The sequence below is a fragment of the Cylas formicarius genome, unplaced genomic scaffold (genome assembly GCF_029955315.1).
Source record: "Cylas formicarius isolate icCylForm1 unplaced genomic scaffold, icCylForm1.1 PGA_scaffold_10__41_contigs__length_53128322, whole genome shotgun sequence".
In the NCBI taxonomy this organism is placed as follows: domain Eukaryota; kingdom Metazoa; phylum Arthropoda; class Insecta; order Coleoptera; family Brentidae; genus Cylas; species Cylas formicarius.
The window spans coordinates 13368563-13945278 of NW_026844214.1; the positions used below are offsets into that span (position 1 = coordinate 13368563).

A 576716-nucleotide genomic window follows, 5' to 3' on the forward strand; every position below is an offset into this window, starting at 1 on the left:
GTAAATCATTCCTTCTGTTCCTTTAAATAGCTTTAAAATTAAATTAGGACCAATTCTGTTAAATTGATTTGTAGTATTGCCATATGAATGATATGTAGTTTTTTATCTCCATAGTTTGTTATTTTCTTTTTGTTATTATATCTCAGTTTAAGTAAAGATAAGCTTATTAATATTTAAGATAAATTTGTAAAATGGTGTAACCGTTGAAAGAGTAAATAAATAAATAAATAAATAGTGAGTATGGACGGCATTGTGATACCGAATCAATATTTTCTTATATAGAATTTAATTAAATCTCAGTTAATACCAGGAGAGCAATAAAAAACATAAATTGGTTTAAAAATTTAATTTGAATTGAGAAGGTGCCAGTGAAGAATCACAGTTTAATTTTATTATTTCTGGAACAGCCCTTGCCGCGTTATCTATGTTCTAAACTATTTTTTTTTTGTTTAGACACAACAATTTGTCAATCAATCATCGTTTAATTGAGAGTATCAAATACGCTACTACTATTTGAATCGAAATGTAGTGTAAGGATGTAGTCCTACGTAAAACCATGAACTGAAAGTTTTAGTAGCCAGTGTGGTAAAAATAATTGCGACTAAAGGTTAAACTGGATATGTTTTTAGCTATTATTATGATAAAGTATATTAAATGAATACTTCTAGGTTTTTAAATAATAATAATAATGTTATCCATATTATTTATAACCATATTTGATAGATAGTGTGTTTTATTTCTATTTAAATTAAAAATAAAGGTAACATTTACATTTACAACATTTACTTACATTTATAGAACATTATGTAATATTGTACAATTATTACAAATATTTTTACAGCGCTTGGCATTTCTTGGCACCCAAATTCGTAATTAGCGAGAAGGTAATGAAGTAATATAAACAAAATTGTATATTATACAACACGTGCAGTAAACGGCATTTCAGCCACGAGTTTTCGAAAGCTTTCCTGCTCCCTTCTCTAAAATACGTTACATTACGTTAAGTTGCGTTACCTATGGCTGCGAGCCACTTCTTATATTTCCAGGATTTTCGGATATATTTCCCACGGCTTGAATTTTGACGTTTGTCAATTCTGATGGTCATGTCAGTAAATGTATTCATATTGTTTTGCAAAAATGTACTCTAACGGTTATAGAAAAATCGCATTATGCAACATATTTGGTAAACTTTTTAAGTCACTCGTTTATTAAATATTACAATTAACAGCTTTTAATCATTAAGGCAATTGATGCATTTACTATTATGTCTTATCTTGCTCTCTAAAGGATCACAAAATCTAAATTTAAAATCCTACAAGCATAACAGAGAAATGCACTTTACAAACAACACAACATAATATCAAAAAAGTAAATGCCAAGTTGTCAAAAATATGTTTATTAACATTTCAAACCAGCTCGCATCAGCAAAAAAGCATGTTTAAAAATATTATTTCTTGGAATGTTTTATTTAATATTACATTACAAACTTCATGCATCTTGAAACATGTGTAGACTTCTTGCATTAGTTACAAAAACATTTATTTGTTCACTAAACTTTCTTCTCTTTTCGCTTAGTTAATGTAAGAAAATGGGTTAGTAATTGGTCTGCATACGGAACTCCAGACTGCGGTCTTAATTTTCTTTATGGAGCGGGCTCATATTTGCCTCCCCCCCCACACGTGCGGTGGCAGCGCGGACGCCTGAATTTTTGATGGGACTTTAATAGAGTTTCGAATATTTTCAGATTGTCGAGCTTAGCTGAGAGTGTGATTGCTTTAGAAATTAGGGAATTCGTCGTCAAAATCGCAGTTGATGGGGATTAGTTCGTTAAATCATTCAAGCTGGATTTACGGATTGACGTAACTTAAAGTGTTATAACTGGAAAAACAATTCCCGTATAACTGCGCCTTCAGTTAAGTTTTAATCACATATCACGACTGGATCCGTTAGAATTCACTACCTTATTTTTTGAAAAATAAAAATGAAGGACGGACTTCTTAACAAGGTTTCTTGCATTTTGAATTTCGCTTTGTGTTTTATTACTAATCTTTTAATACTGTGAACATTATGGCTTAACAGCAAATACTGATGGCGCACAGAAAGTAGGTTTGTTTTATTACTTTCTCATTAAAGTGTTTTTAATTTCCCTTTACTCTGTCATAAAGGAATCATGAAGGGCAATATATCAGGTAAGATGGTATGTGGTCAAAAAAGATAACAAAGCCAATTAGTATCGATTTACAATTTACAAAATTTCATATTTTTATTTAAAACGGATGAAAGATAGATAATTGATGTCCTTTCTGTTTTTGACCATTATCATCACACCAGACACATATTTTAGATTACCGCGGCACCAAACTGCAAATTTTCAAGTTTTTCGTCTATGTTGCTGTTAGTAATGCCATACCTAATATCAAATTACAAAAAAAAAAGATTTTTCCCAAGAAAGATAAAAAAATATCTTTTACCGGAACAAACTGTTATGCCGTAAAATAAATGCTGTTTTTTTGTTTGTTTTTTTTTTCTCATGTGCTATGCTGCTATGCTATTCTGTGGCTCCAGCTGTCGCTATTGAGGTTCTGTCTTTATTGAACGACTTTATATTTAGTTACATCTTCATATATATTTTTTGTCTTAGTTTTTTAAAATATATAATTGGTTAGAGTGGCTTCCCACGGCCCGTGTTTTTGCAGGCCCGGACGCGCCGGCCCGCGCCAACGCGCCGTAGGAAGACGGTAAATTCAAAGGCGCGAACCGGCGCGGCGCGTTCATGCCTGTGCAGACCTGTTGTTATTGGGGTAGACAGACATCTTCGTTGTTTTTGCGGCTCTACAACAAGTTGTTTTGGTGTTTTTTAAGCGTTAATATGAAGTGGACGAACGAAATTACTTATGCATTTATTAATTTATATGAAAATGAACCCGCGTTATGGAATACAAAAAGTGACCGTCATAAAAACCGAAACCAGCAGCACGATTCGGGGAGTCGTATTCAGGGATAAATTAAAAGACAGTGTTGCTGGCATTACTATTATGTATGACAGCGGCTGCGGCAACAGTTTTTTCTTGTTTCGACGTTACTGATAATTACCAAAAACAAGTTGTTAGCAATCACCAACCCCGAACACCAGTAAACACAAAAATATGTAGACAGCTGATTTGTTTTGAAAAGGTACTTGGGTACTGAAGCCCGTTCCGATCCACGCGCTGCCCGTTTTCGCGGTACGTGTAAAATTACGGGCCGTGGGAAGCCACCTTAAGAAAGCAATGATAAAGCATAAGGGGATTTGTAACTGCGGCAAAATATCACCCAGACGGAATTCCTTGTAGGTAGACTGGCGTGACGTGGCGTGGCGTAAACATTTTGTACAGTATGATCCGATTCGATGTTATTCCGTAAACAACATTGAATGCAATTAGTTACTGCCTATTGGGGAATAGGACATTGCAATTAAAAATATTTTGAGATTAAGATAAATTCTATGTGTTCTATGATTATTACTATGAATTATTATTATATATGTTACAATATGTTATTACAATATTACAATATATTAAAATATTTTAATTTCATAATTTACAAAATTACAATATCTCCTTGACCCAGACACTCATATTTTAAAAAAATAATCTTTAAAGCACAAAACAAATTAGATTTTTCAATATACCATAAACCTTCACACACAGACACTATAATACATGAGGGATCAAACCAGCCCTATACACACAAAATGGCTGCTTTTTATTCTTTTATTCATAGGCTGATAACTATCCCCTATCAACAATGGCTATGACCCGTCACTGATGGATAAAATCTTAACTAAGAAACAATTTCAAAAAACTTTGAACTCTATATATGCCCGCTCTATTACTGAATCTCAAGGAGAACGTAGTAATAAAGTTTCAGATCATCTTTCGAAATGTGGCCTCAAAATTGCTTTTAAAACTAATAACACCTTAGGAAAATTTGTTAAAAACAATAAATCTAAATCTAATAAATCCCAGAATTCTGGAGTCTATAGATTAAATTGCGGATCATGTTCTAAGATTATATTGGACAAACAGGTAGATCTTTCAAAAAACGTATCAACCAACATCGACGATCATTTAAAAACAATAGTTCAGATTCTAATTACGCTGTACATTTAAGTTTAGAAAAACACAAGTTTGACGACAATTTAGATATTTTACACACTGTTTCAAAAAGTAGAAAACTAAATTTACTATAAGCTATGCAGATTAATAAGATGAGAGGTTCGAATGTATTACTTAATGACCAACTGGATTTGAATGGATCCCCCTTGTTAAATCTCAATGTAATACTTCACATTAAGTAATTACTACCTGTTTTGTATTAATAAATATCCGTACCGTTTGGTATTCGCATTTGATAAAGGCACGGTGTTGCCGAAACAGCTGTCATTTAAATATATTTATGTGAAAATCTGAACAACGTTTGTTAACTATTTTAAATGGATTTTCATCAAGTAAAAGCCACTTCAGTACTAGAATTACTATTGTTTATATGTAGTCTGGAGACTAAAAGGATTTGATTTGATTTGATTTTAGAGTTATAGACCGTTTTTCAAAAGCATGTTTAAGAAATCGCTGTAAATTTGTTGTAATATTTTGTTATCGCCCGAAAAAGCTATTTTTTATATGTGACATGTTTTCAAAAATATAGTACACTTGATACTTTGCTGAAGGTTTTTTGGAAAAAAATGAAACTTTTGAATTGTGAACAAGTATGATTTGGAAGGTTCGACTTGCACCATGTACTTTTTTCAAAGATCATCCAACGTTGCTAGTATTGTCGGTGTTATTTGTAATAGATCCTAAAACGACCATTTCTAGTAAATAATTGGGAGTTGTGTAGTTTTTTGAGCACTTCTTCTAAATCTGACTATTATTAATTAGGTTGTGTTGTCATCTTCCGAAAATATCTTTAAGAGGTTGGTTCTGTAGTACAAATTTCTTGCTGTCTCTGCATTCTTCCAGGTTCTGCAAAACAAACAATAAAATCCCATTTATATTAATTAATTAATTATTATTAAAAAATCAAAATCCGATGTATCAACAATGAAATTCGTAATTTGACAACTATCAGTGTGCATCTGGTTCCGGTATTACGATTGCTCCGTCCAAATCCTTCTCGTTCAAAGCGGTAGAAGTCTGTATTTTGAATAAAACTCAAGCAAAATATAAGCATTCCAAAATCACCTTCGGTTTTATTGCAAGAGCCACAGCGCTATAAGACATCTACTTAATATTACTTGTTTTTTTAATCCACATATCGCATTTCAAGAAATATTTCTAAAAAGTATTTCTTCAAATAGAGTCACCCTAAAAATCCATTGCTGCAGGGAAGTTTCATAGTTGTAACCAAAAAGTATTCCTCATCTCCATTAAACTAAATTCTGGTTAATAAAGGTAATTTCAACATCTTAGTTACAAATCAATGGGGAGTAGAGTAGAGTTTTATATGGGACTAAAATTTGGTTTCACATACAATCCGATCCGACACCGAAACGTAATCGTTATCATTATAAAACAAAAAATGTTAATTAGGTATTCATTTGCGGTTTTCACCATTACCTTTTTTATGAAATTAGAGCTCGGCACTTATAACATGAGTTTTCATCAAAGGGGAGTTCCCTTTTAAAGTTTCCAATTTGGTCCACCCTGTAGATGTCGCACGCATGGAAAACTGTGAAGAAATGAGGAAACGAGGTCAATTGCAATAACGGCTCTCGGTGTTCGAGGTTCAATTAGCCCCGTTTTGAGAACGAGCGTCCCTTTCCCTCCGTCATCGAAACAGGTAGCAAATAAAACTTTGCAAAACATTCAACGCGACGGGGGCATGCGTCGCGATTTGAAACGGAGTCTGCAAGCGTCGCGATGCTCGCCGTCCCAGGCCAGTCCCGGACCGAATTCTGGGGACGTTGTCCGTGACGAAGTCTCGCACGAAGATCGCGGCGCGTCGTTTTCATCCTGGCGACGATTTCGAGCTTATCGTTCACTGCATCTCAAGGTAAAACGATAAACGTATTTAGTGATCCTTTGCAAATGTTAACCTAATCTAACTTTTTTATTTTACATTTTGAGTAAATAGTTTTATACAAAAGTTGTATGGGTTAAGGTGTAAAGTCCGCCCGCTGTATCATGACCGCTATGTTATAAAACTTTTCATAATGGTAGTCAGTGGTTCTCAAACAATCTATATCAATAAAAGAACGAACGCTAGACAGGGTATTATATTAAATAACACACATACATATCACATCAACTCCAGTTATAAAAATTGGGCAACAGATTGAGTTTATTGCAAAGTTTCTGGCTCAGAAAGAATTTTTGAAAATTTTATGGCTAAAAAAGTTAAGAGTTAAAAATAACAATAGTTAACCTGGAATCGATCTATGTTTAAATGTAGGTAGAGACAGAAAACAATGGACCTTTCTGAAAGTCTACAAGTAAATGGAGACCATACCTATAACATATTTTTGTAACAGCTTAAGCAAAAAATTATAAATGACATATAAAACAAAAAAAACAAATCTAGAAAACTAGATGCTTACGTATTTTTAGAAAACGCTACTTTATTTGTATAATTATACAAAACAATAGTACAGCTTAGTAATTATCACATTATACTTTAATGAATTTTGAAAAAATAATATTAACTTTTCATTTGGTACCTAAATAAAAACCTTATTTGTTTTTTGAGTACTGGTTTCACTAATTAGTCCAATTTTGGCCGTGGATTGTTGAGCAAGATGTACAACAAAATGCTAATTAAGGAGTCCTATTTTCCTGAGTCGAATGGTAAAATTGAAAATGATGGAATTTATTTTTATTTATTTATAAGTCCTCCAAATGATTCCAAAGCCAATCGATAACACCTTCGCGTTTGGAATTTAATCGATTTTATAAATATTTTTAAGATTATATATTAAATATTATATTTTAAGATTATGTGTTATATTATATTATTCTATTTGGCAAAACTAAAAAGTTAATTAACAAACCTACCTAAACAGTATCATATCACTGCCTAGTTTTTCTCTCCAATATTTTGTTTCGTTGCAACGTCAATCATAAAGCTACTAAAGATATAGCGAACCTCTTCGTGCTGATAATACAGGAACCTATGAAACAACTATAAAAAAAATTTTGTGAAGGTCCGTAAATTTCCTGAGATTGTACGGAAAAACTAAAAGCTGGTATTTTTTATGGTCCTCAAATAAGGCAACTTATTTGAGATCCACAATTTTTGACCAGATCAATAAATGAGACTGAATTTAAACCGCGTTCAAGAACTATAACATTTTCTTGGTAAACATAAAGCACAGAATTAGAACATGTAATTAGTGGAATCCATTTTGCGACATTCAGCAAGCTAAAAGGACAATTAGGTTTTTTTATTGGCTACTTCTGGCTTTAGTGTAAAAAGGCAATTATCAGCTTAAAAGGACCTTTCTTTTGATGAAATAATCGATAGAGCTTCAAATTTAAAAAATATAACTTTGATATACTATGTAGTTGATACTTTTGAATTATTATTTCATGGAACCATATTAGTTTAGTGTTTATTTTTTATATGAATTTTATATGAATTTTTTATAAGAATCTGCTTGATGTGCGCCAAACTGTTAAGTGCTCTCCAAATAAGTTTGCGAAATAGTGCTCATTTCATTTTATGTTGCCTGTTTTACTACAAAAGAGCTTAAAAAAATATTATATTCAGTTTAAAACTTACTAAAACTTCGGAAATAATCAGAAAGTATAATTTATGGAATCTTAGCAATTTAAAATCAAATGCATCTGCCTCAGACTTTCATTAAATTATAATTTACAAAAACAAAATAAATTTCTTCATTCAAATTAAACTGGAAATTGTACATCTTATTACTGCTGATGTTCAGTTTATTAATATTTTTCTTTCACGGTTTACATTACTTTATAATTTGTACAATTCATGTTATAACATCGTTTATAAATATTTTGATAGATTTAAGAGAATTATGCAGGTCGTAGCTGTCGTATCTCAGAGGTCCGAACTTTCTATTTTAAATGAAAGTAATACATACTTTTCACAAAACTTCTGGATTCCTCCTGCGTCGGTTTTTGCTGAGTCAAACTTGTTGAGGTTTCGCCAATCATCCTGTTGGCTTCTTCAAAGCTTGACTGAAACTGACGCAATTTCTGATCTCCGGGAGGAGGACGTGTAAATTTGGCATTGTTGTCTATATATCAAGCATACTTAAAAACTTCGGTGTATGAATTTTTTAAAAAATTGCATGCATTACTTTCTGAAATATTAGACCGTTGCGGAATTTTTGACAATTCTTGTATGAAAATGCGCCACTTTTTGTTACAGAGAGAAATAATACTGTCTTCCGAGATTGCAGTGGCCATTTGTGTTGTTGGTTTTGGGAAGGTATAATTTCAACTTAGGCCCAATCTAAAATCCATATCTCGTGTATTCCCTGATCAAACTATTTTCACATGAAGTGTGTAACACAGTGTCGGAGCCGAGCCTCACGTTGTTGTTTTTCTTTCAATTATCGAAGTCGCAGTAAAAAGAGTGGCCAAAAGGAATACACTATTATCGTATTCCAATTTATTAATGCAGGGATACAATATATATTGTGACATAATGAGACCTCTAGGAATCGTGGCATTGTTTTCATATGAGTTAAAAGTTTGTTTAAAAAATAGTTCGTTTGTGATTCAGTGCCTTGATGGACTTATCTGAGTATTGTAGAATAAAAGTTTCAAATCCAGACACAAAACAAATTACTCTATTGCTGGATGTTACTCAAGGAACACTCCATAACCATTTTTCTAATAATAGTTTTTCATGTAAAATGTAAGTTAATAAGACGTTGGTTACGTTTCGTTGTTAAGGATGAATAATTACGCCGCTGTAAAAGTTCCCGATTTACTTACGCCTATAATTGGATCCTGTTTAAAGCTTAGTATCATTAAACATAGTTTCTGAACAATACGATCAATGCCTTGATGACATGAATACTCGATAATGGAGGGATATTCTAATTTTATGTTTGTAGAAACTTGATCTTTCTATTTGAAAGGTAAATGGATCGTTTTAAATTTGATTAAGAATTGATGCTGCTGGGTATTTTCGAATAAGTAGAAGCGTTTATTTTAACATCAGGTGATATGTATCGTTCTTAAGAGTTTAATCTAAATTGCAATATGTTCGTATATATTACGAATGTATTTGAATGTGGTCCTTCCAGTAAGTACGTATTTATGTATATAATTCTCGAGCTTTGACACTGCGAAGCTGTTTTCACTAGATAGTTCAAAGGGTAAGGGAAAGTACTCTATTTATCTTACAGGTAAGTTTGAAAATAATCATTTTTGTCTTGTGTGTCTGTCGATTAACAACATTCTTCTTCTATTTTTGTGTCTTCTACATAGTTCTTCGGTTTGTGAACAACAAATTTTTTTAGACTATAGATTATATCCGCGGTAGATAAAGATACGTTATAAGAATACAGATAAATATTTGTTAGAATTTTACAGTGACACATTTTTTGAAGGTTTCTGTTTTTTAACACTTTAAAATGTGGAAACCGTGGAATGAAGCAGATGTTTCCCTGTTAGAAGAAGACATGGAAAACAACGCAGAATTTGAAGACGAAGTGGAGATGGTAGTCGAACCTAATGACAATTTAGAAGACAAACTATCTCAGCAAATAAAAAAACGAAATCATTTGTCTTCGGATGCTAAACAGACTGTTTTGAATGATTACAATTTTATAAGAAATTCAGAAGGGGAAGTAGGAGCACCAATAAATACAAGTGACAGCACGTAATAAATTGTTATTTGTACCAATTTTTTTTTATGTACATGTTTCAAGAACTGATCGGCGAAAAAGATTGAAAGCATATTTATATCCCGCTTGTTAGTGTAGGTAGATAAATTCTTAGGACGGTCCTGGAATAGTTACAGGTAAGGGTCTGCTTGGCAGGGTACTCTACAAGGAGCCGCGGGTTTCGAGTAATAAACAGTAGCAAAGTTAATCACGGGGTCGTTTGTAAAAACACTATAGTTTCGGTCGAGCTATACATGTTTTGCTTTAATAATGCTTCGCATCACAAAAACTGACAACAGAGTTACTAATAATATTTTATCGTGACCTACTCCCAAAGTGCCACTTTTTAATTAATTACGATTGTTTTGGTTGGTTTGAACAGTCGTGGATGGCTTCGATCAACGAGAGGCGAGAGGGTGGCAGATGTCTGTTTCCCCTGCACGTATGCCCACAACTTCCAGGACGAGCGCATTATCTGGATGTCTGACGACTGTTGCATTAGAGCCCATACATGTTTACTACATCGCGCGAAAGTTTCAAAACTTTCCGTTCTAATAGCACCTCCGTTTGTCATTTTAACCGCGTCTATGGGACGCAACTTTTAAATAAATTACATGCAGGGGAGTGCGATAAGCGTGTAAAAGATGTAGCTAAAAAATACATCCCAAAATGCATAGTTTGCGTAATATACTGTCTCGCAAGATTTTCCTAATCCATTGGCAAACAGTAAAATCCATTATTTAAATGATGAGGCAGTCGGAAAGGCAGATCTATATCACGAACCAGCATTAGACAACATTTTCGGAAAGTAATTAACTGTTTTACTAAAATACGAAATATGCTTCAGTATCTAATGCTTGCCATAAATGAATTTTTAGTTGAGGTTAGAATAGAATAGAATCTTATTTAAATACGTATATATAATATAAACTTACAATGGAAGTAGCTCCTAAAGCATTACCATAATTATTGTATAAGACATTAATGACATCAATTAATTAACCAAACAATAAAAACGTATTAAGCAAAACGTAAGAAAAAGATTTACAGCTTAAAATCGGATATTAAATATTACGAATTAAGGGATTGTCTAAAGGGGCTCGGATCGATGGGAAACGAAACTAAAGTAGTAAAAAATAACACTTACTGCATTCTAGATCGGTGTGTAATTAGGTATTTTACTCTCTGCGTGAAAGGGAAAGTCTTTAGTTTTTTTTTTTTACAAAACCCAGCATGATAAGTGAATTGTTTATTAATTTATTGATGGACTACAAGGAAGACCTCACAGTTTAAAATCTCAAACCTCTTATGGACTGCACAGACTGCAAAAGTTCATTATCCATATCCACGAAATTGAAGTGAGAAGGTCGTCTACTAATCATGATGACTTTGCAACTGGTTGTTTTAATATCCATATCGCTGTTGTTGCACCATAGTACAAGTACATGTCGATGACCGTCTAAATAAGAATGCAAGCGTTTAAAGTGTTTTAAGTCATCAGCAAATTGAGGAAATTCGCAGAACCTGAAAGTTGAATGTATATAGGAAAATATAGGAACCTTGAAGGACTCCTGATGTTGACGGAAAAAAATTCGACAAGACCTGCCATGGTCGACTAAAATAACACATTTACAGTATGACCAATGATTTAATCGTTCTAAGGAGAAAAGTGATGCTAGAAGGCTCATAACATAAATGATCTCCGAAGCTGGCCAGTTTAAGTTATTTTCGGGACTTATACCAGGTAATTTCATAGTTCTTTTGTCATAAGTAGTTTTCTGTTGGAATGATCTACGTTGGGGTCCGTTCGTTAGCCGCTTTCGGGACTTCTTTAAGTCAACTAAAATTTTACAATTTGACCTAAGGGTTGTGTTGCTATTAACAAACAAGGAACGCAATGAAAGGTTTTCGAAAGTTCGCACAGACATTCCAACACGTAGTGTAAGTGCTGTCGTGGTTGGAATAGGCTCTAAGCCTATTCGGCTTGTGTTTTATTAGCCTCCTTTTCAAAAACGTTACGAAATCAAACTTCAAAGCGTTTTTGTAAAGAGTATAACAACGGTTGCATGAAACTACAATTCAAATAAAATGGGATCTTCTGAAGTTTACCCTATCTGTGTGCCAAGTTGTTCCTGAATTAATGGTCTTTAAGGATACAACTGCTCAAAAATAATATATTTCATAGAGGGTTTTAAGTATAGAGAAAATATAAGAAAAATGTAAAAGCCAGCCATTAATTTGCTTAAGAATCCAGGAAGTGATTTTGTATTTCGATAAATCTAATTAACATAGTGTTAAATTTGAACTAAGCAAGTTGTTTCCACGTTCGTGTAGAACCGGCAACATCGCTTACTTAAAAAATTATGTGAAAGCGATGGAGCACCTCTACATATGATTTAGGGTAACTCTGCCTCTGATGATCAAATAATTCTAATAAGCTGTTAACAGCAGCCCCCTATATACAGTAAGACCAGAAATTCATATATAACTCATATTCATTGAAGTTAGAACCCAGCAGGTTGCTTGATGAAGGCAGTGGCTTGTTACTGATGGAATGAAATGTTGCATGGTTAGGTAAAGTTCGCCTAGCGCTATACTGTTTTTATGGTTTTGAATTCGACACGAGTGTAAGACCAGCCGACAAGAATTGTGCCGTGCGGACTGTTGTATTTTAAGAGTAGGGAAAATTTTCTTTGATTAAACTGTCATATTAGTGTGCTTTTTATAAATCTTCCTAAAACAGTTCCTACTTGATTTCAGGTTGAATTTACCCATTAGATAGGTTGATCTCCTATATTAAAAACACATTAGAAAGCTCAAACTGATTTCCAATTTAAGGATTTAACATAATGGCTCTAAAATATTTTCCTATTAAAGCAATACAAAATCTAATTTAGATAATGATTTACAATGGAAGTTTTCCTAGTTTGTTTGGTTGATTTTTGAGGGTTGGTGAAATCGGAGTATGCTGTCTGTTTTATGGAATAGTATTTTCTTAGCCGTCGAAGGTTTGAAGTTATTTATATTCTTGTGTTTGTAAATAGTAATTACCAATTTACTGTTATTCAATTGTTTTTCACGACTCAGTGTGTCATTTTTATTGAGGTAACATATACATTTTATTGAAATTTATTTCTTACCAAATGCTAACACTATTCAATTTTGACAGTCACTTGCGATGTCCAGCGACGAAGAAGTTGAACATCCGTCAAATTCAAATGGATCAAAGACTCGGACACATTTGCCGGTTGCTGTCAAAATTATAATTTTAAATGTGTCGAAGTCGAAATTTTTTGACATCAGATCTGCACTGCATTTTATAATCTATAGACAGATAGCCTATATATATATATATATATATATATATATATATATATATATATATATATATATATATATATATATATATATATATATATATATATATATATAGGCTATCTGTCAATGTAGGATTTGTATATATATATATATATATATATATATATATATATATATATATATATATATATATATATATATATATATATATATATATATATATATATATATATATATATATATATATATATATATATATATATATATAGAGAGAGAGAGAGAGAGAGAGAGAGAGAGGGGGCCCGATGACTGCCTCTGTTTCCTGGAAAATCTTTTTTGATTGCAGTAGTACTGTCAAAATAAATGTCTTTTAAGCGCATTTGTATTTATTTTACCAATCCAAATTACCAAATTACTATATCAATATTTTTAACTAAAAGTGAGCAATGGTGATTAGACGAATGGCAGACTTCATAAAAAAAACTCAACAAATTTTAAAAAACTAACTTTTTTATTGCATTATAATGTGGGGTTCGTTCGTTTCGTTCGTTCGTTTTTTTCTTGTTTGCACTACTTGGAACCCAAGTTATAACGTCCATACATCACGCTGGGAATGAATGCAGAATATATTTTTAAGATATCTGGGATTCAAAATAGATACAAACATTGAGAAAATTTTTAACTTTAATTCTTCAGAATAAAGTCACTGGCAGATCTCTTAATGCTGTAGCACTCATCTTTTGTCAAAAATTAACCAACGAATACCAAGACAAAACGCAAGAGATAGAGACCTTTTTGCTACCACTAAACTAACCTAAGGTAGCACTCTTTAATTACTCGACTACAGGTGTGGTTAATTGACATAGTTATTTCCTAGATATAGCATTTGATTATTTTAAGCGTCAGGTGAAACCATATCAGTTACAAAAAATCTTTAAAATGTACTTACGAAATCTTAATTTATTATAGTTTAGTTTGAGTACACTAGTGGTTCTCATTTGTTGATCGTCGATTGTCTAAGTTTGCTTTCTTTTTGATTTTTTGTTGTTTGTTACATAGAGCATACCCTGTGGTACTTTGTACTGTAACCAAAACTTAGCAACCTAAACTGGCAATAAACAAATAACATACAAGTAGGTCTCCGAAAGCACTTTCAGATCAGTTTGTATTTTCCGTTATCCAAATCGATCGCCATGAATCATGCAGCATCGCGACTATATAGTTCCTTGTTTACCGTTCGAAAAGTAACTTTGTTATCGTTCCCTTTGCATCGAGCAACTTTTATTACTTTCGCAAGTCGTATATCCGCGGAAAAACAATCCCATCCGGTGGTTCGATCGGTAATATAGTCACGTTTCCGGAGAACCTCGTCAATAATATCTCTTTGAAGGTTATTCCGAAGGCACTTCCCCTACGTGACCGATACAAAAATTAGCCTCCCCCGAACCGACCAAATTGCCAATAAAAGACTCGACGAAGCTTTCATCGAAACTTTAAGAACTGTTCTAGACGCCGTTTGTTTTAATTCCGTTCGAGATTCAGGTGTGACAAATATTTCTGGCGAGAACGAGGTTGACCCGGTGTACAGTGGGGTATTTGGTATTAATTTCTTATCAATATATCAATATATCGGGAAAAGCGGATAATAAATATATATAAAGAAAGAACAACATCTATCTGCCTTACACATGGTTAGTCAGCAATACTGCGACTGTCTTTTTGTTTTGAAATCATTATTTGGACAATAATGTTTGTCTTCTACCCAGAGGTACGAACTTTCTTATTTTAAATGAGTCTTTTATTTAATTTTTAAATTGTCAGCATCTCAAAAACTAAACAAAAACATATTCTTTTGATATAAAATAGAACCTCTAAGAAAAAAAGATGGACATGGCAGCATCGCTTCTATTAAGTTTCAAAAGTTTTCTCGCAATAGTTTTTAAGATACGAGACTTTTGACTTCTATATTTGCATCTTAAATAGAACAGAATATTTATTACCGATATTAAGACATGGATAATAAAAAATATATGTTATTATAAACGATGAGAGAAATATATTAATACATTAGCAATATTAACATACATAATTTACATCAGTATTATCACTATTATTATCCATCAATTTTTTCTAATTTTGGAAGAAAGGATCAAAAATAGCAGCCCGAAAATAAACATGAAGCATATAATTTGTAAAAGAAGGAGGAAAATAGTTAAATAAACTTCTGTGTTAAAGTCATACTTTATAATTCCTACATTATTTTTAATCTCTCAGTATTAAATTTAAAAAATATTACTTATAAAGATGGCTTCTTGAAAAAATAATATAAATGTTTTAAAATACATAGCGGCAGGTTGCTCATCCATCTTAAATCGAGACCTGGTTTCAAGTCAAGGTCTCAAAAATTAATATGTAAAGGGAACACCTCTTCGAATATAGATGTAAAATACACATAAAAATGCAAAATTGATTTCAGATTTGCTCAAAATCATATTTTTGATGTGACATACCAAACGAATACCAGATAAATAAATGCTTAATGATGCAGAGTAAACAAACGTGTTAATTATGAGAATTTTGAAGTCTATGGCATCCATTATTGTTCTATTTTCGGTCAGTTTTATTTTGTTATTTATATTATTAGTATTAACATATTTTCTAGTAATGGAAAAAGGAGAGCAGAAGTTTTAAATTATCAGAGTATTTCTTGGTCTTGGTCATTCATTGAAGTTAACAAAACACCCTCAAAATAGTAGCATCATATTTAGTGTGTTGTTATTGGTCTTTTTCTACTTATGCAGCTTCGTTTTTATTTCCTCCACATTCATCCTATTCACCTCGAAACTTGTTGGAACAATTATGTGGTTACAAGTTTGCGTTATATTTCGACCCACCTTCTATTTCGTAGTTTTTTTTCATACAAAATCTAGTTTAGGGGAACAAGCCAATTGCATTATTTTATTTTGTGAATCTCAAAATGTATTTTTCCCAAAACTAAATTTCACATCCCAGAATGCGACCGTTCTCGACCGAACTAATTGCGCAGCCATTTCGTGCCCGGAAAAGTATGCCGGATAGCGCGGAGCGGGCGGAATGGCGTAACCGTGACATCGAGGAAATTTAAATTTATTTTAAACGGCGAACGTATTTACCGAGCGCCAAACCATATGGAATCCTCTGCGGTAAATTCGCGTAATGAGTACGTGTCAGCACGCTGCCAGACAATCGAGGGGCCGTTCATGCAAAAACGCATTAATTCTCATAGTTAATATGTGCCTGATATACATGTTATTATTGGATGGCTTAAATGGCCGAGTTAAACAATTACATTTATTGCATTCGAATTCCCATGTTTACGAGCCTATTGGGTTGAAAACCTCATATTATCAAGAAAACACGTTATCAGTATAGCTAAATAGTTATCCGACTTGAGTAATATACTATTAGATAATAAGGGCAAACTATGGTTAAATTTGATGCGCGTCGAGAGGCTATAATATTTTCGCGTCATTTGCTTTCCAAACAGCGATTACCACACACCCTACTTATTTTCTCGGAACATTTTACGAATTCCGGGCATATTTTCAGAAACTATGATATTTGTTGTATAGAGTAATTCAATTTATTTGTTTGCAGCAATCTCAATGTCAGGGAAACTTTATTATTGAACCTCAAAGTCATTAGTATTTGGATTTGGATTTATTTGTTGGTTATTGTTTTATAAAGAATTTTGTTCTAATTCTTCGAATACGTTTGTAATTGTTCAGTTTAAATGAGGTAGTTATGTTCCAAGGGAGTAGTTTTAAAAAACAAAATACCCCGGCCACGAATATAACATATATATAATGCGTAATTTAAGAAGCACGTGACGATTGCTATTGTTCAGCTGCAGTTGCCGCTGGATATAGTCGACGTGTTTGTATTTTCTGTCCTGCTGTGTTGCGTATTTATTTTATAGCGCTCTGTTTGTTGATTTTTACTATTTTGTAGTTGATTATTATTATATTTCTTATTATTATGCACCGCCACTGGCCCCCGCTCTAAGCGATCAGGTGGCAATCGGTCACGTGATACTCTCCCATTCTATACTGAAACCTGCCTAATTGAAGACCGGTCAGCGGTCCTGTTTTTGAACGTAGTTGGTCTTATTGGTTGAAAACAAGATGACAAGTGATCACGCATGTGCATATAAAATAACCCAGCTCAATATATTTTTTCATTGTTGCTTCAATAATTGCTGCATTATCAGCATGCGCAGCGCCTCTATATACATATGTAGTCAGGACAATCAGGCGCTGTCGACGTGTTCTGGTTTGCTTAATCAATCGCCTTTAGAAACAGCATCACATAGGCTGATCTGAAAAGATGCGATTGTTATAATCTGTCACCGTCACAGTTTGTTCATCTTAACGTCAATGTTAGATATGGTTAACGACATAACCGCCTCTTTATCGTATATCCTGGGGTCATTCATGTAAGTTATAAATATTTTTTGTGAACATAAAAGGTAGGGCAAACTATTGCGTTCGATAATAGATTGGGACTCGGTTTGGAGTATATATTTAGTTTGTTCGGTAACATTTTGGGATTAAAATAGTCAAACACCATTTAACTCTGTCAAAGTATGTCTTCTAATACCATCGTGTTTAGTTGTATTACTGTGGCGAGATAAATAAATTGAAATAATAAATAATAAAATAGAGGTAAATAATTTCCTTTTATTTTATACCTATTTTCTGAAGAATTCAATTCAATTTCAATGTTCTGTATTTAACTTAAATTGATTGATTTCTGATCGAAATTGTTTTTTAAACAAATATCTCTAAAAACGTTTTAAATTTATTTTGACATGACAATTATTTCGACAATCAAATCAAATGTGATATTTGATAGTATTTGATAAAGATACGGTATTGTCGAAACAATTGTCATGTCAAAAGATATAATTTCGTGAGAATCTGAACTGCAGAGATGTTATCTTGAAAGTAACAAAATATATACGTATAAATGTATATTGTGAAAAAAAAAAATTCTAGAGAAAGTTTGCTTCGGAAGTTTTAGTAAAATTTGAACTTATGTAGAAAGTTTATAAAAAAAATTGTAGAAAAAAAAGGAAAAACATGAAAAATATGAATTATTTCTAATGTCTTTAGACACTGGACCAGTTCTTTTCTATTTTAGCCAAAAAGGAGCAAAAAGTGGCAGCTAGCTTTTCATCATAACCAAACTGGATGTTTACTGAGTAACAAGCATGATAAAACTTGGCTGAATTCAGAAAAATAGTTAACTAAACTCCTTCTTTAGGTTTTTATATAATTTTTAATCCCTCCAATATTATATTTAAACATCTATTACTTATGAAGATCGCTCCTTGAGAAATAATATAATGTTTTGAAATGCATTCCTACTGATTACATCTCCAACTTAGATCGAGAGGCAGTTTGTATGCATAAAATTGACACCGTTTCGAATTTACACCTACACATTCAGAATTGGTTTCAGATTTGCACTAAGTCGTATTTTTGACTCAATGTAGCTACCAAATAACTCAGGGAACGCTTGATTTTTCAATTTTCGATCAGTTTTATATTGTTAATTCCCCAGTCTGCTTGACTTTAGAACATTTATCCTGGATTTGAAATTTGGGTTTAAAAGCAACGCAAAAAATAATTGATTGTTCCCGGCTGATACGAACTAGTAAATTTCGTTTAACCATTAAACGCTAAATAAAGGTCACTTTACGGTAACATTAACATCGCTTTAAAAGACGAGACGACCCCAATATCGTATACTCGGCTTTTAACGATGAAAGGGCACTAAATATTTTTATTAGGTCGTTTAGAATAGCGGATTTCTGCAGGCAATAAAAAGTGTGCCAAAAATATAAATAGCAAATATAAGGTTCAGGAAAAGACGTCTGTTTCAACTGATTTTGCATTAGATTTAATAAATATGGTATGGTTGTTAAGGTATGATAAGTTAAAAGTAGGGATCGTTTTAAGTCTTTTTTTTTATTTTAACGGAAAACTTCCATTTCTCACGGAAACAGACGTCGGGAGCTCGAATTTCATAAAAACGTAATGGCAAAAATCGCACTGCATATCTGTTTCCGTTTCTGAGTTATAGGGTGTTTTTGAACAATTTGGTATTTTCATGAAAATATTTTTAAAAAACTTTTTTTTTACTCGTACTATTTATCAGTATAGCCTCAACAGTTATCATTCTGGAATTCGTATTATTGTGGACTCTCAAGAACCCACTTTGGTTTTGTTCCAAAGTGAATGGAATGCGACTCGGCGAGGATAGTGTGGCTTTATAAAAGCATTGGTTAGATCGTATTTTGAGTAGTTCCGATGGAGAGCCATTAGCTATTCATTTCCAAAAACAATTAAATGATTAGTGATTGAGATAGTGATTCCTTTTATACCAGTACTGTGCATTTTTTAAATTCTATTTTCGTTTCTATTTTACTATTTTTCGATCTCTGACAAATATAATATTTTTAAAACTAATATTTTATTAGTTACTTTTTGGAATATTGAAAAGTTATTTGTTCAAAAATGCCACTGACTACTATTAATCGTAATACAAATTGCTTGTTGTCTTTACATTCTTTGGAGATGTTTTCATAGAAACAAATAATTTTTCATAACAAAAAAGTACGATTTTGCAAAATTGCACATTTTTAAAAAACACACACACATTGGTTTTCGACACTGCTGTAGAAAGGGTAGTTTCCATGTAAAAGAGTCCAATGTGGTTCTTGGACAGCTTGTGAACTTTATAACATTTGTCTTTTTTTTATTGTACTTTTCAGTACATACTTCACTTCTTTCGTTTGAAGGTGAACTTCTTAAGCAAATTGTCACACAAATCGAAAGACACATTTTGAAAATCGTAATAAAAGCTACTCGGCGGGTTTTACAGCTACGTTTTTACAGCTACGTCCTGGGTTATAAAATCCAACAGTACCGTAAACAAACAAGGTTTTACGATTTGGCTTATCTACCCCGCTGTTGCACCGTAATCAAGGGGGTGCTTTATTTTAAAAGATTTAGTCATATCGGTATTCCAAACCTGCAGTCAAAATAAAAAAAGTAACCAGATTATCAACTTTACGGTTTTCATCTTGCGATATAAATGTTTTTTCTTGGATACATGGGCGCCATAAGGATGATCGTAAAAGTTTATTTCACACATCGCGACATGTTTCATATTGCCCAAACCCAAACTTTGAGAAAAGTCTGCAAATCACAAACTTTTTAATGTGGCGTTAAATTAAAAAATAATTCGCCCATGTAGCCTCTGACCATGTACTTTTAGTAGCTGTTGTAAAAATGAGACAGCTCACTACTGTCGAAAATAGTTGACTAAGCACGCCAATGCAAGAAAATGTGAGGATCAGAGACTTATTAGCCATGAGCCATATCTAAAATTCCTTAAAATCATACCAATAACATATACGCAAAATGTGAAAAACAAACGTCGAGGACCATATCTATTAGAAGGGGTATGCGTAGTTGGAACTGGTCAACTGACCACTTCTTAATTGATCGATTTATTGACCACATCTTCATTCTTAGTGAAAAAATGTTTTAAATTACATCTTGCAATTGTAGAGTGTTATCTATCACTATTTAATAACAATATGTATTTTATAATAAATTATTTTGCGTTTGTGATTTCCAATTTACCTATAACTCTCTTCAAGGAATATCCGAATACGATACTCAGCGATTCTGGGAATCCGAATAATAATGTCGACTCCACTTTGTTCTCAGAACGACGCGGCGGCGACGAAACGCACAATACAAATACAGAAATATAAATTTTATGGTATTTTAAAAATTATTTCGGTCAACTGACCGGTCAGTTGAAACAAAAGAAATGACCGGTCAATTCCACAACCCTAGGTATGCGACAGGGATACATGCTGTCTCCAAGAGTGTGGTTTAACAGTAATCGCTATGCTGACGATACGATGTTGATCGCTGATAGTATACCTGACTTCCAACAACTGGTTAACAAGGTAGGAAAATGGTCTAGAATATCAATATCAATAAAACGAAATTTATGATTTTCTTTAAGATTAAAAATATGTTTCTAGACTCTACTTTAATAGGCAATGAAATGCTCATAGAAAGACTAGATATTTGAAAGTACGCGGGGGCACCTGGGTTTTCAAAGATCGGACATCGGATGAGGAAATAAAATGTCGCAGGCATTCTTGAGGTTCCGATTTTGACCTTAATTTAAAACTAAGATTCGTAAGGTTTGGTAGGAGCTTCTTTATGAAAACCTCTGCGATTAACAACTAAATTAATTATTCACCGATCAAACTTAGGCGATAATAACTTTTATGCATTGAAAAATTGGTTGTTCAATCTCTATCATTTTAGGAATTTTTAATGTATAAAATGACGTTCATTCATAACTTGCATAAAAGAAAACTAAACCAAATGAAAATTCGGGGTAGGTAAAGATGTCGTCGTTAATCAGAAAAATCTACTTGAGCACTGTATTAGCAACCAACAGATGATATTTGAAAATTTTGTTGAAAATCGAGTTTACAAGTATATTTGATCCAATAATTATAATCAATAATGACTAACAAAAGTTAAATGTAACAAAATGTAATAAAAATTGTAAGTGATAATAATATATACAATTTACAGTTTCATTTATTTATTTTTGTTAATTATAATTTTTAGTTAGAGTCTGAGGTAGGTGCGCCCATTCTGAATTGCTAAAGTTACACAAACTATATAATTCTGCTGGTTTCATTGGAAGTTTTAGGAAATTTGACGTCTCTATAAAGTTTTTCAATTTTTGTTTTTGAGAAAAATATTTCATACATTGCTGTCAAAAAACCTACACGTAGAGAAAAAGAAAGGAGGAAAGAGGGAAAAAATAGTAATTATTTGTAAAATGTTCAGACACTGGACCAATTGTTTTCTATTTTGGCCAAAGAGGAACAAAAAGTAGCAGCCAGTTTTTCACTAAGTAATAAATATATAGAAACTGAACTGAACTCAGGAAGATTGGTAACTAAACATCTCTGTTAAAGTTAAAATGTTTTCTGCATGATTTTATACATTAAATTGTAAGAGAGAGTAACTATGACTATAAAATCCTAACTTGAAAATGTAAATATATATTTATTTATTTTTTTAATGAAGAATTATTGACTATTATGGTCAAAACGAAAGGTGATCATTCCGTCAGCGAGGTGACACGATTCGCATCTCAAACAAAAAAAATGACCAGGGTATCGAAGATTGTTAAAAATAATAAAACAAACTTAATATTACTTAATATCACCAGAAAACACAGATAACAGGTATTTCAACCAACAAAGTAACAACGTTTAAAATAGTTCAAAGAGGGAACACACTAATATTTAACTGAATTCCTTGGGTATATTATATAAATTAAAAATGAAACCGATTAATAAATAATTTGGTACTTGGGTATTTTGGCCAATAAAACGAAACCATCATGAAATTCAACTACTGTGTTCGTGAGAGAGAACACACGAATGTACGGTTAACCGAGAAATGCCGAGAAGATACTGCTTAAAATCTTAGTGCACCTCAAAACTATGTTTGTCATAAATGACGTCCTTCTGTTAATCGAGATGTTGAGATAGCGAGGGTGGGAAAATGCGGTTTTAAGTGGTTGCTTATTGCGTTGTACAATTAAAAATTTTAGAGGGTAGCTTAAAAAAAATATGCGTCTTACAAAGTTTTAAAAAAAAACTATTACTTCCAAATGATATAAATGTTAAATAAACTGTTAAATTAACCAACTAAAACTAGTCACTTTTCAACGAATAAATATTTTATTTACGAATAATGAAATACAGGTCAGCCTTCTAGCGTAATTAGTAAATAAAATGTCTTCGAATCGTCCGATATGGAATACTCTGGCACCCCCTTACGTAAAAACCAAGTCTTGAGGGCGTATGGGAGTGATTTAAACCAGGTAACAAAGCGCCGGAGGAATAATGGGCAACAATGTTGCATGTTGCTCCTCGATCTGACGAGACCCAGTTGGTATGTAAATGCACGTCCTATTTTTGATTTAACGTAGCAACCAAATAATCCAGATAATAGTATGCAAGAAGTGCGGTAAACGGCATTTGACTCACGAGTTTGGCACGAGCGGAGCGAGTGTTTAATAAACGAGTGAGTTGAAAAGTTTACCGAACGTGTTGCATACTATACTTTTTCTACGACCGTTAGTTTTTGGGTACATTTTCTCAAAACGACACGAATATATTCACTTACATGACCGTCAGAATTCACAGACGTCAAAAAATATCTCCGGAAACCTCCGATTGGTCCCAAACCCGTGTGGTAAAATCCCGGAAATGACCGAAGTTCCAGGGCACGCTTGATTTTTCAATTTTCGATTAGGTGCTATATTATTAATATCCCCAGTGAACGCCGTATTCGGAGCCATATCTTTTTCGCGTTTTGTCGTCGCAAACAATACCGCGCAAAGTCGACTATCGTAAATGCATTACGCGCCCATAATATAAATTGCGCCAATTTGTTTACCTTGTATAGACGTAATGTCGCTCGCAAATGAATGAAAACGTCGACACCGGCGGCGGGTCGCTGGATGGTAGCTTATAGGGCGAATTTGAGGCGATACGTTGAGAGAAAATTTATGGCAATACGCCCGATTCCGAAAACTTGAGCCGTGTTGGGTTAGGAATCTTGCGCCGATTTTATTTACGGCTCGAGGGAATATCGTTATCTCTTCTGGAGGAAATTTTAAAGCGCAGCCCGGTATTTCGAGTCGAAAAATTGGCAGTATAGGAAAGCTTGACTAAAAATACAAAATTGGAAATGAAATTTGTACCGATGACATTAGATTTAAAGCAGGTCAGACGAGGGGAAAACCACCTTCTAAAATTTCGATACATATTTCCCCATATGGGAAATGATTGATAATTGACGATCAACAAAATAAATTACTGTTATAAAAGTATAGAATATAAATTAAATTACGGTATTTGCGCATTTAACATCTCGATTTTATTTTGTTCCCCAATTGCTAAATACATTTTCTTTTTTCTTTGTATAATTCCATTTATGTAATATTTTATTAACACTTCGAAAAAAGGAATCTTTTTTAGCTAATCAGTAATATAGATTGAAATGGCTTATAACACCAAACGACTTAGTTTATTTTAAGTAACACCCACTCTATACTTTTGTTTTGGTTAGTTAGAAAGTTTATGTTTAAAATGAAATAGCACATTCTATCGTGTTGGTAGTAAGAAGTAGAAATTAAAAAGAAGAACAAACAACAATTAGTAAATAAAAAATTTTTTAATCCCTGCTGTAAAATACCTAAGTAGCGAAGTCACTTCGGGCGTTTCCGGTAAACGAGTTTGCGAGCTATTGGATGTTTTCGGTAGATGGTATTTTCGAGATGGTAGCAAAGTGTCGAATGTTTAAAGTGTCGTACAGAGAAAAATAGATAAGTAAACAGAATGTTAAAAATTGAACTGGAAAGGTGGCTTTTACTTGATGAAAATCCGTTTATCAAAATAAATAAGAACTAAAAGTTCAGATTTTCACGAAATTATATAAGAGTTTTTTTTTCGATGTATAAAACTTTAATTTGCAATAAAACAACGATGAATTATTTGATTGACATGAATTTTATTTATCCAAAAGATAATCTTGTGGCATTACATTTTAAATATGATTTCTGGCATATGACCGCCATGGCTGGCGCGGATGTAGTCCAATCTGGACTTCCAATTTTCGATGACTTTTTCCAACATTTGTGGCCGTATATCGGCAATAACACGGCGAATGTTGTCTTCCAAATGGTCAAGCTTTTGTGACTTATCCGCATAGACCAATGACTTTACATAGCCCCACAGAAAGTAGTCTAGCGGTGTTAAATCACAAGATCTTGGAGGTCCAAAACGTGAAATTAGGTGGTCACCAAACGTGTTTTTCAATAAATCGATTGTGGCACGAGCTGTGTGACATGTTGCGCCGTCTTATTGAAACTACATCTCCTGGACATGATGGTTATTCAATTCACGAATGAAAGAGTTAGTGATCATAGCTCTATACCGCTCACCATTGACTGTAACGTTCTGGCCATCATCGTTTTTGAAGAAGTACGGACCAATGAATCCAATCCACCCGCCCATAAAGCGCACCAAACAGTCAGTTTTTCTGGATCTAACGGTGTTTCGACATACACTTGATGATTAGCTTCGCTCCAAATGCGGCAGTTTTGTTTGTTGACGTAGCCATTCAGCCAGAAGTGCGCTTCATCGCTAAACAAAATTCACTTATGAAAATCGGGAACAACGGCAATCTCGTTTTGGCCCCATTCGACGAATCTACGCCTTACTTGATGATCGTTTGACTTCAATTCTTGCACGAGTTGGATTTTGTAAGCACGTAAACCAAGATCATCCCGCAAAATCTTGTGTGGATGGACACAGATCCAATTCCTGTGCTCGATGGCGGATGGATTCATTCGGGTCTTCCTCAATGCTACGCTCTACAACAGCAATAGCTTCTTCTGTACGCACCGTACTGAGAATAAATCACTTTACAGCTGTTAAATCGGTCGCCATCTTGAACAATAATGCCAACTTAAGGTTCTATACATCGAAAAAAAAACACCCATTATTTTGACATGACAATTGTTTCGACAACACCGTATCTTTATCAAATGTCACAATCAAATCACATTTGATAAAGACACGAAACAATTGTCATGTCAAAATATATAATTTCGTGAAAATCTTTTAGTTCTTATTTATTTTGAGAATGTTAAAAGGTTAAAACCAGAACCGCTCTGGGGCCGTGATTCCAGAAGCCAGGTCCAAAATCCTGCAGATTTTAAGGTATTTTTGTATCACCACAACTACATTTTTACGTGATTCCCATGTAACTATGACAAATGTCTCACCTGTAAAGTAGGCTAGGGGTAGGGGCCCATAAATGTGTGTTACTCCAAGGTTCACTCACAACTGGCTAGGACAAGGTGCACAGTGAATCCAGTCACAGCATAATCATTTCATTCCCATTGGTGTAAACCCTACCTATTTTGCTAAAAAATGAATTTTCACTTATCTGTAACTTGTCAGTTCTATGACGAAGTTTAAGAAATGTCAAATAAGAGATACACTCTAAAAACTTGAAATTTTGCCCTTAATCTATTCTATACAGAGTGCTATTTACAAATCTTTTAGAATCTTCTTGCGTCGGTTGTTTATAAATCAAACTTGCTGAAGTTTTACCAATCATCAGTTTCAGTTAAGCTCTGAAAAAGCCAACAGGGTGATTGGTGAAACTTCAGCAAGCTTGATGTATAAACAACCGACGCTAGAAAAATCCAGAAAATTTGTAAATAGTATAGTACGTGGAAGTTTTTTTGAAAAATTCTATACGGGGTGGTCCCTAGGGCAAGTAAGCATGTTTTAAATTCCAGATGGAAAAAAGGCTTAGTGCTTTAGTGCTTGTTGTAAAAAATTTAGATAAATCTTATTCGATAGACGTCAACTTTTCCCTTAGCGGTGGCTGTAATAAATAGGCGCGATAAAGATGATAAAATATTGAAAAATATACCAAGGGTTAACAAAAAATTTTCTTTTGAATTAGTTGCAGTGTTAAGTGTAAGGTAAATTACAAAGTCTTCCTATTTCGATATAAAAATCGCGTCATTCAAACGTAACAGCTGTTTGTCATTTTCCAATTGATATTCGACCATCTGCTACATCCAGATCCCTCACGAATCGAAACTCACCGAGACTTTCCGAAACGGGACCGAACGCCGTTCCGGATTTTCGACGCTTTGAACATTCGACACTTGTGTGGTGTTCCAGTATTTTCACGTTTGTCAGTTCCGATGGCGTGCTCTTTCGCAAAGGTGTTCCGAAATATTGGGACTGTTGTGAGTGTGTAGCTGCTGCTGTCCCACTTCTACTACTCTGAAAAAATTGGATGAGAACTTATCGACAAAATCAAAAAGTTCCTGTTTGTCAGGGATACAACGTTTTTAGCACAATCTACTCAGAGGCGACAATGGCCAACCCACCAGGTATAAAGGTGAAAAAGCTGATTCATTATTATTTTACATTGTTGGGAGCTTTCGGATGCACTTGGTATAATAGAAGTACAATAGAAGTAATTTACACTGAAGACCCCCCCCTCCCGAAGAAAAAAATTGTGATAGTTTGGATTAATGCAAAGTTTCTATTAAAGTATTGTGGCTAAAGTATTTAATAATATTTAAGAAGAAAGCGTCTAAATACAGATTGTCTTGCGAATTTTTTGGAAATGTCCGATAACAAAGCGGGAATAATTATAATATGATAATAATATTATAATAATATAAATTTGAACGGTCTCTTGAAAAACTTTTTTTTCCAATCATATTTGCATTTGGAAAATATAAATTGCAAGGAAAATGTTGACGATTTTCAAATTGTTATTAGGGTAATTAAATTAGTGGACTTATAAAAATGAGTCTGACATTAATACTAACCAAGCATAGTTACTGCAGAGAAGCTCAGTGCACAATGTGTGTGGGTAATTGGTAAAAAAGTTCGCAGATATGCAGATTAATTTTTAATTCAATCTTTAAAAATTTATGTGCACAACGTTGTTGTGCAATTAATTATCCCTAATGGTGTAGTAGTTTCCCGCAAAATTATCATGTCAAATTATTTATTAGAGTAAAATTTTGCCACTTATAAACAATTATTTTATTGATGTATGTGATATTTATTAGTGTTACAACCTGGAAACCTATGTAAGAATTGCACGATTTTTTTCATGTAAATGATTTGATTTATTTATTTTCTGTTTTTGTTTCCTATTATCTTTACACTAACAAGTTTTTTTTTTGTGTATTTTTACTTAAAAATTAAAAAATATAATAATAATAATAATAATAATATAATGGGTATAAACGCCAAATGAAGTGATCGATATGAAAGTAAGGGTCACGAAAAATAGAAGTCTCTGGTGTCCTCACTCGTTAGGCGTTGGTACATATTTCGCAAGGGCATGGGATAAATGTGTTTGTTTATGTTACAGGCCAAACAGACTTAAATATCTCGCAAACTCGCACATTTTTATGGAAAAACGGACGCAGTGGAAAATTGTTGCAAAAACTTTAAAATTCACAAACACATCAAAGTTTCATAAGAAAAAATGTTGCGCCATCATTGCTTTGGAGGTATATGGTACAATATTGGCATGATGACAATTGAATTATTAACTTTTTAAGATTAATAAAAATGTCAATATCCCAAACTGATTAAAATGGATGCTAGTTTGTTTTGTACTCTATGATTTCAAAAAAATATCATTTATCAAAAAAAATGTCGCCAAATCTTCACAAATCGTCAGATATTAAAAATAAAATCCGATTCTAACTCTGAATTGGTGCGCCATTCGGAAATTTGTTGAATATCACTGATGGGACTGCGTGGATGGGACCGAATGGCTTTGGAGAAGTTCCATTTATGAGTGAGGTAATAAAAAGCCAACAACTAATAGAAACTTCGCATCAAAATTTATTTATTTGTTTGTTTATTTCGCTACTCAACATAATGTAGAGACACAAGTACAATTCCGAGGTAATAGAAAAAAGTTTACATGAAAATTTTATAACATAATTAAGTAAAGAAAAAAGTAAAAGAACAGGAAATCAAAGTATCATATCAGATCAAAAGGAAACCATAAAGAAAACATCAATAGCTAGGTAGTGATTGTAGTTCTTTGGCATTGTAGTAATTGTGTAGTTCACTAAGTGGTTGGTATTAAAAAAGTCACAATAAAATAAATTTAAGTTATTTAAAATTTAACCTATGAAATGCCTGGAGCTGAGTGTTATTAATTGAAGGTGCTTCACACGATACATGGTAATGACTGTCGTAATTCTACTAACGTTTTCATTTGCTCGTAGTCATTTTTGGGATAATAAATCAAACCGTTTCAGGGTAGTAGTTTGGAAAATAAAACACAAAATATAAGAATACATTCTTTTGTATTGCGCACTGTATAATTGCAATTATATCAATAATGTAAGGTAATTATATAAATAATGAAGTAATTATATAAATAATAAATATCTCGGAAATATCCGAAGTGACTTGGATCATGGGAAACGAAACTGACGACGGCGAAACGACACTTTCCGCACAAGGTGCCGGTATATAATTAGATATTTTACAGAAGGGAGAAGACATATATTTTTCTATTCCCTTCTGTAAAATACCTAATTATACACCGAACTCCATGCTGTTGTCGAAACTTTCTTCAAACCTCGGTCTAAACACAACATATATTGACAGTAACACCACTAAGGAGTCGACACTATACTAAAATAAAAATACCCTACTGATAATAAGATAATAGGACAGACAAGTCATGAGCATTTATCGTGTGCTGGACTATACTAAAAGCAGTTTAGGTTTCGATACAATTTGAACACTAGGCAATGTATAAACTTTTTATGGATGTTTTTTTCTGTTTATGTATTTAAAATACATTGCACTCCATAACAAACAAGCGCATTTCAAGTTTGATCTAACAAGTAGGAAACTTCTAGAAACTTGGTGTATTAACTATTCTTTCAATATGTTTCTCAAAAAATGGAGTCTAACATTACCATGAGATTCTTGACATAGGACGTCTTTTCGAGAAATACATTATTTAAGCTGTAACTAAAATCAATATTATTTTTGAGCTTGAAAGCACTTATTGGTATTAATCTTTAATTTTTTTCTTTCATGGTATTCGGTAAAACTATTTAAGTCTGCTCGTAGTTCCCAGCAATCAGTTTTAATTACCTTATGTACTTTAACATTAACAATCATATCAATTAACGCGTTACTAATATTTGTGTCAAGAATGTTTGTCACATTCTGTAGAAATTCCTGTCAACATTATTAGATGTCTGTCTAGCATTTTGTTTTTTATTTATTTTAGCATTAAACGAAATAATAATTTGATGTGAAAATAATATATTTGCCAGTTTACAATAGAAATTTTATAATTCCTCACTACATGAGGAATAAATCGTACAAAATTATTTATATGATAGTATCAAAGGGGTATGTAGCTTAGAGATCATCAACACCAGCTGCTTCCTTGGATTATGTAGGAAAAATTATTAAGGAAATATAAATTAATATCAATCAAGCACTAACCAAACATCTGGTTCAAAGTGTGGGTCGCTGTTATCGATCAAGTAGGGGAGGGAACACCCGATATCGAGTTTTTATTCAATGTTTTGATTTTGTTTCAAATTTTATTGTAATAAGTTGTTATTGTTACGTTACATAAAATTCCGTAAAATGTGAATAAAAAACAAAAGGCTATGCTTTGACTGAGACAAACACTTAATAGTGTTGATGGAAATTCTCACAAACAAACAGGAATATAAAACCAGTTTTTCTTTAAACAACACATACATGTATATACAAATACATATTTAAATAAATATGTTTTTGTAACATCGATTTTGAAAATTCAAGCTACGGTTAAAAAATGTATATCCAAATCGATTCAGCCATTCGCTGGAAAATTAAATTTGGAATTGATTCAAATTTTAGTGGTGGGATGTGTATTTTAACAACGACCGGGACAAGTACGCAACTCGTACAATGAGGAGTAAGGAAATAGACTAACGGCAATTGCGGGAAATAATTTTCAAATTCCTATATATCTTTTCTGCTATAAAAGTTACGTAATTGCTATGGCCGTATAAAAGATGCGCTTTTCTACGAAATTCACCGTCATAAATTGAGAAGAAACGCAATAATAATGGCGTTTCTTTTTAAGTTTTTAATTTAATTTGATAACTTATCGCAATAAATTTAACGTGCCAAAATCTTAAAGGAATGTAGTCTCAGAATAATTGAGAATAATGTGACCCTTTCTAACATTTACGCTGTATAAGGTTTTTAGTTAAGTTAACTGTAATAAAATTGTTGTTATAAAACTTTCTATAGATTGTAAATTATTAAATTATAAAATAAACCTTCAACAAAATTAATAAGCCATTTGCATCTTTAAATGTCTTTTAAGTATTATTATTATTAGTTGTATTATTAGTATTATTATAACTAGCCGCCTTTTGAAAATCTTTAATTAAATTGTTTGCTTTTCCAAGTTCTGTTGCAAGTTGCTGCCTCGTTTTGTACATTTTATTTAGCCTAAAACTTGGAACAGCTGCTTTTTCATATCAGTTTCATGTTTGTTATTATGGTTTATCTTCATATTGCTTTAAAAATATTCCTTTTAAGGATTCATCAGAGTATTCAACATTAAAGGAAAAGCTTACCGGCCTCAAAACCAAACACAAAACAAATTCCTTCGTTGATGGTTCTCACTCAAGAAACGTTGAATACCAACTATCCTATTAATAATTCTCGATGATGATTGACACTTAATTTTATGACATATAATTTAAATATTGTCAGTATGAAGGCTTACTGTAAAAATATCTCTCAAATTCCTGCAGACTCAATTAAATTTACATGCCTCGTATTCTACACAACTCCGGCTTCTACGTTACACTTTAAATTCAATAAAAATGAATTTTATCGTAAGGTGTTCTTTCGTCCTTTTCCACACACCATACACCAGAAAAGCTGATTACGGAGCCAAGAATAATGCTGTCGGTTATGCAGGTTGAATCAAAGGTTCAACAGCCAATACTTTATCAAACTCTTGACTGGAACCTTCGGTACTGCACAACACACAATAACGCGTTTTACCACAAACCGAAACTCAATTTTACGTACTCGACGCGCGTTTCGCCGGCCAAGATGGCATCTTCAGGAGAAGATTAAAACTAAACTTAATAGAACAAATGCTCTCTATATATATATATATATATATATATATACATCGGGAAGTGGGAGAGGGAATTACGCACTGTTCACGCAACCAATCAGCGCGTATAATGGGCTAAATGGGATTGGACCTCTGTCCTTGTTCAGTGCCTTATTCCCTCTCTTAACAATTTCTTAGCTTTCGTAGGCATCTAATTTTCTACTATTATTTACGTGTTTAACTAATTTTAAATTACTATGATTATTGTTGAACATATGTTCGGCTACACTTGATTTTTCTAATCTACCAAATTTTAAATGAGCTAAATGTTTCTTAAATCTAACATTAATTAATCTTTTGGTTTGCCCTACATATAACTTGTCACAATCGTTACAACATATTTCATAAATTCCCGACTTTTCAAGGGTATCTAGTTTATCCTTGGGATTACCCAAGAGATTTTTGACATTTATAGGAAAGACACTAGTACTTTAAGATACATAACCAATGATTCTAACCATGCTTTTCAACATAAAATGGCACGTTTTTTTTTTTCTAGTCCATAGACTTGTCACATTTCCTTCAAATCAAGAAAGGTTTAAGGTGGAAAGAAGCGTTATAAAAAAGGTGGCTAGAATCAATGGCTATGAAGATAGTTTTATCGATAAGTTAATTAGGATATTTAGATTTAAAAACAAACTTCAAAAATCAACGACTTTTCAAGCTGATAAGGAAAATTTAAAAGTAGTCTCAATTCCTTTCTCTCCCCAATATACAAGTGGACTTGATAGAGTCTTCAGGGCCGCAGGTCTTCGAAGTGTCTATCAGTCCGGATCAAAATTAAAAAATCTCTTGGGTAATCCCAAGGATAAACTAGATACCCTTGAAAAGTCGGGAATTTACGAAATATGTTGTAACGATTGTGACAAGTCATATGTAGGGCAAACCAAAAGATCAATTAATGTTAGATTTAAGGAACATTTAGCTCATTTAAAATTTGGTAGATTGGAAAAATCAAGTGTAGCCGAACATATGTTCAACAATAATCATAGTAATTTAAAATTAGTTAAACATGTAAATAATAGTAGAATATTAGATGCCTACGAAAGCTTAGAAATTGTTAAGAGAGGGAATAAGGCACTCAACAAGGACAGAGGTCCAATCCCATTTAGCCCATTATACGCGCTGATTGGTTGCGTGAACAGTACGTAATTCCCTCTCCCACTGCCCGATGTGTATATATATAGAGAGTATTTGTTCTATTAAGTTTAGTTTTAATCTTCTCCGGAAGATGCCAACCCATCCTCGGTAAAGGATGTTGCCAACAATGAATTATTAAATGAAAGAAAAAAACTAGCGATTTTCAATCCCACCGTCCGGACAAGAGTGAACAAAATATTATAAGTATAAAAAAAGTGTGGTAAACTGGATTAGGGTCACTAGTTTATTTGGAACCACCGGAGCGAGTGTTTAATAAACGAGTGACTTAAAAATTTTACCGAACGTGTTGAATACTATATTTTTTTTTATGACCGTTAGTTTTTGCAGAACAACACGAACACATTCACTGATATGACAGTCAGAACTGACAAACGTGTTAATTCAAGCCGTGCTGTAATATCTCCGAAAATATCTGGTTGGGAAGCGAAATTGAGAACTCGCGCGAAACTGACATGGTAAAATAACACTTTCCGCACGATCGGTATATATCTTCTCTCATTTTCCTCTTGACTATCCTATTTGCAAAAATTTTAATTACAGTTGACTTCGGAACTTTGGTCATGTCATTTCTTATTGCTGCTCCTACTTCCCCTTCTGAATTTCTTATAAAATTGTAAACATTCAAATCAATTTGTTTAGCTTCCGAAAACAAATGGATCCGTTTTTTTTTATTTGCTGAAGTAGTTCGTCTAAATTGTCAGTATGTTCGACTACCATCTCCACTTCGTCTTCAAATTCTGCGTTGTTTTCTATGTCTTCTTGCAACACGGGAACATCTGCTTCATTCCACTCTCTCCACATTTTAAAGTATTAAAAAACAGGAACCTTCAAAAAATGTTTAATTGTAAGATTCTAATAAATAGTTATCTGTATTCTTTATCTACTGCGACTGTAATCTATAGTCTTAAAGAAGTTTATAAATCGAAGAACTATGTAGAACACACAAAAATACAAGAAGAAGAATGTTGTTAATCGACACGCACACAAGACAAAAATGATTATTTTCAAACTTATCTGTAAGATAAATAGAGTACTTTCCCTTACCCTTTGACACTATCTAGTGAAAACAGCTTCGCAGGGTCAAATTAGGTACATAAATAAGTGCTTACTTCCGTAATATATACGAACATATTGCAATTTAAATTAAATTCTTAAGAACGATACATTTCACATGATGTTAAAATAAACGCTTCTACTTATTCGAAAATAAACCGCAGCATCAATGCTTAATCAAATTTAAAACGATCCATATAAGTTTCAAATAAAAATTTCAAGGTTCTACAAATATTCGTTATGGTCCATCTCAGGGAAGATCTACTTAATGCAGAACAAACATGTGTTGGAAAGTGTTTTACCACGGTCCTGCGACGGTCTACGGTTAAGGTACTGTAAAATACTTAAAACGCCAAGGCAACAATGCAGTATATTTTTGGTCGTATTATAACTGCCGCGCGATGAATGTCAGCTCGAAACACTAAGATTGCTCCGCAAACCTTGATGCTCTGACCTATAGTTTCTTACTAAAAATTCTGTAACGTAAGTAAGGTGGGTGAATACGTGTTGTATTCGCTGCACCGGTAAGAAATTGCACAGGGCGTCTACACTTCTTGCCATTACTTGTGAAGAATATTAAGGACAAGGGCTGTAGCTTGAATCATCATGAAGATACAATGGCAGAATTTTTCGACAACTCTGTCATCCTAATGGATAAAAACTGAAATTAGACAATATCAAGCTACAAGAAAGGGAAACTTTTGAAAGTGTTAAATTCATATGCTATTAAGAAACAATAAGCATGCGATAGTTTTGCCGAACAGATGGGACATACTGTTTTACATCTTCCCCTATCATTGCTTATTTAATCCCGTAGAACATTTGTGGCAACAAGTTAATCAAATGTGAGGCACGAAAATTTTAACTCCTACTTGGAGTCTCAGTGTAATAAATAATGCACCTGATGAATGCTGGAAAAAAAAAGGAAGATTCTTACATTTAATCTTACATTCAATTTTTGATGACGACTCTGAGAGCGAAATAAAATTAGATTTTATACAAATGTGTAATTATTCATAATTTGTATTTATTTATACTTTATGTGATTTTATTATACCTAAACATAATTTCTAATATTTATATTTTTAAAACACCTTAAAATTTCGTCTATATCTGTCCTACAATACCAACTTCTTCCCAACGGCTATTGTCGCAAATTTCTATAGACATCTGTTCGATTCATATGAGCAAGTCTTTCAGCCATGAATTTTGCAGCTTTCTCTCCTTGATTTTCTTTTCTGTGGCAGCAGCTCTCTCACCCGTACAGAAGAGTAGGAAAGATATAACAGCCAAGTATTCTGGTTCGGAGCTCCAGGCTGGTTGACGAGCGTATCAAGCATCTTAGAGATGACATTCGTTCAATGGAACCCAGGGTGGAACCATGGAACCATGGAACCTTAGGGTGGCGTTTCTTTGAGTTTTTGAGAATATCAATAGTTTGGTCTTGGACGTTCATATAATGGCCGAATTGCTCGCTATATTCCACAATAAGGTCGGTCCATTAGTCATTGAAGTTCTGGTAGACTATTGGCTATTATAACGGTATCCTCTGCGTAACGAAGATTATTTATAATGGCTTCGTTGAATATTGCCTCAGAGTAGAGGTTAAGTGGTTTCGGTGTATTCTTTCCACTGTTTTAGTTTCTCATCTACTCCTATAAATATTTGGTTGTTGGAGCCTCTTAATAATCCTCTGCGACCCCCTACTGCCTACCTGTATGTTCCTTGATATTCTGTGTAAGTTAAAGAGATCGTGTATCTTCTGAAGGGTTTCTATTTTCTTGAATTGTCCGCCACCTTTTTTTAGCTTCCCCGCATTTTGCATGAATAAGCTTGTTAATTTCGGCATATTTGACAGAATTTTCTGTTTCTGTTCTCTTCGTTCATTCATCTGGTTCCTTAAACGTGTTCTCAAGTTTCTGATTAATTTGTCTTCTTTCTACAGGACTCCGTATGGATGTCAACGCGTTTTTGCGTATTTTAATGTCCATCACAAATGGGTTGTGGGTTGTGTTGATGTCTGCTCCAGGATAGGTGTTGACTGATTTATTAAACTTTTTATATTCCTGGTTAATACAGGCGCAGGTGAATGTGAGGTGTATAAACGTCGCATGCGGAGATTGAAAAAAGTGTTGGCAAGCATAGTCGTTGTTCGGACCAAAATTGTGCCAGTCGATCACCTTTTGGGGCGAAAACCGGTGAGCTGTTTCAGTTGCGCTTTTCGCTTTCAACACCGTTGAGATGTTTATGCTTTGGTAAAGTCTGTTCATACATATAAAAAAGTGACTAACTAATACGAATTAAGGAAAGACCCGGGAAAGCAGTAAGAATGAAATATGGCCGAACAGGTCAATACTTTGCTTAGAATTTAATTATTTGGGGTTTTTTAGGAAAGATAGTAAACAATATTTATTTATTTATGTATGAATTTATGTTTAAATCTAAAATAAAATTACAAATTATTTTTATTACCTACTTAAATTACTGAAAATTATTCACATATTATATCAGTATCACTATCGCTATCATCGCCTGTTCTAATTATTATTTGTTCTATATTATTTGCAATATCGATATACGATTGTTCTGCTTTTTCTATATGTTTAACAGAATTTGCCCAACTTTGTGGATGGATGTTAAAAACTTCGGTTTCTGTAAGATTGAAGACACGGGTTTCATCTTTTTCGAGCCTCCTAATTAAAATATCTAATGTAGACACGCTGGTTTTGGGCCGTATTATATGATCACTTTCATCTGCACTCGAGAAAATGTCAGCATCGCTTCTTTTTTTCCTCGCTGAAATGGAATTATTCACAATTTTCCATACAGTTGATATTGAAATTTTCGTCAATGTGGCCGTTTCTTCTAAAGATGCTTGCTCGCTGGCACCACGTTCAATGAGAGTCAAATAAACATTGTTTATAACTTCCTTAGTCTCAATAGAATAGTGTTTTCTACATTTGGGCGGGAGCATTTCCTGAGATACACTAGACTCGCACATATTTTGCATAATTCGCACACGATTCAACACAGGCTGTATTACACACGAAATAAGAATGATTACTAATAAACTTAAACTAAGTAGTATACCGAACCAAAGCATATTAAACACAGGCAGGTATAAAATTATTTTCTATTACGGACCACAATTTTACCTGAATTTAAATTTCGAAACTTTAGGTATTAATATTATTAATCTTGTTGCATTGTATGTTAATGACCACCCTTGGAAAATCCCATTCAAAAGCAATTGGTCTCTTTTTTATATCTATGAACAGACCATACCTCGAGTATTTCATTTCCTCGGTATCACCTATATCTAAGAGGCGTCACATACGCTACCCAGGGAGGCGCCCTATGGAGCACTAGCACGGGCCGATTGATTAGGTGTTTAATTTAAGTCGGACATGTTATTTCGATAATTGCAGTCAAAAGCCAAGCCGATATACCTTGCGGCAATGTATAAATTAAAATTCCACTATTAAGATGGCCTTTAATTTTTTGTTGCATGATTTTGCCCAACTTTCTCCCATTTCGGGAGAACCGAAACGGAACGGAAATTGTATTTTTTTTAACCAGTGTAATCTGCAGATCGATTGCCGTTTGCCAGTATACGAGCACATTATTAATTAAACGGCCGATCCAAATATTTACCGAGCGGCCGATATTGACTGTTAAAAACGACGATAACAGATTTTGGCATTGTCCGACCGCGCGGAGGTATTTTTCGAATCCCGCAACGGCACTTCCGATTGTTCGTGAATGAGTAATGAAATTTGATTTTGACCCGCTCTAAATTCATTGGCCATAGCTATATCGCTTCGAATGTCCCACTCGACTCAATTATAAATTTACGGTGGCCGTCGATTTTGAAAAAAATCGCGTTAATAACTGACGCACATTCGGAACGAGTATGAAAAATTATGGAGACCTGGATTCGTAGCAAAATTCCACTTATGTGGCAATTTCAGGCTAGAAAATTTGCGGGCTAATTGGATAACTCTATTGGTCGCGAGTTTGACAATGGCCTAGGAACCTGAATTCGTTGCAAAAATCCTCCTATGTGGCAATTTGAGACTAGAAAATTATAGGGATAATTGAAAAACTCTACGAGCAAGTGTTCAACATTGGCCTAGGAACCTGAATTCGTAGCAAAATTCCACTTATGTGGCAATTTCAGGCTAGAAAATTTGCGGGCTAATTGGATAACTCTATTGGTCGCGAGTTTGACAATGGCCTAGCAACCTGAATTTGTAGCAAAAATCCACTATTTATAACTCACAAATTTTGATATGCAAACTAAAAATCAGTTTTCTTACGGAATTTCCTGTATGCAGCATGCTAATTAATTAAAATACAATTAATTAATTTTTTTTATGATTAGTTCATGGAAAATGGATGACCGTTTCCCTAAATATACTTTAGCTCTTAAACTGTTATGTTATTTGGTAATTATTGTTTTAGTTTCTGTCTGTTTGTCTTTCAGGGTCATATTTACCCAAAATGTGGCAGGATGTATTATCAATGCGCATTTAATATTGCAAAAACCCAAATTTATTCTGACAGGTATTTTATATTTTTGGAAAGCTAATAATGATTTTAATAAAATTACTAAAAGACATACAGCTTGTTCCATTAAAAAACACAAGTTTAGATTATATATCAAAATGAGTACGCTCCAGAAAAAAGCTAACTGAACCACTAGATCCTAGCCAGAACACTTCTCAACTTTGCGGATAGTTTACGCATAGCAGAGCAACATGCAAAATTTTCAAACCTAAACTCTATCTTAAAATCCGACGATATTTTTGTTTATGCCACCTATCATTTCAAGAAAAAGTAGCCTTGGGTCACGACTTCAACAATGGGCGACAGTGTATATATCTGCATACCTAAAAAGGACATTTGGACAAGGATTTGTCGTATGTGAAGGCAAATTTAATCCGCAACGTTTTTCAGATTTTTTTCAAATTAAAACAAGTTTGTGGGTAATAATTTGATACTTTTTATTCTGACTGATTTTAACCCTCATCAGGAAGTTTTTCGGAACCTTAGGCATGTAGACCACGCAGATAGAAATATCGTACATGGCTCTGGACTCGATTATATGGAAGACGAAGCAATAATGTTGCTGTTTTCTATCCATGACAATATCTGAGAAATTAGTTGCCGTCAGGATCCAGATGTTCTAGCGAAGCTCTCATGTACTTGAACGGAGCACGACTGTGTTGACAAATTGCGAACTGTTGCAAATCATGCTTCGACAAACCACTCGCCGTGTTACCGCCCCTGTAAGGGCCAACTTGTATAATAATTAGCTGAAAATCTCGAGCCTGTCAGGACGAGAAGCGTCAAACGGATCAATGAAGCGCTAATAATAGTTTTTGCATGTCGATCCAAACTCGAATAATTTCATCTTTACCATCCTCCCCCGTAATGATTAAAACGGTGCTTTGGCAATCCCGCCAAAGCGTTCGCGTTTTCCATAATTACACTGTCGCTTTTGTGTCAGACTCGGGCCGCTAATTACCGTCGATATTGAAATTATATAATGCAAACCGTTGATGAAGTCGAGGTTCGAAAAACACTCTTGACACTTTGCGCAGCTGCGGTGTGGTACAGCTGTGTTTTTCCGGCGTCACGGTTAGTTTTGAAACGTTTTGTTGATTAGTTTGTGGAACTACAAATAAAATTACCTGGGAGATGAAACAATATGAAGACAAACGAGTTGACGTTGAAGTATAGATAAAATTTATTGTCCATCGAACTGCAACCGCTTGTCGCTAGTGTCGCAACAAATAACGATTAAAACGTCACTCCATAGTGTCATTTCATTTTGAATGTCACCCGTTGATGGTGTTAATGGTTTCGGAGTTTTCTGTTTGCATTTTGGCATTTCTTAAAATGTAATTGGATTTCGTGTCAATTTTATTAACCATAGCTGGTGCAACATGTTTTGGTCTGTTCTATATATTATATATCTAATAAGTAAGATTTTTGTATTGATGTTTATTTCAAAAAATCGTAATTTTACAGATATAATTGTTCTGTGGATTATTCAATTTTTCTTAAATACACTTTTATAGACAACATCCATAGGGGATTTTTGAAATTTATATCACGCAATATGTGAAATTTAGCTTCCATTTTTTAAATGGTCTATAGATTGTCTAGTAGTAAGAACCAACATTTTAACAAAAGTTGACTCAAAAAATGAAAAAAAAAAAGGTATATGACGTACGCTACTTTCTGAAAATCGCTAAGAAGATATTTATATTTCCTGATACCCTTAATGACTGTATCATGAAGTGATTATACATTACACCATTTTTTGTTTTCAGTTCAATGTTATCTCAATGTTTCCCGAAAAGTAATGTTAATATTATCTAATCTGCTTTGTTAAAACTATGTTATTTAAATTTGGAAATAAATGGGTCTCAACAATGCTTTTTGTCTCATACACAATTGTGAATTGTGAATGATGTGAAAATTATTTGATTACATATATTAACATTTTGGTTAGGTCTCGCGTTTATAAACGAAATAATAACGCAATTCGAGAATTCCAGTACGAGCAAAACGTGTTCCGCACCCTCATAAAACTTATTTATATTTATGATTTATAAAGGTAAAGACAACTTCTTAGTTGTAAATAAACGAAGAGTAAATTGTATAAGTTACTCAAATTTGGTCATTATTTTAATCAGCGTAATATAGGATTGTATTTTAGCGCATTCATTATCAACCACCCTCTGCTCTATTCCGATCTTCTTTCTCCGCCAGGGCTAGTTTACATGTTCCTTAATCCAGCATCAATAAATCCGTTCATCCGTAGAGGCATATTCGCGCGGCGGGCTTTATTTTCCGCGTCACGTACGTTTATCTTTTTCGGTAAACGCGCAAAGCCTTAACGATGAGTTACGCGACGTCGGTCAGATGATTTATTGCCGCGCATTGAAATAATTTCACTTCGAACGGGGTGCCGATAAATAAGATATACGGACTTAATCGGTTTAAATTCGGTCAACATGCATTATTAATTATCATTAATCGATGGCGAGGTAAATGGAAATCGAAGTAGCTCTACGGAAAAGTTTGTAACGCGCTTCCAATTTGGTGTCAGGTGCGGGGTTAGCCGTTTCGTTTCCAAGTAAACCCGTGGCACAGTTTCCATACTATTTGTTTTCATGTCCCTTTTGCGCAGCACTTGATAAAATGATTGGAAGTATTTTTTAAAGCAAAATTAAGTAACCTAAGATTATAGTCAAAACAGTACCGTGCTGATCTTATTAATTCTACCCTAGAAATTAAATTGCAAAAAAAAAAATAAGACAGAGATTATACTATTTATGTATGTATACTATTTCAAGTGCTTTTAAAACGTTTTGATTGACAGGTATCAATTCTCAGACTTTGATAATTTTAAGCGGAAATATGAATAATAAAAAACAGTTTTCTGTTTTTTTTTGCATCCCCTAGAAAAGTGGAAAAAAGCAGTGGTAATCAGTTTAAGGACTGTGCGGAAAAGAGTGCATAAAAAACACAATATACCGAAGAAGACTAAAAAGTGTAAATAAAGAAAGCCCAAGACTGAAGATTTGAGGGAAGATGGAAAATAGTAATCGGGAATGCGATTTATAATTTACATAGATCAAAAACCATTGTAACTCTTCCAGTTTTGAAATTCTTAAAAAGCGTAGTGTTTTGGATATTGAACTTAAGTAATTATCAAAATTAATAACAGTTTTAGGTTTTTTCAGAAAAATAGTCACATATAGTGACTCAGGGCGTTCAATTTTAATTGAAAATTGCATATCAAAATTTAGAAAAGGGATAATTTTAGACGAAAGGTGGATGGAAGTGATTCAAAACTGTGTAATTGTTTGAGTTTATTTTTCATGCTGTATTGACTATTACGATAATATGAACTGTGAAATATTTGGAAAATGGCTAAAAGAGAAACTGATATTAAATTTGGATGCTCCATCATTACGTGCATTTGAATGCGTCGTAGTCTGGCCAAGAAAATAATATTTGTGAGCTTAATAAGGTTCTACGACTGCTGCCATATCATTGGCAGTTTAACGCAATGGGATTAATTTTTGAAATAGGTCGCCAAGATGCGTTCAACCATATTTCGCGCGATCACTATAACAGAACTTAGAAGACGAGAATTTCTGAAATTTCTCAGTTTTTATTTTTTTGTTGATACCGAACATTTTTTTTTTCGTTTTCACTTTTTAGTATTTTTTTTTTTTTAGCTTTAAACACTATTCCCTGTACAGTCCTTAAACTGGCTCCCACGGTTTCAACTACTGCTTCCTTCCTTCATTTTCTTTTTATTCCTTGAAAATAATTATCACTAATTACTAATTAAAAAAATAACTAAAACTAACAACGTAAAATGCAGTGTACTATTGATTGAATTACCGAAATATTTAATATATTTTCTTTGTAATTTTTTAACACCTACTGTAATATACTTGTTGTAAAAATGTAGAACATAACATTTTTCGTTAGTCGGGTATATTTGTAATTCTACAACATTTTGGTAGTTTCTATGTTTTCTGGTTTTCTGTGTTTTCGTTTAATTTTTTTATGGTTTCATATAATGATAATGATAATGGTACTGCATGAAAAGATTGGATTTGACTATAATAGATAATAATAACCATAATTATTGTTATGTATTTCCCTGTAAATCCTATAATATATAACAATAAGTCATTTCCAAAATGCTATACATATAGTGCGAAGGTCGAAGAAAGTTTTATTGTTGCATAGTTTTAATCAATGTTGGAAAATTAAGAATTTGCATATGAAGAACAAGTATATCGAGATATTGAGATCAAGGCTTTAAGTTCTCGTGGGTGGACAGCTACTATACGCGGTAAGTTGGCTGAACCATCAAGAAGCCAAGTTGAATTTGGGCTATTAATAATCAACTTTTACTCCAGAGCCCATTGTCTTAAGGCTCGAGAGAGAAGACTAAAAAAGTGGTTAACACCACTATTACAAGGCATTATATTAGAGCAATCAGCTCTAATATAACATACCAATGATGCTTTTGAAGAAATTTGACCATGAAATGGGTTCGTCTAACTAGTCGTGTTGTTACTAATCCCCACAGAATACTTAAGTACCAATCGATCTTGGATGAAGAAACCCTATTCGAACAACCACACACTTAGCTAAAAAAGAGCAAAGGAACCTTCGACACGCACAATAATATATCGGGTTAGTATAAAGCACCAAAGCGGGAACGATGAAATTCAATACTTGCATGTTTTTGAACAACAGCAAGATTGTCAGATTTATCAATTTTACGTTACATGTTATAGTTTTATTATTTTATATGGAATGCCCCATTTATTTTTGTTGAAATGAATTTAGAAGTGCATCACTGAAAGTTTGCCAGAATTATAAATATCATTCCGAAATCTGACAACATCGCTGTTATCATATTTGAAATCTGCATGTTCAAAAACTCCACGTATTGAATTTTATCGTTCCAGCGTTGGTAGTTTTGGAGATATTTAAGCGTTCCGGTAAGTGTTAATACTGAAAAAGCGGCGTCGCCGTAGCTTAGTAATTAATAGAAGCAAAATTTTGAAATCATGAGACCTTACTAAATTCGACATGCGCAATTTATTGCAACAAAAATAAATAGGGCATTCTATTTAAAATTACAAAATTATGATGGTAAATTTGACCACGCTGCTATTAGCATTTTTGATTTCGGCATGCTCAAAAACCGTTAGAAATAGAATTTTATCATTCTAGCGTTATCAGTTTTGATGATATTTAAGCGTTCCGGTACTCTTTACTAACCCGGTATTCTAAGATGATTGACAGATTTCAGCACAGATAGACAACTCATAATTTTGCTGCTTCTGAAGATTTAAGATAAAATTTAAAAAATATATCCAAATCGCATCAGCAGTTCGCAAGACAGCGCGACGTTGCCGCTTCTTCGAAAAAGTAGCATCAACGTTTAAATTTTAAATCTAGCACCATGTATATTATTGTATTTTCCGATCCGCTGATTCTTTTTGATTGTTTTTAAATAATGCGCTCCAATACCCGTTTTTAGCTGTTTTCCAGGAAATAATTATTTTCTTCATTTTTCTGACCAAAAGCGCCTTAATGAAATTTTCATTACTCCGACACTGAAGCCCGTAGAAAGTTAAAATTTGGGACATAACTTAGAAAGACATTGAACAGATTTTTTAAATATCGAAATTAGTTCTACATTATACGGGGTTGGGCAAAACTAATGATTTACCTACGAGATCGAAAAATAGTGATAAGTGCATTTTTTAAATAAAACACCCTGCATTATCACATTTTATTAGGGTAAATTAAATTCCCTTTCGAATGATAAATAGTTTGGTTTCTGAAATAGAAGCAACTTTCTCTGAAATCTGGATTACTTTGGCATAATCCCATCTTTTAGGTGGCCGACGAAGCAAAGTTTTCAGAAGGGTATTTTCAATCGAAGGAATGAACACTTTTGGTCTGTTGCAATCCTCGTGTTGTAAAGTAAGTTTTTTAATTTGCGATGAACCATTGAATGCTGCAAATTACCTTCAAATATTAAGAACAGTGATAAATGATTTTCTCGAGAATGTTAGCCTTCGGTCTTCGGACCACTTGGTACCAACTAGATGGGGTACCGGTTCACTGCAATGGAGAGCTATCATAAGAATTATACGAATTATTTAATGACCATTGGTTTCGACGTTCGACTACCATCCGTCCACTCTGTACGTGTACAAATTTTATTTTAACTACCTAATATTTGGTTAGTGTAAATAATTTTTAAGATGTTCGTAAAATGATTTCTAACGATTTTCATAACTTTTCATAATTTTGGCAAATATTCTCTTGCTCATGCGTTTTAAATCAAGATTCATTTCATTAAATTTTCTGCATGTTCTTGTTATAGTGTTGTTGCACTGTGAATGCCTAATAAACAATTCATTAAAACAGCATTAGAATTCGGTTTGCTTTCCATTTTGAACGGATATGGACAAAATTTGCACTGCAATCAATAATGAGTAAATCTTTGCTGAACTGTCAAACCGAAAATGAATTATTTAACATAAGATGAATTATGCCATAGTAATGCAGTTTTAAGAGAAACTTTTATTTCAGAAATTAAACGATTTTCGAAAGGAAATTTAATTTACTCTTAGAAAATGTGATAATACTGAAGGTGTTCCATTAAAAGCAATTTTCATCATTTTTGTACCTGGTGAGGTATAAGGTAGAACTAATTTCGATATTAAGAAATATTTTTCGATACCTCTTTAAGCCATGTCCAAAAATTTAGCTTTCTACTGGCTCCGGTGTTCTAGTGATAAAAATTTAATTGAAGCTATGTTTTCGTCGGAAAAATAAAGATAATAATTATTTTCTAGAAAACCGCTGAAGATAGGTATAGAAACGTAATATTCAGAAACAATCATAAAGTATTAGTGGATAGGAAAATACAATAATATACATGGTGTCTTATTTAAAATTTCAATGTTGATGCTATTTTCTCGAAGAAGCGGCAGCGTAGCAGCATAATTTATATCGATAAATACAACCAGAACTAACCAAGTTTTCAGGACAATTAAACGTACCGACTGCTGTAAACGTCTAAGGTATCGTTACAAATTTGTTTTTTTGAGTTTGCCTTAAATTCAGCGCTATTGTAAAATGCACACACATACGCCAATGAAGGACCATCATCTAGCATCTCAATATTATATTATGCAACAAGTTTGATAAAGGCCACTTTAATCTCGAGTTTGATTTTTTTTAAACATGAAACACTGGCAAAATTTTATCAACATTTTGGGTGCATTTTTGTGAAACAACACTGAGAATCGATAAACGTCAAAATACCATCAGTGTGATTTTGATGTGCCGCAAGGTATGTCGTCTTGGCATTTGACGGGTCCTCTTCCAAAAAAGTGATTACCCAACAACCAATAATTTATTTATTTTTTAGCTTCTTCCGGGTACATCGCTAATTTTTCTATCGCGTCGAAATCATTTGTTATTAGATGTCACAAATTGTGACAAATGTGTTTAATAGGTAGGGGATTTATTATTATTGATTATGATTTTCAATCTCACCCTCTGGACAGTAGTGAACAATTATGATAAGAAAGAAAATAAATTCCCTTTATCACAGATTTTTTTTTACTTAAGATAAACTAAAACGCAAGTTAGAAGAAGATGAATACAAATTTAATTAATTTGCGAAGTCCGAAAACAGATATATAATTTGCGTAGATGAAACTTGAGTAATTTTGGTTGGCTTATACAGATAGAGTATCCTAAGAATGTATTAAGAATAATATTTAGTGCGTCCATGATGCTCGGTCCTGCAATACCGACTGGACAGGTTATTCACGCGTCAAGACAATATGCTTTAGGGCAGACCATAAAAACACAACACACGTGGTATTAAACTTGCGCAATTAACAAATTTTGACACTTCTGCGGAATGTAAAAATTTTTCGTCGAGAAATAACCGAAATAGCGGCTGCTTATTAATTCAGAGCCGACGCGAAGTACGACGTAACCTCGAAACAGATATGAATATTCTCGACTTTCGGCGAAATTTACGTCTCGAAAAATTCTGCCTGCAATTCCCGTTGAAATTTAGCGACGCTCGTAGACTCTAATGGTGGCTTTACATTGACGGTAAGACAAACCGACACAGCCGAAGCGCGCGACTATAAACTGAAACTCTCGCCTTACCACGCTGTGTAATTCATTGATGTTCTCTGTCAAATTTAAGAAGGTTTAGCATCCATCAATATGCCAACTATAAGTTATTAAATAAACACTTGTTCCATCGGAATTAACATTCGCAACTTTGGTGCTCGTGGCTTCGCGATATCTTTGTTTTGTTATAAATGTGTGTGCATTGGACTTTGCGATACGTCAAAAACATTTAGTTATTGGATCAGATACTTAATAATTCAACCGAACTTTTGTAATTAGAAAGTCACAAGAAAATGACAAGCTTATTTTGTTAAATTGAATTTTGGCTATTTTGCAATTCAATGAGATGCCTGGCGGAAAAAAATATTACGCTATTTGTGGAGTAAAACTCGGAATTGCCAAATTTTGTTCATATGAATTTTATATTTGCGTTGCATGGTTGATGTTCGATATCGTTCCCGATTTAGTGCATTTATGGACCACTCGGAAGAAGCGTTCAACATTAAAGAAGTTTACGGGTTCAAATCCAAACACAAAACAAATTGCTCTGTTTAACTCTGTTGCTCAAGAACCATTAAATAAAAATTGTCCTAATAAGAGCTTTGGATGTCAAAATGTTAATGATTTAAACCTAGCTCACAGACTTTTAGCAATATATTGCAACTTACCGACAAATCAGTTTTATAACCGCAATCAGCGCGATTTATGGATACTTGGCATTTCACAATATAATTTATTTATTTAATTAATTTCATGCGCAATATCTTTAATTTTTCTACTGTTGATATTTTGAAGCCTCACTGTAAAAATTTCCTTTAAATTGTCCGCACTTAAACTGTTTAAGTGCGGACACGTATGAGTGACATGGACGCTCGGCCTCTGAAGATGCCAAGTGATATTTTGGCGAAACGTCAGGCGAATGATCCTACTCCAGGGTCAAACAACGAACGGATGAACACCCGGATTACCACCAATACATATATATATATATATATATATATATATATATATATATATATATATATATATATATTCTCACGTATTGATTCACGGATGGAAAAATGTGATGACACTATATTCCGGGATATCATCCGTTCGCTCGTTGAACTCCGACTGGAATCCTGCATCCGACTGGAATCCTGCAAATCTTGCATCCGACTGGGATCCTGCAGACGTTTCGCCAAAATCTCACTTGGCATCTTCAATGCTCGCTCTCCGAAAACACTTCGAACCAGTTTTGCATCTCAAAAGTTCAGAAATTTTTGAGCGTGCATAGGCGAGGATGTGAAGTCGCCATTATGTTCGAGAATTATCATCCCGATTTATGTTGTTACTCCCTAGCAGTGTTCGCCGCCTCCCGCGGTATACGCAAATACACCCCCGCGATTAAGTAAGACAAATGAACGAGAACGTGCGCCATAGAACAATAACCCTTCGGCGAAACAATAGGGGGCGCTGTTTATAAAGTAGATTAGCATATTCACTTGTATAGAGAGGTAATTCGATAGCTTTGAGATGGAACAGAGCGAGATGATTGGAGCCGCGAGCTTCTGACACGTATTTTGTAAAAAACATGTTTAGGTTACGCTTGCAGCTACTGGGTGTTTCTGGTGGCTGGGTGTGAAAGAGCAAGAGATTGAGGACGACTCAAATTTTTATCGTCAGTAAAATACGAAATGTGTAAATTAAGTAATGAGACTGATTTAATTTAAAAAATAAAATAAATTTAAATTTATTTTATTCTAATAGAAGTACAATTGAATAATGTCATATTTGAAATAACTTCCTTCTGAAGCTATTCGGCGCTGGAGATGCTCCGTTCGTTGGCTACAGCAGTTTGGATGTTTTCGACTGTCCCAAAATGACGTCCTTTGGTCATAGGTCAAGAACCTGAGAAGAGGACAGGAATATTTTTACTGGCGGAAAACTCGTTCATTGAAATTGATGTTTTTCAAAGAGTTTTTCGAAAGGGCGTAAAAGATTTGGGCATCGGCGTGTACAATAAAATCAAACGCAACTCATCACGAAAGTCAGGGAATCGATGAGGTATTCCTGGCTTGTAATAGTTAATGGTGTCTTGTATATAGAAGGTCTGCTTTGTTAAGAGGCCTTTGACTAGATTTTTGAAACTCTTTAGGGAGAGCTATTGTCTTAGGCTTTATGTTTATTAAGTTGCAGTAATCTGCTTTTAAGTTACCCGCATTAAGACGAAATCAGTCAAGCCTGAGGTTATGTGGTGTGAGGTAAGTGTGGATGGAAATGTTCTGTTAGAATTCCTATCAGCGGCCGTAGCCGCGCGATTGAGACTTTGTGCCCATAGAGGCTCCCGTTATTAGGACATTCGACTACCTCAGTCCCGGTAAACGGACTTTGGGGTAGATCCCCAGAGGCATGGATATCTATGCCCTAATCTTATTCCTTTGTCTTGTTTGGCTCCTCCGTGTACTAGACTAGTAGGTAGCCTCAATCCCGTATCTCTTCATAGAGATATCTTGATCCCCGACTGAGACAGATAGCAGTTTTCTTGATTTTTTGAGGTATTGTATTATTATATTATTTGTTTGGTTTTCAAGTCTTGGTGGAAGGAGATAAACAATAAATTTTAAATCCTGATCCTATAGTTCCAGTTCCGTTAAGCATTGCTAATCAGAGAAAAAGTAGAAGAGAATGTAATCTATTTCTCAAAATCCATCAGCAAAAACACTCCGTTTCCTAATTGGATTCAAAAGTTATCGATATGGGAAATCATAATTTTCTTTTCCCAACTCATATTTTTAATAGATCGAGGGTTCAAAATATCAAATAACCCGAGTCAAACGAATCAAATCGAGTTAGGGAAAAATCCTCTCATGTACTGAAACCCGACAAAGTCTTTTTTTGTTTCGCTTCGGGCGCTTAAAGGACGATTCAATTGCGAAATTGTTCTTTGTACATGGGGATACGACGGAAGCGAGGCGTGAACGCTTGCATAACGTCGCGTCAAGCTTAAATATACACCAGGGTAATGCGAACGGATAACAAATTTAACGCCCTCACGGATAAAGCTCACATACGACCTCGACTTTCTAAATCGCGCGGTTTCTTTCGTGACGTCGTTTCTTGCCTGTTCGGGAGTGCGATACATGTGCTGATGTTCGTTCGAGGCGTTGTGAAGCATGGCATTTTACATGAAGCATCGCTATCTACACTATCACTTTGTTGGGTCCTTTTCTATAATTTCTTATCATTCTGCACTCTTTTGGAGCGACGCGCAAATTCTTCTGTGTTCATTATATGGTCTGACATTTAAAGACAGAGAGGCAGGGACAGTAAGAATAAAATAAATAAGAACTAAAAGTTCAGATTTTCATCAAATTATATATTTTCACATGACAATTGTTTCGACAACACCGCGTCTTTATTGATAAAGACACGGTGTTGTCGAAACAATTCTCATCCAAAAATATATAATTTCGTGAAAATCTGAACTTTTAGCTCTTATTTATTGTGTTAAATGGATCAAGTAAAAGCCACCTCAGTTCAACAGTAAGAATAGCCTAGCGTCCCGGACCCTCAACAATATTTTAAAGCACTTTTATATAATTTCCTTTAAGCAACTAAATCTGTATCTGTTTCTGACTACTTCACAATGTTTTCCGACCTTATCTTCCGATAAAATTATTATAGTATTTATTCATTCCCAAAGCGTGTTTTTTTGGGTTTTATCATTTTCATTTTGGCAAAACTTGGTTACTATATAATTTTTAATTAATCCATGTCTTATCTAAATAAAATATGCGTATTTACAAATCTTCCGGATTCCTTGGTTTGTTAACCTTTTGCCAATCATCCTATTGCCTTCCTAACTTAAACTGGTTTGCATTCTACTCTGTACCTAAAGGATTGACATGAATATTGTCTCGACTGACTGATACCGATATTGGTGAATGGCAAAAACCTGACTGGCGGTTAAAATTGTTTGGTTGTTTTGAGAGTTTACTAAATAAATGAATACAAAAAGATTTACTAGGGTTTATATGGGATAAAAATTTGTATTATTGCTTTCTGCCTGTCATTTCAATTTAGACTTGTAGGTGCCCCATTTCCTCACACTTTCGAATAAAGTTGATTTTATTAACGCTGTAACGCTGTAGTATTCGTCGCCAGAGCAGGAGGTGAACTTACAGAAGTCTGAAAAAATTATTTTCCTTTCATCCACTCGTAGCGAATAATTAAAAAAAAGAAATGGCTCTAACTAGAGTCGAGCCTTCCCCGTGCATTCTTTTTTGTAAACTATGTTTTCCGAAATAAAGAAATGCATTGTTTGTGTAGCTATAGTTCCGTATTCAATTGAAGGAATAAGAAATTTGTATGTCAGCTTTCCTAACTTTTTCCTAAATTTTTTTTAAATTTAAATTTAGTAGTTAATCCAGAGGACGAACCTGTTTCCAAAAAACGTTTCGTTTGCAATGTGCAGTGCGACGTCCTTTCTTTACGGTCAGGAAAGTCTTTTTTGCAAAACTGGTTCGCTACGGTGCTCGGAGTTCACGATGACAAAAGCAGTTATCGCAGATATCTGACGGATTGCTTCGAATGCCATCCCTTGTGAGCCTTCTTAGGCCGTTATAGCGGCTAAGGAGACTGCGTTTACCTGTGTAGCTTTTAGACAGTCCGGTAAAATATTTATTTAATCACAGTCTATTTCGTCGATGCGCAAGATGTTAGTTCAAGCAAATAAGAAGGCGGGCGGGTAACGGGTTACAAGCGGTCACTACACAAAAGCAAAAGAGAAGTAAAAATAAAGACTACGTCGACTGCAGGCACGGACTGTTTGCAATAGACGGCAAGAAGCATAACGGTTTTATCGCGGTGAGACCGGAATTAAGTAACTTCGTTACAATGGAGTAATAGTAGATACTCGGTGGTAAAAATTGCCTACTGCCATGATAGGGTGCGTCGTTCTAGACAAAGAACACTCGCTTTACAAAAGAATACTACCACTGCCGGGGTAAACTTTATAGTACTGGAACCTTCTGAAACAATTTTTAAAACATCGAAACGAAACAAAAAGCTGTTGGCTAGCTAGGAAACTATTGAGTTATCCAAACGAAATAGCAGTCAAACAATACGTGCTCATGTCCAGGAAAATGCTACGCATGGCTACATGCATTCTTAAGGGTTGTTAACAATCATCAATTCAGATTGCGTCTGAGTAGCACTCCGATATGCACATTCTGTGCCAACATCTTAACATTTTGTTTAGAAGTGAGACTACTCTTGGAGTTCTCGTCGCTTAGTAATCCTGTCAAAATAGACGAAAATAAATTAAAACTTATACATGAAATGTCAAAAATACCTTTCAATTCGACTTGTGCAAAAATCAAGGTCATATGTAAAAAATTGATTTTTTTTCCATTTTTCTCGAAAATGGTACGTTTTATCGTGAAAATAAGTCAGACAAAATTTATAGATTATACAATTCTCTACAAAAATTGTCCAAGCACTTTTTTACTCACGACTCACCATTCGTGAGATATCGCGGTTTCCACTATTAGAAAATTCATATTTTACATAGTATGCGCACATTCCCGCACCTTCTATGAGGTAATGTACTTGACGCATACTCCACGATCTGTTGTAATGAAGAAAAGTTGATCAGATCGTATACTATTGATTGATAGCATGGAAATATTGATAATTTTCAAAGGGGAATAGCTTGTTTTCTTTTAAATGTTGTTACAATAGATAATTGTCTACTTCTACATCAACAATTATTTCTTCATCTTCATTTTCTTCTGCATCAATTGTCTCCTCATTAGAATCTTAAATAATTTCTTCTGTTAAACTCGATTTAATACTGGAGCAAGTCTGGTCCTGACAATTAATGTATACTGGCGAAGAAAATAATCCTACTTTTTGACAGTCGCAATTCTTACTACAACCCTTTTTGCAGTTACAGGAAATAGTTTTGAGCAGTTTTTCTGGAGCAAGCGGGAGTAGAGTTTTGAATTGGCTCCAAATAAGTATCTGTTGATTTCCAACCCCATTCTTCTGGGTTCAGCTCATTGCCTAGCCACACTTGAACTTGATAATACATACGATGCAAATGCTGACCATCAGAAGCAAATGTTGAAGGTAGACAAAACTGTACTGTTTTATTGTTCCATGCAAATTTTACAAACTTCAAATATCTATATTTATCTATGCAATCAATTTTTTTGGGGCACCATAAATTGCAAGAACAAAACCAATTCCATTGGTAACGATGTCGTGTAGAGAAAAGTCTTTTTCGAACATTGTAAATACTGCTGTTTTACCTCTTTTAAAAAATGCTGATGTAGTATAGCATGTAAAAATAAAATATGAGCTTGACATTTTGGATATGCACTCTGACCTTGTGATGAATATATTGTTGATTGTACTGAGCTTTCCCAGGATTCAGAAAGTAAAAAAAAATCATGTTGAGTCCGTCCAGTATCAACATCTTCCCCAACAACGACAGTATATACTGCATTATCTCGTTTACTTCCTTCAAAAATAGGCAGGTACACTACCCTCCACACTAGAACAATGACGTAGATAGCAGATGTTACTCAAGGTGACAGACAAAGGGAATTAGGGGCTGATAGTATAGTCGTTTATTTTTAAATACTCGTTCAATTTATACAAGTTTTATTCTGTAAGTAATGCAAACCTGCTGTTTCTTATTTTTATTTATATTGAACGCCCGATGATGTGTGTAGGCTGCGTTTAAGTGCAGATTATGTAAAATAAGAATTTTCTTATAGTGGAAACCACGATATCTCACGAATGGTGAGTCGTAAGGAGAAAAGGGCCTGAACAATTTTTGTAGAGAATTGCATGGTCTACAACTTTTGTCAGACCTATTTTCAACATAAAACTTACCGTTATCGAGAAGAATGGAAAAAAAAATCAATTTTGTACGTTTGACCTTGCATATTTTTTTTTGCACAAGTCGAATCGAAGGGAATTTTTGACATTTCACATATATATAATTCGTCTCTGTCAATTTTTAGCTCTATCCGAATTTTGGCAAGGTTAAATGTTTATTTTGACTGGGTTATAGGTGGAGTCACTAGGCTTGATGGAAAGCTGTCCACGATGAAGGACTAGACTTTATTGGAAGGGTAAAGCTGATCTGGGAGTCCAAAGCATCTGTCGAACCGAGAATTAAGTGGTCGAGTTATAGTCGTTGTCCAAAGACAAAGCTATGTAGGGTTGGAGCCTGAAGACGGAAACTTTAGATGATAACAGTCCGACATCAATTCGACACTCAAATCAAAGTAGTAGTGCTTGGCGTGTCATTTGTATTCGGTCATGAAAAATAATTAAAATTGTACCCCGACATATTGAAGGAAAGCCGCATAGAATTCTTGCTTTGTTGACCGGAAAATTCGGAGTTAAATTTTCTTTTAGACGAAGACATCCCCTCAAACACTCTGCGGGCGATTTATTGCCGACCCTTTTGTTTATATTAAGTGACTCTCGACTGGGGACGGAAACGCAACGAGATAAAAAGATTTACATTCTATTCTCGGGCATATTTGTTTCCTCAAACTCGCTACTAATGCGATTAAACGATACCATCCTGCAGGGGGTCGGATGAAAAAACGACGAGCGACGAAAAGTCTGTTTGTTTTTCGTTTGTCTTGGGGTGTTTTCTCCGACAAAATTATGAATAAAAATCGGCAAAGCAAACGTCTAAAGAAGGACTCGTTTGTTTACCTTTATTTCGTGTTTGATTGTTTTTTCAAATACGACGTGAAAAGACCGCTGTATTTTTTTTTGAGGAGATATACTTTTTCTTTACGACGACGTCAGACGGACACCTTAGGCCTACCAGTTTTTGACTTCTGTGTGCACTGGTTTACTGCGATATTTTATAGATATTAGTTGAATAAATAATTTGTTTCGTTGACAATTTAGCGCCGTTATCCAAGTCGAATACCGAACGAAAAGTAATACCAATCTGAAATACAAATATGTACAAATTATGTAATTTTGATGTGGCGAATTCATATTCAAGCAAAATGGAGGTTTCTGTAACCCAAAAGAGTGAGTTTCATCTGTTTTTTTGAATATTTTTTTTGTGTAACTTATAATAATTCTTTTTAAACAGTTTGAATTTCCTTTTTATTTATTATTGTTGGGTTGTAGAAATTCTAATATAATCAAGTAATAGTTACGTATTTTATTTGACTTTAAAATTAGCTTTATTGACGTGTATTTCAGTATAATATTGTTCATAGTACTGTTTACTGGTGCATGAAGATATGCATACAATTTATAGTAAATTATAGAATAGTCAAAGAGGTGGCAGGCCTATATAAGCTGGATGAGCTGATGGATACTAGTAAAAACTTAATAATAGAAGTAGAACAAGGAAAGGACGCTTGGATGAAATATGTAGAGGAAACATTTATGGATGAACGACATAATGACATGAGTAACGCAGAATGTATAACTTGGCCTTTGATTACAACCGACGAGGTAGGAACTGCTATAACAGGGAACAAATATGGTAACTATAACTCAGAAATTTTAAAGTTAATGGATGACAACGGAATAAAATATAACTATTTAATATTATCTATAATACTGGAAAAATTCTCCAGAGCTGGTTAAAATCGATATTTGTGACCTTACCAAAGAAACTAAATGCAAAAAAGTCTGATGGGTATAAAGAATTGTAAGACCTATGAGCCACCTACTTATGACTTTCCTAAAAATCATCCACAAGCGTGATCATCTGGGTACACGAGAGGCACTTTTTGCTATCCAGGACTTGTTCCAGTGGTGCAAGGACTTCAACTTTGTGGTCTACCAGAAGGCGATAGAGTTAGGCATGTCGAACCTATATCACTGCTCAAAGAGATTGGTATAGATGATAAAGATCCGAGAATCATCAAAAATATTTGCTATAATCAAAGTACTAAGATAAGGCTACACAACCAGTTGACAGAAGCAATTTCAATAGAGCGTGGAGTGAGACAAGGATGTGTACTGCCCCCCCCCCCCCCCCATGCTGATTAATGTTTACTCCGAACATATCCTCAAACAAGCCTCGGAGAAATGTGATGAAGACGTACTAATTAACGATAAATAACATCAGATACGCAGACGACGCGGTGATTTTCGCAGACAGTCTAGAAGGCTTACAAACACTGGTGATACGTACGGATTGGACATAAACAAAAAGAAGACAAAATATACGGTCATTAGCAAACGTCCAGTCTGAAATACTCAGCTGACTATCAACCAACAGAAAGAGTTGAAAAAAAAAACTGGAAGCGTTTGAGATGTTGTGTTAAATATCCTTTGGGTCCACAGAGTCACAAATAATGATCTCATACGCAGAATAGGCAAGGAATGTGAAGTTATTACCACAATTATAAAACGTAAATTGGAATACCAAGGCCATATTATGAGGAACGAACAACGTTGTAGCCCCTTCCAATTAATTCTACAAGGAAAAGTGTATGGCAAGAGGGGACCAGGACGAAGACGAATCTCGTGGCTTCCTTCAAAACCTAAATGACCACGACCGGACTGTTCTGCACAACCGCCAACAAAGTAAAAATAGCCATGCTGGTCGACAACATTCAGAACGAATAATAGGCACCGCAAGAAGTTTCTATTATTGATCGCAATTTTTATGAACTTCTTTTCATTCATCGGTGGTAACTTGGGATAGAGCTCGTTCAATTTACTGCTTGTTCTTATGTATATAAAATAACTGTCAAACTATATCGTTATAGCTTACTAGGAAAATTTTTATTGTTCCAGCTTTTTGACGTTTAACTCCAAAACTGTTTCAAATAGTTATATGGTACGTTATAATGCTTTCAGATCTTTTTATTTCCGCAATAAAATACAGGGAGTTGGATTTAAAATTCGCTTTCAATTTACATTTATATATTTTGCAAACTGTGCATTATTTGGTACTCACCCCTGTATTCGATAACAGAATCTTACATTTTTCCCTAAACTTTTCTAAAAAATAAAGGTCATCTTTCCCAGTCCCAGCCACAGACGTTTAACTAAGAGTAATTCATAAAATTGTTATTGTTGTGGCGACAATGCATTTATGCAAGGGACGAGCGCGGTGAGGCGGGTTGCCTAACTATGAATGGGAACTATGGTAAGCATGTCATGTGGGAGAAAATAATTCTGGAAAGGAGCAATGAATCATTGGCGTGCGATAGTAAAATTGTTATAGTCGTATTACAAATAGTAAAATAAAGGAACTTCCGTGAATTAATAAAAATATATTGGTATAGTGTGGTTAAAAATATCACCACTAAACATTTTTGGACAAACAACTCTTTTTAAAAACTTAATTCCATTGCATTGAAAATCGAAATCAGTAGATTCGAAGTGGTCGCTACAAATATTAGCTTTTGGTTTTCTGCGAATTTTCTGCAAATTCATGTAACGCACACAACGCCTGACGTCAGAGTTTCAGCGTTTTTTGGAAATCTACTACAAGTTTATTATAAAATTCACACAATTGCGGTATTTTTATCAGTCTTTATAATATTGTTGACCTAAAGCAGTTCTTCACTTTTAAAAATTTACTATTCTCACAAAAACAAAGCAAAAGTGGACGTTGTACAACACGCACGTAAAATGAAATTTAAACTCTCCTACAAAGGCGTTAGCGTCTTTCATTGCGACGTTGTCACATGGTAAAAGTGCATTTTTTACTACCCATCTTTTTATTAGGACAAGATGTCCTTGTAATTTCATGGATTATGCATAATGAAATAATAGCACGATGTTTAACTGTTTACCTATCTGAATTCTTCTTGCAGGTTTCTTCAGACCTTAACCGAAACTGGTTCTCATTCTACTTTGTGGTAAATCTGATTTTGACGTTATACTTTTTAAGAATTTTTGATATGTGGTCAGTGGTGTAAGTAAGGAAGGCAACAGTGGCAGGTGTGAGGTTGCTTTCGTACTCATTGTCTCTGGAAAGTTATGGTAAAGTGTATTTTGTGATAGAACGTTTAATATCTTTAATCTGGAAATTCTAGGTTCAGTGACTCGCGTTGAGATAGTTTTACGGCTATGTATATAAGAGTTGATAACCGATAATTTTTGGGTCGGATAGTGATGTGACAATGCATTAAGGTAGGGGTCTGTGTGCGTAGGTTTGCTGTAAACAGAATAGCCCAATGATTTTATACTGATAAGAGAATCTAAGAATGAGATATTATCATTAGATTCTAATTCAACAGTAAAACGTACGTTAGGGTGTATAGAGTTTAAATGGCTAAGAAAATCTCGTAGCGATTCTTGAACATGAGGCCAAATAGCAAAAATATCGTCAGCGTAGCGTTTCCATAATTTTGGTTTTAGATGAAAGGTCTCGAGGACCTTCTTCTCAAAGGCTTCCATAAACATATTCACGATGACTGATGATAATAGAGAACTCGACGTGTGTTCATAAATTTAACCCTTAAAAGAAAAATATTTCTTGTAACGGTTAAAAACAAGCCTTCTCCATTTAAGATGAGAAGGTTTGATTCTCGGATTTTAATATATCTGAAATAATGTTGTTCAGTTTCAGCAATAGGGAAATTAGTAAAAAGGGAAAACTAACCAGAATATCGTTTGGATTTAATATAATGGTTTTTAATTGTTCAATGAAATTAAAGGAATTAAGTACGAAACTATAAGTTTTCCCTGTCAACAGTTTTAATATAGAAGCAATATTTTGCTGGAAAAAATGATGGAAAACCAATGGTACTGACATTAGATCGTAGGGGTAATCCTGGTTTGTGAATCTTGGGGAGTCCGTAGAGACGAGGAATTTTAGTGTCATGAGGATTGACAGATTTTTCACGGACTCTGACAGATTTTTTCCTGATATTCACCACTTATTATCCCAAAAGAGGAATTTATTTCAAATGTCGAGTCTATCCTAAATAAACTGCCATCTCAAACAGCTAACAAAAAACGTTTTGAAATAGCAAAAATTCTTTAAAAATCCATACCTAAACCTAATATTCCATAGCCTGAATTCATTCCTCTAATATATATATATATATATATATATATATATATATATATATATATATATATATATATATATATATATATTTAAACTGTATTACAGTAGCCTGTGGAAGTTTTTTGATAAATTAGCACGAAATTTTGTTAACCTCTATCGAATAAAATTTCTACTTTTTTAAACCTAGTGCGTCAAGATAAATTGTCATCTCGTTAAAACCCATTTTATAAACATCTATCTTTATTCATTCTTGACATACTTCTAGATCATCAAGTTCGGGGAGTTGATGTAGAATAATCTTATTATAAAATGTTATTGTAGAATTATATTTATTTTGAGCAAATCGGCACTGAGAATGCGACTGGTGTGACGTATCAATGTGGTTCGATTTCAGTAGGTTTTCCTTTTCCGCATTGTTCCTATTCCACAGGGTCGTGGGTACGAATCGATGGACTATACAAACGCGCCGCCTAGAGACGCTTAAATTTTTCACGGCTTTTAATTACCGCCTTGTTTGTCGACCCGAATAGAATTACGAGGCTTAATTGAATTCTCCGCGGTGAAGCAAAGCAAATAAAACTTCTGATTGAAATGAACAGCGACAGTTCGGTTAACAGGTAGCCCCTGGCGAAGGTATATTGCGGGATACCGTGATAGGAAAACTAAGACTGAGTTCTGGTTTCGTTTAAAATAGCAGTATAGTATTACCGGCGATCTATCGAACTAATTAAAAATGCAAATTTCTTCTCCTCGACTACCGCTAGCGTTTAAGGTGTGAAAATCGGTTTCGAGATATGCAGATAGTGTTCGGGTCCACACAACAACAAAAGTACTAAATCATAATTAACCACAAACACAAATAATCGGGACAATCGACTGTAATTATCTCAGTAATTTGGTTAGATTTATTGCAATAGTTATGTTGCAAATGAATTTTGATTTAAAAGTTTAATTAGTCATTTGTTTCACTTGAGGCAAGCAGTTATAGTCATTATGGTTATGCTATCTATAAGATGTGACGTGCGTGGGAAGACCAGCAATGAGCTGTGGGCGTGGGGCTAGTTTCAGTTTCAATTGACGGTTATAGGTAAGATGGGAGGGAAATTCCTTAACTCGATGAGACACAAATAACACCCACGATGTTCCAAGTGAAGGTTGGATAGACTTATCTGCACAACTAAGGCTCTGCCAAATAAAGGGAGGAAGAAAATTTAAACTAAATGCTTCGGCATTATCAGAAAAAAATATATAAGCTCCCTTGTTCACTACCATGACGACACTACTGCCTTACCATTGGAAGATCCGTTTGGGAACAAATTGTTATACTACTAAAGAGCGTGGTAGTAATGGACAATGCGAGCCACCTTAGTTCTAGATTGACACAAAAAAGTAGTCAAACTTAAAGGAAAATTGCATCTCTTTGAAACATATGTATTAACCAAAACTACAAACTTGAATTCTTCTGTGGCAGATTTAATCGAGACAGAGTTGCAAAATGCTATTTTTGACACGGTGCATACTTTATATACCTAGTGTTGTGATGTATATGTTTTTCGTTGACAAGGTATTTTATTTTATATACCTAATATATATACCAATTTTATGCGGGGCAATCAAAATATGAAAAAAAAAACACGTTACCTCAATTTCTGCCTAAAATATGCAAAATTTGAACAGGAATTTCCTAAGAAAGTGACGTTGATTTTAACCAAGGATTCCAAAAATATCACAATATACAGGGTGATTAGTTTAAAATAACAAAATTGTTGTCGGGGGGGGGGGGGGTGACATTTGGGACACCCTGTATCAACAAAATTATAATATTTTAAATTTTCAGGAGAGTCCAAGAAACTTTTTTTCGTATCTCCCATGGGTTTGCAGATAGTATAAGGAGTCGTTTTTTTTTGCACACTGTGTACACTGTTGCTCTTTGTGCCGTATTGTTGTAGTAAAATAATCCATACAAATCCTAACAAAAACGCTTTTTTGTAAATTTTGTATAGTATGTATAGTATCATAGTATCATATTAAACAGGCAGAGAAGTATAGGTAATGAGGTATAGAATAATACTGTAAATTTTGATCTTAATCACCTATTTAAAGTGGCGGTTAAAAAATTATCCGAAAAAAGCGTGTGGTGTCTTAACGGCAATATTTACATTAAATGCCGTGGTGAAGTATATCGTGTTCAGGATGAGGACGACATATACCAAATCACCGACCAAATCAAGGAATAACTGTATGTAGCTACTTTTCACTTCACTTCACAGCTATTTTTTTTTCCAACTTTACAGAAATTAATTGTGAATCAAATTATAACAGCTTACTTTTTTTCTTCGTTATTAATCTTAGTGATAAGCAATGTTAACCTCACATTTCCCAGTTTGTTAGTAAATTCTTTACCACCATGAGATTAGTCAATTATGATATACTTTTCGAAGAATAGTTTTTGTATCTTGTAATTTAGGTATGTCACATATGCCACATGTACGATACAGGCTTTTTTTCAGTATTTATATGTTTCTGTATAATACACGAACTTCAAATTAACTTTAGGTTACATGCAGCACCAACTTTATTGGTTTTGTTACCCTCGTACTTTTCACTGCTTGTTTGAATTTGATAACTATTTCCTTCCTTCCTAACCTTCCCTCCTTTAGTTCTCAATGGATCTTAATTTTTGTGCCGCACATGTTAATGTAAGGTCCTTGCTAGCCAATTTTGACTCTTTTCTAAGCCAATTATTGAGAAACAATTATGACATCATTGGCGTATCTGAAACGTGGCTGGGTGCGGGGGTTGATCGGATGGTAGGCATTCCGAATTATAATTTTCTGCATCACAATCATCTGGAGTGTACGTTAAAAATAATTTAAGGTGTGAAGTTTTGGCCTCTGCTTGTCTTGAGCATATTGAATACATATGGGTTAAAGTACTGTTAAATAATCGAATCTTTATGGTGGGTACTGTTTACAGGCCACCTAATACTACCGTATCACAATTTTTTAATACCCTTGAGGAATCCTTGTTTAATAGATACTCAGACTATAATAACTTAATAAGCTTTGGTGACTTCAATGTCAATATGCTTAATTTAAATACTGATCTTGGAACTAGATGTGAACTGTGTTTTCTACTTTGAATATGGACCAATATGTACAAGAACCTACCCGCATTGCATTACATTCTATGTCGCTGTTAGATTTAATATTTACCAACGTAAAAAACGTGTCTGATGTAGGGGTTGTTGACAATAACATCGCTGATCACTTTTTAATATACATAAAATTTAGTCTAGACTTGCCAGATAATGAACCTGTAAGTCTTTATTATAGATCATTAAAAACCATTAATCTTCAGGAGTTTAAGAGGGATCTACTAGATTTACCGTTAAATAACTTACTTTATTTTTGTGACATTGAAGAAAATCTAAACCTCCTAAACACTTGCATATTGGAACTATTTAATAAGCACGCGTCGTTAAAACGCTTTAGGAAGAATAAAAACTATAACTATGCGCCTTGGATAACAAAAGCTGAGAAATAAAGCGCTAAAAAAATTTAAACTTCCAGCACATTACGAGTATTACAAACAATTACGTAATTATACAAATTCGGCCATTAGATCAGAGAAAAAAGCTTATTTAAAAACTAAGTTTTGTTATGGTAATGCCAAAGAGAAATGGAACGAACTAAGGAAACTTAATGTTGTAAAACGTAACAGGGGTCCTTTGCCAAATCACTTAGATAATGTTGATCAAATTAATAATTTCTTTATAAACAGTGTGGAAAATAATGATAGCCCCAATCAAGAAGTGATCACTTTGACTTTGTATTGTCCACGGAAGATGAGATTCTCAACATTCTGAAAAATATAAAATCTAAAGCTGCGGGCCATGATGATATAAATATATCATTAATACTTCTTTGCTGTCCATATATTGCCCCATACATTACGCATATAATAAATGAGTGTATGTTAAATTCGTATTTTCCGTCAACATGGAAGCTGGCACAAGTCATCCTCTTACCGAAAATAAACAATCAAAGCGAATTTAGTCACCTGCGGTCAATTAGCATATTGCCTGTTCTATCTAAAGTACTTGAAAGAATTATGAACGATCAAATGGTAAACTTTTAAATTTTAATCATATTCTACCAGAGAAACAGTCTGGTTTTAGACCTAATCATAGTTGTGAGAGTGCCATGCTGGACATTACTGATGTCATTTTTAGAGCGACTGACGATGGAAAGATAACGGCTTTAATATTGTTGGATTTCAGTAAGGCATTTGATATGATAAATCATTCAATTCTCTTGGCCATTCTCCATTACGTTGGTTTCTCCGAAGGTGCTCGAAAGTTTCTGTGTTCCTTTTTGTCAGGTTGGACACAACGGGTTGTCTACAATCAGCAGCAGTCATCGTTCCTAGGAGTTCGCATGGCTGTTCCACAGGGCAGCATTCTTGGTCCCTCGTTGTACACTATTTTTACTTTTAACTTCGTTGGAGCCCTCCACTAATGCAACTGTCATTTTTATGCGGATGACACTCAAATTTACTACTCATTTTTTCCTCAAGAAATAGCTACCGCGGAGGATGTCATCAATACTGATTTATCAAATTTTTTTAACATTGCAACAGATTACCTCCTAAAGCTTAACCCTAATAAATATTCAGTAATACTCTTTGGAAATGATATTCATTTAACCCATGCAAAGTATAACATAACAATTAAACTTAATAACATAAAATTGCCACTCTCTGAGTCATGCAAAAGCTTGTTTCTCACTCTTGATTCGTAGTTGCGGTTCAGGGAATATATTACTAATAAACTAAGGGTATCCTATGCTAATTTAAAATTAATTTATGGCAGTAGACATGTACTTTGTCAGGGAACTCGTAAGTTGCTGTGTGAATCACTTGTTCTGTCACAATTCAATCACTGCAGTGCTGTGTACGGACCGTGCCTGGATGCGTCCGATCGTTACCGTGTCCAGAAGGTTAAAAACTCCTCTCTAAGGCTAATTTATGGGCTAAGGAGGAAAGATCATATCTCCCCGTACCTTGCTGCGTCGGGTTGGCTTAATATGCACCTTCGATGCAAATTACGAATGAGTTCTCTTTATTTCAACCTTCTTAAAACAAAATTACCTTTTTATCTTTACAGAAAAATTACTGTTAACATATCAATACGCAATTTGAATCTGCGTGGAAGACACCGACTAGTTATACCCCGTCACCGCAAAGAATTATTTAAAAGATCATATTCCTATAATATAGCCATTTGCATTAACACTATTACTAATTTTAATATTAATCAGTCCAATTCAACGTTTAGGAATAATTTCAAAAAGCAGTTGTTACGTACGTACGTAATATTAAGCTCTTCAAAACAAAACATGTGCCCCTTTCCTTTCCTTTCCTTTCCTTTCTCCCTCCATTTCTTCTCTTTTCTTTTCTTTAGAATTATGTATGGCGCTTTCAAATAAATTCTATGAAATTTTTTATTATTATATTTTCGCTGTTAAATTGAGACCTGAACAGTATCTAGAACTTCTAGATGGCTGCTCTAACAAGGCCTATTGTTGACCATTATTTCACTTATTTAACTTTGGTTATGTAATTAGTTCTATGTAACTTTGATGGTTATAACAATAAATGTATTATTATTATTATTATTAATCTCTATTTAACTTATCAATATTGTAACAAACCCACAATAAATATCGATAAAACAAAATTTATAATATTTAAACCAAAATATAATCAGATCCAAAATTTAAAAATTATAATTAATAATAAAAAATCCAAGATGTTCAGTACTTTTAATTGATCAGAAATTAAATGACCATATTGAATATATTTATTTAAAAACTATGCCAATGATTCCAATAATGTATCGATGTAGAAACTACCTCACTAATAAAACGAAATATAGTGTCTATATAGCTTTTCATATTGGAGTTAATAACCCCTTTCAGGGTTAGCTATGCAGACATACAATAAGGTTCCAGAAAACTTACGGATTATTAAAAACTTTAAACAATTCTTGAGCAAATTAAAATATGTATATATTAGATAACATTTCGGAATAATGTCACTCAGATTTACGGTATTTTCAACTTAATGCAGCAGTCCTGTCGCGTAGCCAAAATGAAACTTGGTAAACGCCTATATAGCAGTTTTTCAATTTCCGACAGCACATTTTCGGCGTCCGCTATCAAAGCGGCCATAGGCTGGTATAAAACACGAGCTCCAGACCTGCAAATAAATAAATAAAAAAACGAGGGAAATTTAAATCACGATTCATCGAAATCCGGGACTAGATTTGGATGTAGATAAAAAAACAGTACAAAACTATTTCGCCCCCAGGCTGTTTTAATTCAAAATCGATCCGGATTAACTGCGTTGGGTTTTTTGTTACGGGTTAACCGATCTTTAGTGAACGCATTAGTTCAAATCGAAATAAAATTCGCCTCGAAAATAACGCACCACTAGAATTTAGGTCAATTTCAAAGCAAATTTTCTGGCGAACTGCAGAATCGATTTGGATACATATTTTTTTTAACTAGCTCAGTAGTTATGAAAAATAATATTATTTAAATTTAAGTTTTAGGTATATACAAGTATACTGGGGAAACAGAAACGGAAAAGGAGAAAAGTTATAAATAGATACGAATTTGTTTATGTTAACAAATATAATATACTAATGTATAAAATATTGTAAATAAATAATTTGCATTAGTAAAACAACATAATTGTTATTGTAAAAATTATTTTCAGTGATTGTATTGATGATATAATAATTTTCGACGATGTAGAATACAAATTTAATCCATTGGGTGGAAAAAGTTGGGCGAAAAACGAAAAAACAAAGATTCCATTCTTTATTCAGGTTCAATCGGGAAAATATAAATATTTCTTTAAAATTTCTTGGAAACGACTCTTCTGATGAAGATTTTTAATTTTAAATGGAGAATAAAATTTTATATAAAAATATATTCAGCTAAATATTTTTAATACGATTGTTTGCGTGATTTGCCTCAATAACAAATTTAGCACAAAAAAAAAGGAAATACTCTTTAACCAGAACAGCAGACGAAGCCCGAAGCTCAGTCATTTCGTTTTCTGTGTTAATAAAGGTTTTTAAAAAGACTCTCCCGAATTCGAAACATTTAAGTAACTCTAACTTTCATAATATTTTTTGTCATTCTGAATAATTTTCTGGACATGTGAATATTGAAACCTTGGACTGACCTCCACGCAGTCCAGTTCAATAGAACATCAGGCATAGATCAAACGCCTGGTGCAAAGTATATGCGGTATACGAGTATGTGGTAGGGAAGTAAACACTCTACATTGCCTTTTTATTTGTTCAAAGTCTATGAATTTGTTTTATTTTTTTTTGTAATGTAGTGTAATTATTACGTTTGATATATAATTCCGTATTTCATTTAATAAGTGAGATAAAGACGAGAACGACAAATCAAACTCTGAGAAAAGACAGTGCTATGCAGTGCTTGGACATACACCGCTGAATATGCCTAAAACTTAAATTTAAATAAAAATGTTTTTTGTAAGGCAAGCTCTGAAGATTTGATCTGCAATTAAGAAAGATATATCCAAATCGAATAAACAGTTGGTGAGAAAATCAACTTGGAAATTAACCCAAATTTTAGTGGTGCGGTAATTTTGATGCGAAGTGTATTCAAAAATGAATTTGACGTCTCTTGCATCATATTTTATGTTAACCTCAATTTTAAAAAAAGAAGAAAACATAACACCAACCAAATAAATTTAAATTTAAAGTTGCATTAAACATAATTCATAACAACCTAATAAGATTCAGACCTCAGTAGGAGCCACAATTGCTCTTGCAAATTTTGTTAAATCCAGGCCCAAAGGACGATTATAAAAACGATGAAATATGGCATTCTTTTTGGTTCATCCTATAGCATTTCTAGTTAAATAAATTGATACTTCAGTTCTATATACCGCAGATGTAGAAGCATGACGCGTGCTGTAAGCTGCGAATTGTGACATATCAATTCCACTGTTTTCTTGGGTTAATTTAATCCATTTACTAATACGTTTACTGGATGTATCGGCTTCTTATAGGTTATAATTAAGTAATCTGCACCTGTGGGTCTGTTTTCTTTAATCTTTTCAATATAAGCCTTAATAACAGAAGCCATGACATTGGGTTTTCTTTGAAGTACAGTATAACTATAAATGGCTGAAAGTTTTTACAATATGAGGTTTTTATCTCTAGTTTGTTATCAGAGTAAACAATATTTGATATTTTTATTTTAGATAATTTTTGTATTCTGTGGCCGGCGATTAAGGCTCACAAAGTAACTAATTTTGGTGTTAAATTAAAACCGTTACCTTTTCTAATGGATGAAAAGATGATAAAAAATTTAGATTTTATTTGGTTTGAAAAACAAAGGTTCTGTTAGTAATAATTTCTGATAGATAGGGTTCCATGGTGGTGTTTTACAACTCGGTAGAATTACAATTCCTCTCGCTTTATCATTAATAATTTTTCTTACATCTTGTGTTATTAAATAAAACGGCGGGAATGGGTAAAATATTTCGTTTTTTGCAAATAGGTTTATGTTTTTGTAAAGCTGAAAAAATTTTCACATTAGAGACTTTTTAAATAGACCAAGTCATATCGAATCGCGGGATAATCCGCTACTAATCTGCCTAATAATTTTACTTTATTGTTTTTAATGGTTTCAATGATAACTGGTACAAGAGACACCTTTTTTTCCTTTGGTAATAATAGTAATAATCGTTGGAAATTAAAAAGGAACCCCAAATACCGACACTGATGGGAGGGCAGAAAAAAGCTCTTTTCGGCATTTATGATAAAGCCCAAAGACTGTGGAGTAAAGAATTGATATTTGTTCCCCTCTTCGTTTGTTCTACTAATTATAATCAGAACATTCAGATATGATATACAGACGATATATCATGTTCTGAGTTATTTTATTACTATTCTCATTATTTTTGTGAATACAAAAGGGCTCGCGCAAACACCAAAGGGTAGACAATTGAATATGAATATATAATACTTGTCAAATATTTTTTGTATTTATAATGGATCGGAAATTAATCATATGCATCCTTCAAATCCAATGTAAAAAACAATTCTTATATACTAATTGTAACACAGTTATATAATCCTCCATTTTAAAATGAGGATCAAGGAAACAATACCACTTCTTTAAATTCTTTCCTGATTCCTGATGATTCCTGATTCACTGTGAGTGAAATTTATAACAGGTTTCAGTAGTTGGATTGGCTTCTGGTTAACAGGTATTTTGTTTCCAGAAATGCCAGAATGTTGGAATTTTTAGTAACTTATGACCAGTGGTCTAAGTAATAAAACGTACGACCCGCATGTTGTGTAGAAGCTACCTGAGCTAACGACGATTCGGACGTTTTTGGTATAGATACTTCCTCACTTCTTCGTGTTCCTTCTTGTACGAGACTTCGTTGAGGATCGACTGACCCCAAAAAAAAACTTATATTTTTTATCTAATGTGGGTAACGTGTTGTTGAAGACGATAAACCAGCTACATCGAATGACTGAGTGGGTACATTCTTCGCTGGTTGTGGGGCTTCTTTTTTAGTGAGGCTATTAATTTCTTTGCCTCTTTAGAAATCATAACCTTCTCACGAAAGTGCAACTCCAAACAATAGAGATTCTAGTGGGCAGGCATCTAATACATCTCGTATGGAAGGGTCCAGAGGTGGAACAATTAGGTATCTGCGATGACTCGAAATAGACTGAAGGATACCTGCAATTACTTTTACAGTAAAAGTAAAAAGTAATTCAAACTGCTAACCTTAAATTTAACCGATTGAACGATTTGTTTTCAATATACACGGTGTCAAGTTAACTTCTAAGTTATCACACTTTTTCACACAGTTCCTGTACAGTTTTTAGCAGAGAACTCGAAGTAACGTGTTAACCTTTGATCCCACTATTTATTCCGATGATCGGCTATGGACTTGAATTTAATTTTTTGTAGTTAGCTTGGTAATTTTGTCTCTTGTAAAACTTTAATTTGTAGAGCTTCTTTTGCTAGATATTTTTGTTATTTGATCCTGTTTTACAACTTCATAACAATTATCAGAATGATTGAAGAAAAGAACACAACGTTTCTTACTGTGATTGCTGTTGGTACAAAAATTTGTTGTGTCCCTAGTATTGTTCTAGCTGTAATTCTAATAGTGCGTATACATTTGCGCCCTGCGCGCCGAATGCATCGATTGATCTAGATTGACACAGGTTAGCTCAACGCTCCCTTTTGAAAAACCTTTGAATACGCTTCTCCATGCCTATCAGAGTGAGTACACTTCTCTTGTGGTATCCACCGCATAAGAATAATTAAAAACAAACACTTAAAGGAGTTAAAACTAACTAATTTTAGGGGAATTTAAATGCAGCGTTACCTCGCTGCGATTTTTTTTAAAGATCGGGATGCCACCAACTTGTTCTTTGTCTTCTTTCCAAACTGGGCAATAAGAGAGCTGCAGTATTCATGACTAGTAGTTCGTAGCGCGCGACAGAGACATGGCAAAAACTGAACTTTGAGGGTGTTTTATGGATTGTAGGACGTTCGTTGAAATAATACTGCAACAAACAGCGCATACACTGATGTACACGCACCTTAAGTGTTAATGAATTCAGCTTGTATAAGTTTGAAACCAACAGTTACCGGTTGTATTTTTATTAACTTATTACATGTTTCAAGTTGTTCTTTAAATTTGAGAAAAGCTTCAGCTCTTTTGTCATCTGCCATTGTAAACGTTATTGTAATTCAAAAAAGTGCAAGTTCTTTTCTACAAAGCTTACTTACGTGTCTCGTAACACTATTGCCCCTGCCCAATAAAACTTAAGGTGATTTCGGAATTATACTTGCATACTTTGTATACTAAAAGTAACCGGACAATCAATTGAAATCTGCTATGGACTCAGAACCTTAATTTTCAGTTGTTTATTGCTAACTCTGCCTAGTAAAATTGTTCCGGAGTCTTAATGCATTGCCAGAATTTGGATGGAAACAATACGAATGCATAAACAAAATGGATAAATTGATGTTATATGAAGCGGCCGAATTTGAAATTGCTGCAATGTCGTTCAATACAGATGGAATCGTGGCTATTAATAAGCCAATAATAAGGGAGAGGTAAATAATCCAAGATAATAGGTCCTGTCCATAATGTGATCTTGAAGAATCTCTCAATTTTGGTTAGTTCTTTTAGATTTTCTGTAGTTTTCGATGATTTATCGCCTGGTGCGCTTTGCAAAATATTATCTCGGGATTTTCATTTCTCCACCAGAATATTTACTAAATACTTTAAGATTTATAAGGGTTTTTACGGAGTAACTTACACAAACCAAAGAATAAAAGTTTTATAATAAAGCTTTCGAGAACACTATAAAACCTTTTTATAAAACCAAAGGTTTTACAAGGCTTACAAGAAATTTGGTATTTACTGGTTTCTTATGAAACTTGTAACACCAGTGGTTTCTTATAAAACTATAAAAACTGTTGTAAAAGTTAAGTTTTTTAATAAGAACGATAACCAGGTCTTTCATTTTTTCGGAGTTAAATTCTATGTATTGAATGAATGTAATACTGGCTGTAGAGCCCAATAATCTGTACAATACATTCGGACAAACAAATTTAATAATTAATGGGATAGTTTATATCGGTAAATTCAACAAAAATATTTACCGGCAATATTTGAAAATCAGTGCCGACCGAAATACGTTTTAATTCCGCGCAAATTGGTTGTTCAATAAATTCGCGTTTGACCGGGTATAATTAGGTTAAAATTGGAGCGTCGGTATTATATAGCTTTTAGTTTGAAATTGGTTGATATCACTTACGCTTGGAGAGGATTGTCAAATTAGCATTTTTTTCCTTGTTTTTCATATCCTTCGCGTGGGAAGGCTGTTGGGGACAAGCAGTACAAAGTAACACCTCAATTGTTTCTCAAAATGTAAAATTTAACAGACATTTTGATTTGTACTACGGCTGACTGCTTTACGTGAATTTTATTTTTATTTATACTTTTACTGTTTACTGTGCAACCTTTACACTGGAAACTGCATTTTTGGATTATAAGCGAGCATTTGAAACAATAAATAGACAATTACTATCGCTTAAACTAAAAAAAAAGAACTAGGACGAATAATATTAATCTGGTTTAAAGACTTCCTCATCGACCGAATACAAGTGAGAGAGTATGCTTTTTCAAAGTATATCGTTTTGACTTTTGATGGCAATTATCGAAATTGTTGCGGTCTTCACATAATGTTCTGCGGTTACGTGAAAACACATAATAAAATCTGGTGGAATTCTGGAGTAAAATAAACACGTATATTTGAGAAAACCAAGGATACACTTGAGAGGAGCAGTATTCGGAACCCAACGCTGCCCCACGACAATCAAAACAAAAATAAACACTCTTTGAGTCGGCCTGCCGGGTCCGGATTCAAAAACGATGATGATGATGATGATGATGATGACCGTTTTAACCCCCCACCCCCCCCGCACAATTCAAGGAACTTCCATCGACTATCGCGGGCGCACTACAAAAGAAATTTTCTAGGATAATAAAACGCCTGGCCAGCCGAGGCAGATCATCAGTACCGGATTTTAAAGTGTTTACATAGGTATATAAAATCACAGTCCTACTAATAAAAAACACACTGAAATATATGCTGTCTCTCTTATTTCTCTCTCTTATTATTCACCATTACGTTCTTAATTTAAGAAGTAGGAGTATATTTTCTGCTCTTACATTTGATTTTACTTTGCGCCAAGACAGTATGCCCCATCTGTTCAGCTAAAGTATCGGATACATATTGTTTATATTCTTTTGTTTAAGTTTGCGTTATTTATTAAATTAAATTATTTTTTAAAAGAAACCAGTTTTCAAAAAGTTGTATAGTTGTATCTTCATTATACTCCAAACACTAGAGCCCTTAATATTATTCACAGACCACAGCAAACAGTATGGAATAAATCCCTCTTTTGATCCAATATGAATTATGGTTTTCCTTTGTTTGAAAATGTTTTTGTCTGACGGTTTTTACTGAAATCAGCCGATCATTTCAGTACTGTAGTGTTTAATTTCTTAACTGTAATTAAATGTGCGAAATCTGTGCGATTCCATTACCACTTGTTTTTTATCGAGGTATTTAAATCCCATTTGCAAATAATTTTAGCTTCTTCCCAGTTTATCCAAAGTAGGAAGAATCCGGCTTTAATAAAATATCTTGTTCATTCAATAATTCGTTGTTAAGAATATCGTTTATAGATGATTTTGGCGTTTTTGTAAGTAGTAGATATTGAAAGGCACTGATGCCAGCCAAATCAGCCGATAAGTGGTCGACATCTTCTTGTCCCGTGTCTTGTCCCTTATCTATGAATAAATTATTGGCTGATGAGTTTACCTATTAACAATAGGTATGACTGACATAATTACTTTTTGCCAAGTGGAATACTTTGAGACACACTTTATCACACGAGGCCTGCAAATAATGTTGCAGAGTTAACAAAGATACTAACTTAGAACTTAATAATTTATATGAGTCTTTGAGTAACTACTATTTACAGTTAAACAAAACAAACAAACAAAACAAAAATAATGTTTCTAAGATATTGCAAACGCAACTAATAATTTCAATGTAAAAATTAACAATGGAGTTAGCGAAATTGTGCAAAAATTTAAGAATTTAGGTTGCATTGTTGATGTGAAATATTCATTTTCTAAACATTGTAAGTACACAAGAAATAAAATGTCAAAGAAGTGAATTTGTTAGGAGCATAAAATCTTAGTCTTTATTTACAAAACAATAGTGGCAGCACATTTGAATTTCTGTTCAACTTTTTTGTTTCTAATAAATAAATCAGAAAAAAACAAAATATAGCTTTAAGTGTCATATTAAATTCTGACAGCTACACTATACGAGTTGATATATTCAATTATGCAAATCTGTTAGAGATAAAATAAATTATAACCTTTAAGACTTTAATTTTTATTTATAAAATGTTACTCGGCTTAGTTCCCAAACATTTAATAAATAATTGAACAATGGTAAGAGGCAATCCCACTAAGTCGAGACATTACTTTTACCTATACAAAATAAATACTATCAATGAAATCTAGGGTTTCAAAAAACATAAGTTGCCTGATTATATTAATGAATGTATACACTTACATATATTTAAGCAATGTGTCGAGGAAAAAATACCTATTTAGGTTTCAGAAGACCTAAATTTTGAGTTTCTCATGTCGTTGTTAGTCAGAGTTTTTATGTTACCATGCTCATGCCTAACCCAGTTCTAGTTGTGAGTTTCTTTGTGGGCCATTGGGCCTTGGAATAGAGTCGGCAGTGTGGAGAGCTTTCAATTCCGGCCATGCCATAGTGTATACTACTAGGCTTATTGAATATCTATCTCTGGGGGCAATGCACAATAGGTTTGGAATAGTTAAATAAGAACAAACGTTGTTCAGATTTTCACATAAATATATTTAAATGACAGCTGTGCCTTTATCAGCATTTGATAAAGGCACGGTGTTGCCGAAACAGCTGTCGTTTAAATATATTTATGTGAAAATCTGAACAACGTGTGTTCTTATTTAACTATTTTAAATGGATATATATATATATATATATATATATATATATATATATATATATATATATATATATATATATATATATATATATATATATATATATATATATTTTTTTTTTTTTTCACGTATTGATTGACGGATGGAAAAATGTGATGACACTATATTCCGGGACTACATCCGTTTGCTTGTTGAACTCCGACTGGAATCCTGCAGACGTCTCGCCAAAATCCCACTTGCCATCTTCAATGCTCGCGCTCCGAGTGTTCGAAGTGTTATCGGAGCGCGAGCATTGAAGATGCCAAGTGAGATTTTGGTGAAACGTCTGCAGGATTCCAGTCGGATGCAGGATTCCAGTCGGATGCAGGATTTCAACGAGCGAACGGATGATATCCCGGAATATAGTGTCATCATATATATATATATATATATATATATATATATATATATATATATATATATATATATATATATATATATATATATATATATATATATATATATATATATATATATATATATATATATATAAGCAGCTTACGATGGCATGTATAAAATAAATATCATGCTATCTTTTATTTTTATGTATTCATGTCCTCAACGAAGGTTCAAGAAAGCAATTTAGAAATATTAGAAATGAGCTTAGGGGCTGCCAGCCCTGCTGTAATGATAAGACATGGTGTGCCGCCTATAAGGCGGCATACGAGCGCAAAGGGTTGCAAACGAATCCGCAGGGCCCTTGGCAGACCCGAACTGATGGTTGGAGGCACCTGCTATAGTCAGCCAAAATTAGTTAATAAGTAAAGGCAAATGCTTAAAAACTTTTGTAAATTCATTTCTTTTTTATTTTTGTTGCAGCATCAAAATTTGTTAAAACTAGTTAATAAAAAATGTTCTCATATGATTGGCTCTTTAATGGTGACACTGTATATCGAACCAATTTGTAGAAATTGTCGTCAAAGTTAAAATAAGCCATAGTTAGTATGAATTTGTATTTATGCAAAAGAAATATGTGCCCAAAGCTGATGTAACGCATTTAAAAAGAAAACTTCAAAAGTGAATAAATAAATTCGGAAGCAGGTTGTTTGATATGAACAAACAACCCTTGGCACTCTTTGATGCGTGTAAATCTTTAGCAATATTCCGAACCGCTGCCAATTCAAACCAACATCGATTTTATCTCCAACCCTACGTTTTAATTTCGAGACGCAAACAGAGTTACTGGGTGTGTTTACACTCAATTTGCAAGTTCATTTTACAACAACATGGCTTTCTGTGGCCACAGGGAAGGGCTCACTTTTTTAGAGTTGTCCTCAATATAAGTATATATTTTATTGTAAAGCACCTAAATTATTTTTGTTTTTAAAATTTTTTAAAATAATTTAGGTAAAAATTACACTCTCCAGAATTCTACAGTGCAAAGTGCGTTATAAACTTCTAAGATTTTTGAGGAAATTTAAGGAGAATCTGCTTAAATATTAAGACATGGGACCCGCAAAATTACATGTTCAAGTAATTTTTTTGTTACATTTTCGTCCAATATTACAATTTTTACATTACAAAATTTGGGAGGCTGGGAGTTTTAATGATGGAATACTCAATTGTTTGCGTAAATCTGTGTTTCAGTGACAGTGTATCTATCGCTATCTATAAGTGGATGAAGGTGGTTTCAGCAAACCTATTGTGTACTGAAGTGGCTTTTACTTGATGAAAATCCATTTAAAATAGTTAAATAAGAACACACGTTGTTCAGATTTTCACATAAATATATTTAAACGACAGCTGTTTCGGCAACACCGTGCCTTTATCAAATGCTGATAAAGGCACAGCTGTCATTTAAATATATTTATGTGAAAATCTGAACAACGTTTGTTCTTATTTAACTATTCCAAACCTATTGTGCATTGCCCCCAGAGATAGATATTCAATAAGCCTAGTAGTATACACTATGGCATGGCCGGAATTGAAAGCTCTCCACACTGCCGACTCTATTCCAAGGCCCAATGGCCCACAAAGAAACTCACAACTAGAACTGGGTTAGGCATGAGCATGGTAACATAAAAACTCTGACTAACAACGACATGAGAAACTCAAAATTTAGGTCTTCTGAAACCTAAATAGGTATTTTTTCCTCGACACATTGCTTAAATATATTTAAGTGTATACATTCATTAATATAATCAGGCAACTTATGTTTTTTGAAACCCTAGATTTCATTGATAGTATTTATTTTGTATAGGTAAAAGTAATGTCTCGACTTAGTGGGATTGTCTCTTACCATTGTTCAATTATTTATTAAATGTTTGGGAACTAAGCCGAGTAACATTGTATAAATAAAAATTAAAGTCTTAAAGGTTATAATTTATTTTATCTCTAACAGATTTGCATAATTGAATATATCAACTCGTATAGTGTAGCTGTCAGAATTTAATATGAGACTTAAAGCTATATTTTGTTTTTTTCTGATTTATTTATTAGAAACAAAAAAGTTGAACAGAAATTCAAATGTGCTGCCACTATTGTTTTGTAAATAAAGACTAAGATTTTATGCTCCTAACAAATTCACTTTATATATATATATATATATATATATATATATATATATATATATATATATATATATATATATATATATATATATATATATATATATATATATATATATATATATATATATATATATATATATATATATATATATATATATATATATATATATGTATATATATATATATGTATATATATATATATATATATATATATATATATATATATATATATATATATATATATATATATATATATATATATATATATATATATATATATATATATATATATATATATATATATATATATATATATATATATAGAATATTACTCAGTTTAATAAGTAACACGATTGGATAAAGTTCGGTGACGATACATTTTATATTGACGCGTCTGAAAATGATTTTTTCACTCTCTTTTTTATCAATGAGCTAATAATAAAAATAGTGGAACAAACAAATAACTAGGCATAAAATAGCACAGAAGAGGTTGTCAAAACGTGGGCACATGCTACAGTAGAAGAGTTTACCGTATTTATTGGGGTTGTCCTAAATATGGGTAGGAAATCTTATCTAATTTCAGGGAGTTTTGGTCACAACATTCTAAGGCCAAAATAATTTGTTTTAGCAGCATATTTAGAGGACGACGATTTTTACACATTTTTGGATGCTCCACTTGCTCCATCTCTCTTAGGGCTCGAACTCAGAAAGTCAGTCACTATTTAGATTATTTGGACAAGCAATTCAAAGAACACTTTGTTCCGTCAAGACGAATCTGTTATTGGATTTAAGGGTACAATTAGTTTTTTAATTTACAATTCTAACAAGCCTACAAAATGGGGGATACGAATTTATGTAGGTAATGGCGGATGCCAACACCGGATATGTTTATTCATTTTTTCCGTACTAAAGAAGCTTCACATCGGAAGATTTAGTGAGGCCTGATTTACCTATAAGCACAAGGATAGTGTTACATCTGTGTCAAAAATTATTGGACAATAACATTTTTATACCGATAGATACTATACGAGCTTGTCACTTGCAGAAGAATTGTTAAAACTAAATGTTCATTTGATATTTACTACTCAAATCAACCTCATATTTATACCTGATTCTAAGGTAACTTGCAAGTTGTAAATAAGCCAAATGTAGCGGTTAATTACAATTAATTTATGAGAAGTGTCTATCGCACAGACTCTTATTCAGCGTCATACTGTTTCCTGAGGATGTCTTTAAAATGGTGGCGAAAGTTATTTTTCTGGGGACTCGAAATGTTTAGTGTCAATGCATATTTATAATATAACATTTCACAACGGGGCCAAAACCAATGACCAATCAAATACCAATGGCGCATCTAAAGTTTGTTCGAGACTTGGTTGACGAGGTGACAAAAAAGTTTCGGCAGGGGTCTAAAATGTCTGGCAGACCATGATCTGTAGTTACAGAATAGCGGCTAAATGGTAAATTACATATTTTACGCCTAAATCATGGAATGAAAAAAGACTGTGAGGTACGTTCTAATCGTAAAGTACAAGGCGGGAGGAAACTAGATATATTTGTGACACTTGCACCCATACACATTGGTGACTGCTTCGAACGGTACCATACACTACAGCATTATAGGATGTAATTTTTTTATATCGTGTATGAATTTATTTAATAATAATGGTAGGGATTATGATAATAATAATAAAATATTTTTAAATAAATCCCATAGATTTATAAAACGATTTTTTTTATTAAAAAGAAATATGTAAAAAAATCCGAGTAGAACCATAAGTAGATAAAATAATAGTCCGAATACAGTGTACTCGCGAAATGACATATAGACGAGTGCAAAGGGTTAATCCATCGCTCTCCTGTTTTATTATATATCCTGCCCAACGCAGTTTCGTAAAGTTTATTTCTTTACACAGTTCGTGGTTCTCTTTGTTCTGATTCTATAACTTTCTTCAATGACATTTAGCATTGTGTCACTGTGTCATATTTCACGTTACAATTGGTTCTTTGCTGATATGGTGGTTTTGCCTATTATGCCAATATCATCGGCAAAGGCTAATAAAACAGTTCCATGGTTAATTCTGAATCCAAACCGCCAAACTTTTTGCAAGATTCACAGTATTGCGGCATGGGGGCTATTATTCTTTGTAATAAAAAAACGAGGTTAATTTCTATTTTACCTATGCTTTTGAATACATAAAAATATTATTGTGTGTATAGTGTATAGGTAAAGCAGTCGTAGTCTACTAACGTTGTCTCAGCCCGTCATTTTCTGCTATAAACCTATAAAATAATAATAACATGCATATTTAATGAAGAATTTAATGAATAATTAATACCAATTACAAAATATTAAAAATCAACCAACAGAAGAAGAATCCGAGCATCGATAGAAATCTGAAAACAACCAAACAATCCAATGTAGAAGTCATCATCATACGAGACAATGTTCATGTCACTCTTTAGCTCCGCCCACTCAAACACTACATACGCAGCTACAGAGAATGCAAACCAATTTTAATTAAGCTTTAAAGAAACCAACAGGATGATTGGAGAAACATCATCAAGTTAGGTTCATCGACAACCGACGCAGGAGGAATCCAGAAAATTTGTAAATAGTATTACACTAGCCAAATTTTTTTTATTACAATTTTTTTAATGCTTTTAAAAAATATGAAATATTTGTTAAATTTTCAGTTGTTCCAAAAAGAGACAGCCAGTTTTATCCCCATAAAAAACTAGATGTTTATTGAGTACACAAAACTTAGACTTCAGGAAAATAGTGAACTAAAATTCTCTGTTAAAGTCACACTTGATAAAAATCGCTTCTTGAAAAATAAAGTAATGTAATAAATAATTGAGATAAATACATACTAAATACTACAGAGTAAACAAATATTCATTCGACTTGTTATTTTATTCACTAACCTTTAATATTAAAACGCAGGGAGAAAGAAGAAAAAGAAATTTTGATTAGTTCCAGTTAAATTGGTCAGTGATCCACACATACGCAAACCTGAAGTTAATGAATTCAATTCAATTATATTAGCCCCGGAGAAATCCGATTTCTGGGTATGACTGGTTTCACGTGTGCTATAAAATTACCAGCAGGGTTGAAATCCACCAGAAAGATAGGGTGCAAAAGTTAGATATCTGAGAAAATGTATAGTGGATAGATGGATAGATTTTCTATCGACTACGTTTCAGTGAGATACAGATTGTGCAGGTGCAGTTGAAATATATTTAATACTAAATATATAACATGAATAGTAAAAATTAACATACATTTCGACACTTATTATTCAACACGGTTCTAGATACTCAGATGTGATATTGAATGCTGAATTTAGAAAATAGTTAACTAAACTTCTCTGTTAAAGTCATATCTTATATTTTGTATTTTATTTTTAAACCTTCTAATAATAAAGTTATTACTTATAAAGATCGCTTTGTGAAAAATGTAAAATGTATAATATTTTAAAATACATACCTGGAAGGTTGCTCCCCCATCTTAAATTGAGACCCGGTTGGTATGTAAAACCAAAAAATCCATATAAACAACTGCTTAGCAACGCAAAGTAGGCAAATATTTTTTCGACTTCGTATTTTTAAAATCCAGGGTACACTTGATTTTCTGATTACAAACTTATATTTTATATTCTAATAAAGATGAGGATACTGATCAACAGATTAACAGCTACTGGAGTCGAACGGCGTACACTTTTTTCTTGCTTCCTTATGAAGGAATAAAAGACGATGCAAAAATACCGCCGCAGGATGAAAGGAAACTTTCCCAAGATATACGCTGACATTAAACAAAAGGTGCGCTTGTATTTATACAGCCCGAGAGGCTATTATATTGTCGTGCATATAGTGGATGTCGCCTCGGCAAAATCCCGGGGATCTTATTCGTTTCGGGTGGCGACGCGGAGGTTTTGAATACGTATTTTACATAAGGAGGGAGAATATAAACTTTTTAAAAATAAACAACGTCTTTTAAATAACGAGGGTCGCGGAAAGTTGTTTTCCGAAAATATTACGTTGACGTTAACGGTTTCGCATTTATATGTAAATCGATTTCGGAAGAAACTTCGACCGAAACAAAGCGTAACTTATTGCTATCGATTTCTTACGGTATGTAAGGTATGCCATTAATTTTAATGAGAAATTAAGTTACGATACTAAATATTTATAAAGATTCAAACTCACTCCAAAGTCAAGGTCTCAAAAATAATTTTTGAAAAGTTACGCTCGTTTCGCCCATCATCAGATCCATAAAAGATTTTTTAAAAAGAATAAAATCACTTTTAAATAATTTAATAAATTTAGCAACATATACACGTTCAGAGATGTCTATTCAAACGCACATGGACATAAATTGGAATGAGACGGAATCTATTTAATTTAACCGAGATCTAAAAAACGAATGTTCTCATTTTCATATATAGAAACCATTTAGCTACTAGACTAGAGATATGGAGGCCCTGCCTATGCCAATCGTACAGGAACTTTGAAACTACTATGAAAACATTTTTACGTCACCTTGTGGAATTCAACAACCAACATAGTCGCTGACAGATCGTCGATAAGTTTGGATACGGATAAGTTTTTACGAGTTAAGTGTGTGTAAATCGTTGTTCAGATAGAAAATGGCGCAAATTGCAGATTAATCGGTGAAGTGAAGACGCACGTATAGGCCATATGATGAAAATCATTCCCTTCTCTATGGAAATATGAATGAGGCCTGCGGCGCCTCGATTTTTATTGTAGTAGTGCCACTTTATAATCATTAACGCAATCAAGGAAAGGACGCTTTTTGGTTTGGTGATTTTTAATTTCGCTAGAAGATCAAGTTTTTTACTCTTTGGGCACGCATGTCAAAATGTCAATGAGTAGTGGAAGCCGATATCAGTGTCCTTATACTTGTACTCACCAAAATTTGATATTTTCTGAAATAATATACCCCTGATCTGGAAAAGTAATCTATCGGATCCTTGACTTTTATAAGAAATTTCTTGAGCTCATTGTTTGCTTTAAACGGTATAAACAAATTCCTACTCTTGAATAACTTTTCCAGTTGTAATGAAATATTTCCGAAGAAGTTCAAGCATTGCAATCTAAGTTTTGAAAGTTTTGATTTTATTCTATGATATAATAATTTGTATTTGTTTGGCAAAATTGTAAAATAAATTATATCTATCTAATCGTTGTCAATTCCTCATTAAATGTTTCCTTTGGAAGTGGAATGTTAAAAAACCAATTGCGCAAAGAATGAAAGAGGAAAATTTATGAGGGAGAGTTATAGGAAAATTGTATCAATGTCCAAATCAATGACGAAACCAATTAAACATTGTTGCAGGTGCAGAAAAACTGGATATATCCAACAATACTAGGAATTCGGGTCTGGTAATGAACGATAAGTTAAGATTGACAAAACATATTGAACGTTTCATGAAAAAAGCCTTTACTAATGTTAAACTTTAATTTATTAACTTTAAATTTGATGTGAAATGCATTCGGTGCATAAGCACTGTGTTCGGTTAATTAATGGGATAAGGAAATACGATTGGGGCGTGACTGCCAAAATGAAAGCTTTTGGATGAAAAATTTTGTTATAGCCTAACGTTTTATAATAATCTCTCTTAAAGGTTCAAAAAATAAAATTTTTGCATGATGTACATAATCCGGATTTAGGGCATGCATACCTTACCACCCGTGCACAGAACCGCACAATATCAAAGATCATTTGGTTACCAGATCTGCAGCTGTTATAATAAAGTGTCAAGTAGCTTAAAAGGTGTCAGTAGCTTTACATTTAAAAATGAAATTTGTCTCTTGTAGTCAGGTTTTTTTGTAAGCTTATTTAACTTACAGGGTTGCCATAAGGATTAAGAGTATAGGTTAAGTTATGAAGCTAAGCTTCAACTTTGCCCACTGTAATTTTATTGTTTATAACGCTTTCTACTCTAGTCACAACCAAAATTACATCGGCATTCTATATTACAATTCAATTACGACACAATGGATTTCATCGTAAGATATTGTTCTTGTGTCGCTCTCCACAAACCACACACAGCATAAACTGTCAACGGAGTCACGAATATTGCTTCAGCGGACAATATGAAAAACTTTTTTCTCCCCTGACTGCCAGGAGTGTCATCGTGGGAACATAAATTTTCTAATAAAGATAATTTTTTCATTTATTTACATGTTGTCTGTACAAGGATTGCTATAGATATAAGTAGGTCGTCCAATAAGTCCTTAGAAAATCCAAGAGTTGGCGATCGTAGTATTAAGTAGTACTCCTAACTAGTCCGCTGGAAGATGGATGCTGGGTTTGTTTGCTGGTGAGAATAAACGTAATCGGGTGGTCGACTCGGAAGTTATTGGGGCGCTTTTCCGTCGGAATCCTGATAAATTTCTGGGTCGATGAGACGTGGGCATATAGTGTAACAACACTTCGGAGGAAAATGAACAGCCAGAACAGTGGAAGAAAGCAAACAAAGACGGCTATTCAGCCGTAGACATAATATAACTCCACTGTTGTTTGAGATACTTGAGGAACATTGATTACTTGGGTAAGGAAACTCGACAAGAGGGGAGTGTTATGCGTCATTATTTGAATGGTGAGCAAAGTAATCAAGGAAAAACATCTTCATGGGAAGAAAAGATCTTGTTTTATAAATATAAAAAACGGATTCGCAAATTCGCAAAATTATGGAAATAAAGCTTCATTAATTACAACGTCCACCATATTCATCAGATTTGGCACCCAGTAAATATTTCTTGTTTCCAAGCTTGAAGAAATGGTTGGTGGAGAAAGGCTTACGTCTAACGATGAAGTAGTCGCCCACAAGGATTTTCAAAATCTTACTTTTTAGATTTCATAAAAAATAGAAGTACGTTTGCACAAGTCTATAGAGTTGAAATATTTTTCCTTTCTAAGGATTTATTTAGCGACCATCATGCTTATGATAATTCTAATCATTTAGTTTGTGAAGTTTCAGTACCTCTAGCAAATAATAAATTGTTTAAAAAATCCACCAACCGAGTTCTCCCCGCATGGTAAATTTCGTTTGTTGTTGTTTGAATGTATTTAGCGCTGGTAGTTGACGCAGAGTTTCGCGGTATTTGACAAAAACAAACGCTATTTAGTTCAAGGGTGAGGGTTGCTCGTTGCGACCGGAAACTGGATGCCGCTACTAGTCGAAATAACCCGCACACACTAAATTAAATTAAGCAACAAAGGCTACTCGGGCCGCTATAAGTCCGGGCCATCAACTTGATTAGCGCTGCAGCACAAAGAATGTGCATAGAGGCGTTCGCCGGCATAATGTTTATAAAAAGGAGTGGGCAGTTGTCTGAGCAAATATTATAAACGTAGAACAATTATCACGCTCTTACGAGGGTCGAATTACAAATTCCATTGCGTAGTCAGGGAACTAAATGGATAAATAAAAGCAGTAAATTTTAAATAAGTTTTCAAATCATACATAGATACATAATCAAGAGAGACAACATTGACGGACTGAGACAATGTTGCCAGTACAGAGATCGCGCGGGTTTTTTACCATAGGTAAATTAGAGATTTCACTCAAAATACGTTAACAAAATGTCTTGCTAATTTGCGTTAAACCTTACGGACAAAATAACAAATAATAATTTTTTTAATAATAGCGATATGGTTTGCAAGAAATGTCTTTTTTAATGTGAAAACGTTACAATATTTTGCCAAAGCGTTTTTTTAAGTGACAAGGTATTTTTGGATATTACTCTTAAAAAGATTATTATTGGTTTCTATTTTTCATAGAAAAGGTAATTTTGTCTGGGTCATTTAATTCTGTCGGCTTATAACTTATTTGCTTTTAAAATGTTGAAATTGTTCAACATCTACCATAATATATTTCACAATACACTCAAATTTATGATGTTGCTATTTTCTTCTAATTATATATATATACATATATATGAGAAATGTTTAAATGTTAAATTTTCAACTGTCTTCCTTTAAACCTTCTGTGTGTCCTATACGTGACGCGGTGAATTCTCACTTTCACAAATTATTATTGACGCAAGCTTTTTGCTTTCATCCAGGCTATCGCTAAATCCAGTGCGAGGTCGACCTACGTCAATTTGAAAAGTCTTCGTCGGTTATCCCAGTTTGGATCCCGAAACTTCGTTTAATTCGGTAGAGTTTCGCATATCGACAATCGAACGTGGCGGCGTGGTTAAAAGGTCAACCGATGGATCTCGATTGCGATTCCGTTGAAACAATCGGCCTCAAGTCGGGCCAGGAGCATGATATGAACCGGGAACAGGTCACCGCCTCTGGAGTCAACCATAACAATTATAAAAGCCGTGAGTACCCATTTACGTGTTTTCGATGAATTTGGCTTAAATCATATTGTCTAAAAATTAATTTAAATTGTTTTTTAGTTCCGAGTGGACGGGAACAAGCCTTAAAAAAGACAGTCAGGAAATAGTTTTGCCAAAAAAAATGCTAATAAACAAAATTATACTTGCATAGAACGTAGTATAAATAAAATGCTACAAGAAAGTTATAGACTTTAAGTTCTGAACAATGTCGCTGCGCTATGCTATAGTTGACCACACAAATATTTTTTTCCGAATATCAGAATTATGTTTACGTTCTATGGAGTGTTGCCGTTAACAGATTGTGTGTTTATTTGAAACCGCAAATGAGAGTTATTTTCTGTAAATGACACATGATCTGTTTCACTGGATTGGCCCCCTATAATTATATTATTAGAGAGCATGGAATAGACTAAAAAAATAATAAACAGCTAATAGTATTAGGATTCACTGCACGCATTGTTTTTAAAATAACAGAAACATTTATTTAGTTAGGAACTAATAGTTCCATAAGAGAACACGTTTTTTAATAACGTGGATCTTCCAATGATGTTATTTCTTCAATATAATAGACCACAAACATGCTTGAGTGTTATTATAGGTCGGTAACGAAGCGACGTCTTCCGCGCGCTCAATCGGTGGATGATTATATAAATGGATTACCTTATGCTAAGAATATAGCTTTTATGTTTTTTAAGAAAGAAAGTCAATTTTCACAAATATTTTAAAACATTATATTATTTTTCAAGAAGAATTAAAGAAGAAAGAAGAAGAAGAATTAAAAATAATGTAGAAAACATAAAGTACGACCCTGATAAAAAAATTAGTTAATTATATTGCTGAATTTTGCTAAGTTTCTATATACTTATTACTCAGTAAACATCCAGTTTTTTATGACGAAAAAACTGGCTGCTATTTTTTGCTCCTTTTTGGCTTTTTTCTATTTTTTCTTCATTCCCTTTTATTATATACAGCAACGCATTTTTTTTTCTTCAAAAATATGTTGGATTCTTTCTACAGAAGTTTAAAGTTTACTAAAACTTCCTAGAGAATCGGCAAAGTTATATAATTTATGCAATTTTAGCCAGTCAAAGTAAGATTAATGTCACACGTTATTATTGCTGATGTTAATTTTATTAATATTTTTGATTTTTTGAACTTTGTTTGAAGGTCAAAAGTCCAGTAGAAGCCGTATCTCAGAAACAGAAGTTTCTTTCTTTTTTCTTTTTTTTTGTTTAATTTTTCCCCGCAATACTCTCTAAAACACACACTTACATTTTCAGATTGATTATGTCTAGTAGATGTTTTTTTCTAGTTTTGTACTGTTATTAAATCAATAATTGAATTAAGCTAAAAAAGTTAAGTATTTCGTTCACTAATTTTTTTCCAGTTTAATAACTGTTTTATTTTAAACTGGTACTTGCTCTTGTGTGTGGATTAGTTAGCTAGGTCAATATTTCGTTATGAAAAGACAAATCGAGTACGTCATTTAAGCAATCATGAATGCGGAAGATTTTCAAGTTGTTTCAAGTTGTTTCAAGTGTTAATCATTCAATAATTACTCGAACAGCTGGAAAAATAGAGAAACCGGAATACACCATGGAAAACATGGTCAGGGCAGACGAACGTTTTTTTCCGGCAACAGGTATTACGAAGCAAAAAATGTACCAGTGGAGAGCCAAGTAACCAACTCGAAATCGCTAAGAATCTAAAGATCAAAAGATTTGAATTGGCTAGTAAAAGGCCAACTACTGCTACTTACTGCAGATCTGTGAATTACTGAAATGAAATTCACATTCAGATCTTGGAAAGGCCATCACGTAGCCCAGCCTTAAATCCAATCCAATACAATTCCTTTGGAATATTCTAAAAAGATAAGTTAGTGTTATGTACCTACCCCAACTGTAAGAATTAGTGCATGTTGCTGTCTTGGAATAGGAAAACATTCCAACAACAACATGCTTATCCCCACGAAAGTAAGCAGTTATGAGAATTCGAGGAGGTAATATGAGTTATTGAATCTCTTTTATTTTTTGTAAATTGGAAATTTCCTTTCTTTCTAAGATTCCTGTAATTTTTGAGTTTTTGTACTTGATCGTCATTTTTTTTATAATTCTTCGAAATTTATTTAATTATTAAATGTTTTTTGTTGCAATATTGTTTAATTTTGTATTATACTAACACAAAATTAAATAAAGAGTGCATAAAGACATAGTTAGAAAAATATAGTATTGGGTTAATTTTGAACAGGTCATGTGTGGCGGTTAAGCAAAGAACAAAATTTTTCATAACCCTTACAATTATTGTTCGGAAGAAATTAACAAGCCGCTGTGTGGGTTCACATCGCTACCCGCAGGCGCGACACAGCGCACTGATTAAATTTTAATCTTGAAGACGCAGCTGGTTCCAGGCAATTTCGCACCAGCGTGTTTCATTTTAAGATTGCGCGGGATACATTTTATGTCGAAACTTTCGGTCGTTACGCAAATCTGTCATTTTCTGACGTCAAAGTTTTACGAAAACCGATACTGAACCGCCGCACGGGTTATTTTGCGCTTTAACATGTTCATTTTGCCGGTTTCAAATAATTAAGTTAAATCAACTAAGAGTAAGCCAAATTTTATAGCGCAAAAAGACGACTAGTAATGAGGATCGTTTATAAAGGACGATTCACGTTGAGTGCCCTATTAGAAGTTCTGGAGGACTACATAGGTTTATTGTTTGACATTTAATATATGGCCACAGTGCGCCATAGGTCATGGTCTATCTTTTTGAAATATAGATAGAAAAAATTCAGTAACGGTAAAAACTCATCTAACCCTATATGTTTTGCATTAAACAATTTATCTACAAAATTTCCATATATGTGCTAGCGGCAACTGTTTTTTTACATTTGAGTGAATAAAATATTGTCTTTGTTTTAAATATCCGCGTCATAAATTCTTTACCTAGCTAGGCTCATTTATGCTTTAAATCGTCTTGAAATAATGCTTATTCACTCAAATCTAACAAAACGTTAACGATTGGTATAGGGACTTGTATAGAGATTTTCGAAATAAATTATTAATCTTCTTAATGTCAAGTACATTTAATAAACAGTTTTTTTTTATTAATATTAATTTTTGGGATACCCTGTATGACTTAATGTCAAAATAATTGTTTATTCAAATAATTGTATTAGCTAACTCCTGTAAAATTTTCAAATAGCTATTAGTATGACATCTTTATATAGTTCATTACTGGATGTCATAAATTGACACAGGAATTTTGTTTGTCATTTCTGAAATCCACATCTAAAAATGGTAGCAATATAGCCAAGACATACGGATCATTTTTGATTAGGTGAAGTAACTGCACTTTTTATACTTACATTACTACTACACATGCAACCTTTGCAATCACTCATGCACTGTTTTTTTCTTCACCGTGTGGGTATTTTCTACCAGTAAGCCAGGCATGGTTTACTTATCTATTCTCCTGGGCCTTCAAAGCTGAAAAGTAATAAAAATTTGTAAAATACAAAGTAGATTCCTATATAGTTAAGTTTTGATAACTATTTAAATTTAAAAATCACGTCATATCGGGCAGATAATATGTCGAGTTTTTTGGATCTGTCAGATGAAGACACTATATCTTGGGCTGAGTGTTTTGTTTCTGTATGTTAAGAGGTAATTCCAAGTTACAAAATTGTCAGTTTATTCCTAAAAAAATATAAAATAAAACATGTGAAAAAGATCAAATAAAAGGAATACTTACTTTTTAAGTTGCAAATAAAAGCTTAAGGGCCGGCAATAAATAACAAGATACCTTCACAACTAAACTGGACGCTGAAACTCGATTTCGAATAGTAATAAAAAAAAAACTAAAGTAAATATAGGCAGTCAATATCAACAACAATTCAAGATTTTCTGTGGATGCAATACTGGCGACAAAAAAACTGTTTCAAAAGGACACGATTATATCCGATATGAAATGAAGCGTCCTTCGATTCAGATTGGTGATGCTGTCTTCTGATTGACTCGGCACGGTTAGAAAATTAACGTGTTCTCCCGTTCGGCAAAGACCAGCACCAGTAGCGAAAGCAAAACTGCGCGAACGAAAAGCTAAACGATTTAATAAAAGAGTCGTTCGAAACAGACAGGTACCGGATTGTTTTATCCGAAGTGCAGAGGCTTCCGGTTAGTAGTGCATTTAAGCATTACCTCGAGAACGCACTCTCGGAAAATCGATTGAAAGCGAAAAGGTGAATTTCCGCGGAATCTCCGAAGGTTATTTCAGAAACATTCTCTAGACTCGGGCAAATATACTCGAAAACATGGAAACATTGTTAAGATACGTTCGTACTCTCGGAAAGCTTTCGATGTTGGCATTTCAGGCATTTTCAGAATTTTTGGCGTTCGCCGCAAATGTTTCCAAGATGGTTGCCTAATATGTAAACATACTTCTAGATTCGAGGTCTATAAATTAATTAGACTGATTTATATATATATATATATATATATATATATATATATATATATATATATATATATATATATATATATATTAATTTATAGTATCTTTAGACCAAAATTAATTTGAATTTAATGGACAGATTAATTAGACTGATTTTATATATATATATATATATATATATATATATATATATATATATATATATATATATATATATATATATATATATATATATATATATATATATATATATATATATATATATATATATATATATATATATATATATATATATATATATATATATATATATATATATATATTAATTTATAGTATCTTTAGACCAAAATTAATTTGAATTTAATGGACAGATTTATATCTCTAGAACATCTTTTATTTAAAAATTTTCTGTTTTGGTATAGACGATGTCTTTGCTTGCTTTGTTGGAACGGACAGATAATTGAATTCTTTAAATTACATTAACTCATTACATAATCGTATAAAATTCACTGTCGAGATTGAACAGGATAACTTTATTAATTTTTTATACTTAACTATTACGAAAGCGCAAAACAAATTAGATTTTTCAATATATCATAAACCTTCACATGCAGACACAGTCATACAAAACAGCTCAAGTCACCCTTATACACACAAAATGGCTGCATTTAACTCATTTATACACAGTTTTTTTAATGCGTCACTCTCAACAGAAAATTACAGCAAAGAACTTAATATCAACGGCTACAATCCGTCGATTTTAGATAAAATTATAAATAAAAACAAATACAGACAACAGTAAACTCTATTTATCCGAAACCTAATACAGAACACGAACAATTTAAAACAATTACATACATAGGAGAACCTAGTGAAAAAGTTTCAAAACATTTGTCAAAATGTGGTTTAAAAATAGCTTTCAGAACTAACAACACAATAGGAAAATATTTAAAAAACAATAAAACGATATGTTCAAAATCCCCAAAATCAGGTGTTTCCAGGTTGAAATGGGGATCTTGTCCTAAAATTTGTATTGGACAAACAGGTAGATCCTTCGAGAAACGCATAGTCTAGATTCTAATTATGCTACACACTTAAACACAGAAAAATACATTTTTGACGACAATTTTGATATTTTACATACAGCCACAAAAAGTAGAAAATTAAATTTATTGGAAGTCATTGAGATTAACAAAATGAGACATTCAAATGTATTGCTTAACGATCAATTAGATTTAAATATCTCTCCTTTATTCAACTTAAATTCTCACAACATTAATTAAGGTTTTATGGTCATTTTTCGGTATATATAGCAGCAGGTAGTTTGTAAATATTACATTTGATAAAGACACGGTGTTGTCGAAACAATTGTCATATAAAAAAAATCGTGAAAATCTGACCTTTTAGTTCTTATTCCTTTTGATAAATGGATTTTCATCAAGTAAAATCCACCTCAGTTCAAGTTTACAACTACCCCAAAATGACGTCCCTTGAGGTGATATTGAGGTAATAAGGAGACTAAATGTGACAGGGAGCATTACCGCGAATCAACAACCATGATGTTTGGTCTCATAAGAATGACGTTTTCCAAGAATTCCCGGGCCTTGAGGTAGAAACCCTTTGCCGAAAGTTTCGCGTTCGAAAAAGCAAGTCGAAATCATTGCTTTTTTTCACCTTGTCATTTCATGCTCTGATGCTTATTTTCTAGATGGAACTAAAATACCCAAGACTCGTCACCGGTAATTCCATGTTCATCAAATTCCAATGAACGGTGGCGTGACTGACCGTCAGTAGATGATCTTAAGGTACAAGATTCCGGACTCGGTTTCAGTTGCACTGTATCCAATTCTGAAGCATAACCTAATGACGCCAAGTTGCTCAAAATTGTCAAAATGTCACTCATTTTCTGAACTCAATAGAATTTTGGAAGCTCTTTGAAATAGCATCAAACACAAAATAAAACAACAACACAACAAAAATCGGTAGCTGGGGGCTAATCTGGTGAATACGGTGGATGTTGTAACAATTGGAATTTTAATTCCGTAATTTTGGCTATTCCGACTACGCAAGTATGCACTTTGTGCATTGTCTTGATGAAGCTGAATCTTTTTCTCTTTCAGATGAAGGCGTCTTTACTTGATTTGCTCAGCTGTTTCAATAATGTATAACACTCTTCCATTATCTTTGTTTTCTTTCGCAAGTAATCAATGAAGACCGTTCCCCGAACATCCCAAAGGATCGTGGCCATAAATTTACCGATCTGCATAACCGTCTTTACCTTTTTTGGAGCTCGTTCGCCCTTTGATTGTGTTTGGAGTGTATCAATCAATATATCGCGGCAGAAACTCTTCAGCATTGCGACATAAAAGAGTCCACCACACGATTGCGTTTATTTTCCACTATGATCAAAGGCGGCACTCATCTACCCGAGACTTTGTTTCACAAACAGATATTTCCACAAGGTGTCCGGACCTACATTCATTTTTTTGGCGGTTATACCAACCTGTTTAAACCTTAAACTTGAAATTTTTGTTCACCCAATTGTAAACAGTAACACTAAACAGTAAACACAAGAGCAGATGTGCCATAAACTTCGTCCAACGGACTTTTAATTTCTTTCGGCTTCAATATTTTCAAATACGCGTGTTTAATGACTGCTCGAAACTCACTTTTATCAATTTTTATTGACAAATAGAATAGAAGAATAGTTGAGAGTGCCACTTAAAGGTAAAAATTTATTTGCCTCGACAATTTATTTAGACTTACAATTAGAGTCATCCTTATACTTACTTATTGCTAGGAAATATTGATTAATCCTTATAAGTTATTGACACAGTTATTGTTATTATTAATAAAGTATTCTATTAGCGTATCCAGACCGACGAGTTGCAGAGAAGGTTGAAGAAACCGCTAACGTGCAAAATTTTAAAAAAGTATGTCGGAATGAACGCGTTTGGAATGAAGAAAATAAAGCAAATATCTTACGAATTATGAATGAAATATAAAATGAGTTATATCATCATAATAACGTGATCTATTAATTGATTGATTGATTTATTAATATTTAAGGAAATTGTTAGTGTTTTGTTTTGTTTAAGAAAAAACTTAGAATAAACCAAACAGCAATATAAATTGAACTCACGGTATAATCATATTGACAGTTATAACGAAATCATCTAACGACATTAAACGGATCACATTGTTACAGTTCCCGTTATGCCGCGATATGGGCCATCAAACGCAGTTCTAATGGCTACGTTCGTAGCAATGGAATAACTAAACTTGTATATGTTAGCAAATGAACTGATCTAGGCGGACATTAGGCTATTATTGTCTCTTAAGTAACGGTCGGCTATACTCCCCAAGCGGCCATATTGTCGGATAATAATTCAAGCCAGGGACAATGCATATCCGTGTTCAAACTATTTGGCATTGCCGTTTGCTATTAGTTTATATGTCTGTGGAATAAGTACGGGCGTTATCACATAAACGATGGCAAAGAGAAGGGGGCAAAATCGAAAATTTTCGCTCTCAGTCAGTTTAGCCGGTTAAAAAACTGACAAATTTTGAATACACCGATAAAAAGAATTGTAAAATTATACACTAAATCATTGGTAGCCTGTATGCCATATAAGTAGGTGTAAAACTATTTCTCCCTTAAAATTCTACACCCAGCATATAAACAATTTTAAAGCGGAAAAGTACAGTAAATATGTTATTATAAAGTGTAAACATAGGTTTGGTTAGTTACAACTAACCAAAACTAAAGACCTAAAATTATATTATATACAGAAACATTAATATTGCTTAAATGCGCTACTTATTCAACAAAACTCAACACTAGGTTCACTATAAAATAAAATTTAATTTCAATTTTTACATTAGGTATATTTTGTAAAAAAAAACCATTAAATATATATTTACTTATATCTTAAAATACTGTTTTTAAAATTCGGTTGTCTAAATATGCTAAGATGTTAGTAAAAAAATAATGTAAGAGGGTAATTATTAGCACTGATGACAAAAAAAAAATTATTCACGATCTCAGAACGTTATATTTTGCCTATTATATAAGGATCCCAAACTGTCAAAACAATATGCTGATCTCGGAACGACTCTTCTGAAAGTTTGAATAACAACTTTCACAAAATTAACTTCTGATGTTGAATCCAGAATTATACACCATATTTAAAATATTTGTTAATCATTTCCTTTATAGGGAAAACCATTAGATCACAAATAGATCTGCATTTGTAAGGGGTTTATAATAGTTTTTGATATTTTTTAAATTTATTTTTACAAGTTTGGTACGACGTTTAATAAACACTTTGAGTTTAGGAATATTGCATCCAAAACGTTTCCGTTACTATCTTTATAAAACTTTTTGGTGTTGGTTACAAGTTTTTAAAAAAGTGCTATAAGGGGGGTTTTCTAGATTACTCCGTTAAACCCTTATACATTTTTGAAGCAACAAATAAATATCCTACAGCTACTGTGAAACCTGGACTCATGCGCTTGAAACGACCTTCAGAGTTGTTTTTTCCAGCTTTTTTCGTTTCCTCAGTTCCACGTTTAGTTTAATTCTAAATGTTATCTAGATATTTATAAAATACTAAGCACACTTCTTTCAAGAACAAATAAATGAGCAATAAATCAAAAGTGAGGTTATGGTTCCATTGTTGGCATTTGATATTCCGGGCGTTAAAAGTTTTCAATTGGTATTCCAATAACTTTTAGTTGGAGATTAACATAAAAACCTGCATAACTAAGGAGGAATATTTTAAGGCACATTCTAGAAATTTGAGGACTTCTTCAAAAATTTGCTATTAAAAGCTAGTACATTTTCAGCGCAAAAAAGTCATAAACATAAATTTAACTTTCATGTTTTATTAAAGTTTTAAACTGCTTCAAGCCAGTGCGTAAATAGATATAGTTTTCAAATGGGATTAAAATTTGGTCCCTGTTTAAATGCTTTAAATTTAAATGCTACATGGGCTTTATAAGAGTAACGAAAATGTTTCTCGAACCGTTACCAATATGCAACAAAAAATGTTAGCTGCGAAGACACCAGAAATCCACAAAGCTCATTGTTTCTTGTTACCAATTTAAATGTTTTTTTCCGTGTAATCTAAATCTGCAATGCAAAAAGGTATTCATTCTCATTTGTAAGTTAAATTTCTCTCCACCTCTCGGGCTGTGCTTTATTATATTAATGAAAAAAAAATTGTTCGTGTATTTTTTATTTTTTCCGATTTTTTTTTGTCGAGCTTCCGATTGAACTGGCGCGATTGGCGTTTCATAATGCGTAAAGCTCAGCAGTACCACCAAAATGTCGATTCCACTTATTAAAGCAATGCGAAAGCAAAGTTTGCGCGTGACCATAAATAACCGGCAAATTGAAACGCTTATGAAGGAAAATTCGATTTCTCGAGTAATTCGTTTTTTTTGCTGGGCGCAAATTAAGTTCCATTCAAAGCATAAATGTCGTAGGGTGGTTATTTATTTTTTCGATCCGCCCCAACGGTCTTCGTTCTCCAACGTTCAGTTTATTTACTGCTACTTTTGCATGCCCGTTAGCCAGATAATAACTGAATTATCCAGGCGAGAAATAATTTTTCGAACCCTTACGGGGGGAAATTGCTCGTTTTCTTTCGTCTTTCGTCGCTTTACTGTAGACTTTATAATGTCCGTAGTTCGGTAGAGTTATTCGGATTGCGATACGTAGATTCAGTTGAAAAGTTGGAAGCATTTTTAGTGATTTTAAGACTGCACTAACATTCTATTATTCATAATGGTACTCCGCGTTTCGATTACCTATCAATTGTTCCCGAAACGTTTTCGTCAGTTATATTAAACCCCTATAGCACTCAAATAGAGAATCTTATAAACGTAGCGGTGACCAAATTTCAGTTCAATATAAAACAGTTTTTACAAACACCAAATAAAAAACACCCTCTTTTCGCTTTACGTTTTTATTTGTTGTACAATATACTATTTATATTGTCATTGTATTTAGGTTTTGCTCTAAAGTTGGCAGCAATGGGTTTCTACTTTGATATTATTATAAAAATGTTTTAATAAACATTATAACAAACTCTGAAAGTTTTCTACAACCACTTAATTTTATTTGGTTTCCGTTACTTTATCTATAAAATCTTCGTTGTTGGTTAATTCGGTTTTTTTTGACGTGCTTAAAAACCAAATTATAGTAGTTTCACTCCTGGACTTTACTCTAACTTATTTCGTTTCCACAGTTTTAAAAAGCAGCAATAAAAGTGAGGTTATGATGGCATAATTTATATTTGACATTTGCGCACTAATATTTTTCATTTATCTCCTGGTACTAATGTCTATAGTACCAGGAAATTTTTGTAAAAGTTTCCAGTGTTCGATATGACTTGAAAGTCCATATAAAACCATAAGTTTTTAAAAAGCGATCCTAGTGAACATATATCGTGCTTTTATATGGCGGCCATTGTTATGTTTTTTCTAATCGATATAAATACCTTCATAAAAAGCAAGAACATCGTATTTTAAGCAATATTCCTGAAAATCGAAGACATAGTTTTTAAATCTGAATTCTAAATTTTAATTGAAAGAAAGAAAAATTACGAGACATAATTTTAACGGAGCCACTCGCAGGCTGGAGTATCGTAAGGCATATTCATACGGTTCATGGTACGTCTTCTTGCAGGCGGTAATCGGAAACTATATTTTCAATGCCCCAAAACCAAATAGTACAGGGTTCGGCAAAAAGGTAGGCAGGATTTCAAATAGTGGTTGTTCGGTTTGTAAAACCGGCAACACTGTGTACGCACTCACGTTAGGCAGACAAAAGTATGCAATTTTCAGTTTTCGGCATGGCTTGCAGCGAGCACACATTAATATTCCAACGTGCCGAGCCAATCAGAACGCGGCGGCTAGTTTTGACTATGGCGTCAAATTCAAACCGAATCGGACGTGTTTAAATTTGGCATCCGCATAGCTCTCTTTAGTTTCTTGACAGATTGGAGAACGCATGTCGCATAAGTATGATCGCTTAGATTATTTGTTGTTAATCATTGACCAAGTAAACTTTGGTTAATGTGTTAATTCTATTATAAGTTTATAAAATAAAATTGACAATGTGTTTATACTGCTTTTATTTGTACTTTGAGGGTAAATTGACTTATAAAATATGACAATAAAATTTATTTACATCTTATATCATACAATTATTATTTATTAATTAAAAACTATGCAATAAATAAAACACTGATTAAAGTATGGAATTATCTAAAAAATAAAATATTATATTAAAATGAAAGGTTTATAAATAGTTATATTACTTTTTATTAAGATAATATGTTTGCTTCTCAATTTTTGTTTTTTTTTTAATTTTCCTCGGAATTTCGTTGTTCTGTGTGCCTCTTAAATGTCCTAAAAAAAAATGTGATCGTTTACTGCAATTCATGCACAAAATTATGTGAAAACACATTCTAAATATTGCCAAGTATATACTGTGCGAATATACCGGGTGTACAATTTTTCTTGGTAACATTTTGATTAGCTAAAACTTGCTTGTTTTTAAAGATATCAAGGTAACTAAAATCACAAAATGCATGGTTAACAGTCAGGTTTTTTCTAAATAACACACTCATAAAACAACAACATTTGTTTTTGGTAAAAATAGAACATTTTCATATAATTTTGTAGAGTGCTGTGACTGACAATTAAAGTCGTTCCTATAATTGACTGAGCGATATTGATTAAAACTCAAGTTATTCACATGGTTATTATTATTGAAATGTGTTTCGTGAATTGAGCATCATTAGAAAAAATGATATGCTTTTAGTATAATATCCGTTTTACCGTGCTTTTCAAAAAAACCTTTCTACGAGTATATCTCGTATCTCGTATTTTCTATTTGCATTAATGTGATTTTATTACACCTAAATAAACATAATATAATATTTAAACTTAAAATTTTCAAAATCAGACAAATAGACAGACTATACCAAAGAAGAAAGAATATTTTCAGACCACCTGCGGGTGACAGCTGTCTTCCATTGATAAAAGATCCCCTAGCGGTTGCATAGGATGATTCTCCGCTTAGGCTTAACCGAACGTTGTCACTCCTTGTCGGGCATTTTCATATTTCACGGCGCATTATTATGTTAGACATACAATGTTATTACAGGGCGCGTGCATCACATACGGCAAATGTGGATGTGTGTTGTCGATTGAAAGCGACCCAATGCGGACAGATCATCGTAACGGAACACATTCTGCATACAAATATTGGCGGAGGAATGTGCAAGACGTGAATAGATAAAAAATCGCCATTTTTTAGAGCAGTTTTCAATATATGTGGCACGTTAGGTATCAACAATATAAACTTGATCGAAAATAAAAAATATCAGGGCCCATAAATAACAAGTCGATACAATATTTGCGTTATTGACCATTTATTTATCTGAATTATTTCGTTGTTACGTTATGTCAAAGATACGACTACGTTTTTATGTGTAAATATATTATTTTTATTCGATTCGGGGTTTCTTTTAAATATAAACTGGGTGTTGATTTAAGATGGAGGAGGAAGTATAAGATATAGTAATACGAAGTAGTAATATTGGAAAACATAACTTGCTGCTATTTTTTGCTCCTTTCTGACCAAAATATATAAAAAATGGTCCGAGTATTTTACAAATAATTAATATTTTTACACCCCTTCCTTCATCGCTGGAGGCCAGAAGGGTTGAATACTGATCGATTTCTATGTCGAACTTTGCCAGATCAGAAAACTTTTGAAAAGGTTAATTATAATAGAAACAAAAATGCATTATTCCTCCTTCTCTAAAGTTACAATGCGCTTTAGTATATTTTGCGTACAAATACCCTGCTGTTATTAACTAGAGAATATCATAAATTATTAAACTAATTTAATTAACTAAAACATAATATTTCCGATTTTTTTTACGAACTATTCTGTTTCGGTTATCGACACTATGGATGTTTCTATGAAAAAAAAAAGTTTTTAGCTGGGATATTTGCTGACAAAATTTCAAGGGACCGGAGCCCTCTGTTACCCTAGCGATGTCGGCGATAAAGTGCGATGAAATAAATTATTTTCGTTTATTCAAGAGACTGCCGCAGTAAATAACAAGCAAACAATATCTTTCGGTGATTACGAAGATGCTACGCCAGGCAACAAGCATTCGACAGCACTGATCTTGATGCTGGACAGCTAATAGTGTGCTGGGTGCTTTGGTTCTAATACATATGCTTTATAAAAACCAATCCAATTTCAAAATGGGCCTCCTCCTGAACCGCTGGTTTGATTTTGATGTTTTTTTTTATTGTAGACTGATTCCCAATAGTGATACTATATAAAATTGTCTATTGATTTTTTTTGAGATTTGAGTTTGAGGATATACTGGGTGCAACAATGATACAAAAGTTTCTTTTCTAACTTTGGAATACCCTTTAGAATGCACCTGCGGTGGCAGCTGTCTTCAACTGTGAAGTATGATCTCTTCTGAACGTTTTGATTTTTTAATCATTACGTTATATTTGTTTTTATTGGAGATACACCATTTTTAAGTCGTCAACACGCATGCAACAAATAAACAGCAAACCGAAGTTTAACTAAAACAAACATGAATATTAAAAAAATTAAAATATCTAGTGTGGCCTCCTCGTGCCAAACTGGCTTCATCATAAGCTTGGTAACAAATTCGTATGGAACGCTATCAATTTCTTTCCGAAGTGTAATTCGGAGATCATGCGCGCCCGTAGATGGCACGAGAATATTTGGGCGAAGTGGATATTGAACGAATGCTTTACCTAACAACCTGCAAATTACACTTTGGGAAAAATTTGATGGCATTCCATACGAATTTGTTATAAAACTTACTGATGAAGTTAGTTTGGCAGGACGAAGCCACACTAGATATTAACCTTATTCTTAAAATGCTTTTAATTTTTTTAATTTCATTTTTTTTGTTTTCTTTGATGCGTTCCGACGACCTAAAAATGGTGCGTCCCCAATAAAAAACAAAGATAATGTCATAATTAAAAAAAAACAAAACATTCACAGTTGGTAACAGCCGCCACCGCTGTTGCATTCTACAGGGTATTGCAAATTTAAAGAATAAAGCTTTGTATCACGTTTGGCAAGCGAACGCACGTCAAAATACTTAATTTTTTAAATCTTTCTGTTCTTTTTAGTTTTCTAATTAAACTTACGGTTTGATGAACAAAACGGTCCAAAGAGATAATGCTGCAGTGTGATTCCAGTTCTTGCATTCTGCAGGGTGTTTCAAGTATCAGGAAAAAACTTTGCTATATGCTCAAATTGAAATCTGAATAAAAATGTCGTTACATAAAATCGTTACAATCGAAGGAAGAGATAACAATTGTAGCCCAAAATAGTATTTTATTTAAAAGATTGTTTTACAGCGATTTCTGTTTTTTTTTTATTTTATATTCATCTGATAGCAGTCGCCCGCCGCAATCGAAGCCGTAATAACGTCTCACAAGTTTGAAATTAGACGAAACCTCCAAAGTCTCCCGACAACCAATTTAAATTCGGATTTAAACAAAGTCTTAGAAATGACGACGTCTATCTCCCATCGTTCCAATTTGCTGTTGAGGCAGCTTCTCGTTTGCTTTAAGAACTTTGGTCTCTTTATAATTATTCGCGCGGAGGTTAGTTGTTAATAATTTTAATGCAGGTCATACAAAAGATATACGTATATTAAGTAAAGTATAATAGAGTCGATATACATAGGGTATAATTGTCGATCCCATTGATACATCATCAAGGAAGATGGCATTGTTTCAATTTTAACGTGATTCAAATATCTTGACGGACTGAGACAATGGACATAGTTTTTAAAGATATACTATATACAAAATAATGGAGGAGGCGGAAACGCACCAACCCTCCGATGGGGGGACTGGCAACCAAATTACCAGGACAAGATGGCATCTATCAACCCTGCTCCAGTTATCATTGGTTTTGAGGTATATTTCAAAGATCTGGAAAGAAGTAAGGTAGTGTTCCCACCAAAGCTTACCACCCCATAAGGCTCACATTGTTTTCTTTGAAAACCTTGGGGCGGCTATGCGAGAAGTACTTACTAAGAAGCCACTTAACAAATCACTCACCGATAGGGACAGATCGGAGACAGTGACCGGATGGATATTTGATATGCTCTCTAAAAGAGTTATAAACATTCGTGTGGGATAGATGAAACTATTAGAGGTCAGGTGACTAAGGGCCGTCCACAAGGAGGGGTTTTATCACCACTTCTGTGGTACATAGTTCTAAACGCTCTTATTGATTGCCTCAATAAGGAAAATTACTACACTAATGCATCTGCCGCACGCTCGGCGAACCTATACGAACTGCTATAAAAATAATCGAAGAATGGTTTACAAACCATTCTCTGTTCATTAATGTCAGGAAGACCGATATGGTTCTTTTCACCAGAAAAGGGAAACTGGGCGACTTGGTCACACCGCGTGGAAAGGTGCTAACATACAGTGCGATTTCTTGGGACCACAAGCCACAGCAGAAAACTGCGGACCGTAGAACAGATCCAAAGGATGGCATATCTGACTATTACAGGAGCATAAAAACCACACCAAGTGGAGGTCAGGAGGTAATGATGTGTCTCACATCTCTCAGATAGGAGAGGTGGTTTTGATGACTATGGCGCATTTCCGCGAAGTTGGTATTATGTCCAGTGCAGGGAACGCACCATGGCGCAATGGTGTCTGAAATGAGGTTACGGCCTCATTTGTACTATTGGAGGCGAGGACGGATTCCATCGCGCCAAAATTTATGTTCAACAAGATGTACACTACAAACATAGAGGGAATATACGCACCAACGAGGCAGTTGTAATTAACGTCTATTCCGATCGTTCGAATAGTAAAAAAAGGATTGTGATACGGAGAGCACTCCAAATCCCTCAAAACTTAACATTATGATGGCTATTGGTAAGATGCCCAGTGTGCTACAGACGGAACTAGCTGGCATTACTGCGGCTGGAAAAGAAATCACCAGATTCAAAGTGACTGCTAAAATTCTATGCATGTATACAGATAGCAGACAAGCAGTTCTGGTACTTTATAGAATACGTTTTACTTCACTGCACTTGCATTGGAATGTCACCGTGCCCTCGTTGACAATGTGGTCATCCTTAGTTGGATTAAGGGGCATGCGGCCAGAATGGACTAAACTTTATAGAACCGGAGTCTTCTATCGGTCTGTTGTCGTCGTCAGTCATTAAAGAAAAACTCTCGGAAACAATTTCTGAAACAACAGAAAGACAAGACAGTCGAACACTTTCTGTGCGAATGTCCTAATCTCGTGAAGCCATGCTTGGCGAATTATATCCATCCCCTACGGCAACCCTGGGAGCTGTCATCGCCAACGTGGAGTTACTAGGCTTGATGTAAAGCATATAACTTTCTAACAGTTGATGATAAATTAAAAGGGAAGGTAAAGTTTTTTTATTTTATTTTATAAAAATGGCTATCAGTTATCACGATAATCAGCACCTTTTATACAAACTGAAAAGCTCAATCAATTGCTTGAGTGGCCCCACTAAATAATACAATAAATAAACTGTATATAAAAATGAAAATAATACTCATTTAGTCCTTCTACTGACAAATATGATGATAATTGCCTCTTAAAAACTCAACTTTAAGGTATCGTCAAAGTTTGGCGTTTTCTATTGAAACACGACTACTGGGCTTCAGATGTTGTAAGTCTTTGCTACTACAAACACTTGGAGAGGTGGAGAAAGGTAAACAAATAATTTATATCGCCATTTATATAACAATTAGTAAAGATCCTAGTGCAAAGCTCTGTGAATAAATGCAAAGTTCGATTAATCTTTCCCACGACATACGCATCGCATCCTTCCCAGCAGAATATATTTCATTCAAAAACCCACCTCAGTAATCACTTCAAAAACTTTTCCAAATAAGGGAAATCTAGTGGCTGCTTTCTGTCGTTGTTCTTCAGTATTGCTATAAAGGGCACTTTCTTAAAAGGACCTGAAGAAACATCTTGATCTATACAAGAATATTTTTTATAAAACCTGAGTACCTAAAAATTGTTTTCTTTCAGAATAATAGTATCCAACTAACGGTTTTGGTTGTATATTGGTAACTTGGTAATTTTTTATAAAACCTGAGATCCTAAAAATTGTTCTCGGGACGTTTTTCTTATAAAACTGACTTAAATGGAGAATCTTATAAAGTTGCCTTTATTGACCATAAATGGGTTTTGTAACAGCAAGGAAGGCCATTATTGTTACTGCTATAAAACCTAACTTACATACAGTGTTCACACCAAAGAAAAAGCGCTCCCGTTTGGCTTCAGTTTGTTTCTATCTGTTTTGTTTACAACATATTTTATTGTCCTCAATGTATTTTGCTCTTAATCTTGTTGACAGCAATGGATTTTTCAAAGAAACTTCCACAGGCCACTTTAATACTATTTACAAAACTTCTGGATTCCTCCTGCGTCGAACATGCTAACGTTTCGCCAATCGTCTTGTTGGCTTCTTCGGAGCTTTTAAAACTCCCCCTGAGTTTCAGTCAAAACTTTGAAAATTTCCTACAACGATTTTGTTTATGACAAAAATCTATCGAATATTTCTATATTTTATCCTTAAACTAACTATGATCTAAACTAAATTTAATATAGGTGTCTTATGGCATTATTGCTCTTGCAATAAAACCTAAGGTGATGCTTACAGTTTAATAAGTTAAGGTATTTCAAAAAAACTAACCAAAAATCAACTGAAAACTATCCGTGCACAAATATCGAAGGACAACGCAATCATAAGCCTCACTTTCTGGTTTCGATTTTTATAAATATTTGAGTCGTTTAGAATTAAAGTAAACATATCTTTTAAAATTGTGCAAACGAAGGAAACTTTGATGGTCGTTCCACGCACAAGGGAGTCCAGGTTTCATAGCAGCTGTAGAATATTTATGAGGGTTTTACGGAGTAATCTATAAAGTGCATTATTATTATAATTAAGTAAGTAATTATTATAATAGGGTTTTTAAGAACGCTATAAAGCCTTTTTAAAACCCTGAAGTAACTAAGATTAAAGGTTTTCATAGATAAAGGAACGGAAACGTTATAAATATCCGTTCCTCATAATAAAACCTTAAGCTGCCTATTCATGTCTTTGATATCGTATGACTGTGGATTTTTGATAAGTTAATAACGAATTCCCAAATTATGGTATATATTATATATATGGATCGGTGGATTGTTGAGCAAAACAGAAAATAATTGATTCGGAACGTTAATTTTTAACGATTAACAATCCGCCGCGCCTCTTACGATTCCGATTCTGATTCCGATTTATGATCCGCTAAAAGACCGCTAGTGTAATTTATGCCTCAGGAGGCCATTACTGGTGCTAATTGTTACGAATGGCGATCTCGGCGGAGTGAAAATTATTTAGACTACTAAAACGGGCTTTTAGCGACGCATTGCGAGAGGTGGGGATAGTGAAAGAATAAATCGATGGTGCGTTCCGTCGGTATAGGTAATAACAAGTAGTAAGGGATATCTGACAGCGTAAAAGTCGAATACTGCCAAAACTAAATTTTGACTATTTTATATAATACTGGAACAGAAAAAGATATAGATATTATAGCATTTATTAAAGAAGTATAAAGTGTGCTCCAAAGTAGCGTCTTGACTTTTGATGAACCCTCTCCCGAAAAGTTATTAGAACTTTCATACCTATTGTTACTGGGTAAACCACGTCTAGGTTGGTATCAGTGGCAGTGTGGAATAACCCATTTTACCGTGTGCTACGAAAAAGTTTCTTGTCACTAATTTTTCAGTCATGTTGCGTCGAAATCACTGGTCACTAGATGCAAAATAAAATGTGAAAAACATGTATGCATGTTTAATATATAAACTCATTGAACGAGAAGCTTTAAAATAAATTTTGATATTTACAAAATCGCCAATATTGATGAAAAGAGAAAACCGTAGTGATTTTCAATCTCACAATCTTGATAATGGTGACCAAGATGAGATTGTTTCTACTTTGGACAAATTGGAAAGGGTGCTAGAAGAAGATGTTAATAGTTTTTTAGGTACAAATATTACGATGTCGCGAAACTTACCTTTCCAAAAGTGGTTATTAACCGAGATACAGGGTATCAAAGATTTTTTAAAGTAATTCCTGAAATAATCTAGATTTTTGCAAAATTTGGAAAATCGGGTATTTTTGACATGATTCGTGAATAATTTTGGGGCATATTGTAAAGGGCGTTACGTATGGGACTCTTTGTGCTTTTGCGCCTTAGTATATGAAGATATTACATCTTACAACTTTTTTCCACAATAAAGGTATACTCTTTAATTTTCGCACCATTTTAGAAAAATTTGGCTTTGAAATTTGAAATACATCATTACGTAATATTTACAATTTCATTTTTTATGTCATCAATTTTAAAATAACCTGGATAACGCATATAAATGGTGGTACAGACCTTAAAAGCGTTTGTAATATTGTTTATTTTGAGATTTTCACAAGAGACTCAAAAAAACTTCGACGTCATTCCAAACAATTTCACGGAAATACAAATTTAATTTAATTCATAAAAAAGAGATTTATATTCGGCAATAAATGTTCACTGTGATGCATTTAGAGACACGTTTATTAGTAGACTGTCCTGATTTTAAATAATAATTTCTCGTTTTGCCATAATTTTTCTCGAGTATGAACTACTTCTTTATACACTATCGACTTCGTATAACCCCACAAAAAAATCAATGGGATTGAAATCCGGACTCTTAGGCGGCCAAGGTATTTGACTCCCACGACTACTCCAACGATAATGAAATTGATTATTTAGGTAGTTTATAACATGTCTGGAAAAGTGCGCCGCAGTGCCATCTTGCGTGAAAATTATTGTTCTTAACTCTAAGGATAGATCATCCAGACAATCGGCCTACTGAGTTTGCAAACAATTGAGATACAGCCCACCGTTTAAATTAGGTGGTAGTTGGATCGGTCCTAAGATTAATGAGCAGTTATTCCGCACCAAAAGTTTATTTTCAATTTCTGTTGGAAATGGCGTTCAGTTGTCAAATGGGGATTTTCTAGAACCCACGCGTGCTTGTTTCTTAAATCTTCTAAACCTCTGCGTGTATATGTTGCTTCATCTGTAAACATTCTTTTATTTAAAAACATTGTACATATATATGCTACTGTTTTGCTGGCTTGAGAGATAGGGGCTTCAATTGTCACCACTCTTTTTTGGGCCTTTCCTATGAAGGGACAAGAACAGTTTTCCTTCAGTGCTCATTTTTTCCTTTGTTTTAACCCCTTTTTCTTTCTTGTCTCGGTTTGTTTTTGTAGATCAGTATCGTTTTTTCTTTATATACTACGCTGTTTTTGCATTAGAACTAAGAATACAAAAAAACATATGAATTTTTAAAAGCTTTTAAATAATTATTAATTTTTTAAAACATCTGCTCAAAATTAGCATCCATCAACATTTTTAACATCGCTTGCGAGAAAAAGTTGTACTATAATGATTTATGGATATTGCCAAACCTAGGACAAAAATATCTCGGATTTTGATGGAAAGATGTAGAAGCGAGTGTTGAATCGCTTAGCAAAAATAGAAATGGAAAATTTCTGTGAACACATTTCGCAAGCATTTAACATAGTTCGATCGATAACGTTAAAATGGAGGGCGTTAAGATTAACTTCTGTAAATGAAAACTGCAAATGTCGGACAATTCCCGCGGGAAATCTCCCCGCATCCCAAATAATAACCCGTTTTTTTCTTGCCTTATTATCCGCATTGCGGAGCTGCTCCGTATGTCGGCGTCGAAGACAGGCAGAATTTATCGCGCCGACTACTTCCTCCTTAACTACAAGAGAATAATATTTAAATTTAAATGCGAGATGTTGTACCAGGTAGGAGCACGTATTTTAAACAAAGAAGCACATAGAATTCGTCGTATTTTCAACGGGTGAAATAATCTAGTCTTTTCTATTACTTTCATCCTCTCAAAATTCTATACAGGTTGTCCCAAAAATGTAAAACGTATTTTACGAACAGACGAAGGGACAACTAGCAAATCCTAACACCATTCGGTGGGTAGTCGAAAAGTGTATTCCCAAAGAAATGAAGAAATATGCTGTTCCATTTAAATTTTTCAAGTTATAGCTTAGGTTAAATAGCCCATTAAAGTTGTTATTAGATTAGGATAAATTTTTGGCCTTCCTGCATACCATAGAAAGTTTTTGATAACTGCGATATAAGATATAGTCTATTGTGACACTTTAGTGTAAAATTTACTGACATATTTTAAGTAATTTCTAGGTATTTCAGAAAATAAAATTTCATTTTTTCCAAAACTCAAATTATTTAAAAGCCCTTAAAGTTTAGGTATCATAAAGGTTATTGAAACAATGCCCTTAATTTGTATGTAGAATCCAAAAACGCTATAATCTGTGATTTCATTAAAAAACATCAACTTTAATACATTTCACATTTTTGGGACAGCCTGCATAGTATGGAAACCACTTAAAAAAGTAACCGTAATAAATAATATGATGATAAATAATAAATAATTATCTTATCGATCCTCTGCCGCCACCTTCCAGCTTTCAGACAAAAAAAAGTACTGCAATGAAAAGGCAACTTTATTTTCTGTTTTCATAAATTTTTAGTGGTATTTACAAAAAATTTTCGAATATTAAACAAGTAGAATAATATGTTTGACATCCCGTCAAATACCCGACGTCTGATAGATCGAGAATCAAAGGAAACGGCAGGCCACTAATAATTAAAAATATCATTTAACAGAACTCGGTCTGTTGGCAGCTAAAGTAGGACGCAATTAGGTCTCCTCTGTATATAGCGGTTCTTTGACGCGACGGGAACGATGAAATGTACGCAGCATGCGCCCGCTGTTTCGTCAAACGAATAATAATTACGGGATTCCGATTCCAATCACAAATACGCTCAAAGAAACGGAGAGCCCCGTAGGCCAGATTAATCTGACAAAATACGCCGCCCCACAGTGAAATCGATCTATTTTTTCCAGTGGATTTCAAACGATTCTATTAAAAACCCGATTTATTTGGCAATTGATTATTATTTATTTATATAAAATAGGCCAAACAATGTAACTCAAAAAATTGAAGGAGAAAAAAAGTTTCTAATAAACCCTTGTGTTAAAATTTATTTATTTCCATGTAATTACACAAGTTTTTCTTTAAATTTAGACAAAAAGAATGATCGGTGGAGTCTAATTCGATCCCTTCCATTTATTTTAAAAATATATACACAAAAGTGTGCTTTTATAATAGTAATAGTTCTGCAATATTTCATTGTTCTATCTATTTTCGTCTTTAAGATAAAAAATAAAAAACATTAATTTTACGGCAAATTTAGGTTTCGCCCCAGACAAGGGATTGCCAACTTAAGTTTCTCGCATTTATTTTGAAATACCCTATTATTATTATTATTATATCCACGAACTTTGCATATGTAGAAATAGCAGTTATCATGGTAATTTGTTGGCTCTCTGTTGAATGTTTCATGCCTTTCTGTAAAAGAACATGTAGAAAAAAAATGGAAGGAAAGAGATGAAAAATATGAGTCATTCGAAAAATTTTCTGACACTGCACCAACTTTTTCTATTTTTGCCAGAGCGCAGCAAAAAAAACTGGACGTTTACTGGGTCATAAACTACTAAACTTCTTTGTAAAATTCAGAATAAGTTTAAATTTAAAAAAAAGGAAAACAATCTTACATCGAGATATAGTTTGCACATAAATGATGTATTTAAAAGTAAGAGTCCAATCATATCTTTGAAGTAACATAACAACCAACTAATCCAAATAAACAAATGCTTAACAACGCAGGATGAGCAGATATGGCCTCGACTTGTGATTTTTGATTTTCGATCAGTTTTATATCGGTAAAGACATCATGTGCAAACTCGTTTCCAAATTCGCGTAATGTTTAGATCGTGTGCCCTTAGGAGCGCCCTAATAATACTTAATTTATAATATTTACTTATATTAAAGCCGCGACGGAAAAAATCTTCTTTAGAGGCGGGTAATCAGGCCAGTATTTTGATCGAAGCCGACGATTAATAAATCCCAATCGAACAAAGTCCCTCGGGCACTTTTAACATCTTAAAATGGAATTACGCCCAAAGCGCTAACGACAAAATCCAATTTTCGCTAAGCGAAAATATTAGTAACTCCAGACTGGACGTGACAATACTGTATAAGATTAATGTTGTCTCGATGACTCTGGATCTTACCCGATGTACCCTGTGGCGACAGAAAACGGGTAGTGCGGATCAATTTGTTCCCCGATACTTGTCGACGTATTTGCAGGATAATTGTTTGTCACAAGCAGGAGAGAACGTCTGATATAGGTAAACAGAATCCTGCGGCTTTCTCGTGATGCGAAGGGGGACTTTGCGTCAGCCAACATAATTAATTGTTGCTCGTAATGTCTTTCCATTGTCTTTTTTTAGGTTATGGGCTATATAGCCCACGGGATTATTCGTAATAATTGGTTTATTTTACCATCGAAAAGGTGACCTGAATACCGGGCGTCTGCTCTAACTCGAATCTGACGTCATAGCTGTTTCTCGTTATGTAAAATTAGGTAACTTACCAAAACTATTTATTTGGACTTCCCTTCCTCTATTTTAAATTATATCTCAACGTCTCGGCTGGCATGCATATCGAACTGTTATCAAGAATAACGATATAATTCTTACAACTACGTGCTTGTGTGCAACGGGTGTGAATGCTGATCGCTGGATGTGACTGCTGGGCGATAAAGTGTCACTGCAGGTGTGTGATGTTTTTGTTGGTGGTCCTTGTTACCTGTAACTACAGGTGTAGCCTGTTTATCTCAACTGATGGATTGCTAATAGCCTCTTGGTTTCCCTGGATAAAATTGCTTCCTAGTACCAGTCCAACTCTCTACAGAATTCCTTGTTGCTTTTCCCTTGCGTGTTGTACTATTCGAATTTTGTTGTTTCGCCTCGTTGTACATTATTTCTGTGTTCTGTGGCATATATTTGCTGTTTTAGTGGTTTTGTTTTGGTGAGTGCACAGCGAAGTCTATGGCTAAATCTAAAGACTCTTGATGCTGAGAATTTTCCTCACATTTACCTTAGCCAGGTGTTTTCTTTTCTTCTTCCGTTGATGAAAGCTTTCCTGATGTATTTGAGTGAATTCTGATAACCTTCTGTGGTGTGCTGCATAGTCTTGGGGTTTTTTCCAGAAGTAATCTCATTTCTCCTCGTTTAGTTGTTTTGGATTGATTTGAAGCCGCATTAAGATATTGTCCAGTGTGTGCCGGCTTGAAATGCACATGGCTTCGTTTAACTAGAAAGCCTAAAATTGTCAGTTATCCGTTGACTTCTTCCTCTATTGCGAACTTGAGTGTCGGCCTAATAGTTTTGATATGCCACAGGAAAACGATCTAGACCTTTTCATTGTGGTTCCAGATGATCTCTTGGCTGTTTACATAGTTTCTTCTTCAGAAAATTTCATAAAAACATTGGCGATGACTGGAGATAATAGGGAACCCATGGGTACTCGGGCCACATGTCAACTTCAACCGATAGGTTTGTCCTGTCATTAATGTTAATAAGGTTCGTGTGGGAAATTTAGGAGAATATATCAGAGAAAGAAAATCTAGAGGGTTAATCACGCTATCCAGACGATTGTGGACAAAATACAAGAATTTGAAATAGTTTTATTTCTGGGATATCTGAAGTTTTATTATGGTAATTTTTTTTAGTTAACATCATTTTTTTTTTAAACAGAAACCCCTTTGCATTATAGCATTTTTAGATTCTACGAACAAAATAAGTTTCAATAACGGTTATGATATTTAAATATTTTTTTTGCCAAAATGTAACTTAACCTCATATCTAAAATACATAGAAGTATATAGGGCAGATTTTATACCTCAATTATAAGATAGGAAGCATCTTATAAAATGGTTAAGAGTATGAGTGGCTATGACTTGATCAATTTAAATGGAATTCCATATTTTTTAACTTGACTTAGCAGGAAATGTACTTTTTAATTACTTATGGAATGGTTTAAGGTGTCCTATAAATTATGGTGTTTGGCGTTATCTAAATAATAGTATATTATGCAACAAGTGCGGTAAACAGCATTTGACTCACGAGTTTATTTGACACGAGCAGAGCGAATGTTTAATAAACGAGCGAGTTAAAAGTTTACCAAACGTGTTGCATACTATACTTTTTCTACGACCGTTACTTTTTGGGTACATTTTCGCAAAACAACACTAATAAATTCGCTGACATGACTGTCAGAATTGACAAACGTCAAAATTCAAACCGTGGGAAATATCTCCGACAACATCCGATTGCTTCCAAATCCGTACGGCAAAATCCCGGAAATGTCCGAAGTGGCTCGGATTCATGGGAAACGAAACTGGCGTGGTAAAAAACGTTTTATTGCATCTAGTTGTCTATGGTGTTTCGAAATGGCAGATTTGAGGTAGTCAATTTGATTTGCCTTTACAGTAAAGTCTGTTTATTAGATTGTCTGTAAATTTAGATAATTTACTGAATTTATCGTGACTTGACATTCGGGCAAATTCTATTATTATTAAAATTCAACGTGTGCAACAACTAGGTAGGTATTGTCAACAATGACATGAATAATAACAATTATAATATACAATATCTTTTAAAAAATTATGAAACTGGAAGTATATTATGCAACGAGTGTGGTAAACGGTCTTTGAGTCACGAGAATATTTGGCACCAGTGGAGAGAGCATTTTAATAAACCAGTTGCTCCTAAAGCCGTGCGGTAATGTCCCGCAAATGTCCGAAGTAACTCGGATCCGTCGGACAAGAAACTCACGTGGTAAAGTGACGCTTCCCGCGCGCTAGATCGGTGTATAATTAAGTATTTTACAGAAGGGAGTACAAAAAGTAATTTTTGATCCAGGCTACAACGGCAACTAACTAATCAAAACTAACTATAGAGGAAACGGGGAATTGAAGAAACAATTGTAGTTTGATTACATTTGAATGTATAAGATGGGGAGTTTTTATAAAAGGGATATAAAATATGCTCTACTGCAATTTTTGATGATGTGAATTTGACAAATTAAAATTAGATTACATTTTGACAAAATTCAAATTATTTGAAAAATCTTAAGATAAATGTATCAAACACCCTATTGGAACATACTCTTATAGTTGAATCTAGAAATCTAGAAATCTAGAACCTTAAAAAAAAACTATTGTAATCCTTTAACACATTGGGGCCAACCTAATGGTTTAAGATTAATTTTAAAAAGTAACCATATATTCCAGAAGTAAAATCTTTTGAGAAATTTGGATTTTGACCACAATATTCCATGCCGTACGTCCTTAATAATCCTGCATAAATACAAGAATAAAAAAACAAATAAAACCTTTATTTATATGAATTTCCATAATTCAACAAGTTCTTACAAAAATACATAAAGGATATTTTCCTCGACCATAACTTTTGTTAAACCCTTAAACCCCTAAAAACCACATATTCTAAGAAAAACGTAACCAATCACACAGAGAATTTGAACACACTTTTTTTGCTGCTTACTTCATGAGAGAATAGCAAAAGATAAGTGACAGTGAAAATTGCTATGTTACGCTGTTAGCAGGCTTTGCTTGGATGTCATTTGTGAGAGATTTCTTTATCTAATTTGTTTAACCGACCGCTAAAATCTAGAACGTAGAAACCGAAATCTGCGAACCTGGACCAAAATTAAAATAACGACTTTAGAGGATATGCCCGACACTAAAGAAATAAAGAAGCAAAAGAAAAGCAAAAGCAAAATAAAGTACTTTTGTAGCACAACAAGCAGGCAAGACAGGCCAAGCATTTTCTCAAACACTTGAAAGCAGATTCCTTTAAAAGGAAGACTAGAAACAGGAAGAAGGAAGCTACGTAAACATGCATGTGGACGTAGCATCGACGCCGTCACAGGCCATCCGATAATTACCTAAATGGAGCTAATGAATTTCATAATTTTAACCAATCTAACTTTTTGGATCAATTTCAATTGAAGTGGTAAGACATAAGCATAATACCATTTTTGCCATTTTGTTGTTAAACAACGATTTCCACACACATAAGTCGTTTTCGCAGAACATTTAACCAGATCTAGGCATATTTTGAGAAAATACTGTCGTAAAAATGACGCATCCAAACTTATTGACGATCCGTCAGCGTTGGTTGTTGATTGATTCCAGGTCATTGGTTAAAAACGAAATAATTTTTTTTTATTGCTGCTCCATACGTGTTTGTATTATCTTCATAGGCGGGGCCTCTATATCTCTATTATCTATATCTATATGATGATAAACGAATCGAAGGTGGCGGCTATACATTCTTACTACTTACTTATATTTATTTTAATTATGTTACATTATAATTTCAGATGTCAATTCAATTTTAGGTTACACTCCTCATCCCACAAGTCCCTGGCTTCAATGTCTGTATTTGCATTACAACAAAGACAGTTTATTGAATCTATTTTTTGGGGCACGCGGTCCCACTAATAAAAAGCCAAATTATACAACACATCTAGGATTGCGACTACGTAATCGTATAAAACACTTGCTGCCTTTCAGTAAACTACTGGGTTCTACAGCCCCTCTCTTGATTGGCTTCAGCTGCAACATGTGCCAGATATATCGCGTGATCCTTGGAACGATAAAAGCGACGTTTATGTTTTCCGGGCCGAACGTTTCGGCCGGATCTTTCTGCCGTCGTCGGACGGAAAACCGTGCATTATATTGTTTATTGGGTTTTTATCGAGAGGGGGGTTTACGCGAAAGCGGAGACAATTTCCGGAAATGAAGATGGAAAAGCCAACTAAAACGTGGCCGTTTAACGCCGGAATGTCTCGACGAGCGTTTCTCGACGATGGGGTCGAAAAGAAAGGACTAAAATAAAAGAACTCCGCCGTATCGAAAGTGGATGCGAATCTGCGGCAGGACTCTGTAACGGCATAGTAATAGAAACCGAATGGTTTTTTTCAATTTCACTTAAAAGTACTGTGGGAAACAGAAGGAATTGTGATTGGAGAAGAAAGAGAGTAGTAAAAACTAAAGTGAATACGATTGTAACAGTTAAAAGCCACTAACTAACCAAAACACTATGGCTTCACTGGAATTTCCCTAATATTCTATTAAAAAGAAAAAACAAAGGCTTGGGCGCCATTGGAATCATTATAAGAATTAAGTGAGATTAAAAATAAATAATGAATGAAAATAAAAATGAAGATATGAATGTATCTTTAGTAATGAAATAAAAGGTAAAATTGCAAAGTGAGCTAGTAGAGCAGGAAACAAAGACAATTTAGCTAATTTCGTGGCTAATTAAATTGTTACAGTAAGTTGAAAAATGTAAATAAACACATCTTATTTATATTTTATAGTTATATTCATAAATATATCATCAACGAAGATTGCACTGTTTCTGGTTTAAGGTGATGCAAAATCCTGACGTGCTGAGACAATGTTGTAATATATCTATATATGCGGGGGTTTCCAAAAGTTTGATATATTTTTAGTTAAATAATATGACTCACTTAAAGTTATTTTTATTTTTACATAGTTTAAAATGAAAATTTTTAAACAAATATACGAGTATACGCTTCTTGGACAAAAATATTGAATATTTAAATATTTCTATTCTTATCAGTAAATTTCACAGAGTGTTTCAAATATGTATTTCATTAAATTCGTAATTTTTTCTATGTTTAGTATAGGAACACTATTGATTTAAAAATTTAAAAGACCCTCGGAAATTTAGTGTTAAGAATAGAAAATTTCTATTGTCAAACCTTTTAAGCCTTGTTCTGTTTTAATGGTTTAGTTTTTCGTTCCAGTTGATAGCTGCTTTTTCAAAGGAGTTATTAAGTTTTTTAGTAGGCCATGATTATATTTTAAATCTTATAAAAATAAATTTTAATACTTTTATTACAATATTTAGTTAAGTAGTGGAAATGCAAAGGAAAACAATTATAATTTTGTTTTTAATAATTATATTTGTTTTATATTATTTTTATATAAATTTACATAATAGGTGTCCCTAAAAGAAACCCCTTTTCAATTCGCAACTACATTATGAAATTTTCGTTTTTTTTTGCCAACCTTTAACCTATAATTTTGACATTGTCGATATTGATCTTGGAAGTGATTGAACTGAACCATAAATAAATACTTATTTGATTGGATCATTCTGACTAACAGTTTCAATTCACACATCTTTCTTAATATAAGATTTATTTTTGTTTTCTTCTAAAACATACATATATTTATTCTATAAATGTACTAGTTGATAAGTGAATTCGACCGTTTCGCACCTAATTCCAAAGAAGGAAAGGGCTACTTGACTGCGTAGTTACCATAGCAAGTATTTCATATTTAAGCAACTCTCCTCATTTCACTGGTCCCTTGCCTAAATGCCATCAGATCACTAGTAATTTTATGAATGACTTGTGGGGGCTCTTTTATTTGGACGTCTTTGGATATATCTGAAACACTGGGTAATACAGTACACGCTGGTAGAAAAAATAATTGTTATCGCTAATTGGAGTCAAGCTATTTATGGTCTACTTCGAGAAGTCTACATCGTGATATAACCTGTTTAAGAGACGAACTATAGAACTTTCTCCGTCATTTATCCGAAAATTGAGTTCATCTGCAAAGTAGAAGAGGACAAAACCAACTTGGGAACCTAATCGCCAAAGAAACTACATGCGATATACAGAAACCCAACGTAAGCGGATTGATACCTGTTGCACCATCACCATTCGCAGGAATCCCAAACACATTAGGATCAATCTTGCTGACAGACGATATTTGCAGGGAGCTGAAAAACCTGACGACAAACCTAAAACAAAACGGATACATGACCCATATGAAAACGAGAGATTCAACCACAAACAAATCCCCCTGGAAACAACGAACTGGATCGGGATGTTCCTTCGCAGGCACGAAATGTCAACATCGTATAAACACAAACAAACAACAGGAGCATATCTGCGTTGATGTTTTGATTTTCAAATTTTTCGTATTATTTTTCAGTTAATCGCCAGTATTTTCGAAAAATTATGGTTGCTGAAAACAGGAGGATAAATCCTGCAGCTTTTATCAAATAATTTTTCAAATTTCAGTAGCGAATGCGGGAGTTTGCATAATACATTAACAAAAAGCAAATATTTCGCGTTATAATATAAACGTGAATAAACTCACCTGGCGGCGAAATTTCAAATTTTCATTAACGTCGGACAAACACATTAAAATGGCGCCGCTTTAACCGTATCATTTCTATTGTACAGAGACAGTTATTGTGGCCCGAACGTAATTTTTTCGGTCGGCGAAATTCATTAATAACAAATTCGCCGCGGGCGCCAAAATGCACCTCTTAAAAACAGTATTTATTTTCCTAGCTAGGCGGTTGCGAATCTGCTAATTGCTCATTAAAATTTAACCGCGTTGCTTTTGTGCACACTATGAGGCTAATTTCGACCAATGGGTAAGTTGCAAATGGAGAACAATAAGCAACAAAGTAAGTTCCTAAATATTTCGCCCGATTTAGTTAGTTGCCGGTTTTTTTTGTTTTTAAACACACATTTTTGCATTTTATAAATGTATAACAAGATGATAAGACAATTAAAAGAAACTATATTTTATAAAAAGAGATTAGTAATAAGTTCTCTAGTTAAATCAAGGTAAGTCGATAAATGAGATTATTTTTTAAAAATTAAGAGAAATTATACATTTATATTGAGAACTGATAAGGTTTGAAGAAACCAAATAAGTCACACACACACTAATTGAACTGAGGTGGCTTTTAGTTGATGAAAATCCATTTTTCAAAATAAATAAGAATTAAAAGTTCAGATTTGCACGAAATTATATATTTTTACATGACAATCGTTTCGACAGACCGTATCTTTATCAAATGTGAATCTGAACTTTTAGTTCTTATTTATTTTCACACACACACTTTTTATTTTATAGTGGCAACCGGCTACGTTTCGATTACCTATTTTATAAAACCTGAGAACCTATCGATCGTTCAACGGTTTCATCCTTCTAATAAAACGTCTATAGCACTGAAATGGACAAATTTTAGCTCATTATAAAACTTTTACTCCTTTTATTTGTATTTATTGTCGTTAACTTCATAACCTTCTTAATAAGTTTTATAGCGGCAAGGAATATATTTTAATGCTACAAAAACTATCTATAGTATTTATAAACAATAAACAAAAAACGCACCCTTTTCGCTTCAGCTTATGAAAATGTCTGCATAAATATAAAATTTAAAAAACAGTTACCACGACGGCTTAGTTTTATTTGGCATACAAGATTTGTAAATAGTATTACAGTAGCCTGTGGAACTTCCTTTGAAAAATTAAATGTACATCATGTAAATAATCTTTAAGTGTCAAGAATCTTTCTTAAAATTCAATATTTTTCTTTTTTTATATCTCTTTTCTCATATATCTCAATTCTAAAAAACAATGGTCATTTTCATCGATGTTCGCTTTATATAAACTTTCAGTTTTATATGGGCATCCAAGTAATATTAAACAACTATGAAACTTATTTTATTAATAAAACCTAGAATCCTTACAGTGTCATAACCAAAAAGGTATTTATAAAAGACTTCGTAATTGCTATATAACTAAAAGTAACTGGAAAATCAATTTAAAGGTATTAGTACGCAATTATGCAATCATAACCTCACTTTTCAGTTATTCCTTTTAACTAAACTAAACATGCAGCACCGTCTTTGAGGCCAGGTTTTATAGTAGCTGTAGCATATTTATTAGGTGCTTTAAGATGCCATAATCAGACTTTTAATAACGCTATAAAAACTTTTTAAAAAACCTGAAGAACGAATTTATAGATAAAATATTCCTAACTTAAAGTGTTTTGCTATGTATTTTAAAACTAACCTACTAACCTACTAACCTAAACTTGTAATACAATAAATCTTAAGCTGCGAATAATGTCAGTTGTGTGTATCCCTATAATCTTGTAATTGACAAAAAGTTTATAATAAATAAATAAATAACTATTTCACTAAGGTCTTCACCGTATATAAAAACGTATATTGCAATTCCTGGCACTTACGTTTCATACGGTCTTTTTAACACGAATACATTGTAAACTGTTGAGGCTGGCGTGCAAAAACTTTGTTCCGGTCGTAAACCTGAACGACCAATTTTGGCTGGCGAGTTTCTCTAACGAACTTGAAATTTTTATTTTTAACTGACTCTCATTAAAAAGCCAGGGGCACAAAATATAAATACGACCACGCTCTGGGAAAATCCAATAAATAACCACGGCGGCGCCTTGTTTAGTGAGATAGAGTTTTCAGCGTATGTGGATATTGGCCACTTAGTGATAGCATGCTCTCAGTGTTACCGCTTCTATGGAATATTGGGTATAGGGAGGAACTTTTATGTTCATTTTGCGAGTTCCCGAGGCAATTATTTCTTTTTTTTGGCTTTTGAGCTAGCACTGATGTTGTCATAGGCGATTGGATCCAAGGGCTGCCAACGTTATATTGCTCAATAGCTGTCTTAATATAAATTGAACTACTATTTTATTTATTTTTTTTGTACCTGAAACACCAAACGATATTTAGTGAATCAGCGTACTCTGTAATAATTTCTTGTTAGTATTTATAAGGTACCAAAATGTTTGCGACAAATATTTTAACAAAAGCTAACTTTTTGGATCATAATAATAAAATTTCAAAACTTTTTTTGCCAACTGGATCATGCATCCAAAATATGCCGTAGTCATTAAATATACCTAATTTTTCAAAACACCACGGAAAAACACGTTAAACGTCTGCAGTCCACAGTAGCAAATATTGCTGCGTTTGACGGGTGGTCGCCAATTTTACCACAATTGCTGAAAATGCTAGGGGAATAACATCTGACGTAAAAAATCGTTAACAATTCTAAGAAAAAATTCCTTCCAGGCTTTTCTGTCTATTTTGTCCTCTAAACTCTAAGCCTGAATTACACTGACTTTTGTTGGTATCATAGTTGTATGACTTTTGCTTCAACGTTCAAAACTTGATGAATCCACAACTGTACGAAAACGAAACCAATTATTTTTTTATCCACTGTCAGTTAAATATCACAATAAAAGCCTAGGCGCCAGTAAGGTTATAGTGGATTCGCCATTTAAGTTTAACAAAGATTAACGTAACGTTACTGCCATAAAATTATACCATGGTCGACGGAAAAGGAAGGGACTAGTGAGTAAAATCATTAGTCGCCGACCAAACGTCTGGGCCACAATAACTTATTTGCTACTGGTGGGTTAAGCTGATCTATAAATTCAGGTATTGTTAACATATAAACCGACGTTAACACTTAACTTACACAAAACAAAGGGAAATGGCAACCAAATGCAACGTCGGGATAGGCAAAGATTTGGTCATTAGTCCAAAAATTGATGCTCGAGGGAAATTGCAAGTGACTTTTGTGCATTTTTATTGAGACATTTCTTCGTCGTTATACAACAAATAAACTAGGTTTCGTGACCTCGTGACACTTATAATTAATTATATTAAAAGGAACTAAACCTCAGTTTCAACATTGCAAATATCTTTGCCCCACTATTACCTTCCGCGTTCCTGAGACTATAGCTGAAAGAGTAGATTGCGGTATATAGAACTGCTTTATTGTACTCCGTTTCTCTACACTGAAGGACTATTTAAGTGCGTTTTCTGCAGAAATATTATTGTCTGCGCCTGCGTTGTCACAGCTGCGCAATCCATTATCAATCATTTTCCAAAATTTTGAAGAGGTTTTTTCTAAAAGAAATATTAAAAAATATATTGAAAATATTTTGTAACAGATAGTGGTCAAATAATATCGGGTCTTCTTCTTTTTATGAATAAATTTCCGTCGAAAATTATCTGCTATTCAAAACTAACGCACCGCTATAATTTTTGCAAATTATACAAAATTTGGAGGTCAGATTCAAAAAATGATAGCAATATAGTTAACTTCACAAAATTTTTTTTAATTAATTTACAAATTATAAAGGGGTATATCGAAGGGTGTGCTCTATTGGATTTAAATCTGGGCTGCGTCGTGGCCATTTCATGACTTGGATGTTGGTTTTATTTAAGTAATATACATTATCGTGCGTGAAAATTAAGCGGTCTCCTAAATGTGCTGCAAACGGGATTAATTGATCATGAATAACGTTTTCGAGATTGAATTCTGGATTCATAAGCATCGATTGAATAGGGGCTCTGTTTGTGCCTCAAAATGATTGCTTTGGAGAGATAGATAATCAAAAAATCTTTTTCCAGGTCTGCTCCATACTCTATCACGACCATCTACATTTTTGCCTCGTCTCTGAACAAAACTCTGTTCCAGCTATCCACAGCATGATCTCTAGTTAATCCTAATCTGCGTGGGCGTGAACTGCATTAAGTAGCAGTGCATTAGCAGGCCTTCTACTACTACTCCGGGATTACTTATTTCTCTACGTATGTTTTCTGTTTCTTGATATCTACTGATACTAATACACTTATCAAACTGAAAAAAATGACGTGAATGAAGTACTTATTCACTTAACTAAATGACATACAGTTATAAAGTAACATGACATGAGCTATCTAATGCGAATATTTGGGGGATATCTGTCCAAATAATACCATTAAGTTAGAAAATGTAAGTGGTGCGTTAATTTTGAACAGGAATTTATTTCTCAGACATTTACATCTGTGATAATTCACTTTTGGCCGGATGGGTTGCTCGTTATTAACAAAGAGACGAATTATGTCGCATTGGTTTACGCTTTACGAATTTCGCAGACAGAAACTGAAAAGCGTTAATTGGAAATTTAATTTAAGTTAAAAGTTGGAGCTCGAACTTTCGTAGTTGATACTACAAGTTTCTTGTTGTTCGTTCGCCTAGTTAACATTATTTGTGTATAATAGAAACATTTGCAAGTGCATTTGAAATCGTGTGCAAAGTTTAGATTTGGAAAATAGCCGGAGGCCAATAATTGATCGAATAAATCGTGGAAAGAGCAGAAACCGAAAATTAGGTTTAACCGATAATATCCCGGAAATGTCCGAAGTGATTCGGATCCGCGGGGCAAGAAACTCACGTGATAAAGTGAACCTTCCCGCACTCTAGATTGGTGAGAGTACAAAAATTAATTTTGATTTAATTGTCTCAACGAAAATCCTACAGGTACCTTATCAACGTTGTTGTATCTAAAATTGTTCGGAGCGACTAAAATCTAAATCAACCATGATGACAATAATTATTTCAACACTTTTCTACGAATCAAGAATTTTTTCTAAATTTTTGATCAGAATGACGAATTAAAATAAATAAAAATAAATTAGTTTACTGACAGTAGTTTCCAGCGACAGTTCTTTTAATTACTGCGATGTCTCTGTTTATTATCGTGCAACAAGTGTATCTATTGCAGCGTTGGCTGTAGCCGAAGAAGCGACTGTTTTACGTATCTATGCCATAGTTTCAGCAATGCAATACTACAGTCTGCTATGTCTTCAAATAGATGGATAACTTATCTGTAGGTATGGAAACATGTTATTCAAGTGTGTGTTGGCTTTTGGCCCTCCTCAAAAAATAATTACGACGTTTATACCTGTTGTTATTGGCTATTTTCAATCTCACCATCTGGACAATAGTGAACAACATCCGACAAAAAGGAAAACATATTCCCTAAAAGGAAGCTAAAATAAGATGAAACCAATATAATTATTAGCTGTGCTATCTTCCGCAGAGTTATTTGTAAAATGGGATTTGTATACCGCAAAATAAAAAAAAACAAGTGGCAATGCAATCTCAAAGATTGCGCACTTGGAGATGTAAGTACAGTATTCAAAGTATGCGATGATTGTTGACACGCTGCATCAGAAGAGGGATTTATTTGAAGTTGCTTGCTGTATACGAAGAATATTAATAAGACTAGCAGACAAGTAAATAACTGGTTTCAAAATTATCTTTTAGAAAATATTCCGGATAACATTGTCGTTGTAAAATACAACGCAAGCAAGCACAGTCTCCTGCTAAAAAAGACTGAAAATCAAGAATATTTGTTACAATATGATATTTATTTTGAATATAATTACAAGAAAGCGTAACTTTTGGAAATGTTTAATTCATATGCTATTCAAATTCTTTCAATTGTTTTACGCCATAAAGTACTTATTTCACAAGTCAAATATGTGAGCAGGCAATCTTACTCTTGTGAGTGTAATAAATTTAATTAAAACTTTTTTAATCAATACATAACAAAAATCTAGGAAAATCCGCAGTTTCTTTGTCCAGCAATTGTACCAAATCAATAAACGGAAAAATGTGTCAATATTCTGACAACGGAGGGGCTGGCCATGCGGCAGTTTTTTGATTATACACCTACGCCAGCGTTCGACAAACAACAATTGAACGTATATTTTCAATAACCCGCGTTGAAACCAATATTGCCTGCAAATAATAAAAATGAAGGAGACATTTCAAAGCTCTCGACGGAAGAGTGGGACGTTTTTATGTATCACGTTTATATTTTTCACGACGTCATTTATTGGTTATTTGAAACTTTGCGACAAACATTCAAAAATGCTGAAAAAAAAGGAAAGCAACTAAAAGTGTTGCTCTAAAACATCAAAAATTCGCTTTGCTATCTTAGAGAGATATTTGATGCTTTCGCTTTATATTATTCCAGCCTTACGGTCTCATATTTATGTATTTGTTTTATTATTTTATTGATAACAAATATTACTTAAACCTACGCCTAATCAAAAATGTTGTTCGAGTAGGTAAAGAGGAGGGATAGTAATTTATTGGTATTTGTTATTATTAGCTTTAAAAGGAACCTGCCTATTTACAAAAACCCCAATATCCTCGATAAAGGATATCCATAGAGTTACTTGCAAAATGGAATTTTTACATTCTGAAAATTAGAAAGTATAGATCCGAAAACAGATGTAAAATATACCTAAATGAAACTTGGTTCGATACGCACGATACAGTATTCTATGGATGGATTGATTCCAGTAAAAAATTGTGAGACAAAAGCACCTTCAAATAAGCGAAAATGTAGTTCACGCTGAATCAGTAGACGAATTTATTCCAAACTGTTTCTCTGTGAAGAAGATAGAGATAGCTTGAGATAGAGATAGCTTGAGATAGAGATAGCTTGGGCTATCAAGAAAATAGAAATGCAGAACTTTTTCAAAGCTGGTTTTAAAATTTGCTTTTATAAAATATTCCGCATGCTACCGGAAGGACCAAACTCATCAAGCATACTGAAATTCAAGAATATTTGTTACAAAACGATATTTATTTTGAATCAAATTACAGGAAAGGGCGACTTCTGGAAGTGTTAAGTTCATATGCTATTAAAAAACAACATGTATGTTACAATTTAGCTGAACAGAACTATTTTGGAACATTTGTATCAATAATGATAATCAAATGTGGGAGCAGAACATTTTACTCCTGCTTGTGTAATAAATTGGCAAAAATGCAGTCTAGCACATCTTAAAAATTCAAGAATATTACATATGCATACAAAATTACATAGAACTCACTGTAAAACAAGAAAATTAAACGAGGTTGGCGCAGCCATTTCTGAAATTGTTGGGAGTCAAGCGCAGAATGGCGACCAAAAAACAGACAACACAACAACATACAAAATTATTGGGACTAATATGGAAAATACAGAGGTAGTGGCAAGACTGGATGTTTGTGTCAGAATACGCCAGTTCCCATAATAAAGAGAACCTTCAATATTTTCTTGAAAACAAACTTCCTGAAAGGTACTGTCGTAAGAGATGTTAAAAACTATTGCACTTATAATTCATTCAAGGTGGCAGTACAGGCGGATAGAAAATATCAGATTTATGACCCAAATTTCTGACCCCAAGGAATACATACAGCACAATAGACTACCCACAAATAACTTTACCCTTCGTGGCACCAGCAAGGAACCCAACCACGAACACAGATCATACATTACCAATCATCCGTCACCGGCCGGGTTTTCACAAACAGGTTATTTCAATAGTAAAATAAAACACGAAAAACGTGATCTCATTAACCGACCACTTTATGTCATAAGAAGAGGTTTTAATTTTCAAACTTATCATCTTTATGGAGGGATAAAGGCAGTTCAATCATTCTGACAAGAGAACATGCTGGATTTACTTGTGAAAGCGATATAAACTCAATCAGTACTGGTAACCATTGCAACATTGCAGTAGCTGCTAGTAAACAATTAAAACGAATGATAATTACAGTCTACAGATATGGGAAGTTTTTTACGCCAGAAAAGCTTTTACCCAAAAATATATAAATCCAAATATCATATCACCATAAACGGGGATTGTAATGTCCACTTTGGCACTAATGACCTTCCTTCTTTTAACATTGAACGACTTGATCAATTCTTTTAGTTTTAGGAAAACTCGAAAAAAATATTGACTCGGTAACAATTATAAATATACAAGATCAAAAAGAAGTAATAATTAATACGAATGTAATTAAGAAACAAAAGTTCAATTAATAAAAAATAATGTTTGCCTGATGAAACAGCTATACCATGACTACCCCACTGCACATCTTACAAGAAATATTAAAAGCTACAACAACTCTTACAAAAATGAAATAAATAAAGAAAGCAAAAGGCAGTCTTAATAAGAAAATAATTGGAGATGAAGGAAATACAGCTAAGATCTACTGGAATATAATTTAAAAAATCGAAGCTCTAAAAAATAACAGGTGATCAAAACAAAAAATCAAACCAAATTCTCACAAGTGACCTTCAATCAATTACGGAATGTTTTTCATAAATTAAAAAGTAAAAATAGCCAAATTCACTTTGGCATATCCATGAAAACCTTAAACCAAATAAGGAATATTTTAATATCTATATCCTCTTCCTCATTTCAGAAATGATCTAATCAAGGAGGGAGTGTACTGCAAACAACTTTAGACCTGTTTCTATTATACCTTGTATATCAAAAACCATTGAATCAGTATTAAAAAACCAAATTAACAAATATTTTGAGAATTTAAATCTTTGCGGACTGCAATACCGATTCAGGAAGGGTAGATCAACCGATTCTGCTATTATCAAGCTGGTTAAAGCTTGGTGATAGCAGACAAGGACAAGAACAAGAGCAAGTCAACTTTTGGAGTGCAACATTCTGCGATATTACTAAATGGTTCGACTGTATGCACCACTCGACTGTATTAAAAAAATTAAAATATTACAGTTACATCTTGAATAGAAGCCTAGTTGAGAGGGAACAATACGTTGTTTATAATAAAACCTCGACTACATTAGCAGTGAGAAATTACGTTGTGCAGGGCTCAGTAATGGGACCTACCCTTTTTCTCATATATATCAACGACCTTCCAGAAGCCCTTTTGAATGCTTGGCTGGCGTTGCTTGCGGACGACACTACTTTGTTAATAAATAAAAAAAATCTTACTGAATTAACAATAGCTAACGACTGGTTTACAAAAAATAACTTAAAAACAGTTTCTTTAATCTTCTCTCAAAGGCACATCAAGAAGTAAATAATTGACAAAGTGAAAAAGTCTTAGATCCAAAACTAAACTAAACACAGATCAAATGGCTAAAAAATCTCAAAAAACATCTTTCTAGTACATAGCCTAAAAGGCACACATATTATGCATATCATGCTCTAATTGGTTCCCACTTGACTTATGATCAAGTGGGACTAAGCTCCCGATGCAGCACAGACTGGTAATTAAAATAATCACAAACCTCAGAGAGGGAACTTAAAATTCTTCCACTGCCAAGTGCTTATATGCTAAGTGTCTAGTTTACGCTTAGGAGAATTAAACAAACAACAACTTCCAAGAAATAGGTTCAAATATTTAGTCAAAGAAGGAAGGAATCATTTTACAGCTTGGAGGAGTTTATCTTTTTTCAAGATATCAATAACTATATCTAGTTCGCTGCTTGCACGTCTTCGACTACCCGCTTTCGGTGGTAAGTCTATGTGATAATCTGTAACACCCGTTTCCGATATATCTGGATGTTTCGTCGCCTTAAAAATATTTTAGCCGGATTGCCCTCACGAACATTAGTTTAATTCCAAATTTAGCAATTTTTGCAACCCACAGTTTTCTCATAGCAGATCGACGAATTCCCCATTTGTATTTATTTGACTTTATTACCTGAGAAATGCTATTTTAGATTAAGTCGTTCGAGTATATGCTCCTATTATCGCACCCTTAATAAAGCCGACAGCCAGACTATCAGTCAGGTTTCGCAATAGGTTTCTTGGTAGGAGTCGCAGGTGGAAATTGAAATTTCTCCTTGGGGAACGCCCGAAATCACCCCCGTTACGAAGATTTGTCGGAAATGTCTGACGACTCCGGGGTCGGAGGATTCAACAGATTATCAAAAAATATATATATATACCTGCGCCCCAGAGTTGGAGGCCATAAATTTCTCCGATTAGACAGCATGATTTACCGTGAGGCTTGTTTTGCTTTATCGTGCGAAATGGCAAATCTCAGAGCGCGGACACGAAATACACCCAAACACTTTCACGTTTTTATATTAAACTGAATTTTGTATCAGGGAGTCCCAACTAGCTTGTATTTTTATATGATCGCCTTACGACGAGCTGACAAAACAAGGTCTGTTCTATTCTGACAATTTAATTGCATTTCTCTAGTTTCAAGTTCTGCACTTCATGATAGCTAAATTCCTTAATATTATTCGCAGACAACAGCGAGCAGATTGGATAGTGGTGAGTTTCCTTTATTTGAAAGTGCTATAGTCTGACAGTTTTTACTATTGGACAGTTTTTACCTTTGGATACTTCGTTGTGTGCATCGTACCAAGTTTCATCTAGGTAAATGGTACGTCTCCTTTCGGATCTATTCTTTTCAGTTTCCTAAAGGTAAATTATATCTCCAAGTAATTTAACGGGAAAATTAGTGAATGAGTAGAAAAAAGCGTTTTTTCAACGCACAGTAAAACGGGTTATTCAACACTACCACTGATATCAGCCCACCGTTCCCTGTATTGTCTCTTACCTGTTCATGAACTATGAACAGTAGGTGTGAAGCTCATTATTATTTTTTGGGATTTTTGTCAAAATTCAATTATTTTTAAACGTATTCTCTCCGTTCTATTTTTTTTTAGTTCCAAATAATGCAGAGGATTATTCAATATATTTAATAAATAAAATTAAAATGCTGTGCCATTACATAAAATACACAACAGTAACTTTTAAAATAGGAAAAAATGGAATATAACGATAATCTATGCATTAACTATCACTGACTTATTGTAGTATGATCGACACTACCCGTTTCGCTAAGGAAAGATACTCTAAGTTGGTCACTAATTCTCACTAACTTTCAATTCTCCTGCAACTGCCCATGTTTCTTCGATCCCTATTTCTGTGTAGATCTATCTAATCCCATTCCATTAGGTTCATTGTTTCTTCAGTGATTGTATTTTCGGGATTCTAGTCACATAATCGCAATATTGAGGAAATTCACCGGTTCCAACTAAAATAGAATTATTAAGCAGAAAGTTGTTAGTGGAATCGTAGAATTTCTTTATTTCTTTTTCGGCTGCAGTTTGTGTCCTTACATTTTCAGAATGTTTTATCCTGTTGAACTTCCACGTTCCCGTTCTTGCCTGCAGAAATACCATGTACAAACCATTATTCAACTTTTGGAAGATTATAACAACATACCTGAGTTTATCCTGCTTTTATTCGCATCACAATTGTGTTTTTTTAACAAGTCGGGTTAACGTAGAATTACATTTTCCTTGAACGCCTTAGGGCCAAAACAACACGGCCATGTTACCTTTATTATTTTACACAGCAGGAATATGACACCAATTTGGCAATGAGACTGCGCATATTTGGAGGAGAAATACGGCACAATTTAACCAAAGAAAAATATCTGTGGCCGCCTCTTATGCTCGTCAAACCATATATTACTTCGCTATTTCAGTCTTACCAATTTTATTACCGAATCCTCGAAATGTTTGATTTTTATAGGTAGACTTTCACATCTTTGGATTTTTTTGGAGTTTGATTATTGTCGGCAATATCGATTATGGTTTCTAGAAACGGAAGTAATGATGCTGGTTGTCGAGTAGCGACCAGTAAAAGAGAGCTTGGGGGGTTTAAAAATTAATTTTTGCGGTTTTTCGGATATCGTTTTAGTTTTCGTTTTGGGGTTATCGATTTTGCCTCCGTAAGGGATTTAATAACCCTTCTGCCGGGTTGACATAACCCAAACACTTTTTTTTATCTACTTACTTACTTTGTAAACCCTCAAGTTACTCGTTGAGGTAAGCCGCAAATCTGCATTTCTCCTAGTGTCTAAGTAGAGTATAGTGCTAAGTGCTATTTTGTCCTTTTTTACGTAAATACTTCAATATGAATTTAGTTATAACATGTACATGTTGCATGTAACATACGGCTCCGCTATTTATAGTTAATACAACACAAATTTATTTATTTTATTCTTTCTGATCTTTCGAACTCGAATGTTGTAAGGTGAAACATGGTCATACGTAGCCAGCTAGCGACCATTTTGCAGAATTTTGTGATACCTTTCTGCTGTATCGAAGATATCAGATTTCTTTAATTAAATTGCTTTTCTGTGCTGTTCATCGAATAAATTTGTTGTTTTCTTTTGCAAATTTTTGATAAATTAAAGAGAGTTAATATACAGTAAATTTGGTGACGTCCTATTCTTCAAACATTTTTGTTATATAGCCAACTAAGAATCAATGCTATCAGCTTTTGTTAATTGTAAGCAACCCACCTACCCTACCGTGAATAGATTCTGTTTGAATTGACTCGTTTCTTTTTTTTCCTCTTTAACTAACTAAGCTAGTGAACATCTGAAGGCAAAGTGATACTTCTCAGAGTTTCGTCTTCTATCGAAGGTTGGAAATCAACATGGAAATGCGGATCTTGTTGACAGACGCTCTAAATAGCTCCGCGCTGCTGCCAGCCAGATTATTTTTCGTCTTCCGGCACTTAAGATGGGAACTGGGAGCCTTTGTTTTACTTGTTTCAGCTATGGCAATTTCTACTAGGAAATATAATGTAGTGGTTTTCCTTTGCCTTCTACATCGCTGTATAAATAACGCTTCAGTGACTATAACCACGCCATCAGTTGTCCAACGACAACAATTCCAGTCTTCATGACTTCTACTTGAATGTTAGTTTTGAAAAGTCAGCTGCCACTTTTAGGTGCTTGTTGTAGCCGCCCAATCTGGGACAAACGCAGCTGTTGTGGACCTTCTTAGCTTCGCCTCCATCGCTTTGAGACCTTACCGACCAGGGTTGGTTAGATCCCTACCTTGGGGAGAAGAAAAAATGATATTATTAGGTAAAAAGTACCTTAAATCTAAATTCGGTTATGGGATAAGTTGAAATGAAAAGTTTTATCCATTCTCTCAGATATTGAGGCTGGATGCAACCCGTAAAGTTATTCATGTGTGTGGTTTATTTTAACTTTTAATTTTTTATTTGTATTGGTGATGCTATTTGAAGCGAAATATATAATGCATTTTTGTTTTAATTAACTTTATATTTTGACAAACGATACTGCATATTTCGTGTATTTATTTTATTTCCTGTGGTTGTGGGATAAGGTTTAAAATATTGGTGTTATCTCAAGAAAAGGTGACCTAGAGTCTCCCTATTAATAGAGAACATTATGTTCTTCGACCCTCTCTTTCGTCGTTGACTTAAGGACACATTGCAATTTAATGAACGACCTACGCAATCTTCTCTCGAGGAAGTCTGTCCCTATTCTCGCACGAGCGTATTCCTTCGCTCCATTGAATCCGTGAAAGCAGCTCTCGCGTTCGACTTAAATTAGACGTTTAACTCCTAGACGACGACGCTCAGCAAGATTTAATCTCACCCGAAGAAAGACTGCAAAACGCCCTGAATCATTTATCCCGTATAGCCTGGCTTCTTCACAATAGACGTCGCGTCCTACCCCCGAAGCCAAAAGGGCGCGAACTCGAGGAGTCTTTCAAACACGCGCAATAAATTATTACCTTGTTTTCAAACTGTAACCCGTTACGGCCGACTTGATTTGCCCGAGTTATATTCCCGCGGGATCCGGTGGGAAAACATTCGCTGTGGGCTTGTAAGCGGTAGCGCACAATGGAACGAGTCCGTATTAAATGTTGGACATGGGGCTTCTTTTTTTTTGGAAAATGGAAAACTAAATATGGTTGTTTCGCAAACCAGGCCTTAAAAACTGATTGCTATAAAATAAAAATGCATTTTGTCGTATTTATAGAGCTTTAAATTTAACAGTTTTCACAAAGATAAAATCGTCTTAAAAATATTGCACAGGAAGTGTCGCATTATATCTATTATGTATATGTTTATAAAGTTGCTCCATTTTGACGTTTTTTGAAAAAACAAATTTTGAAACATACGATCCACACCATTTGCAGAGGGCTTTTTTGATATTGCTGAACTGTCTTTAGAAGTTTTAGATTTGTTAGTTTTGGTTAATTAGTCCCAAGGAGATATATAAATGGCGTGCTTACCCAGGGGCAGATGTTGGATCCGACCATAATCCCCTAATAGCCCAAATCCGAATTACACTAAAAAGAAATAGTGCGTAAATCAATTAGAAAACCCAACATAAAAATTTCCAAAAACGAGTCAAAAGTATACCTTTTGTTGACTCGAACTAGCTAACGTTTCGCCAATCATCCTGTTGGTTTTCTTCAGAGCTTGACCGAACCTGGCTCTCGTTTTACTCTGTACCTGCTTTTATATTGTTTGGGAGGGACGGAGCTAAATGAGGGACATAAACACTGCTCGGATGACTGATTCCCATATTGGTGACAGGTAGAGAACTGAGTTGCGGTTAAGATTATTTCGTTGCTTATAGATTTCTATAGACTCCCGGATTTTTCGTTGGTAGAAGAATTGATTACATGCAAGAATTTTAGTTTTATCGAATAAAATTTTATGTCCGGTTTCGTGATTGTGTTCGGCAACTGCTTATGCTCTTAAGGCTCTTTCATGTTCTTTGAGCCTAGTTGATATTTTTCGCCCAGTCTCTCCATTGTATTCTTTGCCGCATATGCATGGAATGCTATAAACTCCTGGCATCTCAAATGGAATTTTGTCCTTAACGGATTTAAGATGTTGAGAAATTTTGGGACAAGTGGTAAATCTGGTTTTGGGGTTATATTTCTTTAGAACTTTTGATATGTGGTCAGTGATGTTTTGAATATCAGGAAGGACAACAGTCGCAAGTGTGGGATTGCTTTCGGTTTCATTGCAATTTGAAGATTGTGGTGAAGTGTATTTTGTGATGGAACGCTTAATATCTTTAATGTGGAAATTATTAGGGAAAAGACCAGAGATAAGGTGTTTTAATTCTGGGTGCAATGACTCGAACTGGGATAGTTTTACGGCTCTGTAAGCAAGAGAGTTGGTAACCGATGATGTTTGGGCCGGATAGTGATGTGACAATGCATTAAGGTACCTGTCTGTGTGCGTAGGTTTTCTGTAAACACCAAGTCCCAATGTTAGGTCTGATTTTCTATTGATAAGACTATCTAAGAATTATTATTAGTTTCTCTTTCAATGGTAAAACGAATGTTAGGGGGTATAGAGTTTAAATGTCTAAGAAAATCTGCTAGGGGTTCCTGAACATGAGGCCGAATGACAAAAGTATCATCGTCGCAACGTTTCCATAATTTTAGTTTGAGATGGAAGGTGTCGAGGCTTTCATCTCAAAAAATTCCATAAATATATTCGCGATGACTGGTGACAGTGGAGAATGCATAACTGTTCCCGACGTTTGTTTAAAAATTTGACCTTTATAAGAAAAATATGTTCCAGACAAGCATTTTCCAAATAAGGTGAGAAGGTTTGGTTATATATGTGCATATGCGGCAAGGAATACATTGGAGAGACTGGACGAAAAATATCAGCTAGGCTCAAAGAACATGAAAGAGCCTTAAGACTAAGACAAATAAACTCATCCGCAGTTGCCGAAAACAATCATGTCATCAATTCTTCTACCAACGAAAAATCCGAGAGTCTATAGAAATCTATAAGCAATCTAATAATCTTAACCGCGACTAAGGTCTCTACCTGTGACCAATATGGGAATCAGTCATCTAAGAGGGTGTTTATGCCCCTCATTTAGCTCCGCCCCTCTCGATCAATATAAAAGCAGGTATAGAGTAAAATACGAACCAGTTTCAGTCAAGCTCTAAAGAAGCCAACACGATGATTGGCGAAACGTTAACTAGTCCGAGTCAACAAAAACCGACGCAGGAGGAATCCAGAAGTTTTATAAAAGTATTAGTCTGTGGAAGTTTCTTCGAAAAATTATGTACCAAAACTGTGGAAGATGAAAACGAATCAGTCATAAATAAGCAAATACTGGAAGGGATATTGACCAAATACATAAGCGAACAGTTTGACCACGGAGATCCTTGTTTCCGCACTGAAATACAAACAATACACGGTCCAGATATACTGAGCTCAGAGAACGAAAAAGTTCTAAAGTACATTTATTTATTTAATCGTGTCTGAACTACAACTTGTAACTAGAAATTATAAGATATTGTTCATATATCACTCCAGTGTCTCGCGGAAAGAGCCTGCCCGAAGAATGCACAATTAGTTTATTCAGGCGTCCCCTGGGCAACGGTGCATTAGAACCGGCTAATCTTTCCACAAGCTAAGTTACACTGATTGCCATCAGATCGAATCCATTAAAAAAGGGCCCTTTTCAGAGCCAATGTCTCTAAAGTACATTAAACTAAACTAATGAAACTAATAAACGGAAATAACTTACAAATTTTAGTACAACTCTTTAACGCTATCTACCGGAAGACTAGCTAAACTCGACATTTATACCCGTCCCAAAAAAATCTGGAGCTAGAAGATGCGACGAGTTTCATTTATTTGGTGTAATTAGTCAAACTTTGAAATTGTTCTTGAAGGTAATACACAATCGAATTCGACAAAAATGTGAGCAAGATATAAGCGAAAATCAAATGGAGAGACTAGGGACAAGAGAAGCCTTGTTTTGCACTGTTGGTACTTCTGCAGAAATGTAGAGACCAGAGGAAAGAAATGTACATGTGTGTCATAGATTACATTTTAACTGCAACAACAACAAAAATTACTGAGCATTTTTAACAGTAGAGGCTTAGATTCTCGAGATTTTAAAATTATCCAAAAGCTGCATGAACATCAAGTGGCATTAGTAAGACTAGAAGGTTCCGAAACAACAGTGATATCCATAAAATGTGGAATTTGGCAAGAGTGTGTGCTGAGTACTATGCTTTTTAATATGTACTCAGAGTTGATTTTTCAAAGTGCACTCGAGGGAGCAGAGGATGGCATAAAGGTAAATGGTAGATTGTTGAACAACTTGAGATACGCCCATGACACAGTTATGATTGCTGACGGCTTTCATCTACAAAGACTGCTAGCTAAGATATCCACCGTAAGCGAACGGATGGGCCTTAAGATAAATACAAAGGTACTAAATACAAAGGTAATTCAAGCTAACGCACGAACATAACTGTAGGTGGACCACCAATAGTAAGAGTTCAGGTATTAGGGCAGTTAGATCAGTGAAAACCTAAATCCCGATGTGGAAATAAGAGCACCTCTCGAAATGGCAAGAACAAATTTCCTAAAGATGCGAAACCTTCTCCACAACTGTCTAAGCATTCATACAAGACATAACTTCGTCAAATGCTACATGCACTCCGCACTTCTTTGCGGTGTTGAGTCATGGACATTAAAACTAAGCACGATCAATAAGCTGGAAGCGCTTGAGATGTAGGTGTATCACAGAATGTTAAGGATAGCATGGACTGTTTCAAATTTAGAAGTTCTTCATCGAGTATAATAAATAATAAAGAAAAGAGAAGCAGCGTATTTCGGTCATCTTATTAGACATGATAAATACAATTTCCTTCAACAATGGAAGGTAAGATCTTGGCTGAAGAACATCAGAGACTGGACTAGTTTGAACTCACACACATTACTAAGAAAAGCCCAAAATAGAGATGAATTTGCAATAATTGTTGCCGATCTTCATTGAATGGAGATGGCACTTTAAGAAGAATAAGAGATTTCTAAGACTTGTCCGATGACATCAGAATATAATACATGTAAAATAATAAAACCATATTGTATAGTTGTAGAGTATACAGAAGTCATTGTGATTTTTTAAAAACTGTAAATAATTTTCGACATTCGTGGTTTGGCAAAAAATAAAAAAATCTAATAATAATAATAAATATTTATAATAATAATAATAATAACAATAGTAATAATAAACGACTGTGATAACAAATGCATTAGAAAAACTAAAAAAAAACAGAAAAAATCGACATCAAATTCTGTAGGTGCAGTAATTCGATCCTATATTTAGTTTTAAACGTATTACAATTTCAATTTACCAGGTTATCAGGTATTGAATTATAATATTTTACGAAAAACTCCTTCGAAACATGATTTTAAATTCGAAAGAATATTGGTCATAAGATACAATTTTCAACAATCAATAAAAGTAAAAATAAATGATTGGGAAAAATGGTCCTATCCTGAATTTTAAAATAAAAAAAAGAAAAATAACCGTAGTTTAAGCACAAACCAGAAGGAAGAGCGTTAATTTCATAGTGTCACAAAATTACACGTTTGGTCTAAACTAAGGCACTCATATTTCAAATCGATGCGTTAAGCCGTTCAAAGGTTATAGAGTGTTCCAACTTTTTTGCATTCCCTGGTATACCACGATTTTTTATTGTATCCTACCATATTGTAAAAGAATAGGAGTTATTGTTTTAGCAATACGAACCGGTAACCGACTCACGTAAAACAAATAAAGAAAGTAGGCGAATCGATGTACGACATGAGTGAAGTTTTCGCACGCCCCTTAGATCGACGCCACCTGTGGCTGACATTTCCGTATGCGAAAGTCGAACAAAAGAGAATTTAGTGCAGTTGTTGACGTCGAGTTTGGATCGAATAATCAAATAATCTTCAACTTGCTCCGTTATTATAAATATTTTAAAAGTATGAATTGTAGACATAACTTTCCTGTTTAATACCCACGAGCACTTAAGAACGCAATACAGGGTTCATGAAAAAATACAGGTTTTCTTTAAGAAAAGTTTTCCGTTTTCGTTACTCATTTCTCAACCACTTTTTATCATATTTGACACAGATACAAAAAAGCAGTGTCGTAGCTTCAGGAAGCAAAATATTTTAAACACAATTATGATATGCCAATGGTTTATTTCCAAAAACGGCGACTCAATCTCATTTTTTCCTTTTTTTTTAAATAAAGAACATTACTACTTAAAAGCTAAAAACAAAAACAATTTTGTTACATATTTCTGCAACTTTACAGAACAATTTTATTATGGCCGAATATTTTGCTCCAGTATGCTAAAGCGCATTTCAAATTGTATAAGTTTATAAAGTTATTCTTATGCAGAAGAAAATACTGAGGTGCATAATGCCTACTTTTCCTCATACCTACTCACTTATTTTTTCGCTAGTTGTGTTCTCGTGTTGCGTTATAAATTGTTCTGTTCCGGATCCTAATACAATTCTGTAATTGTCATGAGAATAACGAAACTTTTGATTGGATTCGATTTGATAGTTCAGCAATAAATATCTCAAAAGTTGTTTCTAGAGAGGATTAAAAAAAAACTCCGGGTATTTCACAAATCGTTCCGCTAATTTATTTCGTAGATAGAATATTTAAAAAAATGTTAGTTTGACAAATGTGCCCGAAAATATCTCCTTCAAAAAATATATGGGGAATATTTTTAATTTCTTGGACAAAACTTATCTTGTTTAAACAATTTTCTATATAAAAGTTATTCTGTTTAAATTCAGAAAATACGTTTGCAATGCAATGCATGCATTTGTTTAAACATTGTTTCAATCCTTTTACACCGTCCAAAAAATATTATTTTGGAAGCCCTTCAAAATAGGCATTTTCCACAAAGGCATTTCTTTAAGTCTGAAAACAAGAAATAGTCACCAAATCTGCTGGTTGCCTTAGATGTATTAATTGGAACCCTAATTCCGTAATTTTGGCCATTGCAACTGCGCAGGTATGCACCAGTGCATTATCTTGATGAAACAGAATATCTTTTCAGATGACCTCGTTTTTTCTTGGTTTCTTTGATCGGCCGCTCGAATAATGATGTTAATACAGTTATGTTATCGTTGTTCGGTTTACCAACAAATCAATGTGGCTTCTACATTGACCTCGCAATCTTCTACATTGTAAATGGTTCCGCGAGCATCCCAAAAGACCGGGTCATAGCAACCGCTTTGGCCGTTCTTTTGTCTTTCGAGTGTAGTAATAATAGTTCAGCAAATAGAGGCCACTATACCTTGTGATAAACCTATGGCCTCTATTATAGCGCGCAGTTTGATTCGTGGGCAACAAATAGTCCAGATTTTACCCCACTGGGTATTTTTTATAGGAACATCTTAAATTGAAAATACTGGAGCGCTCATTTGTAGATTTAAAAATTTGCACTTAAAAACATTACCGTAGGGTTGAGGCCGATCAATTGACCACTTCTTAATTGAGTAGTCGAATTCGATCAAAATAGAGTATTATCTATCATTATTTAATAATAATTTGTACTTTATAATAAATTATTATGCGTCTGTGATGTCCAATTTACCCATAACCATCTTCAAGGAATACCCCAATACGATACTTAGCGATTCGGGGAATCCCATCAAAAATATCGAGCCCATTTAGTTCTCAGAACAACGCGATGGTCATGTAACTGGTCAATTGGCACAAACAATATAACCGGTCAATTCCACAACCTTACCTTACCGCATTCAATTGTTTTTGTGCCCTTACGTCCTTATGATATTGGGGTTTACTTTCACATTTTAAAACCTTTGAAGCTAATTTCTTTTTAAACCGTTTAAAACACGTTAACAAACCCTACGTTTTTCAAAGCTGCGAAATAATTCTATTCTATTTATATAATTTAATTTCTTTAATTTAATTTATATAATAATTTCTATTCACTTCATATCTACACAACAGAGTGTTTTCTGTTTGTTTTAATGGATTCAATTCAAGGCAGTTTGTTGCAACTTCCGGAGTGCCCCAGGGTTCCAATCTTGGGCCATTATTGTTTTCAATATTCCTAAACGATTTATCGGACAAAATTTCCTGTGACTTTTTGCTCTTTGCAGGCGACTTCAAAATATATAGATCTATTTCTTCCTAAGAACACTGTGGACCAGCTATCAAATATTTCCGATTGGTGCGTACAAAACAAGCTCACTCTTAACGTCTTTAAGTGTATAGTATGTTCATACACAAGAAATCTTCAAACATGGTTATTTTTTTATAAACTAAATAACATTACCTTGTTCAGATGCAATTCTATAAAAGATTTGGGCGTTATCTTCGGTTCGCAGTTTTCATTTTCGGAACACCTCGACTTCATAGTTGGATCTGCCCTTAAGGTTCTTGGTTTCATTATTCGTAACTGCTCAGCGTTTTCTAATGTTCTTGATCTAAAGATAGTGTATTATTCGTTGGTTAGCTCCAAGCTCTAGTATGCATCGGTAGTATGGGTACCTATTTACTCAAATTATATTCGGTCACTTGAGTATGTTCAAAGGAGATTTATAAAGTTTCTTGCTCTTAGAGTGGATGGTTTCTATCCAGGGAGGGGCATTGATGGTGGTATTTTGTGGGACAGATTTAATATTCAAGCCTTGGAGAGATCAGAGGCCGTTTACGGCCAGTGTAATATTTTTACATAAGTTATTGCATAGTAATGTTGACTCGATGAGTTTACTTGCGCAAATTGATTTTCGTGTTCCGCGGGCTAATGCAAGACACATTCTTACGTTTAGCTTAGGGACTCCCCGAACAAATTTATTACGTAGGTGTATCAGATGTGCTCGCATTTCAACTTAATTAGTAAATATTGTGATATTTTTAATAATAGTTTACCAAAACTGATTAGAATTTGCAACTAGCACTATATCACTAACGGTTAAAGTCCATCTGTAGGTAGTTATAGTTTAAGTAGTTCGCGCCGTCTTTTTCTCGTATTAATATTATTTTTCTTATATGTTCACAACTTTTGTTTTTTGTTTTCTATGTTGCTTCTTTTGTTTAGTTTTGACTTTTTAAAATTAATTGTTTTATGTATTTTTGTTATTGTCCCGTAATTGGTAATTTCTGTTGGGCAATAAAATCTACTAGATAGAAAAAAAAATTCTTTCATTATTTTTTGTTTTCGTAAAAACTATAAAACTTTCACATAAAAACTTTTTTTAAATAGAAAGTTAAGAGGGGTGGCGAATTTTGAGAAACGATCTAGTACTTAATGCAACCGCCATTTTTGATAAGGTTTAATGTGTTTCTAACTTTCCGAGATAATATTTTGACGTTGGCTTACAAAAAAAAAGTTTCCGTGAGAAATGCCATGCTTTCCAAAATTCATTCAATCTTTATATATTCCTTTGTGACGCAGAGCTTTATGTGACATAAACCTTTTTCACCGATCAATCTACAGATTTTCAGCGAAAATTACTTAAGGGATATAAGTGTGTATGTAGCGAACAGATTCGTCATGGTATCCTACATCTCAAATCTGAGACATTGAAAAATAAGCTTTATTTCTGCCACTCCCATTCCATATCACACGCAAGCAATTTCACCAAATAGGTCCAAAGGATTATTAATTTTGATTAGAACTCTCATTGTTTAATTAGCATATGGTTTTACGTATTAACGGATTGTATTTCAGCAACAAACGGGTTAGCAAGATCCAAAATTAAATGTCTTAAAATATTTAAGTTTCTTCTGTGGCAGTAGGATGTCACGTTAAGTGAGTCATTTTTTAGAGAAAATAAACAGTGATAAATAAAAACCAACGGTTCAATTCACCCTCACCAGGCTATGGAGGAAATTGGTTATTGTTAGCCAAGATTTACGAACGACGGTCCAATTCATTGCCATTTTTTCGAAACATAAGACTAAAATAAAACTATAAGACAGCAAGAAACTTGTATATCGAACAAGATTCTGAAATATATGCTGCCAAAAAACTATACTCCTCATGAATTACACAAAATAGAAAATTTTTGAGGAGTTACAAATAATCCTTCAAACGAATGTTAAAACTTTCAAACATTTACGAAAAATAAGGTTCTCTTAGAGAAGGAGTTTTCTTGTAAAATTATTCAAATAATCCCACCCGGTACAGTTTAGTTTAGCTTATTAAAGCTATTAAGCTATTTAAGTTATAATCACCATTATTGTTTTGTTTTTAGTTATGCCATTGTTTTGAAAATCAGCATTTCGCAAAATCTATATGACTTTACGTCAAGACATAAAACTCAATGAACTTTTGACCGACCGTAAGAGCACACTTTCTGTCAAATTACCCGCGAAATTTCAAAGCCTCAAATAAGTCTTTTATCGCAGTCCCTTCGGGGTATCCGAGCCCGTTAAAAAATTGAAAGGGAGAACGATCAATGGACCGTAAAATTTTTGTTCTTGGCAAGTTTTACGAGCTTATTATAAAACACGCATTAATTTTACAACTTTTTTGAAATCGCTCGCTTAAAATCCCGGGTTGAGATTTTAACGACATCGGTCGGTTAAATTTAATTTCCATTTTTGATTTAACCGAGTTTTGCATCAAAACGTTTTTATAAAATAGATCATGGAAATTTCTTTAGTTTCATTGAACATTTTTTCAGATGAAATGGTTTAAATGGATCCGTGTGTTCAATTTTTCTTGATAAAAAATTGATTTGCAGCCAAGTTTTTTCCTGCATGACATGTAAACTAAAACACTAACAATTTTCTGCCTATATGATATTTTTTAAAATAGGATATCCTACATATTTGATCGGTATTCAATAGAACAAGTTATTCTGAATACTGACTACAATTATATATACCTGACTGAAAATTAATTTTTGATTTACGAATAGCGGACCAAAATATGTGTGTCTATCTATATACCACGCCAAATATTAATCGACTGCAACGCGTGATTTTTTTAATGCATTTGTCTAGAATTACCATTCTTTTGCGCATTGCGTGTTTTGTGCATTACAGCTTTTGTAGTGAATGAAACGAAATACAATATACAAAACTGAACCATCCTTTGTAATTGTTCTTCACTAAGCCAAAGGTTTTACGAAATTTAAATGCCGTGTAATAATATTTCTTCAAAACTGTGTGGATTGAACTGACTCCTGACGAGCTGTAGTAACAGAAGAAACCAAATATGCTCCAATATATTCCGGGATATCAGCCGTTCGTTTGTTGAGATCGGACTGGAATCCTGCAGACGTTTCGCGCTCCGAAATCACATCGAACACTATGAGGTTTTCGGCGACGCGTGTGCTATTTATACCCTGCGCCGGAGGTGGTAACTGTGTTGCGGGAGGCGAGACAGCTCCGCCCTGAGAATTGTTGCGTTCTCTATTTCGCCCGATCTTCGTTGCGATATCCTCGTTGACTGCCGTTGATTATGGGTTTCCACGTATTGGACCGAAGCCTAGCAGTTACTTTTTTATTATTCTGGTAGTATACTTGAAGCACATCACTTCATTAATGTCTAATGTGTTAATTGAAGAAATGCAATTTTAATAATAATAATAATTGTCTCAATAACTTATCAGTATTAATCAATATCGCATATAAATATGTCAAATATAAGGACGATTTTCATTGTCACAGCACTACATGAAAATTTCGTATTTTTGTAAAATTTAAGACGTTTTATATAGTTGTAATAAAATGTGTTCTATTGAATACCGTTTTATTTAAAAAATATATCAAGTAGGCTGACAATTCAAATAATTGTTAGTATTTTGTTTTACATATCATTTAGGGTAAAATTTGGCTGCTAACCCTATATTTTGTTTTTTTTATTTACCTTGATATCATTAAAAACAAAAGGTTACAGCCAAGCCAAATGTAGCCTAGATAAATAAACACACGGTACAGACGAATAAATGCTATTCACGCTATTACATAACATAATCCCTTAAAAATGTTTTCCTTTTGTGGTTATGGTACACCGAACTTTGTTCTCACAATGTTGCTTTAAAAATTCTGCGGGCGTCTCCGAAAAATTGCCAATTTTGCAGTGTTGTGCATTTGTAATGTTCTTATATAAAACTTTAAATATCTCTTCCTCTCTCTTCCTTAAGGATAGAAGGCCATCTTATACAAATTTGAATATCAACATAATTTTAAAATATGTAGACTTTTGTTTGAAGCTTTTTTCCGTATTTCTCAATTTTATAACTTATGAAGGAAATGCGCTGTAGCGTCTAGATAAAAACAAATTTCAATGTGTAATTTTATTGTTTACTCACCGTTTTTTGCTATTTTTAGCTCAAATTCGTAAGAGCAACAACCAGTACCGCGTCAATCGTTCAAGGTATTCTGGGGGTGGGAATAATACCTTCTTCTTGTATCAGCTTCTCCTTTGGGGGTTGCTGATCATCATGGCTACTTTTACTTTTGATACTGCTGATCTAAATAATTCAATTGACGATAGACCAAATCATTCTCGAACATTGCGCATCCAACAGATTCTTTGGCGCCGTACACTTCGTCTACCTACAATTTTGCCCTCTATAATGAGTTTCAGCAGCTCATATCTTGTATAGGGTGATATATGTCCCAGGAACTTAAGTTTGCATTTTTTAATGGTAAAGAGTATTTCGAGTTCTTTGCCCATTCTTCCGAACACTTCCTCGTTTGTAGTTCCACTCAACCACGAGACTCTCAGCATGCGTTTATAAGTCCACATTTCAAAAGCTTCCAACGTCCTTGTGGTTTCTCAAATTCAGCGTCCAGCTTTCCAAGCCATAAAGCAACACGGGAAATACATAGCATTGGACCATGTTTGTTCTCACTCTTAGTAATAGGTCCGGAGCCGTCAATAGTTTTTTTCATTTATATGGAGACTTTTCTTACCTGTTCAATGCGTGTTTATGTTGAACGTCTTCATAAATTATGGTGCCAAGGTATTTGTAGTGTCTTACTTGTTCAATTGTTTTCCCGTCTACGATGAGCTGACCTGTTGCTTGCTTTTTTTTGTTATAACCATCATTTTAATCTTGTTGATGTTCATGTTGAGACCGTAATCTTTGTAGGCTTTGTTTAATAGTCTCTGTAAATCCTCGAGAGAGCCCGCACACAAAACAGTGTCGTCAGCGTATCTAATATTATTAGGGATTTTCCCATTGTCCCATGTCTGACACCCTTCCGTATGCTGACATCTTGGGAGAGAACGTTATATATTCTGACCTTAGAGGGTTGAGCTCAATGCAGCTATGATATAATCTGCATATCGTGATAGTCAATGTTCAGTTAGTGTAGGATTTCCATTAGTTTTTCACGCCTGACATTATCGAACACTTTACTATAATCGAAAAAGCACACATAAAGGCGAAAATGGCTTCCCGAGTTACAAATTGCGTGTCAAAGATTTCAGTTTCGCATATGTTTTGTATTCTGGCGTGCACGATTCTTAGGAGTATTTTCAGAACATGGTCCATTAGACTTATTTAGACATTTAGATGGTCGAGATTTGTTTGGGATTGGGACAAAAGTAGACAGAAGCCAATCACGGGGAATATTACCAGTCTTGTATACGTCATTGGACAGATCTAAGAGGACCTGCATCGAATATTCGTCAACAATTTCAAAAGCTCACAATGCCCATCGTCTGGCCCACTGCTTTGCCAGATTTTTATATCCTTATAGCGTGGTGAATTTCATCTCTTGATATTAGAAGTGGGTCCTCGGTTGTTGTTAGCTCGTAGTCAGTTGCTCGTTGGTCATTGAAAGGCTGAGTTCTCCAGATCTCCAGCTTATTCTCAATGTCCAAAAGTATTGAATTTTGTTCGTTTCTTAAAATACCTGAGTCTCTTTTCGATCCAATACCACCTAGGTCCTCTGTTTCTCTGCACCTTTCCTTAACCGAGTTCTCCTTCGCTTCGCGGATTTTGTTACTAATAGGATTTTTAATGGACTTGTATTCTGCTTCATTATTGTTTTTATGTTTTCTTCTCTCTTCCATTAGTGACAACATTTCTTGTGTCATCCATTTCTAGTTCGGCACCCTCCTGTCCTTCCCAACAATTTTTTTTTGTTGTCACTACGGTGTCCTAAATTTTTTCCCATTTTGTGTTGTGATCTTCTTCAGTTGGTGGTTGGTGGCAGCGTTTCTTATAGTTGGCTCTTTTAAACTATGAATATGTTCTGGTATTTTGTTTGACTCTTTTAGTTTTATTTTCATGACCATAACTATAGGGTTGTGGTCGGATCCGACATCTGCGCCCGGGGTAAGCTTGTACTGCTTTTATTCCATTTTTAAATCTTTTATTCACCAAAATGTGGTCTATCTGGCTTCTAATTAAATGATCTTTGTTGTCTCCGGGTGCCTTCCAGGTGTACAGCCTCCTTTTTGAAAGTTTGAATAGTGTGTTGCTTACGACCAAGTCTTCTTCCACGCAGAACTGCAACATACGATCTCTCCGCTCATTTCTCGGTCCTAAACCGTATGCACCAACATAGTCTTCATATCTGCCTTTTGCAATTTAGTCGCCCATAATAACAGTTAAGTCACGTTCTTTTCTTAATTTTAGAATATCCCGGAGTTGTTCATAGAATTCTTCAATTTGCTGGTCACTTTTATCTGCTGTCGGGGCGTATACTTGTATAAGGTTTAATTTACCAATGTTCGTTTGGATGTGAATCATAATGACCCTATCGGAGAAAGGTAAGAAATTGATCACTGATTTCGCCATGTCTTTCGTTACCACGATTCCGACTCCATTATAGTGGTGATTCCCATCGTTGCCCGAGTAGTAGAGTATTCCTCTGTCAGTCGTGCACTTACCAGAATCCGGTCATCGCACCTCACTCACACCCAACACATCAATTCTCAACCTCCTCATTTCTGCAAGAACGTTCTCCATCTTTCCTTTCTGATATAATTTACGTACGTTTCACGTTGCGATTCTGATATGATTTTTATGCATTTTAAAAGACTTTCCTTGATTATTGGCTGATGGGGAGATTCTTAGCACCGTCTCTCTACTGAAGGAGTGCCCTGGACTAACGGCCATCGATTCTAGGTTTTCAGCCATGTGAGTTATCTTGGGAAAATAATCACAAGCCCTTACCCGCAAAGGTGGCTCTACGAGTAGCTACGCTACCACCGGCATAATTCCCTGGATGTTGAATGTTACTGAGCCCTCTCACCACTGACAAGGTGGAAGAAGGGGGATAATATAATATTAAACAATTCATTGTATTTTGCACAGTATAACAAAACGAACGAACAAGCATATTCAAATTCAAAACAAATTATCTCTCTTTAGATTTGGGCAAGCAAGTATCGAACATTACCAAAATTAAAACAAAATAAATTAAACACAAATTCATACGTAGGATAAAGCCATCATGCACCAACTATTTTTTACAGGAAATTTATTTGCACAGTGCAATACTTTCATTGAAGCTGGCAAACGATCATAAAGTTTTGTATGCATGACAACTGGGTTATTCGAAACAATGCACAATTTATAACTAGGAATTGTATATTAAAATTAAGTAATTATTGTTTAATATAGGCTAGATTTTGATGTGATTGATATGTATTTCAATTGGAATTCACTATACATTTAAAAATGAAAAGGTAGATAACAGTTGATGACAAGAAAAATTACGAGGTGTCACCAAAGAGTGTTGAATTGTCAAAACATACGAGTTTATTTGACAGGATCGGAGCGCAACGCAGCGAGTGTTTAATAAACGAGTGACTTAAAAAGTTTTTCTACTCCCGTCTGTAAAATACCTAATTACCCAAAGATCTAGCGTGCGGGAAGCGTCATTTTATCACGTCAGTTTCGTTTCCCATGAATCCGAGTCACTTCGGACATTTTCGGAATTTTACCGCACGGATTTGGGAGCAATCGGATGGTTTCGGAGATATTTCCAACGCTTTGAATTTTGACGTTTGTCAATTCTGACGGTCATGTTAGTGAATGTATTCGTGTTGTTTTGCGAAAATGTACCCAAAAACCAACGGCCGTAGAAAAAATATAGTATGCATCACGTTCGGTAAACTTTTTAACTGGCTCGTCTATTAAAAACTCGCTCCGCTGCGCTCCGCTCGTGTCAAATAAACTCGTGAGTCAAATGCCGTTTACCGCACTTAATGCATAATATACTATTTTCTACTCCCGTCTATAAAATACATAATTACCCACCGATCTAGCGTGCGGGAAGCGTCACTTTATCACGTCAGTTTCGTTTCCCATGAATCCGAGCCACTTCGGACATTTTTGGAATTTTACCGCACGGATTTGGGAGCAATCGAATGTTTTCAGAGATATTTCCAACGCTTTGAATTTTGACGTTTGTCAATTCTGACGGTTATGTCAGTGAATCTATTCGTGTTGTTTTGCTAAAATGTACCCAAGAACTAACGGCCGTGTTGCATACTATACTTTTTGTACCTTTAGTTTGTGACAAACGTCACATTTCAAGGAGTGGGAAAAATCTCCCAAAACATCCGATTGCTCCCAAACCCGTGCGGTAAAATCCCGGAAATATCCGAAATGGCGCTTCCCACAGGTTAGATCGGTGTGTAATTAGGTATTTTACAGACGGGAGTAGAAAAAAGTATTTAATGAAATACCTTATGCTATAACTTCCCTTCCCCACAATAAAGTCCTTGAAAAAAGGGGTAATATTGTTTATTAGAAGGCCAGTATCTAGCAAAAGGGTTTGAGTTCATGATGTGCGTTTATTTCTTGTCTTGGTTCTTGTGGTTTTAAGAGCGCAATTATTATTATTAATATTATTATTATTATTATTATGTATATTGAAACCAAGTTGGAGTGTTTTGTGTGGTGGAAATACATGCTTCAAGCAAGATCGGTAAGAAATTCTGCAAAAAAAATTCTTTTACGAGGAAGGCGGTTTTACTAACCAAAACAGGAAGTTTCATGTAAATGTAAAACTTGCTTAAACCAATCTTGTGCTAACACTACTCGTATAAATAAATACTAAAAATTTGAGCAATTACATATTAAATAGTTGCAGCACCCCGATTTGATGTTTAACCTCGTGAAGTGTTCTGCACTATGATTTACTTCAAATGCCTATTGTTGGAAAAAAAGTTGCTCTATTAATTTGGACAGAAGTACAGAACATTCAAAATTTAGGATGCTCCAATATACCCGTCCTCATACATTAATTTATTAGTCAAAAATGAAAATGGTTTACGAAACATACCTACTCTAGCTTCAGTTGACAAAACACATTCCAAAGTGCTAAAATCACACTCCAAAAATTCAATTACGTATTTTATTTTCAATTTCCGATTTCCGATTATTTGATCTAAGTCGTTTTCATTTTCCCCTGTTTGTTTTTCAATTCAGGTCCCTATAGAGTCAATACACAGTATTGACGTAAGTTTTACATTGAAAACTTTCACATGCCGCGGTATTTTTTTGCCTGAGTAAATAGCCTGCTTCAAAGGCATTTCGCTCCGGTTCCACTATGTACCAGCCTTTTCACGACGTTTGCTCTTTTATATGCCGCGCTGTTTTGTTGTACTCGGAGTGAGATATTTCAATGCTTCCAATTTCCTCTTGAAAACTTCTTAGGGTGCAGGCACTCAGTCAGTAAAATGAATGGAAAGCATGTAAGGGACCTGGTTTGAAGTTTCAAGTTTCCACCAGATTTTGCCTAATTTTCGGAAGCCGCAAATTCGTTATGATTAGGAATACATTTTGGTCGGCTATGCCTGTTTGTAAGAATGATTTACATTACCCAACATTTTTGAGGGTATTTAGATAGTTTATTGTGATATTAAGAGGATATAAACGATTTTTCGTAGATATTTTAAACAGCCTATGCCCAACACTTTTTGCTCGTTAAGCAAAATTCCACTTTCACACTGAAAACGCCCTAATACCCCAAGGATGTGGATAAGCTGCGTTATTAAAAAATGTGAAGCTTTAATGGTTAAAAAAATTAAGGGAATGCATGTTGCTCCTCGATCTTAATTTGCACCAAATCGTATCCCTGACGTCATTTAACAACAAATAATCTAAATAAATAAGAACTAAAAGTTCTTTATCAAATGTCAACATTTGATAAAGACACGGTGTTGTCGAAACAATTGTCATGCCATAATATATAATTTCGTGAAAATCTGAACTTTTAGTTCTTATTTATTTTGGTAAATGGATTTTCATCAAGTAAAAGTCACCTCAGTTCAACAAATAATCTAGATAAACAAATTTTAAATATACCCAGAGTGATTGATTCGACTTATTATTTATGAATGTTTTCAAAATCCACACTTGATTTTTTGATTTTCGTTTGGTTTAGTTATACACTGAGAGCCTCAATATTTGAGTTGCATCGTACAAAAAATATATCTCATAAATTTAATATTAAAACAGCAGCGAGAAAGGAAAAGAACTTTTGGTTAGTTCAAGTTAATTTAGTCGGTGATGTTCACATACGTTAACATAAATTACAGTAATTCTATTTTTTTTTTCATTATATTATATTAGGTTCTCACACGAGTTTTTTGTATAACTGTTTTGATTGATTGATTCCTCAATAACGTTGCTTAATTCAGAATTATTTATTTAGAATTTGGTTCGTTATTTAAAAAAAAAGTAATTAGTTTTTATAATAAACGAGAGGCATTAAAGCTACCAAGGAATAAAAATACATGCTCAGAAAACTGTTCATTTTCCCGTTCCTTTTCAACAATTTTTTTTCACAAAGGCCCACTTCAATGTTACGTCGAGACTTTTCCATTTGCAGAGGCAAACGAGGCGGCAACGAAACATGAATCAAAATGAGTAAAAAATAAGTCAGACGTGTGCTATAAAATTACCAACATTTGCTTTAAATAGTTTCTATTTTATATTCAGGTCTGCGTCTTTGGAACTCATTTATTGACTACATTTAATATGATAAAGATTGTAGCTGGTCAATTATCAAAGATAAACAAAATCACATGAATATTCTAGATCCTCAGATATGGTATATGAATGTTTGAAGCTCTCTAAATGTTTTCCGATTAATTATTAATTAATATGATTCGGTCTATATGTCGTAGCTCCAGTTGCCCTTCAAAATAACACCGTAACAAGGTAAGTAAATATTGAAAACGGTGTGATGGTCTAAAAATCGCTTCACTCTTCTAATGACAAATGTAACTGATCATAATTTACCTCTCGAAAACCGAACATGGGGCTCACTTCAAGGTATCTTCAATAGTTATTCCAAGTAGATTTACTGTTTTCCCTTTTACCTTAACTAACCAAAATTTCTTTCTAATTATGATCACGTTATACTTATTATCTGATCTGTTAAAGGAAACTTAAAGTCATCGAAATTATGTTGGATTGACAAAAACAACAAATTTAGATAACTTTTAATTCTAATAACGGACATTGCCTCATAGTTTTGTTTAAATTTTTTTCATCTTTTCACCAATAAATTCGACAATTGAAGAAGATTGTAGATTGCTTTGTCATATATCGGGTGGGAAAACATTTTCCAAGCGATAACCATCGATTCGAAATGTTTATGTGTCTTTTGTCTTATACCAATCTACAAATTATTTGCTAATAGTTAATCGTGGTTTCGATTAGTTTTCCACTCTCAGAATTTCGTCTTTAATTATTACTAATTAACATGTATGTACCTAGCGTCCCATTTAACTTGATAACATTTTGATTGGCTGTAACTTTTTTGCTTTTAATACTGTAAAGGTAACCCAAAAACACAAATGAAAGTTTAGCAGCCCAGTTTTTTCCTAAATGACATATTAAACACAAGGCAGAGTGCTGCGACTGACAATTAAAATCATTCTTATATTTGACATAGCTAAGCGATATTGATTAATTCTGATAAGTTATTGACACGGTTATTATTATTATTATTAGATTTATAGATTATTATTAGAAATTATTACAAAAGTGGTGGTGGTGAGTTCCTTCCAAACAAATATCAAAAGAGTATGTCTGAATAAATCTGGTTTGAATGAAGAAAATTAAACAAATATATTAGGGTTCTTTGAAGATACACGTGAGTGCATTTAAATTTCGTAAAACGCATAAAACGCATAAAACGCGTAAAACGCAGTGCCAAAGGACAATTCAGTTTTGCTTGACATTCTGTAATAGATATAACAAAAATAACAATTTAATAACAATATAAAAAATATATTTTATGAACCAATGAATATGGCAGCAAGATGGTGAGTCTCCGCACAATATCGTGGCGGTCAAAATTTTTCTCCACAGGTCCACAGAACTTCTTATGATAATGTCGTCCAGCTTCGACAAAAATTACAGTGAGTCAATCAAGAGACAATTCGGAACTATTATCAAATTCCAAAAATTATATATATATATATATATATATATATATATATATATATATATATATATATATATATATATATATATATATATATATATATATATATATATATATATATATATATATATATATATATATATATATATATATATATATATATATATATATATATATATATATATATATATATATATATATATATATATATATATATATATATATATATATATATATATATATATATATATATATATATATATATATATATATATATATATATATATATATATATATATATATATATATATATATATATATATATATGTATATATATATATATATATATATATATATATATATATATATATATATATATATATATATAACCTAATCTACCCTAAGGTGTACGGTTGAAGAATGTTTACAACTCGTATACGAATTTTCTAAATCCTTTCTTATTTAGTGCCAATTTAACTGCTTCCATTATCCCTAGTCATCTTTAACAAAATGGTGGGTACATACGTCAGAATAACAAAAGAATTTAAATTGATAAAAAAAAAGAATTGAAATTGATAAATTGAACGGTACATATTTTTTCTCTAGCTTATAAACAAGCGTCAATCAGATTTTATTGAAATCATATACATAAAAAAAAGTTTTTTTTTTTACATGAAAAGTCCACTCTTTCAAAAAATATCAACCAATTAGTTAGGTAACTTTGCAACCTTAAAAAACTGGAGATTAAAAAACATATTTTAATTTTTTTTATTATACGAATTTTGTAATTATATTCAGCCTCGTCTCGTAAATAAAGCTTCTAGGCAAACGTCAAGTCGCTGGATTAAGATTATTTTGGGTAAGGGTGTAATAGAAAGGCTGTGGACTGGTCAAAATAATTCTGGGGTGTTAACTACACGTGTCATTTCCGACAAAACTCTCGCAGAAACAGTATTTATTAAGTAGCTGTTCTGTATTTTTCATTTATTGTAATTTATTTTAGATTTGAGGATTTTTTTTCAATTTATTTTTTATTATTTATTTATTATTTGTTTCTCAAATAATGGTAAGGTATTAATAAATTTACTTAACATTGAAGTAAATAATTGATTGTTGCAACCTACTCTAAACATCTACATAACATCCTTATTTATGAGACGAGACTGCATATAATCATAAGATCAAACGAACTTACCTAAGTGATGTTCGATCTTGATTATATGACGTCTTAGTCAAAGTAAATAAGCTGCCAACGTTTCCGTAAACCCTTAAGTGTTACAACGAAGGTTACTTTAAAATGACTGAAGCAGGTAATTTTAGTTGACATAGTACGAGTCAGGAATGTCAGAAAAAAAAAAAGGTTTTTATACTTTAAATCTAGTGATCGATTACGCACTAAACGGAGGTATTACATAACATCCTTATTTACTGCGACAAGGACTTCATATAATCAAGGTCGAACATCACTTAGGTAAGTTCATTTGATTGCTTGTTGTGATTAAATTAGTCAATTTTTTTTTCAAAATATAGCTAGAAATTGTCAACTAGCATTGTACTTTTATAAAAAATGCAAAAGTTTAATTGTCTTCAAAAATTAACCAAGAAACTATACTTATCATTCTTTCTCTACAAAGTACAATAGTACACGGTAGAACTAAACCTATGACTTTGCGGTCCTGCACTGGTTACAGATCTGCATTCTTCTTAACTTCTGTTGGCCACGCCTGCTCGGCTTTGTTTTTCATTGGACAGTGTAATCTGTAGTGGACCCGGATGTCCTATTTTAGCAGTAAAAAAAAATCTTGTTTTCTATATCACAATTAATTAAAAAATAGGACACATGGAAACCCCCCCCCCCTCCTAATAATTTCCAATTCTTATTTTACTAGCATTTGATACTTCAATTTAAGTAAATGATACTTTATAAGTACCACAACAAAAATTATTTATTATTGTATTATGGAAAAGTAGCAGATATCTTAACTAAATCTAAATCTAAAAACTAATAATAAATAGGTAAAAAAAAATTGTCGACTAAAAAATGCGGATTTTGTTTATCGCAACCCAATTTTTTTAAACATTGTTTTCGCAGGATTTGTAAGTCAAACTTTTTTTGATATTTATTGAATACGAGTATTCATATGGTTTGCTAGCGGAAATGTGCCGAAATAACGACTTTTTCTCTAAAGAAAAAGTGAAAACCAAATTTTTTTTTTTATTCTATACATAAGGTTATTCTATATAGAGGGTTGAAATTTAACTACCACTAGGAAGAGGCTCCATGGCAGCTTTTAAGATTTTTATAAGAAACTTAATTTTTAAAGCAACTTACAATAAAATAAAAAATGCCAGCTTTCAATTGACATATGGGTAGGGTAGGTAAGTGTTTTCTCTGTATTCTCAGGTTTGGATTTCTGATTTTTGACTAGGAATTCTCTTAAATTCGCCTGCGTCTAGTCTAGTTAATGAGTTTAAAATGACTTGAATATACTATTACTAAAATTATGTGATATAGCTCATTCGATTCGGAATTATGTCAAGATCATTGTGCGAAAAAAGTGAACTGGCCCATTAAAAAATTTCAAAAGTTATAAACAATTAAAAATAGTAAAAGGCAGTGTTTAGTTTTTTGCTTATAGTTCGTAAACCAATATTTTTTTTGGATTTTGAAAGAAAGGAGGAGGAAATTTACTTAAAAAAATTCTGATTCCATTAATAATTATTAATAATTTCAATTTAACGTTGAAAGTTGTCGTCCGCACGCCATCTTGAGGTTGCGAGCATGGCGTCATTCGTAAGATACAATAAAAAAAACAGAATATATAAAACAGATTTCAAAATAAAAAAAATTATAGTATAATTTGAACACTTAGAATTTTTCATTAAAGTTAATTTTACAATAAACTAGACCACTGCTAATTAACAACTTTTTCCGGGACTTCCGTTATTAGTGCAAATTAAAAAAAAAGTTAAATAATTGCCATACAATTGTTTCGCTTCGTGGAGCCTCTCTTATATGCACATAAAATAAGATAGCGTAATAAAAGTTTAAATAAATTTAATACTTTGTTTATAATAATTTTTAAGTTAACAAAAAAAAATCATTTTTACTGTTTTTATGTAAACAAGAGATATTTATTAACTTATTCTTAAAAAATATCTCCATTGGTTTATAATTTTTTAATAAATAAATGAACTATTTCAATATAAAAAAAAAAATTATATTAACAATTTGTTACAAACAAATTGCACTGGTCTCCTTCAAAAACTTATGCCATAAATTTGAAGATTTTAATGCTCTGAATATGTTCCCTTTGGACGATATTTTCTATCACGTTTATTTTATTTTAATTATATTTGAAATATCATAAATTTAGGTTATTTTGAATTCATTTCATCATAAACAGTGTATTGACATACAAAATAGGTAGATAAAGAAGTAAAGTTCCGAATGTGATTTTTTTGTGAGTACATATGCGGTTGTTAATTTCATTCGACAGTGTAATCTGTAGTGGACCCGGATGTCCTTTTTTAGCAGTAAAAAATTCTTGTTTCCTATATCGCAATCAATTAAAAAATAGGACACATGAAACCCCCCCCCCCCTCGTAATAATTTCCAATTCTTGTTTTACTAGCATTTGATACTTCAATTTAAGTAAATGATATTATAAGTACCACAAAAAAAATTATTTATTATTATATTATGGAAAAGTAGCAGATATCTTAACTGGATCTAAATCAAAAAACTAATAATAAATAAGTAAAAAAAATTGTCGAATAAAAAATGCGGATTTTGTTTTTTTTTGTTTTTTCGATATAATTATTTTTTAAATATCATAAATTTAGGTTATTTTGAATTCATTTTGTGTTAACAGTGTATATACATACAAAATAGGTAGATAAAGAAGTAAAGTTCCGAATGTGATTTTTTTGTGAGTACATATGCGGTTGCTCAGTATTCGTTGTGACTTTACGAGAGTTAGTTGAAAACTTGTCCTTTAATTGTTTACGTTCTGTATGAAACATTTTGATAAGGTTTGCATAAAGTTCGTATTCTCTATATTTTTGTAGTTTATGAGCGTAGTGGATGTATTTTTTCATGAACGGAGTCCATAAATATAAAATAGCAATTTGAAAATGTTTCTAAAATAAATTTTATTTTAATTTTAGTTTACAGAATGCTGCGAACTTATAAGAATTCTACGGACTGTTTTTGCTACATTTGTGGTAAGGTTACTCTAAAAATGCAGCGAAATGCCATAACCGACCTTGGTAAAACAGCTTATCAGATAAAACTTGGCTACCAAAAATATGCTGTAACAGTTGCTCAAGAGGTTGGCTTGAAGGTAGTCACAAATCTATGTAGTTCACAATGCCAATGCTTTGGGGAATCATAAAAATGGAGGATTCTCAAAATCAAAATCTAAAGCACAATTACTCGGATCAAGACAAGACAAGAAAATTTCACGAATTACGAAAGAAGATGATTTACTATATTGTAATGATGCTGCCGGGCTTTTTCAAGAACTTAGTTTTCCAGTATTGATGAATGAAGACTTTTTATTGACGTCTTAAAGATAAGTCTGAAAGCCGTTTTACTCCATAATTAACAGATCAAACGAACTTACCTGTAGTGAAGTTCTATCTGAATTATATGAAGCCTTGTCGAAATAATTAAGCATAATGTAGTACCTTCCAATGGGTATTCAAACTACACGCATTTTAAAGAAATCGACTTTTTTTTGCATTCCGCTACCATCGGTCTGTCATCCCGGTGTCCTACCTCATTCTTTTAAAGCAAACCAAATATTGATAATTGTATGCCTAGGGTTATGGGTTGGGAGGGACTTGATTATTTCGACGAGGCTTCATATAATTCAGATCGAACTTCACTACAGGTAAGTTCGTTTGATCTGTTAATTATATTACCACTCGTCTTCATAATTAAGCATAATGTAGATGTTTAAAGAAGTTTGCAACAATTATAAATATATAGTTTATTCTAGGAAGAAACGAAATTATCACAAAAGTGTGGTAACAAAACGATTATTAAATACTAAACAAAAGGCTATCTTTGTAACCTAAACCTAAATTCATATAAAAAGTGATTGGAAATTAAGAGCCCAAAACAGCCTCGGCAGAATTTGACCTTTTTAACAAAGGACGTTGATAGAAATTAGCAAATGTTTTTGACTTTTCAGTCCATCCTACTGCCAGCCTAATTACATCCATACTTACACCCTTGCGAGCCGCGGCAGATGTGGCTGCATGCCGTGTACTATGAGCAGTAAATATGGATGTATCAAGACCACTACATTTGAGAACTGCTCTTATCCATCTACTAATGGAGTTAGGTTTTGCATTTTTAAAAGCCTTTTTAAAAGTAATAAATAGTGAATTGCACTGGGAGTTTATTATTTTTTGCATTTCCTTTAAATATTGCATTAAACACCTAGCCACACATACTGAAGAATCTGCCTTATAAAATGGTAGAATTAGAGTTGGCTGTAATATATTTAAACCAGACGTTTTGAGTCGCTTAGGGATTTTAATGGTGACGCCATCGTCCGCTATCTCAATATTCGAGATTTCAATACTAGCCAACGTCTGTACCCTTTGTCCAGTACTAAGCGCTAATAGCTAACTTATAAGTTGATTTTTGTAGGGAAATATCATTAGGGAATGTTTTTATGTAGTTAAGGACAATAGACGGATCCCAAGTAGAGTTATATTTGGGTTTGTTGAGTCGCAAATTAAAGACTCCCTTAAAAAACCTTTTTAGCCTAAAATCATTAGTAAAATCTAACCCTGCTATTTGAGCTATTGCACAGAAGCGCCTTTATTAAAAAACAATGTCAAAAATTTTAAGACATCTGGTATGGCCACTGAAAAAATATTTAGATTTTCTTGCTTGCAAAACTCCCACCAAAATTTTAAACCGGAATTATACTGTTTAATGGTACCACTGGTAATGGAAGCCATACAAATATCCAGTGATGTGTCAGGTACTCCGCCTAACTGCAATGCTTGCCGGATAAGACATAATGGGTGAGGAGTCCTATCATAAGAGAGAAGTAAAGCTTTACTTGGGGTAAAATAAAATAATTTACTAACAAGCAAAGAGTTAAAAACGGGAAACCATGTCTGAGAGGTCCAGTAGGGTACGTACAACAAAAATGTGCGTTGCTTTATCTTCGATTATCTTATGCAAACACTGTAATATGATCGAGAAAGGTGGGAATGCATAAAAATAAAAAGTTGACCAGTTAATTGTAAAAGCATCTACCGCAAACTTTCTGGATCTCTCAGCCAAGAAATAAACCGTTAACATTTTTTATTAACTCTTGAAGCAAATAAGTCAATGTCGGGCCTATTAAATTGAAGGGTTATTTTTTGAAATGCCTCTTTACTCCCACTCGGTTTCCGTTTCCAACTGTCTAGATTCCTTGTCTGCCTCAATATTATCCTGAGATTTAATTTACGATGCATATACAAAAATTTTCCTTTTTTCGCACCATTGCCATATTTCCCTTGCTAATGAGTTAAGTTTAGGATAACGAACGGAACCCATTCGATTAATGCATGCTATTGTTGTGGTGTTATCTATCCGGCATAAAATATTACAATTAGAAATGCTACTGGCAAAGCATTTTGAGGTACGACACCGGGATGACGGGCCGATGGTAGCGATTTCTTTAAAATGTAGTTTGAATACACAGTGTAAGGTACTACATTATGCTTAATTATGAAGACGAGGCGTAATATAATGGTAATAAATACCCACCCGTTGCACATGCAACAAACATGATAGAAAGTTATGCAAATCTAGAGGTATTACTTGAAAAAATAAAATACCTACAATACCTATGGAGTATTTGTGCTAATTTAAAAGTTGACGCTATACTTACTGGATTACAATACACGAAGTTCTTTTGTTTTCTATGCGACTGGGACAGCCGCGTAATAGAAAAACATTACAAAGTTAAAACTTGACCACAAAGAAAAAGCTTGACTCCTGGACTCAAAAATATATCTCGTAAACCTTTAGTACCAAGTGACAAAATTTTTCTGCCACCACTTCACATAAAGTTGGGACTCATGAAAAACATTGTGAAATCTATGAACAAGGATAGTGCAGGCTTTCAATATCTCAAAACAAAATTTTCTCGAATCAGTGACGCAAAATTGAAAGAAGGAATTTTTGTTGGAGCTTTTAATTCGAAGTTGGACAAAGGAGAAAAAGGAGCTAGAGTGGCTTTAGTAAATGTATAATTTTCTTGGAAATTCTTTAGCTGACAACTACCGACAAATCAATCGAGAGCTTCTTTCTTCTTATAAAGTTTTACGATGCACCATGCCACTTAAAATTCATTTTTTGAACTCCCATGAAGGTTTCTTTCCTGAAAATCTTGGTGCCGTATCAGATGAGCATGGTGAGAGGTGTCATCGGGATATTATGCAAATTGAAAGACGCTACAAAGGGAAATGATCAGCAGCAATGCTTGCTGATTTCTGTTGGTCCATTCGTCAAGAAATTCCCATGGAAACGATGAAAAAAAACTACTACAAAGTAACTTGTATTTTTATCACTATAATGGCATAATCACCAAAATTGGCATTTCCCACTGTACAACTTAGACCGTAATATTTTTTAATTTTTTATGATTGTTGTTACTTTAATAATATCGTTTTTCAATCAAATGGACATTTTATTCAAAATCTATGTGCTGTACTTATGTGCCTGTTGAATTCTGTGTTCGGAGCACAAAATATAGAAATGGAAATAAGGAGACAAAAAATATTTGTAGACCAGTGTTGTTAACTTTTTTGTTCTTTTTTTTAAATTACAAAAGCGTCACTGTGCATTAAAATACCGAAAATATTTATTACACATTTAGTACAAGAGTTGCAGCAGCTGATCCATTTGTTGACCTAAAAACTAATATAACTTTTAAATTGTTAGAGATACGACAATAAACATTTTTGTTGGTAATGAAAATATCATTATAAAGAAAACTACAGCCCAAAAATAGTAAGTAAGTATCTGGAAGAAGAAAAGTTCCGAAGATTCTGGAAAAAATTGTAATTAAAAAAAACATATAAAAAATAAATATTTGCAACTCTTACATATTGCACAAAATTGCCTTAAAGTGCAACAACCGAATTTGCATTGTTTACGGAGCTAGAAGACGAGGTTCAAAAAATACCCAAAGAATCTCTAACGTCAGATAAAAAATAGATACAAAATTAGTAAATGACTGAAAAACAATTTCATTACCAACAAAATGACCTGAATATTCATTGCCGTATCTCTAAGAGTTTAAAAGCTATATATAGTTATTGACAAAAAAAATCTATTTTTTTTAATTTAGAAAAATAATTATAAATAAAGCATTAAATTTATTTAAACTTTTATAACATTATCATACTCAAAGAAGCAAAAAAAGGCAATTATTTATATATTTTGTAAAATTAACAATGGTCTAGTTTATTGGAAAAATAACTTTAATGAAAAATTCCAACGGGAAACAGTTTTTTAAGTGTTTAAAAAATTTTTTATTGTAACTTACTAACTTGCGACGCCATGCGCATCATTATGGCGCTCGGATGGCAATTTTCAACGTTAAATTAAAATTATTAACAATGAAGGTAGAGTTTCGGGAATCCGAACTTTTTTTTTAGTAAATTTCCTTTTCTTTAAGGATTTTTCCAAAAAAATTATAAGTTTAAGAACTATAAAACTCAATACTACTTTTACCATCTTTAATTGATTATAACTTTTGAAATTTTTAATGTTCTACTTTTTTCGCACAATGATCTAGACGTTATTCCAAATTGAACGATCACATAATTTTAGTAATAGGATGCTCAATCAACGTCATTTTAAACTCTTTAACTAGACTAAACCAAAACGGATGACTTGAGCGACACAAACGCACGCAAATAAGCACTAGGCTGACAACAAACTATAAGAAGCGAATCTAGGTCAACCCTCCGTGTTCATTGCTGGCGACAGAATAGATCTGGGTCCAAAAAATTGTTCGGTGGATGTTTTAATATTTTAGTCTTTTCTGCGTGTTATGGTCATCCAAACTTTTTCAAAAAGCGACATCTGTTTTATAGTGTTCTGGTCACAAAAATGAGTCAGTGTAACGAGTCGCATACGACGGTCCTTATTAGTAGCGGCAAGAGCCTGTCAAAACAACTACGCAGTTGACTCTAGGGCTCCGCTAAAATATTAACGTATAAGATCCCATTTAGTCAGTTCGCAACGACTCCAATTAGCCGTCGCACTTTGCGAAATGGCTCGACTGCAACGCGGTTGTGCCACCCCCATTTGCGATAAAGTATTTACCTGCGCTCTGCCGTTCCATATACAGAGACAGTTTTCCAGCACGTGATATTTAAAATTTATCGTCTGTGCTCATTGCAACGAAAACAAACGTAATACGAATCGGAAACAAAGATTACTTGCGGGAGTTACGTTTTCATCGAGAATCGGAATAAACATATAAATCGTGTTCCCTGGAACCGGCTGTAGGGCTCTCGGCACTTCTCAGTTAATTTTCACACGCAGTTTAATGCGAGGATGACGGATTGTAAGTCGTGTATCAGGCAGCGTCAAAATAAACTTGAGCCCACTAAAATATATAAAGTCTTATCGTGTAGGTTTTCTCTGTTCCAGTTTTCCCGAAGTGCGCTCGCACGTTCAAAAGAAAATATTACATTTTTATTTAAAATTCTAGAAACGATTTCATATCGATTCAACATACATCGGTTTTCCCAAAATGTAAAAATAACGCAGTAATTTTTAGTTCTCTATCAATTTCAATCACGGGCGGTGCCTCAGTATAAAAGTATACTTTGTTTCAAAGTATATAGCTGGTGATAGTTATTATCGAAATAACCTGCCGACGTCAATGAAACGCCTGATCCTGATGGTGTTGTAGGACGGACTTACTTTTAAAGTGTTTTTAAAATGTTGAAATTAATATTATAATATAATATATTATAAATCTTTATTTCAGTATAACAAAATCACATTTGTACTATTAGTACATTAGAAAATACGATGAGATTATCTGTATACAAATTAGCAATAATTACCTAAATAAATACGTTTTTATTCAAAATTTAAGTCTGTTAGTCTTCATTAAGATAGTTTACAATGGGTTCTAAATTATTTTACATATTAGGGGAAGTTTCTTCAATTTTTAAAATTTGTTGTACAGCATTTTTCCAGCTGTCATCAGATTTATTATAATGAATTTCAATTTTTGAACTTGATGAATTTGGTGATCCGTTCTTCTTTATTTGAAGGTGCTTTTGTCTGATAGTTTTTACTGGAATCAACCCACACTTTTCTTGTTTAAATTATCCATCGCTATACTTTTTCATTTCATAAGGGTATTTATTAAATCTCTAAGTGCGCAATTTGACATTGAAAATTACTACGTCTTTTTTTCGTTTAATCATTCACTGTTAACAATATCTTTTATCGGCGCTATATTACAAAAAAAAAATCGAAACGCGCCGTAAAACGGGTTATTCAAAACTGCCACTGATATCAGTTGACACGTGGTCCACATCTACCTGACTCGGCCCTGTGTTGTCACTTACCTATGAACAAATTATCGCTTGTTGGATTGACCCAACAACAATAAGTATGAAGGTCGTAATTACTTCTTGGAGGTCAACTGCAGGACGATATTCTTTGAGACGCAATTTAGCCACTTCGCACATTCCCGGTGCTTAGTCACGAGTTTAGATTTCAGCCATAGCATTTTGTTCTGACCACTTTGCACGTCGCTATTCGTATTCGTGATATTTTGCAAAAATGTTCTCAAAAACTACAACCTCAAAAAATATTGCATGCAACGCATTGATAAAGGTTTTTAGTAACTCAAATAAAACTCCTAACTAAACTGACGCTTATCCGACTGGTTGCATAATCTGCTATTTCGCTGTACTACGCGTCGGCTTATTTAAATTCAATTTTTTAACTCGCGTGTATTAAATCCACCATGGCTACATCAAAAATGTAAGAAACGTGCTTTCCAAATATTCGCTCTTTTATTAATGATCTGTCAAGAGTTCGTTGTAACTTCTAACAAAATATAAACAATTCTTTCAAAAATCTTTTTAACATTTTTAACAATATTTCCAACTGACTTCTAACCGTTTTAACAATTATAAAACCTATGGCACATTTACAATTAATTTTTGCTTTTAGAAGGATGGTTTGTGACGTCACATCCCAAAATTCTTACTTACAAACTTATCTATATTTTTTGTAACATTTATGCTTATAGAGTGTAGTGTAGATACAAATAAATATCCCAACGTAATAGTTTGTCTTTAAAATATTCAAGATATCTAATATTGTTTGTATCTAATTTATTTATGGTGCCACTTTGATTTCTTTTGTTTCCATTACCATCGGACAGCATTCGTGCATTAAAACACTGCCCCGTTCCGCCAAAACTGTCGCGTTTTATTTTGGAATATCTCCTGCGAAGACGCCGCTTTTCTCTGCGGAAACCCCATCACATTAATAATCACCCCGTCGCGTCGTCCCGTCGCCTTTCTTTAACCCGACGAAAATAAATACGCGAAAGCCGCCTTAAAGTTTGATGGTTTTTTATTAATCGTCTTCGAACGTTACAATGAGCGACCTCTCCGTTATTAGTTAACGACGATCGCAGCGAAATGAAAAGGAGACGTTTCGAATCTGGCCGAGAGAGTAAACGACGTAAAACGCGCCCTCCCACGTTGACACTTTTCTTTCTTTTCATTTTTTTACCCCCCTTTGTTCTGACGGGGACGCGCGGGTATAAAGGTCCATTCGATACCGTGGTGAATAAAAATACATTAAATATGATGGTTAGAAAGCTCCAACTGGAGAGTTATAAGTTGTAGAGTTATGTGGAAGACAGTAATCTGAAACCAATATCAATACATCGTTATTTTGTTTATTAGCTAGTCTTATGAAGACTAAAAAAACCGCCTAGCGCCGCAAGTTATGCAACGTATAGAAATTGAAGTGGCTGCGCAGCTAGGAATACATGCCGAAAAAGAAGATGTTCGGATTGTTCTGCCAGGGGACCGTCCAGCCTACGACACCCTACATGCGAATGTCCAGAAGTCTAAGGACAAACAAAGACACTAAGAAAATCCTTAACTCAATTAATGATGTACTGAGAGATCAGGTAAATAAGTGCTATAACATAACACAGCTACATGACCTAGTCTACTCTGCTGCCATGGCAACTCTTCAGTTGCACAATTAGACACCAAAACCTGCAGAACTGACAAAGAAGACAAGCAATAAACCCTGATGGTCCGTCTACAGAAGCAAATCACTGTCCTGGACAAGAAATTGAGATCATAACTGAGGCGCAAAGTCCACAACATAGCGTCAAGGTGAGACAGCAAATCATCCAGAGACGTCAAGATGAAGTAAATAGAATGATGTCCGAGGTCTTTGACCTTCTTAAGCCGAAACTTAGGGTGAAAGCGAGCAGAGTTGCGAGTTGCAAGATATAGAGAGGCACACAAGGGGGAAAAATCCGCAGCTACAAACAATTCTGGAGAGAGAGAGAGAGAGAGAGAGAGAGAGAGAGAGAGAGAGAGAGAGAGAGAGAGAGAGAGAGAGAGGGGGGGGGGGGCGGGGGGTAAGCAGCAGAATTGAGAGTGGGAAAGGGGGAGAGAGAGGGAAAGGGGTGGTAAGAGGGAAAGGGGGGGAGAGAGGGAAAGGGGTGGAGAGGGAGGGAGAGGGAAAGGGGGGAGAGGGATTGAGAGGGAAAGGGGGGAGAGAGAGGGCGAGAGAGAGGGGTGGTGAGAGAGGGAGAGGGAGAGAGGGAGAGGGGGTGAGGGAGAGGGAGAAGGAGAGAGAGAGAGAGCCCTTGGGACTTTATAGCTTACTCCGTAAAACCTGGACTCCCAGGCGCTTGGTACGACCGTCGAAAACGGTGCTTTTTCTGTTATTGCTGCTATTGTATTATATAATATTCCACCTTTTTTAAAAATGTCATCCTTCGTAGAGAGCTCAAACCCTATTCACTCGCAGCTCAATTATCGGCAAGTGCGCTAGTAGGTGTCTCCATTTAATTAATAATTAATAATAATAAATTAATATAATATATGTAGACTTGTTATATTTGCAAGAATTGTTTGATCATCCACTGAAGGTGGTTATCCATCAGTGTGTAGGATGCTCCCATCCAATAATGTATATGACGTGCACTTTTCCGGGGCTGGACAGCTGCAGGTGTCAGGAAGCCATTAAACGCAGTTCTCGTAATACGTGCGGATTCAACTCACAGTTCAGCAGCCACATTCGCAGCTCATTTTCGCCAACAATTTACCGCGAGTTGACTGCAGTTAAATTATAAGTGTCCCAGTTGTTGTTTCGGGCAAATGGCGGTCAAAACGCATTAAAATTTAAAGGAGAACGTGCGGTCGGATCAAAAATGAATGCGCTCCGCCAACTTTACGAACGGACTAGCGAATGTAAAATTTTAAGAATTCAGAGACAAAAAAGAGCAATTTCTTCTTGGAACGTCGAGGCTTCGGTTGCTCTGTAGCTGCCATCTTTTGACGCATTACAAAGATATAAAGTTTATTTTCCCGCGGTCATAAGTTGTTGTAATTAAATATGCCGTTAATAATTTTATAACAATTCATTTTCTTTTATTTTAATTTCTTACTTCGTCGCATTAAATTAGTTTTATAAGGAGGAGTTTATATAATTTGAAGCCATAAAGTTGTGGGTGAAATCTAACAAACATTAAAAATTAAAAAAGTATAAAGAAAAGAAATGTTCCATAAGAAAAAATTTGAAAACTTCTTCTAAAACGTGTTAAACTAGATTTTCCTAAATAAAATATGGCCCCTAGAAAACATCAAACGTCCCTATTTATAGTTTTTCAGCAATTATTCGGACCGCAGGTAAAACAAAATGTTAAAATATATGAAATAATTTTGCACGTCTTACATGACATTTATTATCATTTTAAAGGGTACTAACCAAAACCAGCCTAGTCCTGAGGTAACTAATATTCAATATATAGCGTACAGGGAAAGACACAGCTTTGTCAACGTTACTATTTTTAACTCGTTTCCAATGGTAAACGTTTGGCTTGTTGTTGTTTTTGTGTGTGTGTAATATTACACCTAACGGTTATGGCTAGTACTGATTCAGATGAGTCCATAAGACACAAAATTATAGACAGAACAAAAAAAAAGAAAAGCGGGCCCTTGACAGAGCTTGCAAAAAAATTATCTACACATTGCGTTTTGTTGTGTTTGACGAGAGGCAGAGAAACGCAATATCATCTAGCTGGACTAATTACGCTGCTACCTGTCAAACAAAAAAGAATGCGTCAAAAAGATGTTGTCTTGATACTGGTTATTCGTACAGATTGAGCGTCTTAGATAGTGGTATTGCTTTATACCAGAAAATCTAAAACGCTCTGGTGCAGCTCCTAAGGATAAACGCATAGTACAATCCATAGAAAACTGCTTTACTTAACAAAGCGTTTCGTATGTGAAGACATCAAAAGTTTTAAGGATTGTTAAAACCATATAAGCAATTTAAGAGATACAGAAAAGGCCTATTTACCCAAAGAACTTACAATTTCAAATGGTTAACCTAAAGCATAATGCTATTAAAGTCTCATGAAACATACAGAACCATTTTAACGTCGAGTTTAATAGAGCATTCGAAAATCTCCGTACTAATACTTGCGCATTTCATATTAAGATCAAAAGCATGTCTGCTGAAAAGGATGGATCTGCATAAGAGAAAGACTGAGACGTTTTATTGTCGAAAAAGGGAAGCAGAAAGAGCTGCAAAACGACTAATCATTTTTTTGCAAAAAATATTTCCATCCCTGCTACAAATGAAGTATATTATAAACGGCAGTTGTCAATGTTTGCTTTTAACGTTCATGTTCTTTCTTTTGGGTAGGGAATCGCTAGAAAATTATCCAATGAAGTGGATTCTTTTCTCTTTCATTTCATCAGTACTAACTTAGAAGACGACATCAAAGACTGGAAATCTTTTGCGACTCTACGGCGTAAGAGAAATTAAAACTAAATTTCCTATAAGAGGAGACTCCTATTTGGAATATGAAAAAAACGTACAACTTTGGAATTTGAAAAGGCCCTTTGAGATCTCGGAAAAATTTGGAGTCATGGAAAATTCCTGTTGCAAACCGTCGTCTTTCATCGCAGTGAGTGTGTCATAAATCATTACCTTGAATTGAAAATCTTTTTTGACTCAATTTTCTCACAAAAGTGTCCATTTTAAAATACAGGTCTTAAAGGAAAAAGTGGCAAAATTTGGACATGAACGTCTTATTTTCTACCGTTCAACCTACAACGGACAAGTCCTATTTGGGATAATCAGAAGACGTTTTGACACAAACACAGGTTTGATAAATGGAGAGTTTATGCCGTTAGTTTACGGTGGTGATCAGATTTACAAAGACGAAATTTACATATTTTTTAAAAATGTTATTACTTTACAGGTCTTTTGTCGCTTGCAAAATCTAAGTTTCTAAACCTGATAAGCCTCATGCGATTTTGTATAGCGGTGACATTTTTCAAAAACCTGGCACATAATTAACAAGTAAAACACTACTTGCCTGCAATATTGTTGTTTGTTTCAGATGACGTAGCTGCTTTCCACCCCTGGTTTCGTTCATTAGTTTCTTGGTAACAATGTAACTTTAATTTTCTTTAAGCACTTAAACTATTTCTAATTTTAGTATAAAAATATTTCGTTTTGGCCATTAAAATGGTGTTTACTCAATTGAAAGACACTTGCAAAATTACGAGGTTCGTTCAATAACTGTTATACATCGACGCAGAAACTCGTCGATATTTCGACGGAAAGCGCCAAAACTGCTCAACTATTTCGCACACTTCGTTTAGTTGATCTCCCTCATCGGCAATATTGTCAATCCTTTCTATGGTAGGCCCTTCTAAACTAATTCACCCAATTGTAAAGAACTTCATCGGACTCAGCTTTGATTTCTTTCGGCGTCAACCCTTTTAAAACTCTTTCTTTTAAACTCATTTTTATCTATTTTTATAGGGAAATTAACGATGTTTACTTGAATCGACAACAATTGTGATACTTAATGGTAAATATTTACTTTTTATACTACAATCGCCATCTCTTAGATTTTTTAAGAACTTATTTAATCACACTATGAACGACCGCAACAAATCTGGCCCAAGAAATGGCTCAATTGTGTGATTTACGATCAGATGTCGTCGGCGGAATATTCCAAATGATCTGTTTTTATTATTAATGCCAGCTCGGGCAGATAAATTTCGTTTATTTGTTTGGGATATCGCTACGAAGACGTACGGGCTCCATATTTTTCCACCTCGGCTCGCCCGGCTTTAAATGGATTTAAGGCTTCTGCCGTTTTTTTTTTCGTTGCCTTTTTTAGTCGCTTCTTTCGCGATGTACAGGGTGTCGCGTTATTTGTGTCCTATCTAAAATTTTGTTAGAAACAACAACAGAATTTTTGGTGCCTGCAATTTTTCAACCGTTCCTGGGTAATTTTTGGGTTCTATATCCAAAAGAGCACTCAGATTTTATCTATCATATCAAGTTTTTGAGATATTTTATCAATTCATATTTTTAGCTTGTGTATATTTGCGTATAACTATTATATCACTGTTGTCTGTTAAAAAATACAAATGAATTAAACTACTTATTACAAGAACTAGGTTAACATTCATTATTCAATTATCACTTAAAATGTTTCTACCCACATGATATCCCAGTGATGTCTACGTCCAGTATTGTTATAGCAAACACAAACGGCAGAAGTCACCATGCGCAGTCGTTAGCCGTGGTTCAGCAAAGTACATGACTTTCTCTGACAATATTATATCCGTCTATTTCTGCTTCCGCTCCCCCAAGTAGTTGGTGAACAAATGGCAGAATTCATCAACAAAAACAACGCGCAAACCGCGGGAGTGGTATAATTCCACACTTTTATAGCGATCGAGGTGGCTGTGGTGATAGTGAACTTTTATATTCATTTTACAATCGAAATTATTAAAATTTGAAAGCACGATTTCCATTTGTGGTTATCAATACAATTTTGTACTACTTGAAGAAATGAACTCTAAGCTTTAGATTCAGTTTCGATCATTGATATGGTGAATTGTGGTCACGGTTTGTTTTCTTTGAAGGTCTATTTTTGTTAACTCAGTGTTCATTTCTCATGTTCCAAGGCAAAAAACGGGATATTTTCTTTAGTCACTCCGCTTTTTACCGCATTAGAGGTATTTATTTGACTAATTAGAATCTAATTTTATTTAGGAAATTTATATTTTGTCATTTAAGTATAAACATATTTATTCCTTTATTTTCGTATTTTAAAAGAACTAATATCAACTGGTATCTCAAAGAGTTGATAGAAGAATTCTGATGAAACTTAAAAACGTCTAAAATTCGTTTTTGAATTGTCGGTACCACATTTTTCTTTTAATTTTGTTACTTGGTGTAATCTATGCAAAATTGTAATTTGTGATTGTTGTAAAGATCAGTACCTGTTCTCTATGTGGAGATAAACCTCGTTTCTAACCTATGAGAGTCTGGACACTACAGTGAAGTCTAAAATGGGATAGCAACGATATTATGATGGATGAAATACAATTTAAATAATATAACCTCTTAAAAAACCACCATAGGAGGTTGTAGTTAATTTTTTTAGATATTCTCGCTGTCGCAGGGTAGCCAGATCTAATTCAAATGTGATAGAACAACATGTTTTTAATTACAAATAATAAATCATATGGCAACACTAAATAGCTACTAGAAATATAGGGGTCCTGCCTATTCCGATAATACAAAAACTTACTAAGCAACAATGAAAGGAACTTTTGAGAAGGTCCATTGAACATGCACTTGCGCGAGATTTAAAATTTCGTTTTAACCAATGGCTTTATGGCATTTCACCACCCAACATGACAAACCGTCAGTAAGTTTGGATACGTTATTTTTATGACAGTATTTTCTCAAAATATGCCTAAATGTCGTAAAACGTTCTGGGAAAACGTGTTCAGTGCGTTGAAATCGCTGTTTAGAAAGAAAATGGCGTAAAGTGGCGCATTTGAACGTATAATTTTATTTCATGAACCTAGATGTTTAAGATTGAAACCCAATATTCTACCAGCAAAAAATCTTCTGTTTTCAATATTAGAATGGTATCTGTTCCAGGTAGAGGTCATCACTCAGTATATTCACCTGGTGTTCCATTAAGGGCAATAGTACAGTATTAGCGGAATGGGGAGTGTCATGAAAGTAAAGAAAAATGAATAAGTAAATCGGGTGGAAATTATTTTCGGGTATATAGAGGTAGGGGCGTAATTGTTATCTTGAATTTTAAAACTCGTTTTCTACCATTTTTTTTAAAGTTAACCATAGTTAAAGCAGGTACTGTTTAAAGGCTGAGCCAAATTTAAATCTTTTTTGTTTTATTGCTGTTTGCTCTCTATATCTGCAAGTTGTAGGTGATGTGCGAACATTTTATTAAATTTATATTCGTATCTCCAAAAAGGCTAAACGCATTTTAGTAAACTTGAAGTCGTTAAAAGACGCTTTTCCTAGGCCATCTTTCTCGTTATGCTGACGTTACTACAACTTGGTATCCTTGCCCGTTTTCAATTAATTTACTAGTATCACTAATTTTTTCATTAATAAATAGGTGTAGTTAAATACCTAAAACCAATGAATTATTGAAGACTAACCAAGGATTAAAATGTGTATTGAAATAATCAGTACTAAGTTTCCTTCCTAATGCGTCCATTCATTTTAGGCGCTGGATTACGATAAAATTAATAAGACATTCTTAATGCAGTATACTTTTAGAAAAATTCAAAAAATATCGACCTGAAGGTTGCGTTTGGTCAGATAAAAACCAAATTTTACTTAGTTAGTGCCTGAAACACTTTTTTGGTGAGTTGTTTTATTCATATTTTATGTTGGGATAAAGATATTGATAAGCGGTTTATATTTTTTTTGCGATTAGGTCAGAAAATGCCATCTGCCACTCTAAGCTTATTGAAATGCTTCCTAAGGTGGCTTGTTTTTGAAGATATAGATAATTACTTAAAAAAATGTTCGAACACCCCCACCATTTTACTCCTGAAATTAAATTATTCAATTATTAATTAAATTAAAACTGAGTTTTAACATTCAAGATAACAACTGTCCTCCTGATGGCTATTTCGGAACCTCGAAAATAATTTCCTACTATGCCTCGTTGCCCATACTGGGACACCCGGTATATTTCTGAGGTATTGTCGGATGATTACCTGCAATGCGCGTAGTAAACGTTATTTGAATTTGGTCCCGCCTGAGAATTTGTACAGAATGGTCGTTCAGATATTACAAAAACATCGTTTAGCAAAAGCACATGCCGTGTATCGTAAAGTGAATTTGAACAAGGTAGAAGAGTAGGCTAATAAAAGGTTCGGGGTCTTTTCGGGAATTTGGTTGACTGGAATGCTACAATAGTAAGGGCAAAGTGTGCAGACCATTGATAATATAGAATATAATAGCAGTAGTAGGGGCAATAACCAGAATTAGTGATTGCGAAAAAGAACAGTTAGCGCTAGAGATCGACGGATATTCCCGACATTTATTTACCGATTAATTAGAGAAGATACGTGCTGGAGTTATTAGAAACTTCTAGCGACAAGGTGATGTAACCCTTCTTCCGCCTGTAAGATTACCAGGCTTATCTTCTATCTATCTATCTATATGTCAACAATGTTTACGCCATAAGTAAACAACGTCAACTCTTACATGGAGAACCAACTCCCTATAGTTACATTTACTGGGTATTTCTATTTCACGAGTGCAGCGAATTTCCAGTATCAAACCTGATATGTTTTACTTTTCTTATTCGTAGTTATCCAAGTTTTCTTCATTATAGCTTTGTTAATTGGAACGTTTCTCTAGCCATTTTTTTCTGGAACGCTTGTGGCTTCCCTGGTCGTAATTATTTCGCTACTATCGACTCAAAGTTTCAACGTAATTAGGAAAATTTAAGCTTTAGCGTCGTCTGCCGTTTCGTATAAAAACCAAACCCAAAAAATTGTTCGATAATACATGCTTTTCCAAGGGAGCGATCGCTCACGCTGCTGACAGGCGTGTCGCGACAAAAAATAATCAACTGGAGCGAAGATAAACACCCAAGAACAGATAATGTATTCTTTTTGTTGCGACGGTAAAGAAAAAAAAACGGGCTAAAAGTTTCCTAATGAATATAAATACGAGACTGAAGGTGAAATTTTGCAAATATTATGATCTTAAAAAGTCTCGTGGTTGCTTTCTCCACGATCAACCAAAGTGGAGTTTGTTCCAGCATTATGAACTTAATATTTCGAGTTAACGATTCTGGACTATGTTTTAATTTTTTAAATTTTTTATAGCACACAGATGTGCATTTTTTAGTTGTACTGTTCCCAGACAAATTACAGAGCTCATCCATATGTCTTTAATGGAAACTGTAAGAAGAAGAATTTTGTTTAATTTTGAACAAAGAAAGGTGCTGACTTTTTTTTATTTTTATTATTATGGTTTTATTAACCACAGTTCAAATAAATTGTTTGTGAGATACAATGTAAAAATGTGATGGCCAATTGTGTACATATGTAAGTTATTTATGGCAACTCAGGCCAACACAGAAGAACAGTGTATAAAAAGAACTTTTAAATAATCACCGAAGATACTTTAGATGCTTTAGTGTGTTATCAATGCTACTTTAGTTACGAGTTTGTTTTGGTATCAGCGGGGCAAGTATTTGAAAAACGTAACAGATTAAAAAATTGTTCAGTTGTGGTATTCTCGTATGGACTGTATGGTGGAGGATCAGTGGAACCCAGAAATTAGATGCAATATAGAACAAGCAAGAACAACTTTTCTTAAACTAAGAAAATTTCTCACCAACAGGAATTTAAATTTCAAACTCAGATACAGAATGGTTAAGCGTTATGTCTGGTCGGTTCTCTTGTATGGAGCCGAAGCGTGAACGCTTATAGCTGTTTCTATCAACCACATTGAAGCGTTCGAAATGTGGACTCTGAGACGGATGCTAAAAATACTATGGACAGAACGGGTCAGGAATGAGGATGTGCTCAGGATGGCTGGATTGGATGACCGAGAACTCTTCGAACATATTAAAAACGAAAGATATCTTGGGGCACATTATACGGGGAGAGCGATATGACTTTCAACGCTTACTATCTCTTGGTCTCTTGCCAGGGACTTTATCGGGGATGATCAGTTTCTATAGACTGTACAACCCGTTGTAGATATATTGATGATAGACTAGTTTTATCTTTAGTTCTTTTAAAATAGAGACGTTTGTGTAATGACTTTTCCAAGGTACTCACACCATTTGCCTAGAGCACCACGTTTCAATTTCGTTCAATTTTTTGTCGTTTTTCAGCACGGAAGATCCAAGTTTTAGTACCATCTAAGAAAATGGAGAAACGTTTTTGCCAATATTATATTTGTTTTCAAGGGAAATGTATCGATCTTTCCATATTTTGGTCAGTCTACTGATGTCGCTAGGTAGATAAGGCTGTCTACTAGTTCATATTATTTTTATCGATCATTCAATTGCAAGGTAATAAATCTTTGGACTCTCATTATTTTGGTTTTATTCTTATTAATTTTTAAACCGATGTTGTTGCTCCCATATTCTACACGTTTGAGAGATTCTATCATTTCTCTTGTCTTGAGAACCTATCTCCGAGTTGTTGCTATGTTTGATTCATATAGATTCTTTATAAGAGTTACAAGATTGTTGAACAGCCTATACTGGAATTCTGGTAGTCAAGAAAGCAATAGTCAGAAAAACATACTCTGATACTATCAATTGACGCTGTCTGGCCTTTTCAATAAGCTGTCTGAAGTTTAGTATTTGTATTCTTCTCTATTCTTCTCTTCAGAAAACCTGCGTCTTCACGTGGTATTTGGTGATCGGTCTTCGGTAATTTTCGCATCTTATGGTGGGCCCTTTTTTATGTAATGGAACTTATATTGAGGTGCCCCAATCGAACGGCCTTTTTTCTGTATTCCATATAGATGGAGTGCATGATTTATAGGCCCTTCAAATTCGTCAGGCTAGAGTAGTTACATTTATATGTGTTGATTTTGACCTTTTATGTTTATATTATAAGATTGCGCGTTGGGGTACCACGTTACGATCTGGCGAAGTATTTAAATTGCAAAAGCGTATCCTTAGAACAATGTTGTCTAAACCTCCTTATTTTTTTGTCCTCAATTGTATATTGCATATTAGAACTAATCATAATACATATAATTACTTCAAAAATCCAACCTGTGTAAAGAAAATTATTAGTCATAGATTGTGCATTGTGGAATAGCCCAATTGTCATGCCTGCAAAAGTTTACAGTCATTTGCCTACTTCAATAAAACTGAACTGGATCCAAAATATTTATTTTAACTATTATAAAGTTGAATCGAATGGCAATACATTCAAATGTCCATAATGTTTTTTGCCTTTAGAGGAGCACTGCGAATGTCATACTGAAAAATCCTTCAAGTACTTTGGTAAAAAATATTTCATTACATCAACTACAATAATTTCTAGTAAAAATTGAAATAGGTATTCGGTCATTTCAATTTAAATATTTTTGGGATGTACTATCGAACCTTCACAAATCATAAACGAATGAGGCAGTTCTGAATTTTTTCTAATCTGCTATTATCAGATACGGTTAGGGATGGATACTAAAATGAAAAACAGCATGTAACTTTAGAAGAGCCAAATTTTTGTACTTTAAATTTCAATAGATGTTTGTTTGCATATAGAGTTTTGAAGGATCTATATAGAGGTGTTTTCGCACTATACGGAATGGATGAGTGTGGTTAATAGAATGTTGGTGTTGGGTGTTAGGGTGGATTAGTGGTTAGGTGGGTGGCTAATTGCTCGCATTTTCGTAGATTATAATTATGTTCTTTTTGATGCCATTTGCTGTTTTCTAAAAAAGTTTTTTGCATCTTGTTGTCTATGGAATTTAGAAATGTAGAAATTTAGATAATTTCGTTAGATTGCCAGGTTTGTCTCACTTTGCGATTATTTTTCATAATTGTAGAAATTTGGATACTATCGTTGCGGTGTTTAGCTCTAATGAACTAACCAAAAGAAAAGCGAATTGATATGATAAGAGCATAAGTTAACAGTTATGGTCACACACCACTATTTAAAGTTTAGGTATCATAAACGTTCTCGAAATATACACTAATTTTGGTAGCAAACCGAATCCGAAACTGCTTTCATATACAGGGGTCTAAATTTTTAAAAAATCGACTTTGATATATATTCAAAACTTAAAAAAAAATGTATGTATCTATGTATGTATAATAGGATTTAAAACCAAAAGTTAAACTTTTTGAAAACCTTGCACCATAATATTCCATGCCACATAGCGTGAATAACCTCTTATAATTGTTTTTATATAAATTAAAAATACATCTCAATTTTCCATCGATTAGCAGTTTTTTTCACATTCGTAGATTCCGAGGCCAACAAATAAATTTGTTTTTTTTTTTTAATCTAGCCATGATACGAAGACAATGCTGCCGTTCCAAATTTTACCTACGAAATAGCTTGAACATAGATAAACTTGAAATTTAACTGAATTTATGTTAATAGAAATAGAAATATAAGTAGAACTTACCGGGAACTTTTACAAGTTATGGTTTCATCATATACAGAATAAATTTTAATATATGTTAATAAATCGAAATTATCAAAGGCTATATGTTATTGTCAATTGAAATAAATATTAGCATAAAAAAGAAAAACGTGAATACGGCTCAATTTTTTTGTCGAAAACAAAATTACTCTCAAGGTATTCCTGAATAGTTGTCGGCAGTGTGTAATTCGAAGAATTAAAAACAGATTTTAACATCATAGGCAGCGGGATAGTGATTAAATTATTCCTAAAATTATAAGAGCGATTTTTAGTTGTGGATGGTAAGTGTATGTTTTTATGATGCATTTCAATTAAGGCCAAAATAAACGAAGATGCAGAGTAAAGGCATAATCCTGTAACTCAAGAAAAGGGGTCTGTAATGAGCAGGATAATGCCACCACACATAACCTAAATTAATTTCTTTTGTAATTTGAACACAGTCTGTGCCCCCACAATGGAACGGAATATGAAAATTTTGAATGAAACAGTGCAAAATGAGATGTTTTAAGGGTGTCGAAATTTATTTAAGATTTTGGTCTTCTTATTAAAAATATCAGACTCGATAAAATTTTAAGAAGTTCATCTGTATGGTGTGACCACGAAAATTTGTTATCTATAGTAAGACCCAACAGCTTAACACTGTTACCTACCGCTAACCTCGAGTTAGTCGGTATTTTTGTATGTTTAACAAAATAACTTGTTAATATTTCGTTAAACATTACCCACAAAATAAACAAATATCTATTGTCCCAACGTTACAACTAATAAACGGTTACGCCAATGTAGGCAAGTTTTAACTCGATTTCCCATGCGTCTTAAACTGCCTCTGCTTTTGATGATTTTTTGTGAGAAAAATCGCGTTTTTGAAGGGACAAGGTGTTTTTGAATATTGTTATTAAAAAGGCTGATAGCAATATTACCTCAATACTATGAAGTTTGCAATGAACTCGGAAGGGTCATTTCATGTGTAATTATACTATTTTTTTGTGTGATGGTGCTTAATATTATCTATTATAGTTTCCAAAGAACGCTCGAAGGCACCAGATCTGCATTATCTCTTAAGTATTTGTAATATATTTATAAAATTTTGAATATTATTAATTTACAATTACCACCTTAAGTTGGTACCCTAGCAACCATGTTTAGACAACTCTTCACCCCACTAATATTTTGCATAAATACCTATATTTGCATGACAAGGAAGGCAATGTTATGAATAAATTATGTGGCGCTGATTTTCTTGTATCTAGTGATATTAATTTTTATATTACAAGGTATTCACTTTCGTGCTTTGTTTCAAAATCATGGACCTACAAAAATTTTCGTCGAAAATTTCAATTTCCAAATCAACCGGCTTATTAACAGTATCAATTAATCCGCCTTAATCACAGTAGTTGTAATGCGGGGACACTCTCATTATGAAAATGCGCTTTCGCAACTTGGTAATCGCCGCAGGACTATAATTAATTGCAAAGTATTGCTGATGAGGGAGGCACGACCCGCCCCCGCACCGTTTTACATGTGTAAATAGAACAATGGGGTGCAATTACGATGCACGTAAAATATTGACACCGCCGAAACCCCAAGTTTACTTTACGCTCGTGTGCCGTCGGTTTGTTAATATTTGGAAATGTCGGGAAATTCACATGCGAGGACCCAGTATGTTATTTTTTTGGAAGAATGCAATGTAATGCATCGTAGTAGAACTTAGATATGATGATAATTAGAAACAAAAGCATCTGCCTAGCTGTTAATGACGCGCAAGACGAAATACTTATTTAATTAATATTTTTTAGTCACACGTTAACAACAAAAATTGCAATCTCTTTTTTTGCACACATTATAAATAATGGTACACAGGGTTGTTCACGCAAGGAATATTGAAATGGCTTTCTTATACAATTTGGTCAAAAATGTATCTAATAATCTAATAAGAACTTTAAGTCGCTATAACTTAATTAATTTAAATGCTGCACTAAATTTTTTAACTTTCCAGGGAATGTCCCAGAACTTACTCTTCGCCTTTTGAAAAAAGTTCACTAAGATATGGTTTTTGCATGGAATTTAGAAATGATAGATTATTTATCGAGGTATTGAATTTGGTCTGCTTTTGCTGTAAAGTTACAACTTGTCATCTGTTTCAAAACGGGTGCAACAACTAGTAGATACTATAAACAACAACATATATAATAATAATTTCAACAAAACAATTTTTTTTTAAATTATGAAACTTGAAAAGTAATTTTTATCAAGGCTATAACGACAACTACGTGATGGTTGTATATTCTTTTCTTGAAACTGTTGCAAGGTTGGACAACATTGGCGGGATTCCTGGTGTGACTGGAAGCATGTTGTAAACAATTCCTTCTATGTATCCCCATTAATTTTTTAAATACATTTCAAAGGTTAACCTGACGCTCCTCGATTTTTATTTTAGGGTATTTATTAAAAATCAAATATAATAAAAATCCGAGCAATAGGGTGGAGTTTATAGAAAAGTATCCACTTCTCGGGTTTTAATATATCTATTATAAAATAAAGGAATTATGTTTCTATCGATGGTAAACTAAAAAAAATATGTTCCAGTATGTATATATATACACACACACACACACACATATATATATATATATATATATATATATATATATATATATATATATATATATATATATATATATATATATATATATATATATATATATATATATATATATATATATATATATATATATATATATATATATATATATATATATATATATATATATATATATATATATATATATATATATATATATATATATATATATATATATATATATATATATATATATATATATATATATATATATATATATATATATATATATATATATATATATATATATAAATATATAAATATATATATATATAAATATATAAATATATATTTATATATATATATATATATATATATATATATATATATATATATATATATATATATATATATATATATATATATATATATATATATATATATATATATATATTCATTTGTATTTATAGTTTCCTTTATCTCCATAAATAACCGAGTAATAAGAGAGAATAACAATCGTCAAAATTCAATCTAGTTAGCATACATCTGATTCCGCCATTAAACAAATGCAAAAAAGGACAACAGGATACGCATCTTAGTTTTTTGTATCTCTTACCATTTAGTATATACCTTATAGCATCCACAAAAAAAGAACACACACCAAACTAATTGTGTTTCGAATTTCCCAATCTGGATAAAATCCAGAACAGCAATATATTCAAATTAAGATCAATGGAACTACACGAAACAGCGGAGAATATCCAAGACCTACCAAAAATAATGATTTTATAGTTCATGATAGCGAAATGTTTGATTTGCATCTCAATGTCTTAAAACCGAAAGTAATGGTATTTTCGAAAACACCAATAAATGTATAGTTGTATGTCAAGGGATAAACAATAGAACAAAAATATGTACGAGCTAACATCAATTGCTTGTGCTACTCGAGAGAAGAAGTTTTCTTACAAGAAGTTTTTTTACAAGAAGGGATCTTGCCATAGAGCTTCGAATTGCCTACGAGCGTATTATCTGTTTGGCTTTATGAGGATGACAACTGCACATTTGCACAAATCACTAATAACGCATGCATAACACTACTAAGAAAAAAAAGATTTAATATTTATATTATTAAAATGTTTTATATTATATTAATATTATATCAAAATATTGACTATTGTGACGATTTTTTAAAATAAAGCTAAAGAAAAAACTTCTTAAGGTTATTCCGATCAGTCAAATACATATCCCACAATGTATAAGTAATGGTTTTTCTTTAAAAAAAACTTAACGAATTGAATAAAAACTAATTTTATGAAAAATATTAAAACTGTTAACGACGGTATCATAGCATCATAGGTATAAGAATTCTGCTTCTGTAAAAACTAGTGTAATAACAATAATAAAATAAATCAAAACTTAGCACTGGCGTATAGCATTAACGGCTGCTACAAAATTCGCATGTAAAAATGTCTTTTTCTACCCCGGAGAAATCTTCATGTGCATATGGAGAGCAAGAAAAGCACTGAACCCATAATTCACCACCAGCATCCCCTGAAAACAAGCCATCTGGGCTATCTTTGACTGAAAAATCATTAGGATCCTTAGAACTTGACCATTCTCCTGATTTACAAGTTGGTCTTTTTTTACATTTTCTTTGCCAGTTAGTTGTTTTCTCTCCTTAGGTGACTTTATCTCCAAAATTTCTTTTTCTCTTTTATTTGTCTTAGAATTTATTTCTTTTTTCTCCTTAAATGATTGTTTTAATTTCAGTTTGTATGGGGAATATGTCTAGCTTTTCTTCCCTTGTTGCATTTTGTTCTACTTAAACGTGTTATTGAACTAAATTTTCTGGTGTTGTAAAAGCGGGAGCAGTAGTAGACTTGGTATGAACGATTGATCTTCCTCATTTGTCTGATTGTCACTTGAATTGTTACGTACTGCCACTAGGCGTCCGCTCAAACCAAACTCAGTTTGCCCCATAGTAAGGATGTAATTTAGCAACTCTGCTTCTAAACTTTCTGGTATATTTGTAAATCGCCCTAGAAGTAAATCTCTAGCAGCTTGTAGATATTTTCTCGAACGGCAAGAATAGCATTTTTAATTGATTCCCTATCACAAGTTTGTCTGGAGGAAGGTTTCTGCTTTTCCGATGATGCCAAATTCTACACTCAAACTAAGTCACGAAAAACTCAAAAATCCGGTGTCTACAGGTTCGTGGCCCAAAATTTATATCGGACAAACTGGTAGAACATTGAAAAAACGCATTAACGAACATAAAAGAGCGTATAAAAATAAACGTTCCCAGCCATTCATCTAAATTCACAAGTTTGACGAAAATGTTCATATTTTACATAATGGAGATTTATTATATGAGATGTTCGAATCTATTAATGACCAATTGGTTTTAAATGCGTCTTCGTTGTTAAATTTAAATTTTTAACCCTACATCGGTAATTAAGACTCTATTACTAATTGATTGTATATATAGATGCCGGAATATTGTCATAGTTTGTATCTGAAAATGCCACGGTATTGTCGAAACAGCTGTCACAAAGTAATAAATAACTGTGAAAATCTGAACAGTTTTTGTTCTGATTTAATTATGTTAAATGGATTTTCATCAAGTAACAGCCAACTAGTTCAGAACAAGAAGTTGTTTTGGTTAAGCCGTTTAAAAAAAATAATTCAATAATTTGCTTCAATATTTAATAACCTAATTATTTACTAAACCCTTTGTATAAATTATACAATACAAAAATGTACATCAGACGCCTCTAAAATCACAAAATGGTCGTCGTCGAATGAGGCTTCCCCACACCCTTGGTTAAGACCTACTGACGTTATGCAGGTACAGGGCATTATTAAATGAGACCAGATTTCGTTCAGTGCTCTGTTGCCATTGAACAAAATTAGGGTGGTCCATATTATTCGCGTAGTCAATATTTAGAGAACTAGGCTATGTGATAAGAGGAGACATACGAATTACTTTGGCTCATAATGGAGGAAATAGTGCTGCTGTTTGCAATTGCCACTTGGATCGCCAGCCTCCGTGACGAGAGGGCGTGAATAAAAAAAGAAAAAGAAATTACGACCCCGCTTTAACCGAGGTCAAAAAGTGATAGATTAACTGCTACGAATCGTTTCGCGATTGACTGTGTCAAATTAGTTCTCGGATAAAAGTCTAAGCTGCACTATATAAATTTTTGCTTCATTTTCTGCAATTAAGTTTAATATTGTGCGAAGACATTTTTTTCTGTTAAAGCAAAGTCTATTAAGTGACGTCGAGGCGCGGACGACATGAAAACGGCTTCCTTTGCAGCAATATTGGAATTTTATCGGACACCGAGGAGCGAAGCGCTTCTGTTCTGTATTGTTTGCCGCGTAGGAATGGGTCGTTTTGCCTAGTTGTCGAAGCCGATAATATTATTATCGCAGATTTATAGTCAACAGCTGTTCGGAAATCGTTTTGGTTGTGGACGACCCATTCGTTGCTTCTATTAAAAGGCAATCGGCGGAACAGATTTTGTTTGATGGTAAAAACCGTGCATAGATTCAGAAACTAGCTGTTGGTTTCTTATATGCAAAAACGAGAAGGATATGTTTTGTTTCTCTGAAAACAGAAAGAATGCGAGTCGCGAGCGGGCTAAAAAGATCTAGGAATCACTCCGATAGTCCCTAGAGGGGCGCATTATTTTTCTATCCTCCTGCGAACCACTATGGAACTTTCAAGAAACCATAGAGGATAGTTTCTCACATTATCGGAACACCAGTGCCAACTACACTAAATCATGCGATTTTTTTACACTCAAGAAATCAAGAAAAATAAAATAATTTTTAGTTCATATACGTAAATCCAAAAAGTTATTTAAAATGTTCCAAAGGATCCGAATTTGAAAGAAAATATAGGGTGCCCCATTTGAAAAAATAAAATTGCTAATAATTTCCTGTAGATTTGGCAACGCTGCATTTGCTCAAATATATCTAAAACAAAAATTGTAAATTTTTATAGTGTTGGAAAAAGAAATAAGTATTTGTCCTGAACTGGAAAACATTTATAATTTGTGTTTTTTTTTCGATGTATAGAACTTTAAGTTGGCATTACTGTTCAAGATGGCTACCGATTTAACAGCTGTCAGGTGATTTATTCTCAGTTTGGTTTGGCAATTCATCATGAATAGACTCACGCCTGAACAACGCTTGGAAATAGTGCAATTTTATTTCGAAAATAATGGTTCTTTGCGGAATACGTATCACGCACTACGTCCATTTTATCGTCGACAAAATCGTCCATCAGAGCAGTTAATTCGATTAACCATGCAACATTTTCGCACCACGTTTACTCTTATTGGTAACTCGCATTCCCAGAGAGGTCGTAGGGTACCTACAGAAGAAGCTATTGCGGCTGTAGAGCTTAGCATTGAGGAAGACCCGAATGAGTCCATCCGCCATCAAGCACAGGAATTGGATCTGTGTCCATCCACTTTATGGAAGATTTTGCGGAAGGATCCAAAATCCAACTTGTGCAAGAATTGAAGCCAAACGATCATCAAATAAGGCGTAGATTCGTCGAAAGGGCCCAAAACGAGATTGCCGTTGATCTCGATTTTCATTAGCGAATTTTATTTAGCGATGAAGCGCACTTCTGGTTGAATGGCTACGTCAACAAACAAAATTGCCGCATTTGAAGCGAAGCTAGTCCTCAAGTGTATGTCGAAACACCGTTAGGTCCAGAAAAACTGACTGTTTGGTGCGCTTTATGGGCTGGTGAAATCATTGGTCCGTACTTCTTCAAAAACAGTAATGGCCAGAACGTTACAGTCAATGGTGATCGGTGTAGAGCTATGATTAATAACTCTTTCATTCTTGAATTGAATAACCATAATGTCCAGGAGATGTGGTTTCAACAAACGGCGCAACATGTCACACAGCTCGTGCCACAATCGATTTATTGAAAGACACGTTTGGTGACCGTCTAATTTCACGTTTTGGACCTGTGAATTGGCCTCCAAGATCTTGTGATTTAACACCGCTAGACTACTTTCTGTGGGGCTATGTAAAGTCATTGGTCTATGCGGGATAAGCCACAAACGCTTGACCATTTGGAAGACAACATTCGCCGTGTTATTGCAAATATACGGCCACAAATGTTGAAAAAAGTCATCGTTACTTGGACGTCCAGATTGGACTGCATCCGCGCCAGATGTGGCGGTCATATGCCAGAAATCATATTTAAAATGTAATGCCACGATTATCTTTCGGATAAATAAAATTCATGTCAATCGAATAATCCATACTTATTTTATTGCAACTTAAAGTTCTATGCATCGAACACCCCTTACTTTTCGTCCCAAAAAACTTCACTTACAATAATTTACCAAATTTAAGCAGTCACGAAGAAGAATGTAATAAAATTAAATATTTAAATATTTAAAGATATAAAAAAATTAACCTGCAATTGCGTTTCAACCCGAAACATTCCGTATCGCGTTCGACGCCTTAACCACGGAGCTAACCAACGTGCATCGAATGTTTGATTTGGTGTGTATACAACCTATTTATTGCCAGTATTATCGTTTTGATCAGGGACTTGAGGGTGTTGGTTTAATATATCACGCGACTTGTACAACATGTGAAAATAGTAAATGCATGAAATGATAGCGCACATGACCATCTACACAACCATTAAACTTAAATTACAATTGCGGTAATAAAGTTATAAGCTAATATTTAATTTTAACCAAACGCTTTCTAAAGCGTATTTCGCGCACCCTGTGTGATTGACGAGAACAGTAAATGCAAACATTGCAGCTCTCTCAGCTACCTACCAAAACGTTTACGTCCAACGGCGCTGTTTGCAACTGTTTTAGAGTTAGAACTATTAATTTCCGCCGGAAAAAGACAAATTTTAAGGAATTTTAGGTTATTTGCCGATAACCGACATTTCCGGTACATTTTTGACAAAGTGGCATAAACAGAATTATTGACCCGAATCTCTGGCACCCGCTGATTTGATAATTTAATCTATCGGATAATGAGTTTGGGAGATTTTTTTATTTCGAAAAGCAATATTTAAAAATATTAAACCTGACTTCCAGTCGAATCTCAAGTCAAATGGCCGCGGCTGTCGGATAGCCTTAACATTTTGCAAGACGCTGCGGATCGTCTAGTATTAGAACGGAGGAAAATTTGAAGTCCGTAGTTTTAACGGTTGGAAAGTTATCCGGAATCAAAAATCCGCCGGATGTCCGTTACGGAGAAACAGAGAACAGAAAAAAAAGTTTCTTTTTCGACGCTAAATCCATGTGTACCAACGGCGACCCCGTATGACCTACCGTTACCGAGATCTCGAGTTTAGTGAGGAGCGTAGCTACTTTCGTGAAACACGATTTCATCGGTTTCTCCAAAGCCCGAATCAAACAGAACAAACAAAAACGCCTATGGCATCAATCGAATCTATCGTTGCCAGATAAAGGAGATGCAACTTCGTCTTTGGTCGTTGTTCGCGTTATACGCCACGGAATATTGAGGTCAAAATAAAATTTTTGCTTTTGGGATATGTAAAGTCCTATTATGGTTACTTTTTAAAATTACTTTCATACTATACAGGTTGTCTCAAAAGTGATAAAAGTATAAAAGAATTATATTGCATTTTACTACCAAAATAAGTTTGTGTTTCAATAAAGTTATTGTTACCTAAATTCCAATCTTCTCAACGAAATTTACAGTAAAGTTTAACCATAAAACACATGTTTATTTCAATTATAATAAATACCTGTTACCCCAAGCGAATAACAACTTTACGGGGCTATAACTTTATCAATGTTAAATTTTCTAATATAAAATAATAACTAATCTTAAACAAATCATGCGTGAAAAAGATCGACAAAAATTATTCTCCATATTCATTCTAATTACAATCACGATTTGAAAGAAATTTTGGCAAGCCAATTTAGCTCAGTAATCCTTTTACTAAAGTGCTGCTAATTTGGCAATGTTTTTACCCTGCATTGCATGTGCCGGCCTTTCTGTATATCTAAATTAGTCGAGGTAAAAGTAAGGCCAGAGATTTAGGAAAACAAAACATTTTAACCTTTTCTTTTGTCGGAAATTTTTATCGCTTGCATGGAGATTTTATTTTATTGAGTCAGAATATACAAAAGCGTATCAAAAATCCTTTTAATGCATTTTCAAATAAAATACAAGATCTTGAAAAACTCAATTTTACATACTAGATTACATAGTTAATAAGCCCTACCGTCCTTCCTTTGTACTTTGTACTCGGTACTCTTACAATTGATGGGAATGTTAACAAACTGAAATTTTAAGGTATTCGCTGGAAAATATGCAAAAATGCTAGAAAAATCCGATAAGATATTGAAACCAAGCAAAATGTTAAGGGTTACACAACTAATCTAAATTTTTACTGCACAGAGAGACAAAGATGACTGGCCCGACGAACAGGCGAACAAAAAAATATATTTTAATATATTATACTTAAATTTACCATTATGTGGCTTCATCTTGATTAAATTGCCCTAATGTTAAGCGATTCCTGTTTTTTTTTTTAAATTTTTGCTCTCCTTACTAGCAAACTATTTTTAGCAGATTGTATATGAAAAATATTACATTTCTCCAGTCGAACTCATGTCGTATAACTTATAAGAAGTATTTTGTAGCTTCTGTTCCATTAGAGCTGGTTATTTTTTAAAGTGGTTTCATACTATACAGGTTTTTGCTCTTTTGAATTTTGCCATCAAAATAAGTGCGTGTTTCAATAAGGGTTCGTGATACCTAAATTTGAAAGGTATTTTCAATAATTTTAGACAACAAGTGGCTATAATATTTTTCAATTACCTATCGATTGGTGTTAGGGTTTCTTCTTTGGCAGCATACGCGAAATTGTCGTTTTTAATCTTATCTAAATAAATGTTTTATTGCATCTAGTTGCCTGTGGTATTTAAAAATGACAGATAATTTATTGAGGTAGTCAACTTGTAATATTTGTAAATTCCTTAACGAGTGGTGTGGGCTAATTGGTAGAACGTTTTTAGACTTTCTTTTATATCAACTGTCTAAATTGTTAGAAGTCCCTTTAAATATTAGAACATCGCCGTGGCTTCGGCTTCAGCTAGATGGAGCTCTGCCTCATTATCATTGCAATTTTTAAATGCCTACTAAGCTTCAAGCTTACCAATCTGACTAACTTAATACATATCAGAGTTCCAAGAGGTAATTGTAGAGTTTTTGAACTGCAAAAGTTTACCAAAAAAACTAACACCCTTGTAGAAAAAGTATATAGTATGCAACACATTGATAAACTTTTTCAATCATTCGTGATTCAAATACCGTTTACCAAATTTGTTGAATATTATGCTAATTTTTGTGGCCTCATATTGGGCCGCAAAATATCCCTTTCGGGACAGCTTTAAAAAAAAGAAATCTCATTTTGATATGATATCAGATGATGTTTGTTAGTGATGTTAAGGTTTGTACCTTACTCTGTAATTGGGTTGTTACCGAAGGGCGTTGTATTGAATAAATAGAAAAATACCTCAATAAATAAATCACTAGGACGGAATCGAAATTTCTCCCATCCCTTCACAAATTAAATAACACGGCTAAATTAAAACGAGACGTCGGCGACAAATAACGAAACTTTGCTCGTTTCAAAGGACGAATTTCGTTGCAGGAAACGGCAAGGGTGCGGAGAGTCGGCGAATGGTTGACATTACGAGAGACAAACCGATAAAAGTAGCCGTTAGAGTCGTCGTTCCTGTTAGAGACCATCCTAAGGTAAGTTGGGGAATTCGACTTAATAATGGCTCGGGCGTTCCAAGTTTCGCAATAAAACGCTTAATCGGAGGAAATATGGACGCGATGGACATTGCGCGAAACTTTTCGTAGGTAATTGTTTAACGATTACCGGGTGGATTCAAGATGGAGCAGTAACCTGCAGATGTGTATTTTAAAACATTATATTATTATTCAGGTATGACTAACAGAGAAGTTTAGTTAACTCCTTTCCTAAATGGAGGTGGAATATCTCGACAATTTGACATAATTAAATATAATAAAATGTCTTTAAATATTGAATTGTTTTTTGATCAATTGTATATTTGTCAAGATATTCTTCCATTTCTGTTCTTTTTGGACTCATTTTGGAACCTATTACTTATTAAGTTACATAATTTGTGTAATCTAAGCGATTTTGAATTAGACGCATCTGCCTCAGACTCTGACAAAATCATAATTGACAAAAACCAATTAAATGTTTCCATCCAAATAAAACTGTAATTGTATATGTTATTATTGCTGATGTTTAGTTAATCAATATTTTCTTTCATAGTTTACCGTACCTTATAATTTTTATTATTTATGTTTTCTTTTATAAACATTTTCTTTATCTATTGGCTAACCTATTGGTAATGTCCGGTGCCTTACATTAGCTGTTACTGATCAAAACCGGACATAATATTTGGTGAACTTATAATTGTGATCGTTTAGTTTGCTTATTTTTGATGAATAAACATTAATTTATTATAAACTGGATTGAGAGGATTTAAAATAATTGTGACAATATGTTTATAATACTTTTATTGGTGTTTTTTACTCGAATAGCAAATTCAATAAATAATACACATCTTATGTTTTATAATTGAGCTTTTATTGCTATTGAGCAAAATAATACGTGAAAGTTCCTAAGTAACAGCATACCTAATTGTAATAAGGTATCTAATTGTGATAAAAAATGACAAAGACGTGAATCAACATGGATTTTACAAGAAACTTTCCGTACTTAGAAACCTTTTTATCCATAATATTAACTTTTCTATTCAGAATGGGTTTGAGAACCGTGCCGTGTATACTGACTTTTCTAAGGCTCTTTGACAAGCATCATCACCCTACTCTAGTAAAGAAGCTTGGAAATTTCGGTGTGCACGGCGACTTGCTTCATTTGTTGCAAAGTTACCTAACCGATAGGAATCCGTTTGTGGTTGTGAATGGTGAAAAGTCGTGAAATCGTGAAAGGAGTCCTTCGAGGTCACATCAGGGACCCCCAATTTTCAATATTTTTATATTTGATATTGGTTTTCAACGTCCAGTAACAGCCTAATTGTAGATGTCTTAAAAGTAAGGAAAGAAAGAAAAATTTTAGGACTCCAGAATGATCACATATTTTTTAAATCTCGATAAATGCCAAATAATACCGTTTACAAGGAAAAACGAACCTATTAATATTGACTTAAAATTAGACAATATAAAACTTAAGAGAGTTACTCAAGTTAAAGAATTAAGCATCATACTGATTCTGAGTAAAGAAAGCTTGAGAAATCTTGGCTTTGTGTTAAATAACACCAACGGCTTTCGCAATCACAAATCAGTCATTCTAATTTATAACATCGTCATCAAATCCATTTTGAAATACTCATACACCATATGGAATCCGTTCTTTCGCAAGTATGTCGACCGGATGGAGCGTGTCCAAAAAATTTTTTTAAAAACCTTAATTTTAGATATAATAGGGTCAGACATTACTTTTCGTATGAAAATGAATGAAAATACAGTTTTATTAATTAAGGTCTCTTTTTCCTTTTTTCTTTATAAAATTGTGAACAATCTTATTTAGTCTTGTACAAAGTTTCAACAAACTTTACAGTATCAGATCCTAAAATTAATAAATATATATTCTGCAATAAGAACATTACCTATTGGAAAAAAAAATATGCTCAGCTGAACTGTCAGCTATAATTCTCGAAGAAATTTTATCTTGGGTTATCTGACTTTTTGTTTTTATATGTCTTTTTTTTGTTGAGGTACTTGAAAATTCCAATTTACAAAATGGACAATTGAATTTTTTTATTCCTAAGAAAAATAAAACAATACATGTGAAGTATGCTGTGTGAAATGCTTTAAGAATTAAATAACTCTATTGATTTCTAATAATATTTCAAAACCAAAAACACAAGAGCAAATACAGGCGGGCTATAACAAAACAAACTCAAATAACCCCGAGTCATCGTTCACACAGTTGCGAATTCTCACCTAGTTCCCCGGGGGGTCGAGCGACTACTTTGCCCCGGCCGAACTCGAAATTCGATTAACCAATTTGGACTAATCCCGAGGACGAAACAACAGAAAGTTATTCGGTAATGAATTTAAAATTACACCCCGGATACCGGACAGTTCGGATGTGTCCTAGCGGACCAAACGGAAATTTGATTTCGGCTTTGGACTTCGGTCCACTAATTGCCTTTATTAAGCGATTGTGGACGCGCGGCTAACTTCGTGTGGATGATATCAATCTTAGTTAGCGAAGGGGTCGCGGAAAGATCACCATTGATCGCTTGAATTAACGAGAACATTAAAAGGACAATACAAGTCGTTGAGAGACCTGCGGCCAATATAAACTAAAAATTCATGGTAATAATCACATCAAATTTTTTCAATTACTTACATTATGTACATAAAATGAAATGTGGTACCAAAAATAAAGTTTTAAAAAGTCTAAGCTTCAATACTAATTAACAAAATAATAAAATAAAAAATAATAAAGTAAGTAATAATTGAAATACTGCGCATCATATCAAACATTCTTTGGAGAGAACCATAGACACTAAAATTCGCGTTCACCTTAATAATTTTTTTTTGTATTACCGAAAAAGGAATCTGGTTTTCTAACTGTACAACTGCAATAGCACATTTGACAGGTGATATTTTAATAATAATAAAATAATTGCTCTAGTATTATTAGATTTCATAGAAGCGTTTGATTTTTTGAATCACGAGATTCTAATCGTTTTTTTACATTACATCATTGCGTTTTGAAACAAAACCGCCTATATACTCCCTACATTCTTTTAAAAATAGGGTACCACGGTTGTGAATGTCAATGTGACACAACTACAAAACTAACCGCTTTTTCTTGAATAGATTTATTCAACACTTGAGTAGCGCAAGCAAAAAAAGTAATATTTGTTCCACCGAATAGTGAAAGTGTCTACTGAAAAAGATTCTGGATCGGGAAACCAGGAAATATACCTTTTACACTTATTGATAATGAGCTAGATTCTTTGTCTGCTTTATTTTTTTCTGTTAGCGCAATGTAGCTTGTAAACACCGTTAAGTTTTTGTGTTAGTACCATTCCCAAAGTTGACTGATACAAGATATCAACGTAAAGCTATTTCAAAATTGGCATGATCTGCTTGTTGTCTATTGTCCTCATTAGCTTTGAGTACTTCCATTTCGGAAGAAGAGGGCTCTGATAGTTAAATAATATTCAAATAAGTAAATGGATATGTAAATATTTCAAAAGTTGTTAGCGCTGGCATCGAAATGAATACAACCTGTTTGAATGGGTACGAATGTTCCCCGAGATTGCCATTGAAATCGCCCGATTTGCTCTCTTGCATAATTCCAAAGTTTTGCCGGAATTATGTTCAAGCGAAGACGAGACGACTTTTTAAAAACTTTATTTTCAAAATACAATCGAAAATTAAGATATTTCTGCGGCAGCAGTTACAACAAAAATAATCATATTACTTAAAACTAAGACTTTATAGGTTCGTATCCGAAAAGCTGACAATGTTAATCTCACGGTCTCTTCATAGTACCATCGTGGCCAAATGCTGACATCGAGATCTCACGGTGTCCTATCCTTATTACGTAGAAATCATTGTATATAACTCCTCCCTCCTCAAGAAGCAAACATAATGGAATGAGTTTGCTCCGGCTGATTGGATTTATTGGGTTCGGATTGATTACGTTGACATTTCGGTAGAAGTTTCTTTCTAAAAACGATCATTAGGGCTGCAATGACCGCTAGAAAAAGTATAATAACAATAATATTAGTTATTAAACTTGTAGACATAGGCTGGCCAATTTCTTCAATGGGTTGTAGTTCAGTTTTTATCTGTTTTAATTGATATAGGTCTCGCAAGTTAATTTGAATGATGTTCGCTAATCTGTGTGACGTAATTGGTTTCAATTCTTCTATATAGACTTCAGGTAAAAGCAAAGGCTTTCCTTTCATAATTTTGACATTATTGTAATAATTTTTCTTGCCCAAGGTAATTTGGCAAGTAGCTGGAATTTCTATAAGTGTTGGAATATCGATCTTAAGGTATCGATCAATTTTACACTTAGTAAATACCAATGTATTTTTAACAGGTAAGACAAGCACTTTTTCTTGCGTTACTTGCTCTGCAAGAGGTTGTAATAATTCGATATGGTGTTTTCGACAGTTGCTTATAGGCTGATTTTCAAGCAATTGAATCGTGCATTGATCCTTCGAGTTGTAGTTTTCATGGCAGTAGAAAGTATGCTCGATTTCGGGACAGCAGGACTGTTTGAAATGCATATCTTCTTTTTCTCGTGCGAAATAGGGGTATTTTGGAATAGTTATCGTGTTATTTTGGATAACAGGACACAGGTGATGGAAAGAAAAATATTTAAGCCTTAAAATAGGGAAGTGAATAGCAAAAATTATTTTACTATCTGTAAATTTTGCTTGAGTCCCTAAAAATTGGTAATAAGGTAACGTGTTATTAAATTTTGGTAATTCGTTTATATCATAAATTGATTTTAAATAATCGATCATTTTCTGAATTTCTAAAACAGAAACTATTGAATTGTGTAAAGCATTAGTGTGTGCAAACACAATTGCGTTCTCTAAATTATCCAGAAAATTTATCAGGTTTTGACAGTCAAGTATAATTTGAGATAAAACACTTTGAAAGGTTTTATATAACTGAAGATTATCGATCGTGTTATCAACAGATCCTTTTAATATATACATTGCTTTCTCTAGTTGGTTTTGATTACGAAATAGAGTCGAAATCGTTAAGTTTTAATTATCAATCAGCCGTTTTGATAAAGATATTTGAGAGTTTAGAGTTTTCAATACATTTTTCTGATTTTTCCGCAAGTTATCGATAGCATCGTCATAGTTTTTTGCATCATCCGGATCAAGAGTGCCGAAAAGCCATTTCTGTACTTTACCTACTACATTAATCAGTCCTCTTTTTGATCTATAATGAGGTTGAAGGTTTTTTAATTTATTTTGTACTGAATTCATTAGGTAATCTATTCTTAATAATAGGCTTTCCACAAGACCGTGATAGGACGTAGGGTTATTTGGGTGTTCTTCAGAAATTTGTTTCATAATTATATTAAAGTGGTTTTGCACGTTAATGAATTGGGAATGGACTTCTTTTAAGTCAACGAAATAAAGGAAGGTGTGTTTAGTATAGATTAATTTAGAAGGACCAAAATTTATAGGGAGAAGGGCTAGGGTTGCTAACGCCGATGCCACTAGGATCCTCGGGAGGTTCATTTTCCTGCGAATTTAATTTTTGTTTAGATTTTGGTCGTTTGGCAGAATTTTTATGATACGTTCCCGAATTGGTTTTACTTTTATAGGTTGTTTGATTTTTTAGAGTAGTTTTCTTAAATTTAGGTAAAGCTTTATTACGTAACTTAGTACGAATGCAGACCGGTTCGTCAATATCGAAATTCAGGGGGTCCTCGCGTTATTTGTTTCTTTTATCAATTATTTTTTCTTTTGTTATTTGATTATTTTCCGAAATTAATTGGTAAACCTTTTTCGAACTCTCTTTGTGTTTTTGAACATAGTCCGAAATTATCACGTGGTCACTAATGTCAAAAGGATTTGTGTCATTTATATGACGTTTGATTATTTCAAAAGGCGTAAATTTCGTGACACTGTGCATGGAGTTATTATATCCTAATAAAGCGCGTTTTACGATTTGTTCCGGGTTGTATTGTTTATGTTCCTCTTTAAGACATCGATACGCTTCAATTATAGAAGAATGAAAACGTTTCACGGGGGAGTTAGAGTTACTGTTCTTTGAAGTGGTATAATGCAACTCAATTTTATACAATTTGCAAAAGTTCTCTATGTCTTTATTTTTAAACTCCGTTCCACGGTCTGTCGTGATTTTTAAAGGTAAACTATGGTGTGATACAAAAATTAGGAGGCAATCAATGACAGCTGTTCCTGTCAGACTTTTAAGAGAATACGCTTAACCGTATCTAGAAAATATGAATTTGTTCGAATGGTTTAGATGTCATAGGTGTTAGACTAAATTTATTGACCGGGGGATTTCTGTCGTATTTGTTTTTCTGACAAGTATCACAAATATTTACAAACCGCTCGATATCATCGGTCATTTTAGGCCAATAGAATCTAGCGGTCAATGCTATTTTCATTTCAGAGATGCCCCTATGGCAAGTTTTTGTGGTGTGATAAATTTTTAATTTTTCCTGTTGTTCGTCCTGGGATTCAATATCCTCTAAGAATTTTGAACATTGAACAAACCTGTAGGAAGAATTTAGAAAAATTTTTGATAGTGTTACAGTAAAGGTTTGAGCTAGTTTTTCGGTTCTAAAATAAAGTGCGTAAAGATTTTTGGGGTCTATAAATTCCTTTAAGAATTTTATTATATGTGGGATAGGCTCAAGTTTTGGAAATACTACTAAAATTCTAGTGTTATTGAAAATATTTGAAAATTGGTATTGGATTCGATTAATATCTCCTTCGGTTACAATTATTTGATTTTTATAAATATTCAATATTCTTTCTGTAAAGGGAATGTTAAAAATTGGATTTTCGTGAGATGTATGTACCGTTTCTAAATCGCTAGTATCTAGTAATGGCGGTTGATTTTGTGAATATTGAGCGGGTCGCAGAATAATGTCTGACAAAATACTTATGTTCTTTTGGGAATTGTTGCCTAGAATTGATTCTAATTCGTCCGGATTTAATTCAGGTAATTCTTCGGCATTTTCCAAGAATTTTTCTATAGTTTCGTTCGCGTCAGCGAGTTCATTAGTCGTAGATAAAGTTTCCAAGGCGTTAAGGTCAATGTTTTCGCTAGTATCTACGGGGTTTCGCGAAAGTGCGTCTGCGGCTTGGTTTTTCTTTCCTTTTTGATATTTTAAAATACAATCAAACTCTTCGAGTTTGAGGCGCCAGCGAATTAAGCGAATATTTGGTTCTTTTAAACTTGAAAGCCAGATTAAGGGTTTATGGTCCGTCAGGACAGAGAACTTTTGTCCAAACAAATATGGTCTAAAGTATTTACAACCAAATACAATTGCTAGCAGTTCCTTCTCGATGGTCGAATAGTTTATTTAAGCGGGGTTTAACGTTTTGGATGCATAACTAATTGGGTGACCATTTTGCGATAATATTGCTCCCATAGCATAATTTGATGCATCAGTTCATTCGAAAGGTTTGGTAAAATCGGGGTACCCAAGTACTGGTTCTGATGTTAGTATATTTTTACAATGTTGGAAACAATCCACAAATTCTTTAGAGTGTATTACTTTCTGGTTTTTCTTTAGGCATTGAGTTAATGGTTTGGTGATCTTCGCAAAATTTTGTATAAATTTCCTATAATATCCGAGCAAGCCTAAAAATTGTTTAATTTCTTTTTGTGTACGGGGTATCGCGAATTTTTGAATGGCCTCGATCTTTTTCGGGTTTGGTTTGATGCCTTCTGGCGTCACTACCTGCCCTAAAAATTCGATTTCCTTTCTTAGGAACTCGCATTTGTCCAGTTGAATTTTTAATTTTGCATCGCGTAATTTCAAAAATACAAGGCCCAAATTTTGAATGTCTTCCTGCAAGCCTGTACTAAAAATAATTATGTCGTCCATATAGACCATACAAATTTTATTCTGAATATCTTTAAGGACCTCGTCCATAACGCGTTGAAAAGTACTCGGCGCATTTTTCAATCCAAATGGCATTCGTAGATATTCATAATGTCCGTTTTCCACGAAAAACGCTGTTTTTTCTATCGAATTTTGTGCTATCTCGATCTGGTGAAAACCGCTGACTAGGTCTAAGCCGAAAAGTATTGTGATCGTCCTAACTTATCTAGTATATCAGAAATGTTTGGAATGGGATATCGATCGTTGATTGTTTTAAGGTTTAATTTACGATAATCTATTACTACGCGCCACTTTTGTACGTTTGGGGCATCGATTTTTTTTGGAAGGATCCAAACGGGAGAGCTCCAAGGGCTCGTTGAAGGACGGATTATACCTTTCCCTAACATTTCATTTATTTGTTTCCTTACTTCCTCTTTATGGGCATACGGGTAACGATATGACTTTGTGTGTACCGGAACTTCGTCAGTGGTTTTTATCTCGTGTCGAATTTTGGATGTAAATGTTAGCGCGTCGCCTGGTTTATAAAAAATGTCTTTAAATTCGTTTCATAATTTAGTGATTGATTGCTGCTCTTCTGAGTTCATGTGGGATAGCCGTATTAATTTGGTTATATCGATTTTTGAGGGAGAATTTTGAAAATATTTATTTTTATCGAATTTTTTTATGGTTTTCAAAGAATATATTTCGAATGCTTCCTGTATAAACGATTGTATGGGAATTGGTTGCAACAAGGTCGTGTTAATGGTTTTATCGCTGTGGTTTTATATTTCAACGGGTGCGAATCCGTTTTGTCGCGTGGGATAGTGTTCTAGGAATAAACAAGTTATTTATTTCAGTAGGTGGTACTAAAGTATCGCCGTCAAAAACGCTAACTGGCAAATTCTTAATAATTTTCTCATGAGAGTTCATCGAAAATGTGGGTTCGCGGAACTTAAAACAACAACGCCATCGAAAAAGTCGTGAAAATCGAAAAGGATAAAATCGATTTCGTAATCGATACCAAACTCTGTAAGTAGAGCTATAGTAGCTTCAAATTGAGTGTTTTGGCTGCATACGGCTGTTTTTATAGTATTTTGTTCATTATAAATACAATTCGAAAAATATTGTTCAGCAATAATAGGTTTTAATACTGATCTATTACTACCAGTGTCTATTAATAATTTAATATTTAAAGAGTTAATTTGCAAGTAAGGAAGGGGGTTATACGAAAATACGTTTATTTCAAATAAGTTGGGGTTTCTTGTTGGCTGGTTTCGCAAAAATTTTGGGATACGTCTAAGCGTTGATTGCTTTGATTTTCTAATTGACATTGTATTGATTTATCGATTGTCTCAAAATATTCTTGAGGAAAATTATTTTCAAAACGCGGGTCAAAATAATCTAAGTTATCCTCAGAGTCTTGGTTGTCGAAGTTCGTCACGTCATTTGAATGTAATTCTTCAAAGACAAAGTTATTTCGCGTGTTTGGGTTCGATCGGAAATAGTCGTTTTGGTTTCGATATTGGTCTCGTCTTATGGAAGGTGTCCTAGACGTTGTCGACATAGGGCAGGTACATTTTTTGGTTTACCGAAAACTTGACTGTTGGTAAAGTGTTTTTGAGGGGGTAGTTGTCTGGGCCTTACGTCAACTGGGCCAGTTGGAAACATTTTTTGTGGGGGCTTAAAGCAATTTTGATTAAAAGGTTGTTGACCGAATCGCGTTAAGTTACCAAATTGTGCGGGGTTACTAAATTGCTGATTTGGAAATTGAGCGAGATTGGGTGGTACAAACGCATTATTGCTAAACGGTCTTTGACAAAACTTTTGAAGATGTTGATTTGTCGGTGTACAGTTTAAATTTAGGAAGTTCGGTTTTTGAGATTTATAAGGCTCGTTCAATACAATACAATACAATCTTTCAAAATTTTCGAATTCATTTACATATGCCATGGCGTCTTCGAGACTTTGCGGTGTTTTTAAATGCATATTGTTTTTTAAGACGCCTGTGCACCCTGCGATCAATATATTTAGGGCGGTTTGATGATAATGTTTAATATATGAAAGCTTTTCTTCCGGTATATATTTAGACTCGTTACTTATTCGCTGTGCAATGTCGCTCCTTAATAATTGAAGTCTACTTCCAAAATTTATCAAGTGTTCGTTTTTATCGGGCCTAGTCCTAACTAACTCTTGGATTAAACAATTCAGATCTCGGCGATTGGAAAAACATTGAGTCAATGCATCTTTTCCAATCACTAATTTCTGTGCGATTACCTACTAGAACTGCTTCTCTGCCTACCAGTTTTTCCTAGATACATTCAAAAATATGTTTATTTAATTCCGAATTTGCAAGGGAAGCGCAACCATTAATTAAGCTTTCGCATCTGTTGATAAACTTATTTAAGGTATTGCTATCACCTTCGTAGGGTTGAATGTTTTGCAATTTTGATTTAAATAAATTGCAATTTACTTGGTCTGTCATTTTTTTTGATATTTTTCTACGTCACTACTTAATGCTTTGAAATATTCGCAGCTTGTTTCTGATTCACAATTTAACACAAAAATTGATCGATTAAAAAATTTGTTTCCCTAACTACTTGACGTCCGATACGTCTTGCCTAAAATTATCCCTATTAAACGCCTTAAAGGAGGATCTTAAAGGGGCGAAAACAAAAAATCGCACTTACAGTTTTCCGTTCCCTGATCCTTTGTTGCATACTGCCTACGAGAGTCTTCTCTGGGTTCGCCAACAAGTTCTTTGGATTGCGCTGTAGCGGTTGAAACCACTCCTACGGGTAGCCTAATTCGGCAAGTGTCACTTTTCCGCACGATGCGACGCACACACACGAATTGTCTCTGCTTTTCCGTTTTCCGAATTCCGAGGGCACAATCCTACCGACTGCGCCAATTATGTTCAAGCGAAGACGAGATGACTTTTTAAAAACTTTATTTTCAAAATACAATCGAAAATTAAGAGTTTCTGTAGCAGCAGTTACAACAAGAATAATCATATTACGTAAAACTAAGACTTTATAGGTTCGTTTCCGAAAAGCTGACATCGTAGATCTCACGGTGTCCTATCCTTATTACGTAGAAATCATTGTACATAACTCCGGCGACCACACAATTTATTTTGTTTGACTATTAAAATCGCTTCTAATTTAAAGTTTTTTTTCCCGGTTTATGCTTGCCTTCTTTAGTGCTTAAATGTTATGGAAATATTTTCCGAACAACTTTTCATCGGTTTCTTCTGTTATGTCTAATTTGGTGCATTCAGTGTATAGATATGATAATATTTTGTAGATGCATTTTGAACTTTAAACTTTTTTTTGCCATTGAGATTTGTTTAAGTCCATAATCAGAATATCGTCTAGTTAAGCAACCAAGAGAATGCTTAATTTTCTAAGAAAAGCAGTAAATGGCTTAAGTAGTTTGAAAAAATGAAAGGAACTATGTTTAATCCAAATCTATGGTCTTCAAGTTTGGAATGTGGCACTATTAACCAGTTATTATGAATCTATTTGCTCTGATTGGTTTTGATTGTCATTGTCATTATATTGAAATATAGGGATATTGGTTTTAGGTGCACACAATTGTTTTGGCTTCCTATGAAGTGGTAGATGTGTCCCTTTGAGCCAGTCCAGAGCAATTTGATAACGCATCAAAAGATTTACTTAATTTTTTTTTGCTTTAAACGTCGTGATCCGTGGTGAACGGAAACTACAGTGTGTAATTGTATCAAGGACAAGCAAAAGGAAATTTTCTCTTTGTCACCTTTGAAAAGAATCTAAAAAACATCTCTGTTAGAAGATTGATTTAATTTTACATTTGACATTCGTAGTGGAACCAAAAAAAAGATGAATTTCAAATTTGTTTTTTTTTGTGCATATTAATTTGTTGTATTCATTTTCTGTTTCATTCTCCAATATTAAGTATTTTTTATTTTAATTTGATAAAATCATGAATGTATCCAATCTTTTTTTCAATTGAATTATTTGTTCATTGGGACCGGATTGGATTATTTTTTACTTATCGTATCCAAATCAAGAGCAACTCACTTTGATTGTATGTATATACTAAGTAACAGAAATTAAAGACAAAAAGGATATTAGTGCATCAATGTATATAAATTGCATCAGTTAAATAAAACTCGTTTTAAAAGGTATGCCAAATTCACTAATGTTGCCAACTATACCGAATTTAACGAAAAACCGCTAATATAAGATAGTTAAAAGAAATGGCTTTATTATTTTATGTAACTTCTAATATATTAATTATTTCATACTGCCGCTCCTGAAATCACACAAAGAACGAAGCTTAATCTGGCCGTTGAAAAATCCATGTAGTTCGAAGTATAGATCAGTAATAATCGACGTAATTTTTGCTGTAATTTTGCAGATTCTCGACGACGCTGGTTACGAAAGCTATACAAAACACCACCTTCTTGGAGCGTGTTTTCCTCCATTGCGCGATAGTCTTGAATTTACCTCCTAGCATGGCCCTCGGAGTGCGAGCCAATTTCGGTGTCCAATTTCTTATATAAAAATTACCCTGCAATATGTTTTGTTAAGTTTTTTGGAAAATATAGCAAACGGTACAAGGATCAAACAAATTAAAAATTAACACTTTCTCTGGAAACTCGTGTAGTATATTGGAGTCGATTGTTTTTTGTTGGCTAGGTCTCTGAAAAATGCACTAAAACCTTGTTTTGCTTATTAATACAATGCTGTATTTTTTAATTAAAAAGGATTGTTAATTCTCGTCTAATAATGAAAATAACAGAAATATCAAAATTGATTGACGTCGGCATACTGTTTCCTTTGTAAAACCCAGTGCCATGGAGAAGCGAATATTCGAGAGTCAAATTCTCTAGCTAATTTTTATTTTAATTTTATTTACATTATATCTTTCGAATTTACAGATTATACTTAAAAATAAATGTCCCTTAAAAAGTCTTTGTATCATTATTTTTGAAATCTGTATAATTAACATTTTTAATATCTTAAAATCACATACAACATAATCGCTATTTACAAGATCTACAATATTTATTTCCTAAAATATAAAAAAAACTGGTCATTGGTCTAGTAGTCCTGAACACAAATCTGTTGTCATTTTCAATTTAAAAAATCTCTAAAAGTACTTCCTCGATTTTCCGCTTTAAAAAACTGTGTCAGTTAGCCATGACTTTAGTCGATGCTATACGAAAAACCCGTTTCCTTTCCCTTTAGTTCGATCTATCCAGCAAAAGAGAATGATCAAAATTGAGCCATAAACAAACATTCTACAGAAGTAATAAGTGAACTTCATGAAAATTAGTATTGCTGGTTTTATCTGGTTTTGAATAAGAAGTCGTTGATACTTTATTCTTAAAGAAATCCCTAATAGCCCTTCTCGATATTTGACATCAAAAATTAGTCCCAGTCGGCCATGATTTTAGGGTTGATGTAAAAAGAAACATAAGGTTTTACTGCGTTTTTGAGGGATCCATCCAACAAAAAATAAGATATCAAAATCAAAGCATAATCAAAGATTTTACAACGATGTACACCATCCACACCACTTTTGTTAAATAGGCCCAGCTGGCCATGACTTTAAGTTGAAGCAATGAGCAAAACAAGGTTTTAGTGCACTTTTCAGAGATCTATCCAACAAAAAATAAATGAAAATCGATTCAAAAAAAGATCTCACAAGGATATACAGTTCTAAAGTGGGACACACTGTATATAATTATTTCGGGAATGTTTAAAAAACAGACGGAGAATTCACGGATGGTGTAGAAACGAGCTGAAATTACAGAAACACAGGTACACAAAGATTTTCATATGGCCATTACGACACATTCGCTCGTTTTTAAATTTGAAAGGTACGAAAAAAATCGCATTTGTGTATTTAATACAGTCGAAAAAAAAAGAAAGCGTTAGCAAGAAGATTTTGGATTCACTGACTAGAGCAATGAAGTAGGAGCATTTTATATTTTGATTGAAATACTAAACGCACATGAAGCAAAAATGTTCAATTACTTTAGAGTCTCTCTTGGTATTTTTAGTAACCAATGAACAAAGAATGAGAGATGGTTAGTTTGGGTAGTTAAGTTAGTACCGATGATGCCGCTGAAATTGCAAACTTAGAAATAGGTATATAACATACCAAGTGTTTAAAGATTTTAGCTCATATATTGCAGTAAATAATCAATCAATATCAAAGTTGTATATTTTTAAAACTAACAATATATAAAATGCGAAATTACTACTATCAGGGCGGCGAAAAAAATTTCTGTCGGATCTGAATTTGAATTTAGGTTCCTACCAAAATTGTGCTCCTGACGCTAGCGGTAATTTCCGTCAACAGTATTAGATTATCCCAAATTTATTGAATTGAAAAATTATTGAATATTGACACCTTGGATTGGTGTCGACGTAGTCTAGACCTTAACCCAATAGAACATTTAAGGGATCAAATAAGTAGGTTAGCTTAGAGATAATCAACCCCCATCTGCCTTGTTGGGTGATGGCGGAAACATTATCAGAGAAATATGGACTAATACCGATGAAACACACATTGGACGTCTGGTTTACAGTTTCGTCGATGTTCAATCGGTTGTAAGGATGAAGTTAGGATACACTTGGCACCTACTTTTAATTTTTTTTAATGTTTATGATTTTCTTTAATTTTTTTTTTACAAATTGTAACTGTTACGTTTGATATTTAATTCCGTATTTCATTTAAAAAGTAAGTTAAAAAAAATGCTATGTAAAAATGGGACTATTTTAACTTGGACAGACGGGAATTCCCACAGAATTTGACAAACATAGAATGTCAAACTTAAAAGATTTCGTTACATGCCTAAAACTTAAATTTAAATAAACATATGTATTTATTTTAATATCGCTTAAATTTTGAAGTCACCCAATTTTAGTGTGTTATTAATTTTGATTCGAAGTCTATTTATATCAAAATGTGATGTTTCTTAATTTATAAACTATTTTTGAAATTCCTATTCGTTTAAAAGGAAATTTTGATAACTTGATTTTTTTTGGGTACAAGGTTCCTTCCATAGCAATACCATTATGACAACATCACCATGCAGAGAAATGAATTTTGATATATATGTAATCTTTGCTACTACTACTACTACTACCACCACCATTATCTCATAGCCATATATTCGAAGTTTTTTTTTAATGGATTATTCAATTGAAATTTACAATGTAGTGCAACAAATTCGTCAACTGACTTGGATATAGAAAACTGTGTAGACTTCCGGAATTTTGCTTGTCACCTCCACATGCTATGCTCTGAATTGAAAACAGAATGTATATTAGCGAGAAGCTATTTGCATTAAAGAAATGGCGTAGTGCACCTTTCAGGTTCTCTGCAAATGGAAATTCATTAATCATCGCAGGTCTTAGGTATTACAGGTAAAACCACCGCGTCACTTTAAAACCATAATCTTTTGTCGCTTGGGCCATTAAAAATATATTCTGAGCAACTAAAGTAAAGTAAAGATTATTTCTAAAAGCAACCAAATGTATAATGTATACGAGAAAACCAACTTAGCGAGTGTTTTTTTTACCCTAATGTTCCGTGGTAGAAGGTTGCAAATTTGTGAAAATTATCTTGTCAAAATAGCTAATTTTAATTTGAGAAAGCTAAGGTTTATTCAAGAACATCGGATTTTTCCGAGTAATGGGTAACAATAGTTAATCAAATAATCAACGATGCTTCTGTTACAGTAATTGAAATTAGAATGCAAGTAGAAAATACATGCATCGAGATGTTTAGGGAATTTCCAGTGTTATTTGAAATTGCTGTTTCAGTATTCGTTGTTAGGATAAGTTCGCTAAGTCACAATTGAATAACTTCCTTAAGAAAAAGAAACGTTGCTAGAAGAAGGAACAAGTATGCGATATGTGATCATTTAAGAATTGGTTGAATGTCTAGAAAGTTTAGTCATAGAAAACGTGGACAGAGCAGGAAAAAGGCTACATGTAATTAATTAACGATTTCTTCGACAGCATGTATTATGCAAAAAGAAAATGTACTAGTAATAATCAACTCGAAACTGTTGGAAATGTCTGGATTTCTGCTTTAAACCGTCAGGAGATGATTAAAAAAAGTCGGATTTGCTAGTAGTACCGCTATTTACTGCAGATCACACATCACCCAAATTAAAATAGCTAGAGATGATGTACAATGGCCTGCGGATGACTAGAAGAGAATTTTGTGCACAGAAGAAACTCGAGTAAAATCTCCAGGTACTAGTGATAAAGTATGGCGCAGACCTGGAATAGCATATTATGCAATAAGTGTGGTAAACGGCATTTGAATTACGAGTTTGTTTGGTACGCTCCGCTGGTGCTTAATAAAGGAGTGACTTAAAAAATTTACCAAATGTGTTGCATACTATACTTTTTCTACTACTGTTAGTTTTTGGTTCATTTTCGCAAAACAACACGAATACATTCACTGACATGACCGTCAGAAATGACAAACGTCAAAATTCAAGCCGTGCGGTAATATCCCGGAAGTGTCTCGAATCCGTGGGAAACGAAACTGACGTAGTAAAATGGCACATTCCGAATGCTAAATTGGTGTGTAATAAGGTATTTTACAGAAGGGAGTAGAAAGAAATAATTAAGTGGGAGTGAATGATTTTTTTTTCTGGACGAAACTCAATCATTATATTTTACGCCGTCCTAACTCTGGCAGCTCGCCTTATAAAATTACTTCGGGCTGCTATCGATACCGCATCAGGACCGTTATTATTCTTGGGCGTGATAAACCGCCGACTTTTGTCTCAATTTTTTTTGGGCGCTTTCTTGCGGCTGAAAAAGATTAATTCGTCCCTGATGCGGTAACCTTTCTGTATGTTGCGCGCGCCATGGTGCGAGACGGGGGTGAAGAGTGGAAAAGCAATTTAATGATCCTTTTGTAAAGTTCCCCGTAACTTGATTAGGTGTAGACCTCGGATTTATTTTCGTCTGATTAGGCTTGCATTGTTCGGATACACAACAATGCGGCAATCTTCCTATTTCTTGTTTCGAACGTTGCGTCGATTGAAAACATAAATCAACGTACAGAAAAGGAGGAAGGGCGAGGGCAGAAAATTGCGATTTCAAAATAACCAGCAACCCGTTGTCCATTAAAAATTTTCAACTTTGGAAATTCATAAATCCGCGCGTAACTTTTTGGTATCATGGAAAAGTAATTTAATTGAATAGTAGAAATCGTGGAGGTAATAAAAGTAGATCTCAAACACGCCGGTGCCAAATGAACCGATTAAAATATGGACACACAGATTCGAGAAGAATCCATTGTGTATAATGGGTGGCCCGTTTATTATAGGATTTATCTTGTCTCATAATCTGTTAAAAATATCCAAAATACTTGAAGACAAAAGTGAAATACATATTATATTACCATACATACGGGGTGTTTGTAATTTCTTGGACAAGTAACCAATTTATTTTAAATAGAACACCTTTTATATGAAATCATTTTTGAATTGTTTGTTTATATACATCTTACTGTTTCTGACATATTTTGAATTTTATGTCAAAGGTGACGTTTGCCACTGAGATCCAGTGTTATTATTTGGGGTTCATTTCCTTAAAAATTATTAACACACCACTTTAGTGGTGGTAAATCAATACAGTTGGATAAAAAAGTAACGTTAAAAATTTAAATAAAATAGGGTGTTTCCATTTGAATAAGATTCAAGCTGTTGTCTTGAAGTGACATTTTGCTCATATTTGGTCAATTTGAGTATTTTATAGTCCAAAGTAGTAAAAGTATTTTATTTATTGAGTATAATTTAAACAGTATTCTACAACAAAAGAAAATATTCAATATTGTGTGTCTACTTTTCGTATTTATGTTATATTAAATTTTTTACAGTTAAGAACCAAATTACTTCTAATTAGTGAGGTGTTTACTAAACTCTCCTATAAAAGGACGAAGACGAGAACATAGAATTTGGTATGTCGCGTGGTAGTGTTAAAAAAAACAAAATTTGATGCATTTCTTTTTTAGTATTAATTACTGGCAAACGATATCACAGTGGTACTTTTGGTAACTTTTCAATTCTCTGGCTGAGATTTGAGCTCCTAAAAACATTTAAAGTAAAAGATACGAGAACAAAAATCAATGCCGAACAGACCCGTAGTATTTATTTTTACGAAATTTTGAAACTCGTTTGCCAGATATCTGCCAGTGAACTAGTTGAGAAGCTCAAAACGGACACAAGGCCGTGCCCATGCCGATAATACAGGAACTTATGAAGCAACTGTGAAAAAAATTTGGAGAGGGTTCATTTAATATGTCCATGAACGGGATTTAAAACTTGTCGTTTGAATGCGGCATTTTGACTAGTATTTTCTTAAAATATGCCTAGAACTCTGTAAATGTTTTGGGAAAACGAGTTCAGAGTGTGGAAATCGCTCTTTAGAAATAAAATGGTGAGAAGTGCAAGTTAGTGGGTGAAATGTAGAGGCATGCGCGGAAAATCATTGTCATCTCTACAAAAATATCAACGCCGCCTGCAGTGCATTAATTTTTACCCCTATGTTATCTAATAGCAATATGATTAAAACCTCTGATTGTGTGTGGCAAATATCACTGGAATATTATCATCTAATTCATATCATCACTTACTCACCACAAAAAGAAAATTTTTTCTACGTCTTGTATTTGGAAAACGAAGCGAGATTCCAAAGAGATTATAGCATATTTCACCTCATCTTTTCAACCCCTGTTTGGCAATATGCCCTTTGGGCATCAAGTAAGAAAAAAAATAGTGGTTATTATGAGTTTAATAATATTTACCGCAGGATTTTGCGGATTTTATAATATAAAATAGAAGCACATAATAATTATTTAAGCAACATTTCTTCTTGTGCCCCTTTACAACCGCTATCAGTTTGAGAATCGAAAATTCCTCAGACTGAGTTGCGGTCGTGATAATGAAATAACAAATATTTGTGGCATTGCATCTTTGCATCTACTGGATCAGTATAGCAACTTTAATGCTCTGATTATTATTATCCCTTTAGTTTATTTGAAGACTTTTTGTTAGTTTTGGTTAGCTTTTTTTGTCACACAGGGTATCTCCGACCAAAATGTAACTATTATTTTTGCGGGAAATTCACGACTACATAAAATAAAATAATTTTTCGAACATCCGTTGACCTCTTTTTCATTTTTCATAAATAGAACGATCAATTGGTTTGATTTAATTGCAAGTGTTATCGAAAATAGGTAACTCAAATTGTAGGAATACTAGTTACGATTTAATATTCACAACAGCTTTATTGCTTCAAGAATTTCAAGAGAGCATAGCTATAAAAGGTTGTTATTTATTAAGTCTTGTTAAATATTGTTAAATGTTCTTTTTCGTTTTCTAATTAAACTTAAGGCTTGATATTTATTTGTTGTTTGTTGTTGTTGTTTTCACAGCTTAATCCGAAAATCCGAGGCGTTGACTTGGTGCATAAAAGATCATGCTCCACAGTTGACAACAGTTGCATTCTACAGGGTATTTCATATTTAAAGAAAAAACTTTGTCTCATTTGTTGCTTAGGAATCAATCGATAATTTTTAAAATATCGTCAAAGTCGTATTAGCCAACTCCCCAAATTGGGAAAGCCAAATCGGAATTTGGGTCAGTTTTTTTTGCCAATTAGTATAATCTCATTTCCACATCATAAAACAATCCGTAACCTTAACCAAACTTTGCTTGGATTTCTTTTGAGTTGAAACCAGTACCATAAAAAAACACCAAAGAAAAATAATTTGGACATTTTTTCTATAAATTTAGTTTCTACTGATGTTGATTTACAGTTATCATTGGAAAAGAGCTTCGGTAGTTTGCTTTTTCAACCGGAATAGGCAATTTCCGATAACACAGGCTGGTTTAGCACAAGATATTAAAAATCAACAATTGAAATTGTTCGGTCAACGATTGGTCTATCGAATGTTTCAGAGCATCGCAAGGGTTCACTTTTCCGGTTATATTGCGATTTTTGATGCAACATCTTGGGGAATAAAAATAATTGCCCTCTTCTTATGATGGTTTTACGATTGCAACTTCAGCGCATCATTCCTGAAGAGTTGCAAGAGGTTCATGCAATGCGTTAAAACCAAACGGGAATTTTTTTAATTATTAATTTTAGGAAAATTTAGATATTAATTTTTTACAGCAGTAGGTTTGTCAAAAAGTTCTCGTAAGAGTGAAATTAGTGAAAATGTCAAAAATATTATTAAAAAGCATTCACCAGAATTAAAAACTATTTTCTATTTTATATTAATATATATGATTGTGAGTATAAAAGTCATAACTTCCTCGTTACTTAATGTTGTTTAACAAGTTTACAATTTAAACACATAATGATTGCATTTGCATATATTTCACAAACAAAACAACACATTCAAATAATAAGTTGTGTAAGTTTCCCTCATTCCGCTAATGTTTCGACAAATCCACCGCTTTGTTCAATATATATTCTTCCAATTGACAAAAAGAGCCTTTTTAAAACGATCCTTTCTGGTAAACAGAAGTAAGGCCAAAAAAGATCAGAATATCAGTGAATGACGTTTACATGGAATGTATGTTCAAGATATTCCCTAACCTACAACGTACTTCAATACCGTCCCCTTGGTATCAAATACATTCTAAGGGTAGTGCGTGTATGCATCAGAGTTGTTAAAAACTGCAAATGACGTTATAGAAAAAAGGGTCCTATTAATTTGTTTTTATAAATACTACACGGCACGTTTGTTGTTAGTTGTTGCAGTATTATTGAATTTGTTCACTATTTTCGTAATAGGGAATGACTAATATTTTCATTGGATGTCTATTATCAAAAACAATTGAGGCTTCACCATTCTTATGGGTAAAATTCTAACACGTTTTGACTATCCAACTTTCATTAGTTTGTCGGTGCATCCTAGACGACACGTAACTACAGTAAAATTTGCATTTTTGTTGTACCTAGAAATACATTTCAAAAATGAATAAATTTTTTAAATGTAAACTTTGTTTTAGTCAGTTTTTTGAAATAACATTTTTCGATATTGTCAAATTTGAAGGTACTTTACTCTTCAGTAAAATTCATATTTTTTGTCAAATCTCGTATACTACTGAAAAAAGCCAAACTTTGAGGAATAATTTGTTCCTAAAATTAATTCCCATATAGTTTCCAGTTTTCCAATTTAAAGTATTAATATATATAGTTATATATACAGTTGAGGCCACAACCTAATCACAATCAAATGTGTACGAAAAATTCGAGGAGGTGGGAGTGGGGTTAACCAAAGAGGGGCATGAACATGGTCTCAAATGACTGATTGATGAAAGCTAACGACTGTCACGCTGTTAAGATTGTTCGGTTAGTTTTGGTTAGTTTCTTAGTTTCTATGGATTAAAAAATTAAAACTTCAAATTTAAAAAAAAATGAAAAACGCTTAGAGAAATGTATGGAATCGAATGGAAATTATGTTGAAAAGCGAACAAAAAAAAACAAAAAATTTTTTTTTCTAACGTCTGATGTAATCAAGAATTCACCACTCCGATCACTTGCTGGGTGGGTGTACAAACAATACGAGGGCAGTGCCAAAATTTCCCGGCCTGAATATGAAAGAAACAAAGTAGAGTAACAATTTTTTATTATTTTTAACTTAACTTCAATACACTTATTACATCTCTTTATTAACAACTCAATTCCTTTAAAAAAATATTCTTTTGGTTTGTCTGCAAAATGAGCTAAAACAGCCAATGTTAACTCAACTTCGTCGTTAAACCGCCGTCCACGTAATTCCTTTTTCAAATATCCAAGAAATAATAGTAGCTGGGGGCCACATCTGGACTATAGGGATGATGATCTATCTGTTGGAATCCACACTCTAAAATGGCAGCTTGTGCAACGCTAGCAGCATGGACAGGTGCATTATCGTGCAAAAGACGCACGCCTCTGGTCAGTTTTCCTCGACGTTTTACACGTATGCAGTCTCGCAAATTATGTAATAATGTTGCGTAATAATTACCATTGACAGTGGTATTAGTTTCTTTAAAATCTATCAAAAGAATTCCTTCACAATCCCAAAAGATCGTGGCCATCACCTTTTTTATTGATTGGCAGGCTCTGAATTTTCTTGGAGGTGCTTCACCCGTACGACGCCACTCCATTGATTGTTTTTTCGATAGAGGGTCATAATAGAGAACCATAGTTTCATCTCCCGTCACAATAGTTTCTATCACAGGCTTCGGTTCCGACCCACAGAGCTCCAAAAAAGACCGCGCACACTCGACAGGGCGTTGTTTTTCAATAGCCGAAACGCTTTTAGGAACCCATCCTGCACTAACGTTATGCACACCTAAATGATCATGCAGGATTCGACAAACACTTGTATCAGAAAGCTTAGTAATTTCTGAGATTTCCTTGAGCTTTAAACGTCAATCACTCAATACCACCTCTTCCACAATCGCGACAATATCTTCCGTGATTACATCCACTGGTCGATCAGTTCTTGAATCATCTTCAAGGGACTTCTGCCCCATTCGAAAACGTTTTGCCCATTCTTTCACTACAGAATACGAAGGAGAACTTTGGCCGTACACACCATCGACCCTTTCTTTAATAATTTTAGGTGTTAACCCTTCTTTTGTCAAAAACTTTATGACTGCTCTATACTCAATTTGCGTTATTTGCGACATTTTTTTGGACACGACTTGTTTAAAATTCTGTCAATAAAAAACTATTTGACGCAAGACTTCAATTTTTTTTTCGCAGCCTACTAAGACATATATTTAAAAGAAGGCAAAGTTTTATCGTGATACTGGATCTGCATCTATATCAAGCCGGGAAATTTTGGCGCTAACCTCGTAGATCTGTTGTTTTAACTTTTTTTGATTGCTAATTTCGTTTTGAACGAAAAATCAAAAGGTGCTAATTAACTTCAAAGGCAACCGAAAATATTCAATGACATTCAGTATATATCAAGAATCATTTAATACAGTTGCTAAGATCACGACACGTTGTGTATGTGAATGTGGTGGATACAGTCACAATACGTGAAAGTCACAGACTGCACATTTGGCACTACGTTAAAGATGCATAAGTTTCTAATTAAAAGTCTGTTTTAATGGGTGGTTTTTTTCGATGTATAGAACTTTAAGTTGGCATTACTGTTCAAGATGGCGACCGGTTTAACAGCTGTCAAGTGATTTATTCTCAGTTTGGTTTGGCAACTCATCATGAATAGACTCACGCCTGAACATTGCTTGCAAATAGTGCAATTTTATTTCGAAAATAATGGTTCTTTGCGGAATACGTATCGCGCACTACGTTCATTTTATCGTCGACAAAATCGTCCATCAGAGCAGTTAATTCGATTAACCATGGAACGTTTTCGCACCACGTTTACTCTTATTGACACGCCGTACGGTGCGTACAGAAGAAGCTATTGCTACTGTAGGGCGTAGCATTGAGGAAGACCTGCCATCGAGCACAGGAATTGGATCTGTGTCCATCCACTTTATGGAAGATTTTGCGGAAGGATCTTGGTTTACGTGCTTACAAAATCTAACTCTTGCAAGAATTGAAGCCACACGATCATCAAGTAAGGCGTAGATTCGTTGAAACTAACCAAAACGAGATTGCCGTTGTTCCCGATTTTCATAAGCGAATTTTGTTTAGCGATGAAGCGCACTTCTGGTTGAATGGCTACGTCAACAAACAACCGCATTTGGAGCGAAGCTAATTCTCAAGTGTATGTCGAAACACCGTTAAATCCAGAAAAACTGACTGTTTGGTGCGCCTTATGGGCTGGTGGAATCATTGGTCCTTACTTCTTCAAAAACGATGATGGCCAGAACGTTACAGTCAATGGTGATCGGTATAGAGCTATGATTACTAACTCTTTCATTCCTGAATTGAATAACCAGGATGTCCAGGAGATGTGGTTTCAACAAGACGGCGCAACATGTCACACAGCTCGTGCCACAATCGATTTATTGAAAGACACGTTTGGTGACCGCCTAATTTCACGTTTTGGACCTGTGAATTGGCCTCCAAGATCTTGTGATTTAACACCGCTGGACTACTTTCTGTGGGGCTATGTAAAGTCATTGGTCTATGCGGATAAGCCACAAACGCTTGACCATTTAGAAGACCACATTTACCATGTTATTGTCGATATACGGCCACAAATGGTGGAAAAAGTCATCGAAACTTGGACGTCCAGATTGGAATACATCCGCGCCAGCCGTGGCGGTCATATGTCAGAAATCATATTTAAAATGTAATGCCACAAGATTATCTTTCGGATAAATAAAATTCATGTCAATCGAATAATCCATCGTTGTTTTATTGCAACTTAAAGTTCTATACATCGAAAAAAAAAACACTCCTTATAATAATGGCAAATATTATCCCTACTTTTGCTTGCTCGAACACTTTTTAATTTTAAGTTTATTATAATAATTTTTAATAGATACCGTTTGTTTATATTGCAAAATGTTTTGACTTACCGCTGGTATGGGGCAAGTTTTCTCTCTTCTGGTACCGTTCGAAAAAAAATCATCTATTATTTCGTGCCAGAAAAATTCTTTTAAGTTGTTGCAGTTGATTGTGAGCGTGATCAGTGGCACATCTTTGAATGCTCCATTAATATACACTTGAGATTTTGCAACCAACTGAAAAGGAAAATTTGTTAGATGGAAAAGATCCAAATTAAATTTGATATATGGGGGCCCACGTTTACACGTTAAATACATGTACTTACGAGACGTTCTGCTTGGGTATAGAATATGTCATTCAGTTTGTTCCCTTAATGCCGATCAACGCGCTTTAATCAATAATTAATTTCTTTCTAAAACAGTATTTATAGATTTTACTAAGTACTAACTTCCGATTGTTAAAATTCAAAAATGACGTTAATATTTGATAAAAAAAATGTTGCAAATTGTTAACAAGAATAATTTGCTAGTAACAATTTTATATTGTGTTTTGTGTGTGTTTTATATTGCGCGTAAAATGCTCCGAAAATGATGTTTCTGTAATTAATTCCCGGTACAGTAGACTTTCAAAGCTTGAATGGTTTTGATTTTAAAACAAATCTTGAAAGGGTATTAAGTTAATATGACTTTTCCAATTGATGGTCTCGTCAAAATGTAGTTTTAATTTAATCGTGTCTGACTACAACTTGTGACTAAAAATTATTAGATATTGTTCATATATCACTCCAGTGTCTAGCGCATTTCACAGCATTTTCATTGCACGTCCAAAGGTCCCGGATGGTACATGGGGCTTGGAGGGATTGACACGCTAGAAGGTGCTCCATTGTCTGGGATTCCCCACATACAAACGTTTCCTCTTCCACGTATCCCCATTTCAGGAGGTTGTTCTTGGATCTCCCCATTTGGCACCGGAGTCGGTTGAGGGTTTTCCAGGTACCCCAGTCTAAGTCAGAGCCTGCAGGAAGTTTTTCTTTTATATTCGAGGTTGCGATGTCGTTGATTGCTAGGCGCTGTGCCCATTTTGTCTCCTTGGTAGCAGTTTTAGAGGCTGTGAGGGGCTATGTAGATTGCATAAATCCTCGCCTTGATTTCAGTGTGGCCGCTGCCGGAATATATTGGTACATAGGATGTCTGGTGTCTTCACATTGTCTGCTTCGTTCGACCATGGCTAGGGTTTCCCTACGTATTTGCGGTGGCGCATTTCCGGCTAGCATGTAAAGCTGATCAAGGTTAGTGGGTTTTAGGCTATTAATCTGCACGTGTCATGCAGGACAGGGTCCAGTCTATGGGCATGTGATGATCTCTCCCATACGGGGGATGCATATTCAGCTGCGGAGTAGCACAGTGCGAGGGCCGAGGAGCGCAGGACGTTAGGGTCTGCCCCTCATCGAGCATTAGTCAGTTTCCGGAGAATGCCGTTTCTGGTGTTGACTTTGGCTTTGGTTTTATCGATATGCTTTCTGAACGTTAGAGAGCGGGCTAATGTAACACCTAGATAGACTGGGTTTGGGCAGTGTCGGAGTCTGACTGATTTCCATTCTATTTGTAGTTCCCTTCTCGCCTGTCGGTTATTGAAGTGGAATAGGCATGTCTGCGTTTTCGCTGGATTTGGGCGGGGCTGATTTGATCTGTAATAATCATTCAGTCTTGATAGGGATTATGTTATCTTCTCCTCTATCTCTGCGATGTTTTTTGACTGGCAGGTGATAGCTACGTCGTCGGCGTATATAAAGCTTCATGTTGATGGGCCTATTGGTTGGTCGTTTGTATAAACATTGAAAAGCATGGGTGCTAGCACGCTACCTTGAGGAAGGCCATTCTTCTGGTTCCTCCAACGGCTTCTCGTTCCTTGGAACTCTACATAGTATCTTCTGTTAGATAACATTGTTTTTATCACTTTCGTCAGCTGGTAGTCTCTTGTTATTCTGAACATTTTTTCCAGTAATATTTTATGGTTTATGGTGTCATATGCCGCCGTTAGACCTATAAAGATGGCCCCCGTTGTTTCCTTTCTCTCAAAGCCGTCCTCAATGTGTTGGGTGAGGCTTAGTACCTGACCAGTACAAGATTTCCCAGGTCTGAATCCTGTTTGCTGGGCAATTAGACGGTTCTCGATTTGGGGCCCATACTTGTTAAGTATAAGGCGTTCGTAGAGTTTGAAAGGGGAGCACAACAGTGACACCGGACGGTAGCTTTTAGCATCTTCCCTTGGTTTCCCCGGTTTAAGGACGGCTACGATTTTAGCTTTTAGCGACAATTTTGGGATTGTATTGTTGGTCAGCAGGAGTTATACATTTGAAGAATCCAGTTCTGGGCTGATGGGCCTAGGTTTATCAGGAACTCATTCAGAATTTCGTCTGGGCCTGGGGCCTTCCTGGCCTTCAGAGACTTGATTGCAGTTTTCAGTTCTGCAATGCCTCATTAGATTGTCTAGGCTGTTGTGCCATCCTGAAGGTGTGGGTCACTTTTACAGTTTGATCAGGCTCACCATTTAGGAGTAGTTGATGTGCGATTTCGTTGGCGGTGACATTTACTTGGTCTTTGGAGGATGTTGGGTCTCCTGATAGCTTTTTTATGAGGCTCCAGGCTTTTCTGCTACTGTGTCATATCGGGGCCCTCTATCGTGTCTTTCCATGCTCCCTGTCTTTTCCTGCTTATGGAGTCAATCAGCTGGTCACCTAACTGTATAGTTTCCGACGAGAAAGGATTCTGACTATAGTGTTCTAAATATTCCTCGTATGTGCCTTTACTTTCGTTGGAGAGACCGGGTATATAGCAAGTTCTGCAGCCACGGGGAATGCAGCGCCTCGCTGTCTTCTTGATTATAGAGATGAACTCATCGTAAAATGCTGGAGTCGGTAGAAGATTTCTAATTTCTTCATCGATCTCTTTTGTAAATTTGTTCCAGTCAGCCTTACTTAGGTTAAACCTCCTTTTAAATGGGACCTTCTGCGGCATTATTACTGGTCTGAATTTTAGCATAATTGGTCGATGTTGGGAGTGTGGAAGAGGGTCCATGACTGTTTTATTGCTAGTTCCAGCAACAGAGTTGTCGGTGAAATTAAGGTCCGGGTTGTAGCCTCTCATCCATCTGCCACTATTAAAGGAAGCGGGTTGTTTCTGGTCATGGATGAGGGTCATGCCATTGTCTTCGGTCCACCTCTCTAGAAGTTCTCCATCCTGTCAAAATATCCCCAAGTTGTACTGTGACTATTGAAGTCTCCTATTACCACATGTGGTTGGTTAAGATGTTGGGGGAATAAAAATCTCTCGTTCGATAGTATAATAACGTATTTTAATGCGACATGTTTACCCATCAATACTATTATTAATATTAATTAATATTAATATACCTTCTCTGGACAAGAATGTTAAGCATTCCATTTACCTCGTGCGCCATTGCACACTTGCTTCAATATCGCACCCGAGAATATTTGTTAGTAGTCGTTGTGTATTTTACCCAAGAGTAATAATCCTCTCGGAGTTACGGAAGTCTGGAACAGTTTCCTGTCCGTATAAGCAACTTCGATCGTAATATATTCGATAGAGATTTTAACCACCACACAACCGAAAACTTTTCAACTATTCTAAAGGGATTAAGAAAAGCGATATCCAATATCCAGAGCTTAGTTGAAATCATGGAGAACTTCTATGTTTTTATGTCAACGAAATATTCAGTTCAAAAACAGCAGTAATAAAAAACACAACACTCGGGTACAACCTTTACATACTCGTTAAAAATAATTTAATGAATCAAGCTTTTTACCAAATTGATTACCACATATTATTCAAGAAGGCTTCTGACCAGTTAGGATTCTCTAGCGAACTTGTTTCGGTATTAAAATAACAACTCTTCAATTGCAGTCGTTTTTTTGAGTTTGAGACGATAAGGTTAGATTTGATTTTGTCCACATCAAACATCCCCCGAGGGTCTAATTTCAAGCCAATTATTTTCACCATACTCATAAACAATCTTTTTTCGATGTTGAATTGCACCAGACAGAGTTGGATCTGATGAAAGGTTCGCGTTTCGCCCTCATATTCTGGTGGCCTGCGCCTCCAGAAGCTTGGGTTTTGTTTTGCCGAAACTGTAAGCATATTTTTACTATTTGCACTCCTATGTGAGGTCTAAGTTGGATTTTTTGTTCAATAATTTGGTCGAATCTTTTTAACTGTCATAATCAATATGTTAGGTCCTTCCAAAGGTGATTTCTTAAGTATGTTACGTTTAGAGAGGATGGGAACTTCGGCATAACCATATTCTCTCTGGAGATCTGCCCTTGACTGTGCGTCGTGATTTACAGTCACTCTCGTTTCTCCATAAACCCGTCGACTCTAACATTGACAACTTATTTTTTTGGAGCAACTATTGTCTCATGTTCCCCGTACAATCGCAAGACATCAAACTATCTTCCCCTTTGCATTTGCGAAGTTCAATATTTTGCTTTAGAGTGTCACTTTAGTTTTGTTAATATTGCCTTTTTTATACTTATTTTTGAGTTTTGAGCATTCTATATATGTAATTTACTTTTGCAAGATTTGCTTATTTACTTGTTTGAATTTCCTTTAAGTGAGCCCTGACCTGTTGGAAATAAGGAGCTTATTATCATCATTATTATTATGACTTTAATAGTCACACTACTGATAGTTATGTGTTTTATATTAAAAAATTATTTTTGGGACTAGAAGATGATATACGGTATGATCACCATTTTTATGTGGGAATCATATATTTTAGTTTTACGGGCTTGATGCTTCGTCCAAGCTATTGCCAATTGCTGTTCGAAAACGAATAACTTAAGTATATATTAAATTAAAAATTAATTAATTAATTAAGTATATATTAAATTAAAAATTAAATCAAAAATTAAAAAAAATAAAATAAAAAAATCCGGAGAAATACATGTTAATGTAGCAAATGAATTAATAAATTACCTGGGAGTAATAATAATTAACAAAGTTCATTTTAATTTAGCATTAAAGAAGTACAGCACATTTGAAAAATTTAAGATTCTCACCATTTCCATACAAAATAACTAAAAGCCATTGTAAGATATGTTAGTAGGAATGAAAGAGAATTAGGTTTTGAATAATAACGTACTTATTTAGGTTATTATTGAAAATTTGTATACAGTGTGATATTATATATATAGTATATAATATAATATTTAATCTTTAAGTTTTTAAGACACCTCAAAATTTGTCCCGAATGCTCTGCCCTGGATTGACGTCAGCAGGATATTATTTGCTGTGAAAAACCAAGACGAATTACCCTAAGATAAGTAATTATTATATTGATGATAACGATACAATTTATGTGGCACCTTCGGGACTTGCGTAGGAAACATGTTTTCAAATTTTAAAACTTCACATAGAATAAGTGAAACACTTTAATGAATTTGAAACGTTTCATTCACGTGCGCTCAGAATGTAATTTTGATAATCGCCTTAACGGCTTGTCCGGTCTACTTTGGTTGACGTCATTGTCACAGTGTCATGTAGTAGACAGATAACTTATAGCAAACATTTCCATTCAATCTTGATTTATCTTTTCGGACAAACGTCACCGTCCTATTAACGTAATTAGAACGTAAAGTTCAGCCCTAGGCTTTCAAAGCGATTCGCGGGTTTTTGTCGTTTTCAGTCGACGCCGCCCTGAATAGCGTCCGCCTTTTGATTCGGTTTGAATCACTACGCCGCGTTTCGTTAATTGAACCCATTTAAAACATCGGATCCTTACTAATGAGATCGCGATTTAACAGCATCGGTTGTCCGACTCCGATCTGGTAGATAATACATTACGATCGTTTGGAGTTATACGCTTTTCATTGCAGAGAATCTTTTTTTTAATGGATTTTTTTACTGCTGCCTTTGTCTTTACTCTATTCGGTATGCGCTTTGGAAGGCGACAAAGGACAATCAATGGACACTTGGAACAAAACGTGAAAGCCTAGAGAATGAAATGTGGTGTGTCTAGGCTTTTCATGGAACTTATTCAAAAAGCAATTACGACCATGCTACGAGGTTGCCGCCAAAATTTCCCGGCCTGACATATATACAGCTCCAGTATCACGATAAAACTTTGTCTTCTTTTAAATATATATCTTAGTAGGCTGCGAAAAGAAACTTGAAGTCTTGCGTCAAATAATTTTTTATTGACAGCATTTTAAACAACACGTGTATAGAGCAGTCACAAAGTTTTTGACAAAAGAAGGATTAGCACCTAAAATTATTAAAGAAAGGCTGGATGGTGTGTACGGCCAAAGTTCTCCTTCGTATTCTGTAGTGAAAGAATGAGCAAAACGTTTTCGAATGGGGCAGGAGTCCCTTGAAGATGATTCAAGAACTGGTCTACCAGTGGAGGTCATAACGGAAGATATTGTTGCGATTGTGGAAGAGGTGGTATTGAGTGATCAACGTTTAAAGGACAAGAAAATCTCAGAAATTATTATGCTTTCTGATACAAGTGTTCGTCGAATCCTGTATGATCGTTTAGGTATGCATAAGGTTAGTGCAAGATGGGTTCCTAAAACCGTTCGGCTATTCAAAAACAACGCCGTCTCAAGTGTGCGCGGTCTTTTTTGGAACTCTGTGGGTCGGAACCGAAGCCTGTGATTAGAAACTATTGTGACGGGAGATGAAACTATGCTTCTCTATTATGACTCTCTATCGAAAAAAGAGTCAATTAAGTGGCGTCGTAAGGGTGAAGCACCTCCAAGAAAATTAAGAGTCTGCCAATCAACAAAAAAGATGATGGCCACGATCTTATGGGATTGTGAAAGAATTCTTTTGATAGATTTTAAAGAAAACTAATGCCACTGCCAATGGTAAATATTACGCAACATTATTACATAAATTGCGAGACTGCATACTTGTAAAACGTCGACAAAAACTGACCAGAGCCGTGCGTCTTTTGCACGATAATGCAGCGGTCCATACTGCTGGTGTTGCACAAGCTGCCATTTTAGAGTGTGGGTTCCAACAGATAGAATATCACCCCTATAGTCCAGATATGGTCCCCAGCGACTACTATTTGTTTGGATATTTGAAAAAGGACTTACATGGACGGCGGTTTAACGACGAAGTTGAATTAAAGGAAGCTGTTTTAGCTCATTTTGCAGACAAACCAAAAGGTTATTTTTTTAAAGTGATTGAGATGTTAATAAAGAGATGTAATAAGTGTATTGAAGTCAAAGGGGATCATATTGAAAAATAATAAAAAATTGTTACTCTACTTTGTGTCTTTCATATTCAGGCCGGAAAAATTTTGACGCTGCCCTCGTTCCCCTGGTTACTGGGTTAACCCAACAACCAATAATTTGTTCATAGGAAAGGGACAAGACAGGGGCGAGTCAGGTTGATGTCTACCACGTGTCGAAGATGAAGATTAGAAGAACATTCAACTCCAGAAAACGTTTGTGGCACAAAATCAAATGTGAGATCACAAAGTGTTTTTCTTAATTTAGGTCTAACCTATTCAGAGCTGGAAAAATACAGCACACCACATTTTAAAAATTTTAGATTATTACGTTTGTATGCTACATAATAAGTAAAGTAATAGTATCATTGTAATTTGTAATTGTTGTAATTGTAATCTTAATGAGAATAAATCAAAATTAGATTTTGAAAAATTAGTTATTTAGGTAATAATTGATAATTTGTATGTATTTAGTATCATTGGACCATAGGAAAATACCATCTGTCGCAGATGCCCTCTGTATGAAGGGGGGCAGCATTGACGCTACCTTAAGCTTTCATACACAATATAGACCGAGCATCCCCTCTGTGCAGGAGAAAATATTCTTGTGCGTCATAGGCTAATCTGATATTCCTACGGATAGGTCCAAAATAGACACTGGAACAGGAACTGGTATATATGGATCTTATCCCAGTATATTCCAAAGCGAAATTGGTGTGTGCTCACGAGAACCTCAACACAGGGTACTCCGACAAGCACATCTATATTTGCAGCGGCAGTCGAGTGGCTGTCCAGGCTCTTACCTCTCTGAAGATGAGCTAGGAATTTCTACTTGACTACTGGTAATAGAGAGCAACCAGATGGCAGATAAATAGGCTTTGAACACGGTGGCAACACGGCATCTCTGGTCGGAGCCTTCCGGTGGAATAGCAGATAGTGTGCTAAAGATCGAGCTGAATAATGACTCAGAGCATTTCCATATCATGAGGAGTGGGCGATGATAGCACATAAAGGCTGTATTTACAAGAGGAGGAAACTCTTTGAAGCTGAAGTTCTTTCCTACATTACTGTAGGTTGGTTAGTTGGCAGGTTATTTTGATACTTGCGTTCCAAAGCGGAGACGGTATTTTTTGAGATAAACCATAACTAATTTCTACTATATATTGTAGCATGTTTTAAATTTATCTTGCTAACATTTTGATTGGTTGTATTAAAAAAAATCAATATGAATATAGAAACAAAATATAAGGTTAGCAGCTACATTTTCTTTCTAAAAGAAAACATTAACGATTTTCTGAGATTTCAGTTAATTTCATATTTTTGAAATGGAACTCCCTGTATTTTTTATCGGTATTCTATTAGAATTATTATAACACAATTTATAACTTATCGATTGTCGCTGTAATTATTTGCAGAAGTTCCATGATATTCAGTTCTGCCCACCAGATTTTTTATGTGTCCCCAAAAGAAGAAATCCATTCCATGTATAGAAAGAAATTAAATTTATTTGGTGCGGATTATATTTTGAGGAGCCACATCATCTTGCTGCTATATTACTTGCGTAGATATGTTTAGCGGATTCAAAATATGTATGTCTATAACATCACCCCAAACTTTAGCGTACTGTTACTCTTTTTATTTAATGTATTTTCTGGATTATTTATATACCCGATATTTTTTCTAGCGTTTTCTTATAGTCAACGAACTTTCATCGGTCCGTGCAATATAATTTTTAATATTATTATTTTCGTTATACCTATGAAAAAAGTCCAAACAAACCCGCATCGTGATTTAGCATTGTTCTTCACTAAGTTTATTAGGTTTTATGAAATTTAAATGCAGTGTAATATTTCTTCAAAACTGAATGGATTGAGGTGCGAGAAATACACACTAACTAAACTGAGACTACAAACTAACTAAAACAAGTGGAATAAAATATAAAGTGGGTCATATAATTGTTGTCAAAATAACGTGTCCTATTGAATATCGACAAAATATACAGTATGTCCCATTTAAAAAAAAATTATATAGTCACATCTCAGAAAATTGTTGGTTTTAGTTAGCTAATTCCACATTTTCTTTTTTTTTATTTACCCTGACATCTTTAAAAACAAAAAAAATACAGGCAAATAAAATGCTATCCAGATAAATCAATCACACGATAGAGGCATTATTAGGTTACTAAATACATAGAATCACACTTCGCAAAAACGGAAGACCAGGATATTAAAGAAAGACAAAGCGTATTTCCCCTGCGTTTGTTTGCGTAAAAATTATAGTTTATTACAAAAAAAAATTAAAATGATTGATATTTTGAAGCAGACGTTTAATTTGTGCTGACCAATATTAGTTTATAATTCACTAACAATGTTTTCTACATCATTCAAGCGGCAGGTGGGTTTGATGATGTGTAAGCTACCTGACTATTTGATCCTATAAATACTTTATTGTAGTAGTCAATATTCATGTGGTTCGGTATTCGTTTGACATTAAGTTCCCAATTTCATTTAATAACCGAGATAAAGATGTGAATAAAGAAACAAAATGCTAAGAAATGATGGAGCTATGCTTTGACTTAGAAAGACACCTAATAGCGTTGATGGAAATTTCTTTTTAACACCCTCTACATTCCTGAAACTGAAATTTAAAAAAAATCATTTCAGAAGATCTACAATTGAAAAATACATATCCCAATAGAGTAAGAGGTGCGCGAGAAAATTAACTAATTTAATTTTGATGCGTTTTAGTTTAGATTTTATTTCGGCAACTGTTCCTAATAAGCCTATAACCAAAAGATTATTATGGTATACAATGTCAACAATTAGATACATAACGCTTGGATAGTTACACAAACAGATTTTCCTTAATAATTCGAGAACTTCTCTCCAATTCACCATTCAGTCGACTCATATTTCTTTTGTGAAATCAATTTAAACTTGTTTCGAAATCAGTGAAGCGTTATGTGCGTAACGTATGTTATTTGCGAGTAATAATTCCACAGAATAAGATATGAAATTCCTTTTTGACGAATGATTTGGCTGTAACGTGTATTTTCTTCCTCTTTAGCAATTACCCAAAGGCGAAAAACATATGGTGACTCCTCAAAAGGGCGAAGTCTCATAGTAAATTAATAACGAAAATGTTTTAATTAAATTAGATACAACAATGCAATCTTCATTTTTATTTATGTTTAGTATAAAGCATAAGAAAGTGTTAATTTTTTTGGTGATTACATTTGTCGAGAGATTTCTAAGTAGTATTTGTTTACCTTATTTAATATTACTATCTAATATAGAATTTACCTCATAATTACCATCTATGGGTTCCTTTAAGATGTAATCCAAGTCCCATGTGCCGTACGTTCTGTTATATCGAATGGACTTTAAATTCGTAATGGGCGATTCCAATCGAGCATTATTGGGACAAGTCAGCACCATCTCAACAATTACTTGAAATTTTAGCAACATGTTTCCGCCTTTTGCATTTAAACAAGCAGTTATCAGAATTATACCCACACAAAACAAATACGACGTCGTCATGGTAAAAAATAATGCTTTGAAATGACGAGAGTCTATACTTTTCGCTGATGATTTTATTCCATCGATAGAAACTATTCACAATTGTTAAATGGCGTGTAAATCATTATTATTGTTTCCCGGATTACAGGACATTTCCTGTTCAATTTATTTAATGATTACGTAGATGTTATCTTAAACTCTTTGGCCAATTACCTTATAGGTAACAGGCGTCCTATCTAACATTTTTTGTTTTATAATGGTGAAGTTTCGAGTATCTACTTTATAAAACCTGATAACGTATCAATTGTTAGCGAATCGTTCTCGATATTGTTCTAGGGAGATTAGCCTATATTACAGCCTTTAATCCTCAGCAGGGACATTGTGCTTCCTACTGAACAGAGCACTCCGCTTTGCATCAATCCTAGTGACTCCACTATTTCCTAATATTAACTTTAGTCTTATAAAACCATATAACCCTTAAATGAAGGGTCTTGAAAAAGTGAAGGAGGTTGTCGTTACCTTTATTAACAAGAAACGCCCCATTTTCTTTTCACATTTTTTTATATCGTTAGTTAAGAGAGGGTTGGGTAATGATGATGAATGATAATTAAACAAGTTCTTTCCATATCATATATTTCATTCATTGTTCCAGATGCCTAGAAATGACATTCGTAAGACTACTATCCTTTCTTTCACAGTCGAAAGTCTAGAGCAATAAGAAATAATGGCAAAAAAATTAGGAAAACAGGAAGATACTTCAACCGTAACAAAAAGTTTTTAGAAAATGTTAAATAAATGAGTTATTGTATGTTTTACAACTTTCAAAATTAATTTATTGTAGGCTCCGCAGGCTAGCATAATATAGGTCATAATTTTAATCGAGAGACGTGTTACAACCGTACAAGGCAAATGTCCAAAGGTTTTCCGAGCAAAAAAGCTATTCAAAAAATCGTCCTAGAAGGCTGTGGAATTTTTGGGTTATTTTGTGAATACTTATCATATTTCACAAAACACGCCAAACCTACTACATCCTATCCCGTCCTATTGATTCTAGATAATCACAATCGCCTCAGGTGTTGGAGTCTATAATTTTTGTGAAGAAAATAATAACCTTATGGACCCCATACCTCCGTAAATCTTCGGCCTTTAGACATTTTTTTAGGCCATTTAAGAATGGAGCAATGTGTCTCCCTCTTCTGTACTTCGGGAATCTGTCCCTTGGATCCGGAAAGTTTAATGATGGTGATTTTGCTCCTTCCAATCATGCAAGAGATTTGGCTCAAGCAGTTCTGACCAAATTGATACTACGAGAGCCAAAAGTAACGTACCGTCCGTAGATGTATTAATGATTAATTTCCAAGTCACTGGACGAAGATTTATGCGACATATGTAACGACGACTAGTTAGATGGTGTTGACTTGAAATTTAAAGCACCTTATTCGAAAAAACTTTCCAAACCAAACGAAACCTGTTGTACATGGTGTAGTTTTGGGAATAATGCTTAAATGCGATATATTTTTTATGAAGGTATTTAAGTCAAACTGTTCATCAAATTAGCTTTGGAAGCTCTTATAAAACTTATCTAGGGAAATTTTGCTCTTGTAATAAAACTTATGCTGATTTTTATTACTTTTAGTTTTATAAATTCTCAAAAGTAATTAGAAAGTCAATGAAAAAGATTAGTGCGCAAATTTGAAATGTTCACTTTTCAGTCGTTAATTTATTTGTTCTTGAAAGTAGTGTGTGTTCGTTTTTTATTAATACCTAGAAAAAGTTTAAATTAAACCAAACACACCTTTTGATATTGTGCAACGAAAGAAGTTGGGGAAACAGCACCGTGTTTGACGCTGCCTTTCAAGCGAATGGCAATCCAGGTTTCAAAGTTCAAAACTTTTTTTAAAAGCCTGAAGTAACCAACACCAAAGGTTTTATAGTTAAACTAACGAAAACTTTTTATCAAATTAAATAGAAACTAAAAATTCAGATTTTCATAAAGATAAAGACGAGTAGAAACAATTGTCATGGCAAAATATTTCGTGAAAATGTGAACTTTTAGTTCTTATTTATTTTGAAACTTTTAGGATGGAATATTTTAAAACTGAATAGTGGTTTTCTATTTATTGGACGTCTTATAGTGCGCAAATATTAAATGTTCACTTTTAGGAAACACAATAGCATCTTAATATTACGAAATAATATTCTACAAAATTGGAATTAAAAGAAATTTTTTAAATCTGCAGCATTCGCAAATTTGTTCAGAATAACTGGCACTAATACGTTTCTTTATTTCGCGTTGCAGTTCAATTTCGTCGGAAAATTATTGGGACCGAAAGGAAATTCTTTGAAGAGGCTTCAGGAGGACACGATGTGCAAAATGGCAGTTTTGGGAAGAGGATCTATGAGGGACAGGCACAAGGTATGATTAGCGGCATATAAAAAGTGCCTGAGTTTAGTGAAAATCTGGCCGTTTGTTCTCAAGATACAGAACATCAAACCAAAATGAAGTGGGATAATTTTGCATACTTTATAAATATTTTTGTTCACCCTTTATAACAAATGATTTTCACATTTAAAATACCATACACTGAGTAAAATTCTCCCATAACAGTTGTGTCAAAATTTTGTTCAGAACGTCAAGGGCTACACTATACTTTTTTTTTTAATGTTTAATGTTAATGTTTTTTTTTAAATATTGATATTTACCAAACAGGTGGGAATTTATTTTTTAAGTTCTACCGACTTTACATAGGCACTTTATGTAGTCGAAGCGGCCCGCTCTCTGCAAACGCGACATCATTAAAAAACGATCCTGCTTATTTTAAGGAAAAATACAGGCAAATGCCCACTTCTGTAAACATTTCGCGGGTGTAAAAATTAAAATTAAATTTTAGGTAGGGGGAACGGGCGGGTCAGCGGCTGCCGCAGACCCCGCCCCGACAAGGGGGCTTAGCTTAAAAGCCGTACGCCAAAATTGCCTTCGTTAAAGTTCGTTAGGGACCCCATTTCATATCGTTCGCGAAAAAGTTCTCTGGCCTTAATTAATTTGTAATAAAGTACCATCATCCCTTCGGGATGTTAATGAAAAACAGCTTGCCTTGAGATTTTTAGGTATACGCGCAAAATCGGCTTTTTAATATTTTTACAATGTGTCCAGCAAACGTGGCAAATCTCTCTCTTGACTTTGGACAGAACCCAAAAAATAATAAGATTAGTTAGAAAATTATCCCTACACATAAGCTCCTAATAAGTAAGCTGAATTAGAATCTAATCGCGATGATTTTCATACACTTTTGAATTGAATCCAATGTTTTATTTTTTTAAATGAGGCAACTATTTTCTTGCCAACAATTAGATTGAAAAATCGCGGTTTATTTTGTTTCCTACAAGTTTTGCGCTTTGAAAATATCTATAAAATGACCTGAAATAGAATAAATCATCGGAAATTGATGCAATGGAATTGTTGAAACTGGAGGTGGTATTTTTTTTAAACACATTAAAAAAACTTCAATCTTACCTACTCTATCGAAGGTTTTAGAAAAAAAAAATGCATACACAAAAGAGTGACTTCTTATCCAAGAATAAGATTATGTTTGATGCAGAGTCTAGTTTTCGTAATTTTTTTTGAAAGTGTCACCATGCTTACTAATGACTAATGACTTGCTTTGTCAGACTGATGGCAACAAAGAACCTATCCTGTCTTATTCTGCTAGATTACAGCAGAATTTTCGATACTGTTGATACCAAAATATTTTGTTAAATGTCCTTTTTTTGGTTTTCAGGATAGTTACTTTAACTGAAAATTACAACAGGTTATCTACAACAATAGTAAATGGAGCACCGTTTCTGTGAAACATATTGTACCCCAAGGCTCAATCTTGGGACCTCACCTGTTCTCAGCATACATCTCTGACTTTCCTTGTGTTGTCAAACATGTATATCTTAATAATTACATACTGATGAATCACAACTGGTTTACTCTGTTCAAGCTACATCTGCAGCTACAAAGATTAACGAGGACCTACATTCTCAATTTGATATGTCCTCACCTCACAACCTAAAACTTAATGGCAACAAGTCAGTGGCCATATTACCACAAAAATAGGCAGACTATAAAAAATGACGTTGGTGTAGGGTCTAATACTTAAGCAAAAAACTTGGGACTAGCGATGGATACTTCACAAAACCAGTCAATTGGTCTTGTCAATAATCCTCTGGATTGCTTGGGAAACTCTATCTTTGCTGATTTAGTTTATTGCGTGATTTTAATGGTAAGACATAATGACAGACTCCAGACCTAAGTTCTAAATGCTTAGTTCAGATATTCTTATAATATTGGAAAATAGGATAGGATCAGTCACATTATACGCAAACAGAAGCGTCTGAAGATTAAATCTGTCAGATACCTCCACCTCCTCAATCTTACCTACTATACATTAAAAATTATTTGCATCGTGCTTGTATCTTTTAGAGAGCTAAATAGTACTAATCACAAATTAAACATCTTATCCTTAATTAAAAAAATGTGCTAAAAACATTCATCTCTGAAAACGAGAATGATTTTTATTTATAGTAGTTAGGATAAGGACCACGATTGACCTTGATTGTTTAGATTGATTTCAATGAATGTTTGTTTTTTGTTTTCTTTATACAAAAAATGTGAAGTTGGGTAAAGCTTTGCCTATTATCCCATTTACTAAAATTTTTGCTTTGCGTGTTCAAAACTAGAATCGAACCGAAAAATCTTGGGGTAGATGTTAATAATATGAGTGCAATTGGAAAGGTGCAGTAATAAATTTCATTATATGTATGTAATTTGTACACTTCCTACCGAAATTACACCACCACTAAAATTAAATTTTAGGCATATACAGAGAGTTTTAAGAGAAACCAGTTTTATACCGTATGTTTGCCAAATTCTTTTTTCTTTTTTCAGCATTTCCTTTTCTTTATTTAAGTCTTTATCTCAGATTTTTTACAAGACGAGTTTTATAATGGTAGACTACTGCAAGAATAGTTTAAAATTATTTAAAAGAGGTGAACAGTGAAACCTTGGACTGGCCTCAATCTAACCCCCACCTGCCCCCTTCGATGACGCGGAAAAAACAAATATAATGTCTGGATCAAAGTATGATGGGTCGTGTTTCAATTTTTTTTACAATAAATTACAATCACTTAGATGGACATCTAATTAGTCTTGACCGGAATTCTCACATAAAATGGCAAAGATAGAGTATAAAACTGGTTTTTCTAAAAACTCCCTATACGTACCTAAAACATAAATTTAAATGAAATAGTAATATGTATAATATCATTTCTAAAGATCTATATATCCAAATCAAGTCAGCAGTTCGCCAGAACATTTTTCACTAATTTGCGCATTTTAATGCGATGTTTATGTTAACCTAATTCGTATTACTTTTTTTTGTTAAGCTACAGAGTATCTCTTTTTTAGGAAGAAGAGCTGAGAGCTAGCGGCGATCCAAAATTTCAACACCTTAGCGAGGAACTTCACGTGGAGATAAGTGCTTTCGCCACACCGGCAGAAGCGCACGCCCGCATTGCATATGCTCTAGCCGAAGTTAGGAGATTTTTAGTGCCGGTAAGTCACAATATTTTTCCTGATATTGATCATATGTACTTAATGTATTTTTTCTAATTTTTTCTTTCAAGAATTTTCAAAAATGGACATATTTATTCTTGTTACTTTTTTTTAATTTTTTTTTTCATAATTAGTTTCAAATATAACGATTTAATAATGCCAATAATAAAAAAGCAATGATTCAAGTCCATATTTAAAATGTATAACTAAAAAATTAACAAATTAATTTACGACGTTTCAAGAAGTCAATTCATTCATAGAAATGGGTTCTTTGATTTTGGAGGTCATACTGTTAACGAGGAAGATTGCCAAAAATCTAGGAGACAGCAAGCATATTGAGCATATTCAGTCTGGTTGTTTAAAGTTCAATAAAACTTTTTTTTTAAGTTATTTAGGGAACTGTCCCATTGCCAAGGAATTAGTAAATGTTTACTACGTATTAGTGTCCTAAACAATCCGCTATAACATTGTTGATGATAATCCTAAGACTTTTTTTTATGTGCCTTATAATGCTAACTGTGGAAAAAATTCTAAAAAACATTAAATTCTCACTGTAACATATTTATATATTATATATAATAACGATATCCTGGAATATATTGTCATCATATTTTTCTATCCTTTTAATTACCTATCAAATAATCGATTTCGCATTTATTAGGGACTTAGGAAGTGGGGTTTCTTCGTAAGTCCCTTTTAGATCACTATCATGACGATAATCCATGTTCTTTAAAAAGAATAAATAAATTGTAATAGAACCCTTTTTTGAACCTTTATATTAATTAGCCTTGGTTTTTTGTACTAAAGTTTAAAAAATAATAATAATATACCCTCGAAAAAGGTTATATTTCCATTTCATTAGGATTTATTGGAACAAAAATAAGATAAAGCTTTGGTGTGATTTTTTAAATATTTTTCTTTATGTAAAAATAAGATAACTAAAAAAATGAAAATATACATACCGGGTTACTAAAATATACCGAAATGCTTAAATTATCTCCAAAACTGCCAAAGCTGGAACCACAAAATTCAATAATTAGAGGATTTGAATATGCAGACACTTTTAGGTTGCAAGTCATAAATTTGTTATTTTGCATGCAAATGCCCTATTTATTTTTGTTGCATTACGGATTGAAATTTTATATATGTTTTGCTAATTTTATATATTATTGCTTGTGGGTATGAGTAAGAAGGTATTTGGATCTAGATTTTTCGAATTGTGCCTACTATGGCTTGCTCCAAAAAATATATAGAATATTAAGTTAATTTTGGCCTCTTGATGTGGCACAAAACTGTCTACAGGGTGAAACATACAATTTTCTTAATACTAAACTTAAGCAAAATTAACTTGATACTTCCCATATTTTTAACGTTGCACAAGTCGTCTGCAGATTCAAACATAATTTTTTTGGTAAAAGGGTCTTTTTCGATGGCTCATTAATGTCAAGCTGCTCAGTTTTATTAAACGGAACAAAATTAACTTCATATTCCACATATTTTTTACACCGCACAAAATCGTCCGCACGGTGAACCATACAATTTGCAATTAACATTTTTACAATCTATACCCATGTGCCCATTATATTTGTAAAATTATGAAAACATGTCAAAAATGTGAATTTGACAGATAACATCTGTCACTTTATCTTTTACCATCTTTACTTTTAATTGAAACTCCACAAGTCATGATCTGCATCGCATTGTCAATGAAGTAATTTTGCGAGACCTCCTCCCTTTTGCTCTGAATGGCTTTACATCTCTTTAAAACTTTAGTTAATTTTATTAAGTGTTTTCACGCTCCTACTGTCGGTGGAGACCACCAACAAATCCGCTAGGAATATAAGTTGGAGAATTTCTTCAGAACCACGTGTACCAAATTTCGTTAATATTGCATCAAAAATAATGTCAATACAGGCATTTATAAAATATTGACCAGTATTTTTTGATATATTTTTGATATATATATATATATATATATATATATATATATATATATATATATATATATATATATATATATATATATATATATATATATATATATATATATATATATATATATATATATATATATATATATATATATATATATATATATATATATATATATATATATATATATATATATATATATTTTCTGGAGTTGCTGAAAAGGGCTTTTACGAAAATTCCTTTTCCGGATACTTTTACATTATATGATGTTTAGTGTGATAATGTAAGAACCCATTTCCAGCACTATTTCTGAAATTCGAAGACGTACTTTAATTGCAAAAAAAAAACATTTTAAAATGCTAAAACAAGCACGTTTCGGCTTTAGGTAGGGTAAGATATAAAATTAAATGATAATTAAATGATAAATTTTTTGTGGCAAATAATTTTTGAGTTGTTATAAACTTTATTAAGACATTTTCATAATAACGTAAAAGTAAAAATTCATTGCTGTACGCTTTAGAGTAAAAGGAAATCTAGAATTGGGGAAAATATAAACTGATGTTGTATTTTCATTCTTGCTTGTTGATAAATAAAGTTAATGAATAAATGAGTAATTGATATGGGTAATATTTTGTGTTTTTATTTACCAAGAAACGAATATAACGACCTCGACCTCAAATTTAGGTGGCTCCCCGTTAGCCTTCTAAGTAAAAGACAAATTCATCTCGTACTCTCGGTTTCGTCAGAAAATAAATTTAGCATAAGTAGCGGGAAAATTAAATGACGCTCTTTAACCCTTCCGCTAGAGCTCCGCGGGGAATTAAAAAGTTTTACCTCAAACCGAGTCCCGATAAATGAATTAACGGATTAAACCTCTTGGCCGGATATTATAAGAATGCAGAACTATTTATTATTTTCCCTCGGGGGACGAGATTCTTGTAGAACGTGTTTATATATAACATATAAAATAACCCACGACAGAAGGGTTAAAAAAAGGCACGCTGGTTTTCTTTACAATATGTTCCACTATTTTCATTTCGAATCTTGTTCTTGGTTTTAGTTAAAAACTAGGGTCATATGCATATAAAAAATGTTTCAACCGGCAGACGAACCCTAACAATAAAATGCCAGTGCTTTTTAACAAATTACAATAAAAATTAGCTTATCTCGAATAACAGCCTGAAGTCTTATTAGCCCCATTAGGTACCAATTAGGCCTTTCCGCACTCCAGCTGTGAGACTATCCTATATTTAATGAAGTTTAACACGTAGTTGTGATAAAATACGCTGGTAATCATTTCGTGGGCGTTGTTTTATTTTATGTCGGATATGATAAAACTTTTGATGATATTTGACTGCCTTTACTGTGCCTTCAATAAAGTGTAATGTTTCCAACCGTTTGTTTCCAATGGAATATAATTGCGTAGGTTTTCACGGCCGGCGTCATAATCTGTGAGATTTTTCGGGTAGTTAGGCTGTGGTCCATTAGTTTTGCTACCAAAGCTTTCAGCTGCTACTGCGGCAGCCATCTTCAGTGAAACGTAGATCGGTATCGGTACTGTTGCCGGTTGTCGAAATCGTACCTGTTTCGAACCGCTCGGACGGATGGCGGACTGAACGGTCGTTTGAGCGTCCGGGTCCCCCTCCATGTTGTTAGTATAAGGTTTTGTTTGTGTTTTTTGCAGTGCGTTATGCCATATTTTTTACTTGTATCCCCTCTTCACGTTTGTTGAAATTGTTTTTGTGTTAGTGTATTTTAATTGCCTTCCCGTTGTTTCTCTGTAGACAGAACTTCGGTGTTGTCGAATTTGATGTTGCGATTGCCATTAGTAAACACGTGTTCTGCCACCGCCGAGTTTTCTATTTGTCCCAAGCGACAGGATCTTTTGTGTTCAGTCAGGCGCGTAGATATGGTGCGTTTTGTTGTTCCAATATACACGTGTCCGCATGAACATTAGATTCTGTATACCCCGTCCGAAGACAGCGGTTTTTGGGGATCTTTGGCCAATCTTAAGTATTGTTGTATTTGTCCTATGGGTTTAAAAATTAGCTTTATGTTGTGTCTCGCCATTATTTTGCCGATCCGGTCCGTTACCCCTCCGATATATGGGAGGAAAACCAAACTGTCCGGAGGCTTTTCTTTGTTAGGCTCCCGTCAATTTTGTTTCTTCGGTCTTATGGCCAGTTGTATTTCGTTGGTTTTGTAGCCATTTGCTTGAAGCGCTCTCTCTAAATGTCCTAATTCCTCTGACAGATATTGTGGATCGAATATTCTAGTTGCCCTGTCGACTAGTGTTTCCATCCAAAACAAAAGAGAGGAGTTATTAAAACACTAGACGACAGGGCAACGAGAATATCCGATCCACAATATCGCTTCAGGCAAAAAGCTACAAAACCAACGAAATACAACGGGCCATAAGGCCGAAGAAACAAAATAGACGGGAGCCTAACAAAGAAACGCCTCCGGACGGTTTGGTTTTCCTCCCATATATCGGAGTAACGGACGGGATCGGCAAAATAATGGCGAGACATAACATAAAGCCAATTTTTAAATCCACAGGACAAATACAACAATACCTAAGATCTTCCCAAGATCCCCGAAAACCGCTGTCTTCGGCCGGGGTATACAGAATCCCATGTTGATGCGGACACGTGTATATTGGAACAACAAAACGCACCATATCTACGCGCTTGACTGAACACAAAAGATCCTGTCGCTTAGGACAAATAGAAAAATCGGCGGTGGCAGAACACGTGTTTACTAATGTCAATCACAACATCAAATTCGACAACACCGAAGTTCTGTCTACAGAGAAACAACGGGAAGGCAATTAAAATACACTAACACAAAAACAATTTCAACAAACGTGAAGAGGGGATACAAGTAAAAAATATGGCATAACGCCCTGCAAAAAACACAAACAAAACCTTATACTAACAACACGGAGGGGGGCCCGGACGCTCAAACGACCGCTCAGTCCGCCGTCCGTCCCAGCGGTTCGAGATAGGTACGACTTCGACAACCGGCAACAGTACCGATACAGTCGTCGCGCTACAATCTACGTTAAACCGAAGATGGCTGCCGCAGTAGCAGCTGAAAGCTTTGCTAGCAAAACCAATGGACCACGGCCTAAGATCCCGAAAAATCTCACAGATTATGCAATGGAATGTTTCTGTTTTTTCCTGAATGAGCAGCTTTCGGTGTGGTTGATTTAATCTAATTGTAGCGATTCCCTTTTGAGTTTCCATCAACAATGAACTTCTCGTATAAATCAAAAAATAGAAAATTTATACACAAGGAAGGACATATCAAATATACCTTATAAAAACTAAAACTGCTCTTATGAATATATTTGCGACAGCATTCTCTGGGAACGTTCATCCCATTTTCTCTATTCCACCTTGCGGTTACTTTACTTAATTAATTTCTTCTTCCTGACTTACATATTCTAATTAAATGCTTTACACTCCTTTGACACACGACTCTTGGATAACCTGAGCTTTTACCGCAAACATCCCTACTGGCGGTTTTACCATATTTTAGATCAATACCATTTTTTGCTCGTACTAAAACTGACGGTCGTTAAATGACGCGTGCCAATTCTTGCTGACAACATATTACTTACACATTACTCAAGGTATTTCAAAACCTCCTTCGCATCAGGCTGATGAAACTCAAGAAACTTGAGAAAAGGCAACACGTATTCCAATATTTAGTCAGTATTTTTCGACTATCAAAGAATTAATTATATTATAATGAACATAAAATAGATGAATTATCATTATAAAACTTAAAAAATTCGATATTTACAAGAAAAAATATATACATGAAAAAAATATGTTATGTATGGCATTTTATTCGCAAAGTGACTGTTGCATCAACATATAGTTGTTAAGGCTCGTAGTGTAAATAAATCCGTCAATTTTAAAACGAACTAAATCGCCCTAACAACTTGAAATACGTTTCTCCCTTATCAGGGAAAACGGTCACGCGCGCCATAGAAATTAACCGACAACATTGTTTTAAAGCGAATTTTAACGACGCTCGAGGGTTGGTTTAGTTTCGGACCGGGGCCGTTGTCAAACTTTCCAGTTTTAAACGCGGCCCTTGAATATTTAGTCGACCGTAACTCTTTTCTTGACTTTAAAAACCCAAAAAGATTTGCATTATGGACAACGCCGCTTCGTATATTTCGGAACTGAATACTTTATCAAGTTTGGTAAGTTTTAAAAATTCGTCGTCGTTGTTAATTCATCCTTCCTTGCGAATGCGGCTAATTGAACTGAAATAAATTGAAGAAAGCATATACTTTGTCTGAAAGTATATAGTTTTGGCTTTTGGTGGAAATTCTTGAAATCACCTACTATAACAGCAATAAAATACCTGACCAATCGGTATGCGTGAATTGTTTTATTAATATAAAGATTAAATATTATTTTATGTTTATTTATATATTTATATCACATTAGTACATTAGTAGTACAAGTACGTTTTTATTCAAAATGTAATTTTGTTTCACTATTTGAGTAATCACTAAGATTAATAATATTAATTATAATGCGCTATATTTTATTTTGGATGTAAAAATAAGAATCCTTGATTTTTAAAATGCTGCATTTTTCCAGTTCTGAACAGATAGAAGTAACATTTGTTGTTCTTATATATGATTTTACTCGATTCTACAAAGGTTCTGTGGGATTGAATTTGAATATTGAGAAAGACGTATAACAGTATGCATGATCGGTTCTGCCAAACTATTATATACATGTTTTTAAAAGTATATGCATTTAATCCTTTCAAAAGTCACCCAAAGTAGGAACAATCTGGTTTTGATAAAGTGAACATATTTTCCTTCTTATCATATCTTGTTCACTATTATCCAAACGATGAGATTAGACATAACTACGTTTTTTTTTCTTTCATTCAATAATTCACTGTTAACAATATCTTAAATCAAGGATATTTGTTAAGTGGGCTGGTTTCTTTTAAAGATTCTTGTTTGTTTAATGAATCCTCTAATTCTTAAACGTTCATACACATTTTTCACAATTTTGTTTTGCATCCAGTGACATATGATTTCGATGCCATATAACAGTAGCCTAGTAACAGTACGTATGAAGGTCGCAATTGAATTTTTGGGAAGAGTCCCAAAGTCAAGACTTTGTGCCATGGTATCCGGGAAATTCATGAGTAAATCTCCTAATCTAGCTTTCAAAAGTTCTATTCCTAGACTATTTGTTGTGCGTCCCGGTCCTAACAGCCAGAGCGCGACATTCAAACCTTCCGATCTGTTATGCCCACACATCTTTGATCCTTGCCTTAGAAGAATCATCTTTCTGCTCTCTCCATTAAGTACAGTACCTCTTTCATAGGGAGTTAGGATAGTTCCGGGGGTTCAGTGAATTAAAACTCATTAAACAGCCTCGAACTAAATAGAAATCAAGGTTCCATTTTACATCATAAGCTCATCGTCCAAATAATAATGTTTTTATTTTTCTTATTGAAACCAATACATAAAAAAAGTGCAAAGTACAGTTACTAACGAGATAGTATTACAAAAAAACAAGATAACAAACACATTTTTGAAAACAACAAACAAGCAATAACAGTCTGATCATACTAGTGACATAAAACGATAGCATATAAACGGTAGGGAATGTTGCAATTCGTTTAAAGTTAAAGAAGCAGGAACACGACTTCGTATTTTTCTCCCAAGCATGTCCCAAACATATGGTTTAACGCTAATTCAAAATAAAATATATCTCAAATAATATCAACATAGGGGAAAACAAAATTTTTCAGAATTTCTTCAATTCACCTGGCAGCAGTTACAGAGCCTCTTGGAACCGTGTGCTTCTAGAGAAAATCCAGCCCTCACCGAAAGTCAACCCCTTGGTAGCCTGCCCTTACACTGAAGTTTCATTCTAAGTCATCTGTGTCACCGACAACTGCAGGTCACAGGCTAAATTTCGATTCATCAGTAAACAAAATGCGCCTTCAATCATTTTCAATGGCGTCTAAGAAGCTCTTGTCCTGTTGCATCTAACGGCCCTTTCGATCAAGTTGATTTATCGGGATCGTGTCGATTAGAGATTCTTAAAGCTGACGCGATTCGCAGACTTTGTAAGATGGTAAGGCGATCATCATGAGTTTTGCGTTAAGGAAAAATTTCAGGTCGTCTAGTGTACGAGGTGTGTTCAAAATTTTATCAAGTATTCATCAAAATTAATGTGGTCCCTTTCAAAGTAATCCCCCCGACTCCCCAGATGTAATTCGGATATTCAGATAAACCACTTGTGCCAACGTTTTTTCGAATCCTCGAAGCACTTCTGGTAACTTTCTGGTATAGCCTTGAGTTCTTCCAGCGATTTTTTCTTTATCTCCTCAATCGTTCCAAAGCTCCTTCCTTTCATGAGTTTTTTGAGGCCATGGCCAACAATGCAAATTTATGTGGCATATATGTATGCATTTCTTTTGATTGTTGTTAAAAGTTACATAAAAAATGTTATTTTGGTTGTGTGTAGGTTATTAAAGCAGTAAAATATTGCAAAACATTAAAACGGCCCCTACTGTAATAAATCTGATGATTTTTAGAACCATAAAGTGAAAGTTAAGATTTAACACCCCAAAATCAGCCAAATCTCTAATTTCTCGAAGCGATTCACAAACCCCGCTGTTACGCATAACCACAAACCTTTACCTTTAAGAGACGATGTCATGTATGAGTATGAACATTCGCGATTCAGTTTAGATCGTTCTAGAACCGATAATTTCCAAAGCCTCTCGCCTCCCTTACAGAGCACCCGCAGGGGTTGATTAAACCAGCCGCCCTTTCGGTCGGGCGAATCTCTGCTTCTGTTTACCGATACATTTCTGATTATGCCGAGCGGAACTGGCAGGAATGTTCCATCTCTGCTCCGTAGTTCAACGAGGTTCGAATTTATGTGACTGTTTAGGTGATAGTGTTTTGCTAATTGATTGGCGCTACGCGTTCGTTCACCCGCCGCTAAAATTGATGTTTAAACAGTTCGAAGCAATACGTAGGATAAGTTAATTTTCTAAAAGTGCCGAGGCAATCAGAAAGCAGTATCATTTCCCAGAACATTTAAAGAGATCTAGGCATATTTTGAGATAAAACGTTAAATTGTAAATCTCGTGCATACGCAATTCGAACGAACCTTCCAAAATTTTTTTATTGCTGCTTGCACCAATGCTACTATTACATTTCATTATCGTACCTGTTCCGAGTATTTACTATCAACCCTGGTAAAATGAATTTAAGAAAGGTTAACGTCTTTATATAACATAAAGGCTACACCCAGAAATTGTTGAAGAAGAGGTTTTGTTAGCCTAAACAGCTGAATAAATTTTATATTAAACTTCTAAAAGGGATGCGTTTGAAAAAGCACATCTCTTTCAGTCTCAATCTACTTCAGACGCTCCGCAAAATGGGTATTGATAATAATAATAAAATAATAATAAAAATAATTTTAAAAAATAATACAAATTAATAATAATAATAATAATACTCTTTATAATGATCTTTATTGTTAATATCCATTTAAAAGACAATTTCCGTGAAACATTCAATCCATTATAGCATTTCAAATTTACGTTTTATTAATGTGGTAAAATGTGAGCGACTAAAATAAAAAACGTCAATATCATTATTAAGTTATTATTAATTAAATAGTTTCATCAACTGATAGAGAACACCTTTAATCAAAAATTGGTTCTTGGAGTTACTAGGTTAAATACAGGTGATGCCTTTATAGTCCTTGGAGAAAGTTAACTAATGAATTGCAAAGTTTATATAAAAACTGAAATGAAAGGTACCTCCTACGATTCAACAGTGAGGAAACCTTAAACATTAATAATAAATCACTCTGTGGCAGTCGCTTAGCCGGTTAGAAACCGTTTACATGAAAGTAAAAAAATTTCAGAAACTTTCTCTGTACTTTTCCTATTTGAGTGATGTACTTGTCAAATATTGGTTGCCACACCGTTGAACCCTACTCTAGTTTCGAGCACAACTATAGTATAATAGTTTTAAAGTATGTTTCCTTGCAAAATCTCTAGAGTGTCTGACTATGAATCCCAGCATTTTGAGTGCACTTCCACAGGCTTTATCGACATTATTTTTGAAGGAGAGTTTTTCGTGAACCGTTACACCAAGGTCTTCAAAATTTTCACATTTTTTTTTAAAAATTCGTGACCCAGATGGTAATTAAAAAGTTATAGTATCAGTTTTGTTTAAAAATGTCATTGGGAAACATTTATCTGTATTGAGGGGTAGGTTATTAGAAGCACACCAAGAACCAATAATTTCCAAATTATTCTGCAGAGACACACAGTCGACCACACTATCAATTATTCTAAGCAATTTCAGATCATTAATGAAAAGCAAGAATATCAATGGCGGAACGTCGCTCCTAGCCATAAACCTAAGCAATGAGTGGCCGCGGAGTTCCACATACTGTATGATATGACTTTATGAATGCCACCAGATCATCACAAAATTCAAACATCCTCAGTTTAAAGAACAGTCACCCGGTCAAAGGCTTTTGAAAAGTCCGTGTATAGCATATGCATAGTGTACATAGGCCAGCCAAATTTGGCTGAAAATACTATCATGCAGCGACATCTCGAAAGCCTTCGCAAAAGGCGTTATTATCGATACAGGCCTGTAGTTGCTTTTGTAGATCCGGGAAGGTGTTTGTTGCTAGGGCTATGTTAAAAGTAAGAGATATGGGTCTCACCAAAGCAAGTAAAGAATCTCGCACCACGAAACCAGAAATCTGATCAGAACCACAAGATACTTTATTCTTAACTCGTGCTAATGCTCTTAATATAGTGTCATCAGTTAAGTGACCAGTAGTAATAAATGCATTAGAAAATTCATTGAAGTGAGGGATCTGTTGTTGAAGAGTATTGTACACCCCCCTAAACAACTTAGCAAAAGCATTAACAATCTCTTCAAGGCTGGTGTAACTCTCTTCCCTGTAAGCGAAAATTTCTGGCAACCCCGTATTTGAGCGTATTAAATGACCAAAAAAAGTCGGATCCTTCGTGACTACATTTTCGGCCTTGAAGATGTAGTTTCTATATGCGACATCAATCATTCTTTTAATATCCGCACGTATTGTTTTCTATTGGATTAGAACTGACTCTGACCTGTTGTATTTGTCTTTTTCGAATAACCTATACTTTGGCTTAATTACTTTAATTATTTCGGATGTGAATCATACAGGAAATGATCTTTCTAAAATGAGCCAGTCCTTAAAAATAGTATACAATGTTTGACAAAACTTATCACAAACCTCATTAACATTTTTATTAGTAAATTTGACCAATCTGTATGAAGTACGTTGTTATAAAGTTTTTGGAAATCTGCCTTCCTGAAATTATATTTGCATTGTTGTAAATTGGTTTGAAGGCTTCTATTTTGACAGTTGAGAGCCATACTAAACACATGATGGTATGGATCTTCCGCAAATAGTGACTTCACTATATACTCGATATTGGGCACAACTAAATCTGTTATGGCTATTTAAAATGCTGTTAAGTTGATAGAAGCTAAGGAAATTCATAAAACTATTAATTAATTGTACCTTATAATCACTTTCAAAACAGTGACTTGACTATTAATAGTGACTTGACTATACACTCGATATTGGGCACAACTAAATCAAGTAGTCTGTTATGGCTATTTAAAATGCTGTTAAGTTGATAGAAGCTAAGGAAATTCATAAAACTATTAATTAATTGCACGTTATAATCACTTTCAAAACAATGACTTGACTATTGGTAAACAAACTCACCAAGTTAGGTTTAGGTTGGTATTAGGTATGTAAATAACAAAAACATAAATTCTTGTATGATCCAAACTAAATGTACCACCCGCCCACCACCCACCCACCTACCATATCTAATCATATTTAAATCTACAGCAATTGCCCTAATACCAGTCTTAACTGCTAACATGGCGCTCCCACCACGCGAAAGACCAACACTTCGAAGGTCTCTATCATATCTGAAAACTATGTACCTGTTGTCAAACACCTCAGTGATTCTTCCTGCAACCAACTCTCTTTGATCGCAATAATATCCAGATTCGTACTACACACTGATTTGAAGAAGTCCACTGCACTGTTTTCGTATTGAGACATCGCACATTTTGATTAACACACTGCACTTCCCTCCCCCGAAGATCAGTAGATATGTTAGACAATCTTGCTAGTTTAAATTATTGCGAAAAGTAACTATTCTCGGCGAACCATAGATGTATTTAATACTGAAGTTCGCCTCACCCTTGCGAAGTCTGTCACTTAGCTCCATCCGAGTTGTTTTATGTTCTTCAAGCTTCTTTGATATTCTATCGAAATTTATTGTAACATTTTTATACAAGTCTACTTTTTTCAACTCTTTGGATTGCCTGATTACAGATTCTACATCTACTGAGGAGTTAACAATCTTCAATGGCCTAGCATGTTGCGCATTCACGCGACCTACTCGATACTGTTTTATGTTATTAATGTTTACATCTCAGCAGACCTTAAGTAAAATATCAGTCGCTAATACAATATCTCTTTGGTTTGATCTTCGTAAGGGCGCATTAAAGGTCATAACGTTGTTCTGCATTCTCTGACCATCAGTGAACTCACGAACCGAATCTTTAATAATCTCATCAGTGAAGGCCATAACACCATCAACTACCGGTGGGAGTCTGTTTTTAATGATTTGAATTTCATTCTGCAATTGAGTATTAATTTTAATTTGTTCCTCGTACTTCCTCAACGGTGTACTGTGCCTCCATTGCTGTCAACTTATCCATAATGTCCCTAAATGTGATATCATTCGCGTCATCTTTTCAATTCACCTTATACAATTAAGAATTGCGATGTAAGAAAAGAGGATCCTTCATACACACTTGGACACAAATGTCATGAATTAATTTCACTTTAGAGTAATAAAATTAAAGGCATTACTGGAGCAAATTTGCTAGCATGTTGCGGCTTCCGCGGCGGAATGCTATCATGTCAGTACTTAAGTTGGTTAAGGTCCTCCCTTATTATTGCGACTTTTGAATATAATAATAATAATAATTTATAATATAATTATTTAGTAGTAAAAATGTCGTGAATAAGCACAAAAAACAATTTTGAAGGTTATAATCTTGCCTCTTTTGCCCATTTCTGTCATTCGCCAGTGAATTTCTTCGTAAGGAGTAAAAATTTTTCTTTTATTTTAATAGAAACTTTTCATTTTTCATTTTAAGGGAAACGCGCCCACTTTTGTGTATTTGCCCAAAACATTTCTATTGTCCTAAAATTCAAGAATAGAATCGAATCAAGCATCGTTTGGGATCAGATATAATCATATGCTTTTAAAATGGAATTGAAATTCCATTTGATTTTGGTTGATATAGCCACCGTATATTGTTTTTTTTTAAATCATTATTCGAATTCGAGTTTTAGCAGCGGTTTATTTAACTATTAAAGCGTTTTTTTATTTAGTTCAGGCCCTTCAAACCTTGGAACTAGAAAAGTACGTTTTTTCTTTTTTCAGGTCACGATTCACTTTTTTTTAGTAATAAATTTTTTTAACTAATTTTCAAGTACGTCAGGTAAAGATATAGTTTTTACATCTGAAGGATGCATGTAGACCTAATTTAATATTTAAATACTTATACTCTGTATTTTGGAATTTTACATTGTTTTCAGCAGAAGGCCCAGAAAAATAGAGAAATAAATTTGCCTTACAGGCAGAAACTCCTTCCACGCTGAACACAGAAATGTATATGACTGTAACAAAAGTGATTACAAAGGTAGCATGTGTAGTAATGTTAAGTACATTAGTATTATATTTTATGATTTGTCAGCTCAGCTAAAAAACGCATGGTGAAAACTGGAAGTAATACTCATATTCATAATACACGTTCCTCGAGATTTATAGTTCAACAGAGTGTAATTTTTAAAAGAATACCTATTTATTTTTTTTAATATCTGTTACTCAACAGTTGTTTTCAACTCATTAATGAGTTGAAAGAGAATATCAAAAACTGAACAAGAGACAATTCTTCAAAAATTAACTACAATAATTTCGAATCAAGGGATAATTGAAAATTCTCAAAAAATTCAAAATGGAGATAAAAAACCTTGTAACGAGAGAATGTTAGCATATCTGATCAGGAAATTTAAAATGAATTCTAGAGATGCAGGTAATTGCATTTCATTTGGGGAAGAGCGACAAGTTTTGAATCTGATTCTGCAAGAAAATGAATAGTTTCGCTGGCAGTTTAAATGAGCAACCATGTGGATCTTTTTAGGAAATTTAAAACGAACAGAGAACAAACAAACGCTGAAGAAACTTCTGAAAAAGAGGAAATTTTAGAAGGAAATGTATTATCGAATTAAGAACATATTATAATTATTTTTAGGGTTATTATATGTATATGTATGTGGCTACTTATGTCTAATTTATTAATATATTTAACATGTATAATTATTTATTTATATCTCTATTAACCTAAAAAAAAACTAATAAAAGTATAATACATATAACACATTGTCACATTTATTTTCAATCCTATAAATACAGTTTATAACACTATAATTGAAAAATAACAATCATAAGTTCTCCAATAACAACATATCAAAGAAGTACTTAAATAGGGCTGTGCCAATGCACCCGTAAACAGGTAAAGTACTACGATTCAGTTTAAATTTTCCGCCATGATTGAAAACCGCAGCCTCGTTGTGATTGGCCGGCACTGTTAGAAAATTAGCGGCGAGCTTGATGGCACGAGACATAGGATACGAGCGGTTTACTCGGATGCTAGAAGCCAACAAATATGCCTAATCCTTCGGAACTGTGTCGCCTTTTCGGGCGGGAATAATCCGGGAAACCGCTTTCGTAGACGATACGCCAACGCTCCTTGGCGCTGATTTATTTCCGCTAGAGCAGGTGTGGCGCGCTGTGTAATTGTGGGATAATTAATATTAACTGATTTCGCCTACTTTTTGTTGCCTGTAAATGGGATCCCTCAAGGAAACGCTCAGACTCAGCAATTAGCGTTAATGTTACGGCGTCTTATATAAACGGCCTTAGGATGCTAGCGAGATCCAAACGTGTGCGAAAGGGATGGAACATTAGCGACTATGCTTAACTTATTGCCGGCTGAGTGTTAAAAAATAAGACTTTTTAGAAGAAACAAATCATAAAGGTTTGAAATTTCGATATGGATCCCCATTAGGAACCCACATACAGACCCGAAAATTTCCCACCCCTCCGGTATGGGCTTCCAACAAGGACAAGGTTTGGGTTCCACGAATTGGTAGGGCGCTAACTCAAAAAAAAACCATAACTACAGAAGTTTTTTGAAATTTTAAAAGGTTACACAAAAATTTTGGAAGAATGTAGTTGTTATTTTAGTTTCTCAATTGTTTAAAAATTGTTGGACACTTATATCTATTATAAAATCAAGTAAGATTTTTATCAATTACCAAAAAAAAAATCAATTTTTGTGTTCGACTTTCAAGCTATTTAAGATGAAGCAAAATATTAGGTGTTATATATTATCATAACCGCACGAAAAAATGATTTTTTTTGAGACACAGATACAGGGAGTAGCATTTAACAAAATGTTCGCTTTGATAATATGTCGGAAATTAAAACGTCCATTTTTTTTAATGCGCCACTAGATTTTACGTAAACAGACACTTTTGAATTTAAAGTTTTTAACCCAATCCCGTTAGCGTAGATCTGATTTCGCCATTAAACAAAACACTAATAAAGAGAAGAATTCTTATATCCCACTTTTTTGTATCTTCCACTATTTAGCCTGCGCCCCATAATATAACCCAAAAAAACACCATACTGTGTCTCCATTTGCTTGTTATCACAGGGTTTCTCAGTAACCAGCCGATATAGAACTTTGCGGTTTTCGCGACCATGTGTCAGTTTTTCGTGGAAACATAATTAGAATTATGCCACTTTTTGGTATAAAAAAATTCGGCGTCTATTTTTCTTTAAAACGATATATAACACTAGGCACTTTGAAGTTCAACTAATCCTTAAATATGCAATATAAAAAGTTAATAACCATTTTTTACTCTGACCTCGATAGGCTTTATAATCTTGATGAACGTAGTTATTGTAAGTTCTCTTTGCGGCATTTAAAATTTCACGAAAACCTGACACAGGTTCAGGAAAACCGCAAAGTTCTCTTCTGATCACCGAGAAATCATATGACAATTTGGACATAGTCTACAGAGAACTTAAATTAGAACTTTTTTCATATTCAATGTGTGGGACGTTTTTTTTCTAAAAAACTTAGCACAGCCAAGTCCAGACACTACCCACGACTCTTCCTAAATTTGAACATGTGTCCCAGTCGAGGCCCAGGGTTATTTCTCCCGTTATTCCTACAATAATAGGGATGATCGTTATCGAGCGTATATCGCAGGTATTTATTTATTATTTATTTTTTCCGCATGTGTTTTCTTTATATTCACTGCTACCGGCACAGCAAATTCTACTATGACGGTTCTTTTATCGGTCTTAAAAATAAGAACTAGATTTTTCGGTATCGGACGGTCTGTGAGAATTTCCCTATTCTAGTATCAAAATAAATAAGAACTGAAAGTTCAGATTTATGAAATGATTTGATAAAGACACGGTGTTGTCGAAACAATTATCATGTCAAAATTTATAATTTCGTGAAAATCTGAACTTTTAGTTCTTATTTATTTTGATAAATGGATTTTCATCAAGCAAAAGCCTCCTCAGTTCAACTATTCTAGTAAAATCTGATATTTTTACATTGGTGGGGGCTCGTATTGATAGTAGGGGACCACGTCTATTAGGCTAAGGTAGGTCTCTCTGAGCTTTTAATGTATAAATTTTTTCCACCATGTCGTGCTTATCCAGATACATTTTCCGCGCCATCGCACAGCATCCTGCTACTTCGTGGTTCAAATACTCGTCATTTATTTTCCGGGAATAAGTTGCTGGATTGCAAACACGAAATGGTGGCAGCTTTATCGACGAAATCATGTTCTATGGCTGCTAAATATTTCCCACGACGCCATCGTTGGAGTTTTTTGCCTGTGACTCGATTTTTTTCTAAAGGGTTGTACTGCCTATCCGCAAGTTTTTTAATCCGCCAACGCAAACGCTCTATATAATGGTCTTTCTGTGGCTTTATTATGGAATTAGCTTCGTAGAATCTCTACCTATTTGCAATTGAGAAGCACAAGACCTGGGATACCTCTCCCGCTTACTTTTCTCCCCAATGAAGATTTTGGATGGTGGGCTCGATGCTTTCGGAACTCAGTTTATTATTATTATTATTATTATTATCATAATTATCATCTTTTCTCAGCTTTTTTATTTAATGAAATACGGAATTTATTGTTAATGTCAAAATTTTAAACAAAATGTTAGATATTAAACCAGCAAAAAGGAGGTGTTTCCTCCCGACATTTAATTTGAGCTGATAATATTCCCTGGTAATTTTGCACTATCATTGCATTATGTGGTTTGACATTATATACTGTAATCTTTCAACCTATATTTCATTTAGTAACTGAGATAAGTGCATGAATAAAAAAAAGGATGCTCTGTCAATGCATAGAGACAGACATAACTGGTTTTTCTTAAAACACTCTGTACGGGTTGGCCTTATCTCCGGAACTAGAAAAAATTGATCAAAAAATGGAGCAGAAAAGTTGCTTGGGGCACTTCCAAACACCTAGTATATACTTCTTTCCAGGAACTTAAAGATCTAACACGTCAAGGTATTTAAATGAAACTGAGTTGCTTCGAAATGCAATACTTAAGCATTATTCATATTAGTAAATTTCCAATAAGTCCAATAATGAGATAAATGTCAATAATTCTAAAATGTTGCGTTTAAACCATTTCCTTTTGAAATAAAAAAGTTGGTAGTCGACTCACGAATCACTGTGTATACATGAAAATATAATGAAAGAAAAACCTAAATTAACCCAAGCACCAACTCAACCTCACCAACCAACAAGTACTTTTGATCTAAACTGCATTTAAAAAATATATCTAAATCGAATCAGCAGTTAATCATTAATTAGCAGAATATTAACTTTGAATTTTAGTGGTATATTAATTTTGATGCAAACTTAATATGTGACGAATGTTTCTAATCCCTCGTTAGGTTCGTCCTCTGTTCCAGTACACACAAATAAATATTAGCTGAAACCAGCGAAGGTCTAGCTTACTATTCACAGGGCAATTCCATTATTGAGCTAAATTAAACGATCCGCTGGTAGCTAATTACGATTTATGGAGTAAATCATTCGCGTGTCAATAATTGACTGTTGACCGGGATGCACGTTTATCGACGGGTTAAATCCAAGAGAGTTGATTAATTACCCATATAAATAACTATAATTGGACGTTACAAATCTGGTCCGTGCAAGTTTCAAAGTCACTAGCCGAAACTATGTGTAAAGTCTCGTTAATTACCCTTCTCCGTCCGCGTGCTGATCACGTGTTGATGAGAATGCCATTAAGTACTGAGTTATTGCGGTCACTTAAGTTTTAAAAGTCAAAAACAGAGAAAATGTGCAGGAGAATATTCGTGGACTCAATTGTTTGTTGACTTCTAACATTGATCCTGATTAAAATATTCACTACTTGGAATAATTGAATAGGAATACAGTAATGTAATGTTGTTATCTAATCTTTGCAGACTTATCCAGTTTAGTGTCAATTCATCAAATCCCAAAAATAATAACATTGACCGATAATGTTGACCGACGTGCTGGTAGGTAGAAGAAAGTTGTTCGTAACTCATATAATTCATATAACGTAATAATTTTGTCGAGTGTTCTGGATTATATCGATTAGTCCCGAGTATTTTCATTTTCTTCTAAAATATCAAAATTTCCAGTTGTGATGGCACGGCAACTATCATCACAAAAGAAGAAAGTACTCGTCGCCACTTTTTCTAACCGCAATGCAAAGAGTCGCTGCTGATACATGTTGGTCAGGATAATGATAATACTGGAAATGGACGACACGATTTTAGTTATATGCCCTAACTCTTCTTGTTTTCTGATTGCGGATTTTTACAAACCAGTCATTTAGAAATGACTTTCCGACTTGAAATGACATTCCTCCTTAGGATTCAAGGAAGTTAAAGTTTCAAAACAAAAATAAACATAAAAATATGAAAGAAGAATAACGATTTTTTTTAATTTCAAGACAAGGCGATACCGTAAAGAGTAGTTTCTCAAAGACGCTACTGAATAAAAAAATAATACGTCAAAGAAACGTTGTACGTAACGAAATTGTAAGAAAGCCATAGTTGTGAAATATTTACTTACTCTAAGGCGGCCAGCAACCCAATTCGAAAAATTATATTTTGTCCGTGCATTTCCTTTTTCGCAGTAACTTCCATTAACGTATCGAATTGTTTGACAAGAAAGTGAGGAGACCGGAGAAACAGTCGAAAGATTATCCGTACCAATAGCTAAAAGATATTTTAAAAATATTTAAAATATTTGGGACATTGCAGCGTTGCCACATCTACTCGACCACCAAGTCCATTTTCACATTTAAAGTATATTAATACATTTTTTGATTCTAAGGACAATTATAATATAATATAATAAATAATAAAAAAATTAACTATCATTTTAGATAAAAATCTGTAAATATTAAAAATATGAAATTGTTTTATGGCTTCACAACGAGGCGTTATATTAAGTTATAATATTTAAAGTTATAATATGTAAATTATCGTATACAAAATTATGCAAATTTTGCAAAATTAATAAATGTATTTTACGCGTGAAATTTAAATGGATCTTCTTATAATCTATTGAGTCATTAAAAAGTAGGATTCATTCTGGTTCTAAAAGTATTATAACATACTAGATCTATTTTGAACCGTTTTGGAGTAAGTTTAGTAAGCTACGATGATATAGTTTAACTATTCAAGTAGAGAGTATTTATCCAATAATTTATTTTATTGATTAATTGATGTTATTTTTACAGGACGAATTCATATTCAAACACCGATTTATTTTTTTAAATGTGCGGTCGTGTGCAATATCCTAAATATTCTAAAAATAGAGCTCATAGTCTGCTAGTGCCGCAACCCAATTTTTAAGGAGCTACCTTTATCCGTTCTCCATATACTTTCAATAGGACATCGATTTTGGGGAAACTTGTATGGAGGCCTATACTGATAATACAGAAACTTTTAACGCACGCTTGCTTGGTCATTTGAAATCTGGCCTTGAACCAATAACATCTATCATTTGATATGACCTAGCGGCGTTCAACAACCAATCTTTTGTAATACAAAATACTACAAAATACCAGCTGCAGCTTCCCGATTATTTCATTCTAGCCGATACAGAGGCAAATGTAATGCACAGTGTTGGAAACTACTTTGGGGGCCTGTTGGCAATTTGTTTTCACTTAACCAATTTAACAATTCTTATCAAGCAACAATACTTCGAAAACCAGTATTTTATTCGCAATATAATATAGAACCATTTTATGAAATATTTACGCTATAGCCCCCACAGAACATAAGCTGCATAAAAATATTCCGAGCAAATACTAAATTAGGAAGAGTAGGAAAAATGTGATGACACTATACTCCGGGATATCATCCGTTCTAATTATCGACATAACCCTCGATGGATGAAATTTATGGAAAAAAATTAACAATTGTAAAAAGTACTTGCACCTCTATGCAGAAATATTAACTTCGACCACAACGTTACAAATCAAATAAACTAACACAAACCATTAAAGTCAATAAAATATCCGGACTAATAAAATATTTAAAGATAAAAAAAACAAACAAAAACAAAACAAACAAACACTGTGTTCGAAGTGTTTTTGGAGCGCGAGCATTGAAGATGCCAAGTGAGATTTTGGCGAAACGTCTGCAGGATTCCAGCCGGATGCAGGATTCCAGTCGGAGTTCAACGAGCGAACGGATGATATCCCGGAATATAGTGTCATCACATTTTTCCATCCGTGAATCAATACGTGAGAATATATATATATATATATATATATATATATATATATATATATATATATATATATATATATATATATATATATATATATATATATATATATATATATATATATATATATATATATATATATATATATATATATATATATATATATATATATATATATATATATATATATATATATATATATATATATATATATATATATATATATATATATAATTATTATTATATATAATATGTATTTAATAAAAGAAATTATTCAGTTTGTTAATTGCTTTAAATGGGTCGCGGTGCGTATTTCATATATAGGGTGTCCCACCGGGAACTTCGTTGATCCTTTAATTAAAAATCTGTAAGTAGCAAATATTTTTAAATTTGGAATTATACTAATGTTGGTGGGGGCCACGGGGCGGCTAAAATATTTTCAAGATTTTGCACAACCTGATATACCGCAAGTGGGCAACTTTCTTGTTACTTTCAAAAATCGATGAAATCAAATTTTTCGAAACGGTAGGTCCTAGGGGATCGCCATTAGTATAGAAATCATCACCGTCGAAAATAAAATATTTTTTTTGTCTGACCGTTCTCCGTTCTCTGATATCATCTTTTAGTTTTCCCTAAATAACTTTCGAACCATTGGAGCTACAACACAGATTTCTTCAAATTTCTTCAAAGGCTTGCAATAATCTGGTCCGCATAATATACTCGCGATGTTTAGTGGTTACCTTTTCATTATTCTGATAAAATGTTTGAAGCACACTTCTTTCACGGATGCCAAATTTAATAAAAACCACTGTGTCAATAACTTATTAGCATTATTCAATATTGCTTTGCAATATGTAGACTAATAGGATTACTTTAGTTTTCAACACTCCTCGAAATTATGTGAAAATATAATAAAATATAAAAAATATCAAATATAAGAAAATTGTTAGTGTTATGCTATACATGTCATTTGGGAAAAAACTTCACTGCTAACACATTTTGTTTTTTATTTATCTTGATGTCTTTAAAAATAAATAAGTTATAGTCAATCAAAATGTTATCAAGATAAATTGAACGCACGGTACAATATTGTTCTAGGAATACGGGCGGACATTGCAAAAAATGTGCGGGCCAGGTGCCGGTTAGCTCAGAAGATAAATTTTGCTGTCCCAAATGAATTATTCGGGAACACAACCGAGGTTAATTCATGCTGCCCAAATAAATTATTCAAATCAATTGTAAGTACGCGGCATTAAACCGGCGAACCCCTATATATTACCCCTTTATTTAGTTAAAATTTTATAAATCGAGTAACGTTACCTTAGTGCCGCAGGCGATGTTAACCAACTTCATCAGAATTTCCTTAATTTAGACATTGATGTGAACGGAATACAACCTGGTGCCCGCCTGGAGATATGTAACCAAATTTCTCATTAAGCCGCTTAAAGCGTTCTGATGAGATATGAAACTTTCTAATGAATTGTTAAGTCAATACGATGACGGGTACCATTTGCGAGATATGCATAATATACATATTACAATCTGTCTTAATAGAATTTACCATCGATGAAATCGCAAATATTACCCGAGTCACAGAAAAAAGATAATAATAATATAACGTTTAATATTCTAAACCATCAAAATAATACATGAAAAAAGCGCCGAGCTTTCAGCATCAGTATTTGAAACAAACTGCATTAACTTAACTAAAAACATTTAGTTGGCGCGTGCAGCCTTGTTTTCTTAAAAAGGTGCTTTATCCATCTAATGAATGTTGGCGACAATTCTTCCTTCTATCTTACCCTCCATAATGCGCTTTAGGAAGTGGTACTTAAAATTTCCGAATATGGGAGCCAGGTAGCCTGTCTTTCTTTTTTTCATTAGTTGATTAGCTCTGCATTTGTCAGATGAACCCTGTATGAAATTTTTCAACTCATGCTCCGGCCTTTTTGACTATGCTGTATTCCGTGTCTGCATCAAATCTTAAGTGATTCAGCTTCCCAGATATCTATCCGTGGACACATATTGGATATTCTTTTCGTTTATTGTAAAATTTAAGTGCATATTTTATGTTCTGTTAATTTTCAGGCCAAGTCGTTCGATTATTCGATTGATTAGGCGTTGTAGCGCTTCTTGGCTATCGGGAATAAAGTTTCTTAACAATTTGTTCATACACCTTACACCCCTTTCTATTGAAAATGTTTGTCTATGGTAGCTGTTTAAAATAGGTTATATTTAATTATTATGACAAATGGAGAGACGCCCAGATAGGTTTACTATTGCAAAAATGCGTACCGATATGTCTAAGATATTCTCTAGAACTGTTGGCAAGATGCTACCGTACATGGCACGAGATGTTAAGGAATATTAGAAAGAATTGGGCATTAAACGAATGATTTGGCTATCTTGCTGTCCTGATCTTAATCCAATTGAGCATGTCTGATACCAACTTCATAAACATATTCGTCGCCGACCTGCTTTACCCGACAGGGTTCACAATCTGCGAATTGCAATTCGGAAAGCAATTGATGCCATTACACAAGAATTAAAAAAAATCTTGTTGAAGAAATCAGTTTGTCACGAGGAGGCCACACTTGATATTAACCTTAGCCCTAAAATGATTTTATGTTTTATGTTTATTTGTTGCGTTTTTACAGGTTAATCAGAGACGTTCGCTGTGTGTGTGTTTCATCTAATAAAAACATAATTAATAATGGTGTAATGAAATTTACTGATCTTTTAAATATAAGTGTATGTAACAACATATTTTTAAATAGAATTAAAATATTTAAGATAATATAGCGTGTCCCATTAAAAATAAGAAAAACTTTTGTATTATCCTTTTTTTAATACAATATTTGAAAGCGTTTGTTTCATATTCAGGATTTTTAATTATTATATGATTTAATACACAAAAGTGAACTCAAGTCAACTAAACGCTTTTATAAAAAAAAATATAGTGGAGAAAATACTATTAGTATATAAAACAAATTAAAAAGAGCGAAATTTCTTAAAATGTCTGTTATTCTTTAAACGGTGTTTCTTGTAGGTTTTGATAATTTTTTTTCCATTTTTAGAAATTAAGCCAACTTAAAAGCTTTTGTGTCGATAACTTAATTACATGATTTATAAGATTAATAAGTAGAAAGTGCTTTTTTTTGCCACGTTTTGACGTTAAGTTGTATGGCAGATTTACAATGAAAAAACCAAGTTTTATTGCTAATATTTCAAAATCTACAACTTTTGAATGGCGGAAACTCTTATACCATTTTACCATTATACCATTACCATTTTCTTATACATTAAATATGACATTACAAAACATTATAAAAATAATTTAAAATTTTTAAAAATTGCTTTTAACGAGTTTTTCAATTAGATTTTCAATGTTAATTTTGGACAGCTCTTTTTTTTAGTAAAAATTATCAAACGCCAATAAATAGGTGCCACTTCTGCAGTGGTCGATTGTTTTTCTTTTCTTTTCGTTCTTCCAATAGAAAAATATTTTATTAATAATATTTTGATTTCTACAACTTTTTGAAGTGGGTATATATATATATATATATATATATATATATATATATATATATATATATATATATATATATATATATATATATATATATATATATATATATATATATATATATATATATAAAGCATCCCTTTTTTAATGATAAATGCTACAAAATTATTATATTATAATATTTCCATTTGAAAACATATTTTTTACGATTTTTTTCTTTTGAATTTTAACGTTGGTTTTTGATGACACAATGTCAATTTATTGTCAATTTATTCTTAAAATATCAACACATAGCGCTAAAGCATGTGTAACGAACACTTTCAGTCGGAGAAATTAATATTATGACTTGCAACTTTGACATAAAATTCAAAATATGTTAGAAACGGTATGACTTAGTTATAGAAGATATTATATAGAGTGTTCTGTCTAAAATAAAAGTGTTGTTACTTGTCCACGAAAGAACAAACAACTTTCGTCTTTAAGCTTGTTTGATAATTTTTACAGATTCTCAGATAAGGTTTCATACCATCAACATAATAAATAACAAATTTAAAATTTTTGTTAGTAATAGTTTTCCATAATAGATTCCAAAATAGACGATTCCGGTTGACACTCACTCTGGTAAATCAATATAAAATAATCATCCTTTGAGCTTATCTTCTTCGATTGTCGCTTCATTCTTCGGACAGCCTGTATAACCGAGATGTCGTTTACCCTTTAACGCGAGAAAATCCTTCATTCGGGCAGAGCTTTGTTGCGCAGCATTTTATACGTTTAATCGTACCGCGGTTCCGAGCGTTTTCTGTTTCGCGCGTCATTTTCAATTAATCTTGGCGAAACGGAGCCGTCACTGGGCGTGTTACAAATTCGAGTTTAAACACGAATGTTCCAAACGAAATAAAGAGATTAATCCATGGGTCGGACGCGGAACACCTCACGGGAGGCCGCTGCGTGAAAACAGAATGTAATTTTTTTCAATTTCGTCGAAAAAAAAAAAGAGGGTCGTCGCTAATATAAATTACGGGCTCGTTATTCATTGGGTAATAATTGGATAATAAAAACGCTAAAAAATGTCTGTAGATATACATAAAGGAAATTCACCCTGAAAATAGCATTTCGAAAATAGGTTACCAAGAGGAAGAAGCTAGTTGATATCTCGCTGGCCGAAGGAATGGAGTTTGTCAGCCCTTTGCATCAGTTAACGATGAAGGTTTATGTTAAAATTTTACGGAAAATAATTGAATTATTTGCTAATTCTAATCAAAATTCTTTTACTGATTTTGTTTTGATTTATAATTTGTTTATTGTAATGTATAATAACGTTAATGCAGAACAATTAGTGCTTATTTCTTCTTACCAGTCATCTGGCATTTTTGAGGGATTTTATAGCTTTTTTCGCCTCTGATTTAAGGAGGGAAGGACGAGAATCGTTTATTTGAGTTGAACGGATTGGATGTTCATCAGATTGGTCTGAGGCAAAAAGGACTCTGTCATTTCTTTATTTTAATGTGAATGTTTGTTCTCATTCTGTTCGATTTCGCGACATTTTTCGGACAGTCATATCTCTTTTTCATATACAATTTTTGTTCTTATCTTCTACTATCTTCTTTAGTCTTTTTGCTTAACTTGATCTTGTTTCAATAACATCATACTTGTTGTCTGAATCGCTTCTACCGTCTTCTTTGATTAATTTAATGTAATTGTGTTGTCATTAGCTACAAAGCTTTGATATGTCTATTCCTTCTTCTCTAGCGTTCTTCTCAATGCTCTTTAATGTGATTCTGAGTTTTGTCTATTACGTTAAACAACCGGATATATTTCTGCAAATTTTATCGCATTTGTATATCCATGTGTGTATAGTCGCTAAGCGGAAAGTTTGAACAGAGTGTTGCTGGCTATCATCTGATGTTCTTGACAAAAGCTAAGCTTCGCGTTGGTTCCTCTCTTCCAAAGTTTCCAGCTACATTTTCTACCTTTCTTTTACCCAGCTTGGCATTGAATATAACGATTATAACGTTTACTTGATTTTTATAGCTGTTTTATATTTGTTTCTAGAGTTTCTCGATGGCGGATTGATGGTTATCCGCAGTTATAGCATACAGCATATAGGCATTGGAGCGTATTTAGGCGAGGATTATATATATGCCTTTTCGTCCGGGTGCGTCCGCGATGGAAATGAAATTAAAGATAATTTATCAAAGTCAAGGCGGAAGCGCGAATTGCGCTTTTTCAAGTCGATGAATTATGCATCCGTTCCCAGGCCGCGATGCAACGATTCTTGTAAGTCAGTGAGTACGAGGCTTTAGTGCGATTAGTCTACGTCCGTTCTAGTAAGCGCGATGAATTAAAGCGATTCCTTATCCGATTCAGTTTGTGCGTTTTTTCCCGGATTGGCAGCAATACCGCGTATCTTAATATCCACTTAGGAGAAATTTAATTAAAGTTGAGTATTTGGAAAATTCCGGATCGTCTAGTTCCTCTATCTGTAGTAACTTTGTTCCTAATTAATGAATGGTTTTGTCACACAAAAATTACAAAAGAAAAATTGGTTTTAACCGGTTTAACCGTCAAAACTGTCCACTTGTGTCCTTTGTCATCTTCAAAGACTTGACATTGTCTTAAGTCTAATATTTGCATGTTATCTATGAACTTTTGACCAGCTTATCCTACCAGCATAGGTGGCAACAGAGCATTATCTGTTTCTTGGTTATGAGTTTTGTGATAAGTGGTTGGTGGAAAAATACAGGTTAGGATCAAATATTTATTTATCACATTTAAAGTCTAAGGCGAAGCATTATTAAGTGCAAAACATGTAATTTTAATTGAGTCTGTTGCAGAACCAGATATCCTAAAGTACATTGCTTTCAAACTAGCAAAATTTAAAGCACCCCCTATGCAACTAAGGGTTAAATAAACGTTATAGAAGGTCAAGTATACATAAATCGCGTGGCTTTTGAATAGCAAAATAAACTATGTTAAGTACAACAACGCAAACGTGAAACTCATATGAAAACAGTATCGCCATTTCAAATTTTACGTCCGAAACAGCGAGATTTTTTTCGTTAGAGGTCTCATTGGATTGTAATATGGCCAATTAGAAAGCATAGGAGCAAAAACGTCGCCCTTTAATTTTATTCACATAATAATAAACTAAACTTGGCAAAAATCTCGAATTGCAATCATTATTAAACTTGCAATGTAGCCAACAACACTAATATTGCTCGACATGTAAATGGGCCGGTTAGTTAAGTGAATTGGTCTGTAATATTATTTCTGGCGCAACTTTTGGTTTGTTGTTGTTGGGGATTTGAGTTTAAAAAGTTTTAACTGCGGAGCACGTTTTATTATTCTTGTAAAAAAAGTAAACAAACTTTGAAAATACATATTAAGAACTAAGTATGTCAAAGCATAACAAAACGAAGTGGAAATTAGACAAAATTTTAATTGCATTTAAAAGGTTTATATAAAGCGGAATCCAAACCCCAAAAGCCTTCTTTTAGAAAATTATCTCTTGGGATTGTGTCATGTTCATATTCATTACCAGCATCAAAAGTATTGTTGTATGTCGTATTCTGCTTAATTATATATTCTAATTACAAAGTAATTAAAACCAGTACATTACAATGTGATAATAATATAATATAATAATGTCTAGGCGGTAATTATAAGCAGCAGCTAACAGTAAATCGCGGTAAACGTATCTCGAGAGTTAACGAAGTCGATGGCTTTTCAGTTTTCAAGTTTTTAATATTGTTTACCGTTCTAAGAGAAAAAAACTGAATAGAATAAAATACGTTTATTGACTATTTTTGTACAATTTTTGTACACTTATAGTAAGCCTATAAATGTACAACAATTAAATATAAACACAGACCCAGACGAATACAAAAAAGAAATACTATATATATGCACAATGAAAAAACTAAAACTTAACTAAATCGCTCTCAAGGTATTCCGGAACTGAATAATTATAAATATGTATGTAATTCAAACAATTAGACATCATATGCCGCAGGATGATAATTAAATTATTACAAAAATTATAATTAGTAATTCTTACTTAAGTGTGTCTTCTTGTGATGAATTTCAATTAGTCTAAAATAAAGTCTTCTTAGGCGACCTGACATCGACAACGACATATGGCGTTGTTAATTTGCCTAATTTTACACTTAAGTGGAGCGCACGACTTTGTTTCGCCACGATTTTACCAAAAATCTTAAGCAAACTGTTTTTACTTTTCTAGGTGTCTTGACTCACCAAACGATAGTTAGAAAATCAACTTAATATATAGTATTTTCTTATTAATGTTTACACGACCATGTTTTCACACAATTTCCTGAGTGAAGTACCCTTACCATGGAAATTTTACTGATAAACATAGTCAGGGTAGAAAAAATATGCACGGATTTTCAAAATAATTGTAAGAATATGTTTTTTGAACTAATCGCAATACAAGTGGTAAAACATAATCATAAAATCTCAATTCGATGCATGCAATTTTTGGATTATACCTTCAAAACATTTTTTCTTTCAGGGTTTTTTTATATATTTTTTCCTTTAGGCTTAAGGGAAACGCATGAAAATCTTCGGTTATCAACCTTTTCTTGAGTTACATTCATAGACAATGTTTCTCGCGTCACGCTTAATAAAACCCTATACCCGGTCTTATCCGCGTAACTAGGTTCGAATAATACGGCCGACAAAATGCAACATATTGCGCCTCATCAAAATCACGACTACTTGTTGAAACATATCAAAAACGGCGCCAAAGTTCCCACCGAACAAATCGGCAGCAAAACCCTTATTAAAATCTAAAAATAGTACCGACTTTCGCACATATGCTCGGCCCGGCTAAGACCGCAGGATAGGATAAAAAACGACGGATTTCTTTTCGTGTGTCTCCAACATCCTCCCACCTTGAGGAGCGATAATCATTAAATTATCGTGACTCAAAAAGAAAATTAGGGAGAAAACCTTATGGACGGTTTTGTCACACGACCACTACGCGTAACCTTAACGGGATCTCTGCTTTTTCTAGGCACTCCCGCACTTTCACTCTCGTTGGGGGGAAGAAAGTCTTTTTTAGCTTCGACTGCATCTTCTGAGCTATTCTCTGGCACCGCTGAATCAAGACATTCGAGTGGATAGAGACGTTGCACAGATCTCAACAGTTGACCCCTAGAGGTGACCAATCGGACTAGACGTATCTGCTTGTCTTTACCCGGAATTGTTCGATGACGCGCACAATTGGCCAGTCAATGCATTTATCTTAGTCATTCGCGACTAAGACTACATCACCCAATTTTAACGAACCAAATGGTTCCCCCCTATAAAAGACGCGGCACTGTCCTAAATGTTCATTTCGGAACCTTTGTCGTAGATCATCTTTTAATTTGTTTGTGCCGTTGCTTCCGACAAAGTGAAACGCGGTCAACAACGTCATAATCTGACAAACCATGTTTGAGTTTATCTATCAAAAACATTGCTGTGGTTAACGCACTTAACTCGTGCGGAACACTGGAAACTGGAAATATAGGTGAACGACCTAGAATTAATGATCGTTTCGCAATCACAGATGACAAGTCTTCGTAATCCAGACTGGCACATCCCAAAACTTTGCGCAATAACTCCCAAAAACCTCAGCACCATGGGGCGCTTGGAGGATTAAAACGCCACACGATTCTATGCCTAGATGAAAATTTCATAACTTAATAATTAAAGAATGCGTGGACATGGATGTTACGAGTTCGAGATGGACCGCTCGATACAAAGCACAGGTAAAAATACAAATCCAAACCTTTTGACCATTTCTTAGATATAACGGTCCAGCCATATATATTCTATTTCCTTCGAACATATAGGTATTGCGTACCTTTTGCAAACGTAACACCTTGAAAGCCTAGATCTCAAGGCACGTCTCCCTCATGTTATCCAGTAGCGAAGCTTGCTGTAATCCCCTGAATACCAACGTGGGAAGAGTCCACATGCTCCTTCAGGATCAACTTTTCCGTAACAGGGTGTTTTAGAGGTAACACAATAGGAAATCTAAAGTCTTCACTGCGTTCTCTATTGGATATTCTGCTTTCCCAAGGCATTATTCCACTCTCATCAAGAAAAGGGCAAAGGTGCTCTATCTTTATGTCATCTACCCCCCATAAAACTCTGGCTCTGAACGATTTTGAAAATAAACTTCTCTCCTCTCTGAATTTCTTCGACAGTCAGATCCCCCACTTTGATTGGGGTTTCTCGAATTATGGATGAATCGCAACATTCAGCTCAATATCCTAACGATTTTCAAGTGACTTAAAAAATAAGATAACTGCCAGAAATCGGTACTGTTATTTGCGATTAACTTCTTTCTACGTTCTTCTTCAATTTCTGTGTCATCACAATCAAGCTTTTGGTCAGGCCACATGTTTGGTTCATTGGACAACCACCTTGGACCCTCCCACCATCTTGACTCAACAAGTTGCTTCGGGGAACAACCTCTGAAAGGTAGATCAGCCGGGTTTAGATCACATGGCACGTGCCGCCAAGAGCCTGAGTAGATTATTGACTGAATTTCTGACACTCTGTAAAAAGACAAATGTTCCTCACTCTTCTTGTCATTGTATCCATGATAGAACTGTAGATAAGTCGGTCCAAAAGTACAATTTTGCATCGCTTTGCAGGTTTTTCCTCACGTCGGTATACAATCGAGCACCAATTACTGCTCCTAATAATTCGAGTCTCGGTATCGTCAACTTCCGTACCGGAGCCACTCTTGCTTTGGCTGCTACAATAAGGAGTTGGTATATAATTCCGGACAATATGGACAAATATACCTGCGGAAAAATTTACTGGCATCACTGGGTTCTATCTTTTCAGTACATGTACTCATCCAACGCGGAATTTCTTTATGTCGATAACTCTCCATAGCATTCTCGAAAATGTCGCTGGGTGTCAGCGTCAACTAGCTCATCCCAGCTCATTTTCTTTTCCCATAGCTTTTGAAATAGTAACTTCGCCACCAAGGTCGTAGGACTCGTGAAGCTGATCGAATCGACTACCCTTTGCGCCGTGGAAAGTATCAATATTTTTGCTTATATCCATGTTATCAAAGTCTAAATTACTCTTCAAGGATCCGTCGCTAATTTTAACTGCATCTTTGGTCAAATGCCAATCAAGTCCTAGCAATGGCACAATAGTTGTCTGGTTGCAATCTTCATCGTTATACTCCCACTCTCTCAGGTCGAGGGTTGCCGTTTTCATGATTTCAGTAGCCTCGTGTATAAAGCGCAATAAAACATTTTTATTGGGAACATTCACAACGCAATTGTCAATATAAAATCTTCGACGCAACCTTTCAATTGTATCGGAAAAATACTTCGTATATTCCGCTCTGCGTTTGTCTTAAACAATCGGTAAGATGATGTTCAATGGTTGGCCCCAACAAAGAGGGACTACTGTTTACTCCGAAGACGACTCGTCTGTGAGGATACACAATAAGATTCTGGTCGGATTTGATCCACAGAAACCTTAAGAAATCACGGTCATTTTCATGAATGCCTATCTGGATAAACGCTTTCGTAATATCCGACACAACTCCGATGGGATATTATCGACACTTTCCCTCGCTGATGCGTCAAATACTGGACGGATTTTTGCTGTGCCAGAATCCTCTCTAATAGCCGGTGAGGAAGATAATGGCCACTCTCTCTGAGACCAAATTGATTATTCACTAGTTCGATGCTACCTTGCGACAACCAATCCTGGAAAACAGCACTATGGGATTCCACAAGCTTATCTTTGGTTAATTTCCTCAAGGTTTATTGTAACCTCTTTTTGGCAATCTTCAAATTTGGAGGCAAAGGACAGTGATCCTCTTCCATGGCAGAAGCACCTCGTACCGACCTTCGACATTCCGTGTTACCGTTCCCTCAAAGAATTCTATAGCTGCGGCAGCCCTTTCCTGTCTCGATTTACTTTCTGATGGCTTAGTAATACCTCGTGTATCAAGTTGCCATAAGTTGATTATCATTCAACAACATTGACAAGGTAGTTAGTTACTGCAGAACTGACGACTTTCTCTATCGCCCCGATATTGGAAACTTTCTCCATAAGTGTCCAGCCTAATAGTGTTTCAAAGACAATTAAACCACAACGGTTGCCCGTAGAAAGTTTTCCCACTACATCGGCGCCAATCAGCAACGCAATAGGTGAAGAATCTCCAAAATCATATACATGTATATTAAGCTCATTTAACTCATTCGTCCACAACGTGTTGATCTAGCAGCTCAAATTTGCATGCATAATTCTCTTGCCGAAATCGGATATCATAACATTTGTGTGACACCTGAGTAACAACGCCTCCGAAGAGCCCATGTGAAATCAATCCCTCTCTTTTAGGGGTATATCTTAACAGCGTAGTAGTAGATTCCAAAATATATGACCTTTGAGAACCGGTGTCTATGAGCGCATGTATTTTACAACATCCGGTTTGCTCAGCAATATCCTTGGCCACCTTTTCGTTCTTATTAGGAATCCCCGAATCATCAGCATTGTTTAGAAAAACTTCCGGACACATTAAAGCTACTGACTCTAGCTCTGCATCTCGTCGATAAATGGCTAACCTTGAGACACTTAAAACATGCCCCTTTTTCTTTACACGCCAGCTTTTTTTGGTCACTCGAAAACTTTTGTGCTTTGACGCAATTTTCACTAGCATGCGCCCCCTCACAAAAAACGCATTTCGATACAACAAAGTTCATTAAGCAGGCGGCCGTGGGTAATATAGCTTCGGTAGATCTGGATTTTTTTGTATTTGGCAAATCTTTTTCCGAAGTTACCCGCTGCTCATTTTCTACATCTCGTCTAAGAAATTTCATTAGACTTTCAAGGCGAAATTCCATGGATCGATTCCATGTAACGTCAACACCTGACCTCTGCCCAATTCTCAATAATTCCGACGACAAACATGACTCTATTAGGGGGAACAACATGGCCGAACATTTATCCGACGCGGCTCCCAATGTTTCTAACGCCCTCAACTGCGTTTCTAGCAGATCGAATAGAGACGGCAACTCTAGTTTTGTCTTTTAAAGCGCATTATTTATTATCAGGGTGAGCATTTCCACGACGTACACTTCTATTTGCAAATCATCCCGAACGAAACGCGATTTTAAAGCATGTACTACTTTTTCATAGTTCTTGCCGATCGCGGGAAAACTTTCAATCAACCGTCTTGCTCTACTACCCGGCACTATTGATTGAACTAAATATTGAATCTTATCGTTAGCGTTGATATCCGGATCGGAATCAATCTTACTAAACAGACGCCAGAATGGCAGCCATTCACGTATATTGCCATCAAACTTTGTCAGCTCTATTCTAGGCAATTTAAATTTTCGCCTGCCTGACTGATTTTCCGCGTGACTTACGATGCTACTACCTGCCATTGATGCCTGGTCACCAGAATCACCATCACCTCTAATGGTGCTCCGCCTAATCCATTTCGGCTGTTATATCCTCTTCACTTGCCTCAACACTTTCCATTAAACAACTGCAAATATCATTATCTGCCACTTCCAAAACTTCTTGTTTGCTACAGAAGATTTCCCACAACACATTAACCGCTGGAAGGTCGACACTTTCGGCAGCCAGCAGAAGCTGTAGCTCGTTCGCACATTTGGTAAAGCTAGCACACAACGCGCCGCGATATTTTTTCTTCACTTCCATAATGAAATTCGAGACAGTTTCGATACACCTTGTGTTATAGTCACTGCCACTAACATTACCGACGGGTCCTGTCACGGTCGCCACTAATGTCGCGTCACGCTTACGAAAAACCTATCCGGTCTTATCCTCGTAACTAGGTTCGAATAATACGCGCGACAAAATGCGATATATCGCGACTCATCAAAATCTAATGCACGACTACTTGTTAAAGTATATCGAAAACGCAGCCAAATTTGCCTCAGAACAAATCGGCAGCAAAAAACAAAACCTTTTTTAAAATCTAAAAATAGCACCAACTTTCGCACATATGATCGGGCCGGCTAAGACCGCAGGATAGGATAAAAAACGGCGGATTTCTTTTCGTGCGTCTCCAACATCCTCCCACCTTGAGGTGCGATACTCATTAAATTAGCGTGCACTCAAAAACAAAATTAGGGAGAAAACCTTATGGGCGGTTTTGTCACACGACCACTACGCGTAACCTTAACTGGTTCTCTGCTTTTTATAGGCACTCCCGCACTTTAACTCTCATTGGGAGAAGAAAGTCTTCTTTAGCTTCGACTGCATCTTCTGAGCCATTCTCTGGCACCGCTGAATCAACACATTCGAGTGGATAGAGACCGCGTATTTCTTTTCGTACGTCTCCAACAATGTTGTATATATTGAATTGAGTCCTACTGGTATTTCAGACCAGTAGGACTCAATGTTCAAGAGTTGGATGAATTCATAACCACCAAAATGTAAACGAAACCAACTTTTTTTTATCCAATATCAGTAAAATATCACAATTGTTCAGTAATTTTAGTTTAGATTAATGTAATATCACGGCCAACAAATTATGCCCCTAAAAAGGCAGGTACAAAACCAAAACTAGAGGTTAAAAAATAAAAAAGGGCCATCAAATACAAAGTCGGCATATAGAAAGATGTGCTCGTAAGTCAGAAAATCATATAATTACGCAAGGCATTCACATATACGACGAATAATACCGGATCCAAAATGGAGCCTTGCGGTACGCCATATATTTCAATTATTTCAAATAACTTGCAAGAAGGCCACATTGCATTTACTAGGTTATGCCGTTATGCCAGTGTTCCAATTTTTTAAATAAAATATGATTCCGCAGACGGTTTCACTATAATTTCCAGTTTCCTGTGAGTTATTACCACAACGCTGTTGGTTCAACATCTTAAATTGATAACCGCATCACGCGTTCACGTTCGGGCCCGGCGACCATGGCCGCTGTTTAATTATCAAACGGCCGCAATACCCGGTCGTCTTCGACGTGGCATTCCCCATCTGACCGTTTCCGAATAACGGGAATTCTGAGGTCGGCATATTACGGAAGCGGCGGTAACCTCTAAAATGTTAAGTACTCCGTGGCGGTGCTGCTGAGCTTCGATCGTGATTGTTTCGCCTTTAATCGACTTTATAGCGCCCATTCTCAACTCTATAACTGAAGCGCATCGATAGTTTGGACGTGCACATGACTATACGATTGATTTTGTTGACCCTTTCATAGTGTATTGTCTATAACTAATTATTTAAAGACATGGACAATTATAGCTTATTCTTTCCCTTAGGCGTTATGTCATGAACATCGATGATGTCGCTCTAAATAGTGATTCGTGCTTAACATATTCATTGCCTTTGGTTCATTCTCCAGTTTATGACAATATGCACTTCGCAAAACTATATAAAAAAATTAACACACAATTGACCTTAGGCTTTTCAAAATCGTAGTGATTTCTGTCCAACTTTTGCAACATTATGGGGCGTTTCGCCTACCCTTTTCAAATATATGGTGACTTTCGCTTAACCTTTTCAAAATCAGTAGCAACCTTTGCTTAAAAGTCGGTTTATCCGCTATGTGCGAACTATTTTACGTTATGTCCTATAGGACCAGTTCTGTTAAGTAAGATGGAACATGTAAGAAATAAAACGTACATACATTTTATCGCATCCAAATAACAATCCAACAATTTTGTGCATTATGTCATCGGATCTGCCGCAATATTCCCACGAGTTGCTAATGACATTCTTTGATTTTATAGCGCACATCACTGTGTAGGAACAAAGAGAATAGAGAAGCAGAATGAAATCGAAAAAGTTGTTGTGAGTCTTTCATACAGTGATATGGTTTATCTCATGCAGTTGTCCTGTTTCTTTATGGTGTTATCAACTCCAGCAATTTGTTTGCGTAAAAACTAATACCTTCACTTAATTTTTCAAAACTAACTTTCACTTTACTTATAGTCTCAAAAATCTTGGCGACTTTCGCTTAATACTTTCAAAAGTATAGCGACTTTCGCTTAACACTAAAAAACAATTGCGACTTTCGCATTAATCTTTTTATATTCCTAGAAACTTTCGCTTAACACATCAAAATCATGGCGAAGTCGCGTAACACATTCGAATCAAAGCGACTTTGGTTTAACACTTGTAAACAATAATATTGAAATTATCGAAGGACTTCTTTACTGTACCTTTACCTTACTTCCCTTTCTACAATATAGCAACTTTTTGTATGGTCTGCAGATACTATCCAACGTCACATACTGAATGTCATCTAACATTTGTCATTCGGTAACTTATTCTTTTCCCTTTGACTTAGCAAACACGCACATCGAATTGATCAGCACAACTAAAAAATATTTTCGCTCCAGGTAGTATCAGATTTCATTTTTTTTATTCATTCCTTTACCGAACTTAACCAACTACTTGAAAATTTTGGACTCTTAGATATTGTTTTTTTATCACGTCAATTGCTTTATTTCGTTTCGTTCTTCCTACTATATACAAAGACCAAAACAAACGTAGTCAAAAATGAAACATGGCCGATTTCAGTAATATTTTGAATATAATACAGCACGCAGAAAAAGGGTACAAAGTCCTAAGCAATCTTGAAAACAAACTTCGGTTATTAAAAAGAGCCTCGTACATAATTTTAATATAAAAATTCATTGATATCAAAGCATTAAATACTCAGATAGTTCCACAAACTTAGGCAGTTAGTTAATAAGGTATAAAGAGATTGCGGCTAGCTAACGTCGATAAACTTTAGTAACCTACAACTTCAAATTTCGGTTTTTCTATCATCCTTCCGCAAATGAATCAACTTTTCCTAATATCCCGTACAATGCGTCGATTATTATGCACACTCTTGTGAGAATCAGTATAACATATAACATGAGCAAATATTAATTTAGGCAAGAGTAGTACGAGATAATTAAAGCTAAATGTTAATGAAAATTGGTGAGAATATATATTCCATAAAATCAAAATTTTAAGTTAAATATTCTCCATAACAAAATTGCTATAGGTTTTAATTGTAATGTATTGTAATCTCTTAGGGGCGTAAACCAAGTTTTAAAAAGTTCTACAAATTACACTTCGGGAAAAAATTGATGACATTCCGCAAGAATTTGTTACAAAGGCTACACTAGATATTAGTCTTAGCCTTAAATTGTTGTTTTTATTTCTATATATTTATGTTCTTTTTATTTTTTTAATTAATTTTTCGGTTCGATGTTTTGCGTTTTCACAGCATGCAAACACTGTAACTCCAATAAAACAGTCATTAAAACAGTCATTCATAAAAGATCATTCCAGATTTCGAGAAAAAACTTCGTCTCATCTTTGTGCGCCATATTTGCTCAAATTGAATTGTGACTAAAAATTTCTGGCGTAGCATCGTTAGTGAGGACCCGATCTATTCTTTTTTTTAATCATCAAAATCTAACCAGCGGTTCCCGAGGAAGGCGATTTCGAAATTGGGTCTAGTATTTAGTGGCCGTTTTTTTTTTACAGTAAGAATGGAGTTAGATGATCTTAGCCTTACATGTTCCATTTCAATATTCTAAGGTTTGAATATTAACAAATAGAACGGTTAACTTTAACACAAACTCCAGATGTATATGATAAAATAAATAAATTTACAAATGTGTAAATAATGGAAAGTAAATCAGGGGAATGCTTTTCTGGTTACCCAGAGAATAAAAACATAGGTTTATTTCATTTCTAAAGCGTCGGGGAGCCAAAATATCACCAGATATTGCTAAAAATGATGAACGAGTGCGGTTTAGGATATTCCCGCCATTCGTTACGCTTAACATGATTTACGGTCGCAAAACCGAACACGATTGCAATCAATTTGCCGGCACATAAATTAAGGCAATACGGACAAATTGAGAAACCGCAAACAAACCGTGGGCCAGCGGCCTTGCATTTTCCATGGCCCAACGTTAAGCATTTAAACGAAACGTGAGCTGGATCGTGAGGCTATTTCCGGCCTCCCGCGGAGAATCCGATCTGAAAATCGATGTACGTTTCAGCAGTTATCGGCGAATGTAAATCAAGTGAACGCATCAGTTATCTGCACAATTGCCACAATATAGTGTTCCAAAATTGTCCCAATTATAAAGAAAACTAGTAATAGAAATAAGAAAGCGACGAACCTACGCCTCCTGCATCACAGGGCAGAGCAATGCTAAATTATGAGTCATTAATTTGAAAGAGGATAAAAATATACGTTTTAATTGTTGGATATTATTTGAATGTTATATGTTACAAATTTATAGAACAAGTAAAAATGGTCTAGAACTTCATACAATGGTGACGCATAGTTATTTTTAAATTCATATTTGTTTTTTTTATATTTTTGTAATAATTTGTCTAAATTCAAACTATTAATTTTTCAAAAAATTAGTACAAGTTATTTTGTGTTTATAAGCGGATTCAGTTTGAAGACTTTCGGCTATTGCCTGTTTAAAACAATGGTTCTAATTTTTAATAATAATAGTAATAATAGCCTTTATAGAGATATTTTAAATTATTGCACAAGATTTTAAAAAAATTACTTAATACCAATACAAACTAATGTAGTTACACATCTCAAACAGCGAAGTCTAGCTTAAGTTCTTGACATTAACCAAATATTACAATAAAAAAGAAACAACAAGCTATAATAATAACATAAAAGTGTAAAAATTAATTTTTGGTAAAATATTAATTTATTTAGGGCAGAGACTTTTGTAATTCCAATAAATGAACCTTAAATTTTTTCCTAAATACTAGAACTGAACTGAATTTACAAGAATTATGTTGGGGCATATCCAGAATGTTTTTCGTCCTTAGAGGAGCATTGTGCATTTCATACCGAAACACTAAACAATCTTTCAGGTACAGGTACAAATATTTTTTTCTAATATACGATCAAACTTTCTCAAACCATACACTAATCGGACACAGCTGTTCTGGATAAATGGATAGAATAACTTTAGAAAGGGCATACCTCAGAGAGTTTTTTTGCTAGCCAACCTTGTAGTTCTTAGAATCTGAAAGCTTCTAAACTTATCAAAAACTATTTCAGTAAGTTCGGAACACAGCAAGTATTTATCATAATTATATAAAAAAATAGTAAAAAAAGGTTTTATGGTATAAATGTTTTCATTTCACACACTCATTCCGAGACTTATAATGACAGCTAAAAACTGTTTCTTTTAATTAGTCTTTTTTTCATTTTCAAATACCTATTATTGTGTGTATTTTTCTAAACAACAGCATTTATTCTCCATTTTTGTGGTGACTCACCAATTGTTCGCGGTCTGCCCTTTCTTTGCCTTATTGTAGAGGTCGTGTTGAACTCAGACGTAACGACTTATGCATACCTACATTTCCGCGTTTATCTGCACTAGCTAGAATAGTGAAGCAAAATGAATGCGTAATGGCCACAGAAAACTAGAAAATACCAAGTTATTTAGTATTGTTTTGTTTTATACTTTATAGTTTTATGTGCGTATCTGTTTGGTTTATGTCATATTGAAAGCCAGTGATCCAAAACTCTAAAACAAAGTTAAATTGAAAGGGAGCCTGTAGTATAGGTACATAAAATACCTAAACGGTTATTCTTCTTTTAGGATTAATTTTGCCCAGTTCTCGTGAAATGTTCTCGGAAAGCGAATTAATTGTGGAAAAACCGCTACTTAGTGTGGTTAATGGGTGAAATGTAGAGGCATGCGCGGAAAATCATTACCTTCTCTACGAAAATGTTAGTGTTCCCTGCTGCGCATCAGTTTTTACCATAGTAAGGTCCACTATATTATCTAATAGCTATATGGTTGCTATCAAGAGTATAAGATGGAGAGGAACGCTCCCATTAGTGGCAATGTTAAAAAGCGTACACGACTTTCAACGCCTCTAGTGATTGTGTCCAGTCATGAAAACGGACGTACGGTTCAATTCAATTTAAAGTTTGAAAGGCAAAACGTGAAAGAAAAAATTATATCGAAATAGTTTTAATAAACTTTTTATTAAAATATAAATAAAGTGATGTTATTCGATTGGACACAAATATTAGATGCCATTCGTCTTCGTTGCTATATTAACCACGTAGGGTGAGAGAAAATAATTACAGCGAGGAGCAATAAATAGTTAAATTTAAGACTGACAGACTTTTACATTCGATGACTTGGAGCGTTCTATGGAAATCTGCAAACTAAACATAAATACATAAAACAATAAAATCACTGCATCCACGTACGAAACACGTCTTTGATTTGTTTACATAAACGTAAAATGACACTTACGAAAATTCAAACAACCCAGTTCATAGCAAACTTCACAGTATTCCGGCATTTTTGCTATTAGCAAAATCCAAAATCACCAACTTTTCGCTTTCGAAAAATCACTTGTCTCACAACAAATAAAGAAACGCAGAAGTAGTACGTGGATTCGAGGTTAAAAATTCCCCTAAATTGATGTTGATTCGTTGCAACGTTGACACATTAAAAAGTACATTTTTTCTAGAAACCGTATCGCTATTGTTAAAAAAGGAACTATTTGTTATTTTACCGGTAATGTTTAACGAAATATTAGCAAACGCATAGCGCATCGGTAAAAAAGCGCGGCATTGTCCAGCTCTGACAATATTCTCTCAGCCCTTGAAGATATTTGCATCACGTAAAAATTGAAACAATGCAGCAATTTCCGTTGTATGGGTACAGTCGGTCAAATATAAGCTTTTATACCGGGTTACTTTTGATCGCATAAACGACCGTTTATCCCTGGCGGCCAAAGAATGGAATTTCCCTAAGCGCTTATTCGATAAGTAGCATTTGAAGATGGAAAAATATTAAAAATTCCACGAGAATCCCTCTGGCATCTGCAGATCAACGAATCGAGTGGGTGGCTCGTATAAAAATGTCATTTTGTAAGCGCCTCGGGTGTCGAAAAACCTGAAAATGGCCGCCTTTAAATGCAAGCCGGCTTTTACAGCGAGCCGAGGCGCATTTGTGTCGTCATCCGGGTTGCGATAAACCCAATTCGAGCCGACCGACGGCGACGACGTCGAAGAATGTCATGCAATTTGAATTCCACGTGACGAACACGGTGGACATTACTTCGTGGGCCCCCAAACGGGTGGACGAGTTTATATTTATTAAAAATGCCGACGCCAAAAATGACCGATATTGGCACTAAAGTATCCACCGCCCGTTAGAATGGACCAAGTGCGAAGCTTTCCGTTTTTTTTTATCGTGCTCCTGCGGACCACTATGTAACCTTCGCAAAATCAATGGTTTTTTTTTGCGGCCTTAATAGAAAAATGATAGAAACCGTGTTAAATCATGGTGTTTTAGTTAGGGACAATTTTCTAAGATCTAATTTTTTATGTCCATGCACACCGTGCATGTTTTTAAATTTTTTTTAATACTTCCCGAAACTAGAGGTTAGAAGAAGTGTTAAATTCATCCTAACTTCGTACTTTAATATAAATAAAAATAACAAATAAATACCATATTTTACCGACAAAGTATGGAATCCAGTCATTCGTAAATAACTTTCGGCGTTTATGGTTTAGCAAAAAAAAAATCTGATTAAACTGTTTTGATAAATGCCACTGGATACGTTACTGTGGAATATTGGTTATGCTACTTTATTTCAAAATTGCGATTGTCCTCGGCATTCTGCTTCTTCAAACTTCGAACTATGCACTATCAATTGTCGGCGTTTTATAACAATCCTATTAATACATTCAGTATTCTTGAATTTATTCATTATTTTGGTACCAGTTGAATGAGTAATATTTTTATTTACATGTCTATTATTAAAATTGATTGGCTTCTTCTCTATTGATTTTATAATTTTCTCTCACAATCAAAACGATTTCAATTGTCATAATAACGCTACCATATTTATGAGTAAACTTCAAACACGTTTTGACGGTTTTTTTTTCGTACCACTTTACAAAAAAAACTGACACACAACACACACATCGTAATATATCAGCTTTTACAGAACGTTTTAAAGAAGAATTAAATATTATAAAACAAACCAATTTGAATAATGGTTACGATACCTCTTTGATAGATAAGATTATAACTAAAAATCAGTTTCAAATAACTCTAAACTCTATTTACCCAGTATTAAACACCGATCCCAATATGGTGCCAAAATTACTTTTAAAACCGAAAATACCATAGGAAAATATTTAAAAGTCAATTAAACTAAGCCACAAAAACTCAAAACTCCGAACAAATACTCAAGAAACGCATTGTAGAACAGAAATAATTTTATTGAAATAAAAATTTCGATTCTAATTATGCCATTCATTTAAATTGAGAAATACACAAGTGAGGATAATATTCTTATTTTACATGGCGCATCAAAAAGCCATAAACTAAACTTATTGAAAGCCATGGGGATTTACAAAATAGGATTTGAATTGAAATTGGATTTGAATGGACCCCCGTTGGTAGATTAAATTGTAAACACCCTTCGAAAAGTACAACTGATAATAATTAATTACCCCCTTTTTATATTTATAGACGTCGAAAGATGGTAATTGCAATTCTGTATTTGATAAAAGCAGGGTGTTGCCGAAGAAATCATTCACCAACAAATAATTTAAGAAAATGCGAAAAACTGAATGTATTTTAGATTTTAAAATATTCGTATGATTATCTATGAAGAATAAGTTATTCCTAAAATTAATAATAAAAAAGTTTCCCGTATGGCTCCAACTTACTGAGACACACATATTCGACAAACTGGAATGGCAATTGTTAGTCCGACTTTTTTATTCGTTTACAGGATTACAACGATGACATCCGACAGGAGCAAATGTGGGAAATGCAGGTCCTCTCCAATCAAAGAAACAACGGGGGCGGCAAAGGCGGCGAAGAGAACGGTGGCGGCAATTTCAAAACGACTCCGGAAACGGCGACTGGGGAGGACAGGCTGAAGACGCCGACAGAGTCCGGGCTACAGAGCCCGCGGGACGCCGAGCATCCCGCCCTTCGGGGAATCCAACCAGGTAAATTAATAGACGAGCCACCCTTGTGTCGAGCTCGAGAAAGCTCTACGAGAATTTTAACAACCGATGGTGTGTGTATTTTAGCAAGAGCCCGTCGCGTGACGAATAATCGGGGTAATGTGATATAGGGCTGTTCACATTTATGTATTTATGTTATGAAAACGACATTTCCATCGACAGGGCAGCCCGTTTATTATGCGGTGATCCCTTATTTCAGAATCAGTTAAAAATATAAAAAAAAAACTTAAAGACAAAAGTTGCTCGTTATAACGGGTGCTTCAATAAGAGTTTCCACATTACAATCTGAAAAATTTTTGAAACGCCACTGTATTTTTTTATTATCATATGAGATAAACAAAATTAGTCATGCAGCAATATACGACTGAACAACGTGTAAAAATTGTGCAAGCCTATTATGAAAATGGTCGATCAAGAAAAAATGCATTTCGGACTCTACATGAACTCGGCGCGCACGGACCTTCTGAGAGGACAATTTAGAATGTGGTTAAAAAATTTGAGCAAACTGGATCTGTAACGAACCTCAAACTCCCTCAACGTGCTCGTGCAGATCGGTCAGATCAAAATATTGCCATTGTCCGTGTAGCCGAAGATCCAAACACATCGATTCGTCATCGATCGCAGCAAGTGTACCTTACGTATTCAACTACACAGCGAATTTTAAGAAAAGACTTGCAGCTACACCCATATAAAGTCCAAATAACTCAGGAGCTGAAACTTCGAGATCATCAACAGCGCCGCGTGTTTGCAGAATGGATACGAGAACAAGCGGTTCAATTTTCAACGAAAATCATCTTTGGCGATGAGGCACATTTTTACGTCGGTGGCTTTGTAAACAAACACAATGCTCGTATTTGGGGATTAGAAAATCCAAGAGAGATTGTTCAAAAAGCAATGCATCCTCAAAAAGTAACTGTTGCGCATTTTGGTGCGGAGGAATAATTGGCCCTTTTTTTTTCAAGGATAATGCGGAGAACGCTATTACGGTAATGGTGTTCGCTATCGAAACATGATATCTGATTTTTTCTGGGAGCAGTTGGAAGGTGTGGACATTGAAGATTTGTGGTTCCAACAGGATGGAGCCGCGTGTCACACATCCTGAGAAACGATGCAATTGCTGCGGGGCAAGTTTCCTGGTCGGATTATCTCACGTAACGGCGATATCAATTGGCCGCCGCGATCATGTGTATAGAAGTAAACCAAACACTATTCCAGAGCTGAAACAGGAGATTAGACGCGAAATAGCCGGCATAGAACCTGAATTGTGTCAAAAAGAGTGGAAACCCTTATTGAATCACCCTTTATATAAGGTTTGTTTGTATATCAACTTTCTTATTTTAAATAGAACATGCTGTATATTAGCACATTTTTTAAATTATTCAAAACTTTCTAGATTTAGATCTATAATATATTATGTCTTATCACTTTTAATATATTTTGAATTTTGTGTCAAAGGTGAAGAAGTCAATAGGAAAATTGCCGAAACATCAGTAAGTTTAATTCATCAACAACCGACGCAGGTGAAATCTAGAAGATTGATAAAGAGCTTTAAATGTGTAATAAAATCTATCGATTTTTCCAGTTCCGAAGCATCTGTGATATATTTAAGTTAAATGCCGGCTGATCAACAACTACCATTAAAAATGTATATGAAAAAGTCATTAACAGTCTTTTTTTTTAATGGAAACACGTAATTGTTATAATTTTGGAGTATTTAAGATTTTAGAGGGGTGACTTTGAATAAGGTTGTCTATTTGAACAAGTTATAGATTTAGCAATAAAACTTTTTTCATTGTAAAAATACTATGACGCCGATTTATGGTGAAATAAACAAAGAAATGTCACTACTTTGGCTTGATATCTGTCAATGTTTAACAGTTTGATGAGTTTAATACAAAGAAATGATCTCATATCCATACAACATTTTTCTAAAAAACAACTAAATAATGCAGAAAACAGTTGTAGTAAATTAAATAAATTAAAAATAAACAATACAAATGTACATTTTTTTGTTATATGCGGATCTATTAATTGAGTATAATCTTTAAACATGGTTAAATTTTTAAATTTCCGTTTTTTTATTCATTTAACCAAGCGTCTGTTTGCAGACTTTAGCCTATTTTGAAAATTTTCAGCAAATATCAAAATGTTTTTGACAAAATTTATCACATTCTAAGAAATTAAACAGATTCAAATAACTTTTGTGTTAGTAACTTAATTACCGGACATGACTTTTAAGATTTATTAAAAATTATCAAACACCAATTAATAGGTGCCCCTTCTATAGTGTTGATTGTTTTTCTTTGCTACGTTTTTACAATAGAAAAATATTTTAATAATAATATTTTGAATTCTAAAACTTTTTGAAGTAGGCCCACTTTATACAAAGAAACCCTTTTTAATGCTAAATGCTGGAAAATTATTATAATGGGGCATTTCCATTTGAAAAAATAATTTTAATGATTTTTTCATTTGAATTATAACGTTGGTTTTTAATGTCTCTATATCAAATTATTTTTTAAATATCAACACAAACCGCTAAAGTAGATCCTATTTTACAAGAAAATAACCATCAAATTATAACAAAGATTTGTGAATCAAAACTTTTGTTTTTAATTTTTTTTAAATGTCAAAATTCTTAATACTAAACAAAGAAAATTTTGCACTCGTTTTTTCTTATGTTTTGTAAATATTCGTCTACACGGTAAAAAGCTTTCTCTCTAATAATTTTTCTTTCACCATAAGTGAAATGGTTTCACAAGTTATTATTTGGCGAGTTATTTAAAAGTAATTGCCGTATATTTAGGGGGGAACGGAAAGCAAAATTTACCCTTTCTGCTGTTTAAATTATGCAGGATCACAATTTTTTTTTAATTTGACGCGATTTGAAGAAACAAATATAGAGATTTCGCTCGAAGATATTCCACGAGGGTTGACAAACCACAAACGACACCATATGGTAGCCTTACGACGGCATTTACACAATAAATCTAAAACTAGAGCGGAACTTTGAGAGTTTAATTTTGACCTTAGATATTTACAGAGCGTCTCAAACTCGGTGGACTTTTTCATGAAATCTAACACAAATTGCTATCCGGTTCGTATATATGTGGCAACGCTGCAATATCACAGATATTTTGTAAATTGATATCACAGGCCACCTCCATCGGTTGAGTTGATGTTATAGTTCCGAATATTTCAAACGAATGGCTTTCTATTTAACAACTTCTCTTAATTAGGAACCTCTAGTTTAATGTTTTTCCCGCAGTACGCGGGTTGTAAAAGCAACAAAAATACACCTAATAACATATGAACATAATATAATATAATAAAGGCAAGCAAGCGTCAACATGCAATTTGAGGCCTTTAAAGTGGGGTGTCGAGATTTCAACATTTATGATTATTGTGCGTACATTAGACTTTATTTTATGCCATTCAAACTTGTTCGCATTAAAAATAAAATAATATAACTTTTGTTGAAATATAAGTCTTTTTGAGCCTTTGCAAGTGCTGTGATTCTAAGACAACTCGCCTTTTGCCCGTTCATCTGTTCTGTTATTATCATGTTGTTATTATTTTTGTCGTAAAGGGCAAACAACTAGACTTTTTGGTGGACGATGGGACTATACAATCCAACACTCTTACTGTCAAGTGTCCGGATAGAGTCCAATGGTTTGTTAATGTTTTTATTGCATATCATAAAATAATTGAGGACAGGTCATATTATTATATCTCCAAAAATAACATAAACATAATTATGCCCACTCTGTTCTCGGAACAGGATGCTAGAGGAACAGGACCAAAAATTGGCGTACCTTACTAACTTCAGTGATAAAAAAATATCCCTTGTGCTTGCCCAAGTCTAGACGGTTGGAAGTGCAGGTGCTGGAATTAACCGACGCTCGGCGCCGTACGTGAGAATTATGCAATTTGTAAAGAGCTGCGATTAATCTTGCCGGTCTCGGTCGAATTTGTGCAGCGTTCGTCCATTTAATCCCGAGCAGCGGCTTTAAAAGATTTAGAAGATTTGTTCCGACCGCTTTTTCCATGATAGCGGGGAACGATTGTTATTGTAGAAGAGGGTTATTTTCCGTACAGGTCAGTTTTAATCTCTCCATTTCAGACATTTCAGACCACATTGCGTTTTTTGTTCCATAGCAGGGCCAAAGATTTACCTGGAATTGTCCTGACGCAATCTCACTACACCAGGTTTACTGGCCCTATCTGATCCACTATTAAACACACACATAATTAAATAACACTATTAAAATTTTGTCTGTATTCGATTTAGTATATCCGCTGAGATACGAAGAAAAACGGCTCGACAGAATTTTATAAAAACTATACCAATGATTCAAGGTCAATCAGAGAGCCTATATGAATTTTTTTTAACTTTTTTTAAAAGTGTCCATGAAAATGGACAATGGATTTTCATCAGGACATAATTTAACTGACTTTGAGAAAAGTCATAATCATAAAAGTAATTATGTTCTGATGTAATGCACAGGTAAATTTGGCAAAGATTACAAACAAAAATGTTTTCTTCTTACAATTTGTCTGCTTGTCTGCTTACAACGCATGGAATTCTAAATTTTTACTAACTCAGGCAAATGCATTCGCTGCTTACGTAGGGTTGGACTGGATCTTAGTGTATCATAGCCCGCCAAAAAATGTCCACTTTTTAGTCCAGCAAACTCCTCGTAGTAGCTAATCATCCTGTCTATGAGGTCAATGCCTCCCATGCAGTCATTGTAACATTTAATTATGTGTGGACGTGGGATTTGAATATACTTAGAACTTTTTTTTTACACCATCGTTTACAGCTATCTACAGGTTGCTGTCCTAATGCTGTGGAAGATATTAAAATTGGTTTTTGATCAAAGCATTGTTTGTTCTGTAAAACCTCTAGCAAATTTCTTTATTACTTCCACCGCTGTCAAATGTACTGCAGCAGGTATCCTTGATTTCATTATCGTTCCTGTGCACAAGCAGTATTATTGTATTGCGATCAATAAACACATGAGAACCTGCTCCCAGAGAATTTGACAAACGGATTACAGCACTAGCTCCTACTCCCAAGTCTACATTACAAGCTTGAAGTAATGTTCCTTTTCCTTAGTCCAGTTCAAAATCTAAGACGAATCCTTCTGGTGTCGGACAAACAAAATGTTTAAGGCCTTCTGGGTTAGGTACACACACCCGTAAAAGGAATCATTTGCTCATCTATAGATACTATGGGATGACGTTCTAAGGATAATCAGCTATCTTTTATTTTATATCTTATCTTTTATTACTTCCATAATTTTTTTTTGGTGCTGTGCAATGTCAGTGTCCACGACAACTTTTAGATGACTTCTAATGCTAAAAAATCTAGTTCTAGTCATACTCTTAGTTATTTTTTGCACCCCGGTGGCGGCAGCCCTATACATTTTAATTTGCAGAAACTTTAAGCATGAGATTAGAAGTGAAATTCCTTGAAATTTTTTTATTTCGTCAACTGTTAAATTCATAGGTTGACTGTGTTCTGTGAAGTATTTTAGGATCGTTAAAGCACAAATTTCTTCCACATCAGAATCTTTGAATTTTAAAACAGTCAAAAGCATTCCATTCCCTTCGGTCATAACTGATGTCCCTTATTTGAGGCTCCTGGATATCTAGTGCTTGAAACCTATCCTTTTTCTTCCATGATGTTCACCCACAGCGACTACTCAGAACACTGAGAGGCACATTTATTTCTGTTTCTGAATCAGATGAATCATCTAAAAGATCACGGTCTTCAAAGGGTAATTCCTCTGCATTTTCATTGCTGTTGACAAGATTCTTAGTGATATCACATTCAAAATCGTCGCCGTCATGTTCAGCTGCCTCAATGTCAGAATCTCAGAAAAAACGTAAATAATTTAAAGGCTCATACAAAAAACATAAGCATTATGTAACTCAATGTCCATTTAAATATACACGATATTTTTTTAATTGTAGCACATGCAAACAGCTAATAAATAAGATAAAAGGTACTTGACAGCGAGGCTAGACATCTTACTACTTGTTAAAAGTTTTTCTTTATTTATTTTTATCACAAAATCATAAATACTTACAGTCAAGCATTCATAGAATGTGGAAGGTATCGTATATCTTACTGCAGTTTTTGCATAGATGGCAGCACTAATTCGTCCATTTTAATCTATAATTGGATTTTGAATTAATAATAATGTAAAAATAGAAGGTCCATTTAAATAGACGCTGGATCTCAGGAGGATATTATTGAGTATCATTTCGAGTATATTTTGGTGATCTTCATTATTAAAGTGATGACGACATGATACTAATCAAATCAATGGCGTATTTAAATGTGTTGAACATTTGTGACAGTAGAAAATTGGAAAACGGGAGTGCCTAAAGTTTGGTGTAGCAATGGTTTTTACAGAACTGCAAAACCATTATGACGACTGCTACTTTTGTTTCGTTAATATTGAAAGCATAAATAGAAATAATAGACACAAATCCTGATCTCGATTATGTAATAACAGTCGGAAGAAATACCCGTTCCATCCTTCAACATTTTTCAAAGAATTCAATCAAGAAACGACAGCAAATTTGAAACATATTTAAGAACTCTGCAATTTTTAATTCAAAAAGAACTGAACGTTCTTATAAGAGATCTGTGCCTCTGAAAGAAATCTGCTGAATTATTTGCATCCAGAGTAAAAACAATCTACTTTATCCAGTTACGACTATTAAATTTTATGGTAAAAGTGATATAAATAATATGTAATAATATTTAGTAACAATATAAAACGACTAATAGAAAAAATGTTCCTTTGGTGAGTTTGGCTAGTTTTTATAATCATGAAGGAAACTTCCTCCTTCGACAGCAAAACCGCTATACAAAATATCCTCGTTTTGCGCCTTTGGGGCATAAAGCGTGAGCAACAAACCTTTGATTTCGAGAGAAAAAATCCTAGTTCCTCCATTGCATATCATGCTATTATATTTCATGGTCCTCAAATAGAGCAACATGTTAAAGACCTACAATTCACCACGTCAATGACAGGCACTGGATTTGTGTTCATTTGTACAACATTTTCTTGGTAAGCAGGGAATTACGTACAATTAGTGCAAACTATGTTTTCAAATTTTAATATTCTCCGTTGCATGACTGTAAAAGTTCATTACCTACACAGTCAAGAAAAATTCCATCAGAACATTAAAACTATGAGGATGCAGGTGGGCCTTAGTAAATCAGTTAGTTTGAAATGTCCCCGTGAAGAGGACACCCAAACGAATAATAATAAAATTTAATGCATAAATGGGAGTGTCATTAATCGCTCACACACGGCGACGCTCATTAGTTTTTTGTCATTGGCGCTGTGTCTCGAAAGTCGTATAAAAGAAAATATTTACGTGGCTAATATATGTAAATCTACTTTTGTTTTGTTTGTTATAAGTTTTTTGTTCTTTTTTACTGTGTTGTTATTAAAAATTGCTATGGAATTGCGACTTTTCTAATAATTCAAAGGGTTGAAGGCAAACCACCGCCTCCTCCGCGTTGTCAAAGTGGGGGGCGAACTCGTGATACGTTTTACCCCGTACGGCCGTTTTGGAAAGGTAATACTCAAATAGACAATAGCGCGACCGAAACCTCACCGTCGCTCTTGCTCAATCAAAAGGGCGATTATTGCGTCGGTTTATACAAAGGGCGGACCAGACATAATTTGCGCAATAATAAATTCACTATAGTAAACTTGGGGTGGTGCAGCGGATCGCGAAATTTCAATCCGAACTTCGTAATTGACAATTAAAAGTGCAGCAAAGGATTCCGATATAATGCCCGAAATGATCCGCGAGGAATTAAAACGTACCTGTGCAGGCGCTCCGATTCGAACGATTACCTTGGAAGATAATTAATTTTTCTTTGAAGAATTTTAAGGAAGAATCGGTGCGCTAAATATACATCTCCCTTACGGAAATTATTGAGGAAATGCAAAGTAGAACGAGAGATAATTTTTTAAGGTCATAAATTTCGTTACTAATATTAAATTTTATCTCAATTAGTAAGAGCCAAACTCAAACCATACAAATTTTTGCTCTAGCATGGTGAGAGAGCTGCAATTTAAGGAGATATGTCAGTGAACGTTAAAGCCTTTAAAGAAGGGTGTCCAGTTTTTGAAGCCTTGCCGTCTTGATCGCTTCATGTGATATTTATTCCCGTTATTGACGATTGGTTATTTCGGCAGTAAAATTTGAATTGGCGGCATTGGTTTCATACTAGTGAAATTTTTGCCTTGCGTGGTTTATATTCATATTGATATTAAAAAAAGTTCGTTGATTATCATTAAATACAGCATAAAATAAGAATTATCCTAATAACAGCTTTTGATAGAAAAAATTTATTCAGTAAACCTAGCTAGGTACACTTTAAAAGAACTGCAGCAATATCTTTGTAAATTCTCGACCAACGCTTTGCTTGTTTAAAAGTACAATTCAAAAATTTCCTTTGAGTTGCCGGCCTCTGCAGTAGACCCAATTAAAATAAGTTTAATAATGCTTCTCCTTCTACCGGCGTTTCACGTTACAATTTAAATACGAGAAAATGAATTTCATCATAAAATATTGTTCTTGCGCTGTTTTTGACAAACCCGACACACAAACCATGCTTTATTGTCGCTTTAGCAGCTTTACTATTGGGGGATATCGGGGACTTCCGATCATGCGCATAGAAAACTCTTGCAAAAGATATGACTATAACCTAAATTGGGGTTGAATACTAATTTAGTTGTGATAGGGCAACGTAAAACGAAAGCGAGTACTTTTTTTTGTCATAACTTTTGCTTTGACATAAAAAGTTTAGTTTAAAAATAAAACGGATGATCCTCAAAGCGCTTTCTTTTTAACATAGATGATAATGGCAGAAGTACGTTTATTTTTTTTTCCGGACATATTCGAATGATTGGTTATTTGCGATTTGGTTAGTAATTGATTGATAATTACAAATAACTTTTTTATGTTTAGAAAATTTTTCTGTTTGGTTGTGTAGATGTTTATATTGTCAAACTGTCTCTGCTATAGGAAATAAAGTAAAATTGTACGCATATATAGGCTGTGAATTTAAATATAAAATTTTTAAAAATGCGTGGGAACATAAAAATTGAAGTTTCATCAAATTTTGTATTTGTAGTCAGTCAGTTAGTAATTACAATTTTCTATTAACACAGTTATACCAAATATTGCTTTGATTTAAAACTTTTATGCTTATATGACACCTAGGTGGGATCAGCACTTTCCTACTAAAATATTATTACAGTCAGACCACGTAATCCAGGGATGGGCAAATACTTTAAAGCGCGGGCCAAAATGAAATTTTCAAAATGTCTCCCGGGCCGGAGGACTATACCGCGTATGCTTTGCACAAGTGGATGTTTTGGATGGAGTTTTTTCCCTGCCCAATTTTTTTTTTTTGACAAAAACACTAAGTATCATTTCAATTTCACGTGAAACTTTTCTGCATAGCACTTCTTGATGAATAATGCAGTGCAAAAATAATATATCGTGTTCTGGTTGTAACTCTTTTACTTTGTCGCGAATATGTTTAAGTAAGCCTACATTTTTCCCTGTTAAACTAGGACAACCATCCGTAGTGACGCTTACTATTTTATTCCAAGTTAAACTTACTTTAACTAAACACTCTTCAACAGCGAGAAAGAAATTACTTTCTTATTAATGTTTGTAAAAAGATATTTTACCGTCCAAGCGTCATTGAAGTTTCTGCATTCCAAATCAACTTTTCTTTTTTTAGATTGACTCATTTTACAAAGGTCTACAAATAAATAATTTAATTAATACAATAAAATAAAACCAATGTTTTAAAATTTTACTTACAAAAAGTTCACTTTTTCAATTTTATATTTACAAACTAATATTAGACTCGAACAAAAAAGAGTATGCGATCAGAGCTAAATCAAAATTAACAATACGCGTGATGCGACCTGTCGTCCCTCGAAAAGTGAGAGGAGTGCAGCATATGCCGTCCACACATGCATTTCGAACCTAGCGCGATCTCCTTTGTGTTCGACGAAAAAACCGCCCTGAGAGCGATCGTCGCGAGCGACCCGCATGAGAATCGCGCGAGGATTGTTTCAAGCTTGCGACATGATCGACACTAGTGTAGTCAGCCGACCGCCCATTTTATTACGCCTATTATATATACAGTACGCACACTAATAATGTTGATGTCAACAAAATCTCATAAAAGAGTTTAAAAAAATTTGCGTGCGGAATTTTTCTACGGGCCGGATAAAATTAGCAAAAGGGCCGGATCCGGCCCGCGGGCCGGCTTTTGCCCACCCATGACGTAATCTATTAAAATCCTTTTGCCACACTAAAGGAAATTTTGTTGTAGCCGATCTTCTCATTCCAATTCTCTGCTTAAATTCTTGTTTACGTTCTCCTTCGGTTGAAATCCTTCTGCCAGATATATATTTTTTTCCTTTCCTTCGATATCTGGGACAGATAAAATGTTTTAAGGTAACACGCATTTCCAAAGTTTGAAAAAATCCACATAAATATCATTCAAACTTTATAAAATTCATTTTCAGTCACATCCTGGTTGTAATTTTCTTCAAACAAACCGTTTAGAGATCAGAAACAAGTAATTAAATTCTATGAGTCAACGCTATTTATTTGTATGTATGGATGCATGTGAGAAAAACGAAATGTTGAGGAAAGTGATTTTGGATTTCATAAAAACTGAAACTGAGATGATTCCGTTCAAATTTTCTTTGCAGATATACATGTCAAACTATTTTCAAATAAACAATGAAAACTTCGCGCTTTATATTAGAAGTGGTCAGAATGATACGTTTTGTCTACACAGCCTTTCAACCGAATGGAAACGTTACAAAACTGAAATTTCTACAGTTTTAGAGGAGTAGTACTTTTTTTTGAAATTGAAATTTGATTTGTGCCGTTTTCAATTAGATATTACATTAGATTAGATATTTCAAATATATGAAAAAGTTTCTTCGCCAAGTCTCAAATTTGCACAATTTTTCTATCTAGAAACAACCTTCTCTGCTACGTATTGGACACATACACTTACTTTTGATCCTACAATTTATTCTATGAACCCTTACTACTAATTTTATAATCTACTTACTTAAGGGCGGATTCTGCTATGAATCAAAAAACTAAAAAAGAGAATGGCACAGATGGTTATCCCATTTTTTTGTACCTCCCGCCATTTAGCCGGTATCAACGAAAAACACAGTGTACAATAATATGAATTCAAAATTGCTGTAAAATATAAACAGGCAATCTATTGCATCGCCGGCATCTGTTTATTGAATCTAATCCGTTATACTGCTCAGTCAACCAAAATGAACGAGTCGAAGGCGATATGCGGAAACCGAAAACCTACATGTATTTTATCACGGACGTATTCGCGCAGATCTGGTTTACGGAGACACTTGACATAATAACATTTTATCAAAAGCGGTTCATTTTTCTCGATGGTGCATCGTGGAGGTCGATCTTAAAAAGCAGCAAATCGAACGCAATCTGTCTCGAGAAATTCCGTTGTAGCCATTTTCAGGAGCGCAGAGTTGGAGGTCGTTGTCGAATTGAAAATATTCTTCTTCTGTCAGAACAATAAACCACCGTGCTTGTACAGTGTGTCTCATTTTTTATATTTTTACTGCTATCTCCATTATTAATGAAGCCAGCGTGTTGCGGTTTTCGTAATCCGAGGCTACCCAACTAACAATTCTAGTATTATAATGGTAATGGTATAAAACAATTACTTGTTTTATTAAACCTGAAAACCTATCGATTGTTCACGAAGAAAGGTAGTTACTCTTATAAAACCCCATATAGCGCTTAAATCGAGAATCTGATAAAGGAGCTGACCAAATTTTAGTCATATATTAAACTTTTACTGCCCATTCATTTGTAACTAACAGCTTGTCATTACCTTTATAAAATGTAAATAAGTTTGATAAAGGCAAAAAATACATTTTCGTCATTCCTATAAAGCATATCCACAGTGCTTGTAAACACCAAACAAAAAACGCCCCGCTTCACGTCTTTTTATATAATTCTAACAATACAATTCATTTCGCCTCGTATTTTGTTTTTACTTTAAAGTTGGCAGCAAGAGAGCGGCCCCATTTTAACACCTAATTTTATTTCAGTTAAAACGCAAAACATTTTTTTTCTCAAAATTTTCTTCCATTTTTATATCGATTAGGAAAAACATAAAATAGGCCGCTATATAAAAAGACGTCATGCTCACCAATATATTAAACACTTTGGAATCTTTTTTAAAAGTTACCTAGGTGTACTTGCGCTTGCATTAAAATCTAAGTTTCCAAAAAGTTATTTATGAAACTAGAAGTAACGGGAAAACCAATTGAAAACCATTTCAAACTAATCAAATGTTAATTATGCAATATATACCGCCACTTTCCAGTTGTTTATTTCTTTATTCTTGAGAGGAGTGTGTTTAGCTCTCTATAAATATCTAGATAAAGTTTAGAATTAGCGTAAACATGCTTTTTGAAATTTTGCAAATTAAATTAGTTGGAAAAAAAGCACCGTTTTGGGAGTTTCTTGAATATTTATTAGGTGCTTTAAGGTTTATATACTTTACTAAACTTTTTAGAAAACCTGAAGTAACCAACAGCATAGTTTTTATAGATGAAGTAACATAAACCTAAACTTAAAGTGTTTTGGTATTTTTTTACACCTCTTATATAACTTGTAATACCGATAGTTTTGTTATAAAAGTATAAAAACTATTCTAAAAGATAAAGTTTCTTATAAACCTTTATAAATATTCATTAGTTGATAACAAGACCTTAAGGCTTCCTCACATGTCAGCCTCTTCTTTCTCTATTCGTAATTTCGAATCTGTCACATATCAATCGCTTCTGTGTCAATGAAATACAATACTTTTCATCGACACAGTCAATCTGGATTATTAGTTTTAGACTGTGGTCTATTATTGCTTAGTACAAATATTTCAAGCATAAAAGCGATCATGAGTTCTCAAGAATAAATGTCATCCTTATCCTGTTTAGCTGTATCTGGTTTGTATTCACGTTTATAATAAAAATTTGATCCAAATACCTTCAAAATTACAAAAGCTATGAGGAAAAAACTATAAACATTTTGAAACGACCTCTAGTTCTGCCACGAATCGTTTGCGAACACATGTTTTTATTCAACGGAAATTTTATTTCAACATGAAAATATGTCATTCAAGTCTGGATATGGAATTTTGAATCATCCTCTATACCTAGTTAACTACCATCTGAGCCAGAGCCCATAAAGATCGAATTTGAATAAGATTACATTCCAGAAACGTCGACAAATTCGAGCGAGACTACTCAACCATTATCCGGCGACCAGGTTACACCGTCGAACGGCCTAAATTCTTCAGGATCTATTCTCGGAGGGGGTCGCAAGAGGCCCCTGTTAGCTGGCTGTGCCAAGTCGGCGATGACGCCCACGAAACGCACCGTGATGGGGTTGTTGGCGAAGGCAAGGGCCGCTCAAGCGAAAGGCCTTGCCATTCCATTTCCGGGAGTCGCTCCAGAGTAAGTAAATTTTTTGAACGTCGCACTGATTCTCCTTTATAAGAGCACCAACAACTATACCTTGGCGCATCGAATAAAATGCAGTTTACCGAAATTCTTTTATTTAGTTTTTTTTTTTAATTGTAAATATTAAATGTTTCATGTTGATTAATTAATTATTTGATCATCGAAAAATGCTGACAACTAAATGTTGAACAGGTGGTTTTTAAACAAAATTAACAAACAACGAGGGGTAAGGGGCAAACTGCAATTTACATCGTAATTCTATTAAAATTCTTGTTTTGTTTTTATCATTTAACAAAATAAATAAATAAACAATATTAATGTTTGATTAGGTATCTACAATTTAAAATGAGTTCATACAAACTCGAAATGATGTATAAATAGTAAAATTCATATATTGCATATTTTACAAAAACCAATCCAAAGCGGTGTTTTCAGAATTTGATTTGGGCATATACGGGATGCATCAATGAGTGACATTTTACTAACGCATATCTTTATTATTTGTCAGGATTCATTATGCCTATGGCATATTAACCAGTTGAGATTATTTTTTATTCCGTTTTAAAATAACGGTTTACTTAAATTAATGAATGTCAACGCTAATGTCAATGTGTTCATGTAGAAAATATATATCGCTACCTTATATACCTGGATTATCAAAAAAACTCCAAACCATTTTCAAGGAACACAAAATTCAAATAGGACACCAAAGTTATAATTTACAAAAAAAAATTCCAGTTGAAAAAAGAAGTAATGTAGTATATGAAATTCTATGCTCTAATTGCGACAAACAAGCCAATATTTAAAAAATAGAATCCACGGACATAAGTATGACAAAAAAAAGATCTCTTCATAACCATTGCGAAAACATCAAACACACATTTAATTTTCAAAAAGTTAAAGTCCTACTAACAGAATGTGATGTGATTCTTCTAAATATATTAACGTTTCGATCGTAATTTCGATCTTTTTCAAAATATTCTTATTTTGTATAGGTGATATATATAACAATTGATGACATCATTAAAAGTGGCAAAAGCTGTTTACACAACTAGGAAAGATCGATTATGCTGTTGGTGTGTAAATAATTTTAACATGTTTAGAAATCGCCAAATTCTTTAAAGTTTCGAGGAATATTTACAAATATCAGGAAATGTTCATAAAATAAAAAATATTTAATCGTATTAATTAAACATATGCACATAAACCAATTTAGGCCAATCGAAGAAATCATCAAAATAACAGCAAAAATCGGCCTCACCTATTGATGAATAATGATATAAAAAAGTGGAATAGTTACTGAGACCAAAGCGAAGCGATCTTGAAAAAAAAAAGAAAATTTAGGTATTTTCAAGGAAATTAAACAAATACACAATCGGACTTGAGACCTACGATGTAGAAAAAAAAGATCGATTACGTCACGACAGTGTTTAATGAACTTAACGTGTCTCTATTGGATTAAGATCCGTTCCGTTAGAAGGAGGTGACAAAACTTTAATGTCATATTCTCCCATCTATTTTTTGGTAGATTTAGCCGTTACATAAGACTCTCTGTCCTGCTGAATGACAAAATCTCCAAGTAGATAACTTTGCTGCACATAAACACGGAATGTAAATAAACTGACTTCAATCAGAGAAAGCGCAAATATTTTGAACTAATTTCAACATCCCCCAAAATATTGACAAATGAATTTACTAAACATTTATTATTTAACATTTACCTAAATTTGTCACAAATTTTAAATGCTTCACACTACATAAACAAATCAAATATTGGCAGTTCCATCATATATCTAAGTATATTAAAGACAGTAGTTGTAGCTATAGTCAATTTACTAAAAATTTCGCCCATTGTTTTCTTTTTATGGTACTGGTCAACAATAATTTCTCGCACTTTTAGATCAGTAGGTTTTCCACGTGCATTATTGTATTTTACTCGTAATTAAAGTATTTATTATCATTACTCAAATGACGAGAGATATTTTTTGTTGACAATACACTACTTGTTCGTCTGTTTCAGTTTAAAGCGTCCTTCGCCTTAAACTCAAGAAACGTGAGGAAAAGCAAGACATGGTTTAATATTTAGTTGTCAGCATTTTTCGATTATCAAATTGAATTAAAAGAAAATTAACTAAAAATAATGCAATAGAATCGCGCTCCTTTTCTTGCAGCAATGAACTGTAACAATGAACTGTAACTATCTTTTCGCCGAATTTCATTTTTGGTGATATAATTTTACTTAAGTGATATGTCCCATATATTTACGCGAGAAGTAGAGGTATAAAACACCACCACCACACCAACAATAATATCCAATATGCTTAACATACAACCAAAGGATCAGTATTGTTTTCTTAAATAATTATTTCACACGTGTCATCCAGAAATTCAGCTGACTTCCGGACTGCTATGAGCTAGTTGGGACCGTGTATAATAATAATAATAATATAATAAAACTTCGTTATTATAATTCTCTTTTACGTCGATAACAACGATCATTAACCAAAGTAATCTTCAAGTGAATATAGTTCTAGTCTCAATAGCATTTTCTTGATAGCTTACTTAAAATTTCTGATTGTGTTGAGACATTTCACAGAACTTAGTTGATGGTAATATATCTTAATGCACTTATTATAAGGTTCTTTTTCAATTATCGAAAGTATGTCATTAGGTAACATGACATTCTGCGTTCGAGTGTCATAATTATGTATTATATTTTCCGTAAACTCATTTCTATTTTTGAATGAAAATATTAGACAGTCGTAAATATAGATTGCCTACACAGTCGTTAATTAAAATTTCTTAAAACCTCCTCTACAATAGTCCTTGTTTTTCATTTTTTTAATTGAACTTATGTTCCCTTTTCGCATAATAAAATCCCGTTTACACCCAAATTTGATGCCATATCGTCTAACAGATTCAAAATTTCTATTCTCATATATGTTTTGTATATGAGGGTCCTAATTTAGACATTTATTTATGAGAATTCCTATAAAAATTTGTAATTTCTATAAACTCAGAATTTGTATTATTTAGCTTTGTATAATGAGGAATCAGGCTGAGTTGACTTTACTTTGTTTTTTTGTTGTTTACTACGTTTTACTGCTATTTACTATTAGTTTGTTTTCCCCAAATCACAAATTTCTTTTATGAAATGCATTTTTGATCTTATTACCTCGGATATGTTTTGTCCAGATACTAGGATGTTTTTTTTCTTCCGCGAAGATTGTAACTAGGAAATTATCTGTTGTTCACATAAAAAATGAATAAAATGCGTAATGATACTTATATACTAACCCGGTATCTCTAACCTGTTTTCTAAAATTTCTGATTTCATAGCTTTGCGTTCATATTGGACAATGACATGTGCTTGTAAATCTGGGGGGACTATTCGATCTGCATTCCCACCTCCATTGTCTTCAAAATGTCTTCCATTACGGAACGTCGTAAATATTCCTGTTGCGGAGGCAGCACAGTTTAACTCGACGCATATTCATGTTTCAGATGCCCGCCAACTTTGATCCCGCTCCTGAGGGAAGACTTCGTAGCCGGCACTGTTAATCTCAACCTAATTTAAGTTCCCAGGAATTAATTCTAATGTAGTACCGAATGGACGGCATCTCAATGCAACGTTGTTTATTTACAATACGGGGTGTTCGGAAAAAGGAAAGACATGCGTTTATAGGCTGAGGAGAAATATTGGGCCCATTTTGCTTTTTAACGAACTCTTCTCTTTATGTTTTCTTATGTTTTTAGTTACGAGATGAAATAGAATTATAACTTTTATATACAGGGTGGTCCGTAATAAAAACAATGATATTAAGCCAAAACATTCTCGTTCTCGTTATTTCTCTATGGCTCTAGCAGTTTTTGAAATATGAGAAAATGAAATATTTAGAAGGCTCTAGCTACACCCTATAATATAGTTATTTCGTGTCGTAACTTTTATATTAGCGCCATTCTGTTGCTTTTTTCTGAAAATTGTGATCGATTGGTGATTTCTAAATAATAAGGGTATACTACATTTATTTCGATAAAACACACCGTTTTTTTTTATTACACTGACCTCCACAAAAAATCGACAACTAAACTGGTCCTGATTTCAAAATTGCTTTCCTGGAAAATTATTGGTTTAATTTTGATCTTTTTTTATATATTGTGGAGTGATTCTTCGGAACATGTCACAAATTTTTAATTTGATTGGGGAATATACGAACTACAACAATGAGCCACCCTGTATCTCAATGAGCGACATTTCACAGACATATTTTCATTATTCCTAGGCATGAGTAATTGTTTATTCTATTTAAAGAAATGTTAAAATATCCTTTATTTAGGTTACTATCAACGTTGCTTGAATGGGTCCATTTCTAATCCATAACCTACCCATTCTTATTGAACTTTTTGAGCCAACTCGGAATAAAATATTATAATGCAGAAATCTCGAAAACGTCATATTTTATCAATATAAATGTAGTATGTCTATTTTAAATAGAAATCATATGTCAAAAACAGCTCGAGCTACAGAGAAAGAATAAGAATAAAAGTAAGCTTTTCTACTCTCATTAATGAGCGATATTTTACTGATGCGTATTGGTTCAATATCACTTTTTCACGACTTTAATCTAGGATTGTTTGCTGTATTTAATAGTACTCCATTTTCCGGGCAACCCGCGCTACTACAATTATATTTAAGCCATGGCGATTTATATGCGATTGCTCAGTTAAAATTTAAAAAAATTGAAATAATTACTACTTTCCCTTGAAATGGGGTTTAAACAAATTTGTGATCAAGTATGGAAGCTGCATAAAGTCTAAAATGAAATCTACTTTAATTCGTAACTATTTGGGAAAATATTAGAAACCCCATTAAATATTTCATTTGGGAAGTGAATAGCAAGCACCCTGACACAATATATAGAAGCTGTTTCATAATAAAATGCTGATCGTTAAGGGTGTAATTCCTTGAATAATTTTAAGAAAACAAATTTTATAGATATAGTATCTTTAAATACACAACCACTATTTAAGAGAAAAAAACGGTTTTTCCTCATTTTCATTGTAACTGGTTTAGATATTTTGTTTAAATTTGCTAAAAATTTGCTTAAAAAAAAGTGGCGTGCCATTTTGTGCAATATACATATTCAGTATTATACTTACCACGACGCTAATGGTGAAAGTAAAAAAATAATTTTAACTCAAGAATAAGTTTAATATGTATGAATCTACCAAACAATCAACAAAATATCTGAAGCAATTTCAAAAACTGTTTATAAAAAATACATAAAAAATAAAGCGATTGAGCACCTTACATTGATATAAACTTTTTTTGTTTTAAAATCACACCCTTAAGGACCAACATCTAATTTTGAAATATCCTGTATATAAAAAATTATAATTTTTTAGGCATGCAAAGTTGTACTGTATTAATTACTTGTGACGCCAAAGAAATTATGACATGAAACTCATGGAGGTTGCCTGTAATAGGTGACTGGAAATGAATACTAATTCTATTTAATAATTGAGGTGAAAGAAATGAGTTTTGCGTTTTTTATTAAGTTTTAAGAAATTGTTGATTTTAGTTTTTATATTTATCAGTTAAAACTAAGTTTACATATTAAAACCTCAACGAATAATCTGATGATGGGACAATCCAGGTTTGGGGAAATTTTAACAGTGGTGGTGAATATCACAAGAAATAGGTACGAGACGAATTGTTTCAGAATACCTATATTGGTTCTTAGGTATATTAAAATATAATGAGTCCCACAAAAAAAACTTGCATAAGTTTTGCATAACATTAACACGAAAATCGCTTGATTGAATGCACAAACGATCTACGAAATATACAGAGCGATTCATAAAGAATAGAGAATCTCTAAAATAGTGATACTAGACTAACCATAACTAACCAAACTATTATGATTGAGCTCAACATGCCCCATACAAATGTCACTGATTTCGGAGATATAGGGCGGTCAAAGTTTAATTTTATTCTGATTTTTTTAATTAATTAAGAAAGTTTTATACTACAATGATAAAAATTGGTAGTTTTAGATTTTAATTTGAAACTTGAAAATCTGAAAGCATGTTCAATTTTTCGTAGAAAAGGTACCAAACTTTATAATAACAATGTTAATAATAGTAACGAAAAAACATCAAATCAAATGTTGGAATTGTCCATCATATAGCTCAATACATTCTAAAATACATTTAAACTTATGATGTTGCTATTTTCTTCTAAGTAGATTTGTCAGCATTTGTCAAATTTACATTTCATAAAATTTTGGTTAGTTTGTGTGCATGTTAATACTTGTGCAAACGTAGTAGCTTATAATAACAAAGGGCGACCTTTTGTCATAGTGAGATGCGTGATATGGGTTTTGTTTTTGCTCAAGCAAATTATAGAAATGTTTACAACCGTTTAGGATAATTTCTCCGAAAAATCAATATCGTCGATGAAGAAAACGAAATTTTAATTCGTGTTCAGAAAAATCCAGTTGTGAATACTTTTCGGTTAAGTGAGGCTACGGGAATAAGTCAATCGTCCATTTACAGAATTTTGAGGATTTTTTTAAATACTATTACCAAAATTGGTATTGTTAAATGTTGGTTTTATATTGCGCCCCGTACCATTTCTAAAATATTTCGAAATGCAAATAGGCGAAAAACCGACATTGTTAGAGGGAATAAACAGAAGTACCTTTTCCATAAAAATTGAACTTGCTTTCAGATTTTCATCATGTTTCAATCATTACCCAACAAATAAAAAAATAGATTTTTCTAAATAATACGCAACTAGCTCCCTATGGGACCAACGTCCAAATAAATTTGAAATTCTTCCAATTTTTATTGTACTACAAAAATTCAATTAAGGAGAAAATTCAGCGACATGTGTATAAGGCATGTTGAGCTAAGTCATAATATTTTGGTGCCTAGTATCTCCATTTTAGAGATTGCTCATTTTTTATGAATCACCCTATATTTAACATAACGAACGATTATGTCTAAATGCTATAATTTTATCCTTATCGTTGTGAAAAAAATACAACCTAGATCTAGCGTTTTGTATTGGAGCAACATTTTTTTCGTTCGTTATGATTGCAACGCAGATATGAAATTTTATTGTTAATTAACAATGGTACTTAAAAGTCAGCCACAACTTCATAAATTATAATTGACGGACCAATGATAAGTATATATATATAAATGTTAAATCAAAATAGATACTATTAAAGTAACGTGTAAGTACCTACCTAGCGGATGCATTTTTTGATGGAGTTACATAGGGTGCAAGACAAATGTTACAGTACCTTGACAACGAAATTATTTTTGATTGTGTATATTTTTAACGTATATTAAAAACAACATATAGATAAGTATGCATGTGTACTACAACGTGAGGCTTTATAAAATTGATCCTTATCACGTAGAGCACGAAATTTATAGCTATTAATAAATGATACAACAGATTTTTATCCACCGTAATAAGTATTATAGCATACCTAATTAAAGAATGTAAAACTTGGAAGCAGTGGTCGTAAGGGTAAAACGGGGGATATTATTTTTACAGCTTGAAGAAAAAGCCGACGATATCCCAAGTCGTTGGGTATATAGCGTAGCCCGTCTATTATGGGATGACACACCTTATCTCACAACCTGTAAAATATCTCAAAAAAAGAGACAAAAATGCTTATACTTTTGAAGTATTATATTATTATACAATATGTCTCAGTTGTTTTAAGTTCTGAACAACTTTTCTTAATAACTTTTTTCTAATCGAATAAATTAATATTTTTGAAAAACGTCGTATACCACTGTATAATATCGATATCTGATCGTTATATTTTAGATTTTAGAACGTTTTTTTTAAGAATAAGTTTATTTCGTAAAATTAATATTAAAATAGTTTCTGATAATTTTAAAAATAAATAAATAAACAGAGTTATCAAAAACATAAAAAATTAAATTAAAAAATCTTTAGAAGCTCTTTTTTTCAAATGAAAAGACCCCATCTTTATAATTTTATCGCATTTGGCATTTAAAAAAAAGGTGACTTTGTATAAGGTTGCCTATTTGAAAAAGTTGTAAAATCAGAAATATTAGATGCTGGCGAAACTGGAGGAAGAAACAATCCAATACTACAGAAGTTGCTTTATATTCATTTGACGATTTTTAATAAATCTTAAAAATTTTGCACGAAAATAACATAAAGTAATTTTTTTTAATTTGTTGGAATGACGCAAATTTTATAAAAAAAAGACATTTGCTAAAAAATATTGAGATGTACAAAAACTTGCAAGAAATAGTGTGGTGAAATGAATACAAAAATAAAATTTTAGTACCCTTAAAGATTATAGTCAATTTATAGAACCCCATGTTATAAAAAAATGTTTTTTTTTCTGAATGTTGCTATCTTTTTAATTTTTTTTATTTGCTATTAGTATTTTCCTTGTAATTTTCACATTAATAAATGTGCACTGCTAGATTGTTTTTTTTTGCCATGTTTTGATGTCATAGCATTTTTACAATTGAAAAATGTTTCATTGGTAATATTCCGAAATCTACAACCAACCTTATACAAACGTCACACTTTTTCAAATGGTAAATACGATAAAATTATAAAAATTGCGTGATTCCATTTAACTTAACATTAAAAAGTTGTTAGTTATCCACGAAAATCCAAATACTCCCAAGACCCAAAATAAACTGGCCAGACTGTACTTTTTAAGCAGATTTTGACACCATCAGGGGATCTACTGACAGTCTACAGCCAGACAGCCAATTTGAGAACTTGACAACTGCTTTCAAGAAAGTGTTTAAAAAGTCCTTAATTGTGCAGACTAAATAAATGTTAATTAATGTTTAGATTAATTCAACGTAGGCTAATTTAGTTGATAAGAGCAAAGCAAAAGAATATTCTCATTTAAATAAATAAATAAAACTAAATTAATCCGCGTAGTTAAACGAATTGCTTGAGAAGCTCTAACGTCACACCCCAGTTTAATGTTAAATCCCCCCACGTTTCACGTTTAAAATTAAATTTAATACTGATAACAAGTAAACGATTTGTGTGTATAACGTCAATGTGTGCATTGCTATAATAAAAAGTTAAATTACAGTAACAACGTAATTTCATTAAACCGATCCAATTCGGTTTCACCCTCAGAGTCGTCTTTAAGATTACCTACAATGTGATCCACGTTATTTTGTATGCAAATATAAGAATCTGCAAAGCCATAAAACAGTATGCCCCATCTATTCGGCACATACATATAGTTTTTTAATAGTATTTGGAATTTAACACTTCCAAAATTTGCGCATTCTGGCATTCAATATAAATAACATTTTGCAACAAATATTTTTACATTTCTCTTTTTGTACTTGAGGGAATAAATTCCACTTCTGGTGCAGCGTGCGTTTTCCTTTATTTGAAGGTGCTTTTATCTTACAGTTTTTCCTGGAATCAATTCATCCCTTGGATACTGTATCATGTGTTTTGAACCAAGTTTCATCTAAGTTTTCTAAGTTCCCAGTTCTTTTTTTGTCTATTTTCTGGTATTGAAATCCTAATTTACATTGATTTCATCTTCTTCTTGATTCCTTTTTAATTTACCCAAAGTAGTAACAATTATTTGAAGGTGCTTTTGTCTTACAGTTTTCCTGGAATCAATTCATCCCTTGGATACTGTATCATGTGTTTTGAACCAAGTTTCATCTAAGTTTTCTAAGTTCCCAGTTCTTTTTTTGTCTATTTTCTGGTATTGAAATCCTAATTTTCATTGATTTCATCTTCTTCCTGATTCCTTTTTAATTTACCCAAAGTAGTAACAATTTGATTTTGACAAAGGAAGTATATTTTCCTACTTATAATCATAATTCGTTATGGTCCACACGGTAAATTACTACGTTTGCTTCTTTCATTTGATAATTTGCTATTTACAATATCCGTTATCTAGAATATTTCTAAGTAGGCAGGTTTTTTTTAAAGCTTCTTGATCACAATCTGGCCTAACTGAAAAATTAGTGATAGACTTGTATGAAGCTTTTACAAAACGGACGGAACTCTCCCGTAAATATTGAGAAGAAATGGCTCAAATGAGCAATGAATATTATCACATAAGCTTCCTGAAATTGAAGCCCCATTCTCATGATGCAATTTGATGTCACACTACAAAGGTTGCACAACGAATTAATCGAATGCAACCGAGTTGCTTCAAACTTGTAACTTGTAATTTCATGCGTAATGTTGCAACGAGTTGCTAATTTTTTGTAGTTTTCTGTTGCCAGCTGAAAATTTACATTAGTATTCGGACGGATTTGAAATTGGGGTTAATTACTACTAAAATACTATACTTTTTCTACACCAGTTAGTTTTTCCATACATTTTTACAAAACACGTATGTATTCACTGACATGACCGTCAGAATTGACAGACAAACGTCAAAATTCAAGCCGTGCGGTAATATCTCCGAAAACATCCGATTACTCCCAAACCCGTGCGGTAAAATCCCGGAAATGTCCCGTAAGGGGCTCGGATCCGAGGAACAAGAAACTCACGTGGTAAAGTGACGCTTTCTGCAGGCTAGATCGGTGTATAATTAGACATTTTAGAGAAGGGGGTAGAAATTAGTATATTACGCAACAAGTGTGATAAACGGTCACCAGTATAGATATTTCGCACGCCTTGAATTTTGACGTTTGGCAGTTCTGACGGTCATGTCAGCTAATGTATTCGCGTTTTTTGCGAAAATCGATAAACATTTTAATTCCATGCACCACGTCTGTGTGAATTTCTAGACCATTTTTACCTATTGATGATATAAAGCAATTGAAATGTTTTTTTTACCCTTTATTTCCTATCCTATCCTATATTTCATATTAACAATGTTCAGTCACATATATCGCTTTCACGGAGTGGTGATGTAGATACTGACCAGGGCCAATACATTATTTAATAGTAATAAGATTTTGAAGACTAATTTAAGGGAAAGGCATTTTATGTAAATGTGATTATTCGAGATAATCCGGATAATGATATTTAGCTAACTTGGCAAGTTATTTTTTAGAGGTTGAACACTACAACCTTGTTTTTATTTGTTGAGAATCTTACTATCTAAATACTCATGTAACGAATTGCAGCAACTCGCATGGTCAAATTGCAGGATAATTAAGGATGTCAAATGCGGCTTAAATTAAAATGAAATACAAGCGCCCAATTCTCGAGCCATTTGAAGGGTTGGACGGTTGGTTGGCTGAACCAGCTTTAGCGGTTCCAAGTAAGTGAAACAATTAATTATATAAATAATACTATATTCATTATTTGTACAAAAATATATGTAAATATTTAAAACAACTATATTATATACATAACCATTATACTAACCTAAAAATATATATTACAATATAAAAACTATATATGTACAATATATAATTTTTACTCTTATACACCTATGACTAGCTGATTGTACAGCAATGAACTGTTATAAAATGAGGTAGATTCATATCATCAGAATTACGGCCCTGGAAGTCTTTTCCGCGGGAAGAACAATATAGTTCAGATATCACATGGTAAAAATTATTACAATCTGAACTATTATTACATGGCGCTTATTAGTAGAATAAATTCTCTAACGGACGATTGGACATGTACCCAATTTATTGCCAAACGAATAAATAACGATTAGTAACTGTGAGACCTACGTGACTTAAAACTTCGTCATCGGTCCGCAGTTAAATACACCACTATTATTCTCTTCTTTGTTTCATTTGCCATCATGATTTTTCTCGAAGGTGCCTAGAGTAAGACTTTTTGTATTTTCTAATCCACTCTAATTACTAATGAATAAACAAACAAATGCAGGCCGATAAGAGAAATAGAATTAATCAGCTGTATTCACAACTAATTCCAGCCTATGACTATTAATCTGGGCACTTATTATCGAAATTTTAAGGCAACATTTCTAGCAAAAAATCTTTGTTCGCTTTCATAATCTTAAATATTTTTTTTTAGTAAAAATAAATATAAGAAAATAATTATAGTATTATTAGATTCGCACCACCGTGAAATTCCGCTTCTTTAAAGTATTAATTAATTAGGTATAAATATTCAGTAGTGTGAACAAGTTTTAAGTTCAATAATATGTGGTTATCACTCGTATAACACCTAAAGTGAATTACAAACAAAAAAATGGCATATTATCAAAAGTGTTTGTCGGTATGTTTGCTACACCCTTGCCGTCCAGTGGCGAATAATTGTTTCTTTATCACCGTAATAACCCTAACATACGGTGAAATTTTCAATTTATTATAAAGAAAAACTGATGTGTGTATAAACATAAAATTGCTAATTTTTAGTTCGCCGGTCGCGTCGTCTTGTGTGCTGGTTTATTTCGTTCTCGAAGTAGCTAAATACAATAAGTGGTTAACACCTTATACAAAGAATATTTTAGGAGAGATTCAAAAAGCTACGAATGTAACAGCGTTGTCCATAAAGTATAAAATAGTGAAATCTACTATATCTGCCATTAAAAATAAAAACAAATAAAATAATAAAAGCTATTACCCAAAATTTGAAGCCAAATAAATTTCAGAAACACACTTTGGTAAAAGCTGAAAATCCTACACTAGAAAGCATGTTATATAAATGATTCCTTAAGGGGAACGAGAATTTTAACGCAAGCGATGAATGGTTTCAAAAATTTCAATGAAGATTTGGACTTTTTAAGGGAAAATTCTCATCACAGTCTAAATTTCAGCCAAATTCACAATGCGGACGAAACTGGATTGTATTATAAACTTGTACCTGATAAAAGCTATGTTTCACTTTCCGAAAACACTGCGCCAGTTCCAAAATTAGGCAAACAGCGAATAACGGTTCTAGAATCTGTAAATGCATTAGGCTTACTCAAAGTAACACCTTTGGTAATTACAAAAGCTAAATCACCGAGATGTATCAAAGATTTTGACAGTCCATTAGTACACAATAACTCCAAAAATAGATGATGAAGGCGATTTTTAAAGATTGGTTCTTTAAAAACTGTGGTGAATGATCAAAAGCGTACTGGTATAAATTACGTACATACATATCTACTATACATACATACTATATATTTCTAGAAAACAAAACATATTGTTTGTAGGTCCAGGCATTCCTATGAAAAAAACCTTTTCCAGAAAAGGCTACCTTCATTTGAGATATTGCGCCTTCACATCCACCGTCAAAAAATAATAAAAACCGATGACGGTGCCATATTTTATTTTTTTATTTAACATTTAGATCAGAATTTTTAACATTTAGATCAGAATGTGTTACAACTCACTAAGCAATATTATATAAAAAGTTTTATCTTAACCAAAGGTCAAGATAGAAAATTTCCTTAAAAGATGCAGTCAAATAACCTAGCAACACCTGGAACCGTCAACAATTTAAAAATATTGGCATATCTATGGGAAGAACACTGATTAATTCATGCAAAAGGTGTAGCGCAAAATTCTACAAACTTTTTTGCTTACCCCAGTTATAGGCTCTAGGATGTATATAGTGGCAAAGATGTTGAGAATTGGAATAAATACGTCATTATTTAGACCGACTTGGAAAACGATGTTGATAACGATGAGGATGAAAACATGAACTACGAAGTTGTAGAGATAGAGCTGAAAAATAACGCAAGCGGTCAATCAAGCAATGAGCTTAGTTTTTCAATAGGGTAAATAGAACCACATCAATGTCAGTGAAATAATAGCTTTGAAACATTTACATGAAAGACCTGTGGCAGCTAATTTAAATGTGTATTATGAATAGTTATATTAGAATAGTATTGTAAATATCCCCTTTAATATGAACTCGATAAAAAATGTTGTGTTCACATTAACGCCAGTAAAATGCATTCAATACTTAACTCACATTCTGCACTTATAATTTCTGACCGCACTCACTTTTACTTTTCGCGAGTCAATAAGATAAACCTGATCCACAAAGTTGTATATTTTTTTTATTTTTTAGGAGCGGTTTTGGACGGATGAAACTTTATTATTATTTTTATTTCTAAAGACATAAAAACTTATTGAAGTTGCTATGAAACCGACACTAAGGCACCTTTCTGATTATTTTTAAATAATCGTCAACCCAAAATGGAGTACATGTCGAATTCGCAAATAAAACATAAGTATTGCCGATTTCCGATTACACCCCCTTGAATAAAATTATTTCGCAAAATCGGCGCTTAAAAAAGTTTAATTTGTACTGCTTAACAACACGGAAACACGAATTAAGTGCGCTGGGGCTTAGTATCATTCGCATAGATTTTCATCATATTTTAAACAGTAGGTTTTTCGCTTTTAAAAAATTACTACTACAAACGCTTTAAAACCATAGAGAATATGCATTTTGATTAAAAAAAATCCGTCTTTAAAGAAACTTTTGAGTTTCGAAAAATATTACAAAAAACGGTTATCTATAGGGACAGACGAAACCTTTGGTGTTACATTTTAGTTTTTAATAATAAAGGTCGATCGATCGTTTTTAATATAAGCTTGGCGACACCTATCTTATTTTAAAAATTATACAAGAAATATTCTCCGCTTCCAGCCGAAAATTGTGCAAACAAAATAATCAAGAAAATTATCGCTTATCGCGCGGGCAAATAAATATCTGTTAAGGCGTGCACTTTAGCCTAAGGGAAAAAAGAAAAACAATGACCGCAATAATCCTACGTCATTCAAATATATCGACAACCAACTCAACAACGAATTATTACGCCAACAAACTTCGGTATTACAACAGCAAATAAACATTAACAAATTTGGTTTTTTTGTCAACAATAACAAGTTTTGATTAATTTATCATAAAACATAATTATATCGCTTTTAACTGCGTGTATTGCATATAACTCAAACATCTGTAGCTCTGTAACAGGTGGTCCGTTTATTATTTGATCACACTTTATCCCACAACTTGTATTCACGTATACTTTTAAATGATTATAATGTTATATCTACAGGACGTTTGTATTTTCCTTGACAACCAGCAACTTTTTAACATATCTCATATATGTTAAATATTTGGGGTTAATCTCCGTAACTCAATACACAGTAAAAATCTGAATGAAAAAATCATTAAGTGATTTTTTTTTATGTAACACCCCATTTTGTAATGTCATATTTGGCGTTCGAAAAAAGGGTGACTTTATACAAGGATTCTTACAATTGTAGATTTCAAAATATAAACTTTTGCATAGTAAAAATGCTACACGGATATTCATTTGACAAGAAGACAACAGTGAAGCATGGCAGAAACAAACAAACAAGCACTGCAGAAATTGCGCCTACTCTTTAGTGCGGAATAATTAAGTTATTAACACGAAACTTTTTAAGTTGGTTTAACTTCCAAAAACGGAAAAAAATTAACAAAAAAATGTCGACATTTCTTGAAAAATAAATTCATATACACAGAAACCTACAAGGAACAGTGTTTTAAACGAATAATAGAAAATTTTAACAATTTTAGGACCCGTTAGACAGTAAATAGGAATCTTTTTAAACTTTTAATTACGAATAAATCTACAATTTTTTAAAATAGGCGACCTTATACAAAGTCACCCTTTTTTAAAATGCGAAATGCAATTGGAAAAAAATGTGTTTACATTAAACAATACAAAAATGAGGTGTTTCCAATTGAAAAAAATACTTTTAACCTGTATTTATTTATTTTTAAAATAACAACCCATAGGGAAATCTATACATACGTCACTTTTGACACAAAATTCAAAATATGCCAGAAACGGTAAGACTGAGTTAATATACGATATATATCTAGAAGTTTCTGAGGAATTCAAAAATTATTTAATATGCACGGTGTATACACTCTGTATATATAAGGATATATTATTTTAAAAGTATAAATGAATCCAAACATCTTTTGTCTTAAAGTTTTTTGTAACGTTTTTTGAAGATCCTATATTAAACGGTCTACCCTGTACCTACTTTTTTGTATCTACAATGTTCAAATTTGTTTCGGGTTCAATGTGAGGCACGAAAAACTCGACGCCTCAACTCGAAACGGTAACAAAAATACATTCTTAATTTCCGAAAGCACCCCAAACCTAATTCAACCCCTCGAATTGCACAGTGAACCGCGATCGACGAAATCTCGCACATACCGTGGCCAGGTGGGTGCTAAGGGGGTGGTGGTGGCTGAAACGTCTGACTGAAGCCCGGCAGAGGCCTCTTGCTTTCTTCCGTTGGCCGCAGAAACTCGAACATATGCGCGTCTATCGCCGGACCGACGTCGGCATCGGCGTCCAAGGGCGTCGCGCCGCTGGTCGACGGGGTTTGGTCAATGTCTTTGAATATCTCGCTGCACAACTCTTTCAACTCGCTCTGGGTGGACTGAGGAGAGAGGAATAGCTGTTCCTCCTCCAAAGGCGTTAGGCTCTCCTCTTCGAATATCGTTTTGACGCCCTCGAGACCGATGTCCACTTCAGCTTTGAAGGATTCCGATTCGAGTTTGGTCGATTCCAATGGTTCCGTCTTAACTTTCGAACTCTCGCCGATCTCTTGAGACCGGTAACGTTTGTATCTACGGGATAAAACTAAATAGTTACTTCGAGAATAAGAAACAATGGAGAAAACAGCACACCGTTCGTCATCTGTTTAATAAGTGTTTTCACCAAAAAAGTACAGTGTCTCTCATAGTATATCGCGGAAGCTTTTGGCGGACTTTCCCCCAAAAAATTATTACGACTTCATACTGAATAAACCTAAGAACCAATAATTTAGCTAAAGGACAAGACAGGGGCAAGTCAGGTAAATGGCGACCATACATCGCCTTATATCCATGGCAGTGTTGAATAACCTGTTTTACCTGTGGGTTTCGAAAAAACAAATGGAATTTGAATGGACTCCTACTTTTGAGTGCAATAAATTTAATAAAAAAATTGCTAATAGTATACCTATTGCGAGTTGGAAAAATGTAAAAAATTAAAAATTAAATTTAGACGTCATTATTTGATGATTTTGATGTTTGAAAGCTGTTAGCTTATTTGTATATTTATAAGGGCCCTTATTTTTGCACTATCACTTCATTTTTTTATAGCGCTCTATATCTTTTCGTGAATATATTTGTTCCATGCTATTCATAATTGTTAAATGAATTGATTTTTATGAAATTAATTGTGATTTGGCAACACTTGATAAGATTAGATTTATCTGCAAAGCAACAGAGTTAGCGCATAAGCGTCAGTACAGCGTTGTAATCTGCTTATGCGCAGTTCGGTTGTATTGGTCGTCGTGCTACTGTGTTCGCGGCTGTGGTCTTCGTTATTGCGTATTTTTAGTGTTCTAGGACGTATAAATATGACGACATAGTGTGGACAATCCAAATAACTTTTGTTATATCTGTGATAGTTATGTCGTAGTAGTAGTACAATAGCAAATTGCAACTTCTTTTGTGAAAAATGTAAACCACGCTTATCCTGGGCTCCTCATACTGTTCGTTTCATTTGCGTTGAAGCATTAAGAAACTGGCAAAAAGGTAGGAAGAAATGCTTTGGTGTTCCTATGATATGGCGAGAGCCTAGGAATCACAATGATGATTGCTATTTTTATTCGTATAATGTTTAAGGATTCAACAGAAAAAATAAGAAACAAATTGTGTATCCCAGTCTTGACTCTTCTATTCGACCATTTCCTCATGGACGAGATGTACCGATACCTACCGCCCCAAAAGATTAGATTTCAGAGAGCCCGAAGTGTTTAACCAGAGCGAATTAAATTATTTAATTAGAGATTTGCACCTTCCAAAGGATGCATCCGAATTGTTAGCGTCCAGACTTTCCAGATTTTACCACGAAGGACCGCTAGTGTATTGCAAAATATGAATAAATGAAATCTTTTCGGATCTATATACTTTAATCTAGATTGGAAGAGCCACATTGTACATTTTATGAAATATAGTGTTTGTACCTGCAAAAAATTCTTAGTAACTGATTGTGCATTATAATTTGGTTTGAATATCTAAGCTTCCAGTCCGACATCTTGAGATATGTCATACATCAAAATATAATCTCGAAACAATAAGAATCCTGCTTTGCCTTTTAACCGCCGAAACCTTCCTTAGTTATAGCTCTTTAATATTATCCGTTTTTTTAAAGGATGTAGGAACGTAGCTACAACACAACTGAAGGACTACGATGCAAATTGCATATAAATTTCCTACCGGAACAAGTCTGAACGGGTTCAGAAGCATTCATATATTTTACTACTTAAATAATTATTAAAACTGGTTAGTCTTCGACAATTTATCAGCTTTAGTTAGTCGACTAAACCTAATTGAAATGAAAATATTACTGATACTAATAAATTAATTGAAACTAGGGTAAAGATAACAAAACGTTGTAATGGATAATTTTGATTTTAAATCTCATTTGGGATGCTAAATAACAAATTAGCGTTTTATTTGGTTAATTTTTAATAATTAGACATTAATAACAACCCCTAAAGTGGAAATTTTTCCCAAAGTCCAACTTTTTAAGATATAAATATTGAGATACGGATTTCACTAGATTGTTGGGCCTTGACTATTTAATGACGTAAAAAAAAAACGTAATTATTCTATCGCTCTCACCACTTTCCTTGCAGAAAAATATTAGTGAGCAAATGTGAAATATGCAATTACAATCTCACTTTTCGGTTGTTGTCTATTTATTTGTTATTGAAAGAAATGTGCTAGTTTTTACAAAAACTAGATAAAGTTTGGAATTAAACTAAATATGGCTTTTAAAATTGTGCAAAGAAGAGAACAGAGATAACAGCACCGTCTTGGATGGTAGTTCCAAGCGCATGGGAGTCTCATATCTGTGTAATATTTATTAGGTGCTTTAGGATTTATAAAGGTTTTTACAGAATGAGTTATAAAAATCTAATAGTAAGTATTATAATAAGGTTTCTAAGAACGGTATAAAACCTGTTTAAAAAGCCTGAAGTAACCGAAATGTTTTGGAAGTAATGTTAGAAAGTTTTAAGTGTTTTAGTATTTAATGGAAGTCTTACAAAACCCCAAAAGGCCCCAAAGGATCCCAAATTAACTTCAAATGATCATATTTTCAAAAAAGTAAGACATTAATTAGAAATGCAAAAAAAATAGTTATAATGAGGTCTGAAAATTATATATAGCCTTTTTATACTAATTACATACAGATGATTATAAAAATTCAAAAGAAATTTCCTAAATTTTCTTGAGAACCTGATACTTACGTCACCAAGTTAGAATGTTATGTTAACGAATGTTAAAACTTCATAACTGAAGGAGTCATGACTCAGTGCTTATATTTTTTAAATGATTAGTAATCTACTCTTTGAGCCTTTGCAACATTGACTTTAGTATAATTAAGTGTCCTAAATAAAACATGTTTAAATGGCTACAGGATTTTTACCGTTAAAAGAACACCTACATGTAATGACCAGTTGCAATCCCAGTCATTTCAATAGTTACATCTTATCATCAATACCAAAGTAAAATAGTAATACAAAAGCATGGTTTGCAAAATTGTTACAACATCTATTTCACACTTTCACCTATTTCTTTGATTGACCGACTTCGTGTATCAGATGGAGTAACTTTTTCGGCATATTGCAACTTGTTCCTGGGTAATCAGTTGTTAAGTTAAACTAAAAAATAAATTATTTTTGCTATTTACAAAACTTCTGGATTCCTCCTACGCCATCATCCCCTGTTTAGATATTGTTTGAGGGGAGCGGAGCTAAAGGGGGGCAGGGATGAGCATTGTCTCCGATTATTGATTCCTATATTGGGTGAAAGGTTAAGACCTGAGACCTGAGTCGCGGTTAAGATTGTTTGATTGCTTATAGATTTCTACAGATCCTCGGATATTTTGTTGGTAAAAGAATTGATTACATACAAGGATTTTGTGGACCAAATATCCAGTTTCTTGACTGTGTGTTCAGGGACTGAAGAGTTTATTTGTCCTAGTCTTAAGGTACATTCATGTTCTTTGAGCCTAGTTGATATTTTTCGTCTGTAAACTCCTGGTATCTCAAACGGCATTTTATCTTTGACTGATTGAAGATATTAAGAGATTTTTGGACAAATGGTAAATCTGGTTTTATATTTCTTAAGAACTCTTGATTAGTGGTCAGTGGGGGTCAGGAAGGAAAAGCAGTGGCAAGTGTAGGGTTGCTTTCGGACTCATTCTCACAATCTTCCTTACATTCAAAACATGACTTACCACATATTAAAAGTTCTTAACAAATATAACGTCAATAACGCCAAAACACATCTTCCATCCGACAAAGACAAAATTCCATTTGAGATAGCAAGAGGTAACAGCATTCTATGCATATGCGGCAAAGACTACATTAGAGAGACAGGATGAAAGATATCAACTAGGCTCAATGAGCATGACTTAAAACTAAGACAAACAAACTCACCAACAGTTGCCGAACACAATCACGAAACTGAAGATTAAATTTTATTCGATAAAACTAAAATTTTTGGATGTAATCAATTGTTTAAACAATGAAAAATCCGAGAATCTATAGAAATCTATAAGCAACCAAACAATCTTATCCGCGACTCAGGTCTTTACCTTTCACCAATATGGGAATAAAACATCCGAGACAATGTGCATGCCCAGTCTCGTTTAGCTCCGCCCCCCTCAAACAATATATAAACAGGTACAGAGTAGATTGCGAGCCAGTTCCAGTTAGGCTCTTAAGAGGTCAACAGGATGGCTGAGGCAGGGCTAAACATTTCTAAAAATAATTACAGTAGCCTGTGAAAATTTCTTTCAAAACTTATTTTTGCTCAATAAACATTTTTATAAGAGCTAAGGTTTCTTACAAACCCCTTATTAATATCCGTTACCTTATAAAAAAGAAAAAAAAGCAGTTAGAAGCAAGACCATGTCATACATATGAGACAAAGAATAAGAGAATTCTGGCCTGTTTAATCGTATTCTGTTGTACCTCTGCTCGAATATCGCCTCATCGCTTAGTTCCCCACTCGTCACGGTCTCCGACTTGGCACGTTCGGTCTTGACGCTAACAGTGCCGTCTGGCCCCTCCGCGTACTGCCGATTGTGCGATTTTTTAATATGCCGCACCAGGTGATCTTTTCGCCCGAACCTCTGAGGACAAAACTGACACAGGAAATCGCGCATGCCAGTGTGCACCACCAGATGGCGCCTGACATCCTTTTTCGTGAAAAACCGGCGGTCGCAGTACTCGCACACGAACTTCTTCTCGTTGGGGTTCTTCACAGTGCGACTCCCCGCGTGGATCTTCAAATGGTACATGATCTCCTCCTTGCTCGTGAAGCTCGAACTACATATCTGACAAGTGAGGTTACCTTCTTCCGCCGCGTGGACCGCCAGGTGTTTCCTATAGCTGAGCAACGAGGTATATTGCTTCTTGCAGTCGGCTTTCTCGCACTCGTACAGTTTCTTCGTCGGACTATGGATTTTGATGTGGTTTTTCAAGTGATCCTTTCTGTGGAACGTGCGCTCGCACACCGTGCAGCTGAATGGTTTCCGGTCCGAGTGGATCAAAGCGTGTCGAACGAGTTTGAACTTGGAACTGAAAGACTTTTTGCAGTCCTCGCATTTATACTGAGCGGCTCCCGCGTGAGTCTGGTAGTGTCGGTTCAACTTGTCGCCCGTGGCGAAACTCTTGTGGCATACAGGGCATGTGTGGTTTTTCTTGTGCGCGCCCTGATCCGGCTTTTTCTTTTTAACCTTAACGAAAAGAACGAGCTGTGCTATAATAAACAATAGTTTCCTTATATTCTTCGACCTTAAAATACATATAAATATTGCTTGAAATTTTGTTGGGTTTAGGTAGTTCAATAATATTAAAATTTAAAAATGAATCTATAAATATTTATACTTTACAATATACACATAAAGTAAAGATATGTATATATATGCATATAAATTATTTAATATATGTATTTTTATATATTTTAGATTCTTGAGACATTGTAGTGTTGAGTAAAAAACAAAAGTTTTATTTAATTAATTTAAGAAATGAACAACCTAAACCCAAGAATGGTCAGACATAAAATAAATAGGATGCTATGGGTTGTCGCATCTTCTGGAACAGCACATCAACTTTTTTTTAATGGAGATTAAAATTACTTTTTAGAAAACTGTTATTTTGTTATTTCATACTTTAATAACGATTTATTAATATAACAAACAAAAGACGGGTTGGGTTTCTGTTGAACATTTCTTTTTTTGAAAATTTACACTAATCAATAAAAAAAATTCTTTTTAACCAGTTTCTGAGGGAGGTCTTTGGATTGAACAAAATTGAAGTGCAATCAATATATAATTATCCGTTCCATTTAAAATTTGCTCCATTGACAGGAACAATATTGTTTTTAGCACTGTTTATTAACGCATGAGGACGCATAAAATGCATAGTAGATTATAGTTTTTAAAGCCTATTGCTATTCTTCTGAAGTTTTTTTTCATTCATGGGAGGCAAATTTCCTTGAGCTCATTGAATTTATTCCATGTTCTTGCTGTAATCTTATTGAACTGTCCGTGAACACAAAAATATTTAGCACATCGTTGTTTGTATATGTATATATGAAGTTGAACTAAAAATTGCATTATTTTCGTCTACTGTTTTTAACGCCAAAACGGTTCAAGATAGGTATGGTAGGTTATAAGACTTTTAGATCAAGATGAATCATTCTTTATATTGCTGCAATAAAATATTTAAAATTCAGATTTAAAATTTATAAATTTTGCAAAATTTGCAAAATTTTTCTGTATAAAATAATCTAAATATTATACTGTAATATGACACATCACCATCCCATAAGCCATAAAAAACATTTCAGATTTTTACCTAAAATTGTTGAAAGAGAGATAATTACCTCCATAGTTGATGCTTTTCGCAAAATTTTCAACATATGTTACCTGGAAATTTTCAGAATTTTTGATGGAATCCAAAAATGTTATAAGACCTACGGCATTCCATTTAAACAAAATGAAATGGGTATCAGCGCTATAATACCTCAAATATATTAACAATGGAGATCTTAGGTCCATATGGCTGCAAACTAATTTTTAAACGCCTCTTTTTCCATTCTCCATATACCCTTTATTAACAAGGTACAAACGTGGACTGAAAGAAGACGCATCATACGAAAATATCTAAAACCTGCCTGACACCAACCAAAACTAACAATTTTGATACCGCTTCTACTATGAAAAATGTTGACAGGATGGCAGTTGAGTAAAATGTTTATGGTATTTCTTAATTTGAGATTAAAAAAATAGATTCAGGCAATATAACTGTAACAAAAATATAGGGAGAAGTAAAACAGAAACTTATGCGCATGCCACAACATTTTTATGGCGCAATACTAAACGTTTAGAAACCATATAGGAAATATAAGAAATTTGGTGTCAAAAAATTGACCTAAAACTGTGCAATCAATCAAGTCAATACTAAGCTATAGATATATTAAGTATCAGTATAATTGACATTACATTAAACAGAAAAGTTATTATTTTATAAATATATAATTTGGATATAGATCAGATAAGCGTTAGGAGACTTATTATATATTTAGTAATAAAAAGTGACAAAATTATAACGGTAAAATAAAAAAAAGGGTTTCTTGAAACATAATTCAAACATTATTACCTATAGTTGTCTTAGAAAGTTATTACAAAAAGTTAAGATCCTAAACAGAGAGATTCGATCATAAAATAAATGTTTAAATTATATCCTAAACTGGCCGAGTTTTTAACAACGAACAACTTTTCTCAGAATACTTTATTCAATTTGGTTCAGAATTTTGATTAATAACAAATGACACAATTGTGAGATTCACTGACTAACACACAACCTCTATTTTTTTATTTTTATCTTTTACTTTTACGAGTGATTAACAAACTTCTGAATGCTTCTAAGCAGCTCAATAAAGAATGCCAAGATCCAGCTACTTATATTAGTTCTTTCTCCATTTTACAAGATAGGATCTCTTGGTGTAAATGCTTGAAAGAATTTCCTATTTGTCAAGTAGAGTTTTTCTGTTTCTGTCAAAATAGAAGTCTATCTTAAACTTACTTGAATCACAAAATCATCCATGCTTAGCGTAGAATGAACAATAATAATATTCAAGACATGCCACAACTGTATTGACTAAACAATAGACACAGAGTTGGCATGATGCCATTGCTAACCAAGTGGCGATTTTATTGTTGTAAAAAATAACCATCACATGTTATACATTTTTAAAATCATTGTAAAAGGACCTTTCCTTTCACGAAATAATATAAACAACTTCCAATTAAAAAATATATAACTATAATATACTCTGCTCTTTTGATTAACTTGTATATAAATAGGTATGTCATATTAAATCTACACAATAACAGTACAACTTTTATATTAAACTTTTTTGCTAAAATGTAAAACACTAAGTTAGAGGGGGGGTAACATTTACTATGGATCACCCCTGTACATCAGAAAAGAGAAAAAATATAAGCAAATAAAAAAGCGTTTATTATAAGTAAAACATAATTTAAAAAGAATACATCTTTAATAACCAACAATACATGTTACGACTGTAACTCGGAATTATCTAACTTCAAATCACACATACCCGTTTCTTACAAAAATATTTTGGATAGTCATATGCATAGTATTATGAAATTTAAAATAACTGATATGGAGAGCATGACTTCAGTTACACATGGTTGCATGACATACCTTCCCGGCGCTCAGAGGCGGCTTATTCTTGATCATCTGAAGTCCTGAAGGACCCGGCTGATCAATGCTATGGAATGTTACTGGAACTGGTGGTGACTGTGACTCTGTGATTGTATACAATGGCTGAAGGTGTTCCGCAAGACCAGGATAAAATTTTGACTGAGTAAAATAATCTTCGATTGAAGCTTGTTCTAGGCCCTGTTGTTGGAAAATTTCTGGCTTGGACAACACTGGCGGAACGATACCACTTGGAGTGGTCGTTAGCACATGAAGCTGTGGCAGCTGAGTGACAACACCCATTTCTACTATGGAGCGTGCTGTTGTTTGCTGCTGGGAGGTTGATGGCACTTCTGCGGTGGTCGGGGGCTCTTCTGGTTCAGGTTCTGCGTGAACTGTCGACTGCGCGTCTGGCACTACCATTTCAAAATTCGTTTTATCGCCTGGTGTTCCCATGGCGATAACAATATGGACAACATCATCTGCAAGAGCTTCATTATAGCAGTAAAATAACCAAAATCTATTTAAAATAATATTTGCTCTTGCAATAGCAAAACCTAAGTACAATAAAATCCTATTACAAGTATTCGAATGTATTGTCCATTCTACAAAAATCCTTATGTCAGAAAAGAAAAAACTGTAATTTATGTATCTGTTTTTTTTTTTTTTTCTTTATTGTTCTACTGGCAAAAATAACAGATCACAACTGTAGTGGGTAAAATTGGCATATTTTTAAAGGGCACTCTAACTTTGGAAACCTCTAATATAAATTGAATACTTTCAGATGGGTAACTTTATATTCAGATAGAAGGTCAAAACAAAGAAATCAATGCCAAAGCTAATTTTGACCAAATGCACCTTCCTCCTGAATCTATAGCTGAGTTAACTTGCCAAACTAAGATCCATATTACTGTATTTCTTATATTTTTAATGACTGTAAGAAATATTTAACATCTTAACAGTTAAAGCACTGTCAATGAAGCAACAGCAGGTTTGAGTCAAATTGCATAGAAAACTACATTACCACATATGGAAGCAGCAGTCAGACAAATGTTCACATTTTTGTAAAAACGAAACGGCACGGTATTTAGGTCGCAAAGACGGATATAAAAATTTTACTTTCTTTTAGATGAATGTCAAGTCCACTTATACTTACAATACTGTTTAGTTTTCGGCAACCCTATCCGAAGTCTTCGTGAACATGGATCATCTGATTCTCACTGCGTATTGCAAAACAAACGGGAAATCGTATTTTCGCGTTATTTTATAGCACTTGAGAAAAGTTGTCTTTCTAATTCAGACTGACGGATAATGCCGTGGAATACGTCGGTGACAGCTCGCGAAATTGACACTTCCGCTAGTACAAATAGGTTCTGATCCTCAGCTAACCTTTTCGCACTTTCTTAACTAAGTTATAATTTTTTTCATATATTTAAATATCTTACTATCACCGTCACATTTCCACCTTAAACGTCAACTTGTCAAAAACATGCCGTTTATGATGGAAGCACAGTTTAAATATTCATGAAGCACAGAATACAGTTTTATATTCTTTACAACTCCCTAGATGTCCAGAAAACTCTAAATTACTTCATAGTCGACATTTTTACACTGCTTCATGCGATAATTCGGTCAATTTATTCAAATAATGATAACGACTACAACTCCTAAGACTTCCGGCATGAATCCAACCCACAATGTTGGGCAAATCAGCTAGGATCATTTGCCAATTGCGGTCACAGTGCGATACATTTTCAATGAATTTAAATGTTTGTCAGTGGACAACCATGTACTGTAATTTGTTTCCAAAAAAATTTTTAAGAACAGTTTTTGTGATTTTCCAAAGATGGATAAGTTTGCCAAGGACACTCGTCAAGAGAACGCAACTGTGATGTTGCAAAATACGCCAACCGTTTAAAGTTAAAAATCAGAATTATGGCGGTAAAATCAGTTGCGGTAATAAAAAAGGAACCAACATTTCGGATCGTTTTAAAAATCTCCGTCAAAAGAAAGGGATCCTGCTAATTAAAATTAAAACTCTATTATTGAATTTGGTTTATTAGAATTAGGAAAATGTCGACCAATACTTTTTTATCTTGATCTTAATTATCTACTTAGTCTCAAACTTTATTAACCTACACATCCTAAAGAATGTTCACACATTCTCAGCGAGAAATGTCATTTGTAGTTAAAAAAAAAGGAATTAGTGTTTAGAGTTCTTCATAGAGGCCCTGCCTATACCGATACTACAGGAATTTTTGAAGCAACTATGAAAAAATATTGAGAAGGCCAATTCAATATGCGCATGCGCGAGAATTTAAAATCTCGTTTTTAACTAATGACCTTTAAGCATTTAATGACCAACATGGCCGCTGACAGAAATCTTCAATAAGTTTGGATATGTCTTGTATTTTCTTAAAATATCCCTAGTTCTCGTTAAATGTTCTAGGAAAACAAGTTAAGCGTGTGAATATCGTTGTTTCGAAAGAAAATGTGCAGGTTAGTAGGTGAAATGGGCTGAAAATCGTTACCTTGTCTATGAAAATATCAATGCCGCCTGCGGCGTTATAGTTTTTACCATAGTAGAGACGCGATATTATCCAATAGCTTTCAAAAATTGATCCAAAAGAAGAGGAAGTATAACCTTACATTTTGACACCTCTGTTTTTATTTTAATTAGTTATGAAAAACTCCAATTATTTTAGAACCTGCTAAATTGAATAAGAGAGATGGGTTTGTTAACAGATCCGAGCGGCGGTCAAGGGAAATTTGCAAAAACCCTCTTGAAATGTTACAAACCGTTATGTATAGTGCTATATGGGGTCGGTGTTGTGTGGTTTTGTGCTCTGGCATCTCCGTCAATGAATTACAGCACTTACTTGTCTGAGAATGCCTTACTACCGGGTTTAGTAAAGTTGCGATTCCAGGAAGATGATGCTGCTATGAGATATTATGAAGACTTGCGTAATGAGATGCAAAAGTACCCAAATGATATGCCTTCCAGTTGGATTCTGGCGAAATTTAGACAGATAGGCTTGGATGCATATACTCATAATTTTTCATTGAGCTCTCCTTTAAGTAATGGAGATGTATGGTACCTTTTTTAGGAAATATAGAATATTAAATCAGTTTTGCAGATGTATTTGGGAAATAATGTATATGGGATCTTGAGAGCTCCCAGAGCCGCTAGTACTGAGGCGTTGATTTTAAGTGCACCTTATCGGCCCTTGTCGAGTGTGCACCCCACTACGGTTCCCTCTATAGCCCTTATGTTGGCATTTGCCAAATATGCTATTAGTATGAATACAAAAATATTCAGAATCAAAAAATTGTCTATATATTATTTTAGAAGAAAAATTCTGGGCAAAAGACATAATATTTTTAATAACTGAACATGAGCAGTTGGGTATTCAGGCTTGGTTAGAATCCTATCATGGAGTTACATGTGGTAGTGAAAATGTACTTAATCATGGAGATTTAAAAGGTCATGCCGGTGCCATTCAGGCAGCGATAAATCTGGAATTACATAGTATTAAAATTGGTAAGTAGATTTGCAGAACAACATCTCAGATATTTTCTCCAATATTTTAGAAATTATATTCATTATAGGTATAGCAACTTTTAAAATCCTGTTCAGTAGCTTATTTTTATGTTCTCTGTGGTTTTTAATTCTGTTCAAATGGGTGGGAGAGTTTGCGGGCAGCAATTTTTACCTAAAATATTATATGACATTATACAAGTTTTAAAGTACTACTCAATAGCTTATATCTGGTTTTTAATACTGGCAGCAATTTGAGCCTAAAGTATGCCATTTATTGCAGGATATATTGATATTAAAATTGAAGGTCTAAACGGACAGCTACCTAATCTAGATCTTTATAATCTAGCTACAAAAATGTGTATCAGAGAGGGAATAATACAGACATTTAAAAATCAACCCCCTGAACGATATAGGACTTCTTCTTTCGAGGAATATCTCACCCATTTCAAAAATATGCTGCTCATGGCTGGAACACAAGCTACGGGAGTAGGTAGTTGTAAGAATGCACAACCTCAGCACTCCAGCCTGCAATTTTAGATACCCAATGGCAATCACGGCCTCTTTCTCCGTTTTGGTATTCAAGCGCTTACTTTGGAAGGTTCTGAATGGGCAAAAGCATCAACGAGAGTACGGGTTGGTTTTCTTGGGGTGGGGAGAATACTGGAGAATATATTTCGCAGCATGAACAACTTGCTGGAACGGTTTCATCAAAGTTTCTTCTTCTATTTATTGCCATCTACAGACCGATTTATTTCTATAGGTGAGTACTTTCTGATTCTGACATTTATTATTACATGTTTTTTTTTCTGATACGTACATAACTGATTTTCTTGAATAATGAAAAACAGAATTTCTCCTTCATTTCACACATCCATTAAAGATTATTCCAGAACAACCAACTTTCCAGACTAGCTGAGCCACTAGGTAAATAAGTGAATAAAGACCCACATACCCATAACAAACTTTCTATGTAGTACCAAATATTTTCTTTTAATACTGTTGATTGTTTGATTTTTCTTTGTCTAACCTTTTTCAAGTTACCTAAAACTCTGGTCTACGTAAAAGTAAATTTAATGGTTTGCTGTTTTTGCAATTCTGTTTATTGCCGTTGCTAATTGTTATTGTAAAATTTGGTTAACTGTCAATAAATAAAAACAATTTTTTTGGTTCCTTGTTTATCTACACACTCCAATTCACGAGCAAGTGAAGAACACGTGAACAAACAAATTACGCTTTTATCCAATCCATGTTAGCCACTGAACTTGTACTGGTTGGAATGGATTATTTATTTATTTGGATTCCCAAAATATTAGTACAACTTTCTTTAAAAGTGCTCAGTGTCCTGTCATTTCTCCCCAACTTCATTATTCTGATATGGATACTTGGTCTTAAAGTATATGGCTATTCACAGCAATTATCGAAATAACCTGCCCACAGTAGCAAAACACCTGACCAGTGGGTATTGTAGAACGGACTTTTAGGTTGTTTTAAAAATATAAAGATTAAAGTATTATGTTTTTTAGGTATAATAATATCACATTATTATTATTATTATTATTGTTATTATTATTATTATTACTATTATTATTACTATTATTAGTATTAACAGAAAAGATGACATTAAAATATTCAATACATTAATTACATAAATAAGTATATTTCAATTTAAAATCTAATTACGTTTGACAGTCGTCATTAAGATAAATTAAGATCTATATTATTTTCTATCCAAATCTAAGAATCTTCAATTTTTAAAATGTATTGCACTTCATTTTTCCAGCTCTCAACAGGTATATTATTAATTACAATTTTTATTAAGTTTAAGGCTCTCACATTTGTTTTTACTATATACTGATATATAGTGATGATATGGAGGGAGACGTAAAACCCCATCTGCTTATATTGTTTTTTAATAGCATATCAATTTAACACCTTTAAAAGTGGGCGTTTCTTGTAACTGTTATTGTTTTTTGTTGTTTTTGATTGAATTTCATTTTTTGTTCTTGATGAATTTACTGCTTTTTGTAGCAGGCGGCTATAATAGCTTGGGTTATCCTTAATCCAGGATTATACAGAATATTTTTCAAAAGAGAATTTTCCAGTCAGTTTTCAAAACTTGATAATCCAAGCTTGAGTCCCTAATATTCTTCGCAGACAACATCAAGTAATTTTAAATAAATCCCTATTTTGATCTGATAGGGATTTTGTGTGACAATTTTTACTGGAATCACCCCATCATTTGAATTCTGTGTCGTGTGTATTGAAGCCACTTTCATCTAAATAAATATTACATCTTTTTTCGGATCTATGCTTGCCTGATCGTAATTAAATGCCCAAGAGCCCAATCTATGTGATTTGTATCCTTTGCGGTATTTAAATGCCATTTCACAGAAACTCTATGGGAGGTAACAGTGCTAACAACTATATTTGTTTCATCTTCTTCTAGCTTTCTTTTTAGTTTATGCCTGATAGGAACAATCTGATTAGTGAATATATTTTTTATCTATACGAAGAAATCAATTGTATTGGTTATAGAAATGAAGAAAAGAGCTAACTGTTAACAATATAACGAAAAAATTAGCGGGCACGTGGTTGACATCGACATGATTTTCACATGTCTTGTCCCTTACCTATGAATAAATTATTAATTATTGAATTTACTTAATAAGAATAAATATAAATTTCGTAATCACTTTTTGTTGAGGATGCGGCGAAAGCCAAGACGACATACTTTGAGCCACCCTATATAACTGTCGCTAAAAGTGCTTAGGGTAGTATTATTTTTCCTGAATTTAATTATTTTGATATGTATTCTAATGTTTTATGTATTTTTATATTTCTGGTTTAGAAAGATTGACTTGTTTTATGTTTATGGCACGTTTATTCCGGTTACTATTACTCTTCCCCTTTTTCTGTTAAGTAGTGTAATGAATAAAACAAGACAAAATCAAAGTAGAAAGATTCAATATCCTCATCGTAAAGATTTGGAACTGGCAAAATGTGATGTGATGGAAATTTCTGTTTTAGGCCTTTATATGCCCTCCATATGTCTAATAGCGGGGGTTCTTATAATCAAAGCTTACGCCAAGTGGTGTAAGTTACAGGAAGACCTAGAAGATCCGCGAAAAGATACAGGTAAGGTTTGGTGGCATTTGGGGCATATACTAAAATCGTCCGCTATCAAAAAAGATATAGTGGAAAAAAAGAATTAAGCCTCTCGAATTAAGCTTGTTACTTTTAATTAAATTTTTAGACATTTTCGGCAGTTTTTCTTCTTTAGATAGATCAATGGTAAATATAAATGAAATTCACGATATTTTTACTACTAAACTAATATTTAGTGATTGGAAGAGATGTGTTTATTCAAACAACTCCCTTTCAGAAAACAGAAAATTTATTCAAAAAGTGGGCACATGAATTTTTGTGTTTTTCACGTATTTCTTATGGCCCATGTCTTGATGATAAGTCCAAAGGACTACTACAGATAATTCACAACTCATTCATAAGTTTTATTTTTAATTTTAAAACGAGATATCACATATCCTGTAGGTTGTGGCTTAATATGCAGAATAGACTGAAATCGCATTTAGGTTGTTTTTGTTCAAATTGGTTGAGATTGGTATTTTTCAATATCTTCGGGAAAAAAAATATTTTGTCCTACAACTCATTATAAAAATTAAAATTATACAAGTTTCTTTGGTTAGTTGACTATCAAAATCCTAGAATATATTATGGTGTATGAGATAAAATTAGCTACGTTCATTTCTGGAAATACTGTTAAGAAATTTGGCAACATAGAATCCTTTCTGTCTGTTCATTTCTAACATCTGTTTTGCATCACATTTCCTCGCCTTCAGGCTAGGTATAATTTCTAATTCCTTTTGAATATTCAGGTGCATTCTACATAGGATCTTTTTAAAGCGGTTAAAATCAGTTCTTGTACTTTCTGTGAGCAGATCTCACGTTTAGGCTGCTGCGCACATACGTTATTATATCTGATGTTTCCAAATTAAACTAGTAGTACACTGCTTCATGATTTTTACTAACTATCATAATTTTGGTTTTCCTGCAGTTACGCGTCATACCATATATGCCGAATGCCCTTTTTGAAGAATAGCGACACAGGTTTTTCATAACAACCTTATTTGACAAAAAAATGTAATGACTCTAAGTGTCAAAGACTAAATATTGCCCATTTCAGAATCGAAATCAAGTACCCGAGATGCAATTGCGTATGTCCGAATTATAGTGACGTTTATCGCGATGCACCTATTTGGCATGTTTTTGCTGAACCTGCCGACGTTTGTCGCAGCCACCGCAGTGAAATTCGGCTACCCTGCCAGTCAAATGGTTTTTTACAGTCTGGCAGGAGCGAGCGGCGCGGGTCTCTTGGTACCGTTGCTTTTGGGAAATACGCGTACTTCCGAAGTCAGCATGAATATACTGTGCACATTCTCCCTACTGGAACTAGGAACGGCGCTGATTTGTATTGCTATGAATAATTTCTCGTTAGGATTGTTCTGCGGAATTGTCAGCGTACCATTTGCGCTCTTCATCACTCCGACCAAGTGTAGGTAAGTGTTGGGCTAATGGCCTAAACTACTAAGCTCTCTTTCGTAATGCGAGAGAGTTATAAAATGTAAATTTTCAATAACCGGGATGATTGGACAACTCAAATGTTATATCGCTCAGATAAATTGCAATGATAGTTTCCGATACATTCTGTCTTTCAGTTTTTAAGGTCTACACACCTCGAATCGCTCCTAAATTAGAGTCACACTAACTTGGATATAATGGAAAGATCAAGTAAAAAAACTATTATAGAAGTAAGAATAATATGAAAATTGATAAATTGCAATAAATATTATTATTTAAAAAAATCTACAATATGAAATATAATTTCATTTGTAAAATTTAGTCCTTACAGTGTTTTTAGCATGTTATCAGCGTTCTATATTCTTCTATTTCAGTCGGACGCACTTACTCCATTTTTCACAATCTACCGTCTTTATTTCCTCTTGCAAGAGGATTTTAACATCCCTCATTTTAAAAGTGGTGTTACATATTCTATGGGGTTTAATTCACATTGATACGGTGGAAGGCGAATTTATATATTTTGTTTTGAAGCGTCTTCAACAAGTTTCGTACAAAGAGGTTTATTCAAATTTACTTTATGACTAACTCCATTTTTCAGAGAATCGTTCTGTTTTGCTTCTGATTTAAAGTAAGACATTGAATGAGGCCTTTTTTTTCAAGCTTTGATTGAAATACCAGTAACCCACCACCGAGAATGGTTCCTTTTATGCCATGGGACTGTCCATCCATGAAAGGTTGCCTCACGCTTTTTAAATTTTGATCCTGCCATGTTTTACTAATGGAATATCTTTCATACTATTTTAAATCTGTTGGATTACTCATTTATTAGTTTCTTTTGTTCCTGTACTTCTCGTTGGTGATTTCATGGGGTCGCGTTTTTCCTAGTTCACAAGTTGGTATATTGTTGATTTCCAACTCCAGTCATATTCGATCGTATTTTAACTATTTTTGCAACTCCGAATGTTGAGTTTTCGTGACGAAGAGCTTTGAATATTTTGAGAATAATAATATTCTCATTTTTAAAAAGTGCACTTTTACTTATTTATTTCTCAGTAACAAATTGAGAAAGACTAGCCATTTCCACGAATAACCTTAATATATATTCTCATTTTAAATTATATATAATATATAATTCTCATTTTAAACACCAAGGTAAAAGTAGGTCAACTGCATGTCCCTCTACCTGCCCTTCCCTTCCGACCCTTGACAATCATTATAGGTGCAATAATACAGCGATGGCTTAGGATTAAGACCAGTAAGTGTTACAGTTCAATAATGATTAATATAAAAATATAAATGTTGTGGGCAAATAGCCAAAGTGGATTTGTTTTCGCAACTAAATGTTTTCAACTTGGTGAAATTTAACATCCATATTGGTTTTTAGAGAACAAACTTTTTACCAGGGCTGTCACATATATTTATAAGCAGAGTAACATGTTTCGTTAACACAGTAACTTTTCCAATCTAACGTGATATCTTAACGAGAAATCATTTCTATATGAATACAAAATTTATCATTGAAAGTCTAGGTAATTTATAAAACCGCATAATTTATAATTATTGAGGTTTGACTTTTACAACGCTAGGTAACAAGCTTTTCATTAATGAATGAATTGTGATGTTCTTTTATTTGATTATTAAAACTTACTCCTAATTGAGATATATACGTTTCGGGGTTATTATTACAAGAAAGTTTGTATACCGCCTGATCATTTGATTTTATTTGTTGGACTTCTATTATTTTTAATTGCCCAAAAGAAGAAAGTTTTAATAGCTGTTAGATTCTTTTTACTAATAATTACTTAACATGTAGTCCAGCCTCTTAAGTAAACATATGGGTTAACTATGAAAATAATAGAATTGGTCGAAATACTATTGCGAATTTTTTCTTCCTGTTTCATTTTTATTACCCGATTTCAAGAATAAGGGTTGTCGGTTTCCAGAACCTTTTTTAGGAAATAGAAATATTAAAATTCTCCATATATTTGCATATAGGTTTGTAATAAATCGCCATTATGGCCTGTATATTTGAACTACTCCGTATGCCTGGCATATACTTCCATATACATCTCGTATACCTACATAAATTTCTTCTATACCTTCATATACGTCTCTTATACCCCATGCACTTCAATGCCTCCATATCAGGCATCAAATGTATCTAGTTGTCTAGCCCGAGCGACCACAAATTATTTCAAATAATGACCTCCAGGTATTCAGATCACGGTGTCCCTCAAGAATTGGTTTTATAGACAATGTATGTGATAATGTTGTACCGCGCTCTAAATTAGATTTACCCAACATCACGGAAGACGAGTATTTTTTACAGTATTTAAAAAAATGCCTTGAAAAAAGTTACAAATCTTCTGGATTCCTGCTGGGTAGGTTCTTGAGAAATCCATCTTGCTGGCCAAAAACAGTTCTGAAAAAGTCAACAATGGTGAAACGTCAGCAAGTTTGATCAATCAACAACTGACGAAAGAGGAATCCAGCTCCGCCTGTGGAAGTTTTTTGAAAATTTTATTTTTAAGTACATAATTTCCACTATAGCTTGGCAAGTTTACTTTTATAGGCACTATGCAAGAACTCAAAGAATCATATGGCTTGTTGTTCATCCCTTGACGGTGTTGTATGGCATGGTCTTACTCAATACCCATTTTTTGTTTCCCAATGGGGATATCAGAGAAATACTGGCAAGAACAGCGGATGCGGCACAACAGGCTGTGGTGTACAGTGTGGTAGATTCCATGATCTACGGTAACTGGATGTTCACAGTGGTCACCACAATATTCATTCCAAACTGGCTTTGTTTTTGGTGTGTTGCTTTTAGTAGTGTTAGGAGAGCAGAAGTTTCCGTGGAGAAAAAAACCAATTGAAATGATTATTTGTTCAACGTTGTAGCTAGAAGTTGAAGTCTGATTATTTTATAGGTGTAATAAATAAAATGCATTTTTTTAAATCCTCGTTTGGTGCTTCCTTACTCCTTGAGACTAAAAATAAGTAAAGCGGTAAAATAATAGTAATAACATTTATTGGTTTGGTGTCACATTAAAATCAGTACATCATATACAAATATAACATCTCAACAATATATATATTGGTGGCTCGCATTAAAATCAATTATTACAAAACTAAAATATTCGATAATTTTGTCGTCTCTTAACCATAAAGCTAGTGTTAGGCACAAATATACATAATAAATTAACGGTGACCCAACGGGTGCCCCACAAAATGGAATATATTTATCTGGAAGTATACATTACATATAAGCTATTACTACGATGTATAAAAAAATATTTGGGTAATTTCGATCGCCATATATAATAATTTATATACCTATATGTATAAGTAAATAACATCAACATATTTGTATGTACACACGACAATTTGAGATAAGACGTACCTGGGTATGTTGACTCTGTCAATAATGGACTGACCTATAGTGGTAAGTAGCAATAATTTATTGACAGGATAATTTGTTTACCTAACCTACCGCATGGGTCCTAGTAACGGTATGTAAGCGACTTTCGAAATACTGTATAAATTTTTTTGCCTCAACATTGGTGTATTAATTTGTCTTCTGATTAATTTTCGAAAATCTAAATGTAGGTTCCTAAAACAACTATAATTTTTTTTCAGTTTTAATTAAAATTCCCTTCTATTATTGTTTCTAGATACAATAAACTAAGAATTTTATTTTTCATTAGATTCTTTGGTTTGAGCTTAATGGTAGTGCTCCATTTGTAAATTTAAAAAACGAAACTATCATAGTTTTTGAAAATGGTGCTATAGTTATTCGAAGCCCCTTAACATCAAACGCAAAATTTCAACTAGTCGTTTTGCGGTTTTCAGTTTTTATTATGATATCGAAATATTAGCGATAAACTATATGTTATATTTCTGCTTATAGAGGTACCCGCTTTAAAACGAATTAATAATAAAAAAAATACTAATTGAAATTGAACAAATTGATTAGTTTTAGGTGTTGAAGAATATGTCTGTTAATGTTTTTAAAACGTATATTCACCTTCCTAAATAAGACCTTGTCGATACGTTCTCAATTATATGGTATTCTTAAATTGTTCGTTCCATTTTTAAGACATCTCATTAGTAGGTAGAGTGAACGTAATTTCAGAATAGGACCCTATCACGTGACCGATTGCAGATGCTCGCGAAATCGAAGCCATTCGATTGCTTGCAGTGGCTGTGCGTAATTCCTATTTAGCGAAGCACTTTCTCTTTTATACCAATTGCTCTCCCATTCTGAAATTACGCCCACTTTATGGCGTCGCTTGGGTCAGACAGGTCGGTACATTTGAACTACTCCGTATGCTTGGCATCTACATCCATATATATCCCGTTGTAACTCCATATACCATATGTTAGGTATTATGGATATATGAAAGAGTGTCAGGCAAACGGAGTGATTCAAATGTCTGGGCTGACGCCATTCTTACATTAGCATTAAAATAGGAGTTATGCGACAATCTCTGAAACTGCTTTTTACTGTTTCTAACAGTATTCAATCTTTCTACTGCTCTCAGTTGTTTAAAATAGTTGTTTTTATTTTCGCATGAAAAAAAGACTTTGTTCTGGCTAATAACCACACACGGCTACTGGTCACTGCATGTAATATCAGCTCCATTACACAATTAAAACAAATGTTTTGGTGAAGAGTAGGTCATGCGGTACGTTAACAGTATATTTTTTGGCGCCAAAATAATTCGATTAAGTTATGTTTAGTTTATTCCAAAAGATTTTGGAATCTGTTCAACGTAAATAACCTGAAAATTGATACTCTATTTTTTTTTTTGAGACGAGAAACAATAGTCTGGCAGTATTTTCTAAGTTTTCAGTAAAGGATGCATTGCGCGGTGGTTATGAATTAAAAATTAAATTTTTAGGTAAAAAATAATAAATTTGCAATAATTAGCGATACAAAAGCACGGTCAAGAAAATTTCACTGGTTTTACCTAACATCTAATTTAAATTCTTAACCTTTTAACACCCTGGAGCTTTTTTATTATTATTTTTTGATTGAACACACAGCGGAGTGGAATTATTTTTCTCAAAAAATATGCTGTTAACGTATTGTAAACTAGACAGAAAGTGGTTATTTTTATATATAAAAAAACAAAATAACACAAAGGCAATTGAAACCATAACATAAGAAGGCTCTTTGCTACTCGAATACATAAGTTTGATAATATTTTGTAAATTTATGATGTTGCCTTGTTCGGGTTTAAAATATTTTTTTTTATTAAAGAAAAAAGAATACATTTAAAAAAAAATCTTCTGGGATTTGCAGTCACATTCTTAATATCACAACTCAAAAATCTGAAGTAAGTTGATTCAAGATCTTATTGTTAAATTATAAGTACTACATACGAAATTTTTTTAATCAATTGTTGAGATAAACTTTCAAATAATTGTTGATGATAGTATTGCACCGACGGTTAACCTGCTAAAACTATATAGCTACTAGATATATGGAGGCCTTGCCTATACTGATAACATGTGCTCATAAAAGAAAAGTTGAGGAACATTCAATAAGACGGGTGTTCAAAATGACCACTGGCAGTTCGTGAATTCCACAGTTTTCAGTTTGTCTGTGGAATTTTTCAGCACAATTTTCTCAACATACGCCCAAATCGCATTAAAAAAAAAGAGCTAAGCGCGGACTATACCGGGAAAAATATAAGCAGCAAAAATTTACAAATTTGGAATTAAACTAATGGTGGTGGGGGCAATATAGGACTAACATATTTTCGAAATTTTAAATGGAACACTATGTATTATTATTATTTAACATTTTATATCAATAATTTAGTTTTCCCATAACAGGTCAACGAATTTCCCGATTTTCCCTGTATATTGTCTAATAGCTATATGGTTAAAACTTAGCAATAAAACTTGCAAAAGGAACGAACGTGGCCTTTTAAGATATTCGTAACCTATTTTTTTTTCTAGGTAGTAACCACTACGTTACGATTTTGTACAAAACACAGTACAAACGGACAAATCGGATATAAAACCTACACGAAAACGCAATCTTAATTCTATCGTGAGCTAGGAGGTCCGTTTACGAGTAGTAAAGCCGGCATTAAATGAAAAAGCCGGAATCGTCGATCCATTCGTCTATGATCGGCCCGAAGGATTCGTTAAAAAACAGGTCGATCTCCTTGTGCATGTGCAGAAGCGCCTTCCTCCCGAAGTCGTACGATTCGTCCGGATATGCCTTGAAATGATTCAGAGAGAAGTCCCATAATATAGTTACTACATAGGCACCTTAGTTATGTTTTGTTTTATAGAGCATAAATTAAGAAGAGTTTCTTCAAACTCCGCCTTTTTAATACTACTTATGCGCAATTCTCACACAACAGAGCAGCATAGTGTTCGGATTCGAAAACCGACCTTTTCGGATTAACAAAATGATAATGAATGATGTTATCAGATAGATAAGACTTAAGTCAGGCGCTGGCGACTTATTCCTATTTGCTTATTTGCCTAGTGGCAGCATCAAGGAGGCGAAACTGAAAAGATGCCATTGTTAAAATCTATCATAGTCATAGTTTGTTCACCAACATTAATGTTGTGATTGTTTTGACAAAATCGTTGCGTTATCCTATATCCTGGCCCATTCATATTTTTTTTTGTGAAAATAAAACGCACTCATAATTTTAAAAATGTCTACTTTATATATCACATAAAAATTCATTTATTCGTTAAAGTTTTTGTTTTGACAGAAAAGGAAGAAAATTCCCATTTGTACCATCTAGTTTTTTTTCTTCTGAGGTACCCTGCGCTTAGGTGCCCTATTTGAGCTATAAGGAAGAAAATGATTGACCACTTTAAGGTTTATACAGGGTGTTTTCTAATTGAACGTCAATAATAAAGCGGACGATTTTTGGGTCCATTTTGAAGATTTACGTTAAGTCTATTACCTTTTCTTCGGACACTAGTAGAACGTTGAGCATCAATCGTATTAAACATTGCCTCTTCTTGAGCAAATTCCTGTTGAACGGGACGTTCCGAAGTAACTGTAAGAAACTTGCCCGTTTCTCTCAAACGCCTATGGACATTGCTAAAAACAGTTCTACAAGGCACTCTACGAGCGGGAGTTCGTCGGCGACATTCATCAACTGCCGCTTGTCCGTGTCCATTCCGAAGTGAATGTCGGCGCAAAAGTAAACATTGTAGCTTGAAGAGTATTTTAGTGTAACATACGACGAGAAACACGGAAAATTAATTTAGTTGACGTTTACTGTCACAATATATAAGATTCACAGCCGCCTGTACTTTTTAATAATAATATTAACAGCCGAACGTAATACTGGAACAACTAATTTAATGAAGCGGTTTCTTTATAAATAGTTCTTAAAAATTTAAATGTTTGTAGCTCAGATGGAATAGCGTTCCAGGTATATGTTTATTTGACATTTGAAACGCCAGCAACACTCTCCCACGCTATGGCAGTCATGTCGTGAGACACCCTGTATGTGTATATAATATCTTCTGGGACATATACAGGGTATTTTCTAATTGAATGTCAATAATTAAAGGAGCGATTTTTGGGTTCATTTTAAAAAGAAAACTTCATATGAATATATGTTCTAAACGTCTTAACTTTTAAGATACGGGGCGGTAAAGTTTTGAAAAATAACATATATATTTTTAAAATATCTGTAATACTCTTCTTCTTCTTATTTTAAGACTATGTCTTGTATTTTCAAGGAAGCAGCCTAAGTTGTGACTCCGAGGTCCATACCATACCATACCATTCTCTTAAAATAAAAATTAAATAATAATTAATAATAAACAATTTAATTTCTTGATTTTCTTCAATCCAATGTTCGGTTTTCGCATAAAAAAATAAAAACCTCTTCTCCGCATGGTCATAATAATATCGTTAAAATGACAGTATGCAGAGAACTGTCAATATTATTTTTTCTTACTTAAGTAGTCGAAGAAAATTTTATCACCATAAATACGTTTTCAAAAATAAAATACAATTTTTTAATATCTGTAATACAACTTGGTACGCGCCTGATTTCGTTTAATATACAAATTAAATAATAATTAATAATAAAGAAATTTAATTGATTTTTTTCAATCTGATGTACCGTGTTCGCTTAAGAAAATAAAAACTTCTTCTCTACATGGCATAACAATATTGTTAATATGGCAGCATGCAGAGAAATTTGTTTTTATTTTTAAGTGAAAACCGTGAGACGGACTAAAAAAAATGGAGAGATCAAATATGCTTATAAATGAATGCAAGTCATAATTTTTTTAAGGAAATCGTAACTGACGCTGGTTGGCATCTTCAGGAGAAGATTAAAACTAAACTTAATAACAAATGCTCTATATATATATACACATCGGGAAGTGGGAGAGGGGATTACGCACTGTTCACGCAACCAATCAGTGCGTATAATGGGCTAAATCGGATTGGACCTCTGTCCTTGTTCAGTGCCTTATTCCCTCTCTTAACAATTTCTAAGCTTTCGTAGGCATCTAATTTTCTACTATTATTTACCTGTTTAATTAATTTTAAATTACTCGCAAGAGTTTATTGGTAAAATCAAAGACGTAAGGCTAAATGAACATGAACTTTTAGTATCTTTTGATGTTTCCTCATTATTTCCAAGCGTTCCTATACAAGAAACTTTGGAATACCTCAGGAAATTACTCGAATATAATAACTACAGTAAAGATATAATTGAAGAGCTAATCACTCTGACAAAGCTTTGCATGAGTCAAAATATTTTTCTATACAATAACAACTATTATGAACAACAAAATGGCACGGCCATGGGAAATTGTTTATCTCCTTTCCTGGCTGAACTTATCATGCATCATTTTGAACAGAATGCTAAAGAAAATTTCGAGTACTTTCCTAGGATATGGTATAGATACGTCGACGATGTTTTCGCGGTTTTTGATACAACTTGCATGGATTTAAATGACTTTGTTTCAAATTTGAATAATTACTTCCCATCTATTAAATTCACATATGAAATAGAAAGTAACATGCAGTTGCCTTTTTTGGACGTTCTCGTTATGAAAAACAGTGAAAATCATTTAGTTTTTGACATTTATAGGAAAGACACTAGTACTTTTAGATACATAACCAATGATTCTAACCATGCTTTTCAACATAAAATGGCAAGTTTTAATTTTCTAGTCCATAGACTTGTCACATTTCCTTTAAATCAAGAAAGGTTTGAGGTGGAAAGAAACCTTATAAGAAAAGGTGGCTAGAATCAATGACTATGAAGATAGTTTTATCGATAAGTTAATTATGAAATTTAGATTTAAGAACAAACTTCAAAAATCAACGACTTTTCAGCTGATAAGGAAAATTTAAAAGTAGTCTCAATTCCCTTCTCTCCCCAATATACAAGTGGACTTGATAGAGTCTTCAGGGCCGCAGGTCTTCGAACTATCTATCAGTCCGGATCAAAATTAAAAAATCTCAAGGATAAACTAGATACCCTTGAAAAGTCGGGAATTTATGAAATATGTTGTAACGATTGTGACAAGTCATATGTAGGGCAAACCAAAAGATCAATTAATGTTAGATTTAAGGAACATTTAGCTCATTTAAAATTTGGTAGATTAGAAAAATCAAGTGTAGCCGAACATATGTTCAACAATAATCATAAGGTAGATATAAGTAATTTAAAATTGGTTAAACAGGTAAATAATAGTAGAAAATTAGATGCCAACGAAAGCTTAGAAATTGTTAAGAGAGGGAATAAGGCACTGAACAAGGACAGAGGTTCAATCCCATTTAGCCCATTATACGCGCTGATTGGTTGCGTGAGCAGTGCGCAATCCCCTCTCCCACTTCCCGATGGGTATATATATAGAGAGCATTTGTTATTAAGTTTAGTGTTAATCTTCTCCTGAAGATGCCAACTTAGTTGGCGAAACGCGCGTCAAGTACGTAGAATTGAGTTTCGGTTTGTGGTAAAACGCGTTATTGTGTGTTAGTACAGTGCCGAAGGTTCCGGTCAAGAGTTTGATGACTGACTATGAATAAATAATATTTTGGTTAATTAGACCGCCACTAAACTGGTTAAATCGAGAACTTTTTTTGTGGAAAAGAGAATATCTATTTAAGACAAAATATCTGGTTTTTAGTTACCAACTAGTGTCGTTCAGAAAACAAAAAATAAGAAGACTGTTCTGATCTTAACAACAAGATAAAAAGTAGAACATAGAAACTAGATAAGTTGTTGAAAGAGTTCTCCACCTTGAAGGATATGTGCTTCGGCTCTTTTCCTCATATTGTCGCTCACTCTTTGAAGTATACCTCCAGTGTTTCTTATTCTTCTTCTACAGTGTTAACTGGGGTGCGATGAACTAGACAACATAAGATGCCCCCATAAAAAAGAGTCCAAACTTAAATCTGGGGACCTAGGGGGCCATGGTTGTGATACACTAAATAACGCCTCTGGATACGTAGTACATGTGTGACCAATTTCATTAAGATATCTAAAGTGGTATTACAGATAATAAGTTTTATGAGCAAGTGGCTGTTTTACAGGAGGTAGGTAGCCTCACAACCCTCCTCTTTTATCCGGGTTTGGGACCCGCAACGTGACCGCTGAGCTATTCAATCCAAAAAAACCGCGTATATGTGCTTCATAGATTTAACAAAAGCATTTGATAGATTGAGATTACATGACGGCATTGAGATACTAAAAGAACGAGACGTAAAGCAAAGGACAATAGACATCATTCGGGACATGAACAGCGGAACTCTCCAGTAAAATACAAAAAAAATCAACAGGGATCAGACAAGGAGATAGCCTTAGTCCAACACCCTTTAACATTATAATGGACGAAATAATAAAAGAAGTCAAAACTGCATTCTGCAGGATACAGAATGGGAAAACATGAGTTTAAGATAATTTGCTACGCTGATGATGCGGTTGTGATATCGGAAGATGAGGATAATCTGTAAAAACTACTATACAGATTCGAAAGAGCTGCAGGAAAATTCAATATGATCATATCGACACAGAAGACACAAATCTTGACAATAGCGAGAGAACCCAGAAGATACAAACTGGCAATTTATAATAAAAGTATGGAGCAGGTTATGTCTTGTAAGTGTCTAGGGGTTAACGTCACGAGCAATAGGAACCTGAAACAAGAAGTAAAAATGCAAGTAATAGTAGCATCTAGGATATCGGGATTCCTTCGAAGCGTGATGTGAAGGAATAAATACTTAAGTATCGAAAGCAAAACACGGATATATAAAACTTGTATGAGACCAATTATGACATATGCCATAGAAACGAGGGTGGAGACTGCAGGTACTAAACAGATTCTTAGAACGACCGAGATGAAGACATTACGCTCAATCACAGGGAAAACGCTAAGAGACAGAATAAGGAGCAATGAAATTAGAAGAATGTGTGACGTTCCGGATATAGTGAGATGGGCCAGAAATAGAAGAAGAGCATGGAGAGATCATGTGAATAGAATAGAAGATGATCGACTGGCGAAAATCGCAAAGGAAGAGAGACCCAATACAAGCAGACCTCCCGGAAGACCATCAAAGCGCTGGTATGGTATGGACCTCGGAGTCACAACTTAGGCTGCTTCCTTGAAAACACAAGACATAGTCTTAAAATAAGAAGAAGAGTATTACAGATATTTTAAAAATATATATGTTATTTTTCAAAACTTTACCGCCCCGTATCTTAAAAGTTAAGACGTTTAGAACATATATTCATATAAAGTTTTCTTTTTAAAATGAACCCAAAAATCGCCCCTTTAATTATTGGTATTCAATTAGAAAATACCCTGTATATGTCCCAGAAGATATTATATACACATACAGGGTGTCTCACGACATGACTGCCATGGCGTGGGAGAGTGTTGCTGGCGTTTCAAATGTCAAATAAACATATACCTGGAACGCTATTCCATCTGAGCTACAAACATTTAAATTTTTAAGAACTATTTATAAAGAAACCGCTTCATTAAATTAGTTGTTCCAGTATTACGTTCGGCTGTTAATATTATTATTAAAAAGTACAGGCGGCTGTGAATCTTATATATTGTGACAGTAAACGTCAACTAAATTAATTTTCCGTGTTTATCGTCGTATGTTACACTAAAATACTCTTCAAGCTACAATGTTTACTTTTGCGCTGACATTCACTTCGGAATGGATACGGACAAGCGGCAGTTGATGAATGTCGCCGACGAACTCCCGCTCGTAGAGTGCCTTGTAGAACTGTTTTTAGCAATGTCCATAGGCGTTTGAGAGAAACGGGCAAGTTTCTTACAGTTACTTCGGAACGTCCCGTTCAACAGGAACTTGCTCAAGAAGAGGCAATGTTTAATTCGATTGATGCTCAACGTTCTACTAGTGTCCGAAGAATAGGTAATAGACTTAACTTAAGTCGGATGAGAATATTACACAATTTCGGTTTGTACCCGTACCAGATCTTACCTGTACAAGCTTAAAAACCTACCGACTACGCGTCAAGACTTCAAGAATTTAGTCGGTGGATATTGAGAAATCAAAGGACACTTGGGAATTCCATTTTCAAGAGAGATTTTCGGTGAATATGTTGCATTATGGATGACCGCCTCATTGGTCTGTTTATAATTGAAGAATCTCTAATGGCCATTCGTTATTTACGTTTCATTGTGAATTATCTCCCAGTATTGTAGATTCATTAGGATGGCGCACTTCCTCACTTTGGTCGAAAAGTAACAGATTTTCTTAATCTTAACCGGTGGATTGGAAGAGGTTCAGCAGTTCCATGGCTAGAAAGGTCACCTGACCTTAATCGCTTAGATTACTTTTTATTGGAAAGACTAAGAACTTTAGTTTATGCAAAAAGTATTGAACAACTGGAAACTAGAATTATGGATGGCGCAGAAACTATTCGTGCTGATGCTGAGACTGTTAGTAGAGCTACTACTTCAATTCCAAGAAGAGCTACACTATATATACAGCAATTGACTGGACACTTTTAGTGCTCTTTAAATTGCTTGTAGCTCAGTTAGAATAGCGTTCGGGGTATACGTTCATTTGACATTTTTACTTGAAATCTCCACAGCGACACACTTCCAAGCTATGGTAGTCATTTCGTGAGACACCCTGTCATTCAATTTAAGAGTTTTTGGACAATTGTAATAGTCCCTAAAATTCACAATTTAATTAAAAAATTACGATTTTTTGTATCTCTGTATCTGAAGAACAAAGTTGGCTGTTAAAGAAGTATTAAATGATACTTTGTTAAACTATTTAAAGCAAAAACTAGTGTTTTACCGCTCTTTATTAAAATAAACTTTCACAATTAATTTCTATAGCGAATTTTCTTAATTTTGAATTGAATATATTTAAAAATTCCTGATTTTTGTAAAGTATTCACTTAAAACGCTTTAAACTGATTTGTAAATGAGCTACTAATTTATTCGTTAAATTAGCCCACAATCGATAAAAGTCTAATCTCAACAAATGTTTTTTGTTCGGCCAAATATACAACACTGGAATGTTTAATTCATTCATTGATTGCATTCGCGGCACGACAACTGTCGCAGATATTTTTAAGGGAATTGAAAAACCTATTAATAAAAAATCCGTCGATGGAAAAACTTGAAATCTGCTACAACTGATGGAGACAAAAATATGTATGGTAAGAATAAAGGAGTTGTTGCATTTGTGTCAAAGGCTGTAGAAAATTATAATAGGTGAAAAAAATTTCTCACGTTCTAAAACCGGTCATGTCAGTTAACTTCATCAGATCACAGACAAATGCGCAAAAGTCCTTAAGCGCTTGTATAAACTTTGAATAGAGATTGTTTTTTTTTTAATGAGAAGAATTCTTGTTGGTTTAGAAAATTAGAATGGCTGTAGAATTGGGAGATTGCAAAGAGAAAATTGGTTTCTCCCTGATTTATACATGAAATGATACTATTTCAATCACAATTACTTCGAAACTTTGAGTACTTTAAAGATAAATTTTGGTACTTCTTTCTCAGACTTTCATGTCATTGCGACTAAAATTAAAATTTTTCAAAATCCTTCCTATTTTTGGTACTACGTGTCATAAAACGTTTTCCAAGATGAATTACACAAATAATGTTTACATATCTAAAGTAACTGAGGAGCATCTTAAATATCTTTTAATAATTTTTACAAGTAAAATTGATCCACAAGTACAAGCTTTTGTTGGTTGTTAACCAACCGAGTAATTATTACTTTGTATTGTTTTTCTACTTTTCACAGCAATAGTAACAACACTAAAACATTGATCTAAACAAGTTCCAATTTCATAAATTTAACTTAGAATGATGATATCGTAATATCTTTATTCCGAATAGTGTGCGCCGCAGCACCTCAGATCGGTCAAAGTAGTCAGAAACGTAAAATTTTAGTTGTTTAATGGAAACCAAAACTTATTACTCTATGGTTTTAAAAGATAAAAAGATATTAGGCGATAATCTCGGAGCAGACTTTCTAGATACAACCACCTAGTTCGCCAACTCGGTCTATAGTTCCGGCCCGTACTTATTTTTTTTTCCACTTACCATGTGTTGGAAAAGCACGTCTTGATCGACGAGCGCTTTTGCAAACGCGATAGCGTGTTGCGAAGTGACACGAGTATCGGCCGTACCGTATATCAGCAGGAAGTTGCGTTCGTTGAGATTGGCAGTTTTCATCGTCAGGTCTGCGTTCTCGTACTCTAGCGGGTGCTTCGATGGCATCCCCAGGTACTTCTCGGCAAAGAACGAGTCTGTCGAAACGATATTTTTTTATATCACAATTAAAAAAATGTTCAGATTTTCACAGCTATTTCAGCTGTTTAGACTGTTCTTACTGAGAGACAAGTCAACCCTATCATAAAACGAGACTTGTTAGATAATTTAGTAGTTTATTTAAACCAAAATTATTTTGAATTTAATGGTCAATGTGGAAAATATCATACATAAAAATGCTCTGAGTAAAAGCTCTCTTTGGTGATATAGATGATGTTTTTACTTGTTTCACTGGAACGGAAAGACCACTGCAGCCCTTTTTGAATCATATTAATTCCATACATAAGCGTATAAAAATTACCATAGAGACGGAACTAAATAACTAATAACTAAATAACTAAATAATAAACATTCTGTACTTAGCTATTACTAAATTACAGAACAAATTAGATTTTTCCATTTTCCATAAACCTTCCTCACACACGGACACAATAATTCATAATTACTCAAATCACCGTGACACAGACAAAAGGGCTGCCTTTTATTCTTTGGTCCACAGACTACTTAATATACCACTTTCCACAGAAATGTTTGAAAAAGTATTAAATATTATAAAACAAATAGCATTTAACAATGGTTACGAACCCTCTTTGATAGATAAGATCATAACTAAAAGACAGTTTTAAATAACTCGGAAGTATATCTATATTAAATACCGAACCCAAAATTTATCAAACAATAAAATGCACAAGAGAACGTAGCCAGAACATTTTGAAACATGTATATAAATCTGGTTTTAACATTGCTTTTAAAACTGAATACACCATTCGAAAATTTTTGGAAAATCATAAAACTAAATCACGGAAGACTCAAAAAGGTATAACATTTAATAAACGCATTAACGAACATAAAAGAGCGTATAAAAATAAAAATTCGGAATCTGACTATGCCATTCATTTAAATGCAGTTTGATGATAATCTTGATATTTTACATAATGAAACAATAAACTAAATTTGTTGGAAGCTATGGAGATTAATAAAATGAGATATTCGAATCTTTTACTTAATGACCAATGGGATTTAAATGCTTGCCTTGTTAAATTTAAATTTATAACCCTGCATCGGTAATTAATATTTCGTATTTGATAAAGGCAGGGTGTTGTCCAAACAGTTGTCATAATGTAAAAATAACTGAAAATCTGATTTTTTTTGTTCTGCTTTGTATTAAATTAAAATAAATTAAAATTCATCCAACCTAATAACAAACCTAATTGTTAATGTAACAAAATATGGTTAAACAAAGATCTATCCATTTAATATTTTGATTTTGTTCGTAAATATATTCTTCACAATTTAAACTTAACATTAACTTTTTTAAGTATATAAGTGTATTAACCAAAACTTTATATTACTCTCATGGAGGCCTTACACTCTTTTTGCGCCCCGGACTCCAAAATATCAAATTATGCGTGGATCAAGCGCTCGGAAAGTGTCACTTTAAGACATCGACTTAGTTACCCGCGGTCAGATGTTTTTGATAGATTTTAGGCACGAATGCTATTATAATGTTTGTTAATTTTAATGATCACGATACACGTCACTCAGGGAATGTATGCATGCAATGAATAAATGAATGAATATTTTTGGAGTAGTGGCAGAATTGTCAAATGACGAACTGTAAAATCGTTGCTTACTATAGTATTTCCAATTCGTGATCGGCGAAATGCTAACCGAGCAATTGATCACTTGGTGAAAATCCTGTAGGAGCATCATCGCTGACACGTAGCCGCCGTAGCCTTTCCCAACTGTGCAGATTTTCTCCCTATCGATATACTTGAAGGTGTCGCGTAGGTAAGTCAGCACAGCGAGCTGATCTTGGATTTCTATCAGGCCGATCCTGCGCTGGATCTCTCTTCGCATCTTGACCCCTTGATACCCGGATCCTCTGGCGTCGATCTTGGCAACTATATAGTTTCGCGAGCTGGCCAGATACCACTGCCAGGACAGTTCCCACTTAGACGAGACTGTCTGTGACGAAGGTGAGGCGTCTCTGATAAAATAGTCCGACTTAGATACCTCGAAATCAATATAAAACGTAGAGAAAAGTTTTCATAGCCTAAGGCGATTTTTGCGAAAGTGTTCTTTGAAATATGTTCTGAAATTGGAGTCATTTGTAGCCTTTAAATTCCAGAAAAACCACTTTTAGCATTTTTTAAAAGAGTTAAATTAATAAACCCATATCTCAGAATGTCTTGAAAATATAAAAAAAAATGTTTCAAAAGTTGTTTATATTCACTTACACATTAAAATATTGCTATATACAGGGTATTTATTTTTCGTAGACAACTAACAACTTTCTTATATTAAATAGAATACATTGTATATTACGGCATTCCTCGGAACCTCCTGGACATGTTTTGATTTTTATGACAAAATTGATATTTCAAATGCTAATATATATATATATATATATATATATATATATATATATATATATATATATATATATATATATATATATATATATATATATATATATATATATATATATATATATATATATATATATATATATATATATATATATATATATATATCCATCTATTTTTCTATTTTTTTGACTGAAAGAATTTGTTATATATTTATGGTGGATTTTCCTGTCCACTTTAGTGGGCTGCGTTGATGTTTTAAAAATTAATAAATACAAGGTGATCAAAAAGTAACATATAAATGAAAAATTACTCCATTTTTATAATTCAGTCGTATTTCGCATTTCAAAAAAGTATGACTTTCTATAAGGTGGAATATTTTTCATGTCATTCATGAAATACGACGAAACATGGCAAAAAAAAAATAGAAAACTCTAAAAAAGTCTCCAAACTGGCTTGCTGTAAGTTTGGAAATCAGTGATTGAAAATTTTGTCTAAATGTTTTTGAGAAACTTTATATCATTTTGGAAAATTAATATGTACAAGAACTTTTTAAAATTGAAAAATTTTTTCATTTTTTAAAGTGCTAAATATGATAAAATTATAAAAATCGGGTGTTTTTATGACTTTTAATGATTTATTCAAAATTTTAATGATAGTTTTTGGCGACCTTGTAGTTATTTAAATCGATTTTTAGTACTACCTGTTTATTTATTTACTTATTTATTTCGGAAATTTTGAAAGTTCAATTTTGGAATATAAATAAACTTAACAATAAAAATGAATTTATTATATTATATTAATTATTATATATTGTTTATATACAGGGCTAGTAAAAAGTACCGAAATGCTTCAATATCTCCAAAAGTGCCAAAGATGAACACAATTCAATACCTGGGGTTTTTGAACATTCAAAAATGCTAATCGCCATGTTGTCAGACTTTTAAGGTACACATTATAATTTTGTTATTTTACATGGAATAAATAGGGTATATTTTTCGTGAAATTAATTGGGCATGTCGAATTTAGTAGTCTCATTATTTCAATTTTTTTTTCTATTAATTACGGAGCTACGGCAACACCGCTTTTTCAGTAAAAAGTACCGGAATATTTCCAAAACTACCAAAGCTGGAACGATAAAAATTCAACACCTGAGGATTTTTAACACGCAAAATTCAAAAATGATAATGGCAATGTTGTCAGATTTCGCGATAATATTTATTCTTTAGTTAACCTACTAAGTTCAAAATTCTGCGATGGCAAGAATTTTTTTATTAACAGAAGACTAATTCGATCAGGTACAAATTAAATGTTGGATGCAAAGTATGGGTTGTCGATGTCAATCGGTTATTAGGACATATTTTATTTATTTAGTGTTTGTAATTTTGTTTCTTTTTTTTTTGTAATAAACTGTAATTGTAGTTATTGTGAGATAAAGATGCAAATAAAAATACTAAAACCTTTAAATTGTCAGGAACGTTCGCAACTCACACTAATAGAATAAGGGGAAAGGTGACATCCTCGTACTCCCTCAAAACTCCGGGCAGATATAATTTTACTTGCGCCTTGTATCCAAACTCGATTTCCACCGAGATGGTTTTCTCCCTGGGGACAGAAAGCTTCCTCGCCTTTCTCCTTAACTTGTGGCTCGTATCTAGTACAAGTTGACGGGTGTTTGTTATAGTTTTCACTAGTATAACTATGGGTATTTCTGGTCCCAAACATTCCTGTATGAAATAGTTGAAGCTTTTGCTGAATATCACATTGTTGTAGTCGCAGGGGTAGTTTGACCATAAGGTGTCGTTCGACGCGGTGTCATTGGAAATCATCATGTCGGCCGTGGTATTGTGAGGGACCACGGCCTCAGGATTGCACGTCACGCATGACCATTCAGGATATGCGTCCTTGTCGACGATCTTGATCAGATGCCGGTAGCCAGGAGAGTTTTCGATTGTGCCCAAGGCGTAGCTGCAAATTGTAATTTAACAACAATAATTTGAAAGAAAAATACAACTCAAAACGCATTAAATGATACAGGGAGCTAAAAACAGTTCAGAACTTTTCAAACTACATCCGAAAAAATGTGCACTCGCAAAATTCAGCAGCTTTTTCTATCAATATAATATCGATATAGGGTATCCCACCGTCAAATTTGTTGATCTGTAATGTGAAAATTGTAAGTAGCGAACATTTGAAAATTTGTAATTAAACTAATGTTGGTGGAGCCATACGGCTACAATATTTTGCAGATAGTAACTCATCCGGATTTTTGAAAATACTGAATATTTTATGTTAAGTAGAAATGACAATAAGTGTTTGAGAATTTGGATGAGCATGTAAGTATATTCGACTATACGTTTGTTAGAAAAAATATGTTTGTATTGATGTTTATTAAAAATTTCAAAATTCACAACGGAATTTTATTATATATTATATATTACATATTATTATAGAGTAAATCAAATTACACAATGTTATACTAGAGAACTTCTTTAAAATTAAAGATTTGGCAACAGTCCTAAACTAGGCATTATTTAAAATTTTGCTTCTATTTTTAACAAAAGACTTGCAAAATGCTTAGCGGTCAGTCACTGATTTGATTGTTTTTTCTATTGCTTTTATGTGGTTTCCCAAGAGACGCTTGTCGAAAAAACAATGAAAACAATGATTGTCTGCTAAGATTCCCTCCTATTGGTGTAAACAGCTTCCACCATGTATAGATGATACACATGTGGTAACAGGTGAGAGATACGAATTACTTCGGCTCAAAATAGGGGAACAAGATCAGTAGTAAGACGCCAAAATTCATGGCTAACAAACTTAAGATGATTTAGAAACACAATCGAATGTAATAACACAATAATTAAAGGCTTTGAATGCTTGCTTAAACCTGAAGAATTCCGGTGAAATTTGGAATTATAAATATAACATGATTTTGTTTACACAGTAGTTATTTTGTTACCTGTCTTTAATCAAAATAATTATCAATTTATCCGCATGCACTTACATAAAAGAGTTTTCTTCGTCCCATGCGAGAATACGGATTAGTTCGAACGCTCCGTGTGTGAGTGGCCTTACTTTGCCGTTTTCCACCTCGCAAGCGTGCATATAGTGCCCGTTGTCACCGTCCTTTACCGGCAATCGAACTAAGGCCCTGGTTCCGTTTTCATTAAAAACGGGATGGAAAACCGGCTCAGTCCATCCGATATGTTCCTTTTCTACATGAAACTGAAAAATAACATTCAAATAATACACAAAAAATAAATGTATATATGTATATATATATATATATATATATATATATATATATATATATATATATATATATATATATATATATATATATATATATATATATATATATAATACATTTTTTTATAATAGAGAAAAACAAATGATTGTTTCGAAAAAAGAACGTAATTTGTAATATTAAATAAACTAAAGGGAAGAGAAACTACGGGACAAAAACGCTGACACAAAATTTACGTTGATATCTTTAATAGAAGGATGACTAATTTCTTAACACTAATGTCTTCAACCGCTGCTAGTGGATATGGTGCACACTCAGAGCTGGAAATTACTGTATAGAAAAAGAACACAGAAAAACAGGAGACCAAATATTCTCGGAGCTAGAAGGATTATCAGAAATGCGGGAACAGATACACATTGAAAGGAAGGAAAGAGAATGAAAAGCAGTTTCTAGGAAATTAACAAAAAAAAAATCCCACTCACGTCAGTACAGTTGTAGTTGTTCTGATTTCGACAGGTTACGATGACGAACGTATTCTGGGGTCTATTCAACCAAATGATGGCGACGTTATGGTCCCCGTGGAAACTCGCGCTTGTGACGTAGCTACCCGTCTCTACGCTGTTCGTCGGTTTTAGCTCGAACGGAAACAAATATTTCGGCATTGTTAGGTTTACGATCCAAACACTGGCTTCCGGATTGGGAGTCTCTACCTGCGGAAATTGAATTGTCGAGTTAATTGCCGCGATTGCGGCTTTAAAATGTGTGTCGATTGCAAATTGTAATCCGATCGTGCCAGTAAAGTCAAATACCCCATTAGACACACTGAAAAAAGTTTCGTGCTGTAGAAAACCTGCTGACCATCAGTGGATGGCATGCACATAGAAAATATAGCAAGGATTATTTAAAAAAATCTGAATCAAATATGGGGTTAACTCTATCTTATCTGTCTTGTGGAATACTCAAAATCATTAGTTTTGTATTTATTGGATAGCACACAGCGTATCTCCATTATTATTATTATAATTATTATTATCCCGTGTTAAGCCCAAATATGAAAATTATGAGAAATTAATGATGGGGTTGTATTGACGGGTAACTAACCTTTTGTAATAAGTTGTGCAATATATGTAAAAAAAATCTGTCGTGGATAATACGCTTTGTATTTGCAATACCTCTAATGTGTTACAAGTCTGTAAAAGTTATTAAAAAATATCCGGGGCGTGACACAAAATTAAGTAGGTCCTTTTTTAGAAACCTTATACAGCTTCTGGCCAACGATCGAAATACTAATCACAAATCAAAATAGAAAATCAACCGTAATTTTAAAAGTTAAGACTATACTATGCTTAATTTTGTAAACACCTCCAGATGCAGGATTTTATCTTCAACAAGAATGTGTCTATATATATGAGATGATGTGAAATAATTGAGAAGCTTTCATTCAAAACCGGCTAGACATCTATTTTTTATGTGTTAAAGTTTTTATCAGTACTTGATATCTATAATATAATACTTCAAAATTACCGAAAGATTTATAAATTGGCGCAAATAAATTATTATTTCTGAATAATACCAAAAATTTGTGCCAACTTGTTCTTGCATTTTATCGAATGTTGTTTTCTAAAAAACAACATCTTTTATTTTATTATTGTGCACTGTAGTAGACAATAGTTGACTTTTTGAAATGAGCAATTTGTTTTTCTACTTGAAAAAAATTTCACCGCAATCATATTTCATTTTTTTCTCCTTTATAATTTGAAATATGCTTCGCGATAATGTTAGTGCATATCTAAATTGTTGGCTTTGCTGAAAGCTAATGTTAAAAAAAAAGAGAAGCGTAATTTTTATTATGCAGAGTGGACGTGTCAAAATGTGAATATTGAGATCTTGGACTGGCTTCATACCTCCTTGGGTAATAAAGAAAATATTATCACGAAATATGGACTAATATCATTCAACCACACATTAAACGTCTAATGCAAAATGACTATAATATTCATATTTTCTTGTTGAATGTTTATTGTTTCAAATTTTATTGAATAATCTTTGACAGTAAATTTCGTATTTCATTTAATAAGCGTGACCAAGACGTGAATAAAAAAGGATGGAGCTATGCATTGGCTTCTACAGACACCTAATAGTGTTGACGGGAATTCCCACAGAAGTGACAAACATTGAGTATAAAACTGGTTTTTCTTAAATATATAGAAAGGTAATGGTTTATTTTTAATATATTATTGTTTAATTTAATTTCAAAATTCGCTCTTGAAATCATGAATTCAAAAATTCGACGTAGCCTGTGAGAACTCAAAAAAGATGTGTATTGAATTCGCGAATGTGTTCTCCGATGGTGGCGTAGCTAATATAAATTATAAAGGCATGATACCAAACGAATTACTTTGTAAAGCAATATCAACATACACCATGCAATGCAATCATGTGAAAACGAGCTGCTATTTCAAATTTTACCTCTGAAGTAGCTTAATATTTTAAAGGTCGTAGCTCTCATTAAAATAAAAAATAAATCAACGTTTTCATTAAATTTAAATGTTGCAGACGCTGGCAATTAGTGGATTAGTTATTAGCCAAAATGTTCTAGTGTCCACTCCACGGAATAGAATCTTTTTGTAACTATGACACAATTCGACACGGACCATTGTTCGCTTTCAGATTTCTGCAATGAAACAACAAAACCAGCGCGCTCTCGTTAAAAACGGATCGATCTCAATCTGATGTACGTCTCCGCGATTGCGGTGTATAAACCGATTGATCGTCCGAGTTTGATTATCTCGTTCGAGACGATGGTCTTCGTCGACTTTAATTCTTCGATGTTTCACTCGCAATTCCTGTTCGAACGACCGTATACAGCGGAAAACCAATTAAGATGTCGGAACGTTGATCGCTTCGCAGCTCTCTTATTGCAGTTTTGTATGGAAACTGGAGTGTTACAAATGGGAAATCTTATACGTATACGGAGTGTCCCATCACGGGATCATGGAATTTCCGGTTATATCCGAACATGCTACCGCATTTTTGAATTCTACTGAAAATTGTTACATTCTTAAGTTCTGATGTTTTTGAAAAATTTAAAGGTTTATTAAAAAAATACTTATTTCAAGTCCCACCGCACCACAATTATTATTCAAGCAGGCGCTAAAGCCACCGTTTTAAAAAAGGATCGGTTGTTAGAAGTACATGGAGAATCGAAAAAAGTGCGCATTTAAAATTGGGATTGCTTTTCATTTTTTTTAAATAGAATGCACTGTAATAGGAGTACATTGTTGAATTCTTGATATTTTCTATACAAACAGGTATTTTGGAAATAAAAATTTATTTTTTCGAAAATTTTGGGAGAAAAAAATTAATGTAAAAAGCTGAAATTTGGTACACATTTCGCAAAATACATAAATGTAAATTAAATGTGAATTTTAAACGAAATCGCAATTTTTATTAAAGAATTCATTTAATAAAATAATTTTATATTGACGTCTAGACCAATGAGATTACGGCAATAACATGCAGCAAATTCAATGACCTCAATCGAAACTTACACCGATCAATAATTATATATTCAAGAGACTAGCGTTGAGTTTTAAATCACTATAAATTTGATGCATATCCTCATTCGTCAATAAAGAGTGCTAAAAACAATATTGTACTTAAATATAGTTCAATAGAGTGAATTTTAAAGCAAATAAAATATATAATTATAACATAAAAACACCAGGTTAGTTTGCATATAAAAAATTTATGACTTGGGGAAGAAAACTACGTCATTTGATTCTACGTAAAAAACGCTAATCAGGATAGTTTTCACACTCTTGTTAAGTGAGTCGAGCTACAAAGGGTGACAAAAAATGCAACATTTCCAAAATCGTCCTGTATCTAAAAATCTTTTTCTTTCGATTTTCGGCTATTTTTTAGATATTCCTATAAAAGCAAAGTATGTGTCTGAAGTTTGAAGCTCTCGACTTGAAATTTGGAATACTAATAGAGTTTGGTTCTCTGATGGAACCTATTAAAAAAAAACACATCTGCAAAGGTCCAATAAAAAAATCATCCCTAATGAAAAGCCATGACCAAGTTGTCAGCTTCTGGCGATATGGCCGGTATAGACATCTTTTGTATTTAAAGTCTTCGTATATTGTACAGAATGTTTCAGATAAAGTTTTGCAGGTATAGACTTCAGATTTGGCAAAGGGGTAGTTATTTTGACTTTCAGAAAAAACAACTGGAAACCTATTTACCCAATGAAAAAAATCATGGACCAGAAAACATTATTAGCTGTAAATGGAAAATTGTAAAACTTGGTTTAAACTGTATCGTAAACACATATCGTAGCGACGAGATTGAAAAAGCAATCTTGAGACCCGAAAATTAAACTTACTCTGGGATATCTGAAGCTCCTGACTTGTGGATAAATCGCCTCGTATTTCCCGCTCTCGTACCAAGGATAGTTGTATTCCCCCACGTTGGTATCATTAAAGGACACGTAGAGAAGATAGAGGTTGTCAGCTGAGAACCAAAGAGTGTGTGACGTTTTCAGTATTTCGTTTTCGTAAAGCCAATCAGGTACACCTAAGTGAAATTTAAAGGACATCGATGTAAAAAGTTCGCACTTCGTCGGCGGTATGAACATTATTACCGTTAAATATGACGTTGGGTTTTCCCGTGCTCGTAATACGACAAACCAAATCTTTTTCCACTTTCGGTTTGTAGTAGATGTCGTTATTGTAAACGAATGCGATGGCGGTCCCGTCATGGGACCACGTAGCATATTGTAAGTAAGGAGCCTCCTCGTCCAGCTCTTTGGGGGACAAAGGTTTTCGTATCCTGCAGGTAATACAATTTGTATTTGTATTTATTTTATACAAGTAGCAAGTGGAAATTCTGTCCTAGAACACCATTAATAAAATTTTCTAGTCTCTATATAAAAGAAGATACCGACGCAACAATCATATTTTGCATTCAGGCATGATGAATTTTAAAAAGCGGGACAATTTACAGAGTGATTAATAAAAACTTATTAATCAATCTCTAAACGTAAATGGTGTATTTTTATTACAAAAATTGCAATTTCTTATAATGACTCTTTAAAAAACAAAAATCAGAAAAAACATCTTTTTAAATGTAAATAAGTCAGTTAGATGCCATAAATAAGAGCACCTTTTCTATGAAAAATTTTCAATCAAAACTAGACAAACAAAAAAAATATGATTCGATATATCTTCATAATACTATTAGATAGATACGATAGATACAATTTTGGGAATAGTAATAATATTACCTTCGAATTAAATTTTTTCAGCCTATACTTGATGAAAGTTAAAATCCATCAAACAAAATGCTTAGTAGAACAGTGTTAACGAATCATATGGCGTATGTGAAAGTCCATGTAAATATTAAAAAAAAAACTTCAAATCACATTTTGGAATTGTCCACTAAATAAATTTTACGATACAATATCTAACTAAACGCCCTCTAAGAGCGACTTCCAAACAAGTTTCAAATTTGTAATTGCCAAATAGAAAAACCTAAAAAAAACAGCGACATTTGTATGAGGCATGTTTAGCTGAATCATAATATTTTAGGGCCTAATATCTTTAGTTTAGATATTGCCCATTCCTTATCAATCACCCTGCATAACGCTAAACTACACTGAGCTGCGACATTTGATGTGTTCGGCATTTCTGCATTCGGCATATACACATATTCAAATAAAGAGAGATTTGCATAGCCATGAAAGGCGACCACCATATATATTTCAAAAACATCTGTCGGCAAAATGGTTAAGTGACAATTTTTAACGGTTTCAAAAGGAAGTAAAGTATGACACAATAGCATTAGAGGAAACTTATTGATTTACTCATCATTTGAATAAGAATAATATATTTTTGTAGTTCAATTTGTTTATAATGCATTCTGTAAAATTATTTCCTTTTTATAAGTATCGTAGGGGTGGTACTATCTGCACCCGATATAAGGAAAGAATTTTGCAATAAAATAAATCAATGAGAAACAATAACAGTGGTTTAAGTATTCAACAATTATGCATTCACTTTGCACATCTGATCTGCTAATACTCCTTTGCACTTTCTTCAAAATAAACTATAATAAATATTTTAAATTTGATGGATTTTGAGAAGTTTTTCAAAAAACAAAATGCTATCTACGCTAATATAATGTAATATCTTTAGTTTCACACAAAAAAATAGTAGATCCCACAAAAACCTGACTGCAGCATTGTGGAACAGTTTCACTAAAAACTTAGACAATATTCAGAAAATAGCAACCATCAATAAATGAGAAAACTCATAAAAGTTAACGTAAAGTTAAAAGGTTAATTGTAACTACAAAAATATCGTTAGACCAAAATAAATAAATAAATAAAATAATTACAAAAATATTTTTGCCAGTTTTGTTTGAACAACCCTGTACTATTTATTAGACAGCCCTTCAAATAATTCATTTTTTTAATTTTGGGAAATGTAATTAAATTTCTTTATATTTCTTTAACCATTGAGAACATGTTCTAATTGTTTTCTGTTGCGACAATGTTTTACAGAATAGCAGAATAACAACCAAAAACCAACTCAAATAATTCAATGATATACTTATATTATTATAAAGCCTATGGTGATATATATATATATATATATATATATATATATATATATATATATATATATATATATATATATATATATATATATATATATACGTTTCGCCGAAATCTCACTTGGCGAAACGTCTGCGTATTGATTCACGGATGAAAAAATGTGATGACACTATATTCCGGGATATCATCCGTTCGCTTGTTGAACTCCGACTGGAATCTCGCAGACTAACCAAAATCTCACTATATATATATATATATATATATATATATATATATATATATATATATATATATATATATATATATATATATATATATATATATATATATATATATATATATATATATATATATATATATATATATACAATTTTTAAATATTTGTAGCTGCAATGGTTACTGAGCAGTAGAATAATATGAAACAATCCTTTGTGACTCACCTCGTAGCTATGTCGTACGTATGATACTTGGCCAAAGTGGTATATTCATAAATCTTAACGATATCGCTTATAAGTAGGATAAACTTTAAATCGTTGGAAACTTTAAAATCAACAACTTCATATTGTCTCTGAAACAGAAAATCGTCTATCAGCGTAATCCACAGATCTGTCACACGTTACAAAGACATCTGCGTTACTGTCCCTCGAAGTCATAAGACTCGCTCAGACAAGCATTATATCCTCAGTTCTAAACATAGACAATATCCTCTCTGAACAGTTAAAAACAATTATTAAAAATGAAAAAAAAAAATAAAAACATGGATTCTAGAAACAAATATTTCACTATATAGTTGTCAAAAATATTTGTGTATTAAATATTTACAAATAGTATCTACAAGGGTAGTTAAACTATAACTAAATTTTTATAATAATTAGGCAATAAAGTGTAACTCCTCACAGGAAATTTTCAAATAGATTACTCTACCAGAATTAGTCATATCACATTGTACTACTGGCAGAAAATATGTAGTACGTGGCAAGGCCTCTCTGTCAAAGTAAATTTCCATTTAGATCAGTTTCTCCAGTTGTTGATTTTGTCATGTTAACTTTAAAATGTATGTAATAAGAACGAATAAAGAGACGTATAGAATAAAGAAACAGATTCAGGTTGACAATATTTTATGATTTTGTATTACTTACAATGGTAATATTTGTCATAATAATACTTGTGGTAAGGTTCTCCGCGTCGAACAGTGATATTCCGCCGTATTGATCCTTAAATACGAATTCGGAATCTGAAACAAAAATGAAGATCAAATAGATCATACAATAAAAACCAAACCTAAACAGGTAAGAAATTCGAATATTTTACCGTAAACGTTACAGATGTAACAGGGATATGTTCCTTCGTGACTAAAGATTGCGTGATTGATAGCAGTTTCTACGTTTCAGTTTCGAAGAGACTTTGGCGAATGCTACAAAGTTTCTGATGGCGAATTATAACACCTTTCCAATTCGTTTTAAAATTATGTTTCAAATTCAATTATCTTACACTTTTGATAATTTTAAAGAATATGTTAACTTCTTCGAGTTTATTCGATATAGGCTGTTTCACGGCACTCTAGACTTTTACAGCGAACGGAATATTGGATTGTTCTTAAAATTTGGTTAGTTCGATCGATCGATTTTTAACGCTGGGACGTTGGTGCTTCTTCGAAAAAGTAGCGTCAACGTTGAAATTTTACATGAGACACCATTTTTTTTTTGAATAATGTGTTCCCATGTCTTATCTTTAGTGCGTTTCGATAAATTACCACAACGTATCTTCAATTAAATTTTTATTACTACGACACTGGAGCTAGAAAAAAAATATTTTGGAGATAGTGAAAAGTGCAACACTCTGTGTATTATCACACATTCTAAGACCAAAAACCCCTTTTCGAATGATGTCCCTATACCCAAATCGTTTTGTTTCTGAAATAAAAGCAAGTTTCTCAGAAAAGTGAATTATTTTGGTATAATTAATCTTTTAGATGGCCATGAAATATCCATCTTATGTTTAATAATTCATTTTTCTGTTGACAGTTCAATAAAGATTTATTTATTGTTGATTCCGGTGCAAATTTTGTCGATAAAATCCATTTAAAATGGAAGGATCCCAGTATTTTAAGGCTCTTTTAATGAATTTGTTTATTATGCTTTTACAACCTCATTGTAAACAGAACATACTGAAAATTTAATGAAACGAATCCCGTACAACACATGAACAAGAGAAAATTTGCCAGATATAGCTTTACAAACTATTTTCCGAAAAACACTGAAAAATGAATCCAATTTTTACATTAGGTGCTCGAAGTGTTCACCATTGCATTCACTTTGCGACACCTTAAAATCTGTTGAAATGAACTGATAGTAGTACCTTTCTTTATCTCTAAAGGATATATTTGTTCAAAGTATCATCGTCCAATCCGAATCGTCGAAACCAATGGTCATTAAATAATTCTTACAATACTTGTGACACCTTTTCAGTGCAGTGAGCCGATGCCTCATCTTGTTTGAACCTGAAGGCCAAGATTCTCTAGAAAATCGTTTACCAGTGTTCTTAATATTTGAAGATATATTGAAACATTCAATAGATAAAAAAACTAATTTATTATCATTTAGCAAGCAAAACACATTTAAAATAAATTTCCCTTGAAATCCCAATTTTTTGAGGATTGTCGACAGACCGAAAGTGTTCATTCCTTTGATAGAAAATACCCTCTTTTAAAGATTTTGTTTCGTCGGTCACCTAAAAGATAAATTCTGTCAAAGTAATACAGTTTTCACCGAGACTTACTTTTATTTCAGAAACCAACCGATTTAGGTATAGGGACAAAGATCACTCGAAAGGGAATTTAATTTGCTCTTAGAATATGTGATAATATACAGGGTGATCCATTTTAGAAAATGCAGTTTTCACCATTTCATCTATCTCGTAGGGTAATCATTCGTTTTGAGCAACCCTATATAATGTAGTATCAATTTCGATATAAAAATATTCTGTTCGATACCAACCTAAGCTAACTTCAAAATCTTAGTCTTATACTAGCTCCGTTGTCGTAGTAATAAAAATTTCCTTGAAACTATGTCGAAAAAATGAAGAAAATAATTATTTTCTTGAAAACCGCTGAAGATAGAAATAATTATTTTCTTGAAAACCGCTGAAGATAGGATTGTATATGTTTCCCATGTGTGTCCCCTTTAAGATTTCAAGGTGAATTTAATGTACCGTTCGCCATACCCGTTTAAGGTGCCATCAATCGTGAAACATCTTATATACTATATGAATTGTTTACGGGATCTGTAAATTATGTAATGAGACGAGCAACAAAGCGTTCTATCTAGCTACCCTAGAGGCACGGAATGGGAATATGTTGTCCGCCTTCAGTACTCTTGCTCGAGTCTTTCGGTTGTCCGTAGCTATTTTTTTTGTAAAACAGTTTTTCGTTATACTCTTCTGAAAATGAGTGACATCAATTTCGAGCAACGGCGTGCTTCAGAATTGGATACAGTGCAACTCTTTCCAAACTACAGTAGACCTACGTGTTTTGGTTAGTTTTGGTTAGTCCGTTTTCAGAAGGAAAAAAGTCGATTCAAGATGAACCACGAAGTGAAATACTTTCACCTTCAAGAACCGATTAAAATGTAGACAGACAATAAATGAATAAAACATTGCTGTAGTCAATCACCCTACTTATTCTCCTGACGTAAACCTTTGTGACTTTTTTCTTTTCCCGACGATGAAAATCCACCTTAAGGGATGTCGTTTTGAAATAGTCGAAAAGATTCAAACGGCGGTAACTATCAGCTGAAAGCTTTTCAGTATCGTAGTTCCAGCGCTGCTAAGAGGAGTGAAAGAATCGCTTCCAACGCTTGGTGGCTTCAGAATGAAGTTATTTTGAGTTTAACAATATAGTCTGATTAATTAATTTTCAGTTCTCGTATGAATATATTTTTCAACTTGCAATATGTTACCGTCAGGGAACGTAAACAGTAAAAGCAAAACAACTCCCCGTCGACCCTTCGTCGTAGATCGATCAAGGCGGTTTCGCCATTATTTATCAAATTTAATTTTTTATTTAAATTCCTCGCTTTTTCTGGAATAAATAAAGCAAGCGGATTTTGTACATAGTTATGGTAAATATATAATTATTTCCTATATAGGATATGTCAATAAGCTATACTAGAAAATATAAAACTTTTTCGTTTTTCATGTAGCTTTCTCTAACTGATAATATACTAAGTGTCTCAAAAAACATACTCAAACGCTGGTCATTCATCATAAAAAAAGTTTACATAAACGTATAGTTCCGGAAATGTTTAGTTTTCCAGGATGGTAAATATTTTCACATTATAAAGGGTCCACAAAATGAAAAAACGATGCGTCAATGCGTCATTAATTTTATTTTATCGCTAGAAAACGAGGCAATACACGAAAAAAATTCGAGAGTCAAAAAGTTCTATTTTTGGTTGACTTAAAGTAAATAGAATTAAAAATATAAATATAATAATATATAACTAAATATTTAATATATTGTAAAAATGCTTTTTTAATATTTGACAATCCGGATCTTGTAAAATAAGGATTTCCAGACCTACGTTTATATGGACTTTGTTTCTTTTTTTTTTTGGGTGACGATTCTCTATATGGAAAGTTGGCGTCTGTTTTTTGAAATACCCTATATAAATGTTGGGATTTTTCGCAAATACATACACACTTTCAAATTGAACACCTTTAATAGGAATATAACTTATATGAAAGAGAGTTTTAATTTTTTTCTATTTGATTTCATGAAAATATTTAGTAAAATTTCGAATTTGTTAGTTTTGATTTACTGCTGCACAAACTGCACGTGCTAAGATTCAGAGGTAATATGGCTGAATAAATCGATATAAATTATTTTTAACGCTGTAGTAGCATCAATATTGCAATTTTAAATGAGACACCATGTATTTCTGATCGGCTAATACATTATGATTGTTTTTGAATAATATGTTCCCATGTTCTATCTTTAGTGGTTTTCGACAAATTGCTTTACGATAGACAAACACTTTGTGTCCGACCTCTAATATGTATGTAAAGTGGCCCGCTGTTTTACTCTCTAAACCATAAAACCCGCTACTTTACATTTACTGATGACATGGTTTTGATATATACTGGGGCAGACGAGCAAGTGCTTAACCAAGAAAATGAATATAGACGAATATTGATTAAACAAAAGAATAGGATAGTAATTCATTCAAATTAATAATAAATCACTGCAGAGGGTGTTTGCAATAAAGTATAATCAGTATTATGGAATATAGTTTTTCACTATTCAAAAAAATGCATCAAATTTCATTTTTTTAACAATCTATTTAAAAAATATTCAATTTTTTTTTCATTGGTCTGATGAGAAAGATCGAAAAAAGCGGCGTTTAGAATTACCACACTTGGGTTCGATCATATGCTAGAAGACGAATTTTAATATTTAATTCTCTATAATCTGACAAATATAAATTTCACATCCATTCATATCAGAGTGGACAATTAAAATGTAACAAAGATCAGACCAAAATGGAACAGGAATCAATTCCGTTGACACGGTCATTTCGGTTAGTTGATTTTTATCTACGTAGAATGATTTATGGCTAACAGTTAATGTCGCGGCAACCATCCAGCGAAAATTTCATTAAACTCTCGATTGAGTTATGGCCGTTCAATTCGTACATCGCGAACAAAACTCAAAGGGTATGGTAATAACACGTCCGAAACAGACTTCTCCCCTCAAACAATCAATAACCTCCGTTACTGCTGGTCAAACGATGTGCAAAGTCCACGGCTACCGTTCGTTAGTCGCGACCCACCGAAATTGTTTAATTAATTAACCGATTAAAAGGGGTTTGGCGTTTCAAATTAAGGGGTTATGCTGTCGGTTCATTTGTGGTAAAAAAAATCGTTAGCCATTTGGAAAGTGATGTGACCAACCACACTGACAATTAACAGATTTAATTGTCAATGTTCACTTAATATAAAATAACATAAAATATAATAGTCAAATGATGTTGTTTTATAATGGTAACGGTTACGTTTCGATTGGCTATTATCATATTACCTTATATTAAAAAAGCTGAAAACAAGTTTCAAAGTATTTCAGCATTTCTCAGATTTCGCTGGAGCAAGCTGTAGTAATAATATAAGCTAACATTGTTTGACAGGTTTCGCGAATTCCGTACTTTAGCGCTTCGACATTATTACGGATGGTCTTTGATAGACGACGTCGTTTAAATTACCTAGACAAAGGGATCACAAAAGGAAAGCAGGCTGGCTACCTATAGAGGCTCATTTTCTAATCCACGTTTCAGGAAGCTGCATGTGAATGTATTGTGTGCATTATGGAGTAGAGTTGCCATGCCGCATCACTAAACAAACAGTAAAATGCTAGTTATAAATGTTGGAGAAAATTGAAATATTGTTGTTTGCTTATAAAAAATGGCAGTTTTTGAAAAGTACGAATTGCGGATTTATTGCCACATAACATTAACAATACTTTGTTCATTTTTGATTTTTTTCTTTCACTGCTGAAATATATTTGTGGGGGTGTGGGTCAGTTAGGCTAGCGTTTTCGGTAAACTGTATCAGCTTCACTAAAATTAATATGATTTTAAAGCCTCAAATGTCGAGTTAACAAGCAAGCAAAAAACCTTTTGAAGTAAGAAAAAACCTTTTAATAAACTGAACTATGCGTATTCTTATAAAAACGGTTTATTATTTTTAGTTAGTTTCATCCAGTTCTGAAAAAATATTTTCTTTTATTTGCCCTTGAACATGAAAAAATGGAAAAAGTAACCTGGGTGCCGTTTTAAAAAAAAGGAAGGGGATGTTTTAAAGATATGCGTCTTTCGGGTGTATTTAAAAAAAATATTCAAATAACCTTGCTATTCATTCAAACGAAATTTAATTAATCACAATTAATTAAATAAATTTAGACCTTTAAAAATAAAATAGTGATGGTCTGTGACGTTAATTGTGGGACACCCCTATGCAATTTGAAATAATTTATAATATCTACACGGTACCTTTGAACCCCTGAGCAACTCATTCTACCCGCATAAGCGAAAATAAAACATTATGTCGTTAGTGGATAATTACGCAAGAACAATATCTTATAAAAAATGTAAATTTAATTGGGTCTACTAAAGGAACTGATAACTTCTAGGAACTATTTACGGTGACACTTCAAAATACTCTCTATGAAATTATAGCTCAATCGAATATTGTAAGGGGCCAAGTATCCATAAATCGCGTTGCTTGCAATTGTAAAGCTAAAAATTTGTTAGAAAGATTCAAAAATTCACAAGATTCAGCAACACAGCAATTTGTTTTGTGTTTGGATTTAAAACCGGTAAGCTGTTTGAACAATATCAAACTGTTTTTGTAAGCAATGCCAACATATACAATGCAAACATAAAATTCATATGAAAACAAGTACCTGGTGCTACTACAACAAGTATTCAAGTTCTACGTAGAGGTAATTTAAAAATAAATAGATACTTCATTTCAAAGAACTTGTCTATCCATTTTTTCGCGAATGCTAAAACAAATAGCATTTTTCAAAAATGTATGGCATATATTTACAGCTTGAATTATCTACTTTTTTACTAGCCGAAGCTCCGATCTTAACGAAAACGAAGTTGATATCATAGGACGTGCTAGAGAATGAAATATGTGTGTGCAATTAAAAAGCTTTTTACTTTTATTTCATATTTAGTTGGAAAAATGTGACGTTTACAGCCAATGAATTTCAAAAAGAATAGAATAAAATCGAAGCATTTCTCTAGATAAGATAGACAATTAGTATATATTTATCGATCAACATAACATAGTAGAATTTAGTAGGGGTAGTTTATTGTGCGAACGATCTTTTAACATGATCACACTAGACGAAAAAAACCCTTGTCTCAACTTTTCCTAGAGCGCTTGAAGCTTTTTCCACAGCTTACGGATTTCCTGATATTCATAAAAACACAGTATTACCTCTTCTTCACTAATTAAACTTCTCTTTCGTCCAACAGATTCATCTTTGCTGGGGCCGACAGTTACTCCAATAGTTGTTCAGTGAGTTTGTTTAAGCAGTATTCCCGCTATTTAAGTTTCAAGGTTCTATTTTAAAATACTTAAAATGCTCCAGGAAAGTTGAAATTTCCAACGACGGTAGAGACCAATGATGTCTATTTCTAAATAACTCAAAGTCCCTCCTACTCCCCTCTGTTATCCACAAATTAATTATGTTTCGAAATTATTGATTCACACAAAAATTTCTGTCACTGCCACTCGTTTAGTTTAATTTTTTATTCCCGGTTCCCTTCAAATCAGCAATTTTCATTATTTTACTTTTAATGTTATTGATTTTTTTAATACTTGTTTAGAAATTAAGTTTTCGTTAATATTGCTATTGAAGATTTCTGTCAATTCCCTTAGGGCTGCATGTTTTGCTAATTTTACCGGAGGAGTCAATTTGATTTAATTTTTAAACCTAAGAAATCCTAACTGTTGGTCTTCATTTTGTAACTCTTCAATCACATTTTGCTTCATCCGAGGACATCTCAAAGAACTGTTGATGTTATGTTGAATATTTATTTATGAAACAAAACACCACCGTTTTTCAAAAACATTTTAAACCTGTTCAAATTTTAACTTAAGTAACTACTAAGTAGATGATTCTAATACTTGTAGTAGCAGGTGCTTTGTTTTTATTTATAGCACGCAATGTCGCCGTTCCAAATTTTACCTCCGAAGAACCTTAGTATTTTGTAAAATCGCCATTAATGAGCGAGAACATAAATGACTACAGAACTAAGTCAACGCAAAAATAATGTAAATTATTACCTGACATCCACGTGCCATTAAACCTGGCTGGCGGCGGAAGCTTTATAAAAATATCTTCTAGCGTGGGTTTGGCGCCTTTGGTCCTGGGACACTCTTCGGGCGGCGACACCAGTACTATACTGAATACTATGAGTCCCAAGACCGCGACAATCACCAGGAGAGCTATAAATATCCCCCTCCAGTTTCGTTCGTTGGGGGAGCTTACCACTAATTCCTGAAACAAAAACAAAATCCTCACGGTTGTTGTCTCGAAAGATTATCATATTTCGATAATTTTTGTCAATTTCTTCGAGTAATAATACTTAAATTAAATCGATTTCAAACACCAGCGTGTTCGTACTTGCGCGTGGAAGTTTGAAAACTGAAACGCCAATTAATGAGCAAGTTTAATTACCAAGCTTTCTCGCTAATTGAATGTCGAATCACGGCGAGTTCGCAAACAACCGCGTATTCAAAATTGTACATTGGCTTCATATTTTTAACTGTGCGCTATCGCCATTATCATAAAACATTCTCGATTGGGCGCGGTGTGCGCTGGTGTCAGGTGTGGGGTCAATATTAGTGACAAAATTCAAATATGGTTAAATGTGAGTGAAGATGCCACTGTAGTGCTTAAATTCAAAAGAATATTATTTATAAAACTATAAATTTTAGGTCCCTTTGTGTCCGCTTTAGGTGTTGGTTCTTTTTTGTTACGTTAAGTTATATTTTGCATTTTTTTATTTATTAGTTATAAATTTGTGTAAATGTTTTGTTTTAACATTTTAAGGAATATACCAAAATTGTTATGCATGCACTTTTTTCATTTTATAACAATTCAATACTAATTAAAAGATAAGATTAGTAACAACCCTATTAAATTTGATAACAAAAATAATTCATATTAATTTAACTTCAACAAAAAATTCGGTATTTTTTCAATGATATCATTTGCATTCCTTTTAATGCCCCAAATTTTGCATGATTGATATTTAAGAATCTAATTTTAATATTCTAGCTTCCTAAAACAAACATAACTGTACTTAGTGTTAATTTTATTCAGATAGTTCTAAATAAACGCTAAAGCTAGACTTGTTTGTAAATAATTAATCCATTATAATTTCAGAAAACACTAGACCAATACTATTTTCAAGTCTTCTCGATTGTTGGCTTCTTCAGAATTTAATTGACTCACAATATTTTCCGAATTTTATGTAGATTATGTATGATATATGTAATCATTGTTGACGATATAGTATATATCTCGCGTAGTAAATGACTTCGGCGCCGATAAACTTACTATAATTTCACTTAAGGTGTAGCAAAAACCTACCTAACGCGCTGGTTATGTAATATAGGTACTATTTTAAGATTCGTGTGAGATTCTTAGAGTTTAAGTTATCAGCGTTATCGTCATACCTCGACGTAGGCATAGGGTGGTGCGATTTTAACCCTGTTCACTGGACTCTTTGGGTGCTTGACCGCTTTTTCTGGAGACTTCGCGACGGTCTTCTTCTCATTTTGCGTTCTCCTCTTAAAAAATTTCAACTCAAGTCTATTGCCGATCTCTGGCATCGTCGTAAACAACAAATAAGAAAATATATATACAGGATCTGTTATTGGCTCGTTCGTTATATGTCACGCTTATTCAAAATATATATCTATATATGTGTATGGATTCTACCGTAGCAATTTACAGTCAGGTTTTACTTATTACGTATAAAGCACATCGAAAACATTTAAGACACGTAGTTAGCCACTAATTTAAAGCGATCCCGGAGCGGATGCTTTAGCAAAGCTCGGGACGACATCAAAAATGGTTTACACCCTTAAAGACAACGGTTTTGTTTTAGAAAAATTCAAAACAATGCGACCGCGCGAGGTCGGGGGTTGTTATTTACACTCGCGAAAGTGGAAATCAGCGAGAGATGCCGCCGTCGCGAGAGGACCACCCAGACTAAAGCCCGTTCGAAAAAGCCAATATAAGCCCGGTTTACACAGCTGCATTTGTACGGGTTTACGCACGGGGATGCTAGTCGTCGAGGCGGCTGGTTGTTTTCGCCCCCGGTCGCTAACCGCTGTTCGAATATCGCGAAACTCAAGTCTGAGTCTATAATCGAATTAATTATATGCGTTTTTTAACCACATTCCCAACTAATATTTTTCACCTAACGTTTTATTATAAGGTAATGGATAATTTATAAGAGGTTTATAAAAAAGTTTAGTTTTTGTAACAGTTTCTATTCTTTTATAAAAAACCATTAGTGTTACAAGTTTTGTAGGACCTCCAATGAATAGCAAATTACTTTAAGTTTTCTAATAATGCATCCGTTTCCGTTTCCGTGACATTATTTATAAAAACCTTTAGTGTTGTTATGATTACTTCAGGTTTTTTTAAAACATTTTACAGAGTTCTTAAACAACCTATTATAAAATTTTCACTGTTGGAGTTTTATAGCTTACCCCTTAAAAGCCCTTATAAATCTAAAAACACATGATAAATATTCTACAGATACCATAAACCGTTAATAATAACAACCTTTTTCATGTAGAAGGAGGTCGCTATGATTTTGAGGTATCATAATAATGTTTAATAATTGCTTTCTTAAAGATGTGACAAGCCGTTAAGCAAAATTTTTAAACAATTAATAAAGCGGCGGCTTTACAGAAAGTGTGCGTAGTAATATTTTGCGAAATGGGCCGGGCGATACATCATCCAAAACTAGAGAGTGTCCTCTGGAAATAAAACAAAATTTCATTTCATTCATTGCTTTCAACAAAATTATATGGATCTGCTAGGTTATTAAAGGATACATGTGAATTATTTAAGTGAGCAAAGTTTCCCAATCCGATTCATACGTAATAAAATTACCCCTTTTGGGTACCCATTCGTATTATTTTTAATCAGATTCCGGCATTGAATTTGGATTCCGCATCAGCTTGTTTCTATTTTGAACTCTTTTAGTGGACCAAAACAAGACTACGTTTGCTGTTTCCTCGTCGTCCATTTACATGTATGCGATATTTCCCTCTTTAGAAGATTCGCCTTTTTGCTCTTCGGACTGCAGCTTGAATAGGTCAAAATATTTAAAAATAGCATAATAAACTAATAAATGTTCAACAATTACAGGCAGTCAGTCAATTACATATCAGTTTCCTTAACCCACATATGTCCATTTCCCATAAATATGGTTTACACTTCTATTTAAGGCTGTTTAAAGTTTTTATGTTCATTAATACAATTGGATTCGTTATACTGTTTTACACTCTTATAGAGCAAATTCTTTTGGTAATTCGTGTAGGTAAAAGTTATTTCTCAACCTAGTGTAATATTCACGAATGTCTCTCACATATTCATAATTATTTAAGAAATGTTTCGGAACTAGCTGCTGTAACATTGTGTAAATAAAAATTAACGTATACAGGTAATTATTTGTCTTAAAATTAATACAATTCCGTAATATATCATATCAACTCACCTAGTATATCTGTTGCATTTTAATATGACTCATAAAGCCGTATTTTGTTATTTCTGTATTATTAATAATGAAATGAAAGTTTCTGAATAAAGCAATCTAAATAAAATAATTTAATTCGCTGACTTTACAATTTCTTATAAGCATCATTTTGTTTTACTTATGTTTAATTATAAATAGTTGTTATTCAACCAATTGATTAGTTCTAGGTTTACTGTGGTTTTTATATCTAGAACTGTATTTGCAGATACGCATATAACAGTTTCATCTGCAAGAGGTGGAATTTTACATGTCTGAACAATTTGAGCAATATTATTTACATACATTATAAGTAGGGTTGATCGTTATGATACTCCACAAATTGTTTCCTCCGCCGTCACTTTACTATTATTCGGCCTAGTCCACTTTTTTTTAGTTTAAGCAATAGCAATTATCTATTGTTTCAAATGTTGGCTTAAACAATGCAAATCCTATCAATATATCCTGTTAAGTGCAACTTTGCAGTCAAGTAGAACTCTTTGCAATGTACTTTCACATGAGTTTTTACTTCTGAAACGAGCCTTAAGTTCGCTCAATATGTTATTTTTTCAGTGAAGTTAACTAACATTAACATAAATCTTTAATAGTTTCTCAACCATGTTGTTGGATCAGAACTTTTCACATATCTGTCTCACTTTTTCAATAGGAACAACTGTAAAACTCCATGCTTTGATTGATTACATTAAACATCTTGTCCCCAATTATTTTTAAATTATTTTAAATTTAAATATGCCATCGACGTTTGCTTTTTTTATTAGATCTGCCATTTTTATTTTAGTAAACTTCTCTCTTTTGCTGTCAGTGTTTATATGATGTGGTCTCACCAAATGTGTTGTTTCTTTTCTTTAATACCATACAAAAAGTAAAAACTTTCACATATCTTGTCCGCTGCTTTAACTCTGACTAATGAACATTATTTCATTTTTTTGACCCTCGTGCCCCTATCACAAGTCTATTTTTTAAGGGTTCCCGGCGAATTATTTTTACTTCATCAGTTTTGTTATTGAAGTAGTTCTGTTTTGCAGCTTTGATTAATTTATTAACTATTATTTTTAAAATGTTAGAAATAAGGAACTTGCAAAAAAAAGGAAACTGTAAAATTCCTCTAATCACCAAAGGTGACCAGTGACTGAGTCACAATTTATGAAAATAAAAAAATATGTATTAGAAACTTCCATTCAGAACCATGTGGAAGGAAATCACTTGTCAAATAAATAAAAAACAAACAAATATCGACATACTTTATTTTTATAACCATTCAAATTATAGTAAAGTAATGGAGCAAACGGAACTCAAACTTCTAAGAATACACTTTCGTTCATTTTATTAATTCAAAAAACACACAGGTTAATGAAAATGAACCACCAAAACGATAATAACATATGGGTTAAAATTCTTTCAGTTCTTGGTAAAACGAAAGGGAATGGTTTCTAATTAATAAGAATTTTGAAAGGGAAATTTTAGTTTATCAGGAAATTAGATAACATCCCGTAGTTACAATAGAGCATTTTTACGATAAGTTTAAAGTGAATTCATTGTTTCTATCGGAAAGAATTATGACATAATTAAATGAATATATGCAAGTGTTCAATTTATTCAGTCTAACAAATTATAAAGGACCTTCATTTTCATGGAATTGAAGTTAATGTATTTAATTTAATTTTTTAATGATGATCCTTTGGGATAGCATAACAATTATGGTAAATCTTGAGAAATCGCGATTAACTAAAATTTGAAGAAATTTTTTATTTCATTTTATGCCCATGAATTATAACAGATCTTCAATATTCAATTCAATTAGTTAATAATTCTCTGTTAAAAATTTATTATACAATAACAATAGTAGACAAAAATAAAATAATATAATTTGATAATAATAATAATAATGATATAATTTATTATTCCCAGCAACGTATTTAATGAATGATATCTAATATCATAAAGTTATTAATTTTGCTAATAAAGAAAACCAAGGGTTTTTGCAAAAATGTTTTAGACATGTTTACCAAGCAGTGGGAAACTTGTAAAATAAAATTCAGGATTATGATTTTTATTTGTTGAAAAATCAAACCAAAATCCATAAAGTTTTTATTTAATATATACTATTACATTAAAGCATAAAAAAGTGTTTGGTTATGCGTAGAAAAAGATGAAGTAGTGAATTAAATGTGAAGTTATTGTTATATGGCGCCATCTATCCAGGGAGATACCAAATTTCGAACATCGATTTTCCTTTAAGCAATAGCTTCCTTCTATATGCGCAAACAATACAAAGAGAGCATACTCGAGAAAATCGATAGAACTAAACGGCATTTATCGTTAAGAGTGAAGTTTTCTAGTTTATAAGGTATATAGAAAGTGGGACAATTATTTATTTTTGCTTCTCCTAGAATTGAAATCTAAAGGAAAAGCTCGAAAAAGCCTTAGATCAGCTTTTGAAATTTGTCAATTATAGTTTCCGATAATAATCTATACACTTTTCACTATGAATAGGTAAAACTAAATTTGTCTCCGTGTTTTCATGAATGAAGTAGGTAATAAATTAGTGTCAAACCCCAATTAAACGGGGAATAGTTTCATCAGAATGAATTCGCTACTATAAATTCACTTGAAAAGTCGAGATTATAAAAAAAATGCAATTATAATTTAGGAAAAATATTCCAGTCACGCGGCCATATAAATAATAAAATTGCATATTCCAAGCTATTTACGTAAATTTATTCCAGTAATCTCCCGCTTTACTGTTGGAACATTTGCTAATTTTCTCATGCCCATATTATCGTTTCATCATACAGTTTCATAATTTTCGCTGTTATCCTTGCTAAATATTTGTACGACGAACATAATGAATGTTTACTAAGGGTTGGTTTAGTGTGCCAGTTGCGCGGAGGATATAAGCGAGCAAATTTTTCTCATTTGGCGAAAACAATGACAGTTTCAAAGAAGTATTTATAAAGGATGTAAAAATATTATGATAATTCGTTATTTAACAGAGGTAACATATGTGTAAAAAAAACGAAAACAAATGAATGAATTTTTTAAAATTCTAGCATAGATTTTCGGAAATGTTCTGTACAGAGTGTTTTAAGAAAAACCAGTTTTATACTCAAGCAATTTCCGTCATACACAGTCAATGAAGCATTTTGTTTTGGAATCACAATTATTCACAGCAGTTAATAAATGAAATGCGGAATTTATTATCACACCACTAAGTTTGTCAGATTACACGAGAAGTTTTATAATGCTAGACCACAGAAAGAATAGGACAAATTTATTTTTATGAGGTGAATATAAGGGCTGACCTCCAGAATATTTATGGAATCAACCCCCACCTGGCTCCTTAGATGATGTAAAAAACATTATCAAAGAAATTATGAGTAATATCAAGCATAAAAACGTCCGGTTCAAAGTATGAGCCATCGATATCGATCGGGGATAGGGAGAAGAACACTTTCCAATGGACTTTCACATAAATTTTTACTTCTAAATTTCATTTCATTAACATATAACATAACATAACATTAACATACATTTCTAATAGTTTCTGATATGGCGGAACTTTTTATTTGGTTGATGTTTATAATTTTATTATATTTTTCAGTCCAACCCCGTAAATTATAATAAGCAGAGAACACCCGTTATAATATTTTCTGGTAATATTATATGAAAGATTTCCACATAGGTTAATACGGTCTCATATACACACACACACTTTACATTATTATATTAATTAAAATCCTCTTCTTCTTTATATGTATTTGCAAAAAAAGCTAATTGATGCCTACTATGATTGACGTTTACTTTTTGTACAACTTTAGGCAGTGAGAATGGACAATGTATCACACAATTTTTTCGGACGCGCTTTGGTTTTATTAGTAATTATTTAAAAAAAAATTGTAAAATATCCACTAGATGTCAATAACAACCTACTCCCATACGATATAATGGCGTATTGGTGGTGGACGATGAGTCATTCTAATAAATTTGTTGGACAAAAATTTTTCCGCGTATTTTACTTAATAATCTTGAAATTTCTCTTGAAAACAACTTGAAGGCTGTGAAGAGGAAGTTGGGCGTCTCGTCGGAACTTTGACGAAAATGCCCTTTGGTCTATGAGGGTAAAAGTTTGACATTGAACCGTGGTATCTAATATTACAAAAAGTGAAATGCAGAGTTTTCTACAAACGGGTATTAGAATCTGGATAAATTATTATTAATGAATTAATGGTACCTAGTGAGAAGAAATAAAAAAAAATGTCGCGGAAACGGATTGTCTGAAATAAGTAACGAGAAAAGTTTTATTAAGGCCTAAACTATATGTTCAATCTCAATCTCAAATTGAAACTTTCAACAAATTCTACGAAGGTTTTTTAAAATCATTTAAAATAATTGTGAGTGACCAAAACTTTCCCCATCTTGTATACCACAACAAACTTAGATGTGGGGAGCCAGGGCGATCTCCTGTGCGTAAGATACAGTAGTTTTTTTTTGGTGATGCTTCTTGAAGCGGCGTCGTCGTGAAAATGGATAATGGTTTTAAAATATTAACGATGTTTTCAGAAATACATATTGACACGTTAGTAGAACCAATTAAGGAAACTAATGTTATTAAGTACTTGTTAGCGATGACTGAAAAAAATCCTAAATGGGTGAAGATTGTAACTTATATTTTACCAAAAAAAAAAGATCCTAATTGCATAAAAAATAAAAATAAATGTTACGAAAACAAATTTAAAAAAAAAAAAAGTCGAACCGCTTCTGCGCTATGGGATTCTACTATGAAGGGATATGCATATACAGTGTTCATCGTCAGTCGCTAAGAGTAATACAAAATGCTATAAGAAATTACTGACTTAATTACAGCGTTAATTGTTAGTACAAATATTTGGAGCGAGTACATAGATATACATTCACAAAGACTCTTTTAGACAACCATTAATCTACCCTAGCAGACCATAGCCGGACAATGATTTATTTATGGTCAAAATTTTTTGATCAGCTTCCTATGTATATTAAATAAATTAAATGTATTAAAAATTAAAGCAATTAAGATATTTTTTCGAAAAGCCAAAAACTATATTTTAGATAACTATTCCATTTTAATTTAATTAAAATTTTCGATTTTCTAATTTTGATTAACCTTAAGTTGTTACAAATGGATAAATTAATTTTATTTTCACTCTAAGACATATAGGTTTTTTTAAACGTGTCACATAAAATATTGAAATATTGTATCTTATAATTATGCTTTGAGATTTAAATATAACATTGTAATAGATAGTAATTATTGCATATTATTTCTTTTGCAATAGAAAGTATCTTTTTATTCTACTACCAAAATTAATGTTTCTTCTAATAAATAACTGAATTATGACTTTTTTGTTTGCGTTGTTATTGAAACACATATATCGAGAAAGTCTAACATGAATTTAACTGAATCCTCATTGGATTAGAAGATTAGTATAGTGTGGTCTACTACCAATATAACGCAATTTACAGCGGACCGTATGAAAGCAAATTCCAGGTTAAGGTAATTTATATCGACCTTGCAAATGCATGGTCGCATAATATTCTTGTTAGAAGACTTATTATTATAACATATTACTTTTTACAAATACACAAACGATTGCTTGCTTGTCATTGGAGCAGTTTGAGTATTGATTGTGACTTGACTCAACCTGCATAATACATAAATAAAAATCACGTCCCCAGTTTAGCAAGAAAACAAATTTAACCGAAATTAACTGTTTTTTTTTATTCGAATTCATATGGGATAAAGCATGGTAAAATATCAAAAAAAGAGAAACAGGAAAGAATACCCTGTTAAATAATTAATTTATTTTGGGATACTCTAGACATATTCCATATATAATATTCCATGAAGACGGTGGCGACTGGCACCGCAGTTCTCACAACTGAAGTAAACAAACTAAATAAGAGTGAATATTAGTATTACAAACTCTACCGGAAAGTGTGTCTAGCAAGTTGCTTATTGAATTCGTTAAGGATTTTAGTGAGAAAAACTTTACCAAGGGTATAAACTGCAGAAAATCAAATTAATGAAAGTGTAACCACGGCTGTTGGGATCCATATAAAGGTAAAGTACCTGAATGACATAATTAGACATAAATACATGGTAATTAAAAAAAAATAAAAAAATGGAGGTATTAAATGCTCTTGTAAACCAAGAGAGTAAAACTGTATCTGATAACATCCTGCCGCCATCTCGTACCGACTATTCAAAACATCAACCTGACAATAGAGACACGCAAAATAAAAGAAATCAGAGAACTGTAGACTCTACAGGCATATGCGAAACTAATACACCAACACCAATAAAAATGCGTAGTCCAAACTAACCCAGAGAGACGTGGCAGCCGCAATCGATGACATCAATAGAAAATAGTTACTATAAAACCGTACCGTGTCACACAAAAGGAAGCCGAACGTCAATCCTATTGTTGTTACGCTTCGTTCTACCATTTATACCGACTTGACCCTAGAACGACGGAAAATGATGTCATCAAGTATCTACGTGAGGTTTTCCAAAGTCACTTACAAGATCCTTAATTCCAAATATGAGGAAGAATATTCCGCAAACGCAAAAGACATTCTTGATTCAGCAAAATGGGACGCAGATACTAGGACCAATACATTTTTTCACCTAAAGAGAACCAACTTCATCGTAAGATAACATCTAAGGACATTGCCATCGATCTGATGGCAAACAGCATTATTCTATTTCACCTAAATATACAAGGATTTGCAAGTAAGTGGTTATTTGTTGATACAGGTCTTGTGATAGTAGTACTGAAATATTTGAGCTTGAGTTTTTCTTTTCCACTACACAAGAGTTTGATATAAATGTGAATGTCTCATCTAGATAATTTCTGAATTTTTAAGTATTAATGATAGCTTTGGATTGAGATCAACTACTTTCGTACTACAATTACTTGCTCTTCTGCTAGAAGCATTGATAATATAACAACAAACTTAGAGGACTGTGCGTATAAGGTGGGAGTTCGGATAACCCTGGTACGTCAGACCACAGAGGCCAGTTTATTAAACTTAACACAGGCAAAAGAAATAAGGTTGGAACTAGAAAAACCTGAATTTTTAACAAAAAATTATTATTATTGCAGACCACCGAGTGGAATATTTTCCGCGATTCTAATGACGTCAACTTTATGTCTAAGTTTATATTGAGTGAAGACTTGATCAAATAGAGTTTTTCTATTCACAATGTTACTTGTAATAAAAGACCACCTATCAACCTTTTTTGTTATTTGGAAAATAACTGTGGAAGAAACTGTTTTGGGAAATATTAAAAAAAATCTGATTTATCAGCAGACGACCATAACAGTTTTTTTTCTGTCTCGGATGATATTACGGAGATTTTAGCGTCGAATAACGGTGTACAGAGTGTAAGTGTTTAAGGGATTCCATTGAAGGAGACTACTTTCTTCTTGCGTCCGATAGCCTATGAAGATACTCGCATAGCTATATTAAAATTAAAAAATAAACAGTGTCGTAATTAAATAACTTGTAGAATAAAAATCACGATAAAGTATTCTACTAACTTTTTATATTTAAAAAGTTTAGTCAGTGCAAGGATTCTTCTTGCATTGTGGGATAATTTCGCAGCTTCTTCAGCTGGTATATTAAGAATGCAGAAGAAAGCCATTCGAGTCATGGAAAATATATAACATAAGGATCACATTTAAAAAAAATTAGATTGATGCCTCTTTCTTGCATTTACATAAACTATTAGTTGTTCGAGACACAAAGAACGAAAGGAAACTCTTGTTCCGGAGGTTTCCTTAAAACTCAAGAGATCTGAAAGCAACTCTCTGGATATCGAATTATATAATGTTTTGCCAAGGACTGTAAAAAAGATGAGCAATGAAAAATTTAAGTTTACTATTACTATTACTTTACTATTACTATTACTATAGTGACCGTGACCGGCGGCAAGTGTCATTTTACGACGTCAGTTTCGTTACCTACGGCTGCTAGCCACTTCGGACATTTCCTGGTTATTACCGCACGGGTTTGGGAGCAATCGAAGTTTTCGAAAATATTAGCCACTGCTTAAATTTTGGCGTATGTAAATTCTGACGGCCATGTCAGCGAATGTATCCGTGTTCTATCGTATCTTGTTCTAAGCACTTAATGACAGGCATATTAATAATACGCTTCTGGAAAACTTCCTACAAACCTCGTTGATGTGTCCAGGAAAGGATACGATCAAAAACCAATTCCAGGAGGGTGATATATATGCATGCATATATATGCATGATAGGATCAAGTTCTGAGGAGAATAATTTATTAGTTAAAGTTTCAAATTTTAAGATTTTAGACAAATTATTTTTTATGTTTAATTGTTTAGGAATTCTATATTATGCAATAAGTGCGGTAAACGGCGTTTGACTAACGAGTTTATTTGACACGAGCGGAGCGATTGACTTGAAAAGTTCACCAAATATATATTCTCTGACACAATTGAAAAACGTCAAATTTCAAGCTGTGCGGTAAAATCTCCGAAAACATCCGATTGCTCCCAAAGCCGTGCGATAATGTCCCGGAAATGTCCGAAGGGGCTCGGATCAGTGGAACTAGAAAACTCACGTGGTAAAGCGATGTTTTCCACACACTAGACCCGTGTATAATTAGGCATTTTACAGAAGGGAGTAGAAAAAATCAGTTAGTGCCTCGCTGAACAAAAAAAAAACAATTAATTTTTGGAGAAAACTTAAGTTTCAGAGGCAACAGCGTAAAAAATGACATGCACACACAGCCTTCTATTTTGTTCTACAGAATAGTACTTATCAGCACACCGACGACATCTTTCAACCCACCTATTTTCATAACAATGTTTGTATCTTTTTTGCTTGATTTGTTAATTTTGGGATAAAGAAAAGAACTCAAATTGAATATCGTTCTGAACGTTTGGGTTAATTAACCTGCAAACAAAGTGAGCACTAATTGCGAAGGTAACTAAATAAAGCAATATACTAGCGACAATGAAAATTATAACGAAGGTCCTAGGTACTTTGTCGAATACCAACTCCGTTGTAAATGGTTTGCGGACTTTATTATTGCATTACGTTGGCGAATAGAGTGAATTACCGTGTGTGGAGCAATCGGTATTAATACGGGGACTTCTCCAACCGTCGTTCCCGCTTCGTCTTGAGGGATCGAATTAGGTAGTAAACACTGAACGAGAATTACAATTTCCAAGCGGCCCAAGTTGTAGCAAATTTGCCTATTTGCCTAAGAAGAGGCCTAGAAAATCTTGTTTTTCTTATTCTTTTATTATATTCCAAATTTCAAAAACGGTCAACGAACGGTCTCCTAATTTAAGAATGTTTTTTTTTAGAGAATAATAACGATCCTTCTAAAAAAATATAAACATTTTGTCAGCGATAACTTTCAGTTTCAAAGTTTCCAATTTTAAAATTTCAAATAATGAAAAAAAAAAGTTTTTTACGAACTCGAGAAGGCTACAAAATAACTTTATTTTATATAATGTTTACATACATTTAGTTTGGAAAGTCTATCATGATATTATATTTTTTAGGATTTCGGAAGTTTAGATGCTTGTAACACTTGTCAAGTTTGTTCCTTTAAGTAAAATCATACAAAAATCAAGCAGCGTCAAGTCATTTGATCCTATCGACTGAGCATTAAAAATATTGTTTTGAGATTGGTAACTATTAACTGCTGCATTCAAGAGCACCATCATGATCAAAATCTAAATTCTGCTTAGTTATGAGATTCAGTTCGTTCAGAAATTATTTGGAATTTCAGTAGCGAAGTCAACGTCATATTCAACATTTTGCGTAATAAGTATAAGAACACGGTCCAACAATTATAGACAATATTAAATGAGCTTAAAAAACTCTTCCCTAGACCAATACTTATGAATTGTTCCGTTGTTCATTCCACAATTTGTAAAATTCCAATGATTTTGTATTCTTTTTGATGTACAGTGCCATAAGACAAATCAAAGTCAAATTTTTGAAAGGGGGACAAAATTGCCTATAACATACGAAATTCTAATTTGTTCTCCTTTTGTATATGTTGAATACTCCTAGCAATTTTCTCCACAAATCGAATTATTTTGACATATTAGGTATATTAGTATATAGATTTTCTCTCTCATTTTAATTCGTCCACACTCTCTATAAAGAATAATTTGAATAATATGCTTCGATTTAATTCATTTTTGAATAATTCTTCTAACAAAATTCTGTATCAATGGAATGATTATTGGCAAATTTTCACCTACTCACGAAAAATATCAAAATAATTCGATGTTTAGAGAAAATTTGCATTTATTTCCCAAACCCCCATTTAGGTATACACTAATTGAAAGGGATTTAAATTATATATACGAGTACTGGATAATATACAAGATGTTTCACAAATTTGACTTTGTCAATTTAATAAGGCGGTAAAATCATGATTTTTTGAACACTCTGTAAAACACAGAAGGCACTATTCTACAGAGAACTAGTGTTCAGCATATAGGCAAACTGCAGCCATAATTTCAGCTTTCTAAATAGTCAAGTTCCCCAGCAATAAGAATTTAAATTGAATTTGAATATTAAAAATAATTAAAACCACAAGAAATAGGTATAACATATATTTAGTATGGATGCATTTACAAAAATGGCCAGAAAGAACAAGCGAAGCAGCAAATTCAACCTCGAGTTTTTCCAAAGCTTCTAATGTTCCAATGACTATGAGACACCCTGTATATTTCGGTGTAAGTGAAAAACTTAAAAAACTGCAAACGCAGGCTAAGATGCAAAACCCGGTTAATTATATCAAGTTTCTCAGTCCCAGCATTTACTAAGTTAAAACCGTGGTCGCTGCATTATATTTTTATAGTCACTCCAAGATAACATGTTTAACATGCCCGGCCGGATAAATGTAAATGGGCAATTCCGGACGCTAGATTTACGACAGCTCGTAAACTTTGCGGAAATCCGCATTGTTCTTAAATCTATTTTAATCAACTTATTCCGTTTTAGTGTGGACTGTAAACTAGCAGGAACGGGTCTAAGCCGAGCCAATAAAAAGAAAGCAGCTGCGTTGTATTACCAGCTCGTTGCTTGTTTTCTTGTCAGCGTCGCGATAGACTTCTTTATCCAGAAATCATTGAATCCATGTTTGTACAGGTTGGGCCAAATTGGACACTTTTTAAGAGATACTCTTCTTTCATAAGGAGAAAATGAAAACTAATATAGGAGTTTCCAGCTCAATTTTTATAAAAAAAGATAATTTTAAAAACCGCTCATGGATCAAGTTTTATTAATTCAGTCTAGCACAAGCTATTGTTTCGAGTTTCGAGAATGTTCACTATTAAAATAGTTGTAATTGTTTTGTACTGAAAACTTGTTGTGAAAACATCTACGGAGCATTTTTTAAGCACAATCTAATGGCATAAATGTAATATTTTCAAAACCGAATATTGTATTGGTTATAAACACAAAAATACTTTTTTTGATTACCTTTCCGGAAATGTAGCATACTTGATATTTTTGCTGGAGTTTTCTTCTAAAAGAGAGGTTTCAGCATTGAATAAGTATGCTTCGATGAGTGGCCACCGGGTTTCAGTTTAACGTTTCAAATAAATTTCAAAGAATCAACGGGAAACGCGTACACGGTTACATTTTTTATAGGAACTACTTGCACTATTGGACTTTTCTGGTACTGTGTGGCATGTATGTGTTTTTTTAAAGTTTATCGAATGTTAGCTTTTTTCGGCCTTATCTTGGGAGTTAATGTATAGTTTTTTGGCCGTCTTTTCCGAATTTTTTTTAAATAGATTGGTACAAATTTCTTGAAGTCCATGCATTGCTCTCAAACAATAATATCCCAAACTAGCAGTCCGCATTTAGTTCCGGTATTATCCGTCCAAGGCCTAGTTGTTGGTATTGGTATTATAATAAAAGCAAAATATCAACTATGCAATATTTTTGAAAGAGTAATTTCAACGATTTAAAAATTATTAATTAACTATTAATTTGCAAAATGCTAAATTTGAGCTATTCGTTTTGACGTAAATGCTTAGAAATATTTTCACAGAAACACCAAAATTTTCGGTAACAGAAAATCAGTGTACATTTTTTAAAAATATGGGGTGTTTGTAACGGTACTAGATACCCATCTGCGGCTTTTAATATCACCTACATTATTTTTCGTCTAACTCTTTTAGAAAGGAAAGTTTCCCTTCAAAAGTGATCAATTTGATCAAAATGTACAGTGTTGCTCATTTTTAATGGTTTTACGGCGTATCTTCGTTATTATTGTTGCGGTTTCGCGTTTTAATTAAATGAAAAGTGCCGCAAACAACAATGGGTTTTCAGATACTTGATTATTATACCCTTTGTAGTTTGATTGTTCTTTAACTTATAGAAAAGGTGAAAAGCTTTTTAAAAACATGGAACACACAAAAGATATTTCAAATCTTTAAGTTAACGGTTCAGTTGTATCGATCACTAGTTTAGTTGTTGTTGTCGATTGAAGAAAACAACTTTAATTTGCCTGTAAAATGGATAAAAACGTCGTACATCCACAAAACATGAGCAGTTCCGAACTCCATGTGGAAGTGTTTACATCATCGACGAATCAAAGTGCGCGAAATAGCTGAGGTCAGGGAAATTGAGTCTGAAAAAAAGCTGGACTCGTATACTCGCACAAACACAATCGTATACTCGACTCTCAGGGTGTTTTGGCGCTTTTCCGCCCTAATTCTGATAAGCTTTTGCCTCGATATATAGCTGTTGATAAAAAATAAATACATTTTTGAAGACGAACGGGCAACGAAGAAGGCAAAGGGTCGCAAATCGGTAGCTAAGGTTAAGGTATCGGGATGTTCGCCGAATCATCTACATTGATTACTTGAGAAAAAGAACAGCAATAACAGAAGACTATTATGCGTAATTACTGGAACGGCGGAGCAAAGAAATCTAGGAAAAGCGTCTTCATCTGGAAAATAAGAAGATCTTGATTCAAAAAGACAATGTAAGAAGTACACTCCTGCTCACTTGCTATGAACAAAATTATGAAATTGAAGTAACTCCAGTGACTATTTATTGTTTGCAGAGGTTTGATGAGGAAGTAATAGTCCAAACAAATGCCTATTTTGAGAAGCCTGCAAAACCCCGGTTTAAAAGAAATGAAAAACCGATTAGACAAATGCGTTGAGTTGAAAGGAAATATGGCTAGCATATAGCAATTTGTTGTATTTCAACTGAAATATAAAATTAGATGGACCAGTGATACCCAAATTCGGTTTAACAGATGATGAAAAATTGCTCTCCGTAAGCTGTCAGGCAAGAGGTCGACGGATTAAATTCCATTAATGTATTTTTCGTCGATTGACATAACTTCTGGTCGAAAAGGTCAAACTTCTTTAATTTGCCGAAATGGGTTGCCGGTGGCACTCCCGGTAGGAAGTTTTAAAAAATATTTCTGCAATAAAGAAGCCGAAAGTCTAACCCTCGTCCTCGGAAGGTTCGCCGTCTACGACATAAAGCTCTTTTGATCATCTAAAACTTGCCGCCCGAAGAAGTAAAGTAGTTTAAAAGTTAAATTTAATTGCCGGCAGTTCAAGGCGGACTGCTTGAATTTAAGCATGATGAGAAAATGTTGTATATTATACACTCACCGCTAAAAAAATAGGTCACCAAAAACTGAAATTTTTTTGTTTTGTTTTGAATTTGAACATTAGAAAGCTAAAACTAATATCTAGTGCCAAAACTGACTTGATCAATTAAGTTTGTAACAAAATCTTGTGGAATAGCATCAAATGCTTTCCGAAATGCAAGTCGTAGGTCATAAACGCTGTCGAGTAGTAAAGCAAGTTTGCGAAGTTGATCATAGATGCTCAAACAAGGTGACCAAATTATTTGTTCAATACCCAAAGAAATTACCAGGGAAAGCCTTTTTAACAATGAACGAGCATGCGATCGATTTACTAAATTCTGCTGCTGAAAGGGAATTTTTGAAGAGCTATGTGTTCCTGGTCCCAATCTCAGCCAGTACCCAGTACTTCCTCCGTCTACTCCCAACTCTCCCACATTTACACCACCCCCAATTCTTTATGCTGTGGCACTTATTTACTTACTTAGGGAGAACACGGTTTATTGAACTGAGGTGGCTTTTACGTGGTGAAAATACATTTAACAAGCTAAATTAAATGCAATGATGATCAGATTTTCAAACATTCATTTATATTTGATAAAGGCACGGTGTTGCCGAAACAACTATCATACACAATCATCACATATTATGCAAAAGAAATAAAAATGTGTTTATATTTTTGTAATAAAATACATGTTTTTCAAAATGTGGGATGACTTTTACAACAATCTGTAGGTAGATAGGTGCTTATTGTGTCCCTGCTTCTGCTGTCTCTTACATCAACTATACTCTTTTTTAATAATTCTCCCTATTCAAGCAGGAAAAGAGCTAATGATCTGTTTAAGTTTCAGTTTATACGGCTTTCTGATCAACAGGATCAGAGCATTTAACCACTGCCAATATATGTATCCCACAAAAGGGTCAAACAGGCGAAAAGGCCCAAGATAACTGTTTATTCAGTTAATAACACAATTACAGACATTATGCATGCTTAATACACATCTTGCAGTAACATATTATTGCAATTCGACTATCGAATGGTCTTTGAAATGTGTAATCGATTAGAGCTTAATTGGATGCGAATCGAACACACACTGCAGATCAACCTCGTGTTATGAGACACAATAAACGATATCCACATTCTGAGTGCGTCATTGGCATTGCAGGTAATTGAATTTGCCTATTTGACATTCTACACTGTTCCCAACTCGATGGATGGTCCATTAGGAGAAATTTTCTTTACGGTTTGTCAATAAGCTGCTGTATTATATTATAACATAAGATTTGAGGTATCGCATACAGGATGTATAAAAAATTATGCAAATTTTGAAAATTATATAAATGTAAATTAACCGTGATTTTTAAATTAAATTCCCTGTGTTTTCTTCAGCAATAAAAAAACCTTTTTTTTGGCAACTTAATGAGATAGTATTTTAATAAACAATTTATTAAGAAATTTTATATTATTTTCATATTCAAACAAAGACAAAATGGGTGTTTTTGTAATCTAAAAAATTCTTGTTTGAACATTCTTTCCTTGGAAAAAGTTTACATTTTTTTCATGAAATTCAACTTATAATTAATTCAATTCTATTTGACTTTATGGTCATGTAAATGCAGTGTTTATTATCGCACGAGAATGTGCCTAAAATTTATAACATGTTATAGTTTTTAAAACTTATCGCTATTTTTCCAAACTTCTTTTTAATTGAATATAAAACAAATTGAATACATCATTGTTTGTATATGAATTCACCATATAAAAATACTATATGAAGTACCAAACTATATTGCATAGCTAACTATTAAAAAGTGCATTATTCGATTTTTTATTTTTTATTCTTTTCTATACTTTTGATAAGCCGAAAAAACAACTTCAGATTTGTTTTTAAATGGTTGAAAGATACTTAATTATTTCCATTATCGATCAAAATTCGCAAAATTCTATAAACAGAAAGTTTCAGAATTGTTCACATCATAAAATACAAGGCATAATATTTCAAAGAGTTGGTGTGGCACCGCGGCAATGTCTCAAATATTTTTAAAATAGAGGTCAGAGTCTCCTATCCATTTTCCATATACTTCTAATAGGCGATCGAGTTAGAGAAACCTTGTATATTCGAGTTCGAGTTATAAACAATACAAACAAACTATTTCCCTAGAAGCCGATCACGGTTTATTCTTCATGCATATATTTTTATGAAAATTTTTACCAAACCATTTTTGACTTCCATCCACATCACTCTTCCCACAATATTTTTGACGCCATCGCCCATATAGAGAAACCACTGTGCGTCGTCGCCTGTATTGTAAAGGGGAAATACGTTTTCCGTCGTTTTAAACATTTACAGAATTCTTTTGATGGTAGCGAGATAAATAAAACTCTGTTGCCCACTCGCGTAGATTAGAAAACAGTTTTCAGGCGATTTCTCAGTAAAAGCGATTCGTGTTCTGTGGTCACGAAAATCGAAGTGAATAGACAATGGAAAAAGGAGTATTTGACATTCTTGTTTTATTTAGAAGAATTGTATCTCGAGATCTTTCCAATGATGATTTAGTTTTCGTTCTCTCCCTTAATCGTTTTATCTTGAAGTAATAATAATAATCCGAACAGATTTGATTCGCCACTAGTTTTTCGAAAGAGATCCTGAAGAGAATACGGACATTCTATGCAATTTTAATAAATAATAATAAAAAACATAAAAAAAAATAACATAATAACTTTTATGACTCAAATTAAGTAAATTAAGTAAAAAATTGCTTTTACAATTAAATGTTGCTTAAAATTTGATAGTAAAATTTTCTCCATTTCTAGCCATATAAGTGTATATTACAAGTAATATACAGAAAGAGCAATAAGCGGTACTATAACTCAAAATCAAAACCTAATTTTCGAAAAATTTCAATAATAAGAATAAAATTAAAAATTAAAGTACTATATTTTTGAAGGCTACTAATATATATGTATTTTGTTTGAATGGTACGAAATTTAGTAATACGATAATCTGTTATTATTTTTAATCTGTGAAATTGTGATTTTTTCGTGACGGTCCTAGGAAAAGGATAGCATGCAACACGCTTGGTAAACTCTATATCTCACTCGTGGGTCAAATGCCGTTTACCGCACTTGTTGCATAATGTACTATTTAAATTATGTTTGTGAAAATATTTCGTATCCACAAATACCTTTTGCTTCTTAAAAGTGGTGTACAACCATCTAAAGCGATTTAGAATTTCAACACCCTATTATATATATATATATATATATATATATATATATATATATATATATATATATATATATATATATATATATATATATATATATATATATATATATATATATATATAGTTGAAAAATATGCTTTTCTTGGATCCTTGTATATTTTTTATAGGATGATTCTTAGGGTTTGGTCCACAGTGAACAAAACTACAAAATAAAACAAATAATTTTAAAACACTGTAATTGTCATTGACGTTTCGACCGGCAACCCAGGTCTATCTCAAAAACTGCAAAACAAAGGACAAAAAAAGCGTCTAACACAGAATATCTTAAAACAGTAGACATATACGAATTTAAAAATTACAAATATTACAAAAACAAATGACATATATTAGTCATACTCACAAATTTATTATTTTTTTTAAATGTCTATTATTAGCGCTGTTTGTGAAAAAGTACCACAACATACATCGTTGCCAAAAACAATAACGTTCTTGCTTTGGCGTACGAAACACAAATAGAAGTGGAAAATAAACATTCATCGTATCTGATGTCCTTTTTTTTTCTCCTCCTAGTTTTTATTTATTTATTTTTTTAGAGTGTACGTTTGTGTTAAGTTTAAGATCTACTGATACGCAGTGAAGCATCTGAGCATTGAAATGGTCTACTTTAAGAATTCGAAATAGATTTCACTCACGTGTTTTATGTCGGTTTTCGCATTTATGGCGTTTTTATTCCTTTGAATATGTATCATCTCAATTATTTCCCTTTTTTGTGTGTTTGGTTCGGTAGCAAGTATTTTTGTGTCATCGAAGTTAAAGGTATGTGTTTTCTCCGTTATATGGCTGCTGATGGCTGTTTTATTTTTTTTGTCGTACTTATGACCATTGATGCGGTTCTTCAACAGTTGGCTAGTCTGTCCAATGTACACTTGGTCACAGTCGTTGCATGGTATTTGATATACAATGTGACTTTTTTTATCTTTGGGTATTGGGGTTTTTAGTTTACTGAAATTCCTATTTAACAAATTTTGACCCTTGTGGCAGATTGTTACAGAGCTTCCCTTAAACACATTCGAGATTTTTTCCGATAAATTTGGTATTTATGGCAACGAACAATATTCTCGTTTTGATGGTTGTGTGTTTTCCTTAACAGAAATCTTGTTGTAGAATTTATGTATCCTTCTTTTAAAAATAGAGTTAATTAAGGCACTTGGGTAATTGTTTAGGTTTAGTGTGTACTTAGCCTTATATAAAGCTTCTTTTCTGTACTCTGGATCAGATAGATTTATAGCTCTGTCAGCCAACCCGATAATAACAGTCTTTTTTTGTGATATTGGGTGTTGGGAGTGAAAATTAAGGTATCGTCCAGACCATGTATCTTTTGTGTACCACATCGTTCTGATTTTGTTTTCCTTGCGTATTAGTGTCATGTCTAAGAAGTTAATTTTGTCATCTTTTTCATATTCTATGGTAAATTTTATTTTTGTGTGATATGAGTTAAAACTATTCAGAATGAGGTCGCCCTTTTCCTTAGGTATTGCTAGAAAACAGTCGTCGACATATCGATAGAAACAGGGTAATTTAATAGTCATTTTGTCAATAACTGTTTTTTCTAGGTCTTCGAGAACAAGTTGCGCAATTACACTCGAAATAGAAGCACCCATGGCACAACCGTCAATCTGCTTGTAATATTTATTATTATATATGAAATAGGTCGAATTTAGAGTTAATTTTATGGCTTCCACGAACTCGTCTAGTGGAATGTCTGTGTGAAGTTTGATCATGTCCCATTTTTTATTTATTATGTCTATAGCTAAATCGATAGGAATGTTTGTGTAGAGGGATACTACATCTAGAGATGCTAAAATGTGGTCATGCGGTAGAATGATTCTGCTAATTTTTTCTTTAAACTGCCACGAATCTTTAATATAGTATTCATTATGATTCACTATGTTTTTTAAGATGTTTTTTAAGAATTTTGATAATTTTTCGAAAAGGGACTGAGTGCAAGAGACAATAAGTCTTAACGGGATATTTTGTTTATGCAGTTTTGGTAAGCCGTAGATCCTTGGGGCGATAGCATTATTAATTTTTAAGTGTTTTGCAGTTTGCGGCGAGATTAGGAGAGCTTTTTCCCATCGATTTATTATATCGTTGTTATTTTTTTGAAATATGTTTGTGGGATCGTTATTAAATTCTCTATATGTAGCCCTATCTGATAGAAGTTCATTTATTTTATTGTCATAGTCGGTAGTGTACATTATGACTGTTTTGTTAGTCTTATCAGGTTTTAACGTTATAATGTTAGGGTTTTGTTTTAGAAAATGTTGGGTTTCTTTAACTTTTTTAACTAACATATTTTGGGTTTGGTTAGCAGTCCAGTTTTGCTTATTTTTGTAGTTTCTAATAATATTACAGCATTTTGATCTATAGTCATTCCGTGCGTCGGTTGGACAGTTTCTAAGAGCTGACTCAATACTGCTGATGATGTTAGGAATGGGTATCTCTTTTGGTTGGCTGATAGGTACGGCAAAATCTGGACCAAGACTAAAGATCTCAAGCACGTTACGCGGAATATACGCTCTCCTAATCTCGCCGCAAACTGCAAAACACTTAAAAATTAATAATGCTATCGCCCCAAGGATCTACGGCTTACCAAAACTGCATAAACAAAATATCCCGTTAAGACCTATTGTCTGTTGCACTCAGTCCCCTTTCGAAAAATTATCAAAATTCTTAAAAAACATCTTAAAAAACATAGTGAATGATAATGAATACTATATTAAAGATTCGTGGCAGTTTAAAGAAAAAATTAGGAGAATCATTCTACCGCATGACCACATTTTAGCATCTCTAGATGTAGTGTCCCTCTACACAAACATTCCTATCGATTTAGCTATAGACATAATTAATAAAAAATGGGACATGATCATTCACACAGACATTCCACTAGACGAGTTCGTGGAAGCCATAAAATTAACTCTAAATTCGACCTATTTCATATATAATAATAAATATTACAAGCAGATTGACGGTTGTGCCATGGGTGCTTCTATTTCGAGTGTAATTGCGCAACTTGTTCTCGAAGACCTAGAAAAAACAGTTATTGACAAAATGACTATTAAATTACCCTGTTTCTATCGACATGTCGACGACTGTTTTCTAGCAATACCTAAGGAAAAGGGCGACCTCATTCTGAATAGTTTTAACTCATATCACACAAAGATAAAATTTACCATAGAATATGAAAAAGATGACAAAATTAACTTCTTAGACATGACACTAATACGCAAGGAAAACAAAATCAGAACGATGTGGTACACAAAAGATACATGGTTTGGACGATACCTTAATTTTCACTCCCAACACCCAATATCTCAAAAAAAGACACTAAAAGTACACACGAAAACTAAACAATTACCCAAGTGCCTTAATTAACTCTATTTTTAAAAGAAGGATACATAAATTCTACAACAAGATTTCTGTTAAGGAAAACACACAACCATCAAAACGAGAATATTGTTCGTTGCCATAAATACCAAATTTATCGGAAAAAATCTCGAATGTGTTTAAGGGAAGCTCTGTAACAATCTGCCACAAGCGTCAAAATTTGTTAAATAGGAATTTCAGTAAACTAAAAACACCAATACCCAAAGATAAAAAAAGTCACATTGTAAATCAAATACCATGCAACGACTGTGACCAAGTGTACATTGGGCAGACTAGCCAACTGTTGAAGAACCGCATCAATGGTCATAAGTACGACAAAAAAAATAAAACAGCCATCAGCAGCCATATAACGGAGAAAACACATACCTTTAACTTCGATGACACAAAAATACTTGCTACCGAACCAAACACACAAAAAAGGGAAATAATTGAGATGATACATATTCAAAGGAATAAAAACGCCATAAACGCGAAAATCGACATAAAACACCTGAGTGAAATCTATTTCGAATTGTTAAAGTAGACCATTTTAATGCTCAGATGCTTCACTGCGTATCAGTAGATCTAAAACTTAACACAAACGTACACTCTAAAAAAATAAATAAATAAAAACTAGGAGGGGAAAAAAAAAAGACATCAGATACAATGAATGTTTATTTTCCACTTCTATTTGTGTTTCGTACGCCAAAGCAAGAACGTTATTGTTTTTGGCAATGATGTATGTTGCGGTACTTTTTCACAAACAGCGCTAATAATAGACATTTAAAATAAATAATAAATTTGTGAGTATGACTAATATATGTCATTTGTTTTTGTAATATTTGTAATTTTTAAATTCGTATATGTCTACTGTTTTAAGATATTCTGTGTTAGACGCTTTTTTTGTCCTTTGTTTTGCAGTTTTTGAGAAAGACCTGGGTTGCCGGTCGAAACGTCAATGACAATTACAGTGTTTTAAAATTATTTGTGAGTTTTGTTCACTGTGGACCAAACCCTAAGAATCATCCTATAAATAAGAATATATATATATATATATATATATATATATATATATATATATATATATATATATATATATATATATATATATATATATATATATATATATATATATATATATATAACCTTGGTTCATTAATTTCGGAACACCCTGCATAGGCCTAGTTAAATGAGTTCTGAGCATTTGAAATATTTTACATGCTTTTATACATTTTAATTATTAATGACCCCTTTGAACAATAAAATCTGTCTTTACAATTGCCAGATAAGTTTTATAAACTATTTATATAAATGAATTGCTTAGATTCAGATAAACCTAGAACAGTTGCGACAATGCTTGAACCATATTCGTGTCACATTCAATTTTCACATATTAGAGTTGGATGTAAATATTTTATACACCAAACTTTGCTAATACAGATGTGGTTATGGGTAATAGTATATTGTGCAACAGTTTTCGAAGAAGACTCTTTGCACGTGAATGTGAGAGTTGCACAGGAACCACAACTCTCATGAGTGTACAGTCAGTCTCAAAAATTTCCCTGCTCCTGCGCGTTTCCATAAACTATTGAAATCGGTTGAAATTAGTGTCGTTTGATTTTTTGTATAGTTGTTATCTGAAGCGATAGAGACGCAGTGCCTATAAATTTAAAATTAAGCGGATGTATATGGTTTTGTGATATGTTATTCCATCATGTGTATGTTAATACGGTTCCCGGATGTCTTGTATTTAGCCTGGTAACCAGACCAGATTTAATCGCATATCCCTTATGAGATAATTACAGGAGTTTTTAGAAGAAGAAGAATATGAATATGATAACAAACCTGGAGAATGATAGATTAGACTAGTTCCTTTCATTAGAAATTTTGAATTATAATTACCAATATTCGTAACCTGGCCAAATTTCCTGAGTTTCAGGATCAAATAAATAAGTTAAAAAAATCCTCCGTCTCAGTGTTAAAGGAAATAGCAGAGCTATTCGTCAATAGACGTCCAACTAAAAGAGATCGCACAAGTCATTCATAAACTTGCTGTAAAGCAAATATAGGAATTTTGCCAAAACATGAATGGTTGCTATGGGGGAAACTAATTCATCAGAGGGACTAGAAATCATTAAAACTATTAAAAAATTTAGAATTAAATTATAAATAGTTAAACTAAACAAATTTAACACTTTTACAGACACTGCAATTGCGTCCTTCCTCAATCTAAAACACATATAACACCTTATGAAAAGAGAATAGGACTTGTTTGCACACACCATGAAATGCCAGCTCGGATTCAAACCGGTGTTTGCAAAATTCATAGTATTGCGGCATTTTGCTCCCAGTCTTTGTAATAGCAATATCCAAAAACATCTCACATTCAAGAAGTCACGTTTCTTACAAAAAATAAGCAAATGTAGACGTAGTACAAGTGTTTCTTCTAAACCATTAACCTATTGTTAAAATAGAACTGTGTTTTTATCGGTAATGTTTAAGGAAATATTACCAAGATATTTTGCTAATGTTTATTGAGTTAAAATTTATTATTTATCTATTCTTTTGAGTACATAAAAATATTGTAATTCTGTGTATAATGTATCGGTACAAAACAATGTCTCGGTTCGTCAAGATATTGTTACGTTAAAATGGAAAAAATGTATCTCTCTTCATTCAATGTGTATCTATGATTTTCATGCATCGCATTGATGGAGGGTGGTATCAAAAACCTCGAAATTCAGTGGACCGAGCACCTTCGATAACGACACCTGTTCGTCGCACCGGATGCAAAAACCGTTCATGCGATACGGAAATCGCGAACACATCGACAGAGATCATGGCGGAAAATTGGTTGCTTGTCAATATCTGGTGCCGCATCCCGCCAATTACGGCACAGGCAATTAGCTCCCCTGGACCCGTGGGGTGAGATTAAAGGTCTCCCCGTTCCCAGCATATATACCGTATGTCTCCCCGTGTAAGTGATTCCACTCTTGCAAACGGTAAACCATTTTTAAACTAATTGTTATATGCAATGCTTGGAAAATACTGAAGCCCTTGTTTTCTTGAAATGTATTTTACATACCCAGATAAAAAAGAAGAAATTTCATTAACCATTGATGTAAGTATTACAAAACAACAAATGGCAAGTCAGCAGATATCACAAGCGAATTAGATGCATAGATAAATTGAAAGATATAATACCGGGGTTACTAAGTATTCGTCAGTTCAATACAATGAATTCTCTAACAAAAATTTCTTTATTATCTTTTTAAACTCCTTTAACGTCTGGTAATTATTGGATATTATTTGGTTGAGCATTAAAAACTTTTTTCTACTTCAGTCTATAAAATACCTAATTACACACCGATCTAGCGTGCAGGAAGCGTCACTATACCACATCAGTTTCGTTTCTCACAAGCCACTTCGGACATTTCCGGGATTTTACCACGCAGGTTTGGGAGCAATCAGATGTTTTCGGAGATTTTACCACAAGGTTTGAATTTTGACGTTTGTCAATTCTGACGGTCATATTAGTGAATGTATTCGTGTTGCTTTTGCAAAAATGTACCCGATTGCTCCCATATCCGTCCGGTAAAATCCCGGAAATGTTCGAAGTGGCTCGCTCGGATTCATGGGAAACGAAACTGACGTGGTAAAGTGATGCTTCCCGCAAGCTAGATCGGTGGGTAATTAGGTATTTTACAGACGGGAGTAGAAAAAAAAGTTTACCAAATATGTTGCATACTATACTCTTTCTATGACCGTTAGTTGTTGGGTACAATTTCGCAAAACAACACAAATACATTCACTGACATGACCGTCAGAATGGACGAAGGTAAAAATTCAAGGCACCCGTGCGGTAAAATCCCGGAAACGTCCGAAGTGGCTCGGATCCGTGGGAAACGAAACTGACGCGGTAAAGTGACGCTTGCCGTATGCTAGATCTGTGTGTAATTGGACATTTTACAGACGGGAGTAGAAAAAGTTGTTTAAAATCGAATTCGAAATTTTTTGCTTTTTCCTAGAGTCTCATTTTCATAGAAATTACCTATTTAGAGACAGAACTCTGTCATATCAAGAATTCTGAAAGTTTATATACGGAAATAAAAATTAAATTGCGAGATGGGAATAGCACGTAAAAACAAAAAAAATGTTCGTACAGAACTCAATGCCCCACGCATGCCACGCAATTCATCTGACTCATATGCATTTTCCGCTATTTTATTTCTAATCAATTACCACCGAAAAATTAAAAATGTTTTGGAAAGGCTCGCGTATGCCTCCTTGTCCCTTCTCAACATTTTTTTTTATGTTGTTATTCTTATTATCCTTATAGCAATAATAAAGAGGTCGTAAACCTTTAAAAAGGGATTTAAATATTGTGATTGATAAGAGCTGAGCTGTGATTTGAACACGAATATAAATACGAATACTTTATTAATGTTACTGTCACAGATGATTTACATACGTCAAACAAAAAGGAATAAAATAACATATACTTAAAATGCACCTGGTACATTATAATTGAAATACAAATATTCATCAAAAGAATAAAAATTCTGGTTAATTAAAGATCTTCGGACTGTTTATACGATTCAAATGGGAAATTAAGAACAGCATTTGCAAGCGCATTGAAAAACTTAACGGACCAATAATTTGGATCAGGACCTCTCCAAGCGGCGGTAGGCAATAAACACATTGTCCCGACCTCTGGTTTGATGGTCATGCAATTCTTTACAAGTGGTAAATAGATACGGATTTTTTTTATAAATAATAGATTTTCTAAGATAAACAACAAGGGCAATATAAGAATTTCCTAGTCTCGAAAGGCATTTTTACACTCTTCCCGATAACCAAGTCCGCTAATAGTTCGAATTGCTTTTCGCTGTAATCTGAACAAACGGTGCCTGCCAGCAGAATGACCCCATATTAAGATCGCATATAGGAGGAGTGAATGTAAGAGTGCAAAATATGCAGTTCTTAATACACCAGGAGACACATTTTCGGTCAAGCTTCGAAGTAAATACAAATTTTTGGTCACACTCCCACTCTCTCTCTATATGTTATCATTATTTAAAACTAATTTGTTTGCACTAAACCAGTGCTCAGCCTTTTCCTGTGCGATCCCGGAACTCTCCAACATGTCTTCTCATAAATCCCCAAAAACAGACACAGTGGCAGCAAAATGTGTGTTAACAGATCCACCAAGGGAAGGTCATTTATATATTATAAATAATATGGGGCCCAAAATTGAGCCTTGGGGCACGCCAATGTTCACCTCACTCTGATGTCACTCCAGAGTACTTAATCACCTGGCTTCTATTGCTAAGTTAAGATTGAATCAAACTAAGATTGCTGTTTGAAAAATTCGACACAGTCGAAGGCTTTAATGATTGGTTACTGATTATTATACCTTTTTTAGAGGAGATATTACTAATTATTTAAATATTGTTATCTTATAAGTTTAGTATATTTTGTATTTTGTAACTTATAAATAAATATTGTGGGGTTTTTTCCATCGGTGATTGAACACTGAAATGGTGGCAAAATCCACTATGTGATATTAAATGATCACAAATCAAGTTCGCGAAATAGTTGACAGGCCTTAGGATTATGGCAAAGTATATAATAAAAATGAGGAAAACAGCTCATGTGGGTCACCTTATTAGACAGAGCAAGAATGAAATCCGACAGCTTATAATCCAAGGTGAGAACTTTACTGAATATAGATGACACTTTTATCTCTGCAAGATGGGTGCAGCATTTTCTTACAGTGGAAAATACAAGCAATCGTGTTGTCAACATGAGATTGTTTTCCCTTTTTTCCGCCGCTGTCCTGATTAGGTCCTGCTTCATCAAGACAATGCTCTGATGAATATCTGCGCAGTTGCGATAATCAAAATTATGGACTTAAAGTTCCAATTATTATAACATCCACCGTATTCACCAGATCCAGTGAATATTTTTTGTTTCCAGACTTGAAGAAATGGTTTAGTGGACAGAGGTTTACGTCTAAAGAGGAAATAATTTCCCAAACATCTTCAGCAGGATTCAAAATCCAACGTTTTACACTGCTTAAAAAAAATTAGAAAAACGCTTAGCCAGGGTTGCAAGGAGATGTTGAAAAAGGACTGGAGTTGGAAAAGTAACTTAAAACCAATAACAATAACAGAAATGGAATTAGAGGCAGACAAATATTAGAAAATTTATAGTCGCGTGAAGAAGAAGAACTAACCAAAACTAATTTGAGTCTTATTTTTGCAAGAATTTTTATATTAAGTATCAACTAGGTCTATATTCCAATTAACTTTTTATACTATGTGCCATACAAAGGCAGCTTAATATAGTTTATATGGTTTTCAAAATATTTAAAGGCTTGAATGATTTTTGAAATCTAAAATTTCGTTAAATTATGTTTGAAATCAGTCTTTAACTGAACTATATCCCGAAAAAGTAATTCGAAAATTTATTACCTTTTACAAGAGATCCAGGGATATACTGTATTATATCAATACGGAGAACATTCAGTTTTATTACTCCGATTACCGTTTTTCTGCGTGGCACTGATAAAGGAAACCGATTTCAGCGATGTCGGTTACTAATTTTCCAAGAAAATCCTCCGTAAAGTGAGTAAAGATATTTTAAAGGAGGGAAGCTGATATCAGTTGCAATGCACGCAACACATTATACGGGCTATTCACATAAGATCGTTGTTGGGACAAAAAAAAATCATTCTGTTTAATTAACGCTTCATTTAAAACTAAATATGACAAATAATAAAACTTTTACGTCAGTTTCATTCCATTTATATTATTAACTTATACTTAAGGATGTACAGTGTATCCAATTTAAATAAATTTGTGGTCATTTCCAAGAAAACTTTATGTGTATACGAAAGTTCTGTACGTATATGTATACGACAACACTGTAGAAACACTGAGATTATTAAGCCCAAATTAGGCTGACTTATACACTTTAAACTTAGAGCAGCAGAAACATTTTCATGAAAATAAATTATTTTAACAGATTTTTCAAAGAAACTTCCACAGGCTACTGTAATACTTTTTACAAAACGTCTGGATTCCTGCCTCAGTTTTTGCTGAGTGGAACTGTCAAGTCAGTCAAGCTCTGAAGAAGTCAACGGAATGATTGGCGAAACGTTAGCAAGTTGGACTCAGCAAAAACCGAGGCAGGAGGAATCCAGAACTTTTGTAAAAAGTATTTTAGCAGATATTTTGTAGACTTTGGATTGAAACGCACCTACTTACTTAGTTTTTCAAGAAAATAATTGAGCATCTTAAACTTACATGAAAACAAAAATTTGACTGCATCCATGGTCGGTGATCACGTGACCTGATTCGTTAATTTGATTACATTGCCTTTTGTATTTTTACAACTTAACTTTTAATTTTGGTAGAAATTTAAATAAGCTTGAAGTGTTCTTCTCTGCTTTTTATAATTATGCCTTTACTTGGATGGTGTTCTTTATTTTGTTGTATAAATAATCCAAGCTGTTATAAAAAATGTAAAATTTACTCTAATTTATTTTCAAAACAGTGTTTCCTCGTACAAATTCCAAATAACGCATAAATACTTCCTTGTAGATCCCTTCTTTTCAACCTATTTTTAAACTATATTGTTGACGTAATTTTGGGTTTGCATTGTCTACTATTTGCTGTCAATTTAAAAATGTTCCCAAGGTCATTGAGACATATAATGATCAAGGTCGTTACAAGTATTAAGGATTTTGATGTATTCTTTGATTGTAAACTAACTTTTGTTGACCATTTTGCAGTAATTATAAAAAGAGCAAGCCTTGGTTTAGTTTTAGTTTTAAAGATAGGAACAGATTAAGTAATCGTAAAATATTGTAGGAGATATTCGTAAATTATGTACTGTGATTTTCAAGTTAAGTAAAGTGCTTCACTGTCCTGGTCCTCATTTAGTAAGTACTAGGGGTAAAGATGGGACCACTGCCAGAATATTATGGGAAGCTATCGTAAATCCATTAACTGCCAATAGTCAAGTGTCAATTAGAAAATGAGAGCAACAGTTAAAACGAGATTCGGATTATTTTCCTGTAAAGTGTTTCTTCTAATAATACTTAGAAAATCATACGTTTGGTGGTAAAATTTACTCACTTAAATATGGTAAATTACATAACTTAAGATTGAGTTAATTGTGTAATAACGTTATTATAAATCTAAGCTGCCACTTTATAATTACAGATTCCATTCAATAATCCATTCTTAGTGGTAAATGCCCAGAATAAAGCGTTCTATGACAAGTGTGTAAATACACGTAGAATTTCAGGCAAGATGTAGTTTAACCAATACTATTGGGTAATTTTACTTGTCTTTTAATAGTGTAGGATAATTTTTGCAAATAACATGTCAAGCGCTAAGGAGGTAGGGGAACTTATTTGATTTTTGTATTCTATGTAGATCCCAGAGACTTCCCATATAATTCTGGACACCCGGTATACTGCCAACGAGCTCAAAGTAACGTTGTAACGACTTACCTCATTTCTTTGGTCTTTCTTGGTGGTAGAGTGTCCTGTCCCAGTGCTTTGAACAGTGTTCATAGTTTCTCCTCAACACCATCAAAAACGTCCCTAATCAATGGTACCGTATTACAAGACACGTGCGCATATTTCAAAAATCAAAACGGTAAGTCGGTGTGGTTTAATATTTGCCTGACTCTCAGTAATTGTCGTCGTCTAAAGGCGGAACGTCTTCTAGTGAAGTATGCGCGGAAAATCCTCAAAACGTTGCGTTGAACTTTCCGGGTTATTTATTTAATATCACTTTATAGAGCGTCTTGCACTTATCTAGCGGATCTACGGGATAGAGTTACCGCTTTCGGAGAAAATTGGTTATCGATTCCGCGCGATTTCCGGTCGATAGAGTGTTTACTTTTTCTGTATTAGTTTTCGACTCGAAAGTGGTTTTGTTTCGTTTTAAATACTGACGGTGTCAATCTTTTTCCTTCGCCCTTTTCTATATCATTTGTTTACAATATATTTGATTTAGTGTCTTGATCTTAATAAATATTATAACAACTCAAACTCAAAAACTCGACTACGTCTCTGATGACTTAATTTATAGAATAATTTTATATTTTATATTTAAATTATGTCTCGGTTTTTTTTGCAGTTAAAAGTTAAAATGGAGATTACTTTTTAATCGCATATTTTTGAAGAATTATATCTTCATGTTTCAAGGGTATATCTTAAAATGCAATATTCCTATACTTTTTATGAAGGTCAATTCGAAAAAACTTAACAATCGCTGCCACATTAAAGAACGCCTTGTTCACTAGTTCTGTTTTTTTAAAACTTATAGTTTTATATGTGCATTCAAGTAATATCAAATACCACAAAAATATTAGCATTAAATAAGTGTCTCATAGCAACATTGCTCTTGCAATAAACCCTTAGGTAATTTTGGAATATTTATAGTTTTAGGTATTTATAAAAACCTTGGTAAAGGCTATAAAACTAAAGGTAACTGGAAAACCATTTGAATATAAATAGAGAGCAAATACTAAACCATTAATTAATTATGCACAGAAGTTGTTTATTTATTTGCTCTTAAAAGATCAAAAGTTTAGAGTGAAACTAAACTTGCTTCTTAAAATTGTGCCAACGAAAGAAGTTACGAAAGGAGAACCTTTTTAGATGTTTGTCCTAAGCGTTCACTGTTCCCAAGCCCAATTCAACCCCATTTAAACGCTGTTTTAACTATAATGTCATCAAAGAGCGTACAATAAATTCTCTCTCCAACTTAGATTAGTCACCTTCTTAACTTTCAACAAAAAGTGCAACACATTTTTGACAACAGAGACTAAAATGAAATAATGCTATCTTTATTTTATATAATTTTTCCCTATTAACTAGTTTTTCACTGTTATTAATTTGCTTCAGTAGTGCCCTTCTCCTTTTTTCTTTCCTCGCTTTGCACAGTCTTCCTTTAACATACTTACTATAGATAAAGAAATGTATATATAATATTCATATATATATTATAATATGCTCCTTAATATATTTTATCTATCTTATTAAATTTCCGTTACCTTATAATACAACGATAAGCTTCGAAAAATGTGAAACGGTTGGAATAAATATGAATAAATGTCGAAAATGACTTTTTTAGGACTAAAAATATCTGTCGATTTCTACGTCAGAAAGCCTTTGTTATATATTTGTTTTTCTTAGAGGATCTGATTTGATTGTATGTGTAGATATTGTAAAAAAAATACAGCGCCTCAAAAATCTGAGATTAAGAATTTGGTTAAAAAATTATTAAAAATATTTTTTATTCAAATTGTAACACCCGATATTTATAATTTTGTTCTGCATTATCACTTTCCTATTTTAAGTTGAAGATTCCGGAATATTAGCAATAAATCGTTTTCTCATTGTAAAAATGTGAAAGGACTATTAATTGGTTATGAAGATAATCGAGCACTAAAGAAAAGAAGTGGCTCCAAGACTATGATAATTTTTTATAAATTATGCCTAGTAATAAAGCTGTTTACACAAAAGTTTTTAAATTTGTTCAATTTCTACTTATATTACGTGGTCATAACATTTTTAATATATAAAAATCCGCTTTTTTTCGTAGGCCACGTTACACAAAGTCTTCCTTTTATAAAATTCGAAATACAAAAAAATTATAAATACTTGAAAAAGAAAAGACTTTTCACAATTTTTTCAATGCAATTTCGAACGTTTTTGATAACTCTGTTTTTAAGTATTTTATTTAAGACCGCTTAAGTTGGTTCTCTTCTATAAAGCAAACAATCCCGAATATATAACTTTCAGTCTATTAAATGAATAGGTATATTTAGATATATATGTATTGATGTTGATCCAGGTATTCATCCGTTTGTTCTATAATCCTAGAGTACCCAAATTAACCACCAATACATATACTTCGATCCGTGAGTTTATTGTATAAATATGTTGTGTCGTCATAATAAGCAAAAATATTTATACAGTAAATTCAGAAGGGCAGCGGTATTTCTGTGAACACGCTCCTTCGTAAGGCATCCGAACCGTTTAGAGATTTGATATCGATATAGTATTGTAGCTAAAGGATCTCTGAAAAAGTACCACGTTTTGGGACACGAAATAGATTTTGATTGCGCGTATTTCTGTAATGTGACACACCACACTTGATAAGTTTTGGATATAGGTAGGACTGTGACCTATCTCGATTTCATTTAAAAACAGAAGTCGACATGTAAACGTTACATATAACAAAATAACATTTTATAAATATATGTTAATCCAAATAACCTTTGTCTAGTTTTTTATATTTTTTACAAATTTTAACATAAAGTCACATCCCTTAATAAACGACCACCCTGTACTTATATTAACATAGAAGTGACAAGACGTGACATATAATCAGGCAAGAAATTTTTAGAAACAAGAAAACATTCTGGACTCGTGTATATCTCGCTGCCGAGCGGAAAATTATCCATTCGGAACTGGGGGACAGAAAAGCGACACGCAACGAGATTCATTAGCATTATTAATGACGGTATTATTCAGCACGTATCACATTCGCCGATCCCCATGTAAATTTATTGCAGTTTTAATTATTCTTTCTGGGGCCTCGTGTCGGGACTTATTCCTTCAATTTAAAACGGAGACGGCTTGAGTTCTAAATAGAGAAGAAGAATAATATATTTCACCTTTACCACACGTAAAGTATTCTTAAAAAATATTCTGATCATATTTGTCTGTAGTCAAAACCGATCTTTTCCTGGGGGTCCACATACTTTCCTTTTTGTTTTCCTTTTACCTTGTTTCATTGTACTCTTGAAATAAAATTGGTAAGATAAATAAAACATATTTATACTATCTTGACATCGCAGAAAAGGGATAGGCTTATAATTTTAAGCGGTTTTAACAAGTTTTGATTTACAGTTGAAATGTTGACACTTTGACAATTTGTGGCATTATGAATAAGTAATTTTCTGTTTTTTTTTTGTAATATATTTTTGGAAAAAATCATGTTATGCTATGAAGACACTCCGTAAAATAATAAAACCATAATATAATATAATAAATTACTTTCTATTTTTAAAAATCTTATACTTGGTTTTTAAAAATATCACAAGTTGTAACTCTAGACGATGTAACTCTTAATAATAGAATGTTTAACTATGTGAAATAGTTATAAAGAGTTACAGAGAGTAATGAATGCGATTAAATATCTAAATTCACAGGCTAACTAATAACAAAAAAGAACTGACCAAATTGACCTCTAAAAAAATTATGTACCCTTGCTACGCACCAAAAGCAAAAAGTAAAAAAAAAATAACTCGTTTCCGAGGATCGCGGTGAGAATAAATATGGCTCCGCTTGACTGTAAATATAATAAAAAAATATATCCTCATTTGGATCGTATTTACAAAAATACAAATTTGATATTTATAACACTTTTATGACGAAAAAATTTGACTCGGTGGAAAATTTTAATTGGAGCTGCCATGGAATTTGCGAAGATCTTTGGGTAGTATCTTCATATTTTGCATTTACGCACCTCCTGAAGCAAGTGTTGAAAATTTCACAACGCATCTAAATAAGGTGTCTGGTATTATGCAAGTGTGTTTTAAAAAAAGTGTTGTATTGTGAGGGATTATAATGCATCAAAAGTAAAGTGACTCATACGGTTAGTTACTGATAGATTCTTTTAATTGTTACAAATAATGTTCCCAAGAAAATAATTAACAAGTATCCGATTTGGTATGTCTCAAGCACTAAGGAACGTATAAAGCAGAAATATAAACTATACCAAAGATCAAAAAATAAAACAATCCTATTGATTATGTCACTTTTTCTAAACTACGGAAAAGAGTTTACAGAAAATAATCTTAAAGAAAGTAAAATCATTTTGGGGCTTTGTATATAATAAAAGGGAAGTAGTGAACGTGCCAAAGTCTTCTAACGCACTATAATACGGTCGCGCATATCTGTGAAGCGTTTTCTGCTTTTTTTTTCTAGTGTTTATGAGCCAGAAACACTGATTTCTCCAAGGCATTCGACACACCACACACAATGTTAGTAAAACTTAAAAAGTTCGGTGTGCACGGTTCTCTTTACAAAACTTTTCAATCATTCATTAGCTCTAGGATTCAGTTTGAGTTAAATTGAACTAAATATAAATCTATTGATATCACCTCTGTTTTCTTTGTTCATAGCGGACGCGGGTTTGCAAAATTTATTTCATATGCTGATGACCAATAGGTGTATGCGCCTGTTTCAGGAGGACCTCGATAGGTTTTACGACTACTGCTTAGGAAACCGACTGTCTTTAAATATTGACAAATGTTACTATCTTAAGTTCAGTAAATTAAAAAATGATATAGCTTTTGATTATAAATTCAATGAAGTAAGTATAAATGAAGTCAAGCATATCAGGGATCTTGGAGTAACTATAGACACAAAATTGAGTTTCGAAATTCATATTGAAAATAGAATTCATATTGAAAACAGAACATGGGTTTTATTGCAAAGGTTAGCAAAGAATTTAAATATCCAAGTCGCTGGTCATCTCTATAACGCCTATGTGCGGTCCCAGCTTGAGTTTGCCAGTGTGATATGGAGTTTAAACAGGATTGAAAACATTCAAAAAAAGTTTTTTTTCTCATCAACTTTAGGTATAACCACAGTCCAGACAATCCTTGACTTCTATCATATGTTGGAATTATCTGTTAGCGAATAATATATAGTGGCAATAAGAGTGTTTCGCATGGATTAAATTAAATTAATTTCTACATTTTTTCTTGTTTTTCTTATTTTTTGGGTTTAAAAATAGTTTTGCTTACTCTTTTGAATTAAGATAAATGTACTTAGTTTTAGTGTACCTTTATATATTGCGACGTTGGTTCATCATGTTAGGGTACCTTGTTGTAATAAATAAAGATATAAATGATAACATGTATAGTATATAAAATAAGTTTCAAAAGTTTGTAATAAGATTTTAAGCATGTCCAAGTAAAACTTTTTGAAAATCTTGTATATCGGTCACAATATTCCGTGTCGTATGTCGTGTGTAACCCTGTATAATAAGAACAGGAAAATTGTCCCCATTTATTGTCGGCCGGGAAACAAGCGTGGAATACTGGCAAACGAAAGTAAAGGACGGAAATAGCCGTTATCTGCGGTGGTCATTAAAAGTTTCGACGTACGGTTGACTCGCGGAACGAAAGTTAGGCGCTACCTAAAACAAACCTCTCGAGAAAAAGCAAAAAAAAAAAAAACAAAAAAGGTCGAGTTCGAATCGAGACACAAAACAAATTCGACAGAGGGCAAAAATTCGGACCGGATGATAAAGTTTGCTTTAGTCGTCTCGCGGGGTACGTTTTCTTTTCTTTGAGTTGGCAATGAAATTAAACGGGCTTCGTTAGATGCGCCCTCAAACTTTCCCGCCCATCGGAAAGTGTGTGTGTGTTTGTTGAATTTCGTATTGCATCGATAAAATGAGGATCGTTTAATAGAGCAGCACCATTCTCTTCGAAGTAGAATCGTGGCAGCATTTCTCAACTTTACTTACTATTTTTGCAAACAACGTATTACATATAACGTATCATTATTAATTGATGATATGATTTGTATTTTTACTTAAGCACATTTTAGTGGATTTGCGGCGTCCCAAAGATATCTACAACTATCCTCAAATTAAAGGCAAAAGAAAAAGCTAAGGAATGTTTACTAGGAAAAAATAATTATTTGGGGATTTTTTTTAATAATCCTTAATTCAGTCAGACACTACATATACATATTATAATTGTATTGGAATACACTATTATACAATCTAGACATGAATTAGACGAACTTTCTAAACAATGCATTATGCATCGGTACCGAAATCATTTTAACTGAATTATCTAATAATAATGTAATATAATAGGTTCGAGTCTTGCAAGGATTTAATTAAATGTATTATTTCATGGCATAAATATTTTTTAACTTTTTAACAAAAATATTATAAGAAGTTTCATTTTTCACAATGTTAGGCAGTAGGTATGAATTTGACGTCGCACTTATTGGATTTTGCAATTCTTTATTTGTTCTGGCATTCCGTAACTGTATGTCAGTGTGATTTCTTGAGTTGTGCGACTGTATTTCATTGATATCGGTTATTTTGGTGTTGCTTTTAGTATTGTTCTTTATTATTATAAAGCTAAGTTTAGATTGCTTTTTACAAAACTTCTGGATTCCTCCTGCGTCGGTTTTTGCTTGTTAGGTTGTTTATAGATTTCTATAGACTCTCGGATTTTTCGTTTTATCTGTGTTAGTCTTCTTCTACCAATGAAAAATCCGAGAGTCTATAGAAATCTATAAACAACCTAATAATCTTAATCGCGACTCAGGTCTCTACCTGTCCAGAAGTTTTGTAAAAAGCATTACAGTAGCCTGTGGAAATTTCTTTGAAAAATTAATTAAGTTGAGATTGTTCAAATTTTAATATAATTTCAATCGTATTAATTTGAACTGAATGATTCAGCGTTTCGGTGTGCATTTTGTAATCTAAATTAAATAAAGTTTTAAGGATTTTAATTTGTTCTTTATATGAGTAATGTGAGCATTGTAATTTAGCTGCTCCTCAAGCATAAGCCCTAAATATTTGATTTTATCAACTCTTTCCAAAGTAAAATCGTTTATCTTAATGTTAAAGTTCTTATTTGTTTCATTTTTGTTTAAACAAAATGTATTTAGTTTTTTCTTTGTTTATTTTTAATTTGTTATTTAATAGGCGGTTGTAGTATTTTTTCAAGTCATTGTTTGGCATATTTGCCATATTTGACAATACTACAGAATTATTAACCATAACTCTGCTAGTGCAGTCCTTCAGAGTGACGTATTGTCTGTGGTTGGTTAAGTATGTTCTAATTAGGTTTGACATAATCCCTCTAAGTCTCATTTGTTTAACCTTATCGATAAGCAAACTTCGAAAGCTTTTCTTAAGTCCACGAATACAGCCAAAATTTAGCATAGCACTATTAGATGTAAATCCGTACGGGTTAAAATTAACGTGCCTTTCTAGAAGACACCCTATCCTTCAAAAGAGTTTTGATTATTTTTCAAAAAGTACTTCTGAGTAAATTTAAATATTGGGTATACTTTAACAGTTTTTAGTTCCCCTGAAAATTCTCCAGTAACCAATATATTATTTATTAATAATAATACGATAGGTACAATGTATTGATCCAGGTTGAGAAGATACTGATATGTTACACCATCGCGTCCTGGTGCAGCAGGTTTTTATAATATTAGCAATCTCGGTTTCATTAGTTGGTTACAAAAATATATTATTTTTACATGACACTTCGTTAAACGTTAACACCGTGCTTAGACAATTTCTCTCGTCCTCAATTTCTTTAACAATCCCTAACCCTATATCTGTAAAGAATTTATTTAATGTATCGGCAGTGAACTTTTCATTACTTATTATTTTGCTACTGTCAATTTCTAACTTTTTTATACATTGTTTGGTTGATTTACTCCTAATAAATGAATTGATAATATCCCATTATTTTCTTGAATAATTTCTCACTTTTTGCCATTTACTTAGAAAGTGTAGGTTTTTAACGTTTTTATTCGATTATTTATGTTATTTTATTTGTAAATCGATTTATTTGGATGGTTTTTACAATGTTTATATGCATTATCTCTTTGTTTTATTAATTGTATTACATCTGGTGTACTCCGGCTGTTATCTTGGTGACACTTAACTATTTTGATTGAATTTGATTCATGTTTTATCTTACCCATTATATCAATTAATTGTTTAAATGATTTTATTTCACCGCTAAATTGATTGTCAATTTCAATTTAAGTTTTTTCTTTATGACTGACTTTATTTTAACTTCGTTACATAAACTAAGAAAATTTGTTTGGCCACCAGGGAGACCAGACTTGAAAAAGTTAATTCTTTGCAAAAAATAAATAATACAGTTTTGTTTAATATTCAAAGATGAATAAGAAAATGTATTGTAAAATGTATTGCGACAGATGCTGGACAACTGCTACATTCGATTTGAGTTTGTTTGTTGCTATTACCTAAATTGTTACCTAAAATTGTTAAATCTTGATCTGTTGTTCCTCGCCGCACCTTTTCACTTCATTTATATGCACATAATTCAAAAACTGACAGAAGACCTAAACAGGAGCAACTTTTCTATGAAAAATTGATCAGTTTTTTATATTTATCTAAATAATACGGTGAAACTAGCGCCCCCTAGAAACAATATTCAAATAAAATTCAAATATATAGGGTGATTCAATAAGAGTTTCCACATTACAATCTGAAATATTTTTGAAACGCCACTGTATTTGTTTATTATCATATGAGATTTCCAACCTCAAAACATAAACAAAATTAGTGATGGAGCAATATACGACTGAACAACGTGTAAAAATTGTGCCAACCTATTAAAAGTACATTTCGGGCTCTACGTAAATTTTTCGGCGCGGAAAATCGACCTTCTGAGAGGACAATTTGGAATGTGGTTCAAAAATTTGAGTAAAATGGATTTGTAACTAACCTTAAAGTCCCTCAACGTGCTCGAGCAGGTCGGTCAGATCAAAATATTGCCATTGTTCGGGAAAGTGTAGCCGAAGATCCAAACTCATCGATTCGTCATCGATCGCACCAAGTGGGCCTTACGTATTCAACCACACAGCGAATTTTAACAAAAGACTTGCATCTACACCCATATAAAGTCCAAAAACTCAGGAGTTCAAACCTCGAGATCATCAACAGCGCTGCGTGTTTGCAGAATGGATACGAGAACAAGGGGTTCATTTTTCAACAAAAATCATCTTTAGCGATGAGGCACATTTTCACGTTGGTGGCTTTGTAAACAAACCCAATGCTCGTATTTGGGGATTAGAAAACTCAAGAGAGATTGTTCAAAAAGCAATGCATCCTGAAAAAGTGACTGTTTGGTGCGCATTTTGGTGTGGAATAATAATTGGCCCTTTTTTTTCAATGATAATGCGGAGAACGCTGTTACGGTTAATGGAGTTCGCTGTCGAAACGTGATATCTGATTTTTTCTGGGAGCAGTTGGAAGGTATGGACATTGTAGATTTGTGGTTCCAACAGGATGGAGCCACTTGTCACACATGCAGAGAAACGATGCAATTGCTGCGGGGCAAGTTTCCTGGTCGGATTATCTCCCGTAACGGCGAAATCAATTGGCCGCCGCGATCATGTGATCTTACTCCCTAGATTTTTTTTTGGGGGTATCTAAAAAGCAGAGTCTATAGAAATAAACCAAACACTATTCCAGAGCTGAAACAGGAGATTAGACACGAAATAGCCTCCATAGAATCTGAATTGTGTCAAAAAGTGATAGAAAATTTCAATAAACGAATTACGTCATGCCACATGAGTCGCGGGGGTCATTTGAATGACATAATCTTTCAGACATAATTATAATACACTAATCTAAAATGGCAAATAAAAATGTTTGTATATTTTTATATTCTTCCGAGTTTTTTTTTAATTATTTTAATGTGGAAACCCTTATTGAATCACCCTTTATAATTGTCATGTCAAAAATCCTAATTTCTTAGCAATCACTCTCTATATCGACATGTCTAACTCAATAAAACCCAATTTAACTTCAACAAAGTCATTGGAAACGAACGTTCGCCAGTAATTATTCGTCGAATGTGGAGAACAATGTAGATATCTCGAGTGACGCCAGCGCAAAATTTGTTTTTCGCCCGCAACGTTGACGATTTGTTCCGGAAACTTAATTATTTAATTAATTGGCACTGCCGTAACGGCGTATGTTCCTTAATTGCGCGAAGGACTAGCAGTATTATTAATTATATACGGGTCGTTCTTGGAGGTGGAGGATTTAATGCAATAGTAATGCTCACAATTAAGCACTGACAACTGAAGCTAAAACTCGCATTAAATTACAAATGTACAGTGTGGTTTTTTTCGTTGATATTATTAGGGTATGTGCTAAATCGTGGGAGGTTGTTTTCTTTTTTACTGTTTTGCTTAATGTCAGAATCTTATCTAGCCTAACTGTATTGAGTTTGGAGGTACAGGGTACATAAAAAAATGTTCCTGTTTGTATTGTCCCTTTTCCCTTATTTATTTATTGAGATAAAAGAAATCAACTTCAAAAGTTGTATGATTTTTTACGTAGAATCCAGTGGCGTATTTTGAAAAATAGTTCATTTTTGATTTTAATTAAGAAGAATATTGACAACAACTACAAAAAACATGAATCTAATAATAACAACCCAATAATACAGATTAATCGGTGTCCTAATTTCTTTCCAAATGTAATGTGGGCCGTGTTTATATCTAGGAAGGAATTTTTAACCGCCACAACAACCGATATTATTCAAAGAAATCCTCATCAGACGGCCGCCAAGGCACAAAAAGGGCAGTTGGGTTTCATAGGTTTTTCGAAATAAAGTTGTTAACTACAGATTAGTTGCAACAAATAGTGTCATTTTTCTAGTGATCCAGCACATAATATGGTAAGGGTCTCAGTAACTCTCAGTTTTGGAGAAAGTTGGCTTGATACATATAAATCAAACAGATGCTCTTGCCTTAGTTTATCAATGTTTTAAACATTGTTTTAAACATTGTTGTAGGTTTTAATATACATTTTATCATGGTCAACCAAAAAAAAAGTTTTCCAATATTTAAAATCTGAATTTAAATTTACGTTGACTACACACGTTGGGTAATAACACCGACTGAAACTCAGAGCTAATACGCATATGGTCGTTTTAGATTTGCTTTGCTTGATGGATTTTTGACAACCGTGTATTCGTTACTTGCCGCTTTAAATTTTCTAAATACTGTATACAACGGGGCAAGTTAAAGAAGCGCAGCATGGAAATCTTAGAAATGGTAGCAGCTACATTGTCCACTAAACAAGAAAAAAGTTCATTCTTAGCGATTCGCCGTTGAAAACAAATTTTGACATAGATCAGGCATTTATATTGCAATTTTTTGTGACCTACCCAGTCGCGAATGTTCCAGAAAGAACAATCTATCTAAAGTTAGGAAGGACACCCCTCAGGTTAATTACAGGCACTGTGGTATGAGCAAGCATTTTAAAATTCTAGGATTTGTTGAGAAGTCTGTGTGTAGGCTTTTTTAAGAGCTGTTGTGATGCTCTAGGTGACCTTATAAAGGAATATATCTTAGAACCGGAAACTTAAGGAAATTCCAGCACCTACCAGATTATGGACTTTAGATGACTTTAAGGTGTTAAGAGATCGAAACCCAATCACCGCCGAATAAAATCGAAATGGTGTGTCCTCTCTAGGTTGTGCAAAATTTCCTATTTTTAGAAACTATTCGGATTTCCCCAGTTTACAATACTTTTGCAAAATATGTCACTTTTTGGTTTGTCCGTTATAAACGGCGAATTTCCATTTTGACTTGGCTACCTCCTCTTTAAAATCTCTTACTTTCATTTTATGTCTCATTCACTCCTTTTTTCTATATATCAGTTTTACACCTAACATTTGTCTTTCCATTGTCATTCTGTTGTTTCATTGTTTAAGATAATAAAATAAATAGACAAAGACCTCAAATGAGACGGGCGGGTGATATTAAAAAGCATGCTGGATCCAGATGGATGGACAGGGCGACTGACAGAGAAGAGTGGAGAAGGTTGGCTGAGGCTTGTGTCGAAGGATACAACGAAGTTGACTGGTTCTGATGTCTTAGATGCAATAAATCAAAATTAAAAACAAACATAAAAATTTTCGAAAAATATGTCGCTGCATTTATATTAGAACAATTAATGAGACTTCGACTTAATTAACATTATTTGATGATATAAAATTATCTCAATTTAAATAATTTTATTTTTGTTACTCATCTTTCTTCTAGTTTTAAATTAATTTGTTTCACCAATCAATTGCGTTTATTGTCAATACTTTATTATAAATTATCCAGTGCAATCACTTGAAACCTTATAACATACACAATAGAAATAAATAGTTCCTTGAACATTTAACCCTTATGACTTTGTCGTATCAATATATTTAAAAATCGTTTAATAAGCTGTCCTGTTAAGAAACATCCTATAACGCTATTTGCCCCAATGTCTACGTCAAACTGATGAACCTTGAATTATCTGGCGCGTTACAGTGCCGCTGCATTTTCCGATGGTTGGCGCACAATGGAGGTGAATATAATCGTAAATTTTATCCGGAAAGCTGAAAGCTACCGCAGTCGGTAAAAGGCTGGAGCCGCCAGTAGACAGGACATTAAATACTGCACCAGTTCGGAAGTCGGCGGTTGTTCCTTTTGTATACATTGCAAATTTAAATCACTAAATGAGGAGTTAAATAAAAATTGATATCATCTTTGCTTCAGGTTTGGTTAGAAACATCTCTTATGTAGCTAAGCTATGCGGCAGCCAATCAATAATAACGTATTTTTTTATAGAAAAGTAAATGTAAAAGTCTACGCTATTTGTTTCGAGAACCTATCTACTTGAGCAATTCATCGGTGATATCCTCAATTATAAATGTAAGCCCGCTCTACATTTTATAAAAAAAGGTTAATATAAAAAGTGCAGAGTTATTGTGTAGATTAAATATTACATACGTATTTATATACAAAGTGTCCCGAAAAAGCATAGTATATCAAAGCGTTTTTTTTATTTGGAAGCATTGTAAATAATTTCATAAAAATAAAGGACCTTTTACGCTGATTTCAATAATATATAACATGGAGAAATCTATTTAGGAATTTTAAGATATAGAAAATCTTTTAGAAAACAACTAAATCAATGAATTAACGCAAATTATATGGCAAGAGGATGGCGCACATTATAATGTTAATCCAGTGGCAGAATATTTCAATAAGACATATCCAACACGGACTGGAGAATATTACACAATATTATGGTCAAAGAATAGCCCAGATCTTTACTCTTCCAGAAACTTGAGTTGTGGACATTTTCAACATTTAAGGAATTTAAAGAAGCTTCAATTTGTCATAAAAAAAATTCAAACATTTTTCGAGTAGATTATATTACTCATTCTCCGTGTAATGTCGAGCAACCTTTGACTGTGCTACACCAAGAGACGATCCGGATTACAATTTTGCCATATTAGTTTACGGGGACGCGAGATGCAATTTGCCCGCTTGACAAGCGCATAAATCACTCTAGGAGATTTATATTTATGTGTTTACCGGTATTGTTTAACGGCGAACATATGACAACGCATTCTCTATTTGACGGAGCTATTGTCAGAAAGATTCGCACAATCGCAACGATAGGATTAATAACGCTACATTGAGCACTTAACTAAGACCGAGATTTTGGTACGTAATCTCATCCACCCCGTTTCCGAGATCGAATGGGGAGAAAGTGACTGTAATTTTACGCAAGAGTTATTGTTTTCGAGGATATTAATCGACATTCACATCACCGACGTGGTTGCTGTCACCATCGACGCAAGATTGAATCGAATGTAAAGTATATCTAAAGTATCGTCTTGGCTTTTGACCGACTCTCCCCAAAAAGCAATTACGAGTCAAGTAGTCGACCATGGATCGGCTAGTATCAGTGGTATCAGCAACCCCTTTTAGCGGCCGTTTCGAAAAAGCTTCTTACAAGTAAATAAATAATTTATTTTTAAGAAGCTTATTTTGGATAAACTGTAAAGGAGGCTAAAAGAAAATGCCACCATTTGATTTAATTACCTTCAGCAATGTCACATCCAAAAAAAGGTACAAGTGCAGAAATTTTAGAAGTTTTAAAATTATCGTTTAAAAGTATTACGGATAACAATCTTATTAAAACGGATAACGCAAGCTAACACAGCTACCTGCTACAAAAAACATCATCATCATCATCAAGTACAGAAACTGAAATTCAAGAATATCTGCTCCAGTTACAAGAAAGAGCTGATTTTGCAATTGTGAAATTCATATGCCATTAAAAAACAATTATTAAGTGATAGACGAGATACTGTCTTACCTCTTCCTTCATATTGTTACATACTCAACCCCATAGAAAATTTGTGGCCGAACCAAATTGAATTATGAGAGTAGTTTCTCCTACTTTAAGTGCGAGTATAATAAATTTAATTAATAATAGACTTGTAGAGAGCTGAAGAGATGCAATACAGCTTATTTTAAAAATTGAAGATTGTGTGTTCCATTTGCTCACAGAATAATATAGAAGCAATTGTAATTAATTTTAATATCTTATTTAGGTAATTATTATTTGGTATAATTGTATTTTCTATAAGCACTGATATGATTTTAATATACCTAAATAAATATAATATTATATTGTACTACATTTTTAAAAAACCCTAAAAGTCGGCTGACACTCTGCTCAGGTGTTTTTTTGACGTCAGTACGTTGTTTCGATAATTGCTGTCAAAAGCCAATACGATGTATTTTAAGACCATAAACCACAAACGCCGCACAATTGCCTCTGAACGCTGCTTTTCTAGTGATGCGATTTTTTCCGATGACAATTCAATTCGCTATTCAAATGCGACCGGTTCCTTTCAGTCTGGATTGCAACTGGCGCAATCCTATCATGTCGCGAGCGAGAGGGCTCTTCATTTTAATGCTGTGACAAATTTACAGACTCAGTTACGTGCGCAAAAGGGGACCGTATATCTTTCGAGGGTCAGCAGTTTCGTTAAAAAGGATTGGGCGCTGGTGGGCGGAGACTGATAAATGGCTAAAAAAAATTCATCTCTTGTGTTAATCGCATTTCGACCGTGTGCGGTAGACAAGCCCTTTTGCGAAAGCAGTCTTATTGAAAGATTAAGGCGCGACCCATTGATTGATGTGATGGGAGACCGCGAACTTTATTTACTTTTTTTCTGAAAGCTCATTTTTTAAAAACAATTTTTTAACCGTCGTTGGAGCTAGTTAGGTAGGGGTTCGTTGAGAGTTCATTTCTTTTGGCAACTTTATATTGCTGACTGATAATCACAGGCAAAGTATTTATATTTGTTTAGTTTAACCAATTAGAATTTGCTAACAACGAAAGTAATTAAAACATTCGTTGGGCCACTCTGTAGTCCCTTTGTGTACCTAATAAGGTTTCACCACTCTACATCTTTCTGTTATAGACGATAGTTGAGGTAAACAGAATTTCCATTTCCCTTTGTCTGTTGGCGATTTGGTTCAACTTTCATTATACGTTTCTATTACTTATTTTAAATAAAAATTAATTTCTGTCGAATTTTAAGCAATTATATAAGATAATAATAAATCATATGAAACCCAACTGAATTCGCTGTATTTCAAATTATAGGTTGTGTAAAGATATCTAGATTAGATTTTTTTTTAAACAACGCAATAGTGTTCCAAACTAGAAAAGCGATCCATAAACAATAGGGAACTTGACAATTTTTTTTAATTTCTTTAATACATTTTTTTAAGTATAGAAATAACGCATACCGGATATCAAAACCCAAAATTTAAATTGCAATAAATAATTGCTTTTCGATCGATACGGCGACATGTTATAGTGTTATTCTCAGGTTATAGGTGGAGAATTATATTATTTACGATTTTAACCTTAGTGTGATTTACATAATAATAATGGAAGCAACATAAAAACAATATTACAAATCGTGCCATCGCGTTTGAGTACAACCTGTAAAATGCCACATAAATTTTTGATTCCTCTACCAGAAAATAAAAGCCGCCGATTTTGTGAAAATTATGTTCAGGTGTCACTTTTAGCCCTAACCGTGCAAACATTTTTAACGCGTCGAACTTGCAGCCATATTGCAGTCTCCATAGAAATGGCTTCCTGATCTATATAAATAAAGAAAACTTTAAGTTATGAATTTCAATATATACTTTACAATCGGTATCGGGGGTTTAAAAAAAATGTTTTTGTTTTTTTTTTGTTGAATAATTTACATTTTATTTGATATACCATTTGACTTTTAAAAATTAGAAAACTTTAAGCTGATTATAATATTATATTGCTTTAAAACTAGTAATTAAATTTTCTATGAACACACCTTTTAGCTTTAACACCGCGAACTTCAGCAAAAGCAAACTTTCGGTGTTTTGTATGTAAGATGTCACCATAAAAATATTCACTAAAGGTAAATTATCAGATTGAACTTTTAAATATCGGCTTCAGTCGTTTTCAAAACTTCCTTTTTGATGGTAGACACAACTTTTCGGCTGGCACTTAGTCTAACGATGGAATTGGCGTCACAACCGGTCACAGCCAATGACAGCGCGCTTCAAAGATTTAAATTTTTCAATTTTTAATTGCTTATGTTTGTTACATAGTACTAAGAAATTATTTTTTTGTGAACTGTGGTTCTTTCAACCGTAACTTACTTTTATAAGCAATATTTTTCAAATTAAAATTTTGTTTTAGTTCCGGATTGCTTCTGCGATACGAAAAATGTCTTAAGATTCAAGGTAATTTACATTTACATTTACCGAAAAAAAAACCTTTTTATTTTAGAAACTATTTTTAACAAATTCATTGGTGAATGGCAGCTGCTTCGGCAAGACCGAGTCTTTATCAAATACTTATGTCAATACGTATTTAAAACTGCTTCGAACGTGCATGTAACAGTAACGATGATCGGCACTGAATATGTCTAGAAATTTCTGGGGAAATCCAAAAAAGCAATAATAAATTGTACCAAGCTGTCAACATTTTGCTACATATTGTTTTCCCATAACAGATAATTGAATTTCCATGATAATAAGGATAAAACTGAGTGAAATACAACTGACCTAAAGTAAATAAAAAAATAAAAATGAAATAAATTGAAAACCACGTTATGACCCGGAAATTGCGAAGTTTTTCTGTATTGTTTTTTCGAAGCTAATCTAAATCAAATAAATCATATTTACCTTAAAGTAAATCGAAATCGGTGTGTTTTAACAACGTTAAATTCCATGGTAATATTAAATATAAATTGGCAGCTATGCGAAAAACAGCAACTGCAAATTATGTAAATTATTCAACTCTTATAACATCCATGTTGCCTGGTTTTCCTTTATTTTAATAATATTGCTTAACGCAAAACTGGTTATTTAAAAAACGCTTACGCGCTTATCGAAGTTTAAATTTTGATCTACTCATGCTTGAAGAAAGTTAAACGAAATTTTAGTTCGGGATAGACTCAATTAAAGGGATCCCTTTAAAGCGTACTCTTTTAAGCGTACCCTAATTTGAATACTTGAAAACTTTCGAAACACTATCCCAAAACCGATCCGACGCGATAGTAGGTTTCCTCGTATTAGGTCGCATTGCCGACGGATTGAATGGAATTTCGATTTCAAGCGATGGCGACACTAAAAAGCGACATTTTATATAAACTTTTCCTGATAAATTTGAAGCTGCCATTCTTAAAAGCGCTTTTCCCTGGATGAAAAATGAGAAATTGACAATAAAACCATGCGCTTTTTAAAAGTTTTCGAAGGATAAAATTTCACTTTGGCATTCAAAATTTTAAAGATTGTTTATTTTAGATTCCCATTAAAGGGATAGATTTGCCACAAAGTTAATAAATACTTTTAAACTTCTATTCCGAAGTGCTCCAGCGAACTGTTTTTTTTTTTCAAATTTAAAATATGTTGAGTGGATTTTAGGAGAGACAAAGTGCAAAGTATGCAATTACTTTGACACTAAATATCGACCAAACTAACTAATTAAGACTTTTGATTTGCGCGAATCGTTAATGCACGTAAAGATTTATGAAAAGTCTCGGCCCGGGTTTATTATTGGGTTATATTATTGTAAATAAATGATAATGAAAATATTACAATCAACTTATATAGTAGTTCTTTAATACCTATTCAAATTTTGTTGTTAAAAAAATATCACGGCTCCGCGGGCGAAAAAAGATTGAGAACCGCTGCTCTGGAGATCTGCCACCTTTTTTCCTACATGGCCATTGCCAATTTAAAATCTTGTTTGGTCGACGAGTATGCTTCATTTGTATATGTCAGTATCACTTAAGTTGGAGTCAGTTATTATTTAGTTCGTTGTTTGTCATTCTTTGAATGCGTTAGACTCCACAACCTCTTCTAAGAAAGTCCCTCTCTGTCGCATCCAGTGTCCATATCAATAACCCATGCAAAAATAAAATACTTTCCACAAATAATTTTATACACAGGGTGTCCGGAAATAACGTTCTGACATTTAAATAATAATCAAAAGTCAAAATTAAAAAAAGTAAATATTCCATTACCGAATTTGTTGAAATTTCGTAGTTTTATTTATTGAGACAAGAGGGTTATTTAGAATGAATTAAATCGAATAATTTGACCAAAAAAAAGTCCGGCACTTCCTTTGTTTACTTTTTCATTTTAATTAAGCAATTTTTTTTAATTATTGCATGTCCCTAATTGGCAACAAATTCTAATCGGCTTTTTACTAATATCGCAGAATGTGTCGGTTTTCGGTGGTGATAAGAGGGTAACTTATCCTAATTATATTAATCCCTAATTATAAAAAAAGGAAGCGACATTTTTAAAAAGTTTGGCACTCTGTATCTTCAACCTATCGAACCTATGTTCATATTAACATGCCTTCGATATTTTTAAATCTAAATAGATATAGTCTTGGCAAGCTTCGATTACTTGTCCAACATTTAAATCACTTAAATTTTATTGGAGAAACTCCACTGACAACTATATGATTTTGTTAAAATTTATTAAATTAACCTGCCTCACTATATCCCTCAGATATTTTCCGCATAATATAGTCGATGACACTCGCTATGAGGTTTTGGTCATTGGGGACTAGAAGTTTGTGCAAAAAAGTGCCATCTATATCCAGGCCCATACCGTCGAATTTATTCTGTCAATCTTTCCATATCTCATTGATACATATTTTATGTGTGGGAGATCATTAGCAGCGTTGTCCGAATTCCTTGGATTATTCTGGATGCCCTTCTGCCTTTCTTGATTCTCGCTGCGAAGCCTATAGAGCGAATTTATGGCAGTAACTTACTTTCCAGATATTTGACTTTTGTTTACAATATCACACGCTTCTTCCAAGTCAATAAGAATAACTCGTATTTTTTCTATGGTCTGCTTAATGGTACAGGTGTTATCAAAACATGATCGGTCTGCTGCGAAACCGCTTTGCTCTTCTCCTGCTTGTAGGTTTCTTTCCAATAATACGTTCATGTAGTTTTCCAATGGTCGGTGTTACACTGATACCCCTGTAGTTCTTGATATCATTTTTTGATCCAATATTCAACAAATCGAATATACATTTACAGTTTTATATGGGCCGTTTATAAGAAGTTTCCCTGAAACACCTACAGGGCAAGAAGATTTTCTATTTTCTATTTTTCTGTTTCTTGTCTAATTTTGGTTTCGGTTTCTTGCGGCATACATTTGTCGCTCGTCTCTGTCAGTATCGTCATAATAATTTTCCCATAACATGTCCATCCAAAGTATTGAAACAACTTTCTTGGTTTGGATAGTTAAATAGATACCGAAACCACTTCCTGCTATTCCTTGATAAAACTCTCAAAAATCGTTAAGAACTTTGCACGTACTGCTTTCCAAATATACGAAACGAGCCGATTCCAGTCATATTTCGTAAATCGGACTTTTTGTCACCCCGTGCTGGCTAGACAAGGGTGTTTCAACTTTAACGATGCCTACACGTACGGTGTAACACGTGAACATAGACGCGGTTTGTTTGCGTTTGTTTGTTTTTTATGATTTTTTGCTCTCGTGATAAATAAAATGTTTCCTGCAAGTTGATTGATGTCCGTGACACTGGATAGAGCGAAACATGAATCTGTTACACGTATTAAATAAAACCGATATAGTTATTCAAAACAAATTTAGCATTGAATAAATTAAGAAAGGAAGGAATTAACCCTATATTCAGAAATGAAAACGAACGCAAGCAGCAGGAGCGAAACATTTCAACCTATGTCAAGAAATTAATTTTAAATTTACCACTGAACTCATCAAGTGGTTTCGTCAGATCCACCTTTTCTTTTGTTGCTGTTCGATATTTAATACTTTCCGAATATAAAAAATGGATCTGTATAAGTTTATCTAGGCAATATTCAAAAATTAATTAATTCCACGCCCTTCAGCAGTGTGAATAAAATAAAAAATATAGGGGTCCTGCTTGACTGTAGGCTAAGTTACTGGAATCATTTAACTGATATAACAGCTAATGGGTGTAGGAGCTTAAGTTTTATAAATAGGTTTAGCTTTAATTTATCACAATATGCTGTTAAGATTTTATATTGCGCCTTTGTCAGTTCACTATTGGAATATGCTATCCGGGTTAAGTCTTCTTTTTTTAACAATCACATTGACGAGTTAGAAAATTTAAAAAAATATACGCATTGCATCATATAGTTTAAAAGCACCCAAAGTAGACTCTAGTTCTGATCTTTCATAATTGAATTTTAGATTTAATCATATTAGCCGGCCTAATACCCACGATTTAGAAGTTTCGGGTAGTGTAACACCATGGCGAGAAGGGGCTGCGATCTGTAAAAGCAAACACAAGCACCCACCCCTCTTAAAATCAATTATAAGAGAGAATCATAAGGTGTGGAATATAATTAGTTCACTGGTTTAATAGTTTTAGGTTAGTAGTGTATGAATAGTTAGTGATTAAGTGGTTGTAACGATGTTAAATCACATTTTATTCTTGTCTCTTGAGATATTAATATGAATATGCTACATCCACCTGCAATAAAATACTCATTAAAATGATGCATCGCATTTAACATTTTGTTGAAGGTGACTTTCAGATATCTGATTTAGTTAATTTCCATGTCTAAAAGAGCAGTTTAGACTAGAAAAACCATCCATATTTTACGTAGGTAATAATGCATTTGAATGATATTTTAACCTAATATTGCGGCCAAATGAATCTCCGTTACAAGTTTTTATATGGGCTTGAATATAATAACAGAAAAAACGTATTTATAAAATTAGCTTTTGTTAATTTTTTTTGTTTAATTGCATGAAAAAAGAGAAACAAATTAGTACTACAGCAATACATTTAACGAAAAAGTAACTAAACTTACAAAATTATTTATAAGGTTACATGAAGAGGAATCAACAATCAATTATTAGATTATTTTGACCACAATTTGTTTTGTGATAATTACCTTTTCCTAAAATTGCTTGTGGAATGTGAATGAATGGAGGGTCTTCGGTAACAGCAGTATTTGTTGATTTAAAAAAGGTATTTGATATTGTCAGCAGTGACATTTGAACAAGAAAGCTATTTTGTCTGGGCTTTAGAAGAATTTTTAACAAGTAGTAGGCAATATGGTTGGTTAGTTGATGTAAATAGTGAACAGCTGTCACTCTGGGCGTAAAGCACAATATTTTGCTTTTGCTGCGGTTTATACAGGCAGGGAAAAAAGGTATTGACCAATATTGTACATGGCAAATTTAATTTTTGTTGGTATAAACTCAAAATAAATATCAATAAAAAAAAATTTATAACATTAAAACAAAAAATAAGCAGATCCTAAAAATTCGAGACGTTCAGCACAAGAAACACTTAGGGATTTTAAATGATAATAAATTAAACTAGTCCGAACATAATGAATTGAATATTTGTAATAAAAGAATGCCAATGATTATAATAACATATAAATGTATAAATTACCTCTCTACCAAAATGAAACAAACTATTTTTATCACTGCTCAAGTGATTTAGAATACAATCTAGAACCTGCTATTAAGTTATGTTAGATTAACGAAAACGGACAGATTATATGATGAACTTGCTATTCCTAGGCTCAGTATTAAATTGGATCTAGAAGAAACCACTTTCTGCTAGCTATAAAGACATATGGGTTTCAAACAGCTTAAGAAATATTAAAAACATTCAAGCAAATCAAAATATATTTAGGTATTGCAACACTGTGGTAAATAACTGTCAGTATTCTCAAGGCTCAAGAAATGTTTCAACAAAAAAAAGCAGAAAGGTATGATAGGAAACAAATCATTTACAATAAAATTGCATTACAAAAATTAAAAATAAACAGAAAGTTCTTTGCTGATACCCTGCATCTAAAGTAATATTATAATCTGAAGGAATATTTATTACCTTTCTGAAATGACGTCATTTTTGATTATATTTGTTTAATCTATCTATCTATTTTGTTTTATCTATGATAGACAAAAAAATGTTCAAAAAAATCATTGTAGTTTATAACAGTCAATGCAGGTTTTGGGTAGTTTGTGTCTTTCAGAATATACTAGTCAAAATAGACATTGATTTGTTATAACTCTTTATAAACCTTTGGAAGAGGCCGAGAAAAATATAATCAGTAATCACAGCGAATAGTTTTGGTTAGTGTGAATATCTTGTTTTTTTTTTTCAATGGGAAAAATATTAGGCTAAAAATGAAATCCTTTCTCAAATTGATAGTGCAATTGAACAAGCTTCGAATGCAACACAATTTAACCCCATACAACAATCACAAATATCACTGTACACATTTCTTTTATTCTCTTAATTAGCTAATTTTTATTAGGGTTTTCTGAACAATTACCGGAGAAATATGGAAATTATTAATATTTTGAGTACCATTTTCTCTACGTTTTACTCTAATTCTCCGAATATCAATTAATTCCATTCGCTGAGCACGATTCTCAATTTTATGCGGGCTTTATTTTTTGCGACGCGAGAAGGTTTTAATTAAAATTCCCTTAATGAAGCCCCCTGTTGCAAGAATTGAATTGCTCGGCATGCACTTTTTACTACCATGTCGAGACTTTAAACCATATTTTTTTATTTTCAGTAGTAATAATTTTTTACTAATAAAACACTTTACGTTTTGTTCTCATTAAACGATTCTTCGTGGCAATAATTCAATTTTTCGAGTCTAGAGTTTTCTTAGTACATATAAACGGGCCACTAAAAACTGCGCCAAATTTCTTCTTGAATTCTTCAGTAACGATACTCATTCAGAATTTTTTGAGACAAAGTTTTTGAAGCGAAAATTGGGGCACGCTGCAGAATGCAAAGGCGATGTAAGAACGCAACAAATAAACATGAAGTAGTAATTTTAATTATAAAACTAAAGAGGACATAAAGATTTAAAAAATACTAATATAATAAAGATAAAGTAAGTTTCCCTCGTGTATCACTGCGTTCAGTCAATAAGTTTGCAACAAATTCTTGTGTAATGGTACCAAACTCTTAACGAAATGAAATGGACACCGATATATCGAAGATATTCTGCAGAAGGCAATTGTTCCCTACCCGCATTTTGTCGGAGACAGATTCGTACTAATGCATGATAATGGGCGGCCGCACATGGCATTAACGAATATTTGGAAGAAATTAGTATTCAAATTTGGCCAGTTTGCTCTCCTGATGTTAATATAATTTAGCACCAACTTCAGAAATGCATTCGTCACAGACCCGCTTTATCCAAGAGCCTTCATGCATGGCATTTTGGGAAGAATTTGATGCACTTTCACAAGAATTTATTACAAATTTAATTTATGAAATCAGTTTAGCACATTATAACCATTTTTATTATTATTTATTATACCTCAAATACAAACAGAGATAATGTCGCGACAAAAAACCAAAACGGCCAGAAAATTATGCTTCAATGAGAAAACAGAATTGATAACAGCTGCTACTGCTGTTGCATTCTACGGAGTGTCTTATTAGGTCTTATTGAAGAATCAATCTACATTTTTTTAAAAAATTATCAAACTAAAATGGTCTACGAATATATAATCTTTGAAATTGAATACAGTTTTTGCTAGTCGGTTTTTCCTAACGCTGAGCGTACTTTTTAATAAATAAATAATAAGAAAATTTTCTCCAAAATTTCTCTATAATGTCCAAGCCGTTATAAACAAATTCAAACAATATATATATATGTATATATATATATATATATATATATATATATATATATATATATATATATATATATATATATATATATATATATATATATATATATATATTTATTTAGTCTATCAAAATACTGTTTTGGTTTAAAAGAATAAAAAAAGTCAAATTAGTTAACACTAAGAAAAAATAAAGCAATAAATCATTTTATTCTTTCCTAGATTTATTTGTAAATTTTGAAATGAATTGCTCATTTACACTTTCACTTCTTGCTCTATATTCAATTATCTAAAGATGGCTGTACCAAATTAAGTGCAGAGTATTGCTAACTGTGTAATTATAAGGGATACGAACACAATTGAATATCTGATTTTGCAATAAATAAGAGAACACTTTGTTTTTAATTAAACACAGCGTTCATTTTTAACCCCAACATAAAAGTGCCTATACAATATTAGCCTTCAATTAAAAATAAACGAATAATTACCATATTTATCTTTTTAACAAGGTGGCTTCGAATTTATGAGATAAAATTCTGCATTAAAACTAGATTAAACTTTCAAATACTTCGCCATTTGTAAACACTAGAATTAAACATTCTCCTAACTGAGATATTCGATTGCTTTTCTGTATACGATATTTTAAACTCCATACAAATACTGCTAACTTTGATAATTCTATCCACTTTGTATCCCTAATAACAAAAATCTGTGTATAGTAAAGGATAGTACGCAATTACTTTGGTACAAAACAGTTTCTTAATGCAGTCGTAAATGATTTAAATTTTTTATTAATCTTTTTTTTAATATATCTTAAAACATAGGTAATGGACGATGTGTATTTCCATTGACACGAAAAAAGCAAACAGGTAAAAAAATAAGAAGAAAATAGTAACCAAAAATTTTAAAAAATTGAAATTAATTTCCATTTGTACTAAGAACGTCTGAAGCATCCAAAAAACAGACAAACTAACTAAACATTTTTTTATGTATATAGTCATTCGCGTTTAGTGTCCCATTACAACTTCTGGAGAACCAAAAAATTTTTTTTTTAGAATTTCGTATATTTGAAATATCTATGCAACTCGAAACAGACGTCATAATTGTAAATTAAACATCGTTTAGTATATTTTCTGGTTTTGAGAAAAATTCCTCTACTTCGAAAAAAAACATTAAATTTTTGTTGGCAGATGAATACCGCGTAATATCTTTTTGCGTAAGTGATCTAGCTGTTTCAAAATTGTGCAGGAGTTTGCTTACATTTTACATTTGTTTGAATGAGCAATACGTGACTTTTATGGCAAGCCAAAAATTTACATGTCTGAAAAAATTCAATAAATAGTCTACAAAAATTTCCACACAGCATTGGCATTGGCAAAAATTTTTTTTTTCATTCATATTCCATTCCATTTTTTGGACTGTTTTTCCGTGCACTAATTAAAATCCATGGCTCAAGAAGACTTAAAACATAAGCGAGCTCTAGCCTACCAACGAAAATAATTTACGAGAGACATCTTTTTAAGGTGGATTTTTAAAACGAGGAACAATTTTTATCCACTCAAAATGTCAAATATGTAGAGTTGCCCAGAAAAAAATTGAGTTTTTACTGCTACTAAACTTTTTCAGAAGAGTAAATTTTTGGGAGGCCCAGTATGCTTTAGCCTCAAAGTCACGTATTGGGCATTCAAACAAATGTATTAATAAAAAGAAATCCGAAGTAAGGAACAAATATATGAATAGGGAAAAAAGTTATTTAGAATTTTGAGCAAAGCCAGAATAAAACGGTCTTTGAAAATTTCGCTTTTATCCGGTTACTTAAAAGAGTTTTTTTTAATTAGACAACTGTGCAACGTTTTTCTAATTCAAGACAAGGTTGTAGTTCATTTGCGGGATCTTGATGTTGCGGTGCAATTACTATTGTGTTGGACGCACTCTATTATATTCGCAGTTCAATTTGAAATTACATTAAACCAGAAATTAGAAATGAACAAATTCCTATAATAGCGCTGATGAAAAAATGAATAATTCTCTAGATAAATTTTTCGAATTTTGTCGTGCAGGAAATTAAGAGATGTCAAACAGTAAAAGCCAAGCAATATTAAACCATACCAACAAGACAATAATTACAAGTACAAAACGGTGGAGAAATTTGCGAAAATTCCCGGGTAATTTGGCTCCGGCTGATGACGGGTCGCGTGTACGGAGGGCGCACGGACGCGGACGGGGGAGTCTTGCCGTCCCGGGGTTGCAACTTACACTGCGGTGGTCATGCTGACTGCCGTTGCTCCGTAGGCAGGTGGGTTTATACAAGTAGGCGTGGTGCTGCCTTTTGCCAGGGGGAAATTTTCCAAATTTTGTGCCCGTTTAAACTGGGATAAAGTTTGCAATGTCGAATACTTTCATACCGGACCTGATGTGGCTCTCTTTACACGCCCCATTTTCGAGAAAGTTTATTGTTATCGTTACCGCAGTGTGTAAAGAGGCACAGCATGCGGATCTCGAAGAGGGTATGCGCTGCGGTTCAGTTAAATTTCAGAAAAGATATTCTGCGAAAAATTAAAATTTCACAAAATGGTTTTAGTATTTCAAAATAAAATTTCAAAACTGCAACTGCCAATGAACATTTTTGCCACTCTATCGTTGACAATTACCTTTTTTCCAGATACAAGCGTTGTTCAATACGTACTTAGAAAATCCCAGTAGCACTCCTAACTAGTCAGCTATTAAAGTTGCAGCTGTATCCAAGTTTTGCTGTGGTCAATTGTAGTTAACAACTTTAATTTGTCTATAAAAATTGATAAAAGAGATAAAAGTTATTTAAAAGGGATGACGCCGAAAGAAATCAAAACTTAGTTAGACGAAGTTTATGCTCCTATATTTGCAACTGTTTGCAATTCAATAAGTTTAAACGAGGTCGTACATCCATAAGAGATGAATGGAGACCCGGAGATTCCGTGGAAGTGTCAACCTCGCAAATTATTGATAAAATCTCTCATATGTTTTTTAGTGATCGATGAATCAAAGTGCGCGAAATAATTGAGGTGACAGGAGGAACGATGGCTTCAATTTTGCACGAAAAATTGGATGTCAAAAAAATCCCGGCAAGATGGGGTGTCGCGTTTGCTTAAGACGTACGATAAACGCAATTGTGTGGCCGACTTTGAAACTGTTTTGGTACTTTCACATCCCAATCCTGATGAGCTTCTGCATCGATATATAATTCTTGATGGGTACATTACGACACTCCCGAGACAATGCAACAGTGGATTATTTAAGACGGACGAGCACCAAAAAGAGCGGTCGGTTGGTAAGCTTATGGGAATGGTCGCGGAATCATCTACGTTGATTACTTGAGAAAGGGAACAACGATAACAGGAGAGTACTAGGTGTCATTATTGGAACAGCTAACAAAAGAGATCATCTGAAAGAGAAGAAGATTCAGTTTCATCAATACAATCCACGGGTGCACATCTGCGCAGTTGCTATGGCCAAAATTACAACATAAGACTTTTTAAATTTTGCGGAAGCTTCTATACCTAATATATATATATATATATATATATATATATATATATATATATATATATATATATATATATATATATATATATATATATATATATATATATATATATATATATATATATATATATATATATATATATATATATATATATATATATATATATATATATATATATATATATATATACATATGATGACACTATATTCCGGGATATCCTGCAGACGTTTCGCCAAAATCTCACTTGGCATCTTCAATGCTCGCGCTCCGAAAACACTTCGAACACTCAGTTCTGATATATATATATATATATATATATATATATATATATATATATATATATATATATATATATATATATATACATATATATATACATATATATATATATATATATAGCTATAAACTAACAAAAAAAATTGAATGAAAAAATCGTTAAAAGGTTTTTTTTTCAATTTATTATATTTAGCACTTGAAAAAATTATGATTTTATATAAGTTTCCAATTTCAAAAAGATGTAAATGGCTATTAATTGGCTAAGACGATAACGGCGAAACATAACCGAAGAAAAAATGCTACCTATTTTTGTTGAAAAATGTCCAGATGGACAAAAAACTGCTTTAAATAAACTAAAATTTTAAAAATCCTAGGACCGTATAAAATTATTATATTCCCTTGAATATTGAAAATTATATACATAAAAAATATGAAAAAAATTTGATTTGTTTTATTTACTATTAGTGTTTTCTATATTATTTAGATATTTTTGGAAAAACGGTAACATCATTTTTTGTATTAACAATAAATAATGACTATGTTACGTGTCATAAAATCTCAGAACAAGCCAAAATAGTGTCGTTTCTGTAGGGTTCTATTGCTTTTTTTTCTCTTATTGCTAATACTTTGAAGTCTACAAGTTTTTGAAATATGCAACAGGCGCCTTTTTTAAAATGCGAAATACTATTAAATTATAAAAATGGGAAAAAAAAAATTAAAGATTTGTTCATAGTGACTTTTAATTTTAGCATTGATCGCCCCTTCCATAGATATCTTTAGATATGCAAACTTCAAGATTTCGGATAAGACTTAGGTACGAAATATATCTATAATTTTTTTGAAGAATTCAAAAAACATTGAATATACAGGGTATTCCATTTCAAATAAAATAGTTGCTACTTGTCCCCTAAAATACCAAACCAGTGTATATACAATAATATAATACTATAAAAGTATAAGTGAATCCAAACAAATTTGTCTCTAAGTTCATTTGATATTTTTAGCAAATTCAGAGAAACGTATCTTCTCATTATAAACGGGTCACCCTGTACACTCCTTCTGGATTTCTTATGATGAAAGTATTGATTCTTTCTTGCTGACGTTTCGTCAAACATACTGAAAAGACAGAAGGGGTACAGCTACAAATAAATACTTCTTTATTTCCAATGGTCACCCATTTACAGTATATACAAACATCAAAACTAACATGAACCATTTAAATTAAAAGAATTATCTAAAAAAATATACCGTTAATAGTTATACCTACCAAATAAGGGCAAAATTCAAGAGATTATTCGCAAAATAAAATTTAAAAATAATAATTGATATAAAAACAAAGGATTATTGATATCAGATCCCTGTATGATTTTAAGATTTATTTCCGAATATAAGTATGCACATTTAAATAAAATAGAGAACGTATGGCGAACACTTAAAACTATGGGACACCATTGATGTGTATTTGTCCGAAAGAGTGATATAAAACAAAGCAAACTAGAATGGATAGGTGGGGATCATTAAACTTAAGAAATACGATTTCAATCTCTCCTGTCGGTTACTTCAATATGTGGGAGTACTGGCGCGAGGTTATTGCGGATTCTACTAGATGTTCGCGATCGCGCTTTGTTAAAACAATATTAATAACGCGTGGCTACATGGCCGTTAACAAGAGCCATCCCGACTGAATTACCGCCACCGTAGGGAAACACACTGCTAAGTGGTTCGCAATAATCGAGCTCGTATATAATCAACACACCCCCGGCACAATGTTAAGCCTAACCGACTCTCCTCCCTCCGCGTACTTTCCTCACGCGTTTACTCCCTCTCACAGTTTCGCTATAATTAGGTTGCCCTTTGCGGTACATAAATTCTAATTAAATTTCGCGCATTTTTAACGAATCACGTTCACCTTGTTGTTTCGTTCGAAATTATAATAGGATGGAGCCGGCGCACAGTGACGTTTCTGATATTAATTTCAAATCGAAATTGTTTTTCTAAAATATATATAAATCTTAAACGCGCTTTAAATTAACAGTGGACCATACATTCATACAAGGATGAACAGACTGTATCAAATAGGGATGGTCAAAAATCTTCCAACAGGCAAATATTTCAGACAGTACTGCCTGCAATTTTTTTTAAATTTGGTACATCGGAATTGTTAAGTATGCTTGTCGCAATAATTATACGGACAATAATGAAAAGTTTATAGCCAGATTGCAGTATTGTATCTCAAACATTGTCAAACCAGCAGATATCAATAGGGAATTTGAACATTTTTGTTATATTTCTTTAATATATTTGTTTGTGTGTAGAAATAACGCATACCAAATATAAAAACTCAAAACCAAATATTAAAGTTGCAATAAATAATTCAGCTTGCGACACTAAACGCGCGGGAATGATCGTGACGTCATATCGGTGGTTTTCCATCGATACCGCGACATGTTATAGTGTTATTCTCAGGTTATATCTATATTTGTGCTCAGTGTGCTTTACATGATAATAATGGAAGCAACATAAAAGCAATATTACAAATCGTGCCATCGTGTGTTTGAGTACAACCCGCAAAACGCCAAATAAATTTCTTATTCGTCTACCAGTAAATATAACCGTCGTTTTTTGTTAACATTATGCTCAAGCCTCTCTTTAGCCTTAACCGTGCAAACATTTTTATTTTTTCCGAACTTGCACCCATCCTGATCTATATAAAATAAAGAACACTTTAAGTTATCAATCCCAATCTACTTTAAAATCAGTTTTGTATGTAAGATGCCACCATAAACATATTCACTAAAGGTAAATTATCAGATTGACCTATTAAGAAATCTGTTTCGGTCATTTTCAAAACTTTATTTTTGATACTAAACACAAGATAACAAAAGCAAGCGACAGGATCAAGACTAAAATTAAAATGAAAACTGCCCAGATAAATGTGCGATTTGACGTCACAATCGGTTACAGCCAATGACAGCGCGTTTCAAAGAGGATTTTAATGTTATAATTTTTGATGTTATATAGAATTTCAATTTTTTTTTGTGAACTGTGTTCTTTTAATAGCATAAACTTGCATTAATAAGCAATTTTTTAAAATTAAAATTTTGTTCCTTAAAACACTTTCTGATTTGAACAAGTCGATTTCAGTCAGACATCAGTCAAAATCGGCTCTACCGTCATTAATTGCAACATATCAAAATTCAAAACAACTCTTTCTGGACCCAGCAGTACCTTTTTAATTGACAATTTTAGTGTATCTCAATGAAGTATTGAATGTTTAATAAGTACGTGATTCATACAACAAGAAACTTTAAGCGAACTCTGCATACTTACAAAAAAAGCAGCATCTGCAATGTAGGATATTGTAACAGCAAATTATTAAATGATAGAAAAAATGTAGTGATTTTGTGGTAAGAAGGAAAATATATCCCTTTATTAAAGTCAGATTGTTCCTAATTTGGATAAACTGAAATGGAAGCTGGAAGAAGATGCAATATAATTATTAGTCGTGTCACCCTCCATAGAGTTATTGTGAAATAGGATTTACTCGTAAATACCGCAAATAAGAAGTGGTAATGCACAGATTTAATTGCTCTCAGGAAATTTGGTTTGAAACACATTATACAGTATGCAAAGGATGGTTCGTTTCTAGAAAACACCGTGAGGTAAAAAAGCCCTAAACGTAAAGTAAAAAACTTCACAATTATGTCAAATTGCTTGCTGCCATAATACACGCTGGATCAAAAGAGGGAATTATTACATACTTTTTGCTGGTGTCTTTGAAAAATATTAAGGACTCTAGTTTGGGTTAACATGAAGTATGAAACATTTCTGATATTCATTTTGAATCCAGTTACAAAGAAACGGCAACTTTTTCAAGTGTTCAATTCATGTGCTATTAAAAAACAATATGAAGGTGATAATTTAGATGAACAAATAGAACATACTGTTTTACGTCTTCCTTAATGTCATTGGATATTGTGGTACGAAGTAAAATCAAATTGAAAGCAGAAAATATTACTCCTACTTTAACTCCGAGTGTAATAAATGTAATTAAAAATGTAATTATAATATACCTGTTAGAGCTGGAAAAATGCAGCGCCGCACATTTTAAAAAATTAAGATTCTTTCATTTGCAAAAGAACCTGAATCACAATTAGATTTTGAATAAAAACGTACTTATTTAGGTAACGATTTATCATTTTATTTGATGAAATTTTATTTTATGATATTACTAATGTAGTTTTATTATATCTATATTACCTTAATCTTTAGATCACATCTTAAAAGACCGTCCCTGGTGCTCTGCCCTGCAATACCTACAGAGTCTACTAAAACATCACTTTCTTTCCTGTCCTAGTCTATTTTGTCCGGATACCAGTCAAAAGCGTCTTTTACACCACATGTGCTGGTGTTTCGTTCGAAATTATGATTGAATCGAATGGCACTGTTTCAAATCACGTCTCCAAATTACAGAATCGGCAACACCGTCGAAATCCTTGCGACTATTTGAATTCGATGGACCTGGCGATGAACGTTTTTAATCGAATTCGAAAAACCAATTTCGCATTTTTAATTAATTTTAGCGCGGTGCTTTGGTCCCTTTGGTAGTGCATGCATCTAGGCTGTTTTAATTGAATACGCTGTTGGAAAAAATACTACCACTTCTACGCTTATATATATATATATATATATATATATATATATATATATATATATATATATATATATATATATATATATATATATATATATATTTAGAGTAGCAAAGTAGGAACCAGGCAGTAGGAGAGAACCAGTGAGTGATAATCAACAACAACAACAACGACAATTAGGTACAATTTTAGATATTTTGAGTGTCCCCGGGAAAATACCATGACTTATTGGCTTACTCAAAGGGCTTATATATATTTTTTAATTCCATTCATTAATATAACGTTTAGTTCACAAAAGTATCTACATAATTTATTTTTCACTTTGATTATTCCTTTTATGATTTGATTGAATATAATCTCATGAAAAGAAAAACCTTTAAAAACTCTAACCGGTAGACTAATTCAACTTGGACTTATTGATAAACGATTCAATGCTGTTATTGGTTGGCTAATTGGTGTTATTAGTTGATATTTAAAAAAATGCATAGCTGCTCGCTTTGCGAGACTCAAAAGTACATTAAAATATTATTCCATGTAGAGTGCAACAGTAAAAAAACCCTGGAGATTTCCAGCACCGGGAACATTGTCTCGGTCCGTCAAGATATTTGCATCACACTAAAATATTTATGGATATTTCGCACGGAAAAAAGAACAATAATTTCTCGATACGGCGCTAGTGTCATCGATAAATATTTTCGATCTAGAAACGGCGGTATCGTTTTTTCCACCCCATTTTCTCCGATCCATTGCCCGGTGGGGGGGGGGGGGGGGGTGAAAACGCCGACGCCGAATCTTCTTGAATAAATTACAGACGTGTGAAACAACGCGCCTCGCATTTTATCGCGCAGGATGCATCATTCTACGCGTATGCCAGACGTTGGGGTGGTGATGCAACGATATAATACCGAAAGTTGCGAAAAATGGAAACGAATTTGTGAATAGCAAAGCGCAGACATTGTAGGCGGACGTTTACAAGAGACAGAGGGAAATACAGGGTGGTCCGTAATAAATGCGCCAAAAAGTAATCCCAGATTATACTTGTGAAAATAAGGAAGGATATGTGGTCAAATTTGCTTTACTTAAAATGTCCCTCATTAGTGAAGATACATTTGCGGGGGTTTTTCGAGATGACGAATACGATTACATTCTGATTTTTCATATCATATGTAGAGTGCGCTAGGTAGAACGTATAACCTATTTTTTTTAAAGATTATAAAAGTAATGATTTCTTCTACAAAAAATCGGTCACTAAAAACTAGTCCCAATTCTATAGCCAAGAAATTAGGAATCTACCAGGACCAGAAATGTACTGGGTGTTCGTTTATATTTTACACCATACTGACAGCCATAGATTCCGTAAATATTCATTTATTTGCAAAAAACTAATATGCATATGCAACTTTATTAATCTAATTTTGATAACATATCATAGGTTATAAGCTTTTGTTATATTGCGTTAATCAATAATTAAAGAAAATTTTATTTTTATGGTCAATTTTTCAAAAGTAATTAATACAAATAAAAAGTCATAAATTTGCAAATTGAAAATTACTCACAGAATTTAGGGCTATACAGATTTTATTTGAGTTTTAGTAATTTCACCTAAAATTTAAACCGGAATATTGAAAAAACAGCTGTAGGCAAACTTTATATTCTTGAAATGAATGAATAAATTAAAATTTTCGATAATTCAATTCTATAATCACCAAATGATAATATATAAGAAAAAACTAGATCTCTTGTATTTAGAGTTTTTTTAATAACACTTCAAGATTTAGCTGTTAGGTATGGTACAAAATATAACCGAATATAATATACAAGGTATATTTGAATATTTTGTGCATTTTATTTTATTTGCTCTATTTCTTTCTCGGAATGCCTATTCTACTATTTCGATCACTTTTTAAATTGTATTGTCAATTGAAATTTCCATTTTCCAAATATTTTCCACTGTGATTTACCAAGTAAATTATGTGAATAAAGACAACAAAATCTTATCAATGACACTTATTTATTGGCTGGCAAAGACATGCGAATGCAGCCAAACAAAGATAACTCATGATCGCTTTGCGAAATTCGCATTTGAAGAGCCCATATTAATAAATATGTTATTTCTCAATTTTCAATTACATGAACTACTTGAAGAGAACGAAGAATGTCGCCACAAGTTAAAATAAATAGCAAGTTGTTGATTAAATCCAAGGAAATAATTTAACGAGTGCATCGGTTAAAATTAATATTTAACCTCTATGTGGAGGGGGTTTTTGATCAAAATGAATCAAGGAAAATATAAACAGTTTAGGAAAAGTAGATAAACAATTAAGGATATGCCACCGACACACCGCGAATACGCGATAATAATAATAATAACTTATTTGCTCTAAAAGTTTGCATAAGCACTAACAGTTTATCCAATAATCAATATTTCAAGCAAATAGGGGGCTGTAATACAATAGCGATACATTTTCCTTTAGTTTTTAAGAGGCAGGTTCTTTAAATAAAATAATAGAAGTCATGCTGTCTGGAGTATTCTCTGATTGGATTATGGAACAAAATCCTATTTTAATTTTAATGTGTAACACAATCTGTAATTGCGTGTTCCAAATAGCGAAAGTGTTGACTTAGTCCATCAGCAAAACGCAACAAATTTCCTTATTAATATGAAGGTCTTGGGAAAAAACCGAAATCTACAAATCGAGATGTTCTTTTTAGATGTATATATTAAAAATGACAATTGGCCTGTAACTGACTCCTGTGTATCTCCATATAATTTTTTCGTTAGCCGTGACAAACCAGCAATTGTCTTTACATACTGAACTCGTATCATCTAAATAATCTTTAATTAATTCACTCAAATAATTAAATCATGGAAATATTTTGGACTCATCCTGTGCTAAAATCGAAGGGAACAACATTCCTCGCTATGCAATATCGCTAGTACTAAGAGTAAATTCAATAAAAGTCACATCTACAACATATCCAACGCGAAAAAAGGAGATCTGTGCATCAAAGATTATTTTTTCCAGCCACTAAATATGCAATATTTCCCTCGTTTGTGAAAATGTGGAAAGTGGAAGAAATTTTATAAAGGTAAGAATTAAAGCAGACAAAGCGATCTCTCGACAAATTTTGGGCATGATTGGTATGAGGTCACCATTGTTAAACTTTGTAACTCTTCTAACCCGAACGACTATTTTACGATTGGACTAAAAAACGCAACACGATAATCTCGGATTACGACGAGGTATCACGTTCAGCGTCGCCCTGTTTATTCTTCCTGGTTCGAATTTTGTATTATTATCCGGGCATAATTTGAAAGGCGAACGGAGCCACCAGCCTGTTGATATGCGAAGCGGATGCTGGGGTGTGGCTTGCAATCCGCGGCGGTTGCTATGGCAACCTGTGGCGGCTCCCGTTGCGACAGATTGTGGAACGGTGTTTGACATCCGTGTGATTTTCCGAAACCCGGTTCGATTATTAAATTATATACGGGTGGACAAATTTTTGGTGCCGAAAATTTTAACTTCGTCATTCCATTTATTATGGGATGATACTTTATCTCAGAATATGTAAAAAATATCAAATAAATTCAATACTAAAATATTAAAACACTAAACGCCCTGTACATTACGATTTCCTAGAAGTCTTCTAAAGAGGTTATATATATATATATATATATATATATATATATATATATATATATATATATATATATATATATATATATATATATATATATATATATATATATATATATATATATATATATATATATATATATATATATATATATATATATATATATATATATATATATATTCCTCAGACAGACAACCTTTGTTTACATATTGCTGGTTGATTTTCTTATAGAAGTGTATGTGTTGATATTTTAAAAATAAATAAATACAGGGTGCCCAAAAACTAACATTAAAAATTTGAATCACACATTGTTAAAGGTATTTTCTTCAAATACTAAATTTTATCATATTCGACTTTGAGTATTCGAAAAAGTTGTAGATTCTGAAATAATAGCAATAAAGCGTTTTTTCATTGTAACAATGCTAAACAGTCATTATTTACTTTGTTTTAGAAAAACATTAGCCAAAACAATCAAACATAACTAAACTAACCAAAACTATCAAGCGTTATTCTTCATATATGTGCAAAAGTCATTTTCAACAAAAAATTCAAGATATATCAGAAAAAAGTTTATCAGAAAGGTAAGACATTTGTAATACACGGGATGTTCTATTTAAAATAAGAAAATGGTCACTTGTACAGAAAAATACATAAGCCGGTCTAAATTCGAAACAAGTATTATCTTTCTGATAATTTTAGAATATGCCACACTGTACACTTAAATTCTAACAGTACTTTAATAGTTGTAAGTAAATAATTCTACATATATAAATAAGCAAAAGGATGTAAGCACGGGTCCTAAAGTTTGTTGCCTTTCGCATTCCCTAGTACTCGTGATACTCATCAGTAAGGCATGGAGAACATATCGTAAAACTAAAAAATGGTCGATTAGTGTAAAAAAATTGTTCTGATTCTCCTTAAACGATTAGTATTGGAATATATTGTCGATACTTCAGGCTTTCTCACCCAATGATCAATCACTAGTCATTTGACAAATACCTATTCAGAGCGGTACCTCGAGGCCTGAGGAATGATTATGAATTCTCTATCGTTAGGCTTATAATTTATATTTGTATACACAACCTGATAAAGGCTCTAGAATTACTTAAGTTTAGAGTAGTCAACAATGAAAAAAAAATGTACTTCGGCAATTCCAAAATCGATTTTCTTAATGCAAGAGCAATTTACAACTAATTCTACTCGGGGGATTCTAGACTTGACGGATTTCATATAATATTTAAGGGTAATGTAGCCTACTTTGAAGTTCGCGTTCTTCTAATTAAATCCAGAAAAGCAAGTAAGGTGTACTAGTACAACAGCAAGACAAGTTTATGTCTTTTTCAAGACCTTTTTTTCAAAGAAGATTTTCATTTGTCATGTTGGTGTCCTAGTGTTAATTACTTGTTTTTACAATTACCGAGCACTGAACACATAATTAGAGCCAATACTATAGCCTAGAACGTGGGTAGTCGTCAATAGCCTGCTCCACAGGGTACTACAACAATCTCATTTTTTTTAGTGATTTTGAAACTAACTATATAATAGTATTCAGGAAACATGACACCCGCAAATGCAATAAGAATGACATGGTGTTATTGCGAACGTAGTCGTCATCTTTCCTGAATACTATTATACTTTACATTTGTAATAAATCTCCGCAAAAAAAGGGCACAGGTGCAGCAAATAAATTGTTCAATGAAACTCACCAATCATTGCTATGATTTTTCTGCACAAGTTTTGCTAAATATTTAAACCAGAAAATGAGTTGGACAGTTGGTAGACATTTTTGGGTAAGTAGCAATGGGACAGTAAATAACATTAAACAATTAATAATAATAAAAAAATAATAATCATCATCAATTTTATATCAAGTGAGGCTAGCAGACTGATAGAATTTTGAATTTGCATCTTTAATTTGAAATTCTTTCAACGTTCACAAATTAACCATAGAAAAAAGCACTCCTCTTAATTTAAGTGGAATAGTTGGTGTCAATATTTAATGGATTAGTAGATAGCGAAGGTAAGTTTAAAGGCATCAGAAAAGTACGACGGTCGTTCAACAAGTCCTTATAAAATCCTAGAGATGGCGATCGCAGTATCGAAAATAATTTTTTACCATTAAGTAACACTCCTACTTCGTCGCCTGTTATTAAGTGATTAACCACTTGTATTTGAAAGAGTTGACGTAGAAAAAATCAAACGCGAGTTGGCAAAGGTTCATGGTACATCTGCAAAGTTGGGTAAATGAGTTTGAACGTGGTGGTGTGTATTGTGGAAGTGTTTACCCCAGATATGATTGACAAAATCAAGGAAATACGTCCTTAGCTGAAAAAGGAAAAGATCCTGTTTCACTTTTTCTACTTTCTAGACTGCTTAAAAAACTAAACAACGCTTATTTAAATGTATGTAGCTGAATGGAGATTATGATGAACACAATGAAACGACAGTAAAAAAATCCAGCAAGCAGCATGCAACAGTCCGCGAACGAAAGAAAAAAAATTTATGTACTAAAAATTAAAATTACTGAACCGAAATCCTTACTGAAAGTCTTGTTGTCACTTCATACAAATCTACTTTAGTGATGGTGTAAACAAATACGAAATAATCTGGTATTAAAAGTTAATACCGGAGTACCTAATCTAAGATATAGCAAAGTCGGTTCAAATGAGCCAATAGCCTTTGGGCATAAAGTCTACAAAAGCGCCATCTCTTCGCAAAGAGCTCAAATAAATGCTTGTTTACGATTGTAGATTTGGCCTCGCTTCGGATGCAGCAGTAGAAAACTGGTGTGCGGTCGATAAATTCCTTTAAAAGAAACCCTCGCAGAGGGCGCCAAAATATTTTCAAATCCTTTGAATAAAGCGCAATAAATATAGGATCTACAGCTTCTACTGAAACTACAAGGTTCTGTTCGATATATAAGTAAAGTATGCAAGTTCCCGCAAAAATATTAAAATATTGCTGACCTGCAAGGTATTTCCGAGAGTAATGAAATGAGAAACTCCGTGCAGATCCGGTCAATTTCGGTGTCGAAATTGGCAATAAAGTAAAATTATTTTTGCTCCCTATCTTTTTTATAAATAAATATCCAAGATAGTTTTATAAAGAATTGACTATTAAATATAGTAAAACTTACACAAACATCGTTTTATGAAATAGGTACTGATTGTGCTGCCCACCTGTGAACCTTTCTTGGGAACTGAATTATGTACAGAGATTCTTACGACAGCCTCTTTTTTTTTTCATTTCAAAATACTTTAACGGAATGTAAGGGAAATCGCCATAATCCTTCTTATTTTTAAACAGATGGTACATCATTTCATTTTCCCTAAACCTAACTTTGAGAAAAAAATATTTATTTTTAGAGATTTTCACAATAAAAGCACTGCCTTAACAAATAACTATTTAAACAAGCAATGAAACGTTTGGTGTTAATACTATCTGTTAATTGATATTATATAAAAAACAATTTGGCTACCTAGGTTAAGCTATTTGTTAAGCCTGTGTTTTTCATGTGGGTGACCTTTGCAAATAGGGAAGGGTTATAGGGCATATATGTATGGAAAAGGGATAGGTCAATTATTGGTGTATTCGAATGTGTAATAAAATAATGGTCCTTATTATTTAAAAATCTTCTGGATTCATCCTGCGTCGGTTGTGTAAAAATCAAACTTGCTTAAAATTGTTTGGATGTTTATAGATTTCTACAGATTCTCGGATTTTTCGTTAGCAGAAGTATTGATTACATGCAAGAATTTTAGTTTTATGGAATACAATCTGATGTCTGATACGATATTCTAGTTAGTTTCGACGTAGAATCCATCTTTACTTAAGTCCCTATTCCTGTAACTCTCAACATCATTTCAGATATATTAAAATCCGAGAATCTGGAACCAAACCTTTTCATCTTAATTAATAAATGCTTATCTGGGACATATTTTTCTTGCAATGCTCATATTTATGAACGAACGTAAGGAAGAGTTTGAAAAGAAAGCCCTCGACGGAGTCATTTAAACTCTATGTACCTTAACATATATTTCACAGAACAAAAATACTTCACATTTCTTTTCCCCTCTAATAATTTCTACATTAGAGATATTAAGCGTTCCCTCACAGAATATACTTCACCATAACCTTCCAAAGACAATGAGCCTGAAAGCAGCCTTACATTTGCCACTGTTGTTCGTCCTTACATTCGAATCATCACTGATCACATATCGAAAGTTCTTAAAAAAATCGCTCGACATCTTCGATCCGTTGAAGACAAAATTCCGTTTGAGATACGAGAAGTTTACAGAATACAATGCATATGATTCAAAGAATATACAGCCGAATACATTCACGAAACCGGACATCAAATCTTATTCTAAAAAACTAAAATTTTTGCATGTAATCAATTCTCTTACCAAAGAAGAATCCGAAAGTTCATAAAAATCTCTAAGCAGCCAAATAATCTTACCTTTTAGCAAAATGGGAATCAGTTATCCCCTCCTTTAGCTCCGTCCCCCACAAACAATATATGTATAAACAGATGCAGAGTAGAATGCAAGCCAGTTTCCGTTAAGTTCTCAAAAAGTCAACAAGATGATTGGCGAAAGTCATCAAGTTCGGTTTATCAACAGGAAGAATCCAGATGATTTGTAAATTTGTAATTTGTAAAATTTACATGGTGCGTTAAATGTGGGAGACAATGACATGGTTACATGGTCATTTTCGAAAACTTTTTTTTTCAAATTGAAATTCAAGTATTTCTGGAAAAGATAAATTTACCCGACGTTTATAAAATACAGTTTATCACCGATTGTATCGGTGTGCCAAATTTCGATAAATATTACATTTTTTTATACTTAAGATTATTTCTCCACGTTAGGTACAACGTATGCATGACTTTGGCTTATAAATTATATATACAACGTGTAAAATTTCTTAAACCCAGCAGTATCTACGGTATTAAATGAAGTGAAGTGAAGAAAATTTTTAATAGTTTTTGGCACAAACAGAAGAAAACCAATGAAAAAAGTTTATATTTACAGTGTAGGGTAAGGAATTATTGATATAGGTAAGTTAGTGAGGGTCTCTTAAAAATCTCTTATCAATTAACGATGGACAGTTTCTGACGACTTAGTTCTATCAGGATTTATTGTTCAATTTCTTAAAACCTTAGAGACAAACAGTTTTACTAGTCCATTTAGTCACTTTTCTAATATTTTGAGATATTTATCTATCAATTTGGAAAATTGTCTTTCATAGAACTAGTTTGATAGACAATTAATACTCTTCGAGGCTATTAGTAGTACTTTCCCGCTCACATTATCTTTTGTCAAATTAAGCACACTCCCACTACCTTCAACAAATGTAGACATTCAAAATGGACATTTTTTTTGTAATTCTTACCGGAAATTAAGTTTTTACAATTTTTTATAGAAAATTTCATATTCGGATTGACTTTGCGCTATTGGAAAATCTTAGATTTCAATTGCAAAAATATGAGAAAAAATATTGGGAACATAATTTTACAGACAAATTAAAGTTTTAAAAAGTAAACTTTCGGCAATAATTCTCAAACAGGTGAGATCTGGAACTGCGGTTTAACAATTTTATTTGAAAACACTGAGTATGAAATAGGATAAGTCGTACAAAAGATAGAAATAATAATTAATCATTAAACTTCCCTCACTGTTATTAAGATTTTAACATTTTTTACCATTCTTCATTATAGTGTTAAATTTGTAACTCAATTTACAAATTTCATGGAAATCTTCAAAATGTTTTTCCTGAAGCTCTAGGTCCAATACAATGACAAAAGTTATCAATCTAAAATGATTATTACATTACTAAAACGCAATTCGGACAAGTTATTTTGTTAAAAGTAAGTCAACCCTTAGTAATAGCTCTATAAAAACAACAAATTCTGACAAATCAAAAACAAGTGAATGAAAATGAATGAAATGAATATAATCGAATATCATTGCAGTCTAACTCGGAGAGAACTCTACTTTACTATTTCTGTCTGTCATCCTAACATAAGCAAACACAAGCCACACAACAATCTGCACTTTTCAAAGTAATAGAGCGAAAAATAAAGAGGCGGGAACAACTTTGTGTCTGTTAGCGTAACATGATGATTACTAATGATGACGTTTTTTCCATATGTTCTTTTTGATATTCCATTTAAAATTTTGTTAAAAGATTAAACCATATTTTTTTAATAAACAATGTGAAAAGCTATTTTAACCCAAAACAAAACGAATACATTCACTGACATGACCGTCAGAATTCCGGAAATGTCCAAAGTGGTTCGGATTCATGAGAAACGAAATTGACGTAGTAAAATGACGCTTCCCGCACGCTAGATCGATGGGTAATTAGGTATTTTACAGACGGGAGTAGAAAAAAATAATAAATAAGAATTAAAAAAATATATAAAAATCACTTGAGAATTCGCTTTAATTAAATTTAAACACACCTTCTTCAACACGTACTAATCATTGACCACGAAAAATCTTGCGTTAACCTTAAGGCGGAAGGTGTCCCAAAGAAGCGACGCGTCAGCGAATTGCCGCCCTAGTTGCTAATCTATTAATCGTTAGTCTTCGGCCAATCCATCCTATAACGGTACTTTAAAGAATCAATCTCCTGGCGACAATCGCGAACGAATCTCATTAATATTCAGGGACGGCGGTCAAACGACGCAATCGGTAGGGAAGACGACAACGTTGGCAAATCGGATTTAACTAATTTGCAAATTTAAACGGTTCATTTGCGATTCGCGGCGGCGTGGGTTAAGGGATGAGGAGGGGTGGAATATCGTTTATTCGCGGGTCAAATTGTTGGGAACCGTCGGGACATTGAAAAATTGATTGAAGGAAACGGTGGCGGGAGATTTACAGTTTGTGGTGTCGGTTTATTGACTTTTAAAACGAACGAGTGAATAATTGATTACGTCTGAACATTTTCGACGGATCTCAAAGTGTAGCCGGATATGATAAATCACTTTCAGATAGGAATGAAACAGCATATTTTCCAATCGATTAATTGTATTTGTTATATGCCAAAATATATTTATCTAAGGAGTAACTATCAACGGAATATTGATTGAGGCAGTCCGAAAAAAGAACCGCGAAACCAAAAGTATATGTCACATAAAACCTCAGATGTTCAACTAAAAGAGACAGCACTATTCATCCTGTTAGCTTCTTCAGAGCTTAACTGAAACCGACTCGCATTTTATTCTGTCAGCATCGTCTCGGATAACTGATTCCCAAATTGGTGAAAACCCTGAGTTGCGGTTAAGATTGTATGGTTACTTACAGATTTCTATAGATTCTCGGATTTTTCGTTGGTAGAAGAATTGATTACATTAATTCTATGTCCGGTTTCGTGATTGTGTTCGGCAACTACTTACTAAGTCTTAAGACTATTTCATGTTCTTTGAGCGTAGTTGATATTTTTCGTCTAGTCTCCCCAATGTACTCTTTGTTTTGAATGTATGAAGTGTCGGATTCCTTGGAAGGTTGTGGTGGAGTGTATTTTGTAATGGAACGCTTAATATCTTTAATGTGGAAATTATTAGAGGGAAGAGCAGAGGTAAGGTATTTTAATTCTGAAAATAAATAAGAACTAAAAGTTCAGATTTTCACGAAATTATATATTATGAGATGATAATTGTTTCGACAACACCGTGTCTTTATCATTTGATAAAGACACGGTGTTGTCGAAACAATTGTCATGTCATAATATATAATTTCGTGAACTTTCGTGAACTTTTAGTTCTTATTTATTTTGATAAATGATTTTCATCAAGTAAAAGCCACCTCAGTTCACTTTTAATTTTGGATTCAGTGACTAGGGCTGAGATAGTTTTACGGCTCTGTTAACAAGAGAGGTGATAACTGATATGACAATGCATCAGTCTGTGTGCATAGGTTTTCTGTAAATACAATGACCCAATGTTACGTCCGATTTTCTATTGATAAGAGGATCTAAGAATGGGAGGTTTAGTTTCTAATTCAATGGTAAAACGTATGTTAGGGTGTAGAGGGTTTAAATGTCCAAAAAAATTTAGTAGGGATTCTTGACCATGAGGCCAAATAACAAAAGAATCATCGACGTAGCGTTTCCATAATTTTGTTTTTAGATGAAAGGTGTCGAGAACTTTTTTCTCAAAAGCTTCCATAAATATATTCGCGATGACTGGTGATAGTGAAGAATCCATAGCTGTTCATTGACGTAGCGTTTCCATAATTTTGGTTTTAGTTGGAAGCTTTCTTCTTGGTGATAATGGAGAACCCATAGCTGTTTCCGACGTTTGTTCAAAAATTTGGCCGTTATAAGAAAAATATGTTCCATTTTTCAATTAAGGTGAGAAAGTTTGGTTCCAGATTCTCGGATTATAATACATCTGAAATGATGTTGAGTGTTTCAGGAATGGGGACTTTAGTAAAAAGGGATTATTCTACGTCAAAACTACCCAGAATATCTTGTGGTTCTAATGTAATGCTTTTAAATTTTTCAATGAAATGAAAGAAATTAAGTACGAAACTTTGGGTTTTCCCTGTCAAGAGTTTTAATATAGTAGCTATTTTACTAGAGAATATGTTGGAAACCCAATGGTTCTGATAACGGGTCGAAGGGGTAATCCTGGTTTGAGAATCTTAGTAAGTCCGTAGAGACTAGGAATTTTAAAGTCATTGACTTTTTCACAGAGTCTGATAGATAGGAAGCCTTAATAACAGATTTACGGTTGCGTTCCATAGATGACGTAGGATCTTTTTTAAGTTGACGATATGATCCATCTGTAAGAATATCTTGAATCTTTTCCTGATACTCACTTGTGTTGATGACCCCCGCAGCATTCCTTTATCTATTTTTAGGATTCCGATGTCGGGATTAGATTTTAGTGATTTTAGAGCAATGAGTTTAGGCTTTGGAGTCATTCATAAAATTGCTGTTGTGTGCAAATAGAGTCATTTAGGTAAAGGATGGGTGAGGTGAGGAGTGTTGCCTACTTATGAATGGTTGTTACGTTAACCACGTAGGATGTGCAATCAATCATTGGCGTATGCGATTATAAAGAAAAAATATTAAAATTTTCGTAATTATATTTTAAATGGTTAAATTAAGCAAATTTGACACACTTACAGATAATGCAAACCACACCTAATGCCTTTGAACGTTCTTTGCAAATCTACAATACACAATACGAAGCACAAATACACGAAACAAGCAATTAAGTACACCCGTCTATGAAACACGTCTTACGTTTGAAAACATCCGCATGCAGAATTCAAACCGCTAAGTTCTTTGCACACTTCATAGTACCGCGGTGTTTTTGCTATGAGTCTTTGTAATAACAATATCGCAAAACAACTTTCTCTTTTAAAAAGTTACTGTTCCTACAAAAAATACTTGAGGATATGAGTATAAAAGTCCTCCACGGTGTTGTCACATTAAAAATAAACAATTCTTAGAAACAATACCACTATTGTTACAAAAACAACTGTTTTTTTTATGGGTAATGTTTGCCTAAAGATATTTTGTAAAGGTCCATTGAGTGAAATTTCTAATTTTCCTATGCTATTCTCTTATTAATATTGTTTCAGCACATCAGGATATTTGCAACACGATAAGATGGAAACAATGCCATCCCCCTTTATGATACCGTCATATGCCCACCATCGCGGAGAGTGAGCAAAATATAAGGACTGAAATCGCCTCCAGGCAGCACCCCGAAGCGTATCCCAGCATATTACCCGTCAGTTTGATTTTTTCCGATTTTCCCCAATAGAACTTCGAATGGATGTTCGAAACACGTCTGATTATTAGATTTCTCCCTTTTTCATTTCCACCCCTTCTACTCCGACGACCGAATTCGATCGATTTCTTTTTTGCTTTGCTCGCGGCACGGTAAGAGAAATAACGAATTTATTCGACGAAGCTCTTTAACTAACGGTGAGTTAAAAAAGAAGCGGAAAGCAAAAAATCGACAAATTGCAAGAGGCGAGGAAAAATGGCACCACTTAACCCGCGCGTTAAGTTTCGGCTGTATGAGATGGATTTTTTTAAAGTGAGATCAGGTAACTTCTTAATACGTTGGCGACTTGTATCTCCAATGAATTTTCACCCTAATCCGTCAATCACCCAATGAGGTTTCAGGCAAACCTAACAATGCCCTGAATTATACACCACACATTGGAATTAAAAAAAAAGTTTAGGGATCCCCTATCAGCACTACAGCCAAACTGTATTCGCTTTCCAATATTTTGCATTTTCGAAAAATCAAAGAGGAAACCATAAATGTGTCTGCTGCAAAAATTTGACCGTGAAACCTTTATCTTAAATATGCAACGACCATAGACTTTTTTATTATTTATTATGACGAAATGACGAAATATTTTAAAGGTGACTTCAAGTGAATTCACAATGGAAGAAAAGCAATTCTAAACAATGCCAAAATAAGATAAGCAAAAAGCCACTGTCGTTCTGTTAAATCCACACTTATATTTTGACTTTGAGGAACTATAAACCCAGTAATTTTACTCTTCATTATGTGTTTAGAGTTCACCATCGCGACGACATCTGGTACCTTCCTAGTCAATTAAATTGATTTTGTCTCACGTGCCAAATTTGACGCTAAGAAAAAAATAGTTTTAAAGGTTATTTGTGTCTCTTTTTGTTCCAGTAAATGGAAAGGAAAGAGGTACAATTAAAGAGGCCTTGTGAGGCAAAACACGGCATTGCTTGACATTTATTTTATTTATTGATTTGGTTACAATTGGGCACGCTAGAGCTGAACACAAACATTGTGTAACGATTTTGTATAACATTCACACTAATTATTCTTAAATTAATCAACAATGAAACAAAAACGAATAGCAAAAACTTTGTCTACGGGGAAGTTTTATATAAAAGTCATTTTGTGATGTTGATTAAAAGTCTTATGTATCACATTTCAGGTCCTTTATATTCTATATAATGAACAATTTTGCGCAGAATTAGTTCTTCTAAGCAAACATGAAACATTTCGGATAATCTTAATCTGAGAAGAGACGAAATGGGAATTTATTGGAATATTTGACAAAATGGGGAGAGCGTTGTAGGGGTAATTGATAATTTTATAACCGCCAGTCTTATATTAGCTAACGGAATATTATTTATGAGATACACTTTAGGAGTTTATTTTGAACCCTTTACAACCGATTTCTGTAGACCCTGTACTGCGGACCCCAAACCAGGCTTCGATATAAAAGCTCCTCAAAAACAAACGAGTTACATAAGCAAACAATTACCTTAACATTCGTAATTTCAGCACATTATCTAGCGATGTAAGCAAATAATCAAATTGCATCCAAGCAAAACGAGCAAACTCAAGTCAAAATACATGTTAAATGATTTCCAAGTGCCTGATGTGGCTAACACAGACTCTAGCAACTCGTTTTAATAATACATCATGACTTATTTTATCGAAAGTTTTGCTAATGTCTACATAGACTGCATTTAGTGATCCAAATTTTCATGTGAGTAGTTGGTAAATGTTAATAAGTAGTTTCGACTGAACAACCGGGGTAAAAATCACAATGGTGAGGACTAACGAAATTCTTTAATCAGGTTGAATAAATATTCATCTAACAGTTTTTCAAAAAAAATTGGTACCGCTGACATCTTACTTATTGGTCTATAGTTAATATAGTTAAGTGATTAATAGTAATGACAGTGGTGAATATCCTTTGGGACTGAAACGATATGCTGCCGATTTAAGATCGACCCTTGTAGACGTAACAACGTGATAAATTTTGTCCACGTTATGTATGTCACTTAAAACTTATCGTAAAAATACTATAACCGTATTTTATATTATATCACACCATCCAACTCGATCAGGTCCTTTTGCATTGACGAACGTTCTCTGATTTTGTGCTGCCTAAAAATCGACTTTTTTTTTAAAGGTGGGAAATGTGGTTGTATTAAAATTCCACTTATAGGCTAAATATAAAATCTTATAAACGAAAAATTAAGTTAAAATGCATCGGATTACTAGTAAACTATCGAGAATTGAAACTGAGCTTGAAATATTGTTGTTTACAGCTTTTTAGAGGCGCAACTGGCCTAAAATTTGCATACCATCGTGACTATCTACGAAGCGCCAAAAATGGATTACAATCTGACTAAAAATGTTATTTATTGAATTTATTAGGTAATTAAATATACATAAATAATACATATCAAAAACACGATCGCTCCACGATATATTAATAAAGCGAGTTTGGCCTAAACAGCTTTTGTTTTCGAATATAAATATATATGCATATTAGGTTGGAAAAGTCAAGCGGAAAATTAACATTTTGCGCCTGACTAAACACAAACGAAAAACGGTTTTCTACGTAATCAAAACAAAATGGAATATTGATCTTGCAAAAAATACTGTAACCTTATAGAAATTTTTAAATACACGCCAAATTTTAACGAATAGATTGTAACGGAAAAGAAAATTGTTTGGTGATAAAGGCGATGTATTTGTATCTTTATAAGGTGTGATAACAACTTAATACTTTTTTTAAAATTAATTTAAACTTTGATTTGGAAAAGAGTTCAAGTAAAAGAATTATATAAATTTAATAAAAATAAGCATATACACAATATATACAATAAACAAATAAAACTAGAGACAGCATACCGTGATAAGGCACTGTTCGGTTGTATAAAGATAGACCGTGTCACATATAGTTGTGGCGAAACTTAAGTTTTAAATCCATTTATCTATTCAAAATATATAAAACTCATTGTTAAACCAAAACGAAAGAAATAAATTTATGTAAAAAAACCCTAACCTAATGAATGTCTAAAATTAATCTTAACGGCTTATAATTAAAGTGGCGAATTTATTTTATGTGTATAAATAAATGTATATAAAGGGGGTTTCATGAGTAATCTGAAATCTTTTCTCATAAGAGGTTTCATGATCAAAGCAGATATAGAAACACATGAGTACGCAGATACCTTTTTCCAAATAACCGATTCAATTATATTAAATTCGATACTACAGATTTCCAGTTTTTTTTTTACAGTGTGCCTCATTTATTATGGTTTTATTAAAGCTAGCGTGTTGCGGCTTTCGTGAAATGAAAGGTGGTCATAGTTACTTTGAATTTTTAGAAACAGACTGATTCTCAAAATGTTGCATTTTTAGACACCCGTAGTAGTTCGGCATCAATTTATTGAAAAGGACTCACTCGCCAATTTGATATACAAATTAATCTGGTGTTTTTATTAGAAAGCAATAGAAAAACGGTTGTCCGTTTTCCTATTATCAGAAAATTGTATTTGAAAAAGCTCTTATGTGTTACATATTTTTAACTAACCAAAACTATTAAAGAAATTATTAAAATATATACAGGATTTTCCATTAGAAAAAACAGAAATTTAATTTATATATCAAAATTTGTTTGAGTTTCAGAAGAAAACTAACTACGCCGCTGCATCTTACTACAAAAACCTTATCCAGACCAGTTTTACCCTTTTCTTTAACGCATAATAGAGGTAAAAATCCAAAATTTTATAAATGTGCTACCTTTCATTTAATAAAAAAAGTAGCCTTGGGTCATGAACACTGCAACACACTAGCTCTATTAATAATGGAGATGCGCCGTAAAACCATCAACAATGGAACCAACTGTACGTTAATCATTAGCTATAGAAAAATGTTTACTTTGGAGTTAGGAGACTACTATATAGTTTCATGCACACCAGGCAAAGTAGTTAGGGAAATCGTCTTTAGGGTGTGAGACTAATTAGAAGTGACTAAATTCTACACTAACATTATACGTATGCCGCTACTCACCTCAGCTAAGACGGCCTAAAATAAAGGAACACAATTAATAATGGCGAACACGAAGTGTAATTTTTATGTTCAATCGATTGTACGCCGATCCTGCTGAAAAATATTAAGGAGTCCTTATATGCAATTATCATTAAAAATTGAATTTTATTTATAAATTAAAATAATTTTTTATATGACTGTGAAGCTTAAACCCCCGCTCATCACCGAACTAATTGTTTATTAATAGACAAATCCCGTAAAAAGATTTGGTTGCTTATTTTTATAAAATTTTAGTATTCTCACAAAGGAAATGAAAATTTTTAGACACGCTAAATATTTAACAATCAGCATTTTTTTCCCTTTTTTTAAAGAAGTAATATCCAAATAAAATGCGTTATTGAACCACGATTACTTCCAGAGCGGAAAAAGACATAATAAATTATTTACTTTCTGAATATTTAAATTCTTTGTAGTTGATCGTACCAAGTTTTCCAGTAAAGGCAACGAGTTACAGTATTAGAGAAACGGATGATCCTAGAAATTAGAAACAAAATTTATTAAGTAAATTGGCCACGAGAAAATGCTAGAACTTATTTTCGAGATTCTGAAATGGCTACCAGGGAGCATTTTTGCTATTTTCATTGTTACAACATGGTTTCTAAAAGAATTTTAATGTACTAACCAAAACTAACTAAAACTAACCATATAAATAAGAACTAAAAGTTCAGATTTTCACGAAATTATATATATTCACATGACAATTGTTTCGACAACACCGTGTCTTTATCAAATGTAATATTTACAAACTGCCTGCTACCGAAAAATGACAATAAAACGTCGATTAATGTTGTTGTCAGAATATAAGTTCAATAAAGGAGAGGTATTTAAATCTAATTGAACGTTAAGCAATACATTTGAATGTCTCATTTTGTTAATCTCCATGGCTTCCAATAAGTTTAATTTTCTACTTTTTGTGGCTGTATGTAAAATATCAAAATTGTCGTCAAAAACGTGTATGTAGCATAATTAGAAGGTTCGTTAATGCGTTTCTTGAAGGATTTACCTGTTTGCCCAATATAGATTTTAGGACAAGATCAGCATTTCAACTTGTAGACACCTGATTTTTGAGATTTCGGACATTTCATTTTATTGTTTTTTAAAAATTTTCCTATTGTGTTGTTAGTTGTGTAAGCTATTTTTAAACCACATTTTGATACTTTTTCACTGGGTTCTAATATATATGTAATTGTTTTAAATTGTTCCTGTTCTGTATTAGGTTTCGGATAAATAGAGTTGTCTGGTTTTGTTTTTTATTTATAATTTTATCTATAACAAACGGATTGTAGCCGTTGTTCAGTGTAATTTGTTTAATGATATTATGTTCTTTGTTGTAATTTACTGTTGAGAGTGGCGTATTAAGAAGTCTGTGTATAAAAGAGTGAAATGCAGCCATTTTGTGTATATAAGGGTGTCTTAAGCTGTTATGTATGACTGTGTCCGTGTGTGAAAGTTTATGATAAATGGAAAAATCTAATTTGTTTTGCGTTTCTAAAAAATTAATAGAGTTATCCTGCTCAAACTTGATAGTGAATTTTATACGATTTTGTAATGAATTAATGTAATTTAAAAAAGAATTCATTTTTCTGTCCGTTCCAACAAAGCAAGCAAAGATATCATCCACGTATCTGTACCACCATAGAAAACTTTTACTTAAAGGATGTTCTAGTATGATATTTTCCAAATTATCCATAAAAATCTCGGCTAACAAAGTACTAAGTGGGTTTACCATAATCAAACCTTCCGTAGAGATGTAAATCTGTTCATTAAATTCAAAATAGTTTTGGTCTAAAGATACTATTAAGCAATCTAATAAAACTTGTTTCACCAATGGGTTCTGTTTCAGAGTTAGGGTGAAATCTACTAACTCAATCACATCCATAGGGGGAATACTGGGAAATAAGTTTTGATATCTATAATTTTGTTGATTAATTCAAAAGAATTTTTTATTGCAAATTTTGGTTTAAAATTTGTGTGGAACTTTAAAATATTTACTAATTTTGTTGAGAGTTTAACTGCAGTAGCTGTTACATAAGACATGACTGGTCTAATGGGCATATCTTGTTTATATAATTTAACTAAAGAATATAATTTCGGCGGTTGTGGATTCATAATTTTCAAAAAATACTTGTCTTTGTCACTAAATAGTGTGGAGTTAGTAATTACTTCCTTGACTTGTCTTTGATGTAGCTCGGTAGGATCGTGTTTGATACATTTTGAAATATATTCTGGGAGATCGATAGCTATGACTGTCTTCCCTCTATCTGCACGTGTAAATATTACGTTATTTTCAGAAACTTTGTTTTTGATAGTTTTTACTAGTGACTTTTGGGAAATTTCTTGGTGTTTGTTGTTATCTATTAATTGAGAGTTTATTATATTCGGTAATACATGTTTGTTTAAATTAGAATCGTTAATGTCCTTAACTGCTAACTGACAATCGAACTCTAAATAATCTAATTCTCTATTAATGTACGAATGCTGTAAGTTAAAGTCGAAACCTTTTTCTAGAAATTCAACTTCCTTTTTAGAAAATGTTGTGTCTATGAACCTGTTGCAAAATTGGTGTTAGGTATACTTTGTAATAACTGGCTTGCTGTTAGATATTTTTGTTTTAGAAATTAATTAATTTCTTAATAGATTTAGTAGATTTCACCCTAACTCGGAAACAGATAACCCATTGGTGAAACAAGATTTATTAGAATACTTAATAGTATCTTTCGATCAAAATTATTTTGAATTTAATGGACAGATTTACATCTTTAGGAAAGGTTTGATTATGGGAAACCCACTTAGTACTTTGTTAGCCGAGATTTTTATGGATAATTTGGAAAATATCGTACTAGAACATCCTTTAAGTAAAAGTTTTCTATGGTGGTATAGATATGTGGATGATGCCTTTGACTGCTTTGTTGGAACGGACAGACAATTGAATTCTTTTTTAAATTACATTAACTCATTACACAATCGTATAAATTAACTAACAAGATTGAACAGGATAATTCTATTAATTTTTTAGACTTAACTATTATGAAAACGCAAAAAAAAAAGATTTTTTCATTTATCATAAACCTTCACACACGGACACAGGCATACATAACAGCTCAAATCATCCTTATGCACGCAAAATAGCTGCATTTCACTCTTTTATCCACAGACTTCTTAATATGCCACTCTCAACAGAAAATTACAACAAAGAACTTAATATCATTAAACAAATTGCATTGAACAACGGCTACAATCCGTCCATTATAGATAATTTTATAAATAAAAAACAAATCCAGACAACACTAAACTCTATTTATCCGAAACCTAATACAGAACACGAACAATTTAAAACAATTACATACATAGGAGAACCCAGTGAAAAAGTTTCAAAACATTTGTCAAAATGTGGTTTAAAAATAGCTTTCAGAACTAACAACACAATAGGAAAATTTTTAAAAAACAATAAAACGAAATGTCCAAAATCTCAAAAATCAGGTATCTACAAGTTGAAATACGGATCTTGTCCTAAAATGTATATTGGACAAACAGGTAGATCCTTCAAGAAACGCGTTAACGAACATAAAAGGGCATTTAAAAACAATAGTCTAGCTAGATTCTAATTATGCTGCACACTTAAACACAGAAAAAGACATTTTTGACGACAATTTTGATATTTTACATACAGGCACAAAAACTAGAAAATTAAATTTATTGGAAGCCATGGAGATTAACAAAATGAGACATTCAAGTGTATTGCTTAACGATCAGTTAGATTTAAATACCTCTCCTTTATTGAACTTAAATTCTCACAACCTTAATTAAGGTTTTATTGTCATTGTGTTGTCGAAACAATTGTCATGTGAAAATATATAATTTCGTGAAAATCTGAACTTTTAGTTCTTATTTATATTGTTAAATGGATTTTCATCAAGTAAAAGCCACCTCAGTTCAAAAACTAACCATAATTAAAACGATTATTAGAAAATGCCCCTTTTTACGACGCAACGTTTAATAAAGTACGTTAAACCTGTTTGGAGTCATCGGAATTTATTTTCCAAATAGTTCGAATATTCCTACTACTTTTCTAGCAGAGATAGAACAAGCAGCAGTAAACAAAAATATTTGTCTCCACCTTGAAAATAGTATTCGCTTTAAGTATGGTTAAGACTAGACATTTTTTTAGATACGAATTTTAAACATGAATTATTCTTCCTAGTCGCCATTTCAGAAACTCAAAAATAATTTCCAACATTTTGCCTTGGTGGATTTGCTTAATAATGTTTTTTTCCAAATTTCCAAATCCCATGCGTCGTGGCCCTTACTGGGACACCTGATAGAGATTGATCCATTTCCATTGCAGAGTGTCGAATTATATTAAACTATACAAACCGAAAAATCAAAACGACCTTTGTAAATTACTAACTTGATAAATACACACTTAATTGAACCACCCCGAAAGGGTCACATTTTAAATTTATAATTTTTTATAAATTTATGACTAAAATATAACAAAAATAATTAGAATTAACGTGTTCTTTGAATACCGATAAAATAAAGATAAAATAATGTAAAAAATATGAAATAGCTAGCCAGCTAACCGTACTTTTTTTTTCTATATTGAGATATTTAAAAAGAAAAAAATTACAGCCACACAAAATGTCATCAAGATAAATTGAAGCCATGGTACGCTCCCAAAAATTGTATATAAACAATTTAAAAAAAAAAATAAATATTCAAATCGAGTTAGCAGTTTCCTGTTTTTTTTGTGCAAAATAGCTTTCGCTTGTTTAAAAAAAAACAGTATACTGCAGTAGTTAACAATAGCCCATTATAAATAAAACCCATACTTGTTTGAGCATTTTGCTTATTGTATAATCTATTAAATGTGAATTTCGTTATTTATAAAGGGTGTACTAACATATATGTTCGATTCAAAAATATGCAACGATGCTCTGTTTCTTGAATACAAGCTAACTTGATCCATTATATTTTTGTAAGTGTGATAAGCTAAACTAAATAGAATAAATATTAGTAACAACTGTAAGTATACTTTTTAAGTAAGTACAATTTTTTTCAATGTCGATGAAACTGAAATATTTCAAAAACCACCAATAGTTTTAAAAACTATTAATTTTTTGTTGAAAAATTTAGTAGAATAAAATTCTTTAATTAGTGATATACATATTTTAGTAACGTTAATCACTAAAGATAATTCTGCATTCTCTACATATTTGGACAAATATCTCACTTAAATTAAAATTTGAAGTAAACCTGTAACTTTTTACTTATCATCTTCAGGACTAAGATCTTTACTTTCTATAATCCGGACATGCCCAAGTAATTTAGACACCCCATATTGAAAACCCATATGGTAGAGAACTATGCATGCTTCACAGTGGTGAGGCTATTAAATTATATACCCATTCGAGTACGATTACGAGTTTTGTGAAAAACTAGCTGTTTGATTTCAACATCGTCATCGATCGATAATTTTGATACTTTTAAATAACAATAAAATAAATAATAAATATTTCGGTTCACCCTTAATAAAAAATGGATTTTACATTTAAAAGACCATATAACAAGCAAAATTCTCCAATAATTGTGAAAAAAAGTAAGGTCTTTACTTATAAATTTAAGAAAATTATGAAAAACTTCTGAAAAAAATTCTGGAAAACGTGATATAAGATCAAATTTGGCCCAAGAAGACTTTCATCCGGAACGTCAAGAATGACAACATATTATTTTTAATTCGCCATTTTGAAAAGTGAGAGGAACTTTTCCGTTAATTCTGAAGCAAAATGAATTTTTTCTGCCGACCGAAAAAATAAATAAAAAGTTGGGTTAGGTCCTCGTATGTTTCCACGACCAGCAGTAACATTATTTACATGATTTGTTTTGATAAGCACTGGGAAATGCTCGTGACGCGAAATTTTGTCGTTCCCGCGGTAAACATCGATAAGCAAAACACGTACAAGGGTGAGGGAGGACACAGACATACACGTGGAGCACACCGACATACCTAACGACTTACCCGTGTGCGTCCCAACAGAAGGGCGTCCATTTCCCCTTCGGGCTGTCCATTTATTGTGCTCACAGTCGAAATCACAGGCTTGATTTGAGGAACAGCATTTGCCATAATCACGTGGTTAATATTTCCGCGTCGTAAAAAAAAATATTTCGGTTTTTATACGACCGCGATAATCTAGTGTCGGTTGATATAAATATTATATTTTGGTAATTTGTTGCTTTGATATGGTCACGTGTATTATTATATATCATATACAAAACTTAATTAACGGGTTTCTAAAATTTCTTTTCGCTAAAGGTGGCCCCACAAATAAACAATTTTGTTACAAAAATTCCATCGATATATCGTGTATATTAAGACGGGTGGTTTAGGATCTAGTTGAGCACATCGAGGTCTATCTAACTATAGAAAAATATTATATATTGTAACATCAACGGGCTAACACTTAACATCTAAACGATATATAGATTTTATCTACGAGCGTTTGTGGCCCCCAAATACCGATATAAAAAATTCTCCTCCGTGACTGCGAAACTCCTGGACAATTTACTTGATATGTTGAAACCGTTTTTGTTAGACGAATTCGTTTAGTTTACATTATTTTAGTTTAGTTTTGGATGCCGGTTTAGCATTGATCTTGTTTAGTTTCATATTTTTTTTAGTTACGGTCTTTGCACTTCGATGTTTTACATTTTCTGGCGAACTTTTAGGCGGCGGACGTGCGTTTCGTTGACAGGTTAAGGGGATGCTGTCTCGGAAATGGTACATTCGCAGTCGGGGATGATTCCAGTGTCACTGAAGCGGCGACGCTGCCTCTCGCGGCACTCGGGCGAACTTCCGCCGTTATTGATTTTTGAAACTGGCGGGCGGACAGTTTGAAAATGATCGGTAAACAAATCGCCATTCATTGACCGCATTAGAATATTTGTGTGTTTTTTTTTTAATGAAACAACCTTTTGAAATGTGAGAAATGTGACAACGCATTTCAAATAAGACTGTCTTGTTTATTATTAGAGACTATTTGTAGGGGGTGATTTTTTATGCGTTTGGTATTTACTTTTGAAAAAAAAATGCAATTTGAAAAAATCTAAAATTTTTATTGGGGATTAAAAATCAATCCATTTATTTTTTACAGATTACTTCGAGTAAATCTTTGCAACGGCTACTTTTTAGATGATCTATACTAGAAGTTAAATTTCGAGTTATTTTTTCGAGCATATCGGCTGGAATCTTAATAACACAAAATTTTAGGATTTCATTGGAAGCAACAGGAAAATGAACATCTCAGTTCCACATAGAGTAAAACAACAATCATTTTGCAAAAGTTGTAAACACGTTGCCAAATCAATCATTAAAATTTGCATATATTAAATCCAACCTAAATTCTAAGCAACACTAAAATAAAACAATGAACGAACATAATCTATTTTCACAAAATATAACATTCCCAAGAAGTATGCCAAAATTTAAACATGCGATAACAACGGCTTGAAATAATACTTAACAAGTCACTTATATTTGAGGTGGAAACTTAGTGCAATTATCCCAATTTATAAAAGTTGCAACAGAGAAAACGTAAAAAATTAGAGGCGCTAAAGTAAGTTTTCTGCATTTGCTAAAATTTTTGAAAAAAAGGTTTCTTGAAACAAACTTGCATTGTTTCTCAGAATTTCTTTCAAAAACAATTGAGGTGGACACAGTTTATATCGACTTCAGCAGGGTATTTGACCGTACCATACGGTCGGGTCGCTTTGATTAGGAAGTATGGATGCCACCATCATCAGACTGACTCTTGCATCAGACACCGAAAGGAGAGCGTTGCATCGGATCTTTTTGAGATCACAATCTGGAACCACTGTTTTTTATAATTTATATATAAACGTAATTAAACATTGTTTCAAGTATTGCAGAATACTATCATTTGCAAATTGATAGCCCTGATAACCTCTAAGATCTCTTAATAATGGAGCAGTCCTTCCAAAATAACTACCTATACTTCAAGTCTGCAAAGTGCTTTTCGATTTATTTCACCAAAAATATTAATAAAATAAATTCGTCAAACTTCGTCAATAATTCTAACTTAAAGCGAGTCGTGGAAATTAGGTACCTGGGAATTATCCTAGACGAAACTCACATGGAGCAAATCATTAGTTGAAAAAAAAAACGGATTTTAAAAACTCTTATTGTATTATCCTACACTTTATAATAAGCTTTCTTTTGCTTCCATTATTTGGAACCTAAGTCCATTCGGTTCCAAATAGTGGAAAGAGTGCAAAATAAATTTTTAAGATATCTTGGAGTATTCTATTATAGTCTATTATAAACTGTCCGGTTTATCTTTTATCAAAAATTAACCTACAAATACCAAGGCAAAGTGTGTTTAATTGCCATGATCACTCGACAGATATTTTGGCTGCCGTTTGAATTTTTGAAAAGTAGTTCTCTTTTGTTGATTGAGGCCCATTTGAGTTTGCTTTCTTTTTGAATTATTTGTAATCGATTTAAAGCTTTTTTGTCACACTTTTTGGTACTGTATGTATGTAAGTGTATTGTTGCCTCCTATCTAAACGATTGATTCAATGGTCAATGGTGCGATAGCTCCATGGTTTCGCGTGCTGTGGAACGTTGGAAAGCATTGGATAGCGATCATCATTGAGAGCAACGTTTTTCTCATCGTCAGCACCAATATTTTCTCCTGTACGAACTCTACTAGATGTTTTGATATCCAATAGGGTGAAACTGGTGCGAAATTTGGTCACTATGGTTTGAATAGCTTGTTCATTAATTAAATTATGACGACCGTATGATAGCAGCGTGCGAAACATTTTTTTACAGAGCATTGATTTTAATAATAAAATTAAATGAATTATAAGCATGCAAGACAAATAGCATAAATCACTAGTGAGGTGTCAAAAACAGATCGCTGAAAAACCAAACAGCGAAATAATCACCCCTTACATTCGTAAACTCACTCAATTCTTGTCAATGGAATATTAGATCTGGTTTTTTTTGAAAACTGAAGCAGTTCGAAATTTTAATACCCAAGTAATATTCAACGACTGATATTAAAGTTACATTTATGACGTCATTGATGAAATGTCAAGTTTGATTGGAAAGGAAATGTAGAAATAGCCGTCGCGTAATGCCAAACTAATTCATTAACTCATAACTTTAAATTTAGCGTTATACAAGTTTAAAATCTGGAAGACGGTATTTATAGAAATGAACTATTTCGAAGAACAAAAGTAAAAGTTATAAAACTGAAAAGGAAAGAGCAGAAGAAGGAAAAGATTTTTCTTTATTTCGTATTCATTATCGTTAAAAGGAAACACGGTGGGGTTATAGAGACAAGAATCATATTACGTTATGAGAATGTATTTGTACTTGGTGTATAAGAAATACTCGAAAACAGCCAAACCGTTTTAAATTGTTAGCCACATGTGTATATCTTATTTGTAATTTCGATTCGAAAAATTCCAAACAAAATTCAGGTATTTTGTGGTGTCAGGTCTGGAGTTATACCTATCTACATTTTTGAGTTAGTAAAAAATCATATTTTTTACATTAATCTTGTTTACAAAAAAGTATAGCGGTGTTTAGAAATTGCGGCTTAAGTCATTTTGCAGATATCTAGCTAGCTGTAATATGTCTTAGCCATAATGCCTCTCAGTTTTGAAATCCATATCAAAAAATGGTAGCAATATAGGTAAGACATTCGGGTCATATTTGATTAAGTCACTATACGTGACGTAACTGCACAACTGCTCTGACTGGAATAATATATCCGCTCCCATTGATGGTATAAAGTTTTTTTTTAATTCGCCAAAACACATCAGCATTGCATTTCATATTCCTATTTCCAAATTAAAATCGATGATACATAATTTTCTTTCTTGATATTACTAGAATAAGAAGAATAAAAAAAAACTTAAAAAATTAATTAATAACAAAGAAATTTCCGGGGCTTCTTTTATGATCTAAGAGGCTATTGTTGAAATTAATAGCTCTAGTTAATCATTAGAACTGAGATTAGGTGTTAAATAAGTAATGCAAGTTTAAATCACAGCGGGCCATATGAAAGCGGAAATGAAATATTTCCTTTAAGGGCAAAAGTAAAAAATATAATACTGGAAAGGAAGGAGAAAAGGAACAAGATTTTTCTTTTTTTCGTATTCACTGCGTAAAAAGGAAACACCTTGCAGTTACACGTATGAGACAAGGTTCAACAAATTGATTTAAATTGGTGCTTGTATGATGTATTCCTTATCTGTGAATTTGATTTAAAAAATTCTGTAAACAAAATACAATGAACGTACTTTGTAGTGTCTGATGTAATGTTTAGCCAATTTCTACATGTTTAAGTTAATAAAAAATAATATTTCTTATATTAAACCTGTTTAAAAAACGTACTTTTTCAAAATTGAGACAGCATAGTCAAGTGTGTGCAATAATTGCTTCAGTTATGTAATACATATACCGGATGACAACAAAACTACTATCCACGGCGGCATTTCAAAATGGCTTGAGATAAAAATTTGCAATTTGGTGTGTTGATAGGGTTGAGCATTGTAAATATTTGTAGCATATAAACAATTACCTTACGTTTCTGGTTTCGCCGGAAATAACCTTAATTTTGTTATTTTAAATAGAACACCCTGTTATTTTTAAATTTTTTGGACTCTCTAAATAATTCTAAACAACTTTTGTCTAACAAACTTCATGTCGAAAAACAATAGTTTTTTAAATAAAGCCGTTCAAAAATATGAGACAATTCTAAGACTTTTTCATTTTATGAAAAAACATAATTGGTCAAAACAAAAAATATCAACTTTTCATTCAAAGCGTAATTCAATAAAATATCAAAAAAAAAATTTGTCGCCGAATCGATATTTCAAACCTTGATAAGTTATTACGCGAAAACAGTTTAACAACAAGCATGAAACCAGTACTGTCCAAACCTACTTTTTTTATCTTGCATTCAATTATGATAAACTCGACATCCATTAATTCCTGCAAAATTGAAAACAAGACACACTTTTTTAAAAGATATTAATAATCCTATAAAGTAACGACAATCTAAATTTTGACAGAAACCGCGCCCTCTAATAACTAATATGTGTAGTAGGTGTATGTTTTGCTGTGTTGTAGAAATGCCATCCCTAATATTTCCACCCGTCAGACTGAAGAGGAAATTCGAGTGAACAAGGAAAGTACAAGAAAGATATTACATAACACATGTGGCTGAAGTTAGATTTGGATTTGGATTCGGATTTGCGAACATTACAGTGGACCAGTTCGTTATTTATCTTAATTAAAAAAACGTATTCCTGTGGAAATACCGGGAAAGAAAGCACGGAAATATTGTAAGGGAACTCCCAAAAACCATTTTCAATGTTGCTATACAGAAAATAACCACTTTTCCGTTCGCATCACCCCAAATAATAATTTAATTACAATTTCGTAATCTCGAAAAAATATGACGTTGTTCCAGACGTCCTACCAGACCATTGAAGTGCCACTTCGGAGAGCTTCAAAATGATATATTGCTCAACCACCTTGAAACCGTCGGCAACCCCCACCAAACCCAATAATGAAATGCCGTAAAATTCGTTTGATTTATTTCGGAATCTCAAAAAAATATGACGTTGTCCTAGATATCGAATTATATCATTGAAGAGTCACTTAGTTGAGCTTCAAAACGATGTATTACTCAACCACCTTGAAACGGTCGGGAAGATATAAAACTACCCCCAATAACAAAATACCCAAGAATTCGTTGTATTTAATTCGAAATCTCAAAAAAATAAAATCTGACGTTGACCCAGGTATTGAACTAGACCATTAAAGAGCCACTTAGGAGAGATTCAAGATGATGTACTACTCAACCACCTTGAAACCGTCGGGAATATATGAAACCACCCCCAAAAATGAAATAACCAAATATTCGTTTTATTTATTTCGCAATCTCAAAGAAATCTGACGTCCCAGATATTCAATTAGACCAATAAAGAGCCACCACCTAGGAGAGCTTCAAAATGATGTATTACTCAGCTAGCTTGAAACGGTCGGGAAGATATACAACTACCATCGAAAATGAGATACCCTAAAATCCGTTTTATTTATTTCGGAATCTCAAAAAAACCTGACGTTGTCCCAGATATTGAATTAGAACATTGAAGAGCACCTTGCAAGGCTTCAAAATGATGTATTACTCAACCATGTTGAAGCTGTCGGGAAGTTATAAAACTACACCCAATAATGAAATAACCAAATATTCGTTTTTATTATTTCGAAATCTCAAAGGAGAACTTCAAAATAATGTATTGCTCAACCACCTCCAAACGGTCGGGAATATATAAAACTACCACCAATAATGACTTACCCTGAAATTCGCCATTATCAAAGAAGAGGTTTGATTTTTGACTCGAAATTTACTCGCAAAGACACATTCCATCGATCATGGATGCTCGCGATATTCAGGACACTTTCTTAATGTTATTTGTACTTTTCATTTCTATATTTATTTAGCCGTAGCTCTTTAATTGTCTAATTCAATATCTGGGACAACTTCAGATTTTTTTGAGATTCAGAAATAAATACGAGTTCTTGGGTATTTCATTATTGGGGTAGTTTTATATATTCCCGACGGTTTCAAGTTGGTTGGGTAATAGATCATTTTGGAGCTTTTTTTTGAGATTGCGAAATAAATAAATCGAATATTTGGTTATTTCATTATCAGTTTTTATATCTTCCTGACCGTTTCGAAATGGTAGAGTAAAACATAATTTTGATGCTCTCCTAAGTGGCTCTTTAATGGTCCAATTCAATATCTGGGACGTCAGATTTTTTTGAGATGGCGAAATAAATAAATGGAATATTAGGTTATTGGGGGTAGTTTTATATCTTCCCGACCGCTTCAAGGTGGTTGAGTAGGAGATCATTTTTAAGCTGTCCTAAGCTCTTCAACGGTCTAATTCAATATCGACGACAACGTTAGGTTTTTTCAAGAGAATTCTTGGTTATTTCATTATTGGGGGTAGTTTTATATCTTCCCGACCGTTTCAAGGTGGTTGAGTAATATATTATTTTGAAGCTCTTTTAAGTGGCTCTTTAATTGTCTAATTTAATAGCTGGGAGAGCGTCAGATTTTTTGAGATTGCGAAATAAATATATCGAAATTTTTGGTATTTCATAATTGGAGCTAATGGACTGGGACGTCAGATTTTTTCGAGATTGCGAAATATTAATGAAATTATTATTTGGGATGATACGAGCGGAAAGGGGGTTATTTTCTGTATAGCAACATTGAATATGGTTTTTGGGAATTATGTTACAATATTTCCGTGCTTACTTTCCCAATATTTCGCAGGAATTCGTTTTTTTAATTAAGGTAAATAACGAACTGGTCCACTGTAATATTAGCAAATCCGAATTTTACAAAATTCATTCGCCATTAACCAAATTAGGCATGTTCAATAGAAATAATATAAAAAAAAACAACATAAAGCTGTTTTTCAGGAATCTTTTGGTATTAACGTGTAGCTCGGAGTATTGGGGACGAAAATTTTTTTGGGAAGTTTTTTTATGAACCGCAAACTGCCGATGGATATGTAAATATCTTAGCTAATATTGTGGATAATGTCGTGGACGATCTATCACTGGGAGTTTTCAATAGAGTAGTACATCAGCACACCACAGCACACACTGCAAGAGTTTGCTTAGGTCATTTAAATACAACTTTTGGACTTAACTGGATTGAATGTCCCAGTGTTTCATAGAATAAAAATACCTTAGTATTATGGTAATTTTTTTAACGGCTGTATTTCATAAACTATTGATTTTAGACATGGGGTATTAGACAAAAGTTGTTGAAATTGGGATACCAAATGGTATGTTTTTTTCCCTAACCATTTGAAAATGCCATTGTGGACAGTAGTTTCGTTCTAGTAGGGCAATAGCATTGTTACCATTTAACGTGATGCAAATAATTTGACGCGCTAGGATAATGTTACCAGTGCAGAATAATCATTTTGGTGCATTTCAAAACATAGCTAAATTAAAAATTTAACTCAATATAGGTTAACAAACCTTAAACATTATCCACAAAGTAACAAATAACTATTTTTTAACAATAGCAATATGGTTTGAATATAATACCTTTTTCTTTTTAGTGTGTTAACGTTCTAACGAATAAACGGTTACGCCACTAGGGACATCTTAACTCCGATTTCACGTTCGCATTTGATTATTTTTTGTGAAAGAGACTTTTTGAAAATGTTTCGGATATTTCGATTACCAACACTGATAGCAAAAATACTGCAATACTGTGAAGTTTGCAATGAATATGGCGGTTTAAAGTTGGAAATGTCATTTAAGGTGTATGTAAACAAATCGAAGACTTGTTTCATAGCCTTATATGTGGGTAGTTATGCTAGAATACTTAGAACCAAGGTACTTTCTGGTGTCAGGTGTAGGGTTAAACGTCGGGGTTTCTACATTTTTAACTTAATCGAAATTGATATTTTCTAAACTAAAACTCTTTTAAAAAACCTTTTCAAAAATTCGCCATAATAAGTTAAGGGCTAACTTTAAGTTTGGTAACAACAGATTGAGCTGTCGGATAGAATTGAATAGTAAAAACAGGCATAATGAAGTACTATTTTTTATTAATTCCTTCAAAAATTAAAATCTTTGATATGATGGATATTTAAAATTTTCTTTACAAGTACAAAAAATTTTAGACAGTTTCGAATGTAGATTACGTACGGTTATTATGAGGTTTTTAAAGTAGATTTCTGTAACAGATTTTTGGCGCATATATCACGAGGGTCGTCGATAGATGGGGCGCTCGTACGGAAACGGAGCTGATTTATAGGGCAATAAATTCGGTTGATACATTGTAGCACAGTAAACATAATAACTAGTGTTAACAATAAAACAATTGGGGCTTGCTCTAAATTGAGTTATTCTGTTTAAGCATCCTATTATTCTAAATAAAATTGAATTGGATGAATTATCATCCTTCGGTTTTAGGCAGTCATTTGGTTTGAAAATGCGGAGACAGCATGGCTGATAACTATATTCATTAATTTTTGACATGTCGTTTTAGTACTTTGCTACAAAAAAAATAAACATTACTAACTCCATTATATACCTACTATACCTCTATCGTGTTTTATTTAAAGAGACGTTAAAGTAAAAGGATGTAGATTTGCTTTCACAAGCCATGATTAACGATGATTATGTTTATCTAATTACATAAACACTTGACAATTTTTAATTGAAAATAAAACAAATACTCGAAGAGACCTATTTTCATAAAACTTTAAAAATTCCTAAAACACTCAGGAGGCAAGGTTTCAAAAATTATTATATCTTATTTGTTATTATTTAAATGTTACACGTGTTTAAAAAACAGACTTTTGATATAAACGAGATCTAAAAAACGAAGTAAAACATTTGCAAGGGAAATATAAAATCTTATAACAAGGCTAAACTGGAAACCTACAATTCTATTATTAAAAATTGAAAACGTCATTAACAGAAGATCACATTTTCTACTTTTTGGACAGTCGCGTAAACGTATACCCCGCCGACATAAAATGAATAGCGAAAGGATCTTTGGCCTCTGTGACATAAATGCCTTTGTACCTTTTCGCCAAACAAGATGTTTGTGTACCCTGATAGAAATCTTGCTGCCAGACCGACCAATGTAAACTGTATTACAATCTTCGCAATTCAAGGGATATAACCCTAATAAAAAAAACACACCACCGAAACATTTTATAAGAAATTGCGCAGTTTATTGTTTGTTTAAACGCTATAGATAAATTCCACCTCTTGAACCACTTAGCCAGGTGTACTGAAATATTACCGAAGAGGGTCAAGCATTGTCTCTACGTTCTGTATTTGTCGGCGAATATGCAAAACAACTTATTGATACAACGAAGTAGACAACCGTCACAGAATGGAATTTATCTAATCGTAGTTATTTCCTTATTGAACGCTTCTTTTAAAAGTATAATGTTAAAACGCCTATAGCACAAAGAATTAAACCCGTTAAACTGATGAGAATAGGGAGAGTCGATTTCGATTTTCCAATAATTTCCAATTCATTTCTTTTACTTACTTACTTTACTAATACCAGATCTAGAAACTGTAAGATTTCCTGAAATCCACTCTCCAATTTAAAATAAATTTTTAACGTTAGGAATTCGGTAAGGAAGTAAAACAAGGCTTACCGGTGATAGTATATTATGCAACAACATAAAAGGTTACCAAAGGTGTTGCATATTATACTTTTTTTGTTTTTGGGCATATTTTTGCAAAACAACACGAATACATTCACTGACATGACCGTCAGAATTGAGAAACGTGAAAATACAAGCCGTGAGGTAAAATCTAAAAAAAGATCCGATTGCTCCCAAATCCTTGCGTTAATATTCCAGAAATGTCCAAAGTGACTCGCATACTTGCCAAACGAAACTCACGTTTATGTCCGTATACTCTGTATACATTGGTGTTTTGCTCACTACCGGTGCTGACATTTTATCGTTGTGTTTTAAATATATTAGATTGTTTTTATTATTCTATAGCAGGGATCTACCATATAGGCTTCAGTTTATGTAACTGCCTTTTCTATAATTTACGGTCGATGCTATTGTATTGCATTTTTGTAATAATTATTATTTAGATGGATAGAAAATCGTTTTGAGAGCTCATTTCCAAACCTGCATATCTCTGATCCTCATCACAGCAGTGTGAGATTTCCGGTGGCTTTTCTAATTATTTCCATATTTTCTAGGGTTATGATCCATGCTCAACAATGTTTCCTTAGAATAGCTAGAAGTTTACTGAATTGGTCGCGATACCTTTTATATTCCTCGACATCAAGTAAACCGTCAAGGCTCTGGGCACAAAACTTATATAATATTCAATATTCAAATAATATTAACAAGCAATGAAAAGACAATGGTTCAAGTTGGAATATAACAAAGAGACGAAGCTCGAATCTCGACGAAAACCAGGTCGATCCCGAACCCTACTGTCGGATAAAAAAAAATCACCTTTTGAATAGGACACGAGGGACGCGATTATTTAAATTCGGAAAGATTGCAAGGACGAGCTCCGCGTACAACCCCAACGTGTTCTGGGAATTTAAACCAGCATCTTGCCAAACATTTTGAAACGATTTAATTTTTATACGTCGGTTCGTTTCGCGCTCCGCCTGAAATTACTTTCGTTTCGAGTTGAAAAGTTTCAAAGTAATCTTGTAGATATACATCTCCTGAATTTTTCCTGCCTCGGGTTTTCGTCCGAGCTCGCTCACGTTTTGCCAAATATTTTGTCCGGTTCTTCAGTGGATTGAGCGAGACTGATATTAAGTCGCTTGCAAATAAGCGATTGCAAACGTTCAATAAAGCATATAATGTTTAGGAGTAAACTGGGTCATACAGTAACATTTTCTTCTCGATCTCGGTCGGATTAGAGTCGCTACTATTCTACCGAAAACTACATTTTTTACTTTCAGTGATTTTATCGAATGATTATTTAAAATTACTAGTTTTTTTATTTAATATTATATTATATTATGTAACATTATTAATATTACATTTTTTTCGAATTATATTCAATGAGTCTCATCGCAATAAATGAAGAGCTTCCTGAAAAAACTGTCTAACTACCTTAGTGAAATAACGTTGTAATGTTGAATTATCCGTTAATAGTTTCAGGATTTTGTTTTAATGACTGTGATTTTTATTCATACCATAACAAGAATGTAGTCACCACAACAAAAAACTGTGTTTTTGGTATTCATACTTTGCATAATATCATTCAACTATATGAGTTCAATATTTACAGAGTACATACCCCAAAATTAGTGTGCCGAACCATAAAAACATATTCTACGCCCCAGTTTTCCATATAAAAATGCCCTAAGCATTAGACTTGAAAATATTTTTTTAGCAATTTTTTTTTGGTTTTTTATAATTTTGGTTTTATTATAATTATGAAGGTAAAATTTTTGTCATGGCCGTTACTTTTGAGGTATAACAAAGACTGTATTAACTGGAGTTTGACTTTCAGATATTTTCCTTCTAAAATAGGAAAAGTTGTGTTCTGTTACCTGAAAAAGGTACACTTGATTGCTATAGATAGGATGGACCGTTTTCGAGGAATATAGATTTCAAAAATAAGTTATTTAGCATGCCCATCTTATTTATTTATAAAAACTTGTAAAGTAGGACTTGAAACCGGGTTGATAGATTTCGTATTTGTTTATTTTCATTGGATGGTTCCATATAACTGTTAGATATTAGGCAGACAGGCAGAACCTTATCCAGTAATCCCGTATTGAATTATTAACAGTGAAAAATCACTAATTTGCATTAAGTTCCCCAAATAGATATCTAATATTTTGAGATCCACGAAGAATCTCGAAGCAATTGTCTTTAATTTAATTGCTTTGATCTATCCAAACATTGATAGGAGACCTATCTTGAAAATTGGTTTTTCGAACAACCGTCGGATTCCCATTACTCCAGAAATGTGCGTGGTGACTGTTAAAAGCATTATTTCTTGAAGATCATAAAATTTTGTCCAAAATATCCTGAATTGAATGAAGAATTCAGCGGAAAATTCTTAACGATTTGGTAAGTACTTTTTACAAAATTTCTGGAAATCAGTTTCAGTCAAGCTCTGAAGAAGCCAACAGGATGATTGGCGAAACGTCAGCAATTTCGACTCAGCAAAAACCGACGCAGGAGGAATCCAGAAGTTTTGTAAAAAGTATTACAGTAGCCTGTGAAAGTTTCTTTGAAAGATTTTAGAAGTTTTCGGGTTTTAAATTTTGTACTTTTAGATAATCGCGAAACTTTTTATTTTAACATTAATTTATAGAAAAATGTAGAGAGAGAACTTAAATTGTTTAAGGAATATTGGTGATATCTGCCATCTGCACGACAATTGATATTTTTGTCTAAAAAAATTGTACGCGAATGTGCAGTTTCAATGAATATGAGGATATCCGGTCTTTTAAAATATTTTCAACACCCTGTATATCAAAAAACAAGCGGCTGCGGACCGACATTAATATAAACTTTTTTCCTTAAAATCATCCAATGAATCACACCCTTGACATTACATTATCACAAATTAGTTTCCAAAGTAAGTGTTTTTTTTTTTAAATTGGATTGCTGTTTTTTCCATATAAGGGAGAAAAATGTAATAATAGATCAAATAGAAATGTTTCATTTACAATTGAATTGACAGTTCTGTCTGAAAGTTTGAATCTCGAACGCAGTGGTCTGATAATTATTCGATGGCGTCATCCAGTTGGGAAATCCTCAGCTTCTATTCCGCCGGTTACTTAACGGTGTAATTTCCATTTCTTCTTGATGATTGTTACATTAAAGGTGTCTACCGCTGAAATACACTGTGTTTTGCAGAATCGCTCGCCGCAAGTACTGCATATTATTACTCTACCAAACATTTCTCTGTTTAATGTTCATTTTTATTTTAGAAACCGGTAAGTAAATAGATAACTTAATTTTGTATTGTAAAATTGATTTCTGGTTTATCATTCAATAATCTAAGAACACCATTAGGCACTTCGCCTTGGGATGAGAAAAGAGTGGCCCCTCACTCCCTCTTGAATTTTAATCAAGAAATGCTTGAGCGAATTCGGGAATGAATTGAATTTCTAAATAAACGCGCAATCAACGGTAACGCCCCCGAGCAGAGCGGATCAGAAGTGGGAAAAATTGAAAACACATTTACATATCGCGCCGCCCGAGGAAATTCTGCAAACATTTTCATTAACGCCAGGAATTTGTCTTTCTTTAAGAGATTCGGGCTTCGAGGCTATTAGAAATTGTATATGAGACACAACGACGAACATATGAGTCTCGGAAAACGCGAAGTTCTGTATTTTATAAATATCAACCATTTAAAAAAAAATTAAGTGACCCCATTTCTAAATTGGATTTCAAACAAATAGTTTAAAACACGATTCAAAGCCCTGATAATATACCTTTATCGAAATTCGCCAGTGGCATCTAAATCATGGGGGAAATTAAGTATATAGACGGCCAATAGTTTGCGGTTAAAGATTTGCAAAACCAAAGCAACGAAAAAATATATATGTTGATATTAAATCGCAGAAGAACGAATTTCTTGTGGGTTTCACTACAACCACTAGCATTGCAACAAATTACATTTAATTTTTAATGTTACCCATTGAGGGTGTTAACGGTTTTAGAATTTTCTTTTTTGGATTTTGATACATTTTCTAAAGTGTCATTTGATTCAGTCTAAACTTTATTAACTATATTGAATTATGTTTTGAAGTTTTTTTGAACTAAAGCAAGAGCCTATATCAAGCAATACGTAAAATTCAGATTACATTTAATAACTTGACTGACCTTCAATGTATAATAAGAAACAACATTGTAGTAAAAGTCGTTTTAGATCACAATTAAAAAGGATAAGGTAAAACAATACACGTTTTTTGACTATCAAAATGATAGGGGGATGGATAAAATTACTAACGTTCATTGGTGGAAATCTTGCTGAAGAATTTGGAAGAATAGAATCTTTTCTGCCTTTTTCATTTCTATTCTTATAAAAAAAAAAATACATATCGCACCAAAATTAATGTTCCATTAATATTTGTGTCAATTCTAAAGTTATTTTTCTTACTTTTTTGTTGTAGCTAACATCTTCAGAATATTTTTTTTTTTATTTGAAAGCTTAAATTTGTCCCTTATTAATATTAGTCTATTGTTAGTCTACATAGCAAGTAGAAAACTAGACGCTGCCCACTCCTTTGATCCCATTAGTCATAAATGATAAACTGGGTTAAGGTTTAGACTGCATGCAGGTCAGTCTAAAGTATCATTTAAATTAAACAATTATATTACTGTTCTTGCATAATGTGGTTGATATTATCTTTTACACTAGACATTAAATTCCGTATTTCATTTAATAACAGAGTTAAAGACGTGAATAAAAAAATAATATGCATTAATTAATAGTGTGGGCAGAATGTGACATACATTGAGGATAAATGTGATTTTCTTTAAACACTCTGTATATATCTAAAACTTGAATATCAATATAAATGTTTTTCATAACATCGCTTCTGAAGATTTAGCCTGCAAGTAGATTATCTTCGCAGCTTATTTGCGGGCCACACTGTAGTACCCAATTTTTACATGGCTGCACGTAATCTTTCGATAGTGCTGTCAGCGTTAAAGCCGTGTTACTTGAGAAATGGCATTCAGAAACCTGATAACCCCTCTTTCACATTTAGCTATCGGAAGGATATCTTAACACCGACAAAATCGAGCGTCCTTTTGTTTTAATGTCGCCGCTCTATCATGACGGACAATAATTGAAGTCGGGAGATTGGAAACCCAATTTACAAGGTGTCTTTGTGACTTTTAAAGCTGAAGCAATAGAAGCGATATTTTACTGTATTATTAATCTTTTTGACTACATTGATGTAGATAAGACAAGTCCAATACCCGAAAATTAAGCACTGCTAAAATATATTAATTGCAAATAACAGTTTATTCATTAAGTGCTACTATTTCAAATTCCTCTGATGTATAGAATCTATCGCTCAACAATCGTTCTTTCTTGATGACAGATTTTTGGTATTTTTTGGTAACAAAATGAAACATTTGTTTTTGTCTTTTTAATATACTCATGATTATGATTATCAGTACCAAGATTTTCCTATTTCTCATAGGATATGCGTAATAAATGTCATTATCGTTTTAAAGATATGTAAAAAATTACTACATTTTTACAGGTTTTGTTAGGTCTCTCGTGATCCCATTTAATGCAACCTAGGAAGTTCATTAGTTTATTTCTTTTATTCTTTTGAACATATTTGTATAAATTTTAACATACCCTTTGACTCTCTAATCAGTGAATATCTTCAATTCTCTTCCTTTTTTTTCATCTCTGATAGTAATTTAGATGACACTATTAAATTTAAATTTTAATGTGGGACAAATTTAATATTTATATTAAACTTTTTTTACAAAAAATTTTGCAATATGTAAAGTTTATCAAACGTGTTGCATACCATTTGAGACCATTTTTGCAAAACAACAGTAATTTATTCAGTGACATGATAGTCAGAATTGACAAACGTCAAAATTCAAGTCAAATACAAACATCCAGTATATAAAAAAAGTATATCAAAGTAATATATTTTTTTAATTGGAAGCCCTGTATATCATTTCTTAAGAAGAAATACCTTTTTACGCCGATATCAAAAATATATCAATGTTATAGTTGTCTTTTACATTAAGGCAATATTAAAAGATAAAACACAGAAATCAAATCGTCACTTAGTTGGCCATACATCGTTATGGATGATCATGGCCATAGCCAACTAAGTGGCATTTGCTTTACTTATGAGAGTTGTGGCACATATTCTGACAAAAAAATTAGGTTATAACCCGTTAATAACCAATAAACTGGTATGAGGGTCAAATTTCATTTCATTTTATAAAAAATAAAACTCGTAAAAGCGATAATTGACGCTTCGGTTAATTCAAAAACAAACCAAAATGGCCACTGGTGACATTTAACGTTGACGAAATATTCCAGAGCAATTAAACTGGAATCTCGTTAGTTCTCGGGAGAAATTTACTATTTCGGAAGCCGTGCATTTTCATATTTAACGTTGAGTTCACTTGAAGCGTCGCGTAGACGCGTAGCTTAAGCCTAAGTTGGTTTTAAGTGTCTCGGGAACTTCTCCGCTATCGCAAGACGATCCGCGTTTAATCTTTAGTTGGCCGATGAAAATTTAATTTTCCGGAGCGCAAACTGAAAAGCGGAAAGTCGAAAGCGATCGTAATGAATTATTTCTGCTTGGGATTTTAACTAATTTTTTCCCTTTTCCAAATAAATCTGCAAGTTGTACTTTAAATAGTAAGTACAATTTACAGGTGCAAATTTTGCTATAATTTTTATTGTTTTGTTAATTTTAGTTAATGTTACAAAGTAGGTTTTCAACATAATCCCCATTGACGTGAAAACATATGTCCCAACGACAAATTAATTTGTTTAAGCCGTCGACGAAGAACTTTTTGGGTGTCTCCTCAATGCACACGTTAAACTTTCAAATCGAACACAGCGTAAGGGTTTTTTAATATCTGGAACCCCATATTAATCACTGGATGCAAGATCTGGGGAATACGATATGTGTGGAAGTAATTCCCAACGTAAATCTTTCAAAACATCCTTCGTTTTTATTGGGGCGTGTGTTCTTGCGTTATCTTGTTGTAATAATGGAGCCACATCCATATCGCACTAACGCGGATAATAAATTTCAATAAATTTAACTGTAGCTTCTCGCCAGATAATAGGTATGCGAGAAAGTTTTTAGGTTTTTTTTTGTCTAGCCGGACACAACACGTTAAGTTGTACAAGGTCGCCTGTTTAAGAGGGGCCTATATCTTATCTTGAAACCTACGGTGGTTACAAAAAAAAATTAAATCATATTATTTTCCTAATCGTCACTTTTTTATATACAGGGTGGTAAAAGAAGGTTACATTCAAAGACAAATTCGACGATATATAGGAGTACGGATCTGTGATGCACCGTTTCGAACTTATTCGCGATGATCTTCAGAATTCATTGTTGGGTTGCTCATTAACTTTCTAAACATTTTTCCACACATTATTTTTACGAAAATACTGCTTTTCTTTAGGCAATGATCAAATTTAAAATATTTTCTTAAAATACGCGGTGTTGCCACGTTTCTCACGATGATACTTTTCTCAGTTTTCTTAAATGAGACACCCTGTATATTATTTGATTTTCAATTAGAAACTTTAATAGCAATTTCAATTATATAACATAGTACGGGTCTCTGACTTACCGTTTTGACTTAATTGGCAATTATTTTCGAATAAAACATAAATTATTTTATATCGATAATTTTAGAATCTTATAAATAAGGACTTTAAATGGGAAAAATACTTTTAAAAAATATTCATATTCTTAATATTATAGACCACATGTCTTTAAAAAATATATGAGACCTGCCTGTTGAAAAACACAAACACAAAATTGATGATTATTAATTGTGACCTTTTTGACATAATCATCGCAGTAGCTTTGAAAACAATAGTAATTCTCTGTTGAGGTAATAACATTAATTGACAGGTTTTGTAATATTTTAAGCGTATTTTTTCGGACTTCCACTATTTTCTATTTATTTTATAAGTTGCATTTTTGTTGAGTCTATTTGTTGTTGTTGACCTATTAGAATGTTACATACCAATAACAAAAGTCCGGCTCTTGCTATCAGACAATATGATGATGGTATTTTTTAGATAATATATTTCAAAATATAATTTGGATCGATGAATCAATATCTACAACGTCTGCGGTGTAATTTGATAGAAACATACGCGTTATTGGAGTTCAGAAAATAAAAAATGAGTTTTTTCAATTAAACAAGCACAAGCTGGGGATCTAGAATTTTAGGACCCACATTTTACGAACAAAATTTAACATCCGTACAATATTTAAACTTATTAAGGAACGAAATTCGGCCACTTACACATGATAACATTGCCCAAAGAGAACATCCAAATTTAATTTGGTGGCAAGATGGCGCTCCTAACCATCGAAGTGCTGCAATGATTCGTTTTTGAAACGAAAATTTCGTAAAGTGGATTGGACAAAACGGAACCATCTCCTGGCCAGCGAGGAATCCAGATTTGTCCCCGATGGACTTTTTTTTGTGGTGCACATATGGTTTACAAAGATAAACCGTCAACAGTTTTACGTCTCAAAGGTCATATACCATTTAGAAATGACATCTACTACTTGTATTCTTCAAAACGACGGACATATTGAAAAACTAATTTAATTAATTTTACTTGTAAGTAATATGCATTAGTAGTTAGTGTTAATTTTTTAATTTTATCTGCCAATTAAGCCCAAACGGTAAGTCAGAGGCCCGTACTATGTTATATAATTCAAATTGCTATTAAAGTGCCTATTCGAAAATCCAATGCCCCTTTAATGTCCCATTTAAGAAAATTGAGAAAAGTATTATTTTGCGAAACGTGGCAACACCGCGTATTTTAAGAAAACATTTTAAATTTGATCATTGCATAAAGGAAATCATTATTTTTGTAAAAATAATAGACGGAAAAAAGTTTAAAAAGTTAAGAAGCAACTCAACAATGATGGTTAAAACATAACCCAAATTCTGCAGATGATCGCTAATAAGTTCGAAACGGTGCATCACAGATCCATAATCATATATTTTAAAAATTCTCGAGTGGCTAGTGATTTTGTTAAAAGCACTAACTTTTGCAGTGCGGAAAGAAAAACTAGTTTCACTGGTAACTCATTGACTTTTATCATTTGGGTTGATTAAATTAATGGCGAACTAATAGTGTTTAAATTTGTTGCTTAGTAATGAGTGCGTCTTCCTCGTAAGTGAGAAGACCGCTTAATCGGCTGTTTCCATATTACAATTTTCATGGTGTAAACAAATAGGATTTGCATTTTTCGGTATAGCAATGTCCTTGTTAAAAATTAATATGGAATCCTCAACGGAATCTCTCGTAGAGTTAATGGACAAAAAAATAATTTGCCAAAATTTTGTTATCACTACTTGTAAATGGAATTATTTTTTGGGGCTTGAATTCATGACATGATGCTTTCGTTTGTTGAACTGCCATTGAAATCACGTTCTGCTAAGAGCTGACGTCGTATTTTCAATTCATTGCGCGTATTGTACTTATCTCCTGTGCCGAAGGTTGTAAATGTACTTACTTATTGGTCGGAGCCGTAGCTATAGACCCCACGTTTAGTGGTGTATGATGCTATAATTCTCGTTTTTATACGGGGTGACCCATTTATTATGGCAGTATATCTTATCTCAGATTCTGTAAAAAAATATCAAAAAAACTTAAAGTTGTTTGGATTCACTCATACTTTTAAAATATATATTAGGTGTTTGTGGCCTGGACTGGTAACCGCTTACATATTTTAAATAGAACACCCTGTATATAACAGAATTTTTAAGTCCTCGTTACATATTACAACCTACTTCAGTCCTACCATTTCTAGTATGTTTTAAATTTTTCGTCAAAAGTGACATTTGCGGATTTAAAAATATCTAATGATTTCTCCTACTAGAAACTGTTATTACACATATGAGGTTCATTTTTTAATAAAAAATCTTTAACGGTTTATGGTAATATTTTAAAAATAAAGAAATTCAGTTTCTAAAAAGTAACATGAAAACTTGTATGGGAAAAAAAGCTATTCAAATAGAAACATTATCACATTTGGCATTTTTTAAAATGAGGCATTCGACAAAGGTGTAAACATGCTGAACGGCTATTAATTGGCCAAGCGATAACGGCGGCATGACAATGTGAACAATTGTGAAATGGCACTTACTATTTGCTGCCATTTGGCAATTTTTTATTAATCTTATAAATCATACCCGGTAATTAAGTTATTAAATAAATAATAATTAATTAACTTTTTCATTTAAATTTTTATTGCTACTTTTTGATCAGCCTCTACTTACATATATTTAAACTTTCAAACGTCACTTTCGAGATAAAAAAGAAAATATGTTAGGTATAGGATATACATTATTCATTAGCATTTTTCGAAGAATGCAAAAATTGTTTAATGTACAGGTTGTTCTACACCTTGGATATACAATAACGTAATATTTCAAAATCATAAATAAATCCAAACAACGTTTGTCTCTAACTTTTTTCTAATATTTTTAACAAATTCTGAGATAAAGTACAAATGCAATTAAGGAAAGAAAGAAAACAAAAGTATTAAAGAACTAGGGTTGCCAAGACATTATTACAATAAGTAAAAACAATCTAAATTTTAAATTTTAAATACTAAATTATTAAATTTGTTAAAAAAATTTGCAATCTGAAAAAAAAAGTTGGGTCTAAATTTAAGCTGCTGCTTATTTCGCTTATATCTTCTGCAAATCACCTGAAACAATTCGCTAACAAACATCGAGAACGCGGTCCAAATTTCTCTGGGGAATTGTCGGAACGTTTTTGGGTTGACAATGGGCTTTAAGCAATGGTCTACGCGTGATAGGATCGCAAAATTTGCTTGGCGACTGTTTGACCACTTGCATCATTGCGCGTGAATTGCATCGAAAATGTAGTGTGGAAAGCGCATGCATGCAAATTTCATTTTTCCGGAATCCGCGTCGTGAATGAATAATGCCTATAAAATCGTTCGGTTTAAAATATTTTTATTCGAAACGTATTCAGATTTACTGAAAAGATGAATTGTAGAAACGGCGGCGACTTCGATTGTGTACGCGAATGAAATTTTCCAAAAGCTTTTAGTTTGATAACGTCATATTTAACATTTTTAGTTTATCTGAATATTTGTATGTATGGATGTTGTAAAGAAGTGAAATTTCTTTCTAATAAGATAGCAATAAATGTAATGAGAAGTAAACCACATATGAGTTATGGTATACAGTACGAAGCAAATAAGAGAAAAATTCTAAGGAATTTTAGAAGATTTCCAAGGAATTACAGAGGAATTCCAAGATATTCCAAAGAATTATATGTTATTAAAGTGATTACGATTTACACTCTTCCCTCTGTGGTTTACCCCTCGATATGTGAGTTACAATAAAGCACTGATTTAATTATAAACAAATATCTAATTTAAGAAAATATAATAACATGAAAAGATAATTGAAAAAGAAATTTAAATTTTTTAATACTTCATGTTGGTTGCAAGAACTTTAAAATTTCGAAACAAGGTCCGAGGTGTGTTCAAAAGGTAAGGTGACTTTTGAGTTTAGCAAAAAGTATATATTTATTTATCAAAATTAAAGTTGTCCCCTTCGAAGCAATCCTCTAACTTGTGCCGACGTTTTTTCCAATCCTTGAAGCACTTTTCGTAAGCACTTTCTGGTATAGCCTTTAGTTTTTTCAGCGATTTTTTCTTTATCTTCTCCATCGTTCCAAACCTCCTTCCTTTCATGGGTTTCTTGAGTTTTGGGAACAGGAAAAATCGCATATCCGATGAATTCGTTTTGTCTTTTTCCAAAAAGTTAGACACAAGTAACGATAAATAAACCATGATTTGTTTTCCGATAATTTCTTCGCATTGCTTCTCGAAAATGGCGTAGTACTTTAAGGTAGACAGTAAGATCTTGTGGTGAGAACTCTTGACGTACTACGCCACGATAGCAAAGAAAACAGTAAGCAAAACCTTGACATTTGATTGATCTTGACGTGCTTTTTCTATTGGGACGAATGGGCTTTGGTTTCGACGTTATAACCATTTACCCACGATTCGTCACCAGTTATGACCTTTTTGAACAAATCAGGACCATCATAGACGCCGTTTAACAGAACTTGAGCGATGTTCCTTTGACCGTGCTTTTGTTCAACTTTCAGAACACATTTTGCTGCTACATGTTTAATACCCAAAACTTCGGAAAAAATTGCATGGCACGAGCCAATAGAGATGCCGACGCCTTCAGCTACTTTTCTAATAGTGATTCGACGATTTTTCAACAATATTTGTTACACTGCTTCAACGGTCTCATCAGTTATTGACGTGCTGGGGCGTCCAGAGCGAGATTCGTTGTCGGCGTCTTCTCGGCCTTCTTGAAACAGCTTGTACCACTTATAAACATTTTTTTGCCCAAAGTAGATTCACTGTATGCCGTTGTCAACATTTCAAGTGTTTTGCAGCACTTTGCAGAAAATCGCCAAGCACACAAAACACGTGTAACGCTTCTGTCTCACAAAAAAAAGTAGACGTGCAAACTGGCTGAAACTTGAATATGTGTAAGAACATAACAAAAAAAATATATCGAAGATCGAATGTATGTAGCCCGCCCAATTACAAAAGTCACTTTACTTTTTGAAAACACCTCCTACATAAGTAATATTGATGGACATATTAAAAATTCTCATTCAAACAATCTTTAATTTAAATGTTTATTACAAAGCCTGCACTGTACTGTAATATTCCTATTTGTTGCAAAAAGTGAAAATGAACTGAAAAAGGTAAATTAATATAATAACATTTTCATTTCTTTCGCACATATTCACACCCCTCGACCTTCTACTATTAACAGATTAAACAGATTCGACATTGTTAGTTTTCTAGTAAAATAATCAGACGAATTTTCAAATCTGTAAGGTGACATTAGTTTATTGTTCAAGATCGTTCCTAGAAAGGGTAATACAGTTTTCACATCGGTGCTCTTATTCAGTCATATAGTCTTTACTTAAAGCAGTAATAACTTCCTCATTGCTCTCAAATTTATGTCCACCAAACCAATTTTTCAGGTTAGGGAACGGAGCGTCCTCACTGAGTGTTAAGTCGGGCAAATAAGGTGCTGGTGGATTGTCATTGTACAATTTTTGCTATCTCACACAATTTAATTTGCAGTATTACTGTTTTGTGGATTTTTTTCTAATATTTCAGGTATTATTACTCCTACGGCACGAATTGTGAATCGATCCTATGGAAAAGGTTTTTTTCTACTCCCGTCTGTAAAATACCTAATTACCCACCGATCTAGCGTGCGGGAAGCGTCACTTTACTTCGGCCATTTCCGGGATTTTACCGCACGGATTTGGAAGCAATCGGATGTTTTCGGAGATATTGCTCACGCTTTGAATTTTGACGTTTATCAATTCTGACAGTCATATCAGTGAATGTATTCGTTCGATTTAGTCCCCAGCTACTATTCCTTGTTTCCAGAATTGAAGGTTTGGTGAACAAATGTTTACGTCTAACGAGGAACTAATGCCCAAAGCTTTTAAAATTTCACTATTTAGAGGGCTTAAAAAAAGGGGGAAAAAGTATAAAAACAAAAACAGATTCTGTTCAAAAATAGAAAAAAGCTCAAAAATAAGAATATTGACGAGTTTATTTGACTCAAGCGAGCGAGTGTTTAATAAACGAGTAACTCATAGTATATTATGCAACAAGTGCGGTAAACGGCATTTGAATAACTAGTTTATTTGACACGAGCGGAGTAAATGTTTAATAAACGAGTGAGTTTAAAAAGTTTTTCTTCTCCCGTCTGTAAAATATCTAATTACCCGCCGATCTAGCGTGCGGGAAGCGTCACTTTACTACGTCAGTTTCTTTTCCCATGAATTCGAGCCACTTCGGACATTTCCGGGATTTTACCGCACGGATGTTTTCGGAGATATTTCCCACGCTTTCAATTTTGACGTTTGTCAATTCTGACGGTCATGTCAGTGAATGTATTCGTGTTTTGCGAAAATGTACCCAAAAACTAACGGTCGTAAAAAAAGTATAGTATGCAACACGTTCGGCAAACTTTTTAACTCAAATGCCGTTTACCGCACTTGTTGTATAATATATTATTTAGTTCTCTTTTTGTACATCTATTAGGTATACAGGATTATTGAATATTTGTGAAAAAATAAAAAATATGATAAACAATAATACTTTATGGGATAACATTGAGATACTCCAATTAAGAAATCGGTAGGTATTTATATATCAATCACGGTATTATACCTTCAATTGATGATTTAATTTTTGCTGACACTAACTAACCAAACCTTGCCTTGCCTATTAATATACAGTATGTACACAGATTGAGCGTCGGTAAGATTTTTAGAGATTATTCTGATTTTATGGGAATATCGCTTCTACTTGACCTTGTGCTATTCCAAGAGCTCCAAAACTGCTGCTGGGATTTCTTGCTAAATCTTTTTAATTTTTGATCTTACAGAAGTTACTAATGGTTCGGAAGCGACTATTTTTTTTGTTTATTAATAATTGTTAAGCAATTAGTATAATATAAATTTTTTACATATTTTGCTAACATCCCTTCTTCCTTTATCTACAAAGTGCCTCCCTTTACACAAGAAGGTAAAATGTATGAAACAAAATCTGCAACCAAAAAAATATTCTGAATTAATTTTAAACCTAATTAAGGATTTTTTATATTCATTAATATTACTTATAGAAAAACCTTGAAGGTACGTGTCAAATTAAAGCCACATTTTCTCAAGAGCTAATAGCTTTTTTGAGTTTTCATAAACAGTTTTGCGGGCACTTCTGGGCTATTTTTATGGGACTTAAGAAAAATTTCCTTAAAAAAACATTTTACCTTTTATATAGGTATAAACTCACCAACAAAGTAATAACTATCATAAAAAATATTATAAAAAAAACTTTTGTTTACATATTTTATGATATACATTTTTTTCTTAAATTTAACAATTTTGGAACTTGTCACTTTTACTCTGTGTGACAATTGTACAAACAAAAACTTGAAAAAAATTTTTTGACACGAAATTAAGCGACTATTTACAAATGTAACAACCATCACCAATAACCGGAAAGTAACTTCAGCTTTTTTTGCCTAATGTCCATTTACCATAGAATTGTTCCACCGTGGGGAGTACATTGGATATAATGGCGCAGGGCCTTTTAGTGAAAGTATTTTAAAACTGCACGTTATATCGTATCTATTGTCAATATTCTCACTACAGCTTGTAATTTCACTGAGCCAAATAATACAATCAAAAAACATTAAAATGGATTAACTTCCATAACTGAAAACTTTCTTGTCAATCACCTAAAGCAACCAGAAGTATATTGGACAAAAAAGTCGGTCCGAAAGTAGCAAACTCGTTGAATCGGTTAGTCAAAAAGTTTTCCCAATCTACCGGAAAAGTTTCAGTCTCTACAACACGCGGCCATAAATTGTTTTATATCCTCGCGTGCAAAGTTTCCCATTTACAAACCTAAAGTTCATTAACTCCAAAATAACGATTCATACTTTCTATTTTTAATTATTCTTCGTCTATTGCTGATTGTCGCATCCCCGGGTCGCTTTTTTAATTAAACCAATTGCTGCAACATCGTCGCCATTCCTTTTGTATGTCCTCCGGCAACTTGCTCGTTTATGACACTCATGTTTTCTCCCGTTAACCTACAGCCAAAGGTGATGTGAAATCTAACAATGGGTAGCTCGTATTTAGTATTATTTTACATACACCTTGAGTGTTTCTTTAAGGATTGAAATTTTGAATAACACTGGACCTAGAGGACCGGGAAAAAGAGTTACAGAGTTATTTCAATTTCTAATGAAACAATAGAAAAGTGTACAAAATGACCGCCATTTGGGAGTTCGTAAACAGCTAGTGAAATTGAATTTATAAGTCGTCCAATGCTGTTGATTAGCTTCATAAATAGAGTATTTTATTCTGCATCACATACCAAAATATCTAATATATGTTCGTTATTCCTCTGTGAATTTTTCTTTTTAATTACGAGAGTTGTTCAACAGAAAATCCAAAAGACGGTAATCGGAACTATCGGAAATAAATTTTTGCCATTAAGTAGCACTCCTCCACTAGTCCGTTGCTAAAGTTTTAGCTGTGTCCATCACATAGTTTTTGTTGCCAATTAGAGTGAAATACTTTAATTTGTCTATAAAAATGGATAAGACTGAGTTTCGAGCAGTTGACGCCGAAAGAAATCAAAGCTTAGTTGGACGCGGGCCATGGCAAATATGCTCCTGTATTTTGCAATTGGCCGGTGAGGTTGTGGCCACCGTTTTTTAGGATGCTGGCGGAATCATCTATATTGGCAAAGGGAACAACTTTAACTGGAACGGCTGAGCAAATAAATAAATAAAAACAAAAAACATCGCGCAGATAATGGACAAAATTATTCACCAGATTTGGTCCCCAGCTACTATTTCTTGTTACCAGAATTGAAGGTTTGGTGGACAAATGTTTACGTCTAAACTAATGCCTAAAGCTTTTAAAATTTTACTATTTAGAGGGCTTAAAAAAAGGGGAAAAAAGTATAAAGACAAAAACAGATTATGTTCAAAAATAGAAAAAAGCTCAAAAATAGTATATTGACGAGTTTATTTGAAGCAAGCGAACGAGTGTTTAATAAACGAGTGACTAATAGTATATTATGCAACAAGTGCGGTAAATGGCATTTTAATCACTAGTTAATTTAACACGAGCGGAGTAAGTGTTTAAAAAGTTTTTCTACTACCGTCTGTAAAATATCTAATTACTCACCGATCTAGCGTGCGGCAAGCGTCACTTTACCACGTCAGTTTCGTTTCCCATGAATTCGAGCCACTTCGAACATTTCTGGGATTTTACCGCACGGATGTCTTCGCAGATATTTCCCACGCTTTCAATTATGACGTTTGTCAATTCTGACGGTCATATCAGTGAATGTATTTGTGTTGTTTTGCGAAAATGTACCCAAAAACTAACGGTCGTAAAAAAAGTGTAGTATGCAACACGTTCGGTAAACTTTTTAACTCCCTCGTTAATTAAAAACTCAACCCGCTGCGCTCCGCTCGTGTCAAATAAACCCATAAGTCAAATGCCGTTTACCGCACTTGTTGCATAATATACTATTACCGAACGTGTTGCATACTATACTTTTTCTACGACCGTTAGATTTTGGGTACATTTTCGCAAAACAACACGAATGACATGACATCACCGTCAGAATTGACAAACGTCAAAATTCAAGGCGTGGGAAATATCTCCGAAAACATCCGATTGCACCCAAACCCGTGCGGAAATGTCCGAAGTGGTTCAGATCCGTGGGAAAAGAAACTGAGGTGATAAAGTGGCGCTTCCCGCACGTCAGATCGGCATTTTTCAGAAGGGAAAAGAAAATAAAAAAAAAGAAAAAAAAGAAAAGACCGTCGTATAATGTTATAAAGCATTCCTTTAGCAATAACTCTAAAATGGACGAAAAATTGAATTGAAGTTTTAACCTTTTTCTCTGGCAAAATTTACGATAATAACTAGAAACCAAAGTATACATAAAGAGAAGTATAGATATATGTTTGTGATTAGCCATATTTAAGTTTTAAGTTAAATTTGTAAATATTTAACTGTATTTTTGCGAAGTTATTACAAATTATTTGAGTTGGCAAAAAATAAGAGTCCTCATGAGTGAAAAATATTCCAAAGGCATGACCAATAATATTTGTAAGGGCGGATTTTTGTGCCATATTCAAGATTTATTTACTCTCATAATTTTACCCTCAATTGGGACAAACATTATTTCGGAAAGTTTTCTAGACCGGAGTGATATTTATTGCCGGACACGGAAAGGGATAAACTTGAAGCTGGCGGCGTCGCTCTTGATTTTATACTTAACATTAATATTTATGCGCGTTTTGGTCTGGCTGCGATTGTTTTTGTCGCCTGAACTTAGTCCAGAGAGATGTGAAATCTAAGTGCCAAGTTCTAAATCGATAACACAATATTTTACAAAAGCGGATATCAAAGATAGGAAAATTAATTGTGATTTTTAATTTAATAAAACTGAACCCTCAATAAATAAAATTTGTTAATTTGTTGAAATAAATCTTTTTCTTTTCTGTGTGTGTTGAGTATTTAACTTTCTATTGTACAATGTCTCAGTAAGTAACTAACCATATTTGAAACTTTTTTTTAAATTAATTTTAGGAAAGAATTTATTCCTCAAAAAACTTTCTGCAATAGGTATCAAATATTTCTATTGTATGCAACGTTTCTTAAAAAAATATTAATTTTACTCAGGATTAAAGCATTTTTGAAATTGGCAATATTGAAAATTGCAAAAAAATATTTAAAAAGTTGATCAGAACTAAAAATTACGTTCAAATATGCTATTACATCCACTTACATTGAAAAGATAGGTTTAGTGCGTGATAAATGTTGTTCCTATTTTGAACGAATATTTATCTATTGTAGTTCTAAGCCATGATAACCATCGTTCCTAAATGAATGTAATGAATGTATGAAAAATACATACAATTAATGAATTGTGCAACCAATGTTATATACTAGAATTAAATGGAAACTTCATCTTCACTTATTCCACTAATATCTCGACATATTAACAGCCTCGTGTTATGTATGAATTTGTTCTATTGTCAAATTCACGCAATACCTGATCATTTAAGAGAAAGTTTCCGGCATCTTTCTAAAAATATTCTTCCTACTTGGCCAACATCTTGAAACAGCTCTTCCTGGTAAAGTTTTAGTTTCAAATATCTAGGAACTAATCAAGAAGGAAAATTAGCACACCAAAAAATATCAGTATATCTGTGAATAATGTTTCTGTGGAACATACCATGTTTGTACATTGTCATTCTTGTGAGGGTAGTTTCTATATTGAGTCATAAATACCTTTCGCCATTTGTGATTTGGTGGAAAAAAAGGTCCTATTGATCTAATTCTGTAAATAATACGCGATATATTAGTGTTGAAGGCATATTGGTCATGAAACTTCCATTAGACGAGAATGTTGCTATATCTGAAAAAACAATGTGCCTTATAAAACATTTTTCCTTATTTTACTTCACTTTACTCTTCAGTAAAATTCGTATTTTTGAACAAGGCTCGTTTACTACGAATTTAGAACATAAGAATAGAAGAATAAGTTTCTTTTCGAAGATTTTGCACAAGAATGTGATACACGTTATCGTACTTCGGGAACTTTAACTATAAACACTCATGCATTTTGTATTTGTGCGATTAACTATAAACGTTATTATTACTATTATTATTATTCCAATTATATAAACCGTCTTTTTCCATTGTAAAATTCAGTTCACCCTTAGCGAAATCCAAACAAAAGCGAACGCTGCAAACATCTTAAGATAACACTATAAATTTTACCTTTCACGCAGGAGTTAGAATTTCAATCAGCTGAGCATAACACACGAACAATCTATCATTTACAACGCAGAAAGCGCAGCACGAAATGTTGCAGAAAATTGATACCTCCGCCTCGTGCATTTATTTAAAAAAATGCGGAGCCGGAACTAACAAAAATTGAAGAATTCGACTTTGCCGTTTGGATCTTCTTTAAGTTAAATTACTTCCAGGGACACAGATCATTTCCTCAAATTTTATTGGTTTTGTTTCAGTATTTTTGTTTTATTTAACGCACGCTGCGAATCGATTTGCCGCAACATTCTACACTTCAAAATAGAAGATTTATCAGTCATGTTATGTGTTGTTTTGATCAAACTCAGCTGATTCAAATTCTCATTTCTGCATTTGAGTGTGGTATAAAGGTTAAATTTATAGTGGGAACCATAAGATGTTAAGCTAAGTTTCGTACCCTACTTATAAAGATCTCATAAAAAGCACTAAGGCAGAAAGTTACAAACATTTGGGATAAAATGGTCAGCGGATATGTTATCCACAGAAAAAATCACTGAAAGAAGTGCAAATTTAAAGAAGCTGCTTTCTTCATTGCAAATATCAACAACCCAAGCGTGGCAATCACTAATAAAGCGGGTCACTCGCAACTAACCTTTTTCGCAGCTTAAGGTTTTATTACAAGGTAACAGTCAGGGGTTTATAAGAAACCTTTGCTTTTATAACAGTTTTTTACAGTTTCATTAATTGCTATCGACTCCGGTAACTTTAGGTAATTTCCAGCGTGAAATCGATTAAATTTATTAATATTGACCATTAAATTTAGGATTTTCTTCAAAGCCCATACGGAATCTTTTTCTTGGAGCTCCTCTAATTGGGTTTTAATTGGCAACACAACATTTCTCTCAAACATTTGTTGTTAATTAGTATCAATTGGTGTTAAAAGTTTTGTAAAACGTCCCGTAAATACGAAAACACTTTAAAGTTATATTACATATAACACTTTTATTCTTGGGGAACCTAGTAAATATTGTACAGATACTATGATTGCTTTTATTATAAACTTTATCTAGATATTTATAAAAAACTAACCACACCTCATTCAAAACCAAATAAATAAACAACAACTGAGAAGTGAGGTCTCGATTGCATAATTGAGATTTGGAATTTGTCTTTTAACGCACTAATTGTTTCATTGGTTTTCCGGTTACTTTTAGTTTGTACCAGTTACGAAGCTTTTTATAAATTCCTTTTTGAAAACTTACAAAAATACCTGAATTCCAAATTTGCCATAGATTTTAAGAGCAATATTGCTGTAGACATTGTTTAGATAGTTCAATAAAAAATTCCAAATTATTTAATATTACTTGAATGCCTAACGGTCGTAGAAAAAGTGTAGTATGCACGTTCGGTAAACTTTTTAACTCACTTGTTTATTAAACTATGTTGTTAAAAAGCGAACCTAGGTAAACATAGTCTTTTTATATGGCAACCATTGTTATATTTTTTTTTGAATTGACATAACTACCTTCATAAAAAAGCAAGAATATCTCACTCCAAGCAATATTTATATAACCTGAAGATATAAATATACGATTAAAAAAATTAATAATACATAAAATATTAGATAAGACATTGTCATAATAACGAAAATGTAAGAATCCATTACGTTCAACTTTAGAGTAAAAGTAAAATACAATTACAAGGACACGAAATAAAATTTATAGGAAAAAATTGGTATAGGAAAAGATGAAGCAAAAACGAGTTTTCTTTTTGGTGTTAAAAACAATGCAGGTAGGTTTGGAGCGGTAAGGAAAATGTATTCATTGCCGTTATAAAAATTTATTGTGGCAACGACAGCCCTTGAGTTGCAAGTAAATGTTAAGTAAAACTTTCTTATGGGACTGAGACCTGGTCACCGTTAGCTGTATGCCCAACTATTTAAGGTTAATTAAATATACAAGCCTTTCAAACTCTCATGTGATATGTGCCAGATGGTGATTGTTTTAATTTTTTTCATTCGGAGAAAACCACTACGGGGCAATTTTCTCATCAGCTGGTTCTGTCGACAAGACTTTGGTCTCTGTCACATTTTTGTATATAATCGTGGATCTGAATTTTCGACTGGAATGCTCCCATCCCCGAAGAAGGTTTGGACGGTAAGTGATCTGGCAATCTCATCATCTCATCTCGTAACAACGAAATCGCTGGGAATCAATTTGTCGGTTGTCAAAATAATGGAGCAATTTTCAGCTCTGTGTGGTGCACTGCGATCAGAATCGGATGCGTAAGAAGGAGCGAGAAATGATAAAGTGGTTTCAATAGGTTTCGAATAATACGCTGTCCGGGACACCGACAGTGCTCCCGGAATAGAATCTGATTGTTTTGTTCCCTATAACGATGTGTCGACCCGACGTCATTGGGGGAAATTTCTTGGAAAATTACATATTGGACGTATCGTGTTTCTTCGGTTCTGGTTAGGTATGGTAAGAAAAAGTCCCTTTTAATTGAATCCAGCTAACCGTTTCCGATTGGAAACAAAAACGGCTAACTCTTTTCTTACGCGCCCAATTTATGAAACATAAATCATGTTAAATGTTTTGAAAAACGTAAAAACATAATCATTGCCCAAACTTGGCATATTAGAAATATATGGAGAAGGATAAAAACAGGGTTCTAAAAATTGGGTTGCGGCCAAAGGAAGCTATGATCTCAATTTTTAAAATATTTGGAACATTGCATCGTTGCCACACCCGCTAGATCTAGAAACCAACTTACTTTTTTTTAACGGAATTCCCTGCATAATGTTATATTTTTGGATTCTATGACATACTGCGAAACTTTCTGTATATCTTGCTCTCTTGAGTTATTATATGTATATCTTTCAAAGGTTTTAGATTAAAATCTAAAATTTTGTTTTTCTACTCCCGTCTGTAAAATACCTAATTACACACCGATCTAGAGGGCGGGAAACGTCACTTTACCACGTCAGTTTCGTTTCCTACGGATCCGAGCCACTTCGGACATTTCCGGGATTTGACCGTACCGGCTTGGGAACAGTTGGATGTTTTCGGAGATGCAATCTGCATTTATATCAATTCTTACGATCATGTCAGTGAATGTATTCGTGTTGTTTTGTGAAAATGTACCCAAAAACTAACGGTCGTAGAAGAAATATAGTATGCAACACGTTCGGTAAACTTTTTAAGTCACTCGTTTATTAAACACTCGCTCCGCTCGTGTCAAATAAACTCGTGAGTCAAATGCCGCTTACCGCACTTGTAAAAGCATATATTTCGAAACAAGTTTAAATCGAGATATGTTTCGAAATTAAAGAATTTCATCTTCGACGAGTCTAACAACACAAATTTCTTTTGTTTCCCAACTTTATCCACAAGTGTTACCAGCTGTGGTTTCCACAATCTCATGAGTTTTATCTAATTTCCTTACTTATAAACAATTTTAATTTCGAATTTCGAAACACGTCATGATAAACGGTATTGTAACATATCCTTTTACAAGTGGAGGAGACTGAGATTTTCTTTTGGTTTATTAAGAAATATTATGTTACTTTAATATAGGGAATATATATTAAAACATCTATCTATTATTACAAGAAAAAAAGTTTCTGAAACTCAAAAGTTTCTTCTGTTGAGCATTTCTTTTTTTTTGATATTTACATTCGTCAGTCCAAATAATTCTTTTTAAAAAGTTTGAAGGTTGCAAATATTTTATGAAAATTAGAGGGCGCTAGGTCGAAGAAATTGTAGTGTAATTACCTTAGAATTATGCATTTTATTTGTCTTTAAAATACGCCCTATTGATGTTTATTTAAGTACAATATTCTTTATAGAACTGTTTATTGACACATAATGAAATTTATAGTGGATTATATTATTTAAGCTGATTGGTATCCTTCCGACTTCTTTTAATTCCTCTCGGGCAAATTAGGATAGAACTCATTGACCTTACTGTATGTTCTTGCTATGACTTCATTGCACGTGTATATAAAATAAGATAAATTAATAAGTAAAATAAATAAATTATTCTAGTTTTTTCCTCTAAAACGATTTAAAATAGAAATAGTCATTAATTATTTCCGTGAGTGAGGCTTTTAGTACAATTTTCTACAAAATAATTGCTATCTTCAATATACCTACACTAATCGATCAAATAAAATAAAATACTATTTCGTTTCATAACCCTCATGTTCAAGTATTTTGGCACTTGACAGTAACCACACATTTTTGTTACTAAAAGAATAATTATTTTCAGCGGAACGTGAAATTGGCTTTCCATCGTGTGTCATCGTGTGTCAGCTCATATTATCTCTACAATCTGCATTTATATTAAAACAGTTCCGAAAATTGGCAAAAACCTATTGCTGCTCCAATAACCGCGACGGCGATCAACTTCACGAAATAACATTAGGTTAAATTGAAACGTCGTCAGTCCGATAGTTTTAGCACGGCCTAATTAAAGTCATTTATTAATTATCCCAAGGACACCAGAATCTTACCCGTCACTGAATGCCACGCCGTTGCCACCAAAGCTAGAGAGGCAGAGAAAACACTATTCGCTCTCGGCTGGGCTCGGCTGCTGTGGTAATTCGCCCATTCTCCGGCATGCCCGAGGATTTTTCTTTTGGTCACAGACCAACACGTAAAAAAAAACCACAACCAACATCTGTTCTCCCTGCCAAGAACGACCTTGTCCGATAACAGAAAAACGGCCACCCCCGCTTCCGTAAGTTATAAGTTAATAGAAGTTAATGATAGGCAAATCATTTCTCGACCGATAGGCTTGTTCAGTGATATTTTATTTTTCTACTCCCGTCTGTAAATTACATACCGATCTAGCGTGCGGGAAGCATCACTTTACCACATCAGTTTCGTTTCCCACAGGTTCGAGTCACTTCGGACATTTCCGGGATTTTACCGTACGTTTTGAATTTTGCAGTTTGTCGTTCTGACGGTCATATCAGTGAATGAATTCGTGTTGTTTTGCACAATTTTTCCCAAAAACTAATACACAGAAAAAAGTTATGCAATATATCGGACAATTTAAATACTACGTGCTATAAGCTACAATTAAAATCTAGTGGACTAGTCGGTAACTAAAATGACATTTATAATTTAAGTTTCCACCGAAATTTTACATACCGTTCTCATGAACTTTAGTGGTTTTTACAGTTTTTATATTAATATATTGCCAAGAACAATTGTACGATTTTCAAATGTTCATGTCTCATCAGTACAAACAAATCAAATTGAAGATTGGGATCTGCTTTTTCTTGCTTATACCATCTTAAAAATCGAATCCTCTTAAAAGCTTGGATGATTTTTTTCTTCCAATTACAGTCTCTCTCTCTCTCTCTCTCTCTCTCTCTCTCTCTCTCTCTCTCTCTCTCTCTCTCTCTCTCTCTCTCTCTCTCTCTCTCTCTCTCTCTCTCTCTCTCCTCTCTCTCTCTCTCTCTCTCTCTCCCTCTCTCTCTCTCGCTCCCTCTCTCTCTCTCGCTCCCTCCCTCCCTCCCTTCCTCCCTCCCTCCCTCCCTCCCTCCCTCCCTCCCTCCCTCCCTCTTTACATGTAGGCATTTTTGAAAAGTTGGTGAAAGTTGGTAAACCATATTAATTAATTATAATCCTCTGTAAGTTAGTATGATGACAATATAACTAAAACAGCACTCATGGCTTTCTAATCGGAAAAGATGTGCTTCCAAAGTAATCATATCAATTCAAAAATGTGAATTCATAAAACACATCGGACATATGACTAAATGTTTATTTTATCGATTTATTTTAAGATGTAAATGTATATGCTCTTTGTACTATGTTTTTGGCAGAGAAATAATACATTTTTCTTTGCTGCAACTCACGCAAAACCACGAGCTAGCTTAAAATAAAACAGAAATGAATGTTCTACGTTTGTTAATATTTTATGGGATAATTAGACTGCCGAGAAGCTTAAACAAACCATAGTTAGTATCGCTCCTCCCCTTTCTCATACCGCCACGTTATTAACACACAAATTAACCAGGGAGCTGCTAATTTTGGAGGATCGTGTGGAGTGTTGCCCAACTTTTAAACGTTTGCAGAAAGCTTAACAAAAGACAATAAAAGTAAAAGTTTTAATGTAAAGAAGATGTTTAATCTTACAAGTCTAATAATGTTTAAACTGTCCTCCAAGCTCTTTACCATGAAAATATACCAGCCTCAAACATTTAGTACCCAAGGGGATAACTTGATAGCATCCAACTCTGAAGAAGTTAAAAACTTGTAAAACCTATTAATCTTGTTTTTCAAGAATAAATATAAAATTAATAATACATTAAAATGGACGTGAATTGATTCTGTCGTAATGTTGACCAATTTATGTAGCAAAGCAACCTATTATAGATGAAAGATATTTAGAACAAAGTTGTTCACAAATTCGTAATTTCGATTTCCGATAATTTTTTGAGTGCAGAATCCCAAAGAGCCCTCAAATTTTGTCAATCAAATCTAGATTTTGAGATCACATCAAAACTGAATAAGTGATTTACATCAAATCATATTACAAAATCGATAAGACGCTTATCATTTAACAGTACTGAAATAATTAAGGCAAACGGTAAAATATACAGAGGGTACAAAAATTAAAGCCAAATGAGTATTTTCACCATACTAAAGTATTATTCCTCATATAAACAAACTCACAATAAACAAATGATGTAACATTTTAGTAAACAGTATGACCACCTATATTGTTAATAACTGCTCCGCATTTGCTTCTCAGGCTTCTTATGTCTTCTTGGGGATACACGTCTCTGAAGCATATCCCACGCGTGCTCGATGGGAATTAGGTTTTCTTCGAAAAATGTTCGTACTGTCCTCGCAGTATGTCGTTCATTTTCATCCATGTGAACATTTTGGAATTAAATTCTTATCGGGTTGGCCGTCATGGATCTGTTTCTTGAAGCTTTGATGAACCTGTCACTGTAAGTCTTTCAGTGCTCCAAAGTCTTGCCCGAACATTCCCCGTATCCTGATATCGATTGAGCCATATTTATTACCTTTAAAACATATGGAGTGTATCCAGGCAAACCCATTTTTTCTAAGAGTTCTTATCTTTTTTACGAGAAAATGTAATATTAGTACTTGGATACAGTAGATTCTCTTGTTTTAATCTACAAGCATATAATTCAGCAGACTGCTTTGAGAGGTCAGGTCTCTTATAATTAATTCCTCTTGATTGAAACATTGCGGAGTTGTTAATTGTTATATCTGTTTCAAATTCTGTGCAGTTTTCTGATTAAATTCTTTGAATTTCGTCAGACGTGAATGTTCACTACTACAGTTCTTCTTGCAGATTCTAATTATGCCTTTAATATTAACATGACAAAAATAGCAGAGGTAGAAATGGTTTCGCGGATATCTCCAAACCATAGATACAGCAAACTTTAGGCAGTAGGAAAGGATTTATTCTGATTTTGTAAATGAAATTCAATAGTCATCTCGCGCATGCGCATGTCGAATGGACCTTCTTAAAAAAATCATAGTTGCTTTGTAAGTTGTCCGACACACAATAAATGGTCATGACTGCAATAATGCTATTAAAGTTTTTATCTGCTCGTAGGTAGCCAATAAATCACACCGGTCCAGAATAGTAATAAGACATTTGAAACATAAAATATGCGAATACATTCTGTTGTATTGTGTATTGTGTATTGTGTATTATAATGTGTTACGTTGTCCCAAGTTTTTTTATAATTATTTTCCGTTTCAATTACATGATTAATACATCCTCTCCAATTCTGGTTGGTATTAATTCACACAACATTTACAACTTTGTTTTGCCTGGTGTGATATTTGAAAGAAGAGAATTTTTTACCCAATTTTCAAAAAGTTCACGTGTCCTGTCTTGATGCTAATACCTAATGAGCAGTCTTTAATGTTTTTTTGCTAAAAATAGCTAAGCTTTTGGTACCCAACCTTCCCTGGAACCCCAGTGTAAAATGGGTGTTCTTTTCGTATAAATGCAAGTACATTCAAAATGCAGTTCGGTAAAGAATTTTGCCACCCTTTCTTTATAGTCTCATGGGTGTAGACGCAATTATCCTGAATGCCAGTTAACTCCACTGTCCTTGTAATGGCAGTTTCCATACCCTCTGACGTTTTTATAAGACCTGCAGACAAATTTTACATTAAAAAATATAAATTATTTTCTGATTTTTTTATTTTCCATTTCAATGTTTCAGTCTTTTTAAAATTTAAATACGTAGATGCAGTATGAAAAAGCAATTGTCCGAAAATAAAAATAAAAAAATATAAAGTATTATATAAATTTTACCTTCGTATGCGATTCTCTTGCAGCACATATTCAAATTACACTTTCTATTTGGTTCGTTACTTTCCTCCATTCCGTTGTCAAAATTTTCTTTAACCCACGGTCTAAGCATAACAAATAACGATTTTTAAAATTTCTAAGATGTCGGCACTACTGAAATAAAAATACCTCCCTATACTGATCAACATTTGCAAATTGGCTTTTTGTTAGTTTATTGCTCGGTTTGTTGAGGGTAAAGGCTTTCCGTTTATGATAAGCCAGCTGGTCTATATCATCAGCATAGGCAGGGACTCTATATCTCTAATAACTATATGGATTTTTCACATCGAGATTGTTTGTAATCGAGGTGCATTAATAATTTAAATAGCATCATTTTGTTATTTCTTGTATTTAAAGAATTTATTAAAAGGTCCTCGTTGTCAGGTAGCGTTTTTCCGAATTATGTTCAACGTTCGCAACTATTTGAATCGCACTGATTTCGGTATTAGAACCTTTGATGCGTAGTAAATCCGTAAATAAAAATGTAATGCAATAGCTTGAGCGTATACTATCTCGTCACCATGCGATTCTTAAAGTCGCGATATTCGAGTTGGTTTTTCGTAGTTGGCCGAGGAAAAAACCATTTGTCAAGCAGGGAAACGTCACACAGAGCGGTCTAGATGCTGCAACGCAGATTACGAGACAAATGGCAAATGCTAGAGCTCGTCGTAGTTGCAGCGTGTGTCTGACCGTTGCAAAAATGCCTTCCGCAGCGATATATCAAAATGTTTAATCTCTTTTTAAAATTAACGACCGCATTAGGGCACACGTATTGCGGCTTCTGTTAAAACCGACATGATGAAAGTTGTCTTTGCGCCTAGTTTGTCAAAGTTCACTCGTATTTGATACCTTGCAGATTCTAAACGCACATGATTACTATTAGTGAATGTGCGAATTATGAATAGATTTGAAATGTTAGTCACATATTCTGTCAACTAATCGAGTGTGAATTACCGTGCGTTCAATTTATCTTTATAACATTTTCGTCTTTTAAACAATTTTCTACAGGCTACTGTAATACTATTTACAAATATTCTGGATTCCTCCTGGATCGGTTGTTGATAAATAGAACTTGCTGACGTTTCGCCAATCATCCTGTTGGCTTCTTCAGTGCTTAACTAAAGCTGGCTTCCATTCTACCCTGTACCTGCTTATATATTGTTTGAGCTAAAGGACGACTGATGCCCATATTGCTTACATAGAGATATAGGTTCCTATAGATCTATAAGCAACCAAACAATCTTAACCGTGACTCAGGTCTTTTCCTTTCACCAATATGTCGTCCGAGACAACGTTCATACCCCTCCTTTGGCTCCGCCCTCTCAAACAATAGATAAGCAGGTTCAGAGTAGAATGGGAGTCAGATTCAGTTAAGCTCTGAAGAAGCTAACAGGGGATTGGCGAAACGTCAGCAAGTTTGATTCATCAACAACCAACGCAAGAGAAATCCAGAAGATTTGTAAATAGTAATATTTTCATTGACTGGAACTTATTTGTTTACAAAAATATCAAGGTAAATAACAATTCAAAATGTAAAGTTAGCAGTCAAGTTCTTTCCTTAATGACATGGAAACTAAAACACTAACAATTTTATGAGGTCTCAGCCTATTTTTTTTAACGGTAAATATTTGTTCAATTTTTTTAGAATATCCCGAAAACGAATAACTTGTTGGAATGAATACTGGGAGTCCCATTTAAAAAAATGTCAAATAGGCTGAGATCTCAGAAAATTGTTAGTGTTTTGTTTTATAAGTTATTGAGGAAAAAATTTGGATGGTAGCTGTACATTTTGTTTTTAATTCATCTTGATATCTTCAAAAACAAAAAAACATTAAACGCAATCAAAATTTGAACAAGATAAATTGCAGGTACAGTACATTTTTTTTTTCGGATGTTCCTTTATGGTTAATTTATTATACAGTACCCTTGTATATAGCATGGAGAAATTTAGCGTGCACGTATATGATTAAAATGTCTAATTTTTTACATAATAGCAATACCTCGAAATGTCAAAAAGACAGCAAAATAAGAGAGTTCGTGTTGTTTTAAAGGTCTTTTCACGTTCTATTCTATACCAATTTTGATAACATTTGATTTTTCAGTTTTTGCAAGACAGTCGAATGAATGCTTGCCAATGTTTTAATTACTTTTCTATTACCCAAGACTAGCTTAAATTAAAAAAATAAATAGTGGCATCATTTTGTCAACTATTTTATAAAATCTCTCTTTGAAATTCATTTGGGTTGTTTGCTACAATTGTTTGAATCTTTGGATTAATTTCATCTTGTAATATATCAAGATAATGTTCACCAGTAAGATTATAATCGATAAAATTTTTTTTTTCAGAATATTGTGTGTAAAAATCTCCGAAAACATGCGGATTTTCATGGGACCACTATCTTACATTTTGTCTGTTTAATTTTTTGTTCAAATAAAATGTTGATTTATCACTAAAACATACGTGACGGGCATAGTCTGGAACCTGAATAATTGCTTCACACATAATTGCACAAAACTGCATTTGTCTGCGCGGATCGCCTTCTGACAGCTGATGAACTAAGTTTAATTTGTAGGTGTGAAACCTTTGTTTCTAAGGTACTTATGTACAGTTGCTGCAGTGACTTCACATTCCTCAACGAAATTATAGATCGAATTCTACGGATTGTTGACAACGGTAGCGCTAATCTTAACTTCAAAATAAATAAGAACTAAAAGTTCAGATTTTCACAAAATGATATATTTTTACATGACAATTGTTTCGACAACACCGTGTCTTTATCAAAAGTATATATACATACATACATACATACATACATAGGTAGATACATACATACAAACATACATTTGATAAAGACACGGTGTGTTTCTTGAAAATTTGAACCTTTAGTTCTTATTATTTTCATAAATGGATTTTCATCAAGTAAAAGCCACCTCAGTTCAATTAATCTAAACTTATTTTTATTCGGAAAATGGTTTTCTGAGTTTTTTTTGTTGTTGCTAGAGTCACTAGTAAAATATTTCTTTAGCAGTTTTCTGAAATATTGCCGTGATGGGGTTTTCTGGATATATTTCACTTAAAATTCTAACTGCTTCATATAAATTGCGATTGGATTCACCATAAATCATAATAGCTTCAGTTTTTTGCTCCAATACCCTCACATAAATCATTTTGAAAAATACAACATCTAATTGATACAAAGTATTTAACTTACTAACAAAATAACGAAAACTACCTATAGAACGTCCATTAAATACTAAATAGAAATGAATATGAAAAACTAACGAAACTCGAAATATTTTAGAACAATTATTTAAAAAAAAAACAGTTAAAATGGACGCACTAAGAAAACGATTAAATATTTTGACATTGACAAGCGAAAGTAATCAAACATGACCTGGCACTCTCTAATGCTGTATTCAGACGTTTTGACATTTTGAGATATTGCTTTTATGTCAAAAATGAGACATTAATTATATACGTGCATGCGAAATTTCACCGTGCTATATACAAGGGTACAAAAAAGGGGAGGGGAGGTTACATCCAGCGGGCACATAGGTTGGGTATTTAAAATGGTTGATTAGTTTGTTCGGAAGAATATTAGATGGAAACAGCGAATAAAAATAAAAGAGCTACGTTATATAAAATACATTGTCTTACCAAGAGAAATTTGTTTATGTTGGCTGTTGGTTTTTAGGAATTTTATTAATGTCTTTTTCCCCTTTTTATAATTGCATGGTCCAAATATTTCTTAAAATTGCGAGTAGAAGGAGAGATGTACATGTACATGTAGTAGTTCTCTGCGCAAAACCAGTTTTGTTTGTTTCGTAGTACTCAATAAACGTATTCAGACAAGTTACACCTTTTCGATAAGTTTATGCTTAACGGCCCTGCTTTATTATTTTATGTTTTCTAAATTATTCTTTATTATGAATTATATTAATATATTTTTACAAAATTCCATTTCTAGTTTAATTGTTACTTACTTCGAGTTACATTATTTTCATAACCTTAAATCACAGTTTAGAATTGAAATTTGGGTGTTGACTGTAAGTTTAAAACATCCAAACAATAATTTTCTTTTAAGGATATTAGAAAACATTAAATAATAAAAAACCCAACAGGGCTGTAATGACAAAACATCTAAAAGCTATTATTTTTGGGAGTAAAATTGAAAAAAAACGGCCACTTAAACCTGGATGCTCTTTCAAAGCTATTGCAAATTGTAGATTGATTATTCAATAACCATCAGAAATTTTTATTCAAATTTGAATGTAAACCTATAGTGGGCCCAACAATGGGACACCCTACACTTGCAACACCCTGTAAAATGCAACATCGGTGGCAGCTGTTGTGAACTGGAATCATATTGCGACATAATCATTTCTGAACGTTTTTTTTTAATGACATTATCTTTGTTGTTATTGAAGGTACATTGGTTCAAAGCGAACTCCTCGTATTAAGCCGTTTAAGTGTGAAAACGCAACAAATAAACATCAAACCGTAAGTTAAATAATGTCCTCCTTGTCTCAAACTGAATTCATCAATAAGATTTCTGACAAATTCTTGTAGAATGATATCAAATTCTTCGTGAAGTGCAATTCACAGATCATGAAGACCGAAAATGAGGAGGGCACAGATTTAATATGTGATGAAAACGGCTCAAATGCACACCGATATTTCCAAGATATTCTCCGGAAGGCTGTTGCTCTCTACTCTCATTTTATCGGAAACAGATTCCTATTAATGCAAGATAATGTGCAACCACGAGTCGTTAAACGAATATTTGGATAAAGTGTGTACTGAATAAATGGTTTGGCTAGGTTGCGGTCGTGATCTAAATTCAATTAGGCATCTCCGCCCAAACTTCATAAACGAATTAAGATAAAGACTCAGTACTTTCTGTTCTATCTCTAAAAAGAGTCCATAAGCATTTCTCACCCATCTGACTTTCTAGCAGTTTATATGCTTTATTTTGAAAGCTTTGATGCGTTTTGTCAACCTTACATAGTCATAGCTCACCTCAAAGGGATGTTTGGTAAAGCTCCGGAGTACATTATAATAATATAACCCAAACAAACTAAGGTTTGGTTCAACAATTTCGAATTTCCATTAACGCGTTGGAATAATATCCACCAGTAATATCGTTAACGACCGTTCCGTCTATTTTCCAACAATGCGACAAACACTGAGGAAAGGAGGAATTTTGTCGTACGAACCGGGATTATTATGGAAGAGCAGCTCATCAGAATTCCGCCAAGCATCTTCTGTCGCGTTAATGGCGTTTTATGTCGACGACGTGTCGTTCAATGCCAATGCCGCGAAATTCAACTCCAAATAAACAACTTTCGCACACACACGAGATTAAAAATGAGTCTTTTAACACATTGTAGATATTACTCACGCTAGTGTCATGTAATCCGATCCCTGTTGTTGTTATATTGAAATAGGGTAGAACACCCAATAAAAATCATTTTTTAAGCAGATTTCGATACCCAGCTTTTAATAAAATTATAAACAGCATATAAGATGTCATCACCATCACTAGAAGCTGAAGTTGGTATAATATTCGTTAGTGTTTTAGATTAAACGCTTTCAAATTTTTGTCGTGTGTTTCACGTAAAAATAAATCTCTATTTTGTTAGTAATTGGTGAGTTTGTTTTAAACAATAATATATATACTAACAATAATTTAACAGTTTTTTATAAAACTACAGTCGCCATAGGAAACTTTGATCATATTCATTGGTTTTATTTGTTTTTAAAAGTGAATTTCACGTCTTACTACAAACGCATTCTTATCAACATTGGCAATAAGTGATCACTATAAAACATACCTATTATATACCAGCTAACACCAAAAAACTATTTAACTTAATTATTATTCAATTTTCAACTTTTTTCCTAGAAAAACTGAAAAAAAGAATCACAAATACAAGAAATTATACGACGAAGAGGCGCTTCAACTTGATGTAAAGAAAAGGTACCATAATGCATTTTATAAATGTAAAATGTGCGCGGTCAATATTGTATGTGCTAAAAATTAAAAATATTTTATTTTGCCTTACTTGCTTATTTTGTTATGTTATAAGTTATCATTTTAATTTTATAGCTGAAGTCAGTTTACCAAAGATATAAAAAATAAAGTTTTAATTGAAACTAAACACACCTATTTATTAAAAAGGATCTTATAAACTGAAAATTTTGAATTTTTCAAACAATCAGTGGCATTTCAATTGAGGAAGTAAATACCAATAACAAGGATAGTTAAAATTTCAATGAATAGATAATTATGTCAATAACTGGAAAAAGCAACACAAAATTAATAAGCAATTGGATGTCTCACCCTATATAGGCTAAATTTGCTATAATTTTTTTATTGTAAATGGCTATTTTTTGAAAGTTTTGACTTCAGCAAATTATTTTTTTTATTGGATTGTGAAAGGCGGCTACATATTAATTATAAATTAAAGAAACATTACCTATCATTAATGACAAATTAGCTCTAAAATAAAGAATTAATATTTTGTTATGATGCTAGCCGCCTAAATAAAATTTTCTAAGTCAAACAAAGAGTAAGAGAAAACTAAACATGTCCCTATGCGAGGAATAAAAATCTCATGAATCTAAAAAACCAAAAAAAAAACAAAGCGCTTAATATCAAATTCAACAGGTAGAGTGATTGCGCTCCATTCCTAATGTTTATCCGAAACCCTTTAAAGGTTATAATGCTTCCAATGTTTGCCTCGCTAGATAGAATTTATACTAACGATATTTAAATAAGGTGTCCTACTAGTTATCTTAATGCAACAATTGAGATAAATACGATTTGTTTAATAAAAGTCATTGACAGAAAAAAATAATAACAACAGTTGTCACGGCATGCTTTGTGAGCGACATTTGTTAAGAATTAAGAATATGTCACTATATCGATATTGACGGAGAATACGTTTTGTTTATTGCGTAGAAGCAATTATTATTTCAAAGGACAGTAATAAATTTGAGGGGTAAAATATAATTTTAAAAGGAATCAATAAATATGAGCCCCCCATTTTGTTATAGAAATCGCAAAAATAACCGACAACATTAAGGGTCGCGGTCCCGATAAATATTTTTGTAAAATAGCGCTTTATTTACCCTTCCAGAAACACCATTTCTTTGAATAAACAAGCAATTATAAAGTAGGCCGGTCTCCAACCAACTTCGAAACGAAAAGTGACGCTGGTTGTCAATGTATTTTCGCCATTATATGCGGGAAAGCATCGCAAATTGATTTCGATTGAAAAGAATGTTTATCGTCTCTGTACAAAAAATGTTAAAAACCGGGTCAGTTTTTAATATTGCCAGTATCACAATTCGGTAACATTTTAATGTTCATATTTTATAGCGCTACTGCATATTTATACGCCTACTATCCCTGGCATATAGCAGTTATATATATTGGTTCATTATCTACACCTATTAATATATTGTATTTTTATAGTGGTACTAGTTGTGAAAATATTATTTTTCAATTTTTTGAAGCTGCAACAGCACTTGCATAGATGTGTTGGAAGCTGCAATCACGTCCATTTAACCCGTTGCTGGATTTCATTTATTTATTGTAAGTTTTTTGATTTTGTGCCTCTTTTAAAATTGTCCTATCGTTTAAAGGGAACTGGGAAAATGCCGATTGTTTGTTTACATCAGTCCTACGTCGTTGACCTTATACTGCGATAGTCGCGACGACGACGCCTCCAGCACATAAAACGCTGGCCCAGCCGTCCATCTGACGCCAACGCCTAAAACTTTGTATATGTTGATGTGGGTTTCGTATCCAGGAGTATTTTATTGTTCAACTGGTTGGTGAGCCGAGACGCCGAACCCAAAATAAAAACGATAAATTAGCGCGGGACTACGCACTAGATCCATTTCATTTTAATGGCAATTACTTAATAATTTTGTCACTATTATAGTTCTAGGATTCATACATTTTTTTCAGTACTCGTTCCAGAAACTTCAGCATTTCTAAACGTTTTCTATAAAAGCGCTTTGATACGATACCATATATGGAACTACACTTACCGGCAAAAAAAATCGGCCAATTTCAAGGTTGGTTAGAAACAAATGTAGATTGATTGCTGAGTAACGATGCTAGGTCAGAAATTTTACTCAGATTTGAGTTTGAACATGTACGGGGTGCAACAATGAGACTGATTTTTTTCCCGAAATTCGAATGCAACAGCGGTGGCAGCTGTAGTGGAATCAAATAGAAGCATAAACATTTTGCTTTTTTAATCACGAAGTTATCTATGTTTTTCTTGTACATACACTGGCTAATGTTAATAGCTAGTAGGTCCTCCTGCCAATCATCAAAACCGAACGAGAGGTTGACGAGAAAGCCAACTTTGAAATTATGCTAATTTTTTTGTGTCCGTAGTTTTACCGATGAGTATATTAAGCCTTGGAAATGGAATATTTTGGATACAATTAAATGTAAAAACTTTTTTCATGTTCAGCATATACCAATACCAAAAAGATTTAAATAACAGCAGAGAAATTAATGATTTACTTTTAAACTGAAATTGTAAACGTTTTTATTGCAGACACAGTAGCGTGGATTTTCTGGAACATCTGAAAATGTTTGTAGAACGTCTTGAGACCATTTTCAAATTATTATAAATAAAATTGTTTCCGACATAAATAAAGAATAATTATCAATTCGTTTTGTGCATTCGCTTATTTTCGAATTAGTTTCGTAGTTTGAATTATTTAACATTTTTGAGAGTGTGAGAGAAGGTATGTAAGTACTTATTAACTTGTTTTTGGCAAATAAAAATTTGGCTTTGGCTATAACTACCATTGCAATAATTAACTCCTGAATTATTTAATGATCTTTCAGGCGATCAACGTTCAGCAACATTACAAACCATGCTTTTCTATTTTAAATATGCAATCTGACTCAAGACATATTTGAAGCAAGCAACGCAAAGCATTAAAATAAAATTGAAATTAGAAGAAAAAAGAAACTTCCGTACTAGAGCCAGTTTTTCACAAATCACTAAAATAAAATTAAAATGAAAGTGACCCCAGATAACTTAAAGAAATAAAGATTTGTTAAGTGATGGCAAAGTTGTGCATTTAACCGTTGACACTGAAAATGCCACTAGTTCCAAATAATTTTTTGTAGTCTGCGAGATGCTACTAAAATTGTATATTCATTCGTTCTAGACCAACATTAGTAGTTATCCTTCCTTTCTCAGGCATTGCAAGTATCTCCCTTTTGAAACCCCTCTGTTTAAGAACTCTCTTTTATTGAACCTCTCTCTCTCTTTAGCTCCCCTCTCACTCTCTCTCCCCTCTCACTCTCTCTCCCCTCTCACTCTCTCTCCTTACTCTCTCTCTCCCTTCACTCTCTCTCTCCTCACTCTCTCTCTCCGCACTCTCTCTCTCCTCACTCTCTCTCTCTCCTCACTCTCTCTCTCCTCTCTCTCTCTCTCTCTCTCCTCACTCTCTCTCTCTCTCTCTCTTCACTCTCTCTCTCTCTCTCTCTCTCTCCTCTCTCTCTCCTCTCTCTCTCCTCTCTCTCTCTCTCTCTCTCTCTCTCTCTCTCTCTCTCTCTCTCTCCCCTCACTCTCCCTCTCCTCACTCTCTCCTCACTCTCCCTCTCTCCTCACTCTCTCTCTCCTCACTCTCTCTCTCTCCTTAGTCTCTGTCTCCTTAGTCTCTCTCTCCTCACTCTCTCTCCCCCCACTCCCCCCCCACTCTCTCTCTCTCTCTCCTCACTATCTCCCCCCTCTCTCTCTCATCACTCTCTCTCTCTCTTCCCACTCCGCCCCTCTCTCTCTCACCCCCCCCCCCTCTCTCTCTCCACAATCAATCGAGAATAAAAAAATGTTTTAAAATTGACATTTTTTTTAAAAGATTTCTTGAACTAAGGCCATTTGGGCTCACTGGCAGGTGTTGAATAGAATTTTTTAACAGAAACAATGACAATGGAGAATAAAAATAAAACCATCTCCAATAGCATATCACAGACGTTCCCGATCAGACAAAAAGATTAAGATGAAACATGCCACACGAAAGGCGTACGAGGTAATATTAGGAAAAACCAGGATACTCACCGCTACGACGCCCCACGAAGGAGCGAACATTCGACGAAAGGTTTTTTTATAAGCGCCCCGCGTCGCCTTTTTTCGGGTATCTTTTCCATAATTCTTTCGAAACGACGGGAGATATTTTAATAAAAAAAGGGATCGTGGCATGGGTCCTTATGAGCTTATTTTCGATGGGGTCAAATGGAAAAGTCCTTTTCAATGTTCCATCAAAATCATTTAATGAATGTGCTGGGTACAGTCTATAACTATCATAGTCTGTTTGACTGGTTTTTGAACTGAAAATTATGTTGTTTACACTAAAACGAACTCGCGGAATATTAAATTAAACCTAATGTAAAAAAAAGGAATTCGAGTAATCTTTTGCCCAATATATGTGTCGTGGTTCCCAGAAAATATTGACCCTAAGAAGGTTATAAGCAAAGTCGTTTTTTATTCCGATAAATTCTCTCTCTGTCTGCTTTTAAACATCCCAAGATTCTCTATTGAAAAGAATGTTTTAAAAAACTATAGTTTTTGAAGACCTGAGATCACGAAACCTCAAATGCATCATCACTCATGTTCATTTTATAGAAGTTTGCTGTAAAAGAAATTTCGTTTTTGATAATTTTTAATAAACGGCAAGACGCTAACTGAGCTTTGGAATACATCCAATACTACGATTTTCATTTTTGAAATTATCTTTACTAAAAATATTTCAAACGTCCATCGTATCTCCTTAGTAATTTGATATCCGCTATATAGCATTCCTGTACGCCTTTCGGTCCCCTTTCTCCATCTGGCTCAGTCAATCCAATTCCTCTTGTTGAGATTGCGTTCTGACATTGCGTTTTGAAGATTTTTAAATCCCTTCCACTCCGGTCTTCCTCGTTTCATGGGGACTTTTATCCATTACTAATTGGGAATTCCCTAATTTTTTCAACAACGTCCCAACAACTTTTATCATTCGGCGAAACCTAACATTCCGTACATGTTCTAGTAAGGAGATTCTTGCTGAATTATGCCAGAAAGTCATTTTTTTTTGCCCGAAATCGTTTGCTTTGCTGGTCATTTAATTGCCATACTTCGCAACCATATCCACACTTTCTACAATTACTGTATAATAAAGGATTTTATATGTGGTGTTATCTTTTCAGTCCATAGAATTGGGTTTAGGGTTCCAATTGCCTCCTTAATTCAGTAGGATCGTATCCTGTATCAGATTGTCCGGCTGTCCTCCTTAGTTTTGTTTATTGTTAATTTCCTTTTCACGTATTTGAGATCATTCTTATTATTGGCCACCAGATCGTGGTGGAAGTGTATAAAGTGTTTAGTCTTCCGAAAGTGGAGTTATTGAAGCAAAAACTTGGACCAGATATATTTGGAATAGTGTAGGTGAGAGGCAGAATTCTTGTCGTATACCTTTGGTTACCGGAAAGGGTTCAGAGAGCGATTTTGCCAATTTGGATTCCTGAATTTCCTTCTGTATCAAGCCGTTTAATAGCTCGGATGACTGTGATACTGATATAAGTTTCTCCCACTTCGACTCATTTTGTATGCTTTCGGAAGGTCCACAAAGTGGTGACTAATTTTTTTCTATAATCTGAGGGTTCAGAAATATGTTATTTACAGTAGATTGTCCTGCTCTAAATCCTCATAGTTCCTCTAAAATTTTCTTTAAGAAGCTTTCCGTGTAGTTTACTGAAAGCGCTCGTGACTGATATGCAGTTTTAGTGCGGACACGTACGAATTACATGGCCATAAGCACTGGTAACATGTATTTCAAATTTGAGGAACCGTATCTAAGAAGTTATACTTTTCTAAAACTAAGCAGATATTATATACTTTAAAAATAATAATAATAGTTTACAAATCCAAATATAAATCTCGCTATATTTAACTCGATTGACAACGGTAACTGAAATCTTCGCAAAGCGGCTACGATATTAAAACCGGGATTCCGCCGAACAACGGATGATATCCCGGGATAATTTTTCATCGCATTTTTCCATCCGTAATACGTATAATTTGAAAACCACAAAAGAAAATTGGCGGATACTATTGAATACGAAAGGTCTGGCGTTCATCGATTATGCAATTTTTCTTCCACGGAACAACGAATAAGGGGATACGATTTTCTAGTTTTGCGCCTTTCGGCGTACGGGGGTGTCATTAAAATTCAATTCATCTCGGCGTGGTGCTACGCTTATTTACCCCCTACCTCCAGACTTAAAATACTCTGCAAATCGCGTTTTCAATATAAATTTGTCTAGAAATTTCACACTGTGCTTTGTGTCAATCGTTTTCTTTAAAAATTGCCGTCTAATAGCTTGTTGACATATTGAAGGAAGATTTGCAAAGAAAAAATAGCTTGTATGTTTCAATTTAATCAAATTTATATCGTTTTTGAGTAATTGTTAGATGTTATACTCAAAAGGATTGTCTTGGCTTTTACGGCAATTGTCAAAATAAACTGCGACGGCCAGAAAACCGCTGAGCAATCGGTATTGTAGGATAGAGCATCAGGGATGGGCTTTCACGATGTTTTACTTATTATGAATATTAATTATTATATTGAACGACTAAAATATGGAACAAATTCATTTAAAAATCAGGTATTGGATTTCAAGAAAAATACTCGCACAGGTCCATCATTATTTGTTCTTGCACATTTTTTTGCAGTAAATAGAAAATATACAGGGTGGGTCAAAAGGAAATGTAGATACCAAGTTACTTTTTTTTCAATTAACACCTTTTTTCTCAATTTTCGAATTTTGCGTCAAATTTCACGAATAATTCAAGTATACCTAATACCTATCCTTACTTTTTATGAACAAAATGGTAAAAATCAAAACGAGAATTCAAGAAGAAGTTTGTAATTTATTTAACTCATAAATTTTCAGAAAGACCTATTACAAGATGAATAAAATTAAAAGAAAATTTATAAAAACAATGTAAAAACAAGACAAGATTTAACATTGTATTAGAAGTTGAGGATAATCGCCATGTTAGTCAACGAACAGCTTTGCGCAGACTAGAGTTTTATGAAACTCTGATGGAAATAACCAACTTGACTTTTTTCATCGTCAGATACTGTTAAGTGATGAAGTCACGTTTTGTTTAAATGTTACGTCAAATAAACAAAATTGTAGGTATTAGAGTACCAATAATCCTCGATGGCTGAGAGAAAATCATTCTCAATATCCACAAAAAATCGTAATGATAGTTTAAGCTAGAGTCCTTAATATTCTTCGCAGACAACGGCAACCAGTTTGGAATAAATACATCTTCTGATCCAACGTGTATTATTATTATTATTCTCTACTTGAAGATGCTTGTTTGTGAGAGTTTTTACAACCCATTTCCTCGATACTGTATTATAGTGCGTATCGAGCCAAGTTTCCCAAGTTTCATCTAGGGAAATTATACATCTGTTTTCAGATCTGTATTTTTTATTTTTTTTCACCGTTTATCCAAAGTAGAAACAATCTGGTTTGGATAAAGGGACTCTTTTTTTTCATCGTATCACATCTGATTCACCATTGTCCAGACGGTAAGATTGAAAATCATGACTTTTTTACTGTGATTCAATAATTTACTGGTCAAATAATTTATGCACATTTTTCATAATTTGCTTTGCAACTAATGGCTAATAATTTCGCATATATTCACAAGAAGCTTTTTCAAAATGAACGCTAAAATGGGTTTTCAACACTTTCACTGATATATGAAGATCATATTAAATGTTACGAGCTTCGAAATGTACCAAATATAATTGTATTGAAAGCTTTGCGTTTATTTATATACATTAAAATGTAACTTTAAGACCGGAAAAATGATTTTTAGTACAATTAGCAAGTTGGCATATGTATGACTGCATTTGCTGCAAGCTATTCTTCCATCAATTTAAAGATTTAAGATTCAAATTGGGAGATTTAGTAACTGCATGTAAAAGGATATATTGTGACCCTCTCCATAGCTGCACTATATTTGGTTCTCTGACTGGACTCTATAGCTTCAATAATGGCTCTTTGATGTAACTGATTGTCTCTGGTTTGGTACGCCCTGCCAGTGCCAGTGCCAGTTTCCTCCTCTTTTTGGCAGAATCTGCATTAAGCCAGCAGCGGTCGTCAGGACATCTACCATTATTCTTAAAGCCTTTCTTTTGTAGCTTAGCTTGTCTGCTGTAAATTTGGCCGATAAACTTTTGAGGAAATCCTGGGCCTGTCTTTGTTGTGGCGTATCTCTCCAATATTTCCGGAAATCTCATTCTATCCTTTTTTTGATACCTGATTTTGCAAAGAATTTAGTCAGCCCACAAAAGGATCCTGATCCAATCATGTGCCCTTGACGCACAACTGAATCCTACACTACCCCACTGTGAAAGTTTCAAATAAAAAAAATGGGGCCAACCACGATGGAAAATAAAACTCATAATATTATTACTCATTTGCTTTCTAATAGTTCATCGTATAATTTAATCGGTTTAATTCTCATACTGCAGCGCTCTGCTCGTGTCTCAACGTGACCATCAGTACTGACAAACGTCAAAATATCCTCCGTATTCATTAGTGATCAAAATCTACTCAAAACATCCACACTTTGCGCACTCTTGATCAATGCATAATTGGATATTTTTTGCAAAATCATTAGTGTTTTAAATATCTGCAGAAAACATCTGATTGATGGAGCCCAATCCGCGGCAATGCTGATTTATTTATTTGGGTGATGGATGAAGTGCATGCACAATAATCGTCAAGCAAATAGATTAATATTAAACAACGAAAAGTACGGATCTCAAAATGATAATATTGAATGTAAATATAAAACGCATTTTTAATTTCACTAAAACTACGATGAAAAATATCCAGTCTATCCTGCTGGTTGTTACAATTTGAGTACATAAAATGCAAAAGGAAGAATTTCAAGAAACTTGTTCTGGAAGGTCTAGGTAAAATGTGTCGGCATTGGACGGTACAGATAACACTCGTTGTTGCAATAGTTCTGGGCAGTCAAGTTTGTAATTCAATACTTTTTAAGAAAAGGAGGTCGGCTTTTTCTGCAATTCGCCAAACTCAAAACCGACTATGAATCGAGAGGAATGTGGTTTGGAAAACTCATCTAATTAACATTTCTCGCAGGTTTTATTATAAGGTGAGTGATATTTATAAGGTGTTTATAGAGAAACAGTTTTTATAGTTGTATAATAAACCCATTGCTGTTACAGGTTTTGTAAGACATCCAGTAAATACGAAAACACTTTAAGTTTTATAATATTGCATCCAAAACGTTCCCATTACCTTATCTATGAAACGTTTGGTTTGGTTACTTTAGGTTTTTTTAAAAAGTTTTAGAACGTTCTGAAAAACCTTATTATAACACCTTTACTGTTGGTGATTTATACCTTATTCAAAGTGAACTTATTGCTTAATTACAATTTGACATTTGTCCACTAATAGTTTTCAATTGATGATCCAGTTACTTTTAGTTTTATACTCGTTACGAAGGTAACTTATAAGACTATAAGTATTCGAAAATCACCTTAGGTTTTATTGCCAGAGCAATACTGCTATTAGATACATAGGTTTTAATAACGTTTAAAAATGTAAAGAAATGTCTTCATAAAAAAAGGAAGAATATCAATAACTAATCAATATTCCTGAATCTTGAAGACGTATATAACTTTTTGTGAAAGAAAAAAGATGTAGAAAACTTTCCGAGTTTTAGAATTTCACTTGAGTGTTAAAATATTTATTAGGACATTTGCATAATACAGTAACAAGAAGACGAACTAATAGTATATTACGCAGTAATAGTGCCTTAAACGCCATTTGACTCACGAGTTTATTTGCCACGAGAGGAGCGCAGCGAAGCGAGTGGTTAATAAACGAGTGAGATACGATTGGTCATGGCAGTTACATCAACGTAAGATATTATAGAAAATGTAAAAACCACTAAAGTTCATGCGAACGGTATGTAAAATTTCTGTGGGAAACTTAAATTATAAACGTCACTTTACTTACCGACTAGTCCACTAGATTTTAAATGTTGCTTATAGCACGTAGTATCTAAATTGTCTGATATATTGCATAACATTTTTGCTGTGTGTTAGTTTTCGGGAACATTTTTGGAAAACGACACCAATACATTCACTGATCTAACCGTCAGAATTAACAAACGTGAAAATGCAAACCGTGCGGTAAAATCTCCCAAAATATCCGACTGCTCCCAAACACTGGTAAACGATACAGATACGTGATAAAGTCACGCTTCCCGCAAGCTAGATCGGTGCATAATTAGGTATTTTACAGACGGGAGTAGAAAATAGTATATTGTAAGCAAATAATATAGAAAAAGGTGATGCAAAAAGGGAGCGTTTTTTGTTTGATTTTTATAAACGCTGTACTTAAATGTTCAAAATTCGGGAGAGCGTTTTTAAAAACATTTATTTACACAGAAAGCGAAATAAAGTTTGATTCGAACTGGCAGGTAGAAAGGCTGGAATAATTAAGAGCATATTTTACAATATTACAATCTAATAAATAGGGCTTTTGATGCGGTGTCAGCGATGCGTTATCTTCGCTTAGTTTTGGGCTTCGTCTGCAGTTTGGGACATATAACTCCTCCCTCCTTAACTTTCGAAAATAACGGAATGTTTTTTCGAAAAAGCTTCAAGATTTTCTCCCTGGCAGGTTTCCTTTTTGGATGCGATTTTCTTCACTTCTCGTATCTTTTCGAATAAGAGCTTCTTAAACTAAAATTAGAACCATGATTATTCCAAAAACAATAACAATTATTTGGAACGTATTTGTTTCTTCTTTCACTGGTTCCATGGGAGTCATTTTTTCTACTAAGTCTCTCAGCTGGTATATTTCGTCGATATTTATTTTTAAAGACTGGGGGTATCCAGGACTTTCATTGCTTTCATTTCTGTCAATTGGATTTTTGGTAAAAATATTGGTTTTTCCGAACTGGATTTTCACATCGTTGAAGAATTTTTCTTCATTAATTTCTATTTGACAGTTTACTGGTATCTTAATCAGTACTGGTACTTCGATTTGCATATATCGATCCGTGTTACACTTAATTAGCAATTTTTCAGGCTTCTGTGGCAAAACAAGAACTAAATTTTGAGTGATTTGTTCTATAATTGCCTCTGACAGGTTCATTTTCGTAATTGGGCAGTTTTCCATTCCGATGTAGTCAAATAAGTTTTCCACGCATACATCTCGGGGGTGAGTTTCTTCTTTACAAAAGTAGATTTTTTCGATGCGGTGAATTGTCTCTTCTTCTCCGCTTGTGCCATATAAGGGTATTGGGGTATAAAAATTGATTGATTTTGGATTATTGGGAAAATATGGTAAAAGAAAAATATTTCGAATCTTGAAATTGGTACATGGACTGCAAAGATCACTTTCGAGTCAACAAAATTTACCTGAGTTCCCAAAATTTGATAAGAAGATAAAATGTTTTTAAATTGGGGAATTTGATTTTCTTTATAAGTTGATGCTAAATATTTAAACATTTTATTAAAATCCGAAATAGGTAAAATACTATTATGAAGCGCATTAACTTTTGCAAACATAATAGCGTCTTCTAGGTTATATAGAAACATTATAATATTTTGGTAATCTAAGTTTAATTGAGTAATAATCCCGTGAAAACTAAGATAGTCTTGTAAAGAATTTGTCATTAATACTGCATTTTGGAATGTTTTCAAACCAGTTTCTAGCTTTCGTTGATTTTCATTTAACTTCACAATAGTTTTATTATAATTATTAATCATGCCCTTTGATAAAGATACTTGTAGTTCTAATTCTTTAGCTAAATTATTTTAGTTTTTCTCGAGTGTATTTATTGCTGCTTTATAATAATTTCCGTAGTCAGCGTCGAGAGTTCCAATTAGCCATTTATTTTTCGAATATGTGGATGTAAATTTTCAAGTTTTTCAACCGCAATTTGTATTAAATATTCAGTTCTTAAAGGTAAAAGTCCATAATACAAAATATTATTAGTTATATTTTTAACATTAAACTTATCTTTAATTATTTTAAATGCGTTCTCTATGCTTTCTACGTGATTAATTATTTGGCTTAAATCTACATAAATAATAAATATATGTTTGTTATAAATTAACTTTGCGTTACGTATCTGGATATCGTGATAAAGCGTCCGCTGCTTGGTTGTTTTTACCTTTTTGATATTTAATTTCATATTCATACTCCTCGAGTTTAAGTCTCCATCTAACGAGTGGCGAATTTGGCTCTTTTAATGACATTAGCCACTGTAGGGGTTTATGATCCGTGTAAATAATAAACTTTTGTCCGAATAAATAAGGTCTATAATATTTACAGCTCCAAACAATTGCTAAGAGTTCCTTTTCAATTGTTGAGTAGTTTATCTCTGCTGGGTTCAGCTTTCTTGATGCGTAGCATATTGGGTGTCCGTCTTGGGATAAAATTCCTGAGATGGCATATTTCGATGCGTCGGTTGTTAACCAAACCTCCTTGTAAAGGCCCGATAAGATAATACTGGCTCTGAAGTTAGCACATTTTTGCACGTATTAAAAGAATCAATGAATTCTTTTGTGTGTTCGACCTTGTTTTCCTTTTTCAAGCATTGTGTCAATGGTTTAGTTATCTTCGCGCAATTTTTTATGAATTTGCGATAATACCCGACTAAACCTAAGAAAGATTTAATATCTTGTTGGGTTTTCTGCAAAGGATATTTTTTAATCGCTTCAATCTTCTTTTGGTTTGGTTTTATACCATTTGGGGTAACTACATGTCCAAGGAATTCCACTTCTCGTCGTAAAAATTCGCACTTGTCCGCTTGTATCTTCAGATTAGCTTCTCGTAATTTTTGGAATATTAATCTCAGATTTTAAATATGTTCTGTTAGTCCTGTACTTATAACAATTACGTCATCCATAAAGACCATACATATTTTATTTTGGACGTTTTTCAAAATTTCATCCATGACACGTTGAAAGGTTGATAGTGCGTTCTTAAGTCGAAATGGCATTCTTGTGTATTCAAAATGTCCGTTTTTTACGCTAAAAGCTGTCTTTTTGATAAAGTCCTCGTTCATTTCAATCTGATGAAAACCGCTAACAAGGTCCAGTGTAGAAAAATACTGTGCACGTCCCAATTTATCAAAAATATCCGTTATGTTGGGGATTGGATATCTATCAGAAATAGTTTTTTCATTAATCTTCCGATAGTCTACTATTCTCCATTTTTGGGTTCCTGATGAGTCTAATTTCTTCGGCACTATCCATATAGGGCTTGACCATGGGCTCCTTGATTTTCTTATTATTTCTTTTTCGAGCATGTCATCTATTTGTCGTCTTCCTTCTTCTTTGTGGACGAATGGATATTTATATGACTTCGTATGCACTGGTATTTCATCCGTTGTCCTAATCTGGTGCTTAATTTTCGAGGTAAATGACAACTTATCTCCTGGATTATAGAAAATATCCGAGAATTCTTGACACAATTTTGTGATTAGAGCTTTTTCTTCCGAGTTCATGTGTTGGGTACGGATTACTCCTTTTATGTACTTCTTTTGAGGTACGTATTTTTAGATTATCGGATATAATGTTATAATTGTAAAATTCGTATTGGTTAGCGTTAAATCGTTGAACTGCTAAGGGTTGTGTTAACGTAACTGATATTGTCTCGTCCGTGGGATTTTGAATTTCAATTAGAGAGAAATTATTTTTTGCATATGAAATAGCAGATGATATTTCTAGATTTTGTAGTTTTTAATTTTTTATAAAAATATCGCTTTCGATTTCACTTACTGGTATTTTCTTTAAAGATGTTTCATGTTGGTTTACAATTAGAGTAAAATTTGCGTCTGATTGTTTTCTATATTTCAATGGAATTTCGTTGTTAAATCCTAATAACTTTTTATTTATTAAATCGATATTCAGATTCATATTAATTAAATCAGTTAAATCTATTGCTCCGTCAAAAAACTCATGACAATCAAATAAGATAAAATCTATTCGACAATCGATGTAAAATTCAGAAAATGCTTGTATGCTTGAAATCTGGTATTTTGACTTCCTACTGCTGTCTTTATTTCATTATTTTTATGATAAATGCAATTTGGAAAATATTTTTCAGCGATAGTTGGACGTAATATCGAACGTGAACTACCCGTGTCTATTAGTAGTTTAATATTTGGTTTACGTATTTGAATATACGGTAAAGCGTTGTTAGAAGAAATATTAATTTCTACTAGGGTTAGTTGTTTGTTTGGCTGAGTTCGTGAAAATTTTCGTCATTTGGATTTTCTGTTTCGACGTTTTGTTCGATATGCGATATATTTTCGTTCTCATTTTGTTCATAATTTTCTTCAAATTCGTTATAATCATTATACTCGTTTTGATTAACAGGATAATCAAAGTTTTCATCGCATTCTTGGTTAAATAATTCTTCCGCGATAAAATTCGGGGGTTAATTGTTCTTTGTAAAGTAATTTTGTCTTATCGGTCGTCTTGTAAATGAATTGTTCGTTTGCCTTGAGATACCTGACATTGGTGTAGGTTTTGGAAGTTAGTTGGGTGATATTTGATTGGGTTTGAAGACATTTTGTGGGGGTCCGAAAACTTCCCGATTTGTTGGAAATCGTCTTTGAGGTATTTGCCTCGGTTACATATTTATTGGTTGAGATGGAAATTGTGGTTTTTGGAATTGATTTTGATATTGGCTTGGATTTGGAACATTGTTAAAATTGTTTGGCATAAATTTGTGTTGGGATTTATTCTAGGGTAAAATCTATTTAGACTCGCCTGATTTTGGAATTGTTGAAATGGTTGAAAATGTTGTTTCGTGTTGAATTGTTCAAAATTTGGTGTTTGTAATTGCTTTGCATTGTTTTGTTGGAAGTTGGGTAACTGGAATTGTTCAATTGTTTCAAATGTTCAAAATTCGGGAGAGCGTTTTTAAAAACATTTATTTACACAGAAAGCGAAATAAAGTTTTATTCGAACTGGCCGATACCAAGGCTGGAATAATTAAGAGCGTATTTTACAATATTACCATCGAATAAATAGGGCTTTTGATGCGGTGTCAGCGATGCGTTATCTTCGCTTAGCTTTGGGCTTCGCCTGCAGTTTGGGACATATAACTCTGTAGATAGGTTTTATAGCGGCAACGAAAATGTATTCCTTGCGGTTATGAAACTTATTTATGGTTTATAACGGAAACCTCTTACTTATAATTTAATCGGAAATAAATTTTTTATATGGGACTAAAACTTGGTCACCGTTACCTTTACAAGATTATCCATTTAAGTACTATAAGTTAAGTGCTTAAGTTCATAAGAGTAACGAAAACGTTTCACGCAATGTCTCTTAACTTTAATAATTAGGAATATCAAGAAATTTCTTGATTTTGTTCTAATTCATCTGAATTCATATTGCGGCTGCTAAATTAGAAAAACGTATTCCAATTTTGATTTAGCCAAAGCGTTGCATACAAGCCGATACGTTAAAAAAAAAACAATAAAAATACTCAGATCTATAACAAAATCAGAAAACTTTGGGGTAATACTATTAATTTGGTAACGAAGCTGACGTTTTAGTGACACCTTGCCAATGCCTGATAGGAACACAATTGGGTACTTTAAATAAGGAGTAAAAAATACACGTTTTGAAGATAACTGCCTATAAATAAAACACTGTTTCATACTTCCTGAGAGTTGTTTGCTAAAAAGTGAATGCCCAGTTAAATCGAGTAATCTTTGAATATTCGCTACACATTATTTGCGAGTAAAATGCAATCCCAAACATTAGTGGATAATTAAATTAATTAATTCAATTAATTAAAAATTCTAAACCGACCGGTACGTTGTTTATTTCTCCATTCGAAAATCGCAAAGCTTTATGTTTCAGCAGCAACCCGAGGCGGTTGCCCTTTTATTTTATTCGCTCCACCGTCAACCCATTCCGTATCGTGTCGACGTTCGGGATAGATAAAAGAACGCACCCTCTAGGCGTATGATGGAGCATTACCGCATTGCGTCGCCTGCTTCGTATATTCAGGCAATGGCAATTTCGCTACGAAATTAACTTTCATTTGTACCGTTCTAGGTCAATTTATGACCAGTTACTTCAACGTAATGCCGCGCGAGAAAGAAATGTGTTTGAAAGGAAGGAAAACCTGTTTGATATTTTACTCAAAAGTACAGTATGTCTCTTATTAATAAAGCTAGCGTGCTGAGGCTTTCTTGACCCAAGGTTTCTATTTCATGAAATGAAAGGCTGAACTTTTATATACAGGATGATATTGAAAATAATGCATTTGTAGTTGGGTTATGCAAAAACTTATCGAAAAGATGAAGGCTGGACTCGAAAGGCTTTTCAGGTGGGATGCAGAGACGTAGTCCTTTTTCTTATGAAACTCACCTATTTTAATACACAAACTAAACTTGGAACATAAACATGAATTTAATAATTTCATTGGTCCTTATGTTTTTCAAAAATTTATAACATAAGAGCTATTTTATATTAGAGGTATTTATCTTTATTTAATTTTTCTATAAGTAGACCACAGCTTTTTTTTTAGATAAATTACACAATTTACTCGTATTACAAGAAAGTAACCGTTACAATAAACTTGTGTGTGCGCGATATTAAATGCGCTTGATAATGCACCCCGTATTATATCCAATTTTTCATTATTGCCGTATTTTGGGTTAAGAGCCTATCAGAAGGAAGAGGGGGCAGTATTAGAATGGATTAAATTAAATTAAATTAGAAAAGTTCATAACAAGCCTAATAAAATTTTTAAAAGGTATACGAGGTGTTCTTTTAAACAATATATAAAATTAATGAGTTTCCGAAAGAAAATTAACCAACTGAATCCTACCTAAAGTTCCCTATCCAGAACGATTTGCACCTAGACCATATTAGTGAAAAGCTGAAAGAACTACACTGGCTTAACATCGCCGATAGACAAATACCTGGAATATTTTATGGAAAATATTACGACCCGGAGTACTGTTCATAATCGTTGTACACGTTTCAACAATCTTTATGAGATACCAAAAATGCACAAAGCTATGTCTCACAATTCATTTTCTTTTTAATATTTTTATACTCTCGAACTTTTGTTAAATGTAGATTAACCTTGTCAATTGTATTGCTTTGATTATTGTTCTATTATTTTTATTTTAATTTGTGCCTATTTCAACAGTATTACCTTTTTCCCAAGTTTATTGTTATTGTTAATCTATTGTTATTGTTAGCTCATTTACTTATTTACTTATGATATTTATTGTGAAATTTACCTTACTGTAAGTTGATTTATGGAATTTTTTTACATGCTCGGTTAAGTCAACAGCACAGCTGCCCTTCGCCAGGGGAAAAATAAAGGCTTTTTTATTTATTTATTTATTTGATATGTTAACGCATGACTGAACTACAAAGGGTGGTGAAAAAAGCAAAATCGCCATAACATTTCTGTTTGTTTTACCTTTCATTTCATGAAAAAGTATAGCCTTGGGTAACAATGGCCACAACAAGCTAGCTTTATTAATATGATAGAGATTTGCTGTAAAACCATAAAAAATGGGACACACTGAACAGGCCATCTCGAAAAGTATTTTTCGCTAAAAAATCGTGTGCATAACAGTGGCCGCCATAAATAATATAAGAAATTAAAACCAGGTATAGGGGGTTATAGTACAGGGCGAGACTGTCAGTATGAGGTTATTTATTTAATTAAATCAAAAGTAAGTAATTGAAATTTTACCAAGTTGACTACCAAACTAACCACCTGACCAAAACTAACATTTTTCACAACTTAAGGTTTTATTATAAGGTTACAGATATTTATTTATAAGGGGCTTATGCAAAACATTAGCTTTTATAACAAACCATAACAAATAGCAAAACACTTTAAGTTTTATAATATTGCATTCACAACGTTTCTGGTAATTTATTTATAAAGCCTTTAATGTTGTTCACTTCAGTGCGTTTTTAACTTAGACCCTTATAAATCTTAAACCAACTAATAAATATTCTATATCTATATCTACTATGGCCCGTTGGTTTTTACACCAGACACTTCAGGTGCTACTGCAGCAACCATCCTCAATAGAGGGTAAATTCTAACGCGGCAACTGTGGCGGTACTGAAGCCGGTTATCCAAATTCCAAATCATATCTGTTTTGGGATGGTCGGACGTGAGGCGGACTGAGCGGTCAATAAACCGGTCAGGGCCCTTTCCGTGCTGTTGGTATCCGCCGTCGTGTACGCTTTTCGAAATATGTTATGCCATATTTTGTTTATCTGGAACCCCTCTATTGCCTCCCAATGTAGTCTTGCATGGTAATGTTTTTCCATGGATAGAACTTCAGTGTTCCATTTGCTCCAAGCGGAATGACCTTCTACGCTCCGCTAAGTGTATTGTGTATTTTAAGTGTACGTTTCGTTGTGCCCTTGTAGATATCCCCACAGGAAGATGGGATTCTGTACACCCTGGCTGAAGACAGCGGGTTTCTAGGGTCTTTAGCCGATCTCAATTGTTGTACTTGGCCTGTGGGTTTGAAGATTGGCTTTCTGTATGTCTCTCCATTATTTTGCCGATCTGGTCCGCTGGTCCGGTTGCGTACGTTCCTTGTCCTCGGATCCGTTCGATTTTTCTGGTAGCATGGCGCGTTGAAGTTCCTTCTTTTTGTAACGATTTGTTTGGAGCGCGGTTTCTATGTGTTTCAATTCCGCCGTCAGCTGTTTTTGATCGGAAATTCGGGTCCACTAGCGTTTTGATCACTCCTCTCTTTTGATTCGGGTGGTGGTTTGATCCTCACTGTAGGTAACGGTCTGAATGTGTAGCTTTCGATACTTTTCAACTTCCATAGTAAATTGAATTTTTGGATATATGTTGTCGAGGAGTCTGCGGAAATTGTCTAGTTTATCCTGGTCGTGAATCCATGTGACAAACGTGTCGTCGGCATATCGTAGCCAGTGGCTCGACCCTTTTATAGCTGTACGTAGTGCCGTTTCTTCAAATGCTTCCATATAAAAATTGGCAACAACCGGATTGAACCGGGTTGATCGAACCATCGCGACTCCTTCTCTTTGTTCGAAAAATGAGTTATACCAAACTAACCAGCATTAAATTCAAAATAAATATCATTTTCTAACCAATATTATTGGATTTCAACTTCTGAACTTAATGATGCTGGTGCTTTGCGTACTTTGCTTTGATAAAGACAATATATTTTCCTTCTTATAAGGTCCTGAGCCCTATTTTCTATACGGTGAGTTTCAATTCTGCACTATTAATAATATCCCTTTTCGACGATATTGGCGTTTTTGTGTACCGGTATGTCCGCTTTGGGGATCTAACACTCATACAATGTCGGGGGTGGCGCTACGGTTTTGCATAACTTATAGTGGTCTGCTTTTTAACTGATGAAGCCTTTGTAAGTCGATTGGCTTCTTCTCACGAAAGAGGCTTTAATATGTTTCCAGATCTAGAAGTATTCCAATTTTGTTGTCATATTCAGTGACGTTAAGAACTACTGTAGCGTTTCCCTTGTCTGCCGGGAGGATGCTAGTGTCCCTGTTTAGGTCCTTTAGCGCTTGAAACTCGGGTTTTGGCAAGTTACTCTCGCGCGCTTGGAACCACCCATCAAAGACGGCGAGTGCTGTTTACTCAACTTCTTTCCTTTGCACCATTTTGAAAAGGCATGTTTAGTTTAATTCTAAACTTTTTGGAGATATTTATAAGAAACTTTATTTTTTTAGCAGCTACGAAGGCTTCTTCATATTCTTTTTTTGCTACCTTATCAAAATTGCCTTAGGTTTTATTGCAAGAGCAATAAGACGCTTGAAAACCTGTATAAAACTATAAGAATTAAAAACGCGTCCTTTCATATGGAGATCTTTGTTATGTTTTTCCCAATTTACATTAAAACCTTCATAAAAAGGAAGAATATCTCATTTTAAGTAATATTCCTAATATTCATTATTTCAGCTTTGAGGTTATATCTCATGATTTTTTTTTGCAGTTAAAATGCAGAACATTTTCTAGTCGTGTATTTTTTAAGAAATAGTCTTTGAGTTTCAGAAATATTGCTTAAAATGTGATATTATTTTTGTGATAGCCCGGTTCACTCGATTTGCTTTTTAAAAACTTATAGTTTTATATAGGCTTTAAAGTAATATTACATACCTGAACTTTGATAAAACTTACTTATACTTATATATAATACTTACTTATATAAAGGCGATTTTGAAAAACTTATAGTTTTATAACTTACCAAAAAAAGTATTATACTGAAAGTAACGGGAATCCAAATTGAGCAAATGTCAAATGTCAAATTTGCTAACATAACCTCAATATATATATATATATATATATATATATATATATATATATATATATATATATAACCTTATTTGTTCTCGAAAGAAGTGTGCTTGGTTTTATAGAAAAATCTAGATAATGTTTAAACTAAACATTCCTTTTAAAATTGTGCAAATTAAAGAAGTTGGGAAAACAGCGACGACATTGCTGCATTGGATTCATGCACGTATTCCAGATGCATGGAAGTTCAAGTTTCGTAGTAGCTGTAGAATATTTATTAAGGGCTTTAAGCTAAACTATAAATCTCTAAGAATAAGAGTGTTATAAGGCTTTTTAGAACGCCATAAAATTTAAAAAAAAACTAAAGCAACCAACACTAGAGATTTCAAGAAAAGGAAACTTTTTAAATGCAATATTATAAAACTTAAGGCGTTTTGATATTTACAAAGCTTGTTTTGTTAAATTAAAATCATAAAAACCAAGTTTTCTTACAAACCCCTTATTAATATCGGTTACCTTATAACAAAACTTAAAGCTGCGAAAAATGTTAGTTGAGATAGTAACCGATCGATGTTTTCTAAAAAGCTGTAAAAACCCAAAAATAAAACTGGTATTTTTTCGAAGCGTTCAAAACATCGGAGACAACCACTTACTTCGATTGTCCTTTTGGCTTGACCAGAACCTTTTATCCTGTGCTCGGGCGACGGCCTCAAGTTTTTCGTGTCGATGTGTACGTTGGTTTGCATCGTGGATGCGGTGGGCGATGTAACAGGTGAGTGGCGACGTAATCAACCCCGTGGTGTAGCAGGAACGCGGTCCCGCGTCACGCTTTAAGGGTGAAACTAGCACTACTGGCTCGAGGCCCGCTTTCCAAGTTCGCGGAAACTGAAAACCCGTTTGGCGATCGGACGCCCGGCGAACGACGCCGAGGTTCTCCACGTTGGCACGCGTTCTTTTGTTTGTTTTCGCGGACGCTGGACCGATTCTATTTGAACCAATGTCACTATATCCAAACGATTGCCGACAAAGCCTTAATGTTGACAAAGTCAACATATGACTGGCGGAGTGGTTGATATCCCCAGTTTTATCGTGAAAGTGTGCATAAGTGAACGAAGAACTTCTCGTTATATTCAATCATGATTGCCCTCCTATTAAAACCAACAAATGTGTATTAACTTTGTGAAACTTCGCGAAACTTAATCATATTGTTACTAAATCGGTATGGTTTCCTGAACAAGAGAAGCAACATTACATGTTTTGTTTTTCATCACGTTTCTGTAATTTGATCGGTCTGATACGTAGGTTTCGAAATGAAACACAAACAAAAATTGTCACGCGGCTCTGGATATTAATAATTAACAATCGCTAGTTTTATTGCGAATAAAATTCACAAATAATTTACTTGGAAAACCTACTGTTTACAAAATGCGAGAAACTATTATTGACTATGATATAATTAAGAAATATGGTGAAGCTACCAGTGTTAATGTTCCCGGTAAAACCCCAGACCGTTCAACGACGGTTTCTGAAAAGAGTGTAATGCATTTAATTAGAAAATATAAGTCGGTAAGAAGAAATACCTCCCTCTAGCAACCCAGATCATAATCCAAGATATTTTGCCACAAAATGAAACAATGCCTAAGAAAGGATCCTCTGCGTACTTTACCAAGAATATGTGCTAAATTGCAAGAAATATGGTATAGTTTGAGGCTTAGCTGCTACAATGCCTAAAGAAATTCAGGGTGTTATTTAAGCTAAGGGCGACATCAAGCCCTATTAATGTTAATTTTTATTTGCCAATAACGATTTGTTCCAATATTTAGTTGTAATAGCATTTTTTTACTATTAACGTTTGGTCATCAAATATTACTTCGTAAATTAGAGAATATTGGACTTTTTGTTGAATATAGAGGTACCAAGTGTAGAGCTTTTATTACTACGTCAGCAGTCCCTCGATGGCCGAATTTGGGGCACTAATAAACAACCGAAGTAGAATGAATCCAGAAGATGTGTAAATAGTAATACAGTAGCCTGTAAAAGTTTCTTTAAAAAAATTACAATCTGTGGTAAGTTAAAAAATATTGCATTCTATTTAATTTTTCACAGAAACTTCCACAGGCTACTGTAATGCTTTTTATAAAACTTCTTGATTCCTCCTGCAGTTTCAATCAAGCTCTGAAGAAGTCAACAGGATGATTGGCGAAACGTTATCAAGTTCGAATCAACAAAAACCGACGCAGGAGAAATCCAGAAGTTTTTTAAAAATCATTCTATTTGAGTTAACTAAGTTATAACCACTTTAAGATTAGAATAAATGTTTGGCCACTCTGTATATTATGGGAAACCTTTAATAATAGAGGTATAAAATTGAGTCTATAGTTACACATTACTGTACATTTCGCTTGGTCACAAATACTTCTTACGTATTTGAGAAATTAAAGTTAGGTTACATTTAGATAAAATTCAAAAACACCTTAAGGTAAAAATCTCGTCTTTTGGTTGCGTCATTCCGTGTCGTATAGCTCGAATAACGCTGAATAGCAGAAATTTTACCGTGTATTTTTACGACTTAAAGTCGTAAGTACAAAACCTCGTTTTTTGGGAAATTGAATTTATTTTTCGCGATTCCTAACGTCTAGCGTCATCTTCTGTATTGTCCCATCAGTTTCTATAAGCCCCTAGCTCTCTCAAAGCCGTGCTCATTTTTATTAGTGCATGGTATAGTCACAATCATATAGTTACGAGGGTAAATTTATTTTTTGCTTTTGCTCAGAGTTAAAAGTAAAATTTAAGAAAAATCCTTTTATAAACATTCTAGAATACTTATCAAAAGAATTAAAATTAAATGTTAATATAAAATATAACTTTTGTAATATGATTAAAAATTAAATTTTATTTATTAAAAATTATTAAAATAAGTTTGACAAAAAAATTAAGAATTTTCACTAAATCGCTTCTGAAAAGATTCATGGTAAATTATGGACTGAGCAATGATAGTCTGCCACCATTTCCTGACCTGGATACATTTGTATGAAGTCCACCTATAACAAAAATCGTTGAAATCGTGGAGCGCTATCAAAACTTACTGGGCGTTTTTAGAGCAAATTTAAATATGTGTGTAAGTGAAAAAACTACCATTTAAAATTTCCAAAAAAATTGTTTGGATTCGGCTGCACAAAAATATATATTTTTTTAAACTCTTATCTAAAATACCAGATTATACACCAATCCATGGGTAGATTTTAACGATGTTTAACGTTTAAGTTCTGATAGTTCTGCATGTGTTCAGCATTGAGCTTTAAACACTATTTGTTTTCACGACGGTAGTAGAAAAAGTGGTACGTGCCAAAATAAACTTGTGACTAAAGTGTCTTTTATAAAACTTTGCATGCATTTATCCTATTTTTAATAATAATAATAATTTATTGTTAATAATTGTTCAATTTATATTGATACCATGTTAATTGGCTGCAACTTTTTTGTTTTTAGAGATATCAAGGTAAACAAAAAAAAAGAAAATATAGGGTTAGTTGCCAAGTTTTTTTCCAATTGACATATAAAACAAAACACTATCAATTTTTTGACATATAAGTCTATATTTCTTTAAATGAAATTTAATTAATTATAATAATAAATAATAATTAATTTAATAGAATATCTTATTCCGATTACAATGATGTAACACACTTTAGATTTTAGTACACTCGTTTTTGACAAATCGGCAAAAATAGGAAATTTTTATATAATTTCACAGAGTGCTCTGATCTGCCAAATGAAAATATATTTGTGTTTGACATATTAGTAAACAAGGTTGATGGTTGAATTATTATCCAGGTCATTATTGTTAAAACGGAATTTTAGCATAGCATAGAAGTATAGTTTCTGTATAATAAAAGTGCAACCGTAGCTCGTCGTCAACATAGTAGACTTTATCCAGAGCGCCGAGTTCCTTTAAAACAGATATTTTCAAGAGTGGCAAAGCAATTTGAAAAAAACGGTAACGTATTAAATGCTAAAAAGCATGCCGGAATCATAATGAATTTTTTCTTTTGGAGACATAAAATATCACGTGCACAGGATTTCAGAGGCAATCAATCAGTTAAGAGACAATCCGGATACGTTACTAAATGCAAGACATCAATACAATTAGAGTGTATGAGAAATGTGTTCAGCAGTATTTAGAATAGTTAAAGAATTTTTTACTTTAGTGTGTCTTGTCATTTTTAATGTTTTTGTTCTACTTTAATTTGTAAATGATTATTGTTGTTGCAGTCAGTCACGGCACTCTTTGAAAGAGTATAAAAATTTCCTACTTTTGCAGATTTGTCAAAAACGAGTGGACTAAAATATAAAATGTGTTTCAATGTTGTAATCGGAATAAGATATTCTATTAAACACATATATAATATACAGGGTGTTCCATTAAAGAATATATGACGTAGGTTTATATGTCACAAAATTGATAGTGTTTTGTTTTATACGTCACTTGGAAAAAAACTTGAATGCTAACCCTACATCTTGTTTCTTTATTTACCTTGATATCTCCAAAAATAAAAAAGTTACAGCCAATTAAAATGTTATCAAGATAAATTGAACACAATGTATATAACAAACAGTTTAGGCACATACAAACAATCTAAAATTCAGAGGTCATGTAGCTTTCAAAGTTGCATTCAAAAAAATCTATATACTTATAAAAGCATTCTTCTGTTAAAATGTGTTTAATAATTTTTTTAAATTCCATCGTGGAATAGTTGCTTTTGAGAGTTGCTGGTATTTTGTTATATAATTTAATACCAATGAAGTTAATGGACTATTGAGTTTTGTTTACACGATGATAGGGAACACACAGATCATTTTTATATCTGGTATCATACATTATGCACTAATAGATGAAAATTGAAGGGAGTTAGTATTTTCATTTTTTTAAATAGTGGCTTACAGTGATCCTTAATTCATGCACAACACAAAGTTCGAACAATCTTTTTTTAAATTTTGAAGATTTTATCTGCCTCTGAAGAGTCTCCCCAAAACAATATGCTATATGATATATGATATCGTGTTAATAGTTCCTAAAATAAAAAGTTAAAGCCGTCTCAAAAATTGTAAGTTGAATAAGTTTTCGAATCTGAAATATAACTTCGTTTAATTTCCCGGCTAGCATATCTATATGTATGTGCCAGTTAAGTCTACTATTTATGTACACACCCACAAGTTTAGCATTGTGAAAGCTAAAGTCAGATGCACCTGAAAAAAGACAACCTCTGATTTATTTTCATTCAATTTAAAAGGATTTGAACGAAACCACTCTTCTGCATCAGCAATCACCTGGGTACTTGCAGATACTGCGTCACTTAAAGTTCTATCCAAATTAAGTATTGTTGTCATCTGCAAATAAATAAACTATATGTGATCTTATATTCTATGGTAATTCATTAACTAATATTAGGAAAAGAATTGGACCCAATATTGAGCCTTGTGGCACCCCAAGCGAAACAAATTAATTATGATAAAATAGCATGTTATGCAACAAGTGCGGTAAACGGGATTTGACTTACGAGTGTTTAATAAACGAGTGACTAAGTTTTCCGAACGTGTTGCATACTATACTTTTTCTACGGCCGTTAGTTTTTGGATACATTTTCGCAAAACAACATGAATACATTCACTGACATGACCGTCAGAATTGACAAAGGTACAATCCTAATTTGCCCCGGAGGAATTAAAAGAAGTTCAGAAGAATACCAATTAGCTTAAAAAAATTTGATCCACTATAAATTTCATTATGTGTCAATAAACACTGCGATAAACAATATTGTACTTAAATAAACGTCAATAGAGCGTATTTTAAAGACAAATAAAATGCATAATTCTAAGGTATACCAACAACAATTTCTTCAACCTAGCGCCCTCTTATTTTAATAAAATTCAAACTTTTTAAAATGAATTATATAGACTGACGTGTAAATTTCCAAAAAAAAAAAAGAAATTCTCAAAAGAAGAAACTCACTTTTGGGTTACAGAAAGTTTTTTTCTTGTTATAATAATAAATAGATGTTTCAATATGTATTCCCTATATTAAAATAACATAATATTTCTTAATAAACCAAAAGAAAACTATGTCTCCTCCATCCACTTGTATAAGGATATGTTACAAAACCGTTTATCGAGATAATAATAGTAATAATAATAATAATAATAATAATAATAGTATGTCTTTATTTCTGTATATCCATACTTTCTACAAATAAGCGTTTTCTTTTACAATATGAATGTATATATATACATATTCAGAAATGGGCGAAATGCAGATATGGATAACATCACTATGTTAGCCACCCTGATCTATTTAACCCAACGGATTGAGAAACAATAGCTCTTTTTTTATGGCGACAGCGATAGCACAATAATAGAAAAAAAATACTTCTTCTCACACTTATTAATGTATCCTATTTTGATCACATTTTTTAATAATAGATTGTGCTTTTTTTACACTTTACTTTTCGAAAAAATATCTGCAAGCATAAAATTTAAATCTACTTGGAGTCAGGGCTTTCATTAAAGGAAAAACCACGCTCAGATAGTGTTATTTTATGTAGAGGAGGAGTTATGGCACCTCTAAATTTAATATTTAAATTATGAACATGGGATCTAAACACAATCCTTCTTTACAGATATTGAGGACTTTTGCAGTATAGAACTTTGTAATGAAAACAGGCTTATTGTAGTTTTCTTCGGCTCTCCATGCTCAACCATTTAGTCTCTTGCTCACCCCTTACCCCTTACAGAGAAAGCTAACAGTTTCGTACTTAATTCTTTTCACTTCATTGAACAACTGAAAAGCATTACATTAGATAAACAAGATATTCTAGTTAGTTTCGACGGAGAATCTCTCTTTACCAAAGTTCCTATTCCTGAAACTCTCGACATCATTTCAGATATATTAAAATCCGAGAATCTGGAACCAAACCTTCTCCCCTTAATTGAAAAATGGTTATCGGGAACATATTTTTCTTATAACGGTCAAATTTTTGAACAAACGTCGGGAACAGCTATGGGTTCTCCACTTTCACCAGTCAAGCTCTGAATAAGCCAACAGGACGTTTGACGAAACGTCAGCAATTTCAACTAAGCAAAAACCGACGCAGGAGGAATCCAGAAGTTTTATAAAAAGCATTACAGTAGCCTGTGGAAGTTTCTTTGAAAAAAAATACCGTATATTAGTCGTAAATATGAATTCTGCACTTTCTGTATTCTTTGTTTTTGCAAAGCTGTTAAACAGTTTCCGTATAAAATATCGCCGTGATTGAACACAGAAAGCACAAGAGACTCGCATAATGTAATTTTTATTTTTCTTGAGAGATAGTGACGACTACCATAGAGCAGTTTAAGCCTTGCATATGCAGATGTGTTTCTAAATTAAAGAATTTCATCTCCAGTAACGCTGCAGCAGAACTAATGGTTTATAAGTCGAAAGGAAATTAAATAAAACTCATGAGGTTGTGAAAGCCACCGCTGGTAACACTTGTCGATATAGTTGGGAGACAAAAGCAATTCGTGTCGTTAAACTCGTCGAAGATGAAATATACGCTTTTACAAGTGCGATAAATTGCATTTGACTTACGAGTTTATTTGACACGAGCGGAGCGAGTGTTTGATAAAATCCAAAGGCCCAAAGATTTTGAAAAATACGGGCAGGACAGCAATAGGACGAAAATGGTCTGCATTATCATTTTTCGGTATGGGAACTATATTTTCAAACTTTAGCACGTCCGGAAATACATTGTGTTCAAAACATCTATTACAAATGAGAGTCAATACAAGTAATACAGACTCAGTCACGTATTTAATAACCTTAACATTTAACCCATATATATCTTTGCTACTTGAGTTTTGCAAGTTTCGGATCACCCTGTACAACTCAGACTCTCGACCTTGAAAGAAATTCCTGATAGTTACGATCCGTGTCTGCTATTATATCTAAATTCAAGAGTCTTAATATTAAGACCATCAAGCATATGTATATTGAACTAACCATTTACGACATATTTGGATTTAGTGTTGACAATCCATTGAAATAAAATAGTTTTTTTCTCAAAAAATAAATTAACATTATGAATTATTGGCGATCTGTAGATGGTAATTAAAATATCTACTTCGATCAGTTTGACAGCAGCGCATACAAAAATTTGTTCTTCGCAAAAATCGTCGAAAAAAAATTACAGATCCAACAGATTTTTTTATATATATTATGACTCCGCCACCCTTAATTTTAGCTGGTTTACAATAAGTACTGACAAAATTATAATTATTTAGATTGTATAGATTAACCTCGTCATAAGTGATCCAGCTTTCAGTAAGACACACAGCATGAAAATCGTTTTCCCTTGTGAAAATTTCAATCTCACCAATTGAGAGATCGAACATTTTTATAACATTCGCTCACTTCAGAACCTTCTGTAGATCTCGCTGTAATTTCTTTCTTTTGGTTTGTTCTTACCCCTTTTCCTATGGTACGACTAACGGCCTCGAAAAAAATGCTCCGATATCAAGATGCTCTGTGGCCATATACTGGCATCCAACACATTGTTCTTGATTTAGGGTTCCAGTGCTATTTTGAATGAATTATGGGTTCCACATTAATTCACTATGGCTTTACATACAAAAGTGTTCTTGGGAAACTTTAACGTCAGAAAATCTTGCAGATTCAGTTCAGTAATAGTATATTATGCAACAAGTGCGGTAAACGGCATTTGACTCACGAGTTTATTTGACACGAGCGGAGCGAGTTTTTAATAAACGAGTGAGTTAAAAAGTTTACCGAACGTGTTGCATACTATACGTTCTCTAGGATCGTTAGTTTTTGATTACATTTTCGCAAAAACTACACCAATACATTCACTGACATGACCGTCAGAATTGACAAACGTCATAATTCAAAGCGTGGGAAATATCTCCGAAAACATCCGATTGCTCCCAAATCCTTGCAGTAAAATCCCGGAAATGTCCGAAGTGAATCGGATTCATGGGAAACGAAACTGACGTGGTAAAGTGACGCTTCCCGCACGCTAGATCGGTGGGTAATTAGGTATTTTACACTAGGGAGTAGAAAAGAGTAGTTGTAAACTTGGATGCGAAAATCCAACATTTTTCGTTTGCACCAATGTACCCAAGAACTGATGGATGTAGAAGGAGAATATGCCAGATGCAACTTCTTAAGCCACTCGTTTAAACACTTGCTCCACTCGAGCCTAACTTGTCACTAAAATGTCGTTTAAAAGACTTGTTGCATAAAGTATTGTTAATTCCCATTATTACCTACTTAATTTAAGAATCTTGGGTAACTGAAAGTTGAAAACAAAAATCACGAGTGCCTATCGGGTAAAAATTTGAAACCAGAATGAATATAAAACGGAGTTTTAAGGATTTATAACATTCTGTATTTCAGTGTCGGTCATTTCCAATGACATTCTTTATTGATGTAATTGCGAAAGTGCCTTTTGTTGAGGTCTTTTATTGTACCCCGAACGAACAGAAAGAAAGGCAGATTGACGTACAATCAACCAGCTAGCAAGGACTAAAAAGGATTTAGTTTTGGAAGCGCCGGTCTGACACAGGAACCAAAAAGAAGCTATTAAAGCTACACAAAAGGCGCTTCTATCCCGTTAAAATTGACGACGGATGTTATATCTCTCCATTATTTTCAATGATATAGAGACACCAGTTTTTTTTAATGTACGGGTGACACATTTTAACTTACACTTACCTGCATACCTATATCTCATTCTGTTGACGGAAATGAAAGAATGTGAGAAGCTTATAACACTGCTGGACAAATCAATATATAAGTGAACCTTCGAAAAATAAAACCGATTCTCTCACCCCCACAGGTTAAATAAAATGAAGTTCTTTTTTCAGCTTCTGTTTTTCAAGGCACAATTTGCAGAATAATTCAAATAAAGTTGCCTCACTTTCCGTAAATCTATTGTATTTTTCTTTGCGGGTGATATTGTGGATCGACATACCAGGCGGGCCGGATACAAGGCGTGCACAAATACTTTGGATAAAGTGAATTATTCCACATATGTGACTGTATTTAGGATTCGCTGTTTTAAAAGCAATTGTTGACAGGAATATTTAACTCACTTTTTACTGAATAAAAAACAAGTATTAGCAAACGATTCTTATTCTGTTTTTTACTTCTATGGGCCACGATTTTTATTCGACTCATTGGTTGAAAAAATAATCATTTTTTTATATGTAAATTTATTAACAATACCATTATTACTATATATTTAAACAGCCTAATAACTACCAACTTTAACATTGTTAAGTGTCGTATTATTAAATTCAACTTATTTGCTTTAAAAATCCTTAAAACTTGTTTGGAAAATTTTAAACAAAAATAAATTCGAATCCTTGTATACAACAAACTGAAAGTACCGGAAAAGCACAAACTATAATGTTTTGTAATGCAATTCTTGAAAAAAGGGAAACGTTTACTCGTCAGGAAGATTTTAAAATTTATATTTTCTAATAATATATATGGAAACCAAAAACCCTTAAAATCGGGGAATAGAAATAAAACAGCATTTCTGCCAATGAACGTGGGCAATTTTGAACCATCCCTCATAATATATTATTCTATGATTTTGATACTCAGGGAACAGAGGGTCGTGATTAACTAGTCACCAAAGGACGAAAACGACTTTCTGTATGACGTTAGCAGGATGTGCATTTAACCTACTCATGTCTCAAACGAATGATATAGTTTAAATGACTTTTTTAAGTCAATTAGTGTAGTCAATTTTTGTGAATTAAATGAAATCTTTTTTTCATCAACTTAAACTCTGCTTTTCGTCTTCACTGCTGAAAAAAATTACGATTTTTAATTTTAACACCCTCTACATATATTCTCCTACATCATGGGTTTTCAATAGAAGAATTTGATAATAGTTTAAATTAGTTATTAAAAATAAAGTCCATATATGGAATTAATATGGAATTAATCACTTTATGGCGAAATTAGGAGGTCATTTTTGGGATGTCAATTTGATGTGTTTTCGGACCACTGACGAGTAGGGACCACTTATGCCTCGAAAATGACATAATTTTGATGAGGCTCTCCTACTTGGGTAGTCAACTATTTAATAGAATTACAAAAGTTATGCCACTAAATATTATCAATCCAATAATATCTTGAATAAGCAAAAGAAACAAAAGAAAAACAAATTCGTATGTTATAATCTTGTCTTTTTCCCCATTTCTCAGTCATGTTTTTTTAATATTTTTTTTTAAAGAATTTTCATTTTAACATGCCAAAGAAACACGACCATTATTTGCCCACAACATTTCTAGTCCCTAGAATTTAAGATTAGTGACTCAGGCATTAAGGCTGCAGTATAGCGATGTCACCATTAAAGCTTATCAAATCGATCCAAGAAATATTAATTTTTTGCGCACACCTAATCTAACTCGACAAACCAATCGACAAAAAATAAAAACTCACACCATTTATCAATTAATATTATTAGTATATTAATTATATTAGTATCATATAATATTATTTATTATATAATGTATTATCAATAATAATATTTAATATATTTTAATTATATATTAATAATACTTAATAAATTATCCAATTTGAATTGCAAGTGGCGAAAAAACAAAGAAATTATATTTTGGGTGAACCCAAAGAATATAAGATACAAGGGAAGGCTGCCATTACTGGCAGCGTTAAAAAGCGTACACGAGGTTCATGAAAACGGGAAACGCGGAAAAAGTTTGAAAGGTAAAATGTTAAAAAATAATAATTTATGCCGAAATTGTTTTATTTTTTTTTATTAAAATATAAATAAAGGGCTGCTATCCGTTACAAGCTACTGTAATATTTTCAGTGTGACGCATTACTTTAAACCGTCATGACAGTACTTTAGTACTTGGACACAAATAATAGATCTATCTTATAATCTTTGGGTGAACCTTCATTCCAACATTTTGCTAATAGACATTATGGGGCTATTACTGCCCTGTACATTTAAAGGACAGTTCTCCAGAAACTGCTAAAGAAGAATTGCGTAAGTTACAACCTCAAATTTGAGTTTGTTATTTTGAAAATTTTGAGTTCTTTGTTGATTAAATATTTAATTTTTTATGCTTAAATTTTGCAACTGCCTAGATATTACTAGATAGTTTATGGATCGGAAAAAAATTTGTACACAGTGCGCATACTGGACTTATCTTTATAGTCTGATAAATCAGTTTTTTGCAGATCGGTCAAACTGAGCTGCGACGGTTTCGATTTACTAGCCGGCGAGACATGGATTTATCCAACGAATTACCCAACCAGAGAATACCAATTCAATATTATCCAAAAGGCATTACTTAAAAACACATTGGTAAAATTTTATGAGCATATTTGGTGTGTTTTATTACTTACCATTGTAGGTGAGCCTTCCCACAGGATTGGGTAAAACTTTTGTCGCTGCCGTGATTATGTACAATTTTTATCGGTGGTATCCTCAGGGAAAAATAATTTTCATGGCTCCTACAAAACCCCTGGTTAAGCAGCAAGTTGATGCTTGTTATGATGTAATGGCCATACCATCGGAGGTTACTGCAGAATTAACTGGTTGGTGATTTACTTTGCACAACTTTACAAGTTTAGAATAAACATTTGCAGGTGCTAAAACATCTACGGCTAGAACAGACGTCTGGGCTGAAAAACGGGTGTTTTACATTACACCTCAAGTGCTACAAAATGATTTGCACAGAATAAGTGAACTGGGCCCACGAATTAAGTGTCTGGTGTTTGATGAAGCCCATAAAGCCCGAGGCAATCATGCTTATTGCGAAGTAATTCGTCGACTGATTGATGGTGGTAACAAACATTTTCGGGTTTTGGCGCTTAGTGCTACCCCAGGCGGTTCTGTCAATGATGTGTTGGAAGTAAGTTTAATCAAGTGTGTAAATTTTCGTTTTTCATCCTAGAAATTGGATTTAAAAATTACAAAACTGGAAAAAAATTGCAAATTGTATAAGATTAACATTAAGAACATTATATCTGAGGAATAAACTACATTTAAAAAACACAAATATCATTCACATTTAAAACTTAATATGTTATATTTCTCTTTATACACACATTATAATTGAGAAACTTTAACAGAGTATTCACCATATAAAAATAAGTAGAAAACTTAAAAAATATAAACTTATGTTATAAATCCTTCACTTTGGAGATACAGGGTATTGAAATATTGCAAAATAATCTTTTTTTTCTACTTAAAGCATACATAAACTTGTTGTTTCTCTCTAATCAGTGGCGTTCCTGAGACTGTTAATTGTGTTAATTGATTTAAATAATTTAAAAACAGTTAGTTTTAGTGAAAAAACAAAAAAGATTTGATCAGGGTGTCTAAATTTATTAACAAAATTGCTATAAACTGTGGCCTCCCACTTTTTTCACCATTCAAATTAATTAAAATGGTCTCATGAACTCCACTGGTTAAACAAAATGTTTAGTTATGCGGTAAATTTGTTTTTAAGTGGGAATAATACCAAAAACCAAATTTGGAATTTTTTTAACGAAAATAACGTTTTTTTTTTGCAATATTCACAATCTCCAAAATGAACTTTATTTATTTTTATCTGCTGAATACAATGTTAAAGTGTCTTCATTATAATATGGACCACACCCTGTATTGCTCCATTGTCTATACTAAATATTGTAATAATACGGGATTAATAAATCGTCAAGGCAATGTGATAGAAAAAGTGATGTTCTTTCAATTAAGTGATCTCAGTTGAAATCTGTACCGATGTTTTTGGGATAGCCGGATACCCTGAAGTTTGCTATTTTTGATCTACTTGGAAGTCTACAATATCCATGTGGTTTTCAAAATTTGAAAAAAGTTTGGTAATATTGTTTTGTGTTTTATCTCCACTTAATTGTTAACTGATATGCAAAAGTCATGTTCTCAGTTTATTTTCCTAAATTATCTAAGTTAGTTTGTGGCATGATAATTTAATTGTTTTCATTGAATTTTAGGTTATTCAGAATTTGCTAATTTCTCACATCGAATTCAGAACAGAGGAAAGTTTGGACGTACAGCAGTATGTTTTTCAAAGGTCCCTGGAAACTGTGGTTGTACCTTTGAGTGATAAACTACTGCAGGTTAGGGATGAATATTTGAAAGTAAGGATTAGTTTAATATTCATTAAAAAGGGTTTGCAAAACAAAAAATATCTTAAAAAGTAAATAAAGAAATTATAATAACAATTAAAACTAAAACTGCACCTGTATATTGCAATTAATAATTAACATTCACCCCTCTAAAGATGCGCCAGAGAAGATATTATTCGCCATTAAACATAGAGTTCTTTTTTAATTAAATAAAAAAGCGTTAGGTAATTGAGCAGGTACATCAGTTCTATAAACATTGGAATTGGCTATATATTATTGCATTTTTTAATTCTACTGAAAATTCTACACATCTTCTATGTAAAATTTATTAGTATTATTTAATTAATAATTATAATTATATTATTATAATTATTATAAAATTTTAACCATTGTTTTAGTTTTTTTAGCTAAAAGAGAAACTTGGTTTATAATGTGGTTTGTAGATTTTAGAACATTACACCAAATCGTTGAGAAACTACAAAATCGTTCAGGGCAATTGCGGCTCCCTCACTAAAGGTAAAATATTTATGTTGCTGAAAGAATTTAAGAAGAAAACTAGAGGTACCCGGTAAATTGGACCAATTCCTTTGAAGTTCCAAACTACATTAAATAATTTCAGGCCCTCCCATTATTCAGAAGTCATGAAAAGCTTAAACATTTGCGTCACCTTGTACCATGCTTATGAGTTGCTCATCAGGCACGGTTTGAGAAACTTTTTATCATTTTTCCAAGGTAATTCAGAGTGTTCAATGGACGGACGGATTGGACGAAATTGAACGGAAATATGAGGCTACCTATTCCCACTTATCACTTGAAGTTTTCAACTAGTCCTCCTCTCCACTTGATTCACCGGATATAAAAAATATGGAGTTGCAAATAGGCTACAAATCCATGGAAGGAAAAATATTTATGAGCTAACTTGAACAAATAAGAGTTAAAAACTTCTCAACCTACAGTCCATTTATTCATTTATTTTTTCTATGGTTATCCTTTTTTTTTGGTCCACACACAAATGCAATGAATAAATACAAGCTATTTATATAGACCATTTTTTAGATGAAAATCCCTCACTACTGTTTTGAGCACTTTTGCAATTTTCCTTATTTATTTGTTTCCACTTATTTTGTGCATATGTCGCTGCATATTTTTGTGACCTTCAACCAATTATCTTTTCTACTTTAGGCAGTGGTAAACTGTTTTATCTTGGGCTATTGCTATTGCATTCCATATATTTCTGTTGCAAGTTGATATAGTATTTAATAAAGCTCTGAGGTATATACTTTTCTCTTATGTCGAGAATTCACTCTCATGTGGTTAACCTTTTCCAAATTGCTTTCAGCTTTCTAAATAGCCCTTTATTAAGTTCAGATTAATACCTCTTACACTTATCGCATCCAATTTTTCAAACAGTCTACTGTATCAAAAGCCTTGGCTAAGGTAGGAAAACTGACTTCTGCTATACTATTATTTGTTCCTTTTCGAAACCCGTATTTTTCATGAAATTTACAATTCTAGAATATAGCAATTAGTTTAATCTCCTGCTTTCAAAATAGGTACTACTTCTGCTAACTTAAAGTGGCTAGGGAATATTCCACTGTAGAAACACTTATTAAAAGGATATCCTAGACCTGTCAGTACTTTTTTCTTATTTCATCAATGTTAGTGTCTTCCAAAAACATGGATTGTCCTAGCCTATTTAAGGCATGCATCTTTACTTTTATTTGCTATAAATATTTCACCAAACTTCATCCCTACTTCTTTTCTTTGCTTTTTCTTTTAATATTTTTATATTTATCTAGGCTTTATCTAGAAAATAAAATAACTAAATTGTTTTCTTTTATAGTTTTATTTTTATCATTTTTTTAACTTCTGCTGTTTGTATAGTTTTTGTTTTTTATTTATTTTTGTAGTTTATTTGTAACTTTTTTTTTTATATATTCTTTAAAACACAATTGGTTCAACTTTGCGTATAGTGATCAGTGATTTGATAATTTTGCCTATATGATTCAAAATTTAATTTAGTCTTAATAAAAGCATTATCAATGTGTACATTTTTAAAAATATGGTTCATATCTACATGAATAAAACATGACAATATGATCATTAACATTTTTATATTATTCTAATAACTTCATTAGGTCATCTTCAAAGTCTTCTTTTTGTTCTAAATACATGTAGATAATATATATATATATATATATATATATATATATATATATATATATATATATATATATATATATATATATATATATATATATAATAGATAAATATAAAATAATACATGTACAACACCATTAAATACATAATACATGAAATCTTTATGAATATTACAATCAGTGTAATAAAACTCATAACCATCAATATCTACAAAGAGTGTACCTCCACTAAACCAAGCTTCTGTAGGATAATAATTAAAGGTTTATACTTCATTGACCTCAATAAAGCTTTAAGTTTAGTTATATTCTTTTTAATTATCTTATCACATTCTCATATTACAAGCTACATATTACATTGCTAGTATGCATGTTGCATAAGACACCCCGTTATTTTGGCTAGCCAAATAAATACAGATTTCAACTTTTCCACAAACAGGGTCAATCTTCGATATATTGCTTAGCGTTAAAGATATCAGAAAAAGTTGTTCCTTATAATATTTTAACCCCATAGACCAAATTTCATTACAAAATTCCCATTTTTCGTTTTTTCATTATTATGGCCAAAAGCTACACAAAATTATTATAAGTTTAATTGTTATTCCATAAATTTATGTACCATGGGAAGTAATAATTTGACACTTCTGAAATCATTAATGTCAATCTGATTTAACTATTAGTTTATTACATTATACACATATATTTCACAAGTAAATACTGTGGATTTGCAGTTTCTGCAGTTTTCTGGTCACCTGGCATTATGTTTATTATATTTATTTTTACATTTCGACTGCTTGCACTTGCACTTGTGTATCAAAAAATGCCAAAATTATTACGCCATAACAGTTAGTAATTAAAGCTGTTTTTTTGTTTAAGAAATTCGGCTGGCAAATTTTTCCAACGAAGTACTTGCTGATTCACTTGTTAAAATCATTCAAAATCCCATTGGTGCAATAGTAAAAATAAAATTAAATAAGAGGCTGTCAGTCTTATAGGCGTAGAGTAGTGATTTGCAAAATTTCTAAAATAGAAAAGCCCGGGTCGAGGACTATACTGTTAATCTGTCGATTTGTAACAATTTATTTTATGGTCATTCAGAACATCTCGAAAAGCCATTGTTAAGGAGCAATTACATCTTAAGAGCAATTGTGGACGATGTCAGAGATCACTTGGGTCCTATACCAAACATTGAAATATTACCGGATGGAACATATCCAGAGGTAGAGGGTTTCTTACTCACGTTTGATATAAAATGTAAAATGTGGTGTTTAGATTCCACACAATGTTAAATTTGGCCACCCCAAGTTTTACAAGCTCCGCGACGTTCTGGTCTCTCATTTCTCAGAGGGTGATCCAAACACCAGAGTGATAGTGTTTTTTGAATACAGAGAATCGGTGATGGAGGCTCATATGTTGCTACTCCAATCCAGACCACTCGTTCAGCCAAAAATATTTCTTGGCAAAGGGTCTGGAATTACTCAGAAGTTTCAGATAGGGGTGAGTTTCCTATAATCTATTTCTTAATGCGAGAGAGATGTAAATCTTGATTGAACTATAAAACTTCGTAGTCTTAGCCATAGGTGTAGTATTGTACCTATGAATATTGTCAAGGCTTCCGAGAGTTGCAGGTAGACGGAGTAGTTGCTGTAGCTGTGCCTTAGTGTTTAAAATTATAATTATAGTTACTTTATAGTTGTTGGCAAATTCCGTTCTTAAAAACGGCTAGTGTTTCAGAATTTGTCGCTTAGTAAAACTACCCTTTCAAAAACAAAAAAATTATTGTTCAAAGCTCTTAGCCACCAAGACTCAAAATCTGGAGTTGCAAAAATAGTTGAAATGTGTGAATATGACTGGAGTTGGACAGTGCACAATATATCGACTGTTATCCGATAATAAACGTGACCCAAAGAGAAGAAAAGGAAGGAAGAAAAGAAACTGCCATCATTACGAAAAAACTCAAAACAGAAGATCTTAAAAGCGAGAGAAAGATAAAATTATCTGCTGGCGACGACAATATTTAGCGAATATTTTTTGGGACAGTTTCAAAGGGATTTTGGATCAAATGAAAGATATGTCTTTAGTAAAACATAACAGGATCAAAATTTAAATAGCGTGAGGCAAGGTTTCGTGGAAGGACAATCCCCTGGAATAAAAGCCACCTTTGTAGGTGGTGGGTTATTAGCATTTCAATCAAAGTGGACTGAAGACTATCATACTGGATGGTCATGGTAGAAAAAGTGACATCATTAATTGCATTACTGTAAATATGAAGCGAATCAGAAAGATATGCTAAAAAAGGGAGTTAGTGGAGATAGTAAATTTGAATTAAACTCTTTGTATGAAATTTGTTGAAGACGCTTGAAAACGAAATATATAAATTCGTCTTCTGCCGTATCAATGTGAATTAAACCCCACCACTTTTAAAACGGGGGACGTTGAAACCCTCTTGCACACAATGAATTGTGAAAAATGGAGTAAGTGCGTCTAACATGTGATTGAAATAGAAGAAGCTGAGAACATGCTAAAAACACTGTAGAGTAATATATCTCTGGCCTCCAACGAAGATGATGACTAAAATTTGCAAATGAAGTTGTGTTGTAAATAGTTGATTTTTTAAAATAATAATATTTATTACAATTTATCTATTCTTACTTCTATATAAGTTTTTATTTACTTGATTATGAATAGTTAATATCTCAACTATCTACCAATCTGGATAGTTACAATCATGTATAATTATTACATATTTATAGGTGGTTAAGGCTTTCAGAGAAGGCAAATGCAACACTTTACTCTCCACGTGTATCGGCGAAGAAGGTCTGGACGTAGGCGAAGTCGATTTAATCGTTTGTTTTGATATTTCGACGAAATCACCTATAAGAATGGTGCAACGCATGGGGAGAACGGGCAGGAAACGAAAGGGTAAAGTGTTGGTATTGGTAACCGAGGGAAAAGAACAACAAACACTAAAAGACTGCTTAATTCACAAAGACAACATTTCGACCTTTGTATTGGGATCGAAACAGTTGACCACGGGTATGTACCCTGGCAGTCCCAGAATGGTTCCAGACGGGATTACCCCAAAATGCGAGAGAATATTTATTACGGTGAAAAAAAAGGTGTTATCCAAGAAAAACAATTCAATTAAGGTTTGTATGCAGAAAAGAGAACCGTGGCGTGGCCAATTTGAAATGAAATACCAAATTGTACTTTTTCCAACGTATGTTGAAATAATTTTTCTTTTTTTATTTTTTCTTTTGTTATTTTATGAACTGGATTCCGAGACAAATTTCCGAAATTTAATCTTAATTTTCAAGGCATTCTTTTTATTGGTGAAGGCAAAAGTTTATTATCAAGCAAATTTAAAAACTATTAACAAATTAAAAAAATTATTGAACATTTTATTTGAGTGCAAAACTTAACTATAATTAAAAAAAAAACAATTTCTAATTTGCTTGAAAAATGCGAAATTTAAATGGATATTTTCATTTAGAATCTATTCAATTCCATATCGAGCACTTCTTCATCAGAGCCCATGTTTTTGGATGACATACAAGTGGTAGAGGTGGACGAAAGGATACCAAAATGTGTAACGTTGTTTGATAAAGGTATAATTCTTCAGTCATCCTATCAAAAATGTACCCACATAATATTTTAGAGGAACCTCTCAATATCAGTGGACACAGCTTTGATACATTCAGTAGGCACGTTGAATCGCAACGAAATTTGCAGACATTCTATACAATCGGACCTTCAAAGCTAACAAGAGAATGTGTAAAGCTTATGCAGTATGCAGATTCAAAAAGATTCAATATACCGACTCAGATACAAGGTAAGTTATAATTATTATATTAACCATTTTAACGCTAACCTAATACAAGACAAGATAGATGATAGATAGATTCATTGATTTGGTAGTTCAAATGCATCGTCAAATGGCGGGAGAGAAGAAGGTTTAGTTGCTTTATGCTAATTACACTATTTACTAATGAGAACAACTTATACTTATATATTTTATCCCAATATTTATAATGCTTTGGCCGATAAACACTGAAATTAGGTAGAAAATAAATTCTGGTCGATCTTTGAAAACAAAAAAAAATTATGACAATACAAGTGTTTGCCTACTTAAAGTTAACACATTTATTAAAAGTTCTGCTTTGAAATGTAGGTATTTCTGAACATAAAGGGTTTGACCCCAGTGGTATCGTGACAATTCGTCTCGGTAAGAAACCACGAATGGATAGAATAATAAAATTGTAATCTAAATCTTTTCCTATTTTATGATAAGGCTGATTAAATTTTAGGTATGAGAACTTATAATCATCTTTTTTTAATAACTTGATGCATTCGAAAATGTCAATTGCAGGAATTGTTAGTAAATTTTACCCGACAACTTTGAGTGGAATCTAAATTTAGAAGACACCTTATATAGAAATACTGTACTTAAGTTTGAACATAAGAACTACAAAAAATTACTGAGGTTAGCATCGATGTTTAAAGCCAAGAATTGATTATGAATTGATTGAACTTGTTCTAATTTTTTTGTTATTTTGAAAGGGATGCATTTTGTTTTATCAGTTTTGATAACCAAACCATTTTTCTGAAACCAATTTTTTATTATAATAAATTGCTTGCTGGTCTTGTTAATATATATTTCCTTTTTTGTAACGATTTTCTGTCTTTCACTTTTTTCCATGGCAAGCACACTAGTACTAGTGTATATATAATGTATGTTACAAGGACACTTGGCAGTCATAAAGACAGTCTGGGTAATGATTTTCAATTAATTTACATTCAAATGTCCCCACAATATTCATGTTTCATAATAGTTGCAAAAATTCTGTATGTATGTTATGATAAATAATACAATAACCTTAAAGAGTATGTATTCATTTGAATGTTCCTATCCTCAATTCTCAATAACAATGTATTTAGAGGAAGTTCCTAATAATTGTTTATTGATGCCCCTACTCAACGGAATGTTATGTACGTGTAGTTTTCTTACAAAAATATTCCATTGACTTGTTTTTGACCAAAATACAATGTTTTGACTTCTTTTTGTAGTAGTGGTAGTAAGAGTATGTAAGTTTTAGTGTGTCAGTGTCACCTTTGCATGCAATAACCTACCCTTGGTGTTTGCAAAGAGAGATTAAATAAATAAATGAATGCGAGAAAATTCGGCGTCATCCTTAAGGAATATAGCGAAATTCGCTCAACCGCTTAGTCGACGATTTGGCTAAAATCGTTTTTTTTTTTAGGTTTCAGTCAAAATAAGGCTTTAAAGCAAGGAGACATTAGAAGCATGTTTCTTCAACCTAATAGTCAACAACACTTTCAAACACCATTTTCCAAAATACCTCTATCGAGTGAGTCTAGCTTTAAACCCAAGTTATACTGTGTTTCAAAGTAAATCATTTAGGCTGGCGACAGCAATTATCGGAATAACCTGATGACGGTAATAAAACACCTGACCAGTCGGTATTGTTTTAAAAATATAAAAATTAAATATTTAATAATTCTTATTTAGGTTAGTACTAATAAGAAATACGATGAACACAAAGTATTTACAAATTATCAATACTTACCTAAATGTGAACGTTTTTATTCAAATTCCGATTCCGTTTCACTCCCAGAGTTGTTATTAAGATTTATTGAAATGGGCTTCTATGTTATTTTGTATGCTAATGTAACAATCTTCAATTTTTAAAACATGCTGTATGTGCTGCATTTTTCCAACAAATACATTATACATTAAATTTATTAAACTAGAATTAACGTAACTTTTAGGAGTAACATTTGCTGTTGTCACATTTGATTTTAGTTATGTTTACATTTACAATGATATGGAGAAAGACATAAAGCAGCATGCCCTAGCTAAACTATCACATAAATATTATTTTATAATACTATGTAAATTCAAAATTTCCAAAAAGTCCTCTTTCTTGCAACTGGATTCAAAATAAATATGATTTTGTAACAAATTCTTAAAATTCAGTTTTTTTACTTGATGAATTTTCTGGTTTTTGTAGCAGGCGGCTATGATATTATACATTACACTGACATTGTTATTCGAAATATTTTTTAAAAAATAATTATTTTTAAACCAGTTTGCAAAAAGTTCTGCACTTGTATCTGGCTAATAGTCCACGCCAGAGACCTTATATTCTTCACAGACAACAACAAACAGTTTGGAGTAAAACCCATCTTCTAATCCAGCATGAAATATGGTGATTCGTTCTTCTTTATTTAGAGGTGCTTTTTTTAACAGTTTTTACTGGAATCAACCCATCCTTTATCTAGGTAAATTATACATCTATTTGGGATCTATACTTTTTAATTTCCGGTAAGTAATTCTATTATTATTATTATTTATAAATACCTCTATGAAGGGCGGCACGGCTAATAATTATATTGGTTTCATTTTCTTATAGCTTCCTTTTCAGTTTATACAAAGTAAGAACAATCTAGTTTTGATAAAGGCAATATATATATTTCTTATCATATCTTGTTTGCTATTGTTCATACGTTTTTTCTTTTATTTAATAGTTTACTGTCAACAGTGTGCTTTATCGAGGATATTTACGTTTTGTAAGTAGGCAGATTTCTTTTAAACCGTCCTGTTTAATGATTCCTCCACTAAATATTCATACACATTTTTTACAAATTGTTTTCCATGTAGTAACAAGTTTTTTGGAAACTCACTGTAAAACGAGTTATTCAACAGTGCCAGTGTGTGACTCGTTTCGTCCCTTACCTATGATTAAATTATTGGTTGTTGGGTTTTCCCAGTAACAATAGATACGAATGTCGTAATATCTTTTTGGAGAGAGGGTTTCTCAAAAGCCAAAATGATATACTTTGAGCCACCTTTTACCTCATTTAATATCATCTCATCCATTACAGTCGACAAAATAATATCAACCCAAAATTTGAGAACTGAACGGGAAGCTTCCCCTCCACATCCCATAATGTCTGGGAAAGAACTATATGCGCAGATATCAAATTATATATTTCTGCATCTATCGAGTACTCGAAAGTGCAAACATTGCCCTGATGGTTTCACCTGTGAAGACTATACAATCGCGTCTAACAGACCGGACGTGCAAAATAATAATTGGATCCCATCGGAACAAATTCTGAACAACATCACTGCCGCTGATATCGCAGATTTTACCAAAACTTTAGACCCGAACTACAAAGAATCAGTTCCCTCGCCCACTGATTATATGGAAATAGGCGAGGACCATACTTTATTGGAACACATAGACTTTACTCATTTGGAGAGAAATGCCGAGGAACAGTCGTTTAACTTTCAAGCACCGAAAACTCTGACCAATATTATTGACAAATTCGGAGAGCAATTTTTTTATTCTCAGAACGACATATCTGAGTTGCTGCACTTTTTCATGCTACCTACTTTGCTTGACTTGTTCTGCGGTGCGGACAGTTCGCAAGAAACTGTTCTGTATTCGCCAAACGTGAGCGCAGAAGATTCCCCCAGGGGCGGAGAATGTTTGGCTACATCTCCTGATTTGTCTTCGCAGGACCGTTTGAGGTATATGCCATTTCTAATCAGTATTAATTTGCTAATCATACGCCACAGACATTACTGTTCAAATTTTCGGCACTCAGAAACAAGGAGTTTCTTATATTGCCATTTTGTTTATTAATGTTAGTGGTAATGTGACGTCTGCCCACAAAAGTAAAGATCACTTCCTAATTTTAATAAAATGTAGATAAATATTTTATATATAGGTTTATTCACGCCATACGGAAAGGGATTTTTTTTTAAGTTTTACTTTTGGGATGTGTGACGTCTCATTATGTTAACTTTTTAAAATTAATTTCATTCCATTCAGGTTGGCCCAAAAGTATTAAAAATATCAAAGTGGTTATTTTTTCTATGGCGTTTTTTGGTTCCAAAGATCAAAATAGGGTTGTGTTTCAATAAGCTTTTTGATACTTTTTTAAAAATAATTTGAGTTGTGTTAAAATGGAATCTAATTTTAATTTCTCAAATACATAAGAATATTTAAATTTCGTGAGCAAAATTTACAGTAGAGTGTAATAGTGAACCGTATTTTATCTACCAATCATAAAAAACTTTCTATCTTACATGGGGTGGCCAAAAATTTATCCTATTCTAATAATAACTTTACGTAGCTATAATTTGATTAATTTAAATGGAACACCATATTTTTTAAATTACTGAATGTACTTTTCAATTACCTATCTAATGGTGCCGCAGAATACTCGAATTAAATTTCTTGTTTTTGATCCGTATCAAGAAAATATAGTTCATTCAGATATAGAAAATAGAAATATTCCTTTAAAAAATACAGATTTAGTCCTTATAAAAAACAGCTTAGAAATAATTTTGACAACGAATTGAATTTTGTAGGTGGCCGTTAAATCGAGCTTCAGAAAAAGAACTTTTTCGATCCATTTCTGAATAGACATAGGCAAGTAGATGCAATAAAACATTTATTTAGATGGCACCAAAAACCATGATTTGGCTAAAACGTGAAGAGTTAGCTAACACCATAACACCATTTTGATAAGTAATCGATAAATACATTCTCTTAAACTTAAAGTTCCTATAGATTAGAATAAATTTGTGGCCAATTGTTATAATTAAAATATAAAATATGCTTCACTTTACTATAGATTTGGTTTACATAGTTTAAATACTTCTTATGTATTTGTGAAATTAAAGTTAGATTAAATTTTGACAAAAACCAAATTATTTTAAAAATCTCTAGGTTAAATCATTGATACTTATAGTATGAAAATAAATATAAAAAATCAAAAGTATTATCAGCTAGCTTGATTTACGCAAAGCCAGCGCTACATTTAAGCAACTAAACAAGTAAATAATTCAAATTTATATAATTAGATAAAAAAAAAATTAAAACATAAAACAAGCAATTGAATGTTATCAATTCAGGTCGATCAGAAGAAAAGTCTTTGAGAATACGAAGCGAACAGAAGTCCAAAAGCAGTTAGTTAAAGAACTTAACATTAAAGAGGTGAGAACAACAATTTGCAGTACTCCTATCCGACAGAAGACAAGCTCTTTATTAGTCACTCCTAGTATGAGGCCCAAGAGCGATATCGACATATCAGACATCTGCGATGTCTCGAGTTTCGGGTTGAGCGAAAAAGACGTTAAAGCTGATGTTAGCGAATTTTGCGATTTATCGATGTTCGGAATTACGATTGAAAAGAAATCAGATGTAAGAGAACGAAATAAGGACAATGCAAATACTGACTACCCTAAAAAGAATCTTGGACGATCCTGTTCAAAGTTCACTAACATTGTAGCTGATGCGCAAGAGTCTGTCAATTTATTGAATGCCACAGACAACTCCAGCAAAGAAAAAGAAAAGCCGATTTGCCAAAGAGATTATAATAGATTAGAAAAGCTTAATCAGAATTCTGCTGTAAAAGATATACCATATTCAAAATCCACTAAGACTTCGATAAATGCTCCAAGCACCTCCTTGTTGGAAGCTAATTGTGGAAGCTTATCCAAGGTAGGCGATGATGCGAGACCTGGCAAAAAAAATTATGAACAAGTCAATACAAAGCCCAAGAATTTAACCAACCAAGCTAGCACCAGTTGGTCTCTCCTTGACCAGAAGTTTGGCAAAGATACAAACCCGCTCGAGATTACCACTAAAGCTCAGAACCTAGGGGTTGAAACAGCAAGGTGTGATAGAAAAACAGGTTTTGAGTTGGATAAGCCTGATCTAGCTTCTGAGGATTCCGATTCTGATGTAACATTTTGTGAACCACCTGCAGAAAAAGAGGAACCAGCTGCAGCAGGATTGACTAATATTGATGATAATCTGTTGGATTTGGTTGATGAATCCATAATTGAATTACTGACACAAACAAACAAGCCCCACATTAAGGAGACGACGGTTGATTTAACAAAAGATAGTCCCGAAAAGCCTTTGCCCAAAAAATTATCTGCCCCGACCCAACTTTCCATTACCCAAATGTTGACACTGATAAATAAAAGTCAACAAAAGGAAATAGGCAGCTCGCAGAAGGAAAACGAGTCGAACAATATCAATCAAGCCAAGCTGAAATCCTCCAGTTCGAGCGAACCATCGAGTGCCGACAGTAGAAATCGTACGTCAAAAAAAAATTTGTTAAGTACCAAGAAAGATATCGACGGTGAATTTTCTTTCCCTACTCCTAAAAAGAACCTCAAAAAACCGAATGTGGACCCTTACCAAATTATTACTCAACGTGTAACAAACCGGAAAAGCGTGTTGGGCAACATTCCAGACACGTCCAGCGACGAAGAATTCGAAAATCCCAAGAGAAATCCTGTTTTCTTGAAACCCTTATCTGAGACGGTAAATACCAAGAGTATGAGGAATGGTAATCCCAACGCGAGATCAAGTAAAACTACCTCTAGGAAAAAGGTAAGATTCGTATTTATGTGTGCGCTTTAAAAGGCTTAGGGAGTGGCATAACTGGTTTTATTGCGTGCAGAGGTGGTTATTTAAAAGACCTAAGTTAATTTGACGTTTAAAGTCACTAAATATGGGTGTTATTCAAATGACGTCATATAATTTAATGAAAGAATCTCATGGTCTAGGAATAAATGGTAAAAATACTCGTTAGAGCGGTTGCAGCCTGGTATCAAATGCCTGAAGTGGCACTGGTTTTTTCAAAGGTCTGAAATAATGACGGCGATGAACCAAGCAAAAAGTAAAGTAAAGTAAAGTTTTATTGCTGTTCCAAATACAGAGTATTCTTATCACAGGTATTTTAGTGCTTAATGTGGTATCCATTAATCACATTTAAATTGCTGAAATTAAATTTTATCACACTTTTAAGAAATCTTTCACATTAGAGAAAGATTTTTTAATTATGGTTTTTATTTTGAATTTGAAAATCTTTCGTTCGATGTATTTGTGTAATATTATTTGCAAATTTGTTGAAGAATTTAGAATCGAAATGGTTTATGCTCAATGTCTCCAATCTGAGAAATTCACGGTCTCTGTTTTTAATCACACGCCTATTATAGGAGGGCATATATATTTTTTGGTGTATTAAGTTGTAGTCCATTTGCAACAAATCGTTCACTCAAGTCTCAAAACTTCAATGTCTTCTTCAATTCATATCGACTTCTGTGGTATCATCGATAAACAGACATTTTTTGTTTTTATTTGACTTGTTATAGTTTATATTAACAGCAGTAAAGGTGAAAGTACTGACCCCTGCGATACTCCATTGGAGGTCCCACTATCAGAAGGGTCAACGCCATGAACAGGGTACACAGTTCGATTTAATAAAAGAAAGCTTTTTACACTGATTCCATAAAATTCTAGCTTCTTTAACAGGATCTCCGATATGTGGTCAAAGGCCTTGGTGAGATCGCAGCAAGTAATCCCTACGTTGTTAGTCTCATAAATTCAAACCCCCAAAAATAACTTGTTGCAGTGTTAACGTTAACATTTCGGCGCAACTGGTTTGGAAATATGAAAAAAGCTGATATGGCACAAAAGTCACCATCAATTTTGCAAATTTCATAAATTCAGACTATAAAAATAGTCTAATTTGTTAATAAAGCAGCATGAGTGCGCCATTCATTTTATCAATTCAAATTACGAAAGAAAGTGACTTTTTTTCAACATTGCGAAAAGTAACATTTTCTGCTCCCACATTTGATTTTACTTGGTTTTAAAAAACTTTTTCGTTTGTATCTTCACGATAGTCCTTAATACTCATAGGAGACAACAGCAAGAAGCTTACAATAAATAAATATATTTTTTAATTTCCGAGTGCGATTTTGCGGTATTTATATGCAATTTTACTATGGAAGTTGGCACGGCTAATAATTATATCGATTTAATCTTCTTCTAGCTTCCTTTTCAGATTATCCAGAGTAGAAACAAACGGGTTTTGATAAAGGGGATATATTTTCCTTCTAATTATTTTCCAGACGGTGAAATTGAGAATCACTATGTTTGTTCTATGTTTTTTTCTTTAATTCACTAGTTTAATGAATTCTCATCTTATTAAAGGTTCGTTCAATTGTTTTGCACCAATGACCAGTCCTTTCGGCGCAACATAGCGAAAAAGATAGTAATCTACCTAACTGAACTGATCAAAAATCATGTCTATTCCAACAGCTAAGCCACGTATGGGTGCATACAATTTTTATTCTTGTAATTTAGTCTGTCCGATACTCTTACTTGATAGTTGTATTTTATTTGATAGTGTTTTTGAGTAATGTGTAATCTCATAAAATCTAAAATTTTTGGTCCTCATTTGGAGTTTGTAAACAAAACATTACCCGAGTCTTAACGACACACATAATCGACATTGTTGGTCGTCACCATGTCCCAGGCGAATGGATCAAGTGGGTCTGGCAACTGATTTATCGAAATCTACAAGAAATATATTCATCATTTGGCTTGTAGAGTTCAGTGACAGGTATCGCGATTGTCAGTCCCACAGTGAGATGTTAGTTGGCGACCATAGTCGTCCAAACGTAACACCGATTCGGGGTTAAGATGGGGTCCACATTCATTATATGATGTCACTTCAATGACACCTTCTAGACATGGCAAAGTGTCATTCGTCTCGAGCGCTTTATTGCACTTCGTCAACTTTTCGTAGAATATCAATTTCGATTTAGTTAACAGCATGCATTTAAACCACTTGATTTACAGAATACAAGAAGTTACCACGTTAATTGAATACTCTGTTGTTAGGCGATTCATATCGCGATTAACAGGAATGCATTCTAAAGTATGCATAGAATTTAATTATCTTTTAGGCTGTTTATATATAGAAGTAATAACAAAATTCTCTCTCTCTAGGCTGCACGGAATATGTGGCCAAAAAGTTTTACTTTTAGGCGTATCAAAGTGGTATTGTTTAAAATGAAACCCCTTGTATATTATTTTTGTTTTATTATTAATTTTTCGGATTCTACGTTTCAAGGACGTTTATGATATTTGAATATTGTCGAAATTTAACCTAATTTTAATTTCACATAAGACATAAGGTATGTCAGCGAAATCTAAAAGTAAAGTGTAATCCTAGACCCTATTTTATATATAGTCAAATAGCAACTTTGAATGACTATAATTTGATTAATGTAAACAAAGCATAATATTTTTTAACCTATTAGAGAATGTACTTTTCAATTCCCTATCAAAAAGAGTCAAGGTGTCTTTATAGCTTACTCTTCACGTTTTCGCTAATTTATTGTTTAATGAGCAATTTGATGTTTTCTAAACAAAAGTTTTATTGTTTGTTCGTTACCTATATGGAATTTGGGAATATCAGATATAAAAAAGTGTTGGGTGTCTTCTCGTTTTCGCAGAATACGGTTTTTGGTGTTATCTAAATAAATGTGAATCTAGTTACCTGTGATATTTAAAAAATTGACAAAAAAACTCATTTTTTGTCATTTTATTTAACACCCATGTACAAAATTCCATTCGGTTATCAAAAAAAATTCCAGTTCTTGAACAAGCTCTATTTTATAAGGATATAGAGTTCTTGAAATATTTATTCACTAATTTTTCTGAAATCTGAAATATTTGATTTTTCTATGACCGAACCAATATTTTCTTCATATTCAGCGACACGTTTTCATTTATTATTATTTTTTTATAACTAACTTCCACTTTCCTTAAACTGGTTTAATATCAATCAATCAAAGAAAATTTGGGAGGCAGAGCTTAAAGCATGTCCTAGTTATATTTAATTTTAAATTGCTGTTGGTATTTTGATTAATAGAATTAAAATATCTGCTGACGAATAATAAGGTTTCGTCAGGACTAGACAATTTAATGAAACAACCGCCCGACAAATACATCCGCACTTCATTCGCAGACTCGAAAAAATCCATTTATAGAAGAAGAAGCTAAATTATCGGAAGATGAGAACGTTTTCATTTCGGACGACGAATCCGACGGGGAACTAGATGTTTATGACTCAAGCTTTGTAAACGACGAAACGCAAAACATGAACACCCAAATGCATCTTCACTATTTAAAATCAATGAGGTTGGTTTTCATTTCCTCACTGGAACTGTTTAGCTTTCATTTTTATTGTTTTGTAATGTAGAAGTCCGGCTCCAAGGCGCTTAAAAGTCCCATCCAAGCCTCCGCTGCCTCTTGACAACATTTACTCCCAAAACGTCGATACTGAAAATGATGCGTATATAGAAGTAAGTATTGACTTTACTTCCGTTACCTTCCGCCTCTTAGATTTACTTATTGTATTTATTTATTTAATTTATGTTGTAAAATTTGAATAACATTCACAAATATTTTAGCAATTGCCTTTTTCGGCTGTTGGCTGACGGACCTCAAAATGTATAATAGATCTCCTGTTGATTCTGACAAACTACAATATGATCTATTAAATTTAATTACAACATTGGTCCACACTTCCTTGACCAAGTTTCTCTTATCAAGGATCTTGGAGTCTGATGCAGATTCATATTTTTCCTATCGCTTCAATAATGCGGTTAAAAAAGCTTTTCTGGTGCTTGGGTTCATTGGAAGGAGTAACCAACACTTTCATGATAACTATAATGATATGGTACTGGTCCTTCTGAATATGATTCTCATTACCATTACCATACCCCATAAGAAGAAAGAACTCATATTATTATACATGGGAGTTTCAGAACTTCTTCACAAAATCTTGTTCCACCGGCAGTTTTCATCCGATCCATGGCACCAACTATGAGTTTAATACTTTTATTTCCGGATCAGCAAGACTTACTGATGATCGCAATCAAATATCACTATCAAATTGAGAACTTCTTGCTTCCTTTGGCATCTTCCTGGCTCAGGTTCTGCATACTTCAAATACAGATTAGTTATCTATTTTTAGACTTGTTATTGATATAAAGTGTATTTTATATTTATTTAATATCTGACCTAATACTACTCTTAGCCTACTGTGAATTATAAGTTTAGCATTCTGTAATTGAGCTATGCCCGTGGATAAATAAAAAATAATAATAAAAATAAATTGAAGGACTCGTTTGTCGTGGATGCAAAAGACGATGAGTTGACGCAACGCCACGATCTTTCCGAACTGGAAATTTTGGAGAGAAAGCTGAAGCAGAAGAAAAGGAAAAAATCAGAGGAAAAGTCAAAATCGGATAAACCCAAACGAAGGAGGATAGTGTCGATTTCCAGCGACGACAGTACCTAAGATTGAAACGTCATTAATTTCCAGTGTATATTTGTATATTACTTTGTAAATTTTGTATAAATGCATCTTATTTGATAATACATTTTCTATTTACTTTTTTCAAGACCATCCTGCCTGCAAAAAACAATTTTTTAGTCTTAGTTTAAAATATTTGTACGGAATTGACACTTGGTCCAGTGTTGTCGCGACTTCACAAGATAATCTCGTTTTTGATACTTCTGGACAACTCCTTGTTGGGTAATACTATGGAGTTTAAGAGGATCGTTTCAGATGGAACACTTACAGAACACCCTATAAAAATAATAATAGAAATAGTTGATAACCTTACATGACTGATAAAACTTATATAAAAATTACAAACTGCAACTCACAGCAATACACTAAAGTTATCGACTCATAAACAACCAATTTTTGATAATTTTTATTACAACTACAGGAGGCCATAAAAAGTTAAATGCAGTGTTAATGGAAATTGCGTTCAAGCTTTTTGAACTAGGGTTCGAAGAGTCATGTTATTGAGTGTAAATTGAAATGACATTAAATACAATAAATAAATAAATAACCAAAAAATAAAATTTATTAACAATGGACAAATGGAAATGGAGACACTAAACACCACAATATTACGATTGAGCGCAACATGCGTCATATATACATATTTCTTTAATTACATTAAAAAAATTGGCAGTTCTAGGTTTTTTAACGTGACAATTACGAATTTCAAAAATTATTTGGGCGTTGCTCCTAGAGGGTGCTAGTTTCACGGTATTATTTAGATAAATCGAATCTTTTTTTATCTGTCGAGTTATGGTTGAAACATAATGAAAATCAAAAAAATAATGTTCAATATATCATAGAAAAGGTATATATGTTTAAGCCGTCTTACTCGGTTGGTTTTTGACTTATTTGTATTTAGAAAGTTAAAGTTATTTTCTTCTGATATTTTATAAATAATTAAAAGGCGACAGGGCTCAATAACAAAAAACAATATTTAACGATACAAATTTTCAAAATAGTAATTAAAAAAACTTCAAATATTAATATCTTCTCTTACAAAACTTCTGGATTCCTCCTACGTCGGTTGTTGTTGGTTGTTTCGCAAATCATCCTGTTCTTCAGAGTTTGATTGACAGGATGATTGGCGAAACGTTACCAGTTTCAGTTTCAAACAAAATAATGTGTGAACAAGTCGACCAGCAATTTATGAACTTGCTTAAAGTTGGACATGTCGCATAAACAAGTTTCAAACAGATTTGAAAACTTTCCGTAGTTAGCTGTTTATAGAAATATTTTATAACGGACCTACCCAAAATTGTTATGGAAGGGTTGAGTTTGCCGTCGTTGTTAAACAGAGGTGGGTTCTCCATTTTGGCAAATGCTTTATTGGGGTCCGGGTCGCAGGGTGTGCCTTCTACTCTAGCCCATTTTCCCACCCTCGAATTTCTTCCGATTATGCTGTGCATAATCAGACTGCGCTCCTCGATAACCGCCCCATCCAAAACTATACTTTCTTTGATGCGAACGCCCGGTCCGATCACGACCGACGCTCCTATGCTGACGTTAGGGCCTATCTGAACCGTTTGATTAATCACTACTCCAAAAAGCTCATTTAAATTTAAGACTCACCACGGAAGTAGAGTCAACGACAGCTGTCGGATCAATATGCACATCTGGAATTATAGTGGGTTCTTTGCAGCTAGAGAGCCTTTCGGGATGTTTAGTCTGGTAAAGTTCCAGGTAATGCCGATTCGCGTAAATAGCTGAACTACCAGTTTTCAACTGGGACCACCAATTGGTTATATGCATGGCAAACATTTTACCTGTACCTGCTAAAGGTGTCAGAATCTCCTGCTCCAGCTGTATAAATCCTGCTTCTTTTACGTCATTACCGTTTTCACTTCTACAAGAAATAAAATTTGAGATCAGTTCTGAAGTACTAAAATAGTCCGTTCGTTGCTGTACTCCCTGTATGCTCTTAATTTGAAAGATTTGGTACTGATTTACAGAGCGGAGAGCAGGACCAAACTCACACTCCTAGTAAATAGGAATTTAGTAAGCAAAAAAAAAAAGATTAACATTAAAAAAATAAATACATACTTCCCAGTATATTGACCATTTAACTAAAAAAGGTAATTTTGCATTGTTAAATTATCTAACTGTTCGCCATAAAGTGAGAGTCTGCTAAACGAAATATTAAGTTTTTTTTTCATATAACAGGCTGGCATACACTGAGGACCTTTATATATTTATTTTTGTATTTATGTTTTATATTTGTTTATAAGTTATAAAAAAACAAAAAATCAACTTCAGCCTTAATTGCACAGGACATTCATACTTAAAATACTAGATCACAGATCACATTTATAAAAATAATAGGGTGCCTGTAATTCAGTTTCGCGGGCTTCTTTGGAGTTTAATGAATTAGCAAATTTGTTAATGAATTGAAATCACACATTATTAAATAAATTTTTTGAAAATGTTTACACATAAATAATAAAGAGAAATCTATTATTATTATTATTGTTATTATTATTATTATTGTTGTTATTATTATTATTATTGTTATTATTATTATTATTGTGGAAGTCCTTGTGCAGCTCTTATTATAAAGATTTTGATAAAGGTTGGTTTATTAGAATCTGTTTCTATATGTATAAGTAACGTAAATTCCTAAACTATTTGTTATAATTTTTGGTTACAGTATAATAAAATTGTGTAATAAATAAGGAACTTTTACAAAAAAAAATAGGCAAACCAGAATACTTACTTATAAATGTCTTGCTGCCTCAAGTGAAAAATTTCCCCAATTACGGGGAATATATCCAATGAAAAAGTGTACACTCCACAATTTATCAAAGTTGAAATATAAGAACTGGGTTTCTCCACATAATGGGTCACTTCATGGGTATCATTGTCAGTAACCATGCAACCAAAATTGAGAGATTGTTGCTTAGTGGCTTCAGCGGCCATTATAGTAACCTAAAAAAACATTTTCATATATTATTTCCAATCTTCTATAAAGCAAACTACCAAAGCCCCATTTGGCCTCTCCTTATGAAACTGATATAACTCCTTCAATGGAAAATCAGAACAAACATCACCATTCATCAAGAAGAAGGCGTCGGGTGTTCCGTATCGTATTTGATCGCGGAAATGGAATAAGCCACCAGCAGTTCCTAATGCTGTAAATTCTTGCAGGTACTTAATAGTCACATTGTAACGAAGTTGCATATTATATACAAATTGCTGAAATTGGGAAGCGGGGTAAGACCCGATCAACAGAATTTCTTTCAATCCTTCTACAATGGCACAGGCTTCAATGTGATGCTGGATAACAGGCAATCCCGCTATGGGGAACAAAGGCTTTGGAATGTCCAATGTAAGTGGCCGAAATCTAGTCCCTTAAAATAAACACAGATTAATTCTTTTTGAATCGATTAACTCGAACACAATATTTAAAAAAATTAGATTACCTTTTTGGGGACCACCAATTAAAATGACAGCCTTCAGCATTATAATATATAAAACTGTCGTGACCACCGGTAAGAAAATAACGAACACATCAGCAAATTTCCACGTATCGAGATAAAAATATTGAATTATCAATATAATTTGTTCAGTTAATATAGGTTAATTCCAAATGTTTTCTTTAAAATTCGGTAACTCAAAAAGAAGAATTGCCTATAAAGCAATACACGGTTTCTTTGGTGAATTCTGTGGTGGAGCATTGCACGCGGGTTAACCTCCGTTGGATCCTAGCAGAATCCGTCGTATTCGTCCCAAAACTTTGGTATCGGTCTTTTTTCGTGTGACTCTATTTCGGTAGTGTTTGGTGTTCGCTTTTAAGTGTTTAAGTTCTGCCGGCCCCGCTGTTTTAACTGTTCACGCCCGTATGGAGGCGGGATCGGCCCGAATGGTGTTTGTAGGTATTGGGGGGAGACCGTTTTTTTTTTTTTTGGTATCGGTCAAAGAACAAATGGTTATATTTTTTTACGTGTTGGTCTGTGAAAAAAAGAAAATATTCCTTGATGGAAGTCGGTAATGGACGAATGTCCTTAGTTGACTGCCCACTTTAAGGAAAAGCAAAGAGAGAGAGAGAGAGGATTCTTTGGTGAGTATTCTGTGGTGAATATTGCACACAACTTCGGCTTCGATTCTATCGGTGGCATTGCACATGACAATTTAACCTCCGGTCGCTCCCGACAGAATCTGTTGTAATCATCTTAAAATTTTTGATACCAAAGGTGGAGCGTTTCTTTTTTCATTGTTTTGTGATTGTTTTAAAGTTATAATCGTTGTCGGCACCGCCGTTTTTTGTTGAATGTTGAACTATATTGGTAAGTGGCCGAGTGATCATAGCAGTCTTGCCCAACAGAAGTAATGGAGAGAAAGAGAACCTCGGTTCGGACCGTATTGTATTCGGTTTGAGTTGCGGTATTGGTTTGAATTAAGTGGTTTCAGTTATTTGTGAATTTTGTAAACGTTTTGAAAGAACAAGTATTGCCGGCCCCGCTGGGATTGCGATTCACACCGGTATGGAAGCCGGATATGCCTGGACCATATAGCTATTGGGTAATATAGTGGTCGTACTAGGACCACTATCTACTACGGCAAAAATTGATTGATTGATTGATTTTCGTAGAAAAGGTAATGATTTTCCGCGCATGCCTCTACATTTCACCTACTAACCTGCACTTTGCCCCATTTTCTTTCTAAACATCTATTTCCACACACTTAACTGGTGTTCGCAGAATATTTAACGAGATCTAGGCATTTTTTGAGAAAATACTGCCGTAAAAATGAAATTTAATTGAATTATATGCCGCAAGATCATAGGTTAAAAAACGAGATTATAAATCTCGAGCATGCGTATGTTGAATGGACCTCAATTTATTTTTCACATTTACTTTATAAGTTCCTGTATCTATATCTCTAGTACAGTATTCAACATAGATGACGTTTACGTTAGCAATGACACCAAGCGTATTCTTATTCCATTTGCTGATGTAATCATTATGTAGTCGTCGTCTTTCCTAATATTTATTATAGCTATATGAGATAACCAGAAAACCAGACTAAATTTGTTCAGAGACTAACCCCGAGGTGGCACTTGTGTTTAACGATTTGCGTCATTTTGAATATTGTTACATATACTTTTGTCTATCACTGTATACGTTGCCGTCAGTTTGAATTGTTTTAAATTTTCGTTTTATTTTTGTTTCTGCTTTAACTTTGTGTTTGAACTTTAATAGATGCTTATCGAGAACGTTATAAAAAATCTCTCGATCGTTATAGCATGGTATAATTTACATCGTCTAACAAAAATTTGGAAAAATATGCGAACATTAATTTAACAACATTAACAAACTTTTTATAAAACTTATGGATTCCTCCTGCGTTGGTTTTTATTCAGTCGAACTAGCTTACGTTTCACCAATAATCCTGTTGGCTTCTTCAGATCTTAACTGAACCTGAAACTGTTGACGTCTCGAAAATCATCCTGTCAATTAAACTCTGAAGAACAGGATGACTGGCGAAACGTTAGAAAGTTCGACTCAACAACAACCGACGTAGGAGGAATCCAGAAGTTTTGTAAGAGAAAATATTATTTGAAGTTTTTTTAATTACCATTTTAAAAGTTTTAATTGTTAAATATTTTTTTTATCGCCCCCTGTAGCTTTCGTCTTTTAATTATTAATAAAATATCAACAATAATGACATTGCCTTGGGGTATCGGTCACAAAGCATTGCCTCCATGTTAGGTTTGATTTTCTATTGATAAGAATATCTAAGAACGGGGGGTTGTTATTGGTTTCTATTTCTTATCGTAAAACGTATTTTAGGATGTATAGAGTTTAAATGTATAGTAGATTTTCTTGTTTACAGAAAACCTACACACACAGACTGATACCTTAATGCATTGTCACATCACCATTCCGCCCAAAAATCATCGGTTATCACCTCTCTTGTTTATAGAGCCGTAAAACTATCTGAGCCCGGGTCATTGAGCCCAGAATTAAAACACCTTACCTTTGCTCTTTTCTCTAATAATTTCCACATTAAAGATATTAAGCGTTCTATCACGAAGTACACTTCAGCACAACCTTCCAATAGTAATGAAACCGAAAGCAATCGCACACTTGCCACTGTTGTCCTTCCTTATATTCAAAACATCACTGGCCACATATCAAAAGTTTTAAAGAAATATAACGTCAAAACCAGATTTACCACTTGTCCAAAAATCTCTCGACATCTTCGATCCGTCAAAGACAAAATTCCATTTGAGATGCCAGGAGTTTACAGCATTCCATGCATATGCGGCAAAGAATACCTTGGAGAGACCGGACGAAAAATATCAACTAGGTTCATGAAAGAGCCTTAAGACCAAGGCAAATAAATTCATCAGCAGTTGCCGAACACAATCACGAAACCGGACATACAATTTTATTCGATAAAACTAAAATTGTATGCATGTAATGAATTCTTCTACCAACGAAAAATCCGGGAGTTTATAGAAATCTATAAGCAACCCAACAATCTTAACCGCGACTCAGGTCTTTACCTGTCACCAATATGGGAATCAGTCATCCGAGACGGTTTTTATACCCCTCAATTAGCTCCGCCCCCCTCAAACAATATAAAAACAGGTACAGAGTAAAATGCGAGCCAGTTTCAGTCAAGCTCTGAAGAAGCCAACAGGATGATTGGCGAAACTTTAGCTAGTTCGACTCAACAAAAACCTATTTAGAAGGAATCCAGAAGTTTTATAAAAAGTATTACAGTAACCTGTGGAAGTTTCTTTGAAAAATAAACATTAACAAACGTTATTAAATTAAATAATAGATAGCAGCAGCATACTTAAAAACAAAAAATATTTATTTATCGATTTTTTCTAAAAGGGTTCAAATCATGGATTTGTTTCGACGAGGTTAGGCGACACCTCTGCTTCCCATAAACTGGCCGAAATTTCTAATAACGTTGGGACCAAATTAACCAAAATTAACACTAGTATTCAGTGTTGATTGACCTTGATATTCTGCAATTTTCACATCGCAAAAAGTTGCCGCAATTTGCTGCCTTTTTTATTCAAGAGATATAAATTATTCTTAGACTGTAAAACTTGAAACCATTGACAAAGTTATTAAACCTATCCATAGCTGAGCGCATATATCCTGGTGTATTAAAATGTCAAAAGTTGTACACCTGCCCAAAAAGAAGAATATTCAATATTTAACTGATTTTCGCCCTATAGCTGTTCCACCACTCTTTAAAAAAAATTAAATCTCTTTTAACAACTCAAATGACAAACTATTTTGAGGTAAACTCATTGTTTTACGAGCGACAATTCGGTTTTCGTTGCGGCAAGTCTACTGTGGAAGATGCTAGTGAGCTTATGTAAGAAATAGTACAGGGCTTTGAAAATAACAAATTTGTTGGTTCCCTCTTGTTTGATTTATAAAAAGCTTTTGATTGCGTAAATCCAAATATATTACTGCGCAAGTTAAAATATTATAATTGTACTGGTACAAGTATCAACTTAATTGCTTCATTTCTAACCAATCCTAAGCAATACGTACTGGATGACGGAACGAAGTTTCCGGTAAAAATCAGCCCCACTGGTGTTCCACAAGGCTCCACGCTTGGCCCAGTGCTATTCTCGATATATATATAAACGACATAAAACTGAGTTAAATAATGTAATGTCTGATATATATAATTGCTGCAACTGTAATTTATTCAGTCTTAACCAGCAAAAAACACAGCAAATAATTTTTACTTATAGAAACCATGGTTACGAAAATCTGGCCTCAGTAAAATACCTAGGGTTTCATTTTGATCCACATCTAATGTGGAAATATCATGTAGACAAATTATGTAATAGGATTACCGGCGTTATATTTTTAATTAGATCACTGAAGAACCTTGTGCCTCGGTCTGTGTTAATGTTGGCTTACCACTCTCTTTTTGTCTCTAAGTGTTCTTACGGTTTATTTATATGGGGCCATTCTGCTCATGCATATCGTGTATTTTGTTTACAGAGATTGGTGAGAGTATTGTCGGGAATAGGATATGCCGATGACGTAAGACCATATTTTATTGGCCTTCGTATTCTGACGTGGCCAAGTCATTATATTTTATTGTGTCTTATTTACGTGAAGAACATAACACCCGTGGTACAACTGATATAAGATTGCCTTTTACAAGATTGAATCATAGCAGGTACTTTCATAACTATTACGGTCCTGTCATATAATAAATTATCCAACAAATTAAGGGATTTAAGTTTGAATGCGTTTATAGCGAACTTCTTGAAAGGGCTTTCTATAATATACAAGAATATCTCGAGTTTGATTTTGGAAATATGAATTGTGTTTGTGGTTGGGATTGGCATAGTGTTATTTAAATTTTGTAAACGTTTTTATTAATTTGTTTTGTACATTCTTGTGTTTTATACGTTTGATTAGTTGTATTTGCTTATTTATTAGTATTATATGTGATGAATAGGCTGTGATATCTTTTGATATCTTACACTTCATAGAGGACGTGTGAAAACAATCGTTTTTTTGTAAATATCACGAAATAAATTTGAATTTGAATTTGAATTAGTGGGCTTAGTGGTCCATAGGAGTATATTGTACCTATGATTGTCAAAGGTACCGAGACTGACAGGTAGACGAATAGGTACTTGTTTACATTTTATAACTCTTGTATTTAGAAACTAGGCATAGATTATGCAATTTGTTGCATGAGTATTGAAGTTGTAGCGTCCAAACTTTAAAAAATAATTTGGCAAGTTACTAAATATCACTAACCGAAAAAAAGCCAACTTCACAGTGTACTAATTATTTGGATTATCTCACTAAATATCACTAACCAAAAACTAACCTAACTTCATTCTGTACTAATTATCAATTATCTATATTTATCACATCCACCTAAAGCTCAGAAAATCCATGTACTTTCACATAATGAATTGTTAATTTTTCTAATCCCAATTTTAAAAGAATACTTCAAAAATTCGCAACTTCTCGCGTGAAATTCGAGCAAGTTCTAACTGGATACGATTTCTATTTAATTGGTCGGTGAGAAGGTTCAGGGTTATGCAACGGCGATCGTGAAAATTGGGCTTAAAACCCATATAAATATTAGATAATATAGTGACCCTAGTATGGTAAAAATTGATGCGTTGCAGGCGGTATTGATATTTTTGTAGAGAAGGGAATGATTTTCCGAGCATGGCTCTAACAGTAATTTCCACACACATATAACTCGTCTTCCCATAGCATTTAACGAGATGTATACATATTTTAAGAAAAATGCTATGCAGCATCCAAACTACTTGACTATCTGTCAGCGGCCATGTTGGTTGTTCAATGTGGCATGTGGGTTATAAACGAGATTTAAAATGAATCTTCTCAATTTTTTTGTTGCTTCATAAGTACTTCATCAGCACTTTGCAATAACAAATAACAAATTTTGCAATATAGCAGAGAGCCAAGAATGAAATTAGTTGGTGAAAAGCAAAAATAAAGCACAGAGGTACTTCAAGGGCAGTCGAATTTGTTTTAAGTATCACATGTACATTTAATCTCTACATCAGAACCATTGAAGAAGCATAAGACGGACTGAACCACAGAAACATGTTTTATGGCAATGGGTATTGGCAATAAGAGAAATAATAATAATAATTAAAAAGCTAAAATAGCACATGAGCTCAATTCTTACTAGATTTCAAAAAATAAAACACTTTATAGGTTTATAATGTATTTATTCTTCTCTGGCAGTGAATCAAGACAAAATACAATCATATCTATTTACAATGGAATGTGCTAAAATTGATGGGACAGCATCATATCTAGTGAGTTGAAAAATATAATGCACATTTAAAAAACAATCACAGTATTTCATCAAACCGATAATGTGTTAAATAATGTTCTCGATATAGGACTACAATGTACGAAACATATATTATATATAATATATTTTTAAAATTATAATTTGAAATACATTGATCCGTTTTAAAGTGTAAGTGCTAAATAAATTTAATTTTTTTGTTGTTTGTTCATATATTATTTCATAATGACTCTTTTATACTCTTCGAAGAATATAAAACTATACAAATAATGTCTTTGGTAGTGTACATTTAATAATTTAATGAGTATTTACAAAAGGAGAGGGGGGCTAGACTTAAGTGTATGCCATGACTATTTAAATGTCGCCTTTTTTAAAGTAGAAACGCGTGTGTGAGTGTGGTTTACGTGTGTGTGGCATTAACAATGTATAAACGAAATTATTACTGGATACCCTGCTCTGGCTTGACGGCTCCCGACGTGGAAACACCGTTAACTAGCGAATATGGCAAGTGATCAAACACCCCTTAATCCCAATAGATGCGGTCACAATCACAGCGACAAATTGTCCTTCAACGGAAACCGTCCGGGTCACACGAAAAGTGAATTAAAGTTGACACTATTGCTGTTGCAGCAGCAATTGTTCGAGTTCGTCAGCCGATCTCAATAAAAAGGCGGCCGATTCTCTGTAGCCGGTAATTAGCTGCCTAACGGCAGCCATTTCACCCGCGTTGAGTTTGTGGTTGACGAGTGGCTTTTGTTTTATACTCAAATCGGCGGGCCCTAAAATTACAATCGGAAATTATTTTCAACGATTCTAAACACGTCCGATGTTAAACGGTATGGTAGGTTGCGGTTAAATTATTAGACCGCAATTTTCCAAATAAACCTTTATTTCTTAAGTCGGAAAACTAACATCATGGAACGCGACCTCTACAGTAAGGCGGAGAAACGACAGACTGTAAACAATCGGTGAGTCACCATGAAAAGGACAGTCACTTTTAAGGTTATATGCGCGGTTATTGGTTTTGATGGAGTTATTTTTTATTGTTTAGAAAAATACACACATAGGTAAGGGAGAACTTAATGTTGCACAAACATGTAAATAGTTCAGCAGAAGTCATAATAAGTCTCTCAGAATTAGTGTTTAATCAAAATATTAATTTTTTTCGTTGAATTGAAATAGTTTACCATCTGTACCAAAGTTCTTCAGGAAAAAGGCAAAAATTAGAACTCGACGGCATCAGGCAGGCAATAACCGAGAGTCTGCAAACTGAGTCCACTTACATGTATAGACAAAATACCCTTTTCTATTTCCTTCTGTAAAATACCTAATTATACACCGATCTAGCCTGCGGAAAGCATCACTTTACCACGTAAGTTTCTTGTCCTGCGGATCTGAATCACTTCGGACATTTCCGAGATTTTCAGAGATATTATCGCGCGACTTGAATTGTGACGTTTGTCAATTCTGACGGTCATGTCAGTGAATGTAATTCAACACGTTTGATAAACCTCTTAAGTCACTCATTTATTAAACACTCGCTGTGCCCGTACCAAATAAACTTGTGACTCAAATGCCGAAAAATGCAATTGCATAATATGTTATTTATTTATTTTCAGGAAGTTTGAAAAAATAAATTGTTTGAATATAGAAAATTATTGGCACCTGACAAAAGTAAATAGAAACATAAGTTTATTTTATGTCGAACAAGTAAACAGTAAATTTTAAATGTTGCGTTTTTGTGTCGCAGGATTTTTGTTTGTCAGTTGGTGCTGGATTTACCAAAATTATACCATATAAGTAACTGATATAAATCTGCTTTAAGAATAATTACTGAAGTAACTAGATTTTTGAATTTAAACCCAAAAATAAGTACAGCTTCTGAACATCTGCCTGAAAAACATCTTACCGTATCGTTGTTAATAGAGCAAATTAATTTATTATGGTACAAGCAACATTAATAAAAATGCTCCTCTTTTTTTAAGCCGTGCTATTTGTGAATATGCAGAGCGTTAAAAATAGTGTGCCAGATTTATTACGGTGGCCGTATGAACATTTCAAAAGTTTCTGCGAATATACAGTCTAAAAAGGTTCCTGATAAAATTATATCTTTGATATTTTTAAGAATAAGAAAAAAATCATTTTCTTTGAAATTTCGAATTTTTACAAATAATTTTAATGCCAAAGCAAACGTTAAAAAAAATTCTAATAAGGTTTTTTCTATGACATTCGACATATGGCGGTGATATATGTTGGCTAGCAATTATAACTTTTTCTAAAGAAGCCAAGGATTATATCTGGGAAATATTCACTGGGTTCACTATGTATTAAATAAATTTTTTTGCTAGAATTTTAGTATGTATGTCTAAATTGGTTTGTCACTAAGTTTAAGTACCTAATATTAGTTAAGTTAGATATGCATAAATAGTTTGACGCAAACATAATTTTTCACACCTCAGTCTCCAGGTTAAAATGGATACTACTGCAATGTAAATATTAACATTTCTTATCCAGTACTTTAGTTGCTTTAACCGTTTGCTTCAGTTTTCGTTTATACACTTCGTTCATAAATACATTTTCAACTATTGCCTTGAAAATGTGTATTTTTTATTTTTATTTATAACGTTATTATAAAAACCTGAGGGTAATGTTTTTTCACATTGTTTTAGCTTTCCTTATATTTTTCCTATATTCTTTTTTTTATTGTCTTGTTCGTCTTATGGTTATTCCCAGATTTTCGCTTTCAATTGTTCAGTTGCTATGATCATACTGTATTCATTAATTAGGTTTTTCTACTCCCTTCTGTAAAAACTCTAATTATACATAGATTTAGCGTGTGGTAAACGTCACTTTACCACTTGAGTTTCTTGTCCCACGGATCCGAGCCACTTCGGTCATTTTCGGGATCTGACCGCACGGGTTTAGGAGCAATCGGATGTTTTCGTAGATTTTACGTTGTGAATTTTTGACAGTCATGTTAGTGAATATTTTGGTAAACTTTTTAAGTCATTCATTTATTAAACACTCGTGACAAATGCCGTTTACCACACTTGTTGCGTAATATACTATTGCGTTTAAAGTATTTAAATTTATGTTTTTAAAGTAACTGCATAAGAAATCTGAATCAAGCGAAATGAATCAATTAACAATTTAGCTACATACTAATTATTGGTATACTGTACAATTTAGCAGATGTATTTGACCACCATTAACAGATGGGAAAATTCTGCGCCTCCTCGGAACATAATACATTTTTTACCATTAATACATATACGATATATCTGATACTATACTGTTTTCTAAGCTGTGTGGTAAAGGAGGGCTAAATTGGTTAATTTTTAAATGGTGTATCGATTTCATTGATAATTATATTATGATTAATAAAAAGACTGAATTTTCTTAACTGAGAAATTTAATTCTAAAAGCTAGTAACTATTATTTGAATATATTGTTCCGACAATTTACATTACCAAACCAAAGACCCATGAACTGTTAGCAATTTATTTTCTATGCTATTTTCTATAGGCAACATGTATTCACAAATATATAAGTTCTTTTTCTTATTCGTCAGAGATAGTCGTGCGGGCACTGCACGTTAGAGAGGGGAAGAGATGGAGAAAGTGAGAAATTGCGTTGAATCAAATAGGGTAATAAAAGTAAACTTAAAAATAAATCCTGACAAGAGGCAAAAAAAAAATAAAATAATTATTTTAAAAAAATCATTAGTAAGTAATATAGTACTTACCGTTAGCTAATAACCCGGTGGTTCCAAAAGGAGTTCCTGGAAACAAGGGGTAGGGTCCCGCTCTCTGAAACGCCTGCGAAAAGTTGGGCCTGTACATAGCCGTCGGGGTTGTCCCGGGAGTATTGGTACTAATTCCGTTCATAGTACCCACCCCTAAACTATTTGACAAACTGAAACAACCATTAACATGTATACTTATAAGGTGTTTTAAAAATATAAAGATTAAATCTTATATTATGTTTATTTAGATACAATAAAATCACCTTAAAGACGACTTCAGATCGGGTGTTATGGAACCTTTGGTAATCGAGTTAGGCGTGGTAGAGGGCGTCGTCGTTGACGGAAATGTCGTTGACACCTCGTTCTCTAGTTTCACGCTGTTCGAAAATTCTATGCCTCTGGTGATCGACGCCGTTGTATCCGTGGGCTGAAAATAGACTCTTAAAGGAAGCGAATTTGGAATTAAAAATAGTAATTTACCTGTGCCCCAGGTAATACGGGCATGGGCTGACTGACGGGCTCCAAACCTAACCTCATTCTTTTGGCATTATGGCTTTCGTTTTCGCACGCGGTGGCCAATATTTGCTCCGCTTGCACTGATGTGAGGTGGGCAGGGGTGGGTCTCGACTGGAACCAAAGTTATATAAGTCAGTCTTCGAAGGACAGTTCCAGTTTCCACTTCAAGAAATCTCGTTGAGAGAATTTTTATTTGGTAAGAGTAGGACCCAAAGCATCAAAATTTCAACAAAATAACAAGAAACACAAATACTCCAAGTTGGCTTAATTATAAAAGAAGTTTAAGTATAACATAAGCAACTGTCAGGAAATTTAGAGGATTACGTGGGTTCCGAAGATAATACATATGCATATAAAAAAAGGGTGGAACGCCATTAGACAAATTTTGTTTTTTTGTGATTTGTGGCAATCAGTTAACAACATTTTAAAGATTTTATGGTTATGTTACCACTTGAATTAGAATTCATCCAAAAAGTTAGCTTTTATAAAAATATTTACCTTTAAAAAATAAATTAAAAACATTTTGTCAATTTTTTATAATTAAAAGATTTTTGGTAAAGTATTTTTGACGTTGGTCGTATTTCAGTTTAGTCAGCAATTGACGTCGTGGTGACCCATTGGTTCCACAATCGAGCACGAAATATGACGTTTGCTCGACTATGACGACGTCAGTGCCACGTCAAAATACTCGTAGGGTAGTGTACCGTAAACATCTTACTTGGTACTAAATACTTACGGTATCCCATGGTGAATTCGGATCCCTCGCCCTTTTATTCCTCCGACACGATTTGAGGTAGGTGCGTATGCGTTTACGAGCCCGTTCGGCGAATTCCGGAAACTGTCGGGTGCATGAATCGATGATTGCCTGGATCTTCTCTTTCGGCTGCTTACTAATCGGTACCATCCTGTCCAGGTTTTCGTCTACGAACAGTCTGACGAACATCTGCAAGTGGAAGAATATTCGATATCTTCATCGCTCACAAATATTAAATGTGAGAAATTATATTTTTATATGGCTGCACCGTGGTTTATTTTAAAGTGTAACCTTTAATATACACCTACAGTCTTTAGTTAGCAACAGGGAATGATAGAACTTCCCGAAACGTCGTAAATTCCTTGCAATTGTCGATTGAAATAAACTTTAATTTGCCACTGGATAAAAAAGTTTCGAGCAGTGATTAATTTTTTTGTTTGAAAGGGTTGTCGTCAAAACAAACCAAAGCTGAGTTGAACGTGTTTCCAACTGTTTACAACTTAACAGTGACTTTAAAAAAAATCTAAAATAAGGTTCTTTTTACTGTTACTTGAAGATTTACTGAACGATCTGGGCTGTTTGAGATTCATTTGTGAACACTGCACTTTTCAGATTAACGACTAAACGTAATAAACAATAAAACCAGAGAAAAAAGTGTACACATAAACTTAATGAATTCTGAGAGGAAGTAAATATTTTGCGCCCTTTGGGAATTAGTTTTATGCTAATTCAAAAAAAAAGTGGCCCAACTCATGGGGAGTTACGCATATCATTTGAACATTCAATTCGATTTCTTAGAAGCTGCCGAGGATTTTCTTAGTTTAAGATTGGTGAAGGTCAAAGTAAAAACAAACTCATCGCAATATTTTATGCTTTAGACAGACAATGGCATCCTACGACAAAAACCGAACTCGCCTAGAGTAAAAACCACTTTCGGTTTGAATCATAATTACAGTACAATCGTCTGGGTCAAGGACTACAGAAAACAATTCTGCTCGTCACATAATTAATTATTAATTATCATTAATTATTAATGTCGGCATTAAACAGTCAATGAGTTACCGTCTGGAGTGGGATTTAGATATGTTGGATATAATTTTGAATGGTAACTTTTAGGTGCATTATTATACTGCGTAAATGGAACAACGTGCCTGATACTTGAGTCCTAACAACTATTATCTAATATTGGAATATTGGAACAAGTGGTTTGTAACAAATTAAAATACAAAAATTAATAACGAGTGACGTAGCTCTTAGCTCGACTTACAGCCTGAACTCCATTACGCCTTGCACCAACTAGGTCTTCACAGAATTCGGGGATGAAACTATCTCATATTTCTTTACCACGTACTCGTGGTAAAATATGCTCATTTTCTGGCCTTTGTTTCATTTTGTGCCAAATGTCTCTATTGGATTAAGATCCGGCCTGCTAGAGGGATATGATAAAACTTTAATATCATTTTTTCTTATCCATTTTTTGGCAGATTTCGCTGAAAGATAAAATCTCCGGGTGGATATAGCTTTACTGAATTTGGTTAAAGCGAATGTTCAACGACATCTTAACATGTGGCTGCGCTTACTGTGCCGTGAATAGAGCGTAAAGTTTCCAGCCCTTGGCCGACATACATCCCCATCATGCCCAAAAATAAAAAATGTATACTGCAAACATGGAAATATTCATTCCATTTTCTCTATTCCACCTTGAGGTTATTTCTCGTAGTGTATTTTTTCTCCTTACATATTCTAATTAAACGCCTTACACTCTTTTCAGAAACAGCTTTTGGACGGAGCCTGAGCTTTTACCGTAAACATCAATACCGGCAGTTTCATCACATTTCTTAATTAAATAAAACATAGTTGTTGCCACAGTCAATTCACTGGAAATCTCACGCATTGTTTTCCCTTTATGGTACCGGTCAATAATAATTTCTCGTACTTTTGAATCATATCAGTTTCTCCATGTACCATTATTGTATTTTCCTCGTAATGAAATTGACTGGGGTTAATTATTATTAATACTCAAACGACGGGTGACAATTGCTGCCAAATGCTGATAAAACAGGAACCTATGAAGCAACTATATTTTTTTTATTTGATAAGGTTCATTCAACATGCAGATGCGAGAAATATAAAATCTAGTTTTTAACCAATGATCGTCAATAAATTTGGAATACTCAGGTTAAAAGGAGTTAGTGTGTGGAGATCGCTGTTTACAAATAAAATAGCGCAAAGTGCAGGTTATAACATAGGCGCATCAATTTTTACCAATAGTAGGACCCATATAGCTATTAGACATATAGAGGCCCTGCCTTTTACAAAATTTCGAGGTCTGTTAGATATGCGCATGCACGAGATTTGAAATTTTGTTTTTAACCAATGGCAGCTCTAACTGCAAATTCTGACGTTCGACTCATAAGGCCTTGCGGCACTTGGGGCCTGGGGCCGAAGATCATGCAGTGGATCTACGGTACCATGGTGGTGCCTATGCTCACGCATGGGGCAGTGGCATGGTGGCCGGGGACCAGAAGAGCGGGAGCAAGGCTAGTTCTTGACAGACTGCAGAGATTGGCTTGCCTCTGCATAACGGGCGCCATGAGAACGGCGCCCACGAGGGCCCTGGAGGCTCTGGTGGGGCTGCCCTCTCTGGCGGATCGGGTGCAGATGGAGGCGGCCAGGACAGCTGTGAGGCTGGCGAGCTGCGGGCTCTGGAGGGAGGGAACCCTCAATCGGGGTCCGTACGACATTTTAGAGGGCTGTCGCGGGGATCGCGGGGTCATGGGCATGCCGAGTGACTTCATGATCCCCGAGATGACCTTCTTTGATAAATTGACCTTTCTCTTTCCATCAAGGGAAGATTGGAGAGAGGGCAGAGTCGGCTCCTGGGATGGACTTGTCTGGTACACGGACGGGTCCAGAATGGGAGATCTGGCCGGAGCTGGAGCGTACTGCGAGACAACGGGATCAAGCTTGTCGGTCCCTCTGGGTCAGTACTGCACTGTGTTTCAGGCGGAAATTTTCGCTTTATTGATGGCGGCCAGAGAGGTGCTTCGGCTCAACTACGGAAGCAGGAGAGTCTTCTTCTGCTCGGATAGTAGGGCTGCACTCATGGCGCTGGAGTCAGTGCGTACGCGCTCCTTGTTGATAAAGGAGTGCAAAGGGGTACTGAGGAGGGTGGCTGAGGAGAGAAAGGTCACGTTGGTCTGGGTCCCGGGTCACACCGGTGTCCGGGGCAATGAGGCAGCGGACGCCTTAGCCAGGGAGGGCTCCTCGCATAGGCATATAGGGCCAGAGCCCCGCTTGGGGATCGCCCCGTGTGTGAGGCGGGGAGCTCTCGAAGCCTGGGCGAGAGACCGGGCCGCGGGGGGCTGGAGAGTTGCTCCGGGAATGAGGCAGGCGAGGCTTATGATGGATGGGCCCGCCCTTCCTCGCACCAGGGAGCTGCTTAGACTGACCAGGAGGGAGTGTAGAGCACTAACAGGGGCCTACACAGGACATTGCAGGCTTAGGAGGCATCTCTGCTTGCTAGGCATTGGAGACGACCCGGAGTGTAGGTGGTGCATGGAAGGGGAGGAGACCCCGTATCATCTGCTCACCGAGTGCCCTGCCTTGACATGGGCAAGATTGGGAGTCTTCGGAACGGCCCTGATCGATCCGGACTTAGTGCACGGTATTGGGCTGAAGGAGTTGCTGACCTTCTACAGGAGGGGCGGCATTCTGGACGCCCTCTAGAGCGGCCTGGGGGCACAACGGGCCCATCTGGTGGCCTAAGAGCTTGGACGCCCGCGAGGGCGCCCCCCCTTTAATACCAATACCAATACCAAGGCCTTGCGGCTTCCAACAACAGTATTTTTTCAAAATATGTCAAAATCCCATAAATTTTCAGGCAAAAAAAAAGGTGTAGAAAGTGTTGTTAAAAAAATTTCTTATTAAGAAATAGTTTTTTCCAGATGCACATTCCAGTCCTGTTTTGTAGACAAGATTGTGGCTTATGCCACAACTACGACTTACCTTTAATTATAATAACAATTGATATTGTGTTTTATTAACTCGTTTTGAAGTTCACGGAAGATATTTTTGCTTATAAACACAATAAGAAGTTAAATAAAGATAAATGCTGCATTTTTTAATAGCATAATAATTATTTTTTATTTGTACAATGGCGTCCGACATAAGATGCTTCAGTGTTACTATTTTCAAGGAACTTTTATATTATTTGATTTGAGAGGATCACCACCTCTAAAAATTGCAAAAAAGAAGATGTAAGCAATAAAATGTTCATTTATAATACATTAAACTATGGTTAATTATTAGTAAAATAACTAAAGCAAAAATTTCATTAACTGTAAATTCGAAACAAAATTTAAATCAGAAGCACTTTACTTGTTGAAAATAGGTTACTCTGCCTTAAGTTCTTTTTAAAAACTGATAACCGCTGATTATTCTGTGCCAGGCTTCTCTATAACTTGGAATGTTGTTTTCACTACCACTGAAGATTAGAGATCTGCTGGTGTCTGCTCTAGGAAAGAAATGATTATTTTGACTTGTTGGAAATAAAAAAAATCAACAAAAAAGTTGGTAACATATTGATAAATTTTATCAGTAGGGTTAGAAAAAAAAGGAATCATTTGGCACTGTTCAGTTTTCATTTTATTATTTTTCGACTTCTCAAAGTCCTGTTGTCCCATCAAACCAAACAATTTTTAATGCTACCACTAACCAAAAAGTATATGAGGTTGATGTATCAATTTTCAGGGGCGATTACCGAGATTGGCCGACATTCATTGACTTATATGATAGTTTAATTCATAATGACGCGAACATGCCGGCAATTCAAAAATTCGGTTTTTTGGTCAAACATTGCGAAGGTGAACCCCTCAATTTATTAAAAACGTTGCGCATGACTGAGAGCAACTACCCCGTTGCTTATCAGGCATTGCGTGATAGATACCAGAACAAAAGGTTAATGGCCACTGAATTTTGGAACAACATACACAACGCTCCTAAAATGTCATCAGACGATCATTTAGTTTTGTTTAATTGACACATTTCAAGAAAACTTGGCGGCATTGAAAATTTTGAGGTTTCCCACTGTCGAGTGGAATTTTATTCTTCTCAATTTGCTTTTATCAAAAATTGATGTACATTCAGCTAAGTCATTTGAGCTTGCGCACAGCAGTGTAGAGCTTCCTTCATACGACGATTTAATCAAATTTTTAGATAAAAATTGCAAGGCATTATCGTCCTTTGCACTTTCAAGTCCAGAAGACACCATTCGAACAAAATCAGTCAGAAACCAAAGCGAACGCAGTTTTAAATCTAAATTAAATCCTAAAGGTTTCTTAACGCAGGATAGTCCAAAATGTACATTAGGATGTCAGAGTAGACACTCGTTGATTAAATGTTCAGTTTTCAAATCGAAAACGCCTCGTGATCGTTACACCATTGTCAAGCAACATCGCTTGTGCACATTATGCCTCAATTTGCGGTGCAGCGCTAAAAAATGTTCGAGCAATACAGCTTGCCAATTTTGTCAAAGTCGGACACACCATACTTTACTCCACTGGGGAGCCGATTCTCCTTCCAAAGGCAATTCGTCACAGACACCACATGACTCATCATGCGAACTTCCTCACTCCGTTGCATCTTCTGCATCGGTAGAGCTAAACTCACCTAAATCATATGCCTCTTCTTCGGCGAATATAACCGACTCAACCTTACTCGCTACCGCCCTCGTACAAGTGGCTGACAGACATGGCAACCTACACACTTGCCGAGCGCTGCTGGATAGCGCGAGTCAGGTAAACTGCATCACTGAGAAGTGTTTTCGAAGATTGGGTTTGAAAAGCTACGGTGGAAGTGTTGAAATTCAAGGTATCGGTGATACGTCAGTTGCTACATCGAGAGACTACACTACTTTCGAACTAAGCGTGCCTGATTTGAATCAACCTTTTGTGGCAGTCTATTCAGTCATATTAGCGTCCATTTGCGTTAACATGCCTATTGTTTCAGTAGAACACAATAGCTGGGATCATTTGTCTCATATTAAGTTAGCCGATCCAAGTTTCAAGACTCCTAGTGGAATCGACATTTTACTAGGTGCCTCCATATTTCCGTTACTCATGTTGGATGGCAAGATTATGCAATCTCCACATGATCCCATTGCCTTAAACACCATTTACGGCTGGATTATCATGGGAAATGTCAAATCATCTGGCAACTCTCGTTTACATCCACGCCATAGCTTCTTCACTTTATCAGATTCTCTTGAGAGAACCTTGTCCAAATTCTGGCAACTTGACGAGGTTCCTCATACTGAATCTATGTCTGAGTCTGATAAGTTATGTGAGCGATTTTTTAACACTACTCACTATCGGGAATTGTCTGGGAGATTTATAGTATCTCTTCCCTTCAAAGCAGACGAGCCTGTTTTTTCGAGTTCTAGGGATATTGCTCTGAAACAGTTCTATTCTTTAGAGCGACGGCTCTTAAAAGATGTTGATCTCTATGAAAAATACTCTGCTGTCATTCGTGAGTATCTAGACTCCAAACATATGGAAGTTGTTGCTTCTCCTGAAATTTCGACTGATACTCAAAAAATGTATTATCTACCTCACCATTCGGTTACGAAAGCTAGTGACCAAAGCGTGCGCGTAGTATTCAATGCGTCTTGTCCTACTCCACAAGGATCACTCAATCAGTTTCTTCTGTCAGGTCCTAAACTCCAAAAAGACATCACCGCAATTTGCCTTAACTTCAGAAAATTTCCATTAGCATTTTCTTGTGACATCAAAGCCATGTATCGTATGATTGTACTAGACCCCAAGCATCGGGATTATCAGAAGCTAGTATGGAGATTTTCTCCCGAGCAGCCTATCCAAGATTATCGTCTTACCCGCGTTACATTTGGAATCGCATCATCTCCTTATTTGGCACTTCGAGTCATTTTGCAACTGGCACGAGAGGGCTCAGAAGCATATCCTAACGCTTCAAGAGTTCTGCAGTTCGACATATTTGTCGGCGACATCTGCACAGGAGCTTACACCTTGGAGAAAGCATTGACTCTTAAAGTAGAGCTTGTTGAGTTATTAAATTCCGCAGGTTTTGAGCTGCGGAAGTGGTCAAGTAATGATCTCAACTTTCTTAATACAATTCCGTCAAATATTCGACAAACTTCTGTTTCACTAGACACTGACACTGACTGTTTTCACAAAGTCCTTGGTCTCCAATGGGACCCATATCAGGTCAATCGAACCGACGATTCTTGTACGAAAAGATCAATTCTCTCTACCATTGCTCGTACGTTTGATCCAATCGGCTTGATATCACCTTGCATATTTCTTGCAAAGCATCTAATGCAATTGATGTGGGCAGAGGGTGTAGATTGGGATGATACTCCAACCCAAGGTCTTGTCGATCGATGGTTGACATACAAAAGTCAGTTACCCTTGATTTCCCAGATAAAAATTCCCAGGTACATCTTGACACCAAATCTTCAGTCTCTACAACTCCATGTTTTCGGCGATGCTTCGGAAATTGGTTTCGGCGCATGCGCGTATTTTCGAGTCGCCGATTCAACTGGCAGTGTATTTTCCACGCTAGTGACAGCCAAGACCAAAGTTGCGCCACTAAAAAGGATCTCCCTTCCTCGCCTCGAGCTATCAGCTTCAGTTTTGGTTGCTGATTTAATTTCTTTCATCAAAATCAGTTATTCTGATGTTGGTTTTGAATCCATTTTCGCATGGTCTGACTCCATGGTAGCTCTCGGTTGGATAAGAGCGCCTCCATATAAATGGAAAACCTATATCGCAAATCGCCCATCTCACATTCAAAATATTCTTCCTCCATCTTCTTGGAGATTTGTCCCAACACAACTCAACCCAGGTGATATTGCATCACGTGGTATGTTGCCGGAAGAGCTATTGAACAACTCTATGTGGTGGAACGGCCCAGAGTGGCTACGTCGTTCGTCTGACCAATGGCCGAACAATCCAACTCCTACTCTCCACTCACCAGATATTCGGAAAGAGAAATCAAAAAGGTATGTTTACTTGACTTTTCCACAAAAATTCTTTCCTTTCTCGGATTTATTGGACAGATTTTCTTCTCTTCCGAAAATTCTTCGTATTATCACTTATGTTTTGCGTTTCATAGATCTGAAAATAAAACGTCAGTCTGTTGATACATCAGTGATGAATGAAATTGAATTTCATAACTCATTACTCGTCTTTGTTCGAATCGTTCAACAGCAATGTTTTCGACAGGAATTTGATCTTATTTCCAAAGGTCTACCTTGCTCCAAACCTATGCGCAAGTTGTGTCTTGTAATTGATACTCAGGGTATTCTCAGGGTGGGCGGAAGGCTAATTACGTCCATGCTTCCCTATGAGCAAAAACACCTTGCCCTCTTACCATCAAACCATAAACTGACAGATATGATAGTCTGTTATTATCACAATAAATACCTGCATCCAGGTTTTCAAACTTTGTCCTATTTGTTGTTACAACATTTTTGGATTATTGCTCCCAAACGAGTCATCAGGAGGAATTTGTCTCAATGTTACCGCTGTTTTCGAGCAAACCCTAAACCGTACATTCCCCGTATGGGCAATCTGCCCTCTTATCGCATCACACAACTCAAGCCATTTCGGTGTGTTGGTGTCGATATGGCAGGTCCTTTTCAAATTACCATGGCAAAGCTACGAGGTGCTAAGACTCTAAAAGCATATTTTTGTCTTTTCATCTGCTGTTCAGTTCGTGCTATCCACCTTGAGTTAGTTTCGGATTTATCAACTGATGCATTTTTAGCCGCATTGCGACGCATGATTGCGCGCCGAGGAAAACCTTCTGCTCTCCACAGCGACTGCGGAACGAATTTTATTTCTGCGTCAAAATACATAGCCAATATCATGTCCGAAGCAGCTAGAGAAGAGCAGATCTATTGGTCATTTAATCCTCCCTCTAGTCCGCACTTCGGTGGCTTGTGGGAAGCCGGCGTCAAAAGCGTCAAAAAACACCTAGTCCGTGTAGTAGGTGACCGCATCATGGCCTACGAAGAACTCAATACAGTTTTGATTCAAATAGAATCAATTGTTAACTCTAGACCCATATGCGCTGTCAGTAACGATCCCAATGACGTGAGCTGTATTACACCAGGCCATTTTTTGATGTTGGCTCCAGTATCGACACTCCCTGACCCTGATATGACTTCTTCAAACATGTCGAGACTAAACCGTTGGCAGCTAATCTTGCAAATGCAGCAGCACTTATGGTGTCGATGGCATAATGAATATCTCACAAGCCTCAATCAACGTAATAAATGGTGTGACAATCGCCCCAATCTTGATGTGGGCACACTGGTGGTCTTAAACGAGGAAAACACTCCAGTTCTTGACTGGCGTCTTGCGCGTATAGCCGAGGTCTACCCTGGCCTTATGGCATTGTCAGAGTGGTCAAGGTTCGTACTGCGACTGGTGTCTTTTAGAGACCTGTTGTAAAAGTCTGCCCTCTACCAAATCAATAGCGTGGTAAGCACATTTTTCGCTTAAAGCACACAAGATGTTAGCACTTCTATTAGTAATATTTATTAGTATAGTTCTGAATTTCCATTTTTTTTTAAACTATAAACTGTAGGTAAACATGGGTATCATTTTTTCGGAACCGCTTTTTTGTTTTTTGGGAAAATACCTACTGCATTTTGGTGGGCGGTATGTTCAGTTTTCATTTTATTATTTTTCGACTTCTTATGAATTTATATATATATAAACCTATAGCTTATCGATTGGCCGCGAGTACAGCACCAAGAAGTTATTCTTCTTCCTTTCCTCGCGGTATTAAATTCTTGAACTTAACTGGCCATCTATACCCGCCAGCGCCCTTAGGCGCATGCTCCACTAAAAATCACGGTGAAGCGCTAAATCGGTCGCTCTCATTGTGTGGTTCAAAAAGTGCCATTGAACGCATCAGGTCATACGCGTGGTGATCAACAAATTTCCTCACCACTCGAGGCACAGAGGACGCAGCACGAGCCGACCCCTCCGGAAGGAAGACCAAAAGCGAGGTAGGGTCAGTTAAGTAATCAAAAATCTTTTGATCCTGTCTTGAGTAATTTTTGCGACTTCTTGCTGTGCCAGCTGCGGCCAAAGTCCGTTTCCGCGCGGACAAAACAGGCACTATAAATATGGGCTGGCTGTCAAGTACCATCGGCAAACAGAATGACCAGAAAACAAGTAACCCGATTTACAACTGATCACAATATCTACTTTATCAAGTGTTTACCACCTCTCCTATAGCTTAAAGGAGTGATATGGATGCTCTTCTAAAGCTACCAGCCTCCCTGGCAGTTCCATTTTTGACAAGGAATGTTATCCATTGTTTCCTTATAATTGCATCTTTTGGTAAACTAATGGTAAATGGTAAATTGAATGACCCTACATAGGATATGTGATTAATATATCAAAACTATGCATATATGCAAGTCTACAAAAAAAAATGGGATAGAGAAGATGGATGTCTCATAACTTGTCGAAAAATTTTTTACTAAATAGTTATTCACACAAGGGAGGTAGGTGGTACTTACAAATCAACGACATAGCTTACTCTCGAGCCAAGCAAGGTTTGGGAAAATAGTCAGACACTAATCAAGATCTATTCTTCCCTTCGTCTCTTCTTTGCCTACTCAAGTTGTCCCGAATCCAACAAACAGATTTACAAAATCAGTATTTATTGATAGAATTATTTCTATTTAATCAGAAATATTGTCCAGACGATAGAAAATATATACTTGAACAATAACATCCAAGCCCGTATTAATAACAAGTTAACTAAACCTATAAAGGCCAACAACGGTATCAGACAGGGAGATTCTCTTAGTCCGTTGTTATTTAATATAATTATGGATGAAATGATAAAAAAAGTTCGTTTGGGTAGTACAGAATGGGTAATGATAAAGTGACAATTATCTGCTATGCAGACGACGCAATGATATGCGCAGAGAACGAAGACGATCTGTAGAGACTTTTAAACATCTTCAACCGCACAGGCAAGCAATTTAACATGACTATCTCAGCCCATAAAACGAAACGTATGACCACATCAAAAGAGCCGCTCAGATGTAAACTGGAAGTGGACGGGCAAGTAATTCAAACATAGATGGAATTTAAATATCTGGGTATTGACATTACCAGTTATGGAAATGTGGAAGACGAAGTGAGGCAGCAGGTAGCAAAAGCCAATAAAGTGGCAGGATGCTTAAACGATGTAATTTGGCGTAACAAACATCCGAAAAGACTTATAAAAGTACCAGGCTACAAAACAACGATCAGACCGATCATGACCTACACGGCAGAAACAAGATCAGATACCGCAAAAACTAGACGACTTCTGGGGACTACGGAAATGAAGATTCTCCGCCGCATCTTAGGAAAAACACTGCTAGACAAAGAAACGAAAACATCAGGCAATCGTGCGGAGTGGAGAACGTGAACGACTGGGTGCTCCAAAGAAAAAGACAGTGGTTTGACCATATTAACCGTATGCAAGATGGCAGATTAGTAAAAATCGTTAGAGACAAATCACCAGACGGAAGACGGAGCGTGGGACGACCGAGAAAAAGATGGAACGACGATCTCCATCCAGGTTGAGAGGCGACTGATGAAGGAACAGACCATAGGCCTGTTATAAAAGAAAGAAGAAGAATCAGTGTGAAATTGTGTGTGTACGTACTGCAGTATTCACTTACCACACTAAGGAGGTAGGTGACCTACAAATAAAGTACCTCAAAATTTTGAATAGCTGCCTAGAATTCCTGGTAATTCTTAAAAATTTCCTGTAATGCCTTCAGATTTCCCGAAAATATCCTGCAGGTTTATCGTTTAAATTGTTCCTGTTGCAGTTGCAGCTGAACTGATTAAGATAATCCCCCCTTTTCTCCGGTAATCATTTCTGTGATTTTTGGCCAACTGAAAGGCAATTTTATTTTCACTAGGCGTGGTGGGAAACGAAAACTCCCACAATGAAGTTTACAAGGATTTGTAATTGTCAAGGAGTATTGTTCTAGTCAAGGAGTGATTGTTCTAGTAAAACTTGCAGCTTAATTGTTTTCTTATATTTCCTGTAATTCTTGTATCCTAAAACATGTTACCCAAACATCTTTCCTATGTAGCTATTTAAGGCTACCTTGCAGTATGTTAAATAACTCGGATTTGTCTAAAATGCAATAAGGGCCCCATACTTGCCACACTTGTTTTAATTTCGTGAAGTATTTGAGTGGGAGTCCAATAGAAACCACTTTTAAATCTTTTAAATTAACTTGTACTTAAAGGAAAACTCACCCGTATATAGGCACATTCTTTTCCTTAACAATTTTGACCACAAACACAATAAGTTTTTCACAAAAACATGAAAAAGGTATTCGGATTTCAGAGACTGATTTTGCGTTCTTATGAAAATTAGTTAATTTTTTCAGAAAAATTACGGCAATGTGGCAAGTTATATATATATATATATATATATATATATATATATATATATATATATATATATATATATATATATATATATATATATATATATATATATATATATATATATATATATATATATATATATATATATATATATATATATATATATATGTCAACAACTCGCATTTCCATTATCACAGGATTAACAGTAATCAATATAAAATATACAATTAAACCGAAAAAATAATTCCAAACATCACAAAAAATGTTGACCATTTTTTAAAAATTCCATAAAAGAATTTGGTAATACTGGTATTTTATTTGCATTTAATTGTTTGTAAAATGAAACATATATTTATTATTTATATCTAAAGAAATATTTATTCGATTCTGTTGAAATTTGGCAATGTCATTTGGTGTATTAAGAGGCGAATTTAACTCTAAAAGAGTTAAATTATTCTATCCACTGATTTCCCGGGGCACCTTAACAAATTAATCACTTCCCCGCGCAGGTTAGACATTAATTTTAGGACTAAATAAGCCTTTTGATTCACCCAATAACAGTGCCAAATTAAAAAAAAATCAGTAAATATGTGTTTAAATATGCCTTTTTTCAATGAACCACATCACTTCTTCAGAACTGCATACCCAGAATCGTGTTTATAACTTTTTGTCATATCTCTTAATCAGAAATCGCCATCGAAAATATTTCCGTCCATTTTCCAAACCTACTGTAGGGGGTTGTGGTACTCACATTAATTGCTTTGTATGCTAATCAGTTTTATTGATTTCTATTCACCGCACCGCCGTATATTTTGGAGTATTGCGTGTTTATTAATTTTTATGTCAAATTTTAACATCTCCATGGTGCTGTGAACAATCAAATACCCGAATTGATTGGGTACCCTTTGTTCTTTTCTTCCGTAGAGCCATCTTCTACACCTTTTAGTGGTAGTGGAAGTTAGAAGTAGAAGTAGTGGAAAATTTAAGATCCTATACACGTAGTCAGTCTTCGCGACGATTTTCGAAAATTTTTGTGAAGGAAAGTAAAGATACAAAATGATCTGAAGTCTTTTTTTTTCAAAAATTTAAATTATGAGAGTTCCCAGTTTCCAGCAGTCGACTGAAAAATAAAAAAGAAAGCAAGTGACTTACGTTGAAAGCTTTGAGCCGTTCGGGATCATGAGTCTGGGTGTCAATTTTGTCGTCGGAATCGTCGTCGTCGTCATCCTCATCGTCTTTGTTTCCACTCGAGCTGGTCTCGTCGTGAGCGGAACTTGCATCCGCATTTGTTGGACTCTTGAAAACAGAAACGACCATTAACACTTTTATTAAAATCTGAAAATTTCATTAAAATATGCTTAACAATTCCTTCGAAAATGTAAATAGCGGGGTAAATACAGGGCAATTGATAAAAAGTGGGCAAATTGACACATTAACTTAAATAACAATTACTAATTCAAAACTTATTTCACTGTATTAGTTGAGATAAATCTAATCATATTTATTTTATCTGTCCCGCTTCGGTTAAAATATGACGTTTTAATTCTATACTATATATTCTATATATAACTATATAGAACTATATATAACTATACTGTACTATTGTTTATGCCTTCTAAGTCTGACAGTTTTTGACTTATTTGCATTTAAAAAGTGCATAGTTTTTTTGTATTATTTTTTATAAATACCTAAAAGACAAACAAATTTGGTAATAACTTTAAGTGAACTCTCAATAGTTTCTATTATTTCTAAGGGTATTTGCGACTTCTTGTATTTTCAGCCACAACTCCTGCTGCAACGATTTAATCATATTGAATAGTCGAGAGGGTTTAAGTCTAGATTCCGTGGTGGCCAAACAAATTAACTTTCACGGGCAATCCACCAGAAACTGTTCGTGTAACTCACTGGCAACGCAAAATGTGGTGGCGCCCCATGATGCATAAACAACATATTTTCTCTTAAGGTTGGTTTTAATGGTGCCGATCGAAGTTTAAATAACCAATTAAATTGGCCGACAATTCAAAACGACCAAGGAATAAATCAGAAATTACACCACACCAAATATTCACTTTCAACGCGTGCTGAAAATATCTTGCTTTTACAACATATGGTTCCTCGGAATAACACTAATGATTATTTTTCCAATTTCCAATAAATCTTCAAACAATAACCGCTGAATTGGAGCACAATGATATGGATGGAGTTTTTTTTCTTGAAATTCTGCGAAATGATCCTGTTTGACATTAACGGGTGTAAATTTTTTTATAGGTTTCAGAATACTTTGCCTTCAACTAAAATTTAATGAGCAACATCATACTTTTGTTTGGTATATTGTAAAATATATTTAGGTAGAAGTTTTTTTATTAGTATTACCAAAACTTTTATAAAAAAGTAGGGAAAATACCTTGAGCATCTTAAATGGAAATAAAATACCTAAGAAACGGTCAGAGTTAGATTAACTTAGATAAAATATATAATTCTTTCAGATTTTCGTCATGTTTCAATGAGATGAAAAAAATCATTCAATTTTCTAGTGAAACTAGCGCCCTCTAGAAGCAACGCTCAAATAAGTATCAGATTCCTAATTTTCAAGAGACCTAAAACTGCCAACTTTTAATATATAAAGACATTCTCAATTAATGAAGAAATATAAACCTTAAACGCACTGTATCTCTGATACCAATGACATTCGTATGAAGCATATCGAATTTAGTCATATTATTTTTGTCTGTAGTATCTCCAGTTTAGAAATTATTTTTTATGAATCAGATATAATGACTCGAAATTATTTGTATTAAATTGTAATTTGACATCTTTCAGGTGAATATTTAAATTAAAAGTAGTGCTGGCGAATAAATAACACATAGTTTTTTAATAAATTTCATACTATACATTAAATTAACCAAAAGAGAACAAATCCACCAAAAGAGACCAAAACTTCATAGTAACAAAGTATTCGTGTCCACTTGGAAGTGCGGGCTAACAAAATTCAAATTTTGAAAAAAAAAAAAAGATAGATGAACAGTAATTGCAGCCTAAAAAGATTACGAGAGGAGAGCTGGTTATGCTGATAATACAGGAATTTTTCAAGGGACGATGAAAAAAAATGGAGATAGGTAATTTAATTATGCGCATGAGCGGTCATTTTACATCTCAACAACGCAAATGACGCAAAGGCAGGTTAATGGGTTAAATTTAATATACCATGTGCACCATTTAATACCTATATATTATAGCTAACACAAACACGGCAATACTTACAGATTGATCCCTGATCGTAGGGGGCGTCGACTTTCCTTTGGCTAAACCCAAAGCCGAATGGTAATGAGCCCACAGTCCCGCCATTTCATCGCCGCCAGTCATGGACGAGAGGTCCGTTATGTCACTAGACCCGTTTTTTGTTCCTGCAAAAAAAGACTATTAAATCTCAAAACAAAGAAGAACAATAGTATATTATGCAACAAGTGCGGTAAACGGATTTGACTGACGAGTTTATTTGACACGAGGGGAGCGAGTGTTTAATAAACGAGTGACTTAAAAAGTTTACCGAACGTGTTGCTTACCATAATTTTTCTACGACCGTCAGTTTTTGGGTACATTTTCGCAAAACAACACGAATACATTCACTGACATGACCGTCAGAATTGACAAATGTCAACATTCAATGCTTGGGAAATATCTCCGAAAACATCCGATTGTTCCCAAACCCGTGCGGTAAAAATGACATGGTAAAGTGACGTTTCCCGTACGCTAAATCCGTGTGTAATTAGATATTTTACAGACGGGAGTAGAAAAATAATTTAAACTCAAACAAAAGTTTATGGAATTCTTACCGTTGTAAGTGTCGTCATCGTTGCCCTCTGATGACTCTGGGGTAGGCAAGTTTTCCTGGAAATGAAAATAAAAAAATGACAATCCTCTTAGGCAATGCCAATAGAAGTAACGCTAAAATACAACACTCTTAACATGGACCGCAGATATCAAAAAACGTACGACATCGATCGAATAGAATATCCCGACTATATAATAACCATATATTAAATATGAACAATTATTAAGATGGGGAGCCCATCAATTTTCAATTATAATATAGATAATTAAAACATTATTTATTCTATTTATTAAAGACAAATATTAGTTCCAGTTTAAGTTATATTAAAATTTAAATATTTTAAAAAGTTGCAACACTAGAACGGAATAAATCTACTTCAGATTTTTGCAACTAATCAAATAATTTGTATTCAATCTCCGTAACTACAGAATGATGAAATTTCAAATCAGTTTGGAGCAGTTGGAACTGGTGTTGGTATAAGTGGAGCCTCATTGTCCGAGGTGTCGAGATATGTACAAGACACATCGAGTTTCCCTTTTTTATTGGTTTTCTTATCAAAATATAAAAACTGTTGTAACAGCTAAGGTTTGTTATAAACCCCTTATAAATACAGTTACACGGGGGTGAAAAAAAATGTAAACTGGAAACGGGAATATAATTGTCTAGGCTACGCTATGGTGGACGCTGATTAGAAATTGCCATAAAACTAATAAAAATTATTTTTCTTTCTAATAACACATAAACTGTCTATTTTGCTCTATTAACTATGCTTATTTCCCTCTTGAATATTTTAGGCATAGATTTTAGGGCTACCTTCCATATCAATTTACTTAGGGATTAGAGAAACTCTTTGCTCGTTGGAATTGAACGCAAGGTCTACAAAAACATGTAGCTCGATCTTGGTTAAAATTAGCTAACGTCAATGTTCTATATGTGCATATGCCGTAAAAAGATAATATTAAGCGTAAAGGGGCTAGTTTCGTGATTTAAATGTTCGGGTATGGTTGAAAAATCTGTTTTTATAAATATGAATGTCTAGATTATGCTTTTTATTAATTAATAATTACGCTGACGATTCGCAACTGCTTTGTTTAACGGGGAAATTCTATATTCGATTATTAAGCTTAATACCAATAAGTCAGTGGCCATATTATTTGGATCGCATAAACAGACTATGTCAGAAATCATCTAAAGTTGAATGAATGAAGTTGATAGAGTTTAAAACTGAAACGAAAAATCTGGGGCTATAGATGGATACTAACATACGATTCACCAAACATGTCAATTGCCTCTGCTCAGCCTATGGATTGCTTAAGAAACTCTATCCAAATCGTGAAATGAATCCCAACCTTAAATTATCTCTAAGTAAGTCAATAATTATATCAACATTACTTACAAAACATTAAAAACCAATCAGGCGTCTTATTTATCTAAAATTTACCTCGATATAACGCAGGCCTTTTTCTAGATTGATCAACAAATTTTTTAAACGATTTATCCATACTAAATTACAAAAAAAGATGAAAAACATTTATTTTTGATAATAAGAACAATTTTTTATTATAATGATATGGCTTGTAGACGGTGAGTCAACGACAAAGTTCATTACCTTATTGGTTTCAAAAGTTATTAGAAGAAAAATGGTAAATACAAAAGTGGTAACGATTATTAGGATAAATAATTTAAAATTATTTTAAAGCGTGACAAATAAAACATAGATTTTTTTAAATGTTTAAATTTTTAATTTTTTTGATAATAATACATACCTAAACCTAATAGTTTTTCACATACTTTAATTCTTCTAAAAACTATACTAGTTCTTACACTGCAAAAAACTTATGATGGCGCTATTTATTACTTTTGAAGGTTATATCGGATATATCGGATACTAGCGCATTTGAATCATTTTAATCATTTTAAAATGAAAAATTTTGATTTTCTTAAATGACACCATTTATTATTGTTTCCACATTTTACAAACATTTTCAATTTTCAACACATAGTTGGATACATAGCCTATTTCTTATATTTTCTTGGACGCCTCTTGGCATAACCTGTATCCCGAATCCTATTTTCTAAATATTCTGGTGTTGTAAGGGGATTCAGATAACACAGTGGTATTAAATTACATGATCAAGAGTCATCCACCTCTACCGATCCATTTCTGTGGGTAATGATTATTTAAAAATTCTCGAAGTATCAACTTCTTGAAGATTTTAAGGTAAATCATTCTGTAAAAAGCTTAAATATCTAGGCTCGTTAAGTGGTTCGCGAAAAAAATATGTTTCAATAACTTTAAAGTGTTTTATTCCATACCACCCATTAAATGACCAATGGTTTTGGTTTTGCACGTCCCGTATCTGGAATAGATTAACTGCACAATTACTGCAAAAAATAGCATCATCTGAAAACACTTATTTTAGACAAAAACTTTGGATCGGCTTTTATTACTTTATCAGAAGTTCTTGGTGTAGTATGGAAGGGTTGACATTTGTGTTTTCTAGTAGTGTGGTTAACGGTAGATTGGGATATATCACATAAGCTAGCTACTTAACGGCTACTGACCTGGGAATTATCTTGAACTTGAAGTACAATTTCCAATTCCTTTCCCGTTTGTCATAGTCAAAACTACCACTAGCATCAAAGCGTTCCGTTAAAAACTAAAGAGATTGTCTAGTTGGTATAAGTTTACTGCCAACAAAGTATTTTTTTCCTACTCACCCAGTATATAAATCATGAATTCCGCTTTAGGAAAATCCGTACTTGTCGTTTTGTCATGGCCAACTAATGTTATAGCAAAAATCTTAGGCAGAAGGAAGGGTAAATATTATAAAAGTTAATATAAATCGCAGAGTATTAAAAACAAATATGTGAGATACTCAATAAAAGCTGTAGGTTTTTGCAAATTTTTTTAAAAAAATCGAGATTATTGGTTTATTTTGAACACACTGTAGCATCTAATTCAAATTCGGTTGCACGTATCTTTTACGTCATCATCGAATAACGTTAATGTTAAATATAAGTGATCCAAAAATAGGGGAGCTATCACAATTACTTATTATTATTAACAACAAAGTTAAAGAATTTAAAAAAATATATGTTATATTCGTCACGCTTTTTCGAGTCACCACATACTATATATATATATAATTTTAAATTGTGCATCCCAACAATCTTTACAATTTTACTATTTACCAATATCTCATAACTTTTGAAACGAATGACATAATGAACTTAACTCTATCGTTGATTCACACTGTAGAAGGACTGCCAATGCTTCCTGATTGTTTAGATTGATGTCCATGAGTGTATTTTTTTGTGTAAAACAAGTTAAGTTTAAATGCATCCTTTGGGTGGTACTTCGTCTATTATCCTATTTTTTTTTAGTTTTTCATTATTATAATGTTGCTTATTGTTCAATAAAGACAAAGTAATAATAATAATTATTGTTCCTCCAAATACTTATGGAGGTAAACAACATTTTTTTCAAAGCAAACTTCAGTTGGAGTTTCAACAAAAATAACTGAATCAGTAGGTATTGAAGCACCCATGGTGTCGGAAGACATTTTTACTCACAGTAAATCTTGCTATATCCTTAATTCCTTGTGTAGGTAAATGACTACATGGTGGTATTAAATGCTAATTTTTGGTTAGTTGCTGTCTTTCACTATGTCTCGCTGACGTTTCGCCAAACATGCTGCTGGCTTGTTCAGGGCTGTGTGAAAACTGTAGACCCGCATATTTGTGTGTCAATGTCAGTCAGCACTGTTGGGAAACGAAGTACAAAAATTCAAAAATGAATCGACTACAATGAAGATTTAAGAACTTAAACAAGTTGCGGTGGCCGCTCTAGATAGTTTGAAACCCCAGGTGGTGTTGAATGAGTGTTTGGAGCGACATTTTAAATTAGCAATATTTCAGTTAAATAAGATAAAAACAAGGGAATGTAATTTTAACATAAAATATAATGAGATAAAAACGGGTGAATATGATTTTTACATAAGAAAAAATAAAACTCAAGAATATTATGTGATATTCACATAAAATAAAATGAAGAATAAGACAGTGCTCCCTCCTATACAGATCTTTACTTAGAGAAAATTGTGCAAGTCGCTATACCTGAGATATTGGAACAAGAACCAGATGTAGTGGATCCCGTAAAAGCAACAAAGCGTACTTACGTGGGTCACAATATGCGCGGAGACAGGCACCACATTAAAAAAAAGGAAAATACAAGGCAAAAGAACCTAAGAGTGAAGTATCATAATTATTTGGAGCACCTGCATAATGATAGCCAACCTTCATGCCAACCGCATGTAAAGAAGAAAAATGCATTCTTGATGTTCCTATAAAATAAAACACAATATATCTTGATATCCGCATAAAATAAAAAGAAATTTGGTGGGATACATTCCGATATCTATATCAATTAATAAAATGATATGAGGTGGATATTATGAGGTCATAAAATAAAATACAGCCTTGTCAATTGTGTGATCATGAAAGATGCGATCATAATAAAATAAAAAATTAATATAAAATTTGTTGAGTAATTTTTTTTTCGAAGGGTGGTGGGATTATCATTTCTGCCATTCAGTTCTATTAACAATTTTTGTCAGGCGAAGAAAACTTAATAGTTAGTTCTAGATGGTACGATTTAAAAAAGATGAATACAGTTACTTGAATAGTGCAAGAATAGAGGGTTTACGGCATCCTGACATAAGTACTATTCACGTTTTCCTCAGTAATAATTGCGGTAAACGCCTTGGCATTAACCATGCCAATAAAACCTGATAAGCGAGGGCGATATTAGAAACGTAATTCTACAAATCCACCTTTTTTTTTCATTGTTCGAACGTCCTTTTTTGTTGCAGCTACCGATACACAGGAGAATGTCAAGGTGACTAACTGATCTTGCTTAGAAAACAAATAAATTCGGATAAACGATTTCAGGAAACCGGTTCGAAACAAAAGAACGTCGAGAGCTCGCAATATACGCGCACTTCATTGCGATTATTATATTCTATCGACGCGTATACTATACAAAAGGAATATTAAAACCAAAGACGAGTTAATTTCGGATTTTTTAGAGGGCCATGGTATTTCCAAAATGAGGCAGAAAAATTCTCAGAACCAGAAAAACCGCTTCTATGTTAATTCTTCCTGTCCTTTGATAAAAAAGCGATTGTTAAGACAACTATGGCGAAAAAAGATCGCTAGTGACGAACAAAGATTACCCTTAGAAATGCCAAAGTTAAGAGAATGCTATTCTATTCTACTCTTTTAAACATTTCACCACAGTATTCTCTAATACACACCACATCGAAATTAAGGCACCACTAAAATTTGATAGAAAAATTGATAACGTTTTTTACATCATCCAAGAAGGCAGGTGGTAATTGGTGACCTCGTAGCTGCGTATCGCTGTGATCCCATAAATATCGGATTAAGGTCTGGACTGCGTGGAGATCAGTCGAATAGTCATTTAACCAACTATTCTTGCACAATGTGGACTGCCACTATATTTTTTTGTAATTCCTCCTCTAAAGACTTAAACAACAAACAAAAACACTATATATCCAAATCGAATCAGTATCAGTATCTATTCGCTAAAAAATTAACTTTGAAGTTGACCCAAATTCTAGTGAAGCGTTAATTTTGATGCCAAGTTTATTTGGAATTAAATTACTGAGACAGGTTTTAGTCACAACGTTTCGAGAAGTTTTATCATTATTCATTGTCAAGTGTTAAGATTAACTTTGGTGGTGATTTCTTATAAAAACCCCAAAACAAAAAGGAAAACTGATTTTATGATAATTATATGAATATGAATTATACGAGAAAAAAGATTGATTGATAGTGTCGAACAACAAAGATTGTCATTAGAATTAGTAAAAGATTTTTGTTTCATTATTTTTATTTCTTCACTTGTATATTAGGTATTGGGTGTCTGTGGGGATCTGTTAATAAGTGAGTAACCATCACGAGAACTACACTAAAAAACAAATCTTAATTGTAAAGGAAAAACTATTGAAGGTATTATCTAGTACATTTTTATGATATTGGCAACACATTTTTCTTCACGTCAAATAAACTGAACGGCAGATGAAGTGGATCATCTAAGAAGGTAAAACTTCGACATTTTTTGCAAAGACTACAAGGGGATTCATGTAAGACAGAGAAAAGCTTCCAGTTTTTAACGAAGAATTTCAATAAGATTGAGAATACTTTTTTTATAAAACTTCTCGATTTCTCCTGCGTCAGTTTTTGTTGAGTCGAACTAGGAATCCGGAAGTTTTATAAAAAATATTATTATTGAAAGTTTCTTTGAAAATGATTTTCAAAAAGATTGGGAATTTGTAAACTTTTTCAAGATGTTGGATGAACTGAAACTAAACAAAAACAGACACTATCTACAGTGCATCAAGTAATAACTTCATACATTCATATACCAGTTGTGTTAAGTGTTATTATTTAAAAGGGGTTATAGCAGGAATGAGTTTATTCTCCAGGAAGTTTACTTTTGAAGTTCAAAAAAAAGGAACACAATCAATATATAAATATAAAATAAAAACAACATTTTATAATACTTATGAATGTCAAAGTTTAACCTAAACTCTATAGAGAATGAACGCGTTACTGTTAAAACACCTTCTAAACAGTAACATTTAATAAACTTTTCGAAATAAAATGGCCCTTTTTTACATTTCATAAACCCCTTTTGCACACATCTTATTAGTTTGAGTTGATCATTTTCTTTACAAATTTTCCATAACAGGACTAACGCAATGAATCACAAAAATGGCAAACACTTCTCGAGCGGTTAAGATAGTGATTTGTCTACCACCATTAGTTTTTGGGTACATTTGGGTAAAAAGCACGAATAACATTATCTTGCTGACGTGTGACGTGACCATTAGAGCTGACAAATGTCAAAATACCATCGCAGTGGTTAAAATCTATCGATCGCTCCCAATCCCGCGACTTTCCGAAAATGCCCGCTTAAAGTGATACTTCGCGCCCTTTTGTTGATTATATTTGTATAGTATATAGTATATAGTGTTTGCTTTGAATCTGATAATACAATTTCTTTACTTGCTAGCATAATTCTCTTTCAGACGTCTCCGAAAAAATATCAAAATAATAAGTAATAAAAATAAAAAATAAATACTGTGCATGTGCAGAAGAATTGGATTCACTGTCCACTCGGAGGGCTGCATGAAACCTACCTACCTACATTGTCGACCTTGCCATGGGCATAGCCCCACCTTTCGAATTTGGCATATATGCACCTGCCCGAAAGGTGTGGTAATGTTTGGTGTTATTAAACAATTTTTTCTTAAATATTTTAAAACATTTTCCTTGTTTTTTGATCACTTGTGCATTTCCCGAGATATTCCACTGTTTGCATACTTTGTGGACACCCCGAAAAGCTAATAAACAAAGGGTTTCTTAAAATGCAAAATTTCCAAAATCACGTTGCACCTAATAATTCAAAATGGAATTTATTTTACTTTACGTTGACTGAAAAAGTAGCTTCGGCTCGCGAAAGCCACAACAGGGTAGCTTTATTAAAAAGGGAGCAAAACAATCAAAAATGGGACACACTGTATAGCTATTTCGTACCCTCAACATACAGATGAAATCACACAAGCGCCTGTTTTGCATAAGCAAGTGTCGAGAGAACGTTCACCCGAAAAAGAACAGATTGAACCGGTGCCGTTGAAAAAAAAACACGCGAACGCAAAAACGAGGACAGTATAAATAACCCAGACGCGAGAAGGGGCAATCGATTCTTCGAAAGCGGAATTCTTGAAGATAGCGAGGGTATTGGCACTTATCTCCTGTATCGTCCGTGTGGTGAATAATACATCGCGCTTCTGAGTATTATTCTTCGGCACTCTAGATTGGCGGGACAGAGATATCACACGATATGGGCATCCGTACAAAAACGTGTGGCGACCGATTGAAAGAAATTATGTCAAAGATCGAGAGCCAAATTGAAGAATATCACACAAGGAATGAAGCCAATTATGCCAAAGTATATCATCTTGGCTTTTGACAACAGTAATTGAAATCACCTGGCCACATGACCAGCCGCTATTATAGGCATCACGGATGGACTTAAATATGAAACCAATTTTAATTTCTTTCATACATTTGTTTATGCGTTATACCTAATATCCAAACTCAAAACCCAATATTTAGGTTGCAATAAATAATTCAAGTTGTGACATCTACGCCAGCTGGTATTTGTGCTTAGTGTACTTTACACGATAATAATGGAAGCAACACACAACAATACTACAAATCGTGCCAACCTGGTTGTAGTACAATGCGTAAACGCCAGATAAACTTTTTATTCATCTACCAGAAATTAAAAGCCGCTGTTTTTTATTAACATTATGTTCAGGTGTCACTTTAGCCTTAACATTTTTAACTCCTCGAACTTGCAACCATCCTATTGCAGTCTCCAGAGAAATGCCTTCCTGATCTATATAAAATAAAGAACACTAAGTTATCAATGCCAATATACTTTAAAATCAGTATTCAATTCTCCACTAGTTTAAAAAAAAACCCTTTTTTTTGTTGAATAATTTGCATTTTATTTGATACACCATTTAAATTTTATAAACTAGAAAATTTTAAGCTGATTACAATATTGGTTAAAAACTAGTGGCTAAATTTCTTAAGAACATTTTAGCTTTAACACCGCGAACCCCAGCAAAGAAAAACTTTCGGTGTTTTGTATATAAGATGTCACCATAAACATATCCTTGACCTTTTATTTGATTTCATCATTTTTTTGGTCTACTTTATTTTTGATATTTATCACAAGATAACAGAAGCAAGCGACAGGGTCAAGACTAAAATTAAAATAAAAACCATCGAGACGAACGCGTTGTAGTTCTCTAATGGCTTCTCTATGCTACCGTCTGCTGGCGCGTAATCTTACGAGCGAATTGACGTAACAACCGGTCACAGCCAATGACAGCGTATTTCAAAGAGGATTTAAATTTTACAATTAATTAATTCCTTATATAGAACTACGAAATAATTTTTTGTGAAATCTGGTACATTTAATAGTATAAACTTACTTTTATAAGCAATATTATTCAAATTAAAGTTTATTATTATAACGGTTTAATTTTCTTTTGGCTTTCTTTTCGTCTTTCGGCGAAAGTAGGATAATTTTTCTTTTTTTGATATCTTGTTCACTATTGAGATTGGAAATCACCATGCTTTTTCGGTAGTTTTTCTTTGATTCACTAGTTCACTATTAACAGTATTCTTTATCGAGGACATTGGCGTTTTTATAAGTGAGCAGGTTTAAAGAATCGTCACCTTATTAAATATTCATACACATTTTTTCTGGATTCCTCCTGCGTCGTTTTTTGCTGAGTCGAACTCGCTAACGTTTCGCCAATCATCCTGTTGGCTTCTTCGGAGCTTGATTGAAACTGTCTCGCATTTTACTCTGTACCTGCTTATATATTGTTTGAGGGGGGCTTAGCTAAAAGAGAGGCATAAACACCGTCTGGGATGACTGATTCTCATATTGGTGACAGGTAAAGACCTGAGTAACGGTTAGGATTGTTAGGTTGCTTATAGATTTCTATAGACTCTCAGATTTTTCGTTGCTAGAAGAATTGATTACATGCAAGAATTTTAGTTTTATCTAATAACATTTTATGTCCGGTTTCGTGATTGTGTTCGGCAACTGCTTATAACTTTATTTGCCTTAATCTCAAGGCTCTTTCATGCTCTTCGAGCCTAGTTGATATTTTTCGTCTGGTCCTGCCATCTCAAATGCAATTTTGTCTTTGACGGATTGAAGATGTTGAGAGAATTTTGGACAAGTGGTGAATCTGGTTTTGACGTTATATTTCTTAGAACAGCAAAAACCGACGTAGGAGGAATCCTTGTTGTAAACAGGAGTAGTATACTAGTAGAAGTTTTTTCGGAACGCACGCAGGGGAAGGTCCGTCAAAAACTAAGAAGATGTACTTTACGCTAAATCTACCAAGTTCGGAAAGTTCTATAAAAATCCTATCCGAGGAAACACGACGGCGATACCAGAAGGACGGGGCGACCGTTAAAAGCGGTACCGAAACGTCGCAATTTTAACGAGCGACCGTGTCCCGTCGTCCCGTCCGAACGAGGTTAAAAAATTAGGAAATTGTAAATGGAAGTGGCCGGTAATTCATGTCCGCCGCTTCGCTGCCGCGAGCTCCGTCGTTACGGTCTAAATATCGCTGCGCTACCTTCTTTTTCGTTTCGACCTTGGCCGCTTCGTCGTGAACGATTCAATTCAGACGCCATTAAAGCAGTTCTGAGTTATAGCGGACCAGTCGGGAGACCGCCTGTCACGTAAAATTCTCTTAATCGACATAATCCGAATTTCAAAATGCTCG

At 33.5% G+C, this 576716-nt stretch overlaps 8 protein-coding genes across 14 annotated transcripts in view; 3 read left to right on the top strand and 5 right to left on the bottom strand.

The window, feature by feature from the left end:
- Window positions 1-5939: 5939 nt before the first annotated feature.
- LOC132707604 (KH domain-containing, RNA-binding, signal transduction-associated protein 2-like) lies at window positions 5940-290798 on the top strand. Its single transcript, XM_060679513.1, has 8 exons — window positions 5940-6033; window positions 84334-84597; window positions 183729-183832; window positions 221249-221365; window positions 224402-224548; window positions 267848-268070; window positions 281443-281680; window positions 285191-290798. Exons 2-8 carry the CDS (start codon window positions 84483-84485, stop codon window positions 285261-285263), a joined length of 1017 nt encoding a protein of 338 aa, XP_060535496.1. The 5' UTR covers window positions 5940-6033; window positions 84334-84482; the 3' UTR covers window positions 285264-290798.
- On the bottom strand, window positions 195972-218974 carry LOC132708238 (uncharacterized). Its single transcript, XM_060680418.1, has 3 exons — window positions 218734-218974; window positions 208246-208410; window positions 195972-196268 (listed from the first exon to the last, which is right to left on the bottom strand). Exons 1-3 carry the CDS (start codon window positions 218968-218970, stop codon window positions 196077-196079), a joined length of 594 nt encoding a protein of 197 aa, XP_060536401.1. The 5' UTR covers window positions 218971-218974; the 3' UTR covers window positions 195972-196076.
- Window positions 290799-293140: 2342 nt separating the features above from the next.
- Window positions 293141-307905, bottom strand: LOC132708422 (zinc finger protein PLAG1-like). 2 transcript variants are annotated; one of them, XM_060680764.1, is made up of 5 exons: window positions 307590-307905; window positions 306437-306915; window positions 302672-303438; window positions 297847-298265; window positions 293141-295342 (listed from the first exon to the last, which is right to left on the bottom strand). In XM_060680764.1, exons 2-4 carry the CDS (start codon window positions 306887-306889, stop codon window positions 297863-297865), a joined length of 1623 nt encoding a protein of 540 aa, XP_060536747.1. In that variant the 5' UTR covers window positions 306890-306915; window positions 307590-307905; the 3' UTR covers window positions 293141-295342; window positions 297847-297862. The 2 variants fall into 2 exon arrangements, with proteins under 2 accessions (XP_060536747.1, XP_060536746.1); XM_060680763.1 differs by having other exon boundaries at window positions 293141-298265.
- Window positions 307906-309047: 1142 nt separating this feature from the next.
- Window positions 309048-317528, top strand: LOC132695635 (glycosylphosphatidylinositol anchor attachment 1 protein). Of its 2 annotated transcripts, none has more exons than XM_060660003.1 (8): window positions 309048-309522; window positions 309571-309730; window positions 309783-309974; window positions 310255-310460; window positions 310512-310734; window positions 313002-313109; window positions 314176-314548; window positions 317143-317528. In XM_060660003.1, the coding sequence occupies exons 1-8, from the start codon at window positions 309163-309165 to the stop codon at window positions 317444-317446; spliced, it is 1926 nt and encodes a 641-aa protein (XP_060515986.1). In that variant the 5' UTR covers window positions 309048-309162; the 3' UTR covers window positions 317447-317528. The 2 variants fall into 2 exon arrangements, with proteins under 2 accessions (XP_060515986.1, XP_060515996.1); XM_060660013.1 differs by having other exon boundaries at window positions 309048-309511; window positions 309563-309730.
- A 67-nt stretch (window positions 317529-317595) lies between these two features.
- LOC132695623 (inactive dipeptidyl peptidase 10) lies at window positions 317596-439230 on the bottom strand. Of its 2 annotated transcripts, XM_060659990.1 has the most exons (13): window positions 439110-439230; window positions 433052-433066; window positions 350455-350668; window positions 342744-342838; window positions 342045-342172; window positions 339631-339818; window positions 339373-339563; window positions 335468-335695; window positions 334743-334963; window positions 333227-333703; window positions 331001-331356; window positions 329139-329344; window positions 317596-320808 (listed from the first exon to the last, which is right to left on the bottom strand). In XM_060659990.1, exons 1-13 carry the CDS (start codon window positions 439212-439214, stop codon window positions 320674-320676), a joined length of 2559 nt encoding a protein of 852 aa, XP_060515973.1. In that variant the 5' UTR covers window positions 439215-439230; the 3' UTR covers window positions 317596-320673. The 2 variants fall into 2 exon arrangements, with proteins under 2 accessions (XP_060515973.1, XP_060515965.1); XM_060659982.1 differs by lacking the exons at window positions 433052-433066; window positions 439110-439230 and adding an exon at window positions 351853-352294 and having other exon boundaries at window positions 317597-320808.
- A 76374-nt stretch (window positions 439231-515604) lies between these two features.
- LOC132698011 (uncharacterized) lies at window positions 515605-535157 on the top strand. 4 transcript variants are annotated; one of them, XM_060663846.1, is made up of 19 exons: window positions 515665-515802; window positions 515853-515979; window positions 516029-516212; window positions 516264-516529; window positions 517632-517778; window positions 518210-518334; window positions 518386-518498; window positions 521021-521142; window positions 521195-521419; window positions 522676-522844; window positions 522914-523071; window positions 523416-523530; window positions 523581-523754; window positions 525184-525291; window positions 526829-527480; window positions 528873-530364; window positions 533798-533970; window positions 534032-534134; window positions 534956-535157. In XM_060663846.1, exons 1-19 carry the CDS (start codon window positions 515777-515779, stop codon window positions 535133-535135), a joined length of 4659 nt encoding a protein of 1552 aa, XP_060519829.1. In that variant the 5' UTR covers window positions 515665-515776; the 3' UTR covers window positions 535136-535157. The 4 variants fall into 4 exon arrangements, with proteins under 4 accessions (XP_060519843.1, XP_060519836.1, XP_060519829.1 ...); XM_060663860.1 differs by lacking the exon at window positions 515665-515802 and adding an exon at window positions 515605-515658 and having other exon boundaries at window positions 522676-523071; XM_060663853.1 differs by having other exon boundaries at window positions 515663-515795; window positions 522676-523071.
- A 2-nt stretch (window positions 535158-535159) lies between these two features.
- LOC132698033 (mannose-1-phosphate guanyltransferase alpha-A) lies at window positions 535160-538775 on the bottom strand. The gene is made up of 6 exons (XM_060663871.1): window positions 538609-538775; window positions 538166-538536; window positions 537903-538114; window positions 536762-537035; window positions 536442-536706; window positions 535160-535426 (listed from the first exon to the last, which is right to left on the bottom strand). The coding sequence occupies exons 1-6, from the start codon at window positions 538646-538648 to the stop codon at window positions 535326-535328; spliced, it is 1263 nt and encodes a 420-aa protein (XP_060519854.1). The 5' UTR covers window positions 538649-538775; the 3' UTR covers window positions 535160-535325.
- Window positions 538776-544868: 6093 nt separating this feature from the next.
- LOC132708421 (nucleolar protein 4) overlaps window positions 544869-576716 on the bottom strand; it is a 159729-nt gene continuing 127881 nt past the window's right edge. Inside the window, exons 6-13 of the mRNA XM_060680762.1 lie at window positions 566303-566357; window positions 565731-565873; window positions 563622-563765; window positions 549988-550194; window positions 549216-549362; window positions 548999-549162; window positions 548736-548905; window positions 544869-545769 (exon numbers count right to left, since the gene is read on the bottom strand). Coding sequence (XP_060536745.1) covers window positions 545606-545769; window positions 548736-548905; window positions 548999-549162; window positions 549216-549362; window positions 549988-550194; window positions 563622-563765; window positions 565731-565873; window positions 566303-566357 — 1194 coding nt within the window. The 3' untranslated portion in view covers window positions 544869-545605. The remainder of the gene's footprint in view (window positions 545770-548735; window positions 548906-548998; window positions 549163-549215; window positions 549363-549987; window positions 550195-563621; window positions 563766-565730; window positions 565874-566302; window positions 566358-576716) is intronic.

Coding starts and splice junctions, on each gene's coding strand:
- LOC132707604 (XM_060679513.1), top strand. CDS start 84,483: ATGGATCTCGATTGCGATTCCGTTGAAACAATCGGCCTCAAGTCGGGC. Junction 183,833..221,248: donor CTGTTAGAGACCATCCTAAG/GTAAGTTGGGGA, acceptor TTCGCGTTGCAG/TTCAATTTCGTCGGAAAATT. Junction 281,681..285,190: donor TTTCCGGGAGTCGCTCCAGA/GTAAGTAAATTT, acceptor TTCATGTTTCAG/ATGCCCGCCAACTTTGATCC.
- LOC132708238 (XM_060680418.1), bottom strand. CDS start 218,970: ATGACGACGTCGTATTTGTTTTGTGTGGGTATAATTCTGATAACTGCT. Junction 208,411..218,733: donor CCATAGATGGTAATTATGAG/GTAAATTCTATA, acceptor TTTCCTTTTCAG/TTGGTTGCAAAATCTCAAGT. Junction 196,269..208,245: donor AAACTTGCCCCATACCAGCG/GTAAGTCAAAAC, acceptor AACATATTGCAG/GGTAATTTTTATATAAGAAA.
- LOC132708422 (XM_060680764.1), bottom strand. CDS start 306,889: ATGGGAACACCAGGCGATAAAACGAATTTTGAAATGGTAGTGCCAGAC. Junction 303,439..306,436: donor CGCCTCTGAGCGCCGGGAAG/GTATGTCATGCA, acceptor CTTTTCGTTAAG/GTTAAAAAGAAAAAGCCGGA. Junction 298,266..302,671: donor GAGGCGATATTCGAGCAGAG/GTACAACAGAAT, acceptor TTTATCCCGTAG/ATACAAACGTTACCGGTCTC.
- LOC132695635 (XM_060660003.1), top strand. CDS start 309,163: ATGGGTTTGTTAACAGATCCGAGCGGCGGTCAAGGGAAATTTGCAAAA. Junction 309,731..309,782: donor ATTTGCCAAATATGCTATTA/GTATGAATACAA, acceptor ATATTATTTTAG/AAGAAAAATTCTGGGCAAAA. Junction 310,461..310,511: donor CTGGAACACAAGCTACGGGA/GTAGGTAGTTGT, acceptor CTGCAATTTTAG/ATACCCAATGGCAATCACGG.
- LOC132695623 (XM_060659982.1), bottom strand. CDS start 352,008: ATGCCAGAGATCGGCAATAGACTTGAGTTGAAATTTTTTAAGAGGAGA. Junction 342,173..342,743: donor TTATGACAAATATTACCATT/GTAAGTAATACA, acceptor TTTCTGTTTCAG/AGACAATATGAAGTTGTTGA. Junction 331,357..333,226: donor TTTCCCCTTATTCTATTAGT/GTGAGTTGCGAA, acceptor CTATTTTATCAG/AGACGCCTCACCTTCGTCAC.
- LOC132698011 (XM_060663838.1), top strand. CDS start 515,777: ATGGATCGGAAAAAAATTTGTACACA. Junction 515,980..516,028: donor CATTACTTAAAAACACATTG/GTAAAATTTTAT, acceptor TTACCATTGTAG/GTGAGCCTTCCCACAGGATT. Junction 516,213..516,263: donor GGTTACTGCAGAATTAACTG/GTTGGTGATTTA, acceptor AAACATTTGCAG/GTGCTAAAACATCTACGGCT.
- LOC132698033 (XM_060663871.1), bottom strand. CDS start 538,648: ATGCTGAAGGCTGTCATTTTAATTGGTGGTCCCCAAAAAG. Junction 538,115..538,165: donor AGAGGCCAAATGGGGCTTTG/GTAGTTTGCTTT, acceptor ATGTTTTTTTAG/GTTACTATAATGGCCGCTGA. Junction 535,427..536,441: donor CCCTTCCATAACAATTTTGG/GTAGGTCCGTTA, acceptor TTATTTTTATAG/GGTGTTCTGTAAGTGTTCCA.